This window comes from Rhinolophus sinicus, chromosome 17, assembly GCF_057876585.1.
Source record: "Rhinolophus sinicus isolate RSI-liver-muscle chromosome 17, RSI-T2T, whole genome shotgun sequence".
Taxonomy (NCBI): Eukaryota; Metazoa; Chordata; class Mammalia; order Chiroptera; family Rhinolophidae; genus Rhinolophus; species Rhinolophus sinicus.
In genome coordinates, this window is record NC_142517.1 from 124,506,739 (window position 1) to 125,083,454 (window position 576,716).

A 576,716-nucleotide genomic window follows, 5' to 3' on the forward strand; every position below is an offset into this window, starting at 1 on the left:
AGATTGACCTTAGAACAAAGGAGCACTTTCTTTGGTATATGTGGTAGTAAATTGATGGTGATAGTTGTCACCAAGGAGACAGGAAGTGTTATGTATGGGGAGGTGGAAAACCCAGACAATCACTACTTTGCCAAGGACAGCATGGTAATAAAACTCAGCTAAGCGTTCCTCAGGGACACGTCACCAGTATTATAGACATCGTCAACCTTTTCTTCACAGAATCACATGACAAATGCAATTCTCATGGGAAACTTCCCCTCAAGCATCTCCTTATGACTGCTTCTTGGCATGCTTCATATAATGTCCTCTTTTTCGCTCCAACTCAAGAAAACATACCAAACAATGAATAACTAAGGGTTATGGGTATCATTCAAAGGGCTAACTTTGAATTTGTACTTTATCAAATATAGTTAACCATGTAAAACCCTTAGTTATTTCAACTTTTATTAGTAATGTCTCACTTATGAACTACTCAGTTGGTGCAAAAGTAACTGCTGTTTAAAAGGTTAAAAATGATTGCCAAAACCGCAATTACTTTTGCACCAACATACTATCTCACTCCTGGTTGTGAAATACCAATTTGTTTCCTGGCTGGCAAGGATAATAATGGAAAATGTTGTCTGATGAGACAAAGTCCAGATTCATTAGCATTTATTGATGCAAAAATGGCGTTTTCTCTGTTTAACTCTTCCCCCAATCTAATTGGTCTATCCCTCCTTTACTAAATTGGTTGTAGGGCAAACATGGTACACAGCATCCTATTTCTAGCCTACCCACGTTTTCATAGCTCAGCTCCCTCTGTAGATCAGTCATTCTTCTCACCTCCTCCTTGGACTGGTTAACTTTCACGATCTTTAAATAACCTGTTCAACCACCTCCTCCAGGAAGTCTTCCTTGTTTTCCCCAGTATGGCCCTCACCGAATCCTCCTCTGAGCTCTCATAGTATCTTATGCGTACCTCTATCCTTACCACATGGTGTACTTTAGGACAGGCTCAACCATCTTTCTCATGCTTGAACTTCCAGGAAGACAAAAGACCATTCTCTCTAGAAGTCTTGATTCTATTGCTTTCCAGTTAAGGGTGCTGCTGATTTGATCATTCTCCAGTTTTCCTGCCACCCTTTTTCTTTTTAATTTAATTAAAAATGCTTACCACATAATTACTAAATTTTTAACAAACAGGAGTAAGTATGTCATTAATTCAAAAATACTTTATTCTGAGGATGGACTTGCTGTAAGATTTCCATGGTGTCTGCAGAATAATTAATTAATTTAATTTCCAGTGCAAAATGCATCATAATTTGATGCTGAGTTTATGTGCTAATTGCAATTAGGCCCAGAAGAGAGTATATTTTCTTGGACTGCCACAATCGATTTTTGGTTTTCCTTTTGAACAGCACATCTCCTAAAGGTGAACACTCTAAGAGAGTGAGTTGGCAGGAACATGGGCCCACTGCTTCAGAATGTCCATGCGTTTGTGTTTGCTGAGGATTACAATGGTTGGCTCTGACACAAAGGGGCATATGCAGGCCCATCTGGGTCTAAGGGTACCTTTAGTTCTTGCTCCCCATGTGACTTTGAGCAAGCTATTTCACCCCTCCTTTTTTCATTCAATAAAATACTTAAGTCACAACTAAATGAGATATGTTTAAAGGTCTGGCACATAATAGATTTTAATATGCTTGGTGCTAATATTATAATCTTTACTACAACAGAGTTGAGGATCTCTGTACCTGTTGCAGACTAAGTGCTCGATACGTTGAGATTTCGACCTGCCTTTCCAATTCCCCCGTGACCCGCAGCCTGGCTCAAATGCTCCAACTTTGAACTGTTATTCTTCTAGCAACTTATCACTTACTACCCTTTCGATCCATCACCTGCTGCTTCTGGGGTGTGGAACACAAAGAGCTGTCATCTGCAAAGGCTGAATCGCCTGGGGAGGGGACCCTTCTGGCCCCAGGGCTCTGGCCTTTACTTGCTTGACCTCCCTGTGGCTCTCTGATGCCTTTGCTTCCTATTAGGAGAGCCCATTTTCAAAACCAAGGCAGGCGCACACTTTCCAGCTTTCATTATGTATTTTTCCTGTGCTGCCTGGAATTGTGTTCGATGCAGCAAACTGAAGAAGAGAGGAGCCGTGACTGGGGCTGGGAGCTCTTTGGTGTTTGATTTCCACAGCTGCATGCTGCAGAACCAACTGCTCGGCAAAGGGCCGGCTAATCATATACCCCATCCATAAGAGGAGGCTCAGTACATCCCAAACCCCAGTTAACAGGCAGCCCCCACCTTCCAAACTAATTGAAAGGCAGCTGAGGTGATGGGTTGCTCCTGTTACCAGCCATAAAAGGCTCCTGGGGTTGTCTTTGCAGTTCTTGCTGAGAGAGCTGTGTCTCAGTCCTGGACGCTGTGCTTATTATATTTAATTAATTCAAAGTTTCTTATCAAGTTGAAGTCAGGAAGGTTTTTAGGTCAGTTTGCATGGGAGACCATTTTAGGTTTGTTGGGTAATGAGTTTTGTAAATTAGAAATAGATGGAGACCCTTTAGCTGTAGACAACAGGAAAGGCCCAAACTAAGGAAAACACCGTTTAACTGGATTCCCAGTTGACAAAATTGTTTTGTTATCACTTTTAGGAGAAAAGGTCAGGTGAGACTGTTGCAGCTTAATATTGTGTTTTTTCTCCAAAGAGAAACTTCCAGGCTATGGTCTAGAATTAGTACAAAGTCTCCATTTCCCTTTATAATAATCTGAATGCTCTGAGTGCTAATTTTGAGACTGTGAATGAGTGTGATTAATTAAAGGAAGGTTGAATTATTATTCATAGGTTGAGCTGGGACCAGCTTTCGCAGGTGGGCAGAGCAGTCTTTGGGGATTGGCTGTGGAGCTAGTGATATACCTCCTTTCCATTTCTGGAGGAGGTGGTGGAAAGGAGACAAGCTCAGCCCTGGCTCCCTTTCTAATTTACTGTCAGGTTTTCTTTAAATATCCAAGTGGCTGTTGACTTTCATTCCTCTTGGCAGAATCATTCAGATAGTAGTGTAAGTAGATATAATTGCAGAAGCAGTAGTTTCAGAAATAGTTATTGTTGTTTTTTTGTTTGTTGTGAGTGGTGTATATAGGGTGGAGGGCCAACATGATAAATGATTTGGAAACAAAATCAGGTATCAAACTCCTTGAATGTCTTTAGGGAGGTACTCAGACTACTACTACACGAGTCAGGTTCTATTAAATCCCATAACTGAGATTTAGAAAGGTTAAATCATTTTCCCCAAAGACCAGAAGTGGGAGGGGGGGGTTATTTTGCTAAGTGCTTCTAGACTCATCCTGTGGTCCTCAGGTCCTTTACAGCGCAGTCGTGGGCACCATACGACACGTTTCTTGAGTTTCTTAGGTTTCAGGGGATTCTAGGTTCCTTCCAATAGGCTACTGGTATACAGGATTAAATCTTGCTTTATACCAGTCAGCTGAAAGAAGCCTGCTCCTGTCTCATTCCTGCTCACTTGACATTTTCCCATCCTGGGCCCTGCTGCTCTTTCTTTTGCCTTGAAGCATGGCATTCTTTGGGTGACTGGACTTGGTGTTTAATAGTCCTGCTCTTCTTGCTTTTGTTCTCCAGATCCACCTTCTTGATGTGGCTGTTGGGAGATGTCTGTCATTCTACATCCTGGTTTTGTCATTGGGAAAAGTTGACCCACTTCCTGTCGACGCTCCTGTAAGTTCCTGAAGTTTTCCTTCTGCTTCTATGTTTGGGTCTTGCTGTATCCCCTTCTTCCTTACAATTGTGCCAGCCCTATCCTGGCCTTAGAAGAGTCACAATGATCAAAGTAGCTCATTACAAGAAACATAGATTTCCAAGAACATTGGATGAAATAAAATTTTCAATTAATTTGCAATCTATTTTATCAAAAGTTGCTTTCTATTCTCTGCATAGTCCAATCAATTGGAGCTTTGCTCTAACATACCAAAAATACTGGATCAAAGAGAGGAGGAAATGCAACATTCTCGAGATAATTAAGTAGTGTTTTTGACCCTGGAAGTTTGAGTGTTCACTGTGTGAAGTGGGAGAGTTGGGCTAAGTTTGGGTATTATGAACTATCACAAAACAGTGTTAGCTTTTAAGAGAAGATGAGGAATATCTCACTAATGGTACCAGGCACTTGAAGCCCCGCTGAGAAGGGCATGAAATATTTACCATCTCCTTTTAAGTGAGAAGGATGAGCCCTCATTAAAATTTCATATTTACATTTCCATCCATCAGCCAGCTTTCCAGTTTGTGCCAGGTTCTCAAATTGTTCAAAGAACTCATGGCTTCAGGGAGTACGTTGTGAGGGAGCCTTTACAATATGGCTGCTGAATTTTCCCTGGACTGGGACGGTTGGGAAAAGCTTGAATATTTTTTTGGGCAGGCAAGGCAGTTTATTTTCTGCATTTGTAAGGAGACTGAACCTCGCACAGAGGCCCACACATGCAGTGGCCCACACATGCAGTGGCCCCTTGCATGGCGGCAGTTATAGATAGTAACCCCTTTCTTCCCAACTCAGAGTTAATTAGCAAGGATAAACAGTGGTGAATACTGACTTCATCTGCCTTAATCTCTGAGTGTGCTCTAGTTTGCTAAATATTTTTTAAATGAGCTGACGTATTTTTATATGGGAACTACACTTCACATATGAAGACACAGAATATGTTAGGCCTCGCCCACTCAGACAATCCGGCTTCCTGATTACACACAGTCCTTGTGACATGTGACTTGTGGTGTGCTGATTTGGAGTTTCCACTTCCTGTAACCATTTTCACAGTTTAGTAACTAATTATTCTACCTGTTTCAGGTTGCCTGAATCATATTCTCTATTAGGTTAGCATTTTCTGCACTTATTAAACATTTATTAAGCATTCATTCAACCAGTATTGGGTTGAGTACGTCCTACTCACTATGCTGGCTGCTAGGGATACTAATTAATCACACAGTTCTTGGCTTTAAGGTTCTCTTTAGGGAGTTAAATAAATACATAGAAGGTCACGTGTGTGTGTGTGTGTGTGTGTGTGCGTGTGTGTGTGTGAACTCCTGTGCTTGGAGTGCCAAAAAAGAGCCTAACATGGATTGCACAAATGTGCGTGTCCTCAGGGGAGAGAGAAGAGCAAAGAGGGGTCAGTTTCTGTCATGGTGCCATTTACATGGAGAGCTGGTAAAGATGCAGTAGGAGAGACCAAGGGAGAGTTTTGGATACTCATGTAGAGAGACAGAAATGAAGGCAGAAAACAAGAGGCAAAGAGCGAGACAGTGACAGAGAGAAACTGAGAAGTAGAAAAAGAGGAGTGGAAAGGGAGGCAGAGAGAGAGAAAAAATTCAGATTCAGACCCTACCTCAAAGGAACTTACCGTCTAAGAGTGAAAAAAAAGCAGTTGAGCAGAAAAAAGACAAGCAGAATAGCCATGTGAGCACAATTGTAAGGGGACGCCTGAAAGGGAGGAGAGCAAATCCAACTCCAGGTGTCATCACTTCTGACTCAGCTTGAGGAGTTAATAGCGGGTGACCTGCTCATGAGTTGTGCCTGGAAGCTGGAGGTGCTGGCTCAGGTGTCTTACACTTCCTCACAGAGCCCTCTGCTCCAGGAGCCCCGAGGAGCTGTGTCTAGGGCAGTGGACGCAGCTGGGTGGCCTGACCCGACCCCTCTCTGTGCATGTGAGGTCCTAAGAGCAGGAAACCTGCACTTATTTTTCACTTTTGCTGTAATATGGGAAGACCTACTTTTAAAATAGTGTGGCTTCATTTTGTATACATTTAGTTCATGGTATTTTTGTTTTTGAAAGTGGTTTACAATCTTGCCTCCAATTATTATTTTAAAAAGTATAATTTGACTACTTAGGGAGAGGCATGTTCTGATTAACACATTCATTCAGAGAGTATTAAACTTCCCATCTGGAAATCAGAAACGTGGTTTGATGCTTTCTCCTTCATGCCTGTTGAATCTATCCATGTCTTTAATCCCTATTGCCATGGCTTGATTAAGTTTCCCTCCCTCCCTTCCCTCCTACCTCACCTGGATCACAGCACCAGCTTCCTCATTTGTCTTCTTGCTTTCAGTCTAACCACTCCCTCACCCTCAGTCTACTTTTCTATTCTGTGGCATCTCTGATATAAAAAAAAAAAAAAAACAAAACAAAAAAAACCCCTGAGTCTGAGACAAAAGTAACACACGCTGTTTATTCATAAACTTGCAGAGAGAGACCCATCTGCTGTAACTTTTGTTTCAGCAGAGCTTCAAAAGTGTGGAAAGGAGAGTCAGTTTTCTAAAGTGAAAACAGGAAACACTGAGACAATTTCTGATTGGCATATGGGGGACAATTCTCTAATTGATCTTCGGTACATTTGGCAGTCTTTGGCTGCAAGGAGACAAGCAAGCAGTTTGGGACATCTCAAAAGATGAAGGACTGTTCAATAATATGGGAGTTGGTGGGGAGCTTTTTAGGGTAATTGTCCTTATGAGAAGCCAACTGCCATGTTTCTCACTGCTAATGTCATTCTTAGGCTTAATCATCTTTAATGGCTTCCCTTAGCCTTCAGTAAAAGACCAATTATTTTTTGCCTGATATACAGGGTCTTCTTTAATTGTTGAGTCTCATAAAGTAACTTATTTGCAGTTGCCCAAACACATGTAAGCATTCTTTCCCCTGGGACTTTACATGTGTTATTCTTTCTATCTGGAAGTTTCTGTCTCCCTACCACCACTATTTCTGTACCAACATACATGTGTGAACACACACACACACACACACACACACACACACATGCATTGACTTCACCTAGCTAACTTCTACTTCTTTAGGAATAAGCTCAAGTGTCTTTTCCTGTGACCTTCTGCTTGTCTAGGCTGAAAATCTCTTCTGCCCCAACAGCACCTTGTGTATTCTTAGCATTGTCTTCACATTGCATTACCATCCGCATTATTAATAGCTGCTTACCGTCAGTCTTTCTCTACTGTACAGGCAGGCCTCGGAAATATTGTGGGTTTGGCTCCAGACCACCGCAATTAAGCTAATATCACAATAAATCCAGTCAAGTGATTTTTTGGGTTTCCCAGTGCATATAAAAGTTTTGTTTACACCATACTGTAGTCTATTAAGTGTGCACTAGTATTTTGCCTAAAAAATGTATATACCTTCATTAAACAATCCTTATTGCTAAAAAATGTTAACCATCATCTGAGCCTATTGGAAAAATGGTGCCAATAGATTTTCTTGATGCAGGGTTGCCACAAGCCTTCATTTTGTAAAAATGCAACATCTGCAAAGTGCAATAAAGCGAAGCACAATACCACAAGGTGCGCCTGTGCATTTGTAACGGTGCACATTGGAAACAGTGGACGATCATCTTTGCAGTCCCAATCGTCAGCACTTGGTTGGAGCCCTAAAATGATGCGTGAGTTGATTAAACCATTAATTAATTCTTGCTTGTCATCATAGTATATGATGTGATTGTTATCGTAGTGTATGACAAAAAACTTGCTCAAAGGCCGTGAAGATGCAGGGCTGAGGCCCTGGAATCCTGCCTTCATCTCAAACACCACTTGTAATTTCAATAGCAGCCTATAGTGAAGTTCCCCAGTGCCTTTTAGTAGCAGAAACATCCCCTCTGTGCTGATGTCCCACACACAACAGTCACCCAATGTATACGTGTTTAGTTTTGTTTCCCAGTGACTGACGACACTATTTGCAAAGGCAGACTCCAGCAGAAACAAGTCAAGTCTCTTGTAGAAGAGGATGGTGCAGAGCTGAGAGCATTCTTAACAGACTACTTTTCTAATTCTTCTGTGTGCTGTGTTTCCCCATACCCGAATCCTGTAGCTAACAGGTCCTTAGGAGTGGAAGCCGTCCAACTGCAATGAAGTTTCTGACAGACTTGCCTGCAAACATCACAGCATTAGTTCAAATGTGCTTGTAGTTTCAGATTACTTTTTTCTAACCTCTGGAGTGGTGAATCAATGCTTGGAATCATTTATTCTTTCCCTAGCAGGTGCTAATGTGATTCTCTTTTCAGCATTCTCTACTTAAATATTTAAGAGCCAATCTAAGGTGCAGAGTAGGTGGCTGAAGCTACCACATGGAAGAAAGGAAACTAGTTGTGTTCTCGGGCTTCTCTCTCTTCTGACTACTGACTGATCACCTTCTAAATCACACATGCTCACATGAATTTTGTATTTGTTTTTTACCCTTGGTACTTTAGAAAATACTATTTTATAAACTATTTGAGTCCAAAATAAAATAGCTAACAAAATTCAACATCATATTAAAAAATACATCAGGTTGATTTTTGAAATGTAAGGAAGCTTTAACCTTAGGAGAATCATTATTTGACTAAAGAAAGAAAGTGTGATTATTTCAAGAGATGCGAAATAAAACTGCATTTGATAAAGTCTGACACTTATTTGTGATAAAAACACTTAGAAAACTATGACTAGAAATCAATTTTCTTAACTTGACAAACTCTATACACAAATATCTTACAAAATGGAGAAACATAATGTATTGCTTTTAAGACCAGAAAAAATATAAAACAAGAATGCTTGTTAACACAATTATTCAACATAGCATTAAAAATCCTGGATAAGTAAATAATAGGCAGAAAATACAAGATTAAAAAGGAAGAGACAAAATTTTTTATTTTTTATTTTATTTATTTATTTATTTATTTTTTAAATTTTATTTTATTAAATTTATTGGGGTGACAATTGTTAGTAAAATTACATAGATTTCAGGTGTACAATTCTGTATTACATCATCTATAAATCCCATTGTGTGTTCATCACCCAGAGTCAGTTCTCCTTCCATCACCATATATTCGATCCCCCTTACCCTCATCTCCCACCCCCCACCCCCCGCCCCCCTTACCCTCTGGCAACCACTAAACTATTGTCTGTGTCTATGAGTTTCTGTTTCTCATTTGTTTGTCTTGTTCTTTTGTTGTTTTTGGTTTATATACCACATATCAGTGAAATCACATGGTTCTCTGCTTTTTCTGTCTGACTTGTTTCGCTCAGCATTACTCTCTCAAGATCCATCCATGTTGTCACAAATGTTCCTATATCATCTTTTCTTACTGCCGAATAGTATTCCATTGTGTATATATACCACAACTTCTTTATCCATTCATCTATCGAAGGAATTTTGGTTGTTTCCATGTCTTGGCCACCGTAAACAAAGCTGCAATGAACATTGGAGCACACGTGTCTTTATCTCTAAATGTTTTCAGATTTTTTGGGTAGATACCCAGGAGAGGGATTGCTGGGTCATATGGCAATTCTATTCGTAATTCTTTGAGGAACCTCCACACTGCCTTCCATAACGGCTGCACCAGTCTTCATTCCCACCAACAGTGTATGAGGGTTCCTTTTTCTCCACAGCCTCTCCAACATTTGTTATTATTTGTCTTGTTGATGATAGCCATTCTGACTGGGGTGAGGTGATATCTCATTGTGGTTTTGATTTGCATTTCTCTGATGATTAGTGATGTTGAGCATTTTTTCATATGTCTATTTGCCATTTGTATGTCCTCTTTGGAGAAATGTGTCTTCAAGTCCTCTGCCCATTTTTCAATTGGGTTGTTTGCTTTTTGTTGTTGAGTTGCATGAGTTCCTTGTATATTCTGGATATTAGCCCCTTATCGGAGGCACTGTTTGCAAAAATCTTCTCTCATTCAGTTGGTGGCCTCTTTATTTTGTCGATGGTTTCTTTTGCTGTGCAGAAGCTTTTAAGTTTCATATAGTCCCATTCGTTTATTTTAGCTTTTACTTCCATTGCCTTTGGAGTCAAATTCATAAAATGCTCTTTGAACCCAAGGTCCATAAGTTTAGTACCTATGTTTTCTTCTATGCAGTTTATTGTGTCAGGTCTTATGCTTAAGTCTTTGATCCATTTTGAATTAACTTTGGTACATGGTGACAAATATCAGTCCAGTTTCATTCTTTTGCACGTGGCTATCCAATTCTCCCAGCACCATTTATTGAAGAGGCTGTCTTTGCTCCATTGTATGTTTTTAGCTTCTTTGTCAAAAATGATCTGTCCATATTTATGTGGTTTTATTTCTGGGTTCTCAATTCTATTCCATTGGTCTACGTGTCTGTTTTTCTGCCAATACCATGCTGTTTTGATTATTGTGGCCCTGTAGTACAAGCCAAAGTCAGGAAGTGTGATACCTCCATTATTGTTCTTTTTTCTTAAGATTGCTTTGGCTATTCGGGGTCTTTTGTGGTTCCAAACAAATCTGATGATTTTTTGTTCTATTTCTTTAAAATATGCCATTGGGATTTTGATGGGGATTACATTGAATCTGTATATTGCTTTGGGTAATATGGCCATTTTAACTATGTTGATTCTTCCAATCCATGAGCACGGAATGTCTTTCCATTTCTTTGTGTCTTCTTCAATTTCTTTCAAAAATGTCTTATAGTTTTCAGCATATAGGTCTTTCACATCTTTGGTTAAGTTTATTCCTAGGTATTTTATTCTTTTTGCTGCAATTGCAAAAGGAATTGTTTTTTGTATTTCTTTTTCTGAGATTTCATTGTTAGTATATAGGAAGGTAATGGACTTTTGTGCGTTGATTTTGTAGCCGGCAACTTTACTGTATTCGTTGATTGTTTCTAATAGCTTTTTGGTGGAGTCTTTAGGGTTTTCTATATATAGCATCATGTCATCTGCAAAGAGTGATAATTTAACTTCTTCATTCCCAATTTGGATGCCTTTTATTTCTTTCTCTTGCCTGATTGCTCTGGCAAGGACTTCCAACACGATGTTGAAAAGCAGAGGTGATAGGGGACATCCCTGTCGTGTTCCTGAACGTAGAGCAAAGGGCTTCAGTTTTTCTCCATTAATTATGAGATTAGCAGAGGGCTTGTCATATATGGCCTTTATTATGTTAAGGTATTTTCCTTCTATACCCATTTTATTAAGTGTTTTAATCATAAATGGATGTTGTATATTGTCAAATGCTTTTTCTGCATCAATTGATATAATCATATGATTTTTGTCCTTTATTTTGTTTATGTGATGTATCACATTGATGGATTTGCGTATGTTGAACCATCCTTGTGCCCCGGGGATGAACCCCACTTGGTCGTGATGAATAATCTTTTTAATGCATTGTTGTATTCGATTTGCTAGAATTTTATTTAGGATTTTTGCATCGGTATTCATTAGAGATATTGGTTTGTAGTTTTCTTTTTTTGTGCTGTCCTTATCAGGTTTTGGTATCAGGGTAATGTTGGCCTCATAAAATGAGTTAGGGAGTACTGTCTGGAAGAGACAAAATTTATTCCTTAAAGATGATATATTTATCTGTATTGATAACCTGATAGATTATGGAGACATTATTAGAAATAATTCTGAAATGTTGCCAGAGCCAAGCTGTACTAAGAATAAATAATCAATGGCATCGCTCCACCCCAGCAAACATCATCTTTACAAAATAACTCACAAGATAGCTTCATCAATAATGAAAAAAAGCAACAATAACTATGCATTCATCATTTTTATTTGCAGAGTAAAATTAAGGAGTATTTAGTTAGGCCTAAATAAATGGAGATTTATACTGGATTTATGATGGAGGGGCCTAACCTTGTAAAGATGTTTCTCAAAATTCATTTATAAATTTTAAGCAATTCCAGTACAAATTCTGTGACTTATTCAAGGTTCATGTGATTGAAGCTTCAAAGTCCAATACTCTTTTTTTTTTTTTTTAAGTTTATTGGGGTGACAATTGTTAGTAAAGTTACATAGGTTTCAGGTGTACAATTTTGTATTACATCATCTGTACATCACATTGTGTGTTCACCACCCAGAGTCAGATGTGGTATATATACACAATGGAGTACTCTTCTGCCATAAGAAAAGATGAAATAGTGCCATTTGTGACAATAGGGATGAATCTTGAGATTATTATGCTAAGTGAAATAAGTCAGACAGAAAAAGTAGAGAACCATATGATTTCACTGATATGTGGTATATAAAACTGAAAACAACAAAGGAACAAGACATACAAATGAAGAAACAAAAACTCAGACACAGACAATAGTTTAGTGGTTACCATAGGGTAAGGGGGCAGGGGTGGTAGAAGAGGGTAAAATATTCAAAGTGTCAGAGTTTGGAATAAGGGAAGGTTTATTGATTGAGAAAGCACTGGCTTGAGAAAATGGGGGACCTTAACGCTTTCACAAATCCATCTTTTTTTTTCTCCTGTTTTTTTTTTTAACATCTTATTTTATTTTATTAGTTTTAGCAAACTAAAACTACAAAGCAATGTAAAATCAGACATTTACACCCCTCTCAAACTGATAACTGCCCTCCCTCAATCTACTACCCCTTTGACATCGAATATAGCTGTTACAATTCCATTGACTCCATTCCCTATGCTGTGTTCCACATCCCATGCATATATATATGCTGCATCCTGCATGACAAGAGCTGTGGGAAACAAGAAGGGCGGCGAAGGGTTAAGAAAGACAGTAGTCAAGAATAGAGTGCAAGCAGGGCCAAGGGACTCCAGCCTCAAGGACTGAGCCCGAATTGGGCCAATGCGTAGATTTTATTCCTTAACTAATGAGAATGTAAAGCTTGTTAAGCTCAAGATCTGTGAGTTTGTGCCTGCTGGCTGTTTTGCCGAAAGTCCCCATTGTGCTCTAGCACATTCTGTGCCTTCACACACATGCATAGCTCCAGGGGATGAAAGGGGAGGGTCCAATATTATTCCATCAGGTCTCAGTATGCCGAGACATCCCCTCAAGGGAGCTTTATGGATATCTTTCCATCGAGTCTTAGTTTGCTGAGGCAGTCCCTTGTGAAATCCTGGAAAAGGCGCGGGGAACAAACGGTTGGGCAGCTGTAAGGCAATGTATATATTGCCTTACAACTATAAAATTATAGTTGACTTTCAATATTCTTCAGCTTCAGGTGTACAGTGCAGTGGTCAGGCATCTACACCATTTATGAAATGGTTTCGCCAATAAGATAAGTGCCCATCTGACACCCTACAAAATCACATTATTGATTATATTCCCTAAACTGTCTTTCATATCCCCGTGACAATATTGTGGCTACTAATTTGTACTTTCTAATCCCTCTGCCTTCTCCCCCATCCCCACCCCTCTCCCATCTAACCACCAACAGTTTTTTCTCTATATTTCTGAGACTATTTCTGTTTAGTTTGCTCATTTATTATGTTCTTTAGATTCTACATATAAGTGAGATCATATGATACTTGTCTTTCTCCATCTGACTTGTTTCACTTAACATAATGTTCTCTAGGTCCATCCATATCATTGCAAATGGTAAGATTTCATTCTTCTTTATGGCTGCGTAATACTCCATTGTATAAATGTACCACAGTTTCTTAATCCAGTCATCTACCAATGAGCATTTTGGTTGTTTCCATGTCTTAGCTATTGTGAATAGCGCTGTAATAATCACAGGGGTGCATATATATTTTTTGAATTAGCGTCTTGGATTTCTCCAGATAGATACCTAAGAGTGGAATTGCTGGGTCATAAGGTAGTTCCATTTCCAGTTTTTTGAGATGCATCTATGCTGGTTTTCATAGTGGCTGCACCAATCTGTAATCCCAACAGTGCACGAGGGTTCCCTTTTATCCACATCCTTGCCAGTGTTTGTTGTTTGTTGATTTGTTGATGATAGCCATTCTGACTGGGGTGAGGTGGTATCTCATTGTGGTTTTTATTTGCATTTCTCTAATGGTTCGAGAGGTTGAGCATTATTGACTGTTTATCAAAGATTTACAGCATCTTTTCTATGAAGGGAAGGGGGGAGGAGTGGGATAAGAGGTGGGCGAGGACTGTAGACAACTAGACACTGACAGAGAGAGATTCAAGGAAGAGCACAAAAATCTCTAAATCTTTTTATTCCTGATGGGTCCATTGACCCTGCAGATCTGAATCGGTCTTGGGTCTCATGTAGATCTTTGATAAACAGTCATTATTTTGACTGTTTATCAAAATAATGACTTCTGACTAGGGGCTATTTGGGCAAAATACTCAAGCCTCAAGCAGAATTCCTCTCATTAATTAGGATATCTATAGCAGGAGCTATTAGCCTGAAGGTCATAGGAGAAATGCAGGCTGGAATTTAGGTGAAGGCAGAGAGAGGAGCATTTCACTCTTACATTCCAGGAAGAATTTTTCAGTACCATCAAGCATTCTAAACTTCTATTTGAGAATAGTGTTCACAAATGGATAGGTCAATTTTGAAACAGAAGAGCAAAGTATGGGTCTTGCTATACCAGATATGTAGGCATACTGTAAGTTATTATGACAAAAACCACGTGGTACTAGTGCAGAGGTAGAAAAATGCATCAATAGGAAAAATAGAGATGATAACAGTAGACTCACATGTACATGGAAGCTTAATGTGTGATAAATGATAAATGTGGCACCAAAAATCAGGAGTAGATTGGTAAGATATTGTGATTTATGTAGTTCTCACATATATTGGGTTTTCATCCACTCTTCCTGGCTCACAGCTAACAACCCGGGGAATCTCCTGTTGAGAGTGATAAAAAGTGCCTTTTGTTATGTTAATGAGTGACTTTTGGAAAGTGTTTCAGAAAGGCAGCTGGTTGCCAAGGGAACCACATACATGACAGTAGGTTTGGAAATTCCAATCCCACCCCCTGACTTCGGGAAGGGGAGACAGGCTGGAGGTTGAATCAATCACCAATGGCCAATGATTTAATCAATCATGCATATGTAATGAAGCCTTCATAAAAACCCAAAAGAACTGGGTTTGGAGAGCTTTGGAGAATGCCTGGAAGCTCCACACTCCTTCCCATACCTTGTCCTAGGCGTCTGTTCCATCTGGCTGCTCCTGAGTTATACACTTATATAAAAAAACCAGTGGTCTAGTATGTAAAATGTTCCTCTGAGTTCTGTCAGCTGTCTTAGCAAATTAATCAAACCTGAGGAGGTTATGGGAATCTCTGATTTGTGTCCAGTCAATCAGAAGTATAGGTAATAATTTGGAATTGTGACTGGCTTCTGAACTCCAAGGAATGTATCATGGGAACCTCCAATCTGTAGCTGGGTAGTCAGAAACACAGGTAATAACCTGGACTTGCAACTGGCATCTGAAGTGGGGGGCAGTCCTGTGGGACTGAGCCCTTACCTGGAATCTGGGTACATAGTGTTAGAATTGAGTTAAATTCTCTGACAACCTGCTGCTACCCCAAGAATTGTTTATTGGTGTGGGGAACACCACCTCTACATGTTAAAGTTGGTGATTAGAATACGAAAAACATTGAGCTGGGAAAATGGGCTCACACACTACAGAAAGATACTAACTCCATATACACCATGAACTACACAGAGATTAAAGCCCAAATGTGTAAGGTAAAAAAACTATAAAATTAAGAGAAAAAAGAAAAAGATGTCTTTCCTATAATATTGGAGAGACCCTCAAAGCACACACAAACCATAAAGTGAAAGATTTATGGATTTGTCTATATCAAGAAGAAGGATTTCTGTTTAACAAAAAGCACCTCAGACATTAACAGAAGGATAGCAGGCTGCGAGAAGACATTTTCATGGTCAGAAAACAACACAGAATTAAATATAGAAAACACAAAGGATGACTGCAAATAAACAAAAAAAAGATGAGAAACTCACTAGAAAAAATAAGTATAGGACATGAGTCAATGAGTTAACGAGGGAGGAATCTACAATGATATTATGAAAACAAATGGATACTCAAACGCATTAGTAATCAAAGAAATGCAAGTAAAAAAATACCACTTTACCTTCATCAGATTGCTAAAAATCAGAAATATGGATAATTTCAAATACTGTGAGAATGTGGGGAAACAGCAGGGTCCCTCACACACAGCTAGTGAGAGGATATAATGATATAGTAATTGGGGGGTGGTGGTGCAAAATGACAGCAATAAGTGGATGTAAGTAGATAGTCTATGACCCAGCAATCCCACTTCAGAGAAATACACAGGTTCCTGGATGGATGTGTTTGGAGGTGTTCATTAGACCACTCTTGGTGGAAGCACGGAGTTGGAGGTTCGTTACCAGAGAAATGAATTAATAAAATATGATGAATACAAACAATAGATTATTTTTGCAAAAATAATTTTGTGAACTAGAGGCACATATAATAACATATTTAAATACATTTAAAAGCAGTATTGAGCAGCAAAAGTAAGAAACTGAATGTGATCCATTTCACATAAAACAACATTTTGCATTTCTCAGGGAAACATACTTATCCAGTGACATATGCCTACATGTTGGATTCGCACATATCAGGGTTTGGAAGTGGGGATGAGAAATAAATGAAAAAAATATTTAAAAGTAAAATTAACAAGGTGTTTGTATAAACTAAAGATGGTAGTGTGTCATGAACTGATTTAAAAAAAATAAAAGAGCAGAATTTATCCATGACTCTGAACATATATGTGTTGCTTATTTAGGGAAATCTAGGGATATCAAGAACCCTTCTTAAGGGAAATAACTGCTGGAGTCCTAGAAGGAATACAGAGGTAGGATATGAAAGGCCTTGGGTATACTCTAATAATTATTATTAGAGCATATTCTCATAATTGAATCAGTTTCTTAGCTATATTTGTTTCCAATACTGTGTCAGTGGTATTTTTCTACGGAACATTCTTTTCAATATATATTTTTTTATTTTTAATTTTCTAAATACATTTTTAAAAATAAATTTTCCTACAGTGTTATTTATTTATTTATTTATTTTTAAAAAATTTAATTTTATTAAATTTATTGGGGTGACAATTGTTAGTAAAATTACATAGATTTCAGGTGTACAATTCTGTATTACATCATCTATAAATCCCATTGTGTGTTCATCACCCAGAGTCAGTTCTCCTTCCATCACCATATACTCGATCCCCCTTACCCTCATCTCCCACCCCCCACCCCCCACCCCCCTTACCCTCTGGTATATAAACCAAAAGCAACAAAAGAACAAGACAAACAAATGAGAAACAGAAACTCATAGACACAGACAATGGTTTGGTGACTACAGTGTTATTTAAACTTACATTCTATGGTTAGTAAACTTGAACTTATGACATCTTTAATTGATTTTGTTACAGAACATATTTTTAATTGAGAAAATACTTTCCTAAGGTGCTGGTATAATTAGTAAGGTCAGTACAAATTCTACTAAGTGGAAAATATTCTTAATTCTATTTTTTGGTTTTAAAAAGTGTGAATATTTTAGCTCAGATATATCCACAGATACTGCTTTTTTTTTCCACTCAGACTTTCTTCAACAAATACATATTTTTTCACAAATATTTTTATAAGACCAAATCTATCAATTAATTTATCACAGTTCTTTCACTGTGGCAAAATTTTATTCTTTTCATCTGAAAATAAGAACTGCATCAAATGACTCTTCTTATACATGGAAATACTTCCAAGTTTAATTACATAATTTCAAGATTAAGTCTTGTTCATCATTTGAGCTGTCATTTAATTTGTTGAGTCCCATTCTTACATCAGTAGGGGTAAATTTCAATGTCTTCCTGTTGCAAGTTTTTTTTTTTTTTTTTTTTTAAATAACTTCAATTCACAAAAAGCTTTGACAACTGAAGATATTATGGCATTCCATTTGTTAAATAATTTGATTAAAGTTTTCCAATTGATTTTTAACAAAACACAACCAAACTTTAGAGAACTTCTTAACAAAATAACTCATGTACTTGCAGGACACGGAGGCTCATTTACAAAGTAGTTCTTCAAAGCCTCAAACATTTCTAAAATCTGACATTGGGCAGCAAAGAAAGAAGGTGTGTACTGAAATAGTTTTGGATACTCAACTTTAATTCCATCACAAACATTTTGTAGTTCAGTTACTCTAAAAAGGTACATGGAAAACTTAGTAGGATATTATAGTTTGGATGAAATTATGAATTATTTCATCCAAACTATAATATCTACAGGACTAATTGTAAGTACATTTATTTTTCTTTTGTTGATTCATAGGTTCCTTAAATTTGTAAGAATGCATTTTTTAGCACAATATGGTGTTCCACCAAAATTGTATTCTTATTATGCCATCAGAAAACAATAATTTTATACTCAAGTTTAAATATTTTAACTCAGATTACAATAATATTTTCAACAATGTCCAATATTACTCTTTTGATAAACTTCTGAAAACTTTACTTTTTTCTCAAAAATTAAATAATAAATTAAACCATCACTGGAATTAACTAATTATAGCAGCTGATGACATGGATATAACACAGGCATCATTGAATTGTTTGAATTTTACTTTTTTGCAAATAGAACCATCTTTTCATGTATACACAAGAAAATTTGAAATTGAAGTGAGGAAAATTAATTTAGAATAGCAATTATTTGATCTAAATAAAAACTCATGCTTCACAGAGTGATATGTAAATATATGTCAGGTTCTGCATATGTTAAATAGTTGCCTTTGGGTACTGTCTTCTTCAAGTAACTATAAGCTTTTGAGATGGATCCTGCTGTTTTGCACAAATTTGTGTTTCTGGTTTTCTTGTGATAGATGGTACCACTACGTGCCCCTCCCTCTACTGTGGATATAGGTCAAAAGTGTTATTAATATATGCAAGCTATATGTTCATCATCAACTTATAAACCAGGTTTTGAAGTAGGCTGAATTCCTGAATTTATGAATTAAAAATGTACATTTTTAGTTTATTGCTGCCAACAGTGTTTATTGTAAAATAAAAATAAAAACCAAAAATATAAAATAAGTAAACACTGCAGAATGATACCATGTAACAAAGGCAGAACCATTGTAACAAGAGTGTGTCAGCTCCTCTCTATGTGTTCTGGAATGGGAGTGCTCACTTCCATTTCTTGTACGGATTTTATATCTCATAACTCATAATTTTACAACTAATTTCCCGTGTTTCCCAATGACCCAGCTGACTAGAACCGTGTTCCAGGCCGTGACATAACTGACTGGTGCACCAACTGGATGTCAGGGACAATTTTGAACACTTCTCTCACCGCCACTTCAGCTGTCCCTGGGTGCTAGTGTCTAAGCACGCTTTGTTTCAATCACTGAGCACCCTGAATAATGTCCTTTAAAGGAAGTATTAGTGATATTGTTCCTAAAAAGGACCAGGAAATGAAACATGAGTTATGGCTAATCATCTTAGATTTTACCATGTGTCCATGTCAGAAATCTGTTCACTTCCCACCAGATAAGACCATGGTAGAAGCTGGAATACTGGGTGGAGGTTTACTAAACCCAACCTGCTTTAGTTTAACACAATCATTATTTGATTACGATTGATTAAATTATAATATCTCATAAACAAATGGAATATCCAGATGGGGTAGGACAGTGAGGCAATAGGAACCAAAAAATACTGTCTGGGGCAAGCTGGAAAGAATGGGCACTGTCTGTATCAGTCATCTTTTGGGTAAACAGAATTCTGGGAGGAAATATGTACTAGCACACATATTTAGCAAGCTGTCCATTGTCTGAGCTAATGAAATGGAAATTAGTATAGGTAAGACAAAACTGCCAGCAATTTCCCAATCTTCACTATTATGATCACATCTAATTCTAATGTTTAAAACATTAAATGCCTAGGAGTTTATTCATTCATGCATTCAATAAGCTTTTACTGAGCACATGTAGTGTAAACAGCCCTCTTAATGGTAGTCTTCTAGTTCTATAAGAGGGATCCAGACACTCTTTTCTCTTTGACTCTGAAGTTCTGGCCATACATGCATACATTCCCTGTCTTAGATTTGTGGATAAGTACAAGACATTTGGGGCAACAAACACAAATGTGAATCACATAATAAAAATAATGGTGATCAAGAGGCAGCATTTGAATCAAGTCCAGTCTTGGAATCTGATAGTACAGGAAAAAAGAAGGGGAGAAACCCTTGCCACAGTGCCTGAAATCACCAGTATGACTGGCCAAGACACAACTTGGGTGCAAAGATGCAGCCCTGTAACCACTGGATAACTGAGATGTCTTGCAAAGTCATGGGAATCCCAAAGAAGGATTGAATAACTTTTTAAGGAGAGCCAAGGCAAGATCGAAGGTCAGTTATATTTTGTTGAAGGAACAAGAGTGTCATGACAGAAAAACAGAGAGTGGCATAGACAAAAGCAAAGAAATGCAAAAGCCCTTGTAATCTGGTCATAAGTTAAAAGGCAGAAGCTGAAATTTTACAGTACACAAATTACGTGCACTGAAAGATAAGACTATAAGAGAATATGGGAAAATAATAATTGCTTGGTTTTAGGTTGTGGAACTTTTATGTTATTACTAATAAAATACAATTTGTAATAATAGTCTGAATAAATTATTTTAGCTGAATTTAATTCTTGAAAAGAATAATTTTTCAACTGGACCATTTTCTGTTTTGCTCATTGTGCTCATAATGAATAACCACACTGACACAGTTATTATATGATTATAATAATTGAGGTCGACACACCCCTTCACAAATTACTGCTCTTCTGAATATAAGTAGGACTTTTTTCCAAATGTGGAAAGCATGAACTCTTATTAATTATCTGCTTTCTCATGCTTTCATCATGTTCATCCAACTGACTGCCTTGAGATAGCATATATCAATGCAAGGTTTAATTTAATAATTAATTAACTTATTTACTTAAAGATTTTTGTTAAATATAGCTAACATACAATATTATATTAGTTTCAGGTGTACACCATAGTTATTTAACATTTATATACCTAAAATGTGATCACCAAGATAACTCCAGCAACCAGCTGACACTGTACCACACTATCACAATGTTATTGACCATATTCGCCATGCTGTACGTTACATCTCCATGACTTACTTGATTTATGCCTAGAAATTTGACCCTTATTCCCCTTCACCGTTTCGGCCCCCCTTTTTAATTTTTCAATTACAGTTGACATTCAATATTATTTTATATTACTTTCAGGTGTACAGCATCGTGGTTTGACATTCATATAATTTAAAAAGTAATCCCCAGACTAATCTAGTACCCACCTGGCATTATACATAATTATAATCATATTATTGACTATATTCCATATGCTTTACTTTACATCCCCATGAATATTTTGTAACTACTAATTTGTATTTCTTAATCCCTTTACCTTTTTCACCCTCCCTCCCAGCCCCCTCCCATTTATCATCAGATAAATTTAGTACCCATCTGGTATCATACATAGTTATGGTATCTTTTTATAGTTGAGCCTTGATTGCTATTGGCACATCAATGGGTGGGATAGATCCCTAGGCTGACTGGCTGTGGGGTTTGGCCATGTCCACAGTTTATGGGCTGCTGTGCAGGAGGGTTACCACACTGAGTAGTATTCACCCCAGTGGTCTTTGGTGCCCATTGAGACCACCCTTTGTGTGTCACTTGTAGGGTTAAATGGCCATGCTGTGGTCTGAATCCAACCTCCAAGTATGTTGGTTCTGGGGCCTCTTGGAAGGGACTCCAGTACAGGTCAGCCACTGCCTATGACTGCCAGGGGGCTACCTGGTAGGAGCTACAAAGTGATCTGCAGTTGTTTGCTGCCTGTGCTAAACTTGGAGGCATGTGGGAGAGGCCATGTTGTGAACCAAGGGTAACTGCCATCAGTACCAGGTTTGGGGTAACTGCAAAAAGCCAGGACACCTGGAGATTTGCTGCCACCTGCCGGCTCCCTTGAGGTTCAACCACTGATAAAACATGCTTTATACAATTTGGGTGAGGCAGGGTCTCAGGGAGTCACTAGAGTGAAAAGAATTGTGGTCACCAGGTTAATGTAGACTCCGGTTTGGTGCCAGTGCTGAGCCTGGAGCAAGTCAGCAAAAGTCTCAGAGCACACCAAGGCCAGTTGCTACCTGCCTGAGGTCGGGGGACTTCAATATTTTCCCAAGAAAGAGTGCAATGTGGATGGGGCTGGCTGCTCATGGAGAAAGTGCCTCTGGTGTTAGGTGAGTAGGGGGTGGGATCCCAGCTGAGTCTGCAGGGTGGAGGAACAGAGCTCACCAGGCCAATCAGATTCGGATTTGGCTTGTGGAGGCGGGCTCAACATAGAAAAGATGGTGCCCGCCTGCCAGCTGCACTGGAGGATGACTCCTCACCAGGAAAATGCTGACTGTTCTCCAGTCCTCCCCCTGAGGCCACACACCTCAGTCTGCCCCCTGCATGTCTCTGACACCTCCTGAGTCACCGTCCCTCTGCTGGAGCCCGAGGTGAGTGTCTTTGAGAGAGTGAATCTGTATGCGGGCACTTTAAGGTGACTCTGGGTTTCCCAAAGCCTCTGTACCTCCCGACTCATCGGAATCCCCACTGCTTTCCACAGCCAGATGCTGTGGGGACTCCTGTTTTTGGTACCAGTACTCTGGTCTGGGGAGGCCAGTGTGGGGGACTGGGGTCCCTCACTCCTCTGGTGGGAACCTCCGTAGCCTAGATTCTCAACTGCTACAGGGAGGTTTGTAGCTGTTCTGCGTCTCCACACCTCTTATCAGTCTCAATGTGGCTTCTTTTTTGTATTTTTAGTTATAGGACTTGTGTTCAAGTAGACTACAGATGGTTCTCCAGGTTGATTGTTCTATAATTTAGTTGTAATTTTAATGTATTCACAGAAGGACTCAGGCACAGTGTTTATTTATTCTGCCATCTTAGATCTCTGCAAACTTTTTCTTTAAGAAGCATATAATAAATGTTTTAGGCTTACCAGTCCCTTTTTATGTTTCCTATCTCTTTCTTGAAGTTGCCACTGAGATCATTGAGCATCCTTATAACCGGTGTTTTGAATTCTTCATGTGGTAGATTGCTTGTCTCCATTTTGTTTAGTTCACTTTCCGGAGATTTGTTCTGTTCTTTCATTCAGGACATGTTTCTTTGTCCTCCCATTTTGGCTGCCTCCCTGTATTTGTTTCTATGTATTAGGTAGGGCTCCTATGTCTCCTGGTCTTAGTCGAGTGGCCTCATCTAACAGGTGTCTTGTAGGGCCCAGTATCCCTGGTCACCTGGGTCTGGTGACGCAAGCCTGTCCCTTGTGTGGTTGTGTGTGCCCTCGGGTTGTAATTGAGCCTTGGTTGCTCTTTGCAATGGGAGGAATTGATCCTCTGGCTGATTGACTGTGAGGACGGGTCTGACTACAGTGGAGGAGTTGCTGTTCAGGGGCTGATCCTATGGAGCAGGATGTGCTTTAGTAGGGCTCTGGTGCCTGCCCAGTGTGCCTTTAGATGTATCATCCCTAGAGGCAGCTTGGTGATGCTCTGCCTCGGTCCAAAACTGGCCACCAGGTGTGCCATTCCTGGGGCCTCCTGAAATGGGCCACTCCATAGGCCAAGTTGAACCACAGCCTGTGCCCTGCCCAGAGCCACTTGGCATGAGCCACAGAACAATCCCCAGATGGCAGCTACCCATGCTGGGCTTGGAGGTGCCTTGAGAGGACAATCCATGAACGAAGGCTGGCTGCCCTTAGTGCGAGGCTTGATATTGTGCAGCTAGATGTGTGGGACATCCCGAAGCCAGATGGAGCTTTTTTGGGTTTTGTGAACCTTTGAGAGATTTTAGGAAATCCACAGCATGAGCCAAGACAGGGTGTTTGTATGGAAAAGCCACTGGAAATGGCTTGGGTGTGCCTGAAAGTTGCATAGGGCAGGTTCTGAGTGAAAGTGTTAGCCAGGTTGATGGAGACTCAGATATGGTAGCACCCAAATCTGCACACCATGAGTGGGGAGAACTCAACAGGAAACAATAAATTCTGCCAGCCTTTCTGTCTGTGAGAAAGCTGCCCCTCCAGCTGTCACCCTGAAACCAGATAACTAAGTTCCCGGCACCTTTTAGCTGCTGCCCCAGCACTGGAGCTCAGAGTGAGTGAATTTGACAGTGAGTAAGTCCATGCCCAGTCCCTTTAAGAGGATTGCCTCAGACTCCAGCTGTCTTCCATCTCACTCAGCCACAATCTATGCTAGTTTTCACAGTCAGAAGTTATGGGGACTACTGCCCCTGGCCCTGGAACCCTGGACGGGGAAGCTGGTATGGGGCTAGGACCCCTTGCTCTTCCAAGGGGCACCTCCACAGCCCGGATAGTCCTTCTGATTTTTAATGGTCTCACATAGCTTTTGGACCAGTCTGTGCCGTGTTCTGACCCTCCTAGCAGTATGAAGGTGGGTTCTTCCATATGTCCTTAAAGGTAAGACTTAGGTTCAGCTAGACTTCAGGGGATTCTCAATGATGGTTGTTCTGTAGTTTAGTTGTAATTTTTATGTGGCCATGAGAGGAGGCAAGCCCAGGATTTACCTACTCCGCCATCTTGAATGGAAATCATATTGATTGATTGATTTTTAAAAATTATATATTTATATTTTCAGTTATAATTGACATTCTATATTATTTTTTATTAATTTCAGTTGTACAGCATACTAGTTAGATATTTATATAATTTCTGCAGTGACCCCCTAATTAGTTTACTACCCACCTGGCACTATACATATTTGTTATAATATTATTGACTATATTCTCTGTGCTGTACTTTATATTCCCATGGCTATTTTGTAACTATCAATTTCTATTTCTTAATCCCTTCATTTTCTTCACTCAGTCTCCTAACCTCCATCCCCTCTGGCAACCATCAATTTGTTCTCTGTATCTATGAGTCTGTTTCTGTTTTGTTGGTATGTTTATTTTGTTCTTTAGATTAAACTTATAAGTAAGATCATATAGTAATTATCTTTCTCAGTCTAACTTATTTTACATAGCATAATACCCTCTAAGTCCATCTATGTTACAAATAGTAAGATTTCATTTTTTTTTTTATGGCTGAATAATATTCCATTGTATATGTACCACTTCATTGTTATCTAATCATCTATTGATGGGCACTTAGGTTGCTTCCACATCTTGCCTATTGTAGATAGTGATGCAGTGAACACAAGGGTGCATATATCTTTTTAAATTAGTGTTTTGGATTTCTTTGAATAAATAACCAGAATTAGAATTGCTGGGTCATAAGGTAGTTTTATTTTTAAATTTTTGGTGACCCTCCAAACTTTTCCATACTGGCTGCACCAATTTGCAATCCCACTAACTGCACAAATGTTCCTTTTCTTCTTTACGTCCTCACCAACACTTGTTGTTTCTTGATTATTGATGATAGCCATTCTGATTGGTGTGAAGTGATAGCTCATTGTTGTTTTACTTTGCATTTCTCTGATGACTAATGACATTGAGCATCTTTTCTTATGTCTATTGGCCATCTATATGTCCTCTTTGGAGAAATGTCTACTTAGGTCCTCTGCCCATTTTTAAATTGGATTGTTTGTCCATTGGGTTTTGAGTTGTATGAGTTTTTTAATAAATTTTGGGTATTAACCCCTTATCATGTATATCATTGATGAATATCTTCTCACTTTCAGAAGGCTGTCTCTTCATTTTGGTAGTAGTTTCCTTTGTTGTGCAAAAACTTTTTAGTTTGATGTAGTCCCATTTGTTTATTTTTTCTTTTATTTCCCTTGCCCAAGGAGATAGATCAGAAAAAATATCATTAAGAGCAATGTGAGAGTTTATTACTTATGTTTTCTACTAGGAGTTTTATAGTTTCAGGTCTTACATTTAAGTCTTTAATCCATTTTGAGTTTATTCTTGCATATGGGGTAGAAAGGTGGTCCAGTTTCATTTTTTGTGTGTGTATTGGTCCAGTTTTCCCAACACTATTTATTGTTTAGATTATAATTATCCCACTGTATGTTCTTGTCTCCTTTGTCATAGAGTAAATGATTATAGGGGCATGGGTTTATTTCTGGGCTCTCTATTATGTTCCATTGTCCTATGTATCTGCTTTTATGCCAGTACCATGCTGTGTTGATTATTATAGCCTTGTAGTATAGTTTGACATCAGGTAGCATGACACCTCCAATTTTGTTTTTCTTTCTCAAGATTTTTTGTGACTGTGGGGGGTCTTGTATGATTCCATATAAATTTTAGGATTATTTGTTCTCTTATTGGATTGATCACTGTACAATTATTATTATGTAATACCCCTCTTTGTCTCTTTTTATAGCCTGTGTTTTAAATTCTATTTTGTCTGATATAAATATTGCTGACTCAGTTTTTAATATATATTTTTTTCATTTTCATTCATATGATATATCTTTTCCATCCCTTTACTTTTAGTCTGTGGGTGTCTTTCGATCTGAAGTGGGTCTCTTGTAGACAAAACATCCATTCAGCTGCCCTATGTCTTTTAATTGGAGCACTTAATTTACTTATACTTTAAGTGATTATTCATAGATACACAGTTATCACCATTTTTATTATTCATATTTATGTTTTTCCCCCCTTCTTTTGCTTAAAGAAGTCCTTTTAATATTTTTTGTAATACTGGTTTGGTGGTGATGAACTCCTTTAACTTTATCTTGCCTGGGAAGCTCTTTACTCTCCTTCAATTCCAAATGATAATTTTGCTGGGTAGAGTAGTCTTGGTTTTATGTCCTTGCTTTTTGTCACTTTGAATATTGAATATTTCTTGCCAATTCCTTCTGGCCTGCAATGTTTCTGTTGAGAAATCATCTGACAGTATTATGAAAACCCCTTATAGGTAAATAGCTTCCTTTCTCTTGCTGCTTTTAGGATTCTCTCTTTGTCTTTAATTATGATGGGTGTTGTTGTGGGCCTATTTGAGTTCATCTTGTTTGGGACTCTCTGTACTTTCTGGACTTGTATGTCTATTTCCTTCACTGGGATTGGAAAGTTTTCTGTCATTATTTCTTAAAATAGATTCTCAATCCTTTGCTGTCTCTCTTCTTCTTCTGGTATCCCTATGATACTAATGTTGTTATGCTTGATGTTGGGCCATAGGTTCTTTAAACTATTCCCCCCCTCTTTTTTTTTTTGGATTCTTTTTTCTTTTTGCTGTTCTGATTTTGTTTTTTTCGGCTACCTTGTCATCCAAATCACGCATTCAATCCTCTACTTCATCTAATCTGCTGTTGATTCCTTTTAGTGTATTCTTCATTTCAGTTATTATATTGTTCATTTCTGACTGGGTTTTTAAAATGGTTTCTTTGTCCTTTTTATGTCTACCATCCCTTTGTTGATGTTTGCCCTACATTTCTTGAGCATCCTTATAAGAATTGTTTTGAACTCTGTATCTGGTAAATTGCTTCTCTCCATTTTGTTTAGTTCTTCTGAAGTGTTCTTTGTTTTCTTTCCTTTGGGACATATTTGTTTTTTTCTTCATTTTGGCTGTCTCTTTGTTTTGTTTCTGTGTATTAGGTAGGTCTGCTATGTCTCTCTGTCTTAGTAGGGTGGCCATATGTAATAGGTGCCCTGTGGGTCCAGGGTCACAGTCTTCCTTGTCACCTGAGCTGTGTACTTCAGGAGCCTCCCTTGTGTGGGTTGTGTGTGCCTTTATGTTGTCATTGAGCTTTGAATGCTGTTGACGTGTCAGTGAGTGGGATTGACTCTTAGGCTGACTGGCTGTGAGGTTTAGCCACATCCACAGCTTATGGGATGCTGTGCCAGGGGCTTATCCCGTGGAAAGGGATCCACCCACGTGAGCTTTGGTGCCGTCTGAGACCACCAATTGAATGTGCTCTTTGTGGGGCTAATGTGGTGGTGCTCTGTTGTGGGCTGAAGCCAGTTTCCTAAGTATGTTGGTTCTGGGGCCTCTTGGAAGGGGTTCTGGTGCAGTACCGTGTCAGCTGCTGCCTGTGACTGGCCCGGGCTACCTGGTAGGGACTACAAAGCAATCTGTGATTGTTCACTGCCTTTGCTGGATCTGGAGGCATGTGGAAGAGGCCACACTGTGAACCGAAACATGGCTGCCACCAATACTGGATCTGGAATAACTTCACAAAAATCCCAGGACATCCCAAGTCCTGATGCCATCTGCTGGCTACCCGTAAGACTCAGCCACTGATACAGCCTTGTGTGGTACATGAGTTGAGTGAGGCAGGGTCTCAGGGAGTCTCTAGGATGGGGCAAGTGGTGTTTACCAGGTTAATGTAGATTCTAGCTTGGTACCCATGTTGAGTCTGGGGCCCATTGCTAACGTCTTAGGGCACATGAGGCCAGCCACACCTGCCTGCGATCTGCTGCTCCCTGAGAGTTGTTCAACGAAGAACATGGGCCTGGGCTCCCTATTGGCCTTTAAAGTGCCTCCAGTGGCACATGAGGCCAGCTGTTTGCTGCTGAAAGAGGCTCTTGGGGTATGTGGGGTGAGGCTAGCTGCTGGTTGTGGAAAGTGCTGCTGGTCGTGCGTGTTTTGGTTGGGGTGGCATCCCAGGGAGTCACCAGATTGGAGCTAGTAGAGTTCATCAGGCCAATGCAGATTTAGATTTGGCCGCATTGGGGAGAGTTCTACACAGGAAAGATGGTGCTCAGCTGCTGGCTGCACGGGAAGAGGATTATATACAGGAAAAATGGCAACTATCCCTCCAGTCCTTGCTCTTATACTACACAACTCAGTCTCTCTGTATGTCTATGTTGCCTACTGAGTTGCTGTCCCTATGCCAGAGTCCAGAGTGAGTGCCTGTGAGTAAATGAATTTGTATATGGGCCCTTTAAGAGGATGTCTTGGTTTCTAACTGCCTTCATTTTCACCCAGACAGTCGGAATCCCCACTGTTTTTCACAGCTAGATGTTGTGAGGGCTTCTCTTTCTGGCACTAGTCCTCCAGGCTGGGGAGCCCAGTCTGGGGCTGGGGTCCCTCGCTCATCTGGGGGGACCTCTGTGGGCTGAGATATCCCTCTGTATTCTCAACTGCCACACACAGGTGTGGGGATCACCTGTTCAGTATCTTAGTCTCTCCTACCAGCATTGACCTGGCTTCTTTTTTTATATCCTTGGTTATAAGGCTTCTGTTCAGATAGTTCTCCAGATTAATTATTCTGTAATTTAGTTGTAATTTAAATGTGGTCATGATAGGGGGCAATCACAGCATTTATTTACTCTGCCATCTTGCCCCTTTCCCCATGAAAGGTTTAATGCTAATGTAACCAAGCTGATTGCCTATGTGTTTACAACCAATAAGAGCTATGTGAAACTAGATGGAAACAGGTAGGGGATGTCACTATTATTATAAAGGCAAGAATTAATTTTTCTTTCATAGGAAAGGAAACTCACCCTGGTTGTTGACTTATGGTGTTGGGTCCAGAATCATTGTGTCTCTTTTTTTCCATTCTATTCCTCTTGGTTCTGCAATGGACAGTTTGGACAACCATCTCCATGAGACGTATAGGCCACAAGTGGGGAGGAAAGGGTATCCCTAACATTTAAACATTTGTAACTAAATTGACCTAGATAATTTTAATGAACTTTACATTTAAACATTTGTAACTAAATTGACCTAGATAATTTTAATCAACTTTAATTTAAACTCTTAATACAACAAGAGTTTAATTGACCATTTCCCTGTTTATATTGGTTGCAACTGGGAAGGCAATGTTCTTTTCAATTATAGAGCTGCAGTCTGGTTTGAAGAGTAGATGAAGAGCTGAGACATCTGGAGTTAATCTCAGATCATCTATTAGTTTGACATACTATCTGCAGCTTCTCTTTTTGAGGGCGCAGTTTCCTTTGTGAAAAAATGGGATAGTGCTTACTCCCAGCGTGGTGTTCAGGATCAAATAAAATGATGCCCGAGAACAACTTTCTAAACGTATAAAGCACTAGACAAGTTTGAGTGGGTGTTTATGTTTATCAGGAAGCTAATTTGTGCATAGAAGTTAAAATGAACACATTTAAGTATGTAGTAGTTTTGAACAGTTGGTTTCTTACATAACTAAATTTAATTTGATTAATTCTCTTCAAGGTAAAAACATAATATGAGAGTTTCTATCATCATAATCCTGTTGTAATTTGTTTTTATGGTGTTTTCATTATCTGAATCAAGCTGTGTCAACATTTTATGACAATGATATATGTATATTTATTAAAGAGCAAACATTTGGAAGCCAGGATCATAGAATGTATTATTTGTAGTACTTATTATGTATCACTGTAATAAGTGTTATCTATGAATTAGCCCATTGAATATGCAACCCACTCATGAGGTAGATCCATTTTACACATGAATAAGCTAAGATGTAGAAAGGTTGAGTTGGTTATTAACCAAGCTGGCTCACTTATACTCATTAGAGAGGCAGTGAAGAACTATGGACCTGAGTTTGAATCTCCCCTTCACTATTAATTAGCTGAATGACATTGTGTGAATTACTTCAAATGTAAGCCTTAGTTTGTTCTTTAGTAATGAGATAAATAAATGTACAAATAAATGTTCAACAGTAAGTGTGGTGAAGATCAAAGGAGATTTGTGAAGTATTTATTATAGAACTTAATACTTATTACAGAGCACATGATGGATATTTAATGAAAGGCCGTGCCATTATGGTTATTGTCATTACTTCAATGATGCTTTTTGTATTTGGTGATGTTACAAAACAAAATAAGACAAGGTCCCTGATTGTGAGGTGTTTCAATTATTCTATGGGTTTTCCTTTCATCTACCATCGTTATTATTGAGCATAATCTATAGTGTCAGTAGCCTGGCTTCCAAATCATTAGTATTGCTTTGCCTTACCATTTATCAGCCTACTTAGTCCCATTCCCACTCTTACCTCCTCCTTTGGGCCTGATGCATGCGTTTTGCATGACTGAGGCTTTGGCTCTCTCTTAATAGTGATTTTAGCTCTTCTTCAAGGTTATGCTGATTTGGGCTGCTCTGGGAGACACCTTCTTGCTCTTACCAAGACACATACCAATTCTCCTCACCCCTCTGTTCCATGCTGCTTCCTGGAAGTACCCTATAATGTGATGTGGGATAGTCCAAGAAGAGAGGGATAAATCTCTTCAAGAGGTCTCTTTTGGTTTCAGAATAGTGGATACTTACTGTGTACCTGACCCAGTGCAAATAGGTCATGTCTGTTTTGTGAACCAATATCCAGAGATTAAAAGAGTACTTGGAACACAGTTGACACTTATTAAATATTTGCTGAATGCATGGACTTTCCAATTTAATCTTCACAATACCCCACCCAAGACGTACGAGTTGTTATCCACACTGTAATAAAATGTGCAAACTGAATCTCAGGATCATTGACTAATGTGCCCAAGGCCACCTAGTAGCCGCTGATGTTTGAGTCAGGATTTCAATCTAAGCAATTTGAATCTAGTGTCTGCTATTCAATAACTATAAAGTATGGTTTCCCAGATGCTTTGGGTCTCTAGGAAAACTCTGTGCCATCTGAGAACATCAGGAATGGCCTTGTTTAGAATTAAAAGTCAAGTTTCCCTGGGCACAAGGGGTGAGCTGTGTTCTGTTGTCTGCAATGCTGTGTACTTTCCTGCTCCACATCTTACACTGGTTTCTACTAGTGCTTGAGTCATGGAATTACATTAATTGGAAATCATTTTGTTACCAAATAACCTCCATCCCAGAAGTCTGAATATGAAATTAAGGCCAGCACTCCTCAATGTCAGAAGGTTCTAGAACTCCATTTAAAAATTAAGATGTGGGGGCACAGGCAACTTGGAATATTTAAATATCTTACCCTGATTTTGTGTTTCTAAACTGGGCTGACCTACTACCATGTGACTGGAAGTGATTAAAAACAACCATCTATCAGACCCTGTTTTATGTATGGCCTTGAACGTCTCTTAGCTCTTCCCTGGCGTGCTCTATTTCTGACTCTATAACATGTTGGCTTTGTTTATTGTTTTTGATGATAAATTTGGCTTGTCTGTTTTTTAAACTCAGCACTCCTTAGAATATGACTTGTACTAATTCTTGGATCATCTTCCATTCCTTCATTCACTCATTTAGAGCCCAGAAAATCCAATCTACTTAGATGTAAATCTTGATCCTGCCACTTGTGTGACTACGAGAAATTCTGTAGTCTCTGTGGACTTAGTTTTCTTTTTTGTTTTTTGTTTTTTTTTTCATTTTCTTCTCCTTGTCCTTGTCCTTCTCCTTTTCTCCTTCTTCTTCTTCTCCTCCTCCTCCTCCTCCTCCTCCTCCTCTTCCTCCTCCTCCTCCTTCTTCTTTTCTACTTTAAAAATGATGATAATGCTAATATCTGCCTCATAACATTGTTGTGAGGATTAAATGAGTTAATATATAAAAAATGCTTGGAATGGTGCCTGTCACACAGTGACAGCTATACAAGTTTGCTATTCTTGTTATTCTCATTTCATATAATTCATTCCTTTATAATTTGTTTATTGGGCATACTGTCTGCCAGACACCATGCTATGCTATATGCTGGATATAGAACACATAACTTCTTGGACCTCATAGTTTATTAGGGAAACAGGCATATAATTAAACAAGAGTTCATAGTATAATTTGTGTGTTATAGGGCAAAGAGTTGCAGAGAAACATGAAAGCACAAATTAGAGGTCTCTACTAAGAGCATTACTTAGGGGAGCAGAGAAATATCCTGAAAGAAAATATTTAAGCTGAGGCCTCAAAGTTAAGCAGAAGATAAGCAAATAGGTGAGCAGACAGGCCTCCCTTAACTTTTGCAGGGTCCAGGAAAAGTAAAAATAGAAGCCTACATATCATAGGTCTAAATTTTTGAGAGTTTAAGTCAAACTAACAAACTGTTAAATCAATTAAGTTTTATCTTTCCTACATTGAAAAATATACCTTTATAACAACCTGGGAGGTTGGATGCAAAATCACAAATCTTAGACACTGAGTACTGTGTCGAAATGGAGCAGCACAGGGATAGCTGACCCCTAGCCCCTCCCTGGTCACAGACAAGCCCCCTTTGCTTCCCACCCCCAGCTCCCTCAGCTCTGTGTGGGGCCTTGTGTGCACATGTGTGGGTGGACAGCTCTATCCACATGAGTCCTCCCTGCCCAGAACTCTGTCAACCAACTCTCAGACCTAGGGATGTGCACATCTGTGGCGAGGCCAACCCTCAGGACAGACCCAGAGAAGACTGACCCTGGAAGCAAGATTGAGGCCACATGCGCAGGGAATTCTGGGGTTCCAGGTACCAAGAGTGAGGTTCGGAAGGAGGAGGCATGACCTCTAGGATTCCCTTTCTATGAAGAGGGGCACTGCTAGAAGATAACCAGACTCGGGCCCTGAAAGCAACGGTTCTCATACTTTCAGATTAAATGGAATCACCAGGAGGGTTTATTAAAACACAGATATCTGGGCTCCACCCTACTGAGTTTCTGATTCCATAGGCCTAGTGCATAGTCCAAGAATTTGTATTTTTAACAAGTCCCTAGGTGATGTTGAGGTGGCTAGTCTGGGAAATACTTGAGCACCATAGCTAAGCATGGGGCCAGAAAAGGGCCCTTCTTACTCAAGTCTAAGGGAGTGGGATGTACTGCACTCAGGAGTATTCCTGGTGGAGGGCACAGCATGTGACATGACCCAGAGACAAGTGAAGCCAATGATAATACATGGAACTGATCCCCGTGTACCTTCTCGGGCTCCCACCATTGGGAAGTTACGCTGGGACAGGCCAGTCTGCCTAGTGGGTTGGCCATAATATGTCTGTATGTGGATGTTGCCACGTAAAATGACACCTGCCCAGACCCCCAGAGTCAAACACCAGAACCTTGGGGTGAGAACTCTTCCTTTCTTGTTATCTTTGAGTAGCGGCAGTGATCATTAATCACAAACCGGCCAGAACCTAGACTGTATTCTATGTGCCTTTTTGTTTCTCCCCTTAGACTTTCTTACATTGCCATTGTTATTCAGTCCCTGTAGCTTCACTCAGCTGGACATGGTAAGCCTCCAAGCTGGTAACTTTTGTAATGAAACACCCAATGGATCAGGTTGCCTCGTAATCTATAGAGGACTCATCTGATGAGTAAAAAATAACATGTTTAGGTGCTTCCAGGAACTATCTGTTTACTCTGCTTTGACGGTAAGAATTACATTAAGGCTGAAACTTAGCCGTGGAGATCAATAGTAAATGGATTTATTTAGCACTTGCAGGGGAAAATGGAAGAACTGTCTGTTAACCTGATGACATTTTGTGCTGTTATTGAAAGTTCATTATTTAACTGATGTCTCTGCACGGGGAGGCCAGTTTGAAATATTGTTAGATATGCTGACTGAAGCAGAGGCTGTAGCATGAGTGTGAACACGATTTTTTGTTTGTTTGTTTGTTTTGGTACAGCATGTCCTCAAACATTTATGCTGTGCTTTAGCATTTAGGCTACACATATTTCCTCCTCATCTCTCTCTTTTATCATGTAGTCTTCGCATGTGCTAGCTTAATTTCTTAGAATGACTTTATTCTTGTGTTTAGCAAACCCAGTCTTTCCTTCTAAGTCATATGCCAAGACTACCTTCTCCAGGTGGATCTGGTCTGGTTCCTTTTCATGGAGTTCAGGGCCAACAGGCAGTGTTTTGTCAACGTACAAAGACCTGGGCTGGTGCAGTGTCCAGAGCAGGGCTAGAGCAGGATAGGCAGTTGCCAACTTTCTAAAAGCAGGTATAGTCTGAGAGGCCAGAGCAAACTGGATATACATGTGGATCCATTTCTGGATCGTCTTAACTGTCCCCATTGGTCTATACCGGGGTTGCTAAAGATGTATACAAGTGCACACTTTGGTCAGCATTGCTCAAGCAGTAGTTCGCCGTAATCAGAAGTGTCTGGAAGCTGATGGTAACCACTTCGAGCACCTCTTGTAATTGCAGGAGTCAAACGTGACTTGTCTTCATCTTTTGTTATCGGTATACATTGAATATTGCAATTTTAATAGTATTTTTCCTTTCTTAAAATGTGTACACATTTTTTTGGCACCCTCTGTATATCTATCCTTTCAACCACTACAACATTGTTTTAACTACTGTAACTTTAAGTATACCTTAAAATTGGGTGGTATGAGTCTTCCAGTTTGTCTTTTTCAACATTTTCTATTCTATTCTCGATTCTTTACTTTTCAATTTAATTTTGGAACCAGATTTTCTGTATATGCAAGGAATCCTGCTGGGATTTCAGTTGGAATTGCATTAAATCTAAAGATTAATTTGGCTAGAACTGATATCTTAACTACATTGAGACTTCCAATCCATTTATACATTTTTCTCCATTTCGGAAGTCTTCTTAATCTCTTTCATCTCATCAGCATTTTATAGTTTTCAGCATACAGATTCTATATACATTTTCTTAGATTTATTCCTAAGTATTTTATATTTTTAAAGCTATTGTAGTTTTTAGAAATTGTGATTTCTAATTATTGCTAGTGCATAGAAATCATTTGTATATTGATATTGTGCCCTAGGACCTTGCAAAACTCACTTATTAGTTCTAAGAAATTTTTAAATGGATCCCTCAGGATTTTCTACATAGACAATTATGCTTTCTGTGAAGTTAGGATAGTTTTATTTCCTCCTGTTTAATGTACATGCCTTTTATTTCTTGTTCTTGCCTTAGTTGTATTTGTTAGGGCTTTTACTATGATATTGGATACAATTGGTGAACATCCTTGTCTATTTCCTGATTTAGGGAGGGGAAGTATTTAGTTTTTTACCACGAAGTATTGTGTTAGACATAGGGTTTTTTTGTTTGTTGTTGTTGTTGTTTTTTAATGCACTTTATTACATTGAAGACGTTCCCTTCTATTTCTAGTTTACTGAAAGTTTTTATCATAAATGGTGGTTGGATTTTTTTCAAATGTTTCTGCCTTTATTGATGTCACTATGGTTTTCCTCATTAGGTTTGTTAATGTAGTTAATGTAATTTTCTGAGTGTTGAATCAACTTGTCATTCCTGGGGTAAACTCCACTTGGTCACGATATATTACTCTTTTTACACATTGCTGAATTCAATTTATTAATATATTATTAAGGACTTGTTTTCATCTATGTTCATGAAAGATATTAGTCTGTAGTTTTCTTTTCTTATACTGGTTTTAATATGAAGATACTATTGGCTTCATAAAATGAGTTCTGAAGTGTTCTCTTCCCTTCCATTTATTGGAGAGATGAAGAATCAGTATTATTTCTTTCTTAAATGTTTGGTAGAATTTGCCATCTGGGCCAGACATCTTCTTTTCTTTTCTTAAGAGGTTTTAAAACTACAAATTCAATTTTCTTAAAAGATATAGGGTTATTCTTCATTTCTTCTTGAGTGAGTTTTAATTATGCGTGTCTTTCAAGGAATTGGTTCATCTAACTTGTCAAATTTATGTGCATAGGGTTGTTCATAGTATAACCTTATCATCCTTTTAATATCTGTGAGGTCACTAGGTATATACCCTCTTTCATTGTGTCTCCTCTCTCTCTCTCTCTCTCTCTCTCTCTCTCTCTCTCTCTCTCTCTCTCTCTCTCTCTCTCTCTCTCTCTCTCTCTCATCAAGAAAATGGTCAATCTGGCCAGTGGTATATCTTCTAAATTCAATTTTTGGAAATAATTAGCTTTGTTTTTCTTTTTTTCTTCTTTCTGCTCTGATCATTGTTAATTTTTTCCTGCTTCCTTTATTTTTCTTTTTCTAATTTCTTTAGGTGGAAACTTAAATTATTGGTTTGAAAACTTCCTGGTTTTTATATTAATATTTAATGCTACCGATTTCCCTCTAAGTATTCCATTTGTTGCATTATTATTACATTTCCATTTTCATTCAGTTTAACATGTTTTCTAATTTTCCTTGAGAGTTTCTCTTAAATCCATGATTATTCAGTAGTGTGTCATTTAGGGATTTTTCAAATAGTCTATTGTTAGTTTTTAAGCTTATTTTGTGTAGTTAGAGAACTCTGAATAATTTCAATTCTTTTACATTTAATGAGGTTTGTTTGGTGGCCCAGAATATGGCCTTTGTGGTGAAGGTTCTAAGTGCACTTGAGAAGACTGTATATTCTGCTGCTGTAGGGTAAATTGTTCTGTAAATATTAATTAGATCAGATTGGTTGGTGAAGTTCAGTTCTTCTGTGTCTTTACTGATTTTCTGGGTGATTATTCTATTTTTTACTGAGAGAGAAATATTGAAATCTCCTGGTATAATTTAGATTTGTCTGTTTTTTCCTCCTAGTTCTTTAAGCTTTTGTTTGATGCATTTTTAAACTCTTTGTTCAGTGCCTGCCCATTTAGGATTGCAATGTATTTGGTTAACACTTTTATCATTAAGTAATGTCTTTCTTTGTTCCTGGTAATTTTCCTTGTTCTGAATTCAGCTTTGTTGTTATAAATAGCCACTCCAGTTTTATTTATTTATTTATTTATTTATTTATTTATTTATTTATTTATTTATTTATTTTTAGTGTTAACATGGCATATCTTTTTCCATTCTATTATTTTTTTAAACTATTTATATTATTATGTTTCAAGTGTGATATGTTTCAAGTGTAGATAGTATATAGTTAGGTCTTTTTTAATTTTATCCAGTTCAGCAATCTCTGTCTTTTAATTATCTTGTTTTAATTATTTATATTTAATATAACTATTATGGTTGGATTTGGGTCAATTTTCTGTTTGTTTCTTCTATTTTTTGTTCTATTTCTCCTCTTCTTTTGTTGAATTATTTGAATATTTTCAAAATTCAATTTTAATTATTTATTCATTTTTTGACTTCGTATCTTTGCATAGTTTATTTAGTGGTTAATCTGAGCACTATAATATACACACTAAACTTTATGTATTCTATTCATAAATAATATTTTATCATTCCAAGGAACACATACAAATTATACCATATAGATTTCTTTACCATCTCCCCATTATGAGGTTGCTGTCATATGTATTATATCTATACACATTGAAAATTCCATCAGACAATATAATAAATTTGTTTTTAATAGTCATACATGATTTTAATAAATTTAGGAGATGAAATATAGTCTAGTCTCTTTACTCAGGTACTTATCATTTTTTATTCTATGATTTCTTTTTCTGTCATTTACCTTTCACTTGAGGAACTACCTTTCCGCATCTCTTTTAAGGCAGGACTGTTTTCTTTCATCTGTGAATGTGTGCATTTTACTTCTTTTCCTGTATTATAATTTCACTTGTTATGGGATGCTGGATAGACAGTTTCTTTTTCTTTTTTTCTTTTTTTTCAACACTTTAAAACTATGGTTAAACTGTCTCCTGGACTCCCTGGCCTCTGATGACAAATCTGCAGGCATTTGAATCTTTGTCCTCTGATATGTAATGTGTTATTTTCCTCTGGCTTTTTATAAATCTTTGTTTTTCAGCAGAAATTTGATTATAATGTGTCTGGGTATTGTTTTCTTTAAGTTTATGTTGTTTGGAATTTTCAATGTTTCTTGGTTTTGTAAATTTATGTATTTCACTAAATATGAGCAGTTTTCGGCTATTGTTTCTTCAAATATTTCTCTGCATCAATGTCTTTCTTCTCTCATTCTGGGACTCTTATGACACAAATATTAGATCTTTGAGTGCTGTCCCATAGATCACTGAGTCTGTTTTCATTTTCTTGTACTCTTTTTTTTCTCTCTGTTGAGACTAGATAATTTCTATTGCTCTATCTTCAAATTTACTGCTCTTTCCTGTCTTTTCAATTCTATTACACTATTGATCCCTTCCAGTGAATTTTTTATTTCTGATATTATATTTTTATTTAAAATTTTCCATTTTGTTTTTGGTTTTGTTTTAGAGTTTCTATTTCTTTGCTGAGAACTTCTATTTTTCCATTTGTTTTTGATAGTGTTTGTCCTCACTTCTTAGAGCATAGTTAAATAAGAGCTTTAAAATAGTGTGTTCATTGTAACATTTGCTTAATCTCAGGGTTGGTATCTACTGATTATCTTTTTCTTTGAGAATTTGGGTTTTCCTTGTTCTTTGTATATTAAGAAATTTTGTATATGCTGTATATGTTGAACCATTATGATATGAGACTCAGATTTCTGTTTAAATCATTTATGTAATGTTGATTTTTTGTTTGTTTGTTTCAGCAGTCAGTAACTCTGGCTAGGTTTGGACTGCATGTCCTGGTCCACTTTTTTTTTTTTTTTCCTAAGGTGGGCTCCTATTCCAATATGAATTTAGTTTTCAAAGTCCTTGAAGTACTGCTTTCATATTTAGATGGCTTCTAAACTTATATCATCATCTCAGATTTCTCCTCTGAGTACCAGGCATTAATGTCCAGCTGCCTTTTTGATATCTCAGTTTTAAACTCTACATGTCCAGAATGATCTCATGATCATCTGTGCAAAATCTGATTATTTCCAGTATTCCCTATCCAACCTGTTCTGTGGTTATATGTGACACTCTCCTTTCTCTTATCCATCAATATTCAATATTTCACAATTGATTTCACCCCTGAAATACCTCTCAAGTATATTCCTATCTCCTTATCGCCACTGCTGCAATCCAAGTCCAAGACAGTATCATTTGTCACCGAGATTATCAAAATCGCCTTTTAGCTTCTTGCCCTACATCCCATGTTTCCTCATCTAATCAGAGTGAGCTCTTTAACAGACTAATCTGATCATGTTAACCTGCCTGCCTGAAAAACAATTTGCTTTTAGACTAATCCTGTCTTGAACCATAAGGTCTTGTCTGATTTGGTCCTTGCCTAACTCTGCAGCTTAATCAATTAATTCATTCATGCATTCATTCAATAATATTTATTAAGTGTCTATTATGTGTCAGGAAACTACCTGTTGGTGGGCATATAGAAGTAAACAAAACAAAATTCTTGTTTTTATGGAGCTTATATTCTAACAGGAGGATACGTACACTAAACACATACATGTATAAACAGTATGCCATTTGCTGATCAGTGAGAAGATGTAAAACATATTAATGTAAGGAGACAGAAAATTATGGGGAGTGTTAGTTTGATAGGGTTGACAAGGAAGGCCTCACCGAGAAGGTGACGTTTGAGCAGCGATCTGAAGAAAATGAATGAACAAGGTATGCCCATACCTGAGGGAAGAACCTTCCAGGCTCAGCAAGGAGTCTATCAGTGCTCCATCCCTGTCTTCCCAGTCCCTTCACCATTGTCATGTGCTGATTCATGGCCCACTTTTACATCCAATAGGCAGCACCTGTGTACCTGTCAGAGAGTTGCCCTTAGGCTGCCAGAGCTTTCTTTCCTGAAGTGCTCAGTAGTTTATGTCTCTCCAGGGACATCCTTTCTCCAAAGACTGATGGGTGTGATGGGTATATGAGCATAAATGTTTAGGCTTCCCTGTCCCTAATCAGGAGAGCTCTGGGTGTGACCTTCTCTGTCTCTAGAGCTCCCCTGCAGGATTAAGTCAGTTATCTTCTTCAAGGACTTTATTTGGCATCAGAATGAACTCTTTTAACAGACCAATTTGATCATGTCAGCCTGCTTGCCTGCCTTTGCTTGGCTTCCTTCTTTTGCCTGTCTCATTTCTTCATTTCCCTACTTTTTATGAGCATACTTCCTAGTAAATTCCATTTATTAGTATGCTTGTCTTAGGGATTGCCTCTGGAGAACCCAAATAAAGTCAGATGCTATGAAAGTTATAATGAAAGTTTTTCATTACTTTGAGAAGAGAATTGCAATAGTAGAGTCAAATCATCACATAACATATGGTAGTAAGAAATGCTGAACTAAAAGGTCTGATGACAGATGTGGCTTGCGACTCAGTGCCATATCTGTGTGTGAATTAAAGATTTGTATGGATCAGGCCATGGCACATATCAACTCGTAACATATCACCAGCAGCAAAAGTATAGTAGTAAATATGTAATTTTTATGGTTCCAAGTTCAGCAATAACTACATTCGGTAAGTATTTAATCCAGATTTCAATTATGTCACAATTCTCTTAGAATGCACAAGAAACTAGCTTCAGAGGGATACTGGGAAACATCTTATTAAAACTGCCATTATACCAGGTCTCACTGTTTTGATTTAGTATAAGGTTGGAGACAGCCTGGAAGTTATGAAAACCGTTTTGTAGAATACGTTAATGCAAATAGTCATTCCTTACACAGGCATTACAAAAACAGATTAAAAATAAAATTAGTTTTGAGGTTATATGTTTTTCTTTTTCTCCTAAATGCAACAATGGTCCTTTAATTTCAGCAGAACAATATAATATGTCACATTAAAGTTAAGGTTAATTTGAATTGTATTGATTTCATATTTTTGTTTGTATTTAATTTAAATTTTATTGTTGTATGTGATCTATAAGCATAAGGAGTTTATATTTAATTTTATATCTGTATATTTTTAAGTAATATAATAAAAATAGAAGTACTGGTAGTCTCCCTCAATAATGTATTTAATTAAAAAGCTTTCATATATCACTGAGGTTTGAGAAACAGTTTTTTAATTCATGTCATTTAAATCCATTTAATCTATTCAATTTAAAATGTGGTCCCTGAACCAGTAGTAGCATTATCAACTTGGAACTTGTTAGAGTTGCAAATTCTTGGGTCCCAGCCAAACCTGCTGAATCAGAAACTCTGGGGTTGGAGCCCCAGGACCTGTGCTTTCACAAGCTCTCCAGGTGATTTGATGCACCCTGACATTCCAGAACGACTGCTCTAATCTTTCCGCTCCTCCTCTGTGTGTGTTCTCAGCCTGTCTTGGGTCTCTGACTATAACCTCTGCATTCCTAATCCTCCTCTACACAGCAGAGAAAGAGATATTTCCAGAGCATATTTATCATGCCTCTCCCCCTTTTAACTGCCGTAAATGGGTTATTTCTCTACAACAGTTATCTGTAAAATGGGAATATTGATGCCCTTCATCAGCTTGCTGTAAGAGAGAGAGCGTAAAGGAAGCAGTCATTAAACGGTGATGTCACTATTATCATTCTTCTCCCTATCAATTTTGCTATTAGTAGTAGCAATCTCCATTTCCTAAAGAGCTTATACATGTTTTATAAGTTTGGGAAATCATCCAACATCTGAGACTTCATGGAAGATGCTCCTCAGTTGACTAGCTTCCCTTGTATCAGGCACAGGTAACATTGGCTCTCAGACATGTGTGTCCCTGAATGAATTGAGAATGAATGACTTGCAACTGCAGTGAAGGATCCATGTGGCCCTGTGGCAGCAGAAGCCATCATGGAGATTCGAATGGTGTCCAGTGTCCAGTATTCGTGGTGTCTTTGAGAGAAGCTGTGGATACACTGGTGTCATCCAGGATGAATTTTGGGGATGATTTTTGTGGTACCTGTGGCTGCCTAGCTTGTTCTTTCCCTGCCTGTCTTCTAAACCTGATTTTTCAGGTTTTTAGAAGACTGTGAGCTATTCCTAATCTGTTTAAACCAGTCATAGTATCTCTTGGTTACAACTGAAAAACTGGTACAAGCCTCAGATTCTATTTCCAGATTCAGTTCTCACATTCCCCCCCCCCCCCCCCCATACAAACCTAATGTTTTAACAGTCCTGGAGCATTCTCCTTTTCACAATTACATCACACAATTTCATGCTTCTTTATCTGTGTTTACAATGTTCCCTCTCTTCTTCTTCCCATTTTGCCTGGTAAAAAAAGATTATTTATCCTTTAAAGCCCACTAATTCTTGCCAGAAATAATTTCTCACTCTTGATGATTAGATATGTAATGGTTGGCCTACTTGTATTCTGAACAAGAATACTGAAATGAAATACTAAGATGTTTAGAAAAACTTTTAAAAAGTAACAAAACTACTTTTAACTAGTAGGCCAGTAGAATTACCCCCCGCCCCATCATTTCTATAACTGATACTGCCTATTTTTCTCCTGGGGGACTTGCATAATTTCGGCATCATAATTATAATGAGAGATAATACATTATAACATTATGGCATAATCAGCTCACTAAAAAAATCATGAAACTGGAAAGTGATGAAAATCATCGATAAAAGGAAATAATGTATAAATAAAGCCATGGTCTCATATTGAACTTAGGCCCAGTTCTGGACATTGTGCTTCACTTCTGGTATATTTTTCATCCTTTATCATTTGTGTGGCAGCCATGTGGTTTTGGGTATTGACCTTAGCTCCAAAGGTGTACTCTGATTAGTCTTACGTAACCACGATCATCAATAGTTTAGAAACCCAAACTTAAGCCAACAACACATGATATTATACTTGTCTAAGTGAATATGTTGGCCCATTCAGATTAAACGATTGTTGATTCTCTGTCTCCCTCACTCACTTCATCTGTCTATCTATCTATCTTTGTATCTATCTATGTATCTATGTATCTATGTATCTATGTATCTATGTATCTATGTATCTATGTATCTATGTATCTATGTATCTATGTATCTATGTATCTATCTATCTATCTATCTATCTATCTATCTATCTATCTATCTATCTACCTACCTACCTAACATCTATCATCTATCTATTATCATCATCTATTTATCTTCCTGGACAGAAAACATGAAACTTCAATGACCATCGTGAACCAAACTGCAGTGACAAGTCAAGTATGAAGCCAAGGCTGTAGATAGCAGAAAGGAAAACAGAAAAATATCTGGCTCTTGACGTTGAGCTACCAATCCGCTAGTCCTACATCCTACTTAATGCAGGCCAAATGTATGGAGCCATGTAGTTTATCCATTTTACAACTTAATTTACATGGACTGTGACTGGTTGCCTTTAGATCTTTAGTTTGAACTTATTGATATTGAAAACAATATATCATCTTTCATGCTTAAGACAATTTGAACTGTTTCAAAGTTACTACTTGTAGACAAAAGGACTCTGATTTCCACATAACATATATGCCCCCAATTCCCCTATTTTTGTCACTACAAATTACATATGGCTCCCCAGTTGCATTGATATCTCCTTGAAAGTAGGCAGCATACAAGGTCAGACAATTAAGTTTGAGAACTCATCCTAGAAAAAGTGCTACATACTTCATTGCTGAATATTACTATGGTCACCTTTATAGTACTCCCCTTGGGAAGCTATGCACCCATGTCAGCATCTAGTCCACCCTTGAAAGCAATTTTGGAACTCTTTCTGGAATGGCCATATTACCCTTGTCATATTACCCTTGATGTCCTGAATGTCATCCAAATGTCTTCCTTTCAATATTTCCTTTATCTTTAGGTAAAGGAAGAAGTCATTTGGGGGCCAGATCAGGTGAGTAGGGAGGGTGTTCCCATACAGTTATTTGTTTACTGGCTAAAAACTGCCTCACAGATAGTGCCCTGTGAGCTGGTGCTTTGTCGTGATGCAAGAGCCATGAATTGTTGGGGAAAAGTTCAAATCATCTAACTTTGCATGCAGTCTTTACAGCACTTCCAAATAGTAAACTTTGTTAACTGTCCAGTTGGTACAAATTCATAATGAATAATCCCTCTGATATTAAAAAAGTTTAGCAACTTTGTTGCAACAAGTTCACGAACTTAACTGTCAGACCTCGTATGAGGTTTTTTTGTTGTTGTTGCTTGAATATGTCCTACTTCCCGCCACAAAAGAGGGATTCAATAAATTTTGATCAAAATTTTATGCTTATGTATAGTTTCTCTAACTGAACTTAATAATATTTGGGAAAAAGACAATGTATGATAACTCTTTTATATCCTTATTACAAGGAATATGCTCAATATAATTACTTGGTTGATTATAATAATGATGTTATAGTTATCGTTTATTAAAAACCTGCTATATATCAGTTGTGACTCCTGATACTGTATGAATATTAACTCACTTAATCTCCACCATCAAATTTCTAAGTAAGAAATATTATTTTCAATTTCCATTTGAGGAAACAGTCTTAGGAAAGTTACTGGCCCGACCATGGTCACACAGTTACTATACGTGTAAAACCATGATTCAAACCCAAGTTTATCTGGCTCATTGATAAAGATGACAGTGATCATAATGTGACATATAAGTTTCTTCTCTCCTCTGACCCTCTATGATTATCTGACTTTATTCTAAGAAAGCAAATCTACATTTCAGGGAATTTATGTTCAAAAATGAAAATGAGTCCAATGCTTTCATCCTTGCCCCAGGGTACCACATTCACACTCAAAAAGTCAGCAAATGCATCAAACCAACCAGTCTCTGGGATGGTTTGAAAACCCAGTCAGCAGGAGAGGACACCAAAGAGCCAAGAATCAGTGAGAGCCAAAGTACTAATGAATACACTCATGTGCTGAGAAGCCATTTACTGGGACTTTCTGCTCTGCTCCCATATCTCAACAAAAATGAAGCATGAGACAATCACACCAAGATACCAATGTCAGATCATCAGTAACTCAGTCATGCAACGATCCTTTCCACCCTCATATGCCCAACAGTGGGCAAGGCCAGCAGGAGGCTTCAGAGAAGTAAATGGGCTTGTGGTACAACTAGGGAGATGAGCAAAATATTATATGAAAGATAACTAACAAATAAGTTATGTATGCTAAAAGCTAAATTAATAATGTAGAAAGGAAATATGCGACTAAGAAAGACTTTGAACATGAAAGTTTATTGTGAGCTGAGGTGATTAGAAAAAGCTTCAATCAATGACAGTGCTTGAGCTGGGTTTTGACAAGCAAGGAAAATGCAGAGAGGAAGAGAGATGACACATACCAACGGTCACTATAGAGATCAATATGTGGCCAAAGGGGTTTAGAGAGTGAAGTGAAAAATTCATTGATTTAGATGGAAACAGACTTAATGATCTGGAATTCCATTAGGTGTTTTGAGTTTATCCTGTAGGAGTGGAGTTTCCAGAAGGCTAAGTGCAAAGGGATGACATGAGAAAAGAGAAGCAAGAGCAATTTGCTAATGGGCTCCATGGACCTGAGTTTGCTTTTGTAACTCAGGCTTTACCAGTGTTTGTAAATATGGAGTCACAGAAGACTAATACCCTAAATCAACTGGTACTCTTCCCCAGAACCTCACCCCTCTGTAATCTTTCTGATTCGTCCTGGATTTGCTCTGCTTTGTCCCCTGACAATCTGTGGCTATGAAAGGGCAACACCTAACTACTTCCATTGCTAACAGGGCCAGCATAACAACACTAATGCCTCTAATGTAGATGTTGTCTCCAATGCTGTGTTGAGCTGTGCTGGCACTGTTATCCTTGTTATGCCAAAACCACTCATAGAAGTGGGCATGAGACCACCTCCTCCGCCCACTGAACCTGGTTCTCACCTGAACTCCATCTCCTTACTGAGTGTCTCATGAAAACAGGACCTTCATTTTCTCTCCTTAGGGCTCAGATATATGACTAGACCAGGCTGGGATCCAATATCTTAGGTAAACACTTTCTTTCCTTCCAATTATGGTCGTTACCCAGGATTCTCTTGGCCAAAAAGAAAAAAAAAGAAAAACAGAAACGTGAAAACCTTGCGCAAGTTGGCTCCTTCCTTACTCACTAGTCCATCAGAGGTGCTCACTTAAGGTATTTACAGAGCATGCTTTCAAGATTTGGCACATTCTGGTGGGTAACTGTGTAGGACCAAAGATGCAGTGTTCATATTTGGGAACCCTTGGATGAGTAGCTTCTCACCAGCTCTACCTAGTCAGAAAAATGATCTTATCCTCTCTGTTGTTGCACTTATGCATTTTGCAAACACAAGACCTTTCTTGTTCCATTTATGCAATACCATGAACATACCTGCAACCAATAGCACCATAAGCAGTTGCTTCCAAACACACTCCCTAGTCAGTCTCATCCATAGAGTGTTTGCAGGACCAAGAGGCAAGACTAAGAGGCAGTCAGTCACTGACAACATCATCTCAATCATTTCTCAAATTCATGTTTTATCAAAGTGCTTCGCTGATTGAGAAGAGGATGCAGTAAATTAAAATGAGGCTATTTGGAAGGAACATGGAGCTAAAGATAAACATTGATCTCTAATGTATTTTTCCATTGGGAGAAGATATTCTCCAATGATATATGCAATAAGGGGTTAATATCCAAATTTTATAAAGAACTCATATCACTTAACACCAAAAAAAAAAAAATCAAAAAAAAAAAAAAATCAAACAATCCAATTAAAAAATGGGCAGAGGACCTGAATAGACATTTCTCCAAAGAGGACATACAGATGGCCAACAGACATATGAAAATATGCTCAGCATCACTAATCTTTAGAGAAATGCAAATGAAAACCACAATGAGATATCACCTCACTGCTGTCAGAATGGCTATCGTGAATAAATCAACAAACAAGTGCTGATGAGGATGTGGAGAAAAGGGATCCCTCGTGCACTGTTGGTGGGATTGCAAATTGGTGCAGCCAGCATACAAAACAGAATGGATGTTCCTCAAAAAATTAAAAATAGAACTACCTTATGGTCCAGCAATTCCACTTCTGGGTATTTATCCAAAGAAATCCAAAACACCAGTTCAAAATGATATATGCATCCCTATGTTCATTGAAGTATTATTTACAATAGCCAAGCTATGAAAGCAACTTAAATGCCAATCAATAGATGATTGGATAACAATGAAGTGGTACATTTATACAATGGAATGTTACTCAGCCATAAAAAAGAATAAAATCTTACCATTTGGGACAATATGAATGGACCTAGAGGGTATCATGCTAAGTGAAATAAGACAAAGACAAATACCATATGATTTCACTTATATGTGGATCTAAAGAATAAAATAAACGAACAAGCAAAACAGAAACAGACTCATAGATACAGAGAACTGAAGGTTGCCAGATGGGAGGGGGTTGGAGGTGGGTGAAAAATGTGAAGAGAGTAAGAAGTACCAATTGGTAGATACAAAATAGTCACAGGGATGTAAAGTACAGCATAGGGAATATAGTCACTAATATTGTAATAACTGTGTATGGTGCCAGATGGATACTAGGCTTATGGGGGGATCACTTTGTAAATGATATAAATGTCTAACCACTATGCTGTACACCTGAAACTCATATAAAATAATATTGAATGTCAACTGTAATTGAAAAAAAGTGAATAATAACACTGTTAACTTTGGTTTTACAATAAGAATGTCCCCAGTGTCTATAATTAACTTTGTATATGATCCACAGAGTTTCACACTTGCTCTGTATTATCTACAAAACTTCCTTCAGGCCCTAGAACACAATTCCCCTTGGCCTTTCAAATACAGGATCATAAATGCAAAATGACTGCAGTTATATTGCTGTTTATATCAGGGGTGCCATTAGGTTTTATATACCTCTCACTGGCTACTACCAGTATGATGAGGTAGTTTATATTCAACAGGACACTAGATTTCAAAACTGTTTAGTATTGATTTTCACCAGGAAAACGCTCTGATTTATTTCTGAAGATGGTACTCAATTGCTTAGGATTCTTTGGGGGAGGGTTTAGGAATGATTAAAGTTGCAATAAGCAAAGGTTTTCATCTATCCCAGCTCTTCTTAAATATCCACCCTCTTGGATGCCGTTGCTCAGGGCCGTGACAAGACAGATCGCTGTGTGAGGTCAGCTTCCGCAGTGGAGGATGACTCGACCCAGATAATGGTCAGGACATACAGGAGGCGTGCAGGGGTGCTCTTACTTTGTTCAATGTGACTCACACACAAAACACTGGCATCACACTGTTTCAATAGGACTTAGACATACAGTTACAGGCAGGTTGGGTTTGAGCAAGCAGAATTTATTTTTCTAATATCAATTAACAGGTTAGTAATCTGGAATTCAGGTAATTTAAACAAACAGAGAAGTAGGATTTCAGAAACAGAAAGTAAATAGAAGTTAGGTCTGTGCATAGGGAACATTTCTCTAGGGCAATAGTCCTTGAACTAGAATGTCTAGAATCATACTTGTGGGCTTGATAAAACACTTATTTCCAAACTTCCCCTCCAGAGTTTCTGGTTCAATAGATACGAAGTGAGACAAAGAATTTGTGTGTCTTTTTTTCTTCTTCTCAGCTTTATTGAGATGTAATTGACAAATAACATAAACGTTTGTGATGTGATGATTTGATACATGTATTTATGGTGAAACAATTACCACAGTAAGATTGTCAATACCTTGATCACCTCTAACAATTACCTTTTGTGTGTGGTGAAATCATTAAAATATACTCTCTTAGTAACTTTCAAATATATAATACGGTATTAGTAATTATAATCACCATGCTGTGTGTTGGATTACCAGAATTTACCGATCTTATAACCGGCAGTTTGTACTTTTGACCAATATCTATCTCCTCATTTCACGCACCCTCTAGCCCTGGCAACTACCATTCTGCTCCCTGTTTCTATGAGTTCAGCTTTTTTAGAATCCACATGTAAGTGAGATCATACAGTGTTTGTCTTTCTGTTTCTGACTTGTTTCACTTAGCATAATGCCCTAATAATTCATCTATGTTGTTGCACATGGCAGAGTTTCCTTCTTTCTCATGGCTGAATATTCCATTATGTATGTGTGTGTGAATATATACCTATCTATATCTATATTTCTATTTCTATCTCTGTCTACATCTATAATCTATATCATCATCTATATCTATATATCTAATTTTAATTTTATTTTTTCAACTACATTTGATATTCAATATTATATTAGTTTCAGGTATGTCTTTGATTTTTGACATTTTTATTTTAATGTGTCTTGCAGAGGATCTCTTTAAGTTGAGTTTGTCTGGGAATCCTTGAACTTCATTTCATGTACATGTCCCAAACTCTTCCTTTATCTAGAAAGATGGAGTCCTTTTATTAGGATGTGTGTTCCTTTGATACATTTTATTGAGTCCTGGCTGCTGTTCTCCCAGCCACTCACTACCCCTCCCATCCCAGCTATGCAGCTCACAAATCAGTGCTCTGGATGAGGTGAGAGAGAAGCAGGCTTTTTGGCAGCATCCCACACAGCTGGGGAAGTCGCGCTCACTCGTATGCTCTCATTTTCCCCCGTGAGAGAAATCACTGGCTGAGAAGATTACTTGGCAGCTGTGCTGCCTTAGGGGAGTGGTGACGCCAATGAAGCCAAACTATTCCTCTTACCGTCTCTAGTGCACCCAATCTCTGGTTGGTTTGCTCCATCCATGAGCTGGAACTTCTCCGCTGGACTCCTGGCCTTCCACAAAGGCTCTGTCGTCTGTGGGTGATTGTCTAATTCAGTGTTTTCCCAGAGCTCCCAGATCATGGCCAAGAGGCACCAGAACCAGTTAATATGCCACTTCAGAGTCCACTGCTGAGATCGAGGTCTGCATGCCTAGTAGCAATGCAAAGATGGGCAAGACTCCTCCCAGGTCCTGTGGCATATGGTGCTGGTGACAGAACCAAACCCGAATGGGGCTCTAGCTGAGGGGGTATGGTATTCTGGGTCTGTAGTCAGAATCATGCATGGTTGGTAAGCCAGCCACCTGGGTGTGGGCCTGTCTTCTGAAAGCAGTTCTCAATCTTGGGCTGTAGCAGTGTTTCACAGTCTCCTACCTGTATCCCACAGCTCCCACAAAAGCACTTTTGTTCTCAGATGGAAAGCAAATTGTTTTTGCTGAGGGGGTTATATGAGCGAGAGATATCATTCAGCCATCTCGCTGATTTCACTCCTCTGAGAATTTGCATTTCTAACAAGTTCCTAGGAAATGCACCTGCTGCTGTCCTGGGACCACTCTTTAAGAACCAACCAATGTTCTAGTATTTATAGTTGGAATAAGGCCACAATGAGAAGGCAATTGTTTGGGGGAGCAGAATGTTCCCTAAGTTCAGAGACCACAAGCTTGGTTTTAGGTTCAGCCTGCCTGTGCAGAAGGGGTAGGAATAAAGAGAAGGAAACTCATTTGGGACAAAAACAGTTTCTAAGACAGCATAGGGAATTAGAAGAAAGAAGTTTCCAATCAGGGAGTGTGGAGATGGCATATAGAGATTTAACATAGAAAAGCACAAGAGCGTCATCGCTGATGTGAGGACAGAGACCAGCCAGCCACCATCCTGAGCTCAGTGCTGGCGGGCTTGGTGAGATCAACTTGGCCAGAAGTGACCAGGTGGGTGCAGGTATCTACTGTGACAGGTAATTCAGGCACACTAAAGTAAAAATGGAGTCAGGATAAGAAGAGAGTCGAACATAAGACAAGCTGACTAATCCAGAATATTCAAGTAAAGGCAAAGGGAACGAGCTAAGGGCTTGGCAGGTGGCCCAAGCCAGAAGATTCTCAAGAACAGGAGAAGGACAGCAAGAGCCAAGACATGCAGGCAAGGAACCATGATTTGTGCTCTGCATCAGGGCTCAGACACTCAGACAAGGAAAGGGAGAAGGGTGTTCTATCAGAACTCCACGTACCAGGTGCCAGAACCAGAAGGAAAAAGAAAGCAATTTGTCTGCTGGATCTCAGGACCTCATAGTTATCTCCTAACATAGTAGAAAATAATACTAAGCTTGGCTGACCTGGATTCCTTAGGTGTGCAGCCTACCTGTTGCAACTCAGCCCACCTGGCAGTGAGTCCTAACATCCAATGCCTTCTTCACATTCACTTAAAGAAAGCTTGAAAATTAAAACCCTTGTGTTCTGATTATTTTAATTTAGAACCAATTCTTTTATCAAGGATCAAGAATCCTAAATTTCACTATTTTCTTAACTGGGATTAGTACAGAATGGCTATTTGAAGGGCCAAAACACATCCATTTTTGAAGTGTTGGACCTATATGCTTCCTTATATTTACCCGACCCACACATAGCCTTGTGGGCCTATGGAGAAGAGGAGAAAGCGAAGAGCTACATCGGTCACCCAGAAAAAGGAAACTGGCAACTTGATGTGCCTGCCAGCATTCTAGAAACAGGAGGAAAATAATTTTTCTAGGGGTTACATGTCCCCATTTCATTTGTGATTACTCATCAACTCAACAAATATTTATTAAGTGTCTATCACATTCTGGTTACTTTTCTAGATATTATAGAACCAATTTTGAACAAAACGTAGTTCTTACTCTTAAAGCACTTACAGTCTACTGGAGGGAACAGTCAAGTAAACAGGAAATTGAAATAGAGTAAAATGCTGTGATGGGGTAAATAGAAATTGCTATGGAACCAATTGAGAAACTTATCTAGCCTTTGTAGGATCAAGGAGTCTGTCAGTCTGTCAGGGCTAGAATTTTGAACATATCTTCCCCTTCCCACTCTATTCCTGTCTCTTCCCCATTCTTGTCCCCAGTTTCAGGAGGACAGTTCCGCACTCCCATAAATTACATGCCTTTAATAAGAAAATTAAGGAGACAGAACAATGTCATAGGAAAGCATGGGAGCTGTAGAGTCAGACTGCTTATGTTCAAATCCTACTTCTGCCAGTCTTTAGATGTCACATTAGGCAGTCACTTAACCTCTCCCTGTCCTGCTTTTCTCATCTATAAAATCTTGCTGGTCATACCATATAATGATGTAAAGATCAAATGAGAAAAACACATGCAAAGAAATGGAAATGAGCACAAGGTAACTTCTCAATAGGTATCAATTTTCATTGCTGTCCTTGTCACTACACTTACTACTACTGCCCTACCTAGGACACAACTGATCCTCAATCATTGGACATTTTTTCTGTTGATTTCAGTGTATTCCTCTCCAGGGTCTTTCCTTGTAATCTCAAGGTTGTCACCAATGCCAGTGTCATCACCATCCCCCATTTCCCTAAATAAAAATGAACAGATATCATAATTAGGAAAAAAAAAAGTCCCTCAAGTACATTAACTTATTCCTAATGATATGAAATTGAGTCTATTTTTCAGGGAGATGGAAATAAAATAATATAGCAGAAAGGACTTCAAGAAAGAAAGTTCTCTTGACCAAAAAGTATGTTACTTTTATATTAATAACAGGATTGTCACACTTTAGGTAGGTATAATGCATTTGAAACACTTTCATTTCTTTCAAAGAGCAGCATGACTGGAACAGAGACCCTGAGGAAAAAAACAGCCTTACCCACCTGATAGAAACTGGACATGAGAGGAGTTGTGAGAGGGATTGGTTCCCGACCCGCAGGAGAGCAAAGAGCAAGAGCGCCTGATGTTCCAGAGGCCAAACTTTTATCAAATCAACTTCTAACAACATACCTGGATAATGGCTTCACTGAGAATCATAGGTAAAGGTGCTTAGGACGTTAAAAATAACATCAGGACCATCACAGCACAAGCTTTGATCACTAACAAATCTAGTGTTCCTGCTATCCAAGTGACTAAGGTGGCTGTCCTTTGAGCCTCTGTGTTTTCAAGAACAGACAGTCGTGGAATGAACCAGCCATGATCTGAGGGAGATGTCCCTGAAACGCATTCATCCTGTGGGAAAAAGGACCTGTGCTGACACTGCTGATGCGTTCGTTGCCCTTTCTCCGCTGCTTTTGGCAGTTCACAAGGCAGACCACAGGTGATTCTCCAGGAATTCAACAATGGCCTCATTCTGGTATCAACTATTTCAATTTTGTCGAAGAATAAAATGTTTTTTAACTATAAATCTGTAGACTGAACTAGGGAAACAATGTTTAACATCAGGCACTCTTACTCTTTGCTCTCCTTTGGTCAGAAGCCGAAGGCCCCAAAGAGAGCTTTCCATTGCCAAATGGTCACTTTAGAAGGTCAGGGATGGAGTCCAATGGTGGGGTTATAGCTCAAAACATTAGTTATCTCTCTTTGCAAACTCTTTGCCTTCAGAGCTGGGTTACAACATTCACAAGTAAATCAGTCTATGTCTTTAACAAAACCGTTTCTTATTTATGATTCAAATCTCTTAAAACCATCACCTGCCAACCCCAGCTCCAAAGTGCCATAAGTTGGCTCCAGTAGTCAAATCTTTCTTAACAAATATGATTCAGCATGATTTAAAAATACTGAAAAAAAAAAAAAAGTTATTTAACAGTAAGCACAGAAGAGTAGCTTACAAAGTGTCTAGGACAGGGATGTCCAAACTGCGGCCCGCGGGCCAACTGCGGCCCGCAATACATTGTTAATTGGCCCGCAGCAAATTCCCAAAATATATTTAGTTTACTTAAATAAACCAGGTGAGGCAATACGTACTTCACCTCAAGTGAGTGGGCCAGCTGTTTGTGTATTTTACCGCATATGGCCCTTGGTAAAAAACGTTGAAAAAATTTGGACACCCCTGGTCAAGGGCACTGTCAACATCATTGGAATCTATATAACTTATACAGCCCTCCAAGGTGGCTACTTTTAAGGGGGAAATTCTCAGTGTTGATGTATAAGTTCTGGTGTATTTGGTTAAAAAATATTAGATTATATTACCATATCTTATACCTCCTTTGTTAATTTGTCTTTGTCTATAATATAGGGTGACTTCTTATTTTATATTCTGTTTTCTATGTGTGTTTTTAAAATTTCTAGGAGTTATGGACCTACAGTCTGATCCCTCATAAGTCTTAGGAATGTAATTATTTCATGGTTATATTATCCATTTTGATGCTAAAAAGTTGCTGCCATCCAGCAGTGATATAATTTGATTCACAGTGTATTTCAGGTAAATTTGAGAGCAAAGGGTAACTTAAGGTCTTTTACAAAGATATTTTATTTATCGACTTCCAATTTAATTTACTTATATTTATCTATATCTCTGTTTATCTGGAAACAAAGAAGGAGACAGGGCAAGAGAAAGAAAAGGGAGAGAAGGAAGAGGAGGAGGAGGAAGAGGAAGTAAGTTAATTAATTTAAAGTCTGCAAGAAATTCTTCATCTTAGAGCATGGGATTTTGATCTCTAACAAACATTGCTTTCACACTTGAGGGTTGAATTCTCAGAAATATTTCAAGCAATCTATGTTATTGATGAGCTTTACAGAAAAAAAAAATTGCCCTTTTATCCCATCTTCTCAGAGAAAATATCTAATCACTTCAGACTTAACACACAATTAATAAAGGGACCACATATACAAATAAAAATGCTCTACAAAGAATTCAGAGCTTCAAACTTGATATGGAAGATCCTATTAGAATCAATTATGAACCCAAAATACTGACTGAATGCCTTCTTTAGTTAAGCTAGAGTGTACATATCGGACCATACCCCAAACCTGGTCATTATCAATGGCACTGCCAATTTCAAGGATTCAAACTGAGAACACTTTCTATCTTTTTAGAATATTCCTTGTGGTCTATGTACTCTAAAAGTCATGCCATCTATTGACCCAATCTTTTCAGTGTCTGTCACCATTCTCATGCCTCCTTACCCAACTGATATTTCAATTCTCTTCCATTCCCTTTCTTCTGCATCTTACTTTCTCACAAAACCCCAAAGTGGTTAAATCCAGCTCTCTAATTACTGTGCTCCTGTTTGTAAGCAGCTATACATGGATGTTAAAAATATACAGTCATGCTAAATGGTCGAATGTTAAATAATCACCACTAATTGGCTATTATCATGTTTATTAGTCTCACTACATTGCCCTAGTCAATTTACTTTCCCATTCTCCAATATAACTATTTCACACCTCCCCTCACTTTGAATGTTTGAAACATCTTTGTTTGAAACATCTCCAAGCACCTTTGTCTCAACTAATTTCTTTGCTTCTTTTCTTTTCTTTATCAAGAAACTAGATTATATTTTCTAATGAATTGGAGGATGCTTTCATGTTGGTTTATTACCCATCAGCAAACAAATTATGTGGATGGTAGACAGGTCAAGACTGCAAGTGAGTAGGTCCAGCTGCCCGTTATCTTTCTCGTTCTTGCCAGAGTTATCCTAAATTTGGTTCAAACAGCCTGAATGGATTGAGGCATTTACCAGGTCAGAGGAGCCCAGAAATGCAAAGGCTCAGTGCCCTCCATACCATTCGCTAGGGAGCAGCCACAGCCTTACTTAAGTGTCTGCTAACACACAAGGAATGTCTCTCACAACTCAGTAGGTTCTACATTCAAAACACATGCCACGTCTACCACTTCCACTGCAGCTACCTTATTCCACAACTTATTCCTACCTTATTTCATCTGTGGCCTGAATTATTGCAGAAGCTTCCATTTCTAATCTTGCCTGGCAGCCAAAATAATCCTTTGAAAGAAGAATCCAGGGCATGGGTCTCTGTTGCTCCCAATCGTCCAATAGTTTCCCTTCACACTTGAAATAACATCCTAAGTCATCATGATGGCCCCTCACGATTTGCCCTGATTGCCTTTCCAATGTCATTTATTACTTCTCTTTTCTCTGCTCCAGCCCCACTGGCCTTTTTGCTGTTGCTCGAATATGAATCATGTCTCACTTCTTTGTACTTGCTGTTCTTCTAATCATTAATTCTCACACCCCAGATCTTCACATGGCTTACCTCTCAAGTAATTAAGGTCTCTATTCAAATATAATTTCATGAGAAAAGTCTCTGTGGACAACGTTTCCAGAACTGTTTCTGCACTCAAATACAATTGCTTTCTATTTTCTTCTCCTGCTTTATTATTTTTCTTAGCATTTCCCATGACCTGATATTATGTATTTATTTGTTATTTATGTTTTTATCCTCCACTAAGATGTACGATTCTAAGGGCAAGAACTGTTTGATTAACCATTGAATTCCTTGTACCTAAAGTGGTGCCCATAATACCTTAGGCACTTAGTAAAACATTTGTTGAAAAAAATGAACAAATTATTATTCTACTTATTCTGTTATATTTTAATCAAAACGCTTTGATAGCAATTATCTTCCATTAGTCTCCCCATCAATTTATGAGGTAACTGGTGCAGAGATTATTATGCCAGTTCTTTAGATAATGAAAACTATGTCAAGATTTAGTATACTGCCCAGAATGACCCAGTTCATAGCAGAAAATACAGATAGCTGTCTCCAGAGACAAAGTTCAGTTACAATGTTTGTCACTCTGAGCAAGGTATAAACACACATTGTACTTTAATGAGCAGCTTTGGGTCACCTTATAGGTCAAATATTCTAAAATGCTACTTTGCATTAAAAACACACCACTCCTTTATGGCTATTAAATATTTATGGTTTTCTAGACAAAATATAATTATACTTCCATTAGAAAATAAAGGAAACAGAGTAGTCTCACCATTAGAAAAAGTCACATAAATGTTATGGTACCAAAGAGCATTGTTAGCATGACACAAGATCTTCTCTTCCCAAACATGGTCTCTGCCTTAGCTCCCATCTCTCCTGCCATGGATATTTAATTTGAGAATATTTATATTCCTTGTTTCATTTGTACACAGCCCTCACCATGTACCTAGTTCATAAACCCTCGTAATTATTGTAAAGTACTTTCTGCAACTTAATGTCACTTAGACATATTTTACTGGAGGTTTCCATAGCAAACTTTCCCACAGAATTTCCTCACAACTGTAGGATGTGTGAACAATAAGCTGTTTTTCACCTTGAAGAATGAAAGCATCGGAATGTAATTCAAACAACATTTTTAGCTCAGCAATTGGCAACAATTCTGAGCCCACCAGCAGCATTTGCCTGCCTGCCAAGGTGTCCCCAAGATTTCCAGGGCATCATGGCAGTAGGTGGTAGGCAATATGCCTTTATGTGTTCTCTCCCAATAAAATTTTGACAAAGACAAGGCAAGCTCTCATCACTCATGGCCAGTCACAGACAGTGACACATGAGGGCTGGAAAAGTTAAGAACTATAAAATCCTGGGACTTCACCTTCCCACACAGCTTGCTACTTGGCTCATGTTTTCCAACAAGCTGTCCTTCCCTTGTATTCATCTTTACTTACAGCTCCCAGTGGAGAGTAACGGAAACCACATTTTATATTCATATTTCCTGCAGCATCATGAGTATTGATGTATATATATTTTTTGCATTTCTCTACCATTAGCATCCACTGTCTAACTGGTTAACAGATAGTAATTAACACCACAGAACCAATGGTGAATGCATTCACAACTCTAAATATTATAATGTAGAAATACGCTCTCTAAGTGGACTTTTCTAGTTAATCTCCTGTTACTAGAGTGAATCTAGCATTAATGTTTGATTTTAAATTTTATAACAAGGCAATATTTTCAACATTTAGAAATGGAGGCTATCAAGGTAAAAAAATAATAGTGATCTGGACTTCTAGACAGAAAGAGAAATTTCCAAACTCATGCTGGTCTGTGTGAAATGTAGTTTCTGTCCCATAATAAAGGGGGTACATGAAATAGGAGGAGATTACTTGGTGTTATCACAATAAGGCTAAGAAACTGTTGGTAACTATTTGGGACTGTGCTCATGACAATAGATGTTCTTCCTTCATTATGTGATTCTCAATGCCTCTACATCCGCTGATCATTTGACATTTGTCTTGGGTGATTATTCCTCCTGTCCTTCTTCCTAAATGAAACTTACATCTTGAGTAGATTCCCAACTCAGGAAGAGACGTAAGTACAAAAGCAACCTCCCGAGTTCCAGAAGCAGTTTAGCAACTGGAAGTTATGGATCTTCAAGTTCATCTGGCGTGTTTTTATTTTCCCTAAGGGGACTTGGCCTGGAAGGATGCAGTGACTTTTGCAGTCACTTATGTTTTATGACTTTTCTCCTCCACCAATATGTAGTGCAAAATCATGGTAAGATTAATTTCATCATTTGCCATGTAATAACCAAATTACACATAATCAAGTAAGTTCATACACTTGAGGACTAGTAATGTTCAGACAGAAATTTATATTAGTTAAAAAGTGATTTAAAAAATTCAGGTATGTATATATATATTGAATTATAGTTGACATTCAATATTATTCAGCTTCAGCTTCACATGTACAGTGCAGTGGTCAGGCATCTACACCATCCATGAAGTGGTCTCCCTAATAAGACATGTGCCCATCTGACACCCTACCAATTCTTTACAACATTATTGATTATATTTCCCAAACTGTCTTTCATATCCCTGTGGCAATATTGTGGCTACTAATGTGTGCTTTCTAATCCCTTTACCTTCTTCCCCTATCCCCACCCCCTCTCATCTATTAATAACAATCAGCAGCTTTTTCTCTATATCTCTAAGTCTATTTCTGTTTAGTTCGCTCATTTATTCTGTTTCTTAGATTCCACATATAAGTGAGATCATAAGGTATTTGTCTTTCTCCATCTGACTTATTTCACTTAGCTTAATGTTCTCTAGGTCCATCCATGTCTTTACAAATGGTAAGATTTCATTCTTCTTTATGGCCAAGTAATACTCCATTGTATAAATGTGCCACAGTTTCTTTATCTAGCAGTCTACTGATGGGCATTTCAGTTATTTCTATGTCTTGGCTATTAAATATTAAATAAATAAATAAATAAATTATACACACACACAAACACACACACACACACACAGTCATAGGATGTGGGGTGCAGTATAGGGAATAGAGTTAGTGGAATTGTAACAGCTGTATACGATGTCAGAGGGGTGGTAGATTGAGGGAGGGGGATTATCACTTTGTGAGAGGTGTAAGTGTCTAACTATTATTTTGTACTTCTGAAACTAACTAAAAGAAAAACTAGAATAATAAAAACAGTAATAATAGTATTAGTCATCAAGTCCTGACCATGGGTGAAGTTCTGTACAGTCCAAATATTATTTAATTAATCCTCACAGCAGTGTTATGAGTGGGGATTATTATTATTGTCATTTTACCTATTGGCAGATGATTGACTTGACTGATGTCACACAGCTAGTAAACAGCTGAGCTGGGATACCCACCACCCAACCTCAGGATTTTAGATTCATAAGTGGTACTCTCATCCCAAAAATCATGAATGTGCTTTGCAAATAGAAGGGGATAAATAAATGTTTATTAACAACAACACCAAAAAATCAAGTATGTTTTCTTTTATTGACTAAAGTTTCTTAAAGTACAATATATCTAAAAAGAACAAGGTCAGAAGTATCATACTCCATGACTTCAAATTATACTGTGAAAGGACAATAATCAAAACAGTATAGTATTGGCAGAAAAGCAGACCAATGGAATGGAATTGAGAACCCAGAAATAAACCCACATATATATGGGATATAATTTTAAACAAAGGAGTCAAAAGCATACAATGGAGAAAAGAAAGCCTCTTTAATAAATGATGCTGGGGAAATTGGAAAACCACATGGAAAAGAAAGGAACTAGACTTCTATCTGTCACCACACACCATAATTAACTCAAAATGAATTGAGACCTAAATATAAAACCTGAAACAATAAATTGCATAGAAGAAAGCATAGGTATTAAACTTATGGACCTTGTCTTAGAGAGGATTTTATGAATTTGACCTCAAAGGCAAGGGAAGTAAAAGCAAAAATAAATGAATGGGATTATATCAAACTGAAAAGCTTCTGCACAGCAAAAGAAACCATCAACAAAACAAAGAGGCAAACAACTGAATAAGAGAAGATATTTGCAAACAACACCTCTAATAAAAGGTTAATATCCAAAATATATAAAGAACTCATACAACTCAATGACAAAAACACAACCAATCCAATTAAAAAATGGGCAGAGGACCTGAACGACACTTCCCCCAAGAAGACATACAAGCGGCCAACAGATATATGAAAAGATGATCAACTCATGAGCTATTAGGGAAATGCAAGTCAAAACCACAAGATATCATGTGTTAGAATGACTATTAGCAGCAAGACAAGTAATAATAAGTGTTGGAGAGGTTGTGGAGAAAAAAACAAAAACCCTCACACACTGCTGGTGGGAATGTAAATTGGTACAGCCACTATGGAAAACAGTATGGAGGGTCCTCAAATATAAGAATAGAATTACCATATGATCCAGCAATCCCTCTTCTGGGTATCTACCCCCAAAATCTGAAAACATTTATCTATAAAGATATATGTACCCCTACGTTCATTGCAGCATTATTCACAGTGATGAAGACATAGAAACAACAGAAGTGTCCTTTTGATTGATGATTGGATAAAGAAGATGTTGTACATATACCCAATGGCATATTGGCCATAAGAAAAGATGAAATACTGCCATTTGTGACAACATGGATAGATCTTGAGATTATCAAGCTAAGTGAAATAAGTCAGACAGAAAAAGTCAAGAACCATATGATTTCACTCATATGTAGGAAATAAGACTAAAAGCCACAAACGAATAAAACAAACAAGCAAACACAAACACAGACAACAGTTTAGTGGTTACCAGAGGGTAAGTGAGGGGGGAGTATAAGAAGGTAAAGGGGATCAAATATATGATGAAGGAAGGAGATTTGACTTTGGGTGATGAACACACATGCAATATGTAGATAATACATTATAGAATTGCACACTTGAAACAATATAATTTTATTAACAAATGTCACCCCAATAAATTTAATTAAAAATATGTAAAAAAGGCTGAAGAAAGTACAATATCTCTAATTGCAAGTCCTTTATAGTTTTTATTTACAGCTAACAGTGTGAGACTATCCTTGGTAATATTCTCCTGTTTTAATTTTATGTACAGTCCTAGATGAATATAGGTGAATGGAAGAAAGTGAAGGAGGTTTATTTCTCCTATGTGGCTTACTCTGATTATTATGATGTTTGATATTTGATGTTTGGTATAAGCTATAGAGACTTCTTTCTATGGTGTAATAAGAATATTAAAAGTATTGATAATCTGGAAAATATAGGATTACAATATTCTTAGATTAATTTTTCCCCTCTCTTCTCGCCACCCCCAACACATCCTAGTCATCATAAGATGGGGGTGTTTATCAAGAAAGATGTTGGTGAATGTTGTCTTATGAAATATTTTTAGGAATAGCTCAAGTTATGTTAGACTTGGGTGGCTTATGCTCAAATCTCATGGAAGTCAGGGCTCTCCAAAACCCTTATGAGTATGGGCCTTAATTTACCTAATCCAATCCCAGCCACTTATATTGGACATAATGGTTAAAAAAAGAAATTGTCCTAGTTGTCAAAAAACACAACAACAAAATACATACAACAATTCTATTTATGTTCAGGGACAGTCTCATATTCCAGTTAGTTGAACATTGTCATACAATTGACACTTTCCAATGTAGACTTTTCTTTGTTTAAAATTCCAAATAATTTAAGAGAAAAATTACTCTTTATATCATTACACCATTTAAATGTCATTTTGGCATCTGTGCACACACCTATGCTGCTCTGACAACTAAAAAATTGTCTACAAATTCCCAAAATGTCACCAATATCTATTATGTTTAAGGAAGTCTCCTACCTTCTCCATGATTTGCCAGGACCACTCCCAATCTTCATTAGTATTTCCCTTGAATAAACAGCAGAACTCAAAATGACATTGTCTTTTATTACTTTCTTGTAGTTTCATACATTTCTCTTTAGGTGTTAATAGCATTTGTTTTACATATTGTAGAGACTAGAATCATGCACGACACATCATATCTTAACTATACTTTACACAAATTATTTTTTAAATGTAATAATGCTGAAAAATATATTGAAAAAATTTTTAAAATCTTTTGGCTTACTGATAGTATTTTCTCTTTTAAAGAATCATTACTAACTGTTTAAAAACCTTATACACATTTAAACTACAAATTATAGAACTAAAATTGGTCATTGCACAATTTTTCATGCTTTTTGTGGAAAAGAAGGAATATGGTAGAGTGAAAATAATCTTAGAATTCTGAGTCATGGTCTCCAGTCCTAGCTCAACCTTTTACTAGCTTTGAAAACTTGGGCAAATTAGCTATCTTTCAGAATTTCTTCATCTATAAGTTAATAAAGATGTAATAAACAATTTTACATGTACATATTTATTATTTTTGCAATTTCATGCAGCTATATAATAGTGAAATAAAATTATTTATGGAGGTAAATATTTTCAGAGCCCACTTAGACACACAACACATAAAACTACTTTCTATGTCTTCTGATTCTGTCTACCGTTGATATTTAAAAACTAGAGAAGTCATACACATAAACACATAGGTTTTGTGGATAATTGATCATTGACTTGAGCCGTCCTTTGATGGGACTGAGGCTATCAAAATACATCGTGTCATTCTGTTATATTTGCAATGGTCCATTTTATTAGAAAACTTGGTAAATTGTACGCTACACTGACATTATATAGAAGAAATGATTAAAATAAAATATTTGAGAGGAAATAAAACATTTTAAGTATCTTAGAAGAAATAAAACATTTTTCCAAAGACCTACTCTCCCCCTAAACACAAGACCTAGAAAACTTCACAGGAAAATTTTGCTAATATTCTGAGATTGAATTGTTCAAACATTACCTAAATTATTCCAGAGAATTGAGAGAGGTGAAACATTTCCAATTTCCTGTCTTTAGGGCTGTTATTACACTGATAATATTGCACCATAAAACTACAAACCAATCTCATGATTATTGATATAAAATTTGAAATAAAACATTACATTAGCAAATGCAATTCAGCAGCACATGAAAGAAGACTATTATCACAATTAAGTGCAATTATATCAGGAATGCAAGGATGGTTCAATTTTAGTAAGTCTAATAAAATTTGCTGTTAATAGGAATCAAAGAAGTCATATAATCCTTTTACTGTCTGTGAAAGGCATTCTAAAATAATTTTTAATAAAATTTAACCAGCATATTGTATAAAAATTCTTATGCAGATGTTCATAGAAATAAATGGATACTTCATGTGTATATATTTCAAACCATAATCTAGCTTAAAAACAAAATACTAGTTTTGTAAATACTAGCTGATGCAATTAGGTATAAGAGGTATAAAATGTAATAGATAGAAACAAAATTCTGATTATATGCAGATAGTATGACTATATATTTGAGAACTCAATGAAATTAACTAAAATTATTATCAGAAAGAACTTAATTATCTATTAGATTATAAAGTTAATATCCAAAAGTAATATTTTTCTCTAAAGCCTCAAAATTAGAAAATATAATAGAAGAAAAATAATCTCTTTTTAATGGTCTTAATACTGGGGGTGCCAAAAAAATGCATACACACAATTTGTATTCATCTTTTATTATTGGTATATATTGAGTATTACAATTTTAATACAGTTTTTTCCTTTCTTAAACTATGTATACATTGTTTTGGCACCCTCTGTATTTATAAAATACACAGGGACAAGATACATATCAATATATAAGACATACATGAAAGGAAAACTTTAAATATTTACTGAGAAATATTAAGTATCTGATATTCTGATATTTTTAAAAGATTGAATTTTTGTATTATAGAAGATGAGGATAAAAAATTAAAGAGTAGAGATATCTCTAAATTGAACGATAAATGTAATTTGATACACATTTTTTAAAAAGGAATATTTTGAAAATATTTGTTTGTAAGATATATATATCCCTATGTACATGGAAACAACAGAAGTGTCTTTTATAGATGATTAGATAACAAAGATGTGGTACATATACACAATGGCATATTACTCGACTACAAGAAAAGATGAAATACTGCCATTTGTGACAACAAGGATGGATCTTGAGAATATCATGCTAAGTAAAATAAATCAGATGGAAAAAGTCAAGAACAATATGATTTTACTCATATGTGGGATATAAAACTGAAAGCAACAAATGAACAAGACAAATAAACAAAAACTCATAGACATAGATGGTATGGTAGTTACCAGGGTAAAGGGGGTTGGAGGAAAGGTAAAAAGGGTAAAGGGGGTCAAATATGTGGTGATGGACAGAGATTTGACTTTGGGTAAACCCACCATGCAATATACAGATGATGTGTTATAAAATTGCACACTTGAAACCTATATAATTTTATTAATCAATGTCACCCCAATTAATTTAATAAAATTAAAAACAGCAATATTAATTTATTTGGAAAAATATGACACCTTAATATGTTCATATAAAAATAAGATGGAAAGTCAAGACAATTCTGAAAAAATAGAATAAAGAGATATCTTGTTATTTATTTTTAAGCCATATTAATTAAAAGTTGATATAAATATGTATCATCCATCCATCTATGTACCCATTCATCTATCCTGTCTGTCTGTCATGTATGAAATTGCTGATTTTCAACCAATGAAAATGGCAATTTTGTAGGGCTCAACATAATATGTAGGTCACATTTCAAATCAATCGAAAAAAATACAGCAATTCACAAAAAAAGGCATTTAAAAGCATGAAGACCATCTCAGCCTCATTTATAATTAATGAAAAGCATGTTTGAAGATAGCATTCTTTTATTCTCTCAAATGGACAAAGTAAATTAAGTTTAAATATACGTTGTATTGACAACTGTATGGGGAAGTAGGCAATATCATACATTATTGGTTATTGTTTAGATTGGTGCCAACTGTTGGGAAAGCAATTGGTAATATTTGTCAAAAACTGAACAGCTTTTTTTCCTTAAAATTTCCATCTGAGAAATTAATGTTACAGAAAACTTTGAACATACATGCAAAATAATCTGCATAAGAATATTAATTGTTGCATTGTTTATAGTACCAAAAAATAAATAAAACAATATAAATGTCAATAAATAGAGTATAGGGTAAGTAAATTTTGGAGTGTTTACATTATAGAGTGATATGTAGCCATTATAAGTGAGTTAAACATATGTCTTTATGCAAATATTTCTTAGAAATAGCTAAATGGAAAAAAGTAACATGTAGAATAGCAAGGATGGTAGGTCCTCCTGGTAATTATGCAAAAAATTAAAAAAAGATGAGTATATGTATATCTATCTATCTATCTATCTATCTATCTATCTATCTATCTATCTATCTATCTATCTATCTGGTCTTTGTAAATGTGCAGACTATCTCTGCAAGGATAATTTGAAATCAGGAATAGTGATTATTTCTGAGAGAGAGGAGTAAAGTCGGGATTTAGAGTGGCAAGGAGACAGATGTTTTATATGATGTCCCTTGTTCTGTTTGAGTTTTTATGATATTAATAAAAAACGCCAATACTTAAAAAAAACAAATAAAAACAAAACATATTTGTCATATAAAATTTTTGGAGAAATTTTGATTTTATTTTGACCACTATAAAAGTTTGATATATGCATAGAGAGCTTCTTGTATTTCTATTACAGAATAAAAGCAGTTGAGAAACAATTCCAGCAGAGAAAATTAAACTTAATCAACGAATATAGCAACTAAAAATATGTAACTTGTCTCATGATTACCCTTTCTCTAAGGATATAATGTCCCTAAAAAGCAATGGAAAAATTACCTGAATTTTTTTCTTGGTGAAAACCTGCTGGCCACAGCATGCCTATTTTCTTGGATCCCACAGATATTTCTGTAAATGGAGGTACCAGTGTCCCAAACTCATCCCAAAACTTATGTATAAAGTTTGTATTTCTCTTTGGAAAAAGCATATGGGGAAGAAGTCTGAATGATGAGAAATCATTTTTTCACATTTCCTTCTCACTCTGCAATAGTGGCACCAGCAGGACTGGAAAATAATGTTCGAGTCTGAAGGCACATACGGTAACTACAGAGACCTCCTTTGATACTTCTGAAGTTATTTTAAATGGGGCCATCCATTTTGTCTGAGTTGCACAACTCATCCAGAACCTAGTACAGTCATCTGTTGTCACCCGCTGATCACCTGTTCCTCCCATGATCTTTGTGTTTGATCTTGGAGACATTAAGCAGCATGGAGAGCAAAAAGCATCATGGGTACCCTGCCACCTGCCCTCCTCAATAGACTTGATGGAGAGAATCTTTTTATTTGCCATTTACCCACTGCCAGAGAGGGTATGCTGGGGTGAGTAGTGTATGTCTGAAGAGTTCAGCAGGGGGTTCAGCCTGCAAAAAGTTAACCAAGTTAAAACACAGAAAATGGTAATGCTTTTAAGCAAGGATGTGATATCAACCGCCAGGTGATCCGCTTAAAGAATGGAGTTCCACTTAGAGGTTTGTGCAATTGCTTCATGGGATATCTTCGCTCTTTCCTTGAAGGACAACTTGGTCAGGGAGCTCCTCTCAATAGACTCAGCAGGTTGCGCCAACAACTCCCTAGCTATTAAAGAGCTTTTTCCATTTCTCTTTTTTCCCCCATTTGGACAACGATACTGAACTTAACTGCCTTGTAAAAGGCAGTCTATGTTTGGGCACTATTATCTGCCCATGCAGCGAAGTTAACAGCAAAGGAATTGATACCCAGAGTAGTTGATAGCCGGGGTTGAGCACACTGCTAGACCACGTGGAAAGCTAGACCACGCTCAGGGAAAATGAGGAATGGTCTATATGGGAGAACAATAGCGGTAGCAACTGGAGTAAACTGGAACACGCAAGCATCTCTAGCTTTCTTACTGTGGAGCATAGTGCTCCATGGCAAGGGAGTACTGGAAAAGTTGAGGTCAAACTCTTAGAGACATGGCTAGACCCAATTTTTTTTTTCAGTAGATTCAAATGAAAACTAAAGAACCTGCGTACTAAAAGGCATCCTCTCTTCAAGCTTCTAAATCAAACTGAATGAATACAAATATATTTGGAAAAAATTTCCATTGGAAAAACAAAACTGAATTCAGCCCAATGATATCAGGTTATTCTTTCTATAATAATAATATATGTTATATATATAATATGTATATTATATATTATATATGTTATATCCAAATAGATATTATTTGTGGCATAGTGTATTACATCACATATCTAAAATTCAAACAGTTTTCTAAATTAATGAAAAGGAATGTGCATTTCTACTATATCAATTGAACAAACCAAGAAGGTCAGAGCATCCATTTTGCAACATAATCCAAGCTACATGGAGATACTGTTCCACATTTTGTCTCTGGCCTCTGGATTAGTCTCTTATTAAAACTTCAGTTCACACATTGTATAGTAGGAGAGAGATAGGAATTGAACTCTACGGGTCTGAACTAGAAACAAATAAAATGAATCTTCTATGCAATAATTCTAAGAAAAGAGGATAATGAGGTGAATTCTCCTTCACCCTTGGCTCAGATACACTCTATTTTCTGTTAAGTTTGGACATCTTCTTTCCTCTCACGTGACTAGCATCTTAATTAAGACCACATCAATGCTTCATTAAGAAGCATTCAATCTTAAACCTTGGTTGGGGGGAATAATACAAACTTTCTTGCACTTTAAATCAAAATATGCTGCCCAGAAATTCCTTTATGGATTTTCTAATAAGAAACTCAGCAATGATTTTCAGACACCACAACTTCTGTGCCAGAATATGTCTGGTATGAAGAAATAGTTGGCTTATTTTATTGAGATATAGCTGTAAATGTGTATATAGATTTATAAATAGATATATGTATATCTATTATATATACAAAATTATATATATGTTATATATTCCATATATACCACCTCTTTCTCTCTCTCTTTCTCTCTCTCTCTCTCTCTTTCTCTCTCTCTCTCTCTCTCTCTCTCTCTCTCTCTCTCTCTCTCTCTCTCTCTCAAAATACTGACCACATTTCTGTCCCCAGAGGTCTTTCCATAGATGGTCTATAATCTTGATTCATTTGCCATTACTCTCCTCATTTTACTCCAGCTCAAGTATATATAGATAATTTCTTTCCTTGGTTCTATCAAGCTTAGCTATGGTAAAATGGCATTTCTGATAAGAACTTTACAAAGAAAGAGGAAAGCCACAGTGAAAATTTAAAAGCATCCTCCTTCCAGTGAATAGTCTTCTACCCTCTAGCACGAATCCACTGGTCTGACTTTGTGAGTTTCTTTCCTAGACGTTAACTCTCCTGGTTGTTTGTAAGAATAGACGCCTCTTACCTTCTATCACAAGTGAGGCACATTTAAATATCTTGTTTCTGCTTACAGCTACCAAACATACATCTCCAACCCAAACTGCTCCTTTGAGTTTTAGCATACTTGATATCTTCATTTATTGGCCCATGGACCTCAAAAACTCATATTTCTCTCTTTCTGCACTCTGCAATCTTCCCATTAGTAAGTGAGGCCACTACCTAATTTCTCAGGCCAGAAACCTAGAACTGAATTTCTCCCATTACTTCACTGCCTATTCCAACAATGAACACACACATGCATATGCGCGTGCGCGCGCGCACACACACACACACACACACACACACACACACACACACACCCCTCATTCATTATCAAGTCCTGGTGATTCTACTTCAAAAACAGATTTTTGACCTTGCCCCTTAACAAGTTCTGTTCCACTGTCACTCATTTGGATTACTGAATTAGTTTCCTCTCTGGTATTTACACTCTCATTCTTCTGCCTCCAATATCTATACTTCAGCTGAGAAGAATGATCTTCCTAAATTAGAAAGTGGGTCATGATATTCTTTTCCTTTCTAACTTTTCATTTTGAAATAATTGTAGCCTTGTAGAGGGTTTCCAAGATACTACAGAGAGTCCTCATAAACTGTTCCAGCTTTCTCTAACATGAACACCTTACATAGTGGTTCAATTATCAAAACTAAGAAATTAACACTGGTACAGTACTATTAACTAACCCAAGGACAGTTTTAAAAATTTCTCTGCCCTTTTTTCTATTTCCAAATCCCATTCTTATAGCACCCTTCTGCTTAAAAGCAGAAGAGAATTTCCTACTGTACTGAGAATGAAATCCAAATTTCTAATCATGTTTTATAAACCACTGCAAGCTCTCTTCTCAGCCTGCTTTGCAACTTCATTTTTCTAAACTCTGTCCTTTGCTACTATGCTCAGCCTTACTGAATATCTTTCAGTTTCTTGAATACCCTGAGCTGTTTCCCACCCCAAGGCCTTTGCACACCTCTTCCCTCTGCATAGATGCCTTTGTACTGGTTCTTTGAGCAGCCAGCTCCTTCTCTTCATGTTGGTTAGCTTAAATATCACTTTTACCAATAGCTCTCAATACATAAGTTCCCCTATGATATTCTCCGTTTCATCTATTTGCTTATTTCTCAATAGCAATAATTTTACACATTGCAATTATTTTGTCTGCTTGCTCTATTGTTTTCTGATCCCCTAGAATGTAAGCTCTAGGAGAGAATGGATGATAATTGTATTAGTTTTTCTACTAATGCTATGGCAAGTTGCCATAAACTTTGCAGCTTCTAACAATACAAATTTATTATCTGACAGCTCTCTTTGTCAGAAATCTCGTGGATTTGGCTGGTTTCTCTGAGTTTCAGAAGCTGAAATCAAGATGTCTATAGAGCTGTGTTCCTTTCTGGAGGCTCTAAGAGAGAATTTGCTTCCAGGCTTATTCGAGTTGTTGGTAGAATTCAGTTCCATGTGGTTGTAGGACTGAGTTCCTGTTTACTTGCTGGCTGTCAGCCAAGGATATTCTTATCTTCTAAAAGTCACCTGCATGCTCTGGTATGTGGCCCCTTTCATCTTCAAAGCCAGCAATATCAGGTTGAGTTCCTCTAATGCTTTGAATCTCTCTTTCCTCTCCCCCCCCCCCCCATTTCTCTGACTTCAGCCAGGAAAGTGTCTCTGCTTTTAAGTGGTCATGTGATTAGACTGGACCCCACTGGATACTTCAGGATACTATTTGTTATGGACTGATTGGTGCCCCCTTCCCCACCACTGCATATGTTGAAGACCTAATCCCCCAAGATGACTATATTTGGAGATAGGGCCTTTAAAATGGTCAAACAAGGCCATAAGGGTGGGCCCCTAATTTGATTGGACTGGTGTCCTAATAAGAAAAAGAAGAGCCACCAGAGATCTCTCTCTCTCTCTTCCTGCACACATAGAGAACACAGAGGCCATGTGAGGACACCACTTACAAGCCAGGAAGAGAGGTGTCACCAGAAACCAACACTGATGGCACCTTGATCTTGGATTTCCAGCCTCTAGAACTGTGAGAAAATGCATTTTTGTCATTTAAGCCACCAAGTCTGTGGTATCTTGTTAATGCAGCCCCAAAAAGTGTATTCCAATTTCCAGGCCCTTATCTTTAATCATAAATACAGACCATATCTGTATGGTCCCTTTTCCATGAAATGTAATATATTCACAAGGGCTTAGAGCACAGACGTCTTTGGGAGGCCATCATTTAGTCTAACACATATCTGCCTTTTTGACTGTTGTATCTCTCAGATCTAGCTCATGTGGGCATTAAGTAATTGAATAATAAATGCTTTGATACAATTTACATGGAAGTTACTTCAAGAAAGTCAACTGATTTAATCCCAGATACCATAAAGACCTTCCTATTTCCTTCTTGTACTATTGTCTGATGTTTTGCCATCCCCTGGTGTACCCCTAAGCCTCAACTAGTGAATCGTTCAATTCTGTTACTGAAAAATTAGACCAATTGAAAAAGTTCTTAGTTTCTTGAGTTTGTAATTATTGAGGCAAGGATTTTACCAAGTATGTGTCTATAGCTTTAGCCATTTCTTATTTGGAATTGGAAAGAGCAGACATTTTGTCATCAGCAAACTTAAAATCTAATTATGACTCCAAACATGAGTAGCTGTATTGCCCTATATGTATCATGAGACTCAATTTTCTCATGATAATGGTCCTTCTCTTATAAGCATGAGTTCATGTATTCACTCTTCAATAAACTCAGAAACAATCTGGGAATAAAAATTTTTCTATATATTTTTAAATCCTCAGAATTCACAAGCACATTTACACTGACAGCCTTTCATAAAGTTGGGGTCAACAGAGGTTATCGTATGATTTGGTCGTGGGAAAGAAATTTGGTCAATGACAAGCATTAGAAAGATTAGGTAGATAAAATGAGTAAAAGCGGGAGAGGAACTTGTACAAATTGCTGGGTCCAGAAAACCAGAGGGGTCTGAGTGTAGATCCATAGAAGGATTTTTAGTCAGTTTATATCTTGCTGTGAGGAAGGGGGCTCAAAATTTTTAATTGGATGTTCTGACTCATTCTTGGCATCTATGTACAATAGATAGATTTTAGAGAAAAGAATAATGTAGGGTGTGGTGGAGGGGGGAGGTAGAAAACAGAGAGAGAGAGAGAGAGAGAGAGAGAGAGAGAGAGAGAGAGAGAGAGAGAGAGATTTCTAAGTATTTTTTGTAATTCTTTTATATACCTGCCCACACTCTTACAATTTTCCCTCTGGAAGCACTGTGCTTTTCAGTCCATACCATCTCATGTTGCTAACTTTTGTGAGGCAACACGAATCCCTGAGGTACTTTTGGCTTCTCACTAAAAGAAGACATAAGTGTTGAGGCGCCATTGTTATCAGGCCACCTCACAAAGGCACAGTGAGCACACCTGGCAACAGGTACCCCGAGGAGCCCCTTTGTCACCTACACTAACAGACTTGGGTCTCTGGAGCCCCAGAAAATTTCAGTTACTATTAGTGAAGATACCTGTGTGGGACTGCGATGGAACTAGAAAGTTAAAGATGTCTGTTTTTCTCCAAACACGTTTCTGGTAACGTAGGAAGAGATTATGCATTTTTAAATAATAAGGCCTGCTGAGAGTGAGTCTGATGCAGAGTCAAGGGAGACAAGTGAATCTGTACTTTCAGAGAAAATGAGCAGATTCCCTGGCAGCTAAGATGCACTAGCATGTACTTTTTATTTTTCCAAAATAAGCCCGCGTCTGAGCTGAAGATCAACACAACAGGAATCAAAGCTCACTGCTGACAGATAAGTATGTTTAGAAGAACAATAGCTTGTTGAAAATTTTGATGGGGGAAAAAGTAGAGATGAACACTTGAGTACCAAAGGAGAGAGAAGGTATATAGATTCAGTTGATTTTCCTAGACTGAGCCAGCCTTGAGAACTAAAATTATACCGACCTAAGAACTTATCCAGAGTAGAATTTGGATCGTATTACTATGTATGTCTTTATTTTAACTTGAAAAATTAAAAAGAAAAGTATTTAATTTTAGGGATCTTTATAAGATATTAGTTTTCAGTGACAGGGTCAGGTCTCTGGCATCCCTCCTCTTCTCAGATGTCACCTTCATCAGTGAGGTCAGCACTTGTCAATCCTTTCCATTCATGTCTCCTCACAGGCGAGAAAGGAAGAAACTTCACAAAATGGAATCATTAGGCCACTGAGCACGTTAAAGGAAAATTTGTCTTGATACTAGAGAGAATATCTAGATAAAAAAGTTATCTAGAAAAAAATAAAATTTACTTGTCACTAACCTTCAGGATTGATTTTTAGCAACCCTTCGTGCCTCTCAGGTGCATCAGCTACTACATGCACATGCAAATTCAGGACCACCAGGCCTTGGGTTTGAGTCTGCCCTAGCAGAGAAGTGGAAACAGCAACAGAAGCTCAGAGTTCAAGTTCCAGTATTCCCTTACTTGTCTGTTTCTTGTTTCATCCATAATTATCTGGGATAAGCACCTGGAACCCCAGAGACCAGGGTCTGATCATGCTCAGCACTAGCTCCTCACTGGTTCCAGAATTACTTGTTCCTTCCCTTGAGCTTCAACTCCCAGGACCACCTGGAGGGTAGCCATTTGAAGTTGCCCCTGCTTTAAAATGGCCTCTTTCAGATTTGGGAACCTGGCAATTGGACTTCTTACTGGTGTGCACTTGACTTAATTTCTGGACCAACTCTTGGCTTCGGTGATAACTATGGATAAAAGGCATGAACATTCTAGATGCCTCCTCCTACCCCATGACATACCACAAATACGGGTCCATCCTTCGTCTTTTTAAGAAGGAAAACCACAGGGAGAATGAAAAACTAAGTGGCTACCAGTATTCAAGGAATTGTGTGAGTGGATGAAGCATTTAGTTTTGGTCTTTTGTTTGATTTTAGGATCTAGAGGCTCACATATGTTTATTAGCATAGGAGAATTGCCAGGGAAGAAAGGAAACATTTAATGTGCAGGAGAAAGGAAATTATAAATAGGAAACTGTCCCAGAGGAGACAAATGGGGAGGCATGACAAGGGAGACCATACTCCTGAAAAGGAAAAGAAACAGACCTCTCATCTAATAGAAGAATATAAAGTGACAATGTATGACAATATAGAAAAACTGTGAGTTTGGAAGGAGTTTGGAAGGAGCACAACAGATGAGAGAGAGGTATTTATTTTGACTGGCCTTAATATTTCCTGGGGATAGTGATTTCAGATTTTCTATGCATGGGGACTGCACCAAAATTCAGAATAACACTGGACAAGATCCAAATTGTTAACCAGTATATTCCATTAGTGAGTAAAATGTTCCACAAAATTTGAATGCCACAATCTCCTGTTACAGCAACAGGAGTAAAACAGGAGTAAAAGCTCAGTCTTTTCCTGTAATAGCCAGACCACTTACTTCTTCCAAAAATGCCTGGGAGGAGTCACACAAGTCTGTAATGAGGGCAAAGGGTGGGGAGGGGTGCTCTCACAGGAATCAGGAAGGGAGGATGATGACTCCATTGCTGTTTTATCCATGCGGCTCATCTCCAGGCTCTCCTCCCTCTCTGTTGTGCTTCTAATGTCATTGCCAGCTCTTTCAGATGGTTAAACCACAGCAAGGCTGCTGGGATATTGCAACATGGTTCTTTCTAGGCACTGATTTCTGCTTCTTATTGCACACAGGCACGCGGGGCAGGAAGGTGGAGAGGAGACTGGATCAACAGAGAACCAGACAGCCAGGCCCAGCTCACACCACACCTAGAACCACTAGCTACTACTTTATCCATTCTTACTATTCAGTCCAGCCTACTCTGTCAAATTCTTGCCTCAAAATGATTTTCCTCAGGGGTCTATTTTTCTTCAAGCAGCCCTATTCTATGTCTCTACTCAAAGGGTAGGCTAGATTCTTATCAACAGACCTTGATCCATGACAATGAAAAGACATAGAAGAGCATTTACCTTAGTGACTCAGCTCCACAAAAACAGATTCTCCAAGGATTACCCACGGATTTGACTAAAGAATGTGCTGACTCTGCTAATTCCCACAGGAGGATTTTGAACTAATGAAATTGATGGTTGGGAGTCAAATTAAATAATGCTGGGCTTCATTTTTATCCCTTCTGAGAAATTCATCATACTTTAAAAGAATGAGATACTTTCTTCTGAATTAAGCGGATGTTTCAGTCCTATGGCAGCCGTTCTCAAATCACTCCATTATTTCTCCATAAGAATCAATTGAGGAACATGTAAGAATACTACAATTGCAAGAGCTAGCCCTACACAGGTTTAGAGCTAAAATTTACACTCTTACTGTATTCTAGAAAATCACAAACAAAGAAGTGAACATATCCTCAAACTATTCCATCTTAGGTTTCTACACAAAAAGAAATCCTTTCTTAAAATGCACAAGTCAATATTTTATAGTAGATGACGCAATGAGCCACAATACAATGCAAAACATTGAAGCACATGATAAAACAGCCATAGTGAGTGAGTCATCTCATAAAACAATAAACAGAACGAGATCCAGAGGAACTTGAAGTAACAGAATTAGTGTACAAAATATTAAAAAAGCATATTGTATAAATAAACAATAGAATAGAAAACATGGAAAAAACAAGATATTCCAAAAACTCTGTGTGCACAGTTTAAGTAGAATGTTTTGGAATGTACACAAATGGAAATTATAATCACTGACATTTAAAAAAATTAATGGATTGGATTACAAAAACTACAGAAAAAAGTAACAAACTGAAAGGTAGACATTATCAATAATGTAGCATAGAGAATCAAATGATATGAAGTATGAAAAGAAATTAAGAGATACGGACGATCAAATGAGGTCAAACATTGCAATTGTAGTGTTCTTACATGTGCCTCAATTTAATTGAAGTAAGTGACTGAAAACTTTCAAAATTAATGAAAAACATGAATCACCACATTCAGGAAATTAGAAATCCTCAGTTTATTTATTGTATATTTATTGTAGTGAAGTACAGAACACCAAAGATAAAAGGAGTTTTTAAGGGCAGTCAGAAGGAAAAGATTGATTACCTACAATAGAAGAATAACTAAAATCATGGCCAACTTTTCAAAGTAACAATAGCAAGCAGAACAATGGACTAATATCTTCAAGTTATTGAGGAGAATTAATTGCCCATATAGATCTTTGTGCCTAGATAAGTTATTGTTTCAAAACAAGTAAAAATAGGAATATTTTCAGAAAAAGAATGAGAGTTTTCCTTGAATAGATCTTCAATAATGAAACTGGCAAAGGATCTACTGAAGGAAATTGAATCCAAAAGGAATGACTAAACCATGAAAGAAATGGTGAACAAGGAAATTGATAATATGTGGTAAATCTAAATAGGTTTTGACTATAATAGTAGTAGTAAAAGTAAAAAGGGTGATAATATTTAATTAAAGAATTTACAAAAACACACTGCAACAGAAATAAATGACTAGGCAACTATTACAAGTATGAAAAAAAGGAGATGATCAGAATTGAAATATTAGAGCATTTCTAAATTGTTTGGTAGAAGGACAGAGATGTTGATTAAATTTAGACCCTGTTCTGTTAAACATATGTAGTAGACATTCAGAGCGTTCAGCTCTTTCAGCTCTTCTTCCATACATCATGCTTCTCAGTTTCCTTGCAGTTTGGAAGGGCCATGTGATTATTTCTGGGCAAGGAAATATGAGTGAAAGTCACATGTAAAGGTCACTTCCGGGCTAAAGCACTGAAAAGCCACTTGCACAACACTTTTTATTCTATAGTTGAGAAGTCCTATCATAGCCTGGATTACTGAGAATAGCTACCTGCAGTGGGCTTTGCATTAGCAAGAAACAGAATTTAATGGGTTATGTTACTGAGATTGAAGGTTGTTTATATTATAGCATTGCTTATTTTATCCTGATGAATCTGGGATAGAAGTCAGAGTAAAATTCATGAGTTTGAAAAGATGGTAAATTCAAGTATTTATGTAAATACAGAAATGAAAACACATATAACTGGTAAAGCAGTCCAGTTAAGAGACAGAGGTTATCAAACTGGAGTTTTAAAAATCTAACTACCTGCTGCTTATATGATTATCTGCTGTTCAACTTATCCAAAATATAATGTAGAAAATTAAAATTAAAATATAAATAAATGTCATATCATAATAAAAATAAAACTGGTGTACCTATGTTAACATCAGAAAATATAAAATTTAAAGTAAAAAGTTATTAAGGATAAAATGGCCACTACATAATGATAAGTTTCAATTCACCATAGAGATGCAGTTCTAAACTCGGAGATATTTAGTAACATAGCAAGAAAAAGACAAATACTACATAGTATGACAAAATTATGAAAATTTGAAAAATTGATAATCTTATTAGGAGCTTTTAATATATCTCTCTCAGTAAAAATATTATCAGATGACCAAAGAAATACCAAATGACATAAAAGGTTTGAATCACCCAGTTAACAAACTTGATATTATGGATACATACAAAGCCTTGCACAGAACAATTAGAGAATATTCGCTTTTTTCTCAAGTTCTTGTGAACTATGTATGCAATTTATTTCATATAAGGCTTTAAAGTGACTCTCAAAAAAAGAGCAAATTACTTGTTTACTACAGACTGTATTTGCTCACTAAGATAAAATAAAGTTAGATATCAAAAACTAAACTATAAAATAAATGTAAAACTGTGGAAGCACACAAATCTAAATAACTCATGTCTCAAAGAAGAATTGATAACAGAAATTAGAAAATGAAACAGAACAATAATGAAAATAATACATTCCAAAACTAATAAGGTGTGCAAATACAGTTTTTAAAGGGAAATATATCTACTTATGTGCTTATATTAGATCACTTTGCTGTTACAGGTATACCTCATTTTATTTCACTTGCGCTATTGTGCCTTGCAGATCTTGGTTTTTAATTTTAATTTTAAAATATTTTTTTTAAATTAAAGTTTACTGGGGTAACAATTTTTTTTTTAAACAAATTTTGTGGCAACCCTACCTCGAGCAAGTCATTGGTAGCCATTTTTCCAACAGACTCAGATGATGGTTAGCATTTTTTAGCAATAAAATATTTTTTAAAATTAAGGTAAACATAATGCTATTGCACACTTTATAAACTGCAGTATAGTGTAAACCTAACTTTTATGTGCACTGGGAAACCAAAAAATTTGTGTGACTCGCTTTACTGTGATATTCACTTCATTGTGGTGGGATGTAACTGAACCCACAATATTTCTGAGATATGCCTGTACTTAGAAAGAAGAAAGATTGAAATTTAATTGGAAAAGCATCCTAACAAAGAAGTTAGTAAAAGAGCAAAGAAGCAAAGCAATGTAAAAACACAGTAAATGCAGTAAAAATATATAATACAAAATAAGCAGAAATTAAAAAATTAGAAAAGAAAGAAAAATTAATATGAAAATGGCAAAAGTTAATTCCTCTAAATCACTGGTAAAATAAGCATCCTTATGACAAACTTGATCAAAAATTAAATGAAATTTTAGAAAAAATATGTCTATAATAATAATAATGCAGAGGGGACATATGTATAGGTAAAATAGTGATTCAAAGAGATTAGAAAATGTTATGAACAACTTGTACCAATAAATGAGAACACCTATGCAAATGGGAAAATTTCCTAGAAAAAAATATCACCAAAACTAATTCAAGAAGAAAAATGAAGTTACATTTCTTAAATAAAATAATTAAATTCAAAGTTAAATATCTACTGAGCTAAAATAAATTAACAAAATAACAATTTGGACAGTTTTACCAGTAAGTTATTCCACCATTCAAGGAAGAAATAATACCAGAAAATAGAAAAAAAAAAGGGGAGCATCAGTTTATTTGATAAGGTTTCATAACCTTGATAGCAAATCTAGAAAATGACAGATTTAGAACTATAAGAAATTGGATCAATTATTCAATCTATACCAAGCTCAAGTTATTTAGGAACCTAGGTGCAAACTCAAGCCAACAATGTACCAAATATTTCTGTTAACATCTATATTGGATACTTTCTAAATTGTCTCCTAGATCCCCCATTCAAAAAGAACACACTATTTTCCCAGCTATCAGAAGTGTTAGCTTTTGACAACTCACAGCTGAATCCTCTGGGCAAAGGGAGATGCTTCACCCAAGGTTATGTACCCTCACTCAAGCCGGCCTATATCCACAGGCTGGTCAGTGCTGGGGTACAAAGGCTCAGACCCTTACATCACTTGGAGACAACCCTGAAGGGCCCTCCCAGTTCGAGCTCTATCCATGGTCAGCGTTGGGGATGAAAGATGAGTGAAGGGAATGCGATCAGATTGGCATCTACAAGGCTTTCAAGTATGTTTTTTAAATATTCTATTTCTTAAGCAAAGTGGCCAGTAGTCAAATATTCATTATATTACATGTTATATATTTATGTGCTTCTGAAATATTTAATAACAAATTAATTAATAATTGTAAGATAAATTGATATCGAGATCTTGTGCTTTTCAGTCAAATAGACCTAAGTTCAGATTCTTCTTTTCTATCTCATGTACTTGAGAAATCATATCTCATTGAGCCTAAGTCTCCTTACTTATCATATAAGAATAAAACTCTTATTGCGCCTATTAATATTGCCTGTCCTGGTACCTCACTCTTTAAAGATGCTCAATATATGTTAAGTGAAAAATAAAGTTTGAGGAGAGAGATCAGTAGAGTACAATGTTCAGATGATGGGAGTACAATTTAAAACATCTGGTGTGGAATTTAAATCAGAAAAGTTCACTGAGAGATGAGTGACCTGTAATAATTATCTGAAAGCTTCAGTAAAAGGCAATAAGTATGTGAATTGTAACTCAAAAGGTGAGGATAAGAATAGTGATCTCCTTTGGAGATGCTTTTTAGGGAAATGTGTGGTTAGAAAAAAATCCAAATTGCAATTTGGTTGAGATGAACATCTACAGAAAGACATGGGACCTGGGGAGATCAATTTATGACTGAAAAACAGCTTTGCAGAACGGGTGCTAGAGTTGGTGGAGAGAAAAATGGTCTGTGCAAGGCAGCTAAGAAAGGGCTTTCAGAGCCCTAGTGGGGATAGGAGGCTCCACAGAAAAATAAGCTTGGAGAACCAGGACAGAGAAGGACGAAGGGAGCGTTTAGGGATGTTTTAGTGCTGAGGTAGTGGAAGGATGTGCACGGATCTGACAGGGAGGGGAGAGGGGCTTTGCACCCCTTTCTCCCAGAGTCCAGGCAGGACATTTCTTTCTTGACTTGCTTACCCTGTTGGGACATTGCAGACATTTTAAACTGAAAAACCTTGGTATTATTAGATACCGTGTTTCCCCGAAAATAACACCCAGATGGACAATCAGCTCTAATGTGTCTTTTGGAGCAAAAATTAATATAAGACCTGGTATTATATGATATATGATACGATATGATATGATATTATATTAAAGACCGGGTCTTATATTAAGTTTTGCTCCAAAAGACGCATTAGAGCTGATGGTCCGGCTAGGTTTTATTTTCAGGGAAACACAGTATCTTCTATTCTATATTCTGTAATACTGAAAAAGAAGAGAAACCTATGCTATCAAATATCTTTTAAGACACTAGCATGACATACTTTAACGTCACATAAATCTCTTTAGCCTAGATACAGAAGTTGTCACCTGCTTACACAATAGAATCCCTTGGGTGCTTTAAAAATATACCCATGCCTGGGCCTTCACTCTCAGAGATTCTCAAGTACTTGGTCTGGAGAGGAGTCCAGGCACAGTTCTAGTAGTTTAAGAACTTGGCAGGTGATTCTAATTTGCAGCCAAAATAAGGAGACGCTGGTTCAAAATTTCTCACATCACAGCCCACCTGCATACCAGCTTTCCAGGCCTGATTCCAAACCATCAAATCAAAATCTTGAAGTTTGGTGGCTGAATTTTGAAATTATACTCTTCTTATATGCTCGTCAACTGATTCTTATGGTATGAGAACCACTGCCTTAGAACTAAAACATCTAGTTAATTCAGAAGAAAATGTTTTGGTCCTAACCTTTAAAAAGTTTACATGGATTCAGAAGTGGTCAGAATGAAGCCCAGCATCATTTCATTTGCCTCCCACCCATCAAATTTCATGAGTTTTATACACTCCTTTGGGGATTAGCATAGTCAGCACACTCTTCACTCAAACAGAACAGGGGTCTTGGAGCATCTGTCATGCAGGGTCTCCGCTCCCATTTCCCACTCAAGAATGCAGAACATGGTGAGGCCAAAAAAAACACCCATGGAGCCATAGATGGGGAGTCATAAAGTGATAGGCTCTCTGGAGGCTGGGTTGGAGACATGGGAAGCAGGAGCCACACGATCCGCAACCTGCCTTCCACTTGTCTCTGCCAACCAACCTCACTTGTTAACTGCAATCTGCCTCTCTGCAATCCGTAATCCACACTCTGCCATCTGCACTTGCTAGCTCAGCCACCATCTTCTTGCTAGCCCCCATTTGCGCTAGCGTGGGCATGGCAGTTATATTAGTGGCCAATGGCTTACTGGTTACAGCTGACAGCCAACTAGCCACAGTTGATGGCCATTTACTACCCGAGTGAGCACCTTTCCACGTGAGGGCGAGAGCCTGGAAACTGCACTCCTGGCTCTGTCCCCACAGCATTTTTTTCAGCGATCCTTGAGCTTTGCCACCATAAAGGACTCTGGCTTCAATTGGCATCTTATTCTCTGATTTCTTTTCTCAAGCAAACATTTTTGACTTCACACTAAGCCTTTACAGTTAATCACCAAAAAAAAAAGAAAGAAAAACAACAACTACAAACAAAACCTTCTGCTTTGTTGCTTGGTTGCCTAATTGAGTCTCTCTTCTCATCAAACAATCTGCTACTTCCCAAAGAGTGAGACTTCTAAAACACACACATGACAAGAACAATCAGTTTTCCTTAGGAGTCTGTGGAAGTGAAAGCTCAACTAGCAAGACAAGACTTACCTTCACCAAAATGACACAGTTTATAAATAAACTTCAACCTAACAATAGAATCATTGAAAGACGTGTTGCACATTCTATAATTTTTTAAGCTCTATCTTTACAACTCATTCAGAAAAGCAGTTCTAATATTATTTCTATTTGGCAAATGAAGAACACAAAGCTCGGAGAGGTAAACTGATTTAACCACGTGGGCTCAGAAGCATAGTTGTGTAGTTGAGACCTGGACCTAGTTCATACTGAAATCAAAGCATGGGCTCTTTCTACTACAACACACTGCTCTCTGCAGTTAGTGAGGATTAGGTACTGAACCTTGATTGCTGAGTTTCTTTGTGTAAATCTTCAAGGAGTTTCAGTTATCTTATCTGTAAACATGCAAATATGTGTCTAGACAAATAATTAGAAACTGAAAACTCTCAGAACACATCTGAAGTAAAGACTGACTTTATTTGGAAGACTAAGGTTATGTATGCATTTAGGAAGGGTGTGGTAGTCGGTACTGCTATTAACCAAATAGTTCTACTTCTTCTCCTCAGCAACATAACCCCTTAGACTTATTTATATATGTGTGAGTTGCTTTGGTCAATTGAACACAGGAAAAAGGTACATAATTTGACACATTCTTGTTCTCCAACTCTGTCTTGGCAAGAGACAACACTTAAGATGATGGTGTCCGCTTTATGAGTCTGAGTCCAGGAACAAGGAATGTAGAGCAGAGCCCACAGACAACCCATAGGAAGGTAGCATTCGCAGGAAATAGTCCTACATTGTTACAAGTTTCTAAAATTGTGGAGGTTTTTATTTATAACAACATAATTTAGACTATCCTGACTGCTATAGAAATTGGTACCTAGTAGTGAGTTCTACATAACAATACCACAAAACAAACAAACAAACAAAACCCCCACCAACAACCATAACTAAATGTATGTTGCATTTCCCTAGTGGTCATTGGGCGGTGGTAAGGAAACTGATAACAAAAGCTGGAGGGATGGTTTTCCATCTTATTCAGTGGTAAATATTTGGTAAAAATGTTACATGCAATAACTGGAGGAAGAAGTCAGAAAACAGAACATTAGTACTAAACAATCACATGAAAGAAATGAGCTCTGAAAACAATTGGCCAGTGTGAAAAAAGAAATAGAAGGTTATAGAAAGAATTTTGAAATTTAGGGATTTGTAGGTTTGGAAGAGGCATCTGTTTCTTAACTCCAACTAAAACATAAAACCAAAACAACTTTGAAAAACAAAGATTGGTTAGAACTCAGCCTTATTACAAAAATTAAATTAAGGGTATGGTTAAACTAAGATGTTTAAGAAGCATGTTGTGGTACCCAGTAAGTCCCTTAATTGGACAAAATGGCTCAGAGAAGAGATGATGAAAACGGCTGTTCATTGAAGCCTACTGTACTTAAGATACCCACAAATAAATAATGAATGCAAGAATGAGAATCATGGAGTTGAAGAAGCAAATACACATAAATTTATATACATAATCTAGGGAGTATAACTAGAATAAAAACTCCAAATAATACTGATTAGGATATAATAGATAAACCTATTGTGATGATTAATTTTATGTGCCACTTGACTGTGACACGGCATCCCCATATATTTGGTCAAATGTTCTTTTAGGTGTGTCTGTGGGGGTGTTTTGGATGAGATTAACATTTGGATTAGTAGCTTGAGTAAAGCAGATTGTGCTTCCTAATGTGGGTGGGCCTTATCTAATCAGTTGAAGATACAACTAGAAAGAAAAGTGAATAGTCCCTCTAGTAAGAGGGAATTCCCCTTGCCTGATGGCCTTGAGCGAGGATATTGGTCTTTTCCTGCCTTCACACGTGAAACATCAGTTCTTTCTGGGTCTTAAGCTTGTTGGCTTTTAGACTGGAACTTGCAGAGTGGTTTCTTCTGGTTCTCAGCCCTTTGGACTCAGACTATACGTACACCATTGGATCTCCTGGCTCTCTATCATGCTTTTTGCAGATCTTGAGATTTCTCAGCCTCCAGAATTGCATGAGCCAATTCCTTATAGTAAATCTCTTTCTATCTATACACCTCCTAATGGTTCAGTTTTTCAAGTAAACGCTGACTATTAATATTAACTTAATCCTTGGGCCCTGAAACTTTCTGTGATCAGAAAGTGGTCTTAGAAAACTACTCAGCCCCCAAAAGGGTATATTTTCCAATGCCTACTTTAGACATGGATAAATGTAATAGGTGAAGAAGATCCTTCCAGAAAGCAGAACCGAGAGCCACAGAGAGCAAGAGCCTTGAGAGTTCCTTTCAAGGAGTGGAATCAGTGCCCACTCAAAGAAAATCCCAATCCCCAAGTGAAGGTAGTCCTTGCAAGTGTCTGCCTTTGTGGAATTGCAGCATATCTACTAACCATTGTCTGCTGTCCAAGTCCTATTTTTTAATTCTGAAAAATTGTTCATTGCAGTTTTTCTGCTTCTGTTTCTCAGTGCCTGTTGATGTGTAGAAGAAACAAATAACTTTTTAGTTCATAGATAACAAGAAGCCATATCTAGACCTAAGATAGAGACTCCCCACGTCACCTAGAGAGAGCAAACCTTGAGCTTGATACTTTCACCAGATGGAATTCTTGGGCTGTCTCCCTTAGTGATCAGGAGGATTATTTTGTGTATAAAAAAAGAGAAAGAACCGAGTATTTGGTGACATGAGGGGAGCCTGTGAATGGTCACAATTGCTCATCATCACCTAATATATCTTGTCCTTTACCTTCTGATACATAGTACGATAGCATTTCCTCAGCTCTCTTGTCCCTGTTAAGACACGGACATGAGAAACAAATGTGTGTCACTTCTGAATAGCCTTAAGAGCCAGTGTGTGATTTGCCACATTTTCTCTTCTCTGTTCAGCAACAGAAAGCATTATAAACAATGACTGTTTCATCAACCTGGATCCTGGGGAAAGGCGGTATAGAACAACTCCTGCTGCTGACCTATAATGGGTATATACCATATTCTAAGGCACTAAGGTGTGGGAGTTATTTGTTACTGCAGCACAACCTAGACTGTGCTAACTTCTTCACAGAATGCACCCCCCTTTATTCACTGTAGTCTGCAACCAGCCGCTTCAGTATTTACACTACCTGCCTGGCCCTCTAAGGTATCAAGTTTGCAATTCCTGAAGGCAATTTCTAAAGTTTCCAGCATTAAAACTCTGTGTTTTTCACATTCCCCTCCCTCTGAGAAGAAACACATTTAAATTGAATATAGACTCTATAGCAGAACATTTACAAACTTTAGATTCCTTGTTTGAGCTTTGAGTTCATCATTTACCAACTTTATCAACCTTGATGAGTAGTTTATCTTCTCTTATCCTTGACTTATTTGTCAATCAAAAAAAGAAGATCAAATACCAACTGTTTCTGACAGCAAAACTAATGAGGAAATAACATACATGAAAGCACTTTACCAAATGAAAAGCTCTGGGTTATTGTTATCCCAGTAAAAAGCATTTTCCACATTCCAAAGTTTTACGTATACATCAGAAAGCCATTTCTCCTCCGTATTAAAAATACTTTACCACAATTAAAAAACAGTTTGTACTTACCCATCCTCAGTGGAGATAAACTTTACAGATTTTTATATACCTGAAGACTAATTATTCCTCAGAATTACTTTATAAATCCAGTTGTACCTTTAGTGCATAGCCATCAAAGCCATTCAATATATAAAATTATAATTTCAATTTATCTCTTTTTTCAATTGCTTTTTACCTAAGTGCTTTGCCAAATAAAACATCTACACGAAAGACTTTTATTTCCTATATACTGATAACTTTGTTTATATCTCTATCATAGGACTTAACACACGTGCCTACATTTCAGTTCATTTTCTATCTTCCACATTGAATTGTCAACACTTTGAGGGATTATGTCTCCAGATAGTTGCATGTATCCAAATATTTGCTCATAAATGTGCTCAATTAATAGACTAGATTTACCGTATTAAAATAAAATTAGCATATTTAGATTAAATGGGCATATTTAAACTTAATTCAAATTAAAATGCAATAGAAGTATTATAATACAGACATAACTTCCAATATATATTATTTGCTACCAAGCACATATTGATCTTATCAGAATGTGTTTATAAATCTAGCATATCCCTGTATTACACCCCCAATGTCTCATAGGATATAAATTTTTAGTGTGGGAAAAGCACAGGCTCTGTAATTTACTAGCTATGAGGTCATGTACATCCATTCAGCTTTTTGGAGTCTCAGTTTACTTACCTGTACAACTGAGATGGTAGTACCCATCTTATTGCCCATCTGTTGTGGGATTAACTGAACAGTGGAAATAAATTTTTTTTCTTTCTCTTTTTTTTTTGAGGAGGGCGCAGCTCACAGTGGCCCATGTAGGGATTGAACCGGCAACCTTGGTGTTATGAGCACCACACTCTAACCAACTGAGCTAACCAGCTGCCCTCAGAAAGATATTTCTGATGCATTACAGTCACCCAAATTTCATTCTTTACCTGGATTCATGAAGATGATCTAACTTTCACAGCAATGCTTTTTTTCTCCCGGTATGAACTGGAACTTTTCCTCTTTTGAACCAATATATTTTAAGTTGGAAAACTGAAGACCAAAAATGCAAAAAACAAAAAAACAAAAACAAAACAAAAACAAACAAACAAGAAAACAAAAAACAAAACACCACCTTCTTTTCCAGTTTATGAATTAACAAGGAGAAGTCTTAATAAAAGTGTAATTCAATATTTCAAATATCCTATATTGCCTTCATTGAAGAAGCCAATGCAATTTTTAAAACCTTCTGTCATTACGTTGAAAATCAATAGATAATATTTTACACATATCATATTATGATGGTTTTGTATATAAAAATGAGTATGCTAGCATACATGAATGTATTATGGGAAAATGCTATATAAATGTAAGTTGATTTTTAAAACATTACCGTTATATTATGTTTTTATTACTTAAGAATGATAGCCAGTTTGCATATGCTTCCTCCCTTAGTGGTCAATACAAGCAAGAGTCTTTGCTTTCTGGTGATATTAGCAAATATTAATTAACCAGTTGATTTGGAGCTTCCTCTTCTAATGGCTTTGGTAATATCTGCTACTGTTATATTTGAGAAATGAAATAACAAAGTCATTAATTCAATTTTTTCTTGATGATGCTTCAAAAACACTATGAAATAAATTACCATTTTAAATGTGTGCTCTGCACATCCAGCAACGACTTCAACATCCCATCTGAGTTTGGAGACTCTATGTTAAGGCTATGTCAAACAACATAAACGTACTTTTCTGAGGAAGACATTTGTTTACTGTGGTTCTTCCTGACTAGCAGTTTAAATCAACTCGATTTAAATAAAAACCAGCTGCCGCATATCCTTAAATCTATGAATAAAATATTATATAATGTACAGAGTGATGCTGATTAAAATCACTTTTGTTCTTCTCCTGAAGCTTCTCTGAAGACTTGCCAACCTCTATTTGTTCATTACTTAGTGCCATTTAACCTCATTTACTCAATATCATCAGATAGTGGGGCTTGGTTCCCAATAAGTCATATTTCTAAATATGAGTCAACTCACATCTTTATTTTTAATGACCATTGTTTTCTTGGATGGAATTCCTTATAACTATATAGGACTCTAGTATTCTTTAAGTACTGAAAATACATAAGCACTGAAATACTTGAGCATGTTTTTGTTAACTGAAGGTCAAACTTGATGAAGTCTCACTTTTTTAAAAATTAAATTTATTGGGGTGACATTGGTTAGTAAGATTATATAGATTTAAAGTGTACAATTCTATAATACATAATCTATATATTTCATTGTGTTCAACACCCAGAGTCAGTTCTCCCTCCATCACCATATATTTGACCCCCTTTTCCCTCTTCTACTACCCACTCCCCCTTTACCGTCTGGTAACCCCTAAACTGTTGTCTGTGTCTATGAGTTTTTGTTTGTTTGTCTTGTTCGTTTGTTGCTTTCAGTTTTATATCACACATATGAGTGAAGTCATGCGGTTCTTGATTTTTTCTGACTTATTTCGCTTAGTATGATAATCTGAAGAGCCATACAATGGCAGTATTTCATCTTTTCTTATGGCCACGTAATATTCCATTGTATGTATATATGTACCACATCTTTATCCAATCATCTATCGAAGGCCACTTTGGTTGTTTCCATGTCTTGGCCACTGTGAATCAGGCTGTAATGAACATAGGGGTACATATATTTTTATGGATACATGTTTTCAGATTTTTTGGGGTAGATACCCAAAAGAGGGATTGTGGGGCCATATGACAATTCTATTCTTATTTTTTTTTGAGAAAACTCAATGCTGCTTTACACAGTGGCTGTACAAATTTACATTCCCACTGACAGTGTATGAGGGTTCCTTTTTTTTCTACAACCTCTCCAACACTTGTTATTACTTGCCTTGTTGATGATGGCCATTCTAACAGGTGTGAGGTGGTATCTCGTTGTGGTTTTGATTTGTGTTTCCCTAATAGCTAGTAAAGTTGAGCATCTTTTCATATGTCTATTGGTCATTTATATGTCTTCTTGGGAGAAGTGTCTGTTCAGGTCCTCTGCCTATTTTTTGATTGGATTGTTTGTTTTGTTGTTGTTAACTTGTATGAATTCTTTATATATTTTTGATATTAGCTCATTATTGGAGGTGTTGTTCATGAATACCTTCTTCCATTCGGTTGGTTCCTTCTTTGTTTTGTTAATGGTTTACTTTCTTGTGCAGAAGCTTTTTAGTTTGATATAGTCCTATTCATTTATTTTTACTTTTACTTCCCTTGCCTTTGAGGTCAAAGTCATAAAATACTCTCTGAAGCCAAGGTTTGTAAGTTTAGTACTTATGCTTTCTTCTACACAATTTATTGTTTGAGGTCTATGCGTAAGTCTTTGCTCCATTCTGAGTTAATTTTGGCATATGGTAACAGATAGCAGTCTAGTTTCATTATTTTTCACGTGGCTTTCCAATTTTTCCAGCAACATTTATTAAAGAAGCTTTCTTTTCTCCATTGTATGTTTTTGGCTCCTTCATCAAAAACAATCTGCCCATATATATGTGGATTTATTTCTGGGTTCTCAATTTTATTCTTTGTAGTATTAATTGAACTCAGGGAGTGTGATACCTCCAGCCTTGTTCTTTTTTCTTAGGATTGCTTTGCCTATTTGGGGCCTTTTTTCATTCTGTACAAATCCAGTGATTTTTTTTTTTTTGTTCTATTTCTTTTAAAAATGCCATTGGGATTTTTATGGGGATTACATTAAATTTGTATATCATTTTGGTTAACTATGTTGATTCTTCCAATCCATGAACACAGAACATTTTTCCATTTCTTTGTGTCTTCTTTTTTCTTTTTCTTTTTGTAATGTCTTTTAGTTTTCAGTGTATAGGTCCTTCACATCCTTTACTAAGTTTATTCCTAGGTATTTTATTCATTTTGTTGCAATTGCAAAAGGATTTGTTATTTTCATTTCTTTTTCTGAATTGTTAGTATATAGAAAAGCAATGGATTTTTGTGTATTGATTTTGTATCCTGCAGCTTTGCTGTATTTGTTTATTGTTTCTAATAGTTTTTTGGTGGAGGCTTTGGGGTTTTCTATATAAAGAATCATGTCATCTGCAAAAAGTGACAATTTAATTTGTTCATTCCCAATTTGGATGCCTTTTATTTCTTTCTCTTGCCTGATTGTTCTGGCTGGGACTTTCAATACTATGTTGAATAATAGTGATGACAGGAAGCATCTCTGTCTTGTTTCTGATCTTAGAGAAAAAGTTTTCAGTTTTTCAACATTAAGTATAATATTAGCTGAGGGTTTGTAGTATATGACCTTTATTATGTTAAGGTATTCCTTCTATCCCAATTTTATTTAGTGTTTTAATCATAAATGGATGTTATATCTTGTCAAATGCTTTTTCTTCATCTATTGATATGATCATATGATTTCTATTCTTTATTTTGTCTTTGTGGTGTATCACATTGGTCAATTTGCATTTGTTGAACCATCCTTGTACCCCTGGAATTAACTCCACTTGATCGTGATGTATTTTTTAATGTATTATTGTATTTGATTTGCTAATAATATTTTGTTTAGAATTTTTGCATCTGTATTCTTCAGAGATATTGGACAGTAGTTTCGGTTTTTATTATCCTTACTAGGTTTTGGTATGAGGGTAATGTTGACCTCATAAAATGAATTAGGAAGTATTATCTCTTCTTCAGTGTTTTGGAAGAGTTTGAGGAGGATAGGATAGGTATTGAATAATTTCTGAATGTTTGGTAGAATTCACTAGTGAAGCCATCTGGTCCTGGACTTTTGCTTTTGGATGATTATTTCAATTTCTTTACTGTTGATTGCTCTGTTTAGATTTTTCAGTTCATCGTGATTCAGTCTGGGGAGGTTATATATGTCTAAGAACTTGTTCATTTCTTCTAAGTTATTAAATTTGGTGGTATATTGTTCTTCATAGTATTCTTGTACAATCCTTTGTATTTCTGTGGTATCCGTCATGACTTCTCCTCTCTCATTCCTGATTATTTTTATTTGTGTCTTTTCTCTTTTTTCCTCAGTGAGTCTAGCCAGAAGTTTGTCAATTTTATTAATCTTTTCAAAGAACCAGCTCTTTGTTGCATTTATTTTTTTCTATTGTCTTTTTGTTCTCTATTTCAGTTAATTCTGCTCTAATTTTTATTATGTCCTTCCTTCTACAGACTTTGGGTTTCATTTGTTCTTCTTTTTCTACTTTTTAAAGATGTAATGTTTGGCTGTTTATATGAACTTTTTCTTGTTTCTTGAGATAGGCCTGTAATGATATAAATTTCCCTCTTAGTACTGCTTTCTCTGTATCCCAATAATTTTGATACGATGTATATTCATTCTCATTTGTTTCAATGTATCTTTTGATCTCCTATTTCTTCATTGACCCAGTTGTTCTTTAGTAGCATAGTGTTTATTATTCACATATTTGTGGTTCTTCCTGTTTTCTTTTTGCAGTTGATCTCCAATTTCAAAGACATGTGGTCAGAGAATATGCTAGATATGATTTCAATATTCTTAAATTTGCTGAGGCTAGTTTTGTGTCCCAACATATGGTGTATACTTGAGTATATTCCATGTGCCTTAGAAAAGAATATATAGTTTAGTGTTCTCGAGCGAAAGGCTCTGTAAAGGTCAATCACGTCTATTTGGTCTAATGTGTCACTTAAGGCTGATATTTCCTTATTGATGTTCTGTTTAAATGACCTGTCTAACTGTCCATGGCATAGTTACATCTCCTACTATAAATGTGTTTTTGTCAGTTTCTCCCTTTAGTTCTGGTAGTAGTTCCTTTATATATTTTGGTACTCTCTGATTGGGAGCATATATATCGATAAGTGTTATGTCTTCTTGTTGTATTTTCCCCTTTATCATCACGAAATGTCCATCTTTGTCTCTTGTTACCTTTTTATTTTGAAGTCTGTTTTGTCAGATTTAAGGATGGTTACACCTTCTTTCCTGTGGATGCCATTTGCTTGGAGTACCGTTTTCCACCCTTTCACTTTGAGTCTATACTTGTCCTTTTAGCTGAGATGTGTCTCTTGAAGGCAGCATATGGTTGGATTTCGTTTTTTGATCCAATCTGCTACTCTATACCTCTGTATTTACGAGTCAATTTACATTTAGGGTGATTATTGATATGTGAGGATTTCCTACAGACATTTTATCTTTTATTTTCTGGTAGCTTGGTGTCTCCATTGTTTCTTTGTCATTGTGTTTCTGTTGTTATTTAGTTTGGTGGTATTCTGTGATTTTTTCCTGTTTCCTTTTTTTTTTTTTTTATGTTGTGTGTCTTGGTTTGGATTTTTTTTTTTTTTTTTTTTGGGTGGTTACCATCAAGTTTATATGAAAGAACATTTCATATATACATAGTCCTTTTTCTTCAGCATGTATCTTATCTCCATTCCCCTTTACAAATTTATACCTTTACCTCTTTCCTTTTATGTTTTGTTGTACCTGATTATCCCTATTTATGCTGTGAGTTTATGTCTGAGTTGCAGTGGCAAATTGTCTTCTTCTTTTGTATTTTTATCTTCTTTACCATTTATGTTATGGTTAAATGTATAATGCCTTATTCTGTGTAGGGGTTGCCATTTCCTGCTTCTGTCTTTTGTTAGTCATCTTACTCATAGTTTTGTATCTTTTTGTTTCAGGTAGAATAAACTCCTTTATTATTTCCTGTAATGTAGGCCTTGTGGAAAATTCCTTCAGCTTCTGTATATCTAGAAAGGTCTTTATTGCTCCTTCATATTCAAAAGATAACTTTGCTGGATATATTATTTTTGGCTGATAGTTTCTTTCTTTCTATATTTTGAATATTTAATTCCACTCCCTCCTAGCTGGTACAGTTTCTGCTGAAAAAATCTGATGATAACCTAATGGGCTTTCTTTTATAGTTTACTGTCTTCCTTTTCCTGGCTGCCTTGAGAATTCTTTCTTTATCATTAATTTTTGACAGCTTCAATATCATGTGCTTTGGAGAAGGTATGCTAGGATTGAGGTAATTAGTTGTTCTGTTTGTTTTTTGGATTTGAGGATCCAGGTCTTTCCATAGGTTTTGGAAGAAGTTGTCAACTATTTGTTTGAACTGACTCTCTGTGCCCTTCTCCCTTTCTTCTCCTTCGAGTATAGGAGAAGATAGTTCTTGGAGGCAGATAGAACTTGTAGAGTTCTTTCATTTCTTTTATCTCTCAAGTCTCTCTCTTCTTCCATCTGTGTTATTTCCAGATTTCTATCTTCAATATCACTAATTCTTTCCTCCATCTGGTCAGCTCTATTTCCTAAGCTCGCTATTTCATTCTTCATCTCTTTTATTAAGTTCTTCAGCTCCGGAATATCTATTTGGTTCTTTTTTTAAAATTTCAATTTATTTGGTAAGTTATTCATTTTGTTCATTTATTTTATTTCTGAGTTAATTAAACTTCCAAGCTATGTTTTCTTGCATATGTTCACTTTTATCAGAACCACAATCTTGAATTCTCTGTCATTTAAGTCACACATTTTCATGTCTTTAAGTTTATTTTCTGGAGAATTTTAATTTTCTTTCTGAGCTGCCTTGTTACCTTGGTCATTCATAGTAATTGATTAATTATTTCTTTTTCTGGGCATCTATGAAAATGAATTTTGAAGCAGGTTGATATGAATAGGTCTTTCTTTTTTTTCCAGTAGGTAGTGCTACAGCGTTTTACGAGGTGTTATCAAACAATATGGTGAATGTTTAAATAAAAAAAAATATTACAGTAAAAAACACATTGACATTAATCCCCCTCAAAACACTTTCCGTTGCTTCAAACACACCTATCCCATCACTCTTGCCACTTTCTGAAGCAGTTCTGGAAGTCCTCTTTTGTGAGTGTCTTTAGTCCTGCTGTCGTGACTGCCTTGATGTCCTGAATCATTTTGACTCTGGGGAAGAGCCAGAAGTCGCACAGTGCCAGATCCAATGAATAAGGTGGATGAGGACACACTGTAATGCTTTTATTTGTCAGTAATTGCCATATACCAGGAGCAATGTGTGCTGTGGAACATTGTCATGATGGAGGGTGATTTATGACACATTTTTAAACACACCTTCTCTCAGCTGTAGTTCACATCCAACTGAGTGCACAAAACAAGCTGAAACTTGTCACAAACTTTTACTACGTTTTGATGTGCCACTTCCCCTGTTGAAGATCTCTGCCATGCCATTGGATGGTACCCTGCAGCAGAATTAGATGTATTTTGTGATCACAATGGAAAGGCTCTGTGTCACATGTCGCTTCTGGTATGGCAGTTTCTGTCAAATAAAAACATTACAGTGTGTTCTCATCCACCTTATTCACTGTATCCATGCGAATTCTGGCTCTTCCCCAAGAGTCAAAATGATTCAGGGCATCGAGGCAGCCATGATAGCACAACTAAAGACTCTCACAAAAGAGGACTTCCAGAATCTCTTCAGAAAGTGGCAAGAACAATAGGATAAGTATGTTTGAAGCAAGGGGGAGTATTTTGAAGGGGATTAATGGCAATGTGTCTTTTACTGTAATAATTTTTTTTTTTTTTATATAAATTTAAACATTCACCTTAGTTTTTGATCACATCTTGTAGTTTCTCTTGTTCTGTTCTGTCTTCTTTCAGGGGAAGATTCCCTGGAGTGGTGGGCATTTTCTCTGTAACCAGGTCACCTTGGTCTCTGGGCACCATCCCATGGGAGAATGTGATGGGTTTCTATGTCCCTAAAATCCCACTGCTACTCCTGCAGCCTGATGCAAAGCTGTGTGTCTCAGCAGCACTGTGTGCACCCGCTGGGTTCAGCCATGAAATGTGGGGGCAGAGTGTGCTGGGAGAGGCAGCTGGTATGTTCGTATCTTTGTTATCCTCTGAGTAATTGCGACTGCCAGACCACAGGTGTGTCGCCCCTATATCTCCTCTCTTGTCCCTGGAATTAGCCTCAGTGAGTTTCTCCACTCAGGAACTCTCAGTTCTCAGGGCTGTAGATATTGTGCTCTTTAACCTGAAATTGCTACCATTTCTTCTGGGGCCCACTGCTAGTAGCATTGGGAGCATGTGAGGGAGGTAAGCTCTGGAAGGGTGCAGGGAGGCAGCCAGGCTCTGTGGCTTTGTTTTCTGCCTGGCAGTAAGGGATGTTAGGCCACAGCTGTTGCACTCCTGTATTCTGTCATTGTTCTGAGGTCTCTGCCCCAGCAGCTGGGTTCAGCCATATTATAAGCTGATCACTCAGGCAGGAATACTCGGGGCCACAGAGAATGTACCTGCAGTTTGAATCCTCCCTTCTCCTGAGACCGCAGTGAACTCCGGGCTACATCAAGCCTCCGTCTCTGCACTTCCCCCTTCCCTCCTCCCTTGTTCACTCTGATTCGCCAACCTTCAGATGTTTTGATGCGCAGATATCTCAGATGTGTTTGTATGTTGTTTAGGGAATCCTTTGTTGAATTACAGCTATTCAACTTGTTGTAACTTCAAGGAGAGAGATCAAGGGGGACTCCCTCATGCTGCTATGTTTCTGACATCTCTTGAATGCTCACTTTTATTCTCTACAGAATTACCACAAAGGAACTATTGAGGTATGTGCAGACCTACAAGCCCTTACATTCAATGAAACCAAGTTGTTGAGTGTTATATTTCGTTTACTAGATTCAGTGTTCCTTACTCCACTGTTAGCAATTCTGTCATATGCTCTCAGTTCATTCATATGTTAGTTATAGTTAAAAATCAGTATGTTTACTATGGAAAAAGGAAGTGGAGAATTAAGTGAGAAAGTGCTGGAAAACTTTTTCTTAAAAATTCCAACTCAATTCTTATTTGCCAGATTTGCTGAAGAAGCTAGAAGTGTGATGTTATTATAGTAGTTTAGAATGACTTTTTGTTATTGTTCTTATAGCGATTGATTAGCTTTTATTTATTTTATGGTAAAATATGCCTCATATAGAATGTACTACTTTACCCATTTTTGAGTATATGATTCAGTTGCATTAAGCATAGTCACATTATTGTGCAACCATCACCACTATTTCCATAATATTTTCATCATCCCATATCGAAACTCTGTACCCATCAAAGAATAACTGTCCACTAGCCACTTCCTTTAGTCCTTGGTAATCATTATTCTATTATACTTTATGTTTCTATAAATTTGACTATTCTAGGTGCTTCATATGAAGACAAAATGCTTATTTCTCTTAGCATAATGTTTTCAAGGTACATCCATATTGTAGAATGTATCAGAATTCCATTCCTTTTTAAAGATCGAGTGTATTGTATTTTGTGTGTATACCACATTTTGTTTATCCATTCATCCATCAATGGGCATTTGGGCTGTTTCCACCTTAAGGCTATTGTGAATAATGCTGCCATTAACGTTGTAGAACAAATATTTATTTGAGTCCCTGCTTTCAGAAATTTTGGTTATATTCCCCAAATTAGAATTTCTGGATCGTGGTTTCACCCATCTCCAGTTAAAATTTCCCAGATGTAAAATTAAACTAAGATATATTCACCAACTAAGTAAATATTGTACCACTCACTGTTTTGAGCACCATCGTAGGCATAAGAGTATTGTCATGTGCCCATAATGAATTCCTATGCATTTGAGAAATTAGATCCAGCTACCTACCAGCTCGCCCTGAATTAATACAATTCTCTCACACTGTAGTTGGAGAAACTGAGGTTCAGATGCTATTACAAGTCTTTTAAATCTGAGATCAGATAGAGTTAAGATACTTGGCTGAAATTCCAGGATTCCTAAATCGTAGGCTGTGGTCTTCTTCCTATCATAGGAAATTTCTGACAAAGGTGTTTACCTTTTTTCTTGATCCAAGATTAAAAGCAAGAAAAAAAATTGCCAAAACCACTTTCTTTTTTCCCTGTATAAGCCAAATGTCTTTATTAAGACACTAAAAGTTAGAACAAAAGTTCTAACTGTAAACTTACTTTTTTTTTTTTCTGACAATGTTTGTTCAGCACAAATTTATCCTGAGGTTTTCCTACTAATAATGTCTTTTTAAGCCTCATTGTTTTCCCATGTATTTTTTAATTCAATCAAATAAATTAAGAGGATAGCTGTACCTGAGAATTGAAGCTCCAAATGTGATCTTCCATAACTTAGAAATATTGCAGTCTGGCCACATTTCCTGAACTCCAAATATTTGTCTTAGAAACAATCTTTCTTTGCCCAGCAATACAGAGCCAAGCTTTAATTTAGTGGGCAGCCAGACTCTGCCAGGTGACTTTGATCTCAGAATGAGTGACTGAGATCAGATAGAGAAGCTCATGTTTTATTAGAGTGTGTGATTGAAACATGAATGTAGGTGGTGAAATCATGGCCAGGGACACTATCTAAATACATGGCGCACTTTCCAGAGAGGGCTGATTTGGGATCTGTTACAATGAAATTCTGCTAGGCCATAAGGTAGGGCAGTTGTGCTATGAACCTTGTCACAGAGCATTTCCATATACCTTGCAACACTGTATACACAAAGGATTACTTTGGCAGATGGGAATGTACCAACTCATCTACCTAGAGAGGCTGCTGCTGCCCAAAGAGCTTTTTCCTACCCAACCTTTAATAAACAACCCTTTGTCTACTTATAGCCTCTTCTGGTCTCCACGCTGGATACATTATTTGTCTCACTTTGTGCCCTGTGAGTATCTTTGCCATGATTCTTCTCTTGGGTGCAAATGTTAACTTTCTTGTATGTCATATCAGGGAGATTGAGTTCCTTAAGAACCAGAAATGATTTTCATGTGCTTTAATATCCTCAGTGCCTAACATAATAGAAGATACTCAATAAATATTTGTTGAATGAATGAGGATAAATTGTGGGCAAAAATACGTAAATTTATTTGCTTATTTGGCTTTTGTCTGTGCATATCTCTAGCATGGTACTTAGCATATGCCTTTGCAAATATTTGGTGACTTACCTGTCACCCTGTTATGCTGTAAACACCTTCAGGGCAGGACCTGTATGTAAGACATTCATCCAGGTGACCCTGGTGCCTCTCCGTAGTAAGAACTCAGCATGTGTGGACATGTTTGTGGAAGGACATCATGACCTGCTGCCACCCTCCTCTCCAGCATCATTTTGTATCACTTCTCACCTCTCCTTCTAGGTCAGGTTACACTAAACAGCTCCCAGGTGGCTCACTTTTACCGCTGTATATTTGCAATCGCTATTCTCTCCTCCACTTTGAACACGGCCTCATCTCTCCTCCTCCCCGAATTCCTAATTTCCTTTAAGTCTAGCTTAAATGTTGTGGGGGCAGAGCCCCAGAAAGTAGTTTACAGGCTCTCGGCCTCACGTGGAGGAGTGCTGGCTCGGGTAGTAGATGGCCATCAGCTGCGACTGATTGGCCGTCAGCTGTAGCCATTGAGCCATTAGCCACTAATATAACTGCTGCGGCTATGAAGGAGAGCTGAGGAAGGAGGGAGGAGAGGAGAAGAAAATGGGGGCTAGCAAGAGGATGGCAGCTGGGCTGGCAAGTGTGGATGGCTGGTTGCGGACAGTGTGGATCCAGCCTCCAGTGAGAGTATAGTGCCGCCGGCGAGAATATACTAAGTATGACTCCCCCATCTATGGCTCCTTGTGTGTTCCTTTTTGGCCTCACCATATCCTGCGTTCTTGTATGGGGAGTGGGAGCAGAGACCCCGCAGGCCTCCCTGCACGACAAATGGCGCAGCGAGCAGGGTCTCCAGCATGACAAATGTTATATCTTTTATCTTTCATAAGGACTTGCCTGACACCCCTCTCAGGTTGGGCAGAAGATCCTGTGAAATGCTCATAAAGTCCCTGACATTTCTTCTATATTCACCTGTATTAAATTATGTTATTTCTTTGGAATAGAATGTCTTCCTTTCTGAACTGTAAGCTGTGGCTCTTGCTCTCCAATGATTTCCCAGCACCCACCACAGTGCCTGGCATATATTAGATATGTAATGAACTTTTCTGAAGAAATAACATTCAAATTTTCCCACAATCTGGCCTTATCCATTCCAATTTGCCACTTTCCCACTGCCTCCCAACTCAACCTATTTATTCCGTAAAATTTATAGTTAATTTCCACCCTTACAGTTCTGCCTGGAATGTTCTTCCACTTCCTATGAATACAACTTAAATCCCATTTTCTCCCATAATTTTTTCTTGGCTTGATCAGCATCCTTTTATTACCCAACTTTCAGAATTCTATAGACCACATGGATTATCTCCTGAGGAAATTCCATCTTGTGTTGCTTGTTAAATGTGACTTTTGCCTCCCCAACCAGAACATTCCCTTTGGCTCTACTCTGTGGAGTTCCCTACATATACCAGCTAGTTCTGGCTGGGCAAGACCAGACTCCAGAAACACAATCTAGTATTATTAGGAATGTGCGAAGAGACACAGAAGGCATGAAAGACAACTTGTGAAAAATGTTTTTTGATATTGCAAAACAAGTATCAAAGTAGTCATCAGGGGCAAAAAACCCAGGATTTTACTGGGCTTCTTTACCTTTACTTTATGGCTTCATTGTTGTTTTCTTTTCATTCATTCTTTCTTTTTTTTCTTTACAATATGCTTTCTGTGTTTGAGGTCTTTATGTTTCCAAATCTAGTCCTGAACAAGTTATCTTTGCCTTAAATTTCAGACCGTTTTACCTCAGGCTGAGAAGTAGGAGACCTGAATTCTAATCCTAGATGTGTATCCCTGAGTAGCTGGTGATCTTCTGCAAGTCATATGTATTTTACTGTTTCTCCAAAATGAAAAGTGATGTTGGATGATTTTAAAAGGCCAGTGGAAAGATGGCACATCATTCTAAGCCTTCCTTTCACCACTCTCCTCTCTCATTTATTATTTCATTAGCTAGTGCACTTTCATTACTGTCCCTGGCCAGGTAGCTGCCCCATCAGGAAAGCCATTGATTGCTTTCCGCCAGCTGATATTTACTTCCCTTGCTCATTGTGACTCAAAATTTGCTCCTTCAGCGCATAAAATGCCCCACAAGAATGCTAATTCTTTCCTTTTGCATAATTCATGTGGTAGACTCTTTAATTGTCTGGTATTCCTTAGTTCCTTCCTACAGATTTCTTTCCAATTCCCTGAAAATCATAATTGTAAAATTTCATCAGATCTTTGTCTCCTGATGCATTTATAACCTCTGCAGAGTGTAACAAATTATCTCCTGATAGTAAGAATCAGAGTCCTGAAGCTCAGGCAAAACGATAAAGTTGGCAAAAAAGGCTTTGCTTAAGCTTTGTTCAGAGAAAGAATATGGACATGGGAAGGATTGGCCTCTTGCTAGGAGAGGACAACGTCATGTTAAGAATGACAGAAAGCATATATGTCCAACTCTGATTTCCTTCCTGTCTTCTGTATTTAAGGTACTGAGCTTTCAAACGGCTACAGAGAGAGCAGCTAGTCTATATATTGTTGGGAAGAAGGTAAGAGAACAACCAGCAGCATTAAATAATGAAGTTTCAGATTAATATTAGTGAAATCACAGGATAGAGAGGATACAGGATTGCACGTGTATTTTAAGTTCCTGCTGAGAAATCATGAAGCATGAGAGAGATGAGAAGGGAAGGAGATGGCAGAGGAAGGGAAATATGAAGTGGCTATCAGAGGCAGATGCACACCAAAAGGCAGGGAAAGAGACAGGGTAGTGACTAGGATAATGCATTCTCTTACTGGCTTGTCCAGATTTGAATCCTGATTCTACCACTTTCTAGCTGTATGGCCTCAGGCAAGTGACTTCCCTTTGTGCCTCCACTTCCTAAACTGTAAGATGACTGTGCTAATAGTTCCCTTTTGTTGGCGGGTGTGAGCCAACAAAAGTTAATGAATGTTGCCAAGCCTGTGGATGAGCACTCAACAGAGGGGGAGCACTCAAGAAATGTTGACATCCATTTCTGTTTGACATGGTTCTTTTTCGAACTTCTTGAGCAGACTAAGAAGTAGGTTATACTTGAGTGTTTAGGAAAGAAAACTTTGATTACTAGGCAGTGAAGTGGGTTCCTGGGAACCCCTGGGCTTAGTCAAGCCGACTAAACTCATTACCGATATGATAATGCACAAGATGGCAGACCAGTGGAATTCTGCAGTGAGTGTCTTTCTACATTCAGCCCGGCATGAAATGATGGGTCTTCCAATGATCAGATAGACATGATGGGGAAGTAGGGCGAAAGCATGAAAACCCATTACAAAGAGGTGTGGAGATAGAACAACATTGCCAAAGCTTGTTGATTAATAAATTGCCATCAAGCTGCAGGAGAATCTTTATGTAGGACATAGGACTCTTTTTTCAGTCTCATTCTATTCAAAATCCTCACCTATGACCTGTGTGAAAATATAAAAGACAAGTCAATTAAGTATCTTTCTCCCAAAGGTGAAAGTTGTCAGATAAAGGAAAACATCTCAAAGATTTTGATTATCTGCAATGTTAGGACCGTACCAATATAGTCTTAGGAGTTAAATGTAAAATGCTACATTTAGATTGAAAGATGTGAGAGGTATAGCTTGGCACCCATTCTTATTTTTCAGTGGCCTCGAGCTTAATATTAGGTAAAGATATGTCATTCTTTGGGAAGCTAATAGAAAAACATTCTCCAGACAAAGAAGAGGGACACTCCCTCTGTGTTCTCCAGATATGGTTAAAATATACCTGGAGAAGAAGCAGGACCTAACCTGTGTGGTATTTACTATGTGCCGTACATTGTTTTGACCACTGTACATACTCTGATGGATTTAAGTCTGTGTCAAGTTCTTAATGTAATATTTTAAAATGGAGGTTGAGAAACCAGACAGAGTCCAGAGGAAGTAACCAGGATAGTAAGGAGCTAGGATATCCCTCAAGGAAGTAAACATGAAGAGGATATAGGCACCTTTAATTTATCTTCAAGTATTACCCTGGACAGGAGAGCTGAGATCTACAGACGGATTCAACAAGGAGGTCCAATTTAATGAAAACCTTTTAGTCAGACTAGAGAGAGCTCTCTGAACCCCCGAGGGCCAGGGTCAAGTTGGGGAATCTCTTGTGAAAGAGTGTGTGAGACAGACCGTGAACAGTTGGCTTCTGGGATCTCTCAGTTCTACATTCTGTGGCTCGTTCTTAACAAATGGTGATTTAATAACTATTTTTAAATTAAAAAAGAAAATTATGTGATTTCTGACATTTCCTCTGAGCCATCAAATCTGTTTTCACTCTCCAACACTTCACCAGGTTCCCAAACCACAAATATGGTGTTTAGATAAATCACAATTTTTAGATGAAAGAGGAGTAAAATAATGATCTTCAAAAGGTATATTGTCCAGGAAAATGTACACTGATAACCACTCTTTTTTTCTTCAAGTCCGTGAAGAAAGGAGACTTCGTTTCTAGTTCTTACCTTATCTGATTCCATAAATACTCTGTCCCTGGGAACTGAAATAAGAAGCTGCATTCTGATTCCTTCTCTGTGTTTTTCTATCTTTTATCTTCACAGAAGAATGTTACTGAAGGGAGGCGATGATATGTCATCAAGGGCTTCTCGAATATCAAAATATGGCTCTCATTAAAAGTCCTTTTCCTTCTTTAAGGGCACAACTCACAGAATTGGTTTTTGAGGTATGGCTCCTCTACAAACTTTTCCCTTCACTCACCATTTTCTTACAAACCCAGGATAAAGTCATAAGTTTTCAACTGGCTTCTTACACATTTCTGCTGTTATCTGTCATTTCACACGATGACAATGTTTGCTTCTAACGTCTTTTTAAGATAAATCTGCTGCATAAACTGTACCTGTTCCAAAAATTGTTAATAATTCTTCACTGTACATTTCTTTCTTCTAAGGTAAATGGCTCATTGCAACCAATGAAAGCCAGGTTCTAGTTATAAGGAGGAAGTGTTTTCTCTTCTGGAAGATTTTATTATCCTTTGGTGTAATCCTTGGTTTATTGCCACAGGACGGATGATTTTCAGCAAAGTTGTGTCTGCATAACTGTAGAGGTAATTAAACTCACATATAGGGCTGTCTGTCCTGCTGTCAGGGCATGGGAGGAAAGACCATGGTGCCATTTAACTTAGGAAATGCAGACACGGAGTCTTGGGGATAGTAGGTAGGAGACATGCGAGATCATGGGAGTCATTTTCCTCCACTAGGTTGTTGTCACCCATTATGAATTTGGGCCTAATTCCGAAGAGAGCAAAGTACATTGAATTCTGACAGAAATTACAGCTGTCAAAAGATGCTGTGTTCAAGAAACCAGAGGAAACAAGATAACCTGGTTCATATTTGCTGGCCTTTCCAGGCAGGAGGCCTATAAGATAATGGTAAGAGGGTGAGCTGTGGGCAGGCTGCCCGGGTTTAATTTCTGCCTAGGAATTATGTTCCGGCTCTCCAAAATACTATCATCTATTCTGTATCCAACGTATCATGCTGCCTGTCTCTCTACCCTTATACTTACTTGAGAACCCAGAACATATGAAGCCTTCATTACATCAGTGTGGAATAAATAAAGAGGCCAAGATGTTGCATGGCCTATTAAAAAGATATCAGCTTAATTCGAGTCTCTGAGCTCCACCTCTGCTGATAATGTTTTGTGGCCTTAGGCAAGTCACTTTGGCTCTTGAGCTCTTATTTTCTGCCCTATAAATTGGGCTAACACCATCAGCTCTAGTGCATGGAGTTCTTTGAGGATAACCTGAGAGCATGGGTATGAAATCACCTTTGATAATGCTTCTGTATCTATGAAGGCAGTAGAAACTTTTGGAATATGACTAGGTGGCAGTAGCAACCTGGGTTGTCAGTCTTTCCAATCTGACTGTGCCCAGGACAGGCTAGCCACGCCTAAAGTGTCCCCTGCCCCAAGACAAATTGTGAAGAGGCTTCTTGGCTAAGGTAGTAGATGCCTCTGCATGAGGGGCATCTTATTTGTACTTTGTATATGGCACACAGACAAGAATTTCCAGCAGAAAGGCAAGAGTGTAGTAGACACACCTAATATCATTATTGTTTAACTCCTATAAGGAGAGGCATTTTTAGAATAACGGGAGAGATAGGGAATCGTTCTTTATAACCAGTGGAAAGAGATGGGAAGACCAAAACACTCATCATGTGTATGCCACTTCCAGAGAACTCTTCTGCCTGGGCTGCCTCTGAATAGTCGCCTTTGTCGGCAAGGCAGATCGAGGGTGGACTTAGGTAAAGACCAGGCCAGAATCCAAGTTAGCTCTATGTGATTTCTGTTCACTCATTCACTCACTTGTTAATTAATTAATTGATTCATGCATCTAACAAATACTAATGTTGCTAGGTTATGTTCTAGGTTTCAGGCACTGGGTACAAACTATTAAAGAAAACAGCAGGAACTTTTCTCATGTGAAACTTAGAGTAGGGAAAATAGGCAGCAAAGCAAGCCCGCAAATGAATAAAACAATGCATTTCATGTTTTGATGAGTGCTCTCTGATGGAAATAAAACAGAAAACATGTCACTTAACTACTTCCAATCTCAGTTTCATTATCAGTTAGATGGAATTCACGACATCAAATCTGTAGGATTCTTGTGAGGAAAGTACCAAGCCCAGCACTTGGTACACAATGGGCGCTTAATTAATATTAGCTCCTTTAAACATTTTCTTTGCTATGGTTTTCCTTCTTGTTCCCAATTTTATAACATTGGTGAAAGTAATGTAAGATAAAACTTGAAAGAGAAAAGGTCTCAGAGGAATGGTGAAAAATACTGAGCAAAGAGTGGTTGCATCCATCTAACTTGCTGTTTTGAAGAAAGGAGGGTAATGGTGATTGCCTGTATGTGAGCGTTAAGTACAGGCTGAAGTACAAGCTGGCAAAATTACCTTCCTTTCCTTTATTGGAAGTTTACCAGAATCTTCTCCAGCCACCAGTAATGAAGGTCAGATAAATATTATTTACAGACATAAACTCTGCTATCAAAATTTTGTTTCAAGTCTAATCCCATCTCTGATGACCAAATCATGTATGTCAGGCAAAATTGCTACTTAGCAGTAAAGTGTTTTGCACAAAACCACCTGATGTCGCATAGACAACCCCTCAGACTACAATCTGGCCCCTCTCTGACCCTGTGTACTCACCCCATCCTCTCTAATACCATATAGGCTCTGCCAAATTGCCTTTCTGTATGCGTGAAGATGGGATATTAGATGAAGGCATATCATCCTTAGAGCTCATCTGGGCACCAGTCTTCCAAACAATTAGCAAGTAGCCAAAAACCCCCAAAGAATGAGGATCTATTGTCATTATTCTAAAATATTCAAATTACACCTTATCCAACTCACTCTTTTTATGTGTGCGTGAGCTGAGATCCAGAGAGTTGAGAAGAAATTGATCAATGCCTGAGAACAATTTCCAGCTAGAGCTCAGTTGGAATCCAGGTTACTAGGAACTGTGTCAGTGTTCTCTCAACCAAGCTGCTTCTCTATTATTTCTGATCCCAAATCAGTGGTGCTCCCCTAGGAATGACCAGGAAGTCTTTATGCAATATTCCTTTTTAAATCAAACGCACCGTGGGGATATAAGCTGGGAACTAGAGAGCCAAAAATATCTAAGTGTTCTTTTAGTTTTTTGCATTTTATTTTTTTTATTATTATTATTTTTCAATTTATTGGGGTGACAATTGTTAGTAAAATTACATAGATTTCAGGTGTACAATTCTGTATTACATCATCTATAAATCCCATTGTGTGTTCTCCACACAGAGTCAGTTCTCCTTCCATCACCATATATTTGATCCCCCTTACCCTCATCTCCCAACCCCTAACCCCCTTAACCTCTGGTAACCACTAAACTATTGTCTGTGTCTATGAGTTTTTGTTTCTCATTTGTTTGTCTTATTCTTTTGTTGTTTTTGGTTTACATACCACCTATCAGTGAAATCATATGGTTCTCTGCTTTTTTGTCTGGCATATTTCGTTTAGCATTATACTCTGAAGATTCATCCATGTTGTCACAAATGTTCCTATATCATCTTTTCTTACCGCCGAATAGTATTCCATTGTGTATATATACCACAACTTCTTCATCCATTCATCTATCGAAGGACATTTTGGTTGTTTCCATGTCTTGGCCACCGTAAACAAAGCTGCAATGAACATTGGAGCACATGTGTCTTTATGGAAAAATGTTTTTAGATTTTTTGGGTAGATACCCAGCAGAGGGATTGCTGGGTCATATGGTAATTCTATTGGTAATATTTTGAGGAACCTCCACACTGCCTTCCATAACGGCTGCACCAGTCTGCATTCGCAACAACAGTGTGTGAGGGTCCTTTTTCTCCACAGCCTCTCCAACATTTGTTACTATTTGTCTTGTTGATGATAGCCATTCTGACTGGGGTGAGGTGATATCTCATTGTGGTTTTTATTTGCGTTTCTCTGATGATTAGTGATGTTGAGTATTTTTTCATATGTCTATTTGCCATTTGTATGTCCTCTTTGGAGAAATGTCTCTTCAGGTCCTCTGCCCATTTTTCAATTGAGTTGTTTGTTTTTTTTTGTTGTTCAGTTGTATGAGTTCCTTGTATATTTTGGATATTAGCCCCTTATTGGAGGCACTGTTTGCAAAAATCTTCTCCCATTCTGTTGGTGGCCTCTTTATTTTGTCAATGGTTTCTTTTGCTGTGCAGAAGCTTTTTAAGTTTCATATAGTCCCAATCGTTTATTTTAGCTTTTACTTCCATTGCCTTTGGAGTCAAATTCATAAAATGGTCTTTGAACCCAGGGTCCATAAGTTTAGTACCTATGTCTTCTTTTATGCAGTTTATTGTGTCAGGTCTTATGCTTAAGTCTTTGATCCATTTTGAATTAATTTTGGTACATGGTGACAGATAGCAGTCCAGTTTCATTCTTTTGCACGTGGCTTTCCAATTCTCCCAGCACCATTTATTAAAGAGGCTGTCTTTCCTCCATTGTATGTTTTTAGCTTCTTTGTCAAAAATTATCTGTCCATATTTATGTGGTTTTATTTCTGGGTTCTCAATTCTATTCCATTGGTCTACGTGTCTGTTTTTCTGCCAACACCATGCTGTTTTGATTATTGCTGCCCTGTAGTACAAGCTAAAGTCAGGGAGTGTGACACCTCCGGTACTGTTCTTTTTTCTTAAGATTGCTTTGGCTATTTGGGATCTTTTGTGGTTCCAAACAAATCTGATGACTTTTTCTTCTATTTCTTTATAAAATGTCATTGGGATTTTGATGGGGATTGCATTAAATCTGTATATTGCTTTGGGTAATGTGGCCATTTTAACTATGTTGATTCTTCCAATCCATGAGCACAGAATGTCTTTCTATTTCTTTGTGTTTTCTTCAATTTCTTTCAAAAATGTCTTATAGTTTTCAGCATATAGGTCCTTCACATCCTTGGTTAAGTTTATTCCTAGGTATTTTATTCTTTTTGCTGCAATTGCAAAATGAATTTTTTTTTTGTATTTCTTTTTCTGAGATTTCATTGTTAGTATATAGGAAGGCAATGGACTTTTGTACGTTGATTTTGTAGCCAGCAACTTTACTGTATTTGTTGATTGTTTCTAATAGCTTTTTGGTGGAGTCTTTAGGGTTTTCTATATATAGTATCATGTCATCTGCAAAGAGTGACAATTTAACTTCTTCATTCCCAATTTGGATGCCTTTTATTTCTTTCTCTTGCCTGATTGCTCTGGCAAGGACTTCCAACACTATGTTGAAAAGCAGAGGTGATAGGGGACATCCCTGTCGTGTTCCTGAACGTAGAGCAAAGGGCTTCAGTTTTTCACCATTAATTATGAGATTAGCTGAGGGTTTGTCATATATGGCCTTTATTATGTTAAGGTATTTTCCTTCTTTACCTATTTTATTAATTGTTTTAATCATAAATGGATATTGTGTTTTGTCAAATGCTTTTTCTGCATCAATTGATATAATCATATGATTTTTGTCCTTTATTTTGTTTATGTGATGTACCACATTGATGGATTTGCGGATGTTGAACCATGCTTGTGCCCCGGGGATGAACCCCACTTGGTCGTGATGAATAATCTTTTTAATGCATTGTTGTATTCGATTTGCTAGAATTTTGTTTAGGATTTTTGCATCTGTATTCATCAGAGATATTGGTCTGTAGTTATCTTTTTTTGTGCTGTCCTTACCAGGTTTTGGTATCAGGGTAATGTTGGCCTCATAAAATGAGTTAGGGCGTACTGTCTCTTCTTCAATATTTTGGAAGAGTTTGAGCAGGATTGGTATTAGATCCTCTTTGAAGGTTTGGTAGAATTCACTAGTGAAGCCATCTGGTCCCAGACTTTTCCTTTTGGGAAGGTTTTGGATGACTGACTCCATTTCGTTACTAAGATCGATCTGTTTAGATTTTCCAGTTCTTTATGGTTCAGCCTTGGAAGGCTATATGTTTCTAAGAACTTGTCCATTTCTTCTATGTTATTGTATTTGGTGGCATATAGTCCTTCATAGTATTCTTGGATGATCCTTTGTATTTCTGTGGTGTCCATGATAACTTCCCCTTTTTCATTTCTGATTTTAATTAGTGTCTTCTCTCTTTTTATGTTAGTGATTCCAGCCAAGGGTTTGTCAATTTTGTTAATCTTTTCAAAGAACCAGCTCTTTGTCACATTAATTTTTTTCTATTTTCTTTTTGTTCTCTATTTCATTTAGTTCTGCTCTGATTTTTGTTATTTCCTTTTTTCTGCTGACCTTGGATTTCACTTGTTCTTCTTTTTCTAGTTCTTAAGGTGTAACATGAGGTTATTTATTTGGGATTTTTCTTGTGTCTTGACATCGGCCTGTAATGATATAAATTTCCCTTTAAAACTGCTGTCACTGCATCCCCAAAATTTTAGTAGGATGTATTTTCATTGTCATTTGTTTCTATGTGTCTTTTGATCTCTCCTCTAATTTCTTCTTTGACGTCGTTCTTTAAAAGTGTGTTGTGTTTTTTCCTGCTTTCTTTTTGCAGTTGATATCCAATTTCAAAGCCTTGTGATCAGAGAATATGCTTGGTATGATTTCAATCTTCTTAAATTTGCTGAGGTTGATTTTATTTCCCAATATATGGTCTATCCTTGAGAATGTTCCATGTACACTAGAAAAGAATGTATAGTCTGATGTTTTAGGATGAAGTACTCTATATATGTCAATTATGTTCATTTCATCTAATGTGTCATTTAGGGCTGCTATTTCGTTATTTATTTTCTGTTTGGATGATCTATCCATAGCTGTCAATGATGTATTTAAGTCCCCTAGTATAATTGAGTTTTGGTCAATTTCTCCCTTTAGTTCTATTAGTAGTTGCTTGGTATATTTCGGTGCTCCCTGATTGGGGGCATAAATATTGATGATTGTTATGTCTTCTTGTTGTATAGTCCCCTTTACCATTATGAAATATCCATCTTTGTCTCTTGTTTCCTTTTTCACCCTGAAGTCTGTTTCATCTGATAGCAGTATGGTACACCTGATTTTCTCTGGATACCATTTGCTTGGAGTGTCAATTTCCACCCTTTCACTTTGAGTCTATGTTTGTCCTTGTAGCTGAGATGTGACTCTTGGAGACAGCATATGGTTGGGTTTAATTTTTTGATCCAATCTGCTACTCTGTGCCTTTTTATTGGTGAGTTCAGTCAATTTACATTTAGGGTGATTATTGATAGGTGAGGATTTCCTGTCATTCTATCTTTTTCTGGTAAGACTGTGTCTCCATTGTTTCTTTACATTTTTGTTGTCTATTATTTCTGTGTGGTGGTATTCTATGATGTTTCCCTCTGTTTCTTCTTTTATTACAGTATATATTTCAGTTCTGGATATTTTTTGAGTGGTTACCCTTAAGTTTATGCAAAAGAAAGTTTGATATTTAGAGTATTCCATTTCCTTCAGCAAGCTTACATTCTCCATTCCCATATTCTACTTCAGACATTTACTCTCCCTCTTTTTATGTTTTGGTTGTGACAAATTGTCCCTGTTGATGGTGTTGAATAGCCTCCTTTAGTATTTCTTGTAGTGCAGGTCGTGTATTGGAAAATTCACTCAGCTTCTGTATGTCTGGAAAGGTCTTTATTCTTCCTTCATATCTAAAGGATATCTTTGCTGGATATATTATTATTGGCTCATAATTTCTCGCTTTCAATAGTTTGAATATTTGGTTCCATTCCTTCCTGGCTTGTAGTTTCTGCTGAAAAATATGATGATAATCTAATGGGCTTTCCTTTGTAGGTTACCATCTTCTTTTCCCTGGCTGCCTTGAGGATTCTTTCTTTGTCATTCATTTTAGAAAGCTTCAATACAATGTGCCTTGGAGAAAGCCTGTTGGGATTGAGGTAATTAGGAGTTCTATTTGCTTCTTGGATTCGACGATCCAGTTTTTTCACAAGATTGGGAAGTTCTCATTGACTATATGTTTGAATATATTCTCTGTTCCCTTCTCTCTTTCTACTCCTTCTGGTATGCCCATTATTCTTATATTGTTCTTTCTGATGGAGACAGAAAGTTCTTGTAGAGTTCTTTCATTTCTTTTAAGTCTCAAGTCTCTTTCTTCTTCCATCCGTGTCATTTCCGTATTTCTATCTTGGATGTCACGGATTCTTTCCTCCATTTGGTCAACTCTACTACCTAAGCTGGCTATTTCATTCTTCATTTCTTCTATTGAGTTCTTAATCTCCAGAAATTCTATTTGATTCTTTTTGAAAATTTCAGTCTCTTTCGTAAAATGCTCATTTTGTTCTTTGATTGTGTTTATGATTTCATTAAACTGCCTGTCTGTGTTTTCTTGCATCTCATTCAGTTTTTTCAGAGCTGCAACCTTGAATTCTCTGTCATTTAAGTCACATATTTCCATATCTTTGAGTTCATTTTATGGAGACTTTTCACTTTCTTTCTGAGCTATCTTGTTGCCTTGACTATTAATGGCAATTACTGATTTATTATTTCTCTTCCTAGGCATCTACAGGAGTGGCTTCTGCAACAGGTTGATAGGAAGAGGTCTTTCTTTTGTTTTCCAGTACTTGTTGGTAGAATGTTTTATTTTCTCTCCGACTGCAGCCATTTTTTCCTCTCTCACATGGTAGTGCTATGTTTTCTCTGCACTATTCTAGTTTCTCACACAATGGGGGGATTCCCTGGGAGACGGGCTTCTCCTCTGTTAATAGTTCACCTGGGTCATGGGGCACAGTGTCCCAGTGGGTATGCGGAGAGCTTTTGATGTTCCAAAGCTCTTCCAGCTCCAGATTCAGAGTCTGTATGTTTCAGCAGTTCTGTTTACTCCTGCAGTGATCCACCCAGATAGGTGGGGCCAGGGGCGGGGTGAGTTGTGAGAGGTGGCCCAGAGCAATGGCGGCGACCACCACCACAGCTGGTCCTGCTTCCACAGCTCCCTCCCCTTTGCTGGAACTAGCTGGGCTGCAAATCTGTGTATGCGGTCCACAGTTCTCAGAACAGCAAATATTCTGTTCTTTTGATCTCACACTGCTATTGTTCCACTTCTAGCACCGGGCAGGTGGGGGGGAGGGCGAGCTCTTGGAGGGTGGGGAAGGGGCGGCTAGTCTCAGTGCCTAAGGCTTCCGTTCTCTGCTCAGCAGTGAGGGCTTAAACCACCGTTTTCAGCCTTCTTCCCTCAGTCTTTTCTCCGAGGTCTCTGCCATGAGCGTTGGGTTCAGCTGTGTTATATGCTGTCCCCTCAGCCCTGTGGGCCATAAGCGAAGCCCTAGCAGTCCGAGTTCTTCCCTTTCCCTCAGTTGCAGTAGTTCCAGGATGTAGCGAGCTCGGAGCACAGGGCTAGGTCTGCGTCCTGTGCCCGCACGGCTCCGTCTGCACTTATCCCTTCCCTCCTGCGCTCGTGCGATTCGCCCACCTTTAGGTGAATTCAGTAGTGGGCCTCCTTGTCTTGCCTGTCTGCTATGCAGGGAGTCCTTTGTGGAGTTATTGTTGTTCAATTAGTTGTAAATTCCAGGGGAGCTTTACAGAGGCTCACCTCATCCTGCCATTTTGATGATGTCAAACTCCCTAAGTGTCCTTAAGGTCAAGGTCTGATGACATTTGTAACTTCAGTTTCATCAACACTTAGCTATAATACGTTCAGCCAAGGATCATAAGCAAAAATAAAATATAATCTGTTAGATAAACAAATAATGAAACAAGACCTGGGAGCCAACCAGAAAGACCAGGAAGCCATGGAAAGAGGACTTGACTTGTAGGTCGGAGTGAGAGACACCTACACTAAATGATTGGGGGTGCAGCAGAAAAGCACCCATCCCCTATCCCTCAAATATTTTCCTAATAATCCTGCCATAGTGCCTAGAATCCCACAACTTGTGCATCACTTTTCTGTTTTTTTTGGAGTCCCTCACTGAAATGGAAACGTCCTGGAATACATGACACCATGTTAGGAGCTAATCTGTCTGTTATGGACTGGATTATTCTTCCCCCACCCCCATTCATATGTTGAAGCCCTAATCCCCATTGTGTCTATATTTAGAGATGGGGCCTTTAGAAAAGTAATTAAGGTTAAACGAGGTCATTAGAGAGGGGCATAGATCTAAAAGACCTGGTATCCTTATCAAAAGGGAGAGACACCAGATATCTCTCTCTCTCTCTCTCTCTCTCTCTCTCTCTCTCTCTCTCTCTCTCCACAGAGAAGAGGCTGTGTTAAGACATTGCAAGAAGGCACCTTCTACAAGCCAGGAAGAAAAGCTTCAGGAGAAACCGTTCCCGCTGGCACTTTTCTCTTGAACGTGCAGCTTCCAGAAATGTGAGAAAATATTTCTGCTGTTTAAGTCACCCAGACTATGGCATCTTGTTATGGCAGCCAGAGCAGACTACTGTCTAACTAGGAAAACTATACAATGCACTTTGAATACTTCCTCTGCATTTTCCTTAATCACCCAGACCCTTCTTTGTTTTTTTTTCACAATGTGACACCATTCTATGTGAACCCTTACCCGCTCCTTTCTGACCGATGTTTCTGTTTTCTTGTTTGAAACTTGCTCCTGCTCTGTACCTAAGGTGTTCAGATTTTACTTTCCTGCTTTTGACCCTCATACCTCTCAGACAATGTGAGCTCACACCCCTTAAATCTTCCTGACCTAGATCGATGCTCTCTGGATCCTGGGATCATTATATGAACATAAATTATAGTAAGAATACTATTCCTACAACTATTACCCGAGGAGAACCACTCTTTCCATTTAAGATCTATCACATGGTCACCAGTTTACCTATATTAGTGGTCAGCCTCATTGCTCCCGAGGCATGCATTATTCTATTTAACAGAGGAAGACACAGAATAGACGTTGACTTAGGCAAGGTCACATCATCAGTCCTTCAGTAAGTGACAGGGCTGGTGTCCAAACCCAGGCTGGCTGAGTCTCAAGCCTACATTTCTCTTTTCCTCTTCTATCTCCCTACCCCCACCTGGCAGAGGAGGCAAACCCACCCCATACACCAGTGAAGAAGTACTGTGCCATCCAGTAGGCAGTACTGTGTCATCCAGCCCTTCCTGAGCTCCTGTTAGGGGTTAGGGAAATCTCCCCTGAGAATAACCTATTGAGAATGTGATTCTCAGAACCTCCTGAGTTTGTCCAAGTTAAATAAAATTTAAATTATTGAAGGGCAGGTACGCTGTTGTTTTAAAGAATCCGAATGGTTAGCTGCCTCTCATTTTCAGCATGTTTAAAATTAGTGAAGGGTAAATTGCAAAGCATATTGTACATACCCCATTACACTGGTGGGATTAAGTGTGCACAAAAAATAATTGCTTTTGATGTGAATAAAGTACTACAAGCCCGGACAAAGGAAGGATGCCCCCTAACGTATGGTTCACTAGGAGACTTTCTCTGCAATTATCATCTTAACATCAATGAGCGTAATATACGGTAATGCTAAAAGGCACACCGCACAAAAGGCCTTGCACTTTTCACCCTTCTGGTGGAGCCCTGCAGCTTCTCCCCAGGGCTGACCGTGTTCACAGCAAAGGATGGCTGTCAATCCTGGTGGATTGCTTGCTTCCTGATGTCTCTCAGAGGGGAGCACAGGGTACCCAGGACCACTGTCTTGGCACCCTGTTTTCAACAGACCATCCAGGTTTCCTTCTGAGCAGAGGTGACTAATTATATCTACATACACCATGCTTAATAATTTTTTATTGATTTTAATCAAATGCCAAGTCTCTTGGCCAACTCAAATAATAATAATGTTGGAATAATTCCTTATTGAAAATTATGGTAGGCCCCCAATGATGTGCATGTCTTAATCCTCAGAACCTGTGAATATGTTACCTAACATGGAAAAAGAGACTGTGCTGACGTGATTAAAATTAAGAACCTTGAGACTGGGAGATTATCCTAGATTGTCTGGATGGACTCAGTCTAATCACAAGGTTCTAATGAGAGAGAGAGAGAGAGAGAGAGAGAGAGAGAGTCAGAGTCAAAGGGAAGATGTGATGATGGATACAGAGGTCAGAGAGGAGAGATCTATAGATGCTATGCTATCCTTTGAAGATGAAAGGGGGTCACCACCAAAGAATTCAGGCATCCTCTAGAAGCTAGAAAAGGCAAGGCAATTGCTTCCCTTCAGAGCTTCGAGAAACAGAAGTCTGCTCTTTTAGCCTGTTTCTGACATCTGACCTCTAGAACAGTAATAAAATAAATAAATATGTGGGTTTTTAAAATTGAGGTATAATTGACATATCACATTGTATTAGTTTCAGGTGTACAACATAATGATTTGATATTTGTACATATTCAAAATGATCACCACAATAAATCTAGTCAAAATTCACCACTGGCACACAGTTATAAAACTATTTTTCTTGTGGTGAGAACTTTTAAGATTTGCTGTCTTAGGAACTTTCAAATATGTAATAAAGTATGATTAACTACAGTGTAATCACCATGGTGTACATTACATCTCCACAACTTATTTATTTCATAACTGGGAGTGTGTACCCTTTCATCCCCTTCACCCGTTTCACCCACCACCAGCCATCCATACAACTCTGGCAAGCATCAATCTGTTCTCTGTATTCATGAGCTCAGTTTTATTTATTTATTTATTAAGATTCCACATATAAGTGAGGTCATACAGTATTTGCCTCTCTGTCTGACTTATTTCACTTAGCATAATGCCCTCAAGGTTCACTCAAGTTGTTTTAAGTGCCAAGAGTTCACTGTTGTTGTTTTTTTGTTGTTGTTATTTTGTTTTTAATGGCTAAGTCATAGTCCATGTTCCTTTAATATCCTTTAATAAATATGTAGCACGTTTATTTATCCATTCATCTTTATGTGGACACTTAGGTTTTTTTCTACAACTTGGCCATTGTAAATAATATTGCAATGAACATGAGGGTACATACATGTTTTCAAGTTAATGTTTTTGTTTTCTTTGGACAAATACCCAGAAATAGGATTTCTGGATCACATGGTAGTTCTATTTGAATTTTTTGAGGAACCTCCATACTGTTTTCCATAATGGCTGTACCAATTTACATTCCCACCAACGGTACACAGGGCTTCTCTTTTTCCATATGCTCCAACAACTGCTATTTTACATCTGTGTTGTTTTAAGCCACTAAATTTGTGTTAATATGTTACATTGACAATAGGAAACTGATAAAATAGTCTTGGCCAGCCCAAAGCCATTCTTCTTAGCCTTGGGCTGGCTATAGAATCCTAGAAGAAAAAAAAAAAGAAACTAAAGAAATGGAGTAGAATTTGTACTGACCAGAGGACATAAGGTGGGACGTTTTCAGTTCTTCCCTGGAAGCTTCCTAATATTTGTTTTCACAAGCCTTTGGAAAACATACTTGGCCAGACATTACTAAATTAAGATTTCCAGTATGATGAGTTCTTAAAAATTTTCCACCTATTACTTAATAAGTAGCTCAAATTGACAACATTAAATACTGCTTGAATATAGAAGGTAGGGGAGGAAAGTGGAGGGATCATCCATTTCCTTTACTAATACATCCACAGTGACAGAAATCATGCCTGACACATGACGTGCTCTGAATAAATATCTGCAGGTTAAATAAATTCCTCAAAAACAAAAGTTATTTTTTCCTATTTTTATTAACTGAAAATTAAATATATGAAAAAGTTTCAGGTGTTTGAGGATTCTAGGTAAATTAAAGTCATCCCAGAATTTAGTGTTCCTTTTCCTCTTTGTAACTTCTTAGTGTATGTATTTAATTATGTAACAGATACATACATATAGCCAATGCTAGACATGAAAAACTAGGTACATATAAAACATTTCAAACTTCTAAGACTGAAGGGAAAAATGGTAATGCCTGTTAAAATTCTAATTAATATCAGTAAGTCATTGCCCATGTGTAAATATAAATTTAAGAAATACATTATCAGATGAAAGATGGGAGTATAAAAATAGTTCCCTCAGAAAAATTTTCATTCTACATTTCAAAATACATCACTTAAGAAACAAAATTGACTGAACTAAAATGATACATCACTTCACATTTATTTATCAAATTCAATTCCGTTGAGCAGAACTGTATACATATGGTTGAACAGTGGGGGATGGGTGGCAACTACTAAAGATGACAATTCCATTCTGATCATTACTGTCTGAATCTGGTTAAACTAAGATTTTCTATCCACATTCAATGCTAACTGGGAAAAAAGTGTGGAACGTGGAATTATCTGGAAGTCTCACTTATGAATCAAAGCCAGACTTGTCATCAGGTTTGTTTGCCTTAATACAATCTTTGAAGATGAAACTACAAGGAAAAGACATTTGTGAGATTCATGCTTTAAATAATTTAATGGGATGCTTTGATTAGTGATCCAGAAACAACTTAAACCTTACAATGACCCAGTCAGACAGGCAAGGGTTTGAGAGATGCAAAAGTAATTCACAGGATGTGAAGACTAAGGTGGTTTAGCTGCTCCGAGAGGCAGTGACCAGAAACCAGCTCCCCTGCCACTTGCTCTTTCTGCCACATTATGATGCCTCAAAGGGAAGAAATTCTGTGATGCTCTGAATAACAAACAGCATATTCTTGCCAGTCACAAAGAAAGTGTATATTAGAGAGAAGACTTTGGAGAAAGGAAGAAAATCATACCCTATCTTACGTCCTGGTGCTCCCCTCCACAAGCGATAGGACACAGACAGAATATCCTTCCTCACTCCAGAACCTGCTCTCTACATTCCCTCCTCCCCGATAGCCTTCGTGTTATGTCCCTGGCTGGAATATCCCGACACTGTATCTTCCAGACCAGATTTCCCAGCTCCCAAGGACTAGTCCAGATTAACTATCCTCCAGGAAGCTTTCACCATTCTCTTCCTTCTCTGATTTCCTTTTGAGCCAAGGCTTTGGATCATGCAGTTTGGAAAGTGGTGTAGCTTGTGGGACACTAGGGCAATCACCCCTTGGAGAACTGTCCCTGCCCACAGTCCGTGGTACAGGGGCAAGTAAGTAGTCAGAGTGCCAATCAGCTTCCTTTCCTAGGAAGGTGGAAAAGGAGGACAGCACTGAGGTTGGTTAGTGGTAGGGTTTCAGATGAAAACTCTTGTAGACTAGACATTGGCTCAGTCATACTTGGCAAAGAGAAAGACAAAGACACTAGGGGATGAAATAAATACAGAAAACATTTTGAAGAGATGATATAAGACACTCTATAAGAGAGAAAGAATCTGAGAAGTGAAGTTGGTGTGAGAGAGATGGAAAAACATTCTCAGTTCCTGGTTTTCCAGTGCTCATTTCCGTCTCTGGAGATGCCGGCTACCCCTCTGCCTACAGATGAAGCTTGGACGTCAAACAAACTGAGTTTGCATCCCAGCCCCATCCTTCCCTGTCTGTGTAAACATAGAAGAACTACTTTAATTATAGGGCTCAGTTTTCTCATCTACAAAATGAGGATATTAAAGGAACATACATCATGCTTTGCTTATAAAGATTAAGTGAGAAAATAAGTAAAGTGTTTAGCACAGTGAGTAACTCATATTAAACACTCAAAAATAGTAGCTGGGCCTGTCAATATTTTTATTATGATTTTTGTCCCCACATTGCTTCCTTGAACTTCTCTTTTACTTGTGGTCTTTTGTAGAATTCTTTTCCTTGCAATCAAAGGGAGATTTGAAGTCACCTTATGTGTACTGACCTCTAATTGTTATACTTAGATTTGTAGACAGTTTCTCTACAAATGCTTCAGTGGAAGATGTATTTCTAATTTCCTCAAAACCTTTGAGAAATTAGGGTGAAATTACAGGGTTATAGAAATCAACATTAAGTGGCTATCTTAACATCAAATAACAATATAATTTTACAGAGTTATCAAGAAACAGGTTAAAATTGACATGTTAGAATAATTCTAGGTCTCTACCTTTCATCTAATGGTTGCTTTTTTTATTTGTAAAGGACAAATAGAATATTTAGTATTTTATACATGAAACGGTGTGCATATAGAACTTGCGTTTTTTTAAAGGATTGAGTAGTGGTATACTCGAAGCAGTAGGAAAAGATAAAGATATAACTTATCTATTTGTTATGTCTTATGCTATATAAGTCATTTTTATATGTAACTTTTCAGATTAATACTTTATTTAATAATAGTAATAATAATAATAATAATACCATCGAGGAAGCCTGAAATGGAAATTGGGACATAGTAGATTTCAAGTGAACCAGTTGGGAAGCCCTTTGAAACCCTTGGTCCTATACGCTGCCTTATTTGCCAACACTGGTGCCATTCATTGCTCCTGGCTTCGACTTCTCATACACACAGAGAGAATGACCATAAACTGAGGTAGGATCTCTGCTTCAGCAATTCTGTTGCTGCTAAAAGGCCTTAGCTGTAGTCCATCCCGTCTAATTAGCCTAAGATCAAGGCATTCCCTCCCACATACTTCCTTACCCAGAGTAGGACTTTGCTCTTCAACACATTTTAATGTAGTCTATAGGCCTGAAGTCGAGCCAAACCTGACCCAATCTTGGAAAGTGCCCAGTGAGAGCATTCACCTCCCAAAACTTGCCGTCTAGTCAAGTTTTAGCCAAAACAATTCTAATTACAGAGATCACCTCATCACCCTTTTCTAATACCCTAAATCAACAACTGCCCCAAACCACATGTAGTCAGGATGCTTAGTGTTAGATGTCAGACAACCCACCTCACAGCTAGCCAAAAGGACATGTCCCGGAAGAGATCAGGTATGGCTGGATCCAGGTGCTCAAACAATATCTCCAGTAATCTCTTTCTTAAATTATCTCTCATTTTCACTACATTGGATTTACTCTTCAGTAAGTTGCCATAAGTAGTACCAAGAGTGGCTCCCAGCAACTCTAAAGATATGCTCTATCAGCTTAACCCCTCAATTAAGGATTAGAACTCTTATCTAATAGTTCCAGTAAAAATCCCTGGCATGATTCTAACTGGCCTGGTTTGGGATTGCAGACCCACACCTGAGCTATAAGTCTGACAGGCTGAGAGCATGCCTCCAACCCCAGGCTGCCAATGCCAGATTGTGGAATCAATCCCCCTGAGACCACATATGCTAACATTAGGGGAACACTGGATCAGAGCACGGCTGCAGCACAAAGGAAATGGAAGGGATTATTAGGAATCTCCAACCCACTGTCTCCTACCCCCTGTTACTTCCTTTTTATGTTTGTTGTACCTCATTTAGTTCTTGGTCACTCAGCTGCTTTCTCAATTTTCTTTTCTTTCTTTTTTTTTGGTCTATACCAGGGGTGTCCAAACTGTGGCCCGCGGGCCAACTGCGGACCATGATCCATTGTTAATTGGCCCTCAGCAAATTCCAAAAATATATTTAGTTTACTTAAATAAACCAGGTGAGGCAATACATACTTCAGCTCGAGTGAGTGGCCCTGGCATTTGTGTATTTGACCGCATATGGCACTTGGTGAAAAACTTTGAAAAAAGTTTGGACACCCCTGGTCTATACCATTCTGTGTTTTTTCCTGTTTCTCCGATTCTCTGTCTTCTGCTAAATTCCTAATTTCATGCCATCTGTATATTTCCTCCACCCTTTCCCTCTTCCAAGCAGTGGGGACATTGCATTCTTCTCAGGCTGCAGCCCTCAGTTGCTTTATATACTATATATGTGATGGCACTCTCTACCTTTTTCATTCTCTTGCTCTTTGTTAGTTTTGGTTGGTCTTCTTTGCTAACCTGGAAGCTCTGTGAGTGGTGAAGGGACAGTACTGTGGTCATTTACCACTGAATCACCAGGACCTTGCAGAACACCTGACACATAGGAGGATCCCAAATACTCTTTGTTGAATAAACAAGCAAAAGACTCCAGTGAGAAAGTTTATGTGGAAAAAAAAAAAAAAGCAACACATATTTTGCTTTTCAAGATATATTCTTCTAATGAGCTCTAGGAGATGACAGAAGAGGAAAATAGATAAATGGGGTCAAGACCAATGAATTCTTAAAACCATCCTAGGGAATTCATAATTTCAGGAGAAAAATCAATAGGCATCTATGGAACTGTAAAGTTCCAAACAAATATGCAGATTGACAAACTAAATGTAAATTGACTGCTAAAGATGTGATACAAAAACACAGGTCTTCAGCAGTGTCCCCAGAAAGTGGACATATTATCCAGTAGTAATCTATGTAAAATGAAGATTATGTATCCAGTTTAACATTTGGCATTCACTAGACGTCAGTGAGTTTGACCTAAGAACAGAGAGGTCAAACAACTCACACTACCCTGTACTTTTAGCAACACTTTTGTTCTGCTATTTTAAAGACAATCATTTCAAATGAATTTAGCTCTTAAGTCCACTTTTATTTAACAAGACTTGAATGTTTTCTGGTAAGTCACCCACATAACTGCAGGTTTCTAGACTATAAAACCTTAAATATTATGTATATTCCTTCTACAGGACAATACTAAGTATATAAAATCTGTAGTTCTCATTTAAAAATTAGCTCAGCTTCTACAACATGCTGGGAAAAATGAGCCTTGGATTATTTTATTCAACTACCCAGGAGGGTTGAAGAAATATGCATATACATCCATCCAAGCTAGGATCAGTTCTAAATATCTGGAGAAAGACAGAAGCTAATTAGAATAGTCTCTGGCTCTACGGTGTTTCTGCAGTCTCATTCTCAGATTCTTAGTGTTCTACATGGTGATCAGAATCATGAAGCAACTCACTGTGCATATGTCCTCACTAGTTGATTTGGAGCAGAGTACTTAGAGATTGAGTTTTGAAAAAGAGAAAGACTCTCTCTCTCTCTCTCTCTCTCTCTCTCTCTCTCACACACACACACACACACACACACACACAGCCTGTTTGAAGAGATATATTATTGAGATGCAGAAATACCTATGTAAATAATGCAAATATATACATATATAATATACATATATGACATATGTCTGTGTGTATCGTAAGATTAGAACTAATGTTTACTGCGACTTCAAAGGAAAACTAAAACTTGTTGGAAATGAAAAAAAAAATAAGCCTCTTGTGCACAAATTTGAAATATATTCTGATTGGGCCAAAATTAAATTAAGTTTAAAAACAAAAAGTAAAGGAAATTTGGAGACAGAAGGCCTGGATCTAAGCTTCTGCTAAGCTACTAACTTTTTGATTATAGACAAGTATGGATTTTTCTAGCCTCAATTTCCTTATCTGAAGAGATGAGGGGGGAGAATTCCATGAGAAATATGAGGAAATATTTATTGAACTTAATGTTCTATCCAAATATTAATAATTAATACCAATAGAAGATTGGATGCAGGGAACAAGACATACTATCTTTGAAATGTAATTTTATCACAAAGAAACATACAAGGCAAAGTTAAATTAAAATGTTTTAAGACTTTTCTAAATGATGAAAATGTACTATATCTGTATCTATATACCTATATGGAGAAAAATATCTTTCTTTCAAAATTCATAACTGGGATTCACTATCTGTATAAATAGCCAACTAACTTAATTTAGCATATTATCTTTTAAAATGATAATTCTGGGCTTATCTCTTATAACACATCCCAAACCTGATAATAAATCTATGTGACCCTGAAGAAAATCAAGTAATTATGTAGATAAGAGCACTTAGTCTGGTAGAAAAAGCACTAGAGTTCAAATCTAAAATAAAAATTTGCATTTAAAAGATGTCTTGCTACTTACTACAAGTAAGATTTCAAGCCAGTAATTTAACCTTTCAATACCAGTTTCTTCCATCTGTGAAATCTATTTTGTTTATTTTGAGGCAAAAGTTATTTAAAGAATGAAGAGGTGGATACATAAGACCAAAAATTTGGTAGCTACATTTGATGGCAGAGAATGAAAATTCAACCTGAAAATTGAGATATTCCAAAAAGAAAAAAACAGAAATAAATGAAACTGAAACATAAATAAGAAGTACACTCAAAGAAGACAGGAAAGTTGGAAAAGATGTAAAGATGTTACTGATAAAATGTGTTCATTTTAAAAGTGGAATTAATGTAAAGGAAACATCTACTCACATGTTGATAATTTTTAAAAATATTGGATAAAATAAAAAAATGACATGCATTTGTTCATATAACATGTATTAAAATATGTATTTAGTATCGCAGAAAGTATTGATCAGGATTAAAACTTAATTAACTTAAGCAACATATTGGTGAAGTATTTTATTTATTTATTTATTTAACTTAAAATTTATTGGGGTGACAATTGTTAGTAAAGTTACATAGATTTTAGGTGTACAATTCTGTAATACATCATCTATATCTCATACTGTGTGTTCACGACCCAGAGTCAGTTCTCGTTCCATCACCATATATTAGACTCCGTTTACCCTCTTCTAAGGCTCCCCTTCCCCCTTCCCCTCTGGTAACCACTAAACTATTGTCTATGTCTATGAGTTTTTTTCCTTCATTTGTTTCTCTTGTTCTTTTGTTGTTTTTGGTTTATATACCACATATCAGTGAAGTCATATGGTTCTCTACTTTTTCTGTCTGATTTATTTCACTTAGCATTATAATCTCAAGATCCATCCATGTTGTCACAAATATTCCTATATCATCTTTTCTTACCGCCGAATAGTATTCCATTGTGTATATATACCACAACTTCTTTATCCATTCATCTATCGAAGGACATTTTGGTTGTTTCCATGTCTTGGCCACCATAAATAAAGCTGCAATGAACATTGGAGCACACGTGTCTTTATAGATAAATGTTTTCAGATTTTTTGGGTAGATACCCAGGAGAGGGATTGCTGGGTCATATGGTAATTCTATTTTTAATTTTTTGAGGAACCTCCACACTGCCTTCCATAACGGCTGCACCAGTCTGCATTCCCACCAACAGTGTATGAGGGTTCCTTTTTCTCCACAGCCTCTCCAACACTTGTTACTATTTGTCTTGTTGATGATAGCCATTCTGACTGGGGTGAGGTAATATCTCATTGTGTTTTTTATTTGCATTTCTCTGATGATTAGTGATGTTGAGCATTTTTTCATATGTCTGTTTGCCATTTGTATGTCCTCTTTGGAGAAATGTCTCTTTAGGTCCTCCGTCCATATTTCAATTGGGTTGTTTTTTGTTGTTGAGTTGTATGAGTTCCTTCTATAATTTGCATATTAGCCCCTTATCAGAGGTGCTGTTTGCAAAAATCTTCTCCCATTCAGTTGGTTACCTCTTTATTTTGCCGATGATTTCTTTTGCTGTGCAGAAGCTTTTAAGTTTGATATAGTCCCATTCATTTATTTTAGCTTTTACTTCCCTTACCTTTGGAGTCAAATACATAAAATGCTCTTTGAACCTAAGGTCCATAAGTTTAGTACCTATGTTTTCTTCTGTGCAGTTTATTGTGTCAGGTCTTATGCTTAAGTCTTTGATCCATTTTGAATTAATTTTGGTACATGGTGACAGATAGCAGTCCAGTTGTATTCTTTTGCACATGGCTTTCCAATTCTCCCAGTACCATTTACTAAAGAGGCTGTCTTGTCTGCATTGTATGTTTTTGCTTTTTTGTCAAAAATGATCTGTCCATATTTATGTGGGTTTATTTCTGGGTTCTCAATTCTATTCCATTGGTCTACATGTCTGTTTTTCTGCCAATACCATGCCATTTTGATTATTGTTGCCCTGTAATACAAGCTAAAGTCAGGGAGTGTGATACCTCCAGCATTGATCTTTTTTCTTAGGATTGCTTTGGATATTCGGGGTCTATTTTGGTTCCATCTGATACTGGTACTAATCTGATAATTTTTTGTTCTATTTCTTTAAAAAATGTCATTGGGATTTTGATGGGGATTGCATTAAATCTGTATAGTACTTTGGGTAAAATGGCTATTTTAACTACGTTGATTCTTCCAATCCATGAGCATGGAATGTCTTTCCATTTCTTTGTGTCTTCTTTAATTTCTTTAAAAATGTCTCATAGTTTTCAGCATGTAGGTCTTTCACATCCTTGGTTAAGTTTATTTGTAGGTATTTTATTCTTTTTGCTGCAATTGAAAAAATAATTGTTTTTTTACATCTTTTTCTGAGATTTCATTGTTAGTATGTAGGAATGCAATGGACTTTTGTATGTTGATTTTGTAGCCAGCAATTTTACTGTATTCGTTTTTTGTTTCTAATAGCTTTTTGGTGGAGTCTTTAGGGTTTTCTATATATAACATTATGTCATCTGCAAAAAGTGATGATTTAATGTCTTCATTCCCAATTTGGATGCCTTTTATTTCTTTCTCTTGCCTGATTGCTCTGGCAAGGACTTCCAACACTGTGTTGAAAAGCAGAGGTGATAGGGGACAGCCCTGTCGTGTTCCTGAATGCAGAGCAAAGGGCTTCAGGTTTTCACCATTAATTATGATATTAGCTGAGGGTTTGTCATATATGGCCTTTATTATGTTAAGATATTTTCCTTCTATACCTATTTTATTAAGTGTTATAATCGTAAATGGATATTGTGTTTTGTCAAATGCTTTTTCTGCATCAATTGATATAATCATATGATATGTGTCCTTTATTTTGTTTATGTGATGTATCACATTGATGGATTTGTGGATGTTGAACCATCCTTGTGCCCCGGGGATGAACCCCACTTGGTCGTGATGAGCAATCTTTTTAATGCATTGTTGCATTCGATTTGCTAGAATTTTGTTTAGGATTTTTGCATCTGTTTTCATCAGAAACATTCGTCTGTAGTTTTCTTTTTTTGTGTTATCCTTACCAGGTTTTGGTATCAGGGTAATGTTGGCCTCACACAATGAGTTAGGGAGTACTGTCTCTTCTTCAATTTTTTGGAAGAGTTTGAGCAGGATTGGTATTAGATCCTCCTTGAAGGTTTGGTAGAATTCATTAGTGAAGCCATCTGGTCCCAGACTTTTCCTTTTGGGAAGGTTTTGGATGATTGATTCAATTTTGTTACTGGTGATCGGTCTGTTTAGATTTTCCAGTTCTTCATGGTTCAGCCTAGGAAGGCTATATGTTTCTAAGAACTTGTCCATTTTTTCTAGATTATTGTATTTGGTGGCATATAGTCCTTCATAGTATTCTTAGATGATCCTTTGTATTTCTGTGGTATCCATGATAACTTTTCCTCTTTCATTTCTGATTTTATTAGTGTCTTTTCTCTTTTTATCTTAGTGAGTCTAGCCAAGGGTTTGCCAATTTTATTAATCTTTTCCAAGAACCAGCTCTTTGTCCCGTTAATTTTTTCTACCAACTTTTTGTTCTCTATTTCATTTAGTTCTGCTCTGATTTTTATTATTTCCCTTCTTCTGCTGACCTTGGGTTTCATTGGTTCTTCTTTTTCTAGTTATTTAAAGTATAACATGAGGTTATTTATCTGGGATTTTTCTTGTTTCTTGACATCGGCCTGTAATAATACATATTTCCATCTTAAAACTGCTTTCACTGAATCCTAAAAATTTTAGTAGGATGTATTTTCATTCTCATTTGTTTCTATGTATCTCTTGATCTCTTCTCTTATTTCTTCTTTGACCTGGTCGTTCTTTAAAAGTATATTGTTTAATCTCCACATATTTGTGGTTTTCCAGCTTTCTTTTTGTAGTTGGTATCCGATTTCAAAGCTCTGTGATCAGAGAATATGCTTGGTATGATTTCAATCTTCTTAAATTTGCTGAGGTTAGTTTTATGTCCCAATGTACGGTCTATCCTTGAGAATGTTCCATGTACACTAGAAAAAAAATGTATAGTCTGAATTTCTAGGATGAAGTGCTCTATAAATATCAATTATGTCCATTTCATCTAATGTGTCATGTAGGGCTGCTATTTTATTATTTATTTTCCGTTTGGATGATCTATCCATAGCTGTCAATGATGTGTTTAGGTTCCCTACTATAATTGTGTTTTGGTCAATTTCTCCCTTTAGTTCTGTTAGTAGTTGCTTGGTATATTTTGGTGCTCCCTGATTGGGGGCATAACTATCGATGACTGTTATGTCTTCTTGTTGTATAGTCCCTTTATCATTATGAAATGTCCATCTTTGTCTCTTGTTACCTTTTTTATCCTGAAGTTTGTTTCATGTGATATCAATATGGTTATACCTGATTTTCTCTGGATATCATTTGCTTGGAGTGTCAATTTCCACCCTTTCACTTTGAGTCTATGCTTGTCCTTGTAGCTGAGATATGTCTCTTGGAGGCCGCATATGGTTGGGTTTAGTTTTTGATCCAATCTACTACTCTGTGCTTTTTTATTGGTGAGTTCAGACCATTTACATATAGGGTGATTATTGATATGTGAGGATTTCCTATCATTTTATCTTTGGTTTTCTGGTAAGACTGTGTCTCCATTGTTTCTTTGCCTTTCTGTTGTTGTCTATTATTTCTGTGTGGTGGTATTCTCTGATTTTCCCCTCTGTTTCTTCTTTTATTATGTTATATGTTTCAGTCTGGATTTTTTTTTATTTTTTGAGTGGTTACCATTAAGTTTATGTAAAAGAAAGTTTGATGTTTAGAGTATTGCATTTTCTTCAGCATGCTTACTTTCTCCTTTCCCATATTCCAGTTCAGGCCTTTACTCTCCCCCCTTTTATGTTTTGGTTGTCACAAAATATCCCTATTTATGGTGGTCAAATAGCCTCCTTCAGTATTTCTGGTAGTGCAGGTCATGTTATAGAAAATTCCCTCAGCTTCTGTATGTCTGGAAAGGTCTTCATTCTTCCTTTATATCTAAAGGATATCTTTGCTGGATATATTACTCTTGGCTAATAATTTCTCCCTTTCAATAGTTTGAATATTTGATTCCACTCCCTCCTGACTTGTAGAGTTTCTGCTGAAAAATCTGATGATATTCTAATGGGCTTTCCTTTGTAGGTTACCATCATCTTTACCCTGGCTGCCTTGAGGATTCTTTCTTTGTTGTTAATTTTTCAATGCAATGTGCCTTGGAGAAGGCCTGTTGGGGTTGAGGTAATTAGGATTTCTATTTGCTTCTTGGATTCGACGATCCAGTTTTTTCCACAAGATTGGGATGTTCTCATCGATTATGTGTTTGAATATACTCTTTGTTCCCTTCTCTCTTTCTTCTCCTTCTGGTATGCCCATTATTCTTATATTGCTCTTTCTGAGGAGTCAGAAAGTTCTTGTAGCGTTCTTTCATTTCTTTTAAGTCTCAAGTCTCTTTCTTGTTCCGTATGAGTCATTTCCAGGTTTCTGTCTTTGACGCCATTGATTCTTTCCTCCATCTGGTCAACTCTACTACCTAAGCTGGCTATTTCATTCTTCATTTCTTCTATTGAGTTCTTAATCTCCAGAAATTCTATTTGGTTCTTTTTTAAAAATTCAATCTCTTTGGTAAAATGTTCATTTTGTTCTTTGATTGTCTTTCTGAATTCATTAAACTGTTTGTCTGTGTTTTCTTGCATCTTGTTGACTTTTTAAGAACTGCAATTTTGAATTCTCTGTCATTTAAGTCACATATTTCCATGCCTTTAAGTTCATTTTCTGGAGACTTTTCATTTTCTTCCTGAGCTGTGTTGTTGCCTTGGTTATTCATGGCAATTAATGATTTATTATTTCTCTTCCTAGACATATACAAGAGTGAGTTCTGCAATAGGTTCATAGAAAGACGTCTTTCTTTTGTTTTTCAGAAGGTATTGGTAGAATGTTTTATTTTCTCTACAATTGCAGCCTTTTATTCTCTCTTACATTGCAGTGTCATAGTTTCTGTGCACTAGTCCTGCTTCTCACATAATGGGGGGATTCCCTGGACGGTGGGCTTCTCCTCTGTGAACAATTCATTTGGGTCATAGGTTGCTGCCTCTGTAGGGAGATGTGGAGAGCTTCCAAAGCTCTTCCTGCACCAGATTCAGACCCTGTGTATTTCAGCAACTCTGTTTACTCCTGTAGGGATCTGCCCAGGTAGGTGGCGACAGGGGCAAGGTGAGTTGTGAGAGGTGCCCAGAATGGTGACGACTACCACCACAGCCAGTCCTGCTTCCACTGCTCCCTCCCTTTTGCCTGAACTAGTTGGGCTGTGAGTCCCTGTCTGCAGACCACAGTTCTCAGAACTGCAAATATTCTGTTATTTTGATCTGACATTGCTACTATTCCACCTCTAGCACTTGGCAAATTGGGGCGGGGTGAGCTCTGGGGGGGTAGAGAGGGGAGGCTAGGCTCAGTGCTTAAAGCTTCCATTCTCTGTTCAGCAGTGAGTGCTCAAACCACCATTTTTAGTCTTCTTCCCTCAATCTTTTCTCCGAGGTCTCTGCCATGAGCGTTGGGTTCAGCCATATTATATGCTGCCCCCTCAGCCCTGTGGGCCATAAGCAGAGCCCTAGCAGTCTGAGTTCTTCCCTCTCCCACAGCTGCAATAGTTCCAGAATGCAGCGAGCTCAGAGCACCAAGCTAGGTCTGCATCCTGCGTCCACATGGTCCCATCTCACTTCTCCCTTCCCTCCACCCGGCTCATGAAATTTGCCCACCTTTAGATGATTTCAGTAGTGTGCCTCTTAGTCTTGTCTATCTACTGCACAGGGTGTCCTTTGTGGAGCTCTAGTTGTTCAATTTGTTGTAAATTCCAGGGGATATTTCAAGAGGCTCACCTTATGCTGCCATTTTTATCCTGGCTTGTATTTTTAATTAAAGGATTTATAAATGTGAATTATGCCATTAGATATAATAAAAGTATTTTTTTTGTTAAAGAACAGAACAAAGAGCATCTCCTTATGTTGCTAAGGAAGATGAATATTGAACCTTATGTGTACCTAAATGCCATCTTTAAGTCAGTTGGTAAAATCAAATGTCATTGAGCAATCTACATGCCCAAAATGTCACTATGTACTTAAGCACACAAAATACACCATTAAAGGAAAACAAATGGAAATCTTGTCCAAAATGAAAAAAGTGCAAAGTGTAAGGAATGCTAAATGTTCTTCCATATGATATCTCAGTGATTACAATAGTTTGTTAAGGTTTAGCTGGATATGGGGGAGTATGAGTGTAAACTGCAATAACACATCCACTCTTGGGGTTCTAAAATATGGAGAAATAGACACTAGGAGATCAAGGCAAACCCAAATATTAATTTTAATATTGGGCCAAGCCATCCCTAAATAACAAGTCTTTGGCTATAGCTGGGTGGGAGGGAATGGATGGGAAACAACAAAGTGAAGGTCTTTTTGTTGATATTTAACCTAATGTTGGGCTAGGTGCTGGGTCTACAGAATACACTGACTTTCCAGCTGGAAGTTGAGCAGGCATGTCTACAAACTCTCATGAAAACGCACAGCGAAAAAACAGCAACCTCCTTCATGCAATAACCTTGTCCAGGTGTGCTTGTGTCTTGACAGTAAGGAGTGGAGGTGGGGCATCCACTTCACCTAAGCAAACCTGGTCTGGGAGAAAAAGACAACATGAATGAGCAGTCACTTTGAACATAGTTACTCTACACAGAGGTGGAGCATGACCCAATGAAGGTGCATTTTTACACTATAGAACCAGATCCTCTATTGGTGATGACAGTAAGTGGATGGAGAGCTGTGTAGAAGGTACTGCCTGAGCACTTTGGCAGAGGAGAAAATAAGGCTGAATTTCATTTCTCTAGAGATGAAGGTAAGGGATCTGACACAAAGAAGAGAGCAATGTCTCCTTAGAGAACCCATCAAAGTCGATAATATTACATCCACTTTCCACAGAAGGAAACAGAAGCTGAGAACAATTATGTGACTTGCTCAAAGTAACATATCTAATAAACTATGGGACACACAGGAGACAATTATAAAGCAACCAACACCTAAACTGTTTGAGAGCGAATGGAAATAAGGAATTCAGAGAAGGAAATATAGTATGGGATGCACTGAACAAGGAAGGAAAAGTTAAGCTGGCATTGAAGCCAAGGTCCAAAAAAGTGGTAAGAACAGTGTAAGTTGAGCACAAATAGATGGCGTAGATATTGTGTCATCAGTACAAACAACATACAGAATCCTCCCAGGTATGCAAATACCCCATATCCCTCAGTGCTATGGAACCCAGGAAATTAAAGACTTAGAAACCTCCATGGTCATAACAAATACACAAATGGTAATTATTGCTTGTACAGCACAGTGCAAGGAAATACAGAAGGAAGAACTGACCATACTCTGATCCTGATCCATTTCACATTGAAGCGGTCCTTACTTCTTTTTATTTTATTCTCTGTGTAAGACAAAATCAGGTTTCTTTTCTTCAGATAGGTCTGAGCTTTTCAAAGGCTCTTTTTGGTATTGGCTAATCAGACCCATCTAAATGTGGAAATGATCTTTGCATAATTGCGAGTCTCAAAGACATCAGAGCAAATGAGAAACCAAAAAGAAAAGAAAGTGAAGGAAATGCTCTATTAAACCTCCCTTTATTACTTATACATTAAAATAAAGGAATCTACTTAAAAATGTAACATCCAAATGATAGTACCCTTTTCAATAAAAAAAGCAGTCCCCAATATTATCACAAGAGAAAGATAATATTTCTATAATGATCACTTATATCATTTTTAATACATACAAGTGGTACATTCATTACAGGAACATCACAGCAAAATAGTCCATAATGAGAAAACACAGGCACATTACACCCACAATCCATTTCATTATTATGATTGCTTTGCAACTATTCCATATTTAGAAAAAAACATCTCTCATCCTAATGTGCAGTCCTTCTGTTTTAGGGCACGATAGTCCATGGATGGCAGCAAAACAAAATTGTAAAACTACCCCCCCCCAAAAAAAAAAAAAAAGAAGAAAAAAGAAAAGAAAGATGTGACTGTCAAACTTTGGTTATATATGTAATATCAGATACTAAAAACAGTCACACAGCATTCCAGGGCTTTACTCTTATGCCAAGCAAAGAGTAAGGTGAACAAAATCATTGGAGAATTAAAATGTGACATGAGCCTGATATCACATCAGGGACCAGAATCAACATTCTAAAGTTCTGCAAACTATATGTGGTGGTTGCAAGTCAGTGTATATTCTTAATCACCATCTGATCCCCAGTACTAGGTTCAGGCTCTGGTACATAATAGTTCCTTTGCGACAGTCTTTGTTGAATGAGTGCTGAGATGCTGACTTGAAACTGAAGTTCACACAGAACTGCAGGGAGCGTGTGAGCCGAGAACTGTGCTTCGGGCTAGAAGTAGAGCGGGTGCTGTGCGAGATGAGGGTTGGGAGTGTGAATGTGGAGTAGAACTGCTCAATGGCTACACAATTAAACTAACGGACTTTAAGTCAATAAGAGGCCAAGGGCAGAAAGAAATAAGAAGTATAGTGAGTACCATAGGCAGACACCTTCTAAAATCTGTTAATTTCAATAAAAATGGACACTGTCCTGTTCAATTCAACACAGAAACTTTTATTTTGTGTATTTGCTACTTATAAGGTACTACTACAAGTAGTGTACACAAAAATGAATACAGTGTTAGTTTTCTTCTCCTCAGGGAACTATCAATCCTTTAAGATAGATAGCTTTTGAATTATTGACCTCACCATAAGGCAAGTTGAAACATGTTCTCATTAGAGGTTCATCCATGGTGGAAGTTGAGAGTAAAGATTGATCTGATTTTGAGATTGATTTGAGTTTGACCTGGGAAATCTAGAATAGAGATATGATATCAGACAAGTGTCCAAGAATAAGAATAAATAGTCTTCCCTGATGATAGTAATAAGAAAACCATCATTTGAGGCTGAGAGGATAACAATAGTTTTTAACTTTCTGCGGTATCAGTGTCACAGACCCCTTTAAGAAGCTACCTACGCATAAGTGCACATGTAAACTTCCATATAATTTATGTAAAATTACCAAGAACTCAAGAAGCCACCCTTGGATGCCAGGCCAAGAACTCTTGGAAGATATGATTGTACAGCCAAAGCTCTGGAAACAGGGGCCACTGAACATAGTGAGTGTCTCAAAAAGCTGGAGTGGCAGATCAGGGCCTGGTCAAGGAATGTCTTGATGGTCACATTAATAGTAAATGAAAAGGAAATTAAATTTGCATTTTCTAATAATAGCATTCCAAAGCTATCATCAGTTGATCAGCCCTGAGAGAAGAAGAATTTCGATGTTAAAAAATATATCTGCTTGACCTGATCTCAAATCACCATCGTAGGTAGAATAACATTAATAAGATAGTGAGTATAGAAAAAGCTATGAAGAGAGATTTCTTTATTTTTATTTTTATTTTTATTTTATTAAATTTATTGGGGTGACAATTGTTAGTAAAATTACATAGATTTCAGGTGTACAATTCTGTATTACATCATCTATAAATCCCATTGTGTGTTCATCACCCAGAGTCAGTTCTCCTTCCATCACCATATATTCGATCCCCCTTACCCTCATCTTCCACCCCCCACCCCCCGCCCCCCTTACCCTCTGGTAACCACTAAATTATTCTCTGTGTCTATGAGTTTCTGTTTCTCATTTGTTTGTCTTGTTCTTTTGTTGTTTTTGGTTTATATACCACATATCAGTGAAATCACATGGTTCTCTGCTTTTTCTGTCTGACTTGTTTCACTCAGCATTACTCTCTCAAGATCCATCCATGTTGTCACAAATGTTCCTATATCATCTTTTCTTACTGCCAAATAGTATTCCATTGTGTATATATACCACAACTTCTTTATCCATTCATCTATCGAAGGACATTTTGGTTGTTTCCATGTCTTGGCCACCGTAAACAAAGCTGCAATGAACATTGGAGCACACGTGTCTTTATCTCTAAATGTTTTCAGATTTTTTGGGTAGATACCCAGGAGACGGATTGCTGGGTCATATGGCAATTCTATTCGTAATTCTTTGAGGAACCTCCACACTGCCTTCCATAACGGCTGCACCAGTCTGCATTCCCACCAACAGTGTATGAGGGTTCCTTTTTCTCCACAGCCTCTCCAACATTTGTTATTATTTGTCTTGTTGATGATAGCCATTCTGACTGGGGTGAGGTGATATCTCATTGTGGTTTTGATTTGCATTTCTCTGATGATTAGTGATGTTGAGCATTTCTTCATATGTCTATTTGCCATTTGTATGTCCTCTTTGGAGAAATGTGTCTTCAAGTCCTCTGCCCATTTTTCAATTGGGTTGTTTGTTTTTTTGTTGTTGAGTTGCATGAGTTCCTTGTATATTCTGGATACTAGCCCCTTATCGGAGGCACTGTTTGCAAAAATCTTCTCCCATTCAGTTGGTGGCCTCTTTATTTTGTCAATGGTTTCTTTTGCTGTGCAGAAGCTTTTAAGTTTCATATAGTCCCATTCGTTTATTTTAGCTTTTACTTCCATTGCCTTTGGAGTCAAATTCATAAAATGCTCTTTGAACCCAAGATCCATAAGTTTAGTACCTACGTTTTCTTCTATGCAGTTTATTGTGTCAGGTCTTATGCTTAAGTCTTTGATCCATTTTGAATTAACTTTGGTACATGGTGACAAATAGCAGTCCAGTTTCATTCTTTTGCATGCGGCTATCCAATTCTCCCAGCACCATTTATTGAAGAGGCTGTCTTTGCTCCGTTGTATGTTTTTAGCTTCTTTGTCAAAAATTATCTGTCCATATTTATGTGGTTTTATTTCTGGGTTCTCAATTCTATTCCATTGGTCTATGTGTTTGTTTTCCTGCCAATACCATGCTGTTTTGATTATTGTAGCCCTGTAGTACAAGCCAAAATCAGGAAGTGTGATACCTCCATTATTGTTCTTTTTCCTTAAGATTGCTTTGGCTATTTGGGGTCTTTTGTGGTTCCAAACAAATCTGATGATTTTTTGTTCTATTTCTTTAAAATATGCCATTGGGATTTTGATGGGGATTGCATTGAATCTGTATATTGCTTTGGGTAATATGGCCATTTTAACTATGTTGATTCTTCCAATCCATGAGCATGGAATGTCTTTCCATTTCTTTGTGTCTTCTTCAATTTCTTTCAAAAATGTCTTATAGTTTTCAGCATATAGGTCTTTCACATCCTTGGTTAAGTTTATTCCTAGGTATTTTATTCTTTTTGCTGCAATTGCAAAAGGAATTGTTTTTTGTATTTCTTTTTCTGAGATTTCATTGTTGGTATATAGGAAGGCAATGGACTTTTGTGCATTGATTTTGTAGCCAGCAACTTTACTGTATTTGTTGATTGTTTCTAATAGCTTTTTGGTGGAGTCTTTAGGGTTTTCTATATATAGCATCATGTCATCTGCAAAGAGTGATAATTTAACTTCTTCATTCCCAATTTGGATGCCTTTTATTTCTTTCTCTTGCCTGATTGCTCTGGCAAGGACTTCCAACATGATGTTGAAAAGCAGAGGTGATATGGAACATCCCTGTCGTGTTTCTGAACGTAGAGCAAAGGGCTTCAGTTTTTCTCCATTAATTATGAGATTATCAGAGGGCTTGTCATATATGGCCTTTATTATGTTAAGGTATTTTCCTTCTATACCCCTTTTATTAAGTGTTTTAATCATAAATGGATGTTGTATCTTGTCAAATGCTTTTTCTGCATCAATTGATATAATCATATGATTTTTGTCCTTTATTTTGTTTATGTGATGTATCACATTGATGGATTTGCATATGTTGAACCATCCTTGTGCCCCGGGGATGAACCCCACTTGGTCGTGATGAATAATCTTTTTAATGCATTGTTGTATTCGATTTGCTAGAATTTTATTTAGGATTTTTGCATCGGTATTCATTAGATATATTGGTCTGTAGTTTTCTTTTTTTGTGCTGTCCTTACCAGGTTTTGGTATCAGGGTAATGTTGGCCTCATAAAATGAGTTAGGGAGTACTGTCTCTTCTTCAATTTTTTAGAAGAGTTTGTGCAGAATTGGTATTAGATCCTCTTTGAAGGTTTGGTAGAATACACTAGTGAAGCCATCTGGTCCCGGACTTTTGCTTTTGGGAAGGTTTTGGATGACTGATTCAATTTCGTTACTGGTGATCGGTCTGTTTAGATTTTCCACTTCTTCATGGTTCAGCCTTGGAAGGCTATATGTTTCTAAGAACTTGTCCATTTCTTCTAGGTTGTTGAATTTGGTGGCATATAGTCCTTCATAGTATTCTTGGATGATCCTTTGTATTTCTGTGGTGTCCGTGATAACTTCCCCTTTACGTTTCTGATTTTGTTAATCAGTGTCTTCTCTCTTTTTATCTTAGTAAGTCTAGCCAAGGGTTTGTCAATTTTGTTAATCTTTTCAAAGAACCAGCTCTTTGTCACATTAATTTTTTCTATTGTCTTTTTGTTCTCTATTTCATTTAGTTCTGCTCTAATTTTTGTTATTTCCTTTCTTCTGCTGACCTTGGGTTTTACTTGTTCTTCTTTTTCTAGTTCTTTAAGGTGTAACATGAGGTTATTTATTTGGGAGTTTTCTTGTTTCTTGAGATAGGCCTGTAATGAGATAAATTTCCCTCTTAAAACTGCTTTCGCTGCATCCCAAAAATTTTGGTAGGATGTATTTTCATTGTCATTTGTTTCTATGTATCTTTTGATCTCTCCTCTAATTTCTTCTTTGACCCAGTCCTTCTTTAAAAGTATGTTGTTTAATCTCCATGTATTTGTGTTTTTTACCGCTTTCTTTTTACAGTTGATATCCAATTTCAAAGCCTTGTGATCAGAGAATATGCATGGTATGATTTCAATCTCCTTAAATTTGTTGAGACTGATTTTATGTCCCAATATATGGTCTATCCTTGAGAATGTTCCATGTACACTAGAAAAGAATGTATAGTCTGATGTTTTAGGATGAAGTGCTCTATAAATGTCAATTATGTCCATTTCATCTAATGTGTCATTTAGAGCTGCTATGTCTTTATTTATTTTCTGTTTGGATGATCTATCCATAGCTGTCAATGATGTATTTAAGTCCCCTAGTATAATTGTGTTTTGGTCAATTCCTCCCTTTAGTTCTGTTAGTAGTTGCTTGGTGTATTTCGGTGCTCCCTGATTGGGGGCATAAATATTGATGACTGTTATGTCTTCTTGTTGTACAGTCCCCTTCACCATTATGAAACGTCCATCTTTGTCTCTTGTTATCTTTTTCACCTTGAAGTCTGTTTCATCTGATATCATTATGGCTACACCTGATTTTCTCTGGGTACCATTTGCTTGGAGTGTCAATTTCCACCCTTTCACTTTGAGTCTATGCTTGTCCTTGTAGCTGAGATGTGTCTCTTGGAGACAGCATATGGTTGGGTTTAATTTTTTGATCCAATCTGCTACTCTGTGCCTTTTTATTGGTGAGTTCAGTCCATTTACATTTAGGGTGATTATTGATATGTGAGGATTTCCTGTCATTCTATCTTTAGTTTTCTGGTAAGGCTGTGTCTCCATTGTTTCTTTGCCTTTTTGTTGTTGTCTATTATTTCTGTGTGGTGGTATTCTATGATGTTTCCTTCTGTTTCTTCTTTTATTTCAGTATATATTTCAATTCTGGATTTATTTTGAGTGGTTACCCTTAAGTTTATGTAAAAGAAAGTTTGATATTTAGAGTATTCCATTTTCTTTAGCACGCTTACTTTCTCCATTCCCATATTCCGGTTCAGGCCTTTACTCTCCCCCTTTTTGAGTTGTGGTTACCACAAATTGTCCCTGTTGATGGTGGTCGAAGAGCCTCCTTTAATATTTCTTGTAGTGCAGGTCGTGTATTAGAAAATTCCCTCAGCTTCTGTATGTCTGGAAAGGTCTTTATTCCTCCTTTATATCTAAAGGATATCTTTGCTGGATATATTATTCTTGGCTCATGATTTCTCGCTTTCAATAGTTTGAATATTTGGTTCCACTCCCTCCTGGCTTGTAGAGTTTCTGCTGAAAAATCTGATGATAATCTAATGGGCTTTCCTTTGTAAGTTACTGTCTTCTTTTCCCTGGCTGCCTTGAGGATTCTTTCTTTGTCGTTGATTTTAGACAGCTTCAATACAATGTGTCTTGGAGAAAGCCTGTTGGGATTGAGGTAACTAGGTGTTCTATTTGCTTCTTGGATTCGAGGGTCCAGTTCTGTCCACAAGTTTGGGAAGTTCTCATTGAGAATTTGTTTGAATATATTCTCTGTTCCCTTCTCTCTTTCTTCTCCTTCTGGTATGCCCATTATTCTTATATTGTTCTTTCTGATGGAGACAGAAAGTTCTTGTAGAGTTCTTTCATTTCTTTTAAGTCTCAAGTCTCTTTCTTCTTCCATCCGTGTCATTTCCAGGTTTCTATCTTCGATGTCACTGATTCTTTGCTCCATCTGGTCAACTCTACTACCTAAGCTGGTTATTTCATTCTTAATTTCTTCTATTGAGTTCTTAATCTCCAGAAATTCTATTTGGTTCTTTTTTAAGATTTCAATGTCTTTCGTAAAATGCTCATGCTGTGCTTTGATTGAGTTTCTGAGTTCATTTAACTTCCTATCTGTGTTTTCTTGTATCTCGTTGAGTTTTTTCAGAACTGCAATCTTGAATTCTCTGTCATTTAAGTCACATATTTCTCTATCTTTAAGTGCCTTCTCTGGAGTTTTTTCACTTTCTTTCTGAGCTATCTTGTTGCCTTGGTTATTCATGGCGATTACTGGTTTACTATTTCTCTTCCTAGACATCTACATGAGTGTCTTCTGCAACAGGTTGATAGAAAGCGGTCTTTCTTTTGTTTGCCAGTACTTGTTGGTAGAATGTTTTATTATTTCTCCAACTGCAACTTATTTTTCTTCTCCCACACGGTAGTGCTATGTTTTCTCTGCACTATTCCAACTTCTCACACAATGGGGGGATTCCCTGGGAGATGGGCTTCTCCTCTGTTAATAGTTCGTCTAGGTCACAGGGCGCAGTGTCCCGGTGGGTATGCGGAGAGCTTTTGATGTTCCAAAGCTCTTCCAGCTCCTGATTCAGAGCCCATATATTTCAGCAGTTCTGTTTACTCCTGCAGGGATCCGCCCAGATAGGTGGGGTCAGGGGCGGGGTGAGTTGTGAGAGGTGGCCCAGAGCAATGGCAGCGACCACCACCACAGCCGGTCCTGCTTCAACAGCAGCTCCCTCCCCTTTGCCGGAACTAGTTGGGCTGTGAATTTGTGTTTCCGGTCCACAGTTCTCAAAACAGCAAATTTTCTGTTGTTTTGATCTGACACTGCTACTGTTTCGCTTCTAGCACCGGGCAGGTGGGGGCGGGGCGAGCTCTGGGAAGGGAGGGAGGGGGCGGCTAGTCTCAGTGCCTAAGGCTCCGTTCTCTGCTCGGCAGTGAGGGCTTAAACCACCGTTTTCAGCCTTTTTCCCTCAGTCTTTTCTCCGAGGTCTCTGCCGTGAGCGTTGGGTTCAGCCGTGTTATATGCTGTCCCCTCAGCCCTGTGGAGCCCTGGCGGAGCCCTAGCAGTCCGAGTTCTTCCCTCTCCCGCAGCTACGGTAGTTCCGGGAAGCAGCGAGCTCGGCGCACTGAGCGAGGTCTGCGTCCTGCGCCCGCGCGGTTCCGTCTCTGCGCACTTCTCCCTTCCCTCCCTCCACTCACGCGAATCTCCCACCTGTAGGTGATTTCAGTCGGTAGTGGGCCTCTTCGTCTTGCCTGTCTGCTGTGCAGGTTGTCCTTTGTGGAGTTTTTGTTGTTTGATTCTTTGTAAATTCCAGGGGAGCTTTACAGAGGCTCACCTCATGCTGCCATTTTTCCGGAAGTCGAAGAGAGATTTCTATGAGGCCTATTTGCCTGTTCCCCAGGCCCTGCTCCAGCTATTCTGCCAGTCCTTGGCATATGGGTTCCTGTAATGCTCAAATCATCAGGGAACTTCTTCTGACAAAGGAACTACGTCCATTCTTTTCTGATACCTATGATCACTCCCTACAGGACAGTCTTATTCGGGTCTGGCTCACACAAGTAAGAGATAAATATTGGCAACTAGTACTGGGACAAAATGCAGGTCAGTTATCTGCTGACCTTGTTTTTCTGATCTTGTTTTTCTGGGGAAACTTTTTCTGACCTCAGAATTGTCTATTCACACTCTCAGCATCTGTTACATTTCTGTTTCGTTAGCTCAGCAGCCCCTGTGACCATCTACCCTGCTCTGTGCCTTCTATAAGGATTGATATCCAAGTTCTTGGGTGCTCTCATCTATTCCTGGTATTCTTGCTTGATTGTGCTGCTCTGTATATCCGTCCTTGTATTTGTTACCTGGCCTTTGTGTGATGAGCCCCCTTAACATTTACCCTTTACTTCTTCAGTGTCTTTTAAACTTCTGTGCTTCTTCTTCCTCTCCCAGTAAATGGATCCTGCATTTACTCACCCCCTAGCATAATGGGCAAGAACATGTGCTTCATAGGCATCTGTGCCAAGGCCCACCACACTGAGGGGACGTAGTGAAGTGGGCTCACTTCTCATAGTTAGATCCTGATGCCATTAAGCAGAACTCAGATTCCACTGAGCATGCACATGCAGTGCCTTACCCAGGAAGTGAGTAAATTAACAGGTGCCTAAAGGAAGGAGGCACTCAGAGGGGACCCTACAAGATTGGCAGTGGGACAAGAACATAAAGGCGTTGGGGCAGAGACGTTCATCATGGGCGGCATAGGAAACAATGGTTTAAATAAACAGGGGGATAAAAGGTGTTTAGAGGAAAGTGAAACACTTTTTGAAGTGGTATCCATTCTCCTTCCCTCCTTTCTGCGTGCATTAAAACTTGTAAAATGGTAAATTTTAGATTTGTACAATTAATATGTACCTTTTGGAGTGCCAGCCATGTGAAAGATACTTCTTTACGTCCTGCTGGCTTCATCGCAACCAATCTCTCTTCCTTCACAGAGCTAAAATTCTAGCCACATGCTCCCTTCCTGACCTCTAATGCTCCCATCACATTTAAGTGAATCTAAATTGGGCTTTGGAATCAGAAACCTGAGTTCTAATCTTGATCTTCCACTTTCTAGTTATGTAGATTTTGCAAGTCATGTAGAAATTTTCTAAGCTTCAGCTTTCTTATCTGTAAAGGAGTCTGGGGATAATTACTCATGGGTTGCATTAGAAGTGCCTGAATTAATACATGAAAGCTCTGTGCACAATGCCTGGCCTATTTTTAAGTGCTCAATAAAAGTTAGTTGTTGTCATTAAGCTATCATCATCATCATCATTATTATTGTTGTTACCTGATGAGACAATTTCTAATTATATCTGTGATCCTATTTACTTTCTTAGATGCCACAAGGGTCCAAGCCGTATATTTGGGTCATAGAGAATAGAATAAACTGTAAACTTCAGAAAATCCAAATGTTTTACCATTTTCTACAAGACCCTATGAGATCTGGCCCTGGCTCTGTCCCTCATCTCACCTCAAAGAATTTTTCTTTCTGCTCCCTAGAATCCAGCTACCAGAGCCTCTTTGCTTTTCCTCAGAAACCCCAAGCACTGCCCTATGTGATTCTCAGCATCTGTTGCTACCTTAGCCTGGTACTCTCTCCTTCCTGGTCTTTAAATGATTATCTGATTGTCTCCTCCCTTAGCCATCCAATCTGTAGCCCCTTCTTGCTCTCCACCACCCACTCTTCTTTATAATATTCCAGGTCTTGTTTTCTTCAGAGCACTATCACACCCTGAAAAATTTATTGTTTATTATTTAATCTTTGCTCATCTGTTCATTGTCAGCCCCCGCTATAATGTAAGTTCCATGCACGAAGAGGCCTTGCCTGTGTTATGTGTCCCTAATTTTTAGAAGAGTACTTATCACATAGTATGCCAAAAAATTGTTGAACGAATAGATAAGTGAATAACTGGATAAATAAATGAAGGACTTGTTGAGAAAGAAACTGATAATTCCTTTGATGCCATTCTCATATTGACATGCTGTGACTGTGGTATTTTTCTATCAGCTGCATAGATGGGAATATCCTACACATAAATGTGAGTCATCATTCTTTCTTTCTGTTTGCTTCTGTTCCTTCTGCATATTGTCTTGCAAACATTTACTTATTTTACTTGTCCATTGCCTCGTTTTGTAAAATAACATGGATGCTTTTATAACAACTGTGTGACAACATCTTGATACTACTGTAAAATTAAACATTACCTAACTGTGCTGTGTTCAGAGGCCATAGAAATCATAAGCTTGGCACCTCAGCTTTTTAGAAAACATAAAATTTGGGGAAGGTCAGCTTCTAGACAGTTAATCACATTTTTTTATATTTATGTAATGTTGCCCTTAACTGTGTTTCTGCAGTTATCTACTGCAGATCCCTTATTTAGCAGGTGAGCAAACAACTACAGTCCAGAAGGCTCATGGATGCCACGTTCATTACTGGCAGGGACAAGTCCAGACCACTGGTCTCCCCAGTCTGAGCCCAGGATGACATGTTCCTTCTGTCAGCAAATGAGGAAAGGATATTGTTGCTGTTGTATTGCCTACGGAGATAAGGCTAAGGGGAGAAGTGATGCCAGCCAGAGACCTAGAATAAAGTGATTCAAAGTCATACTCAAATGAAAAACTAAATCCTGATGGATATTTATAAATATTCAAACCAGTATGGGCTGTGGTTGCACAACAAACACCCCTTTATATAGCATCCATGATTTTCCCATGAGCTATAAAGAGCTCTGTCTTTGTTTCTAGGACTTAGATAACAAAGGATAATAAGGAATTTGACTTGTGTAATTTGCCATAGATTTGCTTTACTCAGCAGGTGAGGAAAAAAAAAAAAAGGCCAGATTTCTTATGAAATACCAATCAACATTCAGAAGCTCAGTGAAAAGTGAAAAGAACCACTGTGTATGTTATGCTTCAAAGAGAGGTTGATTTTTAGAAAGAGTTTTTCATGAGCAGAAAATTGCTAAAAATTAAACCACTTATGGGTAGGAAACCATAAAAATTAGTCCACTTTAAACCATGGCTTTGTGTAAATTTCTATAATTATTTTTTACAGACATTATTTATTATTGACAGCAGAGCTGCAAGTGAAAATGGTACAAACCAAACAAAATTTGTTCTAAAATTCATAAATGGAAAGACAATTTATATTCCCTTTTTTAAAAGTGTGTGTGGGGGTGCACTTAAGTTGAAATATTTTGTGTACTAAAGTTTCAGTTAGTGGAAATTAGAAGAGTTGAGTTATAACCTTACCTTGCAGGGTGGATAATGAAATGTCAACAAACCTTCAAGAAATGAAGTGCTCCAGGAGGTGGTATAACACATTGCTAGGAGGTAGTTCTTATCAATCTATCTAATTGTGCTTTTATATTCACTTATGGGTGCCCTCCATCTCCTGAATATTTTACAGTGTGTGTGAAGACACTTGGTCTTTTAATCAAAAAGTCTGCCTGAAGAAGCAGGAACAACTTAGTAAAAGTCATTTCAGTTTGTGGAAGTAAAATACACATTAATAAACCAACAAAACAAAGACCTTTAATTCTTTATTAAAGGGGCATGAAAAACATAAACTGTTATTTAGATATTTTATACTTTTGATCCACTCTCTTCTCCACTTAAATAACATCAAGGGTCTAATCAGAGATGTAACAATCACTTTCTTTATCCTTAAACATCTTTTTTCTTCATCTCTCCTTCTTAGACCATTTCCTTTTTCTCCTATGCATTTATTCAAAGAACCTCTGTGAAAATGCTTTTTTTTTTTTTCTCTCTAAGAGACTAAATGTACAACTAGACAATGGCCAGACTATATATGACAATAAATCTCTGACCTATAACCTCTGCAGTAAGGAGTCCAGGAAGTCAAACCACAGCCTCAGCAGTGGTTGCGCAGAACAGTCAGGACTTCATCAATGACTGCCAATGTCTCTATTCTTTGCCCCTGTTTCTAACCCTGGACCAACCAGAGAAAGCCATATATGTTCCCCAAACCATCACATAAGATGCCTCACTTTTAGTTAGCGCACTCTGCGCATAAAATAGATACATCTCACACCCCCTCATCCCAGCTAGGAGAAGTTCTCCAAGTTGCTGCCTCCCAGTCAGGTCACACACAAGAACCCGATAAAGCTCACCAGCCAGGAAGGGAGGCATTCTTCTAACTTTTTTTTTTTTACACTTTGAGTTCTGTGTGAAGACAATTTCTGAAGCTAAAGGCATATCAAAGGGCTCAACTTTCAGAAGAAGTCATGGATGGGTGCCATTTAGTGCCTATTATATATGCACCTACTCTCTCTTATGTGTCCTTCCTTGTGTTCTCTGTGTCCTCTCCATCTATATAATGGACCCAACCCAGAGAAACAAAATGAAATGGAGACTTCACTAGGAAAGGTACTTCTATCTGTGATAAGAAAATACGGGGGGGGGGGGGGGAGAGAGAGAGAGAGAGAGAGAGAGAGAGAGAGAGAGAGAGAGAGACAGAGAGAGAGAGAGAGAGAAAAGAAGGAGAAGAAGAAGAAGGAGAAGAAGGAGAAGGAGAAGGAGAAGGAGAAGGAGAAAGGGAGGGAGGGAAACAAACAGACTTGAAATCTCTGTTCATTTTGTTTGTTTGTTTGTTTGTTTGTTTATGTATTTGATAATAGTGGACCAAATTCTATAATCTATGCCAGGGGGCAGTAAATACTATGTTTTCTATAAAGTTCCAGATAGCAAATATTTTAGTTTTTGAAGATGGCAGGATGTTTTGTGCAACTATTCCATTCTGCCTCTGTAGCTTGAAATCAACCATAGACAATAAGTAACAAATGGATGTGGCTGTGATTTATTTACAAAATCAGACAGCAGGCCAGATTGGTGCCAGAGCTGTAGTTTGCAGAATCTTGGTTTATGGTACAAGATACATGATTAGAACACAGTGTGTTTATCAGAATATAAGGCTTAAATGTTAGAAGGTGTCTGTAGAAATTGTTAGGTACTCCTTCATTCACTCAACAGATGTATCCTAGAAGATCAGGAAACAAAGCAGACAAAAATCCTGTTAATGGAGTTTATATTAAATTGGGGTTGGCTGATAGTGAACAACAAATCGACTATATCAGTAAACTTTATAGTATGTTCAGTTGAAATATTGGGAGAAAAACAGAACATATAAAGTAAATAAAGAATGTAGGGCGGAGTAATGAGAAAAGGGTGAATTGCAATTTTCAATAGGACGCTTACGGTAGACTTTCGAGAAAGTGGCATTTGAGCAAAATTTTGAAAGGGATGAAGGAGTTAGCCATACAGAAATATAGGGGATAAGTGCCTGCCTCACAAGCTAAAGAAGCAAGGGGGTGAGAATGGCAGGAGAGAAGTGGGAGAAAGGGGGAGTGAGACCGTAAAAATGAGGTTGGGAAAATAATGAGGCACAATTGTCAGGATTTTAACTTTTGCTTTGAGTAAAGTGCGATATCATTGCAGTTTTGAGCAGCGGAAATACTTGAGGTAATTCACATTGTGAAGAAAGAGATATTAATATCTTGACTATTGTGTTGAGAATCATTTTAGGGCAGCAAGAATAGATGAAAGAACCCAAGAGTCAAGTGGTTTTTCGTTTGTTTGTTGGTTTATCCACTCAGAAAATCTCTGGTATCGATTGGTGTATTTAAATCATTCTCATTAAAGTGATTACTGGCACACTTGGATTAATATCTACCATGACTGTGATTATATTATTCATTATATTTGCTTTTTATTCGTTCCCACCCTCTTTTTGTCTTTTGGTCTTTTCTGGTACAACTGAGCATTCTAGTGATTCCAATTTATCTCCTTTCAGCATATATATATATATATATATATATATATATATATATATATATATATATATTTTAAACTCTAGACCAACATTAATTATATATATGTGTATGTATATAGATATATGTACATCTATATACTTAATGTTGGTCTAGAGTTTAAAAAATACATTTTTAACTAAGTCCATCTTCAACTAGCATCATACTGCTTCATTTATAGGGCAGATATATAACTGAATATTCCCTCATGCCTCTCATGACATTGCTGTCATTCATTCCATCTATCCATATGCTATGCCCACCCAATACACTGGTACTAGTATCACTTTAAACAGTTATGTTTTAGATTAAGTATATGAAAAAATAAAATATTTCACTTTACTTTTATTTATTCCTTCTCTGATGCTTTTCCTTTCTTCATGTAAATCTGATTTTTCTGACTTCCATCATTTTCCTTCTTTTTGAAGAACTTCTAATACTTCTTTCTGGGCAGGTTTGCTGCTTCTGAATTCTTTCATTTTTTGTTTGTTTGATAAAGTTTTTATTTCCCTTTCACATTTGAAAGACAACTTTGCTGGATATAAAATTTTAGGTTGGTAACTTTCTCTTCTTTCAACCTTTAGATATTTCACTCCACTCTCTATTTACTTTCATGGCTTCTGATGAGAGAAGTCTTTTGTAATTCTTATCATTATTCCTCAATAGCAAAGTTATTCCTTTTCTTTTCACTTCTTTCAGGATTTTCTCTGCCTTTGGTTTTCTGCAGTTTGAATATGATATGCCTAAGTGTTTTTTTATGTTGTTGTTTTTGATATTAATTCTGTTGCCATTCTCTGAGCTTCCTGGATCTGTACTTTGGTGTCTGTCAATGGAAAGTTCTTGGCCATTATTATTTCAACTATTTCTTCTGCTTGGTTCTTTCTTTTCTCTCTTTCTGGTATTTCAAGTATCCATATATTACATTTTTTGAAATAGTTTCACAGTTCTTGGATGTTTTGTTCCACTTTTTTTTTTTTTTGCTTTTATTATAAGTTTTATTTATTTATTTATTTATTTATTTATTTATTTTATTAAATTTATTGGGGTGACAATTGTTAGTAAAATTACATAGATTTCAGGTGTACAATTCTGTATTACATCATCTATAAATCCCATTGTGTGTTCATCACCCAGAGTCAGTTCTCCTTCCATCACCATATATTCGATCCCCCTTACCCTCATTTCCCACCCCCCACCCCCCGCCCCCCTTACCCTCTGGCAACCACTAAACTATTGTCTGTGTCTATGAGTTTCTGTTTCTCATTTGTTTGTCTTGTTCTTTTGTTGTTTTTGGTTTATATACCACATATCAGTGAAATCACATGGTTCTCTGCTTTTTCTGTCTGACTTGTTTCTTTTTTTTTCCCCTCTGCATTTCATTTTGGTAATTTTCTATTAACCTTTCTTCAACCTCACTGATTCTTTCCTTGGATGTTTGAGATACTGATGAGCCCATTGAAGGTGTTTTTCATTACTGTTATAGTGTTTTTGACTTCTAATATTTACTTTTAATGCTTTCTGAGAGATTCCATCTCTTTGCTTTAATTACCTCTCTGCCCTTGCATCATGTCTCTTTTGCTATTAGAGCCCTTATCATATTAATAGCTATTTAAAATTTCCTGTCTGAAAAATCCAGCATCTATGTCCTATCTAAATCTGATTCTGATGATTGCTTTGTCTCATCAGACAGTAGTTTTTTTTCTTTCTTTTGGCATGCCTTGTAATTTTTCTTGAAATGCAGACATGTTATATGTATCAGGTATTAGGAACTGAGGTAAATAAATCTTTAGTGTGAATATTTACATTAATATGATTAGGAGTTGTGCTGGGTTTAATATTTGCTATAACTATAGGTGTCAGTGGCTTGAAATTTCTTTAACATCCTTGATTTTGTATTTCCTTTTGCTTTGGGCTTCCCTAAATATTTCTTTTCAAAGAAAGTGTCTGTCTTGCAGTTCTTTCAGTTTTAATTTTCTTTATTATACTGGAGCTCTGTTGGTATTGTGTTAAGGTATGGAGGAGGGAGAACATAATATAATATTCTTATTAAATTCCAATCTGTGGAGCTTTGACCTTCACAAGTATTTCACTAGTCATATAGCTTCCTCCCCCTCACCCCTTACTCCTTTCCTTGTCTACAGTGTTCTCAATCTGTTTTCTTGATCTCTGTTTATTATTTTTCCGCCTTAGATGAGACAGGAAGGTGGCAGAAGAATGTAGTGTGGGAAAACATTTCATCCAGCTAGGGCAAAGCTCTGGCAAAGTCTCTTTTCTTGGAGAGTTGGCCCTTGTTATGGAGAATGCTCTGGAAATATTTTACAATGATTATTCTTCTTTTTAAAGTTCCTGAGTCACAATGGGATCTTTCTCAGATCTTCACCATGAGAATCTGGTGGGTACTTGTAGGTAAAGCCCACAATAGGGGACCTTCTAAAACTGTGGCCCCCCAGGAGTTTCTTACTGTCAAGCTATGTCACCTCAGCCCCCAGCAATTCCTCAAAATTATCATTTAAGTGTTCTTATCAATTTATGGTTTTAGTCGTTTCTGCTTCAGGTAGGCATATCCTAGCTGTGGTTCTCTGGATATACCTGTCTCTGTGAATTTTGAGGTGATAGCCCTGAAATATCAGTTTTCTGATTGGTCCAGGAAAAATAATTGATTTTCAGTTTGTCTAACTCTTTCTTGTTGTAAAATAGGGGTGACTATTTCAAGCTCTTTACACATTTGATTTGGAAGTGGATATCTTGTGAGACCTCTTAAGACCTAGGCTCAAAACTGACAAAATTTTACTTCCACTCACATATTATCGGGCAAAGAAAGGCAAATGGTCAAGCCCAAACCAAAGAATAGGGCCATAGCAAGAGTGTGGACACAGGGAAGGGAAAGTATTGAGACCATTTGCTCAATGAACTGCCAGGAAGTGGTTTCCTAGCATTTTTAATCTCTTTCATCATAACATGGACTTTTCATTTCTCCCATTACCTTCATAACCTATTTGTTTTATGAAATTCTGTATGAAAAACTGTTAGAACATTTCTTTTTTTTCTTTTCTTTTTTGACTGTATCCTGACTGACACAGTTCCAAATTCAGGAGGGAGGGAAAGGGATGCTACTTACTGTCCCTTTCAAATGCCAACAACCTTCTCAGTTGAGTCTTAGTTAAGACTCTTTTGTTTGCACACAAAACAAAGTTACACAATTAAATTCAAGAAAAAAGCAAGGGGAGGAGGTTGAGGATGTGTAGGTAAGAATTTGGAATAGTTCACTGAACCCATGACAGAAGAATCATCAGACCTTTCAAAAGCAGGAAACCTGAAAGTGGAAATGGCCAGAAACCCTACATAGGCATTACCTGAAGCTCTCCTCTCTGCTTCTCTAAGCATCATGCTCTGTTTCTGCAGATTGGCTTGCTCTGTTTCATGAGCTGAGGCCAGTCTTGTCACCTTCAAGTGTTCATCTCCTTGAGGTAAAAGTCATGCTGAAGCAGAATGGTTGGCTGTCAATTTCAACTTCATACTCTGAAGAGGTAAAAGTTGATTGGTTTGTCTTAGGTCTGTTTCTCCTTCCTGATCCAATCAGTGGGCATTGAAGCAGAGGTCACAAAGCTCACACCTGGTTGCTGTGGTGTGAAAAAGCAGAGACCAGAGAAAAGGGCTTACAGGGAGCTGGGCCTGTAGTTCTCAACTGTCCCCCAGGAAACATTCGGAGTGTCTGAAGCCATATTTGTCACAACTGGGGGAACACTACTGCCATCTAGTGGGAAGAGGCCAGGGATGCTGCTAAATATCAAAAAATGCACAGGCAAGTCCCCACAACAAAGAATTACCTGTCCCAAAATGTCAATAGTGCTGAGACTGAAGAACAGTGAGCTGGGCTAACATACCAAAGTAAGAATTGATGAATACCAGCCTAGCACTAGCAAGAGTATGGGGGAGAACTTGAGAAAAGAGGAAGGAGAATGACAAATAAATAATAATTGAGGTATTTAATAAGCATTTACTATGTTCCAAATATTATACTAAGTGTCTTACCAACATTTTTTTCCCAGTGAATCCTCATAATAGTCCTACAAAGCAAGTAGTATTATTTGTTTTATGAACTGCAATGCTCATGGTCTTGACTAGAAATTGAAAGGTGAGAGTGAGCGATCACCCTGTCTTGTGGATCTGTACTTGTTTTCACCTAAAGTAGCTAGAAAAATTTAAACAGATTCTTAAGTACTGAACTTGTGAGTCTAACAAGTGACAGTAAATAGAAACATCACTGTCATCTACTGCTGTGAAGCACCCTAAAAGTGACAGACAGTTATCAAAGGGCCTTGAATGTAACATAAGTAACATTCAAGGCAAACGCACAGGCTGATGTGAAGAGAGAATGGAGAGTGGAAAACCCAGACATAAGTTGTGCTGAAACAATGCAAAGGTTTCCAAGACTAATGTTCTCACACTTCTTCCTCTCCCAAACTTGTCGGTCCTGAGCTCAGTCCATATCAAGTCTCTTTCTACACCTTCAGATCAGAACACACTAGATTTATAGGATTGTGATGAATATTAAATTGAGAAATGTGTATAAAGCAGAGGTTGGCAACTGGATCACGTGCAGCCCACTTTTGTAAATAACATTTTATTGGAACATTGCTATGCCTTTTTATTTATGTATCATCTATGACTGCTTTTGTGCTACAATAGCAGAGCTGTGTAGTCACAACAGATATTGAGGTATGACCTACAAATCCAAAAACATTTCCTGTCGTCCCATTTCTAAGTAATATGTGCTAACACTTGGGATAAAGCAGTGGTTCTGACAGACAGATCACAACCCAAGGGATGACTGGATCCTGCTATCCATACAGGGAAAATTTCCTCTGCGTTTCTTTGCTCACAAATGTGTTCAAGGTGTTGTAGCCAAACATTCTCCTGTACCTTCCAATTCACACCCTAAAGCACAGAATTAAATAAAAGACAGTGATAGACAATGAGATAAGAACACTTTTATCCCCAGGAGATGGAGATGGTTCACTTTTGTTTTGAAGTGGGAGGTGGGCGGGATGAGGAGTTTGGAGTTGATAGTACTGATTCCAAGGCAAAGTAATGAGATGTGGAGAGGTAGGGAGGGGAGAGATTCAAATCTTTGTTACTCTGCATGTTAGTTGTGTGACATTTTGGTGAACTTTATTAAAATTTCCCATCATCAGTTTTTTCATTTATAAAATTGGACGAACAATACTACCTTTGTTTTGTAGATTAACAAATTATGAAAGAACTAAATGGACATTAAAATGTGGTAACAATGTTATAATAATAATGCATTCATTCCACATACATTTACTGAGCACCTATTATAGAGATACTGAAGGGTAAGTCTCTGCCCTCATCTCATGGCACTAAACTGCAATAGTAAGTGCTAGAATTCACTGAACATTTTTTTATCCTCTATTCTGTTCTTTGCTTTTTATTTGTAATAACCAATTTAATCCTTACAACAACCCTTTAAGGTATATACTATTATTATCAAATCTGTGTTGAAGATAAGAGAACTAAGGCTCACAGAAGTTAAGTGAATTGCCCAAGGTCACAAAGTTAAGAGTTAGGCTGAGTTAGATCCATGCCCTCATCTAGCCTGGATGCAGAGCCCTCAGTTTTCAACAGCGCACTGAGCATCAACTTTGTAAAACAGTTAGCAGTGATACATTAGAGTTCATATGGTCCTCGTTGTTGAGGGTTCTGGTATGTGTGCTTGGAACTTATGTGGTGCCAAGTGCAGATTTTGGCATGGGGGCTCTGGGATTTCTAGGAAAAGGAAGCCATGGCCAACAAAGGAGTAAGACATGCCCAGCTTTTCGGAGGTGTGTAGGAATTCGCAGTGGCCTGTGGAGAGATTTACCAGACAGTGGCTTTCAGGATGCATGTCTATACCATTGTATGAGAGAGGGAGAGCGAGCGTGAGCGCGAGCGCGAGAGCAGTTTATCTATAATATAATCTGAATTGCATTGGTACCTGTTACGGACTGAATTGTTTCCCCCGAAAATTCATATGCTGAAGCCCTAACCCCAGTACCTTCTTATGCAACTATCTTTGGAGAGAGAGTTTTTAAAGAAATGTTTAAGTTAAAATGAGGCTTTTAGGTTGGTCCCTTATCCAATCTGACTAGTGTCCTATGTTAAAAAACAAAATTGACCTGAGTAAATTTAAAGATCTAATTGGCTTGTTAAAGTGATTCATTAATGGGGCAACATCCCCTCTAGGAGCCAAAGGGCACTCTGAAGGATTGTACAAAATGGAAGGTTTTCATAGGAAGAGGGTGGAGCAAGGGCACTACTAGCAAAAGAAAAGAAAGGATTATTTGGGGAAAGGGGCAGCTTTTCTTTGAGGAAAGAGAAGGGGGAAGGTTTTCTCTCATGCAGATTGCCTCTTCATCCTGTGCAGGATGGAGACTCGTGCTTGACCAGAACATTCCAGTCCAGAGCATTAAGATCATGTTTATGGGAGCGATTGGAACTGCAATTAGATCAGATATTGAATACAGGTTTGGTATCATGGGCTTTAAGCTCAAGTGATGCCATTTTGGGCCTGTGGCTTTTTATTTACCACCTGTAAGAACACGACACTAGCTAGTCTGTGGTACTTTGTTATGGCAGCCCAAACAATTGAATATAATAATACCCTAGCCACCCTTCAACTCTGCCACATACCACAGAGAAGATTTGATTTCTCGGTATTCTCAGGTACTGCCAGCTGGGAAATGCAGAGCCTGGCATCAGCAAGAGAGACTTCGCATCCAGAGAGGAGCCTGAGGCAAGGACAGCATCTGCTGTGCAGAATGGAGTGGCGGGGGCCATTTTCAGGACATTGCTGTACCCTAAAGAGGAGTAACAGAGGGAAAAAACAAAAACAAAAACAAAAACAAAAAATGGACCCAAGAGAGCAGCAAGAGGAAGTGGCTGTGGCCAGAATCCAAGAAAGGGCAGCACATGTCACACGTGCCTCTGGAGGCTCTAAAAATTCTGAAGAGAGAATTTTCATGGAGCTGTGGTTCATGCATTGGCAGTTTGGGGAAATGAGCCAGTAAAATTAGGTATTAATATCAGTGCTCCTACACATGTACCCAGAGGGTGGTGAGGCTTGGGGAAATTACAGTTCCACACAGTTGACCCCAGAGCAGATGTCCATGAAATTCTGTCTGAAAAGCTAAAGAAGATGCATTGGAAAAAAGAGACAAGCAGGCAAATAATGGCGACTTGGAGAGGAAAAGGAAGAAGAAGATTTGTGGGAGAAGTAGAAAGTGAGGGCTCAGGGAGCTATATTTAAGCCACTCAACCACTTTCCAGTGTTATTAAAGAATCCTAATTAAAATGACTTTATAAGTAGAACATGCTGTGTGGATGATTTATTAAGTAAGGAAGTTGAACTTATTCAAGATGATCACAGGCAGGAATTCAATGGCATAAATAGAAAATTCACTTGGAGGAAAACAATAAATAGACTACAGAAAAAGAAAAGAAAAGCAATTTGAGCTGATAAAAAAAGAGCCAATTAAAAACAAAAGCAGGAGTGGGTGGATAAGAGGAGGGGTCCAGTGTAAGTGTTCTAGAGATGGAAAAAGAGGAAAAAATAGTAATTTGTTGACTTTCTTGAGAAGGGGCAGGTAGAGTGTGAATACCCAGCTTATCTCCCAAACAAAAGAATGCAGGGCAGGGCTGCTATCTACACTGTAATCAGGCGCTGGTGTGAGTTGTGGGGAATGAAGTGAGAGAGCCAGTGAAACTCTCCCTGAGAGTGAGAACCCCAACTTTTGCCTATTTCCTTTTTCTCTTACAGTTGCCTGCTAAATCTTTCTCTACTGCTCCTTGCATGTAGTAAACACGCTCTGGATGGACTCTTGAGGTCTACCACTTTGTAGCTCTCTCTGACCTGCTCCTTCAACAGGGTTTTGTATTGGCACAGAATTGCCCCTGGTCGTTCGCAGAATGCGAAAGAATTCACAAGACTCAGGAAAGTATGACAACAAGGAAAGTTTTATTAAAGGTCAGGCAGAGAGAATGCCCATGACAGTGTCTAAAGAAAATGGCTGCTGCAGGTAGTAAGGGGAGAAGCACTGGCAGAGGAGTTGCCGAGGGCAGAGTCCAAAGTAGACAGATGCAGCGGGTTGCTATTTAGCTGGGGTTTTATATTTTTCTATGCAGGGTGTCTGGGGCTAGTCATCTTGCCATTGTTTACTATTGTGGCTGGCCCCTTCTGAGAAGTACTGTCACAGTTGGCTTCCTCTGAAAATTATCCTGGTGTTTGTCAGTCTGCAGGTGTAGTGCTAGCCGATGACTCAGAGGTTCCTGTTAGATCCCAGACTCATTCTTATAAACTCTTTTTCTGACTCATCAGGTTTGATGCAGGCTGCAAGTCTCCCTGCAGATGGCTGGATACATTGGCCCAGAATCTGATCTGTAGACATAACTTTCACCCAATAGGGCTGAGAATCTAGATTAGGGATATAGTAGGAAGAATAAGGTATATACTTCACCACAGTATAGTTGATGAAAATCTTCATCTGTGTCTGGTATCTGTTCTCAATTGCTTAAGAATTTAGGAGAGAAGAGAGTGACTATTTTGTGTATCTGAATAATCAATAAACTACTTATTGCATAAACAACTATTGGAAAATCACTTCTCTCTGTGAGCCTCACTTTACTCATATGTGAAATCAAGAAAAATAATTCCTGTAGGAAAAATCTCATTTGAGAATTATATTAAATAATGTATACAAAGGAAACAGTATGCATGTAGTAGATAGCTGTACATTGTGTGTAGTTTAGAAAATGTCTTCCAAACATTCTATATTTCAGTTTCTCCAACTTTAAAAGCAAAGTTGCTGATATTTATCCCATTTTGACAAAATTTCCTGGGAGGTGCTAATTAAAGTGTAACATCTTTCAATCTTGTAGACCAGGCAACATTCTAAAACTTGAGTGGTTTACCTACTACTATGACTCATACTTATGCAAGCCAGCAAACATGAAATTGATTTTTTAAATGTTCAAGTTTTAGATATTGTTAATGCTTTCAATGCCAGATCTTCAGAAAATGATTAGTACCTCTTACAATCTGAAGATAATGGCTTTCCTATTTCTCCTCTCCAAAATCATGCAAATGCAAAAAAGGATAAAAATAAAACAACACAAAACAAAAAACCCCAAACAAAAAATAAAGCAATTTCTTTTTCAATGAGACTGGGGGAGAGCTGAAACTCTGAACTACAGAAAGGGTGGAAGGACCCCAGGAGCCCAGGAGGAAGCGTACAGTGACAGTCTTCCACATTGCAGATATCTGAACAAGCCCTCCAAGTACATTGTCCAAACTGAGGGCCACATTCTACAGTACAGCTCTGGTTTGCAATAATGGAAACAAGGAGCATGAACTGGTGACAGTGACTTTTATATACATAGTTTTGCATTGATAAGCAGATGAGGTGGAGTTAAATCAGGTAAGACATTTTATCATTGCAGCAAAGGGATATATGAGTAGAAAACATTTCATTTTGAGCAGTCCCACTGCTTCCTCACCCCTTTGGCTAAGAGTCCCTAGGGCCTGAAAGAATATAAACACAAGGTGTTAGATTGTAAATAAAAACCTTGTTTTTCTGAGATGTAGTAGTCAACTCTCAGAAGAAGCAACAGAGTCTGTAGAAAGATACAAAACGAAGAATGTACAGAAATAAATAGGGGAAGCAAATGAAAGATAAAAAAAATACTCAAAAGGATATTTCCATAGAGAAGATAAAAGTTGTGCCTAATTTATCATATAATTGCAAAATTTAGTGAAATGATGACCTCTATAAAACAGGAACACATGACAGAGATTCCAGAGCATACTAATATTTTTTCCTAGGCAATGGAAGCAGTTGGACTGTGAGAGAGTTGAGTTCAAGAAAAATGTAGAATAATAAATTCATAAAAAATGTGAAGTTAAATTGGAAGTACCATGTATACCTGAAAATAAGACTTAACCGGACAGTCAGCTCTAATGTGTCTTTTGGAGCAAAAATTAATATAAAACCCGGTCTTATTTTACTATAAGACCGGATCTTACGTTATAATATAATGTAATATAATATAATATAATATAATATAATATAATATAATATAATATAATATAATACTGGGTCTTATATTAATTTTTGCTCCAAAAGACACATTAGAGCTGACTGTCTGGCTAGGTCTTATTTTCAGGGAAACACGGTAGCTAAATGGGAAATAAATAATGCTGAAAAAGTGAAGACAAATGTGAATTTAAAAATAAATAAATAAATAACATACATCTTATCCTCTCAGCCCAAATCAATGCTAACAGTTATATTTAATGCTAAAAATTATATTTAATCTTTTTGTAAATAATTTGGGTTCTTTGTTATCAAAATCATGTACTATCCTATTGAAATAACATAGGATGTCTTCAGTTTCCATTAGGATTTTAAGCAAATTTTCTTCTCTAAATTTCTCTAGGATGTTACATCTTTGCTAATACCTTTAATTTAGGTTTTCTCTCTCATTCTCATTGTCATTTATTATTCACTGCAATTTCTTGTTCTCTATGTATCTGCTTCTTATATACTCCTCTGCACACATTTTCTTTTTTTTTTCCTTTTTTCTTTTCTTCCTTTTTTAAATTAAAGTTTATTGGGGTGACAATTGTTAGTAAAGTTACATAGATTTCAGGTGTACAATTCCGTATTACATCATCTATAAATCCCATTGTGTGTTCACCACCCAGAGTCAGTTCTTCCATCACCATATATTTGATCCCCCTTACCCTCATCTCCCACCCCCCACCCCCCTTTCCCTCTGGTAACCACTAAACTATTGTCTGTGTCTATGAGTTTTTGTTTCTCATTTGTTTGTCTTGTTCTTTTGTTGTTTTTGGTTTATATACCACATATCAGTGAAGTCATATGGTTCTCTGCTTTTTCTGTCTGACTTATTTCGCTTAGCATTATAATCTCAAGATCCATCCATGTTGTCACAAATGGTCCTATTTCTTCTTTACTTACTGCCGAATAATATTCCATTGTGTATATATACCACAACTTCTTTATCCATTCCTCTATCTAGGGACATTTTGGTTGTTTCCATGTCTTGGCCACCATAAATAAAGCTGCAATGAACATTGGAGCACACATGTCTTTATGGATAAATGTTTTCAGGCTTTTTTGGGTAGATACCCAGGAGAGGGATTGCTGGGTCATACGGTAATTCTATTTTTAATTTTTTGAGGAACCTCCACAATGCCTTCCATAGCGGCCACACCAGTCTGCATTCCCAACAGTGTATGAGGGTTCCTTTTTCTCCACAGCCTCTCCAACACTTGTTACTATTTGTCTTGTTGATGATAGCCATTCTGACTGGGGTGAGGTGATATCTCATTGTGGTTTTAATTTGCATTTCCCTGATGATTAGGGATGTTGAGCATTTTTTCATATGTCTATTTGCCATTTGTATGTCCTCTTTGGAGAAATGTCTCTTCAGGTCCTCTGCCCATTTTTTAACTGGGTTGTTTGTTTTTTTGTTGTTGAGTTGTATGAGTTCCTTGTATATTTTGAATATTAGCCCCTTATTGGAGGCACTGTTTGCAAAAATCTTCTCCCATTCAGTTGGTGGCCTCTTTATTTTGTCGATGGTTTCTTTTGCTGTGCAGAAGCTTTTAAGTTTCATATAGTCCCATTCGTTTATTTTAGCTTTTACTTCCCTTGCCTTTGGAGTCAAATTCATAAAATAATCTTTGAACCGAAGGTCCGTAAGTTTAGTACCTATGTTTTCTTCTATGCAGTTTATTGTTTCAGGTCTTATGCTTAGTTATCTGAACCATGTTGAATTAATTTTGGTACAGAGTGACAGATAGCAGTCCAGTTTCATTCTTTTGCACATGGCTTTCCAATTCTCCCAACACCGTTTATTGAAGAGGCTGTCTTTTCTCCATTGTATGTTTTTAGCTTCTTTGTCAAAAATTATCTGTTAATATTTATGTGGTTTTATTTCTGGGTTCTCAATTCTATTCCATTGGTCTACGTGTCTGTTTTTCTGCCAATACCATGCTGTTTTGATTATTGCTGCCCCGTACTACAAGCTAAAGCCAGGGAGTGTGATACCTCCAATATTGTTCTTTTTTCTTAAGATTGCTTTGGCTATTCGGGGTCTTTCATGGTTCCAAAAAAATCTGATGATTTTTTGTTCTATTTCTTTAAAAAATGCCATTGGGATTTTGATGGGGATTGCATTAAATCTGTATATTGCTTTGAGTAATATGGTCATTTTAACTGTGTTGATTCTTCCAATCCATGAGCACAGAATGTCTTTCCATTTCTTTGTGTCTTCTTCAATTTCTTTTAAAAATGTCTTATAGTTTTTAGGATATAGGTCTTTCACATCCTTGGTTAAGTTTATTCGTAGGTATTTTATTCTTTTTGCTGCAATCGAAAAAGGAATTGTTTTGTTTTTGTATTTCTTTTTCTGAGATTTCATTGTTAGTATATAGGAATGCAATAGACTTTTGTGCGTTGTATTTGTAGCAGGCAACTTTACGGTATTCGTTGTTTCTAACAGTTTTTTGTTGGAGTATTTAGGGTTTTCTATATATAGCATCATGTCATATGCAAAGAGTGACAATTTAACTTCTTCATTCCCAATTTGGATGCTTTTTATTTCTTTCTCTTGCCTGATTGCTCTGTCAGGGACTTCCAACACTATGTTGAAAAGCAGAGGTGATAGGGGACAGCCCTGTCGTGTTCCTGAACGTAGAGCAAATGGCTTCAGTTTTTCACTGTTAATTATGAGATTAGCTGAAGGTTTGTCAAATATGGCCTTTATTATGTTAAGGTATTTTCCTTCTATACCTATTTTATTAAGTGCTTTAATCATAAATGGATGTTGTATCTTGTCAAATGCTTTTTCTGCATCAATTGATATAATCATATGATTTTTGTCCTTTATTTTGTTTATGTGATGTATCACATTGATGGATTTGTGTATGTTGAACCATCCTTGTGCCCCTGGGATGAACCCCACTTAGTTGTGATGAATAATCTTTTTAAAGCATTGTTGCATTCAATTTGCTAGAATTTTATTTAGGATTTTTGCATCTGTGTTTATCAGAGATATTGGTCTGTAGTTTTCTTTTTTGTTGTTGTCCTTACCAGGTTTTGGTATCAGGGTAATGTTGGCCTCATATGTCTCTTCTTCAATTTTTTGGAAGAGTTTGTGCAGGATTTGTATTAGCTCCTCTTTGAAGGTTTGATAGAATTCACTAGAAGCCATCTGGTCATGGACATTTGCTTTTGGGAAGGTTTTGGATGACTGATTCAATTTTGTTACTGGTGATCGGTCTGTTTAGACTTTCCAGTTCTTCATGGTTCAGCCTAGGAAGGCTATATGTTTCTAAGAACTTGTCTATTTCTTCTAGGTTTTTGAATTTGGTGGCATATAGTCCTTCATAGTATTCTTGGATGATCCTTTGTATGTTCCTGGCATACGTTATAACTTCCCCTTTTTCATTTCTGATTTTGTTTATTAGTATCCTTTTAGCGAGTCTAGCCAAGGATTTGTCAATTTTGTTAATCTTTACAAAGAACCAGCTCTTTGTCACAAATTTTTTTCTATTGTCTTTTTGTTCTCTATTTTATTTAGTTCGGCTCTGATTTTTATTTTTTCCTTTCTTCTGTTGACCTTGGGTTGTATTTGTTCTTCTTTTCCTAGTTCTTTAAGGTGTAACGTGAGATTATCTATTTTGGATTTTCTTGTTTCTTGAGATAGGTCTGTAATGATATAAATTTCCCTCTTAAAACTGCTTTCGCTGCATCCAATCTTTTGGTAGGATGTATTTTCATTCTCATTTGTCTCTAAGTATCTTTTGATCTCTCCTCTAATTTCTTCTTTGACCTGGTCATTCTTTAAAAGTATGTTGTTTAATCTCCATGTACTTGTGGTTTTTCCTGCTTTTCTTTTGTAGTTGATATGGAATATCAAAGCCTTGTGACCAGAGAATATGCTTGGTATGATTTCAATCTTCTTAAATTTGCTGAGGCTAGTTTTATGTTCCAATATATGGTCTATCCTTGAGAATGCTCCATGTGCACTAGAAAAAAATGTATAGTCTGATGTTTTAGGATGAAGTGCTCTATAAATGTAAGTTATGTCCATTTCATCTAATGTGTCATTTAGGACTGCTATTTTGTTATTTATTTTCAGTTTGGATGATCTATCCATAGCTGTCAATGATATATTTAGGTCCCCTAGTATAATTGTGTTTTGGTCAATCTCTCCCTTTAGTTCTGTTAGTAGTTGCTTGGGATATATTTCAGTGCTCCCTGATTGAGGGCATAAATATTGATGACTGTTATGTCTTCTTGTTGTATAGTCCTCTTTACCATTATGAAATATCCATCTTTGTCTCTTGTTTCCTTTTTCACCCTGAAGTCTGTTTCATCTGATAGCAGTACAGTACACCTGATTTTCTCTGGGTACCATTTGCTTGGAGTGTCAATTTCCACCCTTTCACTTTGAGTCTATTCTTGTCCTTGTAGCTGAGATGTGTCTCTTGGAGACAGCATATGGCTGGGTTAGTTTTTTGATCCAATCTGCTACTCTGTGCCTTTTTATTGGTGAGTTCAGTCCATTTACATTTAGGGTAATTATTGATATGTGAGGATTTCCTATCATTCTATCTTTAGTTTTCTGGTAAGACTCTGTCTCCATTGTTTATTTCCCTTTTTATTGTTGTCTATTATTTCTGTGTTTTGGTATTCTATGATTTCCCCCTCTGTTTCTTCTTTTATTACGTTATATATTTCAGTTCTGGATTTTTTTCTTTTTTTTTTGAGTTGTTATCATTAAGTTTATGTAAAAGAAAGTTTGATATTTAGAGTATTGCATTTTCTTTATCATGCTTACTTTTGCCATTCCTATATTCTGGTTCAGGCTTTTACTGTCCTTTATTATGATTTGGTTGCCACAAATTGTCCCTGTTGATGGTGGTTGAATAGCCTCCTTTAGTATTTCTTGTAGTGCAGGTCATGTGCTAGAAAATTCCCTCAGCTTCTGTATGTCTGGAAAGGTCTTTATTCTTCCTTCATATCTAAAGGATATCTTTGCTGGGTATATTATTCTTGGCTCATAATTTCTCTCTTTCAATAGTTTGAATATTTGGTTCCACTCCCTCCGGGCTTGTAGAGTTTCTGCTGAAAAATCTGATGATATTCTAATGGGCTTTCCTTTGTAGGTTACCGTCTTCCTTTCCCTGGGTGCCTTGAGGATTCTTTCTTTGTCGTTGATTTTTGACAGCTTCAATACAATGTGCCTTGGCGAAGGCCTATTGGGGTTGAGGTAATTAGGTGTTCTATTTGCTTCTTGGATTCGATGATCCAGTTCTTTACACAAGTTTGGGAAGTTCTCATCGACTATGTGTTTGAATATACTCTCTGTTCCCCTGTTTCTTTCTTCTCCTTCTGGTATGCCCATTATTCTTATATTGCTCTTTCTGAGGAGTCAGAAAGTTCTTCTAGAATTCTTTCATTTCTTTTAAGTCTCAGGTCTCTTTCTTCTTCTGTATGAGTCATTTCCAAATTTCTGTCTTTGACACCACTGATTCTTTCCTCCATCTGGTCAACTCTACTACCTAAGCTGGCTATTTCATTCTTCATTTCTTCTATTGAGTTCTTAATCTCCAGAAATCCTATTTGGTTCTTTTTTAAAATTTCAATCTCTTTGGTAAAATGCTTATATTGTTCTTTGATTGTGTTTCTGATTTCATTAAATTCCCTTTCTGTGTTTTCTTGCATCGCGTTGAGTTTTTCAGAACTGCAATCTTGAATTCTCTGTCATTGAAGTCACATATTTCCATATCCTTAAGGTCATTTTCTGGAGACTCTTCACTTTCTTTCTGAGCTGTCTTGTTCCCTTGGTTATTCATGGCAATTAATGATTTATTATTTCTCTTCTTAGACATCTACAGGAGTGGATTCTGCAACAGGTTGATAGGAAGAAGTCTTTCTTTTGTTTTCCAGTATGTGTTGATAGAATGTTTTATTTTCTTTCCTACTGCAGCCTTTTTATCTCTCTCACACTGTAGTATTATGTTTTCTCTGCACTATTCTAGCTTCTCATATAATGCGGGATTCCCTTGAAGGTGAGTTCTTCTCTGTTAACAATTCACCTGGGTCATAGGGCGCTGCATCCGTGTGGGGATGCAGAGAGCTTCTGAAGTTCCAACGTTTTTCCTGCACCACATTCAGAGCCTGTGTGTTTCATCAGTTCTGTTTACTCCTGCACGTATCCACCCACATAGGTGGGGACAGGGGCGTGGTGGGTTATGAGAGGTGGCCCAGAGCAATGGCAGCAACCACCACTACAGCCAGTCCTGCTCCCACAGCTCCCTCCCCATTGCCAGAACTAGTTGGGCAGCGAATCTCTGTCTGCGGACCACAGTTCTCAGAACTACAATTATTCTGTTCTTTTGATCTGACACTGCTACTATTTGTTTCTAGCACTGGACAGATGGGGGGAGGGTGAGCTCTGGAAGGGTAGGGAGGGGCGGCTAGTCTCAGTGCCTAATACTTCCGTTCTCTGCTCAGCAGTGAGGGTTTAAACCACCGTTTTCAGCCTTCTTCCCTCAGTGTTTGCTCTGAGGTCTCTGCCGTGAGCGTTGGGTTCAGCCTGTGTTATATGCTTTCCCCTCAGCCCTGTGGGCTATAAGTGGAGCCCTAGCAGTCCGAGTTCTTCCCTCTCCCACAGCTTTGGTGGTTCTGGGATGCAGCAAGCTCGGAGCACTGAGCTAGGTCTGCATCCTGTGCCCGTGCCGCTCCGTCTCCGCACTTCTCCCTTCCCTCCTCCCACACTTGTGCAATTTGCCCACCTTCAGGTGAATTCAGTAGTGAGACTCTTCATCTTGCCTGTCTGCTGTGCAGGGAATCTTTTGTGGAGTTACAGTTTTTCAATTTGTTGTAAATTCCAGGGGAGATTTCCAGAGGCTCTCCTCATGCTGCCATTTTGATGACATCTCTCAAAATAAATAAATAAATAAATAAATAAATAAATAAATAAATAAATAAATAAAAAAAAAAATCACATTTTCTAATTTATTATTCTAACACCCTTTGAGTTAAAAATGCCATATAGCTAAATGTAACCAGTGTGTATAAAAGTTGATAATGATTTAGCAATTGTCTTACTCCCTGGCTTTTTATTTAAAATGTATAGAAATTAGCATGTGGTATTTGTGACAGTAAAGGGCTTTTCAGAAACCGCTTTTGCTTTAAATGAGGTCCTAAGTTGGTGAAATGTCAAGGAAACTGATCTCAAAAATGACGTGCTGTTTTATTACGATTATATATACCAATAAAAAAAATTTGTGTTATTCTATAGTTTTTCATTGCTGTTGTGTTTATTTCTCTCTTTCTTTCTTTCCTTTTTAAATAAAGAGTGCACCCTTACTAACTGATCACTAGGCTGATTTAAATAAAATTTAGAGTGTATTTTTAGAGAACTATCGACCAATGATTATTGGTGTCAGTTCAACACCAATAGGAATCCCCAATTTGGGGTGTAGTGAAGGAGGAGGCTTTATTCAGTGCCAACAGCTCAATTATGATAAAGTATGGCTGTAGAATAGATCAGTAGTGTTACAGCTTAATTATGAAACAGCATGGCTATGGAACAGCACAGATATGAGATAGCCCTTGGGTGTGGTGGCCCTTTCCAGCTAGACAGTTCTGTTCTGCTTCAGTCTGCCCAGCTCCACTCCAGTCTGCAGAGACAGGGCAGATCTGCTCAGCCCTGGTTCCATGACATGTCTTCTATGTCTCAGCTTCAGCTCCAGTCAGGGCAGCACAATCTTCAGTCTTCATGGAAAGGGAAAGTGCTGTCCCTAATTTAGGGGGAATTGACTTATACAAAGAGAAGTTCCCACTCCTGGTATCTGATTGGTTCATCCTCATGAAAACGAGGACTTCAAATCCCTATGGTTTGATTGGTCCAACAAGACTATCCTGATTGGTTGAATAGAGCCACTATGATTGGTCAGTGAAGATGTTAATATAGCTACATAGCTCTGATTGGATGGGAAAAATCTCAGTGCTACTCATTGAAATACAATTCCAGGAACTACTTTTGAAGGGTTGGCTCAGATGGCAGGAACACAGTGCAGGCAGTTCAGTGCAGGTTTCTCCCTGCAATGTGGCTTGCATGAGAGGCCCCCTGTTTAGAAACAGCTGCTAGGCTCTGTTTTTAAATTTGAGCCCATGTAGCCACCAGGAGAGCTTCTTGTTAGGTCCCTTCTTTCTCTGGGTCAAGAGGACTATAATGTAATTAACTACTTGGAATGGGGCTAGATAATATTGTGGTCATGTATGAAATTTTGAGACCCAAGCTGTCTGGAGTCAAGTTCTGGTTCTATTAATTATTAGCTAGAAAACCTTGGGTGAATAATTAAATATCTCGAAGTTTCAGTTTCCCCATCTATATAAGAGGATAATAATAATGTCTGCCTCAGAGGACTGATTATGACATGGCCACTAACTGTGCTGATGCATGTTTTTCAGTCAGTAGTGTCTATTATGTAGTCATAGTAAGTACACAATAAATATCCGTGGAAATTACTCAACATGTTACAGTCTCACTAAAATTCATGATGCTAATGTGAAATAATATTTAAGAAATAAAACCATAGTGCAGAGGGTTATAAATAGGTTAAAAGCTTGTGTACAGGCGAGTTAAATGGTAGAAAGTTAGAATTGTTGAGTTATATTATAGAAAATTTGGTCAAAAATATCAATTTTGTTATTGGGTCTTGGAATACCATTACTGTCCATGGAGGACACCTCTTCAGGAAGACACGGACACTCGGTGAGTTCAAAACTGTGAGGTTTCTTATTTGTTCTAAGAGCAGCCTTTTTATCTGTTTTCATCTTGACTGATAGAAGAGATGAAAGGAATAGCAGCAGGATGGATCTCAATAATGTCTTGGAAGAGAATGCAGCTTCATAACACGCAAGTCTAATGTATGAGTGAGAGCAAGGGAAAGGGAGAAAACCCTTCAGGATGATAGCTTTGTGTCTGACAAGATGAGGAGATAGGAGAGCTTATACAATGTTTTGCATCTTTCAGCAGACAGCTGAGCTGTGCTATTGTTGCCTCATAGAAGGAAAACGCTGTTTTGGACTCGGCTGGCTAGATATGGAGGGGCAGAGAGATCAGTGCATCCACTTATAGTGCTTACTCTTATTAAAACACCCTAAGAGGAAGTGGAGACTTGAAGAGTGTAATCTATTTAAATGAATTCTTAGGAAGTAAGGCAGGATACCAGCCCTCTGGGGGAGAAATCAAAGACTCTCCATCTGCAGCTGCTGCTCACAGGAATTTATTTATTTTGCATTTTAAAAACATTGAGAAATGGGAGGCAATAAGACTTGGGGGAGAAAGCTCCTGAGCTGAGAATCCTGTGTCTCTAATGTCAGCAAATTGTGTAACACTGTGTAATCTTGGGCTTTTCACGTCTGTCCCCAGGCCTCAGTTTCTCCATTTACACAACAAAAGGGTTGAAGGGTTGGTCTGTACGATCTGATCTCTAAGTCGCTTTTCAGCTAAAAAATTCCAGGCTATCTTGTAATGTCAAGAGAACAACTCTGTGCTCCCACAATCTGTTCATTCTCTTTTTCATGTTGTGGTTTTAGCTGCCATCTTACCTCTCATCGCTCTTTTCTTAGAGCCGCTCTGTGTCAGGCAAACAGGGCACTGTCACCTCTCTGCATTTGCTTATTTTGTGCCCTTCATTTTCACTGGTTCTGCTTTAACACCTAAATACATGTTGTCTTTGGGACTCAACTCACATGTCTGTTCAAATACATTTCCAGGCCCAAGATGGAGCTGCTCCTGCTCAGGGTGCCATGTTAGCAAAGGAAACTTTTGTGTTCCTGCAAATGTTCCATGTGACCAGAAATGCCGTGGTGCCAGTTAGTACATCCCCAAACACCAAGCCAACTCTGGGCTATGTAATTATTTCCCTGTTCCTTAATCCTCCAGTAAGGCCAGATATGCAACCCCAGACAATCATGCCCTGTCTCCACTGCTTCTATCACTTTATAAAATTTACTCTGGCCCAAATTCCCTCAGGAGGAGTGCTCTACTGCTTGTGAGGTACTGCACTCCCCAATCCATGGATTGGTTTCCCTTAAACAAAGGACATTGAGCTTGTTACTAAATTGTTTTATTTTTGTCATTTGACATGTTTTTGATTCTCCTCTCCAAAAGAAGTGATCTTTACCTCCTAGCATTTCTATAAAACTTCCTTTGTGCCCTCCTAAGGAACTCATTATATTCCACATGATGTTGTAATCGTATATTGTGTTCCTGATTTGCAAGTGCAATAAACTCTCCAGTGCCTGGTACCATTGGGAATAGAGAAAAGTTATGACAATGTTGAAATAATATGTCCACAACATTTTGTAAATAGTCAATGCCCCATGCCCTCCACAGAGAACTCCTCTCCCCAGCTCTCTCACCATTTCCTCCCAGGGCACCTCATGTTCCTTCATTCAAATAACTGAAAGATTGCCACCTGGCACCATGGCAGGGGTCTCCATGGTCCTAGTCTAGATTATGGCTTTGTTGTTTCAGATAGGTCAAATATTGTGCAAGTTGTTAAATATTTTGGATGTCAAATGTGCTTTGTATCGCCCCTGCCCAATCGTGGCTTACACATAATAAGTGATGGATAAATGTTTGTTAAAGAACGCAGACTTGTTTCAACACCACAGAAATTATAGAAAAACTATTAGTGGTGAGAGAGGGTCAATGAACGAGTCAGTGTTTAAGGCTTGTCCCTTGGCTTCAGAGGACACATACAATTTTTGAAGGGAGAGTAGTGAGTAGAAGAGGTAAAATTTGAAGGTATCAAGCAAATTGAAAGGAAATAAATGTATAATTGAGTAACACAATGCGTAGTAGATTCTGAAAATTTCAAGAGTTTGGTGAAATATTGTCTTCTCCTGATTACCCCTCATCTTATCTCTGTTCCTTTCCTGTCTTTCTCAGGGATGCTCTTTTTCTCCTGACTCCAAATGAGACCCATTCCAAACTGTGGCTCCTTTGCCCTCTCCTTTCTATATTCTCTTGCTATAATGAATAAATAAGTTTACCAAGGCTGCAGAATGCATACAGAATACACAAAAAACTCAGTTGGAATTTTATATACTAACAATGAAGAATTGGAAATCAAAAATAAAAATAGTACCACTTATCACTAAAGGAAATGAAATACTTAGATGTAAATCTAATAAAATCTGTGCAGTATCTCTATGTTGCAAACTAGAAAAGACTGATGAAAGTCATAAATTAGGACATAAGTAAATAGAGAGATATATTGTGTTCATGGATTGAAAGATGCAAGATATTTAAGATGTCAATTTTCACAAATTAATCTACAGATTCAATGCAACAAAAACCTATAAGATTTTTTCTTTTTTTGTAGCTATCAATAAGCTGGTTTTAAAATTTATTTGAAAAGGGAAAGAACTTAGTATAGCCAAAACAATTTTGAAAAAGAAAAATAAAGTTAGAGGACATACATTACCTCATTTTAAAACTTACAATAAGCTATAATAATCAAGACAGTATAGTATTGGAGAAAAGATATATAGAAAAATTAACAGACTAGATCAAGAAATAGACACATAAAAATCTGACCAATTGGTTTTTGACAATAGTACAGAGGAAATTTAATGAATAAAGGGTATTTTTTTCAACAGACTGTGTTGAAACAACTGGAGATTATATATATATATAATCTCCAGTTGTTTCAACACAGTCTGTTATATATATATATATATATATATATATATATATATATATATATATAATCTCCAGTTGTTTCAACACAGTCTGTTATATATATATATATATATATATATATATATATATATATATATATATTACCTCAACCTATACTTTACCTTCTGTAAAAGTTAATTCAAAATGGATTATAGACCTAAATGTAGAATATAAAACTATGTCATTTAGAAAAAATAAAATAAAAATCTTTGTGACTTTAGGCTAGGCAGAGTTCTTAGCAAAAAACACTAAAAGTGCAATCTAGAAAAGATAAAACTAATACATTTGACTTCAGCAATATAAGATATTTTCTGCTCTGCAAAAGACATTTTTTAAAGGAACGGAAAGGTAAGTCATAGAATAGAAGAAAGTAATCTGCAAGTTGTATATTGGAAAGAGAACTCTCAAAACACAACAATTAGAAAACAAATAATCTAATAAAAATGGGCAAAAGATTTAAACAGACACTTCATCAAAGAAGGTATATTGACAAGAAATAAACACATAAAAAGATGCCAACATCATTAGTCACTAGGGAAATGCAAATTAAAACCACAGTGAGCTACCACTACACCTCTTAGCATGGCTAAAACAAACAAACAAAGAAAACAAAACCTGATAATGCCAAGAGAGCAAGCAAGCCAAGTAACTGAAACTCTCATATATTGCTAATGAGAATGCAAAATGGAAAAGCCACTGTGGAAAATAACTTGCCAATTACTTATAAAGTGAAACATATATGTCCCATATGACCCAGGCATGCCACTTGTAGGTATTTATTCAAATTTCCATCAATAGTAGAAGTTATACAATGGAACAGGGGAATAGATATTACAATAGTGTGATGTGAACATGATGTTTTCATATGGAGGACTAATATACCATAAAGAGAACCAACAATATACAACATCCCTTAATATGGAAGAAATTCACATTATGTTGAGTGGCAGAACCAGACAAGAAACAGTATATATATTTCCATTTCTATCAGGTTCAAAACAAGAAAACTGGTCTCTGGTGTTAAATGTCAGGATATTGGTGAGATTCCTTTGGGGCAAGTGGATAGTGACTAGAGAGTCATGAGGGTGGCTTTCTGGGAGCTGTCTATGATTGGGTCCAAGTTACATGATCTTGCTTAGTTTGAGAGATTCATCAAGCTTAAACTAGTAATTTGTATATATTTCTGAGCAGGTATACTTCAATAAAAAGTTTACATTAACAAAACAGCAAAAATGTATGCTTTTAAAATGTATGTAACTTTACGAGAATACAGGGGTTTGCATAAAAATAAAACACGTCTTCCTCTGCTGTCATCTTTTTCCTTTTTATTAAGGGGCATTTCTCTGAAGTTCAAGTCTTCTCAGTTGCAGAGTTGTCTCTAACGCATAAATTTAACACTGCTCAGGGCAAGAGTTTGTTGGCTACCCTCCATCAGTTTGGTTGCACTTTCCTAAGACCTGAGCTCCCCATCTGTCAGTTTCACAGACGAAGCCAAATGCAGACTGGAAATGAAGGGTTTTTCTGGACCATCCTGCTGTGTGATAAGGACATTACTTCACTTCATTTACTGCAGGCTGTGCCTCCTATCCTACTCCTAACAACGAAGCATTGTCTATGCATTCATCTGCTAGTTTTCCCATGGTCTCTGCAGACACTTCGTTGTATCTGGAAGTATTTTACAAGATACTGCAACTCAAGCTAGGCAGGAAGTCCACCACCTGAAGGATCTTGTCATTACACCATCGTGCACCGAATTCGGGGTTCTTTACTTCCCTCCTTCTATCTCCTATCACTCCACACTGAGCCCACCTCAGAGAGGCATAAGGGAGTCCTCGGTGATTTTCTTTTGTCTCTAAGTCTCCTGGTCTTCTAACCCCCTGCCCACCTCACAGTGTCCCGTTTCTTCTTTCACTCAGCCTCTAACCTGACTAAAATCAGATGTTTGTAATCAGCTTTTCCCTCAGTGAAGGTTGTTGTTGAGAGGGATGGTGGATAGATAGAACCAAGTCTTCCTCCTGGCTTTGATACAGGAGAGTTAGCATGTCCCTAGGTAGACAGGGTGGTCCCTGGTGGAATAAACAAAGACAGCCATATCCTAAAACTTCAGGCTTTGAAATCACTGCTCCAGGATGTAATATAATAAGGCCTTGAGGTTAATCAGAAAATTTGTTTTGGCCTGACAAATGGAGCAGATCTGATAGTGTTGAGGAAAACGGCGAGGACCGAGAAACTCAAGCGGCACGCAGAGATCAGGGAGAACACAGCTTTATTTCACTGAGAGGCTCAGTGGGATCATTCCCAAAGACTGAGCACTCACTGGGATTGGGCGTTTTGTTATATAACATTAGACTTCTGGGTTTGGGGGCGGTTTGCGCCATTGTTATTGTGGCGCTAAGGGATTGGTTAAAGCTGGTGGGGTATCGGGGAGGTCCGTCCCTAACAGCTGTGATCGCTAGATACTGCTCTGACGGGAAAGCCCCTAACGGCTGTGCCCACAGGAAAACTGCTCTAACAAGATATCAGAGGAGGGAGGGGGACGGGAAAGCCCCTAACAGCTGATATCGCCGGTGACTACTCTAACATGCTGGGAAAGTTCCTAGAGACTATGGTCATAGGAAACTGCTCCAACAATAGATAAAGAGTGGGTTACTTTGCTAATTCCTTTAGGATGGGCAAGCAGAGCAAACCTGGTAGATTAATTTCATTAGAAGGCACCAGTTCCCTTCTTCAAACATGTTCCCTCTTCAAACAGCTCCCCTTCCCCAAGCAGGCAAGGGAAGGTATAAAAGTAAGAGCTTTTGCCTCAGTCATGGGGCACCCTCCCCACTTGGGACCCCTTCCCGCTCAGGAGCTGCAACCTCTTCTCCTGCCTCTAATAAACTATCCTCTTTTTAAAACTTTTTGCCTCTCCCTGATCCCTGTTTCCATTCTTTGGTTTCCCGAGACACAATCCCGGCCCACACTCAGAAATTGCTAGCAGATCCAACATCACCTACATCAGCTTGAGGGGGTGAAGAAAAGTTTCCTTTCAAACACAACCTTATGGGAAAACATTAAAAAGTCTACAGGCTGAGATTGACCAGTATTTTACATAATGGCAATACATCATTATACTCACAGAGTCTAAGTCATTTTCATCAATTCTCTTTCCTTTCCTAATCATCCCTATTTCTAGGATTCACAAAAAAAGAGGGCTGGTATTCACCACCCACCAGAAGTTTGAAGCGGGTACAAAAACTTTGATGTCACATTACTGTGACTCAGGAAGAGTTGCACCTCATTCACTCACTTCATAGAGATGCAGTTTTTGAAATATTTCATTTTTATAATAACAGAAGCACCAGCATTTCTTTAAGCCACTTTTAATGTAAATATCTTTAAAGAGAATTCAATACTCAGACAGAACGTTCACACTGTAAGTCAGGATTTATTGCCAAATTCAGTGATTAAACTGTATCACAGTGGTTCAGGAGTTATTATTAAACTTGGCTCCATACTGAATGTTGCCCAATTACTATGAGCTGACAATGATGGCACATTCCTTTTAGATTTTCTGTCTTCTCCTGAAGTGTCAGACAATCAGCTGTCAGTGAAATTGACTTAATGTGTGTGAAAACCCTGGTGCATGTTGGTGATTGATTGATGCTCTTCATTTTAATAGATGGTTTTCTGCGATGCTTGCAAGTGGTATTAGGACTAGGATAATTAGAAAATATAGGATGGAGGCTAGCTGTCCAATGATAATAAATGGGTGTTCAACAGGTTGGCCTCTGATTCAGGTTAGTGTTAGGAGGTCTGCTACTAGGAGTCAGAATAGGCATTGGCTTAGGGGTCGGAATGTTATGCTGTGTTGTTTTGATGTGTGGAGTAGCGGGATGACAGCTAGGACGAGAATAGATAGTACTAGGGCTACTACTCCGCCAAGTTTATTCGGGATTGAGCGTAGAATTGCGTAGGCAAATAGGAAGTATCACTCTGGTTTAATGTGGGGTGGGGTGTTTAGTGGGTTGGCTGGGGTGTAATTGTCTGGGTCACCTAATAGGTCGGGGGCGAATAGGACTAGGGACAGTAGTGCTGTTAGTATTAGTACAAGACCTGAAATGTCTTTAATGGTGTAGTGGGGTGGAATGGGATTATATCTATGTCTGACGGGATTCCAGTTGGGTTGTTTGAGCCTGTTTCGTGGAGGAAGAGTAGGTGGACTATGACTATGGCCGAGATGATAAAGGGTAGTAGGAAATGTAGAGCGAAAAATTGGGTGAATGTGGCTTTGTCAACCGAGAATCCTCCTCAGACTCACTCTACTAGGGTTGTTCCGACATAGGGGATGGCTGAGGAGGTTTGTGATGACTGTTGCCCCTCAGAAAGATATTTGGCCTCATGGAAGTACATAGCCCATGAATGCTGTGGCTATGACGGCTAAGAGGAGAATAATTCCAATATTTCATGTTTCTGAAAATGTATAGGAGCCCTAATAGATTCCCCATCCTACGTGCAGGAACAGGCAGATAAAGAACATGGAGGCTCCGTTGGCATGGAGGTAGCGTAGGATTCAGCCGTAATTGACGTCTCGGCAGATGTGGGTTATGGAGTAGAAGGCCGTGGCGTATCTGATGTGTAGTGCATAGCTAGGAAGAGGCCTGTGAGGATTTGTACAGCTAGGCAAACTCCTAGGAGAGACCCGAAGTTTCATCAGGAGGAGATACTTGATGGGGCTGGTAGATCGACGAATGAGTCATTGATGATTTTGAATAGTGGGTGGGATTTGCGAATGTTGGTCATTAGTGTTCTTGTAGTTGAAATACAACGGTGATTTTTCATGTCATTGGTCGTAGTTAGATTCCATGTGAGAATAATGATGACATATATTGTATTCATTTTAAGTACTATTTTTGTTATTAGTTTTGTTGGGTTTTCTTCTAAGCCGTTGCCCATTTATGGAGGGGTTGGGTTAATTGTTAGTGGTGGGGTTGGATGTGGCATTGTTTTGATGAGTTTTGGTGGGTCTTTTTTAGGGTTGATAGTATTTTTTTATCTATTTAGGTGGGATGTTGGTGGTGTTTGGTTATACCACTGCTATGGCTACGGAGCAGTATCCTGAAGTGTGGGTCTCCAATAAGGTTGTAATGGGGGCTTTTATTTCTGGTTTGATTGTTGAGGTTGTGTTTGTTTTATGTGTGTTAAATAGTGAGGAGTTAAAAGGTCTGTTTGAGTTAAATGGTATGGGGGATTGGGTTATTTATAGTGTTGAAGACTCTGGGGTGTTTAGTAAGGAGGTAATGGGTGTGGCTGCTTTGTATAGTTACGGGGTATGATTGGTGGTTGTCACTGGGTGATCTTTACTTGTCGGGGTGATTGTTGTTTTAGAGGTTACTCGTGGAGGTTAAGTATAATTAGGCTTAGGGTTAGTGTTAGGAGGAAAGAGAGGAAATATAGTTTGATTTGTCCTTTTTGGCTCGATACTAGAGTGGAGGTTTTTATTTGGAGTAGGGAGATTGATTTGGGTAGGGCATTTTCTATTCAGGTTAGATCTAGTAGTAGGGAGGCTGTTTTTTGGCTGAGGGACAGATTTATTAGGGGTATGAGGCGGTGCACTACGGTTGGGAAGTAGCTGAGTAGGTTGGAGAATTTGAATGGGGCTGAAGGGTGTTTGAATTTTAGGTTTTGTGTTGCTAGGCTTAGGTCTATGGCAATGGTGAAGCCTAGGATTGTTACAGCCAGGGCAGTTATTTTTAGATATCAAGGTATAGTTATCTGAGGTACGGTTATGGTGGGGATGGTGTTGGTGATGGAAAAGCCGGCAAAGATACTTCCGATTAGGAGGCATTTAATGGAGTTTATTAAATAGGGGTTGTTTTCGTTGATTAGAATGAGTGTGGGAAATCCGGGTTGGCCCAGGAGAGCAAAGAAGACAATTCGGGTGCTGTATACAGCTGTTAGGGAGGTGGCAACTAGGGTAATTAGAAGGGCTCAGGCGTTGGTATATGACGTGTTGGCTGATTCGATGATTAGGTCTTTGGAGTAGAATCCTGTTAGGAAGGGCATTCCTGTGAGTGCCAGGCTACCTACAGTCAGGGCAGTAGTAGTGAAGGGAAGGGTGTTGTATAGGCCTCCTATTTTTCGAATGTCTTATTCGTCTCCTAGGCTGTGGATAATGGATCTGGAGCATAGGAATAGTATGGCCTTGAAGAATGCATGAGTGCAAATGTGAAGGAATGCTAGATGGGGTTGGTTGATGCCAATTGTTACTATTATGAGGCCTAGTTGGCTGGAGGTGGAGAAGGTACAATTTTCTTGATGTTGTTTTGGGTTAGGGCGCAGATTGCTGTGAATAGGGTAGTGACAGCTCCTAGGCATAGTACTACGGATTGGATGGTTTTGTTGTTTTTGATTAGTGGGTAGAATCGGATGAGTAGAAATACCCCTGCTACAACTATTGTGCTGGAGTGGAGTAGGGCTGAGACAGGGGTTGGGCCTTCTATGGCTGATGGTAGTCACGGGTGGAGGCCGAATTGGGCTGATTTTCCTGTTGTGGCGAGGACAAGCCCAGCTAGGGGGAGATCAGTGTCGTTTAGGTTGAGTGAGAAGATCTGTTGTAGATCCCATGTGTTAGTGTTGAAGAGGAATCAGGCTATAGCTATTAGAAAGCCGACATCTCCGATTCGGTTATATAGGATGGCTTGTAAGGCTGCGGTATTGGCGTCTGCCTGTCCATACCATCATCCGATGAGAAGGAATGATATAATGCCCACCCCTTCTCATCCAATGAAGAGTTGGAAAAGGTTGTTGGCGGTAACTAGGATAAGCATTGTGATGAGGAATATAAGGAGGTACTTAAAGAATCGGTCGATGTAGGGATCGAGGTGTATGTATCATAGGGAGAACTCTATAATTGATCATGTGACGAACAGTGCTACGGGCATAAAGACTATGGAGAAGTAGTCTAGTTTAAAGCTTATTGAGATTTTTAGGGTTCGGATAGATACTCAGTGTCAGTTTATTAGGATTACCTCTTGTCCTGATTGAATGAATATTATTGTTGGAATAAGGTTGATTATAAATGCTCAGACGATGGTTGTTTTCACATAGTATGGGTAGGTGTTGGTTTTGTGGAGGTTGAGGGTGGCTGTGATAATTGGGGTTGTTAAAATTAGCATGGAGATTAAGATTAAGGGGGTAAATAGGTTTATTACTTTTATTTGGAGTTGCACCAATTTTTTGGCTCCTAAGGCCAACGGATAACTACCATCCTTTAAAAGTGCAAGAAAGCCGTACTGTTAGGCACGGAGGCATGAGTTAGCAGTTCTTGCATACTTTCTTGGTAAATAAGAACTTTCATATTCTGTTATTAGCTTCACAATCTAATGTTTTAGCTTAAACTATATTTACAGTACAGGGTCCCTAGAATAATTTTGGGGTTAATAGATAGGAGGAGTAGGGGTGTGAGGTGCATGGCCATGAGGGTGTTTTCTCGTGTGAAAGAGGGGGTAAGGTTGTTGATGTGGTATGTGTGCTTGCCTCGTTGGTTTGTAATAAGTATGTATAGGGAGTGTAGGGCTGTGATAACAATGTTAGTTCCTATAAGGGTAATTGATATGGAAGATCATGAGAATGTTGATATTACCACGAACAGCTCTCTGATTAGGTTAATTGTTGGTGGAAGGGCTAGGTTGGTGAGGCTTGCTAGTAGTCATCAGGCTGCTATTAGGGGTAGGATAGTTTGCAGGCCGCGGGCTAGGATTATGATACGGCTGTGGATGCATTCGTAGTTCGAGTTTGCTAGGCAGAATAATATTGAGGATGTAAGGCCGTGCGCGATTATTAGGGCTGTTGCTCCTATGTAGCTTCATGGTGTTTGGATAAGGATGGCCACGATTACCAGTATTATGTGGCTAACAGAGGAGTATGCAATAAGTGATTTTAGGTCTGTTTGACGTAAGCAGATGGAACTGGTTATGATTATTCCTCATAAGGATAAGATTAGAAATGGATATGCCATGAAGTCTATGATGGGGTTTAGCAGTATTGTGATCCGTAGTATGCCGTAGCCCCCTAGTTTCAGAAGGATAGCGGCTAGGACTATAGACCCGGCGATTGGTGCTTCTACGTGTGCCTTTGGTAATCAGAGGTGTAGGCCGTAGAGTGGTATTTTTACTATAAATGCCATCATGCACTCTAGTCATAGGAAGGCATTGCTTCAGGAGGGGGATAGTGGTTGGAGTCAGTATGTCGAGAGTAGGAAGTTTAGGGTCCCCGTGATGTTTTGGATGTAGACTAGTGCTACTAGAAGGGGGAGGGATCCTGTTAGTGTATAAAATAGGAAGTAGAGTCCTGCGTTCAGTCGTTCTGTTTGGTTCCCCCATCGAGTAATAATGATTCGGGTGGGTAAGAGTGTAGCTTTGAAAAGAATATAAAACAGAATTAACTCAGTAGCGGTGAATGTTATGATTAGGAAGACTTGCAGGAGGATTAGTATAGTTATGAATAGTTTTTTTTGGTTCAGGGATTCGTTGGCCAGGTGGTGTTGGCTGGCGATTAGTATGAGCGGTAAGAGTCAGGTAGTTAATATAAGTAGTGGTGTGGAGAGGGAGTCAGAGAAAAAGACTAGAGAGGAGTTTAGGCTGTTGTTGGTGAATTGGTTTAGTATTGGCAGGCTTAGTAGGCTGATTATTAGGCTATATACCGTGGGGTTGATTCAGATTATAGTGTGTTTTGATAGTCACACAAGGGGGATCAGTATAGTTGTAGGGAGAATAATTTTTAGCATTGTAGTAGATTGAGGTTTTGTACGTGGTCAACGCTATAGGTATTGGACACTATAACAAGTAAGGACAAGCCTAGGGCGACTTCGCAAGCTGCGAAGACTAGTAGAACGATTGGCATTATGCTTGAGGTGGTGAGGTGTGTATTTAGGATTATTACTGCTACTATAACGAATATGGACAGTATTATGCCCTCTAGGCATAGGAGTAAGGATATTAGGTGGGACCAGTATAGCAGTAGACCTAACAGGGAGATTGTGAAGGCTAGTAGGGTGTTAGTGTAGATTAAGGCCACTTGATAATTATGAGTGTATTCATAATTTAATGAGTCGAAATCATTTGTTTTATTTAAACTAATTATCACTATTCGGTTCATTCTAGTCCTTTTTGAGATCATTCGTAAACTAGGCTGATGGCTAGTAGGGAGATTAGGAGTAGGGCTGTGGTAAGCATGACTTCTAGGTTGTTAGCTTGGGATGCTCACGGTAGGGGCAAGAGGAGGGCGATTTCTAGGTCAAACAGCAGGAATGTAATGGCTACCAAGAAAAATTTCATGGAGAAAGGCAGGCGGGTGGATCCTATGCGGTCAAATCCACATTTGTAGGGGCTTGATTTTTCTGAGTACACGTTGGTCTGTGGGAGTCAAAATGCGATAGTCACAAGTAGTAAAGCCAGGAAAGTGTTTGTTAGAAGGCTTAATATAAAGTTTATTATTCTTTTTCGGGGTTTACCGAAACTAATTGATTGGAAGTCAATTGTACTATTTAATACTAAAAGAATAGGATCCTCATCAATAAATAGATATGTACAGGAATAGTCATATGACGTCTACAAAATGTCAGTACCAGGCAGTGGCTTCAAACCCGAAGTGATGTTTAGATGTGAAGTGAAATTTTAGTTGACGTAGAAAACATACGATAAGGAAAGTCGAGCCAATAATAACGTGTAGGCCGTGGAATCCAGTGGCTATAAAGAATGTTGAGCCATATACTCCGTCTGCGATTGTGAAGGAGGTTTCGTGATATTCTGAGGCCTGTAGTAAGGTGAAGTAGAGTCCGAGGAAGATGGTAATGAATAGGGCTTGAAGCATGTGATTACGATTTCCTTCTATTAGGCTGTGGTGGTGGGCTCAGGTGATGGATACTCCTGAGGCTAATAGAACTGATGTGCTGAGGAAGGGAACTTCTAGGGGGTTGAGAGGGTGGATGCCTGTGGGTGGTCAGCATCCTCCTAACTCAGGGGTGGGGGCTAGGCTTGAGTGGTAGAAGGCTCAGAAGAACCCTGAAAAGAAGAAGACTTCTGAAACGATAAATAAAATTATTCCGTATCGGAGGCCTTTCTGTACGATTGGGGTATGGTGTCCTTGAAAGGTGCTTTCTCGAACGATGTCTCGTCATCACTGATATATGGTTAGTATGTTGGCTAGTAGGCCGAGGGTTAGTAGTAATGCGGAGTTAAAGTGGAATCATATTACTAGGCCGGATGTTAGGAGGAGGGCAGATAGGGCTCCTGCGAGTGGCCAAGGGCTTGGGTTAACTATATGGTATGCGTGGGTTTGGTGGGTCATTAGGTATTGTCATGTAGGTGGAGGCTAACCAGTAGCGTGAACACATAGGCCTGGATTAGGGCGACGGCGAACTCTAAGATTGTCAGTAGGACAAGAATGATAAATGTGATGAAGGCGGTGGCTGTACTGATACTTAGTAGAGCTAGTGTGGCGCCGCCAATCAGGTGGATTAGGAGGTGTCCAGCAGTAATATTGGCTGTTAGCCGTTCGGCGAGGGCTATGGGTTGAATAAATAGGCTGATAGTTTCGATGATTACTAACATGGGGATTAGGGGTAGGGGGGCTCCTTGTGGCAGGAAGTGGGCGAGGGAGGCTTTTGTCTTGTGGTGGAAACCTAGGATTACAGTCCCGGCTCACAGGGGGATAGCCATGCCTAGGTTTATAGATAGTTGTGTGGTTGGTGTGAAGGAGTGGGGGAGAAGTCCCAGCAGGTTTGTTGAGCCAATATATAGGATAAGAGACATGAGCATTAGCGTTCAAGTCTGGCCTTTGGGGTTGTGGATGGCTATTATCTGTTTTGATGTTATGTGAATTAATCATTGTTGGATGGCGACGAGGAGGTTGCTAATCAGTCGGTTTGTTGAGGGAAAGAGAATTGTGGGAAATATGATAATTAAGATGACAATGGGAAGACCCATTGTCGTTGGGGTAATGAAAGAGGCGAATAAATTTTCGTTCATTTGGTTTCTCAAGGGGTGGTGTGCTTTGATGACTTGACTTCTAAGGGTTCTGGGTTGGAGTGGAAGGACTGTTTTGAAACTTTTAACTGCATTATGATAAATAGGGTGAGAACTATGAAGAGGATAGTGATGAGCCATGTAGATGTATCTAGTTGTGGCATTTCATTAAGGAGGGGGTTGATCCTCAGTCTTTAACTTTAAAGTCTTTAACTTATCATCCTTCATGATATTAGTGTCTTCTTTTTTTCCTTTTCTTTCTTTTCTTTTCTTTTCTTTTCTTTTCTTTTCTTTTCTTTTCTTTTCTTTTCTTTTCTTTTCTTTTCTTTTCTTTTCTTTTCTTTCCTTTCCTTTCCTTTTCTTTTCTTTTCTTTTCTCTTCTCTTCTCTTCTCTTCTCTCCTCTCCTCTCCTCTCCTCTCCTCTCCTCTCCTCTCCTCTCCTCTCCTCTCCTCTCCTCTCCTCTCCTCTCCTCTCTTCTTCCCTTCTTTTCTGTCTTATTAGTTCTGCTTCTCATTTTCTCTGGACTGGTAAAATACAGTTTCCAATCAATTAACAATTTGTTTGTAACCTACAACCAGCCTTCTTTTAAACAGGATCTAACAAAACAAAAGCCCAAGGGAAGAGATCAATAAATATGACTGCATAAAAATTTAAAATCACTGTACTTGTGTATTCCAGTAATCACCATAAACAAAGTTAAACATCAGGTGTCAGGCTGAGAAAAATATTTATAAAATATATAACAAAGGGTTATTAAGCAAAAAAGTTGAAGAGATATTATATACCAGTAAGAAAAAGATAAATAAAAAAATAGAAAATGGTAAAAGATATGAAAAGACAATTCACCAAAAAGAAAATATAAATGGTTAATAAATAGGGAAAATTACTCAAACACACTAAAAATTAAGAATGTGATAATTATAATTAAAAGGAAATACTATTTATCCTCCATCAGATTAGAAAAATTATTTGCATATAATATAAGAATGCTGGTAAGTGCATGAGGAACTAACTGTATAATATACTATTGATGGTAGTATCAATTAGTATACTGCTCTGGGAGGAGATTTCGCAACATCTCTTCAAATTAAAAACATGTATCTCTTATACAACCCAGCTATGCAATTGCTTAGTCTCTACCCTTGAGAAACATTTGCACACATGCATATGGAGGCCTGTACTAATAGGTATCATTTATCAATAAATTGCTTCCACTGTTCTAAGTGGTTTGCATGCTTAAATGTCTTTAATCCTCATTTCTTTCTATTAGCATGCCCGTTTTACAAATTTAGGAGCTAGGATTTGTTGAACCCAGGTTGTCTGGCTCCAGAAACTGTTTTCTTTCCCATTATGCCGTATTATCTCTCAAGAGAATTGTCCTTTTGTAAAAGGATGCTCACTGCACCATTGTAACAAAAAAAGTGCTAAATGATTTGGAATGTAACACTTCACAAAAAAGGAATTAGGTACATTAACCAGGAGCAATTTTGCTCTGCAGGGGTCATTTGGCCTAGAATATCCATTGTTACAATTGTGGGGTGTGGTGTGGAGGAGGTGATAATATCATCTAGTGAGTAGAGGCCAGGAAAGCTGCTCAACATCCTACAATGCACAAGACAGTCCCCCTATAGCAAAGAATTATCTGGCCCAAAATGTGAATAGTGATGTTTGAGAAACCCTGAGCTATATTCATATTGATTGTTCTCTAAGAAATATTTTTCATTGTACAAGCTAATTTGTAGATTATATTAAGTATTTTAAAAGACACACACATGCACACAGAGCAATATATATACTGGGTGTGTGTACTCTTATCTGAATGCATACATAGGTCTAAGAGAAGGTCTGAAATAATACATGCAAACTCTTAAATGTGCTTTTCACCACCCTGAAGGGTGGTCAAAGGGGCAAGGATTGTGGGGAGGGTGGACAAACAGAACTTGAAAAATATGAGTAATGTTCGAAAAGTATTCAGAAAAATATTTGTGTATATTTATAGAATTACAATAAATTTTAAACTACCACTGAATATTATTTACTACTTATCAATCTGACAAAGATGCACAAAAGGAAATAAATAGAGATGGCAGGGTAGGAAAATATGACTGTTTTAAATAAGTGTATGGTGTCAGATTTGTACTAGATTTATTGGGGTGATAGATGGGAAGGGTTTTGGGGAGCAGGGTGAAAAAGATGAAAGGATTAAGAAATATTAAGAAATACAAATTGGTAGTTACAAAATAATCATGAGGATGTAAAGTAAAGCGTAGGGAATATAGTCAATAATATGGTAGTAACTATGTATAGTACCAGGTGGGTACTAGACTAGTCAGGGGGATCACTTCTTAAATTATACAAATGTCTAACCACTATGCTGTACATCTGAAATGAATATAAAATAATATTGCCTGTTAAAATAAATAAATAAATAAATAAATAATAAATAAATAATAAAGTGTAAAAAGAAAGGCTGCTTTAATATTCTGACCAAACAATATCCTTTTTAGAAAATATTTCCTATGAAACATAATTTTAAAAGTCATGTGGCCTGCTCCCATGTATATATATATATATATATATATATATATATATATATATATATATATATAACCTAGAGTAATTCACTATGTACGCCTATTTATCAAAGTGCCAAGATCTTAGAGGAAAGACAGCAGACTGAGAGGACTCTAGGGACAGAAATGGGATTCAGGTAGGAAACTTCCTTGGAAGAGACTCCAAGATAAACTTCAAAAATGCAGAGAACAAAACAAAAAAGTGAAACAAAGAAACAACAATTCTCTAAAGACGTCTGAAAAGTTTCCATTTTCCTCTAGAGTCTAGATGGCTAGGCCCATGGTCAGGGCAGACTTGCATCAACACAGGATTTGTACAGATTTTGGAGAGCTCTCCGCTGGTCTCGATTACCTAAAGGGCACATGGACCTTTTCTGAAGACGAGGATGAGCTTACACATTAGCAAGTTATGGCAGGTGCACTAGATACTGTATTCCCCTGCTGACCAGCCAGAAGCCAAGAGATTAGAGACTGACTCAATGCCAGGTTGCCAACCTTGAGACCATGGCTTTTGACTAGTATTGAGCAGCTGAAGCGAGCCTCTCTGTTTTTGAACCTTTCTTATGTGCCTGTATTTGTGGTGAAGGAATGAATTATTGATCAAATTTTCCTCCACCAGAGCACATATGAATGCACCATCATTTGATCTAGTTTCTGAAATATTTCAGATTTAGTAGAATTTACTCTATGTGCAGATGCTATGGGCATATGTGGCCATATTGTGTGGTTATACTGAATGTTGTTTCATTAGTTAACTTGCAGTTAACCTTGAGACCAAAACGGGTAATACTGTTTCTTCTCACCAAAGATGGGATGGTTGTCTCACCAGTCACACGGCTTTATTAGATGCCTCAATTTTCACAAGTGTTTGACAGTCCAAACCTATCCCAATTGACTACAAAAGCATTGAATTTTGTTCTTAACTAGTATTAAATAGTTCAGTGTCCATATGACTCTCCTGGGGAAATTCCCATGCAGATTCTGATTCCATTGGTTGGAGGTGGGTCAAGATGAGGCATTTCTATGAAGCTCCCAGAAACACTTCTAATGCTATGACCACACTGAACAGCAAAGCTAAAGACTAACTGTGCTCTAGGACTTACCAGAGAGTAATCCCTACCAATACATGGTTACTCAACCACTTTTGAGGATCGAGAGAAATGAATGAATTATGTATACTTTGGAAAATCCTCAATAAATATTTGTGTATCTCATCTGAGATTTGGAGGGGTTTTCTAAACCACTAAATAATACTTGACTGTATATTAATATAACTTCTCATTTAACTGTCACAATGGCCCTAGGAAATAGCTACAGTTATTAACATGGGCTTTGAAGTCAGAAAAATTACATTCATATCTTTGCTCTGAACTTTTATGTCTGTATGTTCTTCAGCTCAGTACCTCTTTCAGTTTTCTTGTCTGTACATTGAGACTGATATCTAATGCATGGTGTTGTTATATTAACTGAATTAATAAACTTTCTGGTTTAATACCTGACACATTTTTGGTGCCCCATAAATAGTACTGAAACCGATTCAAATCAAGTAGAGAATAAAAAAGCTTTTTTCTTTTCACAAAATATTTTGTAGGTCTTTCAACTTGATGCATGACTACAGCACCATTGGAACCAAATTAAAAAATTTAAGGTAAAGGTTGTTTTTCTTTTTGGAGCCTTCTGAGGCCCCATCCTCCACCAGAATGTTATCTGATTGCCTTTATTCAACAAAACCTGAAAATGATTAAGCTTAGTGCAATCCCAGAGCCCTAGGATGCCTCATTCTTAGGTAACAAAAGCAGCTGTTGCACACCCACCAGCCCAACACGAATCAAAAATCTGGCGGGTTTCCCTCATGCTCCATGAAGCCCTCAGCTTTGCCAAACTTTACGTCACGCACTGTGTTGAGTTGGCCACCAGCCATAGCTATGGCTATTCTAGTCAACCTCAGAGGAAACCTGGTCCTGTGTGCTGACGGGTCAGATGATCCCCATCACTGATTTGCTTACCTGTCTCCCTTTCAAATCCTGAGCACTTTGCTTTTTCTCATCTGACTTGGGGTTTTGTGTACTTTTCCTTTATTGGAACTGGCAACATGAAGCTATTTAAACACAGCTCCATCTGTCAGCGTTGGGTCCTGCAGGTAGAGTGTCGTGTTTGATTTCAGATTATCATTAGTTGTGTTGCCAAGAAGGGCTTGGAGGAGGATGAAAAAGATGGTTTCGTTCAAACTGCTCTTTGGTTAAAATGCACAAAGACCTTATTATGCAACGTTGACCACAATCTGATCCATGCTCCTCATGTGTCTCTACAGTCACAGCAACAGCCTTTGTGACATTCGTGATGGACCTCAAAGAATTGCCCGCAGTGTAAAGCAGACCTTGACCCTGAGCTTTGGAGCTCACTTTGGGTCGTTCTTTATCCATAAAGTACCCCAAAAGTGGAAGGCTTATACTAAGTGGGAAAAGCATGTGTGTTAACAGAACCCAGGGTCCCACTTGTTTAACCCACTGATACATGGAGTACATGAAGATGGAATGGGCAACTCTCAGAAATTCTGCTTCTGGGTATCTGTGCCAAAAAGATGAGATCTAAATACAGAATATACTTTAAGCATTGCCTTCACAATGTATTTGTAGTTTCAAGACATGAAAACAAGATAAACACTCAGCAATTAATAACAGAGCAGCAGAATGTTGATAATTGTTGCAGCTGAAAGGTGGACGCACTGTGGTGCATGTCATATTTTCTTTTCTTTTCTGTTAAAAATAATAGTTATAAAGACATGTTCAGAAAAAATATAAAAATTATAGACATGGTCTGATTCATGTACATTAAAAACACAAAGAAAAATGACACAAGAATAATATCCCAAAAGCTGTTGTTTGCCAACAGCACATGGCACAAATAGCATGTGGCCTAATTCTTAGTGACATGGCAATGCCACACTGTTTTGTTTGTTTTTTAGTCAGCCGTTTTTATTTTTTATTTTTTTATTTTTCTTTTAAGGAGGGCACAGCTCACAGTGGCCCATGTGGGGATTGCACCAGCAACCTTGGTGTTATTAGCACCACACTCTAACCAACTGCGCTAAACAGCCACCCTTTACACCGTTGAGAATACATGTGTGCCCTAAGGAAAAAAAAAAGATACTCCAGAAAAATATTGCATTTGACTTGTTAGCTTGACAGTTAACTGATGTCAACATGACAGACTTCAAGAGTTGAGTGAACAGGAGAGTGAAAGGTAAATTTTGCCATGGTGTAAAAATGGAAGGGGGTTGGTGCCACAGCAGCTGCAGAGGGCAACATAAGATACTTGGGCAGAAATGTGTAGGCACTGAGACACCAGAAGTGTGGGTAGAATGTGAAACTGATCTGTCATCTGACCAGAAGGGACCAGGAAAATGGTCCCTTCTCAGACCCAAATTTGAAGAAGCGGCTTTGTTATTGGAGACAAGACTTCTTCCCAACCCAGCAGCCACCAGAACCCTTGTGCCACAATCTAGGTGGCAAATAAACATGGATCTGAGCTCTATGTTGACAGCCCGAGTAAGTGGGTCCTGATCCTTTCCTCTCCTACACTCCACGGTTTACTCACCATTTTGGTTTTTGACCTCAATGCTGAATCTCTCATTTATACACCTCTTAACCAGCTAGACAAGAATTTATGTGCTGTCTCCAGTAGTGATTCTCCTCCTCATGATCCTTTGGGGCAAAACCTTCCTATTTGCTCTCAGTTGTCAGTACAACCTCATGGCTACCCAAATAACTCCAATATGAAAAACAAAACTCACATACTCAAAGAGAGTAGAGTGATCTGCATTTATTCAGAGCACTAGACAATCCTTCCACTCTGTTCTCAATCCCATGATAAGAGAGTCTGGGGACAATATTTCAGAGGAAGCCCAGATGTCTCTATTTCTTTTCTTTATTTCCATCAGGGGTTTTGAGGGAATCACTAATACTGTCAAGCAGAGCAATGGAGTACAAGGAAAATATATAGAATTCACCAGGAAAAAATTAGAGTGTTTTTTTTTTTTGCCAGTGAAATTGAATTTTGATTGACAAAGTTCCAGAATTGTGGCAGATAAGTATACCTGTCACATCACGAAAATGAATGGGTCACAAGAAACTGATCACAAAGACTAGCTATAGGCCATCCTCTGAATTAAAGAAAAAATATTTTTTTGGCCGCTAATTCTTAAAATTACTTTTGATATATGTGTTTAACTAACTTTCAGTTATTCATACTCATTGAAGGGAACAAAATCCTGGAAATCCAGGCAATAATGACTACTTGGAGATACTATAACTCAGTAGTTTTTCACAAAGCTGTGTCAATCTTCACACCAGCTCTACCTGTCTAGTGTTAAGATTGTCCTTGCAGGATGGCATACATTTTTATGGTTGAATTATTTGACATAGGATTTAGCTGAGACCACATAACAAAGAATTTCATTTCTACACATTTCAAATGTCATTTAAATTTCACCCTGAAAAGTATTCAGGATTGCAAATAGGAATATACCTCTCCGGGCCTCTCTGCTATATCCACCTTTGATGCTTCCCTTAAATGTCCTTCTGTTTTGCCTTAGACAACTGGGCTATGAAAGCAAAGCAGGTGGCATGAGTTGTTGAAAATTCTAGAATTAGGTTGAAGTGACAACACTCAAATGATCACTTTTGTTTGCCATTTTTATGATGTTCGTGTGTCTCAGTTCCCATGTCAACTAAACAAGAATATTAATAGTTATCTTAAATACCTACAATGTACCGTGAATTATTCCAAGGTCTCAATGTGTATTCATTTGTTTATTCCTTAGAAAACCCTGTGTGGTGAATACTATCATTGTCTTTATTTTACAGACAAGAAAACTGAGACAACTCACCTTAAAATCAGATTGTTGGTAAGGTGAAACTGGGAATCAGATGGTGTCCTCAACTTTTCACTGAGACTATACTGTCTCATGGGCATTCTGTGTAAGGCTGTGTGGTAGAGACGACTGAGATGAGAATGGAAAAGATATGGTCCACTCTGATTATCTTCAAGGTGATTGCCCTGATCATACACCAGCCCCCATCCCCACCCCCAACCCCGTCCCTGTTGCCACTGTCTGCAAATGCTCTTGCTAGAATGCCATTTGCGACTATATGTGCTTGAGGATGGCAGAGCCGAGCCTGCAGCCAGGGGTAAAGGATAACTTTGAGAAGCAGAGACCTCAACCTCATCCCAGGATGTAATGTAAGACAGAAATAAACTTCTCTTATTTAAGCAACTTTTCTTTTTAGTTCTCTTTGTAGCAGCAATTTATTGGATAGTATTCTAACCAGTATCACCTCTTAAGTACTGTCATGCTGGAGCAAGCTTGTAGTAACAAGAAACTGTTCAATACTCAGGAATCTTTTGAGCTGGCTGCTAAACTATTCATGGGAGTGCTTAGACCATGAAAAATGGTAAACGTTACCAATTAGGACTATTTTTAAATTAAATTTAATTAATTTTAATTGAATTTTAAGTAGCTGGTTTACAGTATACCATTGAGTATGAAGATTCAATGAGATCTAATTCATGTAAATGCTTGGCAGATGACTGGTATCTAGTAAATGGTCAATAAATGCTAATTATAGTATTATTAATAACAAATAGATCAAAATAAAGATTAATTCATTAATTCTTCACACTCAAAGAAAATCCATTAATACCTTATTTCCTTGCCCCAAATCTCACAGAATCTTCTTTGTGCAAAGCAAATCTTAAGGATGCCATATTCTCTCACACCCATGCTAGGTATATTGGGCAAGTGAGTCTCATAGCAAATTTTTACTTATTTGTAATTTTCAGCACTGATTATCAACTTAATAAACAAAGTTCTTTTTCTATAAGTAATATAGGAAAAAATTCAAACTAGAAGAACTTTTATATCAAAATATGTTCTTTAAATCTCACTAAACACAGAGGAAAACTTTTTCCAAGTTTTAAACTTTTCTCTCTTTAGTACTTTCAATTTTTGAAGACCTTTCTGAATCAATGAAGTTTTCAACACAATTGCCTTATCCTATCAAGTCATTAGAAGCTTCAGAATTTCTGGAGTCAATTTAATTCTAAAATTGCTAGGCTACTGATAATGAAAAGTAACTTGAAATTCATGATCACTAATTTATAAGATCTTGCACTTTAAAGGTGTCCAAGCCTTTGAAGGGTGTTCTAGGATGTGATCTACCTTCCTTCTATTGCCTGGGGCATGGTGGGAGATGAGGAATTTGATCAATTATCAAGGGTCATCAGATATCAAGGATAAGGATTCTTGCGGAACTGACTTAGCAGAATTTTGCTAAAATTGGATGATGCAAAGATAGACTCAGAAGTCCAAAGATGGAGGCCTAGTTGAGAAGAGGGCTTAGAGGAGACTGACCCAATTTGGTCAAGGAGAATTTTTGTCACCAGCACCTGTCATGATGTTTGGCAAACAGCATAGTCAGAACATAAAAACATCCTCTCTGAGACAATCCTCAAATATTTAAAGATAGACATCCAGCTCAAGTTTTGGTTCTTCTTTTCTTTAGGAAGCTCATTCTTCACAGTCATGCCTCCCCTTTTCCATACTGTCATGTCCCCATTCATACCTTAATTAAGTTCAGCATTTACTTTGCTGGGTTCTCCATTCCAACTCCCAGACCAATTTTCTGTCTCCTCTGTCTTGTCCCAGGATGTTAGGTTCCATGCACTTTATCATCAAAGCTCCCTTGTCTGGCACAGGGGTCCTGTTTGGGCCAGAAGTGACAAGCCATGCTTGTCTACCACCATGATCACTCATCGTTTGGGAGCTGTGCAGGCAGAGCGTGGTCTTTGTTTGAAAGCCGAGGCAGATTCTGAAGGCACCCACAGTGGAAGGCTGTCAGCTACTTGAACTCCTCATGGCAGGTTTGATTTTCAAGGGGGATCTGAGTGGTGCACCATCGCGGCTGTCCATGATAATAATTGAGATGTGGTAAACTGTAAAGCGAACAATTTTGGTTGAATGGCAACCAAATCTATAGATAAGCAGTATCAACATCAAGTGGGATCTTGGAGAAATGAAAACTCTCAGGTCCCATACCAACTACTGAATCCAAATCAGTATAACAAGACCCCCAGGTGATTCATAGACCTATTATGTTTGTGAAGTACTGATGCACAGGACATTTTGCTACACTCCGGAAGACATGGTGTCTCTTTCTTTGAGAACTGTACCAATTCACTCACAGGAAATTGCCTCTCATCCTCTCACAACAGCCCTGTTCATACTTTGTACACCCCTCCTTAGCCACAGTTGTCTGGCCCATGGGTAGGTGATGGATCTAAGGTGGGACAATCAAATTCTCTAATTTCAGCTTTCGGAAATATGGAGGAGAGATTTCAGTTTATCATATGCTAAGTTTGAATTGAGGTGATATAAACTTGGGAATTATGCGTAGGTCATATTCCACCAGGTACACAGAGAGCAGAGAAAGCCAGTGTATGGAAAGAGGAAGTGAATCATGTATACCTCACTTTTCCTAACTTGTTTTGTTGTTCATTTGTTTAGTTTATTTATACAACTCAGTTTTTATTATTTGTAACCAAAAGAGTGTGAGACAGATGGTGAATGGTTTTGGAGTAATATGAATATGAAGCGTCACGGTAAAGTAAGAGAAAAAACTGGCAGTTTTTCACGCTAAGTTTGTAGAGCATTCTTACTCTGCTAAGTCGTCTAGATTTCAGGGTCTGCCAACTATTGTACAGAAAATAAAACTTTTTATTTTTTAATTTTTATTTCTTCAAGTTATGATGGGTCAAATAACTGATCCAAATCACAAAATATTGATTGACCAGTCAGAATGTGCTACATTTCTATAAAAAAATATAATTGACAGACTATAATTAACCCAGGAAAATAATGAAAAAAAAAAGAGTATTTTTCACTTGTACAAATCTGATATTTGCACATTATTCTCACAGCCATTGTTGCATTTTGTACCCAAGATACTCCATTATTGCTATGTTTGAAAATCTCATCTGGAGAGTGCTCCTTGATTCGCTTTCTTCTAGAATCCATGACGAACCCCATGTTGCTTCTTTGTTTGTTTTTGTCGTTACATGCTTCAGTTTCCAACTTAAATTTTAGATTGGTGTTATCCTGGTGGATTTTATGGGGGGGAAAAGTACTTGTCTAAAGGATTAGTTATTATGTGGAAGTTTTCCACTTCTTTTTATGCAAAATTATTATATGTGTTATTATAACTCAAATTAAAGTGCTAGTATTTAAATTACCAAGCTAGTCTTTAGTTTGGGAATGTGCTCTATTTGAACCCTTCAGTTATCCCCTTTTGAAACGCTTTTTAAAATTTTTGATATGAGGTTTATGTTATTTGGCCACACTCTGTGAAAGTGAAATACAAACAATTCAAGGTGATTCTTTATATATTGTTCTCTGATAAACCTGCTCATTCATGTGGCTTCCTCCCGTCTTTTCCTGCATTTAGCATTCCTCTGCCCTTATATTCTCGTTCTCTTCTTCAGCTGAAATGGTGAGAATGCTGCTTTCCACATTGTTAAAGGGTCGTGCCTGCCAGATGAAAAGAACCCTTCTTTACCATCTTGAAATTCTGTTCTCCTAATGGATGTGTATTCTATCTTCTTTTTTACTTTGACAGAAGGTCAAAAGCCATTTGGGAAGTGAGCAGTTCAATTTTTTCTGTGCCTTACATTGGCATTACACCAAAGGCTCTACAGAGCTTTTCTCTGATTTCTTTGATCTTTTTGTGCTACGAATGTGATATTTGGTTGTCTTTAACCTTATATGCTCAATTTGAGATTACTTCCCTGCCCTGGACACTGTATTTATAGATCAAGTTACTGTCTCCTATTGATCTTTAGTTATATGACCTTATTTCTTCTTTTTTGTACATTCATTACCTTTTAACCTCAGTGCTCATTGGATAGTTACCTGGACACATACATTAATTTTTGATGGCTTATTTGGACTCATTCCTCATTTAAGATAAACCAGAGATCAATTCAAATATGAACTCTCTGGGATATCACTTATTCTTTTCAATGAGAATAGATTATAAGTACAGCCTATCATCACCATTCCAGTTTGCCATTTATATAAGACTCTATCACCCAAATAACCAGTCAATTATCAAATATGTCTTAGTATCACCTCCTTACCTCAGATTTATCTTTCATCTCCTCCCCTCCCCTCCCCTCCCCTCCCCTCCCCTCCCCTCCCCTCCCCTCCCCTCCCCTCCCCTCCCTTTCCCTTCCCTTCCCTTTCCTCTCCTTCCTTTTATTTCTTCCTTTTCACCACTGAGATAATTGAGATAAGGCTCAGAAGTTCATAGAGATTAAACTGGAAGAGCCAGGCCTAGAATCCAGTCCTTCAATGTCCACTTTATCCACCAGCCACACCACTCAGAAGGGATTCAATAAGTACTGTCAGGTCTCAAACAATTTACCTCATTTTTCCAATTAAGAAAGGGTTCCATCAAATGGCTCCCTTGGCCAGTCAAATAACAGCATTTACATCTCTTAAGAGAGAATGGAGACTAAGTTGACAAAAACACCTTCCAGTTGATTCAGAACAGGACCAAGGTCCATACCTTTATCTTCAAAGTCACATTCCTCAGATATCATCTGTGCTTTTCACTCACACTCTGCTCCCCTCTCAAGTGTCTTTACTTTTCATGTAAACCATCCATTCTGCTGTTTCTTCCCAGCCATGCAGGTTTGTAATATTGACATTTCAAGTCAACGTCCATCCCCTAGCACAGTAGCTGCTAAAATTACTGCGTAAAGGAAGTCTTCAGGGATTCAGTAAGAATTCTTACTAAATCCTTGTCTACATTTCCTTTCCAGTCACTTACTTAAAACACACTCCTTATCCTATTGGGAGATGCTAGGAAGGCTGTGTAGTGTATTTAATTCACGAGAGTTGGCACTGCATTTCTATAGCAACCACATTAAGTTTAAAAGTCCTCCCAGACAATAAAGGTCAATTTGTATGTATCCAGTTAGTAATTAGAGGACTTTTTGTCCTCTTCTTTAAAAGGAGGTTATTGGACAAGACATATTTTAATATTCTGATCATTATGTAATTCTTATCTCTTTTGATGATAAATCAAGCATTGCCTTACAATGTCCTTTGTATTACTGTAATCAACTATTTTTATTGAGGTATAGTTTACATGCAATAAAATTTACTCTTTTTAAGTGTCGAGATTGATGAGCTTTGACAAGTATTGCAGCTATGTAACCAACATCACAATCAAGATACAGATTGTTTCCATTGCCTCCCAAATATCTCTTACTGTTCTCTGCAGTCAATCCCTTCCCCTCAAATGCAGCCCTTGGCAACTACTGGTGTATTTTCTGTCTCTACAGATATTTCTTCTCTAGAATGCCATAAAATAAAGTCATATAGTGTATAGTATTCTGTGTCTGGCTTCTTTCTTTTGGCACAATGTGTTTGAGATTCATCTACATTATTGCATGTTTTAGTAGATTGTTTCTTTTTATTGTCGAGTATTATTCCATTAAATGGATATTCCACAATTCTTTATCTATTCACAAGTTGGTGGACATTTGGGTTGTTTCCAGTTTTGGGTGATTGTGAATAAAACATTAATGAACATTCATGTACAAGTCTTTGTGTAGACATATATTTTTATTTTTATTGGGAAATAACATAGGGGTGGAATATTGAATTATATGATAAGTGTATATCTAACTTTGTGAAAAAAACTGCCAAAGTTTTTCCCAAACTGGCTGTACCATTTTATATTCCCAGTAGTGTATAAGTGTTATATTTGCTCCACATTCTTGCCAAAACTTTGTATTTTCAATCTTATAAATTTTAGGAATTCTAGTGGATATGTAATGGTATCTCATTGTGGCTTTAATATGCATTTCCTTAATGACCAATCATGTTGGCTATCTTTACATGTCCTTATTTGCCATCCATATCTTTTTATTTTTTTGGTAAACTATATGTTCAAATATTTTGCCCACTGTTTTAAAATTAAATTGTTTCTCTTATTGCTGAGTTATAAGTAATGCAAATTCTAGATACAAATTCTTTATCAGATATGTGTTTTTTAAATATTTTTTTCACAGTTTGTGGCTCATAATTTCATTTCTTTAACAGTCTTCTTTGAAGGGACAAAGTTTACAATTGTGATAAAAATCAGTTTATCAATTTTCAAAAATGGTTTATGCATTCTTGTCTCAAGGAACTTTTATGTAATTCAAGGTAACAAATATATTTTTCCTGTGATATCTTTATGGTTTTTATAGTTTTAGCACTTTCATTTAGGTCTGTGATACATTTCAAGTTAATTTTGTATGTGATATAAGATACTTGTTGAGTTTTCTGTTAATTTTTTTGTTTGTTTTATTTTTGCTTATGGATGTCCAATTGTCCAGCACTATTCACTGAAGAGACCATTCTCTTCTCATAGAATTACTTGAGAACCTTTGTCAAAAATCTTATATGTATGTGTTTATATCTGGATATCTGATGTCACTATTCTGTACCACTGCCCTTCATGCATACTCTTTGCCAATACTGTACTGTCTTGGTTAATGCAACATCACAGTAAGTGTTGCAATCAGGTAGTGTGTGTCTTTCAGCCTTGTTCTTCTTTTTGAAAATTGTTTCACACTGTTATAATAAAAGCAGCTAATACTGAATACCAGACATTCTGCTAAGTACATTGCATGCATTTGTTCATTTAGTCCTCACAACAACACTATAAAGTACATAGATTTATCATTATTCCCATTTTCCAGATGAAGAATTTTAGGCTTAGAGAGATTAAATCGGCCAAGGCCATTTTAATTCATAAGTAGCAGATCTAAGATTTGATTCCAAGTCTGTATATCTCCAGAGGCTGAGCATTCATCTACTGAGCTGCGCTTCTTCCACCTCTTATTTGCCTCTCATAATTTTTTTTCACCTACCATTAGACTACCAATTCAAGAACAATACCTTGTTTAATATATGGTAGACAATACATAAATATTGTGATTGATTAGTCCTCCTGCAGTGTTTAGGGCAAGGCCCTGTACTCAGCTGTAAAATGTCTGGATTGAATTATTGTGATGCGGTCCCTGCTCTGGTGTTTTAGGACAGGATCAGGCATTCTCAACATTCTCATCCTTCCCTTCTGCAATCCTTGACACTCCAAAGCCTGGGTTGCAATGGGAGGCTCTGAAGCAGAGCTGAAAGGACAGTAATGAAACTCTAATGCTAATAAAGTCCTAGGCCAGGGGCATTTTTGCCCTAGCAGAGTGTGATCTATATTTTCAGTAGCCTCCAATGCCCTTTTCAACAGTCTCTTTACAGCTCATTGGTGGGTAATAAGTCTTGACCAGTATTGGTCTTTGACATAGGTAGTAAAATACAATCTAAAAAGCACCCAATGGAGTATAAAAGTCGGCATCAGGACAGCGCAGATGATTTCTAATGTAATATATTTCCCATCTTGAATCACCAAGTATAGGATCCAGGGGGCAGGTATGTTGCTCACCAGGCTAACTTATTAGTTAGACAAAATCACATACTATCTTGGATATGAAAGCTTACAGATCACACTTTTTATAAAGGCTTTGTTAGTAGTCATGTTTAAAATAAATAAAATGACCTACTTATAGTTCACAGTGTCGGTTTATGAATGCTTTTGCATATACTTGAAGAAAGTTGACCTGGAATGGTGAAGATCTGGGAACAAGATAATTTAAGGAGAGATGAAGGCACTCAGGGAATTAGGCTACAGAAGAGAAGACTAAGCTGCGTGTAAAAACCCTCTTCAAATATTTGAAATGGTCTTTTTATTGATTGAGTAATGCCAGCCCCCATTCACATAGTCCTCGAATCTCAGAATGTGACTTTATTTGGAAATAGAGTCTTTGCAGATGTAAGTCAAGATAGGGTTATGTTGGATTAAGATGGACTCTAAATCCAAAGACTGGTGTCCTTACAAGAGGAGAGGATACATAGAGATGCACAGAGGGAATAAGGTCATGTGAAGACAGACAGCACTGCAGCAACACAGCTGGAAGCCAAGGAAGGCCAAGGGTTGCAAGGAGTCACCAGAAGCCAGGAAGAGGCAAGAAAGGAGTTTTCACTAGAGCCGTCAGAGAGAGCATGGTCTTGCCGACACCTTGTTTTCAGACTTCTATCTTCCAGAATTGTGAGATAATAAATTTGTGTTATTTTAAGCTATCCAGGTCGTGGTAATTTGTTATGACAGCTTTCAGAAACTAATACTGTGTTTCTCCGAAAATAAGACCTCGCTGGACCATCAGCTCTAATGCGTCTTTTGGAGCAAACATTAATATAAGACCTGGCTTTATAGTATAGTATAGTATAGTATAGTATAGTATAGTATAGTATAGTATAGTATAGTATAGTATAGTATAGTATAGTATAGTATGGGATAGTATAATATAGTATGGGATAGTATAGTATAGCCGGTCCAAAAGACACATTAGAGCTGATGGTCCAGCTAGGTCTTATTTTCTGGGAAGCATGGTACAGTTTTGAAATAGAATTGGCAAAATTTATTTTTGGTTCCTAGAATTAAGGGCAAAGAGAGGAAGATGCTAACTTAACTTTGCTAACTAGACTCATGGTACAATAGATTAAGCTGCCTTCTGAAGATGTGACAATATCTTACCACTGGAAATATAATATAGATTAATTGTTTATCCATAAGGAATGTAGAAAACTAATTCTTAGACTTGGTTGCATTTTGGAGTAGACGGGCACACAGAATACTTCCAGCAATACCATTCTATGACATAAATAAATGTATTATTCCTAAATTTATCTTTAAAAATACATAAACCACACTTTTCTAAAAGTATTTAAAAATAACTAGATATCCTCAATTAGATCTTTTTATTAGTTTGAAGTTCCCTGGCATAAACCACAAATTAATTTTCCTTTCTTGTAGGAAGCACATGAAATTAACTAGCTATTAATATTACCATTATCTTCTCTTGCAAGAAGTGAGGAAAGATATCATGCATCATTACAAAGAAATCTTTTTGTCTAGAAATGATGCTTTTTTTGTTTTTACATGTTTCTATTAGAGAATGTATAAAAATTGGGAAATCAGTACTGTGTTAGATATTATCACTGAACCAGCTTATGGTAGATTTTATTATGAACCTCAATCCTTTACACTTCTCTGTGTCTACGACTTTTGCTATGTGTCTTTGGAGTTTCTACCTAAGGAAGCAGGATGAGTTTGGGTTTAGCTATGTGATTTGTTTTAGTCAATGGGACTTTAGAATATGTGATGCTAGTAGAGACTTGAAATATGCTTGTGTGGATGGGTGTGCCCTCTTATGTTTCTGCCTCTTCTAAGAGGAGCATGTTGGGAAGAACAGGTATTGGCTCATCTACAGATAGGACACAAGGAGAATGGCAGGTGTGTGGAACTGACACGAGCCTTACAACATGGAACCAAGACTGGCTGAGCCCAACCTAGGTCATTCAAGTTCCAGACAATCCACAGATATAAAATGAAAACAAGTGATGGCTGTTTTATGTCATGGAGTTTTGTTACACAGTATTACACTGGCAATAGCTGGCTTCATCAAAATATTAAAAAAATAAACTGGAGGTCATCATGATTCCATATATATATTTTTTTTTTTGCCAGAGAATGTAGTAAAGGGGATCAGACAATCTCTTCCCACCACACTTCATTTGAACGCAACTACCCCCACAAAAGTTGCCTGTAATCCACAAGACAAACTCTCTCCATCCACTTTACCAAGTGTGTTATGCCAGCTTGGGGTTCAAAAACTGGCTAACACTGCTATCTGCCTAATAAATATCCATTCTCTCTTCTTCCTTACTAAGAGAGCCCCAACATTGTTTGGAAGTAACAATACACCAAGTTAAAAATAACTTCCTATCACGCTTATCACTCAGTTCTATAAAATAGCCAAGGTTTGATCAGAAGGCTGAAAGCCACTAGCTGAAGATGGCTTAGCAGAATAATAGAAGAAACCTGATTTTCTGATGGCATCATGAATGTGCTATTTTGCTTTATTTCTTGTAAGAGATAATTTGGTTAAACCATTGTTGTCAAGTTTCTGTTACATATGGCTATATGCAATTTTAACTAATGTGGAATTTGATGTTAGATAGGGGTCTGACAGTTACAGAATATAGAACATACAAGTGGCTGAATGAAGGAAGACGCTATGGGTGATGATCAGCCAGATATTGCAAGCTGGTGACCTTTGTTATGCAGTAGAATACACTTTGTACAAGTTGTCACCTGTTAGTATATGGGATATAGACCACATGTTGACCAAAGATATAACCTTGAAGAATATTGAAGGGAAAATTCAGGTCAGTGGCATATGCTGGTTACTTCTAACCCCATTTCAGCAAAATTCCTCAAGAGTGGAATGAATTCAGGCTAGAGTTAGCCAGCCTGCAAGTAGATATAAAGAAAATATAGTTTTGCTGAGGGAGATGCTTTCTGCCCATGGCTTGTAGTGTAAATTGACTAAATGTCCCATAATTTGAAGACTTGTAACTTTGAAAAAATGTACTCTTGTGCATTAAGCATAAACCATTGTAAGCCCTGCTATGAGGTAGGGTGCCTTAGCAGATTAGATTGTGGCCTCCAGCCTTTCTCTAACACCTTCCATTAAGAGGTAAACTGACAGGCAAAGTGGTTACTTTCTGATTGGAGCTGATTTTGGATTGCTTCCAGGTAACTACTGGTCACCAAGTTAAGGGCTGGGGGATAAGCAAAATTCACAATTCAGTTGATAAAAGATGAGTCTTCAGGTTAAATAAGAGAGTTTAGGCAGACTTTTACCTGCACACAGCATTTTACCTGCACATGAAAATTTATTAATTTTTAGATAGAATCAAAGAAAAATCCAGGCTTGCCTATATTGTTTAACTCTTATGGCTGTACTCAGACCTGGCCCTCTGAATTTAAATCACAAGAAGAAATTCACAAAAGCTCTGAAGCTTCTAAGAGGAGCATTTTTTTTATAATTTCCATTTTAGATGTTACCTCAGAGTTCTACAGACTAGAACTATCCTGCCTGGAAATTAGAACCAAGACAGTGATGTATAGTGCATTAGGGAGATTTTCCCAGACAGCAGAATGGAATCCTTTCAGATTAACTAAGCACATCCAAGAGTCCTCACTATTCCTAAGAGGCATGTTGGTTTCCCATTACCCTTTTTCCAATGAGAATATTTGCTATTGTTGCCTGATTCCTTTTCTACAATTGTACATTGGGTATGTTGGGAGCAGATAACTTTCCCTTTAGTTTTAAAGATCGAGAGGCTATGAGAAGCCTCATCCTATCCAGGAAGAGAGGAGTACACATCACCCAAAGAGCTGGACTCTGAACAGGATTAAGAAACTAGATGAGACTTCGGTCTTCCTCCTCTGGGAAGGAGTATATTTAGCCAAAGGGGAAGACTGTGTTAGACACTACTATTTAAGTATCCAACATTTGAACTCTTATTTATTAACAAAAATTCCCTGATATTGTTAGGAAAATCAATGTGTATAGTTTAAAACCAAAAACTCACCTCCGTAGATTCCCTTGCAGCTAGGAACGGCCCTCTGTCCCAGTTCTAATATCTAAGATGGAATGACTTAGTGGAGATTCCAAGAGGTATGATTTTCCTGAGAAAAAAAGGATGATTTGGCTGTCACACACAGATCAACTTTAACAAATGAAAATGGCTATCATTGCTTACCACAGATCTTTAGCAGTCACTCTTATGATTTCACTTGATGGGACAGATGTATGGAGTCAGATGTGAAGTCACAACTCCTTACATTTTCCTCCAATAGTGTTTGGCTTCTGATACCATTTTGAGTAAAACTAGGGCCACACTCATACTTTTTGCTTCACTTCAATTCATTTCTTTAAAAAGGTGTATTGGATAATCTTTAATGACACCTAACTTCTATTAAAATAAATTTGTCAGTGTCTATAAAGAGACAGTACTAGAGTTAAAAGTATACCGTACACTCAGGGTGTGGGCTGAAATTTGGAGATGTGTAAAAGGATAGAAGTAAAAAATCCTACATAGATCTCCAGATGTTATAGTGCCCAGAAGATTTTAACAACACACAACTCTTTCTGACATTCAGAATACATGGAGATCAATTGATCTAGATTTCTCTGCAAATCTGCCCCATCAATTAAGCAAAGGAGGATAAAGAAAATGTACTCCCTTCATCAAACACAATTTATTTACATGATGTAAATGTAACAAAATGTCTCTGGTTCAAAGGGAGCACCTAAGAAGTAGGAGGGAAAGGGGGTCTTGGACACCCCACCCCCAACTTGGCCATACCTTGACCCCTGAAGCAGATGCAAGGCACTCCAAGAAGCACTAGCATTCCGAGGATCACAATTTATAAACCATTGATTGAATCAAACCATTTCATTTCATTAGGAGGCTCCTGAGACATACAGACACCTACCATTTGGATTGTGCTGCTAACCATCTCCTGTGCCTCTGTGTTCCAGGACCATCCTAGAACTTGCCAGCACTCATAATAACCACCCCTGTGTATCATCCTCTGCTTTGTTAGGCAGTAGAGACCATGATGAGGAAGAAGAGAGAATCAGGTGTTAGAGTTGGCTCAATATGGGAAGGAAAGAGGAAATTTCCTGGGCCTGGGCCTCAGGTTTCTGACAAGAATTTGGATGACTGCACAGTGCACTGGGGTATGACAGAAGAGCATGGTTCTCTGGATGGCCTAGTCTGGAGTCAGCAGGAAAAACCACAGTGAGGTTATCTCTGAGGCAGCCCAGAGCATCAGGGCCCAGTAGATAATGCAACATGCCAGGAGCAGGATTTCCAAGTGGCAGAACAAGCGGTGAGGATGGTAACCACCAAACATTAAGAGCTAAACCTCTTCCCATCTAACCTAAGCCCCCTGGGTATTTATATGAGCTGAGAGCTGAGGACTTCCGACATGACAGTGATGGATTTTTTCCTACTGTGATTGGGGATTTCTCACTGTTAGACTGATTTAAAGACTGGGGGCAAACTCATAAATCATTACAATGTGAGTAGCAAGAGAAATGTATCAATTGATAACTCCTTAATCATTCTGATGTGAGTCTTGCCCTTAGGGACTTGCAATCTTCTGTTTCAGCATAAAGTTCCTCAGAAGTGTGTCTTTGATCCTGCTTATCTAACTTGTTCTGTCCAGTTAGTGTTCTGCGAGCTCTCTTGAGGATAATGCCACATGTTACATCCTAGTCTTTCTCAGGGGACCTTGTTTTGACTCCTTTATACCTGAAGGGCAGACACATTTTGTGTCTAAGGGGTCACGTAGGAAAGACTGTGGGAAGAAACTTGTGTCTCCATGATAGATCACCATAAAGACAAAAAGGATTTGTCTGCAGTATTTCTATTAAACAACGGGAGATAAAGGACATGTACTCCATCTTCTCCAAATATTCAGAAGCTCACAGTGTTTAATGATGGAGACAAGTTCTGGGGACAGGAGGAATGACCAATGCAAAACTAGAGAAGGAAAGAACATTTAGTGGAACTCATTTATTTCCTAAGCAAATGAAGTTATTTGTCTCCATCCAGCAATGTATCTATTGATCTGTTGTTTTTCTCTGGGGAACAAAAAGAGAAGCCATAAGCCATGACCAAAGGGGAAAGGGACCCCAGATGCACAGCGGATCTTTCATGCTCTGGCAGGTGCGGGTTTCCCCAGCAGCTTTGGAAGATGAAGTATTGGCAAAGGTGATGACACCTCTGTACTTTTATGCCAGTTTACCAAAGCTGCAGATTGTTATTTCCCAGACAGAGTGAGACAAAGATTCCTCACTCTAGCTGGAGCTTCCAATATGCCCACCTGCATTGAGAGATTAATACCATTTAAATTTTGTTAACACACATTTTCCCTTATAGCATTACCTTCTTTCCTTTTTTATTCTTTTTGTTTGTTTTGGGCAGTAAAAGCATTTTGAAATTTTATAAATATATAGAGGTATAGAGATAAATAAAATGAACCCTGTTTTACCTTTAGCCTTATCAATTTGTAGCATTTTGCCACATTTGCTTTATTTTTTTTTCAATGAACATTTTGAAGAAACATTTGGCCCCAGTGTTCCCCTCCTTACTCTCATTCTGTCCCCTTCTTCCTTTCCTGAAGGCCGTCCTTGCCTGAGTTGTTGGCAATCATATTTATGAAGCTTTTATATTTTTATCTACTCATGTATGTACTCCCAAATAATATATGTGTCTAAACGTTTTTAAATGATAAAATAGTATATGTACTACTCTGTAACTTAGAGGTTTTGTTCAATATTTCACTTTTGATACTAAGTTATTGTCAATTTTATATATATTTGATTAGAATTGCTATATAAGAATATAATTGATTTGTACATCTAGCAATCGTGCTAATTGCTATTAATGTCAATAGTTTATCTAGATTCTCTCGGTTGTTATAGTAGTAACCACAAACTTGCAAATATTGACACTTTTATCCTTCTTTTTAATTCTTATGCCTTCGTTTTCCTTTCTATTGACTCATGGATTGGCCAAGACTGCTGGTGTAATACTGATTCTAAGTGGGAATAAAGAGCGTCTTTACTTATTTTCTAACCTTAATGAGACTCTTTTGAAGTTTCACTATGATATATACTATCTACTAAAGGATATTGCTATCCTTTGTGAGGTTAAAGAATTTCTTTTCTATTTCTAGTTTGCTTAGAATTTTATCGTGAACAACTGTAGCATTACATCAAAGATTATTGTTTGCATCTATTGAGAAGATAGGATTTTCCGCTTTTACTTTCTTAATGTGGTGCTAATAGGTTTTCTGATTTTGAAACATGAATTTTACTTCTGCTATGGTGAATTATATTTGTGTTTTACTTTAGAATGTTATTCTTTAACTGTCTTATTCAAAAAAAGCAACAAAATACCTAATTCTTCAGAATAAATCTTACAAACTTGTATAGCCCATCTTTGAAGAAAATACAAAATACTATTAAAGGACATAAAAGAATACCTGAATATCTATAATGAAAGCTAAGATTGTAAGTAATGATTATATTTACATGAAATTAGTTAACCCTTTTTTTTTTTCTTACTTTGCTATCTTTTAATTTATTTTTGTTTAATCTTTTATTTTTGTAGTTTCTGCAATAGTTTTTTTTAGGTCATGTATTTTCTTATAGCTTGATAGAAATTTATCTGCAAAACTTCCTGGTCTTAGTGTTCTAAGACCTTTCACTAAGTATTTGAAGAAGATTTGCCTCTCTGTTTAGATGCATGAAGATGGAGGGAGGATTTTATTATTCTGTTTCTGAGTTATGCCTTACCATTTCAGGAAAATAACACAGGTTCCAGAGTTCAATATGTAGGATAAATTATGACAAATAATCTGATAGGGGTGAGGAGTCAGGTTGGTTTACAGTGTATCTATTATTACTCCCTGGACTTTTCTTGCTTATTGGAAATCTACTTTTCAGATTTGGATTTCTTTATTTTAACATATAGAATTAACAATTAAAATTTATAGGCCTCCTGCATATGGTTTATGTATATATAACGTGTATATGTGTGTGTGTGTGTGTGTGTATGCCATGTGTGTTTAAAAATGCAATAGGAAAGAAATAATTGTATAGGGAATAAAGAAATGAAATGTGGAGGGAAATTCTTAACATGAAGTAAGGAGAGCTAGTTTCATTTTGCAGCTTGTTCATAATCAGGTTTGTGACCACTGGCTAAGTAACTTTTACTTTCTTAACATCAGTTACTTCATCTGCAAATGAGAGGGTTGAAAATAATGCTTCATGATTGTGCTTTGTAGCCCATTAAGGGGTTTTATAAAGTTTACTCAGGAATAGTCATCGTTGAGGATTGAAGGCATATCCAACACCCTGGATGCTTACCATGTGTCAAGCTCTGATCTGCCTACTTTACAGGTATTAACACAATTAGTTTAATTTAACTTTCAAAATTCTACAGTTAGGTGCAATGGTTGTCCACAGTTTGCAGATGAGAAAATGAGACTATAAGAATTGCACAAAATTGAGGAAAAGCCTAGAAAGAGGGAAACCTGTGATTCCTCAAACCAACAAGACTGTGCCTCTCTGAATTCTGGCTGTGCACTGCCCTGTGGACTGGGGATGCCACCTGGGGAACGGTGATCTCCCTCAGTGTGATCCTCATCCCTCCACGGTCACAGTCCTCCTCATTTCTGCCTCAGGATTTCAAAGAGTTAGCATATTGTTTCTCTTGGTTATAGTTATCTGTGGAAGGGTTAGTACAAAAACAAGTTAAGTTACTTGCTTTTTACTGGAACCAGAAATTGGATTGTAAATGTTGAATAAAAATAATTTTGTGAGTCGTTAGCAATAGTCAAGATGATACATATATATTCGTATGTGTGTGTGTGTGTGTGTGTATCTGTGTGAGAGAGAGAGAAGGAAAGGGAAGCTTTTTCTTTTTAATAGAAGAAAGGAACAATTTAGAAAACCGCTACTTTGCAATTCCCCAATATGAAAGTTGCTTCAAACATAGGCCTCAAAGGTGAAAGGCTGTTGAAGAACAGAGTATGTCCACAGTAAAGGCCACAGATTGTTTACCAATTACAATTAAAAAAATAAATTTAACCTGAATTATAAAGTCATAATAATGAAAATGGTGATTTTGTTTGTTTGTTTGTTTTATGAGTTTTAGCCACTTCTGAATATGAAGTATAGGAGACTAAATTAAAGTCTCATATTAAAATATAAACATTTTAGATTTTGAAAATGTAAATATAATAACATTGAAATGAGGAGTGCATGGAGCATGAGATGGGTGGCAAAGGAAGATTAATGAGGCCAAGTTCCTCATTTTTGATGACAGAGTGTCAGTAGATGCTTTTATGTTGTTAATTACCAAATGGATGGATAAGTGTTTTATCTAATGCCATAAAAGTGAAGACTAGATTAACTGAAAATAGGAAGTCTTGGCCGAATTATCTATAGGAAGTGGGAACAAGATTGAGAGAAAGAAAGATTGTTTCACTTTTATTTTATTCCTTTACCCAATTATTTTTGCTTCATAAGTTCATGCATTATTTCTTAAAATTTTTATTAAAATATAGCCAACATACAATATTATATTAGTTTTAGGTGCACATCATACTTATTCAACAGGACCCACCTGGCATTATACAGAGTTATTACAACATTATATCCCCAATGTCAAAGAAGTGATCACCACGGTAAGTCCAGCAACCATCTGACACTGTAACATGCTATCACGATATTATTGATCTTCCCCCCCTTTTTAAATTTCTCAATTAGAGTTGACATTAAACGTTATTTTATAGTAGGTTCAGGTGTACAGCATAGTGGTTAGACATTTATATAATTTAGGAAATGATCCCCTGACTAGTACCACCTGGTACTACACAAAGTTATTATCACATTATTGATTGTATTCCCTATAATTTACATCCCTGTGGCTATTTTGTAACTACCAATCTGTATTTCTTAATCCCTTCACCTTTTTCACTCTGTCCTCAACCCTCCTCCCATCTATCACCCAGATAAATCTAGTACCCATGTAACAGTATACATACTTATTACAACATTAGTGACTATATTCCTTATGCTATAACCTATACCCCCATGACTACTCTGTAACAACAAATTTGTACTTCTTAATCTCTTCCCCTTTTCACTCACCCCAACCCCCCTCCCATCTGTCAACCATCTATGAGTTTGTTCCTGTTTCGTTTGTTTGTTTATTTTGTTCTGTTGAGCCCACTTACATGTGAAATCATATGACATTTGTCTTTCGCTGTATGACTTATTACATTCAGCACAGTACCCTTTAGGCCCATCCACGTTGTCACAGATGACAAGATTTCCTTCTTTTTTTCACTGCTGAGTAATATTCCATTTTGTATATGTACCACCTCTTTATCCATTCATCCATCACGGACAACTAGGTGTCCCTCATATCTTGGCTCATGTAAATAATGCCAATGAACATATGGATGAGCACATCCCCTCGAAGTATTTTGGATTTGTTCAGACAAATACTCAGTAGTGGGATTTCTAGGTCTTTCTTTGTCTATTGTTATAGTCTTTGTTTTAAAGTCTATTTTGTCTGGTATAAGTATTGCTACTCCAACTTTGTGTGGTTGTTGTTTGTTTGTTTCTTTCCATTTTCATGAAATATCTTTTTCCATCCCTTTACTTTCAGTCTCTGTGTGTCTTTTGATCTGAAATGCATCTCTTGTAGGCAGCATATGTAAGGGTCTTGTTTTCTTATCCATTCAGCGCCCCTATCTTTTGATTGGAGCATTTAATCCATTCATGTTAAAAGTAATTGCTATAAGTATGTAGTTATTGCCATTTTATTATTCATATATATATATATATATATATATATATATTTTTTTTTTTTTTTTTTTTTTTTTTTTTTTTTTTTTTTTTTTCATCTTAAAAGTGTAAGTCCCTCTAAGATTTCTTGTAATACTGATTTGGTGGTGATGAACTCCTTTAGCTCTTTCATGTCTGGGAAGCTCTTTATTTGTCCTTCAATTCTAAATGATGCTTTTGCTGAGTAGAGTAATTTTGGTTGTAGGTCCTTGCTCTTCATCACTTGAATATTTTCTGCCCATCCCTTCTGGCCTGCAAATTTTCTTTTGAGAAATCAGCTGACAGTCTTATGGGGGTGGCTCCCTTGTAGGTAACTAACTGCTTTTCTCTTGCTGCTTTTAAGATTCTCTCTTTGTCTTTAACCTTTGGCATTTTATTTTATTTTATTATTATTTTTAATTGAAGTTTATTGGGGTGACAATTGTTAGTAAAGTTACATAGATTTCAGATGTATAATTCTGTATTACATCATCTATAAATCCCATTGTGTGTTCACCACCCAGAGTCACTTCTCCTTCCATCTTTTGGCATTTTAATTATGATGTGTCTCATTGTGGGCCTCTTTGGGTTTGAAACTCTCTGCATTTCCTGGGCTTGTGTACCTATTTACTTTGCCAGGTTAGGAAAGTTTGCTGTCATTATTTCTTCAAATAGGTTTTCAATTCCTTGTTTTCTCTCTTCTCCCTCTGGTATGCCTATAATGTGAATATTTGTATGCTTCATGTTGTCCCAGAAGCCCCTTAAACTTTCCTCATTTTTTTGGATTTTTCTTTTTCTTTTTGCTGTTCTGATTGGGTGTTTTCTGCTACCTTGTCTTCTAAATTGCTAATTTGATCCTGTGATTCATCTAATCTACTGTCGAGTCCCTCTAATGTATTCTTCATTTTAGTGATTGCATTCTTCATTCCTGACTGGTTGTTTTTTATATATATATATATATATATATATATTTTCTATCTCAATTTTCATGTTTCCTATTTCTTTGTTAAATTTCTCCCTGAGATCACTGAACATCCTTATAGCCAGTGTTTGAACTCTGCATCTGGTAGATTGCTTGCATCGATTTTGTTTGGTTGTTTTTCTAGAGTTTTGTTCCGTTCTTTCATTTGGGGCATGTTTCTTTGTCTCCCCATTTTGGCTGCCTCCCTGTGCTTGTTTCTATGTATTAGATCAGGCTACTATGTCTCCTGGTCTTAGTAGAGTGGACTTATGCAGCAGGTGTGCTGTGGGGTTAAGTGGTGCAGTCTTCCTGGTCACCTGAGCCATGCACTCCAGGTGTGTTCCTTGTGTGGGCTGTGTATGCTCTCCTCTTGTAGTTGAGCCTTGGTTGATAATTCCACATCAGTGGAGGGACTGACAATTGGGCTCACTGGTTATGAGGACAGGCCTTAAGTACAGTGGAAGAGTTGTTATGTATGGGCTGATCTGCCTCAGTAGGACTCTGGTGCCTGTCCAATCTGCCCCTTAGGTGTGTCATTCTTGGAGGTAGCTGCGTGATGCTTTAGCTAATTTCAAAGATGGCCACTGGGGGCACCAGCCCCAGCACCACTTTGGAGGGGATCTGCTGCAGGTAAAGTTCAGCCATAGTTGATACCCCACCTGGGGCCACCCATCAGGAGCCACAAAGAAATCTGCAGATGGCTGCCTCCACCTGTGCTGTGCTTGGAAGTGCCTCGAGAAGCCAAGCTGTGAACCAAGGCCAGCGGCTGCTAATGACGTGCTTAGGACTGCTCAGCCAGAGGTACAGGACATGCTCAAGCCAGATGCTGCTTGTCTAAGTTCCGCAAACCTTCGAGAGACCCTAGGAAAGTCTGCAGCATGAGCTAAGGCAGAGAGTTTGTATGAAAAAGTCACTAGAAGCAGCTTTGATTTGCCTGAAAGTTGGGTGGGGCGGGGTTTCGAATTGCCAGGGTGTGGAAAACAAACAGCATTAGCCAGCTTGATGGAGTCCCAGATATCGCGGCCACCTGTGTATGCATGCTAGGAAGAGGGAGGGCTCAAAAAAGAAACAATGGACTCTGCCAGCTCTTCCATCCAGGAGAAAGCTGCCCCTCCAACCCCCGTCCTGAAGCCAGACCACTCACGTCCTCCCGTATGTCCCTGCCACCTCTCCAGCTGCTGCCCCAGTACTGGAGCTCAGAGCCAGTGATTCCATTGGTGGATAAGTTCACGCATGGTCTCTTTAAGAGGAGCAGTTGGGACTCCAGCCTCCCTCAGTCTCACTCAGTCACAATATCCACTGGTTTCACAATCAGAAATTATGGGGACTTCTCTCCCCAGCATTGAACCCTGGGTGTGGATGGAGCTGGGACCTCTCATTCCTCTGGGGGGACAGCTGAGATATCCCTCCCAATTTTTAGCGGTCACACACATTATGTGGGACCAGTCCATTCTGAGTTTCTGCCCCTCCTCCCAGTCTCAAGGTGGCTTCTTCGTTAGGTGGCATCTTTAGTTATAGGGCTTCAGTTCAGCAAGATTGTAGGTGATTCTCAATGATAGTTGTTTTGTAGTTTAGTTGTATTTTTGATGTGGTCATGAGAGAAGGTAGGCACAGAATTTACCTACTGCACCATCTTGACTGGAACCCCAGTTATGAATTATTGCTATTATTAGGAAATCGTACTTTAAAAATGTAACTATATTAATTATAGTTATTCAAACACTGAATTAAAAAATATATAGTACAATGCCTGGGAAAGAAAGGCTGTCTTGCCCCCATTTTTCTTACTTCAGTCACTAAAGTGTTGATAAGCTTTTTTTAAAAAAAAGAATATAATAGACCTAGATGTGCATTATTTTATGGAAAAATAGCCACTGTACATACTTAGGGAGAAAAGCCAAGCTGCAGAAGAGAATTGTACATATTTCCAGTGAGTAAAAAAAAACCCACAAATACACAAATGTGTGTATTTACAGATCTTATATAACAAAAATATGTTGGAAAAGAAAAATCTTAAGCAGTTCTCACAAAGGTGAGAACTTCGCTCAAAGTTGAGAACTTTGAACCAGTGCTTCTCAGGAAGTCTGACAATTCCCATTAAATTATGAAGAGCTCTGCAGTCAGGCTGGTTCCACCCTGAACCCAGTCTAGGTCCAATTGAGATACCTACCGCACTTTCCATGGAGTCTCTCCTTACCTCATTGCACATGATCCTTTTATTTCCTTTTGTACATTCTGAGTTACTCTGCTTGTGGTGAGCTAGGCTTGTGGCTGTGCCAGCTTCATATAAATTTAAACCTTATTTTGTCAACAGTTTTACTGAGTTATCTCAGATCAACTATTAAACCTCTCTTTGGCTTAATTCTCCATGTGCTCACTGGGAATAATTAAGGTATTGGTTCAGGAGATACCCTTGAGTAAGTAAGGACACTTGTATGAGCCTTGGTTTCTTCTGACAACCCAGGTATCTGGGATGGGAGACTCCTCATGTTTTCTTGGTTCCTCTATTAGCTAAATCTGGACTGTGTTTTCTGAGTATCTTTAAAGGACATTGTTTTTTATTTTTTGTTTTTTTTTAAGGGCACAGCTTGGAAATGATAGGAGACTGGCTGAGAGGAACTTTAAGCAGCACTAGGAAATTCTACCACGAGCACTTCAAATGTCCTACAGGACAAATAAAAGGCTAGGACGCAGCACATTAGATCCATATGTGAACCACACCAGGAGAGGAAATACTTGGGTCTCATCACACTAGTTCAGCCACATTAATTTGAGAGCACGCATGAGAGGTTGACTGCTTGCTGAAGTCCTCCACTGTCTGTGGCTTGTGGAGTTCACAACTGCTCTGATCAAGAGCAATTCTTTGCCAGGCAGCTGTGGGACAAACAAGTTACAGACAGCCAATGAAACCAGGAGCCTCACCAGCTAATCACTGAATGCTATGGGAGAGAAATTCAAGTGCAGGAAGGTGCACATAGAAAAAGGAAGGTGATGGACGAGAGAAATAAGCTGGTATTAAGGGGTGATGAAAATCATAGGAAAATGTATACTTTCCAGTTAGAAATAAATGGAACACATTTTTATACAATTATCGAGTCAGGGGCATGGATAGGAAAATTAATTTGTGAAGGGAAGGCAATGAGAGGCTTCCAGAAGGTGAGAGAGATTTAATGAAGTTGTTTCAGAGGGTTTAATGAATATGCTGATCATAAAATACATGGGGCACCAGAGGAAATTGAAATCTAGATGGGATGAATTGTACGTTTAACATTCATTTGCTGGGTGCTGGTTGAGATAAGAAGTCACAGCATGGGCTCTGAAGAGAGGGGTTTGGTTTATATTTGAAAGAGGCTATGTCTTCTAGCATAGATATAGGATATAGTAAGAGTATGCAGTAGTTACTTAATTTGGCCAATGTCAGTATTTCAAACTGTAGCCGATCTTGTCCAGGGAATTCTGACATGCAGAGGCATTCTCTCTGTGAAGGTAATGCTTACATGCTCAGTCGCTCAGGAAAAAAATCATCTGTGGGCATCAATTTACTCTTCCGCTTAGTAAGTGTACTTGCCTTTTCTGGGCCATCTGTAGGTTGTACACCTCTGCAATCCCTTCTTTCTTCTTCTCGTCATGAAGTCCCCAAATAAGAAAATGACAGTAAGAAAAGGCAGCTAAGTGATTGTCAAGTTCAACCTCTTCATTTTTCAAGTTGGAAATTAGGCTCAGAAGGAATTTGCCCCCAAACATTCAGCTAATTAGTGGTAGAGCTTGACCTCATTTGGGTTTCCTTTCTCTCAGTCTAGTGGCCTTTTTAATTTATGCTGCCTCACATTAAAACTTAGAGATATATTTCAAATATCATCCATTTTCCTTTAGTAATCCTTCATAAATTTTTGGCATTCATTGTTTGATTTCTTCATCATTCAGTCAACAAATAATTGATGGACTACTATATGTCCTCATGAAGTATATTCTAGAGGAAGAAACAGACAATGAAAACCAATGTAGAATAGAAGGCCAGGGAAAATGAAGAAACTCAATGCAGGTTAAGGTGACAGAGAGCCACTTTTATTTTATTATATTTTTTAAATTATTTATTTTTCAGTTCCCATTGATGTTTAATATTGTTTTATATTAGTTTCAAGTGTATGTGTAGTGGTTAGACATTTATATAATCTATGCAGTGATCCCCCCTGATTACTCTAGTCCCCACTTGGAACTATACACAGTTGTTGCAACATTATTGACTATATTCTCTATGCTGTTCTTTACATGCCCACGACTATTTTGTAACTACCAATTTGTATTTCTTAATCCCTTCATCTTTTTCACCCAGCTCCCCAACTCTCTTCTCCTCTTGCAACTCAACACCAAAAAACAAACTATTCAATTTAAAAAATGGGCAGAGGACCTAAACAGACACTTCTTCAAAGAGGACATACAGATGGCCAACAAACATCTGAAAAAATGCTCAATGTCACTAATCATCAGAGAAATGCATCAGTTTGTTCTCTGTATCTATGAATCTGTTTCTGTTTTGTTTGCCCATTTATTTTGTTCTTTATATTTCACATATAAGTGAGATCATATGGTATTTGTCTTTTTCCGTCTGACTTATTTAACTTAACATAATACCCTGTAGGTTCATCCATGTTGTCGCAAATGGTACGATTTTATTCTTTTTGATGGCCAGTTAATATTCCATTGTATTTATGTACCACTTCTTTATCCAATCATCTACCAATGGGCACTTGGATTGCTTCCATATTTTGGTTATTGTAAATAGTGCTTCAATGAACACAGGGGTGCATATATCTTTCTGAATTAGTGTTTTGGATTTCTTCAGGTAAGTATCCAGAAGTGGATTTGCTGGGTCATAGGTAGTTCTATTTTTGATTTTTTGAGGAACCTGCAAACTGTTTTTAATAGTGGCTTTGGTTTATATTTTGCAATCCCACCACCAGTGTACAAGGGTTCCTTTTTCTCCACATCCTTACCAACACTTGTTTTTGTTGAATTATTGATGATAGCCAATCTGACAGGTGTGAGATGATATCTCATTGTGGTTTTCATTTGCATTTCTTTGGTGATTAGTTACATTGAGCATTTTTTCAGATGTTTGTTGGCCATGTGTATGTCCTCTTTGAGGAAGTGTCTGTTCAGGTCCTCTGTCCATTTTTAAAATTGGGTTGTTTGTTTTTTGGTTTTCAGTTGTATAAATTCCTTATAAATTTTGGATATTAACCCCTTAGCAAATGTATCATTAGCAAATGTCTTCTCCCATTCAGTGGGCCATCTTTTCATTTTATTGGTAGTTTCCTTTGCTGTGCAAAAACTTTTTAGTTTGATGTAGTCCCATCTGTTTATTTTTACTTTTGTTCTCTTGTCTGAGAAGATATATCAGAAAAAAGTATTACTAAGAGCAATGTTAGAGAGTTTACTGCCTATGCTTTTCTCTAGGTTTTTATGGTTTGGGGTCTTACATTTAAATTTTTAGCCTATTTTGAGTTTATTCTTGTATGTAGTGTAAAAAGTTGGTCCAATTTCAGTTTTTTGCATGTATGTATCCAGTTTTTCAAACACCATTTATTGAATACACTCTCTTTACCCCGCTGTATATTCTTGCCTCCTTTGTCATAGATTAAATAACCATATAATCATGGTTTTATTTCTGGGCTCTCTATTCTCTTCCATTGATCTGTATGTTTGGTTTTGTGCCAGTACCATACTGCTTTAATTACTACATTGTAGTATAGTTTGATATCAGAAGCACAATACCTTCAATTTTGTTATTTTTTCTCAAGGTTGCTGTTGCTATTTGGGGTCTTTTGGGGTTTCATAAAAATTTAAAGATTATTTGTTCTAGTTCTGTGAAAAATGCTATTGGTATTTTGATAGAGATTGACTTGAATCTATAGATTGCTTTGGTAGTATGGACATTTTAATGATGTTAATTCTTCCTGTCCATGTGAACAGTATATTGCTCATTTATTTGTGTCTTCTTCAATTCCTTTCTTCAGTGTTTTATGGTTTTCTGAGTACAGGTCTTTTAATTCCTTGGTTAAATTTATTCCTAGGTTTTTGTTTCTTTGTTTTTTGATGCAGTTATAAATGGGATTTTTTTCTTAATTTTTCTTTGTGATAGTTAGTTATTGGTGTATAAAAATACAACATATTTGTGAATAATAATTTTGTATCCTACTTTACTGAATTCATTGATCAGTTCTAATAGTTTTATGGTGGAATCTTTAGCGTTCTGTCTATATAGTATCATTTCATGTGAAAATAAAGACAGTTTTACTGCTTCCTTTCCACTATGGATGCCATTTATTTCTTTTCCTGGTCTGATTACTGTGGCTAGAACTTCTGATATTATGTTGAATAAAAGTGATTGAAAGTGTGCATCTTTGTCTTGTTCCTGATCTTAAGGAGAACACTTTTAGATTTTCCCTGTTGAATATGGTGTTAGCTGTGTGTTTGTCATGTATGGATTTTATTATGTTGAGGTATGATCCCTCTATTTCTACTTTACTGAGAATCTTTATATTAAATAGATGCTGGATTTTGTCAAATGCTTTTTCTACACCTACTGATATGATCATATGATTTTTATCTGCCATTTTGTTTATGTGGTGTATCATGTTAATTGATTTGTGGATACTGAACCAGCTTTGCATCCCAGGAATAAATCTCACTTGATTATGGTGTATGATATTTCTGTTGTGTAGCTGAATTTGGTTTGCTAATATTTTGTTAAGGATTTTTGCATCTATGTTCATCAGGGTTATCGATCTACAATTTGTTTTGTAATATCTTTGTCTGGGTTTGGAATCAGCGTAATGGCCTCATAAAATAAGTTTGAGAGCTTTCCCTTCTCTTGAATTTTTTGGACTAGTTTGAGGGGTTAATTTTTCTTTGAATATTTGGTCAAATTCAGCTGTGAAAACATCTGGCCCAGAACTTTTGTTTGTTGGGAGTTTTTTGATTACTGACCCCATTTTGTTGGTAGTAACTGGTCTGTTCAGATTTTCTGTTTCTTCTTGATTCAGCCTTGTAGGGCTAATTGGGTGGTCTGCTATGATTTGAAGACAATCTGCAGGTATGTTGCTCTGGGGTCTCAGAACCAGGTCAGCAACTGCTTGTGATTGGCTGGAGACTACCTGGTAGGAGCTTCAAAGTGCTGAACTTGCAGGCACATGGGAGAGGCTGCACTGCTCACTGAGGTCAGCCATCAGCAGTACTGGGTCTGAGGTAGCTCTTCAAAAAGCCCAGGGAACCCTGAGACCTGCTGTTGCTTTCTGGCTCCCATAATGTTCAGCTGCGGATAGAGCCTAGGGCAGTATAGAAGTTGGGTGAGGCAGGGTCTCAGGGAGTCAACAGGATGGGAGAAGTGGTGTTTACCAGATTAATGTAGATTCTGGTTTCATGCCAGTGCTGAGCCTGGAGCTACTCAGCAAAAGGCTTAGAGTGCACTGAGTCCAGCCCCCATCTACCTGACACCAGCAGACCCTCAAGAGTTGTCCAAGAGATTGCAGTGTGACAGGGCTGCCTGTTGGCTGAGAAAATGCCTCTGGTATTGGGTGAGTGGATGGGGAGGGGTCCCAGGGAGTCACCAGGATGGAGTAAGTGGAGTTCACAAGGCCAGTGCAGATTCAGATTTGATCATGTATGGGAGGACTCAACAGAGTTATGATGGCACCCACCTGCCACCTGCATATGAGGAGGATTCTACACATGGAAAATGGCAACTCTCCCTCCAGTTCTTGCTTGAAGTCACACAACTCAATCTCTCCTTGTATGTCTCTTATACCTCCCAGTCACTGTCTCTACACTGGAGCCCAGGGTGATTGCCTGTGAGCAAGTGAGTCAGTGTACAGGCCCTTTAAGAGGACGTCTGGGTTTTCATCAGCCTCCATCTCACCTAGACAGTTGGAATCCCCACTGTTTTTCACAGCCATGTGTAATGGGGGTTCGTTTTCCCAGCACTAGTACTCTGGGCTGGGAAGCCCAGTTGGGGGCTGGGGTCCCTTTCTCCTCTAGAGGGGACCTCTGCAGCTGAGATATTGCTCCCAATTTTAACCCCCCATACACAGGTGTCGGACCGGCCTTTGTCACATCTCTGCCCCTCCTACCAGTCTCAACGTGGCTTCTTTTTTATATCCTTAGTTATAGGACTTCTGTTCACCTAGATTTCAGGTGGTTCTCCAGGTTGATTGTTTAGTTATAATTTTAATGTGGTTGCAGGAGGCCAGCAGAGTGTTTATCTACTTCCCCGAATCTTGGATCATTTTGAGAGGCACTATTTTAGATATTGTGTTAAGTTTAAGCATAAACTTGAAGAAGGGGAGCAAGGAAATTATATGAATATTTCTCAAGTTTTCTTTCATTGTTTTGTCCTAATTATTTTTTAAAAGAGTATAAGGGGTATAAGGGCCAATGTACAGTGTACTGACCTATGATGAACAAATCCCTGTTTTCTCTATTCATAACCTTTTCTTTTTGCCCCCTAATTTCAAACTGTATTTCCTCTCATATTCAGCATTGATAGACCAAGAGTGGAAATGACTGCAGCTTTTTGTTAGTTTTGGTTTTAGGCCACATCCCTCCTTCCTGTTGGGTGAAATAATCCATTTATTACGTGGCAGTGCCAACACATAATCCATTACCTTATTAACCTACTGCATTACCTATTTTAATCTTCTCAACAATCTCACATGAGATTTATTATGCTTATATTACAAGGGAGGAAACGAGACCTATATATAAGTTAAGTGACTCAAAGTATCAGTCAATGAGTGGCAGAAGTGTTGCAAAATCCTGGTCTCCTGGAAATCAAAACCCATGTATGTCCTGTGGTGTGGGTGTCCTTAAGTCCTTGTGAAGAACACATGAGTCCCCAAATCTGGGTCAGCTGTCCCTCCTCTGGATTCTTATAATCCTTTGAATTCTTGTAACTTTTTGATTGGATAAAGCAAAACTGACCTAATTCGTTCATTTCTCACCATGGGAATGTAACTTATAATTCATTCCAGTGCCTTTACCAGTTATCTATTATGTCATTTTCATCACCAATGCCATTATCAGTTTCAGTTCCTGTTTTAGGGTCCAGTGTCCAAAACGTCTTTTTTCTATATTTCATTGAGGCAGCATTCTAGTGAATCTAGACCTACCTTGCCTATAATGCCAAAACTAGGTTCTTCATTTTTATTTTATTTTATTTGTAAATAGAAAAATATGCTTCCCAAATGACCACTGTTAGTTTTCAAACTGACGTTTCTCAGCTGTGTGCTCAGAGCATATTTAGGAACTCTGATTTGGGAGTTTCTTTTGACTAGCCACAATGGTGGTACATTTTTATGTTTTGTGACTTCAGAAGTAGAGCTAAGGCACATTTGGGCACAAATAGTGTGGCTATAAAGTAGTAACATAATTTTTTGTGGAGTTTAGAAGTAGCTCTTAATCCAATTCCAAAAAAGCTTTCTCATAACATTTCGTGTATTGAAAATATTGCTTATTAACTTGCTGTGAATTTAAACATAAATGCATACATTCTAGTGTTTTTTGGATTGAAGAATAATCTATCACTATTTTATTTAATTATCTCATGTATTTCTTATCCTTTTAAAGGGATGATTATGAAAGTGATTCAGTCTCATAGAGTTGTAGTCTGTAGTCTCTTACCTAGGAACTGTTGATTGAGAGCAGATTTTGGCTGGGTCAAACATAAGAGTTTGTAGGATAGAGCTGCAAAGATGGCTGATAGGGGCAATGACTTCTGGCTGAAAGTTCTGTGTGGATTTAGCATGTCAATGAAAGGCCAACAAAATTTCCATTTGGAATAAATAAAGCAATATATGATGAATTCATCAGCATAGAAGGAAACCAAGCATATTGACAATGATATTAAAAAATTGTCTTGTACTGTGTTTTTTAATACACAAAGATTCTATAAAATTATTAAAGGTTTTCCTTTCTTTTCTTTCTTTCCTTCCTTCCTTCCTATTTTTTTAAATCTGAAACTGATCTCAGAAGACAGTCTGACTCTCTAGATGATATAAGTAGAGAATGTATAACATGTTGGAATTGAGTTTGTACAACTGTTCCAGTTATTAAATGTATGTTATGATATTAGGCATGCACTCAAACTATATGAGCATCAGATTTTTCATACATAAAAATACTAATATACCACAGGGTTCTTAGAAGAAATCATACATGATAAATGTCTCAGCATAGTTCTAACACTTATCAGTGATTTAATAAATTTAGCTTTCATTGCCTGGTCCCTTTTAATACTTTTAGTTGTGAATAATATCTTTGATGTAAATACTAAATCTTCAAGCAAAAACAATAAAAAAAGACAGAACTTTAACTTTATATTTACCACATAATCTCTAGTTCTTCAGACAAGAGAGGCCATCTTCTTTCTTTTTTTTCTTTGTATTGCTTTGTTTTTACACTTTATTTATTTTGACATTCAATATTATTTTATATTAACTTCAGATATTGACAATAATCTCTATGTTTTATTTATATCCCCATGACTATTTTGCAACTACCAATTTGTATTTCTTAATCACTTCACCTTTTTCACCCTGCCCTCAACGTCCCTCCCATCTGTCACCCCAATAGATCTAGTACCCATCTGATACCATACATAATTATTACAATATTATTGACTATATTCCTCATGCTATACTCTACATCCACATGACTACTGTGTAACAACCAATTTGTACTACTTAATTCCTTTTGATTTTTCACTCACCTCCAATCCCTCTCCCATCTGGCAACCATCAAAATGTTCTTTGTACCTATGAGTTTGTTTCTGGCTTGTTTGTTTTTCTTGTTCTTTAGATTCCACATATAAGCAAAATCACATTGCATCTGTCTTTCTCTGACTGACACTCCACCCAGCACAATACCCTCCACGTGCATCCATGCCATCGCAGATGGAAAGAACCCATTACTATCCATGGCCGAACAATATTCCATTGTATATATGTACCACCTACTCTTCCATTGATAAACACCCAGGTTGTCTCCATATCTTGGCTATTTTAAACAATGTTGCAATGAACATATGGATGTATATGTCCCCTTGAAGTAGTATTTTGGGTTTCTTCAGATAAATATCCTGAAGTGGGATTACTGGGTCCTTCTTTGTCTCTTGTTAAAGCCTTTGCTTTAAAATCTATTTTATCTGGTATAAGTATTGCTACCTCAGCTATTTTGTTTGTTTGTTTCCATTTTCATTATATATATATTTCCCATTTCTTTACTTTTAATCTGTGTGTGCCTTTTGATCTAACGTGAGTCTCTTGTAGGCAGCACATATAAAGATCTTGGTTTTTGTTTGTTTGTTTGTTCATTTGTTTTTTATCACTTCAGCCACACTGTCTTTTGTTTGGAGAATTTAGTCTATTTATACTTAAAGTAATTTTTGATAGATATATAGTTATTGATACTTTATTATTCATACTTTTGTTGTTGTTGTTGTTGTTGTTGTTCTTCTTCTTCTTCTTCTTCTTCTTCTTCTTCCTCCTCCTCCTCCTCCTCCTCCTCCTCCTCCTCCTTCTTCTTCTTCTTCTTTTTCTTCTAGAAATTCTTCTGACATTTCTTGTAATACTGGTTTGGTGGTGATGAACTCCTTGTCGGGGAAGCTTTTTATGTATTCTTCGATTCCAAATGAGAGCTTTGTTGGGAAAGGTAATCTTGGTTTTAGGTCCTTGCTTTTCATCACTTTGAATATTTCCTGCCATCACTTCTAGCCTGCAAAGTTTCTGTTGAAAAATCAGTTGACAGTCTTATCGGAGTTCCTTTGTAGGTAACTAACTGCATTTCTCTTGCTGCTTTTAAGATTTTCTCTTTGTCATTAACCTTTGGCATTTTACTTATAATGTATCTTGGTGTGTGCCTGCTTGGGCTCATCATGTTTGTAACTCTACACTTCCTGGGCTTGTATGTCTATTTTCTTTACCTTCAGGTTAGAGGAGGTTTCTGTCATTTTTTTAAATAGGTTTTCAATTCCTTGCTCTCTCTCTTCTCCCCCTGGTACCCCCACATTATGCAAATGTTGTTATGCTTAATGTTGTCCCACAGGCCCCTTAAACTCTCCTCATTTTTTTTGATTCTTTTTTCTTTTTGCTATTCTGATTGTGTGTTTTCAGCTGCCTTATCTTCTAAATCACTGAATTAATCCTCTGCCTCATTTAATCTACTGTCGATTCCCTCTAATACATTCTTCATTTCAGTTATTCTATTCTTTATTTCTGATTGGTTCTTTTTATGTTTTCTGTCTCCATTTTTATGTTTCCCATTTCTTTGTTGAACTTGTCCCTGAGATCATTGAGCATTCTTATAACCAGTGTTTGGAACTCTGCATCTGGTTGATTGCTTATTCCCATTTTGTTTGGTTCTTTATCTGGAACTTTGTCTGTTGTTTCATTTAAGATATGTTTCTTTGTCTCCCCATTTTGGAGGTCTCCTTGTGTTTATTTCTATGTATTAGGTAGGGCTGCTATACCTGCTAGTCTTAGTAGAGTGATTTCATGTAGTAGGTATCCTGTGGGACCCAGTGTGCAGTCTCCCTGGTCACCAGATCTGTGTGCTCCAGGTGTGTCACTTGTGTGGGTTGTGTGTGTCCTCATATTGTAGTTGAGCCTTGGTTGCTATTTGCACATCAGTGGGAGAGATTGACACTCAGGCTGATTGGTTGTGAGGACATGCCATGATTACAGTGGAGGATTTTTGGTGCAAGGCCTGATACTACAGAATAGAACTCACTTTAGTGGAGCTCTTGTGCCTGGATAGTCTTCCCTTTGGATGTGTCACCCTGGAAGGCAGCTGAGTTATGCTCTGGTTTGGTCTGAAGCTAGCCACCAGGTTTGCCAGTCCTGTGGCCACCTTGGAGGGAATCCACTTCAGACAGTTTAGCTGCAGCCTGTCCTCTGCCCAGGTCCACTTGGCATGAGCCACACAGCAGTCCACAGATGGCCACTCCCCACAGTGGGCTTAGAGATGCCTTAAGAGGTCAGTCTGCAAACAGAGGCTGGGTGTCCCTAGTGCCAGGCTTAGGGATTCTCAGCCAGAGGTATGGGACAGGCTGAAGCCAGATACTGTTTTTTTGGGTTTTGTAAACCTTTGAAAAATTTTATAAAAGTCTGCAGCATGAGCTAAGACAGGTTGTTTGTAGGAAAAAGCCACTGAAAGAGGTTTGGGTGTACCTGAAAGTTGGGTGGCCAGGATCTCTGGGAATAACTAGAACAGAGCAAACAAAAAGTGATAGCCAATTTGATGGAGACTCAGGTATGAACATAGGGAGGGGAGAGGGTTCAATAAAGAAACAATGGTTTATGCCAGATCCTCTATCTAGGAGAAAGCTGCCCCTCTAGCCCTTGACCTGAAGCCAGTCAATTCATTTCCTCTCTATATGTTTCTGGTACCTTTAGAACTGCTGCTCCAGCATTGGAGTTTGGAGTGAGTCCTTCAATGAGTAAGCCCATGTGTGGTCCTTTAAGAGGAGCACCTGGGACTCCTGGCACCCTCTGTCTCACTCAGCCACAATCTCTTCTGGTTATGGAGACGTCTTTCCCCAGCACCAGAAACCTGGACTGGGGAGCCTGGTATGGGGCTGGGACTCTTTGCTCCTCCAAGGGTTACCTCTGCAGCTGAGATATCCCTCCCAATTTTTAATGGTCACATGTAGGTGTGGGACCAGCTCATTCTGTGTCTCTGCTCTTCCTGCCAGTCTCAACATGGCTTCTTCTGTATGTCTGTAGTGGTAGGGCCTTGGTTCATCTAGATTTCAGGCATTCTCAATGATGGTTGTTCTGTAGTTTAGTTGTAATTAATGTGGTTCTGAAAGGAGGTGAATGCAGCATTTACGTACTCCATCATTTTGACCAGAAATACTTGAGGTGATCTTCTTTCAATAAAGCATGGATTAAAGCTGATTCCTAGTTGGACTGATATGGACAAACCTCAATTAAATAGAATGCTTAGCAGTGGTTCTCACACTTTAGTGTGTAACACAATCACTTGATATATTTGCACAATATAAAAGTCTGGTCTCCAGCTCCCTAGGGAATGTCATTTAACAGTGCTACTCTTGGATCCAGGAATCTGCATTTTTCACAAGTATCTCAGGAGATTTTATTGAAGAAAGTCCACAAAGCTTGTTTTGAGAGAATAAAGAGACAGGGAGTTGAATTTTGTCAGTTAAGGGCATAAGGAGAACTCTTTTTTGATCACCTTTTAATGGAAAACATTTTGATATGTTTGAATTTGCTTTTCTGCATTATTGAGTAGAATTTAATAATTATTAAATTATGATTAATCAGAATTGAATCATAATTTCACTTAGAGTGAAAAACATCTCACTCTTCACTGTGGTAATGAGCACTTCTTTCTCTTTCAGAGAAGTTGCACTAATTTAATAATTTACATTAAAACTGTGGGTTTTTTGGTCTGTTCATTCAGTAAGTATTGAATAGGTGATTATCAGCCTAAATCTGGAGGCTAGAAGAGAGTAAGATATGCCTTCAAGGATGCTACAATCCAATTGTAGAGAATAGGACTAACATTTGAGTACATAGATGTAAAATTTCATCCCATAAATTTTCCGACTATATTGCAAGTGTTGACACTGGCTTCCCCACAGACCCATTAGAGGTAAGCTGTTTTCCTAGAACCATATTCCTTCTTCCTCATCCATCACTAGTTCTGCAGAATGGTTAAACTTAGTAGGTAGCCCAAAGACATGGGATTGTCATTAGGTGTTTCTGGACTTGATTCAGACTGAAATATAGCAAGTCTGAACATTACATGAAGAACATAGGTTTGGAACTGGCTCAGGCTATTACCTGTAGGGACGCAACCTGGGCATGATTGCAGGTTGTCTGTTTTTTGAGAAAGAATAACTGCATTTGTATCTATATGAGACAATTGGGTTATATTAGGCAAGGGACAGTTTTGAAATTATATTTTTGGGGATACATTATTTCCCCTTCTCAGTGATCTGAAACATCTTGATTAAAATAAATTTAAGCTTATTAAACCTTTCAACCAAGATTTTTTTTTTTTAGTGACTTTCGAAATCTTATCATTTGAAGTATTCCTTCAACCGACTTATGCTTTGCCCCAATTATACTCATTTTTTCCTTCTGCTTTACTCATACATAGTCTTTTCATTGTTTATCAAGCCCTTTTCTCATTTCTCTCTCTTTTTTTCTCTTATCTTCTTGTCTCACCTGTCTAATCTAATTCAACTTCTCTGTTTCTACTTCTCCTAATTCTACTTCTCAGTTACTCCCTCCCCTTCCCCAATATGATCAATTCTCATTTATAATTCAAGACATAATTTCACTTCTTGATGCTTGCGTAGATTTTTGGGTTCCCAGTATCTTCTGTAGCAGGGAGAATGAAGCAGGAATTGTGGGAAGGTGAAATTGATGTAGAAATTATTTCTGCCTGTGGCTGTAAGCACTATTAAAATAGTCTCCACATCTCAAGATCCTTACCTTAACCACATATGCAAAATCTCATTGCTGTGCAAAGTAATATAAATGGAGTCTGGAGACTAAGGCATAGGAATCTTGGAGGGCCATATGCAGCCTACCTCTCTTACTAAGACACAGAGTATTAAGAAAGTAATGATATAAATATCTCTCTATTCTTGATAGTGTTGTGCACAGTGAAAGTGGTGGACAAGATCCATGGATTGACTTTGAATCCTAGATCTTCCTGATGTTAGATAATTGACTTCAGATTCCTTACCTTTTAACCAGCCTAAGGGGTCCCTGCTTTCTACTCCTTTCATCTATTGTGTGACTTCATTACTTGTAGACTAATTCAGTAGGTCCCCATAGTGGCAGCATATTGCAATCATCTGGGGAATTTTACAAGGTCTAGATACCTGAGACCATCTTCAGTTGTTCTGATTTAATTCATGGTGTATAAATGATGCATAATTTGTTTCCAAAGGCCCCTCAGTGATAATGATGATGCACAACGAGGATGGAGAACTACTGCCTCTAACCAAACTGTAAAGAGCTTGGAGTTTTTCCCCAGATCATATAAAATAGGAAACAAACAAACAAATGAAAAAAGCCTGTATTCTTCTCAGGCAGTGGGAGCTTCTGTGATAAGCTGCCTGGCCTCCACAACTGTAGGAGAAGTGTAAATTTTCATAAGCCACCAAGTTTATGGCAATTTGTTACAGCAGCAACAGGAAACTAATATATTGATAATGCACATAAGTAGGGAACTATGAACAAAAGTATAAATCTATTTTCCCGGTATTTTTTTCAATCATTATAGATTTAGGCTTTCTTTTCACTTAATTCCTAACTTATTTGATCTCAGCACATTTGTCATGTCTCCAGGGAAACTTTTCCTGACCTCCTTGATTAGTCAATTCCCTTTGTTGTATGTACTTTTCTCACTTAAAGCACTTATTCAAGTTCTAACTTTACCTTTATTGTTGCAATCATTTCCCACCAGACTTTGGACTCCATGAAGACAGGACCTTGTTTGATTTTTTTGTTCATTTTATCTCTGGGGAACAGTAGACCTTCAACTAATGTTTGTTAAAATGAACTGACAAATCTGGACAGGCTCAGGTGGTGAATTCAGCTAAGAAAGGCCGAATCAAGTATTCCCAAGTATGGGAATTGGGCAGGAAGTTACAAACAAAGAAATCTAGGAAGAAAATGAAAAATCATGTCCCAAAGTCAGTGTGTGGGTAGGAATGGAAAGTAAGAGCCCCAGCAACCTGAGGGCACTGTATGGGCGCACCTATGGACCCAAGGAAGCCCTCAATCCACCTTCATGTTGGAGGTGCATATAGAGTCCTGGGAAGAGTAAAGACAGGGTGAGAAGTCTTTTATTTTCTTACTGGTATTTTCTCTGAAGAAGTTTAAATTTTATGCCTTCTAGTGTGCGTACAATTTTATAATTTTTTTTTGGAATAGTCCTTGAGTCAAACTATAGCAGAGAGAGACTATTATGATAAAAGTTTTGTGTTTTTTTTTGTTTTTTTTACATTGAAATCTTTAAAAGCTGTCCTCTTGACACTTTTGCATATTTTTAAAACCTGTAATCTCAGAAATCACAATGGCTTTCCATAATTGTGTGTTCCTGTGGGCATGTTAGAAATTTTCCCAGACTCTTTCCTAAATTCTTAACAATTTCAAGTCAGAACAGAAAACATAACATATATCCCCAGAAATATTTACAACCAAATCTACTATCATCAGAATGATTCTGAAAGAACATTTCTTCTTTATTTTTAAATGTAGTTAAAATGATTCGTTCTTATGGAAATGCTGCCTTTTTGTTTATGAATTTCTTTGCTAGAATGAAGTCTTGGTAGATCTCAGTATTACTGAATATATTTAACAGACACTATTTGCAAGATTCAATTAAATGAATTTTTTTTTTTTTAGTATGTTTGTCATGACAAGAATTGAGCTAGCCTTTATGAAATTGGACATTTACCCTACCATATAGGCATTTCCAATAATTATAAGAGCATTTTATATTTAAATTTTTTACAAATCTCTTTTTCTTGCATGATTTCGTTTAGGTTTTTGCTATCTTGGCAGACTAGAAGCAAGAGTTAGATTTTACTAATGAGCAGTGCCTGGCCTTAAGCAAGCCACTTAAATCTGAATCTCAGTTTCCTCACATGTCAAAGGAGAATAGTTATACTTATCTTGCAGGTTTTTTTTTGGTGTGATAATTAGATTTAACTATATGGAATGCCTAATTCCATGCTTGACATACAATAGGTAATCAGTAAATGGTTGCTATTATCATTCTATTATTACTATTATTATTATTATTATTATTATTATTATTATTTCTTGAGGGGGGAAAGAAGTCTCACATAGGTTGAGTGTGTGCCTTATTAAGTAATAACTTTTTAAAACTCAGAATTGTCTTTCTTAGGCAGTATTGGGTTTCCTATCATTAGACATATTCAGTCATAAATTGACTAAATTGTACTTGAATGAATTGACATATTGACAGGACTATGGTAGAGAATATTAGGTTGTTTACTAATAAATACTTCTTGAGCCCTAAATATGACTTTTGTTATCCCGTCCAATCCTGAAATTCTCTTACGTAGGCATTTTTTAGTAACTGGGAAAGTATATCCTAGAAGCATCCTCTCAAATCCGTTTCTAATACAGCATGCATTATACTTACAGCAGCCAGGGTGTGAGATTCTGTTTATAGTATTATTTTGTCTTTTAACATCCCTGAGCAGCAGGTAAAGTAATTTAAATAAATTCTTCAGAAAAGAAAGTTAGGTAAAGAATAATGAATTAATTTGATAGGTATAGGATTATAAATTATAGGTAGAATTGAAGCGATGGCTGCTTCTTGCTTTCATGGGGAGCAACAGCAAGTATTTGACAAGTGGTACAGGTAAGATTTCAAATTAGGTCATCGGAGTATGGCTTCATTTTTCTTTTGGCCATACCATATCACTTCTAACTATTATTTTTTAAATAATTTTTTTTTACCTTTCAATTACAGTTGCCATACAATATTATATTAGTTTCAGGTGCACAATATAGTGATTGGACATTTATAAAACTTAAAAAGTGATCACCTCTGTAAATCTAGTTACCACACATAGTTACACCTCTGTAAATCTGACACCATACATAGTTATTACAATATTACTGACTATATTCCTTATGCTATACTTTACATCCTCATGACTATTTTGTAACTACCAATTTGTACTTATTAATCACTTCATCGTTTTTGCCTATTCCACAATTCCCTTCCATCTGGCAACTGTACAAATGTTCTCTGTAACTATGAGCCTCCTTCTGTTTAGTTTGTTCATTTATTTAGTTCTTTAAATTCCACATATAAGTGAAATAATATAGCATTTGTTCTTCTCTGTCTGACCTACTCCAGTCAGCAGAATACCCTCTAGGTTAATCCATGTTGTGACAGATGGCAAGATTTCATTTTTTTTATATGGCTGAGTAATAGTACATTGTATGTATGTACCACCTCTTCTTTATCCATTCATCCATTAATGGACAAGGAGGCTGCCTCCACATCTTGGCCATTGTGAATAACGTGGCAGTGAACATGTGGATGCACATGTCCCTTCAAAGTAATGCTTTATGTTTCTTCAGATAAATACCCAGAAGTGGGATTACTGGGTCCTTCTTTGTCTCTTGTTAGAGCCTTCATTTTAAAATCTATTTTGTCTGGTATAAGAAAGTATTGCTACACTTACATAGCTTGTTTTTTTGTTTTCATTTCCATTTTCATGAAATATTGTTTTCCATCCCTTTACTTTCAGTATGCATGTGTCTTTCAGTCTGAAGAGAGTCTCTTGTAGGCAGCATATGTAAGGGTTTTTTTTCTTATCAATTCAGCCACCCTATGTCTTTTGATTAAAACATTTAATCCATTTACATTGAAAATAATTGTTGATAGATATATAGTTATTGTCATTTTATTTTTCATATTTTTTTTATCTTTTCTTCTTCTTCTTAAAGAGTCCCTTTAACATTTATTGTAATACTGGTTTGGTGGTTATGAACTCCTTTAGTTTTATCTTGTCTGGGAAGCTCTTTATCTATCCTTTGATTCTAAATGACAGCTTTGCTGGGTAGACTAACCTTGGTTGTAGGTCCTTGCTTTTCATCACTTTGAATATTTGATGCCAATTCCTTCTGGCCTGCGAAGCTTCTGTTGAAAAATTAGCTGACAATCTTATGGGAGCTCCCTTGTAAGTAATTAGTTTCCTTTCTCTTGCTGCTTTTCAGAGTCTCTCTTGGTCATTAACCCTTTGCATTTTAATTATGAAGTGTCTTGGTGTGGGCTTCTTTGGGTTTCACTTATTTGGGACTCTCTGCACTTCCTCGGCTTGTATATCTATTTCCTTCACCGGGTTAGGGAATTTTCTGTCATTATTTCTTCAAATAAGTTTTCAATTTCTTGTTCTCTCTCTTCTTCTGGTACCCAATGATGTAAATGTTGTTATGCTGGATGTTGTCCCAGAAGCCTCTTAAACTATTCTCATTTTATTGGATTTTTTTCTTTTTGCTATTGTGATTGTGTATTTTCTGCTACCTTATCTTCCAAGTTACTGATTCAAACCTGTGCTTCATCTAATCTACTGTTTATTGACTCTAATGTATTCTTCTTTTCTGATTTTTTTTTTTTGTGTGTGTCTCCATTTTTGTGTTTCCTATCTCTTTGTTGAAGTTCTCCCTGAGATCATTGAGCATCCTTATAACCAGTATTTTGAACTCTACATCTGGTAGAATACTTATCTCCATTTTGTTTAGTTCTTTATCTGGAGCTTTGTCTGTTCTTTCAGTTGGGACATGTTTCTTTTTATCCCCATTTTGGCTGCCTCCCTGTATTTGTAGGGCTGCTATGTCTTCCAGTCTTAGTAGAGTGGCCTTATTAGTAGTTGCCTGTGGGACCCAATGATTCAGTCACCCTAGTTAAAGCTACAGAGGATCAGAAAGAATAAATTAATTCAAGACCACACATAGCCAGACCAAGAATTTAGGGCACCTTAGGCCCAGCTCCGAACTCTGCCTGAAATCATTGGCACGAATTGGTGCCCTCAGCCTTACTTTACAGAGGAAGGACCTTCTGCCCATTGGCAGCAGAAAATTCTGCTGAAAGATCCCTTTTGTATGGGAAGGACACTGTTTCTTGTTCTGATTCTTATAATACAAGATACATATCATAGTGAAAATGAGAAAGGAAACAAACAATATGAAATTGACAAAACAATAGGAAAGGAAGTTATTTAAGGAAGGTGATTGTATCAATTATAAAATCACCCTGGAGTGCAAATATGACAATCGACTCCATTATAATTCAACTCATAAAAATAAAGACTTTTGTGTGCCTCAGAATGCCATCAATTGAATTCACAACGTGTTTCCTCACACAAAAGTGCCACATTCCATAACATTCCAATGGGATATGACCAGCAGATGAGATCATTTTTAAGATTGTTCTATAAGCACATGTGTTGGAGTAGAAAGACATTGCTTAATAAATATTCTGTTCTTTGCCTTTGGAAATATCCAAGCATCACAGGTCTACTTTTTAGAAGAGTCTGAGACAGTATTTGTTTTGCCTGTCAGAGTTGTCCTGTAACAGGCAAAAATGGCTGATTCTTTTTCCTCTTACTTTACTCAGTTACCGGATGTGGGTTTTCCTGGGAAGTTCATGTTATTGGGTGAGGTAGTGCTCTGCATTTGAGGCAGACTCTAAAGGAGCTAAGGAGACTAGACTTTGGGTGGTGAACACACAATGCAATCTACAGATGATGTATTATAGAATTGTGCACTTGAAACCTACATAATTTTATTAACTAATGTCACCCCAATACATTTAATAAAATGGAACAAAAAATAAAGGAGCTAAGGCCTGGAGGCTCCTGACTGCACTCCCTGCAGCTGGGCAGTCTATCTTGCTTTGAAGGAGGATCTAGGAGGCACATCTTTTTGTCTATCACATTCTATCCCTTGCACAGCTGAGACCTGTTTCTCTATATACTTCCAGGGAGCAGCTTCTTTAAAAGACCAGTGAACTGCTGCCCTTATGGGAAACAAAACATGTAAGAGGTGACAGGACTACCATTCATATTCATTGCCTCCTTTCTCTACCCTCAGCTACCACCTCTGCTGGCTTCCATGGCTTACTCATATTGTGACTCAGTCTCATATATGAGGAGCCTAAGCTGTCCTCAATAGACGAGGTCCCCTGAGCCCCTATATTAGATCAGGGGTCCTACATTTGTTCATTTACTTTCACAATGGAGCATAGAAGTACCAAGAGTTGCATAGGTAGATTACTTGGGTTTTAGCTGTTTCATTTGCTGCCCTTATAGTATGTCAGCAACCCTCCCTTCTGCTGATAATCCACGTCACTTACTCTTACTTTGTAAACGGGCATTTTCCCGCCAAATCGCGTCGGTAACGCGGGGCTTTTTTTGACATTTTCTCGCCAAAATTAGACTTTCCGTAAAATATTCATATCTTTCGATCTATTTGATATTTTTCTATGAAACTTTCAGTGTTTTAGTTTAAAAAGAGGTGCAAAATATGTGTTATTCTCGTCTCCCGCGCTTTGGTATAAAAAGCGATATGACGAGTTTACTCGTTTCCCGCAAAAAATGTGTTATTAAGACGGTGATTCCTCTTCTTGCTTCTAGTTCCTAGATGCAAGGTGTCCTAAGTGCCTGGGCAGCAGATATCACTTGCAATTCAATGGTACTCTTGCTTCATCCCTACTAAGAGTGTGTTTCCTATAAGTACTAAATCATCTATCTTTGAGGAGCCTAGAGTTGTGGGAACAAGAAATAATAGTATCTCAGCAGGTTATTGAGAATAATGTTGAGTGGCATCACTCCTGCTCCCTCTTTTTGGTTTGTGGACCCCATGCATTCTTCCTATTGAAGACATAGTCTCACACTGAGATCTTTGAATCAGTACATATACTGCATCCTGAGGGAGGGTACCATCTTTATATGTATTGCCTCCAAACTAGGGAACCCTTCATCTATGCCATCATCAGGCTGTCCAGTGCTCAACCAAGTCATCAGGTTTTGACTGGTGCATATGTAATATGACTAGGGGCCCAATAGTTATGGCCCCAATCTTACATCGACTTTTCTGTGAAGTGGGTTCCCTGGCCTGTTGTGATACTGAGTGGGATTTCATGCTGGTAGGTAAAACACTTCACAAACCTTTGGAAAATGGTAGTTAACACGATGTGGACAGCAAAGGCAAAACTGTACCCAGAATAGGTACATATATATATGTGAGGGAAAACTGTTCCTTTCCTAATTAAGAGGGCTTGGTACAATCAACTGCCACCAGTGGGTGATTGGTGTCATCAAGAAATAGTGCTACATGAACCATGGTCAGGTGTTCTATCACTATGAGCGCCTTACAATATGCCAGGGATAGTTTTTCGAAAGGTATTCAATATTCTGCTATAGGTGTCATGGCGTTGCTTCAAAACATCAGAATTACCGTGATTATGTTCCATTAATCTGTCTGTTTTTATGTCAGTACCATGCTGTTTTGATTACTATGGCCTTGTAGTATAGTTTGATGTCAGGCAGCATGATAGCTCCAACTTTGTTCGTTTTTTTTGCAAGATTGTCATGGCTATTCGGGGTCATTTGTTTTTCCATATAAATTTTAGGATTATTTGTTCTAGTTCTGTGAGAAAATGTCTTGGTATTTTGATAAGGATTGCATTGCATCTATAGATTGTTTTGGGTAGTATGGACATTTTAACTATGTTAATTCTTCAAACTCATGAGCATGGTATGTGTTTCCATTTATTTGTATCTTCTTTAATTTCTTTCTTCAATGTCTTACAATCTTCTGAGTACAGGTCTTTTACTTCCTTGGTTAAATTTATTCCTAAGTATTTTTCTTTTTGATGCACTTGTAAATGGGATTGATTTCTTAATTTCTCTTTCTGATAGTTTATTATTTGTATATAAAATGCTGATTTCTGAATACAAATTTTGTATTCTGCTAATTTACTAAATTCATTTATCAGTTCTAATATTTTTTTGGTGAAATATTTGGGCTTCTCCATATATACTATCATGTCATCTGCAAATAATGACAATTTTACTTCTTCCTTTTCCATTTGGATGCTTTTATATATTTTTCTTGTCTTACTGCTGTGGCCATGCCTTCCAGTATTACTGTGTTTCCCCAAAAATAAGACCTAGCCAGAAAATAAGCCCTAGCATGATTTTTCAGGATGACATTCCCTGAACATAAGCCCTAATATATCTTTTGGAGCAAACCTTAATGCAAGACCCGGTCTTATTTTTGGGGAGACATGGTATGTGGAACAAAAGTGGTGAAAGTGGGTATCCTTGTCTTGTTCTTATGTTAAGGAGAATGCTTTTAGCTTTTCTTCATGGAGTATGATATTAGCTGTTGGTTTGTCATATATGGCTTTATTATGTTGAGATGTTTCCTGTGTTCTCACTTTGCTGAGAATTTTTATCACAAATAGATGCTGGATTTTGTCAAATGCTTTTTCTGCATCTATTGAGATGATCATGCAATTTTTATCTTTCATTTTGTTTATGTGGTCTGTTATATTCATTGATTTGTGGATATTGAACCAACCTTGCCTACCAGGAACGAAACCCACTTGATCATGGGGCAAGATGTTTTTAATGTATTCTGAATTTAGTTTGCTAATATTTTTGTTGAGAATTTTTACATCTATGTTGATTAGGGATATTGGCCTACAATTTAATCTTTTGTAAAGTCTGGTTTTGTGTCTGGTTTTGGAATCAGGGTAATGGTAGCCTGGTAAAATGAGCTTGGGAGTCTTCCCTCATCTTACATTTTTTGGAATAGTTTGAGGAGAATAGGTGTTAATTCTTTTTTGAATGTTTATAAAATTCACTTCTAACCTACCTGGTCCTGGAATTTGTTTGTTGGGAGCTTGTTGATTACTGATTCAATTTTGTTGGTAGTAATCTGTTCAGATTTTCTGTTTCTACTTGATTGAGCCTTGGAAGATTGTATGCTTCTAGGAATTCATCCATTTCTTCCAGATTGTCCAATTTGTTGGCCTATAGTTTCTCATAGTATTTTCTTATTTATTTATTTGTTTGTTTGTTTGTTTGTTTATATTTCTGTGGTGTCCATTGTCATGTCTCCTCTTTCGTTTCTGATTTGATTTATTTGGGGCCTCTCCTTTTCTTTCTTAATGAGTCTGATTAAATGTCAATTTTGTTCATCTTTTCAAAAATCCAGCTTTTGTTTTCATTGATGTTTTATATTATCTTAGCCTCTGTTTCATTAGTTGCTTGCTGATCTTTATTATTTCCTTTCTTGTTCTTACTTTGGGCTTTGTTTGCTGTTCTTTTACCAGTTCCCGTAGGTGTAAAGTTAGATTGTTTATTTGAGAGTTATCTTATTTCTTGAGATAGGCCTGCATTGTTATGAATTTCCCTCTTAGGACTGCTTTCTCTATGTGCCATAGATTTTGGGTCATTGTGTTTTTATTTTCATTCCAAGGTATCTTTTGATTTCTTCCTTGATCTCATTCATTATTTAGTGGCACATTAGTTAGCCTCCATGTGTTATGTGTTTTTCAGTTTTTTCTTATACTTGATTGCTTCTTTCATACCATTGTGGTCAGAGAAGACACTTGATAGTATGTAAGTCTTCTTATATTTATTGAGACTTGTTTTGTGGCCTAACATGTGGTCTATCTTGGAAAATGTTCCCTGTGCACTGAAAAAAGTGTATATTCTGTTGCTTTGGGGTGAAATGCTCTAAAAACATCAATTAAATCCATCTGGTGTACTGTGTCATTTAAGGCTGCTGTTTCTGTGTTAAATTTCTGTCTGGAAGATCTGTCCATTGGTGTCAGTGCGGTGTTAAAGTCCCCTATTATAATTGTGTTACTGTTAATCTCTGCCTCTATGTCTACCAATATTTGCTTTATATATTTAGGTTCTTCTACGTTGGGTGCAGAAATATCTACTAAGGTTATGTCTTCTTGTTGGATTGATTCCCTTTATTATTGTGCAATGTCTTTCTTTTCTCTTATTATAATCTTTGTTTTAAAGTCTATTTTGTCTGATATAAGTATTGCTACCCCAGATTTTTTCTCATTTTCATTTGCATGAAATATCTTTCTTCATCCCTTTACTTTTAGTCTATGTGTGTCTTTCAATCTAAGGTAGGTCTCTTTTCAACAGCATATGCATGGGTCTTCTTTTCTTATCCATTTAGCTACCTTATGTCTTTTGATTGGAGCATTTAATCCATTTACATTTAAAGTGATTTTTGATAGGTAGATAGTTATTGACATTTTGTTATTCATATTTTTGATCTTTTGTTTGTTTGTTTTCCCACTTCTTCTTGTTAAAGAAGTCCCTTTAACATTTCTTGTAATACTGTCTTGTTGGTAATGAGCTCCTTCAGCTTTTTCTTGTCTGGGAAGCTTTTTATCTCACCTTCAATTTTAAATGACAGCCTTGCTGGGTAGAATAATCTTGGATGCAAGCCCTTGCTTTTCGTCACTGTGAATATTTCCTGCTACTCCCTTGTGGCCTATAAAGTTTCTGTTGAGAAATGACCTGACAGTCTTATGTGAGCTTCCTTGTAAGTAACCAGTTCTCTCTCTCTCTTGCTACTTTTAGGATTCTTTCTTTGTCTTTAACCTTTAGCCATTTTAATTATAATGTGCCTAGGTGTGGGCCTGTTTGGGTTCATCTTGGTTGGGACTCTGTACTTCCTGAGCTCATATGTCTATTTCCTTCAGCAGGTTAGGGAAGTTTTCAGTCATTATTTTCAAAGAGGTTCTCAATTCCTTACTCTCTCTCTTCTTTTATGATGTGAATGTTGCTACACTTGATGTTGTCCCAGAGGTCCCTTAAACTATTTTATTATTATTATTATTATTATTATTATTATTATTATTATTATTATTCTCTTCTTCTTTTTGTTGTTCTGATTGGGTGTTTTCTGCTACCTTTTTCCTAACTTGCTGATTTGATCCCCTGCTTCATCTAATCTGTTGTCGATTCCTTTTAGTGCATTCTTCATTTCAGTTGTTGTATTGTTTATTTCTGACCGTTTCTTTTTCATGGTTCTATGTCCTTCTTTGTTCTTACCATCTCTATGTTGAACTTCTCTAAACATTCTTATGACCAGTGTTTTAAACGGTCACTGGTTATGTTGGTTCCCTCCATTTCATTTAGTTCTTTTTCTGAAGTTTTCTTATATTCTTTTATTTTGGACATGTTTCTTTGTTTCCTTATTCTTGCTGCTTCTCTCTGTTTGCTTCTATGTATTAGGTAGATCGCCTATGTCTCTCAGCCTTTGCAGGAGACAGTATGTAGTAGGTATCCTATGCGGTCCGGTGGCAGTGTCTCTCTGATCCCTTGTGTGTGCTACAAGTGTCCCTGTGTGTTTTGTATGCATTCTCCTATTGTAGTTGAGACTTGATTGCTTTTGGCACATCAGTGGGTAGATTGACTCTGAGGATTGACTATGCCTACAGCATATAAGCTGCTGTGCGGGCCTGACTCCTTAGAGGGATATTCACACCAGTGATCTCTTGTGTCTGTTGAGACCACCTTTTGAGTATGCCTTTTGTGGGGCTAATTGGTAGTGCTCTGGTGTAGTCTGAGGCTGGTCTCTTGTTTTGTTATTTCAGGTGCCTCTGGAAAGGAACTCTAGTGATGGCCAATGTTAGCCTTGCCTGTGACTGGCCTGGGGCTATGTGAAAGGAGCTACAAAGCCATCTGAAAGTTGGTTACTGACAGTGTTGGACTTGGAGGCATGTGGGGGTGGGCTTGCTGAGAACCAAGGTCAGCTGCCACCAGTATCAGGCCTGGGACAGTGTAGCAAAAGACCCAGGGCACCCCTAAACCTGCTGTCACCTGCCAGCTTCCCATAAGGCTCAGCCACTGAAAGAGCCCCCTTAGGTGTGTGGGTTGGTCTGGTTGACCTGGTTTTGACAGTGGCCCTGGCGATGATGCCCAAGATGGGCAAGGTGGGGACCCAGGGAGTCACAGGGTGTGGCTGGTAGTTTTTACAAAGTTAATACAGATTCAGTTCTTGGGCCAGTGCTGAGCCTGTGGCCAGTCTACAAAACACCCAGAGAACTCCACTGCCAGCCACCACTCATCTCAGGACCACAGATCCCCAAGAGACACACAAGAAAGGCTGCAACGCAAACTGGGGATGATTGCCCACCATCAAAATTTTTTCAGGCTCCTGTGAAGTGGGCTGGCCACCCAGGAACTGATAGTGCCCTAGGTGATGCCACACTAGCTGGGTGGGGCAGGGTTCAATGTGGTGCATGTGAGTGGATTTTACCAGACTAATGCAGTCTCAGATTTGGTTCTGTTGGGGTGAATTCAACACAAGAAAGATGGCTCCTTCCTATAGGCCACACGTGTGGTGGGCTCCACATGGAGATAATGGAAGCTTTCCTTCCAGGCCACACCCTGAGCCATACAGCTCAGTCTTTTTCTGTATTTCTCTGGTATGTCTCAAGTTGCTACCCTTCCTCCAGAGCCCAGGGTGAGTGCCCATAAGCAAGTGAATCTGTGCATGGGCCCTTTAAGAGGACATCCAGATTTCCAGCTAACTGAGACCTTCAGTCTCACCAGGACAAAAGAATGGCATCTTCTCTGATTTTCACTGCCAGATGTTCTGGGGACTCCTCCTCCTGGCACAAGACCCCTGGGCTGGGGAGCCCAGTGTGGGGCTGGGACCCCTCACTCTTCAGGTGTGTCCTCTTCCTCTGAGGTGTCCCTCCTGATGCCCAACCACCACCTCTGTTTGGGATCAACCTATTTTGCATCTTCACCACTCCTACCAGTCTTGATATTTTTTATCCTTAGTTATAGGGGTTATGCTCAGCTAGTCTTTAGACGACTCAAGGTTGAATGTTCTATAATTTAGTTGTAATTTTAATGTGATCCTGGGAGGCAGCTGACATGGCATTAACCCATACTGTGATTTTGGACCTCCTCTTGAGTTTTTGTATATGATGTGAGGTAGAGGCCATACTTCATTCTGCTGGATGTGGAAATCTAGTCATCCCAGAAACATCTGCTGAAGAGACTACTCTTTCCTCATTGAATGGACTTGGCATCCCAATCAAAATCAATTGTATGTATACTTATAGGTTTGTTTTGGACTCTCCATTCTATTCCATTGGTCTATATGTCTACCTTTATGTCATTACCACATTGTTTGTATTACTGTAATTTTGAAGTAAGCTATGAAATCAGAAATTGTGAGTCTCCATGTTTGTTATTCTTTTTCAAGATTGTTTTGTTTATTAGGGCCCCTTACAATTCCATATGTATTTGGAGATTGTTTTTTCTATTTCTGTGACAAAGGCCATTGGCATTTTGATAGGGATTGCATTGAATCTGTAGATCTCTGAGAAATTATTTAGCTTATAGCTCTCTAGCAATTGCTTTATCCTCAAGCTTGTGGAGTTTTACTTTAGGCATGTGCACCTTGGTATTTAGCCAAAGAGTCAAGATAAACCCTATGAAGATTCCTTTCCTTTTTGAAATTTTTATCCAACATACCTGTTTTGCAGTATTCTGCCTCACAGTTATCAGCTGGATCCACCTCGCTGAGTTCTGACATCTGTTTTTTCAACTCAGTGAGGCTGTCAGTGTCCGCTTATGTTCTGCCATCCCTGCACTGCAGTCCAGAGCCTGCCTCCTGGCAGAAAGCTGGAGCCATCAGAGGGTTCACCTCATTTTTTCCCCATGTGTCAGGAATCACAGCCCTATACCACCTGTTATGTGATATTAAAAAATATAATAAAGAAAACAGATGTTTCATACATTCTGTCCAGTTTTCTAATTTTTTATGACTAAATGGCAAATCCGGTACTGGTTACTTCGTTAAGGCTGCAGATATAAGTGTTCGTTATTGAAATGTTGCTATAAAATTCTGTTGTATTTTTGATTTATGATTTATTCTAACTTTTATAATAGATATAACCTTTAAGATTCTTGCGGATAGAGACTACATCTTATTCATCACTTTATTCCTAATGCCTAACGTAGGGCTTGACACATGAATATTTTCTGAATCATTAAATCAGGTGTTTTATCTGCTACATGTATGCAATATTTTATTCTCCTTAATATTATCATTTTGTGCTTGTCTCCTTGAACCTAAGCTTGGTAGCATATGGGTTTAGTGTGATATGTAAGAAAGAAATTTTTGTTTGTAGTAAGAAATGTGATTTCATATATTTTATGGCTTGGGAAATCTTGAAAGCCCTCTTAGGTCAGGTTCCCTCAGAGCAGATTCTGAGATAGATATTTTTGTTCTGGTGTGTTATTGAGTGTGTGTTCACTGTCAGGTGGGAAACCTATAAGTAAGGAAAGGAATAAGGCAGGAGAAGATAAATACCAATGTGTGTTCCCCTAGAGTCAAGCTGCAGCCTGTTCCTATAAGAAGCTCTCATTCTTCCACAAATTTTCAGGACCTTGGGAAAGTCATAATAATAGAGTTTTTTTCTCTCTTTTTTTATGCCTACGAAAAGGGAGAATACTTGAACTGCTTACCACAGGAGGTTGCCAAAAAAACCAGGAGAAATGATAGATATGACTCACTTTTGATTAGTAAAATACAGAATATTATAACTCATTGAAAGTTGAACTCTAAACATTTATTTTGTTAAACTTCACATCCATTCTATTCCAGAATTTTGATGAGTTCCCCATACATAAGAAGTGCTCAATAAATATTGAATTCATTTGAATGCATACACAGACCTCAATGAAATTCAAATGGTGTTTACTGTCTTTCATGTTATTAGGGGTAATAATGCTGAAACTAATTTTTATATAAATTTCCAGGGCTATAGAGATAAGTACTGGAAACATTGGTTCCTACTCAGATTCAATTCCTGAAACAATCTTAACAGCAGGGAGATTGCAAACAAAGTTGACATGCATTGTTATTTTTCTTTTGTTTTGGTATAAAATTTTTGTTAATAAGAACAATGCACAATTGGCCAATATATCCCTATCTCTAAATGAAGGATGAGACAAACAATGAAAATGAACATTTTAAAAGTAGATGACACTTTGCAATTAAACTTTTCCAGCCAAGTCAGAAGAACTTAGAGTATCCAAAGGGAAGAGCAATTAGATCTAATGTAGGAGGTGTATGCTTGAGAGTCAAAGCTGAAATGGCAAATGCTGTCAAGGTGAACTCTCAGAAATGTCTGATGGAGTATAATTGTTTCTTATGTTACCCAAAAGGGTATTTCCAAATTGCTGACTTGACACCTCTCTCTTCTTTGTTGGAACGTTTCAATGACTCTTACTTGTCAAACTATGCACAGTTCCCTGGAAACTTTGTACCCTGTTGACTTTCATCAACCTTCCAGCTGGTACTACAGGGACATTTATTAAATACCTTCTGTTGCAGAAATTGCTTTAAAACCATAGGGGGTCACCGCTAGGAGGGGCTTTAGAAAAGAAGTAGTCTTGTCAGCTCATTTTCAGTTAAGGGAATGGATACCTAGAAAAGGACACTGACTTTGTCTTAGAGGTAGTGACACAAAGAAAACAGCTTTTCCACTGTGTCCCACTACATTTTATGTGATATAGAATGACATAGGGTTGGTTATGCAAAAATGAACATTACTTTTCTGTTTCTTTTTCCTTTTTCCCTCCATTTTTTCCTTCCCTTTGTTTTTCTTTCTTTTTTCTTTTCCTCCAATAAATTCATGTCAAATCACTTATTAGTTTTCAAAGAGTTTATGACAACATTGTGTGTGTGTGTGTGTGGGGGGATCTGTGTTCATGTGTTCAAACCCACTACTAAATTTTTGTGATGTCATTACAAGTTGCAGTGTTTTAGACAGGAAATGTAAATCTGTCATCTCATTTAGTGTCTGCTTTTTTCACATGGAACAAGCCTGTGAATCAAAACTTATAATGGATGTCTCAAAACCAGTTTTCTCGAAAACTGAAGTGCTTTTTCTATTTTCAAATTCACTTTACTTTGATATCAAATGAAACCCATTTGGAGTAGAAAATTAAAGTAGCTGAATTTTTCCTCAGCACAGAAAATCTTTTATTTGCCTCTAACCCTTTCCATTTTTCATGACAGTCACTGCATTTTCTTCTCTAAAACACAAACAAGTCAATGTAAGCATGGCTGGCAGGCTAAAATGATTATGGGATAATTTGTGTTTGCCAGACCAAACAAAATCAATCACCATTGTTTAGAGACCCACAACATTAAGTGGCTACGGGAGGATGTTTCTGGACTTTCACAAAATAGGTTTTTCAAACACAGACAAGGAAGCAGAACATCGAATGCCCTCAGGTGTGGTTTGTAATTTTCAAATTTGCATAAAAATATAAACTATACATATGGTGGCTCAACTCCATTGAATTAATGCAAACTAAAGGCAGCTTGGCACTGTTGAAATGATCGTTTCAGTTATAGATTCCCAATGGGCAAGAATATTTAATGAATGTTTATGTAAAACTTGAAGTAACCATTTCAGAAATGTAACTGGCAGGCCTATAAGGATGGATGGAAGATGACTTCACAGTGGAATGGAAATTAGAACAGAATTGATAGAAACAAATGCATACTGTATCTCAAGCCATTTTTTTCCCCCTGAGTACATTAGTCCCCCCATGTCAATGAGGATACAATCCAAGACCTCCAATAGATGCCTAAAACTGGGGATAGTATTAAATCACACACACACACACACACACACACACACGTTTTTCCTATATATATGTACCTTTTTACTTAAGGAAGCACTTTACAACTTCTCTTTGGCATAGCCAAATCGCTAGCATCACTACTCTTGAGCTCTGGGGCCATTATAAACAAAAATAAGGGTTGCTTGAACACAGGCATTATGATACCATGATATTCGATATAATAACCCAGACAGTTACTGACTAATGGATGGTGAATGTATTTAGCATAGATATGCTGGACAAAAGGGTAAGTCACGTCTCAGGGAGGACAAAACAGGATGGCATGAGATTTCATCACGCTACTCAGAGTGGCACACAATTTAAAACATGAATTGTTTATTTCTGGAATTTTCCACTTAATATTTTTTGACCAGGATTGACCACAGGTAACTGAAACTATGGGAAGTGAAACCGCAGATAAGGGAGACTACTGTATACTCAAAATACATTGTTTCAGGGGTGAAGTTTTGACTTTTTGCTTTTGTTTTAGTTTGTGTTGGATTATTTTCCCCATCTATTATAGTTGTGAGCTCTATTAGGGAGCATATGGGCCATAACTTTCTGCTCTGAGACACTCTAGGACTCCATTTTCCCTCAGGGCAGGTGTCTAGTTGCTTAAAACCGCTGCAGAAAATTTGGTCATAATTTTAAACTAGTCAGATGAGTTGATATGGGCATTTAAGGATTAATACAGATTCTTTAGTTTACAGAATGAGCTGAGTTGTCTTTGAAACTCTTTTGGAAAAGCAGATGAGATGGATCTTTCTAGCCCAGCTGTCAATAGCTCAAACCATTTTTCCTTTTCTTTCCCAATTACTTTCGATCTTGCCATGAAATGTGGTTTCATATATTTTATGGGTTGGAAAACCTTGAAAGCAAGAAAAGGCCCTCTTAGGTCAGGTTCCCTCAGCTGATTTTGAGATGGATATTTCTGTTCTGTTGAGTTATTGGGTGTGTGTTCACTCTCAGGTGGCAAATCTATAAGTAGGGGAAGGATAAAGCAGGGGAAGATGGATACCAGTGTGGGTTCCCCTAGACTCAAGCTTCAGCTTGTTCCTACAAGAAGTTTTGAAGAGTAATCATACTACAAATTATTCTGTTTTGAGGAAAGGGGGCTGGCTTTTATACCCCGGTGTCAGCCAAATGTTGGCTGCAGACAACCATCCCTTAGACCCTTGGAGCATGTGTATTCCCAGGCATCTCTGTTTGAGGTGGAAGCTCTCATTGGATGAAGGTCATTTTCTGGGAAGGGTGCAGCTCTGATTGGCTAGCAACCAGCACTCATAGCTGAGAATATGTTCACCAGCCCAGTGAACAGTGTATGGGGATGACCCCAACATAGTCTACTAAGGAGAAAACAACTGATAGATACATGTAACACTCCATCATTCCTTTTTATAACTACATGATGCTTTGTAGCATGGTATTTCTCTGGATGAATATATGATATTTTATTGATATATCCCCCTATTGATAAATATTGGTGTCTAATCTTTTGGAATCATCACCTCAAATGTTACGAATATGTTGTCATATTGTACATAAATAGGCTACAGATATAGATGCTAAATTAACAGGTCAAAAGATGTGTTGGTAATTTTCTTTGACATTTTTGTCCAAATTGCCCCTTATAGGATTTTTGCCAATTTACCGTAGTAGTGTAGAATGGAACTTCTACACTCATTAGAGAGTATCACCAAACTTTGTGATATTTGCCAATCAGATAAAAACTGTTCAGGCTATTTTGCAAATAGACTTCTCGCCATCTAGCACTCTCTCACACATCCCCAGAATTGCTCAATTAATGCCTCATCCTTTCAATTTCTGATGAAGATTCTTTAAAGGAAGCTTCTCTGACCCCTAGACTATGTCAGATGGTCCCATTAACACTCAGAAGCGCCAGGTATTTTTCAAAATATTTGAATATACACATCTCTATCTTATTTAAAAACATATTTTATTTCTCCCCCAGCTGGACAGTGAGTTCTATTAAGATAGGGGCTAATTTTATCTTGTTTAAATCTGTATCTCTAGCAAACACAGTTGATCTCTAATAAATATCCTTTGAATGAATGAGAATGTAAGTGAATGGGTTGCATTACTAAAAGTCAAACTGGAATCTGCCAGATCCCAGAGCTCATATTCTTTCTATTGTATTCTGCCAAGATGAGATTATTTAAGCCTCAGGAATTAATATCTTATGCAATAAAGCTGTGGAAATATCTGCTTGAAATTTTGGATTATAGTTAATTTGTTTTCTTTAATTTCCTTAAAATCATGTATTAAATATCTTGGCCTGTTTCTTCCATCCCCCAGTGGACCTCACTGTTTCTCTCCCAGTGACAGTGTCATCTATCTTTTAGTAATTTGGATTTTTCATAATGGCTCTGCTTGGGGACCAAACCCCATTTAAAGATACCCTGGGAGATTATGTTCCATGGCTTTCTGGAAGTGATCCAGATACTACACTCTGATTAAGGGACCACGCTTTGAAGCTGGGTTTTCATATTTCCCATACTGAGCCATACTACAATGCTTGGCCCTGTTTTGGTGTCTGGGGAGAATGATAATTCAGTCTGATGGAAATTATTTTCATCTGCTTAATTATTTAGTTAACAAAAAAAGCGAATGCACATGCAATATACATGGTAGTCTGCTAATATCCCCCTGGTTTCTCATTGAGGTGCTGCTAAAGCTCAGGGGCCTCAGCTTTATGCTGAGTTGGGGATTTGCCTGGTCAGAAGGTCTCAGAATCAGGATTCTTTGGGTTTTATTTTTTTTCACTTTTGAGTGTAGCACCGAAATTAGCCCATAACTCTGACCTAACATCTATATGTGGGGCTATAATTTTTGACTTTGTTACTTCTGAGATGGTTTCCTGTTGGACTTTTGGGTTCCTTGATTCTGAAGGACAGTGGGCCTGACTCTATTCCACCACAGTTCTGGGGAGAAGAGGGACATGGATGATATTCCTTGTTCCCTACAGTTTATAACAGACCCCGATGATGTGATAATACTATCTTTTTAAACTTGTACATTTTTTATTGTAACACAGTGTCTCTTCCCATCCTAAACCAATAACAAATATTCCAGGACCATTTTATATTATATAAATCACCAGGTAAGCATAGTCTGGCATGGACAGGGCTTAGGAAGTAGTGGCTCTAATGATTTAATCTTTTAGCACTTGAGGCATCAGATTGTGTAGATGTTCACAGGAATTTAAAACAACTTCACTGTCCACGGTTTATGAATTTGCTGTTCCTTGGCCTGCCCCATCATGCAGGTCTTCACATTCCCATCGCCAACCCTCATTGGCTGCCAAGCTAATTCTGAGAGTTGCATCCTTCTGGATCCCTAGCAACCTGTGTACATCAGAGTCTTGTGGGACCTAATCCATAGAGCCTAAGAGCTGTACCCTTGAGGTCCAAGGTCAGGTTAAATGGCACCAAATGTAGTTAGACAGCTTTTCTTCCTCCATTTCTCACTTTCGTTTTTCTTCCCCTTCTTTAGCTTTCCTTTGTTCCATGCTACTACCTCTCATTGTGTTGTCACATGTTGCATTAAGTGGTGAAGTACTCCTATGTTTGCCAGTCTCTGCTGGCATAACTGCTAATGTTGCATAATTATAGCTCTTTTGTGCTTCTTTCATAGCAGTAATTATAATATTAATTTTAGTATTTGCATGTTTTCTTAGTCTCTCTTAGTAGGTCTCACTCACGATATCAGGGGCTATGCCATCTTCATTGGTACCATCTGAGTACTTATGTTAGGCCTGGCACAGAGTAGTGCTGAACAAATACTTGTTGAATGAGTGAATCCTCGCATTTTTGTAAATTCCTGCTCCTTCCTTTTCCCTATTGTTGGGACCTAAATATCATTTATGGCAGTCACTCTTTGCAAAATTCTCCACTAACCAGCAAAATTTCCTTATGGTAGCCATGCTCTAAAATGAGCTGCCTTGTATTTAGTACTTCTGGGATCTTGGTGTGGGTTGAGGGGCCATGGAGAAAAATTAACCAATCTACTAACCTGTTGTTTAGTAGATGTTCATAATCTACTAACTTGATGTTAGAGCGCTTTGGTTGCTCTGCAAAAATGAAAAACATTGAAAAGCTTTTAGGTCATTCATAGGATCTATGGATGGAGACACAGGGCTAGAATAGAGTAGATGCTCAGAAGACTTTATTACTAATTGTTATTATTATTAACTATTATTTATTATTATTATTATTGTTGCATGATTGACTGAAACTTCCCTGCTTTTGGATGCTTAACAAAAAAAAAAAAAAAAAAAAAAGAGGAGTGGATCAAGCCACACCAGTCCAGGAGGAGTGATAGTTTGGGGCAGAGGAGGCCTTGTAGCATCTTTCAAATCATCATATGTTAACAGTCAGTGCCTCTGTCCACACATAGGATAAATCCAGGCAGCAGCTCTGAGGAATTCTATGTTCTAAATCATCCAGGTTACACTAGTGACTTGCATACAGATGGCGCTATATAAGCTTGTTGAATGTTTGACCAAGTGCTGTATCATACAATTCCAGGCCTCTTGCTCTTATAAGTAGAAATGCCTCCAGAAAGAGGTTCATGAGAGGCTTGTTAAACATCCATCATGCGCCAGAGTCTTGTTTCCTTAGACCCGCATAAGATTTATGAGCAGCCGTCCTGCCTGGTGCCCAGGTATGTGGAGTACAGGACTTAGACTCACTCTTTCTTTAAATAGAGTGCAGTTAGCTTTGCACCTCTGCAGCCATAAGTTTTTAAATTTATCTTTCTGAACAGATTTAGCCACTGTGATAGGTAACTAAAAGGGAGAAGAAAATGAAGAAGGATAGCTTGGTGTTACATGCTTCCCATTCTCCTCTTTCTGTGGCGCTTCCAAGAGTTATATGAAAAGATTGTTGACCCTGAAATTCATGATTTTTGATGTGCCAACCAATTAGAAATGCTACTAAACCTTGTGAGGTTGTTGTAATTGAAATGGTGTGTGTCTAGACAAGTCTTTATTGTGATTTCTACAAAGAATGAAGAGGTTACGTGGCTTTGCTGGAGAGTTCTATTGTTTTATCTAGGATTATTTAAATTATTTAAAAGCATATGATTAAAAATCTCTAGGATAAAAATTTCCCATTCAGGAGTCCTAGGTCTTTACACTGATTTATGTCATAATTCTGATCATAAAATTGATCTGGTTTAGGAGAGGGGTGGTAGATGAGAGTAAAGGGGATCAAATATATGGTGATGGAAAGAGAACTGACTCTGGGTGGTGAAACACACAATGTGATATATAGATGATGTATTACAGAATTATACACCTGAAATCTATGTAACTTTACTAACAATTGTCACCCCAATAAACTTTAATTAAAAATAAATTGATCTGTGAGTGGTCTCTGATTGTGATAGGTCACTGATCTGTGAGTGGTCATAAATCTCTCTGATCTCCTGGGTTCTTAGTGAGAAATTCTGGGTGTTAGTTTTTGTGTAGTGTAGGAACCAGTATATCAAGGGAAAGGCATGGATATAGCCTGAAGGAACATCAAGTTTAAATGCCACTGCAAAGATAGAATCAGTCCATGTGATTTTCCCATTTGGTAGAAAATTTTTTTTTTCTTTGTTTTTGTTTCATTTTAATTTGTATTAAATTTATTGGGGTGGCATTGGTTAGTAAAATTATATAAGTTTCAAGTATGCAATTTTATAATACATCATCTATATTTTGCATTGTGTATTCACCACCCAGTCAATTCTCCTTCCATCACCATATATTTGACCTCCTTTACCCTCTTCTACTATGCCCCCTGACCCTCTGGTAACCACTAATCTGCTGTCTGTGCCTATGAGTTTTTGTTTCTTTGTTTGTTGCTTTCAGTTTTATATCCCACATGAGTGAAATCATATGGTTCTTGGATTTTTCTGTTTGATTTATTTCTCTTAGCATGATAATCTCAAGATCCATCTATGTTATCACAAATGGCAGTATTTCATCTTTTCTTATGGCTGAGTAATATTCCATCATATGTATGTACCACCTCTCCTTTATCCAATCATCTATTAAAGGACACTTTGGTTGTTTCTAAGTCTTGACCACCATGAGTAATGTGGCAGTGAACATACAGGTACATACATCTTTATGGATAAGTGTTTTCAGATTTTTTGGGTAGATACTCAGAATAGGAATTGTTGGGTTGTGTGGTAATTCTATTCTTAATTTTTTGAGAACTCGCCACAGTGTTTTCCACAGTGGTTGTACCAGTTTACACTTCCACCACCAGTGCTTGCAGAAAGCATTTTTTGATGTTAACTAACTGGAAGTTATTATTCTACCATCAAAGCACCCTTGTGCTTGTAGCAGTGGTTCCTTTGTAGATGGGTTCAAGGCAACTGACGATCCCCAGAAATTGTGCACAAACAAATATATATGCAATGGCACAATTTCATTATATTCTGAACTGTTCCTTGTCCCACAAAGTTAATATATGTAGGCCTAGGGGATAAAACTAAATTTTCAAGGACAGCAATGGGCATCCTACCTAGTCTTACATTTATTTTGTCAAAAAATGTTTACTGAACACCTATTATGTGCTTGATGCTGGAGATAGAAGGGTAAATAAGCAACATGTGAACTTTACACTTGTGAAAGCGAATAGATTAGTAATAAGAGATTGCATGTTGATCTACACAATCATTGTGCAAATCATACCCCCCCACACACACACACACACAAAACTGTCATACCAGGCCACTAATACTCAAAGTCAGCATTAGTTTTTCTTTATTGTTTGCCACATGTGTTGCAAATCCTTTTTCTTCAATCTGCCTTGGACCATTTTCCAAACTTATTCTGATTTCCCTGAATCCCGAACTGTTACTGCCTTGATTCTAGTGGTGGGATTCACAGAAGCACGGTGGATCCAATGCCCAATGCCATTTGTACCTATTGCTGCTCTGGATGCCCAGCAGTTTTAACTAGAATTTTAATTTACTCACTTCTGAGACAATCATTTCTGTCTTTTGGAGGTGTTGAACCAGCCTGACCCTTTCAAATCAGAGTTTTTGATCTTACCCTGTACTGACTCCTGTGTCCATCCAGTATTTTGTACTAGAGTTGCACTGGTCAGTGCAATTGAGAGGTGACCGTGGATCTCACTTGGACCTTGGTTTCTCTTCTTCATGGCTTTTCTCAATCCTAATCAGCTTTTAAGGACCCAGATCATGGTTCTTTTTATCTACAAATGCTTCATGATTTCCTTACCTTAGTCAATGAACCCAGTGTTTTCCAACTTTTTTCCTAGGATCTCATAAGGAGATCTTTGGGACATTTGCCCCTCCCCAAATAAATTAATTGTTAAGGGGTAAGATTTTGCTAAGTAGGGTAGAACTTTCATGTGAGCACTATGATAACTAAGGTTTCTTCTTTACACAAGAACAATTTTTACATCCTTCTAGGAAATATCATCCTGTTGAGACGGTATGATCTACCCTAGTGTAAGTACACCCCAGGGGCCTTGTGAAAACTCAGATTGCTGGGGGCCTACACCCAGCCACTAACAAATATATGTTTATATTTTTAAAAAATCTAGAACGTGAATTTGGATGTAACATTAAACATATGAAAAAATAATTTTAGTCAAAATGTTAAAAACTTGTTTCTGTGAATAATTTCTAATGTATTGCTTATGTAATATTTTGTCTGCATACCAGCTTGCCTTCAGAAGATCTCCTAGGTGTAGATGGAGACTTGTTTTCTTTTCAAATAACTAGTACTGTATTAAGATAGTATTATCAGAGAGAATCATATAGACTAACATGTTAGCCTAAATTTAATATTTTTTGGTCCAAAAAGAAATAGATGCATAGTTCTCACATAAATACCATGTGACTTTTATGTATTTTATCTTTTATTATTGTAAAGACATTTGCTCTCGTTAAAACCATGAATAAAGTGGCTTGTACTTTATGGGTCAAATAGTATGAGCATTTTCATAGGATTTGTTTAAATATGATTCAGTTACGCTTTTTGTTTCCTAAAGCTTTAAAAACATAACATTTAAGTATGTAGTTTGGTTTAAATTAAATACAATGGTGTATTAAAAGTAATATGGGTAAATTATAAATGGTAGTTAAGAAAAGATACATCAGAAGAGAGACAGAAATGAATTTAAATAAAACTTTATGCCAGCATAAATAGGGAAACTAAGGAAAAAAACAGAATGACCACTGAGAATATTTGACTGTAGAAATTAGACTAAGACAAATGTGGGGATTAGAATACAGAATAGAATGAAAGTATAATTTAATCTGACAATAAGGAAATGATACAATAATACAAGTTGGGAAGAGAAAGGCAGAGGAAATAGCTGGGAGCTATTTCAAGCATAAAGCCCAATAAAATAGGAAATTGTAGTGTGCAAAGGATAAAATACTATGTGTTGCTTTCTTTGACATCCTCATTTTTTTTTTGTATGTGGTGAAGAGGGCAGCTTTGATCTATTTACTGAGAGAAGTGTGGATTTATCAATTTCTCCTTGTAGATCAGTTCATTTTTGCTTCATATATTTGACCTGATACTTCTATGACTGACCTAATTAAAGACATCTGTCCTATACTTTGTAATTGCAAACACTTAAGAAAATACTCTGTCACTCTTTCTCTCTTTTACTTAAAACAGTTTGCTTGTTTGGAATCATTTAGGCTGAGGAAGAGAAGATTTACTGGGAAATACAAATCCATATTGGAGATAAAATCCACAAAATATGAATATTATTTAAATTCATGCATAATAAAATATTTTTCTTCAAGTAGAATACACTTATTGACTGAAAAACAAACAAAACTAGAAAATCTGTCTACTGGGATTGGGAATATTGTGGAACAAGCAGGTTATGGAAAGAGGACTAAGGAGCTCATTTAAGTTTTATAAATCTATTGAACATCTAAGTGGAAATGTCAAGGGAGACTAATGGATATCAGAGTTGGGAGTTCACTGGGGCGGTCTAACCTGGAGATTTATGAGTTTTAGCATAAGATACTATTTGGCCATGAAACTAGATTGGAACAACTAGGGAATATGTTGAGATAGAACAATAATTCAAAGACTAAGCCTTGATTCACTTTAACGTTTAAAGCTTGGAAGATGAGGGGAAACAGAGAAAGGAGAATGAAGGGTCATGGCAAGTGAAGTTGGGGGAAAAATTAAGAGAGTAGTGTTCCAGCATCGAAGTTTTAAAGACGTGAAAGCAATCAGCGTGGCAAAGGCTACTGATAACTCAAGTAAGGTGAGGCATAGAATTGATCCTTAGGGTTTTATTTTTTTAATGTGAAGGTCATAATAACCTTGACTAGAATTGTGTTGGTAGAGTGGTGAGTGAGTAGGAAAGCCTGTTGGCATCAACCCTATCTTTTAGTTCACCAGTTCTCACTTCATTTGTTCTCAATGATTGTTCTCTGGACCAGCAGCATCTGTACCACTAGAGATTTTACCAGAAATGAATATTTCTGGGCTATAGCCCAGACCTATTGAGTCAGAAACTCTGACTTTGATCCTCAACTATGTGTGTTTTAACAAGTTCTCCAGGTAATTACTATGCACAGTGAGGTTTGAGAACTACTCTTGATAGTTACCAGCAAACTCCCTCAGAAAAGCTGTGACATCAGGACAGTTTATGTTTACTATTCTGGTTTTCAGCTTCTTCTTTGAGAATATGCTGTTATATTTTACCTTGATTTTCTAGGTGATTTGTAGCAGAAGTATTTTCAGGATGGTGTGTGCACATACGTGTGTATATGTGTGTATGTGTGTGTGTGTGAGAGAGAACTATATATCATATGTATGAACATATATAGTAGATATAATATATTCTATTGTATTATCTGTTTTAAAATATTTTTATTTTTAATTAATTTTCGACTTATAAAAAGATGTAAATTAATAGAGTTCTAGTATACTACCTACCCAGCTTCCCTAGTGTTAACACCTTACATAACAATAGTGCAATGATCAAAATTAGGAAATTAACATTTGTACAATACTGTTAACTAAACTATTCTGTATTCAAATTTTTCCACTTTCCTCACTAATGTTCTTTTTCAGTTCTAAAATTCAATCCAGGATCTCATATTGCATTTAGTTGCTGTCTTCTTAGTTGCCTCAAATCTAAGAGAATTCCTTGGTCTTCCCTTGTCTTTCAGGACCTTGAGACTTTTTATTTTATTTTTAATTTAATTTATTTTATCTTATTTATTAAATTTATTGGGGTGATGGTTAGTAAAATATATGTTTCAAGTGTACAATTATATAATACATCATCTATATATTGCATTGTATGCTCAATGCCCGGAGTCAGTTCTCCTTCCATCACCATATATTTGACTTCGTTTATCCTGTCCTGTCACTCCTCCATTCCACCCTTACTCTCTGGTAACTGCTAAACTGTTGCTGTGTCTATGAGCTTTGTTTCTTTGTTTGTTTGTCTGTTTGTTGCTTCAGTTTTTTATGCCACATATGAGTGAAATCATATGGTTCTTGACTTTTTATGTTTGACTTATTTCTCTAAGCATGATGATCTCAAGATCCATCCATGTGTCACAAATGGCAGTATTTCATCTTTTCTTTTGGCCAAGGAATATTCCATTGTGTGTATGTACCACATCTTCTTTATCCAATCATCTATTGAAGGACACTTTGGTTGTTTCCATGTCTTGGCCACTGTGAGTAATGTTACAATGAGCATAGGGGTACCTATATCTTTATGGATAAATGTTTTCAGATTTTTGGGGTAGATACTCCGGAGAGGGATTGCTGGGTTGTGTAGTAATTCAATTCTTAATTTTTTGAGGAAACTCCATACTGTTTTCCAAAGTGGCTGTACCAATTTTCATTCCCATCAGCAGTGTATGAGGGTTCCTTTTTTTCACAGCATCTTCAATACTTGTTATTACTTGTCTTGTTGATGATATCCATTCTAACAGGTATGAGGTTATATCTCATTCTGGTTTTGATTTGAATTTTCCTAATAGTGAAGTTGAACATTTTTTCATATATCTGTTGGCCATTTGTATGTCTTCTTGGGAGCTGTGTCTGTTCAGGTCCTGTGCCCAGTTTTTTAAATTGGATTTTTTTTGTTGTTGATGTTGAGTTGTATGAGTTCTTTATATATTTTGGGCATTAGCCCCTCATGAGAGGTGTTGTTTGCAAATTTCTTCTCCCATTCTGTTGGATGCCTCTTTGTTTTGTTGATGGTTTCTTTTGCTGTGCAGAAGCTTTTTAGTTTGATATAGTCTCATTCATTTATTTTTGCTTTTACTTCCCTTGCCTTTGAGGTCAAATAGATAAATTCTTCTTTGAACCCAAGGTCCATAAGATCAGCACATATGCTTTCTTCTTTGTAATTTATTGCTTCTGGTCTTTAGGTCTTTGATCCATTCTGAGTTAATTTTGATACATGGTCACAGATAGCAGTCTACCTTCATTCTTTTCCATGTGGCTTTCTAATTTTTCTGAGCCATTTACTAAAGAGGCTTTCTTTTCTTCATTGTATGTTTTTGGCTCTGTTGTCAAAATTTATCTGTCCATATATACCTATGTGGGTTTATTTCTGAATTCTCACTTCTAGTCCATTGGACTTTGCGTCTGTTTTTCTGCCACTACCATGCTGTTTTGATTATTATCACTTTGTAGTATAAATTGAAGTCAGGGAGTGTGATACCTCCAGGCTTGTTCTTTTTTCTTAGCATTGCTTTGGCTATTCAGGGTCTTTTGTGATTCCATACAAATCTGATGATTTTTTGGTTTTATTTCTTGAAAAAAATGCAACTGGAATTTTCTTGGGGATTGCATTAAATCTCTATATTGCTTTGGATAATGAGACCAATTTAACTATGTTGATACTTCCAATCAATGAACACAAAATATCTTTCCATTTCTTTGTGTCTTCTTTGATTTCTTTTAATAATGTCTTGTATTTTTTGTTAAGTTTATTCCTAGGTATTTTATTATTTTTGTTACAATTGTAAAAGGAATTTTATTTTCTGAGATTTCTTTGAAAGTATATAGGAATGCAATGGATTTTTTACATTGATTTTGCATCCTGCAACTTTACTGTATTTGCTTATTGTTTTGAATAGATTTTCGTGGAGCCTTTAGGGTTTTCCATGTAAAGAATTTTGTCACCTGCATAAAGTGACAATTTAACTTTTTCATTCTCAATTTGGATGCCTTTTATTTCTTTCTCGTGACTGATTGCTCTGGCTGTGACTTCCAATGTGTGGGATAACAGTAGTGACAGGGAGCATTCCTGTCTTGGTCCTGATTTTAAGGAAAAGCTTTCAGATTTTCACCAATAAGTATGATATTAGCTGAGAGTTTGTCATATATGGCCTTAATTATTCTGAGGTGCTTTCCTTCTATATTCATTTTATTTAGTGTTTTAATCATAAATGGATGTTATATCTTGTCAAATGCTTTTTCTGTATCTATTGGTATCATAATATGATTTTTATCTTATATTTTTATGTGGTATATGATATTGATGAATTTGCGTATGTTGAACCATCCTTGTGTCCTTGGAATAAACCCCACTTGATCATGATGTATAATCTTTTTAATGTGTTTTATTCAATTTGCTAGTATTTTGTTTAGGATTTTTGCATGTTTTCATCAGAGATATTGTTCTGTGGTTTTCTTTTTTTGTGTTATCCTTAACAGATTTTGGTATCAGGGTAATGTTGGCCTCATAAAATGAGTTAGGAAGTATTGCCTCTTCTTTGACATTTTGGAAGACTTTGAGGAGGACAGATATTAAATCCTCTTTGAATGTTTGGTAGAATTCACTAGTGAAGCCATATGGTCCTGGACATTTGCTTTGGGAGAGGTTTTGGATGATTGTTTCAATTTCCTTAGCATTGATCTGTCGATTTAGATTTTCCAGTTCTTCGTGATTCAGTCTAGGTAGGCTATATATGTCTAAGAACTTGTCCATTTTTCCTAGATTATTGAATTTGGTGACATATAGTCCTTCATACTATTCTTGTATGAGCCTTTGTATTTCTGTGGCATCCATCATGACTTCTCCTCTTTCATTTCTGATTTTGTACATTTGTGCCTTCTCTTTTTGTTCCTTAGTGAGTCTAGGCAGGGGTTTGTCAATTTTATTAATCTTTTCAAAGAACAGCTCTTTGTTGCATTATTTTTTTCCATTGTCTTTTTGTTCTTTTTTTCATTTAGGTCTGCTCTAATTTTTATTATTTCCTTCCTTCTACAGACTTTGAGTTTCATTTGTTGTTTTTCTACTTCTTTAAGATGTAATGTTAAGTTGTTTATTTGGGATTTTTCTTGTTTCTTGGGAGAGGCCTGTATGATCTAAATTTCCCTCTTAGTACTGCTTTTGCCACATCCCAATAATTTTGATACAATGTATTTTCATTTGTTTTGATGTATCTTTTGTCTTCTCCTTTTGTTTCTTCATTTTGTAGCATGTTGTTGAATCTCCATGTATTTGTGTTTTTTCCCCCATTACCTTTTTGCAGTTGATCTCCAATTTCAAAGCATTGTGGTTGGAGAGTATGTTTGGTATGTTTTAAATCTTCTTAAATTTGTTGAGGCTAGTTTTGTGGTCTATCCCTGAGAATATTCCATATGCATTAGAAAATAATGTATAGTCTAGTGTTCTAGGATGAAGAGCTCTGTAAATGTCAATTATGTCTATTTGGTCTAATGTGTCATTTAAGGCTGATATTTCCTTAATTGATTTTCTGTTTAAATGATCTATCCGTAGCTGTAATTGTGCTTTTGGTGGTTTCTCTCTTTAGCTCTGAGAGCAGTTGCTTTATATTTTGAGGCTCTTGGATTGAGAGCATATGAGGTCAGAAAATTGAGTTCGTAAACTTATCCTAGTAAAAGTGCTACATACCTCATTTCTGAATATCACTATGGTCACCTTTGAAGGACTCCCCTTGGGAATCTATACAACAGATGCCAGAGCCTAGTCCACCCTTCAAAGCAATTTTGGAACTCTTTTACTGGAATGGCCATCAGAGCTGTCGTCATATTACCCTTGATGTCCTGAATGTCATCCCAATGTCTTCCTTTCAATATTTCCTTTATCTTAGGGTAAAGGAAGAAGTCATTGGGGGCCAGATCAGGTGAGTAGGAAGGGTGTTCCAATACAGTTATTTGTTTACTGGTGAAAAACTCCTTCATAGACAGTGCCATCTGAGCTGGTGCATTGTCATGATGCAAGAGCCGTGAATTGTTGGCAAAAAGTTCAGGTCATTTTCATCTAACTTTTTCATGCAGCCTTTTCCACACTTCCAAATAGTACACTTGGTTAACTATTTGTCTAGTTGGTACAAATACAGAATGAATAATCCCTCTGATATCAAAAAAGGTTAGCAACATCGTTGCAAGGAGTTCGGGAACGTAATTGTCAGACCTTGTATATATCGATAAATGTTATGTCTTCTTGTTGTATCATCCCCTTTATCATTATGTTTTTTATCCTGAAGTCTGTTTTATCATCTATACGTTTGACTACACCCGTTTTTCTCTGGATGCCATATGTCTGGGGTACCATTTTTCACCCTTTCACTTTGAGTCTATATTTGTCCTTCTAATTGAGATATGTCTCTTGGAAGCAGTATAGGGTTGAGTTTTGTTTTTTTATCCAATCTGGTACTCTGTGGCTTTTTATTGCTGAATTCAATTCATTTACCTTTATGGTGATTGTTGATATATGAGAATTTTCTACAGGCGTTTTATGTTTTGTTTTGATAACTCAGTGTCTCCATTGTTTCTTTGCCTTTGTGTTTCTGTCTGTTATTTTAGTTTGGTGGTTCTATGATTTCTTTCTGTTTCCTCTTATTTTATGTTATGTGTCTCAGTTCTGGATTTCTTTCTTTCTTTTTTCTTTTTTTTTTAAGTGGTTACCGTTAAGTTTACGTAAAAGAAAGTTTCATATATACAATAGTCCTTTTTATTCAGCATGCATCTTATCTCTATTTCCCTTTGAAAATTCAGAACTTTATCCCCTCCTCTTTTATGTTTTTGTTGTCATTAATGATCCCTATTTATGCTGTGAGTTCATTTCTCAGTTGCAGTAGCACATTGTCTTCTCTTTTTCTTGTGCTATGTTTTTATCTTCTTTATCTTTTATGCTATGTTTAAGTGTATAGTGCCCTTTTCTGTGTAGGGGTTTCCAATACCTGTTTCTGTCTCTCTGTTAGTAATTTTGCTCATAGTTTTGTATCCTTTTGTCTTTTTGTTTCATATTGAATAGCCTCCATTGTTTTATGTAATGTAGTCTTGCGGTGCTAAATTCCCTCAGCTTCTGTATATCTGGAAAAGTTTTTATTCCTCTTTCATATCTAAAGCATAACTTTGCAAGATATATTGTTCTTAGCTAGTAATTTCTCCCTTTCAATAGTTTGAATATTTTATTCCTCTCCCTCCTGGCCTGTTGAGTTTTTTCTGAAAAGTCTAATGGGCTTTCCTTTGTAGGTTACCATGTTCTTTTTCCTGGCTGTCTTGAGAATTCTTTCTTTGTCATTAATTCTTTCTTTATAATTAATATTTGACAATATCATGTGCTTTGGAGAAGTTATACTAGGATTGAGATATTTAGGTGTTCTGTTTGCGTCTTGGATTCAAGGACTCAAGTTCTTTCTATAGGTTTGGGAGGTTCTCAATGACTATTTGAATAGACTCTCTGTACACTTCTCCCTCTCTTCTCCTTCTGGTATACCCATTATTTTTATATTGCTCTTTCTGATGGAGTCAGATTGTTTTTGTAGAGTTCTTTTATTTATTTTAGCTCTCAAGTCTCTTTCTTCTTCCATCTGCATTATGTCCAGATTTCTATCTCTGATATTACTAATTCTTTCCTCCATCTGATCAGCTGGCTATTTCATTCTTTATCTCTTTTACTGAGTTCATCAGCTTTAGAATTTCTACTTGTTTTTCTTTTTAAATTTCAATCTTTTTGGTAAAATATTAATTTTGTCCATCAATTTTGTTTTTGAGTTTATTAAACTCCCTATCGAATTTTCTTGCATCTTGTTTAATTTTTCAGAACTGCAATTTTCATTTCTCTGTCATTTGAGTCATTTATTTTCATGTCTGTAAGTTTATTTTCTGGAGATTTTCCATTGTCTTTCTGAGCTGCCTCGTTACCTTGTTTATTCATGTCAGTTAATAAGTTATTCTCTTCCTAGGCATACATGGGAGTGAATTCTGCAGCAGGTTGTTATGAAGAGGTCTTTCTTTTGCTTTCCAGTTGGTAGTGCTGGAGAGTTTTATTTTCTCTTATGCTGTTCCAGTTTTTGTGCAGTGGGAGATTTCCTGGAGAGATATGTTTCTCCTCTGTTACCAGGTTGCCTCAGTCTTAGGGCAGAACTCCTGTGGGAGGGTGTGGTGGGCGATGGGTTTTGAACCTCAGGAATCCCAATGCTGTCCCTGTAGCCAGATTCACATTTGTGTGCCTCAATAGCTCTAGGTGTCCCCACTGCAATCAGTCCAAAATGTGGCTTTGGGGTGGGCTGGGAGAGGTGGCTGGTGTGTTTGTGGCTTTGTTCTCGTCCAAGTAATAGTGACTCTCAAAGTACACCTGCTTCATCCTTATAGTTCTTCCCTTGTCACTGGAGTTAGCTATAGTGTGTGTCTGCCACTCAGAAACTGTCTCTCCAGTTCTCAGGGCTGTAGATATTCTGCTCTTTACTCCAACACTGCTCTCGTTTTTTTATGAGACCCACTGCTAACACTGGGAGGATGTGGGGAGGCAGCGGGCCTTTGTGGCTTTGTTTTCTGCCTTGCAGTGAGTGCTGTTAGACCACAGTTGTTGTCCTTCTATATTTGGTCTTTGCCCCAAGGTCTCTGCCCCATCACTGGGTTCAGCTGTAATATATGCTGATCTCTCAGGTAGAATTGCTGGGGCCAAAAAGAGTGCACCTGCAGTCTCAGTTCTCCACCCCCCTCCCCTGGTACCACAGTGAGCTCCAGGCTGTGCCCTGTGGTCCCCATCATTGCACTTTCCTTTTCCCTCCTCCCCTATTCATCTTGATTTGCCCCTTTTCAGATGTTTTAATGCATATATATCTCAGACATGTATGTGTGTTACATAGGAAATCCTTTGTGGAATTATAGCTGTTCAATTTGTTATAACTTCAAGGGGAGAGATAGAGGAGCACCCCTCACACCACCATGTTTCCGACGTCACCTCTAGGACCTTGACACTTTCAAGTGTATTGGTCAGTTATTTTGTAGAACATCCCTCAATTTGGGTTGGCCTGATATGTTGGCATGATTAGAATGTGGTTATACAATTTTTGACAGGAACAGCACATTTTGACAGGAACAGTGCTTTCCGAATTTAAGGACATTCTGAAGTTGTACGTTGTTTGTAACTTGTTTCACTGCATTAAAACCCATTTTCTTTGTTTCTGGAGTATTCTTTTTTATGACACAAGCTCATTCTAGGTTAATCCTTATTACCTTCTCTCCAATATCTACTTTAATATTGACAACATAAACTAGTTTCTAGCAGATCTGAAGAAAATACAACACAAAGCCTAGGCACTTTGACAGGTAAATACAGTTAAGAGTAATAGAGTTCCAGTAAGTTAAGAATGGTCCTTCAGGGATCTCTTTGTCCTGTTCCTTGCAAGTAATGAGAGGGATCAATTCTAATTCTGCTTGAAAATTGTCCCACCTGATTACTAAGCATTAAGACAGATATTGATTTCTCTGTCTGGCTTGCCCTGTTCCCTAAATGGGCATTTTCCATCTCAGAGTCCAAGGCAGGAACACATTCTAGGGAAGTGGAAATGGAAGCTCGTGGGATGTTCTTACTGTAGATCACTGAAATCTACACGAAGTTTAGGCAGAAGCATTTGTCCACATTGTTCTGCCTCCCTTACCAGTCGACAACACTGGTTTTGTAAGAAACACATCAAAGTACTTAAACATTTTAGCTTGCTTGGCCTCTCCTTGGTGCATTGTCTTTTAGAAACCTTTTGAGGGGCGTTGAAGTGGGTAAGGCTAGATACTTTTGCAGACTTGGACTCTTTGGTTCCAGTTAGATATTACCCACTCCTTCACAGAACAGCATTTCAAGAGAGAGACAAAGTACGTCCTTATTATTGCAACACTCTGACTTGCCTTAATGTCAACCAGACTCTCAATACTGCTTTATAGTGCTATCAGGTAGGACTGGATGGAGCCACGGTGTTCTGCTTCCCTAGGTATCAACACTGATCCTACCCTGTTTTAAAGGGGAATTTTAGAATAAATATGCACATGGTATTAAAATTGCTCAATTGGAGATGCTTATGAGACAGTAAGAGGGACTTTTGTATATATCAAACTAAGCATAAAGTTTGAGAATGAACATAAAGATTTTAGTGGAAAAATTATTTGTTTAAACCAGAATTTGATGGGATATACACTTAATTTTTAAAAAATTGTCACCTGTAATCATATTTTGTCAAATCTGGAATAATGCCTGGCAGATCCTATGATTTTCAGTAATTTATGGGTATTAAAAAGTTCAGAGATGGATAAAACAATCTTATATATCCACTCTATGTAATATTATACAAATATAAAAGGGATGAAGATATGCCTTATGTTCTGATATGGAAAGATTTGCATAATAAATTGCTTTAAAAAAACCCCAAGTTTCAGAGTAGTGGATATCATATCAAACATAACTTTTGTATAAAAAAATATAGACATATGAATCTTTTGTAAGAGACACAATTATCTTTTCTTTTTCTATAAGAAAGAAGCTCACAAGAATTTGATAAAAGTTGGCACCTACAGGGGATGGAAGGGATGAAATGGGATACTATGTTGTCATTTGGATTTTCGCAACATGAGTGGATTATTGCTTTAAGGTAAAAAAAAAAATAAGTAAAATTTAAAAAATGACTTAGTATTGTAAAACCGAAATCCAGTCCAATGTAGCTTAAATTACAATCTCTTCTTTCCTCCTATAGTGGAATTCTAGGATATGCTGAGACTGAGAGGCCTCAGTTGGAATGGGGCATGACCTGCTCATTCACTGTTCTCACCATTTTGCCCTTTGGAATGAAGGGAGTTAAGGTCTGTTTTTACTTCTTCATTTTCACTTCTGATTCTCCCTTCTCTAGAGTTGGGAAATCTGGAAGAACAGTAGAAGAAAGGCCAGTGCTTTAGTTAGGTAACTGTTCTGTCAGTTCTTTTCTCTTAAAGGTTACTGTGTTTCTGGTTAAACCTAACTGGCTAGACAGGCCCTCTTTGTAGCAGGCATTCAAATGCTAGCTCTCCCATGGGGAATATATGTGAGTTCTTTAGGAAGCCTCTGAGGATCCCTTTCCCCTCCACCATTTTCTGATATGGAAGATTCTTGCTTGACATTTCTAGCCCTTCTGACTCCTGCAGAATACCTCACAGTCTCTTGATGATGAGGTGTCCTCACCCTTCCTCTTGGGGTGATGCTTGTTGCACAACTCAAGCTATACTATCCCTCAGTGTCTCCTTGACATACTGGAAAATTACTCATCTTTGCTAGACCAAAGGGTTACACCTTATCTCTGTCCGGCCAGCTTTTTTCAATGTTTCCCCTTCTGCTGTTCATATAGGCTTAGAAGGCAGGTCAAAAAGTCTGCTACATAAACAAACATCAAACCAGGGAAGTGATGTTAATCACCTCCTTGAAGACAGCCACAGTCTCTATAAATAAAATTTCTTGGAGCTTCTCTCCCCTATTTTGTTGTCTAGGAAGCACCTTTCTTTATTCTGGGAAGTGGAGGAAAAATCTCCTGCAGCTACAGATGGCCAGTAACTCATAACTATAATGCTTATATCTTCTATCCAGCTCCCCTAGTCTTCAAATACAGAATGGGATGTAAGGTGGGCAGTGGCTAAGATGGAACAACATAGCTTGTTTAATGGCCTTTTAAAATATCCTAAAGACGGGCTTTCCCACTGGTTGTTTGAGGTTTACTTTAGAGTAATGTGTATTTCATTTCTCTTTGTCGTCACCACTGGTTTCTTGTTCCCAATTCTAGAGCCACAGGAACTATTTCAGTTAACAATCCAGGTGAGATTGAACCAAAAAGAGGATATTATTTACTTTGCCTTTTCTATGGCAAAGCATGGTACTGTGCACAGAGTAAGTTTCATAAATGTCTACTGAATAAAAGGATGAGAGGAAAGAAAGGAAGAAGAAAATAAATGAATGACATAGTAGGTATATTTTCGGGGTAGACAATTTTATAGAATAATACAAAAAGAATTTTCTTCAGAAGATCACGTGGTTAAACAGGTAAAAGTACAAAGTACATCTTAAAGTCAATTTAAGTAAAGTAACAGAGGATAGGCTGCAGAGAAGGGAAGGAGGCATCAATTCATATTGGCTTGCTCTAGGGCTGTATTGCTTGCCTATCAAACACTCCAAAATCTATTAGTGCAATCACATTGCACAATACTATTTCCCAAATTCTGGGTGTTTTTCATAATATAATGTTAGAAATAATACGGAGTGAAATATAATATGGTATTCTAGAGAAAAAAAGTAGAAGCACTGGGTTTTGAAGTCATTTTAAGTAAATTTCCAATATGAAAATTTAATGTCTGCAAAATGTTATCTTTGCATAATTATTTCACCTGGTTTAATTTTCTTTTGTTATAAAACAAAGTAACCTATCATTTTATCATTCCTAATTCATCTCCCACCAGGTCACTGTGAAGCCTTGCCTGATCAGATCTATCTCATGGTGACATTTGCAGCTGCAGAGCTGCCAGCCTGTCAGCCAGTGTGAATTCATCCATTCCAGGGCAGCATATCCAAAAGAGTAGAGAGAAAGCATTAGCCATTCAAGCAGATATCTCTTATACAAGCATTTCTTTAGAAAACGATAATTTTTCAAGAGCCAATTCTTAGGAGTTTCAAATGTAGTATAATTTCTCTAGCTGGAGACAAAATTATCTCAGAGTTGCCTCTTCCTTTGACACTGCTTGTTAGCAGACAAGTTGAAGCTAATTAGAGAGAGCAGTAAGAATGGTTCCTGGTGAGACAGCCAATGCCTTTATTTCGATAAAGATTCTCATTGCTTTTTTCTTGAAGCTTGCCATGGCTGCTCTAATCTATATTATTCTTTGTTTCTTAGAAGTAACTTTCAGTGCATCTTCCCTTTGCTTGTATTTTTGTTGATTTAACTAAAATACAAATTATAAATTTTTTTGTGACTTTTTTCTTTATTCATCCAACCAACTTTTCTTGAGTGCTGGGTACACAGTATTGAGAGGCGACCAAGATGATCCTTCTATTCAGAGATGTTGCAAACTAAGGAGGTCAGACAAGGGAACAGCATGAGGTTCTGTGGGTAGACTGCAGTGTAAGTGCAGGGGAAGGATGCCAATGCCAGACTGGGGAGTCAGGAAGCATGTTCCACAGAAAATGATGCAGATCTGAGAATTTTATCTATAGTTCTCATTTGGTTCCAGTTGTGTGAAATATCCTTGAACATTTAGAACAGCGTCTGCCACTCAGTGAAATTTTTTTAAATGAATAGATAAATGAATGAAGCATTTAATTTTTTATACATAGTTTCCTAACCACCAGGAGCTTAAATAGAATTATTCATTATAAATCTGAAACTAAAGAGTGATTCAGCTTTAACTTTTAGGGGTTGAAAACAACGTAAATGGTTCTGGCACTTCCCTAAATGTAACCTTCCAGTGCATGATCAGACTGTAAACAAAAAGGGTTGTGATTGGCTAGCCAATGTCTTTAATAACCATCTGTCATGTAATGTATTTTCTACCCCATCTGCTGTAAAATGAGCATGAGATTTAAAAAAAAATAGTATATTGTGTTCCTAAAGCTTTGTTGGGTAACCAGCTTAGAAATAAAAGCTATAAGCACAACAGACATGACAAATTAATCTCAGAAAGCAGCAGGATACAACTCCAAAACAAATAATAATAATAGTAATTAATAATAATAATATTTCACATGAAAATTCTGTCAGAAATAAAATAAGGAGGTGAAACCCTCATTCTCTGCTTGAATTAAAATGCCAGCAAAGTTGCATTTAGTTAAGTTGCATTTAGGTTTTACTATTTTTGCTATTTGTTTTAAGTAATTGAACTCTTCCTGTTTTATTTATTTATTATTTTTATTAGAACATAGTTAACATACAATATTATATTAGTTTCAGGTATACACCATTGATTTTTAAACACTTACATATCTAAATAAATGATCACCATGATAAGTCCAGCAACCATCTTATACCGTACCATGCGATCACAATATTGTTGACTATATTTCCTATGCTGTACATTACATAATGATAACATTTGTGTTATACCTGTAAATTTGAACCTCTTATTCCCTTTCACTTTTCCCCCCACTTTTAAAATTTTTCAATTACAGTTGACATTCAGTATTATATTAATTTTAGGTGTATAGCATAGTGGTTAGAGATTTATTTAACAAGTGGTTCCCCTGACTAGTCTAGTACCTTCCTGGCACTATACATAGTTATTACCATATTATCGACTATATCCCCTATACTTTACTTTATATCTCATGACTATTTTGTAACTACCAATTTGTACTTCTTAATTCCTTCACCTTTTTCACCCTGTCACCCAGGCCCCCTCCATCTGTCACCCTGATAAATCTAGTGCCCATCTGACACCATACATAATTATTACAATATTATTGACTATATTCCTTATGCTATACACTACGTCTCCTTAACTGCTTTGCACAACAAATTTGTACTTCTTAAACCTTTCCCCTTTTTCATCCACTACCCAATACTCCTTCCATCTGGTAACCATCAAAATGTTCCCTGTATCTATGAGTTTGTTTCTGTTTTGTTTGTTTGCTTATTTTGTTGTTTAGATCTCATAGGTAAGTGAAATCATATGGCATCTGTCCACCTCTGTCTGACATACTCTACTCATAACAATACCCTCCAGGTCCATCCATGCCACCACAGATGGCAAGAAACCATTCAGTTCCATGGCTGAGCAATATTTTCTTGTATATATATACCACCTGCTCTTTATCCATTCTTCCATTGACAGACACCCAGGCTGCCTCCACATCTTGGCCATTATAAACAAAGCATCAGTAAACAAGTGGATGCACATATCCCCTTGAAGTAGCATTTTGGGTTTCTTCATATAAATACCCAAAAGTGAAATTACTGGGTCCTTCTTTGTCTCTTGTTATATATAGCCTTTGTTTTAAAGCATATTTTGTCTGTATTGCTACCCCAGCTTTTTTATTCTCTTCATTTCCATGAAATATCTTTTTTCATCCCTTTGCTTTCAGTCTTTGTGTGTCTTTCATCTGAACTGAGTCTCTTGTTGGCAGCATTTGTAAGGGTTTGGTATTCTTATCTATTGAGCTCACCTATGTCTTTTAATTGAAGCATTTAATTTATTTACATTGAATGTAATTATTGATAGATACGTAGTTCTTACAATTTAATTATTCACATTTAAATTTTTTATTATTTTTACTTTTTTTTTTATCTTCAAGAAGCTGCTTGGGTGGACCTGCAAGTTGGTTGGGGTGGGGTCTCAGGGAACCACCAGAGCAGGGTAAATGAATGGTGTTAGGGTTGATGGACGCTCAGATATGATGGTCACCTTCATCTGCACACTGGTGTGGGGGAGATCTCAACAAATATACAATGAATTCCACCAGCACTCCTCTCTGGAAGAAAGCTGCCCCTTCAGCCCTCGCCCTTCAGCCAGACAACTCAGTTATTCCCCTGGCATCTTTCAAGCTGTTGCCCCAGTGCTGGAACTCAAAGTGAGTGAGCCATCAGTAAGTAAGTATATTTACAGACCCTTTAAGAGGAGCACCTGGGATTCCAGCAGCTCTCCATCTCACTCAGCCACAATCTTCATTGGTTTTCACAACCAGAATTTATACGGAGTTCCCTCCCTTGCACTGGAACCCTGGGCTGCGGAATCTGGTGTGGGGCTGGGACCTCTTGCTCTTCCAGGGGGAACTCTGCAACCAAGATATTCCTCCCAATTTTTAATGGTCAAATATGGGTGTGGGACCAGCCCATTTCTCGTCTTCACCCCTCCTACTAGTTTCAAGGTGGCTTATGTATGTCCTTAGTTTTAGGACATTGGTTCAGCTAGACTTCAGGTGATTCTCAATGATGTTTTGTAGTCTAGTTATAATTTTGATGTGGTCATGAGAAGAGGCAGATATAGCAGTTACCTACTCCACCATCTTGACTGGAAATCTGAAATCTTCCTGTTTTACTCAGAATAACTAGTGATGGTACTTCAATAATCAATTACAAGGAGGATTGGAAAAGGAAAGACAACTCATCTTTACTGAGGATCTACTAGGTGCCATGCAGTTTACATTTACAGTCTTTCTTTTTCCTTCCCCTGTTTACCTTCCTTCACTATGTTCTCTCCTTTCCTATCCTTCTCATTTTTCTGTCCTGTATTGCTCAATAATAATAATAAAAAAATGTTAGCCAGACAGATACTTGACCCAAATAAAGACCACTCTCCCTGGCCTTCCTTGCAGCTAGGTTCTGACATCCTGTGGGAGGAAGTGGAAATGGTGTGGGAAACATGATACATTCTTAGAAACATGTGGGATGTCATGAACACTTCTTATTTCCTTTCCTTATTTCTACTGACCCAAATGAGGATATGATGATCAGAGCTAGAAAAACAATCTTGAACTTTGAAGCAGAAGCTGCATTTTTAGGTTAGTAAAATAAGGAGATAGAAGTAGCCAATATTCTGATAATAGACTAGTTCTACCAGGTCTGATTTATGGAAGAATTTTGTTTGAAACAGTCTTATTTAGAGTTTTGGTCATCAACAGCACACCTAAAACTAATGTGTTTCCACTATTTCATCCACATATGGTTGCTTGATTCATTAATTCATTAAACACAGCTGCCTGTAGATGAAAAGAGTGCTGGCCACACAATGAACATCTGTTGAAGATTAGTACACATGGATTTCTATATCCTCAACTACTTTATAGCTGTGTGATCTTGAGTAAGTCATTTCATTGCTTATCGACTCTAAGCTTACTTATGTATAAATGGTAGGTTTAGACAGGTGTTTCTCAACTGGGGACAATCCCTCACACCACCCCCAGAGGACTTTTGGAAATTCCTGGAGACATTTTTGATTGTCACAATTGAGTGGTGGTGTGCACTGGTGTCTAGTGGGTAAAGGCCAGGGATGCTGATGAATATTCTATAATCCATCCTACCACGTCTCATAACTGTCTCAAAATGTCAATAGTGCTGAAATTAGACAAAATGGTTTAGCAAAAATGTCTTGATTCCTTTCTAAACTTTAATAATTTTTTTAAGGATTGGAATTATCCATTCATTAGGAGAATATTATTATATTTCTTGTGGTGACTTTGACAGTAGGATAAAACCTCTAGAAAGTGAAACAAAAAAGGAAAATTCATCTTATACAGTTAAATCCTGTGGTGGGGGAATTGCCAAAGCTGATTAAATCAGCAGGGGTTAGTCTATCATTCTGCTCTGCTCTCCTCAACATGTTAGCTTTTCTTACAGCTGGATCTACTTAGGGTTGTAAAATGGTAGCCATAGTTCCAGATATCACAGATGAAGGAAAAAATATGTAGCAGAGGAAAGTCACTTTTTCTTTCTCTGTCTGTTTTTATTGGTAAGAAAGATCTTTTAAGATAACCAACCCAAAAGACATTTCCTAACAACACATGAGCTATCCTCTCTATTCTACATATTCTTACTGTAGATGACACATGAGAACTGGAGGCTGCCATCTTACAAACAGGAACAGATCCAGTCTAAGGATGAAACCAACCTTATATAACAGAGGTAAAATGTGGAAAGAATTTGGTTCTTGAGAGTATCATTTTATCACTCAGCTGACTAATCATAGAAATACCATACTATGGAAATTCTTTTATTTTGTGTAACAAATTTTCCTTTCTAAGTATCACCTGACGTCAATCACTTACAAAAAAAAAAAAAAAAAATGAGACCATTGTTCCCTTTAGAATGTGAATCACCCACTGGGAGTAGTGTGAGGGCTCAACTCTCCGGAAGCTTAATGCTATGTGGAAAATGTTGGGTGCTTGAATCAAATCTGGGCACTTTTAGAAATTGCAAAGAGGGGAGGATGGTAGTTAACTAGGAAACCAATAATGTCTGCTATTAATATTTACTATATGACAGACACAGGGTGGGAGCTGGGGTTTATAGATGAATATGGCAGAAAACTTCTGCTTGATTTACTGGGAATGTACATGAATAAACGATATATTGTGCAGAATGATTCAGTGTGTTATGGACTATAATAGTGCTAAACAAGTTTACTTTGGTAGTAGGAATGAGAAACAGTTTAATATAAGTAGGTCAAACATACAAATGCATTTAGGAATTGAAAATAGGACAGTTACAATGTTTTTGTCATTGTAATTTGGTAAAATATTTTAAAAAAATATGGGGACATTTTTGAAGAGAATTAAATTCAAAAGGCAGAGAGTGCATTGTCAGATTCTTTCTGGAACAATAAAGATGCACATTATGACACTATATAAAAAAAGTAAGAAGAAAACATGTAAGAAGAGCTTCTGTGAAAAGAGGCACTGTTGGCACAGTTTACATTTATACTGTTCATCTTGAACTTTTTGTGATCTTTCACAGTATATAAGGGTTTGACTTCATGTAAATACAATACATAAAATTTGTTTTAGAATATAAAAGAATGTTGTATGAAATTCCCAAGCAGTCCATGGTGTAAACCACAGTGATTTTCATTTCCTAGACCAGCCGGATTTTAGCCAGTGATGTTAGTGATATTTTGTTCACTGTATTCTATTTAGTTTCTCTAATTGTGTGGTGGGTTTAGATTCTGCTTCAACAACTAGACAAAGTTTTATGAGGGCAAGCCCTTGAAGGTAATGATGATCTCTATGCCACATGTAATAGCAAGAAATAAGTAGGAATACAAGGATATAAAAAGAAACAATATCAAAGAAAAATCTCTCTTTTAGTGGCAGAGATAATGTTGCAGGTGACTCACTTTTTTCATCAAAGTCTGTTTACCTTCGGTATAGAGAATTTTAATAGAATTAAAGAATGTTGAATCTAGACAACACTTTAGCAGTTTAATTTAAGCATTTAAGTTTATTTATTAGCAATGAAAGTGGAGACAAAGGAGGTAAAGTGAGGTGTTCCAAATCTCACAGTTAATTAGATTGTGAGAGGAGACAAGATGCCAGAATGCAAATACCTAGCTCTAGATCAATTAAAATGACAAATGTGAGGGTAAGCAAAACAGAGTTGGATTAAGAATCCTGAATAGAACTATATCTATATTTTTCTTCATTTCCTGGTGAATATTGAGATTGTCTTTTTGGTTGATCAGTTCTTCTGCCTTGAAATTCTGCCACATACTTAAAATATGTATATTATATATAATATATTTTATACATAATATATAAGTAAAATATTATATATGATATAATATGTATATATAGTATATATTATATATAGTATATATAATATATTATATATAATATATAATAAGTAAAATATGATATATGATATAATATGTATATATAATATATTTTATATATATAATATATAATATATGTTATATATATTATATACAATATATTATATATAAAATATATAATATAATATATTTTATATATACAAACACATATATTATATCATATATAATATTTTATATATTATATATTATATATACTATATATAATATGTATATTTTATATATTATATACAATATGTTATATATATATTATATACAATATATTATATATATAAAATATACATATTATATATAAAATATATATTTTATTATATATATATATTTTATATATATTTTATATATAATATACATATTATATATAAAATATACATATTATGTATAAATATATATTTTATTTTATATATATATTTTTATATATATTTTATATATATAATATATTGTATATAATATATATAACATATTGCATATAATATATAAAATATACATATTATATATAGTATATATAATATATAATATATAAAATATTATATATGATATAATATGTGTGTTTGTGTATATATATATATATATATATATATATATATATATATATATATATATGAAATATGTAGTGAATCACTCAAACAGAGACCAAATACTTCCAGTTGAGCTGAAAGGACTCTTCTACTATGTATCTCTCTAGTGTTTCAGCCAGTAGTTAAATTTCAGAAAATTTAATTTTGCCAAGTTAAAGTTCTTAGGTCCTTTTCTTTCTTTTTTTTTTTTCCTCTCAGTTTTGCAGAGGGAGGCTTGAGATCTATTTTAACCTAATTATTTTTGACAGGCCAACTGTAGGAAACAGGATGAAATTATAACCTTTTCAGTTAATTGTTGTGATTATCTACTTAGCATAATGTGCCTGCCTGTCACATTAAGGAGATGCCTGCTGTGGGGATGCAGCTGGTAGTAAGGTATGAAAGGTATGCCTTAAGATTTCATTAAAAAAAATATATCAAAACATGTATGCTTTAGGGAATAGAACAGAAGAAAACCAGCACCTGGGTAACTGGTCAATAAATTAAAAATTTTCTGCAGACAAATGAATAACTAGTTACTCATCTGTTTACTTATATATTTATGTATTTATGTGTTTATATATTTATTTATTTATAACTTGAAAACCACAAAGGGAAGAGTAAATTAAGGTTTTGGTGGCACATTCAAAGTCCTTTTCCAAGGGACTATCATAAGGAGGTTAGGGTTTAAGAATGAGGAGGGGTGGAGCAGTTCATGAAGGAATTTGATGGAGCAGAGCGGATAAAGGGATCAAAGTTATAGCTAAGGAAGTACGCTCAATAACTTCTTTTTAATGGCAATGGTGAAGTGGTCTTGCAGTGCATAGGAGTAAGAGCAGAAAGGGGAGAGCTGTGGAAAAGAAGTGACAAGTAGGAGAAACATAACTTGGAGAAAGGTCCCTTTGGGTCATTGTGTCCATCTTATCCATTTCATCAGAGGACTCCTTTGTCTTTTATTTCAGTCCAAATACATTACTGGGATGAAGGACAATCAGGACATTCATTCTTAATGTTTTTTTTTATGAAGGGATGATAATGTCCACATTACAATTTCAATTTCTATTAGCTAAGGACAAGGAGAATCAGGACTCGTGATTATATCTACGTCCAGGACCAGGAAAGCCCATGTCTAATGGCTCGCTTGGTGTTTGCTGTGAGAACCAGAGATTTCTCTGTATGGGTCTACCCTTGAACCTTATTCTAATTGGCTTCAATATTATTCATAATTCAAAGATAATTAAAGTGTGTTCAAGACTTTAGAGTGGGCACCAAAAGTCAAACCTTTACTTAGGGCTTCCTGATACAGTGTTTCCATGGTGTCTGACCTCAGAAAATGTCCGTATAATATCTTCTGGGCTTTATAGCCCAATAATTGTGTCTAGTTTCCTTAAAAGAGTTGGTAAGTTTTGTCTTTCTTTCTTCTGATATATAGATGTTGGACTTAGGCAACTCTCCTTCATTTGGTACAAAGCAGAAGAGTTAAAATAATTTATAGGTTCTTAATGTCTCACACTTGAGGGCACACAAGGAAAGAGTGAGTTTATTCTACATCAAACATGGGGTATATGTTACATCTTGGCAGAGATAAATGATTAATCCATTCATAAGTATTTATTCTTTGCTTGCTATATGCCAGCTATTGTGCTATTCCTTTAACTGTACTCAATTTTTAGCTTCCTGTTTAGATAACAAGAAATCAGTCTGAGGTTGTCAGTTTTATCTGTCTAGTATGTGTTAATTTAATTCATTATCTCATTTGGGTATGTTGATAATAAAGCCCAATAGGACAATTAAACTAAATTTAGTTTTAAAAATATGTCTTTTTTTTTTTTTTTTTTTTTTTTTTAATAATAAGAGGCATTGGATGTGAAATTGAGTTTAGGTCAGCGAGGCAGGATAGTCATAGGGATTGAGAACATAGACTATGGAGCCAGGTGGGCTGAGTTTGTATTCCTCCTGCAATATTTGCTTCCTGGGTGACCTTGGGCAAATTATTTAACCTCTTTAGACCACGATTTCCTAATCATTGAGATTAGGACCATTGCAGTGTTTATCCATAGGACTGTCTGAGAGTTCAATGAGATATTACAAGTAAAATGCTGAGAAAAATGTCTGGCCCATATTAATGGTGCTGTTATTCTTAGGTTACCAGTTCTAGTGGTGTCATTTTATATAAGACTTTATTTTACCCTAGAAACAGCCCTCCTTGGTGAGGGTTGGAAGTTTAGATCAGGAAATAATTGGATTAAATAGTTCATGGTAATTTTGAGAGTGAGATAGGAAGTGAATTATTATGACTCTGATTTTGCCTTTCTCATATTCTTTGAAGACTGTCCCTATGTCTAATGATGTGTGTTGTTCTTCAGCTCCATATTTTTTCATGTAAACATTCTTCTCTATCAATGGAGCTAAAAGGCTGTTTATTACATTTCAGACACATTTCTGCTAGGATCTGCCAATGGGGAGTACTGGCAGGATACTGAAAGTGGGACAAGGAGAAAAGGTGTCTCCATTCAGTAGTAGCAATAAAAATAGTGGTGGCATCAGCATCTTAGCATCAAACAGCTGTGTTCTGTATGAGACTGGGCCCAATCATATCTTGAACGCAGAAATAAACTGCATGAGACGGTGAGTCAGACTCCCTAGTAATCCCACTGTGAATGCAACTGGTTATAGCATTTACCACACCATTTTGAAAAAGCTGGCCTTATAGGATGAGAGGCGCTTTTGGACACCAGCTTGGAGACAACACCTTGTTGAGTTAGGCTGTTTTCCTATAGGGTATGATATATGCTTTGAACCCGTGAGGACTGTATCATGCTGTTTCTTTCACAGCAAGAATGTAGATGTCTAGGAGTCAAGAGTGGAAGCTACAATGACTCATGTCACTGAGGTACCTAAAGACATACTCACACATATTTTCTTCCTGTTGGCACAATTTTGAACTTTTCTGGGTTAGGCATTTTAGTTCCCAGGAAGAAAATTCCTAAGGATCACAGTATTATTTTCAATAAAATAAATTTGAAACTACTCCCTGCTTATTTTGAGCTCCGTATGCCATTGAAATAAGAGACAAATAATGGGGTTACTGTACAGGCTAGGGTTTATTTATTCTGGTTATCAAGTGGAAACAGATTGCTGCTAACAGAGGCAGGGGAATCAAGAAATCCAAGGGATCCCCTGAGATGCCTCTTAGTACTTCCATGTACAGTAGTAAACATTAATGAAAGATTACAGAAATCCAGTAAAAGTGGGGCCAGTAAGTTATCAGAACCTTCGAGAATAAATCTTTAGGTCAACGATAAAGCACACCAACCAACTGAGGTATTGACTGGGGCAAAGGGAACATGTTATAGATAAAGGGAGTTATGAATTTCACCTATGCTCCCTTTGATAGTTACAGAAATGAGGACTGCTCATATTTTCCTGTTTAATTGTTATATGCATATTATATACAACATGCATATAACAAGTCTAATAAATAAATATTATTTAGTTTTTCCTCTTCCCTTTTTCTACTATATTATGTAGAAGTGTTACAATTGTGTCTTTAGGTAATAGCATATCTACGTGGGTGGCTAACTAAATTAGAAATGGGATTAATATTATCTGCACACTTATGTGACCTAGTGTGTGCCCTTTTGGGGGAAATAAATGAGTGTATATTCATATTTATGAAGATGGACTGCTTTCTGTTGTGTGGAAAACTGGTATAGTTAAGGTTGTTTTTTGGAAGTTTAAATATGGGAAGAATGGTGGGTATGAAAATGAGCTGCCAGGAGTGGACTGTGCCAAGTGCTGTGCATGTTCTCTCGGCTTTATATTAACCCTTTTCTACTATTTTCTTGCCTGCCAGCGCTGGAAGACTACACACTATGTCTCTCCAAATTGCCTCGCCAGCTGGCTTCCTGTCATGTTCAGCCAATGGGAGATATTGGCATGACAGGAGAAGGCAGGAAAAAGGGAGAGCCATTTTTTCCCCCTAATTTCTGTCAGTGCTTTCTAGAGTGGTGGTGGTGCTACTGGCAGAAACAGTAGAGGTGCTAGCAGTGGTTGCTGGCAGGTTGTGTGCGTTGGTTCCAGATGAGGTAGCTCAGATACAATAATGACATTTTCAGTGGGACAGTGACCATGGTTTCAGGATGGTAGCATACCTTTGTTTCTTCAGGCCCATGGAGATAGAACCACCTTCAGTTATGAATTTTAGGATAAACATGCCTTCTTCTTTTACTCTTCAGATCTTCATCTCCTTTTAACCAAATCCTTGCATTAAATTCAAATTTTAAAGTTACCTATAATTGTCCTTTTTGGATATAGACTGATACAGTCTTACATAGAGAATGCTTCACCCATTCCCTTATCCTTCTGCCGGGCTTACTTAAGACTATTACAGAACAGGGTCAAGGTGATAGAGTTGGGGAGGTATGGCACAAATTTCGTCCCACATTTTTTGGTTTCTTTCTACTAAGTTTTAGGCCTCTATCCTTTCTTGCCTTATTATCTCTGCAGTCTGCTATGCAGAACTGAGCAGAATCTATTTGAGAGATTGATCACTAATTCAAAGTACAATCAGTCCTCTGGTGTTTCTAAAACTATTTTTAAATTCTCTCTATATCTCCGGTTTAGAAGATGGAATTATTGCTCCACTTTTCCAGAAGCTTTCCCACACTGTATTTTCAGATACAGTGTTGCCAGATAAAATGCAGAATGCCCAGCTAAATTTGCATTTCAGATAAATGTTGCATAGGACATATCTATAATTATAATAAAATATTATTGTTTATTTGAAATTCAAATTTAATTAGGTATCTTGGATGTTGTGGAAATTTGTTAGAAATGCCTCCCTCAAGCTCCATTCAGACCTGCTGAGTCAGAAACACTGGGGCTGGGGCCCAGCAATCTGTGATTTAACAAACCCTCCAGGTATTTGTAACACAAGCTGGAGTTGGAGATTCATTGCCCTAATGTAGGCAAATATAGAGCACCTGTAAGGTTATTTCCTATTTCTCTACCCATGCTCAACGTTTTCATTTCTTGACTATATTGTTTCCTGCTATATCTGTGTCTAGTCTCTGAATATTTCTTAATGCAGCTTTTTAGGAATTTACTCACAATTTACTTCTCAATGTGTTGTTAGTCTCAGAGTATATTTTCAACTTCTCATCCCCAACTTTTGGAATAAAAAACTTACTTTTTCTAGGATAATGCTTTATATTCTGAAATAGTCTCTTTATAACCTGCAGTTTCTTCAGCTGTATGTCTCCATTGGAGATGAATCAAAAAGGCTTAGGCTGATAATAAGTTAAAAGAGCCTCACGTGTTAATGTTGGGGCCTGGTATCATAAATGCACACCTGAAATTCATTAGCCAAAGGGTCTCTATAATGGCAAAATTTAAGACACTGGATGGTAAATTAGGTAAATTAGGTAAATTATTTTAGTTAGGAAAGATTTAATAGTGGCTTGCAAATCACATTGAAACAAGTAACAGTTTATTATGTCTATGCATAAATTGTGCTTTTGGTCTATTGCCTTAGGGAAATCTGGCATATAAAATTCTTGTGGTAAATCCATTTTGTTTGATTTGGAGATTCAGATAGAGACACTGTATGAATTCACAGAGAAGGAATCTCATTTTCCCATAGGTAAATGATTTTTGAAATAAAGTCATTATAAATTACGGTGTGGCTTATTTACCATCAATACACACCCCCTTAATTAGATGTTGACTGGATCAATTAGAAGACAGCATTGGGTCAGGTCAGCGTTAGAAAATAAATGATGAAGGTTCCTTGGCAAGAGGCCAGTTATAATGCATAAAATCGAAGTGATTCCTTTCTTACTGCAGAGGCAGGATTCATGCTTTGCCTGAGAGTTAGGAGTGTTGGGCAGGACATGGACTTAAACATTTCTCTCAATATGTGCAGACAACTGATCAACCTCATTACTGATAAAAATATTTTCATTAAAACAATAATGAGATAGCATTTTTCACCAATATTATTGACAATTTTTAGAAAATGAACAAAAGATTTTGGACTATCAAAGACGTAATGAGGTCTAAATTCTCAGAGTCTGCTTACAGTAATGTTAATAAGCATACATTTTATGAAGGTTAATTTGATTACTTACATCAAATTTTTTTCAAATATTCCCTTTGACTCAGTTATTCAACCAATTGAATAACCAGAGGTTAGGAAATATTTATGTACAAGGAAGTTTCTTAAAACTTTTTATATAGCAAAAATTTAGAAATAGCTAACTTGAATGTCTAACAGGAATAGAATGGCTAAATTAATAAAGATAAGGCAGGATTGTTATATAGATGTTAAATCATTTTTATATAAAATTCTTATGATATAATGTGAGAGGGAAAACCGGATAGAATATCATACATATAAAAATCTCAGTGTTTTGTATACGAGGTCAGACATTTAAGTTCGTGAGTCTGGGTGCAGTTTGTGATTCTGTGTGCATAACAAGAAACTCCCAGGCAATGCCTATTCTGCTGGCCTTTGGACTACACATTGAGTAAAAAGGACCTATGAGAGAATGGCAGAGTAACTAGGGGAATATTCTTGTATCTCTGGGAAGTTCAGAAGATCCACTTAAAATCAGTGATCATAAATTTAAAGTGAGATTAGACTGCATGCTTTTGTGTTTTGCTAAGGCCCTTTAGCTATTTGGATCCAGGTGTAAAGGAGGTGCAGATTAGGATTTAACCTGGCTTGCATTTTCCTAAATGAGTAGGAAGGAGGAAGAGAGGGACAAAAGAGCTGACAGAGTTTGCAAGAGAGAGATTATAATGATGGGCTATGAAATACAAGAACAGTAGAGAAAGAAATGAAGACATGGGGTGAGTGATCAACAGTGAAAATTTGGCAGGGTCAGTGAATTGGAGGTTGCAGTAAATTGGGAGAATGTTATGGTTGGAAGACCAGGTAGGCTGAGATGGAAAGATTAGAGGTATTAACAGGAGAATGACATCTTTGAGATTATGGAAAGATTACAGTTATAGTAACTTCAATGTGTAGGTTATGACCATAGGGGTAGATAACTGAGGTGGAATGACGACAAAGTCAACTAACTGAGTGGCAGATATTGGAAAGACAATCTACGTGGAGATTAACATCACTGAGTATTGGGACAAAAACAAAAAAACAAAAAACAAAACAAAACAAAAAAAAACATGGGCTAGAGAGAGAGAGAGAGAGATGAACCACATGCTAAAATTTCAGGGAATTGGGCACAATGGTCCTTAAATCGGACATGACTGCCATGAGGAATGACAGTGGGTCGTGAAGTATAAGAGTTGTTAGTGAAGTTCAGAAATACTTTCTATTCTCCTTTTTCAAGTTGTTTGGTAGAAATGCCCCCAAAGAAGTTATGCTAGTTCAGATGAATCACTTTGGTCCATTAATGTGAGTATAATATGTCACCTCTGAAAGGCCAGTTTCAAAAACCAGTAAATGAGTCCCCATGTCTCCTTATCTCTGCCATGATGAGTGACCAGATGTAGGTTCTATCCATCTAGCCTCTAAATGATAGTGACATAGAATAGTTTCCCACTGACAAGAATTGGATGCATTAGGTGAATGAGAAATAAACCTTTGTTGTTTTAAGCCAGTGTGGGGGCGGAGCCCCAGAGAGTAGTTTCCAGGCTCTCGGCCTCACATAGACAGGTGCTGGCTCAGGTAGTAAATGGCCAACTGTGATTGCATGGCCATCAGCTGTGGCTAGTTGGCCGTCAGCTGTAACCAGTGAGCCATTGGCCACTAATATAACTGCTGTGGCTATGCTAGAAGAGGAGAGAGAGAGAGAGAAGGGATGGGAGCTAGCAAGGAGATGGCGGCTGGGCTGGCAAGCGTGGATGGCGGTTTGCGGACAGTGTGGATCCAGCCTCCAGTGAGAGTATAGTGCTGCCAGAGAGAATATAGTGGTATGACTCCCCTACCTATGGCTCCGTGGGTGTTCCTTTTTGGCCTCACCATATCCTGGGTTCTTGTGTGGGGAGCGGGAGCAGGGACCCCACACGACAAATGGCGCAGCGAGCAGGGTCCCCCGCATGACAAATGGCGCAGCGAGCAGGGTACGGTGCCGGCCAAAGCTCTCCGAAATGTGGTGGAGCAGTTTGTGTGTATGAACACTCAGTCTGAGGAAGACCAGGAGGAGCAGCTGCCGGAGAGCTGGACCGCCGTGGAGGGGTGGGAGGACATGGACGGTTCTCCCACCAGCACAGGAAAAGCCATGCAGCTGCTGCAGAGGTGGAGCCCCGTGGAGAGGTGGAAAGATGTGGACGGTTCCCCAACCAGCACAGGCCAGAGAAAGCGAAGGTCATTGCAGCCCTGTGGGCCGGGGAAGTTCCTGCTCAGGCAGCCCGGATGCAGGACTTGTAGTCCCAGGAGGTAACGCTTGCTGAGTCCTCCGTGGGAGATGAGGGTGAGGTCAAGGTCATCCCTCACCCCCAGGACAGCCCTGGTGAATGACTATGGACTATGGGGAATTGCCTTCCATCCTTAAGTTAATGGACCGCTTGACTGTTTGTTTGGGAATTGTTGTTAGTGGAACTGGGGGATATTTGCTTTTGTCTCTTGACTGGCCGCCATTGAGAATATGTAAGCACCTTGATTGTGAGTCGCTGTTGTTCCAGCAGGGTACCCTGAGAGGCACAGAGAGAGTGGCAGTGCCCTGAGAGCCCTGGCTGAGTCCAGGAAGTCTGGCTGAGCCCTGAAGATACCCTGGCTGTGCCCAGGAAGTCGGGCTGTTCCCAGAGAGAGTGGCAGTGCCCTGAGAGCCCTGGCTGTGTCCAGGAAGTGTGGCTGTTCCCAGAGAAAGTGGCAGTGCCCTGAGAAATCCTAGCTGTGCCCGGAGAAACTAGTGGTACCCTAAGAAGTCCAGGAAGTCTGGCTGTGCACAGGAGTACTGGTGGTGCCCTGAGAAACCCTGGCTGTGTCCGGGAAGACAGGTGGTACCCTAAGAAGTCCAGGAAGTCTGGCAGTGCCCAGGAGTACTGGTGGTGCCCTGAGAAACCCTGGCTGTGTCCGGGAAGACAGGTGGTACCCTAAGAAGTCCAGGAAGTCTGGCCGTGCCCAGAAGCACTGGTGGTGCCCTGAGAAACCCTGGCTGTGCCCAGAGAGCCTGGCTGTGTCCAGGATATTGCATTCACCCCCAGGCTCCTCGCACAGGTCCCCTCGCGGAAGACGCTTGTCGCGTAGATTGTGAGGCGAGAGCCTGTAGGGGTGGAGTGTGGGGGTGGAGCCCCAGAGAGTAGTTTCCAGGCTCTCGGCCTCACATAGACAGGTGCTGGCTCAGGTAGTAAATGGCCAACTGTGATTGCATGGCCATCAGCTGTGGCTAGTTGGCCGTCAGCTGTAACCAGTGAGCCATTGGCCACTAATATAAAACTGCTGTGGCTATGCTAGAAGAGGAGAGAGAGAGAGAAGGGATGGGGGCTAGCAAGGAGATGGCGGCTGGGCTGGCAAGTGTGGATGGCGGTTTGCGGACAGTGTGGATCCAGCCTCCAGTGAGAGTATAGTGCCGCCAGAGAGAATATAGTGGTATGACTCCCCTACCTATGGCTCCGTGGGTGTTCCTTTTTGGCCTCACCATATCCTGCATTCTTGTGTGGGGAGCGGGAGCAGGGACCCCACACGACAAATGGCGCAGCGAGCAGGGTCCCCCGCATGACAGCCAGTAAGACAATGGATTGGTTGTCAGTGAATCATAATTAAGGCCATTTTAATTAATATGCTTAATTTAATAATATGAAATTTAAAGAAACTTGGAATTCTCAGAGAGAAGAAGAATAGCTTGGCTGTGTCATGAAGAGCAGGGTAGTTGGCATTTCCTGTTCTAGGCTTAAAGTTACCAGTGAGTGGGAGAGAAAAGAAGAATTATGTCTTCAGAAGGTGAGGATAAAGAGAAGATTCTCAGAATTGAGGGATTTTGCTGAGGATGGATGTATTTGAAAGGGATTGTTAAATTGGGTCAGATTAGAGGACGTGAAGAATATTTGGACCAGGGACAAGGGATACCATGGGAGTCTGGTAGTAATCAATAATATAGGGTAAACTTTTCTTGAAAGGGCCAACAAGTAAATATTTCAAACACACGTGTATCAAGAGTCAAAATTAAGGCCATTATGAAGGTGCTTATATAACCATTTAAAATGTAATCATTAAATATGTAAAAAACAAAACCAAAAACCAAAAAACATTCTTAGCTCTTAGGATATACAAAGCCAGAAGGCAGGCTATAGTTTGCTGATCCCTAATATCGAGGATGACAGGATGAGGTCCTCTCTTGGTTTCAGGAATGTCAGCATGATCAGTATGTAATTACTGCTAAACGTGCTCTCCTTATGGCTGTTTCTGCTGCTATGCCTGTTCCCTCTCGTCTTACCCCCATTTGCTATCACTGCCAGGACTACCACTACCACAAACAATACCAGCATTACTATCATTCCTTTAACATCATCATTTCAAGCATTACCTACCATTTCTGACTGCTTGCTTTTTTTCTATGCTTTGCTAAGTACTGTAGAATCATTAGCTCATTTATGGTTTACTATAATCCCACGAAGCTGGTGGTATTTTTTCCATTGAAGAGCTGAGGAAACTGTGACTTAGACAAAAAAAAGTCCTCCAATATTTAAGTGTCATAGGCACCGAAACAAATAGCATTCCCCTTTCCACATAATGTCACCTTAAAGTTATATGACGTTACTCTTTCATGTAATTCCCTCTTTTCAAGTCATTACTTAGGTTTCAACTTCCCCTGTTCACAAGTAGTGGTGGTAAGAAAGGCAAGTTCTGTAATTGGTTCTAAATCTTTGTGATTACTGACACATTGAAGAGGTCTTCTGTCCTGCCCTTTTCTGACCTACGTTATGATATCCCTAAATTGGTGGGCAATGGGCCAGAAATGGCTGCCCTTATGTTAGTTTGATCTTATAAAGTTAGTACTTGAGGTTTTGAATATTTAAAATCAATGAACAGTTTGAGAAAAAGAGGAGTGATCAAGTCAGAGGTATGTGACCTCAATTTCTTCAATCTATTTGAAGTTGACTTTTTGTTCTTCAAGGAAGGTAAACAGGATTGAAACTAAAATAGAAATGTGTACTTTTGTTGTAGCCAGATAATGTGTTTGAGTTGCTTGACCTGTCTTGGAGAAAAGAAAGGCCGATTGAATAATATGATGAGATTTGTGGAAGAGGATCGTCAGGCAGATAAGACACAGTAAGATAAGCACAATAGGATAACCTCTGTTGACATTTGCTGTGTATTCACTTTACGTGCTGTTTAAAAAAAACAGCAATGAACTAATACTATTTATATTCTTGCAATTTGCTTATCTCCTCAAACATTATTTTCTGGGCATTTTAAAATTTCTGAGCATCTTTATTAAACATTTGAAACAAAAATTTTACATAGTGTAGTGTTACATGGTATGAATGTAATTTATATGTATGTCTACATTTATGTATATTCCTTTTTGATGTGCAGGCTAATTATCATTTTTAAATTATGCATGATAATAAAATGTATATATCATATGTGTTAGTATTTGTAGCCATTGATGATTATTTTCTTAGAACAATGCCCTACGGATTGAATTTCTGATTATAACTTAAAAGTCAATAATTTCCTTAAAACACGTGTAATCACCAAACCACAATTATTAAAAGTAAGAAATGCCTTGAAGTTTAAAGGAGGTTGCAAAACACATCTTTTTAAAAAATTTTATTTTTCTGTTACATTGGCATTCATTATATTAACTTTAAGGTGTACAGCAGAATGGTTAGACATTAATTTTATCTGGCTTATTTGGTTGTGGTTCGGGGGTAGGGTGGGTTGGAATAGGGATAGTAATAGGTGAATTTCCCAGGTAAGAACTTTATTTTCTAAGTTCTGACATTTTCTAAAATACTCACTGATTCAGACATTTTCTAAAATACTCACTGATTCAGAGTCATCATTAAAGACTTCTTTCAACTATTCAAATTGTATATAGCACACTGTATAAAGCACACATATGATACAGGTATATCTCAATAAATTATAGGGTGGAGGAGAGTATGTATGGCAAGAAGCAAATTTACTTCAGTGGATACTTAGGTTTGTTTTAATAATTTGCACTGAAATAATTTCATCAAATGATAATATAACTAACTAATGACAAATCTATTTCTAGACTCTCTATTGCTGCGTTTTCTGATATCCACTCAAGTTTGAGTCCTATAAACAAATCCTCATCTTTTAAAATTGTATGGTTTCAAGTGACATGTATAAGTAATTTTGGTGAAATATGTGGGTGGGAAGTGTAGATACTTTTAAAGTAACTGATGAAATATAAAAGTTATATGTAAACTGAGTTTTTTTTAAAAGTTTTATTCTGTAAAATGCAGCACATTTTAAATGTACTAAAGCAAATGGCTCCTTTTTTTCCTTAGACATTTATATAATTTATGAAGTGATCCGTCCGATAAATCTAGTACCCATCTGACACCACACATAGTTTTTACAGCAGTATTGACTATACTCCCCATACTGTATTCCACATCCCTGTGATTATTATGTGATTACCAAATTTGTACTTTCTAATGCTTTTACCTGCCTCACCCATCCCCTAACCCCTCTCCCCTCTGGCAACCATCAGTTTGTTTTCTGTATCTATGAGTCTGTTTTTGTTTGTTTGTTTGTTTATTTTATTCTTTAGATTCCACATATAAGTGAGATCATATGGTATTTGTCTTTCTCAGTCTGATTTACTCAGCATAATACCCTCTAGATCCATCTATGTTATTGCAAATGGGTTTTCAGTTCCCTTCCATCTCACTAGGATGGACAGAGTCCTCGCTGATTTTCACTGCCAGATGTTGTGAGAACTCCTTTTCCCAGCACAGGACCCTTGGGCTGGGGAGCCCAATGTGGAGCTGGAACCCCTTCCTCTTCCAGGGGGACCTCCACCACAGAGGTGTCCCTCCCGGTGTTCAACCACTATCTGTGGCCTTGGGATCAGCGTGTTCTGCGTCTCTACTCCTCCTACCAGTCTTGATGTGGCCTCTTCTTTATATCCTTACTTATAGGGGTTATGTTCAGCTAGTCTTCACATGACTCTTGAGAGTGATTGTTTTATAATTTATTTGTAATTTTGGTGTATTCCTGGTAGGCAGTAGGCATAGCATTTACCTAATCCGCCATCTTGGACCTTCTAGTAGCCTCTTCACAAATGGCTCTTTAAAAAAGATTATCTGATAATTCTTTTGTGAAGCAATCATTGCACGTTTTCTCAGATCTATTACAGGATCAACATTCTTTGAAATAAAGAAATTCCAGATATAGAGGACTCTGGCATTTCATAGGTACTGCTCTATAGTAAGTGACAGTTCTGTACATCTTGTGATGCTATCCTAGAAAGCCACAGAGGAGAATCATTACATTTTCATTATGGGTATTTCCAGGTTGATGAGATTTAATAAATCATGAGACTTGAAAGATGGACAAGCTAATAAGGTAATGAACATTTATTTGAACAGCTTTTAAAGACTGCTCTCCAGGAATAAAAATGAAGAGAAATTGAAGAAGATGATCAAGAGGTCTGAAGTTGATTAATTTATCTTTCTACCATTTTTAGGTCAAATACCAGACATTTAATGGCAGACATTGTGTAAATCATTAAACACTAGAGCCCTAAGGTGACTTAGAAACCATTTAGTCCAATTTTCCCATTTTATACATAATGAAGCTGAGGCCCAGGGACTTCCTAAAGGACACTGGTAGGTTGTGACAGATCCAGAATTAGATTCTAGGTCTCCTGTTTCTCAATCCAGATCTCTTTCCACACACTGGCTTTATTGTAGATGCATAGTCAACTGTGCAAATACTGGTTTGTACTTACACTGAAGAGCCATGTTGGGTGGATTTCTCTTGATGATGTTTGAGTGGATAAGCTATATTAACTGCCTCTTCTCTCTAAATCCAGGTTTTAGTCTGTGAAGGAGCAGACTGCCTTAATTATCCTCTCTTGTCTGCAAGTCCCACTTTCTTTTTATCTCTCTGCAAGCCAGTTTTTGTTAGGAGCATTTAATTTTCAGGCCCTGCCTGTGATTGCATTTATATGCCCTACCTTTCACTTACCTTTTTCTTTTTGTCTGCCCATATACATTTTCTTTATTTTCATTGTCATTAGATATTTCATTTGCTGGACTCTCCTTATTTGTAAATTATCACTTGATTTTATTGCTTTCTTTCAGTCTCAGGCTCATTTTGAATAATATGCTTTTTCTCATGCTCTTTTTCTTCCCTAGAAATAAAGAGGAAATACAAGACAGAGGGGGAAACATTGTTTTTGCAAAAGCCAATCTCGGTTGGGTTAGCACTATGCCTTCTTTTCTTCATCTTCTTTAGTTTTATAAATCTTTTTAGGATAAGGAAAGAATAGTCTCCTGAATTCCAGATTATACCTGGATTCTCAGACATTTTCCAGTTACTAACAGGCTCATCAATACTCCTTCTGTCTCCTTAAAAATATCACACAAGAAAGTAGTCAAAATAAATCAAGAAATAAAATTAAGAGGAAATTGTATTAATGAATTTATCCCCTTCTATGTTAATACCTTATAAAATGTATGGCTATAATGTAAAGCTTATTAAATAATGCATTAATTGAAATATTCATAAAAAAGCTATCTTTTAAAGAAATCATATTAAGAGAATGGCTGATTGTCTTAATATTTTATTGCTCAAGGTATGTTTGGAAGTAATTTCTGAGCCACATGAGGAAAGTAGTTCCATTGCTTTATAATGGCATCTCATTTTCTGATTCTAAGCCCCTATCATGACCTTAATGACCTTGACATGAGGGTAGCCTCCAAATCACCTTGGAATATTTATAAAAATCAAATATATACACATGAAGGCGAACAAAGGTTTGTGCTCAATGATGGTCTATAATGACATTTTGTAGTAAATGATTGTTTGTATGCTCTAAGATACACATTAACCTGTGTACATGCATTCAGCATGGCAGACATCTGTGGGACCATGTCTTCAGGAAGCAAATGCACATCATGCCAACCAACAGCTTAAGTGCACTTCTGAGAATGACATAAAATAAATAAAAATCTTCACTTATACTTTGTTCTATCTATTTTTTGGATGGAATAATGTTATCTTGTTTATTTTTATCTCTAAAGTTGCTTGTTAAATGACTCACAGTGTTCCAATAAATAATTAATTTTATTTAGTATTTTGAAGAGTTGTCTCACAAAATATTACCACCTTATCTTCAAATTCAATGTCAACGTAAATCAATGGTTTCAGGGTCTATCTCTTATTCTCTTTTTTCATCCCCAAACTTTCATCCTCCACTCCTTTATCCGTTCCTTCCACCTCTTTGGCTGTCTCAGGGGGAGATAAGCACACTGCTATCAACCTTCTGTCCCTTCTCCCAGGACATCTAAATGGCATAATCACTTGCTATCTGAGCTCATAAGATAGTATTTTGTTATCACAAGACTTTTGTCAGATGTTTTATCTCTGTGATGTACATCTCATTTTACTAAGCCATTGATTAAAATCAACAAAGATGTAGCCTCTGACCTTGTTATCTTTTTACTGTTGAAATCAAATGGGGGAATCAATAAAACTAAAAGAAAATAAATCTTTAAAATCCATGTGCAGTTGACAACTTCAAGGAGAAACTTGAGTTTCTTGAATAAGGATATTTACCATCATTTCCAGATGAGTAACTGCGTCTTCTATCTTCTATCTTTCTTTCCAAAGGAAACACACATGTATGACCTTTAGTTCATATATCCCTGAAGTTGAAGAGTTAAAGTTCTATTAGCTAAAATTGAAAACTCTCAGTTCTCTTAACCTTTGAGACAATGTTATGTCTGTAGGGAGCAGTGGAAATGGGGCTTGGTAATTAGGAGTGATGCCAACATCTAAAGAAAGGAATAATAGAAGAAAAGGCAGAAGCATAATTTTTCACCTAATAACCCATGCTTTGAATTGATTTAAGTCTGCCAAAAATATTTTCCAGCTCAAATACACTTTGCTACACTGGTGGACTTCCTTGTCAAAATAGTTACTGCTATTGTTTGAGAATGATCTTAACACATGGTATTGGTAGATTCAGGGGTAGCCACTGTTTGCTAAGCAAGTGCTAGCTCTGGGTTAGGCATTGTTCCACACTATTGGTAAACATCACATCAACAGACCCTCACAGCAACCCAATGTCTTAGATGTTATTTGTCATATTCTGCGGATCCAAAAAAATAAAAAAAATAAAAATAATGAAAAATGCATGGCAGGATAACACAACTAGCAAATGGCAGAGTCTAGATTACACACTGAAACTGCCTGGCCAATAAGGCCTGGGCTTTTGCTGTATTGTGTTGCAACGGGCACCTGAGTAACTTGTAATGCATGCCTGAAAATATATGGATTTACAATTTATTGGTGGTATAGAGAGGATCAGTGGATCAGGACTGGTGCTCCTCTCAGCCAGGTACAAAGCCTTTGTTGATCCTACTTGTCTGTCAAACCTGGTTCTTATTTTGCTTTAGCAGTTACCTTATCAAGACACTTTCTGGTATGAACAGCTATGTCCTTCAAAATCAATGTCCTTTTTTATTCCTATAATTAAAAAATACACAACATACTATATAAATGATCCTTAATGATTTATTATAGAATTGTACACCTGAAACCCATGTAACTTTACTAATCATTGTCACCCCAATAAACTTTAATTAAAAACAAACAAAAAAACCAAAACATAAAAACCAAAACAAAAAACAAACACACAAAAACCCTCAAAATCTTAGTGGCTTACAATGAACATATATTTTATTCTCATTATGCACATCTGGTTTGATTAATCTAGGCGGGACTTCATTGGGCCAGGCTGGGCTCTAGGCTTCTGGCTGAGTTCATATCTGTGTCTTCACTACCTGGAACATATTGTTTTTATGGCGGATCTCAGGAGGGCAAGAGAGAAGGCAGTGACATGTGATGGCTTATACACCCTCAGGCCAGATTTGGCCCACATTCCACTGGCCAAAGCAAGTTGCCATCAGTAGCATGGGAACGTGTTCTCCACCAAAATGGAAGCATTGCAAAGCCCATGTCAAAGGCAGATATGTAGAATTTTACCCCAGGGAGGGAGTGCAGAAGTGAGAATAATGTGGAAAGAGTTCTTGTAAACCAAGTCTTGACTCCAAAGTCCACACTCTTATGGCCTAACGTTATCTATCTGAAATGCAGGTGAGAGCATTTACCTTATGGATATCTAGTGAAGCTGAAATAGTATAATCTGTACATTAACCACAGGAACTGTGATTATTATTATAATCAGATTATTTCTGATTATTATTATCAGAAATAATCAACAGTAGCTTTTGCTATTGTTTTTCAAGGTGCATTTATATTATTTTTCCATCATTAACTCTTTCATGCCCCTTTGACTCATGTGACTCAATAGATTCTTGATTACTTGTTTTACCCTTAACACAAATTATTAAATAAATACTTACTGAACTGTTTTTCTGGGTTGGCCATGCTCGTTAATAAATAGATCTATCTGTTTTTTATCTGCTTGCTCCTTTAGTGCCTGGGCATCTGCATATTCAAATTTCTGATATATGATTTCTTCTCTAACTTGCCAGAGCTTAATTTCTGACTGTGGCTTTACCTGGTATATGTGAGTGACTTTTGATTGCATTTGATTAATTTTTGATCTCTACTAAATCTATAAATTTTAATTATTCACAATTTTTTGTAATCTAATTTTCCATTTCTCTATTATTTAAACCTCTTTCTGTTGCAAGCCAAACAAAAAAACAAACAACAAACAAAAAACCCAATACAAATTGGCTTAATAAGCAAAAGGGGAGCTTACCTGAAAAGTCCAGGGTTAAGGGCAGATCTCACGACCGTTTATGGCAGAATTCAGTTTCTCTCTCTTCCTCTTCCTGGCATCCATCTTGTTGATTTGGCTCTATTCTCATTCAGATACCATTTCCCCTTTTGGAGCAAGATGGCCTCAGCAGGTCTTGACTAAATGCTAGCTGATTAAGTTACCTTTCCTTAGAAATCTCTGTTCAAGTTTCATTGCATCTTATTGGCACCACTGGAAAGTAAGTCTATCTCTGAATTGATTACCATGGGTTTGAAAAATACTTTGATTGGCTTAAGCCTAAATCACATGCTGCACTCTAAGCGTTGAGGGCTGACTCAGCCTCATCTATGTTCATGGGCTAAAAGTGCAGGAAGGGTAGTTCTCAAAATTCAACATTGGGAGGTAACAACAACAACAACACCACAAATGTTCACTATACTTCCTTTCTTTATTTTCCCTATTATTTTTAATGTACTCAGTCCAAACAGTGCTCACTGAAGTAAAAATTCAGCAAATAGCAAGTGAGGTATATCTGTATAGACTGAGGTTCTGTGTTTTATAGGTTCCTCTCTTCTCTCCATCAATACCAGTTTCCAACAATAAATCTCATTGGATGATGGAAATTCACTACGTACATTTATTTCATTGCACAGAAACTTTAGATTTTGTCTTGGGGTCTCTGTGGATCCCAGTGCCAAATGAACAATCTTCGATTTCCTTTGTGAAATAATCATTTTTGAGTGACTGTGCTGCCAAGAAGGACAAAGGTGCAGAATATTGTTATTATTTCATGTCTGTTTCTCAGAGAGTTCATTGACCTACAGCTTTCAGTAGTTTATGGAAAACATTATCTTCTTCTCGCCCCTTGTCCCTCTGACTCCAATGAACCATTGATATATTATGGTCACCTTTTCGGTACCTATTGCTGATTATGGTTATACTAATATTAAAACATATGTGTGCAACACTGTACATTAGTGAGCCTTTTGTCACCTATTATTTTATTTAAATCTCATGAAAATTGTGGGAGGCAAGTATTATCAATTAGAAAGTGAGGCCAAAAAACCTGTAAGAAGTTATACAAGGACTGAGAGGTTTAGGTTGTCTGACTTCACATTTAACATTCTTCCCACTAGCACTACTCTAAGGTTTAAAAAAATAAAAAAAATAAAAATAAGCTCAGCCAGAGGCCTTAAAGAAAAGAAATGGATGCTTATATACATTTGAAGAACTCATAAGTGGAATAGAAAACATTAATCCCCCCAAAAAAATCCTCAATAAAACAAGTTTTGTCTTTGAAGTGAATTTCATTTGATCCATTTATATCTTCAGAGCTGAGAGAATAAATAAAACTATTTATTTCAAAAAAGGCAGGACACGGATATAGTTATATTTTAGTAGCTTGAAAGGGTTATGTAAGGGTTCTAAATCAATTATTTTATATGCTCTGCTTTTTATATTCACCATTAATGTGCTGTTAGAACAGAGTGTAGTTTAGGAATTTTGCCATATATTAGAAATCAAAGGCTCTATAATTATTGTATAACTCATCTTGAAAAATTGCAATGCTAGATAATGTATTATTGCAACCATATATAGCCTAGTCTTGCTTGACTAGACCCGAACCAGTAAGTAATTTTCAATACCATTCCATTGCCTGTGAATGAAAATGTTTCATTTTCTTAGTTCTAATTAATCTGTAGAATTGAGATACTTAAGTGGTATTGTATATATAAGACCATTGAATCTTCTTTATTCCAAAAGTTGTTTATTCTTTCTGGTAAATTGCTGTAAATAACTACTAATTCCTAACTTCATTATAGCACCATTTGTTGGGAAATGACTTTGCATATCACTAAGTTATTCCAAACTTATAATGAAATTGTTCTTAGTCTTTTCATATAAATAAATCTACAGAATAATTTCCTCAAAGCATTGCTTTCTTCTTTTCTAAGCAGTGCTTGTTGATAACTGGTAGTTCAGGACCCTGAGTATGGATACATATTGACAAATGTGAAGAGCGGAGGTATTGTGTCATCTTAGTTTCACTGAGTAGAAGATGACTCAGATGAAATAGAGAAAGATTATTTTGTTTATTTCTTGTGAAAAACAAATTCAAAGAGATAAACGTAATTCCAAATATACTTTCGCGTACTCTGAGAGAGTGAGCTGGCAACTGCTGCTGTGCTGCAGCCCCAGAGGTCCCAGGGACCCTTTAACCACCTCTGTTGCTGTCTTAAATCACATTCACATAGTTGCCACACCCATTTACAGAAAAGGAAATTGGGGCTCTCATCTGTAGTCAGATGTACCGTAAGAATATTAATGAAATCTTTATAGCTTTTTCTTTAGTGACTCAGATAGCCCCTAACCCATAGCCCCTAACATCCTGGGCCTATTTAATTCCTGTGTTACCTGATAATTAAGGGCCAATTTTTAGAATTCCTTTATCCTTAGAGAAATGTAGAGCTTAGGGAAGAGGCCCTTTCCCTTTCTTAACGTATTCGTATTTATATAGGGCAATAATGCTTAAATGAACTTGAAATGCAGAAATAAATGAAAACTGTATATATGTCATGGAATGACACAGAGCAGCATGGGGCCTTGTGCGGTTCACTTTGAGAGAAAGGAGCTGGCTTCTCCAGGTAGCCAGTTCCACCTGGAGACTTCTATTTTGGGAACTGGGTTTAGTTTATGAAAATTCAAAGTCTCAAGGCCTGACCTGTCTCATTTATTTACTTTTCCTGTTTGTTCATTTTCAGTTACTCATTGGTCTTCTGCACAACTTTATAACTTTTGGAAAGCCTTGGTTCCTCTCCTCATTTTACACTTAATGATTTGAGGATATCATAATAATGTCTCATTACTATTTAAAATTTAGATTTGGAACTCAGAAAACTTTTTTTTTTTGCAATTAATTGATCCTTTCAAATAGTCACTATATTATATTTATTACAAAAGAATAGATGAGCCAGCAAATATTTATTTCTCTGTCTTTAAAGAGGGAATGTCTTATTTTTTCTCTCTTTATGACTTTTCTTTTTTCTTTTCTCCTTCCATTCTGGTTAGAGATATAATTTTTCGAACAATTTTGTAAAGGTTGGCCTTGTAGAGATCATCAGGCCTGACACCAGTGGCAATTGGTGGTAAAGGGAGGTTTCTTTGTAGTGCTGTACACAGATGTGAGGCTTGGAGGCGGTTTGGAGTCAACAACTAATTTATCAGGACCTTTGTTGTAAAGATGAGAGTTTTCTTATAAAAGAAGATATCAAAAAATTTTTATTAGATGAGAAATCGCAGAAGTGCTATTTTTGTTGTTGTTTGAATACACTTATCTGTGTAATTTTTTTTATTGTTAATTATTTTTGGGAGTTATATATCTGATTACGAAAGGTTGCTAGTGCATGAGTTTTGTCAGAACTTTGCACCTTCTCGATAAAAATTGGAAGACGGATGGGCTCTCCACCAACGCTTAAAACAGGCAAACCGATGGAACCTATGATTGGCAGTCAGATGGAGGGAATCACAGCCATAAGCTAAATAAGATATGTTGTCAACCTGTATAAAATGTGGGTACCTGATAAACAGACGGGAAGATGAACAGATCCTTTATCAGGACAGAGAGAGAATACAAATGATGTGCAGAAACACATCTTCCCTTCCCATTCTACAAAGCAGCACCTCACCGGTTGGTCTGCCTTCCGTTTACCACTCCTGGTCTGTGGTCTAGCCTCAGTCCGTCAGGTTGTTATCAGGGAGACAGTCAGAGCTCTCTGTGTGTGCCTACTCTTGAATGCATATCTTTACCTGAGGCAAGAAAAGGTGGGGTAAGCACTGTGTTGTAGCATCAGGAACCCCAGGAAAGCTCCAATAACCTACTTCTTTGCCCCAAATCACCTCTGCCTAATGCCTGCCTTTACAACTTTATCACATAAGGTCTCCACAGCTTGAGTGAGCATGTCCCAAACCCAAACTAAGCAAGTCACATCTCTGTGAGACCCTTCAATGGCTCCCATTCACCTGAAGGATCCATGTCGAAAAGACCATGGGGTATAGGGCCTCTTCATTTGGCCTCTTGTGTTTTTGTTCTTCCCTACTGTTCTGTCTACCAGCCTCCATATCTTCTACCCATAATCACGAGTCTGATCTGGAGGTGAGTTTTCTCAGCTCAGGAATAATTCCCCACACTACTTCCTGGCCCGAGTGTCTGCTGGTAAGCACAACTCATTCCTTGTGACTCAACTCACCCATCACCTCTTTGCTGAACTTTTTCTGACTCACTCATTGTTTTCATGTGTAGAGTAGGTATTCTTCCTCTTTCCTCTGTATTTTCAGTTTTTTCATGACCTGCCGTTTATCTACATGGGACAGTTTCATGAGATTCAGAGCAGGGACTGTGCCTGTCTGGTTCACCATCATATTGCTAGTACTTGACACAGGACCTGGGACATGACAAGCTCTCACTAAATGTTGGTTGCATCGATTAACGATGGACAAACACTAAATACTAATATGAGGTGCTATTTGAATTAGTTATACTTTCAGTTAATTTAAGTAAAAAATAACAACATGCAATGTTTTATCTAAAACATTATAAACCTCAGAATCATCATAATCTAAAAAATATTGAGAAACACTAGTATAGGCAGAGGGTTGGAGGCCTCAGCCTGTGAGGGCTTACCACTGTTTTGAGGACTGAATGCGCCTGAAGATGATGAGTGTAAGCCTGGTACCCATTCCCCATAGTACATAGTTGCTGTTCATTAAATAATTGTTGAATGAAGAAAAGAAGAAGCATACATATTCCAATATTAGATATGAAAAACGATCCTTGTCTTTAGCGAGCTTGTGTTAATGGCTAGCCGTCACTGTCTGATTTCAGAGTTGTTGAACTCAACACACTTGTTCATATCAGTATTGCAACACTGATGAGGTTTGCCTCATGGTGTAGGGTTAAATTTCAGAGGTACTGGTGTCAATAAGTCTTTAGCCTTTGTTTGTTTTTTGTTTTTGTTAACCATTCTCTCCTTTATTTGATCTGATATTGTTCATGCTTCCCACCCCGACTTCCATGAAGTGCTCTTTCTCACTGTTCTCACTTCCTACTGGTGAAACTTCAATGTGGGCAGGTTTCCTACTCCTGAAAGAAAGTTGTTAAAACTTATGGATGGGCTTGAAACTAGGATCTTCATACCTACTGCTGAATTTTGTAAGGCCCCTTGGATTCTAGAAGGTTTCTGACTTGTACTGGCCTGTCCAGACTTTGATGCATTGCCTTGTCATACTTTATGCATCTATATCCTCCTGGCTTCAGGCTATCCAGCTAGTTACAACCATGATCTACCATGACTCTAATACAACCTCCAGATCTATATAATGCCCCGCTCTTCCCCTTTTGCAGCTCTCAGTGCACAGGTTTCCTTGCTGTAGATTTATGATCTGCAGATGCTCTTGGCCTCAGAACTGACAGAAGATAAAGACAGGCTTAGACTTACTGCCATGCCCTCAAGCGCCACCGTGGCCTTTGACTAGGGTGGATTCCCTTCAAATGCAGAATTATTACTTTCCTCGTGGATTTATGGCTGGACAAATAGCATACCTAACTTTGGAACCAACAATCACAAACATATTGACTTACTACCATATTTTGTCATGCATAATGTGCACCCATGTTTTTCGCCCAAACTCAGGGGGGAAAAAATATTTCGTTTTAATTTTTTAATTCAAATTTGTATTTGTTTACATTTAAGTGATTTTTTTTGTATTATAAAGGAATTTTAGCATTTATTTTTTAACATATTATGGTACAAGAAATTTTATGTAACAAATAATGACAAAACACAAGAACAGATACAATGTATAAGAAATTTTATGTACCAGTAACAAATTTACAATATTTATGCATTATAGAAGACCAAGAACTCTTTGTTGTTCCAAGTTCGTCATAAGTTCAACAAAACCGATTATCGTATCCCAGGATGTTATTTGGCATATGGATATCGTTATTGATTTCTAGAGTTACACTTTTAACTCATAAGCATAAATAAAAAAAATTAAAAACATTTATACAAATATGGAATTAGTACTACTCATGTATAATGTGCATCCTTCTTTTTCCCTCACAAATTTGGGCAAAAATTGCACATTATACATGACAAAATACAGTATTTCTTTTCAAATAAGAAAGTTTCCCTAAGATGATTCACCATTTCTCAGAGAGAGATGGAGTTCTGTTAGAAGGGATGGGTGTGAGTCCCAGCGCCCTAAAAGGCTGGTCTATCTTCTTTGTGCCTCTGACTACCATCTCTAAAACTTCTTAGTTGTTAAGTTAATAAATATTTCCTGAGTGTCTCACATAAGCCAGGTGCTCAGGGGAGTAGGACTTAATCTGTACCTCTGAATCACAGACAGGCAATCGTGGAGTTTCAACATAACAAGGTGAGTGTCCAGTGACACAGACGAGTAGAAGCTGGTATAAAAACACAACAAAGAGCCTTTTTGTCTTACCTAATGATTCTCAAATTTTAGTGTGCAAGACAATCCCTCAGAAGACTAACTAAACACTGCAGGACCCACCCAACAGCATGCTTGCTTCAAGAGGTCTGGGGTTGGGCCCAAGAGTTTACATTTCTAACAAATGCCCAGGTACAGGGATCCCACTCTGAGAACCACTGGCCCATATTTAAGGGTGCTGAGGCAGGCTTTCTGGAGGAGGTGATGCCTAAGGAAGTTAAAAGGATAAATGAAACACCAAGGGAGGGAATTTCAAGTAAAGAAAGAGCAGGTACAAAGACACAGTGAAATGCACAGGGCATAACAGTATTTCTGGAGAGTACAAAGAGCAGGAGATCAGTCAGGGGCCTACATCAGTAAGCTGTGGGACTTTTTTTTCTCCAGGATCTAGTGCTGCAGTGATTACTGCAACATTTCAAATCTGTGTAACCTGAAAAGAATCACACAATAGCCAAAAATTGTGGGTAATTCTTTCTTCCTGGGCCACATTAAGAGACTGGCCTTATTGAATGTGTCTCAGAAAGGTGAGGGTTTTAAGAATATTTCAAGAAGGCTGGAAAAATTTTGGCATACAATGATTACAGGCTACATGAAAGTGATGTAGAAGGTCAATAATATTCTATACAGTGCATGTCAAAAACAGAGGTTTAAAAAGCTTATTTGGTTGAATTCAAGAGTATGCTTGATTGAATATCAATGTCAGCCTAAAGCACACTTTTGTGGGTATTATTTGCCATTTCCAGCTATACAACCCTCCTTCCATGTAGCCTGTAGGTGGGTACCATCGTTCCTGTGTTGAGCACTCCCCTACACGGCCAAATCTGAATCAGCATTGGCCTGGTGAACTTTGCTGGTTCCACCCTGCTGACACCCTGGAACCTTGCACCACCCAACTTTTGCATCACCAGAGGCACTTACTGCAACTACAGTCAGCCCCACCCCACATATCCCAGTAGGCTCTTCAGCAACAAACAGCTGGTTTCAATTTATGTGTCACCAGAGGCAATTTTATGGCCAGCAGTCAGCCCTGGCCAGCACTATAACCTCTCTTGGAAAATTCTCAGAAGTCAGCAGGCCCCAGGTGGGCTGAAGCTATCCTTGAAGTGCTCTGAGACTTTAGCGAGAGGACCCAGGCTCAGCAAACTAGAATATACATTAACCTTGGAATACCACTCCTGCAACTTGGTGACTCCCTGAGATCCTGCCTTATCCAACTCACTTACCACACGAGCTTCTATCAGTGTCTGAGCCCTACAAAGAGCTGGCAGGCTGCAGCAGGCCTTGGGATGCCCTGGGCTTTTTGCAGCACTTTCCCAGGCATGCTGCTGGTGGCAGCCATCCTCAGTTTGCAGCATGGTCTCTCCCACATACCTCTAGATTCAACTCAGGCTGCAACCACTGCAGATCACTTTGTAGGTCCTACCAGTAGTCCCCGGCCAGTCACAGGCAGTGAATGACCTGGGCCTGTACCAGAGCCCCTCCCTAGAGATCCCAGAACCAATGAACTGGGAGTCCAGCTTCAGTCCACAGCAGAACACCACCCAATTAGCCTCACAAGTAACAAACCCAAAGGGTGGTCTCAGCAGGCACCAGACACATTTGTCCCACTGGGACCAATTCTGCTCCATGGGGTACGCCCCCTGCACAGCAGCCTATAAGCTGTGAATGTGGCCAACACCACAGCCAGTCAGCCAGAGGGTCAAGCCCACCCACCAACATTCCAACAACAATCAAGGCTCAACTATAACAGGAGGACAAACAAAACTTACACAAGGGACACTCCTGGAGCATCCAGGGCAGGTGATCAGGGAGACTGCCCCACTGGGCCCCACAGAGCACCTGCTACATAAGGCCACCAGGCCAAGAGTGGGATACATAGCAAATCTACCCAATATATAGAAACATACTCAGAGAGTCAGCCAAAATGAAGAAACAAAGAAATATGTCCCAAACAAAGAACAGGAGAAAACTTCAGAAAAATAACTAAATGAAATGGATATAAGCAACTTAGCAGATACAGTGTTAAAAACAGTAGTTGTAAGGATTCTCAAGGAACTTAGTGAGAAATTCCACAATGAGATAATAGTAATAAAAAGGGATATAAAAATCATAAAAGCAGTAAAAAGTACAATAACTGAAATGAAGAATGCACTAGAAAAAAATCACCAACAAAATAGATGAAGCAGAGTATTGAGTTAGTGATTTAGAAGATAAAGTAGCAGAAAACAGCCATTCAGAACAGAAAAACAGAAAGAAAACAATCCAAAAAAATGAGAACAGTTTAAAGGACATTTGGGACAACAGAAGCATAACAGCATTCACATCATAAGGAGAGGAGAGACAGCAAAGGATTGAGAACCTATTTGAAAAAAATAATGACTGAAAGCATTCTCAACCTGGTGATGGAAATAGACATACAAGTCCAGGAAGTGCAGAGAGTCTCAAACAAGACGAACCCAAAGAGGCCCACACCAAGGGGCATCATAATTAAAATGGCAAGGGTTAAAGACAAAGAGAGAATCCTAAAAGTAGCAAGAGAAAGAAAGATATTTATTTACAAGGGAGTTCCCATAAGACTGTCAGATGATTTCTCAACAAACATTGCAGGGCAGAAGGAATTGGCAGGCAATATTGAAAGTGATGACTCTGGGTGATGAACACACAATGGGATTTATAGATGATGTAATACAGAACTGTACACCTGAAATCTATGTAATTTTACTAACAATTGTCACCTCAATAAATTTAATTAAAAAAAACAAAACAAAAAAACAGTGATGAAAAACAAGGACCTGCAACTAAGACTACTCTACCCAGAAAAGCTATCATTTAGAATTGAAGGAGAGATAAAGAGCTTCTCAGACAAGAAAAAGCTAAAAGAGTTCATAAACACCAAACTAGAGTTACAAGAAATGTTAAAGGTACTTGTTTAAAGAGAAGGGCAAAAACACAGAACATAAATATACATAATAAAATGGCAATAACTGTGTATCTACCAATAATCACTTTAAATGTAGATGAATTAAATGCTCCAATCAAAACACATAGCAGACTGGATAAGAAAACAAGACCCTTACATATGTTGTCTAGAAGAGATCCACTTCAGATCGAAAGACACACACAGACTGAAAGTAAAGGGATGGAAAAAGATATTTCATGTAAATGGGAAAAAAAAACAAAAGCTGGGGTAGGAAAATTTATATCAGAAAAAAGAGACTTTAAAACTGAAGCTGTAATGAGACACAAAGAAAGACATTACATAGTGACAAAGGGATCAATCCAACAAGAGAATATAACCCTTGTAAACATGTATGAACCCAACATACACCTAAATATATAAAGCAAATACTGACTGACATAAAGGGAGAGATCCACAGTAATATGACACAATGATAGGAAGGGATGTTAACACCCCAGTGACAGCAATTGACAGATCTAACAGACAGAAAATCACCACAGAAACAATGGTCATACTAGAACAGATGGATTTAATTGATATTTTTACAGTATTTCACCCCAAACCAGCAGAATACACATTCTTTTCAAGTGCATATGGAACATTTTCCAACATTGACTACATGTTAGGTCACAATACAAGTCTCAATAAATTTCAAAAGATTGAAATCATATTAAGCATCTTCTCTGACCTCAATGGTATAAAAGTAGAAATCAGTTACAAGGAAAAAAAAAAAAAGCAACTGAAAAACACACAAATACATGGAGGCTAAATACTGTGCTAGTAAATAATGAATGGGTCAACAATGAGATAAAGGGCAAAATGAAAAACTACCTTGAGACAACTGAAAACACAACAACCCGAATTCCCTGGGACACAGCAAAAACAGACCTAAGAGGGAAATTCATAGCAACACAGGCCTACCTCAAGAAATAAGATACATTTCACATAAACAATTTAACCTTACACTTAAAGAAACTAGAAAAAGAACAGCAAACAAAGCCGAGAGTGAGTAGAAGGAAGGAAATAGTAAACATCAGAGTGGAAATAAAAGAAACAGAGGCTAAGAAAACAATAAAAAAGATCAATGAAACCAAGACTTGTTTGAAAAAAATTAAAGAAAACTAATAAATTTTTAGCCAGATTCATCAAGCAAAAAAGCACGATGACCCAAATAAATAAAATCAGAAATGAAAGAGAAGTGACAACTGACACCACAGAAATACAAAGGATTATAAAAAATTATATGCCAACAAATTGAGAAATCTGGAAGAAATGGATAAATTCCTAGAAACATACAATCTTCCAAGACTGAATCAAGAAGAAACAGAAATTCTGAACTGACCAATTACTAGCAACAAAATCAAATCAGTAATCAAAAAAACTCCCAACAAACAGATAGCTTCACAAGTGAATTTTACCAATCATTCAAAGAATTGACACCTATCCTTCTCAAACTATTCCAAAAATTTCAAGAGGAGGGAAGGCTTCAAAGCTCATTTTATGAGGCCATCATTATCTTCATTCCAAAATCAGACAAAGACGTTACAAAAAAAGAAAATTGTAGCTGATATCCCTAATGAACATAGATGTAAAAATCCTCAACAAAATACTAGCAAACCGAAGTCAACAATACATCCCACCGTGATCAAGTGGGCTTTATAAGTTTGGTTCAATATCCACAAATCAAGAAATGTGATACACCACATAAACAAATCAAATATAAAGATCATGTGATCATATCAATAGATGCAGAAAAAGCGTTTGAAAAAATTCAGCATCCATTTATGATTAAAAACTCTCAGCAAAGTGGGAATAAAGGGAACATACCTCAACATAATAAAGGCCATATATGACAAATCTGCAGCTAAGAGAAACAGACTCACAGATACAGAGAATAAACTGATGGTTGCCAGAGGGGAGGGGTTTGGGGAGCTAGGTGAAAGTAACGAAGGGTTTAAGAAATATAAATTGGCAGTTACAAAATAGTGACAGGAATGTAAAGTACAGCATAGAGAATATAGACAATAATGTTGCAACAATTATGCATAGTGCCAGGTGGGTACTAGACTAATGTAGTGAATCAATAGACGATCACTGCATAAATTATATAAATGTCTAACCACCTATGCTGTATACCTGAAACTAACAGAAAACAATATTGAACATCAACTGTAACTGAAAAAGTAAATAAATAATTGAAAAAATAAAATGTAGGAAATGTTTATGTGTTGATTTTCTGTCTGGAGGATCTGTCCATTATTGTCACTGGGGCGTTAAAGTCCTGTACAATGGTTGTATTACTATAGATCTGTTTGTGGTGAAATGTCAGAGAACACAGATATAGAGTACCAGATAGTATGTACAATACAAAATAACGAACTGAAAAAAAACAGTTTTCATTATCACCCTTGGATGTTAGACAAGGTTATAGTTGAATTTAATTCATTTTATTTTTGGCATCTTTGTAGTTTCTATAGAAATCACAGTGATGATGTGTTAATTTTGCTATTGAGGGGGAAGTATTTATTTGGGGAAGGCCAATAAGAACTCCCACTGGTGTAGATGTCTGATCACTGCACTATACACCTGAAGCTGAAGCTGAATAATAATGAATGTCAATTATAATTTATAATCTTTTATATGTATATCTATGTAGTCAGATATATGTACATATATGTAGTCAGAAGAAGTGGGGTACAGCATAAGAAATAGAGACAGTGGAAACGTAATGGCTGTGTGTGATGTCAGAGGGTAGTAGATTGGGGGAGGGGGTTATCACTTTGTGAGGGGTATAAATGTCTAACTATTACATTCTTTTGTACACCTGAAACTAATAATAATAATAAAAAGAACTCCCACCCATACTTCAAGATTCATCTTCACATCCACCTCTTTCAAATGTTTCCAGATTTGTATTGAATATAATTTTTGCCTTCTCTGAACTCCCACATTATCGTTTTGTTACTTGCGTGTGATATTTGCCTTGTGTCAGAATATATGTCATTTTAACCCACCCACCCCCAACACACACATAAAAGTTAATGTAAAATGAAGTCAAATTTGATTCAGAAAATCTTTTCATTTTTAATGTTTTTAGTTTTACTACTTATAAATGAAATTGGAGCTTCCATTTATATAAAGAAAAATCCTGGTGGTATAAATGGAAGAAGAGCTTTTGTTCCATATGTTTTTGAGCTTTTACTTGCATTAATAAAATACGCCATACAAAAAGCATTTACAGAGAATAGGCATGATTTAAAGAATATCAATGATATGAGTCCCGGTATCCACTTTAGAACATAATCCAGTATCTTTTAGGCATTCAATTTACCTCTCCTCAACCACGTTCCCCTTCATCCATCCCAGAGGTAACTGCTAGCCTTACTGTGGTTTTAATAACTTCCCTTATTTTTATTACAGTTTGCCACATGTGTATTTATAATGTATATATTTTCTAATTCTGCCTTTTTAAAAATGTAAGTAAATAGAACATCATTGCGTGTGTTCTTATGTCCCTTGCAATTTTTGCCTAACAAAATATTGTTGAGAATTGGCTATATAGACATAAGTAGCTGAGGTCATACATTTTTACAGCTGTAGAATATTCTATTGTATAACCAATCACAATTTATTTGGCCAGCTACCTTTAATGAACATTAGGTGGTTTCCATTTGTGTGTGTTTCATTACAAGCAGTTCTGTTATGAACATTGAGTTTACTTTGCTGAGTTGTACGATATGTGTATGTTTACCTTTATTATGTAATAGTAAATTGTTTTTAAATCATTTGTTACAAATTTTCCATTTTGTCCAGAAATGAATGAGAATTCTCTTTCTTTGTGTCTTTTTGAAAAGTTTTATTTTTTGTCAGATTGGAAAGGTGTTAAATCATTGTTTTTTTTTAAATCAACATTTCTCTGGTTAATAGTGAAATAGATCTTTTACATTTATACCTTTATTCATGTTTTTTCTTCTGTAAAATCTTGGTTCACATGTTGTGTCCATTTTTATTTAGGTTGACTATTTGTTGATTCATAAGATTTTAAAAAACTTTAAAGACTCATCCTTTGTCAGTTATATGTGTTCCAAATATCTTCTCTCAGCGTGGCTCCTTTACATATATTCTTTCTTAGGCATCTTTCACTGAATAGAATTTCTCATATTTCATAATGTTAAAGGTATCAAACTCTTCCTTTCTTCCTTTACAATTTGTGCTTTCTAAGCACAAGCTCCAAAACTGTTTCAGATTTCCTTGTAATAGATTTGATGTTTCATGTTTTTGTTTCACTTGTAAGTCTTTATTACCTTTGGAATGCGTGTGCGTGCATGTGTGTGGATGTGTAATACAAGGAATCTGTTAACATGTTTTTAATATGGGTAATCAGTTGTTTTTGTGCTATGCCCAGTGATCTGCAATTTTGGCCCTATTTACATATACATATTTTTCTGTTTCTGGAGTCTTTTCTGTTTCATTGATTGGTTAGTTTATCTGTATGCCACTACTTCATGTTATCAGTAACTAGTTTTCAAGTGAAGTGGCATTTTTCAAGGCAATACCCCATACCTGGTTATTCTTTTCCAGGAATGTATCACCTATTTTAGACCCTTTTATATTTTATATACAGTTTAGAGTTTGGCTTTTCCAATTCTATTTAAGCCAGGCTGACATGTTATTGACGAGTTCTTTGCAGATATTTGGGGAAAACTAATGTTTTTGTAATATTAAGTTTTCACAATTATGCACATAATATTTTGTTATTTATTTAGATTTTTAAAATACCTTTAAAGTAGGTTTTACAGTTTTTGAAATATGCATAGCATTTTTTTGCATTTATTGTTAGGTTCTTCATTTTTTGTTTCAGTTATACGTGGTAACTTTTTAAAATTAGATTTTGAAGAATGTATTGTTGATGTATACAATTGCAATAAATGCAATAGACTTTTCTACATTGATCTTACGTTTGGCAAGTTTTTAAACTAGCCTTATTTATTCTTGGTATTAGCTGATAAAGTTGGTTGTATATACAATCAAAAGAATCATATATTCTGTGACTAAAAACAATACTATTCCTTCCTTTCTAGTCCTTATACTTCTGTTTCTTTTTCTTGTTTTATTGTGCTGACCATGACCTCTAGTATTTATATGTAGTAGGATGCTTACTATCAACAGCTCGAAGACATATTTTGTGTATCAGTCAGCATAAACCTTCATTGGTAACACAAACAACTTCAAAATATAATTCACTTGAACATAAGAGGTTATTTTTTGTTCTTGTCATACCAGTTCCACTTATTAGTTGTGGTGGTTGGCACTTTGCAACACACAGTCATTCATTAATGTCTGTCTTGTGAGTTTTGATCCTCAGAGTCAAGTCAGCTTAGTAGGCAGATGGAGAGAAGCAGTGCATAAATCACGGGGGAGGTTTTTATGGCCCAAGCCTAGAAATAGTGCATGTCTCTTCCTCTCATAATCTAATGGCCAGAATTCTGTCACATGATCACACACAACTGTGAGGGAGCCTACAGAAATAATCTTCTGTGCTAGGTTAAGAGGCAATCTCAGAAGCTCAAAAGCCCTAGTAATATCTGTCATGACAATTTAAGGAAGTTACTCTTTTATTCTTAGTTTGCTTTTTGCATCTACTTAGATCATGTTGTTTCCTCTTTTAATACGCTAATTTGAAAATTACTCAAATGCACTTTCTAATATTAAAAGCAATTTTATATTTATGTGATACATCCACTTAGATATTTTGTATTTAAAATAAAAAAAATTAAATACATCTCTGCATTTTATTTGCTAATGTTTCATTTGGAATTTTTGTGTGTGTATTTAGGACACAAAAATAGCTTTGTCATTTCTCATCAATATCTTTGATTTTGTTGCCAAGTGTAAATTAGACTCACAAAGTTATCTGAGAATTATTTCATTTCTTACTACTTTTACAATGGGGTTTACCCAATTTTTGAAATATCTTTCCTTGATTATGAGACAAAATTCACAAGATTCTTGACTGTGGTAGAATTTATCAAGGAAATTCTCTAGGCCTATTTTTTCTTGTATCACAGTTGGTGATTCATATTTTTCTAGGAGTTAGTTTATTTCACCTAAGCCATTGAATCTGTTGGCAAAAATGTTGCTTATAATAAATTCTCACTTAACTTTTTAATCTCTGTTGTGTCTGTACTTAAAGCTCTCTTCCATTTCTAGTATTCTTTTGAGGCTGTGTCTCTCTTTGTATCTCTTATCTGTTTTTCCTTCACAATGATTGCTAGAAGTTTATTTTATTACGTGTTTAAAAGAATCGACTTTTATAGTTGTTCTTCTCTATCCTTTGTTTTTTACAAACAATTTTATTAATTTTGGCTCATATATTTTGTTTGCACTTATTTTTCATTTTGTCCTTGCTTTTTAATTTGAATTTTTTTAGCTATTATTTTCATGCTATCTTCTTTTTAAACAGTGAAATCTTTGCCAAACATAGGATTATAAAGATATTGTTTTATATTATCTTTGAAAGTTTTATCACTTTACTCGTCACATTTAATTCTATATCCATCAGGAATGTATTTTTTGATTTTCATGTGAACTAGCATTTAAGATTCATTCTTTTTCATGTGATATCCAGTTAAACAAAAATAATTTATGTTTAAGCTTGTCTTTTCTCTACTCTCCTGCAGTGCCACTTTTTTATAGATCAAATAATGATGTCTGTGTGGGTCTCCCTTTGAACTCTCTATCCCACTTCATTTCTATTTGTATTTCTTTGCATGACATTTTAATTATTATATCTTTGTAATAGGCTTTCTATCCAGTAGAGTAAGTTCTCCAAATCAATTCTTCCCCAAGATTGTTTGGGCTTTATTTGACCCATTGTATTTCCATAACAAAAATGGTAAAACAGCCTATCATATTTTTACAGAAAACACTCAACAGGATATTTTGAAATCCTGTCTGATTACATATAGTAAAATTTACAGATTTTAAGTGTATATGTCAATAAGTTTTGACAAATTTATTCACCCTGGTTATTATCGTAACCCACACCTCAAATCTTCTTTCACCCTAGAGATTTATCTTGTGGCCCTTTCTAGATCTGCTGCCTGGAAACTGCTGCTGCCTCAGTTATAGGTTCATTATTGAATATCTCCAGAAATGTGAGTTTTTTATTTTCTTAAGACAGAAAGGAGACAGGTTTCTGTGTTCCTTGGCATACTTAGGATTTAATTTTCCACAGCTCTTATGCTTTTCTTTTTCTCAAGGCGTTCAGAGGATTTAGCACTTTAGTGGTAGAATGGCTGGGAAAGGACTTTGTATGTAGACTATACGTTTCTTCACCAAAACACAAAGGGCTGCCTCTCCATCATACCTTCCATCTTCAAAGCCTCCCTTTCCCACCCCTGGTGCTGGACACATGCCTTTCCTCCAAGGAGAGTCTTTTAGTGGAATGCTGGTTGGTCCTGAATAGTTCACGTCTACAGTTCCTGCTGTCTGTACCCTCATTATTCCACTCTTTTTAAATTGAAAGTCTCCAGTAAAATCCTTGGCTATATTTCAGCTTTTATTATACTTTATATCTTTGCTAGCAGCTAATTTATTTTTCTGAAAGACCCCCAGATGTGGCGAAATGAACATGTCTTTACTTGTAGAGTAATTATTTGGATTTTCAGTGTAGCAGAAATAGATATAAATATGTGCATCAGATCCATCTATATTTCACTCTTTATGGCCCTATAAAAGTGTTTTCCAATGAGCAACATGGCACATAGTATCTAAAATTTTGTTGGTTTTATTTTATATTATTTTTTTAGTTTTCCTTTCAACTTAAATATTAAAGACTTGAAAGGTACAATATTTTTAAAGGAGAGCTCAGAGATGTACAAAGTGAACATGGATCAATGACATGAACTCTAACCTTCACTTCCAGAGTGCCTGTCTGCCTGATACATGAGTGAAAATTTCAACATGTGAGCTGGTATCACACAAGAACTTTTCCCAAGATGGAATTACTCTCCCTTATAACAGATAGATAGAACTTATGTACTATACAGAATCTTCTTGTACAGAAAATAATATTTGTCCCATTCAGTTGGTTGCCTCTTTATTTTGTCGATGGTTTCTTTTGCTGTGCAGAAGTTTTAAGTTTGATATAGTCCCATTCATTTATTTTAGCTTTTACTTCCCTTGCCTTTGGAGTCAAATTCATAAAACGCTCTTTGAACCCAAGGTTCATAAGTATAGTACCTATGTTTTCTTCTATGTAGCTTATTGTTTCAGGTCTTATGCTTAAGTTTTTTATCCATTTTGAATTAATTTTGGTACATGGTGACAGATAGCAGTCCAGTTTCATTCTTTTGCACGTGGCTTTCCAATTCTCCCAGCACCATTTATTGAAGAGGATGTCTTTTCTCCATTGTATGTTTTTTGCTTCTTTGCCAAAAATTATCTGTCTATAGATATGTGGTTTTATTTCTGAGTTCTCAATTCTATTCTATTGGTCTGTGTGTCTGTTTTTCTGCCAATACCATGCTTTTTTGATTACTGTAGCCCTGTAGTACAAGCTAAAGTCAGGGAGTGTGACACCTCCAGTACTGTTCTTTTTTCTTAAGATTGCTTTGGCTATTCGGGGTCTTTTGTGGTTCCAAACAAATCTGATGATGTTTTGTTCTATTTCTTTAAAAAATGTCATTGGGATTTTGATGGGGATTGCATTAATTCTGTATATTGCTTTGGGTAATATGGCCATTTTAACTATGTTGATTTTTCCAATCCATGAGCATGGCATGTTTTTCCATTTGCCTCCGATAAGGGGCTACTATCCAAAATATACAAGGAACTCATGCAACTCAACAACACAAAAACAAACAACCTAATTGAAAAATGGGCAGAGGACCTGAAGAGACATACCTCCAAAGAGGACATACAAATGGCAAATAGACATATGAAAAAATGCTCAACATCACTAATCATCAATCATTTGCAAATAAAAACCACATTGAGATATCACCTCACCCCAGTTAGAATGGCTATCATCAAATAGTAACAGACAAATAGTAACAAATGTTGGAGAGGCTGTGGAGAAAAAGTAACCCTCATACACTGTTGGTGGGAATGCAGACTGGTGCAGCCATTATGGAAGGCAGTGTGGAGGTTCCTCAAAAAATTACAAATAGAATTACCATATGACCCAGCAATCCCTCTCCTGGGTATCTACCCAAAAAATCTGAAAACATTTATACATAAAGACACATGTGCTCCAATGTTCATTGCAGCTTTGTTTACTGTGGCCAAGACATGGAAACAACTAAAATGTTCTTTGATAGATGAATGGATAAAGAAGTTGTGGTATATATACACAATGGAATACTATTCGGTGGTACGAAAAGATGAAATAGAACCATTTGTGACAACATGGATGGATCTTGTGAATATAATGCTAAGCGAAATAAGTCAGACAGAAAAAGCAGAGAACCATATGATTTCACTGATATGTGGTATAAAAACCAAAAACAACAAAAGAACAAGACAAACAAATGAGAAACAAAAACTCATAGACATAGACAATAGTTCAGTGGTTACCAGAAGGTAAAGGGGGCAGGGGGTGGTAGATGAGGATAAAGGGGATCAAATATATGGTGATGGAAGGAGAACTGACTCTGGGTGGTGAACACACAATGGGATTTATAGATGATGTAATACACAATTGTACACCTGAAATCTATGTAACTTTACTAACAACTATCACCCCAATAAACTTTTAAAAAAAATATGTGTTATGCTGAAGGTAGAAACCCGTTGTTTTTATTACTGCTAATGGAGACAGAAAAAGGAATTAAATAAAATAATTTGGGAACAAGAACAAATGAAAGGAAGAAGACCTGTTATTTAAAGACTGGAGCAGGATACAGAGTGGACTCTTAATATTTTGCTCAACTGGGAGAAATGTGTTTATATATATATATATATATATATATATATATATATATATATATATATATGTGTGTGTGTGTGTGTGTGTGTGTGTGTGTGTATGTATATATATACATATATATGTATGTATATATATCTATATATATACGTATATATATACATATATATAATTTTATTTGGTAAATTTCAAAGATTGGAAAATATTGGTGTTAATTTTAAGTCAGAGGATCTCAATTTCAGAGGACAAGAGACTGTAATACAACGTGTATTTCACAGGATTCTGGAATCTGCATGTTTAACAAAATTAAGTCTGATGAAGGTAGTTATGAGCCATATATTGATAAATAGACATTCTGTTGATATTGGTGTGTGTAGTGGGGGATGGCTGTGTTCAGATGTTAAAGAGACTAAAGATATGTTTCTTTTAGGGATTATAAGAGAGAGAGAGAGAGAGAGAGAGAGAGAGAGAGAGAGAGAGAGAGAGAAAGTTTGCCTCCCATTTCCACAATACGTCATTTCCCAAGCTGATCTTCCTAAAGCCCACATTTAGGTACTTATGATGGTTGCCAATTGTAGAAGATGAGAGAAGTAGCAATTCCTCATCCTCTGAGCCATTCAGATATTCTATCTTGTCCTGCTAAAGTTCTCTTTTGATGTTGGGGCAAAGAAAAATCTGATCCATAATGTATATTGAACACCATGAAAGATATCACTGATGAGTTTAAGCTGTGCCAGCTGCATTCTTGTTTTACCTCCATATCAAATATACTTATATTCCAAACATGGAATTTAAAGGACAAATATACTGCGTGTAACACCAATTTTTAGTAGCTTGCAGTAATTCTTCTTCTTTTCTTATTTGTATCCATTTTTTCACATCTTAAAGCTGTCTATGTTAAAGTTGTCTTTGGCTTTAAGCATCAAGCAACTTGCAGAAGAAAGTGTAAACTTTATTTATGCCATCATTTAATATGCTATTCTGGGTGTTGCATTCCCTTAATATATCTGAATAAGAATCACATTTGTTAATGCAGATGGTTGAAGACAGAGCAGAACCCAAATGCTCACATATGTTCCTATAGTTACACAATTACTCTCCTCAGAGTAAAAGCAAGATAACTTACTGGAGTGAGTGTGGTAATGCAAAGAAACATGTAAGTTCGGTCTTATTCATAAGAAAAAAATAATGTAATTTAATCTTCCATTTTAATATGGGAAAGATGGGGGAGAAAGAGAAGTTAGTAACAACCCAAATGAGGGTGATCTCTCCTTTGGCAATTGATGTTCCCACCACTCGATAAGATAACTTCTAAAAATATGGGAGTCCAGGACACTCAGAAAGTAACAATGACTATAGGATCCAAACTATGTTAAAAACTCCAGCTTGAAAAGAAAAACCACAATGAGATACCACCTCACCCCAGTCAAAATGGCTATCATAAATAAATCAACAAACAACAAGTGCTGGTGAGGATGTGGAGAAAAGGGAACCCTTGTGCACTGTTGGTGGGATTGTAGATTGTTGCAGCCACTATGGAAAACAGTATGGAGGAATCTTAAAAAACTGAAAATGGAACTACCTTATGATCCAGCAATCCCACTCCTAGGTATCTATCCAGAGAAATCCAAAACTCTAATTCAAAAAACTTTGAATTATGCACTTCTATGTTTATTGTAGCATTATACACAATAGCCAAGACATGGAAACAACCAAAATGGTAGACGACTAGATTAAGAAACTGTGGTACATTTATACAATGGAGTATTACGCAGCCATAAAGAATGAAACCTTACGATTTGCAACAATATGGATGGACCTAGAGAACATTATGTTAAGTGAAATAAGTCAGACAGAGAAAGACAAATACCATATGATCTCACTTATATGTGGAATCTAAAGAAAAGAATAAATGAACGAACTAATCAGAAATAGTCTCAGAGACATAGAAGAAAAACTGAGGGTTGCTAGATGGGAGGGGGGTGGGAATAAAGGGGAAGGTGAGGGGATTAGAAAACACGATCAGTAACCACAAGATTGCCACGGGGATATGAAAGTCAATTTGGGGAATGTAATCAATAATGTTGTAAAGATTTTGTAGGGTATCCGATGGACACTTGTCTTATTAGGGAGACCACTTCAGGGATGATGTAGATGCCTGATCACTGCACTGTACACCTGAGGCTGAAACTGAACAATAATGAATGTCAGTTATAATTATATATAAATATATATGTATATATATATGTGAGTATATACATATATATATATATATATATATATATATATATATATATATAATATATTTACAAGAAGTGCAGTACAGCATTAGGAATAGGGACAGTGGAAATGTAACAGCTGTATGCGATGTCAGAGGGGTAGTAGAATGGGGTGGAGGGTTATCACTGTGTGAGAGATATAAATGATAAATGTCTAACTATTGCATTGTTTTGTACACCTGAAACTAATTAAAAAAAAATAAGAAATAAAATGAAAAATAAAACCCAAAACCCCCAAAGCAAAAACAAATCAATTTTTGAGTAAAAAATATATGAAAGATGATTGAATATTGCCCATTAAGTTAATGAGATAGTTAAAGGCAGAAGAAAAACATTACACTCCATTAAAAAAAAAACACACAAAAAAACACACAAACAAGCAAACAAACAGGAAAACTCCAGCTTGAAAGGAAACCCTCTAATAAACAGGTGAAAGGAAAAATTTAGTCCATCCAAACCGTTCCTGCCTAGCAGAGATCTTCATGATTCAGAGCGAGGAAAATTTCAAAAGCTCAGGTCAAAGCTTCTGAAACCTACTCATCATCCTCTTAGCCTACACTGAATGTAAAATCGGAAAGACACAGGAATCAGGGAGAACTGAATAAAATATATCCAGTTGATTTTAAGTTTGGGTTATAAAATGAAGTTTTAGAGGAAATTGAAAATTTAAGTGTGCTTCAATGTGTAGTGAACATATGATACACACAGTATGCTTGTCTATGGGCAACCAAGAGCAAATTGAGTAAAATGAACATGCTTTTGTTAAGTAGAAGTACAGTTGTCCACCACCAAAGACAACTGCAAACTGTTCACTTGTTCCTTGCATATATGTATATACAGTGTTTCCTCGAAAATAAGACGTAGCTGGACCATCAGCTCTAATGCATCTTTTGGAGTAAAAATTAATATAAGACCTAGTATTATATTATATTATATTAAGACGTCGTCTTATATCATATTAAGATAAGACTGGGTCTTATATTAATGTTTGCTCAAAAAAACACATTAGAGCATATGGTCCGGCTAGGTCTTATTTTTGGGGAAACACGGTATATATGTATATATACATATATATATATATACCCATACACACATATATATATATATATATATATATATATATATATATACACACACATACACACACACATACATATATGTAAATAATGTTGTAAAATGATATATTTGTAAATACATATCTGTAAATATATATATATATATATATATATATATATATATATAGAGAGAGAGAGAGAGAGAGAGAGAGAGAGAGAGAGTTGTAATTGAGCTAACAGCTATCTTCACATTTTGGGATTATTGGCTGAACTACAGAGAAGTCTTTCAGGTTGGGTTTTCCAAACACCAAGAAGCTTATGTGGCATTCAACTGATTGTGCTTTGCAAAGTCCTGTGCCACCACCTGCCTCTGCAATTGACTCTGGTTCCCTCAGATGTATAGCAAGAGATAGAAACAAAACAAGTCACATCGAATTGACCTTTGGGGTCTATTTCATGGAAGACAATTCTGCCCCTAACAGTAATTAAATAAGTTAGAGCTATTTCTATAACAGTTATTAGTATTCAAGTGAATTATTTCTTGAATGTTTTAATCAAATAATAATGAAAATGATTGAACTCCTGGTATGTTTAAGTATTATGGGGATTTAGAAAGAGCAACAAGATACCTTTCTTGACTTCAAAGATCTTAAAACATAGTGGGAAAATGCTAACTGTGAATTCTAAAGCATGGTGAACTTTCAGGTAGCTGTGAGAAGGAATATAATAGAAATAGTTACTAGCTGCTGATAATGAAAAAATACATGGGAACTGAAGTTTAGGGTAGGCTTCATGAAGGAGTAAAATAGAATTTTCAAAAGGCTATACATAATATTAGTGGTTGGATGTAAATTGAGGAAAGGAAAACATTCTTGGAAGAAAGAAAAAGAAGAGCAAAGACAGTGAATATATTAGTTTTTTTTTTTTTTTTTGAATATATTAGTTATAAGGGGGTGACCATAGCTGTGAGGTGGCCCACATTTTGAATGGTGCATGAAGAGTAGCATACATTAGAAATATGGGCTGGAGATGTGGGAATAGAAGTTGGTGTCCCTCCGCAGAGGGGCTTAAATATCATGTGAAGTAGTGTTGGTTTTCTAATGATGTGAACAAATGTATGTTTTAGGAAGCTAACTCTGGGATAGAGTGAAATGTACATTATAGGGGGTAGAATCTGGAGACAGATTTAGGAAGTATGAAATGATTAAGAAGGAGGTTCTCTGAGGGTCAGGAAAATGGCAGTGACAATTGAAAATATGGAACTGTGAAAATATTATGGGGAAGAAATAAGCAGGACTTGGTGACTAAGTGGTTATAACAAAATGGAAAAGTTTTTTTTTTTTTTTTGGTTGGAAATTCAGTAATGTAGGAGAAGTCACACTGACCAAGTAGGGCTGCTCACCAATAAGCCGTAGGAGTGTATGCGGGGTGTGGAATTGAATGTGGAGAAGAAGTTGCTACTCCCAACACATGGGCTGTGGAAGAGGCCAATTTGAAAGGGTACCAACAGGGTATGGAAGCTGAATTTGGTCTCTTCTCTGTTACAGTCCCAAATCCTCAGGAATGTTACTGTGTTCACAAGATGGTTGCTTTGAACAGATATTTTTAATTAGTTGGGTGGGCTTAGCTAAATAAAATATGTTGAGTTCCTCACTCATTGTAAACACTCCATCCCTTCTTTTAAATGACTTCCTCCCATCATCATTGAAGAATCCAGGAGAGAATAAATCAGTGTAGGACAAAACCAAAATGATACGTACAGATTTGAGAAACAGAGTTGGGAAAGCCCGAGGAAGTATGCTTTGGAATTAGAATGAAGCGTTAGGAGATATTTGACTATGTGAGTTAGTAGAAATGAGTTCATGTTATATTCACCTAGATTTGCTGGAGATAGGGAAGTCCCATTTGACTTCTGAGTTATTTAAATGTGAGGAGTAAGGAACAAAAAGGCTATGAAGATAACTCGGGTGTTGAGATTAAGTTCCTGGGGGAAGGTGATTCATTTCTAATAAATGAGGAAAGATTATGTAAAGGTGTTGGAGCAAGAGGATGGATATGTTGAACTCCAAGTGCTGGCAAGACATTAAAAGGTGTTCAGGAATACCAATCTGGAACTCCAGTTAGAAGCTGTGGCTAATGATGTGTACCTGTTAATCATTACCATGGAAGTGTCAAATAACACTGAGGGAATGGGAAAAGGACAGAGGGCAGAAGACAGAATGTTGGAATTCATCCAACAGATATTTATTGAACATATGACATGTATCAGGAATTCATCTCAGTGCTGGAGATATAGCAGTGAACAAAGTAGACCAAATCTGTATTTTGTTTTTTTTTTGTTTGTTTGTTTTGTTTTGTTTTGTTATGAAGAATGTGGCTAATGTGAAAGTGGGTTTAGAAGATGACTTGGTAAGAAGAAACAGATAGTATTAATAGAAATTGCTCATGAGAAGGAATGTGCACAAGAAAAAAAGATCCAAAGGGGAAGAGCACATGCCTTAGAGCCAAGCAGGACTGTTAAATCACATCCTGTTCACTTTGTAGAAAGTCTAATCTCCATCAAGTTACCGAGTCTCAGTTTATTCATTTGTATAAGGGAATTATACTTGTTTTATTGTGAGGATTAGATAAGTAAAATATGTTGAGTGCCTCACTCATTGTCAACACTCCATCTGTATTAGTCTTTCTTTTTAATGGCTTTCCACTGTCATTACTGAGGAACACAAAAGAGAATAAACTCTACATGACTTGGACTAGCACAATGGGTTTCTACTGCTCACAGCATAAATTTTAAACTTCGTCCTGTGCCTTACAAAGATATGTACATTGATCTCTTTAGCCCTCACCTCCCACCTACCTTTGCCTCTCTCTGTGTATGTTTTAGTAACTGGTCTTCATGTGGCAACTTCAACACTGTCATTCCCAGTTGGGTGCTCTGTGTCCTCCCCAGTTCACCATTTATTGACTGGTGAACTCAGATTTCAGCTTCGCTTCCTCAGGGAGTCCTGACGTCTTGGGCCAGATCAGACCACACAGCTGTATTCTCTCTAAGGGCCCATTTCCCATTTGTAGCACCTTTTACAGTTGTAAGTAAAAGTAGGACCTTTTACAGTGTAATTAGTAGATAAATCTATATCTCCCCATAGGACATAAGCTCCAGGACTGTGCCTCAGTTAGCTTGATGCATGGCCACACAACAGATGTCCAGTCTATACCTGTTGCATCTGAATGAATAGCACAAGGTAGATATCCAATAAATGACTATTGAATAAACGTATGGAAACACAGGAGTACCACATCAGAATAATGTCATTGTAAATGCACCCTAAATTCTACCTCTGGTCAGAAGCAAAAGGGTCTAAAGTCATGCTATACAGATAATCTCTTTTAATAATTTTGTATGTGTCTATCATCCATGAACTTTTCTAAACATTTAAAATGCTTCTTTATGTGTTTAAGTTGTACTAAGTCTTACACGGATATTATAAAAATTTACTTCCCCATTTCTGGCTTTATATTTATTTGCAACAACTTACATTCTCAAACTTCTTAGTTTCCTTCTCCCTTTATTCCAATTCAGAATTTCTAGTCTTAGCTCATAGCTTTTATCAGCTTTTTTTCTTTCTTCTTTCTGTATTTAAGATTCTGATACTTAGAGCCTGAGTTTGGCCTATTGCTTTGAACCTGGTCGGCTTTCACATCAAAATCTTTTATACATATTTTCACCTGATTGATTGGCTCAAATTTTCCTTTATCTTTGCTCTTTCTTGTGCATATTTATGATATGTTCTTGGATGTGCAAATGCAATGATGCACAATGTACTTTCTGATATGAACTGTGTCTGAAGGTAGAAGCATAATTTCTTATTAATCCAAAGTCTTCTCTGATGACACCCTGGGTTGGACTAATTTTCCCGTGCCTACTCATCACAAATAACTATCCTATATAGCCATACTGAATACTTTTAAAAGACAAAATAAGAAGTGATTTTAAAATAGTTCACCATGATAAAACATACTACAAAGTCAAATAACTGAATTTTTACAATCAGTCTTTAATGAAAATAGAATGTGTTTTAAAAGTAAATAGACATGGACCAAAATTCTGATTCTGCCATTTATTTGTTGTGTGACTTTGGTTAAGACCCATTACCTGGGCTTCAGCTTCCTTTTCTCTAAAAGTAGGCTATATCTAATCTATACTATCGCTGCAGGGATGACAGATGAAAATTTTGTAGAGGTAGGGCAATTTCTCAGGAAATGATCTACTTTGTTTCTCTTCCTTTCAAATGAGAGTATCTGTTTCAGAGTACTCTTTTTCTCCACTTCTTTTGCTCTTCCTTCAACTCTTTTTTTTTGCGCTATTTTAATTCCAATTTAATGTCTTTGTAAAGCTATCATAATTTCAAAAATGCCACTTCACAAATTATGCTTTTAACATTTAAGTAACCATGTGACTTTACCTCCTAGAATAGTACTATCTATAGAACTTGGGTTGATGATGCAATCATTTAGTTATTAAAAATTCTTATTAACAAATTTATGTTGAATAATTAGATCAGGAATGGCTAACACGGAAAGGTTGAGTCATGGAAAATGGAGTAATCAGAGTTCTGAAAGCATTTCTGAAGGAAGAATGGTTTTATCCCTGTGGACTTGGGTGAGGATGGAAGTGATGGGTGTGATCTCAAGCTGGAGATAGGGAAATTAATCATTCATTGAAAATAAATACTGTTAATGGTAGAATGTGTTGAGCAAACCATTCATCAGAGTTACTCAAGGGTAGGTTTCTTTCTTATTTATATTTGTACTCCCAGTGCCTAGAGCAGTACCTGGCACTTACCAGTACTCAACACATGTTTGTTGAATTTGACTGAAATTTATAATGTTTCTTTACTACAAATGCTTCTTTACGTAACTGTGCTTTTTGAGTTGATTGCTGTTCTTTTTAAAAAATTAGAATTATAGTAGCAGAGGTTACACATATTTTACATAATCTTTCCAATTAATTACTAATTCTGCATATCCTTAAGAATCAAAACATCGAGTTCACTCCCTGGAGTAAACAGACTGCCATTTCCACTTCCCTTAACCACAAACCAAACACTTTCACTAATTAGGCTTCAAACTCTATCCCTTATTTGAAGCAATGATGGATTTGGTTTAATGCGAAAAGTTGGTTTGTCAGACTGAAATTACATCATTAGATGAACAGATACAAATGCCAGTGAGGAAGAAGAGAAGATTCTTGATATGTATGAGCAATGCAGCCATGATACCAGATTCATGGAAACCTTTGTAGACCACATCATAAACATACCCTCAAGAATAATAACACCAATAGTGATCCGCTACTCTAGATAACAGCATCTACAAGAACTGCAACACTGCCAAATGAGCAATTATGATGCATAGGCATTGTACTAATTGCTTTGCATGCATTTTCCCATTCAATTCTCTCAACAATTCTTTAAGCTAGATATTACTATTAGCTTTAATTAAAATGAGAACACCAAAGCTTAATTAACACATCACTAAATTAAAAACTAAAAACAGAAAACAAAAAGAAAAACATTGTATGCACTTTATTTCCATTTCCTGCAGAAGTAGTTATATTTCCAATAAAGTTGGGCCAATGAGCTAACAATTTAACTTATTGCAGTAATTTAAGTCTTAATTTAATTAATTACAATCTCTACCTAATCAGCAATGGTTGCAATGAATAAAAGTGGGATGGGCCTAAAGGGTGGGCACTGAGATTTCCGAATATTTTCAGGAAAGCTGCTGAATGCACGAGTCTAGAATTAGTGTCTGGTATTAAGATGGTGTTAGGAAAGACAGGATATTATTAAAATATTGAAAACCTTAATAAGGGAGTTTTGAATGGACTGGCTCTATCTTGCCATCTTCCTATGCTCGTTGTCTAGACCAGTGTCTAGAACTTAAGAGGAATGCAGTAGATCTTCATTGCACTGAAGCAAATTTTGTTAATTCCTATTAAAATCACCCTACTGTATATAGAGTAGTTACAGACTTTGCAGGCATATACATCTTTGTGAAAAACGGAATTTATTTTATTTTCCTATAACATCTTAATTTCTGTCGGGTCTCCTTTCTCCCTAATCGTAAAATATTTAATTTAGTTACTTCTAAGAAATATCAGTCTAATTCAATGATTCCTTCTCAGTTATTTTAGATTTAAAAATTACTCAGATATGTTATTTTCTCTTTTCTGCTTTCTTGGGTTTATATTTTCACATGGCTGAGGGGAGAAGGAATCATTTACATGTGCCCAAATACAAGGAAGATTTTTTTTCTCTCTCTCTAAACTGTATCCCAAAAAAGAAGAAATAATTTTGCATCAATTACAAATTGTCTTATCCTATAGTCTGCTCCCTCCCCCGACCCCCTGCCCAGCCTTGTTGAAGAGGCTTAGTGCTAAGTAGGAGGTGGGAAAACTTAAGCCTGAAATTAATAGTTTAAGATGCTTATGGAGATCACTTGGCAGAGTTGATTAAAAATATATATAAGCAAATAAATTTAATACAAGTTTAGCTTAGTTTCCTGGGAGCATAGCTCATAATTGTTAGTTAGTGGTTAAAATAAGTATGATTGTAAAAAATATCTTTCAAAAGCGAAAGTGCAAATGATTGTGTTAAAGAGACCAAACTTTTATACCAATTACAAAGTAGAAAAAAAGCAACTATTCTCAAGTTTTGCAGGACAGTTGGGACTTGGGAAAAAATTTATCTTCAATAACACAGTGTTGCACAAGATTCAAAACAAGCTGTATTTCAAACAACTTAGATGGAAGTGAGAGTGATGTGTCCTGGAATGCAATACCATTAGATTCCTCAAAAAACAGTCATGTGCCACCAGAGGTTCACCTGTGGTAAACGTGCATGTTGAGAATGTGAATAAACTGTACCACGAAATATGGGAACAGAAAATAGCTATATGTGATTTTAAAGGTGCACGTGTAAATAGTGAATTAAGTATTATTGTAAGTGAATATTTATATGTCTAAGTTGACCAAAACTTACATGTTCAAATTGACCAAAATGCATTTAAAAAAGTGATCTTGTTAGGGGAAATAGGGAAATTGCCTCTTTATTGCGATCACCTCATACATGGGCTTGTAGGTGCCGGTATGTCCTGACGACCTGCTGAGAAGTAAAACTGGAGAGGTATGGTTCGTGGCTATCAGTCTTCATGTGAATGTCTGCTGGGGCTTCTGTCTCTCTGTCCTTCATGCACTTGGCACAGACTGACATCTTAAGCAGCCCTCCGTAAATACTCTTTTCCATGTTCTGATCTTCTTTGCCCTCTTCTGCCCCTCAACTGGGTGAACTTCTATGATCCTGGGGCATGGAAGTTTACTTGTCTTGTGATGTGAGAGATCATCTATCTTCTCAGAATTCAATGTGGAAAGCGGGGTGTAAGCCTCTTTACCCTCAGAATCTCAAATTGACATGGGGCATTGATGCTGTTCCTCTCATAACTCCAGTCTGAGGAGGGGACAAGGTCCAACCCGCTCTGTCCCGGTCAGTCAAACTCTAGCCTCCTCGGTTAACTCCCCTTCCTTCTCCCCAACACAACAACAACAACAACAAAACAAAAAACACATGTATCCTTTTCGATGCACGTTCTTTTCAGTCACTCTTGCCTTATTACTTTTCGAAATCTAAGAATCAACCTTAGCATGCTAAAAAAGGATCCACTACATATACATGATTCTGGGTGTGATGTTAATAGAAGTACACCTGTGCTTACAAAAAAAAAAAAAATTAAAACTCAATTTATTCAAGCCTCTAAATCTAGTTAACTACCAGTTTACAGAAGTTACTATGGAAAGAGGAACAAATTAAACATTCCAGCATGTAGCAATCAGCCACATCCAGAATGTGATGAATGCTCTGAGACAGATAACCCAGTTCTTTTTAACCAAATATATGACTTAAAATGAGAAAGAAGATTATTAGGGATTAAAAGACTTAACAGATAACTAAATGCAATATGTAGGCCCTGTTTGGATCCTAAATTAAACAAAATAACTTCAAAAACATTTTTGAGACAAGCAAGCAAAATTGGGTATAGATAGGGTTTCAGGAAATAGTAAGAACTGATATTTGATTAGATGTGATAATGGCATTGTATTTCTATGAACAACCAATAAACAAAACAATAGCAACAATAAAAAAGCACTATATGAAAATATTTCCAAAAGAAATACTTTCCTGGGCTTTGCTTTAAAATAATAAGACAAAAAAGTATCATAAAGTATGAAAGATAGTATTGCAAGAAGTCATTGAGGGAATATGACTGCCGGTTGACCCACAAGCTGGATTCTGGCAGCAAGAGGCTTCTTAACCCTTCCCTTGTCCTTGGAACTATGTCCTGTCCATCGTTCCCACAGTGGGAGCCATTTTAAGGATACAGCCTTGAGAGAGTAATGTATTGTTGAGACCACGTGGATGGTGTATGTGTCTGAACCCATTTTCAGGCCTCTATATAAACTTTTAAGATTCTGGCAGGTACGTGCAGAGATCTATTCTTTCTATGGTCTCTCCTTGCCCTCTGTGTATGGGGGGCAGTTTTGGATTTCACCTGAGGAACTACTGAGGTTGTGAACCAACAGACAGGCAAATACAGAGGGTGCCAAAAAATGTATACACATTTGAAGAACAGAAAAAAAAACTGCATTAAAATTGTAATAATATATACCGATAACAAAAGATGAATACAAGTCATGTGTGTACATTTTTTTTGGCACATCTGGTATATTTAGTTGTTGAAGCTGGGTGATGTCCACAGAAAGATCATTTTGTATGGTCTCCTTTTAAAAACATTGAATATTTCCATAGTGAAAACAATGAAACCTGGAATATAAGAATTTGACAGCTATATCTCAATTCTAAATTTCCTACTGCCAACACCCCCCACCTCACCACTACCATCACCACACACACACCATAATGGTCAGTGCTCTGTGGAAACATGGACTAGGGGTAAAGGATGCAGAGAAACAAAGATAATGATGACATTCAAAATTTAATCCCTTTGTATGTCCTTTTTCCCCACCCTTTTCAATTAAAAATAAAGCAGACGAACATTTTTTATCATCTGAATAAATATGATATCTCACATCAACATTGTACAGTTTATCAACTTTATGTAGATTTCCTTGTGATTAATTTCATAGACATTTAATTAAAATATGATTGGATTTATCTGGTCAGTCCATATTCTTTCAGTTAATTAAGAGTTGAATATAATTAGTGTCATGGGGAGAGTCACAATTTTTTTTTTTTTTTTAATTTTAAAAAGGAACCTCTCATGCTTGAAAATGTTGGGATCCTCATGTAGACAAAGGCAGCTGTTTGACAGAAGTTTTATTTTATTTTATTTTTTTCATTTCCACCCTAGGAGTTTTGACCCCGAGATAAAGAGAACTTTAGAAACAAATGTCAGCTTTCTGGCTGGTGTCTGCCACGGTCTCTGTGCTCTGTGCCTGTGCCCATTAGCCTTTCTGTTTGCATTTCTGCACTGAAGGGTCTCCTCAGCCTTCTTAGAACTGCCCACGGCCAGGGCCGAACCCCCGAGGATGGAGAGCGTGTTCTTTGAACTTAACAGATCATCCTGCTGATCCCGTTGCAACACAAGCAGAGAAGGCCAAGAAGGAGCTTTGCACGACTTGCTATCCTGGGAACACTTTGAGCCTCTTTTCCTGGTTTTTGCCCCTTGTCCATTCTTAGAAGCAGCTTCCACCCTGTTCTCTCTGTGGGAGGCAAGATGAATATGTTCAAAAGATTGTTTATTCTAGGATGGATTTCCTTTCTTTGCCCAAACGAGTTCACTAGTGAGCCTTCACGGGGTTCTTTTCTGCATTGTGGGCATGTGCACGTACCTCTGTGGCTACTTTGTCACTTGGTACCTATTTAAACATCTAACACAAGTCTGGTCATTCCAGGAACCATTAGGAGCTTCAGGTGGAGTGAGGGAGAGGACTCAGGATTCATTGTGAACTGGTTAGAAAAGCATCAAATTAAGACTCAAAAAATTGTACTTCTGTTTTCATTTTCTCCATTATTCTTTCGTGTGACTTAGAACAAACCTATGCCCTCACAAAAGAAATAAAATTAAAGTAAAATAAAATAATACATACGTACATACTGGCTAGCCTTTCTATTAGAAATGTTGGATAAGAAACTTCAAATAAAACAAACCAAAAGCATGAAATGAGAAGTGTGAATGTGATATAATCTTAAGGGTAGGAGTTATTTGAGGGAAGAAAAACTTCTTTATGAAAATTGTCTCTAATTACACAGGCCTATAGATACAGATGATATTTGACATTGGCTGAAAAGTGGCTGAATTATTTAGTTCCTGACAATAACACTGCTTTGTCAATGCTTAGATCTTCACCCTAACGACAAGAGCAAAGACATTTTAAAAAATTATAATTAAGTGTACCAGATATTTAGCTGGGTTTGATATTTCTCTGTGTTTTCTAATATCTGCAAAGATTTCATTTCCTGACTAATGACAAGAACCACTTCTGGATTACATTTAGAAAAAGTAAGCTGTTTTTACGTGATAGGACTTGGCTTCTTTTGAGAGACCCTTTGGATCCCATATCTGCATGAATTACAAAATGATAGTTCAAGGGGAAGTGAATTGGCTTGATTAAAGGAACAGAGAATCTGAAATTCTATCACTTTCTATTTCAGATTTTGGCTGGAGGGCTTTCAGTCCTGATGGAGGCATTTTGCTTTTTTCATTTTTTTTATTCTAAATGCACAGTGTAGCAGTTTCCACGATGGATTACCTGGGCCTCCCTGCATGTTTTCACTCTGGCTCCATGAACACTTCATTATGCATGCCTACTACGCTTGATTTAGTGCTCTGATATCTAGTTATCATGCTTCTAAAATCATGTCTGTGACAACTTTTCTTCTTCATGTTATCCTACCCCATGCCCTCTCTGAACTGCCCAAATTGATGTAAGTGTAATTTAGGCCATGACTTTGGTAACAAAGGAATGCCCTGGACACCCTTCACCCAAATGGCATGCCCAACTCCACTGGCATTGAGCTCAGTAAGCTCCGTGGTTCCCAGAGGTTGACCCCGTGATGCAGAAAGCCTCAGCCTCCAGGCATAATGGTAATCAACTAGGAAGGGACAGGCGGAGGCTCTGTGCAGCGGGAGTTAATTCACAATGCATAGTAATGCTTGTAAGATGAGAGCCCTGGGGAAATGTTATGATGCAGGACTTCTCACAGAGGCTTATTGCTTTTTCCATCAGCTTCTAAGGCTGCTTTTGAATTCCGCATGGGCTCCTTTCCACCCCCACAAGATAGCATTTGCTTAAAAAACACTCCACTGGATAAACAAGAGTTTACCAGTTATCACTCCTTTTACGCCCCATCACGGAAGTTTGATGGATGTGCTTTTCAACGTGGTTTACATGTGTACCTGAGTAGATGGCTCAACCTGCTGAGCTGCTTCACAAACTCCCAGTTTTTCTCTTGCCCCAAGGGAAGGCTTGGCCCTGATAAATGAATCGAATTGACAGTAAGCAGTGCCTCTTGTTATCTCCTCAGGGCTGGACAATGATTTTGTACACCTGCTCCAAATGGTACCACTGCATTATTTCAGTATTCTTGGACACTACTGAACATGGCTAGTTGTGGTCAAATGTTGCAGAAAGAGATCAGCCCCAGCCTGTGTGTTCTGCCTGTTTTCTTAACAGTGGGCAAGGTGAATCCCACATGACATAAAGGCCTTCTTGTGGGATGTGATTTCCAAAGGAACTGGAATGCTCTCCCCAGCCAAAAAGTACCCACGCTACCTATTTCCTTAAAATGTGTATTTCACAGGTCCAGAGGAAGTGTTGGTGGAACAACTAGGATGGCTTTGGAATCATAAAAATTTGAATTCAAGTGCCACATGAATTATCTCCTGATTTGATGTGGAAATTTAGGAAGTTCTTAGATTTAGTTCTCTTATCTGTTATGATACATTATTATTTTTTGCTTATTTTGTTCGATTTAAAAATTACAAATGAAAACCATGGCTGTTGTAAGAAGTCTTAACACTACAAGTAGTCAAAGTAAACAAATGCCAGTCACTCCAACAACCCTTTCCATCTGGGACCCCCACCTTAAACACACACATGGATATCACCAGTACCAAGTCATGTCTATTAATCTTTGTGCTTCTAAACTTATGTATACATGGAAAAAAGCATAGTTAGTTGTTTTCTTTATCATTTCTTTTTTTCTGACAAAATTGTATCGTGTATTATGATATAAGAGGGCCTATATACACTCTTTTCCAAGCCACTTTCTTCACTTAACTTTCATATCCCTCTCAGGAACCTTTCTGTTTTAATAGGTCTAAAATATTGCAAAATCTAGATGTTCTGTAGTTTATTAAAATACTACTTATGTATAGAAAATTCTATTTCCTCCTTTTTACCACTAAAAATTTGTTAGGACAAATATTCTTGTAGTTACATTCTTAAGTACTCTTTCTTTCTTTCTTTCTTTCTTTCTTTCTTTCTTTCTTTCTTTCTTTCTTTCTTTCTTTCCTTTTTCTGTATGGTAAATTTTTAAAAGTGCAAAGGTTGAGTTCAAAGACTGTGAACACTTTAACATTTTTGTTAATTGCAAGATAACCTCCCAAAAAATTAACAGTGATCTGCATACGCATCAGCAAGGCATGAGAGAATCTATTCTCCTACACACTTGCCAATTCCTGCTGTTCCAATCTTTTTAATTTTTGCCAGTTTGATGGTTGAAAATGCTATCTTGCTTTTGTTCAACTTTGCGTTTCCAGAAATCTGAAATGTGTGGTGAGATTGTTCACAGGAAAGTCACTTAGAGGGGCTCTATAAATCAGAGTGATCAGCAAGAAACCATGTCTAGAACACAATTTTTGGTTTTGAGATAAACATACCTGCTTGGATTCTTACTTGACTTTTGGGAGATGAGAGAAGTGGGCATGAAAAAGGTAGTTTGCATAGAGGACAGAAGCAGAGTATAGAGATATCATTGGGGAAAACCCAGGGAATATTTCTCTCATGATATTTCAGATGACTAGCTTGCCTGGCAACGTTACAAAAATTCATACCCTAGACCCTACTTTTGACCTTGCCCTCTGCTTGTAGGTTGGTCAGCCTGTTCAAACCTGTTTTCCACAAGTGATTTGACAGCAATGGACCAGGGTCATGTTGTAAACTTTGTGTCACAAACACAAATGTAGTGCTTAAAACAATTACTTCACGTATTTCATATGCTTTCCCTGCTGATGTACTAATGCTTCATCTGTGAAAGAAATCAAAACAGTGAGATAATCTCCCCAGAATAAAAGCATGGGTTTTCTCACAGCTCACAGATGAACCGCTGACACTAATGAAGGTCCACACCCCTTATCCTAAGCATATGTGGATTTGGTTCAATGAGGAAAGATGATTTGTCAGATTGCAGCTCAGAAGTCAGATGAACTTTTTCAAACTGTAATGAGAAATGCACCCACCCTCACTTGATATGTGTTAGCAATAAAATATTTTGAATTCCCAGATTTACATGGCAAATGATAATAAGAACAGAAAAACTGTGCCAAGCCCTTATTTGGGCCAGATAAATTTCTAATTAAAAAAAAAAAAAAAATTAGGTGATGTAATCCTCCTACAACATCCTGAATCATTACCCCCGTTTTATGAGATTGAGTCACTTACCCAAAGTTAACAGAGTTTGCAAGTGGAGGTGTGGTTTGAACCCAGGTAGTCTGGGTTTGAGACCAAGTACTTCTTTGACTGTTAACTAGTCCGAATTCACCAACCAATGAGCAGTAGAGATGTGTTCACACCCCCAAACGCACAAACAAACTATAAGTTAAGTGAGTTGCCTAATAACCAAGAGTGGTAAGCAAAGGTGCTTAAAAAGGTAATGTGGGACCATTAGCCTCATTTATGAAATCTGTAAGTTAATTCTGTAGCCCAGTTTCAGTGGGTAGTATTAAAATTTAAAGTCACTTCTTGTCATATAATCTCTTTACTGTATCCATCCAGTGCCCAGTTAGGAAAGGAAGTACACCAGTTATTTTAACAGAAATAATTTAATACAAGGACTTGTTAACCAGTTAATAGAGACCTGAAGATGCTCAGAAGGGACATAGAGGCATCACAGAGAAAGGAACTACAGGAAGAAACTACAGATGTTAGGGTCTTGGAGGAGGAACCCTGTATAACTAGCCCAGACCCTGATGACGGCTGCCGGCTGGCAAGTGCTGCTGTTTCTCAGGCACGGTGAGGTTGGTTTTAGGGTATGGAAAAAAGTACAAAGAAGAATACACTGATGTTACCCACTACAAAGGTGAAAAATAATTGCTACAGTGGAATAGGGAGCCATCAGAAAGGTATAACTTTTTCTCTTATCCAGCCTTTCTGTTGACCTCAAGAGCCCCTATTCACAGAGATTAATAGGGACCCAGGTGACAAAGCAGAATGCAGTTTCACTCTAGCATTGCAAAACTGAGTTTGAAGCTGAGAAACAAATGCTTCATATCTAATACATTCCACCCTTCCAACTACTTGATGTCTTTTCAGATTCTTTAATACATATTTAAACTTTCATACAATGCCAAAAATAACTTTATGCTTCCACCTAACAAGATGCAACTTCTGTCTTATAAAGATTCTCTAAGCCTCTCCTTAAAATGAGGGAAAAAAGAATAAATGTATCAGTAGAAAAGTATTTTAAAAGTTATTACACACACACACACACACACACACACACACACACATCTTAGTTAGTTTGTGCTGTTATAACAAAATAGACTGAAGGGCTTATAAACAAGAAAAGTTTATTTCTCACAGTCCTACAGTCTGGCAAACCTAAGATCAAGGTGCCAGCAGATCTGGTGTCTATTAAGAGCTCACTTCCTGGTTTGTGGATGGCCATCTTTTTGTCATATCTTCACATGGTGCAGGGCAAAGAGGGATAGCAAGTTCTCTTGTCTTTTCTTATAAGGGCAATAATTCTATTCATGAGAGCTCCACCCTCATAACCTGTTTACCTCCCAAGTCCCAGTCTCCTAATACAGTCATACTGGGTATTAGGATTACAACCTATGAGTGTTGCTATGGATTAAATGGACACATCCAATCTATAGCAACACTGAAGTGGAACTATTCAGGTGTGAATGAGTATACTAATCTTGTAGATCCAGAAAGTTTGGGAAAATGATTAGGGATAAGAGATAGGTTGGCGCCCTTGTAGGGGATTTTAAGGGCTTTGAATTTGACTCTATAACTTATAGGAAGATAGTAAGGCTGTTTGGGTCAAGAATAGAGATATGAAAATAAACTTCTACACAATGACAATTTTAGGGGCAGTGCACAGGATTTAATAAAGACTAGCACAATAATCTAGGTGTGACACAACATGGAACTGGACTTGGGAGATGGCAGTAGAAGCCAAACCCAGTATGGTTATGAGCCTCATTGCAACTGCTACTATCAGCTGATGTGGAAGGAAAGAAGCTGAGGTTGGATTACCTCACCTTAGGAACTGGCCCAAAGGTTGACTGGGCACCTTCAAGGTTATCGCCAGCATTCTAAATTCTCTGTTTCAAAGAGGTGTGGAAATACTAGAGAAATAGCAATCAGAATAAAATTGTAAGGCATTTGATCAATTCATAGATAGCAGCATAGTCCAAGCCCTCATTTTTAAAATCTTTATTACTACAATAACTTCATCACCAGTTCCCCTCCTTTGCCTATGCACCCCTTGCAGACCTGATTTAATTTTCCACATGACAGAGCCATGTTTCCAAACATCACTTAGACCATAATTCTCCCATCCTCAACTTTGTTCAGTGTCTTCTCTCTGCACCCAGAACAAAGTAAAAATGTATTTCCATATTCCACAAGGTCTTGCCTGACCTGGCTACGGCTGACATAACTTATTTTCTTTTTTACTCACTCTCGCTACTTGGCCTTTTTAATTTTCTTGGTTAATCGATGCTCTTCTCTGCTTTAGAGATTTGACTTTGATGTTACTGGTGTTAAAGAGCTTTTCAAAGTGGCTTCTCTTCAAGTGCCCAACCCTAAGAAGACTTTCCTAAGTTTTACTAAAATCTGCTAACTCCTATCTTAAAACCCTATTTTTTTCCTTTCATAGTTTTTACCTTTTTTCACAATGTTGAAATGTGACAAGGCTAAAAATAGAAAGGTTTCCCCCCTTTTGCCTGAATCTGCTGAATCAAGTGAGACAGAACCCAACTTCCCGTTCTTTGTGTCATGATTGATTACTAAGATCAGAACTGTTTGTTTTAATTGCTTAGCTAAGATTAGAATTGTTTATTGTAAAATAATTATCCTGAAAGTAGCTATCCACAGAGAAAAACTATTTCCTGTTAGATAACTGGCTGCAACTTCCCACACCTACAAGACAATCCCAATTGTAAACCACCTCATGGGCAACTTGTTTACCCCTCCTGATAAAAGGATACGGCAAAACTATTTTGCTGATACTCTAATCTTTGGATGTGAGATGCTCTCTATATTAAAATAACCTAAATAAAATCAATCTCTTTACTTTCCTGGTTTTTGTCTTTGATGATTACATATTTACTCATGCATTTTCTTATTTAATATATGTTCCTCCTGACATCTCTTTGTCCCTCTTCTTTCACACAAACAAGACTCTAAGCTTTATGAGGGAGGGCACCATGCTTTTGTTTACCACAGTAACACCAACACTTCTTATGAGCCTGACCATAGAAGATACTTCATACACATGAATAAATAAATGAATGAATGTAAACGTATCAAGTGTCTCCAGATAGCAACAAGACTTACAAAGATGCAGGGGGCAATATCACTGAAGTAAGTGGCTACGAGTGTGTGTGACACTATTGGACTCCCAGAAAGGGGCCTATAAGGGCAAGGTAGTTTGTTAAGGCATCATCCTGGAGGCCTTCAGTTCAGGTAATGACTTCTAGCTCAGAAAATGATCTAGAGTAAAGATGAGGAACTTTGGTCCCAATCCAGCCTAATAGGTACCCCCTCCCCCAACCCCTAGAAAGAGTAAGAATAGCAAAAAAGATGCAAAGGCTCACACTGGCATGCTAAATTTCTTTACAGCAGCAAGAACAACTCTAACATACAAGTGTCTGATTGTATTGATCTGTTGGTAACCTTAGTCTAATTTGGCCCAGGGCGTGAAGGGTAAGATGTTGGTCTTATATCTGAGCATAAATGGGGAAAGATGCATAGTTATAATGTAAAAGAGAGAACAGCAGGAAAAATATAACCTTAGGTATAATTCAAGAAATAAAAACATTATTTTTCACCTCTAAGTTTGGCAAAGATTGGGAAAGACTGAGTTTTCAGGGAAATAGGCGTTCTTCCACACAACTTGTTGAAGTGTGAATTGTTTCAACTCTTCTTGAGGTCTGTTGGCTATATGTACCAGTAACCTAAAATGTTCATTCATTGAAATAATATTGTTTCGATGAATGTGTCTTGAAGATACATGTATACATAAAGATTTATCTCTAAATATCATAATTACAGCTGTATGTAGAATAAAAATTTTAAAAATCACTTAATGTTCAACAATAATAGACTAGTTTAATTATGGCCCATTTATAGATGATGGTGTATTTTTTAAAATTATGCTTGATGTTCTAACAATAAACCCCAAATCTCAGTGCCTTAACAAAGTGGAAGCATTTCTTTTTTACATAAATGTATAAACAGCGGGTGAAGGAAAGGCCAGTGAATCTACTCCATGCAGCCATTCAGAAACCCAGACTGATAGAAGCCCAGCCATTCACAACATGTGGTTTTCTAGGTGTCTGAGCATTCACTTCAAACTAGCAGACGGGGGAGGAAGAAAAAGTGGAAGTTTGTGGAGAAGGTTCTTGTGTGCTGTAATAGAAATAGCATATATCTCTATGTACATACTTCATTAGCCAAAATGCAGTCACATGAAACAATTTAGATGTAAAAAGGACTGTGCCTTTTTGGGACTCGACACTATGAAAGAGAAGTGTGTGTCTTTAAAAGGAACTAGCTATTTGTGCCACAAATGGGTAATTATAGCCAAAAGTCATGGAACCAAAGAATATTTAATGAGATGTGTGAAAAACTAGTATGATTGCCATTATACAAAACACAACAAACAACCAGAAAAAAAATGAACAAGTTTTTCCAAAAAGTGGTTGGAGGGGCGGCACAGAACATCAAAGAAATTCAGCAAGGTATTAACAAAGACTTTTTCTGGTAGTGAGATTACTGGTAATATTTATTTTTTTTTCATTTTTTTCTATGCTTTCTTCATTTTTTAAATAATTTACAATATAATATTATAATCAGGTTATAAAAAATCATGAAACAAAGGATGAATGAAGGAAAGGATTTAGTATACTCTATGTCTTGTCAAATGGGATGGGAAAGCTCAAAAATTTAGGTCATGTTTTCTGCTTTCCATGAGTCTTTAATCCTAGATAGACATGGTTAACAGATGGGAAACAGTTGGAGAATTATATGAGAAAACTTAGGCATCTTAATTTTTTTAGCTTGATATTTTCTAGCCAGTTTTTGAAAATGTAATGATCTGTCAAAACTATGCTGAGGTGAAGGGAGCTTGTCCAGGAAGCACTGACCGGCATGACCAGTATGCACTTCTATAGTGTGTTACAGAGATGGTGAGTGAACGTCTTAGATTTCTTGCTATCCTGAGTGGGAGGATTTCTTAGGCTTCCCCACAGAGCTATGAGGGCTCTGCATAGTTCTTGGTGTGTCCACAGAGGCCATTTCTAGCACAATTGGGCTTTTCTAGAAAGCCCAATAATTTCATGGGCTTTCTGTAATTTAAAATCATATTTCTAATTTCAATTCAGCAAAGCACAAGCTAGAGTCTATTAGTGTGCTTTTTTTCCAGATATTCCTTTGAAATTTTGCTCTTCCTAAACAATTTTGTAGTAACCTGGAGAGCAGGTCTGGGAAAGTGACTGCTGTTGGTACTATAGGATAACTATGTGAGTTTATTGTCTGTGGTTGTTACATATTTGGGCAAATGGTTTGTCTTGCTGTATCTTGAAAATCAAATTTAATAATGAATAGTGATGGTTCAATTGCTATTGTGCTTTTTGTGTTGTGTGAAATGAATTTGCACTCCTTTTCAATTTTTCAAGCAGCACGTCATGATTTTCATTCTGAATTATGTAATAATATTCTTTTTGTTCTTGGAGAAATTAAAGAAAAAATACGTTTTGAGAAAAAGACTTAAAGATGTAAAACCAAATCATCATGAATAATTAACCAAAGATTTTGCCTATTACTAGTGCCTAGTCTGTGGTTTAATTGTTTTAGTAAAGATCAGTTTAGGTAGCATTAAAAATACAAGGAAAAGTAGGTTAGGGTAAAAAAAAAAATAACCCTCTTTCTGATAAACTGTTTTCCTTATTTCCTGATACATGAAAAACACCTTCTGAGTGCTAAAATACTTGCAATGAGAAAATAAAAATTAAATACCTAGGATCTCTCCAGCACTTCTATCTTTCTGATAAGCTGGGTAGTATTTGATCAATACAATAATTATATTTCTCAATCGAATCTATTAGTAGATGGGTGATATTTATAATTCTAACAGTCTCAGTTTCAAAAATGTTGTGGCAAATGACAGAAAGAAATCAGTTCATTTTGTTGTACTTTTATTTAATTTTAAAATTTGTCTTTTAAATAAGCCAGGTTTCAAGCAAGCATGGGGGTGGCTTTTAAAATTTATCATCTAAATGTTGGTAGTATGCACATGAAAATCAAAATGATTTATGTTTAAGAAAAATTCAGATTATTTGTATCATTAACATACTAATATGAAAGCACAATTTCTTAAAATAAACTTTTTGGGGAAAGCATTTCTCTTAATTGTTTTAAGCTGATATAAGACCCTTATCCTAACTCTCCCAACATCTAAAGCAGACATAACTATTGAAAGTGGTTCCAGCCTAGTGTGTATGTAAGTGTATTTGTGTGTTGGGGAAGAAGTCACCTACAGTGTGTGTATATATATAATACAAAATATTATATATATATATATATATATATATATATATATATATATATATATATATATATAATGTGTATGTATAACATACAATAAATATATAACAAATAAATGTATAATAGAATATATACACATATAATATATAATATACAATATATAATAAAAAACATATGATATAATAAATATAGTATGTTTTTCTAGGTCAGCTCTGAAGGAACTTTTTTCCCTTTAAATTCCCCCAGGGATTTCTGGAAAGTCCCCAAGCCATGTCTCCTGTGTGCTCCACGGGCCAGCCATCTTAGTGATTCCGTGGCATACACTATTTTTCTCCACCTCTCTTTCTGGCTTACTCTGACGACATCTACCATAGTTATAATAGCTAATGCAGCAGTTACAGAGCTAATCCCTCCAAAGGTGCCACTATTGCTGTTGCCTGCCAAGTACCACCACAGCTGCTTCTGGTCCTCACCCATCTCTGGAACGAAGTTCTTCCTTCCCGATACCAAATGGGCAGATGCATCAAGTACATGTGCTCCCGACACTGCTGGTTCAGTCATCTCTGCATAAGACGTTGGCACACATTCTTTGTGAAACACTTCTTTGTATATTTCATTAATCTTCACGTAATACTCTCGATCTCAGACATGTGTGCTGGGGGCTGGGCCAGAAGATAGTTGAAGTGATTGAGACTGCTGTGTTCACAATTACTGCGCTGCACTGATGTGGGCCCCCAGTCCTTGGCCCACACTTTTTAACCTGATTTATTCTTCCCTGACAGTGGTTTTTATGTCTTAGGAGTTTCATGATCTATCGTGTAACTGGAGCCCTACAAAAGCTTTATGCTACAAGTTTTCCAAACATAAATAGAAATAGCTGAATCCTTCAGAGGGACAAATATTGTGGCAAAAAAAGAGACTTTCAAGCCAAAATAAGTGAAAAAATTCAGATGAAGAAAGATTGTTTTCACTTTTGTCATAATGAATATTTGGAAGATGTTTTAGCATAAACTAAGTAGAACATTTAATATCTACATTTCAAAAGGAGACAGGAACTCTAGCAGCATTAAAAAATGAAAGACATTAGTAGGCTCACTCAGGTACCATAGTGACATACAAACGCTCTATCCCACAATTCTGAAAATGTCTTATAAGAAGACTAGAGGCTGGGAAATCAGCTGAAACAAACTCATCAGGAACACTGAGCCATTATCTGATCAGCTCAAGATCACTTCATCCTGAATGTATGACGTAATTAGAAAGAAGGTGGAGTGACATATGAGTATGGATTCCAAATAAAAAGGCCTGTGGACTTACAGAATAAATGCTACTTAAAATATGAATATTATGGCAAGAAGAGGCCTGGCCTGTGCAGAAGAGCCTAGTTGGACTCTATTATGTATGTTCGTGCCATACTCTTTATTGCAATACTTTCCTCCATCCCTATAATCCTGTAGCATAGTTGGAGCAGCACAGGATGAATAAGCTCTGACAGTAGATAGTGGCAGGTGAAAAAGGCTCTAGGATAACTGGAAAATTACTAGTGTTGCTAAGATGCTGAGAAAGATAGAGACTTTGGGGTAGAGATTACCTTGCATGCCTTCTGTGAGTTAAGCAGCTCATGTAGCATTGCTAGAGATAAATAGCAATATTTTAAAATATGTGTCAATCAAAAAGGAAGACATAATGATAATGAACTGGCGTGTATCCAAGAATATACTTCTAAATTATATAAAATGGGAGAGAACAGAAATAAAAGGGACGTGGACAAATCTTTAGCTAGCATGGGATATTTATTCATACTCTCACAGAAACTCATTGAACTAGTTGACAAAAAGAAATTATTAAGGGCATAGAAGATATAAATAATACAATAAATAATGGTTGGACTAATCAATATATTTTAAAGATACAAACAGCAACTGGAAAAATATCCCAGGTGCCTGAAGTGCATATAGAATCTTTTCAAAATTGATCATTGACCAATCCATTAAGTGAGCCACAACAAAATTCAAATAATTTAGTATTCCATTGTGTATATACACCACATCTTCTTTATCCAATCATCTATCAAAGGACCCTTTGGTTTTTTCCATGTCTTGGCCACCGTAAATAAAGCTGCAATGAACATCAGAGCACATAAAAAAGAAATAGTGCCATTTGTGACAAGATGGATTGCTTTTGAGATTATTATGCTAAGCAAAATAACTAGGCTCTTCTGCACAAGCCAGGCCTTTTCTTGGAGAAATTAATCTCTTTTTTCTTTGATAAAATATAGAATACTTAGAGGACAGAATGTTAGGGGAAAAATGTAGTGAAGTAAATGCTTTAATTTTTAATATAGTCTTAAAAATTACTTTTCATATCTTGTTTGCCAAATAATAAAGTTCATGTATAAAACCTAATAAGAAATTTCAATAGGAAACAAAACTTATTAAAGTACTTTTAGCTCTTTAATGGGACTCCAGTTTCAATATTTATGTCAGGTGACTTTTTTTATTTTAATGTGGCTGGAGTTTCATTACAATCTAAATTAAAAGAAGGAAAGAAATGCTTTTCTTAAACTGACCAAATCTTTGTATATTGGTTAGTTTTATTTATGTATTCATTTTCCTGTAAGTACCAGAGATTTAAAAAAGGGAATGGACACACACAGGCATTTAAGGTCTAGAGTCAGAAGGGGCACCTTGGGCATGGGAGGGTACGGCTGCAGGTAAAGGTGAAGAAATGAAGCAACAGTTTAAATTATCACAGGCACCATGAATTTATGTGAAGTTAGTTAGTGTATGATTAATCACAAGCTTAAACAAAAAGTCACTGACTCATTTGTTTACTCACTAATGCCGTCAACAGCCCAATGAGTATTTAAGGAATATCATGTACTTTTGTGAAGTTAGTATATGACTAACCCTGGTTAAAAATCATTATAGTCATGAAATCATTTATTCATGTATTCAATAACAATCACTATTACATGTCAAGTTATTTGGCAAATGCCTTTCAAAATTTAATTGTCTTGTACCTAACAATTCTCAATAGTGGATAAAATAATTCAGGGACCCAGATGTATGATTTCCAAATATTTATTTTTAGAGAGTTCACTAGATTCTACATTAAGAAAAAAGTAAACAGTTTTTAATAGACGATTTCTGAGAGTATCTATAAATATACTAGATAAGATTAGTAAGACCTCTTTTTAAAGAATTTTGGGTTATGATTTTTATGGTAATGTACTTTGCCAGATGTTGCCAACTGTTGGCTACTACTCAAATTTGGCCACCGATGAGCTTTGTTTGACCAGCACGTGGTTCAACCTTCTTGCATTTGAGCACCTTTAGGTGTGGTGCATATCTACTGGTTCTCCACAGAATACATTACTCTTACTCCAGGGAAACCATCTCTGTACATTTAGTTTCCTTTCATGCCCTCAAAGTATTTGATTTTTGGAACTTGGCTTTATGGAGTATAACACTGGAACACTGGTTACAATTCACCCATGTATTTGAACTGTTCCAAAGCTAGTGAGAAAGACTTGAGTCCTTCTTGTGAGTTCTCTAGTCCTAATACATTAGATGAGATGGTTATTCATTCAGGCACCTTACCCAGAAACCTGTAATATCTGCACTCCAGATGTGGAATATAAACCAAGTAAGGCATCAAGGCATAGGTCTAAGAGTTGAAAATACAAAGGCAAGTGACACACAGTTATTGTCCTGAGTAAGCTCCCTTCCTTCCTTCCTTCCTTCCTTCCTTCCTTCCTTCCTTCCTTCCTTCCTTCCTTCCTTCCTTCTTTCCTTCCTGCCTTCCTGCCTTCCTGCCTTCCTGCCTTCCTGCTTTCCTGCCTTCCTGCCTTCCTGCCTTCCTTCCTCCCTCCCTCCCTCCCTCCCTCCCTCTTTTTCTTTCTTTCTTTCATTAAAGTTTATTGAGGTGACGATGGTTAGTAAAGTCACATAGATTTCAAGTGTACAATTCTATAATACATCATCTATATATCACATTATGTATTCACCACCCAGAGTCATTTCTCCTTCCATCACCATATATTTGATCCAGTTACCCTCATCTACCACCCCCCTCCCCCCTTACCCTCTGGTAACCACTAACCTATTGTCTGTGTCTATGAGTTTTTGTTTCTTTGTTTGTCTTGTTCTTTGTTGCTTTCAGTTTTATATCCCACATATCAGTGAAATCATATGGTTCTCGACTTTTTCTGTCTGACTTATTCTGCTTAGCATAATCCCTGTCCTGGGTATCTACCCAAAAAATCTGAAAGCATTTATCTGTAAAGATATGCGTGCTCTGATGTTCATTGAAACTTTATTTACAGTGGCCAAGACATGGAAACAACCAAAATGTCCTTTGATAGATGATTGGATAAAGACGATGTTGTATATATACACAATGGAATACAATTCTGCCATAAGGAAAGAAAATCATGCCATTTGTGACAATATGGATGGATCTTGAGATTATTATGCTAAGTAAGCTCACTTTTTAATAGGCAATCAACAAACTATTTCTGATGGAGAGCAGGATAAAGCTTCCATGTGGATATGATGATATCTGAACTGTGTCCTGACGGCAAATAGTTTTTTGGATGGACAGATGGGAATAGATATTTCGGGTACAGGGAAGCATATGTGATAGCAATCACATACATGACTTCTTCAGTGACAGGCAGGTACATTTGATCTCCTGAGAATAGATGAAGAGCTTTATCTGCCATGCAGAGGTATGTCTTCTAGCCTGGCATCTACCCACCTATCAGTCATCTATACCTGGACAGTTCTGTCTCTCTATAATAGCTACTGTTAATTGCTTATCTTACATCCATTTTGCCTGTGCTTCGTATTCAATTTCCTTTGGGAAGAGGCAATATGTGTGATTAAAATCTTGATTTCCCTAGATGCCAATTTGTAACGAGGTTTGGTCATGAGATCCCTTTCTGACAGGTGAAATGTAAGTGGCAGTATTTGTTGGGGTCTCTAGGAAAGCTAACATGTTCCAGATAAGGGGAACAGACTCAGCTGACACATGTCTCTTTCCCCTTTACTCTTTGCTTGAACCCTTCCTCCTGCCTGGAACACAGATACAATTCCTAGCATTGCTGCTGTCATCTTGACATCATGAAATTGAAAGCCAAATACTAAGGGTGGTAGGGCAGAAAAACAAAATAGGAGACATCTAGGTCTCATTACGGCATTATGGAACCAACACATCAGCCCAGAACTAGCTCTTATTTATTTTTTTACAGGTAAAAAATAAGCCTGCAACTTGCTTAGACCACATTTTGTCAGGTTTCCCATTTCTTGTAACCAGATGCAGTCTTACCGATAAATCATCCTGCCATAAAACAAATATTGGGAATCTATAATGTGCTTAGAATTGTGATAATTTCTATTTATAGGAAATGCGAAGATAACAAGGATGTAGTCTTTGATTCTCTTTAAAGTATGTTCAGTGAGAGAACCTCTTGCTTCTACACTAAATACACACTGGTGCCTGTGTGCCAGTTATCCAAGTACCTGAAAACATTTACTAACCTTCCATAGAACATTTATTTATAGTGAGTCATCTATACATCTACTACCCCAGTTGATTTAATATTCTTTATAACAATGCTTTCCTTTAAGAGAGTCTCTGAATATACTGAGATGCCCTGGCCCATTGTGAACTAGCAGTGACCTTTCTAATAAACATAACACTACCATAAATCTAATCCTTACGTAAGTAACAACTTCTATATTGAGAACCTTACATAAGTTATGTTCACTCAGGAGTTTTATTTTCCTCTGAATGAAAAAAAAAAAAAGACGTGGATCACATATATGGCGCTTATTGGATACTGCGGTGATAGATAAAAAGAGTCTCTCATGGAAGAGCCTAAGTCTAGAAAGCATTCCAAAAGAGTACGGCCTCAGAACATTTTCACTTTCAGCAAGGGTATTCTTTTTCTCTGAAGTACAAATGATGGTATTTTAAGCAGGTTCTTGCATATCCATTAACCTTGGACACGGAGTGGAAAAAATGACGAGCATTTCTCTCCAGGCCAGTCTGTTTTTCTTCTTCCAATAACCAGCACAGCATCTACTCAGTGACTTTCTGAGTGTCAGTAGTAGTGAAAAATTTTATTCCTCAGTTGAAAGGAAAATGTTTTGCTTTCTGTAACCAATCTGAGAAGAAGCCACACTCCTGGGCATGTATTTCTTCTATTTGATCACAGCTGTGCCTTGGTGATGGCTTGATTGAATTATTCACCTTGGCTGTCTCGGTATGGAAAATGAATGCTGCCATAACCAAAGGTGCATCTTTACAAGGTTGAAACATTCTAATTTTCTCTATTGGCAATGAACATTTTAGACAAGATACGAGATAACTGTGATCTGATAAAAAAAATACAATTTTTCTAAATGGGAATGAAGTTATAAGTTAACGTTTATTATTTCTGTAAATTATTTTCTCTTTTATCAACATTTTTTGTTGTTGTTGATTCTATAGCAATCTAAGTTTGAAAACCTTAATGAAAAATCCCGTATGTTTATGATTTCCTTAAGGATCAGGTTGTGTTCAAGTTTCATACCATTGAGCTGTGAAAGTTTAAAAATAAAATGTTTTGGCTTATAAAATGTACAGATTTACCAAGGAATGTTGCTTTTATATCTCATGAGAAACTTTTTTATTGGAAAAACAAGTTTTCAGAAATGAAAATGGTTTTAGAGGTCATCTAATTTGACTACTAAAATAAGTTTTGAATAATTTCTATGAATTCCTAAATGATAATTGTTTTCTATGTCATTTTGAACTGAGAATGTTTTAATACTGGGTATGCTTTAAACAAAAACATTATTATCTAAGTAATATAAACCCAAATAAATGTCATCTAGAAAGTTCTGTTTTTTCAGGAAAGATTCCTGTAGTCCATTTTATTTCAGATTAGTTTCTATACGTCATTATTAAAAGAGTACCATTTATTTTTATTTTGTTGAAATTAGTTTTATTAGTACAAATATTTCTCAGTTACATTACTAATGAAAATTTGACTTATTAACCAGTTTTTTGACTAAAATCAATTTGTTTTTTATTCATCACTTTTGATATTTCATGTTGTGCCATTATTTATTTCCACTAATTCCAATTTTCTTGAGTCAAATAATATGTATTTATCTCTTGGCAAATGTGAGAATTTTTGTGAAACAAGGAAAAAGAGAGATAGATATGGAAAGAAGAGTGAGATAAAGAATGGTGAAAAGGAAAGAGAGAAAAAACAACGAGAAAATAAGAACAAAAATGAACCAGCTAGAGAGCTATCGATATAAAGAGGAAGAGTATGGAGTCAACACAAACCAGAATTGCCAGAAAAATAATATTGGCAATATCATAATAGGTGGCCTGATTCAGGTTCCTCTCCTGACTAAATTCAATTCTCACCATAAAAAGTTGACATTTGACCTGTCCTTTGTCCCCCACACCTTGGAGAATACCTTTAGTCTCATTATTCAGTATGGGCTAATACCAAGTTGTCTCTCGACCTGGAGCTAAGCTGGTTTCTGACTTTGTCATTTCTGTATCACCAAATTTCATCTTGCATTTGAATGGAACTGTGCTTTATTACTATTTGTTTCCATTTCAGCTATCTTTGTTTTATATTTGGGAGAGAGATGGAGCCCCATGAGTGAACTTTCAAACTATCACAAGTATAAGACAAGTCAGGATCACATTTTAATGAATGAATGAGCACAGGATACACTATGTGTCAGGGACCTCACCATTGGGATGTACTTCATTTCATCCTTGGAGATTGGAAATCTTTAAAGCTCTTCAACCACATTTTTATGTTGCTTGGACTTAGTTTCCTTTATAATCCCATTTATTCTTCTCATTCAATATTTTGAGTTAAATGAATACACCTTCTCTCAGCCTTGAGTATCAATAAAGGATACACAGTAGAGAAATAGCTCTCTTAAGTATAGCTATTTCAGTTAATCTATACTTCAGTAACAGTGATTGAGTACCTACAAAATATCAGGACCTCTTGTTATTTACAAAGTTTTGGGAAACTTACAAATTGTTCGGCACTTTAAATTATTTACGAATGCACTTTTTATTTGCTTGGCAATGCTATTCATTTTCATACAAAGGGATGATTTATGTTGGCTTTCATTTTTACATTATCCATGGACCCTAGTCAAATGCCAGTGTCACCCACCAGTTCCAGGGAATGGTGAATTCTACCCTTAGAGAGTTGTTCCTTTAAATAGGGTGAGGAGTCTGGATGCTCCCATGCCTTGGTTCATAACCCCGGGGTGTCTTTAAATGTTATGTTGTCATCAGTTATCTAAAACAGAGCCATTATAGCCTATCTAAATCATCAAAAGATGAATGAGCCACTGTTCTTTCTTCACTGAAAGAACAGTGAAGGCAATTGCAGGTTAAGATGCCAGCCAAGATATATAATATATGATTCCCAGTACATTAGGGAAAGAAATAGACTGTGATCCAAAATCATGGCAAATATCAGTAAGACTTTGTTGTACAGCATATATTTCTGAAGCTTAAGTTCTTCTCTCTGGTTACCAGAGTTGAGGTGAGGGATCTGGAAGTTGGAAGTTGGAATCAGACACCCAGGCTTCCATTTTGATAGTAACTTTCCTTCCTCTAATCCAACAAATATCTACTGTGTACCTACTAAGGACTTGGCACAATGTAAAATATTATAGATACAATTAAGATCAAAACCCTGCTTTCATGAAGCTTAACTGAATAATGATAAAAATAATTATTGAGTAACAATTGTGATGAGTACCTCACAAAAGAAGAGCATGCTAAAAGTGTCTATCATGAGAGAGCCTAACGTAGGTTAGGAATACAGGTTGGGTGAGGTTTAGGAAGGTTTCCATGAGGAAACAAAATTCAAACAGTTGAAAGAGTCAGTTAAAGACTAGCCAGGTAAGTGTGGGAAGCAAAGAGGTGCTGAGAAGCAGAAGAACCACATGTGGGATTGCATTGCTCTGGCAGTCATGGGTGGAATACCCAGAACACACAGGGGCTATGGGCCGTGCAAGCTGCTTATCTCTCTGGGTATAAATGGTGTCATCCGTGAGATGCCATGATAGTGATACATTTCTAGGACTGAAGTAAAAAAAAAAAGAATGAGGTTTTTATGAATCATCTAGTGCCTGTGAACATATGTACAAGTATACACACTCGGGGAGAGATTGCAAAAAACATCACAGTTTTGACATGTGAAACTGGATTTTATGTGAATTACAGAATTTTAGAACTAGAACTAGAAAGAGTCTTGAAAATCATCCTGGACAAAACTTTCTTTATGGATAAGACCAATAAGATCAGAGTTTGTTATTTACCTTAGAATACAACGTTGCTTAGAGGCAGAGCTAGTAAAGCATTTCTGATGCTGAATTTATTGCTCTTTCTCTTATACAGTGAGTTTCAAAATTACATATAAAGTGTTAAAGTTAGAATTTGAACTCAGATCTGCCTCATACAGTAAAACCCAAATTTATACCAAACCTAATGATACTCAATAAGTGAATGAACTAAATTATATAAGTGAATGAGTGAATGAATGTATGAAGCTGTACAAGCAGTATTATGAATTAGGCAGTCTTTTGATTGTGCAAAAATAGTAGTTTTAAGATCATTTTTATTATTCAGATTTTTAAAAAAGAGATTCCAGTTCTGGCTATATGAGATAAAAAGGGGATTTATTATAAGACCTAGAATTGGTGGAAAGCTTAGAAAATAGAGAATTCCAGAGTTTGGCAACAAGAGCAGTTAAGCCAAAATCTTTCTGCTGCCTTCATATGGACTCCATGGCAATAGAGAACACATTTTCAGACATTAACTCATTTCTGTGGTGCTTGCTCTAGATTCAAAGACTTGAGCAGGAATGTCTGATGGTGAAGCAAGGGTCAAATGCTTCTGCTAGGGAATGGGAGACAAAAGAAAATCCACCTTCAATTTCTGTTGAGGAGGCTAATACACTCTGTCCCTCTAATATTAAAAGCAATGGGGGATTTCTATAAAATAGGAAGGGAGAGTAGATGTTTGAAAACCAAAATAACAAAATATTCCACTACAGCAATTTTTCTGAATTCGGATAAAAGTCAGAAGTCAAGTTAAAATAATTTAAATCAACTACTACTTTAAATGTACCTTAGAACAGCAATCTATGATATTATGAGAAAGAAAAAGGATAATTCTAAACAATTAGCTAAAAGCAAGAGAGAAGAGAAATCAATGTCAATAAAGTTTGTGATTCTAAAGCTCATCAAAAAGGAAAGCAAAGAATTAAACATACAAACGTGCTTTTTTACTTGAAAGCAGCTTTAGTGTTCATCCACTGACCTATTACATGAGAATATAGAGATGTTAGTGAGAAAGAAAAGACTGAAAATTCTTTTAATATGTGTATATATATTTTTGAGAATTACAATTCTATTTTCGGGGCAGTGAAGCTCACTACAAAGCACTCAAATTAAATTATTCATGTTGTGGGCATGAATAATAAAAATGTCCACTGCATTTTTCAGCAAAATGAAATAAAACAAAACAATACACACACACACACACTCACACACACACAGATAAAATTAGTTTTTTTTTTTTTACTTTTTTTCAAAAGCTTAAACTTTGTTTATATTATGTGTTTGAGCAGAATAACAGTTCTAAAATATGGGAAACAATAGTGCATGTTCTTTTATTATATTCAGGTAACTGTATTCACAAGAAAAGATTTTGTAATAATTGGCTGAAATAAGGGTTGTATTATTTGTGTGCCTCATCTTTTTCTTATTCTTTTTCCTCTCTCACTACCAACAGCAAAAGGCTAGTTGATTCAATTTTATACATCCCCATGAGGTACTTTGACAAGGAAATCTCAAGGTTCCACTATACACACATGGCACAGAATGCAATTCTCTGAAGATTTGAATAAATGCCAAAGGTTATGGCATTTATTCCAGCATGTGAATTTCTAGAGAGAAATATTGTAATAAAGAATCCAGACATTTTGTCAACTGTCTGAACTTTTTCTGTGCCCTATGTGTATTCATTGATATCAGAGCTCTTCCTGTATGCCACAGCATGTCCTCTCCAAGACTTCAACAAGCTAACAAAGACCACTAGAAAGAGATAAGATAAATATTTATAATATTACCACACTCTGAGGTCTTAACATGGCACCAGGTATGTGTAAGCACCTAATACAGAATTACTCATTTTATCTTTGCAAAGACCCTATAAAATAGATAATACTGTCCCAAGTTTCTATTTAAAAAGAGGAGGGGCCTCAACAAAGTTAATTAAATAACTAAATTGCTTAAAATTACACAGATTCTAAGTGGAAATTTAAACTTAGGTCCTTCAAGGCATAAGTCCATCCTTTTAACTACTTCTCTTTCAGCTTCCAAACTATGATGTATCTCTCTCTCTCTCTCTCTCTCTCTCTCTCTCTCTCTCTCTCTCTCTCTCTCTCTCTCTCTCTCTCTCTCTTTGCCCATCTCCAGCAATGAAGAATGCTGTCATCAGGTTCATTTTGTGCATCTTCTACTTATGTTTCAGCCTTTGGACTTAACAGTTGGCTGAAAAATAACCAAATAGAGAAGGGGCTTTATATATCAGGTGTATTGCGGGAGCATTTTCATCAGCTATGGAGACTTTGGCCCTGTCACCTGAAGTTAGGCAGGTTTGGGGTGTGGCTATCCTGAGCTGCTAAAATTCACTGAATGATATTAACCCAAAGCATTCGTTTGTTTGGGGTCCCTTTGAGATTCTCCATGCCTTTAATCCTTTACTGATTATTATCTTTGATGTGTACATGCCCACCTACAGGTTACCATAACTGTCAGTTCCATTCTCATCAGAAGCTATTTGTTGAGTGTTATTCAAGGTACATATGAATACTATATTAATTTTAAATATTTTTGATTGTACAAGAATACCTGTCATAGAATCTGATGAGCACTATGAAAACTACCCCCTCCTGTCAAATTAACATACACACAAATATTTGAAATCTAAATTCAGTATCCAGAGATGAGGATTCTGGCTTGGTGGCATGTAAACATCAAAATATCCTTTCTCTAGAAAATATAAAACTGGGGAAAATTATCAAAATCAACCACTACAGGACTCTGAAAATAACCAAAAGCAAACAACAAATTGAGAAGCACTTATTCATCAAAAAGCTACTAGAATCCTGGTCAGGATAGTGAGATCTGCAGCCTTCTTCCCATTCTTCCTTGGAACTTGTGTTACCCTTTTGTCTAGTTTAGGTGAAGTGGTAGTTTTACCAGGGTTCCGCTAGCTCTGAAAACCAGCAGTGATGCTACCAGAAGGGGCTGTCTTGGTTTAGTGTCAAGGCCAAAAACCATGTTCACATTATTAGTAAAAGTAACAGTATTGGGATGAAAGGAATTGAGATACTTGTACTTTTGTTAGCTCAAGGTTGAGATATCAATAAGCCGTACATTTAACCAAGAGAACCTAGATATGAGAGAGCAATAGCTGTACCTGACAAGCTCCTCACACGTCCCTGACTGACTGGGGAAATAAACACATTTGCCAGGAGAATCAAAATAAGGCCAGCAAAAAGTAAAGATCTAGGTATTTGAAAAATGCTAAATTTTAAATTCATTCTACAGACAGTCTTTCAGCCTTATGGAATCATTGTGCTCAAGCCAACCTCTGCCCAAAATATTGATCCGCCATTAAGCCATAAAGACACAGGTATGACTCTCCAACAGCTGGGTTAAAAAACAAAAATAAGGACATAAAAACTGAACAGAGACATCAGTGTCCATACCTCATGGGAGTTTAAATTCGGGCAAGTTACAAAACAAACAACAACAAAAGCACACACACCTTCAAGAGGAAATTAAACTTGAGTAGCTATATTATTGAAAATATCTGGTTTATAACAAATTATGATACAAGATGAGAAAAAGAAAAATGTAATCTATATTCAGAAAGAAACAATTAATAGAAACTGACTAAGAGGTTGAATTCAGCAAAATATAACTATATTCAAAGAATTCAAGGGACTAAATTAAAAACACAGCCCTATTCAAATAATTTTAAAAATTATGATGATAATAACTCAACAAATAGGGGACACCAGTAGGAAAGTAGAAGTACATATTTTTAAAAATGGAATGGTAACTCTAGAGTTGATAATTATAGAATCAAATGAAAATTGTACTAGATGAGCACAAAAAATATTCAAAGGGTGGAAGAAAGAATTCATGAACTTGAATAAATATTAGTTAATATGAAGAAAAATATTGAAAAACATAAACAGCATCAAATATACCAATAACCGTGTAATGGGAATTCCAAAAGGAGCGATGAGTAAGTGGTCCAAAAAATAATTGAAGAAATAATGACCAAAGACTTCTTGAATTTCATGGAAAACTTTAATCTGTGGATCAAATAAGTTTAATAACCATGCAGTCAGATAAACACAAAACATTTACATCTAGTCATATTATAGTCAAACTGCTGAAAGATAAGACAATGAGAAAATCTTGAAAGCAGCAAGAGAAAAATGACTTACCATATACAGGAAAAATGATAATTCAATTCGTGCCTGGCTTCTCATAAGAAATAACGCAGATTAGAAAGAAGCAGAATGATATATTCAAAAGGCTTACGGAAACAAACAAATCAAAAGACTCAATAAATAATTTTATTACAACAAAATTATCTTTCAAAACTGAAAACAAAATGAAGCAAAAAATGAAAAATGTTTGTTGTAGCAGACATGCTGTAGAAGAAATACTGAGGGAATAATACCTTTAGTCTGAAGAAAAGACACCAGACAGTAACTTGAACATAGGAAAATAATTAAAGGTCATCACAAATGGCAGGTAAGTGTGTAAATATGAAATATAACATTTTAAACAAGTATTTCTTTAATTAATTTTTTAAATATGAGATTTTGTAGAGCAATAAATATATTCAATTTTTAGTTTTATAATATATATAGATTAAACATAAATAATAGCACAAAGGGGAGGAAGTGGCTCATTATTAGAACAACATTATATTATCAAAATTACATAATTATTAGGCTGAATTACCTTGTGATCAATTAAGATCTATATTGTAATCCTTACAGCAACTCCTAAGAAAATAACGAAAAGCGTACAGTTAAAAAATAAAGAGTGAAATGAAAATGATACTCCAAATACATTTGTTTAGCATAATGAACAAAAAATGTTGGTGACATGTTTTAATAAAGAAAAATAAAATTCACATATTTATAAATAAAATCAGTACCAGTAAATTATCTTTATTCCTTTTACCCCCTTTTGTCATTTCTTTCAAAAATGCAAGACAGACAGATTCGTAAACTCAGACCTTGCTTGCTACTGACTTATATCCTTCTGCTATTGTTTGTGTGATCTTTTATATATCCATTTTCTCTTAAGTAAAATATTATTGTTAATGTTATATTCTAAGCAATATAAAAAAATAAGTCATTTAGGATTGTAGTGATTATTTTAGACAGGAGGGTCTAAAACAATGTTTTTAGTACTCTCAGAAGTGAAGAACCGGGTTCACTTTTACTTTTAAATCTGTCACCAACCAATGTTTTTGTGAAATACAGTAAGATAAATTACTATAAAAATTAAATTTTGAAAAAGATCAAAAGAGTAAGGCAATTAAAAAAAAATATTATAATAATCAACAGATTTCATCAAATTGCTATGAAAGCTTCTACATACTCTCAACTTTATACTTTTAGTGTGATCGTTAATATCATGTGTCAACTTGACTGGGCTAAGGGATGCACATGTAGCTGTTAACACATTATTTCTGTGTGTGTCTGTGAGGGTGTCTCTGGAAGAAATAAGCTTTGAACTGGTAGACTGAGTAAAGAAGGGTCACCTTCACTAATGCTAGTAGATACCATCCTATCTAATAAGGGCCTGAATAGAACAAAAAGGTGGAGGAAGGGTGAATTCCATCTCTCTGAGCTGAGATTAAACTTCTGTTCTCTGACAGGTGCCCCTGGTTCTTGGGCCTTTGGATTTAGACCAAATTTACACCATATGGCCATAATTCTCAGACTTTTGGACTCAGACTTACCCCATCAGGTTCCTGGTTGTGGGGACAGAGCCCCGGAGAGTAGTTTACAGGCTCTCGGCCTCACGTGAAGGGGTGCTGGCTCGGGTGGTGAATGGCAGTCAGCTGTGGCTGATTGGCCGTCGGCTGTGGCCGGTTAGCCAATTGGCCGCTGGTATAACTGCTGCAACTACGGAGGGCCGAGGAGAGCGGAAGAGGAGGGCCGAGGAGAGCGGAAGAGGAGAGCCGAGAGAGAGGAACAGAGGAGAGAGTGGAGAAAAGTCGTCGGTCGGTTGGTGGAAAAGCGGATGGCAGGTTGGCGTCCGGTGGGCCCAGCCTCCAGTGAGACCATAGTGGTATGACTCCCCTACCTATGGCTCCGTGGGTGTTCCTTTTTGGCCTCACCATATCCTGCATTCTTGTGTGGGGAGCGGGAGCAGAGACTCCACAGGCCGCCCCGCCTGAAAGATGGCGCGGCGAGAAGGCCTCCTCGCACGACAAATGGCGCAGCGAGCAGGGTCTCCCGCACGACACTGGTTCTCAAGCCTTAGGATTCAAGACTAAATTATACCACCAGCTTTCCTGATTCTCCAATTTGCAGATAACAGATTGTGGGACTTCTCAGCCTCTGTAATAGCATGAACTGATTCCTATAATAAATCTACCGTTATATTATCTGTCTGTCTGTCTGTCTATCTTTCTATCTATCTATCTACCTATTTATCTATCTACAAACTAGCTAGCTAGCTAGCTAGCTAGCTATCGATCGATCTATCTATCTATCTATCTATCTATCTATCTATCTATCTATCTATCTATCTATCTACCATCTATCATCTCCTATTCTTTCTATTTCTTTAGAGATCCCTGACTAATACACACAGTGTGGACACAAACAGTTAGCGAATGACAGCAAGCCACAGAGCACATTTTGAGTAGTGCTGCTCTAAAAATCCACCTTTAGTTTTAAGGGCAAAGAGTCTTTTCGCACAAATTTCTAAGAATGCTTATTTGAACATCAGTGGTTATCCAGGCTGATGTTGCATAGCGGCAGGGTAAAATGGGAGACATCCCACCCTCTATTCCAATATTTCCTAACTTGAATAATGCCAAAAATGTGTTCCATTTTTATGTTAAGAATTTACTCCTCTCAAAGGTGAAACTGTAAGAGAGACTTGAGCATGTTTAAAGCATCTGAAAGAATAACTTGCCTGAGGAGGAATTAGAGTTGGCACGGGAATGCTGACTAAGCAAAGGGGCAACAGGAGATGGAGACTAAATTCATCATACCGAGGAATAGGAGTTGGAAAACATGTTTATTCCCTGAAGAAATTTGCTTGTTAAAAGTCCAAATTTCCTTGATCGAGTAATGAGCTTTAACAGACTTGATTATAGCTGGCTTTAGCCATTTATGAGCTTTATCAAGGGATGAGAATCTGTTGCTTTATGGTGAACTCTGATGCCCTTTAACCTAGTTTAACAATAGTTAAATAATAACTTCTACTGAATTTGTATTATAACGACTTTCTTCATAGCCTGCAAACATGCATTCCTAATTGCTAGATGATAGCAGATAGAGGAAAAGATAAAAAGAAAATGGAATTTTGGAAGCAGTACATATCAAATAGAAATGAGAAAATTCTGCACAAATGTAATTTATTTTTTCGACTACCTCAAGTGCTTTTTAGATATAATCAGTTCCTAACACATTTCTGAATGGTGTCTTTGTAGCGTATAAACTCTCTTAAACAGGGATGAGAGGAAAGCTAATGGTTTTCTTTATCAGTACTAGCATTGGGATATAATGCAAAATAAATGTAGGAGTATGTAGGCAAAAATCTATAAATCACACAGAAACAAGTGTTTGTCTATGTATGGAAGCTATTATGGTTGAGTTTTCTTCTGAGACCTGGTTCTGTCTATAAAAACATTTTAGTGAGAAATGTTTAATAACAAACTAGTTCTCCTTTGTAGTTTCATGGAAAACTCTCCAAGTTACCTTCAAGTTATGTTTTGTGAGTCAATGAACAAACACTTATGATAAGAAATAAAAACTAAGAGTCACCTTGTCTTATATGGGACCATGTGATGCCACAACAAAAATAGCACTGGGAAGGTCAGTCTAGACTTTAGAAATTTGAACTGCAAAAGATCAAATAATAAATTCATGGATTGTTTGAATTGAGCTAATATTTAATCTTGAAAACATGATAATTAGTTTTTCTTTATTTCAACTTATTTTCACAAAAAATTATCTAACAACTATTATGAGTAAAAACTGTTGATAGAATTATATTGAGTCTGTGGTTCCCATTCTCTTGTTGGAATCCTACTGAAAGATTAAAATGTAGGATAGAAGGAATTTGCCTCTATTAAGTATAACCCATATAGAATGAATCTCCCAAAGTGAACCCTAACACAGTTCAAATACATAGTAGTGGGTATTTAGTAAAATGTATTGCATAAATGCACAATAACTCATTGTTATTTGGTCCAGAGACTATTTCTTCATAAAGAGAAAATTTACCTTTTCAACAGGAAAAATGTTTCAATAATTATTAATGTCATGTTTTCCCTTTGCATTTCTTGAGTACATGATTTTCACCCTAGCTGACCCATAGTATTAATATCCTTGGGCTTGTGGGAAGGAGATAATAAATTAGGAGTTTTAATATTTCTGCTTCTTACATTCAAAAATGTGATTTTACAGCAAGACAATTATGTTCAACCTAAGCTACTTTCTTGAGAAAGGATCGCCTAACTTCCATTTTTGGCTTTCCTCTTTAAACATATTAACAGACACGGATGTCAAGCTAGATTTTACATAAGGAAAGCTAAATAGAAAGAAAAAAGACGAAAGTTCTACCCCTTTTGAATTAAGATATTGGGGGAGGGGGGAAATGAACGGAATTAGAGGAGAATGAAAAAGCCAGCTAAATGTCTAACTCAGAGGAGAGCTGAATAGATACTATGAGAGGAGCACTGAAAAATGGTGTTCTGTGTTACTGTGAAGAGACCGTCTCATAAACCTTCCTGGCCCATCAATCATGTTGAACAGTGTGGTCAGGCAGAGGGAGATGCAGTAGCTTAGCCATCCTGGCCATGCTCAGTCCCACTGTAGCATGAATGCTGATTTGCCAGCCATTGGCCTGCTGTGAGACAATACTGGTAGAAGAACAAAGTAAACTCTCATCAGAGGATGTGAGCAGAAATCCATGCCAGGGGACAAGATAGAGGATGGACTGGGAACAAGCACCAGTTCAAGCTGAATTGAAATGAAGTCTGCAAGGAATATCCCAAAACTCTTGTTGAAGCCAAGCGAGACCAGATTATGAGTTAAACTGGCCACAGGGCTCTCTACCTAAGACAGTATGGCAGGCAACAACCAGAGAGGTGCAAAAGAAATAATGTTCAGGAGGTCCAAGGAGTGGCATGAGGTCAGAGAACCTTGACCTTCCACTTCGTGAAACACATGGAGGCCACTTTATCATACATTTAGAAGTTAGGACAGCGTCCAGGGGGAAGCTTTCCAGAGACTGAGAACTTTCATGCAAGAAACACTGAAAACCACCTCTTAAGGAAGTTTAATTATTAAGCTGGACTAACATTTAGTCCAGACTAGATAATTACTAAATTTTTTCCTGCTAATTGTGGTGGGAACCCTTGCATAAAAGAACACATTCAGTTTAATCAAGTATAAAGAAATTATCTTTTATTTTGAATGTCCAAGTGTCATTGAGAGCTAAAATTTATAAGCTGAAGCCCCTCTTCCTCCATACAATTTTAATTTTAAAATGAGAATTGCTTTCAAAAGGAACAAGGATTGACAGAATATACTATGTTCTTTATTTCCCTGAAAGCAGTTGGCCTCTCTCTCTCTCTCTCTCTCTCTCTGTCTCTCTCTCTTCTCTCTCTCTCTCTCTCTGTCTCCGTCTCCCCCTGCCCCCAGGAGTTGAATCTCCCAGAAGAAGTCTTTCAAAACAGAGACACAGTTCAATAACAGTTCTGCCTTTCCTAGCAAGAGGTAGGGATAGTCGCAGAAGCTCACATTTATACCACAGCGTAACATGTTAAGTGTGACGTATTATAGAATTGTACACTTGAAACTCATATAACGTTAATAACTGATGTCACCCTAATTTTTTTAAATTTAATTTAAAAAACAGCGTTATATAGATAAACTGAGGAAAGACATAAGATTGCAGATCACTGCACAAAGACACATTACTAAAGACCAAAATATTTTCAGGAAAGTTGGAGATTTTGAAAAAAAAAAAAAAAACACGACTTAATTTCTCAGAAATTTCATGGTAATATAAAAGAATTTTAAAGTTGTTATGACTCTTTAGGAAAAATTCTTGAATGTTTTCTGGGGCTTGATGGCAACGAATTTCCATAATCACTACCACCTTCTTTATTGGTATCTCACCACTCAGGGCTAGATATGTTTGCTGTGGTTTCTTTAATCTATCAAATAAAAAATGTGGCCATAAATTTTGAGCTATTATTGGATACTCTTAGAATGTAATTCCTAGTTCCTAAACCTAAAGTTTAAGCAAATGAAAAGCAGTGAGATGGGAGGTATCCAGAAAACTTTGGGTAGACTTTTCCTTTTTGTGATCTATAGAGGGGAGAGACTGCTAGACACTAGACAAATGCCAAACACAGTTAAAGGCTCAACTTTATCTCCAATCGCCAAGTTCTCTACCTTCAACACTTTTGTGAAAAGCAGGAAAAAAATAGATTTTATATTAAGTCACTTTTTTCTTTCTCTTTCTCTCCTTACTCTCTGTGCAAAACATTACTGACTGGGGAAATAAATACAATGTCTGATAATAAGGAAAGGAATACGTGTTTCCCCAAAAAGAAGACCTAGCCAGACCATCAGCTCTAATGTGTCTTTTGGAGCAAAAATTAATATAAGACTTGGTATTATATTATATTATATTATATTATATTATATTATATTATATTATATTATAGACCCGGTTTTATATTATATTAAAATAAGACCGGGTCTTATATTAATTTTTGCTCCAAAAGATGCATTAGAACTGATGGTCTGGCTAGGTCTTCTTTTTGGGGAAACATGGTAAGAAAGATGGGCTAAAAATGAGAATATCCAGAATATCCACCTTCTGCATACTCACGAGTTAGCTGTAGTGATATTGAAATAAAAAAACTCATTAATTTGCTGTATATAATATCTATGTATGTGTACATATATTATGAGCCTATATATTATTTATGTATATAAGTAAATACAAGTATATATATGTGTGTGTGTATATATATATATATCTCACACACACACACATAGAGAGACAGAGAGACAAAGAATTAAATTTCACACATTTTCTTCTTGAAGAATAACTTACTACATCTCTTTATTTTCTACATTTTTTGTTTTTTAAGGATTTAAAAATACATATTTCTTTCTCTCAGTTATAGTTGACATTCAAAATAATTTTATATTAGTTTCAGGTTACAGCATAGTGGTTAGACATTTATATAATTTGCTTTAGTGATTCCCCTGATTAATCTAGTACCCACTTGGCACTACACATAGTTGTGCAATATTATTGACTATATTCCCGATGCTGTACGCTACATCCCCATGACTATTTCGTATCTACCAATTTGTATTTCTTAATCCCTTCACCGTTTTCACCCAGGTATCCAAATCCCCTCCCCTCTGGAAACCATCATTTTATTCTCTGCATTTATGAGTCTGTTTCTGTTTTGTTTGTTTTTTATGTTCTTTACATTCAACATATAAGTGATATCATATGGTATCCATCATTCTCAGTTTGACTTATTTCGCTAAGCATGATATCCTCTAGGTTTATCCATGTTGTCGCAAATGGTAAGATTTCATTCTTTTCCGATCACCAAGTAATATTTCATCGTATATCTGTACGACTTCTTTATACAGTCATCTATTGTTGGGCACTTGAGTTGCTTCCATCTTTTGGCTATTGTAAATAAGGCTGCAATGAGCATAGGTGTGCATATATCTTTTTGAATTCGTGATTTGGATTTTTTTGGGTAAATACCCAGAAGTGGAATTATTGGTCATAAGGAAGTTCTATTTTTAGTATTTTGAGGAACATCCAAATCATTTTCCACAGTGGGTGCACCATTTTGCAACCCCATCAAAAGAGTGTGAGGGTACCCTTTTCTTCACATTGTTGATTTATTGATAATAACCGTACTGACAGGTGTGAAGTGATATCTCATTTTGGTTTTAATTTTCATTTCTCTCATGATTAGTGACATTGATCATCTTTTTATATGTCTATTAGCCATCTGTATGTTCTCCTTGGAGAAATGTCTGTTTAAGTCTTCTGCCCATTTTTTATTAAATTGTTTTTTTGTGTTTTTTTTTGGTGTTGAGTTGTATGAGTTCTTTTATAAATTTTGTATATTAACCCCTTATGAGATGTATTATTGGCAAATATCTTCTCCCATTCAACAGTCTGGCTTTTCATTTTTTGGTGGTTTTCTTTGCTGTGTAAAAAGTTTAGTTTGATGTAGTCCCGTGTTTTTATTTTTTATTTTGTTATCCTTGCTAATGGAGATGTATCAGGAAAAATATCACTAGAACAATGTCAGAGTTTATTGCCTACATGTTCTTCTAGGAATTTTATAGTTTCTGGTCTTACATTTAATTAAGTCTTTAATCCATTTTGAGTTTATTCTTGTATGTAGTGTAAAAAGGTGGTTCAGGTTCATTTTATTGTATGTATCTGCCCAGTTTTCCCAGCACCATTTATTGAATGAGTTGTCTTTACCTCACTGTATATTTTTGCCTCCTTTGTCATAGACTAAGTGACCATATAAGCATGGGTTTATTTCTGGAATCTCTATTCTGTTCCATTGATCTATGTATCTGTTGTTATGCCAGTACCATATTATTTTGATTACTATAGCCTTGTAGTATAGTTTAATATCAGGCAGTGTGATACCTCCAATATTTTTCTTCCTTCTTAAGATTGCTGTGGCTATTCGGGGTCTTTTGTGGTTCCGTATAAATTTTAAGGTTGCTTGTTATAGTTCTGTGAAAAATGCTATTGGTATTTTGATAGTGATTGCATCGAATCTATATATTACTTTGGGTGGTAAGGACACTTTGATGATGTTAATTCTTCCTATCCAGGAGGACAGTATATGCTCCCATTTATCTATATGTTCAATTTCTTTCTTCAGTATATTTAGTTTTATGAATACAGAACTTTTACCTCCTTCGTTAAATTTAGTCTTTATTCTTTTTTTTAAAGTAGTTGTAAATGGGATTGTGTTCTTAATGTCTCTTTCTGATAGTTCATTATGGGCATATAAAAATACAACTGATTTCTGAACATTAATTTTGTATTCTGGTGCTTTACTGAATTAATTTATCAGTTCTAATAATTTTTTGGTGGAATCTTTGGAGTTCTCTGTATGTAGTATTAGGTCATCTGCAAATGACAGTTTTACTTCTATTTTTCCAATTTGGATGCTTTTACTGCTTTTTCTTGTCTGATTGCTGTGGCTAGGACTTCCAGTATTATGTTGAATAAAAGTGGTGAAAATGTGCATTCTTATCTTGTTCCTGATCTTGAGAATGCTTTAAGCATTTCCCTGTTGAGCATGATGTTAGTTGTAGGTTTCTCATATATGGCATTTATGTTGAGATATGTTCCCTCTATTCTCACTTTGCTGAGGTTTTTATCACAAATGGATGCTGGATTTGTCAAACGCTTTTTCTGCATCTACAAGTATATGATTTTTATCCTTCATTTTGTTTATGTGGTATATTACGTTAATTGATTTGTGGATATTGAACCAAACTTGCATCCCAGGAACAAATCCCACTTGATCATGGTGTATGATCATCTTAATGTACTGCCAAATTTGGTTTTCTGATATTTTGTTGAGGATTTTTACATGTATGTTTGTCAGGGATATCAACCTTTAAGTTTTGCTTTTTGCAATGTCTTTATTTGCTCTTGGAATCAGGGTAATGGTGGCCTCATAAAATGAGCTTGGGTGCTTTCCCTTCTCTTGAAAATTTTGGAATAGTTTGAGAATAGGTGGTATTAATAATTCTTCTTTGAATATTTGGTAAAACTCACCTGTGAAGCCACTTGGTACAGGACTTTTGTTTGTTGGGAGTTTTTTTGATTACTGATTTGATTTTGTTAGTAGTAATCGGTTTGTTCAGATTTTCTGTTTCTTCTTGATTCAGTCTTGGAAGATTGTATGTTTTCAGAAATTTATCCATTTCTTCCACATTGTCCAATTTGTTAGAATATAATTGCTCATAATATATTCTCATAATACCTTGTATTTCTGCAGTATCAGTTGTAATTTTTCCTCTTTCATTTCTAATTTTCTTTATTTGGGTCCTCTTTCTTTTTATCTTATTGAGTCTGGTTAAAGGTTTATCAATTTTGTTTATCTTTCAAAGAACCAGCTCTTGGTTTCATTGATCTTTTTTATTGTTTTCTTAGGCTCTGTTTCATTTATTTTCACTCTGATTTTTATTATTTCCTTCCTTCTACTTACTTTGGGCTTTATTTGATTTCTTTTTCTAGTTCCCTAAGGTGTAAAGTTAGATGGTTTATTTGAGATGTTACTTGTTTCTTGAGATTGGCCTATATTGCTGTAAATTCCCTCTCAGAACTGATTTTGCTGCATGCAATAGATTTTGGGTTATTCTGTTTGCATTGTCATTGTCTCAAGGTATCTTCTGACTTTTTTCTTTGATCCCATTCAACAATGAGATCCCATTCATCATCAGTAGCATGTTATTTAGTTTCCACGTGTTTGTGTGTTTTTGAGTTTTTCGTTTTGTTTTTTCTTGTAATTGATTTCTAGTTTCATATCATTGTGGTCAAAGAAGACACTTGATATGATTTCAATCTTCTGAAATTTATTGGGACTTCATTTATGGCCTACCATGTGGTCTATTTTGGAAAATGTTCTATGTCCACTTGTAAAGAATGTATATTCTGCTGCATTGAGGTTAAATGCTATAAAAATATCAGTTAAATCCATCTGGTCTAGTGTGTCATTAAGGCTGCTGTTTCCGTGTTTATTTTCTGTCTGTTAGATCTGTCCATTGGTGTCAATGGAATGTTAAAGTCCCCTACAATTATTATGTTACTGTTGATCTCTCCCTTTATGTTGTTCAATATTTGCTTTACATATTTAGGTGCTCCTATATTAGGTGCATAAATATTTGCAAGCATTACATCCTCTTGCTGGATTGATCCTTTTATCATTATGTAATGTTCCTTTTTGTCACTTATTGTAGCCTTGTTTTAAAGTCTACTTTGTCTGGTGTAAATATTGTTACTCCAGCTTTTTTTTTTATCATTTCCATTCCCATGACATATCTTTTTCCATCCCTTTACTTCAGTCTATGTGTGTTTCTTTAACTGAAGTGGGTCTCTTGTAGGCAGCATATGTGCAGGGTTTTTCTTCTTATCCATTCAGCTACTCTATGTCTTTTGATTGAGCATTTAATCCATTTACATTTTAAGTGATTGTTGACAGACATGTATGTATTGGCATTGTATTATTCATCTTTATGCTCTTCTTAAAGAAATCCCTTTAACATTTCTTGTAATAGTGGTTTAGTGATGATGAACTCCTTTAGCTTTTTCTTGTCAGAAGCTCTTTATCTCTTCTTCAGTTTTAAATGATAGCCTAGCTTGGTAGAGTAATCTTGTTTGTAGGTCCTTACTTTTTATCCTTTGACTATTTCATGCTAATCCCTTCTTGCCTGCTATGTTCCTGTTGAGAAATCAGCTGACGATCTTATGGGAGCTCCTTTGTAAGTAACTAATTGCCTTTCTCTTGCTGCTTTTAGGGTTCTCTCTTTGTCTTTAACCTTTGCCATTTTCCTTATAATGTGTCTTGGTGTGGGCCTGTTTGAGTTCATCTCAGTTGGAACTCTCTGTATTTCCTGGGCTTGTACATCTATTTCTTTCACCAGATTAGGAAAGTTTTTCATCATTGTTTCTTCAAATAGGCTCTCATCCCTTGTTTTCTCTCTTCTCCTTTTGATATCCTTATGATGTGAATGTTGTTATGCTTGATGTTGTCCCAGAAGTTTCTTAAATGATACTCATTAGAATTTATTTTTTGTTTTATTTTATTTTTTACTGTTCTGATTGGGTATTTTCTGCTACCTTGTCTTCCAAATTTCTGATCTGATCCTCTGTTTCATGTAGTCTGCTGGTGATTCCTTCTAGTGCATTCTTCATTTCAATTATTATATTCTTCACTTCTGACTGGTTCTTATTTATACTTTCTGTGTCCTTTTTTAATGCTTACTAACTCTTTGTTGACGTTTTCACTGAGTTCATCTATTCTTCTCCTATGTTCATTGAGGATACTTATAACCATTGTTTTGAACTCTGTATCTGGTAATTTGCTTGCCTCCATTGTTTTGTTTGTTTGTTTGTTTTTGTTTTTGTTTTTGTTTTCTGTTTTTTGGGTTTTTTTTGGTGGTGTTCTTTTTCTGAAGTTTTTCTTTTTCTTTTTTTTTTTTTAATTAGGCATTTCTTTGTTTTTTTATTTCTGTTTTATTCTCATTTTGGCTCCTTCTCTGTGTTTGTTTCTCTGAATTAATATTATGCAGATTTGCTACATCTCCCAATCTTGGCCTAGTTGCCTTATGTAGTAGATGTCCTATGGGGCCCAGTGGCACATTCTCCCTGGTTGCTTGTCCTGGGTAACCCAGGAATGTCCCTTGTGTGTGCTGTGTGTGCCTTCCTATTATAGTTGAGCCTTGATTGCTATTGGCACATCAGTGGGTGGGATTGACCCTCAGGCTGACTGGCTGTGGGATTTGTGTATGTCTTCCGCTTATGAGCTGCTATGCATGTGGCTTACCCCATAAAGAAGGATTTGCCACAAAGGGCTCTGTTGCCTGTTAAGACCACCCTTTGAGTGTGCTGCATGTGAGGCTAACTGAGTGATATTCTATTGTGACCTGAAGCTGATCTCCAGGTATTGTTCTGAGGCTTCTTGTGAGGTGCTCTGGTACGGGCTGCCTATAACTGACCAGGGACTACCTGATAAGAGCTACAAAGTGATCCACAGTTGGTTGCTACCTAGAGGCACATGTGAAAGGCCACACTGTTAACTGAGAATGGCTGCCACCAGTACCAGGCCTGGAGTAGTTACCAAAAAAGCCCAGGACACTCTGACACCTGCTGCTCCCAGCTGGTTTCTGTAAGCCTCAGCTGCTGATAGAGCCTCATGTTGTATGCAAGTTGGGTGAGGCAGAGTTTCAGGGAGTCGCCAGGTTGAGCAAGTGGTTTTCACCAAGTTAATGTAGATTCTAGTTTGGTGGAAGTGCTGAGCATAGAGCTACTCAGCAAAAGTCTCAGAGAACAGTGAGGCTGGCCACTGCCTGCTTGGTGCTAGTGGTCCCCTGAGAGTTGCCCAAGAAAGAGTGCAATGTGGTAGGGGCTGGCTACTCACTGAGAAATTGCCTCTGGTGTTGCATAAGTTGGGTGGGGGAGGGTCCGAGAGAGTCACCTCTTTGTTGAAGTTTTCACTGAGTTCATCTTTTCTTCCCCTAAGGTGGAGTGAGCTGAGCTCATTGGGCTGATTCAAATTCAAATTTGTCCATGTAGGGGAGGGTTTACCACAAGAAAGTTGGCACCTGCCTTTCAACAGTGCAGGAGAATGAGTCTACACAGGTAAGATGATGACTGTCCCTCCAGTCCTTGCCTTGAGCCATATAACTCAATCTTTCCCTGTATGCCTCTGATGCCTCCCAAGTCACTGTCCCTCCACCAGAGCCCATGATATGAGTACCTGCAAGTGAGTGAGTCTTTTTGTGGGTCCTTTAAGGGAACGTCTGGGCTTTCTGCAGCTTTTTGTTTTCCCCAGATGGTTGGAATCCCCACTGTTTTTCACAGTCAAATGTTTGGGAGGTCCTCTTCCTGGCCCCAACACTCCAGGTTGGGGCGTCTGGCATTGGTCTGGGGTCCCTTGATGCATCAGGGAGTGGACCTCCACAGCTGGCATATTGGTTCTGATTCTCAGCTGCCACAGCGAGTACTGGCTGGCCTGTTTTGTGTGTCCACCCCTCCTACCAGTCTCTTCTGGGGCGGGGGGGGGGGGGGAATCTCCATGGCTGAGACATTCCTCCTTGTTCTCAACTGCCACATGGAGGATTGAGGTTAGCCAGTTCCACGTCTCCACCCCTCCTACCAGTCTCGATGTGGCTTCTTCTTTATAACCTTAGTTATAAAAACTTCTGTTCAGCTAGACTTCAGATGGCTCTTTAGATTGATTGTTCTATAATTTAGTGGTAATTTTAAGGTGGTCACCAGAGAAGACAAGCACAGCACTTATCTACTCTGCCATCTTGGATCCTATCTCTTTCCTATATGTTTTCATACTGAATATATGGCATACATTTTGCCACATGTATGACATATGTTTTTAAAGATATAATTGTTGTACCTCTAAAGACATTATTGTTATACCTCTAACAATCAAGATATAGTTATTATCATTACTAAATAATAGTAACAATAATATTTTTGTTATAATAAAATTTTGGACACAATGAGGTAAACATTTTTATTTTTTAATCTTTATTAAAAAAACAAACTATCATTAGGGAAGATATTGGAGAAAAGTAATTTCCGATTCATTGTTACTTATTTCTACATATAGACGTATTAAAACACATGGACACATGAAGCTTAAACTACCATTTTAAACATTTCTTGTATAAAAATATAAATAAAATAGAATACCTTTTATATTTAGGGTTATGAAAATATACCATATTTATAGCTTTGTGGAGAAAAAAAGAAGATAGAAATTTCCAATGTGAAGTATAAGTTTCTTAGAATAATAACTTCAGTGCTATTATGTTGACACTTAGACCTATGCCTAGCATATACTTGATACTCAAGATTATTTTTTAATTAATTAACTAACAAAGAAATGACAGCCTGACAGAAGGAAGAGTAGGAAACAAAACATGAAGATTTGTAAGTAAGTGATGGGAACAAAGTAGTTAAGCCAGAGGATTTTCAGTAGTGATCAAAACCAACTTGAAAAATATTTTCTCCCCTTTATAAATACAGACACAATGTTAATACTTTGGTCTCTTCCTTTGAGAGTATAAAGAAGTCTCAAAGGATTTTTGATACTGAGTATTGACAAATTGATATTTGTTTCAGGGTTTCAGGCCAGTAACCCCTATGTGTGTCCTTCTGAATTGTGTGAAATAGTCAGGATGTGTTTTTACAGGCTTACTACTTGGGGTATATATTAGAAAGCTCAAATAAGATGGATGTGTCAGCACTTTGAAGCAATTAGGTTTTCACAGCTATGGAATGCTTACTATTATTGCCATAATTATAATTATTAATAACAAATATCAAAGTGGTTCAAAAATTCATATTGCTCCAAATTAAACTCACATATTTTATAGAGTCAAAATAATTGTGCTCCTTTCATTTGTTTTCCTAAATAATTGCTAAATTACTAATTTTTAAAGTGCATTTAGACCTGAATTTGAAACCCATCATGCAACTGCCAAAATAATGACAAGCCCCTTCTTACCCCTGCCTACTAAATTCTAGGAACCTAAGCCTGATGATATTTTACATATAACTCATTATTCTATGGAGTTTTTGTGTTTTAAGGAACAAATGCATTTCTCTAGAACCATTTCAATTTTATTATGCTCTTTACGTTTTAATTAGATCTCCTGGGAAACTTCTAGGCACATGAATTAATAGTAAAAATGTAGATGCAAGCAGGGACACTTATTATTTCCTATCTTTAGATTGCATTATGCTTCTGGGTTGAGTATTTTACCGTAAGTTTTCTAGATGGAGATTTTACCTGTAGCATGCATACATAAAATGCAACCCCACAGGTATAACTTAGCTTGAGTCCTCCACTAGATCCAAGCGTGATCAGGCATTTGGTGGCACAGGTTCTCAATATGCTAGCTCTCAGCTGCATAAGAAGTATCATCAACTTTTTATCCTGCTTTTGTTCCATACAGACTTTGGTTCCTTAGCAATATGACTGCAAATAAAACAAATTAATGGGATATTTTGCACTGTTGTATCTCCTAAGAAATGCCTTCACCCACTTCCATTTTAATAGGTCACATGCACAAGTTTATTTGATTTTTGCTAATCAGTTAAGGTCAACAGACTAATTAAGAACTTATATTTGAAGTTCATTGTTGGGCACAAGGATAAATAGGAAGCACTCATCATTAAGGAGCCCAAGGTCAAGAAGAGAAAACCCTTGTGTAATTAATCATTTGCAATATGGCAGGATACAAGCAGTACTTTAAATGGTTATAGAAGAGATATTGATTTAAATCTTGACATTTCTTTTTAGCTTCAGTATGCCATCTAAGAAATTTTGCATAAGATGTGGTTTAGCTAATATATTCTCAATTGAAATCTTCTGTGGGTTATTTTTTCTGCAGTTTTCCAGTACAGTATTAACTCATATCCATGATAATGAACATGAAGCAGTCTAAGATAGAGAATGCCTTCTGAATCATTAAATGGTTTAATTAAGCACTGGGCTATTTTGTTAACGTTTCTTATTTATTATATTCTGATTCTCTGAAAATTAAAATTGCTTATCCAGTATATAAAATCAGTTTTCATGCAGCCAGTTTGTTAAGAAGAAAACAGTTCTCTAATTATGCTAGGCAACAAAACTTTACGGTTTTTCATGCTTGGTAAGAATTTATAAAATAATGATCATCTATCAAAAATTGTTCACTGCCTTTAAACTACATTTATGCTTGTATTCTCTGGATTGAACTTGTTCAGAGAGAAGAGAATATTTTGTATTAATAATTGCAGGTGACAGTAACATACACTTGATTCTGTCATGTTTTGGTATACAGAATTCTAACCCATCCGAATTTACTACTACCCATATATTTTACTTCTATACATTACTCAAAAATAGGGCAAACAATATCAAAAATATTTCTAAAACTTGGTTTTCAAATAGGATTTTCTCTATTGTCAGTTCTGATATTTGCACCAGATAGCAATTTCTATTTTGTATCCACTTTCCATTTCTGTTCCTTTTCTGTTTCTGACTTTAGGTTTTCAGTTTTCTATACTCTGCCTTTTCTTTCTGTCTATTTTCAATTCCCAAAAGGAAGCCTGAATTACCTTTGCTTTATTTCTCATGTTTGTGCTCTAGGTATCACCATATCCAGGAACTGATGGATATTGACTTTTTCTAGAGCTAACCAGAGATCTTTGCATTATTACTAGTGATTCAAATATTATGGACACCCTGTTTCTATAAAAATGTAGGGGTTGACAGTCTTAAAAGAATATTTTTGTTTAAAAGGTGATAAATCTCCAACTTCAATTGATTGTGTTACTCCCACCTCATGAGACTGACCTCATGCAGTAGGATTTACAACTTACCTTTCTAACTAACCAACTGGCCAGATAATTAACATAAAAACTGTCACTACTTTCTTCCAACATTCATTATCTTTCTATTGTGTGCCTATGCCTTGGCTATTGAGTTCTGATGCAAAAACAACAACAAAAATTAACACTGCTAAGAAATTTATGAAATCAGTGAAATCAAAATAATATTCACCAAGCTCATCCAGGCCTGCAATGCATCTTTCAAATTCTATGTATTCATATAGCCTCATCCCTCCTGTTTTTCAAGTTCCCTCTATCCTCTCAACATTCTATATTTCACCCCTTTGAATTCCCAGTTATGCTCATGTACTTCTTTATTTCATGAAATATTAATCATTTTCCTTCTATTTATTATAAGTCAAGTTCCAGTGCAGCGTTATCAGATCCAAAATCTATGACAGTGAGCATCTTGTGTTAGAAGTTCTTTCTTTGTGTAATTTGAGACTCCCTTGGAAATATCTGCCATTCCTCAGGAATATAGTAAATTGTTTGTTTCTCTTCTCTGCTGGACTGTGAGCTCCCTGAAGATAGACACTGAGTCTTTTATCTATATTTCTCTAGCCACTTTTCACATTTAGCAAATATTTTGATGCTTAATAAAGTCCGTCAAGGTAAATTGAATGCATTTCAATATTTGAAAGATGATTTAAACAGATATTTAACTCAATGACAAGCAAGAATATTTTATACCCTAAAGTATTGAAAACTTCATCTTTTAGTGACGGGGCACTAGCATTTTATTAAAGGCAGTGCTATATGCCAACAATACTGAATTAGAAACTAAATCTCATGAGATTCAGATAAAGTCACTAGATATACTTGTGGATCAGTTTATGCTCTGCTCTTGATTAAAATCATATAATCCACAAATTTGAGGATTAATTTTTGTAACAAACTGATTAAGAACTTTGTAAATTTCTACATCTCCAAAGGTACAGGACACATGAAGTAGAAAAACACAATTGGTGTATAAATAGCAAAGTGATTTCTAAGTCACTTTTACATATAGATCTTCAAAAAAGGTAGACACAGAAAGATCATTTATCAGAAATCTAACTCCCATCAAGTATGACTTAGGATCTGTTTAATATAAAATAATGTTATTTAGCTACTTGTGAAATTCAAGCCTAATGCTTCATGGCTGGATTTTTAGGAATGAAGAGTCAGCAGTATATTTAACATTGATGAACAGCCACGTTGTTAAGTTTTGGGGGGATGCTTAAGTGATGCACATCATTAAATCCAGCTATTAGCGAATGTGATCATTCACTATTTAAAAATCAAAATGTGTTATGCAGGGACCTCAAATAGAACTAAGATGCTGCTTGATTGTGCAGGATCTGAGTAATGGAAAGCTAAGTTAGATATCTGAATCCTGCTACAAGGAGGGGGGAGGGGAGAGAGAGATTAAGTTTAAAAAGCCAGAATTAAAATGCAGTACACATTATACAATTCCATTTATAGGACATTAGGATATTCTGGAATAGGAAAAATATAGAACAGAAAACAAATCAGTGGTTGTCAGAGGCTGCAGGTGGAAAAAAGAATAGATAACAAAGTGACATGAAGAAATTTTAGGGCTGGGGTATTATTCTATATCCTGGTTGGTGGAAGTTATACAACTGTATGCATTTGAAAAACTTAGAACTAAATACTAATAAGGATAAATATCTTAAATTAAACATCTTATTTTGAGGTAAAGTAGATTGGCATATAGTTGCAAAATAATACAGAGAGTTCCCATGTAATCTTTATTCAGTCTCCCTCTATTGAACAACTTGCAAAAGTGTAATACTGGAACAATAACACCATCAGGATATTCAAATTGTTTAGTCAAGAAACAGAACGTTTTCATTACCAGAAGGATCCCTAATGCTGCCCTTTTACAGCTACATATGCCTAGTGCCACCCCTGTTAACCCATAGCAACCACATATGTGTTCTTCATTTCCATGTGGATAATCACGTCAGTCACAAATAAGAACAGTTTAATTTTTTCCATCCAAATTCTACACCCTCTACTTTTTTCCCCCCTTGCATTATTGCACTGGCTAAAGGACTTCAGTAACATGTTGAATAAGAGTAAGGAGAGTAAAAACCTAACTTTGTTTCTGTTCTTGGGGAAAAGCATTCCGTTTTCACCATTAAGTTTTTTTTATACTGTAGGATTTGTGTAGATGCCCTTATCAAGTTGATGGAGTTCCTGTCTCTCTCTCTCTTTTTTTTTTTTGCTGAGTGTTATTATTGTGAATGAGTTTTGAATCTTTTTTTAAATTTTATTTTATTAAATTTATTGGGGTGACAATTGTTAGTAAGATTACATAGATTTCAGGTGTACAATTCTGTATTACATCATCTATAAATCCCATTGTGTGTTCATCACCCAGAGTCAGTTCTCCTTCCATCACACAGAAACTCATAGACACAGATAATAGTTTAGTGGTTGCCAGAGGGTGAGTTTTGAATTTTTGCCAGATGCTTTTCTGCATCAACTGATAATGATCATGTGAATTTTCATCATTAGCCTATAAATACGACAGATTATCTTGATTGATTTTTGAATATTGAACTTGCATTACATAATTGGAATAAACTCCAACTGGTCATGATGTTTAATATTTTATGTTGTACAGTTCTATGTGTTATGTTTTCATGAGGGTTATTGTACGTGTGTTCATGAGGGTTATTGGTCTATAGCAGTATATGTATATTTATATTGTCTTTGCTTTAATTACCAGGGTGATAATAACGAATTACAAAATGTCTCTCCCTTTTATGGAAGCAATTGTATAGAATTGGTATTAATTCTTTAAATATTTGGTAGAATTCTTTGGAGAAACTACCTGTTATGGAGATTTCTTTTGAGGGAATTTGTAAGTTACAAACTTATAGAGCTATTCAAATTGCCTATTTAACATTGAGTGAATTGTGGCATTTTGTGTTTTTGAGGAATTAGTCTATTTCGACTAAGTTGCCAGTGTATGTTTGTACAGTTGTTCATTGCATTCTATTACTATATTTTGATGTCTATAGGCCCATAGCATTAGCCCGTTTCATACCAGATATTGATAAATTACATCTTCTATGTTATTTCTTTGTCAGTTTTGTACAAATTTGTCAAGTTTATTGATATGTTCAAACAATCAGCTTCTTTCATTGATTTTTACTATAGTTTTCAGTTTTCAATTTCATTGATGTCTGTTTTGTTGTCCTTCTTTCCTTCTTGTTTGTTTTGTGTTTATTTTGTTCTTCTTTTTCTAGGTTCTTGAGATGTGAACTTAGATTATTGAGTTGAGTCTTTGTCTCTTTTCTAAAGCATGCATGTAGAGCCAGAGATTTCTGTGTCAGCACTGTGTTAGTTATATCTTACAAATTTTGATATGTCTTTTTTTCATTGTTATTCAGTTCAATGTATGTATTTATTGATTTTCTTGAGACTTCTTCTTTGACCCATGGATTATTTAAAAGTGTATTGTTTAGTTTATAATGTTTGGAGATATTCCTGTTTATCTTTCTGTTATTGATTTCTAGCTTGTTTTCATTGTGGTCAAACAAACTCTGTGTAATTTCACTCTTTCTAAGTTTATTGAGGTTTGTTTTATGTCCCAGGATACGCTCTATCTTGGTATATGTTCCATGGGCACCTTAAAAAAATGTGTTTTCTGTTATTGTTATAAGGAGTGTTCTATAAATGTTGATTAGATCCTGTTGGTTGATTATGTTGTTAAGTTTTTCTATATCCTTGCATAGTTTCTGTCTAATTGTTTTATAAATTATTAAGAAAGGGATATTGAAATCTCCAACTATAATTGTGGATTTTTCTCATTCTGATTTCAGTTCTATAAGTTTTTGCTTCGCATGTTTTGCAAGTCCATTGTTTGTTGTATACATATTTACGGTTGCTATGTCTTTTTGGTAGATAGACCCTTTATCAATTAGACTGTCTCTCAGATGATTTTCTGTGTTTTGAAGTCCATATTATCTGATAATATAATGGCTTCTGCTTCTTTTGATTAGTGTTTACATGATATATTCTTTTTTGTCCTTGTCATTTTCATTTCAATTTGCCAATATTGGTATATTTAAAGTGAGTGTCTTGTTGACTAAATATATAGGCCAAAACAATATATGCACACTCCAAACTGTCTCATACAGAAAAAAATAATCTGTCCAAAATTAAATGATATTATGCACATTGTTGTATACCCTTATACAGCAACTTTAGCAAGACATAGAGAGAAATATTTTATCTCCTAATTTGATGTTATAATTTACCTATATCATCAAATGGTAAGGTTGTGAAAAAAGTCACATTACTCTTTTAGTTTAAATTTCTCTTGGGTTTGTGTCTTTGTTTGTTTGTTTTTTTGTTTGTTTTTTTGTTTGAGTGTTTGTTTTGCAAGGTTTCTTAATCTATATATCATAATTGTATGTTCTTGTCACTGAAGAGTCTTTACTACTTTCAACTTATTCCTTGCTTTTTTTTGTTTGTTTGTTTTTTTAGTTTCAGGTATGCAAAACCATGTAATAGTTAGACATTTCACCCCTCACAAAGTGATAAATGCCCATCCCTTAATCTATTGCTCCTCTGACATCATATATATTTTAATCTTCCTTTCTTATACGTGTTTTTGTTGGTGCATTTAGATCATTTACATTTAATGCAATTATTGATGTACAGGGCTTATGTCTGTAATTTTATTTTTTGTCTGTTTTCTCTTTAATTTTGTATATCTTTTTTCCTTTGTTCTGAATATATTTTAAAATTTTATTTTGATTTACTTATATTCTTCTTAAGGATATTTTGTAGTTCATTTAGTAGCTGTTCTAAGTATTATGCTATTTATTCCTAAATTTTCAGTCTATTGGTTCAAAGAAGTATAGAAAACTTACTTCCATTATGTCCCTTTACCTTCCTTCATTTATAGTATTAAGTATTTCTTCTACAGGTATTTAGAAATGCACTAATGATATAACCATAAAATATAATTTAGAAAGCAGAAAAGAAGATGGAAAGCCTATTGTATTTTTGCTCTTTCTATCTTTATGATGTTCCAGTTTTCCTTCTTTTATTTTTACCATTATGTTCAGAGAAATTTCCTTTAGCCATTCCTTTAGGTTATGTCTTGTACTGGCAACAAATTGTTTCCATTTTCCTTTATCTGCGAATGTCTTCTTTTTTCCTTTGTCCTGAAGAATATCTTCACTGGGTATAGGCTTCTGAGTGATGGGTTGTTTTCTTTTAACACTTGGAAAATATTCTGCTGTTCCTTCTGTTCTCTGTTGCCATGCAGCAGCCTACCCGTCTGTCTCCTTGTACCTGCCCCTAAAGAAAGGAGAGTCTGTGAGACGGATCCTTTCAGGGACTTTGCTTCACCTTTGTGCTTGCACCTTATGTCTCCCTGTTTGGCTCCAAAATACAGCTGGTCAGCCAATGATGGGTACGACTCCCCATGGTGGGGGCAACCTAAGCCAGGCAGAGCCTCGTGGTGACCAACAGGAGAATCCATGGGGTTCATAGAGGTGGGCACAGCCCCCCACCTTCCCCCGGCTCAGGAGAGCCTCTGCCTCTGTGGCTGCATTCCTTCCCACAACCTGCAGGGGAAGTGACTCAATGATGCTGCTCTCCATCTATTCATATGCATAAAGGTTTTGTCCCTTGTGGAAGTACATACATCCTGAGACTTATGGTTCAGCTGCCTGCAGGCAAGGGCGATTGGCTTGAATCAGTTTCCTATTATAATGTATAGGATTCACAGATCTTGAGATTGACAAGCTTTATCTCCTTTATTTCCTCACCTAACAAATAAAATTTATGCATTGGCCCAATTCAGGGCTCAGTCCTTGAAGCTGAGGCTGGAGTCCCTTGACTCCTTTTGCTATCTATTCTTGGCTACTGTCTTTCTTAACCCTGCGCCTCCCTCCTCGCTCCCCACAACCCTCGTCAAGTGGGACGCGACAGTTCTCCATGGTTTCCTATGAGAAATCTGCTCTGTTTCAAAATGCGCTTCCCATATAGATAAGCTGTTGTTTTCTCTCACTGCTTTAAAAATTGTTTTCTTTGATTTTGGGTTTCAGAATTTTAATTATGATGGATCTTGGCATGGGTTTAACTTTGTTTATCCTGTTTGGGGTTTGCTTAGCTTCTAAAAATCTGTTGGTTTATCTCTCTTGCCAAATTCAAGCAAATTTCATCCAGTACTTTTTACAGCTCTTCCCCTTTCTCTTCTCCTTCTGGGACTCTAATAAAACGAATGGTAGATATATATATTTTTTATAGTACTATATACCCTTAAGCCTCTGTTTATGTTTTTTCCTGCCTATTTTCTCTATTATTTAGATTGAGTAATTTCTATTGTTCTTTCTCCCAGTTCACTGATTCTTTCCTCTGTTCACTGAGCTTTTCATTTTGTTTATTCTATTTTTTGCTTCTAAAATTTCCATTTGATTCTTTTTTATATCTTTTATTTCTTTGCTGAGAATTTCTTTCTTTGCTATGACTTTCTATTTTTTAAAATATGTTTCAGGTATATTTATAGTTGCTTCTCAAAGCATTTTGATAAAGTGGCTTTCAAACCCATGTTAGATAATTGTATAATAGCTGTTATCTGAGTGGTGACATCTATCGATTGCCATTTTTCAATCAGTTTGAGATATTTCTGTTTTGGGTGAAATGTAGATGTTTTTACATATTGTTATGAAACTCTGTGTCTTATTTAAACTCTCTGTTTTAGTTGGCTTTTTCTGAGGGAGAAGAAGGAAGCTGCATTTTATTGCCAGGTAGAAGTAAAAATCCATATTTCCCACTCGGCCTTCTCATTCCTCCAAGAGGAGGAACCCTCACTACTTAATGGTGGTAAGAGTCCTGACTCTACAGTAGTTCTCTTCTCACATCACCCCAGCCATAAGGAGGAGGGGCACCTCTGTTAAGACTGAATGGCAGAAGTTCAGGTTTCCTGCTGTGATCTCCACTGACACAGCAGGGGCCAGAGTTTGTTACTGGCCTGTGGGATGAAAATCTTGACCCTCCTACTTTGCCTTCTCTGATACCATATCAGTGAGCGTATTGAGGTATTTCATTACATTCTTACTAATGAGGAAGTCTAGGTTTCCCACTCAGCATGTGCTGGGCCATAGTTTTTTTCTGTGGTGTTTGGCATCAATTTGAGCACTTATTGTTTAAATGGGATTATCAACATGCACAACTCATATTGATAGTATGTTCCCTTGATATACTGTAAAGAAAATAGCGTCTTACCTCTGTGATCTTTCTCTCCCAAACCCATAGCCCTAGTCAAATCATAACAAAAAGAACAAATTCCAATACAAGATGATTCTACAACACGCCTGGCCAGAAGTCCTCAAAACCATATAGGTCATCAAAAACAAGGAAATTCTGAGAAATTGTCAAAACTACTAGAACGCTAAAGGAGGCATGATAACTAAATGTAAGGCGGGATCCTAAATGGAACCCTGGTACAGAAAAAGGACATTAGATAAGAATTAACAAAATGTGAGAAAGTATGGACTTTAGTTAGTAACAATGTATCAATATTGGTTCATTAATTATAACAAATGTACCAGACTAATGGACAATGTTAATAACAGAGGAAACTGAGTGTGGTTATATGGTAAATCTCTGTTAGATCTTTGCAAACAATGTGATTCTATAGCAATTTGAAAATATTTGCAAATTTTTCTGTAAATCTGAAACTGTTCTAAAAATATATTTTATTTGAAAAAGGTAAAGAAAATGTTTGTAATCACCTTAACAAAAACTCTCATTTAATCATACGCTTATTTTGGCAAGTCATGATTTTTTTTTTTAAGTAATCAGAGTAAAAGTTACAGTATTAACATATGAGATTATGTGTTACCCAACAGACAATGTACTTAACACACATCTTCCTGTATGTACTCTATAATGAGTAAGTGTGTTCCTGTGAAAGTGCTAAGGAAGACTGACAACAGCTGGTGTTTATAATAATGACAGGAAGGAACTGAGCTTGGCCAAGGATGGTCAACATATGCCCAGATAAATGTTTGTTAAATGTCATTTGTGGTGATATGAGTCTTTAAAGTTATTAATCACATAAGGCATACACGGCACATTTTTATCAACCCCAATTTTTTAATGGCTAGAACAGCCTTTTCATTATATTTAAATAGATATACGTTACTGATGACTGATGATTACAAAACCTATCTAGGTTCTTGATTCCAAATATACATATGCATGGTTAGTTCCCTATTTAGTTAGTTTGTTAATCGATGAAGTCTAATTTCCCTCATCTCATTAATGTTTATTTCCCTTCCTTTATCTTTTCACTTTGTAAACTCAATACTGATGAATGCTTTTTGTAATCATTCTCCATTTTTGCTTTATGGAAAGTCAGAAACTTACCCCTTGCTATTAGCACTGCTATTTAGGCACATTTCCAATTTTCCTTTGATGATGCCTTTATGATTTGGAGCCTGATTTTGTAATCTTCAATTCACATATTCCCAAATTAGATTATAGATTCTTGGTAGATAGGATCTTTTTCTCATTAGTATCTGTATTGTGCTAGTAAAACACTACATCAAATTAGATGTTGACAAATAATGTAATTACACAGAAATATTTTTTGCATGAAAATTTAGTGAAACTAATGGCAATTAATTAGAATTTGAAAATACTCAAATGAATCTACTTATACATATGCTGCTAATTTGAAAATTACAATAATGGAGCCAAATATTTGCATATATTTACAAGTTGCTATAGAATCATACTGTTTGAATACTGTCTGTGGTGGGTGTTGATATTAGTCTCTGGACATCCATATGTTTTTCACATGGTGATGATCTTTTACAAATTTGGGAGTTCCCACATACCTGGGACTGTTAAACTTTCTTTATATGACACATTCCTGAAATTGAGCAGATGTGTGCTAAATCAGTATTAATTTGGATTTGATACCATCATGTCTTTTAAGAGTTGTAAACACTTTTCTTGCCTATAGTAGGAAACTTCACTCCAGAACAGTGACCTTTAATTGATGTCTATGGCTGTAATAAACATGAATTATTCTCATTCTCATCATCATTACGAAGAAAGGCAAAGTCATAACAGCAAAGAAAGGAAATGAATTCTTTAAAACATTGTCTTCTCTTTTTAGTATAAAAATACCGTCAACATGTCTTTAATATTTTAAAATAATTTTTAGACTTGATTCCTAGTTGATTCATGATCACACTCCCTTTCTAGACATCTCATAATGGGTGCCTAGCCTTTCCGGTTTGCATCTAACTCGCCCAGAACCACGTGATTTCTGTTCTTTTCTGAGAGGTAGTCCAGAGGGGTTTCGGATGATGTATGGAGGCCTCTCCTCACTGATGCTGGGATAGATTGCGGCCACTGGAATGGCTCTCACCTTGGTGTAAGCCTTTAGTTGGCATCTCCAGCTGGGACTCTCTCAGACCACGGCCATCGTTGCTGGCATATGCACACTTGCTTTGCTGGGCTTCTTCCTGACACTGGAAGGCTTGTGAAATCTCACATCTGTGCCATTCCAGACACCCCATGAAATCTCAAATTGACCATGCAATTAGAATATCCCCAGTAAAATAACTCATCATCTAACATTAAGCTGGGAAGCTTAGAAATGAAGAGAATTGGGGTAGAGGGTGGCAGCCCCTCCCAACCGCTTGGTAGGAAAGCCAGTACATTAAAAAGACACTACATTTTGACTCTTTTTTCTACATGTCTCAAGGTTTAATTGCTATTGTTGCAATCATGTGTTGTATTAGTTGACCCTTTTTTTTCACACTTTTAAATTCTCATTATTACCTGAACCATTATTTTAACATATTATCTATATATTATTTAAACGAAACAGTTTGGGAGCATGTGCTGAGGGGAAGCACCCACTCACTCTCATCTTTTTTTTTTTTTTTTTTAATTTATTTTTTAAATTTATTGGGGTGACAATTGTTAGTAAAATTATATAGATTTCAGGTGTACAATTCTGTATTACATCATCTATAAATCCCATTGTGTGTTCACCACCCAGAGTCAGTTCTCCTTCCATCACCATATATTTGATCCCCTTACCCTCATCTCCCACCCCCCACCCCCCTTACCCTCTGGTAACCACTAAACTATTGTCTGTGTCTATGAGTTTCTGTTTCTCATTTGTTTGTCTTGTTCTTTTGTTGTTTGTGGTTTATACACCACATATTGACAAAATAAAGAGGCCACTCTGATCTTGATTCAACCTCTCAGGGACTCCGTGGCTCCCTACGCATAAGCTGGCTCACAGCTGTAAGTGTTCTGAGTTAATTGTCTGCCTTGAGAAAGGATCTTAATTCCAAGTAGGCTGTTGGCTAGGAAATGTCAGTATTTGAGGCAGTGACTCAGTTCTCTCCACTGCTCTCCGGAAACCACCTTGCCTCACTAAACAAGTGGTCCTAATAGCATAACTTTCTCTATGAGGTGAGGACATTGTCTGTCTGTCTGTACTTGCCTGACTGGGTCTTTCTGCTACTTTATCTCCACAGCCTCTCGCTTGTTAGAAAAGCATCATTATTGTCCTCTAAAGTTTCTCACTTAGCAGACCTTTTCATCCATGATGGCCAGACTTCACCATTCACCTGGGATTTGGCCTTTCCACATGCTCTCCTCAGAGGAAAAACACATTCTGACATGTGCTCTGCTCCAAGAGTCGGGGCTCCACTGTGTACAAGGCTACACATTAGAACTACTCAAAGAACTTTTTAAAACTCTAATGCCTTTCTCAGTTCTTCCCCACAGAGATTCAATTCACATTAATGGTTTGGGGATGAGGCATGGCCATCAGACATTTTTAAAAGCTTAGTAAGTTCTTAGCTATTACTAATCATTTCCATGGTTTTATCAGCTTTCTTGTCTATTCATTATTTTTCCTTCCTTCAACATTCCTTCAAATTTAAGCAAACAAATGCAAATAAGCATAAGTAGCCTCCCTCATCATCATTAGCTTATAGTTAGTGGAAAACACAGACTAGGCTAAAGTTATTCAAGTATCTTTCACATTAAGGCACCTCTCTCTCTCTCTCTCTCTCTCTCTCTCTCTCTCTCTCTCTCTCTCTCTCATTGGGCCGCAAAATTGTGGTTACCAGCAAGTCTGAAATCTGCAAGGCAGGATGGCAGAGTGGGGACACAGGGAAGAATTAATGTTGCAATTTGAGTCCAAAGGCTTTCTCAAAGCAGACTTCCTCAGTCTTTTCTCTAAAGCCCTTCAACTGATTGGATGAGGCTCACCCACATTAGAGATGGCAATCTGCTTTACTCAAAGTATATTGGTTTAATATTAATTGTATCTAAAAAGAATGGAAAGGAAAGGGAAGGAAAGAAAAGACAAGAAAAGAAAAAAGGAAAGAGAAGAGAAGAGAAGAGAAGAGAAGAGAAGAGAAGAGAAGAGAAGAGAAGAGAAGAGAAAGAAGAGAAATGCTTTCACAACATCTAGACTGGTGTTTGACCAAAGAATTGGATACCAAAGCCTGGCCAAGTTGACACGTAAAATCAATCATCTCAACCTGATTCTCCAAATATAGGAGAGCAAAGAAGGGCCAAGACCATGCTTCAGACCAACTCAAGAGCATCTGCGGTCATAGATTCCACAGACATCGGCACTCCACGGGAACTCAGAGTCTGAAGTTCTTGTGACTAGTCCTCCATTGGGCACAGAGAGATGAGCAGTGGTGCAATGCCCATGCCATTCAATGACCTCATTTCCTTGAAGTGGTTAGGACTGCGAATTACTCCTGGAGCTTGGCTGAATGTTTTTAAGAACCAATTTTAGCTAATAAAAGAGCAAGTACACTTCTGACCATGATTAGGTTAATAAATATATTTAATTTATTTGAAAGCCCTTAGAAACCTTTATATTTCAGTAGAAATTTGGTTTTGAGTTACCCAGATAATTGTTTCTTCTCTTCACTTCCCTGGACATTTGTAGGTATCTAATCTGTGGTTGTAATTTAGAACGATTCATGTTTCATCTATTTGTGAGCACCTCAGTACAAGAACTACTGAAAGGTGTTCTGTGGTTCTTAACGTAAATATTCAGTGATATTTAGTGTTTATGCAGAATTACATTAAAGTCTGAGTCTATGCTACATTCTCTGATATTTTCTGTCTAGCGAAACAGTTGAAAATCAATAAGAGGAAAAAAGAGGAAAAATAGAGCCAAATGTTTCAAATATACAGTTGAAATTGAGCATTGAATAGAAAAGTTGGAAATGACATGGATGGAGATGGTATAAAGAAATATCAACAACTTATCACCAGTATGAAAAGTTGCAAGCATTTTAGTTAACATTCAAATAGATTGCTGCTGTGAAATAAACATTACTGAAAATTTTTTTGTAACATTTAGAGCAATGAGTAAGTTCAAAGTTCTTTTGGTATCCAAGTTCTTTTAAGTAAGTCAAATGCTGTGTGCCATGGATTTAAATCAGCCAGAAGAAAACAAACTATTTTGATTTATCCTTCAAGGTGAAAGAGCTCTCAGTTATTCTAATAGAAAAACCTGAAAAAAAATTTAAAAAGCCGCAGTTTGTTCACAAATAAGTGTACTCTCTTAGCAGTGTCTCTGTTCAGTAAGCTCCTCTGACCCGATCATGGAACGAAAATATTCTCTCACTTTCTCTTTCTTATTTTTCTGAGGATGGTAATTTAAACAGCATTTAAAGTTTCCAAGGCTTATTTATAAATATAATTGTAACTTACACTTTTTATAAAGGAATCTAATCCTAGGAATTATTCCATAGTATGAGGTATCATTTATTTATCATTGCTGCTCTGATTTGTTTGTTATCCTGTAATATTAACTGGAGTGTCACATGACATTTAAACACTAAAAGGCAGGGCCTTTGAAATTGGCTGGATGTATACTGTTTCATATTTCTCTGTTTTACTGGGTGATTGTTTTGCACTAATTCAATTTCATCAGTTTCAGCATTTCTAGAAAATCATAATGCTGTATGTGATTTGAAATGAAACCAAATTTTGTAAACTTCTCTTAAGTTAATTTTAAATGCCAGCGAAGAACCAACTGCTGTGTAAATTAATGAATGAGCATACCATTCTGCCTTCACTTTCTTTGCACTTGACTGATATCACACTCTGAGAACATACATGCAACAAACAAAAGGAGCTTAAATAACACTAACGATACCAAAGAAACAGTAATCTGCTATTTGGCTAAGAAGGCTGACAATTCCATTCTTTTTTTCTGAAGACAAATCTTCTTAAGGAAATGAAGGGAAAAAAACATGTTTTTCTTGTTGCTAATACTAGAGAATAGTGTTTGAATGTGTTTCTATGAGATTCTATTGTATTACTTTTACAAAATTATTGTATTTATTATTTATATTATTTATATTCAGTGGTGTCATGAATCACATTCAAACAGATCTGTGAACTCTTAAGCTCTGACATTCCGTAGCCGCACTGCTCTGCACGAGATAGGGCAGAAGGTAGAGGTGTTGGGTTCTGCCAACTTGGATTCAAATCTTGGTGCTACCCTGCCATTTCTCAGTTTCTTTCATGGCTCTGAGTATCACTCTCTTCATTTGTGAAAGGGAGATAATGGCCTGAATCATATGTATTAGATTCTGATAAGGAATCCAAGTAACGTCTATTAAGGATCTAGTGTAGTCCATAGTAAACACTCAATAAATCATAATGATAATAATAGCACTTATCATCATCGTTACCATTATACAAAAAAGACAAACCCTAGAAAAAAAGGGACACATTCTTTCTGTGCTATGCTAAAACTCAGTGCAATACATTTGTAGACAATGAACAGATTGCCCCCAGATACTTCATTTACATATTTGCTGTAAATGATCTCTGGCTGTAATGAAAAATCAAACAAACAACCATGATACGTGACATGAGCACCTGGCAGGCATGTTTTTTATTTTTAATATTTTGATACCAGGATTAAATCTGGAGAGTTAATACTATTTTTTTCTCTTGCTGACCCAGATTTTTCTCTTAAGAACAGAATGTGTACAGAGTTAAAAAAAATACACACACACACAAACAAACAAACAAAAACATGTGATTTCCAGAGGAATTTCCAGAGGAATAAAACATAAATGATAATTATTCGAGGACACTTTTGGTGAGACAAAATATACTTTATTTTTTTTTCCCCTCAGAAGACTTACCCTGGTTGAACTAGATGACTCTGAAATGCATTATAGAACAATCAGTTACAAAACTCACTAAATATAAGGCATCATTCCCAATAAATTTAATTGGCATTGTATGTAAGTGTGTAATATCTAAGTAGCTATGTTTACACTACACTACACACATAATAGGAACATGGCACTGCACTGTAACAAATCTATGTGCTTAATTAAAACACTGACTCTCTGCAGCTAAGGAAAATAATGAACGGTTAATAATGGGATTTTGAAGAAATAAGCAGATTCTATATCTGGAATCTGTGGAATCTGAGTTCCTATTCTCACCCAGGCAGGTGAAGTACCGGGTTTGGGAGGCTGAAACACCCACAAACCTTAAAGACATATAAGTGTGTGTGCTTCAGATGATTATATCAATCAACTTCCTGACAATTTATGAAAGCTAGCTATGCTTGATACTGTTTGCTTCATTTAACTTTCCCTTCTCAGCCCAACCGCATGTGCCAGGAAACATTAAACACACACTGAGGATTCACAGACATAGACTTTTATCTGCCGTGCTCAGGTGCTCATTTATGTCTTCCACCTTCTGCTCTCTTCTAATTTCCAGGAATAATCCACATTGCCGTATCTGGTTTGCCAAACGTCTAGGACTTCTGGTGTTCAGGTGTTCATTTCTGGCCTTGTTATCCAGCTATTCCATCTCAGATTTCTATTTGTTTATGTATTACTCATGGAAACATTCACTCATCTGGCAAACCCTGGAATGCTTTTTCCTTTTGTATTCTCATTGTACCTAAATCTGTTATTCTATTATAATTGTCCTTGACTCTAATAGTTTAAGCAACTAACGCATAAAAACACGTGTTCCTTGATCCATTTTGAGTTAATTTTGGTACATGGTGACAGATAGCACTCTAGTTTCATTCTTTTGCACATGGCTTTCCAATTCTCCCAGGCCCATTCATTGAAGAGGCTGTCTTTTCTCCATTGTATGTTTTTGGCTTCTTTGTCAAAAATTATCTGTCCATAAGATCTGAAACAATAAACTGCATAGAAGAAACCAGAGGTACGAAACTTATGGACCTTGGGTTCAAAGGGCATTTTATGAATTTGACTCCAAAGGCAAGGGAAGTAAAAGCTAAAATAAATGAATGGGACTATATCAAACTCAAAATGTTCTGCACAGCAAAAGAAACCATTGACAAAATAAAGAGGCAACCAACCAAATGGGAGATTTTTGCCAACGCTTCCAGTAAGGGGCTAATATCCAAAATATATAAGGAACTCATACAACTCAATAATAATAATAATAATAAATCAATCCAATTAAAAAATGGGCAGAGGACTTGAAGAGACATTTCTCCAAAGAGGACATACCAATGGCCAATAGTCATATGAAAAAATGCTCAGTATCACTAATCATCAGAGAAATGCAAATCAAAACCACAATGAGATATCACCTCACCCCAGTCAGAATGGCTATCATCAACAAGACAAATAGTAACAAGTGTTGGAGAGGCTGTGGAGAAAAAGGAACCCTCACACACTGTTGGTGGGAATGCAGATTGGTGCAGCTGCTATGGAAGGCAGTGTGGAGGTTCCTCAAAAAATTAAGAATAAAATTACCATATGACCCAGTAATCCCTCTCCTGGGTATCTACCTGAAAAAACCTGAAAACATTTATCCATAAAGACATATGTACTCCAATGTTCATTGCAGCTTTATTTATGGTGATCAAGACATGGAAACAACCAAAGTGTCCTTTGATAGATGAATGGATAAAGAAATTGTGGTATATATACACAATGGAATACTATTCAGTGGTATGAAAAGATGAAATAGGACCATTTGTGACAATATGGATGGATCTTGAGATGACAATGCTAAGAGAAATAAATCAGACAGAAAAGTAGAGAACCATATGATTTCACTGATATGTGGTATATAAAACTGAACACAACAAAAGCACAAGACAAACAAATGAAGAAACAAAAACTCATAGACACAGACAATAGTTTACTGGTTACCAGAGGGTAAGGATAAGGGGAGTGGTAGATGAGGGTAATGGGGATCAAATACATGGTGATGGAAGGAGAACTGACTCTGGGTGGTGAACACAATGTGATACATAGATGATGTAATACACAATTGTACACCTGAAATCTACATAACTTTACTAACAAATGTCACCCCAATAAACTTTAATTTTTAAAAAATGTGCTCCTATGTTTATAAGTTTATGAAAAATTTCTACCTTCTATTTTAGTTTATGATCAACTAGAGATAAACAAGAGGTACCATTGTGCCAGAGTATGAATACAGAGAAATAATATAACATTCAAAGCCTGAATAAAATGAACTAGAGTAAAATTCTACCTTTGTTGTTTATTAATTATTTGACCCTTGCCAAACTCTCCAGAACTGAAGAAAATATCTTCACCTGTAAAATGGGATAATAATAATATTGACCTCACAGAGATGTGGTCACGAGTAGAAGAGATAATATATATATAAAGTCTTTGTTTCTTTGTCCCTGAGAAAGAGCTCAGGAACTAATAGCTATTATTTTGATGATCATTTTAGTTTTTTGTTTCAATTTTAGTCCTCCAGGGAAATTTTAATACTTTGATAGAAATTTTAGCTTTAAGCATTTTTATCTGTTGGTATTTCTGATAGCCATTAAAGCGATGATCTCACCTCACTGTCACTAGACCAATATTCCACTAATTGGTTGAAAAGGAAGAAACCCTAGAATACATCACTATACATTTTCCCCATGTCACTGTAGGTATAGCAGAATTATCTGCTAGAGAAGATATATTCTATATACCTCCTCTACTGCTACATACTGATTGTAGCAGTTGCTTGCTTACGTTTTTCCAGAGTGCGATTTAGATATCTATATATTTTTTTTGTATTTCTGTCTTCAATTAAATAAGTTGATTAATGTTTACAGCATCACCAAACATGTTCTGTACCCAAAAGCTTTTGGTGTATATATATATATATATATATATATATATATATATATATATATATATATATTTAATTTAAAAATACATATTTTGGCAAAGAGAACATTTTAGTTGGATGCTAAAAATTTTCTTGAGAAGCTTCCATTTAGAAAATCATATGGTGTTGTACTCCACATAGTAAATGAAAAGGCTATTAAGAATTGTTCTCCAGGATCTTGATCAAGACTTGAATGGAAGGTAAAAACAAGGAGTAATGTTTTGAGTGGTATAATAGTTCTGCTCGAATTTGGGAATAAGAAACATGTCTTTTATGGACCTCTTTAGCATAGTTTTGCAAAAAGTCCAATTTTAAGTATTCAGTAAGTGCTTGCAATATGCTATTTTTTGTAAAATTTACTAACATCTTCATTTACAAAGTGTGAACCAGGTGTAACATAATTCCATTTCTATGTTTATCCCACAGAAGGATATTTATTATTACCTATGGGGCGCACCCTTCCCAGGTTTCCCCTGCCTTCGTATTAGTTCCTTATTCATGTTTCTCAGGCTAATGATTCCCCCACCTCTTTGAGAAATTCCACCCTTCCAAACAGAAGTTGACGTCCCTCTTCATTCCTTCCGGCATTTTGAAAAATTAGAGCAAAGTCAGTCTTCAGCATGACACCATTTGAGGTTTTCTTCCTCTCTGTTACTGATGCCTCAGAAGAGGATGAGCCAAGAATCCATGAACCAAGAGGGATCTGGACCACTCAACAACAATTTATGTACTGATTAGAACTCTAGTCTGTCTGGTTATCTTTCCTCCACCAGTTAAGCAAACATATATTGTGAAAACAAGCATTCACTTTTGTAAGAGATGTCAGAATCAAATCCCACATCAATAAAATTATATGTATCTTGTTAAAGGAGTTTTATCATCGGAATATAATGTGCTAGGGAAAAAAAAAAGATCCTTCAGTTATCAGGCAGGGAAGCATTAGATATTTCCTGCATTGTCTGAGATGAATTTGATAGTTAAAAGAAAAGCACATCCATTAATTAAACTCTTTTATTATGTTATGTAACTCTTATATTAAATTCTTTTGCTAACAGTAAGCTATCTTGTTGAATTATATATTTATTTTTGATTATGGGTTTTCTTCTGATAAAGTAATATGGAGAAAGTTTTACTCATTTCGTTCATTTTCTCTAAAAAATAAACAGTGACAAAAGACACTAAAAGTGAAGTTCAGTGATGAGCTTAGAAAGAAAGAAAAGATAATTTCTCTGGTGTCTGGACATCAGAGGGCCTGACTAAACTGAATTTTATTATTACAGGGAAAAAATTAAATCATAAAGCAATATGCAGTGGAAATATGGCTAACTTGTAGTCAGAGAAAACTACGTTCACATCTTGACTCTACCACTTGCTCACCTGATGCATTTGTAACTGACTTCACCTGCTGAAACCTCAGTTTCTTCAGCAGTAAAATGGAGTCAACAGTACTTGTCTTACCACACAGTTGAGGGAGTTACTCACATAATGCATGTGGAGAGCTTGGCTCAGTGTAGACTCAGTATGTATTGGAAGATTTCCCTCTACAGTGCAGGTCACCTAATGTAAATAAGTAAGATCCACTTAATCATTCATATGGAACATTTAAATCTCTGTGATGCCACATTGATTAGGTGCTCCTTTACTTTATGTCTCCCTAACTCACTGGGTGCTTTGCAGAGCCCTAATGAGATAATGCAGCTGAAAATGCTCTGTAAACTAAAACATTCCTTTCCAAAAATATGGGAACTCTTATTTTTCTGAAGACTTGTCATGTTTAATGTTATATTTAACTTCCATGATTTCTGTCAGCTAAGCAGAACAAATAATTACCCCCATGATATAGAGAGCAGAGACTTCTCAAAATTTACACTGTAAGATAATGGTCAATTCAGGAATTGGATAAGGGTCAATTCCTGAATGGACCATTCAGGAATTTACTATTAACTTGGGCTTTTGAGTTACTTCCATTTTCAGATGCGCCTTTTTCTTTTGCCTTGTTTTGCTCATGTGTGGATATCGCTTTTCAGTTAAATTTTTAGTTAAAAAATTCAGATCCTACACTTCTTGACCTCTTCCCACATTCTTCAGTGAGTTCATCTAATGGCTCACCAGTTTTAGAGAAAATATTCAACCAAAAGGAGTAGGAAATAGATCTAATGGTTTGACTTTTCTGAATTTTCACTGCATTGTGTCCTGTGCTGTATTCTGGGCAACGATTCTTTGTAGTTGTAGAAACAAGTATAAGCACCAGAGAACAGTAGCCATGTACTTCCCTTTCTGCCATGGGCTATATCTTGCCAATATCTGCACACAGAGTACATGGACTACAATTAAATAGTTAAAAAAAAATGACCTCTCCTTTTGACTAATTCAAAAAACACTTGCATTGGACTCAAGATGCCATTAAAAATAAATTCTGAAGACTGCCATTAACAATGGCAGACCAAAGTTGCCTCTACTTTTTGACATTATCTAAAACAAAAGAATAAAAATAAACAGAAAATAAACAGAAACACAGTCCAGGAAAAAGAAGTTCCAAATACTATACAAATTGTACCACAAATAGTAGAGTGGTTGTACGTGATTCAAAGGGCTAGTAGGTCTACCTTAAAATCCTTATTTCATCACTTAATAGCCATATGATTTTGGGAAAATTACTTAGTCACTTTCTGGGACTCAGTTTTGTCATATGTAAACAAGGTATAATTGCTGGGTACCTCATGTGGGTATTGTGAAGCTTTATTGAATCATTACATGCAGAGTTTTTGGAACCATGTATGTAAGCACTCCAAAGTTAATTATGTTTACCATTCCTTCCTGTAGGGTAGATGATACATCAAGTTTTCCTAGACAGTCATATAGTTTGAAGGCCAAGGCCAGTGTCTCTAGTTTAGAATACGAGCTAGCTTGTTGGGCAGAAGAAAGACACTAGAAAGTGTCTGAACATTTTTAAATGTCACAGTGTCAATGAAGTTAGAGCAGAATAAAGAAATCTGCAGGCACATCTTCTTCGTAAGAAGCAAGCTGTTGGGATGACAAAATAGAGAAGACGTTTTGTGAGTTATAAGCCTTGCTGTTCTTGATCAGCAGGAAAATAAAGACTAATGCACCACACAAAGTACTTTGAAATAAAGAGGGTGGGACATGGGAGGGAGCTCTTCAATTTGAGCATTGGAGACTTCCTGCCACTCCAGAGTCGAATCATACCTGCTGGATCAAGTATTGATGAGAAAATCAACAGTCTAGAGACCAAAATTGAAGCTCCTGTGATTAATGCTTTACTCAACACTATTTTCTTAACTAACAGGCAAGGCAAATACCTCCATTTAAGGAAAAATAATTAAGAATAACAGGATCACATCAGTTTTTCGATAATACTCAAAAACTGTAAACAACTCCAATGCCAACCAACAACAGAATGAATAAACACATTGTTGTGTATCCAGATAGAAAAAAGAAGGAAATATTAATGCACGAAATGAGGATGGATTATAAAAAATATGCTGAGTGGTAGAAACCAGAGTTACAAGAGAATATGTCATATGATTCCATTTCATGCACCTCAAGAACAGACTAAATTAATCTACAGTGCATTAAATCAAAACAGGGGTTGTCTGTGGGAAGAGTTAAGGAATGATTATGAAGGGGCAAGCAGGAACTTTCTGTGATGATGGAAATGTTTTGTATCTTGATGGGAGTATATAGTTCATGAGGAGGGCATGTATATATTTGACAGGACTAATCAAACTATAACTTTTACATAACAATTAAGATCTATAAATTTTACAGTATGTATATTGTATCTCAGTTAAAAACGTTAAAAAGAGAAACCAAAATTAAAAAGAGAAAGCAAAACATTAAAAAAAAAAAGAAAAAGAAAGAAAAGAACTACCTGACAAATCAAAGGCAGATATAGAACATATATCAGGATATGTACAGCAAAACATTAAAATGAGCTTTATATTTGCATTCCAGTTTTGTTTTTCCAATAAACAAGTAAAATTTTGAAGATTTCCGCAAAATAAAACAAAATTGACCCCTTTTAAAGAAGTCAAAGAGTGCAGTATCTCAAAGAAAAAAAAATTGTACTATTGGAGAAAGAGTGAACTGAATGAGTTCAGAAAAAATAAAAAATAAAAATAAAACAAAGGAAATATACTATTATTCCAAACACACATCTGGAACATATTCAAGGAAATGGAAGACAGGCTTGTAAAAACTGAACAAAATTAAATGGACAATGTCAAAGAATTATAGAGCATAGAAAACATAGTTGAAGTAGGGAGACAGAGAGAGAAAATCAACCAAAGCTTAATTGGTGCCCCTAAAGGAAAGATCAGAACAAAAAATAGAAGAAATGTTCAGAAATACATTGGACATTTGAAAGATTAAACTCTATTTGTTTCAGAAAAAGTAAGGAATGAAAACAATAAGACATCTCCAAGTAAATTTATTTCATGAAATATAAGAAGTAAACTTCTATGGGCACTAAAACAAAAATAAAATCAAGTCCTGTAATTGAGAAAGAATGTGGAAACCTCAGATTTCTTCAAAGTAACATTCAGTGCTAATAAACAAAGGAGCAAGAGCCATCAGGGAAAAAATGCTATTACCCAGACATTGTATCTATCTAGTTTTTTAAAAAAATAGAAGGAACTTAGAAGTATTACTCAGACCAGCATAATGTTAGGAATGTAATTTCCATAAATTCTGACCAAACACCAGAGAAGATTATATGCCCTATCAATGCTCAGCTTACCTCTATTAGTCTCCTTAATCATATCTCCCTCAAGCTTACTAAACTCTGACATTTGGTAAACAGAATTTGACCTATTGAAGCTTCTTACATCCTTTAGATGCCAATATTTCCCAACCGAGTCACACACCTTAATCGAAGAGAGCATACTAAATAAATATGGAGGTAAGAAAAGATGTTGAAAAACCAGTATCAAAAAAAAAAAAATTTGTATTCCAGTGTTCATTGCAGCATTGTTCACAATAGTCAAGATATGGAAACAACCTAAGTGTGTGTCTATGGACAAATAGATAAAGATGTGGTATATGTATATGTATATACAATAGGACATTATTCAACCATTAAAATGAAATAGAGTCTGCCATTTGTAATAACATGGATGAACCTAGAAGACATTATGCTAAGTAAAATTAGTAAGACAGAAAAACACTAATACTATATGATCTCACCTATAGGTGGAATCTGAAAAAAAACAAACAATTTTGAACTCAGACACAGAGAGTAGGTTGATAGTTACCAGAGGCTGGGGAGAGGGGGAAAATGAGATGTTTCTGCTCAAAGGACACAAAATTCTAGTTATGAGACAAATGAGTTATGTGGATCTAATGTATAACATAGTGATTTTAGTTATCAATACTATATTGTACTTGAAATTTGCTAAAAAAGTAGAACTTAAACATTTTAACCACAAACACGAAAATAGTAACTACACATATGAGATGATAGATGTGGTAAGTAACCTGATTGTGGTAATCATATATATCTATATCTATATCTATATCTATATCTATATCTATCTATCTATCTATATATCATCACGTTGCACATTTTAAACATATAGAATTTTATTTGTCAATTATACCTCAATAAGGCTGGGGAAAAATGAAATTGAAAAACATTTAAAGAAAAGAAAAAAGAGGTTAAACTTCTCAGGGAAAAATAACCCCAAAGAGGAGTTATGGTGTCTGACACCATAACTCCCGGGGTTTTTCCTTATAATGCGCTCAGAATAAATATATATATTAATAGATTACATTTCATTTTTGAATTTGAAAATTTGTCTTTCTCTTCTTATGTTGCTTGTATCAAATCATTCTTAGTGGTAAACAAACAGAAAGAGAGAGAGAGAGAGAGAGAGAAAGATGTTGAGAGAGGGAAGAGAAAGAATAAATTGAAACAATGAGGCTCCTAAAATGAGAGGAGAAAATATCAGTAAGAAACAGAAAAAAAAAAGAAAAAGAGGTCGATGGCATCAAGATGCTTTTTCCTGCCTTTTATACCATGTAAAGCCAGGATCTCCATAATGTTCTTAAAAAAAAAAAGAAGCCTTTCTTCCCATGACTAATGTACTACAACTATGTGGATTCACACCTGGAACTGAAACTCAGCATTGTGTAGTTAGTGCATAGTCCAATGGTGCTAAGACAATAGCTTTGGATTTGACTACATGCAATTCCATTGGCTGAAAAAGAGGCGCAAAGAAACACAGGAGAACTAAAATGTGGTGATATACGGCACAGGCAGCTACAGATGCATCTCAGATAGCCGTGCTCTGCCTGTTGCAGAGCGACTTGCCCCTTCCCTTAGGGCCCCTGTTTTCAGCACAGCTGGACTGACAGTTCTCTTTACATTGCTGCATTTTTCTGCTTTCCCTGAGGCCAAGAGAGGCAGATGACCCCAATGCAAATATGGCCAAGAAGGGTTGGGGTTTAGGTTAGCACCATGGGGGACAACATTCTGTCACATAGGACCTCAGCCTCCCATCTTTCAGTGGTAAGAGTCTCAGTGTCCTCTGTGGGCTTGCAATCCAGATGACCCCAGGGAAAGCTAGTTCCATAACATGATTTGTATTGACTTTTCTCCCTTCACTTTCTAACTCTCTGCAGTCCCTCACTCTTGCGTCCTAAAGATCACCTTTCAAATAAGCTACCAATAGTCAAATCCTTGCTTCAGAGGAACTGAAATTAAACAAGAATTTTTAGGTAAGGTAGTCCTTGGGGCATGAGTCAACACCAGAAATATAAAACTAGGTCATAAAATTTGGATTTACCATGTTCTCCTGAAAATAAGACCTAGCTGACCATCAGCTCTAATGCGTCTTATGGAGCAAAAATTAATATAAGACCTGGTATTATATTATATATATATATATATTATATTGTATTATATTATTATTATATTAGACCCAGTCTTATATTAAAATAAGACTAGGTCTTACATTAATTTTTGCTCCAAAAGATGCATTAGAGCTGATGGTCCGGCTAGGTCTTGTTTTCAGGAAAACACGGTATTTATGGGCCCTAGTTAACATGGATGCCATGAGGAAGAATTGAGTCACTGGGAGGGCCCCAGTGAGGCAAGCATCCCCTAGTATAGACTAGACAACTTTCCAGCTTAAATAAAGTATGAAAGGATTCCTAAATAGATTATCAGGTAAAAGAAAATGAATGCCTCTAGTTTTCCAGGAAATGTGACAGTATAGTCAGAATGACAAGGCAAGTTATGACATTAGCCCACACCCCTTTCTGTAGAAAGAGGTCATAATAAATTGCATTTCATAAAACTCTGCTGTTTGAAGCAATGGAGTGATTGCTAATGGTGACTGCTCTCTGAAACAACAAATTAATGAGATTGCATTTAAAATACTCCCTAAAATGCCTTCAGTTTATTTTCTCATTAAACAGAGGTTTCAGAATGGCAGCTGTGACTTTCTTGGGTTAATGATAGTTGAACATGAAAAAAATATACAGACTTTGAGGAGATAAAAGAATGAGAGGCTGGGAGATGAAATTGTTTCTGATAATTTATCCACACTGGAAAGTTCAAAAATGATTTATTTCTGGTAAAATGGCTTTTAAACTTTTACTTTATGTTTTTTCAGTTTTATTATTTTTTTTCTTTTCCTGATCTATGCAGAGCTCACTCCCCAAGGGAAAGCTTAGTTCAAGCTTTTACATCCCAATCTTTCATGGAGAAAGTAAAAGGGGTTTTGATTTAACTTTGAGGGCAACCCAGTTCCCTCATTATCATGCTAGCAGGTCTCCAGAGATGGGTGGGCAGTGGTATGTCTTGATTTAAGGGACTTTTCACATAAGCTTTTTCATGAGGATGATGACCTCACTGGGGGCTTGCTGACTTCTTCCATCCACTCCACCAGGGCCATCGAGGGCAGAACAAAAGCAAACCAGCTCCAAATGGAGTAGTTATGGAAAATTTGAATTGTCATGAGAGAGAGAGATCATACGTTTTCACGTTTTTAATTCCCCAAATTAACTTTGTATGACACCGTAGTTTGCAAAACACTTTCCAATCAGTATAGGGTATAAATAAAAATTAACTCTACCAGTGAAGACATAGAGGCTCAGAAGTTACATAGTAAGAATAAAAACTCAGCACGAATAAGGGGAAAGGTAATCATATGATGCCTACAAAAGGGTTGTGTTTATAGGTCCTCAACAAATATTAGTTGTGTATCACCAATTTCTTCTATGGTTCACAATTCTCTCATGAAATTTATAAGAGGTAAAAGATTAGTTGGAAAAAGTTATGTATACCAGAAGTAACTTTTAATTTTGAGAAAGAATTATAAAGCTACAGTCTGTATTTCTAATGAAAATTTATACAATTTGAACATTGTGATTGGCTCAGTTTTAAAAATAGGGCAGGCTGTCTATTATATATATATATATATATATATATATATATATATATATATATATATATATAAACATATATATATATATATATATAAAACATATATATATATATATATATATATATATATATATATATATATGTTTCTTTTAAAAGGCTAAGATGTTTAAATGTCCATTACAACAGAAATCATAATAATGTATTGGATAAAACTACTGCACCATTTTCAACAAAGAGATTTGGAGATTTCTGCAAACTTTTAAAAATGGGGATAATGTTCTCTCACCCCCAATTCTTCCCCCTTCCACATCTATTTATAAACCCATTTTCTTTCTTGAAATTGTTGTGGATGGCAGCTATTGTTCACTTAGGAATGAGTGGCACATGCTTAAAAGAAGCCAGTAGGAACATGAAAATTGAGAAGGGAGAAGAGTTGTAAGAGTAATGGTAGCAATCCAGGCAGGCAGACCACAGGACAGCAGAGGAGGAGATATGAGACGTGTATACAGAAGCAGCATAAGTCATGGAGGCTGTCATGGTGAAAGAAGACAACAGGGCAATAGAAAATGGAACTGATTTGGGGGAGAGTTAATACTTTTCCCAAGTATTTTTTTCTTTCATATCAACTGCTATAGAGAACCCTTCAGACTCTCCCTTTCTTGCTATTTTTGTATTCCTTCTTCTACCCTGCTCTACTTTCCCATTTTCAACTACCCTTGACCCTGATCAATGTCTCTGACTACTGTCCTCACCAGTGTGGGGTTGGCAATATCCAATCCACTGGCATCCTGAATAGAACAAAAAGGGAGGGAAAGGGGCAAATTCTTTTTCTCGCTTCTTGAGCTGGTATAGTCATCCTTCTTTTGCCCTTGGGCATTGGAGATCCTGGTTCTTGAGCTGTTGGACTCCGAGACTTACACCAGAAGCCAGCACCCCTGGGTTCTCAGGCCTTCAGCCTCAGATAGGGATTTATACCATTGGTTCCCTTGGTTCTGAGGCCTTGGAACTCAGACTGAATTATACCACCCCCTTTCCTGGTTCTCCAGCTTGCAGACAGCAAACTGTGAGATTTCTCAGCCTTCAGGGCTGCATGAGCCAATTTCTATAATAAATCTTTCTATTGGTCCTGTTTTTCTGTAGCTCTAATACATCGAGCCATATGGTTGCTGTTGCAACTACTCTACTCTGCCCTTGTAGTGCAAAAGCAGCCACAAAATTACAGAAACAGATGAACGTGAATCTGTTCCAATAAATCTTTATTTACAAAAACAGATGTTAGGCCAGGTTTCAGCCTGCAGGTCAGAGTTTGCTGACTCCTACACTAACTTCCTATCTCTGATAGGGAAGAGAGATTGCAGCCACTGACAGAAAGGAATAAAGGATATTGTTCGGTAGGAGAATGTCACACGTGAAAGTAGGGCTGTGTATTTAGGGTAGATTTGAGAAACACCTCCATTCCTATGTGGTATTCTCCCTCATTTAAGAAGGTTAAGTAAAGGTTTCTTAAAGTTCTCCCCCAACCCCACCCCATCTGAATTATGAAAGTTAAGGCGAATTTCTGGAACCATGTTTCCACCGGACAACAAGCACCCCCTCTCTATTAGTTCTATAAACACAACCTAAATGTTTAGGATTTCAATGGACTATGCAAATTTCCACAGGGGAAGATAGGGCTAACTACCTGCCAAGTTCTTTAGGGGTTACTAATGATGTAGCTTTTACAGGAAAGAGCTAAAGCCTACACTATGTGAGCTCAAGAAGGCAGCTGAATGTAGCATGCAGTCAGGAGTTGAGCTCCAGGTGTGGAGAACAAGTATATCAATGGGATTTCTGAAGAAAGGGAGTGGTGTGTACCATTTGTAATGAAAAAGGCTATATCTATGCAAAATGCATGAAAGCATTTCAGCTGAGAAAGAAGGCAGACCCACGAGCCAGCTGCAAGGGCCCAGAATAAAAGGAGAGGAGATAGCTGAACTGGTTACCCCTGCCCCAGTGAATGCAGCTGTAGTGGGAGAGTGAGGCTTTGAAAGGCATTACCAAGAGGACACGGCAAGAAAATAAAGACGGTGGACTTCAAGTTGCAGCAGTCTATTTCATGAAGTTGCTCAGGTGAACAGTGCATGGAGCAAGGGAAGTCAGAGTCAGGGCAGGGGAGAAGCTAGTTGAGGCTGGAAGGAGACAAACAGGGACTGTTTTAGTAAGAACACGCTTGTGTGAGAGCCATGGGAGAGAGAGGGGAGGATAGACGACACAGAGAAAAGATAAGGACAGAAAGAGAGTGGGCTATTGTGCTGCCCACCCGGAGAATAGAGGGTTCCCAAGGAGAGACATGATAAGGTGGACCAGGAGGAAATAATGGGGAAACTGATCTCAGAGGAAATGCAAAAAGGAAGTCAAAGGGGAAAATAAAGGGGAAGTTCAAAGAAAGTCTCCAAAGAGCCTTTCAATTCATGAAATAATGTAGGGACATATTATTCAGAGTAGGAATATGTACTTCTGTTGACAGAGGAACAAAGACCTGTGAGAGAAGGGAAGGATGAGGAGATAGGAAGGGAAAAGCATTTGTTATATTGGGTTTGTGAGGAACCAGAATGCAATTTAGGTTTTGAAAGATTTGAGGGTGATTTGTTTGCTCTGTCCGGGAGGAATTCTAAATAGCTCATCATCTCATTCGACTCTGGCAGCAGTTCTCTCAAAAAGACTCTACAAATGTAAGACATTATTTTATATGCGAATTCATGTCCCAAAGTACATGCTTGGTTCTGAATAGTAGATTAGTCGTGTGATAGAGAAGGGTGAGTTAACTACATACAGAATGGAAAAGTTTATATGCGCACGCACACACGTACACACATACATATGCACACATATATATGTATGTATGTATTACCATAGAAACTTAAAGGATTCACTAACAATTATGAGTACCTACTAGTTACTCAATTCATCTTTTAAAATAATTAAACAGGGAATGATAAAGTAATGAATAATGCAGTTACGTGTCTGCATCATTAGCAACATATCTTGGATACTCATTTATTGACACGTAGAAGTAGATATTAAAGTCATACAGTTCAAAATAATGACTTCTCATTGATGGACATAAAAAAACTGAGGTTTAGGCTTTATGAATGCATATTGTTATTTCCAAAGAACACAGTCTTTGTCTTTTGGGCACCATCACTTCTGAAGCTTCTCTTTGTACACATTTCAGTTACTTTTCTTCTATTGGCTACTTGCCTTTTTCACAGTCAGAATCTGAATTTACCTTGTCCCCAGTACCATCCCAGTACCATCAGTTTCTTTTCATCTATCACTTACTTATCACATTAGAGAGAAGAAAGCTTGAGCCAATTCTGGGAACAAAGAGCTTCTGGGATGTAACAGGCTAGGGTAGGAGTGGCGACTGCTGTCCTAATTGGCATCTCGTGTAAATATCACAGAAGTTGCCTCCCTCTTGATTCAATCCCCACAGCAATCTCAATTAGACACTCTTGCTGTTTTGTCTTTCTTTGCTTTTACTCTTAGGGTTATTGCTCATTATCAGTTAGTGTAAGAAAGGAATTTCAAATTAATACATAGGAACAATGCAACATATAGAGGCATTGTTTCTTCTTAATAATTTGGGTGTTGGATCGTCAATATTTCAATCTTTGTTGATTAAGTTATTAACATTTTTAATGCAGACTTTTCCAGACCATACTCAGTCATCTTCTGTTTCTGTACTTCTCCAGAGCACTGTGCAGACCACCAATGGCCAAAACTGACCATCGTTATGTCTCTCTTTAACTTAACGAACACTTGTCATCTGAGATTCATCAGTAACTCATCTAATAATGAAGTATTAAATAAACTCCCTAGAAGATGACATTATCTCAGAAATAAGACTGGAGAAATATTATCAGGAATTTCTAATATATGGTAAATATATGACATGATGTGAAGATAACTATTACCTAATTTTCAGTAAGTAGAGAACAATGAACATTATAAATTTTACTAAGAAAATTCGAGGGTATTAAACAGATGGCTCGCAAACAAATATTCGTTTACTTATTCATTTTTCATTCATTCAATAAATATTTATTTAACATCTCCTTTATGTCAGGTGCATTGGATGAAGTAGACTGTATGGGATGGTGGTTTTCCATGATCTTTCCTTTAGAAATACAAAGTGATTCATAATTGTAATTTAATTGCACACATTTTTAGAAGTATTATTTAAACATATACATGAAGAAGCAGAGGTTAAAAAAAACTCTCAGTATTAACTTTATGTTAAAACATTATGATAACTATCATGTTGGCTATTAGTCTTGGATTAAAAATAGGTTTAATCCTGGCTCCTTAGATCACTAGTTTTGTGGTTTAAAATGTCTTTGTAACAGAAAACATACTCTGGGAAGCTTAAAAGTGTACCTTTTAAAAATTTTTATATGAATTTCAAATCCCTACGAGAGAAATATTTTCATAATGCAATTTTTCAAGACTTTCTCCTCAGAGTCTAAACGATTCCAAGTTCAAGACAATTTTCTCCCTAATCATATGAATATTTTATGTAAGTATAACATACTATCATATTAAGATAAATCAAACTTGCTTCAAAAATTTAACTTTGAGCAGATTCTTCTAAGGACAATTTATCTGATATATTCTTCTAATTTTGAGGGAATATACTTTTCTTTGTTTTCAGAATTTCATTGAGTTTTTGAGAATAAAAATGAAAGCAACTCATTATTCCAGCCTATGGGGGGAGGAGAGAGTAGGAATAAATGAAATTCAAGGGTAATTCCTGAAACTCATTTTAATTGTTACTTTTAACTCCTTTCTTTAATAAAGCTTCTTTGGTGAGGCTCACAATGGGCAGTCAGGAATGGCTGCTGTGTCAGTTTTCCCCTCCTCTCCCTGTCTCTGGGTACACTGGGACTGAAGGGAGTTCTGGGAGAAAGGGACAAGAAGCAGGCATCAGACGAGCAGAAAAGGAAGGCCTTGGGGTGGAACATAAATACAGAGGGTGCCAAAAAATGTATACACATTTTAAGAAAGGAAAACTGCACTGAAATTGTAATACTCAATATATACTGATAACAAAAGATGAATACAAGTCACATTTGACTTCTGTAATTAATTACAAGAGGTGTTCAAAGTGGTTACCATCAGCATCCAGACACTTCTGATTACGGTGAACTACTGCTTGCAATGTTGGCCAAAGTTTCCACTTGCGTACATTTTTTTTTGGCACGCCTGGTATAAATTAAATCAGTTCTTCTTCCCATGTCATTCCACCATACTTTGCTCTAGTTCCATTGTATCCCTTCCCACACTTCAGTATAGGTAGTTAGGTAGATGTTTGTATTATATCCATTGTCACTGATTCATTAAACACATTTAATGAGTGTTTCTTGTGTGCAAAACACTGGAAGCACCTAGAAATTATGGAGATTGTATCTTATAATAGCATGTTTTATTTTGATACCGTTAAAATACCCTCATAAGGGACAGAAACTTCCATGGGTTCAATAGGCAGGATAAACCTATCAGCTCGAGCAGCAAGAAGTGTAAAATTCTTTCTAAAGTCCCATGCATGCACTTCTCTTTATTCCAACGCGACTTGCGTTTTCTGTGAGCAGGTATGGTATTCTCGCTATTATTTCTGTCTTATTTTTACTTTTGTGACAGAGTAGTTCTGGTGTGACCCTTTGTTTTAATGTATGCAAGATTTGCTTTAATCAGATATGGTAAAACACCTAGACATGAAATAACTGTCATGAAGGAAGGAGATTTTTATACTCACACATCCCTAGAAACAGGAGGCACTCCACACCACACAGGGCCATGTGGGGAAGCACCAGGGTCATTCAAGAGGCAGAGAGAGTGAGGGTGACCTGAGGGCAAGGAATTTATTTGTGGTTTCTGTGGGGAGGAATGGGCCAAGCCATGTAAGTAGATTTAGGATTGGCTCGTTTGAATATTTTCAGTGGGTTCTGGAGCACAGGGTTTATCCCTGGTTATCTGAAGCCTGGCCCTGAGTTATTAGAGCAAGGGAATCATGACTTTGAGTGTGAGAGCCCCATAGAGAGGTAGTTTGGAGAGGGCTTTGGAGTGCTGATTTGTAAATGAAAGTCACACTCGCTGGGAAGTTGTTTGCTATTTGTGGGAATTAACTAACCCTGGGAAGGGAAGCGAGGCTCCAAGATGTGAAAGCATCGGAAAACAAAACAGAGCCTGCTTAAGGCACTCTTTTAGCTTTATGATCTCTGTTTTTAAAATTCCCCATTACTATGAAGACTCATCCCTAATTAAATCCTAACATTGGATCTGTCTGTAGACAATTTCTATGCCCCAACTCAGTTCAGTCCTTCCTACAATTACACCTCTTCATACCAAAGTTTGATTAATGGTTTATGTTGATCCAGTCATACCTACTGACTCAGCTAGACACACACACACACACACACACACACACACACACACACACACACAAACACACACACGGGTTCTCATCACAGTACTATTAGTAAAGAAGAGGAATAACTCAAATATCATTTGAGACCAGGTTGTTCAAATAAATATGATACATCCGTGTGATAGAACTCAATATAAATATTTTAAATCATTCTTAGTAATATTTAAATAAAATATTCATAATATTCAATGACAATAAAAATAAACACAATGTATATGTAGTAACAATTAATTCTAATATAAATACATAAATAAATGATAAGTGGATACTTGAACACACATATTTATTAGGAAATTATGAGAAATATATGTACAAATCATATCAATCATTTTTTTCTTTATACGCCTCTGTATTTAGCATTTATTACTTTTGTAATCAGAAAAGTACATTTCACTTAACAAGTGAAGGATTTACTATCTAATAGAATTAGAACTAAATTATTCAGTTAACCAATATTTTTGAGCACCCACTATATGTAGGCACTGTGATAGACATTGTAGAATCAATATGAACAAGTTCCTGCCGTCTTGGAGTTTAGAGTGGTGAATACTAATAGAAAAATCGGGATTATAGTATCTCAAACAGTATTTTACATACTAGATATCCAATAAATGTTTATTTAATACTCAGAGGAGAATTGTAGGTTGACTGTACAGATAAGGAGATAATTAGTATTTTGACAGTCTTATTTCAAACTTCAATGCACTACTTTTCTACCTCATTCTACATTACCACAATTTCAAAATCTTGTAAGGAAACAAATTTCATTCACTCATTCAAATAAGTGTGACTAACTTGTAAAGAATTCTATGGTTTTGAGTCCTCTGCCCCCAATATTTGACTTACGACAGGATCCCTGCAAATTCTCCAAGTCCCTTAGGTGGTATGTTGGAGGATGGTGCTTGGTGTGAAATCTGGGGCAGGGCACGCTGGGTGAACGCAGGGGACAGGGGAGGAAAAAGGAGCCAAGAGAGGATGAGCACATTTTCTGTGAGAGGAATAAGCATTGGAGAATCTTCTCCAGGAGAAAATGTGAGTCTATGTGCATGTAATCAGTTGGTCTCAGTCACAATGCTCAGAGGTCTTCTAACCATGGACATTTCAGAGTGGCCCTTTGTCAGAATTGTTGGCCTGATCTCTAGATTGGTGGAACTGAACTGAACCTAAGCCCTGTCCTAAACACTGGCGTAAGGGAGGCAGCAGGCCTTCTGATTCAAGGGACAGCATGGGCATCCAGAGAATCTTTTTGTTAGTCTCAGGAAGGAAGAAAGGGAAACAACCTTATTCTAAGTGTCCCATGAGGGAGCAGCTAGGCCCTTGGTGTAAAGCCTGCACTGGTCAGGTTATACTGAGGAACTTCGACTGGACTTCCACACCTGGGGCTTTGGCAAATAGAAGTGGGACACGGAATTTATGTAATTTGGGGAGTTGTCTTTAAGAAAAGACTACATTATACGGATCCAAAGTTAAGTACAAAAGTGAATATTTATTTAGAATGAATAAAAAAAACAAAGACAATTCTGTTCCATTTGTCTATGTGTCTGTTTTTCTGCCAATACCATACTGTTTTGATTATCGTTGCTTTGTAGTATAATTTGAAGTCAGGGAGTGTGATACGTCTGGCCTTGTTCTTTTTTCTCAGGATTCTTTGGCTATCTGGGGTCTTTTGTGGTTCCATACAAATTTGATGATTTTTTTGTTCTATTTCTTTGAAAAATGACATTGGGATTTTGATGGGGATTGCATGAAGTCTGTATATTGCTTTCCATAATATGGCCATTTTAACTATGCTGATTATGATTGGTATTCTTATTGATAGTTTAATATTATTGTTGATAGTATTCTTCAATAGTAGAATAGTAGTAGTCTGAAGCCTTAAGCTCTTTGGTGACTTCCTCTCCTTCTTTCCCATTCCATCTCCACCCTCCTCTTTTTTCCTCTCTCCTTTCTTCTCCTGCTTCCCTCTTTTCCCTTTCCTCTCCTCTTCTTCCCTCTTTTCCTCAGTCATCTGTGTTCTGCACTCACCCCTGCCTAAGCCCTTGCTAAGACTGCAAGATCTCCTGATTTGGGGAGCAGCCTCTCTGACACTGAGGTTCCCCTTAACTGATCAAATGCACCTCCTGCTTTGAGAATATCTGCCCCCAAAGGGCAGCAAACACTGCTTTCTTGTGTCCTGTTTCCCTTTTGTTCCCATAGTCAACCTGAGTCTGAAGAGGAGGCAGTCTTTCACTACCCTTTTCTCTCTGTTTGAGATATCTGTCTCTTGGTACACTCAGGCTGGGAAGAGTATGTCCCACTTTCTCTCTATCTTATCCACTTTCCTCATAATCAAGCTGTAGAGGGGCCAGGGGGTCTGAGTGTGACAGAGGTCAGAGCATGGTTTCTCATCATTGGCACTGTTGACTGGGGCTGGATAATTCTTGTGGTGCCGTCTTGTGCATTGTAGGATACTTAGCAGCATCCCTGGCTTCTCTCACTAGATGGCAGTAGCACAACCCCTTCCTTCCCACCTGTAACAACTCAGTATGTCTCCAGACATGGCCAAATGTCCCCACATTTGGGACATTGGGGGTGCTAAATCACCTCCATTTGAAAAACACTTTTTTAGAGATAAGGGTAACTAAAATGAGGAGATTAAAAACATGTGCCCATTAGGCTTCTCATTTTCAGGCTTAAAAAAAAAAAAAAAGCCAAAGATCAAACAGGTCTTAAAGAGCAGAGCGGGAAGTCATAAGCAAGTCTGGCTTCAAATCCCATCTCCACTGCCAATGTACAGTCTCATTATTCACACATTGTCTATTCCAGACCAGATGACCTTTAGGCAACATTAGCATCATAGATACCTGGAGGGATGAGCACAGACTGGGAGAATGAGTCACAAGAATACATTTGCAACGCTCAGAAGGTTTTGAGTACCTGCCCATTCTTGTGAGGATCACATCAGACTTAGAAGGAAATGCCCCCTGGGGGAAGAGAGAGCGGAGCAAAAGTAGGGGGCTCTTAGAACCTCCACATGCTTGATTTGATGTGACTCAGGAACTGCCGGTGAATCAAGAGTCACTGTGTTTCACAGCCATGAGAGAAAATCAGCATGCCCCTGATTGGTGGATAAAGCATGAGTGCACCTTAGATACAATTGTTTTGTTTTTAGCAACAACAACAACAAAAATGTTTTGAGTAAAATGCTCTCACTTTTTAAAACAGCATTTTCTGAATTTATTTACATGACTGAAAGTTGACATGTAGTCCACTGTCAGGGATATGACATTGTCTCTGTCATCCCAAAGCCCAGCCCAGACCTGGAAGTGAGTAAGGGATTGACAAACATTTATTAAATAAATTCATGCGAGTCCTGTCCCAGCTCCCCTTGACATTGTCAGTCGCCGTATAGGACATCTGCAATTAGGTATGCTTCTTCCCTTTTTCTATCTTTGCATTTTTAAAAATGAAAGTGCGATATTTGACCCATAGTGGCTATTGAAGCACAGGTGGAGAGTTCTACCCTTGGGAAAGTAAAAGCATTCTCACACGAGTGACAGCCTGGGAGAGCTGTTTGGAGAACAAACATTTGGAAAAGGCTGGGTCTTAATCAGTAAGATGGATCCGCAGAGGAACACCTATAGAAGGTGAAACCTTGGCCCGGAAATTACAGACTAGGGTTCAAATGACAAGTTCATGATTCCTTGGCCAGTAAGTCACTTAACCTTTCTAAGTTTAGATTTGTCTTTTGCAAAATGAGTAGATTGATCTCTAACGTTCACTAACATGGAAAAGCTTATTTGAATTAGTGCATGCAAAGCACTTAGCATGTTCTTAAGATCTTCATATTCTCTTTAGTAGTTGAATTTCTTTTCATAGCCCTCCCCAATAAATAAAGCATTAAAACTAGCTAATTAAAGGTTTTGCTTATGTCATAATGAAAATAAAACATGAAAGGTACTTTCAGATAATTTTAATATTTTATTTTCCTTGGCTTGTCACATTTACTAATTAATTACTCTCACACTGGCCTGTATTATAGTAAGTGAAATCAAAATTATGCCTCTGCAAAATATTTTTCATAGACTTTGCAGTGGCTCAGGAGAGTTGAAATAGACAGCAGCTTATCAGAATGCCATATGGCTTGTGTTTCTCTGTGGGACTTTGCAGACATACCACTTGGGTTGATTCCCAGCTCTACCACTAGTTGTATGACGTGGGACTAGTTTCTCAGCCATTCTCTCACTCAAGGTCTCATCTGTGAAAAGAGTATGAAAATAATAGTACCTTCTTCATGAGGCATTTGAAAGGATACAAACAGTTAATATACTTGAAGCCCTTTAATAGTGACTGGACTATAATAAATACCTAATAAATATTCATTCTTATCATTTGGGGATGCTAAGGGCTTACTATTTTTCCATGCTCTAATTGGAGTGCAGACTAGCTTTCATAGTCGTTTTCCTTGCACCCCACCTTCCACACACACATGCACGCAGCACACGCTGTTCATGAGCAGGGTGGCCTGAGCACCGACAAGGCACCAGCCTCCCCTCATAGATTCTGATAGACTTCCCTTGAGTGTCAGGTTAGAGATTTAATTCAGGAATGCAGATAGTTTTCAACTTTCATGGCAATGCCAGACAATTGTATGAATTGTGTGGACTGCAGTTTTATAAGCCTTCCAAAGACATGTCCTGGCTCATTGAGAAAGAAGGCCTATGATGGATTAAGAATGTCTGCCATGAGTAAAAGAAGAGGAAGTAAGGGCTAAAAATTTTCCATCCCTGAAGTTGTTCATAGCTCTTTGTATATAGTTGGGGATGAGAGGCCATATTTCATATTTTACAGTTTGCAAAAGATCCTAAACTATGTCCTCTATGAAAGTACTTTTGCTACACTTTGGAACCCAATTTAGCCTTCCATGGGGGCTCTAAGGGCAGGCATACAGAGGTAGGAGCAAGGAGCTGTCCACCCAGGTGCAGATGATAACAGGCTGTATTACCTGAAAATAATAAAATAAAATTATCTAAAAGACCGTCTAGTTTTTATTATCACTATGCTCTGGCAATTTTAAACAATGTCAGTGAAAAACCCCTTCTCCCTAGAAATAATATTCTATTGACCTAAATGCTAAACAAGTACTATAAGTACTATGGTTACTGTGACATTTTTAATAATATATATCTAAGCCTTAAATTAACACCACATATATATATATATATATATATATATATATATATATATATATATATATATATATATGGTGTTAATAAACATTGTATTCTATTCTACTGGAAGTTAATTTGGAAAAACTCCAGTTTTAAAATTGGTCACCAACATATGTGAACTCAGCGACACACATTCATTTTCACAGGAAGCAGGGGAAATATGTAAATAAACAGTTCAAAATCCTTCAGGCTGTCTCAGGTGTAGCCCTTGTCTCCCAACACTGTCAGACGACATACTTCTGTGCTTAGAAAGAAAATAGACGTGAGCAATAACACAATAATTGTAAAGAAGAAATGGAACTTCAGTTTCTTCAATTCTGTCATTCTAGGTGCAAATCAGTCTGTGAATTTTGAGGATTCATTCTTTTAGAACCATTTTTCACATTCCTTTTTCCCCGTTATAAAAAATTACTTAAAATGATTAATCTACTATTTTTTTAATTATTATTATTTACTGCCATCACTATATTACAAAATTCAATAACAATTTATTTTCTTCTTATTATTATTATTTTCATGGTGAATGCTTTAAAATACTTGGTCACAGAGGACAGAGATTCTAAAAACTTCCCTACCTTAAATGTCAAATACACTTAGTATGCTACTACTTCTGAAAGACCTTCTGTCCTCACTACTGCCCGAGACTGCCACTTTATTGGGGAAGGATTCTTTGGTAACTGCTGACTGTAACATTTTACCCATCTGTGTTATTATGCCTTTAAGCAAGATAGTTTTCAGTTGTAAAAATGGCCCTGAATTTTATAGAGATGAGCCCTATTTGCTTTGACAGTCTTACCATCACTCTTCCATATTAAACTGCAAAAGTAACTTCCAGGTTAATTTGCACAGAATTGTGGATACATTTTTTGCTAATATGTAATTTTTGTTATTAACCATAATAATCATCCATCAAAGACTATAATGTGCTAAGACTTAACATAGTATATTGTTCCTTACATAAATGAATCTACATTTAAAATAGATATAATGAAGGCATACAGGTGGTAAGGAGAAAGGTGCCAAATGTTGCTCTCTCATAGGGAAATGACTTTAAAAATTGCGTACACACAGGTACAAAAACACATAACTATGAAATCATGTGACTGATTATTAAATGTCGTAACTATAGAACATAGTTATCTAAAATCTGGTGCTGTTGACAAAGAAGGCTGTTGGAGGGAGCTATATACATATTGCCACGATGTTATAATACTTTTGCTCATATACTTTTTGGAACTCATCTTTGGAATGAGAAGAGTGTTCTTTATTAAATTTTTTATATTGATATATGTCTTTGTGACTTATTACCATGTGATTCCACTCAGATGGCTTTGGCCTTTCAATCAGGGTGTCAGTTTCTTTAAGGCAGAATCGAAGTTCAATAAATTGATGGCACATTTTTAAACCAACAAATGTTGAAAACTCGTGATCATGATTGGATAGAGAACAAAATACGTGACTAGGTCCATAGTTTTACAACTCCAGATTTTGTGATGGAATGACTATTTTGACAGTAAATGAATTTTCATTGCGAATGAGTCTAATTATGCCTAATTATAGTATAGGCCCATCCATTCTTTCTGACTCACAAACAGTGAAAGCACGATACTCTGATTCCCCAGCACAGGGGCTTCTCCTTGTGCCTCTGGAGACAGTGAGGGTAGATTTGCTGGGATGCAAATAGTGAAGCTGGGATGCATGAAGCAGGAACTGCATTGGTGACTGCCCATGTGTTTTCAGTTTCACCAAAACCTTGATTTTTTTGTTGTAATGCCAAGTGTTGTGCAAGGGGCTGGATGCCATTGAGTTCCACAAATGTTTATAAAGTGTGTAATCTGCAAGAACAACTCTCACTTTTCAATAAGATTAGAGTAAATGATAGAGTACAATCTTGCCAGACATGCCATCCGTGTGGTGTAGGAGGAGGCAGAGTGGAAAGAGGACCTGAGCAGGAAGCACAACCACACTGCTGAGGCTGTGTGTGTAATCCCAGGTCTGGAAACAAATGCTGTCAGGTACTTTCTCTTGCTTGCTAACCAGACCTCCACAAGGCTCTTAGAGGGCATCAGGCTTTGAAGACGAGCAGGCTGACACTGCATTCTGCCTGAAGTGATAAAGAATAAAATTGTGAGTACGTGTTGCATAGGGATGGGCTGCATTGCAATCACCCAGGATTCTTTATAAACTCAAAGCTCCTGGGTGTCTCATTCCAAACATAGCTGTGAATGAAAGTCAGGATGATGTGATGCACTTGACTAAGCTTTAAAACATACACATAATTTTATACAAATAGATGAATAAAATTATATCATATGCTGTCTTTAGTATTTACTCGCAATTTTTTTTTTCTGTGCTTGCCTCACTTCCCCAGATCCTTACTTGGATAATTTATATTAACCACCTTGGATGAATCCTCCATACTTTTCATCATACTTATTTGTATACATACCCACACAGACATATGTAAATATTACTTTTAATACCCTAGGTGGTTACATATGCATACAGTGCAGCCATAACATTTCAAAAATGGCATCATATTATATACGTTTTTCAGTATTTTTCTTTTTTTCAGCCAACCCATACTTCAATAAAACCTCCAAGTTAACCGATATAACTGTAGAGGTTCTGGAACCAATTCCAATGTGTGTGTGTGTTGGGGGTTTCCCACACCACTAAGCAATTCTCAGACACCAGCTGAGTATCCTACGATTCAACTCAATTCTGACACTGTCTACCCAGACATAGCATCAAATTCCACAAGTTAAGGGTTAAGCCCAAAAAGGCTGCCTCCACTTCAGATGCCAGTAGCAAGCCCAGGTTGTTACCTGTACTTCTAACTGACTGGCTATCCATCAGAGGTTCCCACAACCCCCTCCTTGGGTTAGATTAATTTGCTCGAGTGGCTCCCAGGACTCAGGAAACCAGTTTACCCACTTAGATTACTGGTTTATTACAATGAATGTCAAAGGATATGAAGCAATAGCCAGACGAAGAGATACATAAGGTGAAGTCCCAAACAAAGAGGCTTCTGTCCTTGTGGAGTGTTGGGCCTGGGACAACAGCACAGGGAAGCATTCAGCTTCATCAAACTGAAAGCTCTCAAACCATGTTCAGTTACTATTTTTCAAGGTGTGGGAAAAGGGCTTGGAGTTTCCATACCTTCTCCTAAATCTCCACTTGTTCACCAACAAGGAAGCCTCCAAACCCTCCTTTTGGGTTTTTATGGAGGCTTCATTACATAGGCACTATTGATTAAATCATTGGCTATTGATGATTGATTCAACCTGCAAGCCTTCACCCTCATTGGAGGTTAGAGTGTTAGGGAGGTGGGACTGACCATTCCAACCCTCCAATCATATGGTTGGTTCTTCTGGCAATCAGCTCTATCCTTAGGTAAGGTCTTATTAACATAATAAGAGACACCTTTATTGCTTCATCACAGGAAATTACAAGGGTTTTAGGAGCTCTGTTCCAGAAACGGAGATGAAGACTAAATATATATTTCTTATAAATCAGAATATCACACACTGTAATTTATTTTGTAATGGCTACAAAATTGTGTAGCTATACAGTAATTCATTCAACTATTTACCTATACTCAATATTTACTTTGGGGGCTACTCTATACAATACTACAATAAATATTGATATCTTACATATCATTGTTGATTCTTTATGATAAATGCCTTGAAACAGAAGAGCTGGCTCAGAGGGTACATGCATTTTTAATGTTAATAGCATCACCAGATTTATTTTCTAAAATAACTGACCATAAGCATTTCAATCAAAAATGTATAAATGAGCATTTCAGTAATATCTTTAATAGCAATAGATCTTATTACTCTAAACATTTCCAAATCTGATACCAAAAGTATGAAATATTGTTTGATTTTTCAGATTGCTGACTTCTATTGAGTTTAAGTAAATTTTCATATGTTCGGTGACCATTTGGATATGCTCTTCTGTTAATTGTATATTCCTATCCTTTGACAAATTCATGAACATTTATAATCATTCTAGTCTGACATTATATTCTAATATAAAGTTTGCCCTAGGTTGTTGTTGTTCTTGGTGGTGGTGGTGGTGTGTATGTGCAAGTGTGTTTTCTAATATAAACTTCTAGAAGCACAATTGTTTGGGAAAAGTATATGTATTGTTTTAGGGCTCTTGGCAGATGCAGATTGTCCCTTGAACTGATGTTATCAGTTTACACTCACATTTGCAGGGCACAGGAAAACCCTTGTCCCTTCCCAGTCAGTGATATTGGGCATACTCTCTGCTAATCTGGTGGTTAAAAATGGCAATCTCTTTGTCTAGGTTGTACCTCTTACTTTTAATTTAGTAGTGTTGTTTAATATTTTTGTTATATTTATCAGCTATTGGTATTCTATGTGTACTTCACACATACATCACAAACACTCACCAGCTCCTTCATTGAATATATGATCTATCTACATATTAGAGAGACATAAATTGCAACTCTGAAATGTGATTGCCTACATATGTTGTAAAGTGTAATCATTTTATTTGTTCTCTGACTGTGAAAACTAGTGAATTCTTTTATTTGTTTGTTTGAAACCAAGCTGGAAGAAATGATCTGCAGACTCCCAGGGCAGTAGATTTTTAGAACATCATGTGGCTCATTAGATAGTTTATATTCTTTAGCTTTTTAACTCTTCTTGTTTTTTTTGTTTTGTTTTGTTTTGTTTTTGCCTCAAATGAGCTACAATTGAGCTGGGGTGTGATTGCTGTAATCTTCTGAATATCGATCTATCTATCTATCATCTATCTATCTATCTATCTATCTATCTATCTATCTATCTATCTATCTATCTATACATACATATATTCAGAGAAAGAGCGAGAGAGAGGATCAAACTGGCTTCATTATGGAAGAATTTTAAACAATTAACAAAACAACTCATTAGAGGGGTATCTTTCAAGCTGCCAGAGTTAAAAGGATGGCTGAAACTTTGTATATCAATTCCAATCTTCATTCTGCTTACTAATTCATCAGCAGTTTAAATTTGAAGTATGCAGAAGTGGTTGCTTCAGAATCTTGATTTGAGAACCATGACATGGTTTGCTAACCCCACCGGGTGAGCCCTTCAGGCAGAGATTCGTCTAGATAGCCATGAACTGCTCTTGTCCTGAGTATTTAGATCTGCTTGCACTATTCAGCCACACGTTTTTAGTGACCTTGCTGCAGAGATTGTCAGCTTTCTTGCTTATTAGGTACCGACAAGATAATCACTCTGCAAAGTCCGCGGTGGGGAATGTCAATTCCATACTGTAATGTCGTTAATTTTAATCCAGGAGGAACCAGAAAATGAGACTAAAAGGTGAGTGACCGATAGGAAGTGGGCAGAATTTCTTGGAATGTTGGTGTCGTCTTCTGTCTGACTGTGCTTATGTGAGTGACAGCTTGAGTGTAGTACCAGCTGGCAGAATCTATCCTCCTTTCTTGCTGATTAACTCCTCCAGTGTGTGTCCAGCCAGAGGAGCATATGGCCTGCACTACTACGTCATTCAATTGCTATCATTTCCAGAGATATCTTTGACTCTCCCCCCAATATTCATCTTGAGGGAGGTGTCCCTTCTCAGTGTTCCCATAGCTCCCAGTGCCTGGTTCCATCATACTGTTTACCACAAGTAGTTATGGTCTGTCTTCTTGACTGGGCTGTAAAGTATTTCAGTGCAGAGCTTTCTATTGTTTCTATACCCATAATGCCTACCTAGCATAGTGCTTGCTACACAATTAGCACTATAATGAAATGTGCTTGAATCAAGACATGATTAACTAATACAGAAACAAATGACCATGCTTTCCCATTTCATCAAATCTTATGTAGGTCTTGGGTGTTGACTCAAGAAACTGAGGTCTCTTCAAATGACATGCTGAGTTTTGAAGGGCAAGCTCCCAACAACATGCAGAAATTTTGTAGGGGAATGCTCTCCAGATCAACACTTGTTGGGGAAGTGAGGGAAGGAGGAAGGAAGAGAGGGAGAAGGGCTCTGTGTTGCAGTCACAGAGACTCAGTCACTCCCTTCAGGACTTCATCTGTGATGGCTCTGCAAAGTTGTCCTCAATTGTCCCATGCATTCAGGCCTCTACACACCCACAGACCAGTCATTGGATGCCAGGTACATAACAAGCTCTGAGTAAGTGTTTATTGAATCATAAAATCCTAAAGAGAAAATACAGTGAATAGCTCATCCACTTGGGAAATCCTCTTATATAAGGAGTGTTGGAAGAATTGTTAAGCAAACCAAGACTGAGCCCCTACTCATTCTACCTTGTCATGTGCCAATCTTGGGTAGCATGTCATTGTCACAGCTCTAGTAGCTATGTCTCACCTGAGGCCAGGATCAGAATGTCACAAAGCCAGCTGACGTGCCTTGACATTCCCTCTGGCACACTCCCACAGCTGGGGTCCCCAGTCTCACTTTAAAAAGAGAGCAGATGCTTTGTCCAAGCATCTGGCTTCTCCTGTGTGTCTTTTGTCATTCTGTCACCAGGCCCAGATCAGAAGAGCCACACGGTAGGAAAATTCACTGCATCATAAATTCATAATCCATTTTTCTCCATATGTTCTGACCAACTTATGATGTTCATAATTAAAACTTTATGCATACTTACAGCTACTGAGACAGGTTGATTCAGTGCTGGTTGTAGAGCATCATAAATCACAGCAGCTTATTGTATAATTGGGCCCTAATAATTATTCCATCAACGTTAAGCAGGGCCAGCTAATGCTGGGGAAAAAAATGCGAGGCAGACACACTCTTTTTCAAGGTCCCTGCATCGCTATGCAATGCCCTTTTAACACCAACCATTGCCCCATTGCCATTACCTCTTTTTTTTTTCTTTTTCTTGGTTCCCCAGTCTTCTTTAGTATGAAATTCCTCCCCATGTTTCCAGGCTCCATTAAACTATATTTTCACCAAGAAACTGTCTCAGCATATTCCATCTCCCAATAACCTGAGTTCCTCTGTATGTAGTAACAATGCCATTCATGTGGAGGTCACTTCCTGTTGCTGGTGGTGCACTCTGTAGATGGCCTCCAGGGGCCAGGCTATCTAAGCAGCAACATATGCCTTGAATCCTTGCTCTTCTTTAATAACCACTGAAATGATGTGCTTCTTATTTCTTCCAAATGCATTAAAGATAGCTTGATATCTTGGGTGATACACTTGGACTGGGGCTTGATACTGTGTAGCTCTGTCATTTACTAGCTGGGCAACTCTGGATGTTATTTAAAATTCCAGTCACAGTGGGTTTTGTTACACAATGGAGATTATGCGAATATGAAAGATTTTTGTCTTGGCTTTTAGCTCTCTGGATGTGCACAAGTAATTTAAGTTCCTTGGGTCTAATTTTTTCTTAGCTATAAAATGGAGAACATAATATGTAACTTAAAGTTTTTTTGTCTTCTTAGTGGGGACATGTAAATTTCTTGTCATCAAATATGGCTTCAATAAATGATGTATTTCCCTTTTTCTTCTTATCTGTTAAAATTTTAATGACTCACAATAATTTTTGTTTTTTAATGTTAATTTAAGAGTGACTGATCCTGGAGATTTCCTGGCCCTGGAGAGACCAAAAGATGAAAAATATGTTCATAAATTTGTGACTTTTAATTGTCTCTTGATTCACTTAAATACCATGTTTCCCTGAAAATACGACCTAACCGGAAAATAAGCCCTAGCATGATTTTTCAGGATGACATCCCCTGAACATAAGCCCTAATGCGTCTTTTGGAGCAAAAATTAATATAAGACCTGGTCTTATTTTCGGGGAAACACAGCATAGGATAATCTTATACTGAAACACCAAAGCAAAATATTTTTAAGATAGTTTTAAAATACATTAAACACTAGATAACTGATATCTTGTAGCTGTTGTTAGAGAATTGTGTATAATTTGAATGGACTGATTTCTAGTAAATGCAGATAGGGCTACATGGAGAATGCATTTGAAACATCAAGGAGACAGATTCTGTGCAATAACATTTAGAACCTGACTTTCACCAGCTAGTCTGTTAGGTGATATGCAGACTCATCTGTCTTGTTAGAAATCAGAGTGGAAGCTTTGTGTATGGCTTAAGTAGTAGGGCCAAATATCCTTTAAGAAAGCAACCTTAAGTACTGATGAGTACTCAAAACAACAATTAACACCAGAGTAAGTTCAGTAATTTTAAGAAAATTACTGAGTTTATTAAATTTCAGTTAATTAAAAATTATCAACAAGAGAATGATGTACATTGTCATTAATAAAATAGTGGTTCAGTGAACAAGCTCTAGATTGACAAAGATCTGGGCTCCGTAAGAAATCCATTATTATCATTATTATTATTATTATTATGACATCTTTCATTTTTATTGTATATAGTGATTTGTAATGTTGTGCATTCTAGCATTTCACTCTTATTCATATTTTTATTATTTCACCTAGCTATCACTGTTTTCAGTAAGGCTTGCCCTAAGGAACCTATCCAGGATCTCAAATCTCTGCCCTGACCTTAATATTCAATATCATTTTCTACTGCTTGATCTTAATCCATGACCCTTATCACCATCTGGAATAATGATTTACTATGTATTCTATCTATCTATCTATCTATCTATGGTTTGTATCACACAATAGAATATAAACTACTGTCCCAGGGATTATTTCCTGTCTTGTTATCTGCAATTACTCAGTATATACCAGGCAAACACAATAGGCATGCAATACATAATTGAATATTTTAAATAATAAAACATGGTATATAATTAATAATTTAATTTAAATATTATAACATGATATGTAATATAATAATTTTTAAATTAAATATTTTAATATAATCTTTAATGTGGAGCTAAAGATGCTTTCTTTAAATAGTTATTTCTGTAGCCAAATGAGCTGGTTCATATACTTAATAAAATACATAATTTATAATAAAAATACCATTATTATTCTTTCATGAAAATTTATTTTAAAAGAAAAGCATTTTTTAATTCAAAATATTGTTTACTTACTTCTCATCCTCTTACCAAAGCAAATGTGTCAACTTCTTCCCAAGCTTGGGCAGAGGAGAGTGTGAATGAGTTAAGAAAGTACCAAGTGATAAACTTTAAAGTACTCTGCACTTATTCTTTGGAGAGTAATTATTTGTTTTGAAAGATATAGCTGAATTTTACTGAGTATTGATAGTGACTATTAGAGTCTAGGAGAACTCCTCCCCTGCCCCAGTAGAAGAGGAGGAAATGACACTGACCAGGAAGATGGACTTGGCTTGGTTGTCGCGAGGTAGAGATTCTCCATGGTACGAGCAAAGCCTAAAGGTATCTCTTATGTGTGTTCATTGTATTTTTGGTCTGTCTGATTTGAAGACCTCTTCTCTCTCTTCTTTCTCAAATAGCTGATGTAATGAGACAGACACAATATACACTGCCACACATTGCCTCAGAAAAGGACCATCTATCTGCAAGGACATGAGCACCGTAATGAAGCATCTGAGGAGGGTAGTTTAGGATAACTTCCTCCAATTATCAGAAATTGAAAGTTTACATGAATCCAGAGGCCAGAAAGAGCCTACGGTTTAACAGTAATAGCAGGGAATGATAACGGCTGTATCCATTTGAGAATGAATACTCTGCCTGGATGCATCCTGATTCCTTCTCCTCCTCCTCTTCCTTTATTTCCATATTCATATTCATATCTGTATTTTTATTGTTCCTAATGCTGACTGTACAAAGTGCATCTCTGCTCAGATGCCAGTAAGTTTTAAGACTTTGAGTGTATAACCTTTATCTGGCCAGATAGAAAATTATTTCCTTGGAGGAAAATAATAGGGGGCCAGCAAATGCACACAAATGCTCCAGGTTGAAACTGAAGGGACCAGAGCAGTCTTCACAGATGACACCATGAATGTTCCCACCCACTTCTTCGGGGTGGAAACCACACAGGACGTGGTGGCCAAAGATCTGACGAGGTAACACTGTTTGTTGATGGACCTGGAGCATTCTCTGGTATGCTTCACAAGCACCTGAAGAGTAGGTGGCTGCTCAAGGATTAGGGGATTTATAGTGCTAATACATTTTATAAAGCCAAGTTCCAAAACTAAATAAAATGAAATGTCAAGGTATTTGAGTTATTACCTGTTTTTATTTATCTGTGTTTCATAGCTCTATTATTGCAGATCTTTCATCTCTGTATGATTCAGTGATCTACAGTACTTTGGCCAGAATTTACTGAGTGCCAATGTGTTTGGGGAATAGTACTAGCTACTACGCTGGGAAGTGGAAAATCCCAAGTGTTTAAGACATGGCCCCATATGAAAGGGTTGTATTAGCTAATTGAAGGTAAATCTAAATAATATTGTGTTGTAATATGGTTCAATAAAGGCTTTAAAAATGTAGAATAAGTAATGACTAAAACTGGATGAATTGAGGAAAAAACAGGATTTTGATAGAGAGAACTGAGAAAGAGCCATTTTAAGACACAGTCATTTGTTTTCTGCTTGAATGATCTTTGGAACCATCAGGTGTATTATGTTTTACCTCTCACCAGATACTGGCTCTTTCCCCATATTCTTTTTTCTTAGTCACTAATATAGTGTGTAATTACATTCATTGTTTTCTTTTCATCATGAAGCGCAGCTATAATTCTATGCGAAATATACTATTAAAACATAAATAATATTCCCCAAATACAAACATTTTTCTTTAACACGAAATGAGTAGTGGAAGCAATAATGAGCAATTCTGTAAAAAAAACCATATACAATTATAATCAGAAAATGCACACTTAATCTGTGATAACAAATAACTCAAAAAAATATCACTCTCTATGCTACTCCTCCCCTCTCACAATTGCCTTGTTAAATCATTCCTCAACTTCGATTAAATGCTTTAATAATCTGTCTGGTTTCACAAGTTAGATTCTTTTACATTTAAATCCCTGCACAACAAAATGATAGATAACATTTTTTTAAATAATTCATTGATTGGATCTTTAAAGTTCACAATACATATGGCAGCTGTGGTTGTGGAATTCTTTGGGATGACATCAGCCCAATGCTTGGCATGCAGCTAACTGATTTTGGATTGTTCGATGCATGGTCAGAGGGATGCCACAAATATTTGTATCCCTATGAATGACCCTTACGGCTATGTGACTGGTGTTAAAACTAAAATGTTGGTAAGTTTTTAAATAATTACAATAGGCATTATTTATTAAATATTTTCTGAGTGATACACAAATCTTTAATCTTTATAATAGCTTGTTTAGTTGTTTTTCTTATTGTACACATGAAGACTTGGGGTCTAAGAGAAATTCTGAATCTTGCACAATGTCACAAATATAGAACATAGGTGACAAGAGTGAAAATCCAAAATGAGAGCTATATAATGAAAAATCTATGATTCCCCCCCCCCCAATATATCACTGATGTAGGCAAAATAATGACGCCAAATGATGTTCACATCCTGATCCCTGGAACCCGTGCATATATTACATAGCAAGAAGGAACTCACCTTGCTAATCATCTGACATTAAAATAAAGAGATTATCTTGGACAATCTGTGTGGTCCCAATGTAATCACAAGGGACCAAATGAGGAAGAAGAAAGCAGAATAACAGGGCCAGACAGAGGGAATCATAGGAAAGACTCAACTGATCTTACTGGTTTGAATATGGAACAGGGCCACTAGTTAAGGAATGTAGCCAACCTCTATATGTTGAAAAAGAAAGGAATCAGATCCTTCTTAGGGTCTCCCAAAAGAAACGCAGCCCTGCTAACATCTTGATTTAGCCCAATGAGACCCATTTCTGACATCTGACCTTCAGAACTGTAAGATATGAAATTCAAGTTTTTTGTAATTTGTTACAGCAGCAAAACAAACTAATACAATAACTTTCCTTCTCGATTGATAGAAGTGACATTCTTTTGTGGTTGATAAAAAGCCATCATGGCATAGAAATTAAACTGAAGATAAGTAGGGAAATTAATCTAAAAAAAATGGCAGATAAGAGGTAAGAGCAAACGAGAGTGCTTTATTGTTGCATACTGAGAGGTAAGAGCAAACAGGAAGTCTGGAGATAAAAGATGCAGTTACGAGCCTTAATTGTATTAAATATTGAACAAATATTTGCTTAATGGAAAAATAATACGACAAATGAATAAAAAACTTGCAGACCAGTCCCAATGTATATTTCAGCAATCTTACAGAAATATAATTGCTAATTTTAAAGGTGAAGATGGTATCCCATTGTTTTAATTCGAATTGTTTTTAAGCTGAAAGTCTTTCATATGATTTGTATGTTCTCTTTTGTGAATTGTCTTTTTATTACTGGGAAATTGAGGTCTATTTAATTCCAATCTTTAAGGTCTTTAGAAAATATAGCTATTAACCGTGTATTTTGCATATTTTTTTTGCAAATGTAATTTTCCAGTTTGTTGATTTTCTTTTAAATGTATTTATAATACCTTTGAAGCACAGACTTATTACATATTTTGCAATTAAATCTGTTGGGTTTTTACTTTGGTGACTTCTTCCATTATTTTTAAACTGCAATCCTTCTGGGATTTGTTTTAGAATAACATGTGAAGATAAAAATCATTATATATTTAAAATAATTAACTTAAAAGCTATAGTAGCATTTGTTAAATAATCTTCTTCCTCCCTGATAGTTTATTATGATATTACATTTAAAATACTTTACTACATTTGATACATTCTTGTTTCTTTTTAAAGTTATCTGTTTTAGTTCATGGCCCTGTTTCTTTATTCTGTGTCACCATTTACTTGCTAAAAATTATTACACCTTTATAGCATGTTTTAATATCATTTATAGCTTCAACTGAGTCCTCAAGCCCCATCATACCAACCTTGCTTTAAAAATACTATTTTAAATGCTTAACAGTCTTAATCTTTAATCTTCCATATATACATGAGTTTTTAAATGTAAAGTTTCATTGAGATTAGTTTAAAAGTATAAGTGGACTTCTTAAGATTCACCATAGTTACAACATTGTTCTTCTGCTCAAGAGGCAGAGTATGAATTTACATTTATGCAAGTTTATTTGTTGGGTTCTTGATGCATATGTGTAATTAATATTTTCCCCTTCACAATTTCCTTGTTAATTAATTTAAATTAACGTTATGGTATTCCATTTTAAAAATAATCGTGGGAAAAGTTTATCACATCTTCAAATTAGTTATTGCCATATATAAGAACATTATTGACATCTGTGTATTTATTTTAAATACTTCACTTTGCTGAGATAGCTTATTAATTATAATAATTCTTAAGATGGCAATCTTGGATAATTTGTGTCTAAAAACAAACTTTTCTTGTCTTTTTCAAAAAATTATACCAATTATTTCTTTTTCATGCTTTATTTCAATGACTGTCATTGCTGTAGCAATAGTAAATGATAATTAAAATAATAGCCATCTTTCTCCAATTGCTGGGTCTGATGAGAATGCTTTATTGTTGCATTATTAAATTTACTGTTGATTATTAGTTAAAACTACTGTTTTTAAGTGATTGTTCAATCACTAATTTTTTAGAAAGGTGTTTATTATCATGAGTCGATACTGAATTTTATTGAATTTCACATCTAGCAGCTATCTGATAGCTGCCAATTATCTATTGATATGATATTTGATAAAAAGCTATTCTAGATTCTTTGGCTGCTACTTCATTAATTATAATCTCATGAATATAGTTTATTTTTTGCTCAGTAATTCAGGGTCTTCAGTAGAAGCTTCCAATGTTGCTATCTAAGTGTGAATAGCTGATATTTTCAGAACGAACCCAATATATTTTTTTTATTTTTTGATTTCTTTTATCTGCTACAAATTGTTGTATCCCTGATTGTTCTTTTCATACTTTTAACAAAGAATTTTTCTGATGTAGGCCTAAAAGTTTTTCTGTTCAATTTCATAAACAAAAGTGTGAGGGTTTTATGACATCAATTGCACTGACTCAAAAGGAGGAAGAAAAATAATTGAATGAAGGAAAGAAGCATGAGCAAGCAGAAGGAGACATGGAGGGGAGCGGGAAGCTAGCGATGGTAAGAAAGGGGTGAAGAACAATATTCAAAAGCATGGTAAATGAATTTATTTTTATCATATTCAATCTGTTACACATTTTAACTTATTTAATCCTTTCAGTAAAGAGAAGGAAAGAGAAGTTAAATGAGGATGAATGAATTGTTTAAAATTGTCCATGTAGCTTGTATCTTAAACAAGCTTTACTAGTGCAGAGAATAAAGTAATTTTTGTCACTCACTGTTTCTCTCTTTTAAATAGTTCAAAGGGGCTAGTGTTCCCTTTACCCCATTAGGTGAGTATTCAGGCAGCTCTTGAGTTTTTTGGTTACTTTCAGGGAATATGAAATCCTAGGGTTTCTTTAAATCATAAAACACAATTTCAGGTTACAGAAAAAAAAAAGTCCTATCCCATATAATTTTTAACACTCCCCCCCCCCCCCCCGCAGGTCCGTAGACAGGTGGAGATGAGCATCCACAGAAAGACAGCCCACTTTCCAATTTAATAGCTTCAGTTCTCCGATACCTGTAACCCAACTGCTGGTATGCCCCACCTTTCAAAAGTTTGTGTTATACCACTTCACTTTTATGCAACACTTATCTTAGTATCTGTTTTCACTAACTGAAAGAAATCCAAAGAGGATTTTCACTTTTACAAAAAAAAAAAAAAAAAAAAAAAAGGAGAAAAAAGAAAAAAGCGTTCAGCATCTGTTTTGCAGCAAGCCGTTATAGAGGCAGTGCGCAAGGCCAGCGGTGGGCGTCGCCCCGCCCGGCTCCTTGCCCGGGAACTACACTCAGCATCTCAGCATCAAGCTGCCAGATCTCTGAAGTGTGTCTGTGAGCATCTGGCCTTTATCTTGATTGATTTTGTGCCTCCGTTAGAAAGCTGTGTCCTAAGGTATCGGAAAAGCTTAAGAGAGCTCATAAGGGTGTTCCGCTTAGCGTAAAACTGGATATAATTAGGCGTTTCAATCACGAACAAAATTAAGACGTATGAATTAGTAGTAATTGCTTCTTTGTTTTATGCCATTTTGGCTTATGAAAGGTTTCATAAGAACACTCTACTTTCAGATGGGGGGGGGGGAGCCTCTGTTTGCTTTGCACTCCCTGTGCCTGGCAGACCTTTAAAGCTGACTCTTCCTCATTTAGGTACTTTTGAGATTGGGAGGTAAGTTCTCTGACAGCTCCTCCCATCCCAATTGCTCCTGGAGATGTTTGAAGGCAGCCGAATATTTATTGTCTGTAGTTTGGCAGGTGACTTGTAAATACTTCTGCAGAGATGGTGAATTCAATGGTGGCTTACCTCTGCTTCTTCTCTGGGGTCTTATTGCTTTAGGAAGCCCCCCCCCCCCCCCCCCCCCCCGCCCAGTAGCCCTAAACTGTTCTTGTGCTGGCTGTATTTTTTTGGTTAGGATTCAAGTGCACTCTCATCTCTCAACTGCAGAATAGACTTATAACTGATAAACTTCACTGATGAATCTTTCCGAGGATCTTCTCGGGTCTGAGAGGAGGGATCCGTGCCTCACAAACATCCACCGCATGGGACCACAGAACTCCTGGCAGTGGCTTCTCCAGACAAATCCATTCCTCCCCATCTCACCAACCTGCTCTTTTCCTGACCTTTTAATGCTTTCAATGGGGGTGAGGGATTTCAGAGTCATCTAACTAATGTCTGTTTCACAATTTACTTTGGCATTAAATGTCTGCAACATTAGGACCTTAGCAAAAAATTTTAACATTATACTATCCACATCTTATGAGAGGTGGAGATAAGTCTTGAAATCAAGTCTCTCTACCTCCAAGCATTTCACTTTTGGCCCTAAATCATACTTAGGAGTTTAAAACTTTCCTCCATATGGTAGAGATGTCCATAAATGTTTCCTTCTTGATACATTTACAGTTGTGTTGACTGTAGTTATAGAAAATGCAATACTATAATATATTTTCTGCTACAGACAGAATAGCTTTGAATTATGTTTCTATTGCCAAAACTTATAAGAAAATACATAAAGTTCCATGCTAGACTCAGAAAATTCAAAATGGAAGAAAAGGTAATTGTATTACTATTCCTTGGGGCAGTGGGGCATTAATTATCATTTTGCCAATTGAAAAAAAAACTCATTTGGAGCTAGCAAATCGATATGTATGAAAATAGGTCAGACACTGTTTAATAAAACAGGATTAAACTGTTTTATTTCATGTAAATTAAAATATATGTTCTTTTATTTATTTAAAGTATAGAGCCATTTTTAAAAAATCTTAGAATATTTCTGTTTCAGGATTAGAATTAAAATTATAGGACATTTTTTCCTCAAGACCTTCTTAGAAATTAAACTGTATGAACAAAGTGATTTCATTTTCTCATCATATTTGTATTTCACAAAAACTCAATTGTCATTTTTCCCTCCTTTGTGGGACATCTGCAAAGTCTCTGTCAGTCCATTTTCTTCTCAACTGCATTGATTTTCACACTTGAGCCATATATTTCTTTTCTTTTTTTTTTCACTTCTCTCCACTGCAGTCACAGACAGATCAATGACTTCCTCCTTTAGAAACCAATGATACAGATGGTTGAAAAAATAACGTTTTTCTTTGACAGGTGTCTTTGGCTTGGCACTGAATCTGCTTTTGATAAAAATGTCCTCTAGGATCTGGGAAAGTAGAAATGAGGCTTAGGCAGAAAAACGTCCAGGACCTTTGGGTGCCAGTGACCTCATACAAGGTAGAGAATATTCCTGGATGTCTGAAACTTAGTGCAGAGGAGATCTCAGAGCCACTGTCTGAAGGCCAGGCCACTGACTCAGTTCCAAAAGCTCATACTAAAGCAGTTCTTGCATCCCATAAACATTCAAATTATTCATTTAACTTTGGAATCTTGAGTAAGTTTTGGCCTTGATGAAATTCCAGAAAGTTTGAAGCAAATATCAGGCATGTTGGCTCTGAACAAAAAGCCTGAATCCAGGTGTTTTGATTTGAGTTCTTCTTTTCTTGCCTAAAGTTTTATTTATTATTTATTTATTTATTTACTTACTTACTTATTTTCTGCTACTCCCCTCTTAAATACTGCTTCCTACTTCCTGAGAAAGAAAGGCCGGGTCCATGTAATATAGGGAAGGAGTGCCTATATTATAGGGGAAGAAGATCCCATGCTTTTTCTATCTGCAATTATTTTGGCATTTGAGAGAGTCAGTGTTTTGGAGACCCTGGGCAGACTAAAACACACTAAAATTAAACTACCTTAAAATTGCAATAACTGAAATAAAATGAACTTCACAAATTTAAGTGAAGTATCGATACATGTACACATCCATAAAACAATTGCCACAATCAAGACTGTGAACATTTCCTCATGCCCCTTTGTAATCTCCTCTCATCTTTCCTCCTCTTTTCATCGCCCCAGACAACCACTGATGGACTTTCTTTCAGTGTCGATTAGTTTGCATTTTCTGAAGTTATCGATAAACGTAATCATATGGTACATGTTCTATTTTGTCTGGTGATTTTAACTCAGCATTATTATTTTGAGATATTGCTGGGTTTATCAATGGTTAGTTCATTCTTTTGTTATTACTGAGTCATAGTCCATTATTTGGATATGCTACAGTCTATTTATCAATTCACTTGTTAATGAACATTCTGCTTGTTTCAGTTTTAGGCTATTACAAATAAACCTTTTCCTGTTTGTTTTTTGTTAAAGATCACTGTCTTGACAACCGCTATTTCTTATATTTTGTCTTCTTTTTGGGAGGTGGAAGGGTTGTTTCAGATGTGTGGGAGGGAGGTGATATATGGTAAATCCAGTCCCTGTCACTCTATCTTGATCAGGAGTGGAAGTTCCACATCAAATTTTTAAAATATATTATTGAATACATTTTTTATTGTGCAGTAAGTACTGTTCAAAAATGCCTGTTATTAAAATTTCAGTGATTCATATGTAATGTCACTGAGACAATGTTTTATTAAAGTGTTTTAGTTTCCTCTGCAACACACAAGAAGGCCGCAGTTCTCAAACTCCTTTGTATACAGGTGGCACCATGTGACCAGTTTTAGTCAGTGAATTGAGCAGAAGAAATAGAAGCCATTTTCAGATTTGGCTTGAATTTATCTTTCACAACCCACGGCTCTGTCTCACACACACATACGTACAGCTGAGAGTAGAGACCTCTGAGGTTGTTGAAACACATGATAGAAGAAACCCACATTCAAATCCCTGCTTGGAAAAAGGTCACTCAAGGAAGATACCCAGATGGTAGTATACTTGTTAGATTTCAAGTGAATGAAATATAGATTCTTATTATGATAAGGCTAGATTTTGTTAGTGATGCATGTCACAACCTAATCTAGTACAGGTGGCTATGTGGTTGGATAGCCACTGTGATGGAATTATGTTCTCAAAAGGGTGAGGGAGGACATTTGCCATAATGAGAGACATTTTTTATTCTCACAGAGGAAGAGTGATCCTGGCATCCACTTGTAGAGTCCAAGAATGTTGCTAAACATACAATGCACAGAGCAGCCTATGCAACAAAGACTTTCTTGATTGAAAATGTCAGTTGTGCCCAAGTTGAGAAATCCTGATAGATAAATACTCATGTGTACATGAAATAACATTTCATTTGCATGTGATGCTTCCCAAAGTAACTTCACTATTCTGAACATGGTTGAAAGCCCGTAAGTGCATAAGGATAGATCATTGGCTGTTAAAATATTCTAGAGAAATGAGATATTTTCATGCATGCACACAGTAGTTAAGCCATAGATGTTGGTGGATGATATTCATAATCACACATTTGCATATATATTCAATCAACTTTCTAAAAAAAATGTACCATGTGCTAAGTTTTTTTGGGAGAAAACAGTCACTGAATAAAAAACCACAGATTGATTTTAAGAGGCTTATGGACACTCCATGGAAGAAGATAAATCATGTTCTAAACGATTCGTATAATCTGAAATATGTTAAGTACACTTAAGAAACGATGTATAAGTCCTAAGCATACATAGATTTGGTAGAAAATTATTCTAGTGAAAGATTTCAGCAAAGTCCTTATAGTGAGTGTTAAAGCATGGGTATGATTTAGAAACAAGGAGCTCCTAGAAACATCATTAGATGGAGGTACAAGTGTGGGCAGCGTAACGGTGGAAATGCTCAAGTCAGATGGAGAGGCATGCAAGGTTCAGTTTGGCTAGAGCTTGGGCCGTGTGTGGGGATGTGCTATAAAGCTAAGTTTGGATGGCAGAACGGAGCCACTTTACTACAAATGTAGGCTAAACTATACGATTAATTGTGCAGGCAAGGAGAGCTAGGGGAAGTGTGTGAGAAGAAAATACAGTGTACTTTATCTTCAGTATGCCTTTTAAAATAATATTCCTTAATTGGAACAAGTTGGAAACGGCAAGTAATGGAATTATGTCAAATTGCATAATTTAGAAGTGACACAGAACTGAAATATCAGAGTATCGGTAAAAGTGGAGAGTTCGGGATACATTTCAGAGATAATTTAGAGGTGGAAGGCACTAGAAATGGCAACTGGTTGAATATAAGTAGGATAGATGAGGAGCAAAAAGAAAAATCGCAGATGATGCTAACGTTTGCCCAAAGGTGCTGAAAGTCACAGAAATTGAGAATTGAGGTGTCACAAAAGGAATATATTTTGGAAGGAAGATGATCAAATTAATTTTAAAAAATAGTGAACTTGATGTGGTGAGAGTATATTCAAGAGGCAATTCCCATTAGGCTTTGAGAATGTAGGGCAGAAAGTGAAAAGGGAGATCACATATGCAGACATCAACTGAGGAATCATTAGACAAGTTTTGGTAAAATCTGTGAGTCTCAGTAAACTAACTCAGGGACAATCTGAGGAGAATTGATAGCACCAATATTTAAAGAGGAAGGCAGGTAATGCAGAAAATGAGGCATGCAAAGAATTGTCCGAGACAAACAAACAAGAACAGTATTAAAAGCCAAAGTGGAGTCCAAAAGGAATGTGTACTTACAAAAATAATCTTGACTACTTGAGGAAGTTGTAACAGGGAAATGGCCAAGAAAATATCACTGAATTTAGCATATTCTTTCAGTGGAGGTAAGAAACTAAATTACAAACTAGAAAAATGGTTATAACTGAGAATTAGAAGTTTTGTCTGCCTAGAAAATGCTCACATCGATGAGCCTAGAAGATAAAAGAAGTGAGAGACGATTCTAGAATTCTGAGAATACAAAGAATATAAATTGAATCAGTAGGGGCAGATGAAGTCACCCAGAGAAAGTCTACATAGTAGAGAAGATTGAAGAGAGAAGGGAAGGTGAAGGATGTGGGAAGAATCTTGAATCTTATATATTGTACTTTCCACTTGATTTTGACACTTAGCAGCACCAAACCTCTAAGTAGTCCCTCTAACATCCTATGTGTGATGTCTTGCCTGTTGTTCCTTTCCTCAAGCTGTCTCTTTTTTTCTAGAATGCCCTTTCCCTCTTCCCTTGACTCCTGTCAACATTACCTTTTTATACCTCTTGCAGGAAATCTTCCATAAACATCTTTCTCCACCTGAGTTAGCCATTTCTCCCTGGGGTTCCAGAATCATTTATTTTCTGTGCAGATCTCTGTGCCCCTTCTGTAGCTGTGGTGCTCCTTCTGTAGCTGAAGCTGCCCCTCAGTAGCTGTGGTCTTCATGGAATCATCAGAGAAAACTAAAGAAGACAGAGGCTAGTGTTGAGAAAACTGGATATCCACTGCAAAAGAATGAAGTTGGACCCTTATCTCACACCATATGCAAAAAACAACTCAAAATGTGTTAAATATCTGAATGTAAGACCTGAAGGAGTAAAACTCCTCATAAAAAACATAGGGAAAAAGCTTCCTGATATTGGCTTGGACAGTGATTATTTCGAACATGAACCAAAAGCACAAGAAACAAAAGCAAAAATAGGTAAATGAAATTGTATCAAACTAAAAAGCTTCTGCACAGCAAAAGAAACAAAATGAAAAGGCAACCTACAGAATGAGATAAAATATTATCAAACCATGTATTTGATAAGGGGTTAATATCCAAAATATATAAGAAACTCAAACAAGTTAATAGAAAAAAAAGAACTCAATTATAAAAGGAGAAAAAGACCTGAATAGACATTTCTCAAAAGAAGACATTAAAAAGGCCCACAGATATATGGAAAGGTTCTTAACACACTGGAATGGTGGAGTCCATTCATGTATAGTATGGTGACTAGAGTTAACATTACTGTGTTGTATACTTGAAATTATTTGCTGAGAGTAGATACAGACACACACACACGTGCGCACGCGTGCGGGCAAAGTAACTGTGAAGAGATAGATATGTCGATATGTTAATTAACTTGATCGTAGTGCTCACCTTACAATATATACATATACCAAAACATCAAGTTGTACATTTTAAGTATATGCAATTTTATTTGTCAATGATACCTCAATAAAACAAACAAAAATAGTTAATTCCTGCATACCCTTCATCCGACATCTTTTAATGTTAGCATTTTATATAACCATAGGACAATGATCAAAACCAGGAAATTAATGTTGCTGCAATACTACTATCATTACTATATATTTTTTTAATTAAAAAATGAGAGCCCCCTTTATTTAATTATCAGTCATTCAGCTTTTCTTTTTATGAAGTCTGCTCAGGTCATTAACCAATTTTCTATTGGGTTATCTAATTTTTCTTCCAATTAAAATTGTAGTTTCCTTATAATCCTTGTTCAATGAGAATTATCAAATATTTATATATTAATTCATTTAAAATAACACTAATACACCCATAGATGTTAACACAATATATTTAATGAAAAATACTTATATTTTCTAAAACAAAAATCAATGTCAAGAGTGGCATTTTTGTACATTTTGCAAGTCTCTTTAATGTCTGACTTAACAGAAGAAAATTAATTTCATCTATCTGCTTCTTCATTCAATTTGTTATGATACATTGCTTTATTAGCCTGTATTCAGTAGTGAGAGTTTAACAAAGTTTATTCACTTATTACCCAATTGATGGGCTTTTCCTTTGTTTCCAGTTTTGTGGGGTTTTGTCTTATTTTGTTGTTTTTGCCACCATAAATAATGCTTCGATAAACATCTTTGCACATTGAAAAAAAATGACAGAGGCTAGTTCCACTTTCAGAATTTAAAGGCACATTATTCGTTTTACATGCTGCTTGCCATCATTAAAACATGTGTCATTGACTTAAGCCCAGGTCAGATAATATATTTCCAGACAACTTTATGTATGTCACACTGTTCCCAGTTTTACTATCTTCATAACAAGCCACTCCCCAGATAATAAACGGTGGACAATGGAAGAGCAAGAAAAAGCAAATACAATCACCTTAATTACAGAGACTCTCATCCCAAAACTTGTCATCTTATGATCTTATTTTCTTCTCGCCTCTGGCCATCATAGGACGTAGACCACCTACCTACTATTATGGGAAATTTGCCATGTTTCCTAGGCATTGTGCACCACTAGGCTTTCCTCCTCAATACAAAAGAAGGATAAAAGGACAAGAGATAAAAGGATAGAAGAAGACAACAAAGGTATTGCCTGGGGAATAAAAAGGAAGAAAAATATGAACCTCTATCATGTAACATGGGTTCCCAGTCTATACACTTTCAGCGTCGTATTTTAGACATTCATTCATGGTCTGTCTTTCCCATTAGACTGTGACTTCCTTTAGCTCAGACAGCCTCTGTTATCTCTCCTTTTGTCCCTGCACCTAGCATGGAGCCAGACCAAATATACAGATATTTTTTGGTTTAGAGTGGTTATTTGGAAATAAATAAACAAACTGTGTTAACTCTTTCATTGAACACATGTTTATTGAGCCCCAGACACTGTTTTCAAAGTTTAGGATACATAAAAAAACAAAAACAGAAAAACAGATTTCTGTCCTATGGAACTTACATTCTAGTTGGGAGGATGAGATAGATAATAATTAATAAATATAGACATGAATAAATTATATAGTATGGTAAAAAGTGGTTATTATTGTGGAAAAAAGAAGATAAATATTAAGAAGATTGACAATGGGCTGGGAGGTGTAACAGACTGTATTAAAAAAGGGTGTTCAAGGTGGACTTTATTGTTGAGGTGAGATTTAATCAAAGATCAGAAACAAGGGAAGGAGGGAGGTCCTATGATGGGCATGGTTTGCTGAAATCACAAAGGAGGAAAGAGGCTGGAGATCTTGGAGTAGAAAGAACTGGGTGGAGAGCAGCGAGGGAGGTCAAAGTGTTGATCACATAGGGGCTCCTTGGTGACCAGGGTGGGTTTTTATCGAAGTGTAAAGGGAGCAGGTCACAGAGAAGAGAACTTCTACATTTTAGAAGGATCTAACTTACATTTTAAAAGGATCTATCTGAATTTTGTGGATAGGTAAGGGAAGAAAGAAGCTGGGATTGCATTGAGAAGGCTCTTGTAGTAATTCCAGTGATTGGTAAAGTGACTAGGACAAATTAGTCACAGTGGAGATAGTGACAAGGGTTGTAGATAGGTTTTAATGGTAGAGCTAACAAGATTCCCCGACAAAGATTCTTTGCTTGACCAAATTTAGTCAGATCCCAGAACCTTCTCCTAGGCCCATCTGTGCACTTCCCTGTAAAGTCCAGTTTTAGCAAGAACCCTATTAAGTCTGTTTAGGAAGAATTCCCCCACCCTTGATACTTGACCACCCTCAATATCTGATGAATATTCCTCATTCCCTACCTTTTGTATCGTATTACCTGACCTGCCTTCAGTAGAAATTCTGTTAGGTTAGTTCAGCCAGAATTCCCACTCCACTTGATAGCTCTTCTTAGCAATTTTACATTCACCAACCTCCCTGCTTCTTGGTTGTAAATCTCTACTTGCCTCCGTTGTATTTGAAACAGAGCCAGTTCTATACTGGGGTCTCTTTTCCCTCTTTGCCGTAGTTCTGTATAAAATTTGCCTCCCCCTCTTTTACCCTCTGTCTGGCCCTGGTTTTCTTCCCAATAGGCTGGATCTGGTATGTGAGAGGAAGAAATGATCAAAGTTTCTGGATTCAGCAAAAGGAGAGATGGAGTAGTCATGGAGTGAATGAAAAGCAGAAGCTTCAGGTAGAGCAGGTTTAAGTTTGGAATAGCTAAAACACACACTTTTTTTTTTTTTTTTTTTTGTAGATTTTATGCTCTTCTTATTCCCTTGCTTTTTCAATTGCTACCCAGTAGGCTGCTCCATCTGTCACTGTTATTTATCAGTTGTCCAAACAAAATGTGTTTTTATAGTTGAGGCTTTTAAAATATGTCTGTGAGGGATGTAATCAGCCCATTCGAACTGTAATTAAGAATGTCATCTGGAGAGTCACATCCTGCTACATTTTTAGTTCAGGAATATCTTAACTGGCTATCACCATCAACTGTACATGAAAATAGTTATAAATGTTAAGATTAATGAATGGTTACTGCTAATAGACAAGACACCATAATATATACTTATGGAAGATATCAGCAACCACATACGATTACATTTTTTTTCCAGTATGAGCAAGTAGGGATCCTTAGGGCAGAATAATTATTACTTCACCTTTATCCCCCTGACATGGTGATTTTAGGATTACATAGATGAGAAATATTACTAAGTAGAACAAATCCTGCATTATACTAAAAACCAGTTATTGAGTATGAAATCTGGGTTTTCTAAGAGTTTGTTCCTCTTATTTCTTATGCCACTTCATGAATGTGCCAGATATGAGGGAAATAAACTGTTTGCCTCATATAATAAGAGGGTAATGGGAGAAAAAATTCACCTGATTACTTAATCAGTTTCTGAAAACTAGAGTATAAGATAAGACTACCCAATAAATAACTGAACTGAAATGAGATGCAGCTAAGATGGATGCTTTTTACATTTGTTGCTTGTAAATTAGGAGTGGTGTGGGGACAGAGCCAGGAGTGCAGTTTCCAGGCTCTGGGCCTCACGTGGAAAGGTGCTTACTCCGGTAGTAAATGGCCATCAGCTGTGACTAGTTGGCCGTCAGCTGTAACCAGTGAGCCATTGGCCACTAATATAACTGCCATGGCTACACTAGCAGCAAATGGGGGCTAGCAAGAAGATGGTGGCTGAGCTAGCAAGAGTGGATTGCAGTTAGCAAGTGATGTTGGTTGGCAGAGATAAGTGGATGGCGGGTGGCGGATCGTGTGGCTCCTGCTTCCTGTGTCTCCAACCCAGCCACCAGCAAGACTATAGTTGTATGAGTCCTCCATCTATGGCTCCGTGGGTGTTCTTTTTTTGGCCTCACCATGTCCTGTGTTCTCATGAGGGGAGCGGGACTAGAGACCTCGCCTGACACCCTGCATGGCAGTCTTTTAAGATTACGTCTTTTGTTATAGTCTCCTAGGTCCCTGAGGGTCTGTTTGTGTTTGTTTAGACTGTTTCTCTCTGTTTACATTGTGGAATTTCTGCTGTTCTATATTCAGGGTCACTGATTATTTCTTTTGTCTCTTAAATTTTGCTGTTGATCCCATTGTCGTGCAGGGCAGTCTGCAGGGAGTTACGCGGGGTCTCTGCTCCCGTTCCCCACACAAGAACGCAGGACATGGTGAGGCCAAAAAGGAACACCCACGGAGACATAGGTAGGGGAGTCATACTACTAAATTCTCGCTGGCAGCTGGGTTGGAGAAACAGGAAACAGGAGCCACACAATTCTCAACCCTCACTGCGCCGCTTGCAGGCTCAGCCACCATCCTCTTGCTAGCCCCCATCTTTCTCTTTCTGCTAGCGTAGCCACAGCAGTTATATTAGTGGCCAATGGCTCACTGGTTACAGCTGACGGCCAACTAGCCACAGCTGATGGCCATCCAATCACAGTTGATGGCCATTTACTACCTGAGCCAGCACCTGTCTATGTGAGGCCGAGAGCCTGGAAAGTACTTTCTGGGGCTCTGCCCCTACACCCATCCAGTGAGATTTTAATTTTAGTCACTTTATTCTTCACTTCCAAAATTTCCATTTGGTTCTTCTTATATTTATCTCTTTGTTGAAAAATTTTCCTTCCTTCCTTCTTTCCATCCTCCTTTTCTCTCTCTCTCTCTCTCTCTCACTCTCTCTCTCTCTCTTTCTTTTCTTTCTTTCTTTTCTTTCTTTCTTTGTTTCTTTCTTTTTTGTTTCAAGTATATTTGTAATTCTTGATGAAGTATTTTTATGATGAATGTTTTAAAATATGTCTGGAAATTCTAAACTCTCAGTCATCTCAGTATTATCTATTGATTGTCTTTTTCGTTCCGTTTTGAGATCTTTTTGGTCCTTGATATGAATGGTGATTTTTTTTTTTTTTTTTTTTTGTAATTATGTCATGAGTCTCTGGATATTACTTAAAGCTTTCTTTTAGCTGGCTTCTTCTGACACCACTCTGGCAGGAGAAGGGGTATTGCCACCTCATTACTGCCAGGTGTAAGTAAAATTCTTGATTCCTCACTTGGCCTTTACAGATGTCTAAGGGAAGAGAGCCCCTCATTACTGCTGTGTGGGGCTGGGGTCTCCAGCTCCCCAGGAGACCTTCGCTGATAGCTCCCTGACTTGGACAGACAGAAGGGCCTTGTTATTGTTCCCCATGGAGTCTCCACTGATAACACCGGTAGAGGCGTGGCTTCTACACTGGTGAACTGTAGCAAAACTCCTAACTCTTAATTGGACCTCTGATAGCACATAGCAGAGTGATGGAAGGATACCTCGTTACTGACAGGTAGAGGTGGAAGTCCTAGCTCCCCACGAGGTCTACACTGACACAGCCAGGTGGGGTGGTGGTGCTGGGGCTTGTGTCTACCTCACTGGGATGAAAGTCCCTACCTGGTCTTTTCTGACAACCTGGGATGCAAGGAATCGGGTCACCTGGCAAGGATGGAAATCTAGGCTCTCCACTCAGCTTTTGTTGACTTGGGTGAGGATATGGTCACAGTTTGTTTGTTTTTTATTATGTTTGGCTGGAGAAGAGCAGTTATGGTCTAAAAATTTTCTGTATTGCTAGGCTGGCCCTTTCCTGTTCTTTTAGCTGGAGAGAAGAGGCTTTTGTTGGACCTTTTATTTTGTCTGCACCCGTAGACATTTCCAGGTTGATGGCTTCTTCAGCTCTAAATCAGGTATATAAGAGGCAAAAGAAAACTCAGGGAACACACCACTGTGCCGTTCCTTGGGTGTTCAGGTCCCTAGCTCATGTCCTTTCATTCTTGCCACCTTTCAAAGTCTTCTTATACATGTTTCACATCGAATGTCCTGGGTTTTTAGTTGTACTTAGCAGGAGAAACAGGGAAAAGGATGTCAACTCCACCTTCCCCAAACTGAAAGTCCTTACTGTGAATCTGTACGTGCACTCCTTTTCCATTTACTGTTATTATTATTTTGCTGTTGTTCTATAGAAAGACTCAAAGATTTGTTCAGATAGTGTAATATGACCCATTGCCCTGGCATTATTACACTCTAATCTGACCAGGTAGCTTTTTTGATAGTGTATTTAAGCCTTAAGTATCTTACTGTCATGAATAGTGTTACATCAAACTTTTAAATTCTAAGGCGTCCCTCAGTAATCTAACCAGCGCAATTAATTCTTTTTTTAGGGTACTAGCTAATTTGTCATCTGAAATATATGGCTGAAACTTCTTTCCACTTCATCATGGGATATGACCACCTGTGGTGAATACATGTTGAATCCCTTTCTTTCTGTATATTATAAGTTATCACTGACACTAATTTGTACATCCACACCCATCTCCGCAATTCAAAACAAAACATAACACTTATCTATAATTCATAAACCAGCATATATTTAAAGAAACAAATACATTGATTAGCACTTAAAATTTTAGATAATTAAAAATTTTAACATTTTCTACTGTATATACTTGTTATGTATTTTATAATTGCTTTCTTTTGAGTAATGTGGTAGAATGCACTATTGTATGCGAATATTTACTCTACCCCCATAAGAGGAATATCCTTTCCTTGCCTCAGCGATGTTGGACTTAGTCTTTGCTTAATGGGATATAAATGAACCTCACATAGGCATATCTGAGCAAGAGACTCAAGATTTTATGGTGTAGCCTGCATATTTCTCTACTCTGCCCTTAAACTGCACAGATCTCACATTGAAACTATCCCTTCAGCCTGGGTCCCTAAAGAAGAATATATATAAAGCAATGCTGACCTGAGCTGCAGCAGCATACATGTAATATGAATGAGAAATAAATGTTTGTTATTGTAAGTTACTAAGTCACTAAGACTTAAGTCACTAAGTCACTAAGTTTTCAAACTGATATGTAGCAAGGTATCAGTTGGTATTTACAGCCTTTCAAAAACAGAGAGAGAAAGGACTAATTTCTTTACTTTTTTTTCTGAAGAACTCCTTACATCCTTGAAAATGTTATTGCCTTATGGTACGATAAAGATCTTCCAGACCTATTTCTAATTTTCCCCAAGGTACAGAATCCACTAATCTCAAAATATTTCAGCTTCCTTTTAGCAAACAATATTAACAGAAATCAAAATCTGGGTTCTGATCTTGCACATGAGAATCAGTCATGGACCAAAGTACTGCAATAATGTTAGATGACCAGTAGAAACACTTCCAAGAAAATGTTACCTTTTAAGGAATAAGATCATTTAGGTAATTTCAAATTTAATTTGAATATAATGAAATTGTTGTATTTTGCTATAATGTAAACTTATATTATCTCTTTGACATAAATACTAGTTTTCTAAATTAATTCTTCACCTTAATTATAATTGTTCTTCATTATCTTATATAAAATATATACATACATATACATATACATATATATGTGTGTATATATATATATATATTTAGATAGATATATAGATATATGTTATTCAGCGATAAAAAAGAAAATCTTAAAAAAAGAAATAAAAGAAAAAAAAGAAAAAAAAAAAAAAAAAAAAGAAAATCTTGCCATTTACTAAAACAACAAAGATGAACCTTAGAGGCATTATGCTAAGTGAAATAAGTCAGACAGAGAACAACAAATACTGTATGACCTTACTTACATGTGGAAATAAAAATAAATAAATAAACTCATAGGCACAGGGATCGGATTGGAGACTGCAGAGGCAGGGCTAGTGATGGGTAAAATGGGTGAAGGTGGTCAAAGGGCACGAAATTCCAATTATAAAATAAATAACTACTGTGTATATGTATATATACAAAATAGTGACTATGATAATACTGTATTGTATATTTCAAAGTTGGTAAGAAAGTAGATCTTAAAAGTTCTCATCATAACAAAAAAAGGTAATTGTATGGTGATGGATGTTAACTGAACTTATTTTGGTCATCAATTCAATATGTACATATATCAAATCATTATGTTGTATATCTGAAACTAATATAATGTTGTATATCAGTTACATCTCATAAAAAAACCTTTCAATGAAGAAAAGTACAGATTTAAATGTTTGCACTGGTGAATTCTACAAAACATTTAAGAAATATTACCAAACCAACATAAACTCTTCCAGAAAATTGAAGAAAATGACATACTTCCCAACTCATTCAATGAGACCAGCATTACTTTAATGCCAAATAGACATTACAAGAGAAGAAAACAAAAGACTAGTATGCCTCATGAAAAAGAATTAAATAATTCCTTAAAACAATAACAAATAAATTCCAACAATATACCTGTACTAACATCATACTTTATAATGAAAAGAGAAGTACTTCTTCCTAAGATTAGAAACAAAACAATGATGGACACTTTTACCACTTCTACTGGAGATCCTACCCAATGAAATAAGGAAAAAAAAAAAAAATATATATATAGATAGATAGATAGATAGATAGATAGATAGATAGATAGAAAAACAAAGAATTAATATTGTTTTTATTCTCACATGTCATGATTGTATATACTTGCATAGGAAATCCAAGCAATCTGCAAAAAGAAAAAAAAAAAAAAGAAAGAAAACTACTAGATACAATATGAGTTTAGCAAGGTCACAACATACATGGTCAATATGCAAAAATCCATTGCATTTCTATATTCTAGCAATGAATATTGGGAACTTAATTTTTTTTAAAGTAATAAGGTCAGTTACTATTTTACTCCTGAGAGAGACTAAAATGTACCTAAATTAATGGAGAAATATGCTTGTTTAGGAATCAGAAGACTCAGTAATGCTAAGGTATCTATTTTCCATAAACTAATATATAGATTCAGTAAAATTTCAATAAAAATTCTGGTAGACGTTAGCATGAAAATTATCATGTTGATATTTTATAAGTTATATGGACATACGGAGAAATAAGAACGGCCAAAAGGTTTTGCTAAAGAATAACAGAGCAGGAACATTGACACTATTTTATTTCAAGACCTACTATGAGAAAATTTGCTATTCAAAGTTCAATGAAACTTAAAGAGAATAACAATTACTGAATTAATGAAACAGAAGAGAATCCAGAAAGAGACCCACACATATATGGTCAATTAATTTGTATTGAAAAGTATCAAGGTATTTCAGTAGAGCGAAAGATACATAATCTTTTCAACAAAAGGTGCTGAACAACAGGATATCATTTGGCAAGTATGAACTATGACCCTTACCTCACACCATATAACAATATCTGAAAATGTGGAATATAGACTTCAATATAAAAGCTAAAGTTATAAAAATTTCTTCAATAAAACATAAGAGGAAATCTTTGCAGCCTCAAGGTTGACATTTTATAGATAAGATGCAAAAAGACATGAACCATAAAAGGAAAAAAGATATGTTATTAAATGAAAATCTTATGATGTTCAAAAATATTACAAAAACTTAAATGAAAGCCACAAAATAAGAGAAGCTTTTATGATCCATATGTCTGAAAGGGGACTTTTATTTATAAGATATAAAGAACATTTGAATTCAGTGGTATAGATGTAATGGCCCCCCAATATTGGAAAAGCTTTTGAGCACTTCACCTAGAAGACATAAAAATGACTTATAAGCACATGGAAAGATATTCAACATCATTAGTTGCTCTAAAATGGAGCATTAAACCATAATGAGATACCACTACACATACACTGGAGTGGTTGCAATGTAAAGTACTAGCAATAAAAAGTGTCAGTAAGAATTGGCACAACTGTAACATTTATACTAGTAGTAGGAATATAAAATTGTATAATTCCTTTGAAAAACTTTTTGACAGCTTCTTAAAATGTTAAACATATACTTACTAAATGATACCTCAAATTTACTCCTAGATATTTATCCAAGAGAAAAAAACAAAAACAAAACTATGTTCAGGCAAAAGCTTCTTATAAACAAATGCTTGTAGCAGCTTTATTCATAGTAGCTAAAAACTGTCAAGAGATGAAAGAATAAACAAATTTCTTTACATATATACAATTGAATGCTAATCAACAATAAAAAGGAAAGGACTACGGAAACTCAAAAAGAATGAACTTCAAAAAAAAATACTGTGCTGAGAGAAAGAAACTACTCACAAAAACATGTATAATAAATGATTCAGTCCTGAAAGTAAGTGAAATAAATGCAAAGACATTTCACAAAAGAAAAAAAAAAGTTATGAATTTAAGAAAAAATGTGCCCAATCACATTAGGGATCAGAAATCTGGAATTTAATGCCAGAATATGGTAGCATATTATACCCCTAGATTGGTTAACCAAAAAAAATCAAGAATCTTGATTATACTGAATGTTGGCAAAAGTATGGAAATAGGTACACTTCCACACTTCTGGTATATGTGTAAATAGCTGACCTTTTAAAAACATTAACTGATAAAGTTGAACATACACATTATACAACACAAGTATTCCATTTCTCTCTCTCTGTGTCTCTCTCTGTGTCTCTCTCTGTGTCTCTCTCTGTGTCTCTCTCTGTGTCTCTCTCTCTCTCTCTCTCTCTCTCTCTCTCTCTCTCTCTCTCTCTCTCTCTCTCTCCACGAGAGAAACTCTTACTAGTTTTCCAGGAGACCTGCAAATGAATGCATAGTGTCTTATCCATAATGGCAAAAACAAACATAAAACTCCCGACACAAGCCAAATCTTCAAGAGAATGGGATAAGTAAATTCAGGGAGATACAAACAGTGGGATTTTACAGAACAGAGGAAACGAATGAGCTACAGCTACATGCAACAGCGCAGATGGATATTAGAAAAATAACTTAATAACATATTTATAAAGCTAAAAAAAATGATATCTCACAAAAGAACTCACCCGCGAGGGAATAACACTATAACATAAGACAGCAAGAGCATGAAAAACGAAATTGAGGATATTTTTTACCACTGGTGGTGGAAGAAATATGAAGTCAGGGAAAATACGTGGAGTATCAAGCATTAATCATTTGGGGGATATACATATTCTTAAGTTGAGTGGTTTGTTTACAGTCTTTCATTTTATTATTATGAAGACAAATTACATATTCATTACCATTCTTTTGAAAGCATCAAATATTACATAAGAAAGGCATAATTCCTTCCCACAAAAATCTTACAATTTAACAGACCACTCAGACATACCCACAGCTAATAATTACGTTACATCATGTAAATTCTATAGTAAAGATATTTAAAAACACAATAACTGTATTGTTTTAGCAAAGTATGGACATTCAAAATTTGAACAACAGAAAATTGTAGTTTATTGATTTTGATAATGTGTAATTATATCGTACAACAACCACAGCCTTCTTTATAATAGTGCTTTTCCTTAATTTTGGAGTAGCTGAGACATAGTTGGAATTCATCTTTCTCATCTTTTCTTTCTTTGATTAACACTTCCTAAGGTTTAGAAACAAGGGTTGTAAGAAAAATAACTAGATGTTCAGTAACTGATTATTGCAGAAATACTTGTCAAATATTTATTTTGAATTACTTAGGATACGGCAACACTCCTGTATGCCGAATGAAATTTAATCAAGATTCTGTTTGTAATACTATGTACACATTGTTCTCTGGTGCCATTCTTTATTAAATCCTGTTAGAACACAGATTTTACAGTAGTCCAGAGATTGTCATGGTTGATTTTACAATTCAAGACAAAACTGGTTACCCTAGTGGTAATTTATTTTTGTTGTTATTCATCAAGACATCTTGAGGAAAGTTAAACAGATCTTGTAACACTGCTACTTACAAACACATATTCTCTTTGGTAAACATAAGGCTGGTAAGTATCTTGGAAGAATTGCCTAATTTTCTGGAAATACCCATTTTTAGAAAGCCCAGTAGATTCTCCCCCGAGTTTGTATTTGCCAGGGTTTGGAACTAGGATTTCACTGGAGGAGAAAGAAGGCAGTAAAATATTTGAAATCTTCCTTCTGTAGTTTGAATCTTATTTAATTAGAATAGGTCCTTGATGATTTTGTTTTCATGCACGTTTAAAGACTTTTTATTGTAGGGCCATTTGACATTCATTAGAAATATATTCTAGAGAATTTCATAAAGATATACAGTTGAATACTGAGTTGTATTTTTGGTGGATGGAAAAAAGCATTTTATTAACATTTCATGGATATTAAAATGAACATTTAAAAATATTTTAGCAGTCTGAAATTGGGTTGCATTATATAATAGAAGAATTTCAATTTTAGCTGCAATTTTTCTTTCTTGATGGCACATAAAATAATGGTTACCCTGAAAATCAATGTCTTAGATTAAATGAAATAAGGTAATAGCTAATTGTCAAGGGGTTAACAACAGAGATTTTTACCTGTTACTTTGTCACTTCCTTCATAAAATTCATAAGACTAAATCACATAATGCTAAAGAGTGCTACTAGATAAGTATTTATAATGTAACACTGTAACACCAGTTACATGAATTGTTGAATATTGGAAAACACAAATAACCAGACTAATTAGAAAGGACCCCTATTAAATAATTTGCGTTACAGTTATGCAAAGCATTAAATTTTTTATTCAGCAAGCATCATACTATGTAAGTTAAGTTGACATTGCAGTCTAAGTTTTAGAGTACATGAATGAAGAAATATGCAAACAGACTTATAAAGGGCATTAAAACAACTGGAAAATGGTAAGAAAAGGTTTTGGTTTGCTACAAGCAGACAGGAAAATGTACCACAAGCACTTATGGACACAGTAGAAACCCTCCCTCCAGTATACAAACTATACCTCTATCTAACAATAAAAAAATACTTAATTAAGGAAAGAAGATTTTATCCATTTATAGAGAGGAGGAGCTCAATAGTAAATATTTTTTTAAAATTCAGTGAAACTTTTCAATGTGTCAGGAGAGGGGTAAAAGTCAATGGCCTACAATTCAGACAATTCACCATCTTCCATTTTCAATGTATGTCCTTCTATATGTCATATGTATTCTTTGTCCCTTCCTAATACCAAGGTACATAACAACAAATGAGACCGTTACATAAAATTTAAAAAATAAGATTTCTTATAATATTTTTGGAATTATGCTATATAAAGTTTATTTTTCATCTTTGTCCCATGAGTTCTTAAAACAATGAACATGACTTTTAAACTAGTTAAATCGTTTGCAAATACAAACACCAGATTCTGTGAACACATCACAGTCTGTATTTAATACCTGACTAATTTTGAAGTCTGTTTCTATTTTTCTACAGGCAGTAAATTTCAGTTAAGTGCCAATAAATTTTGAGGGGCATTACAATAAACAAAGAAAGCAATGCTCTTTCAAAGGATTAGAAATACCAAGTTATCTCTAACCTATTAAAAGTATGCACATAAAAATAAACCCACTAGAACATTGTGAGATCATAGATATGATTTTTATTTGTGCAGAACTTTTCTTAATTTAACCAAAATTAAACTAATTTTTCCTAAGAATTTTAATTGTCCCAAATGCCTACCAACTTGAGCATAAAAATTTTGGTCATTGGATAAAGGTTGTAAATATACAGCTAGATAAAAGGGAGTTTATTGACATGAAGTCAATCTCTGATTTTTCAATATTTAATATTCTAGCAAGGGAACCTTGCACTGGATCTTATATGCTGCTGGCATGCTTCTCAAAGCTAGAATACAATGAAGGTCTACAGAAATGAGATGGAGTATTCAGAATTTCATTGGCAAGCTATTGAGGAAAGGGAGGCAAAAGACTCAAAAAGGTGTGTATACTAGAAAACAATTATTGTATAAGACAAGAAATCTCATCAAATGGCCGCATTCTCTGGCAGGGTCCAGATAACATTTCCTTCACTGCAACAATAAGCAATGTACTAGTGAGGGGGAGACATCATTGAGAAATTTAGTGCTGACTATTTTGTAGTCCAAAGTTAACAGCTGAGAAGACTGCTATGGAATTGGCTCCCAAGTATCAAGGAAGATGGTGGAATTCTGAAACAGAAAACATCTAGTGGTACTATGTAATTATCAGACGTAAGGCGGCATAATTACTATAATAGACAATAAAACTAGAATGGGATCTATTGGGCTCTGGCCCACAAGGATCTCTGGTGAAGGTTAACAAACCTTCCAAATTGTGTCCCTAGGGACAACATAGATAGTATGATGGTTAATTTTGTGTCTATTTAGAAGGTGTTTTTGGATGAGATTAACATTTAAATTGGTGAACTTTTGAGTAAAGCAAATTGCCCTCTATAATCTGGGTGGGCATTGTCCAATCAGTTGAAGGCCCAAGTAGAACACAAACTCTGGCCACCAGAAGGAAGAAGGAATTCTCCTGCAAAATGTTTTCAAACTTTCTCTGAACCATCATCTCTCCTGAGTCCCCAGCCTGCCAGCCTATTGCAAATTTTAGACTCACCAACTTTCATGATTATGTGAGTCCATTCCCTATATTAAACTCCTTCTAAGTGTGTGTGTGTGTGTGTGTGTGTGTGTGTGTGTGTGTGTGCGTGTGTGTGTATTCTTGGTTCTGTTTTTCTGGAGAACCCTGATAAAAATAGAGAGGCGAGAGGCGGTAAATAAGATTATTGCTTGATCTTTAGAACAGAGAAAATCAGAACCCTTTTTCCAGTTTCTGTTCTTGAACCAATCAAATGCAGATCCTATCAATTGAAAGTTACCTTGAGGAAGGGCTTGCAACATCATGGCAAATATATATGGTAGTGATTTCCCTATTTTATTTATTTTGAACCCCCAGAAGAAAATGCAGTACTTATTCATGGTTTTGTTATATATATATATTTCTGAAAATATTTAACCTTTTGGACACTCATCAGAATATCACTATAATGATGATGATGCCTTTTTAATCAAAACAAGGGTGCAGAAAGTACAAGGAATCTTGATGCCATAGGAAGACAATATTTCATCAAAGAATGGAAGACAGGCCCTACCTTCAGGGACCTGTTAAAAGATGAAATTTTTGAGTCTAGTTATTTGGAGAATTCTAAGCTATAAACCCTAAGGTAGTAACTAAAAGAGAGTTTTTTGGTAAGCTTCAGCTTTTGAAGATAACACATACCACATATTGGAATACTTCGCACTCCTTTATTTAGTGAGTCGAGAGGTATCCAACTGTTAAGTGTAGCTCAATGCAGAATATAACTTTGAAGCAAGTTCAGTTTAAAATATAAATGACCCTGACACTTGTACCATATGGCCCAGCAGATCCCATAGTACTAGAGTCACCTGTGGTAGATAACGACACCATATAGATCTCTTCCAAGTCCTAATATGAGAAATATAAAACACAACCATAACATTTTGAAATAAGGACATGCTGTGTACACAAATAACTATAGGTATCCTCAGAGATGTTGTGGGTTCAGTTCCAGACCACCACAATAAACTATCATAACAAAGCAAGTTGTAATATTTTTGCTGGTGGAAAAGCTTGTCATCAATTTGTAAAAAAAAATTGCAACATCTGTGAAGCTCAATAAAGCAAAATGCAATAAAATGGGGTGTGCCTGTATTCAACATTTAAAAAGTAGCTCCTATTAGAGAATTTATGCCTGGGTCATCAATTGACTATGCTCCCAGTGTGGCCTGTGATGAGTCATGAATTATCAGACATAAAGTCAGGCAGGCACAGCAGTAGTCTATTGGGTGGTGGAAAAAACACATTCTGGAAAGGGCCCAAAGAGATCTAGAGGCACAAATAAGTTAAGCCAAATGTAGTCTAGTTCTCGTTCTGCCTGTGTATGTTATACCAATCTCTCAGCTGACACCTGTGTCCTTGTAGAATATTTCCTATGACAACCTGAAGATAAAGGGGAAAATTTAACTTGGCTTATTCAGTTCAATATGATTGAGTCAAAAATGGATCTCTACCACCTTACAGCTTCACTCAAGGGTGGCCCTGAAACGTAATGCTGAGGGGAAAATCCTCTAGTTGGACAGAACTCCATTGAATTCATGTCAATGGAGACGTGACCTGAGGTAAAAATTTGCACAGATTGCCGGGCAGTGGCAATAGTTTGACTGGTTGGTCAGGTTTCTGGAAAAGGTAACAATGGGAAGTCAGAGGCAAAGCTATATAGGGAAGAAGCATGTGAATGAGCTTAGGGGACTGTACATAAAATATGTGATATCTTCTCAGAGAGCACCCACTGCAGCCGAATCAGTGAATGGCCCAGTGACTGGAATGACTGGTCCAGTGGAAGTCAACCAGCTTCTGTCCTTTGTCATTCCAGAGCTTGCACAAAACCACCATGAACAAAGTAAGGCATGGTAGCAGAGGTGAAGCTATCCATGGACCTGAAAGGATGGGCTAGCTCTCACCAAGGCTGATTCTAAGCCTCACAGAGGATCTGATGTATGGTGATAGGACCTTGCACAATATTGCTACTTTTGACTGTAAACAAAGAGCCAGATATTTTTCCAGCAAAAAATTGGTTGATTTGAGAACAACAAAGACTTGCAATCCAGCACATCCAACCATGGGGAGCTGTGTGCCAGTTTGATAAAACAAAAGTGAGGGAATTCTCTTATAGAGGGAAAAGGGAAGTTGGGAAGGGCCATTACAAAAAATAGAGTTTTTTCAGTTGTGCTTAGCGATCAGCACAGGCCATGAGAGCTCCCCTTTCTGCTCTCCCTACCTCATTTCAAATGAGGCATCTATTTATTAATTTGTTTACACTACACACAAGGGTGTCTGCTTTATGTAAAAGAATGGGGGCAATGGGCAAATGTCATGGTATCTGTTGTTTCTACCATATGGCACATCACTCACTAGCTGTCAGCTTAACACTGAAATAGCCTCTTAAAGCTACCTCTGAGGCTTCTCAGATGGCCATGCCACTCTAAAGATGGCTGGTCAGTGTCCTTCAAAACGAGGAATATATTTTGAAACAATGGCCATTGTATGGTGCTGTGTACCTGAAAACTAGAAGCCACAGGTTTGTGAACTAAGGACTAGAAGTAGACCCTCACCCCCAGTCTTAGTGATCCAGGGGGACTATGTTCTTTTCTGGTCCCACAACTTTCGGTTTACTGTAATAGATATGTTCTGGTTTCCAGTTATCAGGGAAAGGGCACTTCTACCAGGCGACGTAGCAATATTTCCACTAAACTTAAAGTTATGAATGCCGACAGGACCCTTATGCCAGAGGACCGGAATTCCAAGAAGAGAATAACTACTCGTATGTTGGCAGGGAAAATCAACCATGATTATCATGCTACTACGTGATAAGGACAAGGAGGAGAATTTCTGGAATTCAGGAGAATCACAGGGGTGGGGAATCTCTTGCTGCTTCCATTCCTAGTGATACCTGTAAATGAGCATTTTCAGCAATCACAGTCTACCAAGGGTGCAATAAGCAGGGCCTCTTGGGTATCAGTATGTCTGTGTTACCCCACAATACAACCCAACCAAAGGTGAAGAGAATCTAGAACGGATGGTACATGGAGCAGGTAATTGATATCAGTTGTCTGGCAAAGGGGAGTAAAATTGGTCCCTCCATCCCTCCTTCTGTTTTATAAGTTTATTTATTCTTTTAAGTAATTTGAATGGCCACTGCCTTAAAGAATCAGTGACAGTACAAAATGAACTTAGCATGTGACGTAAGTGGATCTGACTTCATACTGCAGTGAGTGTTATTGGTGTTTACTCTTGTTTCTTCTCCCTTACAACTTCATTGCACACCAGCCCAACTTTCTCCCGTCAGCACCTGCCTTTTCTTCCTAATGACTGACTTGGCCCTATGAAGCCTACTTCCTTGGCTTGTGTGGAAGGTCAACAGTTACAGTGAATTATGCAAACCTTACTCGAGTGATTTCTTCATGAAACAAGGAATAGGAGTTGGTGTATAACTACCCTGAGTTCCTTGTGCCTTGTTTGACGTAAGTCTGATGACAGTCTTACACTGGCTGTCAGAGTTTCCCTAAGGCTTTAGGCTCTCATCAACCACAGTAGCAGCTGGCTTTGGGGCACCCTATTCCTGACTCCCTCCCATCTTCTCTCTGTTGAATTTCCACATTTGGCTCTTGGGCTTTTTTCCAATTTTATATCAATTACTTATATTTGAATCCTTGTATTAATGTCTGCTTCTGAGGGAACCAAGCAAAGACACCAACTATAAAAATATTTGATGAACTTCTAAAAGTAGTCTTTTTGTGTTTCTGAATCCTGGATTTCCATACTCCTTTTTCTGAAATCATATAAAGACAGAAGTGGAGGGATGATTACTGAAGAATAGAAGTAGAGAGGTTTGCTGGTGACTGGTGCAACAGAACCAAGGGGGAAAATCATTCCTCTTGCCATCCAACCCCACTTTTGGTCATTCAGCCTTGTTTTCTGCATGCAACCGGAACCAGCATGCACTCCTTCTAGCTGCCTCCCTAGCCAACCCATAGCCCAAGGAAGTAGGCTTCAGAGGGCCTTCATCTCCTTACAAAGTGGTCCACGCTTGTGCCCTCTTCCTTCAAGAAGTTAGAGAAAGAAAAAGAGAGATCATTTTAGAAATATTCCCCTCTATTTTTGTCACTTTTTATTATTGCTGGTGTTTACTCCTCATGAGTAGATGCGTTATCAAGGCATGCAAGTATTATCTCTAAGAGAAGGAACCAGGAATGGACAGTTGCCTCATAAAACCCTATGAGAAGAATATTATTCTTATTGCTATCTTTCAGATTTAGCGCTTTTTTCCCAAAGTCATATAAACAGTACCTGGTAAACACATTGGTTTTAATCTAATTCCCTCCATTTTGTAACATGAGATTTTAACCATAAAAATACCTTCCTCTTTTAATAAATTATATGTATGAAGAAACAAGAATTTTGTCTTGTTGGCTTATGAACATGAGCAATTTTATATTTCATCTCAATGTCTTTTCCCTTATCTTTCTACCTCTTCACCTCTTGCCCTGTCATTCTTTCTGACCTGCCTTTCTCCCTCTGTCTATACACAGAGGAGAAAACTGCCTTCTAAATCCCATCTTTCTGGAGTTTGGACACTATTGAGAATATCCTTAAGCAATGTTACCTCATTTAGTTTCTATAGGTGCTGCTCGTGGAACTCACTTGAACACTGTCCACTGCCCATGAGGAAAGTGATAAGCTGCCTCAGTGAGACCCCTTCCTTCCCTGTGACCCCATTGAGTAGAGCCACCTAGTACTTCTGCCTCCTTTACAGCCAAACAATCAATACATCCTAGTCACTGCAACCAGAAAGGTCCCATTTTACTCTGTGATTGATATTCAAAGACATAAATATGGTTTGCCAGATAACTCAAAGACATAAATATGGATTGGAGGCACATGTGTGAATGTCAATGATCACATTTGAGGGTGCTTTCCTGTTCAAATGACATTAGAAGTAAACCAGCAGAATCTCTTCTAGCTGTGTTCATATTAACTCATTCTCCTGTCAAATGAGCTAGAGGCTGTTGTACAATGGAAACAGGGTGGTGCAAAAGTAATTGTGTTTTAAAAGGTTAAAAATAATTGCAAAACCCACAATTACTTATGCACCAACCTAATACCCTGATTCCCCGAAAATAAGACCTAGCCAGACCATCAGCTCTAATGCATCTTTTGGAGCAAAAATTAATGTAAGACCAGGTCTTATCTAACATAATATATATATAATATATAAGACTAGGTCTTATTTTAATTTTTGCTCCAAAAGATGCATTAGAGCTGATGGTTGGGCTAGGTCTTATTTTCGGGGAAACAGGGTATTAGGTTGGTGCCTAAGTAATTGTGGGTTTTGCAATTATTTTTAACCTTTTAAACCACAATTACATGGTAGCACACAGGAGACTGAACTGGGAACGGCCCACCACAGTATTTTCTAAACTGGCTTGACATATTTAGGGCAGGGTTAAGGAAATGGGGGAACATGTACTCATATTTTTGACAATATTTAAGTTTTCTACACTAATTTTATGTTTTGGTTTTTATTTTGCTAATTTTAAAAATAAATCTAAGCATAGTCAGGATCACCTACATGATCATCTTATGACCCAGCGCTGGCATATTCAATGCGTGTTTTCAAACACATCTATGGCAGAATGAGTACCACTTAGTGTAACACTATTTTAATAGTCTCAGACTAAAAATCAATCCAACATCAGTAAAAAGAGAAGAAGACTTGGTTGGAAATGTTGTATTTTTTCCTAATGATGATCAACCACTATGCAAAAGTTATGCACTAGTTCCAAAAGGAGAAAGTCAAGAGATAAGCAAGTAGTTACATATCACTGGGTACTACATTCAAGACAAACTGAAAAATCCTATAACTCTGTACATCAGAGTTATATTCATATTGGGAATAACCACTTACTGTAGTCAAACAGTATCATTGAACCACAATTAAATAGATTTTGATACCAAATTTTTATAGTTTGGGGATTTTTTAAAATTAAAGTTTATTGGAGTGACTTAGGTTTCAAGTATACAATTCTGTAATACATCTATATATCACATTGTGTGTTCACCTCCCAGAGTCAGTTCTCCTTCCATCACCATGTATTTGATTCCGTTAACATTTTTCTAAAGTCAGTAAACATGAAATTTTAAGCATAGTTGGATAATATTGCAGTAAAGAAAATTCAAGTAAACACTAGAGGTCTGAGAGTTTTTTTCTTTTTTCCTTTTTGAAAGGGATTTATACATTATCTACATCTGAGAAATACTGACCTGAAATACAAGAGCTACATTTTTTTTCTCTTCCACATTTTGTCACAGATGATACATAGATCACTTCTCAGGTAGCAGAATAGTTGTATGTTACTCTGTGTTAATATTTTTTGTTGTGAATTTTCTTTTCTTACTGTTCTTTGATTTTGACACTCCAATATCGCTTCCTAAAAGCCACATGGAGACTCTTATTATTAAAGATAGTAAATGTTCCTTTATACACATTCATGGAGTTTGATATGCTTTTGGAAATTTGGAGAGTAGCAGGATGGAAAAGACAAGAGCCAGGAGTTCCTTGGAGCAAATGCAGCTCTGTCAGCCACGAGGTGCATGATTTTGGAGCACGAATTTCACCTCTCTGTGAGCCTCAGTTTTTCAATTGTAATATTGTTGCAGTAGAATTTAGCTCAAAGTGTTGGTATGAAAATGACTAATTCAATTACATGATGTGACTGATACATAGGGGCACTCAATATAGAGTGCTTCGCTGCCTTTCTCCCTCATGTTTAGAGCCAGTTGTAATTCACGTAAGAAACTCAGTGCTGTTGTATTACACTTGTATCTTCCATTTGAACAAACGGCTGTCATAGAGTTCAAGAAGAATACTAGATTTAATAATTTAGCTTTAAAGGATATTTGCTATTATAAAAAATACCACCTCAAATATCAAAGGGTGAAGAATCCCCACCTCTACAAAACACTAAACAACCAAAAGCTTCCGAGTTGACAGGGAAGAGCAAGTGAAGACAGTAGTGTTGACAGTTTGGAAGAGAATGAAAGGGCACACATGGGAGGGACTCAGAAATAAATCACACTCATTCAGTTACCTTTTGAACTCAGGCTACTATGTGCCAGTTACTTTTCCAAGAACTGGGAATAGAGCAGTAAACAAGACAGGTGAAATGGCAGTTTTCATAGAGCTAGCACACTGTTTAGAGGAATGAGTCAGGGGAGGTGGATAAAGAAGTAAGCGTATATTTGTTACGTGAAGTCAGGGAGCAATAGGTGTTGAGGAGAAATATAAAGCAGGCTGTTCATTTTCTGGTTCATGGAACAGTGCCAGGCATATAATAGGCACTCAGCAAATATCCTTCCCTTTGTGAATGATTGATGTCAACAAATTTGTAACTCTTGCCACACCCTGATCCTAAACTGCAAATCTGTTGGTTTGGAATTGTATTGTATATGGAATTGGTTGTATTCCAATTCCTACCAGTTATATTAACTGGATGCCTAATGTATGCCTGACAATGTTCTCAACATGGAAGTGTATAGTTTACTATTTAGCTCGTAGTCCAGGAAGGAAGACAGTTAATAATAAAATAATTAAGCAAATTGTATAATACATAATAGAGTGATAATTTCTATGAAGGGAAATAAAACAGGTTTGAGATTCTGGTGGGAATTACAGCATTAAAAGAAGTATTTTTTGAGAAATCAACATTTCAGTAAATACTTGAAGGAGGTGAGGAGCAAGCCATGTGTACTTTGGGGACGTCCAGGTAGAAAGTGTGGCAAGGGAAAAACTCATGAGATGGAAGCTTATCGGTAAGTGCAACAAACAGAAAAGGGAGGGTTGTGGCTGAAGGGGATTGAAGAAGGAAAAAATTAATAGGAGTTAATACCAGAGAGGTATTGCTTGGGAGACCAATTCTGTTGTGGAAAGAAGAGAGAGAAAGAGAGAGAGAGAGAGAGAGAGAGAGAGAGCATACAAAAGGGTACATAAAAATTTTAAATTAAGACTTTGCTCTTTATAAGAACAACATGGAAAGGGGAAGAAAAATGTTCACTGACCAAGGCTAGAGATCATCATATATCAATTTCTTCACACTTCAGAATGATAAGCCTATTTTATATGAATATACTCACGACTCCCTTCAGGATATGCATCATGATAATTAGAAGAAGAGAAGGCCAAGAGATATATGATCATTAAGTAGAGAAAGTGAAACCTCACAATGCTCATCAGTGCAGAGGAAAGTCACAAGGTGACACTTCAAATCAGTATTTGAAGGGTATAAAATTGGAAAGAGTCTGCTGGTATTTGTTCAGTAAAATACTTAGCATTTAAACAGTAATTGTCATACATGTCCAGAGCAGTTAAACATTGAAGATCTGTGTCAGGGATCAACAAACTTTTCCTACAAGGGACTAGTGAGTAAATATTTCAGGGTTTTGGGGCCATCTGATCTCTGTTATAGCTATTCAACTCTGTCATTTTAGCTGAAAACAGTCATAGACAATATGTAACAAGTGACTAAGGCTGAGTTCCAATAAAACTTTATTTACAAAAACACTTGATGGGATAGATTTGACCTATAAGCCATGGGTTGACCAGTCTTGATCTATATTAAATAATCACAGAGTAATGACAGTGTTTGCATAGATGGGCAAAACATTAGTAATTCCTTTGTTATTAATAGTTAAGATTTTACACTTTTATACTAGTTGAACTATTAACCATAGACTGCTTGATTTTCTCATGAGATCACAGAGCATATTGGAGAGCATCATGACTTGGCTTTTACTCTGAAAAAGACAGGAAGCCATTGGGAGTCTATTCAGAGAAGCATAGTGTTATTGAATTCCATTACTACTTTACTCTGGCTGCTGAGCTGAGAGTAGGTTGTAGGGAGAAGAGTGGAAGCAGGGAGACAAATTAAGAAGCTATTAGAGTAATCCAGGTGTTATTGGTTGAACTGTGTCTCCCATAAAGATATTAAATTCATAACCCCAAGTACTTCAGAATGTCACCTCATTTGGAAATAGGGTATTTATGGAGGTAATGACATTACAATGAGGTCATTAGGGTGGAGCTTAATCCAATATGACTCGTGTCCTTATAGAAAGGGTAGTTTGTACAGAGGCATGTGACACAGGGAGATCACCATGTGAAAATGAAGACGGAGATTGGGATGGTGTATCTATAAGCCAAATAATGCTTATAAACCACCAGAATCTAGGAGAGAGGCATGGAGCAGATTCTCCCTCACAGCTCTCAGAAGGAACAAACCATGGGGACACCTTGATGTCAGATTGACAGCCTCTAGAATTGTGAAAAATAAGTTTCTGTTGTCAAAGCCCATTAGTTGGTGGTTCTTTGTTACAGCAATCCAGGAAAACTTATATACCAGGTAGGAAATGATAGTGGCTCAGACAATGATGGTAGCAGTGAGCGGTTGTTGATTCTGGATAAATTTTTAAAGGGGAGTCAACAATAATTGCCATTGGATTGCATGTGAAATGTGAGAGAGATTGAGAAGTGAAAGGTGACTCCAAACTTTTGGGAAAGATAGAATTATAAACAACCAAAATGAGGAAGACTATAGAAAACTGGACTTGAGATCGGGGTGTTTAGAATTTCTGCTTTGGATATGTTGAGATTGAGCCATTTATCAGGTGGTTAGAGGTAAGGCTTAATTTGACTGACCCCAGCAGGCTGGTCTCTGGCTCTCCCGAATAGTTTTATGGAAACTGATGATAAGTGAGTACTTAAGGCAATTAAACCTTCAATAGATCAAGACTAGAAGCCATGGAAGCCACTGATAACCACAACATGGACCTTCAATCCCAACGCCATACATATCTTGGTCACGCAGGAAAGGAGTTGGGACTCTTTCATCCATGAATTCTGAGATGGAGAAACAGATTCAGAGGCCATGTTTCTCCAACTTTACACTACTGTAGCCCAGGAGCTTCAACCTCAGCTCCCTGATTATGCCAAGAAACTAATGTATTCTGTCCACCAACAGATGATGAAACAGCAAATCAAGGCCAAGGTCCCTTGTTATATTGCTGTTGGACCCCAGAGTAAGGGTATAACTTTTATAATCATGTAACTTAACATTCCTCTGTCCAAGAGGTGAGGTCCATTTCCTAGAGTCTGATTTATGATACTACTAGATATATTCCTGTGTGTCACTCTGGAATGAAATGGGCAATGGTGAACCACATACCTGCCAATCTCCTATAGTCATATGTTTTCCCCGATAAATTCTGTGTGTGCTATGAAGATTCACCCTGGTTTGCTAGAAAATTGATTGAGCAAACAGAATATCAGACCTAGTAACCACTGTGATGTTCTAAAAGTGAAATAAAGGTTCTGGAGATTTAAAACCCAACTTTGGGTTGAAAAAAGTCTGCTTGTGGTGTCTTTGGTAGTTGTGTTCAAATATCAAATAAGACAACATATCACAGGCCCTGAGAATCATCCCTCTAAAGGCCTATGGGTCTTCTGAGATAATAGCTCATGATTATTAATCACAGTTTTAGAGGGCATTCTCCAAAAGAAGATGGACTCCACTGAGGAGAAAGCTGAATGAGCACCGTTGATAAAATTGCAGCTTCAAAACTCTAGTAGGTAACATAAGATCCACGAAAGCACAAACCTTACTAAAAAGATTAGATTAATTTATCCAAACAGGACCGAACAAATGGACAATTTCCCTGAACTTCCTCTTGCTATTGGGACTACAGTGTTGTGAGCACACTAAAAAATACTGGGAAAAGGAAGCAAGGAAGAAGCAAGTCTAAGTACTTGGATCAGTATGACTATACTTCCCTCCCATTGAAGGAGGTCCCCACCGGAGACCATGTAAACCAAACAAACCATGAGGAAGCCCTCCCCAAATATCTCCCTTCTCAAAACACTTTATGTTATGTGTTTTAAATTGACAGATAAAATATAATGAATTGATCCCTACAACTCTGTAAAAAATATTAGGTTGTGAAAAACCCTCCCCACAATCAAAGTGACAAATAGGTACATTTACAGAGACAATATAAAGGAGGAATAGACCATTTGGAACACAGGGATAGGTGAGTCACACAACTTGTACACCATTGTTTTGAGATTAGTATAGTATAAAATTCAGTCTAACGGGGTATGCCTCGGATGAAACTAGCAACTGTGTCCTTGGACTTTAGAGTCATCTGATAACCTCAACATTGATAAGGAAGCACTGGTTATCCAACTTTGAATGCCCGCTTATCCTCTATCACTCTTGGATTTGTGGGACAATTCAGGTTCCTATCAGTATATTCTGACATTTTCCAATCTGAAAATGGAACACGTTCAATTCTTCGCCACAAAATTCTAGGATATGCATCACGCACCTAATGGACATGTCTTGCCATTTGTATCTTCTGCAGAAAATGAGGACAATAAAATGTTGAAATGATTGCCTCATAAACAAATTGTTCTAACCAGGTTCTTGTCACTCACTGATAAGCTGATTGGATGCCCCAAAATAGCCATCTCCTGCAGGGAACTATCTGTTCTCAGCTGTCTGTTAGTAATCAGAAGGTTAGGCTGTGGGGAAGTATCTAGAACAGTACCATATGGCTATCCTTTGACACAGTTCTCTTTCATTCAGTCACTCTCCTGCTGTTAAAAATCTGGGAAGCATCCTGTTCCAGGATGGGAATGAAAGCTACCTGTTATCCCTGCCATCTTCTGTTTGGGAAACATGCCCCACTGTGGAAAGAACGTATCCATCACCTTTACTCTGCTCCCTGCTATATTGTGCTTCTTGTCCACATATCCTGCCAGGTGGGCACTGGGCTGACCCACCTAACCCTCACAGTGTGGATGTAAATGAGTTTAATGCAACTCCAATGAGAAGAAGTCCCTCACCTGTTTGGATAGGACTATCTGAAACCTTGAGAGGTTGTGGTGCAGAAGCATAATAATTGTTTTTATTTAAATCTCCTGGGCAGTCTCCAGTATTTTGGTGCTTCTTTCATTGGTAGCTGCCTGCTCTGTATTCTGTTACAGTGCTGGACACTTTATCTAGCACCTGGTATAGCAGGAGAGAGAGTCAGTAGCCATTCCAGCCTCTGCTAAGGATATAACTATACTCTCATAAAGTTATACACTCAATACTTGTCAATTAAATTGTCAATTAATTTATTGTCAATTGTGGATTCTAGGAACTGAAGCCAAGCAAGGCATGCAGATAACAGGTATGGAAGGAGACTTGGGAGGAAGTCTGCAGGTGTTTTCAGCTATTTTTCATCATCTCCCATACATTTGCCCCCAGCCTGAAGTGCTATTGCAGATGCTAGTTTTGCTCAGTTCTCCTCTAGTAGTGAGAACAACCACTGCCTGGTGAACTTCTTTGATGGGTGCATGACAATATCTGGTCTGGGCCATGTGCTCTTCTTGATCTGTACATTGTATGTGGATAAATGACTTCCTCTGACTGCCATGGGTGAAAATGACCCATATCTTGAGAGGACTGCATCCATCCATTTCCAAGTTTTCCTTTCTAATCCCCTACATTCACCCTCTGGCCCTGGTGGAAAGGTACAAAAGAGATTATCTTCTGGGGGAGATGGAAAGATGGAAGGCAGGTACTCCACAATCTTAGGCACTGTCTTGGTTCTGAATTGGGGAGAATGGAGCTGATGTTGGTGATACTCATTCTATCAATTTCTCTCTCATTTATTTCATATTTCGCAGAAATTGGCAATTGTCTTATCCAAAAATAAGAATTAAAGTTTTGAAGTATTTTTTCAGTTTCCATGAATTTTCTGTTTCTTTATATTGTTTATATTTCGTATTATTTTGTTAATTCCCCCCCCCCTTTTTTTTTTTTTTTTTTTTGTATTTAACACTTTCCTCAAATCTACTGATCTTTGATGTCTACTCATAGTTAAGAATGTGGGCACTAAAAAGCTAACTGGAAGCTCTGTAAGTGTGAGGGGAGCAGTGAACTCCTCAACTGGTAAGCCTCGAAATAGCTGCCCTTCTTCGTCACTTACCTGCGGTCCCTCCAATGTAGGTGTCCATAGTTACTTTTCCTTGAACTGGTTAGTTTCCTCGGAAACAATATCCCCAGTCCACAAACATAGGAGCAGACTAAAGGTAAGCTAATGTGGATCCCCCATTTAATTTGTAGACTACACTTGAAACCACTTTGGCTGGAATGCACCCACTGCCCATAGTAGTGCCTGGTGTTTGGAGTTTGTGGATCAATCTTTTTAGAGGGCAAACCTTTAATCTTTTGTCGAGCTGGAGAAAGTGCAGTGATTCAGAAACATTGGATAGAGAAAAGAATCTGAGCATCTGAGCGCTTCTCATGGAGACTTTCAACCACACCACCTGTTTCCAGCCAAGTGTGCACTCTCACGTTCAGAAGTACTGGGGCTGCCAATCTCTGAATCCTTATGGGGTTATGATGGAAAAACAACCTTCATTGTGTATGCAGTCTCCCAACATCACTATTGGAGTCATTTCCAGTTCTTTGTTTTGTTGTTGTGTTTGCTGACTCAGTTACTGTTCGTCCATTTGCACCCTCATTTCCAATATTTTGTTACTTCTGCCTCGTCTTTTGTTTTCTTTATCCGCATAGGTTTATGCTCTTTAAAACATATCTACTCTTATTTTGATGTTTCTATGAAGAATAGAGACTTTTAAAAATATGTGTTCAACATCCTTTTATTTAACTCCGTGGCAGTGGTGTGCTTTAGATTGGGCTTATAAATGAACCAACCCAATTTTCTGATTTTTCAATACCCCAGACTATCCAAACTAGCATTATGGGGCTGATGTTTCTCTGTGTGTGAGAGTGAGTGTCAGTGATATGTGTGCACACGTGTGTGCGGTGTGTAGAAATTTTGTTTTAAAATGATGCTGATAAGAACAGGAAGAGCAATTTTGCCAGTATAAACAACAACTATTTTTCAGTACTTTTTGATAGTCATTTTTCTAAATGTTTTATGTGTATCATTTTATTTAATCTTCACAGCACTGCTAAAAAACAGGTTATATGATTCTTCCCATTTTATAGACGAGCACCGAGTCTTAGAGAGTTTTGGTAACTTACTAAGTTAATAGATGACAGAGCCAAAAATCTCATCCAGGTCTATCTAAATCCATAGGCCAAGTTCTGACCCCCTGAGCAATGCTACTCTAGAATTTTGATAGCGAAAAGGGCCACAGTAGCCTGAACGTAGGCATTAGTGATTTTGTACTCCCAACCACTCTTAAATTCTGCCACAGAATGTACTGCAGCACCTCCCAGATGGGACAGCAGATACTCATCCATTGTTCTTGTTTGTTTTGCATGTATTCTCTTCTGTCACCCACATGGGGTATGTCACAGGGTTCCCAGAGGAGTTTGCTCATCCTCCTTAGACTCCCAAATGATGTCATCAGCCTGATCATTATATAAATATTAATGCTTCTCTTCCTTGGACCATTATAGTAGGCTTCTAATGCCATTTCTGAGATTCCAGTCTCTCTTCCGTCTGACCTAAAACTCTAGAAACATATATTTGGAGACCACTTACCAAGCTATAGATCCCTTGTCACAGATTACTTGATCCCTACAATAAACTTACTTTGCTCATTTTACAGAGAAGAGAAATAAAGCTCACAGAAATTAAGTAGAGTTCTTTCAATACATCAAGAAATAATTGGGACAACTGGGATACAAAGGTGTGGGGACAGAGCCAGGAGTGCAGTTTCCCGGTTCTCATCTTCATGTGGAAAGGTGCTCACTTGGGTAGTAACTGGCCATCAACTGTGATTGGATGGCCATCAGCTGTGGCTAGTTGGCCGTCAACTGTACCTAGTGAGCCATTGGCCACTAATATAACTGCCGTGGCTATGCTAGCAGCAAATGGGGGCTAGCAAGAAGATAGTGGCTGAGCTAGCAAGAGTGGATTGCAGTTAGCACGGCGGATTGCAGATAGCAAGTGAGGTTGGTTGGCAGAGAAGCTGACAGCAGGTAGCGGATAGTGTGACTCCTGCTTCCTGTGTCTCCAATTTAGCCGCCAGCGAGAATATAGTGGTATGACTCCCCTATCTATGGCTCCGTGGGTGTTCCTTTTTGGCTTTACCATGTCCTGCATTCTTATGTGGGGAGTGGGAGCTGAGACCCTGCATGACACCCTGCATGACAAAAGGCAAGATTTTGTCATTAAACCCAGTGCCCATTCCATTACAACAAATTGCCTCCTTGATGGGAAATCCAATTTCCAAGTTAGAAACTACTACTGTATATGTCATTCCTCAGCTCACAAGTCTTCAATGGCTCTCCACTGCCCACAAATTAAGGAACTACCACTGAGTCCCACAGTTTCATGAAGCCAATCAACTTTTGTAGCCTCCACTCTTCCCTTTCCTCCAAATTTACCTAAACCCAACTCTAGATGGAACTTGAGAATGTGAACAAAAAAAGGGGTCTATGGAAAGTAACCTCACAGGGTGATCTGATCATAAATTCCTAACTGGGCACGTCATGGTGGGTAGTCATGCCCCAGGCATGTAACTTCTTTAGTAAAAGGCTTATCTTTGCTTTAAGCAAGTCCTGTCCTTTGTTTCTGTGCATGTAGGTTAACACACCTTTAAAAGAAGCTGTAACCACCCTCCTGAGAGCACATAATCTTGCTAACTATCTTGTAATCCAATCCCTGCTTTGCTTTCTCCCACCTCCTCGTAACCTTCCTTGTATTCCTTCCTTAATTCCAAATGCATAAAGGAAGGGGCAAATTGCCATTCTGATAATCATTTTTCTGTAAGTTGAGATCTTGTTTCCAGGAATATCCAGTAAATTTTTGTAAAAATTCTCTACAGGTTTAAACATTCTTACATCAACAAAAACAAGCCTCCCATGGACCACCTCCAGGCCACAGATAATATCAGTTTGGCGCACACAGAATTGTTTAAATGAGAGAAATAATAATAACCATGTCAACAATTGACTGGAACTATGTAACAGCTGCTTTCTTAACCAGAATCTGAAGCTTCTAACTAGGTACTGCCCTCCTCACATCCCACTGTTCTACATCCAGCATGTGTCACATGTGTGCATTACTTGTTGGACCCATATATACAGATCAGGTTGTGACCACTGTCATACACCCTCTGTGGCTAACATAAATCAGTACTTAAGGAAACCCCACATTAAAATTTGAAGATAAAGTTTCTCTTATTCCCAAATGTTTAAAAAATTCCTCAAGATGCTTGTTAGAAGTGTAATTTCTTGGATTCCACCCAGACCAGCTATATAGAATCTCTTATATGAAGCTTAGAAATTTCTATTTTCAGTAAGATACCTAATGTTTGTTATGTACACTAACATCTGAGGATCCCACATTTAACAAAATGGACTGTATGCTGTGCTTCCCGTTTTCTCAACATAAGTCACATTCCTTGCTCCATATCTTCGTTCTTCCTCTTCCATTTGGCTGGAATCTCATCCCTCTCACTATCCCAAATTCTTTTGTTTGTTTGTTTGTTTGTTCTCAAGGCATACTATTTAGGGGAGTTTTCCTTTGAGATCAAGGAGACTTCCCTCTCCCTTTTAAAGCTCCACGCTAACTGGTACATTTTTTTTATAAAGCAGTGAATGAAAGTTTAGAATGCCAAGATGAGACGCCATAGAAAAGAGATTGTCAAAATCTCTTTATTTTTTGTTTAATCAGATATTGCCTGGTATTACCAACACTAATTGGCCAGTCCTATTTCTCCAGAGGCTTCTTTCCTCAAGTTTAATAATCAATCAATCAATTGATCGATGAATCAATCAATACATATCTCCATGTTCAAGATCCATTAACACCACCTAGTCACTGTATCACACCTGGAACTGACCTGTATCCCTATTGTATTGTCAATATAATTAATAGTGAGGACATCAACTGACAAATTTTCCTTTCTCATTTAGCTCACTGAGAGGTAGTGTTGCTTTATTCTCTTACAAGATTCTACAAAGAAACAGTCATGCAAATGTTTTCATAACATAACGTGAAATTTAAAGAACTCATTATGTTTCTTTTAGCTTTCACTTTTGATATATTTTATAAACAATCTAGTGCAAATAGCATACCATAACCCTTATTGTTGTATGTTTCCCTAGTGAGAAATGAAAATACCATGTTTATAAATAAAGGAAACATTGTCCCATGGCAAATGACCAAAATGCACCTTGACCCGTAAAGGAAGGATTGTACAAAGATCTTCTGGCACCCTCCTCCCCTGCCCAATAAAATACACGTTTTTGAAACAAGGAGAGAACATTACATATTGCACAAAAGTTGACATCAATGCAAAAGTCATTTCTAATTTGTTCATTTATATATTCATTGATTTTTTCATTTACTATTATAAACAGTTAGTGTCATCAAATGCTTGTTACTTTGCTATGCACCAGTAATACAGACCTGTCTAAGACAGCACCCAGCTTTTATGTAGGAGAATTCTAACCATCTCCTCTGTGAAACTTTTGCTGCACTCGCTAAACAACTTTACTTTTTTTTGTCTTGTTTCACTCTGCCTGAGCTTTTATGTATTTCACCTTTCTGCTCCCAATACCCACTTTTGATTCCATTGTAAACTCTAATGGAAAGGCTCTTATTATATTCACAACACCAAGTACAATGTCAGGCAAGCAATATTATTCAATAAATATGTTTATTTGGCTTGGTATTGAACTCTCGAGAAGGACAGATATGAAATACAGAGTAAAGGGAAACAAAATATCTTACTATTTTCTAAATTTTTCTTCAGACTAAATTCCATTTCTGACCTTTTTGATATCCAACAGCTATACTCATAAAAGAATTGCCTGTTCACTATTATGTTACTGAGTCTCTCTCCAGGCCTTACTCAGTTTCTTGCACTAGTCTCCCTACCTTTTTGGTATTCAGATACCTCAAGATGGTATCCGACTTGTGGTAAGTAGCTTTCTTTCATCCTACCAAACATTACCTCCAAACGTTTTAGTAACCAGATATAATATTTACAGCATAAGAACACTGAAAACCTAAAACCACTCCTTGGAAATGTGACTTATTTTGCCTGTGATCTTATCAGTCCTCTGTGTCTCAGGCTATTGATATTTGTAGAGCATGCTTCTAGGACCAGCATGATTGTGTGGAGCACTTAATATCTAAGCTACATATTAGTGAAAAAGGAGGCCCTGGGGAGTACTCTCAAGAACGCAAAAACTTCAAATTAAAGTGGTTTAAAGTAGCTGTGTGTGTGTGTGTGTGTGTGTGTGTGTGTGTGTGTGTGTGTGTGTGTGTACACATACTTGTGGGCAAGCATGTGTGCACATTTTGTGACAATCTGAAGGTTTGGAAACCAAATACAATTTTTTAGTTCAAGTAATGGATTTTCATGTTACCCTGAAGTGCTATTCTTCAGGTAAATGTTAATTTTATTAAATTCCACATGGAGAAAAATTATACTCAAAATTGCCATGGCAACTATAGACTTTGTCTATTGTTAAGCTAGAAACACACTTGGCCTGTCAGGGCAACCCCTCTCCATCTGTCCCCCAGAGGTGAAAGGCCTCAGCCTCCTGTAAAAGAGTGCGCAGTTTATGAAGCTACACCTGCATTCACTTTTATTTGCTTAATAACATCAAGGCAAGACTCAGCATTGCTCGGAAACTTTGCAGGAAGTCAGACTTAGCATACAGCTGGCTTATTAAGGAAATCCATTTTATAATGCTTTTAGAAAGATACTTCTTTTGTTCTTTTTTAAAGAAAAATTGTCTCATTCCTTTGACCATCTTTATTATACTTCAGCAATGACACAGTTGTAATTTAAAGATCCTCAGGGTTCTTTGTTACTCTTATAAATTAAACAATCCTCCCTCCTTTTCTTATCTCTATCTGAAAAAGGAAAGGACTCAGCCCCGTTTTTGTACATCCTGATCGTCTATATATCATCACAGCATTTCATCTGCCTGATGTATTAGCCTCACCCATCAAAAGCGTACAATCTCTTTGGTGATATATTACTCACTGACAAATGCCAGCTGGCAAGAAGTGCTTTTGCAATTCTCACCAAGAATTACCTCATTATTTAAAACAATGAATTGCTTTTGAAATGATAACTACTAGTAGAAGAAATGAACAGTGTGTTATTACCTAGGCTAGGCAGGCCATCAAGTCTAGCCAAGCCTATTAAAGCTCAACCTTTTAACGAATGGGCATAATGTGATTATTCCATTTTGCAAAGAGAACAACGCCATCTTGATCAGATAGAACAAGTGTTTGGAAAGGATTCACCAAAGACATGCAAGTACCCTTCCCTCATTGCTCAGATTAGATTTTAAGAAGGTATAGAGCTGCCTCCAAAATAGACATACATATTAGCTTGACAAGAAGCTGCATCTTTGCTGTTCTTTTTTTTTTTTTAATTTTTGGTTATTCTTTATTCTCTTCTTTATAATAATAATAAAAAAAATCAGCAATGTGCAGATGGTTTTTGCTCTATGAATTAACTTTGAAAATTGATCTGAAAGTACATTTGGGCTAAGGTTATGAAGACTTTTCATAGTCACAATCAAGAGTGCGGCTTTATACGGCAGAAAATGGAGAAAAGATTGTATGAAACCAGACAAGGAGAATGACACGATCAAATGCATATAGACCTGAAAATTAACTCTGGTTACATTGAGAAAGGAAATGATTTACGATGTGGATGAAATGATGAAGACCTGAATGAGAAGAAGAAGGGTAGAAAAGTTCCAGCTTTCAGAGAAGCCTTTCAAAGAAGGAAAAAAAGAGACAAGAGGGCAAGGAGGGGTTGTAGAACTCAGACCTTGATTACCAAAGTGCATTGGCTACTGCTCCCATAGGACTCAGCACAGTTCTACAGAATGTAGACACTCAATAAATAGCTCTTGAGTTATATAGTGAAAATAAGAAACGACATCAAGATACACATGAGAATCTTAGAAATAAAATGCAAAATAAGTATTTCTAAAAGTAGCACTTATTCATCTTCTTTAAGAAAGTAATAATACTATTTCAAAACCACTTCCTTTTTCATTGATTATAACTGCTCCCAATTCTACAAGGGCTAAATGACCTGGCAGAAAGCAATGAATAGCAGAGGAATGCATTTAGTTTTAAATCTGTTTCTCACATTGTCATTTTTGTCTATTAAGAGGGTGCAGTAGGTGTGGCAGTTATAATTTTTATCATCCTTAATTTACACATAGCCAAATTGAAATTATTCAGGCGCCTAACCTAATGTCATCCAGTGAAGTAACGATTCAGTGGAGTCTCTGGTCCAGTGTTATCATGGTCTCAATTTCACTTTACGAACATTAAAAAAAGATGAAAAAAATATAACATATCTGACTTCAGCAATAATCAACGTAATTGATGACACATGGAGAGCAAACTTTTAAGGAGTAAAAATACCTAAGCAAATTGGTAACTCTCACTAATCTTTAGCTATTGAGATTTTAAAAAATGTTTTCTGTCTAATCAGTTTTTTGATTTAACAGGAAATACTGTTTGCTTCCATTTCGTTGAAGGAAGCTCCTAGGTTTGAAATAAAGTTTTTTAATATTTGTGGTTGGATATTTATACTCAAAATTCTGTAAGGGAAGTACAGTTAACAGAAATTCATAATACTAGCAAAGTAAGCTTCTTGTATTGCAGCTAAATATAATACCTGGCTAGTTATAGTTCTTTTAAAACACTAAGAAGGACGTTATCTCTCCACCAGCCTCCTCTCCCCATCTTTGTCCTTGCATGAGCATGCCCAGATACATACACACAGTCAAATAATACTCTTCAGTGGTAGTACCTAAAAGTGGATAAGATTCCACTCTTTAATTCCTGCCCTAAGGGAATAAAATTAAAAAAAAATGAAACTACTATGTAGTTGCCACAGATAACATCTAATTCAATCTCTTTGTTTTTCCTCCTTATTTTACAAATCAGATCCTTTGGCTAAGACAGTAATGTGCCTAAAATCACATGGATTGTTACAGGATGAGCCATGAATAAGGAAATAACAGAGTGTAGGTGAAGAGTAGTTACATGTTCTTAGGCAATTCAATTAATCACTTAGACATTAAGTTTCATTGGTCATTATAGAAATCAAATGAGATCACGGATTCAATAGAGTTTAATAGACTATAAACGTCTATAAAATATAAGCATCATCTAAGCTTTCTTTTAATCATAATGCTTAGACTATGGAAACTGAAACAAAATTTCAGAAACCAAGCAGGCTGGGTTGCAATTTTAGTGTCTTTATTTCTTCTCTCAGAATCTATGTGCTCAAACATTAGTAATAAGGATGAAGATAAGGGGGTACTCGCATTAGCAAGTGTGCACATGTGCATTTTTAGAATGCAATTTGTCACACGTATCACAATTTAAAAGGCACAGTCCTTCTATTTAGCAATCCCACGGCAAGAAATTGACCTGGCAGATGTATTGACAAAGGTTTACTAAGGTCTCTATAACAGAATGCTCATTAGAGCATTTTTTGATAATAGCAAGAAATTGTTAACAAGTGATATTTTGTAGATAATTGATTGATGATCAGTGAACTGAATCATTTTTGTTTTTAATTTAAAAAAATAATAAATATAGAGAATATCTAAACAGAAATGAAAAAATAATGTGTAGCCATTCAAAAAGAGACAGAAAACAAACGTTTGAAAGTTCTATTATTAAATGTCAAAAGCCCTGCGCAGAACATTGTGTGTAAGATGATCACCTTTATAGTAAAAAATTATCTATTATGTAATTATAAATTGTATTAATATATATTCATACATATATAAACATAAATATATGTATGCATATTACAGAATATTTATGCTAGTAAACACATAAAACACTTTCAGAAGGAACTAAAAAAAATCTGGTATCAGTGGTTACCTTTGGGAAATAAATTGAGTTAATAAATTGAGTGATTATACTGTGTGCATAGTGTGTGTGTATATGTACACACTATATATACATATGTGTGTGTATATACATGTATACATGTATATAATGATACCACCCACATGACTCCTGTGTGTGTGTGTTTGTGTGTGCGTGTATGTGTGTGTGTTATCTGGGTGGTAAAATTTTGGACCATTTTTATTTTTTCCCTTTAATTAAAAATTAAGTATGAAGTATATTTTAAAAATAAACAAGATACAAGAGGTACAATAACAGTGCCCTGATAGGCTATAATTAGTAATATGTAATATGCATAGCAAATGTAAGCACAACACTGATTGCATGGATGATAGAATTATTGCTTCTCTTCTTTCCCTCTAACCTCTTTTCTGGATATTAAAATACCTATCATGGATTTTTTTTTTTTACAGTTGTGCCTCTAATGTTTAAATGCTTATTCTTGTCATATAACAAAAGAACATAAGGGGAACAAAACAGAATTGCATACATTCATTATTCATTCATTCATTTAAAAGTAAGTGGTTACCATGTTCAAGATTCTGCTACACGCTGGGAATACAAAGATGAATATGACATCCCCTGTCTTTGAAAAGTTTACATTCAGGTGGGAATCACGTACATGAAAGTATTATATCAAGTGTGATAAGTGCAAATATTCAGGACATCAAAAAATAGTAATAACAAAGCACAGGTGCAATGTGATGTAAAACTTTTCAGATGGGATTGCATTTACATTTAAAGTCAGTCCTCCCATGCCATGGTAAGGCATTTGAACTTGGTCCTTTACCAACATGACACCAGCGAAGATTTTGAAGCATACAAATGAGGCAATCAATTTCTTCTTTAGAAAGAGCAATCTATCAATAATTTGGCATCTAGTTTGAAAGGAGAGGTCAAGTCTGTAACCAGAAATATCTGTCGGGAAGTGATTACAAAAGTGTGAGAGGATAGAATATTCCGAGTAAAAGGAATAATGGTGGATAAGGGACAAGGCACAGATTTGAGAGGTGTTTAGGATGTAGAATAGACAGAAATAATCAGATAATTGGAGTAAAGCCAGTGAGGACTGGAGATATCAAATGAGGACAATTGGGTGCTTTGTGATGCTGTTAGTTGAAAAAGAACTCAGGGAAAATTCTGGGAAGGGTGGGGTCATTAATAACCACTAGTTTGGGCACACTGAGTATGAGGTGCTACAGCCATCTTCCTCTGATGTTAACAGGACATCCATTACACAGCTCAGTGTCACTTCTGCTGTGAAGTCTTCCCTGATTTCTCTTAGGAGAAAACCTGATTAGAAGTAGTTCGTATAATGAGAGGAAAAGAAAAGCAAGGATGAGTAACACATGTTTAAAGAGCAGACAAAAGAAAACAAACCACTATTGGAGGCAGAGATGTGCTAAGATAAATGATGTGTCTCTCTGTTACAGATCAGAACACCCATGACTTGAGAAATGAATCATTTTCTTTTTAGAAATGTGATTTGGCCCCTTCAAAATCCAGAAACATTATGGAATACCTCCTGTCCTTAATTGGCTACTAGCTGCTCTAGATAATTAAATACGACACTGTCCTTAAAATTTGATATACCCTGTAGCAACCTGCATTTTGAATCTCTTCTTAACCAAGATTTCCTAGTTAAAGAGATGCATATTTTTAACTGATTTTTAAAACAACAGCTTTTATTTCTGCCAGATCAAAACGATTTTAGAATAACTTTTTAAATACTCTAATATGATTTTCAGACACAATTTTACGGTCTTTCATGACAACAAATGTTTTCTTGAAAAACCGTGAGGGTCTCCACTACCCCACTCCCAAGAACTAATACCAGAGAGTGGGGAGAAAAAAAGATGTCATGGTCAAGCTTTCATAGTCCTCTGTTGAGCTGTTGGAAAAGATAATATGATATAAACCTCATCTCAACCTCAATAACCCCTGTCCTGCCAGGATCAATAAAATAAGGAAAACCTTCAGAATATCTGAGGTTGAATTTAATATTGTCCTCTGAGGGCGTTCCTTTGTCAAGCCCACACAGGTTTCAGAAAACTCATTGACGCATAAAAACTTTTTCTCATTGATTTTTTTTTTTTAGCATACAAAAGCTTCCAATTCCAAGAAAACATCTTTCAGCAAAATACCATGTGAATGAGTTTCTCCATAGTCAAAGCAGCCAGAATGCTCATTAAATTGCTAAGAATTTAATTCTATAGCCTCAGACCTGAAAGATAAGCTACTTAGGAGACAAAAACTCATCCTTTCCAGTTACTGCGTTTCTACCTTCTGTCTGAAAATGACCCACTTTGGATTTTATTTATTTATTTATTTATTTATTTATTTATTTATTGCAATAATAGTTCATTTCCTCTTGAAATCCTTCAGGACCCACTGTTAGCAGTTGTACACTTGACTGAAACCCACAGTATTGGGGGGTAACCTTGGCTGTTTCTAGGCATTCCAAAGCCAAATACAAGGTATTCAAATGACCTACTGGTTTGGATTCTTCTTTCTGTTAACACTTCCATTCATAAGATAAGAAAGTTGATATTCAGAAAAGCTCTGTTGTAGCTAAAATATGGAAACCTTCATGTAAACTGCCTAAATACAAATCAGTTGGAAAAGGAGCAGGGAAATTTGAGAATTTTTATTTTATTATTATTTAAAAAAAATTTTTTTGAAGGGGAGAAGAAATGTGTATCCTAAGTTATATTTAATTTGGAGCCAGAATCCCATTGTAATATTAATTGTGAAGACCAATGCTCCAGAATGTCATTAATGATTAACGGAAATTCAATAGAGATGTATAGTAATATTAATACTAAGACTACCAATAACAAGGAACGCAATAGACCCTGTCATAAGGTCAAGTTTAGACATTTGGCTTAATGTCCTCTATGTCTCCTTCACCCATCAATAAACACTGGTATTTCCTAGGGCCAGAATAGCAAAAAATATCCTTTAAAAGACAGACCAGAATCTATAGGAGCAAGAGCCATCTTTTCATTTCTTCACCTCCACACAGACAGAGTTGTAATGTTTCCTGAGCATCCCTGAGGCACAGTTACTAAACTTTGTTAGTTTGTAACATCCCTGGCAAGAGGTTTTGTTACAGAAAAAATTATTCATGATGCTTATTAAAACAGTAAGGCAAATTTACCCAAGATTATTGCGATAGGTACAGAGACTACTATATTGGGCATTTGTAATAGGGGACAGAGGTTGGGTTCAGCTTTGAATAGCATGAGGAAAAGTGGGAATTCATAGCCCGAGTGGAGGGGGATTGGTGGATGGAAAATCATTAAGAGAAAACATTAAGGGTAAGGGAAATTCTGGCTGAACTGACCTAACAGAATTCTTGCTGAAAGCAGGCCAGGATGATCAGACATCACGTGGGGAATGGTGGAGGATGAGAAACCCAATCAAATAGGGAGGGGTATCAGATATAGAGAGTGGAGATTTCTGGCTAAACCAACCTAGCAGCATTCTTACAAAACTTGAGTGATGCAAAGACAGACATGGGAGTACAAATGTTGAGGCTTAGTTAGGAAGGGGGTTCAGAAGAACCTGACTAAAGTTTGGTCAAAGAGAAACTACTTGTAAGGTTGGAGGAAGAGTCACAGTGTCACCAAAAATGAATCTTCTTTCCTCTGCATATAGAGTAGTGCCTCCTCCAAGAAATGAAGCTTGGTCTGTCGACGTTCCAGCTGCTTCCGACGCCCTGATGTTCTACGCCTGGGTCTGCTATGCTCCTGACAAGACAAGGGATGCAGTAAGTAGATAAAATGTGATTTATTGAGCTAATGGTAAGCCATCCACTCAGCTTACTGACCAGAAACCCACAGTGCAGCTCATGCCCAAATTGCTGTTACGAGTATTTGCTTACATTTTCCAGTGAATTAAGTCACACATCTCCCAGGGCTTCAGAGAAAAGATTGTATCAAGACTCCTCTAAAATAGGGATGTGCTGCCTCCTTCAGTCCCTGAGGAGCCATTTACTTTTCATCGCAGGAAACAGTTCACTGTGTGGCCAGCATGAACTTCCTGAGCCCTGAGCCCCTGTGGCCAGCCTCAGAGAGCACCAGAGAATCGAAATTCCTCAGCAGCTCAGTCTCTGTAATAAAACGATTTTTCTTGAAATTGATTGCTTGCACTCCTAGAGACCTAAGTCATTTCTTCTGGTTGTTCTGGTTATCGTTGTGGTCTTAAGAGGGATTGTTTCTATGTTTTAAAAAAAAGTAGAGGTGGGTGTTGGTATCCCAAGTTCCTCACTAATGACTTAGTGTGAATTTCTTTTGTTAACAAAGAGGTAAGACTTCTACCAGATACCATTCTTTTCCATGGTTGTTTAGCCAAAACAGGTCTGAGTGCGTTTGATCTATTTTTCAATATTTATCCAGCATCTGCCTAGCACAAAAGCAGAAGAGTTGGGCTCTGCCTTCTAACAGCTTAAAACAGATTAAGGAAATAAGACATAGTAAGCAAATAATGACATGGAAAATGAATGTGAAAGTGAAACTCAAATTTCACTGTTTGTAAATAAATTTGTATTGGAACCAGCTATAGTCATTTATTTACTTATAGTCTGCGACTGTAGATGAGAAAGAGACAGTATGGCCCACAAAGCCTAAAATATTGACTATCTAACCCTTTACAGAAAAAGGTTGCTAACTTCTCTATCAATTATACAAATGACAGCTCATGTGTGTTTAACACTTTAAACTTTCGTAGCTCTTTGAAAATCTATATGATGTTATTGTTACAAAATCCCTGTGAATTTGAAAGGCAGGTGTCATTACCTTCATTTGACAGCCGAGGAATCAGTTGTAATAGATCCCAAATTAAAGAGACTCCATATAGCTGCCACAGGAAAAATAAACAAACAAAACAAATAAACAAACAAACAAAAATCAGAATTTTGACATCTTGCCAAAAACCTAAACTGATGCCTCACTGTTTCTCAAGCTTCAAATTGGAGTGCAAAATCTTCCTGCTCTCCCTTCTGCGCTCAATCCCCCCTCTACCCCTCCCCCAAAGCTACCTCTCCATCTCACCCTGGGTAACAAATGAGAAATTTTGAGGACTATTGAGCACTATAAATTTTCACAGCAGGGCTGCTTCTCAGCCCAGGAACTTGAGTAATTGTCACACTTTGGTAAAATTCATAGGAGTCAATTGCCCTCAAATCAACAATTCCATGTACAAGATGCTATTGCTGGCATGGTAGGCTAAGAATCCTGTCTTCAATGCTGTATTAGAGTTAAGAATTTTAACTCACTCTTGCATTTGCCTGCACACTTGTTTTTTAAAGTTCTCTTTCTGTTGTTTGGATTGGTTTATTATTATTACACTAGTGTTCACATATTGGAAGAAAATACAATGGATGTTAAAAAAAAAAGTCCTTGTTTATTTTTTGCTGTTGTTTCCTTTGCTCGAAGGGAAATATCCAAAAAAATGTACTCAGATTGATGATGTCAAATAGTTTACTACCTATGTTTTCTTCTAGGAGTTTTATGGTTTCAGAACCATAAAGTCAGGTACCAGCTGGTTCAGATAGCTATAAAAATATCTTTAAGAGTCCTTTAAAATTTTTATTGTCTTTTTTTCTTCAGACTGAAGAAATCTACAGTCACTGTAAAACATTTGGACAATATAGAATAATTAAAGGAGTGAAAAAAGGATTATCCATAATCCCATTACCCAAAAGATAGCCACTGCTAATATGGTGGTGCATTACGTTCCAGATGTACACTTTTGCACAAAAATACTCATTTTTAGAATTATGATTATTTATATACCATAGTGTATTTTTATATGTGCCATTATCTGAAGAATTTTACCATATTAATAAATACATATCTTAAAGTTTTACTATCATTTAACCAATTCCATATTGTTAAACACTTGTATTATGTCACTTCCCCCCACAGTATTAGTAATGTTGAGATGACCATTCTATCTATGTAACAAATCTTTGTTATAATCTGGCTTTTTAAAAAGATTTCCTAGAAATAGCATCATTGGATCAAAGGGTCTGAACATTTTGTCATTCTTACTACACACTTTGTAAGTGCTTTCCTATAAGATTTCTAATTTTACCCTTTCTCTAGGATGGGATGGGTGCATATTTTCTGAACTCATAGGACACTGGGCAATATATTTAAACATTTGCTGAGTGAAAGTGGTATCTTATTTTTGTTTTAATTTGCATCTCTGAGTATCAGTGTGGTTAAATATATTTATAGTGATGGTGATGGTGATGATGATGATGATGGCGACGATGATAATGATTGGTGATAGACAAAATGATGTGCTTTCCTCTTCAATTTAGCCTGTTCTTTCTCCTTAAATCTCTGAGTAAAATTGATTGGAACCTGTGGACAAACTCTCTTCAGCACTTTTATTGGATCATAAACTTTTGTCAAACATTTTCAAGTTTTCATCATGTCTTTAGCAATGATTCCAAAAAACTATTGCAATAATAGATTGGAGTGAGAGGTATGAACTCATGCACACTCCCATGCTGAACAATGTAGGAAATGAGAACAGCCAATGTGTCCTCAAGAAATTATCATGTATATCAGCTATAATATCATAGCTTGAAAAAATACGCTATCTAGCAACATGAGATAGCTTCAGAATTAACGTTAGGGAATACTGTGAAATTGAAAGTCGAGAGAGTCACAAACATGAAAGGTCTATGTGGCCTGTGTGAAGCAAAATTCAAGCCGATGAATCATGATAAGCAACGTAGTAGTGATGTGACATTTCACGGTATTGTCCATAATAAAGACATGATGCAAATAGAATTGAAGCATTGTAGGACTGACCACCTGTTTGCTTCTCATTGAACACGTGGGAGCCTCCATTTATATGTCCTCGTATGTGTGGCAAAATGGGCAAACAGTTCTTACCTAAGAAATGGGGCCTTGACATGGTCATGCTATTCCCCCCATCCCTCCAGTGAGATGGCAGGGCTAAGTGTACAACTGGACAGTATCCAAGGACTGATCTAGATTTCCTGTTTGATGATAGTGTTTCTAATATCACTGGGCAGCATTTGATCTGACATCCAACTGCCAAAGATAAAAAGAAAAGAAAGAAAAAGAATGGGAACCACTCCATAGGTATAACTTAAATTTTCAAATGCTCCAAGGAATGCCTAACAGCAGGGAATTTTTTTTTAAAGTCAATTAGTGATATACTATGCTTTAAATCACATGACTCTAAATTACAGGTTTTATATTTCTATATCTTCTACTCTGCCATTTCCATGCCATAGTTGCTGTTATCCTCAATAAAATATCTCTAAAAATGTCTAGGTTTCTATTGACATTTTTTAATTGAGATATAATTGACATATAACATTAAATTAGTTTCAGGTGTACAACATCTTAGGCTTGTTTTATTTTGTATTGTTTCGTTTTGTCAATTTAACTACTAATTGCCTTTTCACACCTGAATCCATCATACAATGGCTGAATCACATAAGTGAATGCATCCTCTAGGAATTATTGATTAATTAAAAACAACACCACCAAAAAAACCCATCTATTTGAAGATATGCAAGAAAAGACTGCAGCAATGAAGTCCCAATGATTTTGCTTTTACTTCATATTCTATCATTAAAAACAACAACAAACAAACAAAAAAACAAACGTATCTATCCTGGGATTTAATGTAAAGGGGAATATAGTTTTCTATTTAAGGCAAGTCGGGCACAACGAACCTTCTACTGATTAGAATTTTCTGGGCTTTCCTTTGTCTGCAGAGCAACAAACTCCTTGGCTTATTCAAAGAGGTTTCACAACTTGGTTCAAGCCTGTGATGTCTCTACTCATCTCTCACTCCTGTACTGTTTGCCCATTCATTTTAAATCCTCTATTTACTAAATCGTTTTGTACCTCTAAGCCCTTGTGGATGCTTTCCAGGTATCCAAGAATACATTTTTCTCTTCTTTATGTCCTAAAAGTGTCTGTTCTTCCTTCAATATTGTGCTGAAAATGATTTCTTTGCTTCCCTGTCCGAATCCATCCTTTCTTGTCCACCCAATTATGTCTTTCTTACAAAACTTCTACTACGTGTACCTATTAGTACAGAACTTACCAAACTATGTAACAATTATTTACTTATTTTTCAATAGTAAAGTCTTTACAGCTAACGCTCTGCATATAGTACTGTACTCAGAAAGAGAGGAACTTGAAATAGATATTCCCTTAGTCCTCAGATTACTTAGGACTTAATGAGCAAAAGAGAGTAACAGAAAAGTAAGAAGTATTAGACATTTTAACACAAAGTCCCACAAATTCTAAAGCCATAAATAGGTAGGCTTAGTCACAATTTAGCATTGAAAAATGCTCCAAATGTGCTTCTATAAATATTTGAGTGTTTTTCGTTAATAATTATTCCATGTGAAGTTAACATCATCACTGACAGTATCGATGTAATTTCTTCTTTGCAAAAGGGGGAGGAGGAAAACTCTAGAGAACTTTACTTTGATGAAAACTCTAGAGAACTTTACTATGATGACTACATCACATAGGCTGGTCATGCACTAAAATTCTTGCACGTGAACTCCATAATACATTAAGAAACCAAATTTGAAGAAATTCACAACATATGAGGTATGACAATTAAGTTCGCAAACTTGTTGCAATGATCTTGCTAACTTTTTTTGGTATCAGAGGGATTTTCATTATAAATTTGTACCAACTGGACAAACAGTTAACCAAATTTACTATTTGGAAGTGATGAAAAGGCTGCATGAAAAAGTTAGACGACCTGAACTTTTCGCCAACAATTCATGGCTCTTGCATCACGACAAGGCACCAGCTCACACAGCACCGTCTGTGAGGGACTTTTTAGCCAGTAAACAAATAACTGTATTGGAACACCCTCCCTACTCACCTGATCTGGCCCTCAATGACTTCTTTCTTTACCTGAAGATAAAAGAAATATTGAAAGGAATATATTTTGATGACATTCAGGACATCAAGGGTAATATGATGACAGCTCTAATGGCCATTCCAGAAAAAAGGTTCCAAAATTGCTTTGAAGGTTGGACTAGGTGCTGGCATCGGTGCATTGCTTCCCAAGGGGAGTACTTCGAAGGTGACCATAGTGATATTCAGCAATGAGGTATGTAGTACTTTTTCTAGGATGAATTCACAAACTTAATTGTCAGAGCTCCTGTAAGTGGTTATTACTGAAAATCACACAATATCAATCTCTGTTATGGACTGAGATAATTTTTTATTGGCAAAATTTGAAATAGAGGAGAAACAAATACAAACATTGTTTGAAGAAAATGACACATTTAGCTAGAGACCTCGTTCAGTTCTCTCTCTTGTGTGTACTTTAAATCAGCTTACCTAAGCACACATTGATGGCACCATCCTCACCGGCCCCGCGGGCTGAAAGGCAGTGAGAGCCTTTCAAAAGCTTTTATCAAAATACACTGAATCTCTTCAAAAGCCATTTGGGAAGGCTCTAGTCAAGTACAATTTTACCTAATTTTCTTAACTCCCAGTTGTGTAGCTTTATGTTGAAAGATAGAAAATAAAATGTTTCTGTTCCCCAATTTCCCCTTTCCTTTCGAAAATGGTCCTCCCTCCCTCTTAGGTCTCTATTGTTGCTACCACCTAGATAGGATCCTGTTGTTGTCTTCTTAGCACGGAGAGCCATGAAGAAGAGATGAAGCTGACTTGCTGTTGTTACTTAGAGTAGTGCCTGACTTTTTCTCTTGATTGATGGGGGAGAGGATGGAGAGATGTACTGTTGTCAGAAGGCAAAGGTTTAGACAAAGTAACTCAACATATTACTATTGCCTATTTTTTTTTATACTCAGGATCAAAACTGTAAATGTGAAAATGAAATTGTCCTTCAGACTAGCATGGGGTGAGAGACAGGAATGGAAAGGAAATAGGAAAAACTCCTTGAAATAATGAGACATTTCATGAAGAAATGTGTGAGCTGCAAGACCATATCAATACTCTGTTAATTAAGTGCTGATGTCATAATAGAGTGTACAAAATGTAATGGGAATGAACTGAGAAAAATTCACTGGAGGAGATTAAAAAGGCCATTTAGGAAGTGACGTTTCAACTACATTATAAATTTTATGTTATGGGCAGTTGGTGAAGATGTTTGAGGCCCAAAAGACACCAAAAACAAAGGCAGAAAGACAGAGAACAATGCATTCGGGAGACAATAGGAGCCATTTTTCAGATTCCAAAAAGCAGGAAATGTGGACATGACGCATCTGCAAAGTTTGGCTTGGAATTCACATTGGAATTTCTGGCACCCACTTTTCCCCCTGTTGTCACTGGGAGTTGGAGCAAGTGCTGAGTTGCTAGGAGTCACAGGAGAGGGCCGGCAGGCTGAGGTCCCGCAGATTCACATCTTAGTTTGGTCTTAACAAAGCTTTGCTCACTCATCAGTACTTAGTTTGACTCAAACCTCATATCTTTTCTTCTTGCTCCGGTGCCTCATTGTGGAAGGTACGGGTTAGCAAAATTAGGAGACAACAGCTGATGTCAGTGCCATAGAGGGTGTAGTGTGAGCTTGTGATTTACAATTGGGTGATCAAGTGGGCCTAGTTTGGAAGGTGACAGTTGAGCCAAGGCTTGAAAGCGGTAAGAAGTGAGTTGTTCCTGGCAAAGACCCTGTGGCAGAAGCATGCCTGACATTCCCAGGAACAGGAAGGGGCTCTGTGGGTTAGGAGAAGAAGGCACAAGGGAGAGAGCAGTAAGAGCTGAGCAAACACAGGTCGGGGGCTGGGGACAACCTGGGGATGTATAATCCCTTATAAGGACTTAAGTTTTGTCCTGATTTTTTTTTTTTTTTAATCTTATGATCTGATTTATCTTAGCAGTTCACACAACCAGGGACAATTTTGCCCCCAAGGGGACATTTGGTAATATCTGGAGGCATTTTTTGTTGTCACAACTGTGAAAGGAAGTGTTACTAGCACCTTGTGAGTACAGACCAGAGGTGCTGCTAAATAAATATCCTATGCTAGACAATGACTACCCCCCATCCCCACCCCATAACAAATTATCATCTGGCTCAAAGTGTCAGTAGTGTCAGGGTTTTTGAAATGTGATTAACTTTTAAAATGATGATTCTGGCTGCTGTAATGAGAATAAACACAGGGAAGGAAAGGATAAAAACAGAGAGGCCACTTAGGAGGAAATAATCCAGTAAGGAAGGTTGTTGATGAGAGTGATAGGAGTGGAAATACTGAGAAGTGGTTGGATGATTCCAGATTTGTTTGGAAGGGAGCTCCAATGAGATGTACTGATGGTCCGGATCTGGGGTGTGCGAGAAAGTTTAAACACAAGGACAACTTAAGATTTCTGGTTTGAACTTCTATAAGTAAAGAATTGATGTCAGTGGTTATGAAGATGACTGGACTTGCAATAGGATTTGAGGAAAGGGTTGGAACCAAATATTAAGTTTAGGATATACTGAATATGAGATGCTATTAGACATCTAGGTGGAGATATCGGATACACAGTTGGACAGGTGATCTGGAATTACAGAGAAATGCCTAGGTTGAGTTATGTATTTGGGAGTCATGAGCATATGGGTGATATTTTAAAAAGATCACAAGGGAAGGAATGTAGGAAGTGAAGACAAGAGAATCAAGAAATGAACCCTGAGGGACGCCAATGTGAAGACATTACAGAGAACTGAGGGAGGGAATCACTGGAAAGTTTGAAAGACTGTCATTCTCTTTACACTTGTATATAGTTCTAGGCCCTCAAATAATTGGGCCTTCTTCTTTTCTTCTTCTTCTTCTTCTTCTTCTTCTTCTTCTTCTTCTTCTTCTTCTTCTTCTTCTTCTTCTTCTTCTTCTTCTTCTTCTTCTTCCTCTTCTTCTTCTTCTTCCTCTTCTTCTTTATTTTTCTGCCATATCTTCGTACACGGGGCTATCACCATTGTCCCGAGAATCTATCCATTCCAGGAAAATGAGCCTTTCATCTTTGCTTCACAGCACATTTGTTTTATGTTCTGTCACTTCTCTACTTCCTAGCACCCTAGTACCTGGTCAATTTTGTTGCTATTTCCAGTTTCAATATTCTCCCACTTCTGCCACAGCGGCCCCTGCTAAGACCATGCTTGCCATCATTCTCTTATCCAACTGATTCCATCTCTAATCCTCCAACCAGAGTTCTTTGTTGATTTGGTCTCATGCTTTTACACACACACACACACACACACACACACACACACACACACACACACTTCTTTAGGATTTTACAGTACATGTACCTATAAACCCTACTTTCAGCTCTTGCATCATGCAAAGTTCTATCTTATCTCTGGACTTTTGAACAGGTTGTTTCCAATCAATGCCTGTTTCTTAGTTTGCTAGGGTCACCATAACATAGTATGACAGACTGGGGGCCTTAAACAACAGAAACTTATATTCTAACAGTTTGCAGGCTGGAAGCCAGAGATCAGGGTGTTTGTTGGCAGGTTTGGTTTCTCCTGAGGCCTGTCCACTTGGCTTGTAGATAGATGGCTGCCCTCTGACTGTGCCCTTACATGACCTTTCCTCAGTGAGTGTGCTCCTGGTATCTGTCTCTGTGTGTCCTATTCTTAAAACAATACCCATTATATTGGATTAGGGCCTAATGGGCCCATTTTAATGTGTCATCTCTTTAAAGACCCTGTTTCCTAATACAGTTGCATTCTGAGGTTAGGGTTTCAAAAAATTAATTTTGTGGGGACACAATTCAGCCCATGAGAGGCTGGGACATTCTTTTCCTCCTCCTTAGACTAGAAAACTCTGCTTCATTCCTCAGGTATCAGCTAAGAGATTGCATTCTTTAGAGAGCTTTTTAGGAGCGTCTGAGATTGGTTTTGGTGACCCTGTGCTTAGTTTTATACTAATAATTTTCACAATGCATTGCAATTTTTTCCCCTTGTCAGCATCCTCCATATGAATACATACAAGCTAGCTCCTTGAAAGTAATGTCTGTGTCCTGGTCACTGTGGTGTCTCTATTATATAACACAGAGTACGCACTATGGAAATGTTTGTTGGGTGTATAAAAATGATGAATGAATTTATATGTTTCATACCTTTAATCAGTTTGAGGGTAATTCATGATGGAACCACATGAATTTATTTGCCTCAGCTGCTAGTACATTGTAAGACATTGGGTTGAAAGTAAGCAAATAATTATTGATTGATGTAATTGAGTCCATACTATGAATTACTATAATCATTTGAATTTCTTCACCCACAATATTCTTGATGATGGAAAGGCATGCCTTGAATATTCCTTTGGGTCATCAGTTCTGAATGATATACGATTTAAATTAAATCTGTTTCTTCTTTTGCTGTCAGTAGAGTGACTAAAATGAGAAAGGTGAGAAGAACAGAGAGAAATGATCAGATTAGCAGCTTTGAAACTATATAGCATTGTGATAGTTCAGCAACCAAATATGAATATTAAAGTGTATATAAAGGTCAGGCAATGTAAAAATGCTTCAGGCAAGGTAGAAATGTTACTACAGTAAACAATGTGCTAACTAAATTTGTGAAGCTCTATAAGATAACCTCTATGTACCTTTGACTTTGAAACAGGTCGATTGCCAATACATGTAAATATCCCTTTGTCTTTCTCAAAGGTCAATCAGCTTTTATCTCAAAAAGAAACAAACAAAATTGAACCAAGCTATGAAAAATCCAAAGAACAAGGCTGTAAAATTAATGAAATGTATAATTTTGCCTAACTTGTGATGGGAATCTCAATGCCCTTTTGGCAGACCGAGTTATTTGTGGATTCCCAAATATTACACTGTTCTCTGCCTTTGGACCAACTATGTCTGTGCTTGCAATGCTTGCCATTAATCCTCAGCAGCAACAGCCTATATGATTCTCTTCTACTCATCTTCAATATTTAATTCCTTGATAAACCCCCTTAGACACACACACAAACACACATATACACACATACAATCAATGTTTCTTCACTGGGCTTCTATCGCATCAGATCCATAAGCTTTGATAGAGCTTACCTGACTCTCTTAAACTTGTTAGTTTTTTTGTCTATCTTCCCTAACAAACTGTGATCAAATGCAAATCATGAAACATTCTTGCTTCAATGTTGCATCCCCCTGTGCCTGGGATGGTGTCTAGAACATAATACAGGCTCATTAAATGTGAGGGACTCTAGCCAACAATGAACAAATCTGGGTATAAATTCATGAAAATCAAAGTTGAAGATATTTGCTATGGTGGCCATTTAATTGAGGATTTTATTATATAACAGTTAATCTTCATTAATAGAAACACCCCCATTTCTTCTTAAATGAAATTACCTAGCAATCATTTAAATATGTATTCATTTTCCTTCTATGTGAGAGAGCTTTAAGACTGACTTTAAGGTGATACCAACCATCTGGGTTTGAATAGGCTGCAGGATGCCACTGCGAGCTCCAGGGTTTCAAGTTCTATCAAGGCTATTCTGTAGAGCTTGGTTGCATTTAGAGAATTTCTGTCTCTCTTATTTAATGACATTTTTTAAAATTAAAGTTTATTGGGGTGACAATGGTTAGTAAAGTTACATAGGTTTCAAGTGTACAATTCTGTAATACATCATCTATATATCACATTGTGTGTTCACCACCCAGAGTCAGTTCTCCTTCCATCGCCATATATTTGATCCCATTTACCCTCATCTACCACTTAATGCCATTTTTAATTTCTGACCTGGGTGATTAGCCAAGCCCAAGATAACACTGAACACTAAAGTACAGATGCCAAGCCCCATTTTATTCGTGCCTTTATTGAGAAATGCTTATATCTGTGGTCCTTGAAGAATACTACTGGACTTACCAGCTGATTATTGGCCCTGAAAGCCCAATGCACAGACATCTATCCTCTTGTGGCTAAATCGTTCTGCTCATTCTAACAGAAAAGAAAATGAGGCTCCTTGGCGACACTTCATGCTTCGTGTGAGGCAGAATGGATGGTGTGTTCTTATATGAGTGATTGAATCAGAGTGTTTTGCCTTTGCTGAGCAATGATTGCTAGCTTACTTATGTTCTTGTCAGCTTTTTGAAATGGGACATTAAAGATTTTTATAAAGACAGAGTTTGCAATATCTTATAGTGAGTTTCTGAATTGGCAGCACTAGAGACAGGAGACAGGATTGTATTAGGGGAAGCCCATGAGCTTCAGAGCCAGGCTTATATCCAAGCCCTCGCTCTGGAACACACTAACGGAATTGGCAGGATTATTTAATTTCCCAAGGGCAAGATTATTCATCTGTAAGGAGAGAGCTACTGAGATGTACATCGTGAAAATTATTGATCAAGTAAAATAATTTAAAAATTCAGAGATGATGGGAGGAAAGGAAAGAACTGTCCATTTGTTGAGAGCTTACTATGTGTTAAATTTCTTAAATGAAGCATTATACTAGATTATAGACTTTGCGTGTTTTAATGAGTTTTCACAACAGGCCCTAAACCACAGTGAGTCCTCTGTGATAAGCCCAGATAATAGTTAACATTTTTACACAAAAAATTTCCCAGATGAAGTATGGTGTATAAATTAACTTTTAATCTGTTATTTCTTAACTTCTTCCTCATCGCACCTCCTGGACAGTTAGCATAGGCTTGGTAGGTAAACCAACTTTGGCTCAATATAGGCTTTGACATTAATACCTGTGTGTCCTTAGACAAATTTCCTACCTTACCAACATGATCTACAGCCTGGGTTCCCACTGCAACTCCACCTCTAAATAGCTGCATCAACTTAGGAAAGTTACTCCTCTTGGATCAAGTTCTCTTTCAATTATCTTCTGCAACAGAGATAGGCTAAAATTCTTAGTTTCTGAGATGGTTGGGAAATAAACAGTAGGTGATTCTTAATATCCCTGAATAGGGCTGACAAAATGGGCACAAACTCATTGAGAGATTGCTAAATTGACTACAACGATCCTGAGTATTCAACAACTGGAAATAACAACCACCCACAGGTGGCGCCAAACTCCAGGCAAAACCGGAAGAAATTTGGATTTCACCGCTGGACTGACCGGGGCTCACTGCCCACCACCATCCCAGACTTTCACCAGGTTAACCACACAGACTTACATTGGTTATTCCATGACCTTGTTAATAACATGGCACCACATGTTATGTCACTTTTTTTTTTGTTTTGACTCCATTTACTGCAATAATTGATCTTGCTGTAATATACTAGCACTAACCTCTATGGGTAGGCTGTGAGGATTAAGGGAGATAATCCATAAAAAGCACTTGTCACTGTGGTTGGCACTCAGCAAATGAAAAATGATGACCGGTTATTATCAAAGCAAAAGAAGCCTTATATTTTTTGACATTTTGTTACCTTTCCAAAAATGAAACAGTATAATGCTTTTGTTCATACCAACGCCTAAAAAAATCAAAGAATCTTACATAAAAATTATATATTTATATGTCTATATGTATCTATCTACATATCTGGCTCTAAATAGAATTATTTTAAAAGATGAGTGTTTCAGGATATAAAATGTCAAAAAAGGTATGATTTAGAATGATTTGCTAATTCAGCTAAAATTATCTGTACCTTTCTGGAGTACCAACGTTTCAGAAGCACTGGGCATAACCATGAGATTGTAAGAATTCTCCACAATGGGAACAATCTTGACGTGAATTAAAGTTAAAAGACTTATTTGAAAATAAGACTCTTCTGATAAAACAACTGTGTTGTCCTAAGTAATTACTTTTACATGTATAAGTAAAGGAGGACTCTGTGTAACGTCAGAATGTTTTTAAGTTCAACCCATCCAGACATCTGAGTTTTGTGTCCTCTCACTGGAAAAAAAATAAAATAAAATAATAAATAAATAACAAATGTTTTTCCCTTGTCCCTGGACTTTTAAATTGTTTTAAGATTGAATGGGAAGATTGAGATCATAGCTATAGATGCTGTGTCATTCCTTGAAATAATAAATGAGAGAACATCAATATGTGTAATGAGTCTGTGTAGAGACAGACATATGGTGACATAGGCGTTGGTAAAGATCAAAATGAAAGACCCAGATCAGCTGTGAGACAACTACAGCTTGGAATTTTGCTTACAGATGATGGTTGTTATCAGTTGTCTTTCCTCCTCCTCCTCTTGTTTGTTGTCCTTTTTTTCCTCCTTCCTGACAAGGCACCTGAAATCATTTGAAAATATGTTACAACTGAGATTTTTTTTACAGAAAACAGCACTTTATTGACTATATTTGCCAACACACAAGGAGTGTGAAGGACTCCCTGAGGCATAGGCCCTGATGGGGGCTGGGGTCAGGGAACCACCATGAGAGCATAACACAGGACGGGACAGGGAGCTATGCAGCAGGGGCAGCACAGAGTCATGAGGGGAGGGTGGGCACTGGCCACACCTAGGTGGCCATATAATCTATCACTCATTAAGGGTGGTGAACGTGGACCATGTACAAGAAGAAGACTGTGTCACTGTATTAATGAAAAATACATTTTTTTTCTACAAAGGAATCTTTCAAATTCAAGCAAATAAATGTTACAACATAAGCCACAAATAATTTAAAATTGTTCTTTTCAATACATTTTCAATATTTTTCTATATATTAAAAAAAACTGAGTTTTTAATAATTATTCATTAAGAAATCTAGCCCAAGACATGAAGTCAGAAGCAAGTGTCCATGGAGTAAATCTTTTATCATTTAAACCCTGCTAATTTAGGTGAAATTAAAGAAAAGTCTGGGCTGTTCTAACTCCCATCGTTCTTCTATTCTCTCTCTGCTTTAAATTAAAGTAACACCAAACAGCCACTATAATTTTGATGGCATGCATTAAATACATTAGCTGGTTATTGACTGGTCCTTCTATATGTCCATTCAAAGATCGTTATCCCAAACCCATTTGTGAGGCTGTGTCTCTCTGTCTCTCTGTCTCTCTCTCTCTCTCTCTCGTGCGCATGCACGTGCGCGCACACACATACACACACACACACACACACACACACACACACACACACACCTGCATTGGCATTGTTTTCATCACTGTGATTATTATTCTCCCCTTCCTTCATTTTTTAGTCTTTAACAATGGTCACTGAAAAGGCTTTATATATCAACAACACTACAAAAAAATGTGTAACTCAATGTATCAAGCCATGAACCATGACTAACACAGTTTGTTTACATATTTCCTTTCACTATCCAGTAGAAATGTATATGAAATAAGGTATGCTGAAATTAAAAATGAAATGGTAATTAATATGCATGGAGTATTTCAGTCTGTTTAAATTATTGTTTGTTAGCACTGATATGATACTTTGGAGTTTCCAAATATTAGTAAGGAGTGGAAGCAAGGAGAGTGAGAGTAATTTGTCAGAGAGCACATGGACTTTACATTAATAGCTGTGAGAATTTGAGTAATTTACTTAGGCAACTACAGTACTATCCCCTTATTAACGATTTCACTTTGCAAGGTTTCAGTTACCCATGGTCAACTGTGGTCCAAACATGTTAAATGGAAAATTCCAGAAATAACAATTCATAAGTTTTAAATTGTGTGCTGCTCTGAGTAGTGTGATGAAACCTCACAGTCCTGCTCTGTCCTTCCTGGGACATGAATCAACCCCTTGTCTGGTGCATTCATACTGTATAGGTTCCCTCCTAGTTAGTCACTTACTAGTTGTCTTGGTTATCAGATCGACTGTTGTGGTGTCACAGTGCTTGTATTCAAATAACCCTTATTGTACTTAATCATGGCCCCAAAACTCAAAAGTAGTGATGCTGGAAATTTGGATATGTCAGAGAAGCCATGAAGTGCTTCCTTTAAGTAAAAAGGAGAAAGTTCTTGACTTAATAAGAAAAGACAAAAAACTGTATGCTTAGTTTGCTAAGATCTATGGTAAGAACGAATCTTCTATCCTTAAAAATTCATTCTTACCATAGATCTTAGCAACCTAAGATCTTCTATCCATGAAATTGTGAAGAAGGAAAAAGAAATTTGTGCTAGTTTTGATCTTTCTACTAACACATCATCAGAAACTTAATAGTAGCCTAACACTATGTCACAGTACCTTCGTCATTCATCTCACTTCACCTCATCATGTAGGCATTTTATCATCTCACATTGTCACAAGAAGAAGGTGAGGACAGTATAATATGTTGAGAGAGACCACATTTACATAACCTTTATTATAGTATATTGTCATAATTGTTCTATTTTATTAATAGTTGCTGCCATTAATCTCTTACTATGCCTAATTTATAAATTAAACTTTATCATAGGTATGTATGTATAGGATAAAAAGTATATATGGGGTTTGGTACTATCCACTGGAGGTCTTGAAACGTATACCTTATATATAAGGGGGCACTACTGTGTTTTGCAAGACTGTTGACTGCATTATGGGTGATGCACCAACAGTATTGTCTGTGTGAAAGGAAACTGTAGCTCTGTTAATTGTGAGAAATGTATGAGTGTATGAAAAGAGACTAATGGGTTGCCTGACGCACAGTAGGTCTTCCATGAATATTAGTACCTCCCAGTCCCACATTCTGACAAACACCTTCACACACACACAATTTCAAAGAACTGTCTTTCTCATAGTGACATTACAAAGTAATCTTAGTTATAGTCACTGGATATAAAGGTTAATTTTATTCATTTATGAGAAATACGAAACTTTTTTTAACTACACATGATTTAAAGGAGTTCAGCTCTAAATAACCTAATCTGAATCATTTGCATTTGAAATGGTATAAATATGCATATGTACTCTAAGAACATTTTGGGGGGCAGGCGGGCAGAAAATGGTCAATTGACTCAAAATTTTCTACAGTGGTTTTACAAACAGCAAACCACTCCAGGGTCAGAGAAAAGTATATTCCAAAATAGTTCTAAAGTTACAATTCAGTATGATTAGTAACTCAGCTTTTGCAGATAGATGAGAGACATTAATTGAGCGTTGTAAACCTTATTATAAGAAAAATCTTACTGAACAGATTCACAAGAAGTTTTATTTGCAATCAATTTTATATAATGTTTTGAAGATTTTAGGAAATTCTTAAAAACCTTTTTTTTTTTACCTTATTTCAATGGAAAGGGTTTAAATATATCCAAAAAGAAACAGTTTGCTATTTAAATGTGTGAAATTATTCTGCCAAAAAAGAAAATCATTGAGGGGAAAAATGTAGTATTTGTCAAAATGTTCTCTCCTCTTCAGTAGAACAACTGCACTTGCTGCCCCATTGACATCAAGTTTGGCACTGTGACTTGCTTTCGCCATGATATGGAAGTGGCCATGGCCTTTTCCTCTCCTGAGCAGCAGTATTAGGATACATCATGTGGTTGTGTTTTGCTCTCTTTTCTTTCTACTTCAAGACTGGCATATCCAAGAAAGGGACTCCTCTTTCTGCCTTGGTTCTAGAATGAAGAATGGTGCCAAAGCCAGTGACAGCCAACCCGCAGGGAACGTGAATGAGCACTAATCATTAGTGAACAGCTTGAGGGGGGTTAACAAAAGGAATACACATACACAGTGCCTACAAACAGTGGGGAAGAGAGTATTACCAACACCCCGATACCCACCTCTTGGCTCTTTCCAGTTACTACTTCTCTCCAAAGATAAACATTTTTCTGACTTGTATTTCCACAGATAAGTTTTCCCTGTATGTATTCTTTTAGATCCGACTTCCTTAATTCAATATTGTGTTTTTTGATACTTATCCATGTTGTTGTGAGTAGCAGTAGTTCATTCTCATTGATATGTAATAGTCTATTGTATGAATATAGCACTGTTTTTTTACCCATTTTAATTTTATGAAATAATGAAGTTGTTAATGACTTGGGGCTATTAAAAACAGTGTTACTGTAAACATACTTGCACATATTCTTTGATACATATAGATACACATTTTTTACTGGGTGCATCCTTTGGAATGGAAACACTGAATTATATGTTATGTATATGTTCCACTTTAATAGATACTGCCAATAGCTTTCCAAGGTAATTATATTGATGTTACTTCAGCCAGCAAAGTATAAGAGCTGCTGTTGCTTCACATTCTTGTCAATACTTAACTATCTTTTGTTACTTTACCATTTGGATGGTTGTATGATGGTATTTTATTGTGAATGTCACTTATGTGTCATGATTAAGGAAGTTGCTCATATTTTAATATGTTTATTGGCTATTTGTGTATCTCCTTTTATTACACATCCATTCAAGTCTTTTGTTCATATTTTATTTGGATTTTCCTTAATGTCTTTTCTTACTGGTCTATAGAACTTCATTATATATTATGAGCCAAGGGCTTTGCCAAAGATGTAGCTCCTATATCATCCTCTACTCTGTGGCTTACCTTTCCATTCTCTTGACACAGTTTTTCAATTCACAAAAATTCTTAATTTTCAGTAGTCTAATTTATCATTATTTTATTGATGGTTATTGCTTATTTTGTGTGTACCCAAGGGTCATGAAAATGTTATCACGTTCTATGTTTTAGAACCTTTATTGTTTTAGCATTCACATTTAGATCTATACTTCACTTAAAATTGATTTTGTATTTGGCATGTGGTATGATTTTCTCCTTTACTGAGATGATCATATGATTAGTTTGCTTTTTTTAGGACAGAGGAGAGAATTTAATAACTTGCAAATTTAAACCAACCTTGCATTATTGGTATAAGTTTTAGTTACAGTAGTCTCTCCTATCTGCTAGGGGGATATATTCCAAGACCCCCAGTGGATGCCTGCAATAAAGGATAGTACCAAACCCTATATATGCTGTTTTCTCTTATACATACATACTTACGATAACGTTTCATTTGTACATCAGGTATAGTAAAAGATTAACAACAATAATGAATAATAAAACAGAAAATAATATAATAATGTACTGTAATAAAATTTACATGATTGTGGTTTCTCTTTCTCTCTCTCAACATATTAACCCCCAAACTTTCACCTTCTTACTTAAAGGAATCACCTTATGGCTCCTCTTTGGCATCTCTGAATTATCAGAATTACTACTCCTGCACTTTGGGGCCATTATTAAGTAAAATAAGAACAACAGCACTAGCACTGTGTTACCAAAACAGTCAATATATAGATGATGTATTGCAGAATTGTGCATTTGAAAACTAGGTAACTTTACTAACTATTGTCATCCCAATAAACTTTAATTGGGAAAAAAAAGAAAAAAAATGATAAATGAGACTCCTACTAAGTGACTGACAGGAGGATAGTGCATGGACACGCTGGACAAAGGAGTGATTTACATCCAGGTGGGATGGAGCAGGATGGTGCAATATTTCATCACAATGCCCAGAACAATATGCAATTTAAAACATGAATTGCTTTCTTTTGGAATTTTCCATTTAATATTTTCAGACTGAGGTGGACCATGGGTAACTGGAACTGACGAAAGTGATACCGCAAACAAGGGGGCTGGGGAGTGATGCGGGTTCGCTATACCTAAGTTTTGGTGTTTTATTCGTTATTGGTATGATTTTTGTATTATTTTGTTTAGTGCTTCTGTATCTGTATTCATGAGAGAAATTGATTTGAAAAATTTTCCTTGTTATAACCTCATGAGGTTCTCATATGAAGAAATTTTTGGTCTGCAAAATAAGCTGGAAAGTATTTCCATTTTTTTCTCTTCTCTAGAGAAGTGAGTTTAAGATTAATTTACTTCTTCATATATTTCAATAGAAAGACTGATTCTAACTGTTGGGATCACGTATCTGTGCTTTCTTTTGGTCTCAGGTTCTGGCTGTCTTGGTAGTTTTATGAAGCCTTCAAACAGATGTGCTTTGCATTTTATCCTGAATTTATGTTTGTTCTCGGTAGAAAATTGGTGTGCTACAAGCTAATCTATTATAATAAAAAGCATGAGTATGCTACTTACTTAAAAATTTACATTTCATTAACACACAACTTCCTCAAAAGATAAAATATTCTTCCCCTGGAGCCAACTCACAAAATCCAATTTTTTCAGTCTGAGCTACTTTCCCCATTTTATTCCCAAAATTTCAGTCTAAACCACACAATAAGGGTGATAAGATTAAAAGAGAGAGAGAGAGAGAGAGAGAGAGAGAGAGAGAGAGAGAGAGAAGGATTGGTTTTGTGCAAAATCAGGTGGCAATGGACTCTAAAAGACATTCGGAATTACATAGTAATAAAAATAAATGCTTTGTAGTAAAGTAAAGCTGTTTATAGCAGGTTCAAAATACTCTGTGCCCTCCATCAAAAAAAGAGAAAGAAAACAAACTTTCATAACTTTTGACTAATGCCTTCAATAGGCAAATAAACTAAGTCATTATGTTGGTGGATCGATCAAGGTTGTGTCCACTTGGGGTCCTAGAAAAAAGTCTCAAAGTTTCTAGATAATGTCTCCTTTACTATGGAGTCAAGGCTTTCCTCAGTTTAAATTTCAGCCCTGCTTTTTAATGTCTGTGTAACTTTGAAATGCCACTGACTTCTATGCACAATGTTTCATTATGTATAAATGTGCTAGTTTCCCACAATTCATTACTCCACGATTGCCTGAAAGATTTTAATACGTGGAACTCATAGCACGCCACTCCCTATTTTTGAAAGCTTCCAATGTATTTCTATCAATTTTGAATTAGAATGCAAATACTTTACCTTGAGAATAAATGACCTACCTGAGCCAGTAAAGCTTGTCCTTCATCCCAGGACTCATACCTCCGTGACCTTTCATCGTTCCCACGTCTAGCACCTTTGCACGTGCTGATCTTTCTGCTGGGAACGTTCTCCAGATCTTCACACAGGGCTAGAAATCTCATTTCTCAAGTATATGCTAAAGTGTCCTCTCCTCAGAATTGCCCGCCCTAAGCACTCGATAAAAAGTGACTCTTCTCATGATCCCAATCTAACACAGTACTCTAAATTGTTGTGTAACTTTTATTGCTCTTTGAAGTAAAAGTATGTATTTATGTGTTTCAGTATTTGTTTCCTTCTTCCTAGCTCCAGCATATAAGCTCCATAATACTGAAACTGTTTTTTGTTTCTTTCTCAATTAAATCTCCAGTACGTAGAACAGTGTTTGTTACAGCACCAAGAAGAGAACGAATGAATGAATGACTGACTGAATGAATGAATGAATGAATGAATGAATGAATGAAGTCTTATAAAGATTGAGTAGACTAGGCATGAAATGCTTGGCTAGATAGCAGATACTTAATTAATAATTATTTTCTTCTCCTTTCTTTTTTTATCTCAAATCTTCCTCTTGCAAGGGCCCTGGATCTTTGCCTGCTGCCCATCTAAAAATACCAGCCATACCTCATAATTCCCTTCTCTATTGTAGGTCCCTTTAGTTGCCAACCTGTCAACCCAAACTTGAGTCTAGCACCCATCATTCATTTCACGCTTGATTAGAAAAGAATCTGTCATCTGTGTTATTCAAAGTGACTTGCTTTGTAAATGTAAATACTGTTTTAATCTGAGTCCCAACAACTCTATCACATTTATAGCCAGTGATCCCTAGTCAGAGGACTGAAGCATGGCTTTTTCCACACAGGCTAGTGCAAAGGAGCTCACTCAGCTAATAGGACTCTCAGACACAGCCTGACTTTTTCAGGGAGCCAGCATGAACCAAGGCAGCTACCAGTGGCTCTCTGGTCATCACTGCTGTGATCAGCAGAGCAGGTAAGATGCAATGAGTCTGGTTCTTCATTCATAGGTGAAGTTAAATGAGTCCCTTAGGAGTTCAGGACATTTATGCATGCCAAGAATAATATAAAAATAATGGGACTAGGTGTGTATGTGCTGTGAGGTGGAGGGAGAGTTATTGATGACAATTAAAAATGGAGACAGGATCAAAACTGGGTTGTTGGAAAACGAGATCAGTGAGAGGTGTCAGTATTTCAGAGGCAGGTTTTTGTGACTTACATAGACTTTGCAGGACAGATCCAAGATCAACCACTTATTATCAATATGATTTGAATATGTTATAAAATGAGAAGTGCTGCATGCAAAGCTCTTTGTACTATTTCACATACCTGGGTGCCAAAAAAATGTATGCAAGTGGACACTTTGGTCAACGTTGCTCAAGCAGTAGTTCGCCAAAAGCAGAAGTGTCTGGACGCTGATGGTAACCACTTTGAGCACCTCTTGTAATTGCAGAAGTCAAACGTGACTTGTATTCATCTTTTATTATCAATATATATTGAGTATTACAATTTTAATACCGTTCTTTCTTAAAATGTGTATACATTTTTTTGGCACCCTCTATATATATGTGCTAGTGGGCATGCAGTACATGGGAGCTCTTGCTATTCAGACCAATTATACCTTCTTCACAATTGTGCACAGAGGAGTTCACAAATGGAGGCATTTATGAAAGCAAATATATTTTTTTGGTTTGTCTAGCATTATTGGATGATCTCATTGATTTACAACTAATAAGCCTGGATGCGTTGACAGAGGCTGGAATAGATTTCGACAGGACTCAGTAGGAGAATGTCAGCTTCCTATGGTGAGCTATTGGTTTCCTGTGCTTCTCATGGGCACCTGATCCTCTCCTACTTCACACATCTAATTACATCAGCAGAATTGAATGGTGCCCAAACATAGTTCAGAACCCCACCAGGCATTACTAATACTTTGTCTTTATTGACATCTTCAGCTTTCTACATGTGAAAAATCCTTATTTAGTAGGAACAGATTATTTCACTGTAACATAAGACTCTGATGGTAATATGGGCAATAGCTTTGAATAAGTCAATCCTTGTATGACATACAAAAAGCTCTGTATGCAGAATCTGTGTATGTGTTTATACATCCATATGTTTATAAACATGTACACATATGTTTATAATCATATTATCCCTTAACTATATGTTCATGTGTGTGTGTGTGTGTGTGTGTGTGTGTATCAATGTTTGTGGGTATGCACATTTGTGTGTATGTTCAGATAATTATATGCAGGTATATCTGAAAAATACCTCTAAAATACAGTAGAAAGTACTATCTTTCAGTGTCTTTTGGTGTTTAAAAGTGAACATAAGACTTAAGAAACCAGCATTGAACTTTGAGTTCTTCTAGCTCTGTTTATTAGGTTCCTCATATAATGCTTAAACTTTTTCAATCTCCTTTGCTAATCTAAATCATATGATTACTTTGAAATTGAAATAAAATGGCCTATCAGAACAGTATGCCTGGCACATAGTAGACACTCAGTACATGATATCTTTTCTCCTTCCCTTTCTCCCTTCCTTCCTTCTTTCTTTCTTTCCTTCCTTCCTTTAGGATAAAGTCACTTCATCTGCAAATGGTATCAGTGACATTGAAAATATATATGCAATATGGTAATTGCCCTTTGGAGTAGATGTACCCTTAAAAAAAGAACTAATAGATATCTAGATATTAAGAGGAAAATGAAAGACTTAAGATAGCAAATAATTATCTTGCAATTTATCATGAGGTTTATCCATGTATTCATCCAGGTCCTCTGAAAAGCAGATGCCAAGATGGAGTTAAACAGGCAAGAAATGAATTAGGAGAAATGCTTTTGAAATAAAATGAACAAGACAATAGAAGAGCCTGAAAGAACTGACAAGCCATACAATTATGATTTGTATTCAAATAGAGATGGAAGGAAGGAGGGAGGGAGGGAAAGAAGGAAGGAAGGAAGGAAGGAAGGAAGGAAGGAAGGAAGGAAGGAAGGAAGGAAGGAAGAAAGGAAGGAAGGAAGGAAGGAAGGAAGGAAGGAAGGAAGGAAGGAAGGAAGGAAGGAAGGGAGGAAGAAAAGGAGGAGGGAGGGGAGGAAGGGAGGTGGAATGAATGAGGAGAGGGAGGGAGGGAGGAAGGGAGAAAAAACAGGTTGAGTGGAAGAAAGTTGAGTAGAAGGAATTTAGACCAATGCGCAGGTCTAATGAAAGTTAGGCAAGGCACCTGGAGTATTCTTGAGTCAAGGTCACCATCAAAGGAGTCCAACTTCTCCCAGGAATGGTAAAATGGGAAGAACAGACTCAGTGGAAATGTAGTGATGGATTTCAAAGCACAGAAACTAGTGCTGTAATAGGGATCTGAGAAAGGCATTCTCATGTGGCCACAGGTAGGTGAGAAAAAGCAAGAAGTTTGTAGTTATCATGATGAAAGCACTTTGATATACTTGTACAGTTCACCCTTGAACAACACGGAAATTAGGGGCACTGACCCCTGCTCTGCAGTCGAAATCTGCATATAACTTTTGACTCCCCAAAACTTAACTACAGTTGGGTCTTCATATCCACAGGTTTTCCATCCCCAGGTTCAACCAACTGCAGATCAAAAGCAGTATTTATTTTGTTTTTTAAGTTAAATTTATTGGAGTGACATTGGTTACTAAAATTATATAGGTTTCAAGTGTACAGTTCTATAATACATAATCTATATATAGCATTGTGTGTTCACCACCCAAAGTCAAATTTCCGCCCATTATCCTCTTCTACCTCCCCTCTCCCTCCTTATCCTCTGGTAACCACTAAACTGTTGTCTGTGTCTATGAGTTTTTGCTTGTTTGTTAGTCTTATCCATTTGTTGCTTTCAGCTTTATATGACACTTATGAGTGAAATCATATGGTTCTTGACTTTTTTTTTTTGGTCTGACTTATTTCACTTAGATCTATCCATGTTGTCACAAATAACACTATTTCATCTTTTTTATGGCCGAATAATATTCCATTGTATATACCCTGTTTCCCTGAAAATAAGACCTAGCTGGACAATCAGCCGGACAATCTTATATATTACATTATATAAGACCTGGTCTTATAGTAAAATAAGGCCGGGTCTTATATTAATTTTTGCTCCAAAAGATACATTAGAGATGAATGTCTGGCTAGATCTTATTTTGGGGGAAACACGGAATGTACCACCTTCTTTTCCAATCTGAAAACATTTACCTGTAAAGATATATGCACCCCTATGTTCACTGTAGCATTATTCACAGTGGCCAAGACATAGAAACAACCAAAGCAGTATTTTAGATTCTCAGTTGGGAAACTGAGAATGCAGAGGGCTGACTGTACAAATAGCTTACTGTTGACAGGAAGCCTTATTGTTATACCAGCAGTCAATTAACACATTTTGTATGTTGTATGTTTTATATATGGTGTTATCACAATACAGAAAGAAAGAGAAAAATATGTTATTAAGAAAATTATTAGGAAGAAAAAATACATTTACTGTATTTACTGAAAAAATCTGCACAACTCGTAAGTGGACCTGAGCAGTTCAAGCACATGTTGCTCAAGGGTCAACTGTACATAGTCAAACTCCTTAGCTCCTAAGTAACTTTTCTAATTGATGACACAGTGTCACTAAGCATGTGTGGTTTCTGTATTCTGTGTAATCATATATTAACTTATGGAGTTGTTAAGGTCCCTGGAGTAGAATTAGAAATATGAAGTATTTCAGCCATTAAGTGTAGTAGAATTGAAATGAATATAGTTTAGTGTTTGTCTGTAGACAGAGTAGGAGTTTTTGGAGTCAGAGAAAATGGATTTGAATCTTAGCTCTACTATTTGTCTATATGACCCTGGGAAAGTGATCCTGTCGTCTGAGTTTCTATTTCTCTATAAATCAGGATCATGATACCTACTTCAGTGGGATTTTAAACAATATAATTAGGGCTGAATGCCAAGAAATTAGCATTTATTGATAGTTTGGTTTATCCCAGACCCTGTTACAAGCTCTTTACATTTATTCATTTATCAAGTATTCCTACCAAACATATGAAATAGGATGTGTTGTTATTCTCCTTAACAATAATTTTTAATGTTTTGACACATTTAACAGGTGACAGGTGAGGAAACTGAGACTCAGAGAAGTTGATCCTAGTTCTTGCTAGTGACAGAGCCAGGATTACATACAGGCAGTCTGACTAGAGCCTTCCCCCAGCCACTACTCACGCTGCCATGCTTCACAAATACCCAGTCCAATGAATGCCCTGATGTCTATGCTACAGCATGATCCTGATCCCACAATGTGATCGAGAGGATGCGGTGAATATTTTCAGAGGAGGAGCTCATCCTAACAATGTAATGTATCGTTTCATGTTTAGAAATTAGAAATAGAATCAATGTAATGTCCTGTATCTTCTATAACTCCCCAAAACTAATGTTAGGTGGTAACAAGTGTTGCAAATCATTATCACATGACCATGAGTCACTCTATTATGAAATTATATTATTGAAATTATGTCAAACATATTTATTCTATCCTAATCTTATTAAGATGTTTCTTAGGATTCTTATCAAACCTAGATATTTCAGGTAGCGCAGGGGCATGCAGTAGTTATTTTGGCAGCAGAAACCCCTCAAAATTGTACCATGCACACAGTTTCCTACTTGATGGTGCATTAGAACTCCCCATGAACCAGTGCACATTTCAGACCCTAAATTCTAAACTGGGGCCCTAGGAACTGACAATGGAGGGAGAAATGGTGAATAGGGCCTTCAGCTCCCAACTGTAGAGGTCAGCATTATTTCTTGTGTCTCTGGGGATTTATATCACCTGTTACCTCTCTCAGGGTGAGAAGGAAGAGAAGAAGAGCTCCAAGTTGATTTGAATACTATAGACTGATCCAGAGATGGAGACAGGTTGTCAGTGATTATATCTAGTCCCAGGAGAGTGTAATGAGTGAGGGCTAGTGACTGAGGGGTGGGCATTCCAGTTGCCTGCCTACCCCAACCGCGAATTCCTCTGAGGTTGACACTTGAAGTTGATTGCACATTCTCAGAAGCACTGTGTGACAACTGGTGTTTTTGCAGCTATCCCTTTTCAGCAGTGAACAGTGATAGGTCACAGGGACAGCAGAATCAGCTCTGAGTTCTCTACTCCCAGGTGGTTTGTTTGAAGAGTTATCTGTCTCATGAAGTTTCCTGGAGCCCAAAAGACTGTCAGTCTACTAAAGCAAGGGAAAGATAATTAATAACAACCTCTTATTTTCAGGGTATAATAACCTGCCCTATAAATCCACCCAAGTCCTGTTGTTAGTTTTTAGCCTATATGGGAAATGACTGCTATTATTGGTGCTGCATTGAGAATAGGGCACTTTATTACTTTGGAAGCCACAAAATAACCTCTCTAGCTAGATGTGAGGCTAATTTTCCAAGGCTATTTGGGTGGATGCACTAGGCTTGCTGCCCTTTGCCCTGTGACTACTGGTTTGGAAAGTAGAATGGTCATCCAAAGAAGCAAGTAGAGTTCTTAATGATTGGAGGTTGAAAGGTATTATCATAAAGAAAAATATGCCTTAAGGTTCTACAGAAGTAGGCTAATGTATGTATGTAAGGCAGTCTTTCCCAAATGAGATCCATAGAGCTGGCATTTTGCTAGACTTTTATAAAACCATCAACAACAAAAAGTGTTCTAAGGTCATAGTTTAGGGACCTATATTGAACAGGTTTAAACCAATTACTGTAAAACTTCTGGGTCTTACTGTGAATCTCTAGGAGATATATGGCAGACAATGTTTCCTAAATATATGTGATATATTTGATTATGGACAACCCTCCCATCTTTCCGTAAGAAGGGCACACTAAATAACATGTGTGACCTGTGTGTCATTTAGATAACAGCCTGAGGTATGGTTTTCTCTACCAATATGAATTAGTGATAGTTGGATACTTTTGTGGTTATTTGAGTCTTATAAGAGTGAGCTGTCTGCAAATTACTTCTTATCAGGTATAATTTTATATCATCTAAGTCAGACCCCTCTTATCTCTGAAGCATGGGTAAACAGTTTCATTTGTGGCAAAGGGATGCTTTTGCCTGAAGGCAAAGCCTATTTCGTTATCCAGTAACAACCTACAAGAGTGAGGCAGATGTCCACCAACTGATCAGTATTATGTGCTTGCCTGTTCCTGGGATTTATTTTTCCATATTATCCCAGATGTTTGGAACCACATCCCCAACTGTCTTTCAGTAGGTGACTTTTCTGGATATAAAATAAAATTTCTGTAATCATGAGAAAGGAAGAGAAATCGGGGGGAAAAAAAAAAAAAAAAAAAAAAAAGCAAGCCAGCCTAGCCATCTGGATATGTTGGCCTACATGATTATTCATAAGACGACTCAAATAAACATATGCCACGGATAGTAATTAAACCCTTCTCATGTTCTCACTGGAATGTGAAAACAGTGTCTCTTTTGATGACAAAGGATCTGTGTCATATATTCAAGGGTAATCACAGAAAAGATAAATAATAACCCTGTTAATCATGAGAAAAAAGGAACATTTTTGGAGCAACACTTTCTCAAGGTGATTGTGGTTTGCTCTATGCACAAGAGCCAGCTCACCTTATGAAACACTTGTCAGACCTCAAACAGTTCATCCAAATGCCAGCTCTCAGGCTTCTAGTAATTAGAAGCCTGAGAGCCAGCATGGCCCTTGGGTATGTATGTCCAAGGGTCTGAAAAACTTTTTGTGTGTGTGTGTCCCTTCAGATAGTTCTACCACCTCAAAGGTATCTGTCCCCAAGAAGTGTTCAGCCTGTGCTCTGAAACTTTTTTAAATTGACGAGGATAACCTTACAGGGGAGAATGGTGTTCTTTGCCTGAACTGATTATATAGAAAAGTTGGTATAGCCTCCTTATGCCTTATAGCAAGTCTGCACTGCTTTGTTTGTTCCCCATTTCCCAAGAAAAGCAGATCACAAGAGTAGGCTTTCCTGCCTGGGACAAAATGATGCACAGTCTTTTCAGATAACTCGGTACACACAGCTTTCTTCATTTGGCCCAAGGGCAATCCAGCCATGACAGGCAGTGTCCCTCCATTTGGGTGGCTTTGAGTGGCATTCCAGACAAAGGGTAAAAGAGACAGTAGTGACATGATATGGGGAACCACTGAACCAATCTTCTTTCTTAGCCTCTCATGATTTTTAGGCCCCATTTTAAAAACGTACTTTCCAATTGGTCTTTCATGAAGTTTAGGTAGGATTTATTCAAAACAACCATTCTTCGTGGCCGACTAGGTATTGCAGATACAGAAGTGAGCAAAACAAGACAATAACCCACACACCATCCCTAGCTCTATCAATAGGTGCAGGTTGTTATTTTATAAATACCAATAGCTAATGTTTACTGAGTGTGTACAATGAATCAGGTACCATTCTGAGTACATTACATGTGTTCATAAATCTCATACCTGCCTTTTGTATTGGAATTATTGTTACCCCCATTTTACAAGTGAGAAAAATAAGGAAATTTAGAGAAAAATTGCCCAAGATAATATGACTACTAAGTAGGGAAACCTGGATTTAAACCCAAGAAATATGACTCCAGAGCCTAGCACTCAATTAATATGCTTATTTCTCACCCCAAGTGTCCCACTAGGAACAGTCACACTTGGATGGAGTCATGCAGACATACCTGATGCTCCACCATTATTGCTTTATTTTCTGAATATGCTGTCCCCCATGTTTGTTGTTCATTTGCTTCTGACATAATCTTGAAAGAACAGGCATTCTCCTTGATGCTTCCTAAAACAAGTTCAGAAATATCTTCTGGGAAGGTGCTATACACAATAGTAATTAAAGTCACAGCAAGTGGGATTTTAGTTCCTGTGTTACCAAAATAAGTAGTATATTAATTAGTCTGTTAGGACTGCAATAACAAAGCACTACAGATGGGGTGACTTAAACACAGAAATTTATTTCTCATAATTCTGGAGGCTGGAAGTCCAAGATCAAATTGTTGGCAGATTTGGTTTCTTCTGAGACCTCTCTCCTTGGCTTGCAGACAGTTGCCTTCTTGCTGTGTCCTCACACGGTCTTTCAGCTATGCATATGGTTCCCTGATATCTCTTGGTGTGTCCAGATTTCCTCTTAAGTTAAATTGAGATTTAACTTAATTACCTCTTTAAAGATCATATCTCCAAATACAGTCAGATTGTGAGATACTGGGGTTAAGATTTCAACATATAGATTTTGAGTGCACTCAATTCAGTCCTTAGCAAGTAGTGTGCAAGTGACTTTATAGTCAATCCCCTAGTTTCCTAATCATTAAAATGGAGGCAAACATAGCATTTACTTTGTTGTGTGGATTTAATTAAATAACGCATGTTGCAAGGATTCATCAAGGTCGTTTCATGTCTCTGCTTAAAACATTGAACACAACAAATTTTGCATGCTTTTTGCCCCCTTTATTTGAATGGGTGCTTCAGACTCACCCATCAAGTTTCAGATCAAATATCTGTAATAATTTCTTCATTGTGCTTTCAAAACCAGAAATTGTTTTTATTTACTAATATATTATCTCTGCTACTCCACTAGAATGTAGACTCTATTTAGAGAAGGAACTTCAATTTGTCGGACTCACTGATCTACCAAACTTGTTACAATGGAGCCTGACGTGTACAGGGTGCAAAACAAATACAGTATTTGTGAGGATGTATGCACAGCCTTTTTAACAATGTACTTATAGCGTAGCTCTTTCCTTTATCTGTGGTCTTCCTCGGACCTGTTTGAGACCTCCTTTTGTCCATGCTGCTACTCCGGTTGACTGAGTTTCCTGTTTCTGAGCAGCACTTGGGCCCTCTCCCATTTAGATTGCTACTTGGATGGTTAAGATCCTCCTCTAAGAGGACGCCCTCACCACAACCTCAGACAGGAAACACGTGCTGCTCTTGGGCCCAGCACCACCCAGAAGTTCCAGCCCTACTCACTCCCAGCTTCTTCCTGGTTTTCTTCTGATTACTTTATATAGTTTATAGTTAAACACATTTGGAAACAGTACTCCAGTAAGCCATTTCTTCCCTTAGCGTAAAATAATTTAGTGGGTCCTTTCCAGCTTGATACCTAGTTGAAGGCAAATTTTCATAAAGAAGATAGAACATATATGGACATAGACACTGAGTCCATTCAGATGGAGGGAGTACAGGGAGAAAGGAGGGAAGGCCTAACTGACTTCCAGAAACTGAAAACTTCCCCTTAGCTTTTGCCAGTTCTAAGAATACACATTAAAAATTGAAATATGACTTTATCTTTCTCTTCAAGCACATTTGTTTTCTCGTGGTCCCTGACTCAGTAAGGGCATCACTCCTTACTCAGTCTCTCAAACAGAAACCAGGGATCCTTCTGCGATGTTTCCTTTTCCTCACCTGCTATAATCACGTGGTTACCAGTTTATGTCACTTCTGCTTTTCTGACTTTACTATACTGATTGAATAATGATTTCTCATCTGAATTACCACATGAGTCTATTGATAGATTCAGCTATCTTTTCTTGTATCAGTCCTTCACAAATCCTTAATAATTCCAAACTCGTGTGGCATTCAAAATCCTACAAGGACTTCTGCTTTCCATCCTCTCTACAATCCCATCTTTCGTATCTACTGTAACTCACCCTACACTCTCACCATGAGTAATATTTTTTTTAATTTAAATTTTAGAATAATTACAGATTTACTGAAAAGCTGCAAAGAGAGTACAGAGAATTCTTATGTATCCCTCATCCAGCTGCTCCTGTTGTTAACATCTACATTATTAAAGTACAATTATCACAACTAAGGAACAAACATTGCTACATTACTCTTACTAAATTCCACAATTTATTTAGCATTTACTAGTTTTAACTTAATGTCTCCTTTTCTATTCCAGATCCCATCCAGGACACCATATTACATTCAGTTGTCATGTCTCCTTAGTTTCTAATTGATGGTGATGATTTTCTCTGACTTTCCCTGCTTTTAATGTTCTTGACAGTTTTGAGGAGTCCTGGTAAGGTATTTTGTATAATGTCCCTCAATTTGGATTTGTCTGAAGTTTTTTTTCAGGGTTGGGCTCAGGTAATAGATTTTGGGGAGGAAGATCCCAGAGATAGGTACCATTCTCATCACATCGTATCAAAAGCATATGCCATAAATATTGTTTATAAACATTGATGTAAAACTTGATAATCTGACCAAGATAGTGTTTACCAGTTTTCTCCACTATAAGATAATCTCTCCCACTTATGTTTCTATACTGTACTCTTTGAAAATGCAACCCATACTCAGTGGGGATGGGGTAGAGGTTGTTAAGCCATATCTCTTGGATGGGATAGTATCTACAAAAATTATTTGGAATTCTTCTGTATGTGAGATGTACATCTCCTACCCGCATTTATTTCTTTCATTAAATCAAAGAAAAACTATATTGCTTTATAATCAATGTAAGGACTTCTCTCTTAATGTAATCTCAGGAAAGTTGGCCAAGTGAGAAGAAATGCCAAGAGATAATCTTCCGATATGGAGAACAGGTCAACTGGAGAGGGTGAAGCCTGTGATCAGAGACGCAGTAGAGGAAATGCCCAGTAGTCTAAGAAAGCAAATGTTCTAGGTCCACACTGACCTTCATATTCTGGACACTACTGGGTTGCTTCAGTTGAATCATTTGTAACTTGGAGAAGATTAAATAATAATAATAATAATAATAATAATAATAATAATAAAGTATCTAGTTCCTAGAACTACCATGAAGAATTAATCAGTTATTCCATATAAAAATAACTTAGTCTGGCGCATCTCAGGCTCTTAATGTTGGTTAATCTCATTTCTTCTCCAACTTATCCCTATGGGGATGCCTCAGACTAGAAAATTGCCCACTTGCGAGTAAAAGGAGGTCCATGTTGTTCTGTGTTAACTGAACCTTCAGGCCTTTGTTCCAAAGAAGCATCATCAAGAGAAGAGCTTTCTCTCAATGCTGAATTAAAAGCAGGGCATAGTTGGGGGTGGACAGTTAGCTCAGTTGGATAGAGTGTGGTGCTCTTAACAACAAGGTTGCAGATTCGATCCCCACATGGGCCACTGTGGCTGTGCCCTCCACAACTAGATTGAAACAACTACTTAACTTGGAGCTGATGGGTCCTGGAAAATACACTTTAAAAAAGAATAAATAAAAATAAAAGCAGTGCACAGACATTGTTTGTTTCTTTAAAGAAAAGAATCAGGACAAGTAAACATGGAGCATCACAGAAAGGAATTGTTAAGAGTCCGTAATAATTGCAGCTGCCTCCTGTTTATTGCTTTTATTTCCTGTTTTTCTGCTGTGATGCTTTAAACCAAATGTCCTATGCACTTATCTTTAGAGTCAGCACAAAAGCTGGTAAGATTGAGTGTTGCTCGGACAGCAGAGTTTTGTGCAAATAGAAACTAGGGGAGAAAGGTGATGACGACAGTTCCTGAAGGAAGAAGGAATCAGACTGAGAATCTGCTGGAATCTGGAAATATAAGAGATGGCTTGGAGGTTTTGCTTTAAAAAGACTGTGGATTTGGCTCTTTAACCTTAAGCACCCCTTTGTTCTTTGTTTTTAGGTAAAGGCAGAGAAACACAAATGGTAAGGAGAGCAAATTATTTTAGGGTCATTGACATAAAATCAGCAAGTTATTTTTCCTTTTACCCATTTCTTCTTTTTTCCCTGCTGGTATGATGGGAATAAGTGACACTCCCCAGACAGTCTATCAGAGATGAGTAAGCAGGGAGATTCAAGAGTTACCACATTTTGACACAAACTGTACTCTATGTTGATAAAAGGAGCTGATCTGCATTGTGCTGAATCCAATCTCCCTAATCAATTATTGATGGATGGTGGGGAGTGATAAATGGCCTGCCAGCCAGAAAATCACACTACTGCAGCTCAGCATGGAAACGGATGATAGGATTTTCAATACATACAATGAGACCTTTCCGCTGATATTGGATATTGCTGAGTTTCATTGTAAGGCTACAGGGGCTTTCAATTTACAACCTAGGTGTGTTCATGAAGCTAAAACATTAAAAGTTGCCAAACTAAAAAGGAAAGTCTCTTACACTTAATAGTATCCCTATTCTTCAATTTTATGAAAGCAATTAATGATAACACAAACTAAAGCGTATCTGTAAGATGGGAAAAAGGTAGGCAGAGAAAGTTTCTGCTCTGTTAATTCCTTGCTGTGATTCTTTGAGCTGATTTAATTTCTCTGTACTTCAATTACTTCGTGTGTAAAATGAGGATATAATTTACTAATGAAAAATGGAGAGCTTAGCACCGTCTTACACACAATGGGATTGAATTGATGTTTGTTCCCATTCTGTTGTCACTGGTGAGGCTTTCCCTCTTCTCGATGGATCAGTGAGTCAAAAACTTGCTCGGTTATAAGAATGCCCTGACACATTAGTAAAACAATACATAAAAATACGTATAAATACAAAAAATTCTTCGTCCCAACCTAAATCGCCCAAAGCAGAATGTCTAGGGAGAGGACTGGCAACTTCTCTTGCAGCCATACCTCCAGGTAATTCTAATCCTTAATCAAGTTTGGGGAAATACTGATTTATGGAAACCTCGCCTTCCTGGTCTAGGCTCCCTTTCTGCTGAAATAATTTGACTTTAGGAAATGGAGAGGGGAACTTTCTGGTGTCACTTACAGATTGATTTTTTAATTCTCCTTGTTCTAATTGCTGGTTGTGTGTGTACCCAGGTGGGCCAGGCCACTGTTTCGCTCTCCATCTAAATAGCAGATACTATAGGATTATCTTCAGCATTCAGCATCCTTTAGCTTCCTAGCCTGTACGTGGAGGGTTAGATGATGGCTATGTAGGAAGAATAGGTTCAGGGCTTGGGAGACATATAAAAAAACCTGAAGTATTCTTTCATCCAGCTTTGTGGTAACTTTTGTGCTGCTCTTCTCAAAGACACAGAGATAAGACAGGTATATACAAAAGTATAAATTCCATATAAGTATAACAATAAAAAGTAAGTTACAAATTTAGCAATATTCTATCTTTTCATAAATATCAACTACAAATATTGTGATCTTACAGGGCATTAAACAACTTTGAATATTTAAGAGAAATAACTTTCTGCATGAATTCTTGCTTATCTTGTGAAGTTTTTCTAGAAGTTAACACCTCCACCCCAGGGAAGGTACTTTGCATTTTTTAAGGCAGAGAAAAAGTATAGGGCAAAATAATGTACTTATTCTAACTCTATATTTAAAAGTACTCAGTGGCAACTATAATACTGCCATGGGGTTATGCAATACAGTTTGGGGAATATAATCAATAATGTAAAGATTTTGTAGGGTGTCAGATGGGCACATGTCCTATTAGGAAGACCACTTCATGGATGGTGTAGATGCTTGACCACTGTGCTGTACACCTGAAGCTGAAGCTGAATAATATTGAATATCAACTATAATTTAACATATGTAGTCATGGGATATGGAGTATAGCATAGGGAATAGAGTCAGTGGAATTGTAATACTAAATATATACAATGTCAGAGGGGCAATAGATTGGGGGAGGGAGGTTATCACTTTGTGAGGGGTAAAATGCCTAACTATTGCATTGTTTTGTACATCTGAAACTAATGAAAAAAAAGTACTCAGGTACTCACACGATGTCCAAAACAGTCATTTTTAGTGTAATTTGGTTGGATCCCACTTTAGTTCTTTCTCCTTCTTGTGGTTCTTTACCCTTTCTCATGGTTCTTCATGGATTCAGAAACAGGTGTAGGCATTTAGTTAGATAGATGGTGAAGAGGGCTTGAGTTTCTTTCTTCCCTCCATTTGACTGGGGTAGCGGTATTCACAGAAACAAAATTCCATCTCCAAGAGATTGGCATTCAGGAAGCACCATTCACATTCCCCCAAACTCCTCCTTTCTGTGTGATAGGACAAGGCATTCCAGATGCAATATGTCAGAGATCATGGAGGAGAATGTCTAGGAAAACAGATTGCATTGGAAATGGATTCAGCTCTATAATGCTCCATGGTTTTAAGAACCAAGGAGTTAATACCAATGACCTTACAGTCATAGACAGCAATTGAAATTTCAGAAGTCACTGAAGTAAAATAATAGACAAAACTCTCAGACCTTAAGAATTATTTTGATGTCCTCACCTGAAATAACAATATGTAGAGAATTGTGGAAAAAGAGTAAAAGCATTTCAAATGATAAAAAATTAGATGTTAAATTCATTTCTATCTTTTACAAGAGACATTGATACATTGTTGGTCTATTTTTTATAATGGTGGATTGAATCATATAATTTTGAAAGTTGTATTTATCTGTGGTTTCATCCAAAATTATCACATGGTTAGCAGAAAACATAAAAATGTTATAATAAAATTTCTAAATATTAGAAGATAACTGCATTTTCCCCAATTTGTTAATTCCCTAATTAACATGATTTTATTAAAATCAGGAATGCATCAGATATAGTAAGCACAAAGTCACTTGGATGCAAGTTCTATATAAAATAAGAAATCAAAAGAGCTTGCCTTGTCAGAATTGGCTGTACATGCAAATGAAATCATTCCCACAGTACATAGGAAGAAAGATGAAAGATCCAATGATCTAAAATGTTTCTTCCACTGATCCTAAATGGTGCTGAATTCTCAAGAATATTTTTAGACTAAATCACTAACATCTGTTATAATGGATTTACTCCAAAGGAAGGACAACACATTAAATCAGGGTTGGTCACTCATTTATTTTAAATATGATTATCAGATTTTACCTTTAGCAGAGATCAAATGGGGATAGACTGAATATATTAGGTTGGTACAAAAGTAATTGCGGTTTAAAAGGTTAAAAATAATTGCAAAAACCACCATTACTTTGTGCCAACCTAATATTTTGTAAGTCACCGTTGCAGGCTGCGATGCTTTACTGCTCCTGATGGAGAAGGAGATCCAGAAAACACACTGGGAAGAATAGGGAGATAAAAGAAAACATCACATGAGTTGGAATCTCCAAAGGATATCCTTATTACAAGTGCCATGTCAATGGGGAAAGATATCACTAGATTTTAGCACATATGTGGAGTGGGAATGATTGAGTGGTAAATGGATGACAAATTCCACATTAGGGATATTCAGAGATTGTTTTACACAAATAATGAAAATTACAAAAAGAATAATTTTGACATAAAATCACCAATGCATGAGATAAAGTGGTAAGAGGGATTGAACCCAAGATTTTGGGTTCTTACCACTAGTTTCTGTAGAAATCAGTTAACAAATTCTAAATGTACTCAAAATGTTTATATTTCATGTTTACAATGTAATATGTTGCTTATTTTTTCTTTCAAAGCACTAGGGTGCTTTTTAAATATGTTCAATATTTTTTTTATTCAACTTGTCACTTTCTTCCCAATACGCCTAGCATAGTTCCTGACACACATCTCTATCTCATTTGGGACCTGTTTTGAGTGTATTTGTCTGCTAGGCTCTGTTGGAGGAGGTCCAGAAAGACTCTTAGGCATATTCTTTTCTTTGGCTGCTCTCTGGGGCTCACGCCCAGCTGTTGGCATACCATAGACGGAGGCCGTTTCACAAGTGCTAGATGTCACCATGATTTTTAACTCTGTGGGAGAGCTGAGGGCAACAGCCAGGGTGTAAGTGCCTTGTCAAATTACCAGGAGTTTGCCTTATGCTGTCATGCCATCTCAAGCTCTTAAAACTTAAAGGAAAGAGAAATCCAATTCAACTTTTACCCTCTCCTCAGCTCCCTGGGGGTCATACTTCCCCAATTCAAGAATCTCCAGGGCCAAACAGTTCTCAGGATGAGCAATTTTCTGTCCCTTATCATGGGACAACCTGATGCTGTCCCCCAGAATCTCCAGTACCTGTAGCCTCAGTTTCACTTTCTAAAGTCAGCTTCTAACCCTTTAATTTACAGACAAATTTTGTGGATGTATTGCGATAACGCATATTATGATTCATAAGTTCGAGAGGGACCTAAGATTCTGCATTTGTCACAAGCTACCAGGTGAAGCCTTTGTTTCTGGCCTACTTGCCACTGAGTAGAAAGGGACGAGGGCATCTACCCTGTAGGCCGCAGGTGCTGAATAGTTAATGAACCCAGATGGGTTATAATTGGAGAGAAGCCAGTGTGTGTTCAGTCTACCATTTCTCCACAGCCTTCCAAATTCCTAACTGAATTTGAAACCAGAATTCAAATCTGAAATCAAATCTCTATCACATTAGGTAAAACAGTTAATCACACTGTTCAAGATGGGGGAAATAATACACATTTCATGGGTTTATGGTTAGAATTATATAAGAGTTTGTATGAAAGTATTCTGAAAATAGAAGCATAAAACAAATGTAATGGTCTTTTTCTAATCATTACTAAAATATGAAGTGCTACAATTTCTGTGATTGATTCAGAATTAATCACTCTTGGTATCATGAGTGTATGGGAATGTGAAGCTTCAAGTTCTCCTTCATATAATGACAGTTGTTCGCTATTTCTGTGCTTGGTTAAAAAGAAGACCTGGTCCATATCTTACTTAGATTAAATGACAATATAATTAAAAGATTTTTCAGGACTTACATTAATCATCTATTTTACAGAGCAACCAATCCAATTTTTTAAAACTTTCACCAGTTTTCTACCCTGTTAAATCAGAGTAATAGTTTTTGGGTGTGATTATCTCTGTTTCTTTCCTAAAGTGGAGAGATCAATGATCAATATACTCTAATAATTAGATTCTAACCAATACAGAGAAAAACAGTATTATCCTGAGCTTTTGTATCTCTCTGAGTTTCCTAGAAGACTAAGGCATATTTCAGTTAAAAGTAAATCAGAAGGAACACCTAACTGAACGCCTAATTACGCTTTGTTGCTAATAGTGTCCCTAAAATCTAGGGAACAACTTAATAATATAGATACAGAGAACATGTTGATGGTTGCCAGAAATGGGGGTTAGGGAATAGATGACATGTGAGAAGTTGATCAAAAGGCATCAATGGAATGTAGAGCCTGGTCAGTATAGTTAATAATATTGTATTGTATATTTGAAAGTTACTAAGAGAGTTGATCTTAAAAGTCCTCATCACAAGGAAAAATGTGTAACTGTGTGGTGATGAATGTTAACCAGACTTAATTTTGATGATCATTTCACAATATACACTAACATCAAATTATTATGTTGTATACCTGAAACTAATATATTAGATATCAATTATATATCAATAAAATATTTACATAATGTAAAAATATGATAGTTGCAAAGAATTAAGAGAAGTTAGAAATGACTTCAAGAGTTCACTAAGCTAAATTATTTTAAAAAGCATGGAATCATCTCAATAACATTTAGAAAAGAAAATCAATAGCATGTTTTATTCCATTAAGCCAGGTTTGACTATTTAGAAGGAAATCAGCATGTTTGAGCACCTATTGTATGCCAAATGATTTACATAAATCATCTGAATTAATGCTCACAGCAGGGCTGCATGGTAAGAATTATTATCTACACGTTACATATGAGAAAGTAGGTTGAGAGTTACTAAGACCTTGCCCAAATTTACAAGATGATAGGTGTTAGAGCTGGGAATCAGATTTGTTGGACTCCAAAGTCAGAACTTTTTTCACTTACTGCATTGGAAACACTACACCCAGCCATGTGTCACCATGAGTCTAGGTACCTAATTTAAAGTGTGCTGTTGTAAGAATGGAAATATTTAATACAATATTATGTAGTATTAGAAGCACCCTACGTTGAAGTGTGTATAATATTTTCTTAAAACATGAATAGCCCCAGGGAGCAAGACTATATTTCCATGCATTTATTATACAAAGGATGATTATGCAATATATGTTTTTGCATTTGAGAAAACACAACTTGTAATCAGTCACCTGGTGGAAAACCAATTCCCCAAATAGATAAATTTCAATGAAAATTACAAAGTCATTATCTACCTCACACAAGCAAGTTGAAATAGATGAACCATATATCTTTTATGCTTACCCTCAACTCCAGAACCCCAGAGATGTGGAGATACCCCACACTAAAGCACCATAGGGCACATCTTATCCCTCAAGATATAGTCCAGCTCCTCTTCAGAGGCCCTTGCCATCTGTGATACACTATGCTATGCTCACTGCTGCATGGAGACTGGACTGTGCTCATTACATTGGTACCAACCTACAATGGAGTACAATCCCTGTAGTCGTTTTCCTATTCCTCATGCCACCCCTACAGGGCATACCTAAGTGTTAAGTGGCTGAAGCTAATCTGAAAAGCTTTCCATGTTACAGAGTAATAGGATTTTAGAACAGGGAGGAGTGCTAGAGTTGATTAAGGACTATTCTTGTCATTTTATATATGCAAAAATTAGAGGACAGAGTAATACTGATTACACAGATTACCAGCAGAGTTTCTTTCTATCAGAGCCTTGGTACTTGCCATGTACCAAGACAAGTATTTTTCCAGTATGCTATAGAGACAGGCTGTCATGTTATGGCAAATTCATGTTTAATCCCTTCAAGTGATGTAATACATTCTTGCACTTTATCTAAGCTTTCAACACCTTAACCAGAGAATTGATTGGTGATAGGAATATAAATAATCATGGAATAATTAATCTGGTGTGGTACATATTTAGGGATTTGGGGTATATATATACCCCAAATCCCTAAAAATATATATATATATATATATATATATATATATATATATATATATATATATATATATATAAAACAAAATACATCAGAAACCCAGTAAAATTCCTTTAGAAAAGATTACTTTTTGACTCATATTACCAAAAATGTACAAGGATAGAGCTCCAAGGATGACTAAATCCAGGGAATCGAAGCATGAGATCACTTTTCTCTCTTTCCCTTTCCCCATCTATTGTTTTCTTTGCATCTCACTCTCTGCTGCATTCCCATAATGAACTGTCAACTATATTTTCCTTCATGCTGCCTTCATTGTTTTTAAAATTGTAGACATTACTATTAAAGCTGATGGGCTTTTGCCATAAACCAGGGAATATGGCCAGTTGTAATTCCATAACCCAAGAGACAAGATAAGTATTTCCATGACACTCGAGCAAAAATGTCCCAGAGGACGATTCTGTTTAGCATGACTTGGCTCAAGAGCCCATCTAGAGACTAATCAGCATGACTAAGGATTTGGGAGACTATGATTGGCTCAGTTTAGCCCGGGTTACAGCCCACACCTATGGGTAGAATAGAGTCAGCTCTTGGTTCCAAATGAGTGAGGATCCAGTTGAGCAAGGACACTGAGGTAACACATGATGATTTTGCTAACTCTCAAATTAGAGCTTGTAGGCTGATATATTCAAGTGTAGAACCAGTCCTGTTAAAAGCTGAGGCATTGATGGTAAAACCTTTATTACTTTTGCACTCAATCCCATGTACCAGCCTTCAGTGAGATGATCTTCTAGAACTCATATAGAACTCAAATCAGGAAAAAATGTGCGGAGTCACAGGTTTAGGATTCAAACTCAGCTTTAAACTGTAGTTGAGACAACTGCTTAGCTTACGGAGCTCTTTTGAGTGAGCTATGTAATATCTCTGCCTTCTTAGTTCTACGAAATGGGAAGATTCACCCCTCTAGTTTGTGAAGGTAGGTAATTCCTGACAGCATGGGGACTCTCATACTTCTTTTACATTCTTCCCATCCTCTATTCCTTCCAAAGAGAAGAAGGATTTGATAGGCAACTGTAGGAAAGTACTCTAGTGGACGATCTAAAATAATGACTTCACACAACTGAAGAAAAGAGGATCTCAGAGAAAAAACTGAGAGTGAAGTAAACTGATAGAGGTGAAAACGAACTAAAATGCTTGTGAACAGTAAACTGTCAAACAGAGATAGCAATGCCATAAAACAGGAGAAGAACACTCATCATTCTCTGAGAGATTAATTGGGTCACTCCAAAGGCATTGCATCTTGGAAGAAGATGAATAAATCAACATTGGCTGCAGAAAGGGACCTGTTAATACTGCAGATGAGAGTGAGCACCAGCTTCTTTCTGGAAGAGCAGGTTTGCATTTCATCTTATCTTTATCTTCTATTCTTTCAGAAATGAAAGGACAAATAGAGCCTGCATGAGAAAGGGGGCAGACCTCCTAGGGCTCATACTCATCAGATTTCAGCCATACTTGGAAGTCATCCTAAAGCATCAAATCCTTGGGGGAGCCCATCCTTAAGGGCTGATGAATCATTTGACGAAGTACACATTCAGAGGAAAATGGACTACAAGGGCAACTCTGAATGTGGAAAGAAGCCACTGGACAGTAGCTGCTTTGGGGATGAACTACACATGGGAGCAAACAATACGCACCCACATTCCCTCACATCCAGGAAGAAAGACATAAAGTAAACTGACTTTCTGTATCTATTGTAAGATAGTTATTTATGTTCTTAAGAGCTAGACCTCAAAACGGTGAGTTTTGTGTGAAAGCTAGTCCTTCATTTCTTTTGTACCTGCTAACAAAAATCTGATCTCCCATCAGTTCCCTCCCTCAAAGTGGAAAACATGAGCCAATAATCCCACTCTCAATTTTCTTGTGGTGAGTGTGGTACTTTTTTTGGTTCAGACCTGTGCTGGTACTTTTATATGCCCTCTTTAAATGTAGCTATGCAGTAATGAGTACACTAAGAATACCTAAATTTTTACCAATGACCAAAGCATAAGACTGAGAATTTTCTGGGGGGGAAATAGATCCATGTAATTATGATACACAGCTCTAATTTGTCAATGCAAATATTGTAGAAAATAAAAGAAAAATGAATATGGTAAACCTATGGTGAACTGACAGTGATAGTTTCCATAATGTTGGCCTAGTTTATTTTTAAAAATATATATTTTCACAGAAGCTGAAATATTTGATAGAGAAATGTGGAAAAAGAGAAAAGACATTTCAAAATTATTTTAAAATTGGGATGTTAAATTAATTTCTATCTTTGACCAGAGACATTGATACATTGTTGGTCTATTTTTTATAACCGTGGATTAGATCATATAATTTTGAAAATTGTGTTTATCTGTGACTTCATCCAAAGTTGTCACATGGTTAGCAGAAAACATAAAAACATTATAATAAAACTTCTATATATTGTGAGATGAATGCATTTCTCCCACTTAGTTAATTCCTTTTAATCTGTCTGTCTATGTAATTTAATATTTATGGCTCTTAAGTTATACTGATGTATTTTTCAAGTGAGCTGTTATTAAGAGTAATAACAGTTTGCAATAGTAAAACAAAACAAAACAAAAATATCAAAAAGACAATAACATTATTTTGGCCAACGATTGGGAGAGACTCCTTTTTCCTTGCCAGACTCTAATTTAATTAATACGTTCCTCTTTTAACAAAACAAATAAATGAAAGATTAAGAAATGTAGATATCACGTTGGAAGACTATTTAAAATGCATCTCTTTATTTCCTAGTCATTAAATCATAATGAGGTATTGTCTATATTCAATGCCTCTGTGAAGCCTCTTCTCTCTTTAAATGTTTCACATATATGAGCAAACCTAGCACCCATTTCTTTTTTAGGAACGGAGACAAAAGTAGTCTGTAACCAGATCTAAGTGGATGACCAGGGTCTACATATCCTTCCAGAAAACCAAGGTGATTTAGTGTTTCCTTTCTAACTTAGGATGCTTCTAACTAAGTCTCTAAGGAAAATATCACAATATAGCAAGCATGCAGAATTTTTGATAACCTGTCATGTATTTTTTGTAATTACAATTTTTCTCCATCTTTTTGTTTTCATTTTTTCCGGTGGATGAAAGAGTCTCGAATTTGCTCTATCATGCTTTCTTATGGAGTCTTTCCAGGTCCTTATTTAGAGAAGAAAGACACATTGTCAGGTAAATGGTAAATGGTAGATGGTCAAGGAAAATGGTCAAGGTAAATGGTCAAGGCCTGGCCTGCTGAAGCAGCAATTTTCCATCGTTCCCCACAAAACATGTTATTTTGCTTAAATGCTACCAATTTTATGGCTTTATATTTTTAAAGAATCTTGAGAGTTTTATTAATATTGATTAGGACCTTAAAAAAATCTAGGCACATCTTACGTTTTGAGATTTTTCTCTTATCATTCTATTAATGAACACATTGTTTTCCAGGATTAATTAATTAACTCTTCTCAATCATCAGTATACCAGCCAGAATTATCATTTTTTTACCTTATTTTCATACTTAAACCACAGAGTAATTTTGAGATGCAGCTTACATTCCAAATACACCATTGAAAGAGATTGTAAATATTTAGTGAAATTTGAGAATGGAAAGTTTTGTCAGTTTTTGAGGGAAAATGGAGATTGGTGTTTTTTTTTGTTTTTTGGTTGTTTTTCTTTTGAAATAATCATATTATGTTGTTTTTCATACCTGTAAAAGAATAGTGTATGTATGAAAAATGTGGCCAATATGCACATAAATATTTTTTAATTTTTTTTTTTAAATTATAGTTGACATATACGGTTTCAGATGGTTACTACACTTACTATGGTGATCACATTGTAAGGTATATAAATGTCTGATCACTATGTTGTACACTTGAAACTAATATAATATTGTGTTTTAAGTGCAATATGTTTTTTTATTAGTTTCATATGTACAAACAACATAATAGTTTGACATTTACACGTCTCACAAAGTGATAATCTCCTCCCCCTGAACACAGATGTTTAAAAAGACTTTCATGTTAACCAGGTTATTAGAATGAATGAGCAAAGTTAAGAAATATTTATGACCAATATAGGAAATTTTGTGATAGCAATATGCTCCAAAATTCTCAGGTGGTAAAGCCAGGTGTTTTGTAGAAATGGAATAGAGTCTTCTTTTTGGCCCCAATTATTTTATGAAACCTGTAGCTCCTTATATAGTACAAAAAACAATTTAGAGTAGAAAAATATGTAGGCTTGAAGGAGAATATTTTCCTATTTGTGACGCATTATAAAAATATAAATTAGATGGCAGATTATTGCAAGTTCTTACAAAGCAAAAATAAGTGTATAACATTCTCATATTGAGAATGCATGATAAAATATTAAAATTTTAATGTTTCAGCCAATGAACTGCACACCAGATTCAATATAAAAGAACATCTTCACAATTAACTACCAGAAGGATGAAATTGTAGTACTTTTTATGAAGATGCAATATGGTAAGTATGGTCAACTATACACTTTTTCAATAGTTTTTTTATTTTCTCTTGGAAGTCTTATATTGACTAAAGGAGTTACCAAGGGATAGGAGAGGGCAGCGAGAGAACATCTGTATTGAACAGAATCTTGTGATTGGCTTTACTCCTAAAAGACATGGCATCCTTGCTGGCATGCCCATGATTGACTGACAGTAAAATAATGACAAATGATAGTGATCCAATCAGTATAGGAATAAACAATTACAGTAGAAAGTTTTTCATGATCACCTACATATGGGCCATTTCAATCTTTTTTGTTAGGTTTCAATAAGGTTAGTAAATGGAAATTAAATAGGATCCTTATACTTACCTTGGTTCCTTCTCTCAGCATCTGGCCCTGTAAGCTCTGGGGAGATGGGAAGTTAAGAAAAGTATATGTAGTTGAGAATGAATGAAGAGGTTATTTACACTTAGTGAAAAACAGCTTTGGAGCTTATAGAAGAAAACTGAGCACTGGTTGAACAATCAATTTGGAATATTTATCTCTCAATGCAGTACACCCATCTGGAAAGTGCACCTTTGATTTTAATTAAGCTTAAGTTTTCTTTTGGCTCAGAATATCCTTGTCTTTCTCACCCAATGACCTGTTTTTTCCAATTTTCTTTTGATTCACATTAATCATCTAAATTTCTACTTGATCTTACATATTACTTAGGTTCTCAGAGAAGAAATAGTATAGGATGGGGAAGTAATCAATAAGCAGTATGGAGTTTTATCAGCTGTCATTTATATTAATGGGCTCCAAGTCAGTGAAGAATCCAAGATAAAGATGGTCATGATATCCTCCCCCATATCTGCCCTTCTTTCAATGCTCTTTCCTTCAGTAAATGACACCACTCTTCACCTATTTGCCTGTCCAGAAACCTCAGAATCGTTATTGACTTTTCACTTTTCTTACATCCAATCCATCATCAAATCTCATCAACTCTATCAACAAAATCTATTTGGAAAAAGAGGTGTAATCAAAATATATGGTGAATGTTTAAATAAAAAAAAATTATTACAGTAAAAGACACATTGCCATTAATCCCCCTCAAAATACTCCTCCCGCTTCAAACACACTTATCCCATCATTCCTGCCATTTTCTGAAGCAGTTCTGGAAGTCCTCTTGCATGAGTGTCTTTAGTTGCACTGTCCTGGCTGCCTCAATGTCCTGAATCAATTAAAAATGTTTACCTTTTGTGGTCATTTTGACTTTGGGGAAGAGCCAGAAGTCATGGGGTGCCAGATCCGGTGAATAAGGTGGATGAGGGCACACCGTAATGCTTTTATTTGACAGAAATTGCCATACCAGAAATGATGTGTGATGCAGAGCATTTCCATTGTGATCAAAATGCACAGTGAATGCTGCTGCCTAGTGCCATCCAATGGAAAGCAGGGATCTTCAATATGGGAAGTGGCAGGTCAAACCTTAATAACAGTGTGTGACAAGTTTCAACTTGTTCGGTGCAGTCAGGTGTGAGCTATGGTTGAGAGAAGGTGTGTTTTAAAGTGCCACAAATCATCCTCCATCATGACAATGTTCTGTGTCACACATCGCTCCAGGTACGGCAATTTTTGTTAAATAGAAACATTGCGGTGTGTCCTCATGCACCTTATTCACTGGATCTGGCACCAGGCAACTTCTGGCTCTTCCCAAAAGTCAAAATAAACAGGAAAGGTAAACATTTTGAGTCAATTCAGGACATTGAGGCAGCCACAACAGCACAACTAAAGATACTCATGAAAGAGAACTTCCAGAACTGCTTCAGAAAGTGGCAAGAGTTATGGGATAAGTGTATTGAAAGTGAGGGGGGTATATTGAGGGGGGTTAATAGCAGTGTATCTTTTACCGTAATAATTTTTTTAAACTTAAACATTCACTGTATTTTTTATCACACCTCATACCTCCATTTTTCACCTCTTCTTCTCCTCCTAGTCTTAGCCCAAGCCATCATTACCTCTCACCTTGATTAGTGCCTCCTAATTGGTCTCTCTGCTTCTGCTTTTATTTCCTTACCTTTTATTCTTCTCGTGTTAGCCAGCAATCCAATGGTTTCTCTTTATAGTTACCATAAAACTCAAGCCCTTACTAACCATGACCTACAAATTCTTACTTGATCTTGCATTTGACTTTCAATTCTATCCAGTTTCCTATCCACTCATTTCACTCAAAACACTTCTGCCACAACCTTGTTTGGTTTTCTTCAGACATTCCAAGAAATTTCTTGTTGTAGAGTCTTTCCACTTTCTGTTCTCTCTGCCTGGAATGTACTTCTACAGAAATTTACATTGTTCTTCACAACCCTGACTTCATTAAGATTTTTGTTCAAAAGTCATGTTTTCAGAAAGATATTGATTTCTCACCTTATTTAAAATGGTGTCCCTGCTCTGCTTCTTTTTCATATCATTTATTACTTAACATATATTGATTTGTTTATCCTCACTATTTTTCACAAGAATGTATGTTTTATATGTTTAAGATTTCTGTCTTATGTATAGTGCTATTCCCCTAGCACCAGGAACAATGATTTACATTATTAAATAAATACTTTTTGAATGAATAGCTGAATAGTTATCTCTGTGACATTTTAGATGTGTATTCATTCCTTCCTCAGTTTTAACCCAGGATCTAACAACAATAGGATCAGGTTTTCATTTTATCCAAGTTTCTGATAAAGATAATCAGAAATCAGAGGCCTCATTGCCCTTTTACATTTACTATCATGAATAGAAATATTTTAAAGAATAAAAAAGAATTTAAAAATAATACCAGTCACCCATCTTACTGAAAATATAAGAGCAACATATTTTCGTTTTCCCCCTTCCTTTACAGAGAATATAGAGCACAGAAAATGACAGATAGATCACTGATGGAATTACTTAATACTTCCTGAATGAGGATGTAATTTTTATATCGGGCATCAATAGTCTATGTGGCTCTGGGGACTGAGCTAAATGTTCCGCTTCTATTTCTAGATCTCTGACAGGTTTGTTGGGTGACCTTTGGATAGTTAATGAGTTACCAGTGTTGACAAGAGTATGGTAAAGATTGATGATATGGATTCTGTGAATTGCTCAGAATTCTTTAGAGAAAATTGTGTGTCATTTCCTTTCTCATATTTAATGGCTTTATATCATTAAATAACCTAGGAGAGACACATACACTTCTGTCAATGACAGAGTAGCTTCTATCAAACCAATATCATTGCTGTCAACAAGTATAAAGTTACATAAATAAATTTTATGAAATAACTCTTTGAAGGTATAAGAGTAGAAACCAATACATCCAAAATTTGAAGGACTGGTATACCACATAGAAATGTACTGAGGTGAGCCCAATATCCTCCACCACTTTTGCATTTGAGATATTTGCTGATTTTAACCTGTGAGTGATGATACAGCTAGAAGCCAACTGGCAGATTAAAAGCTAAAAATATAAGTAACACTTTCAGTAGTCCTATGTCACTAGAGTGAAAAATAGTTCGAGTTTAAGCTAAGGAAGAATGAGGTGACCTGATGAATATTTCAAACTTTGATTTTTGACTACTAAAAGTTCATATCTCAAGAAAGAGGGCAAACTAAAACAGAAAAGTCTCAAAAAAGGCATAAAGCTTTCCTAAAACTATTAAATTCCTTTGGACGTTGGTTTGTCCGTTTCTGTTATAATTACCTGAGAAACAAAAATAAATCCTCCTAAAGGAATATAACATTGTACAGAATCACTGCAAGTTTATAGATACAAATTTTGAATTCCATGAAAATTACCAGACATGCCGGTAGATAAGATCAGTTGACTGAAATAAAATCCACAGATGATCCAGATATTGTAATTATGACAAAAAATACTTCAACAAATTTTGAGATTTTAATGTATTCTAAATATGTCTTTTATTAGAGACATGATTTGCAAATATTTTCTATTAATCAGTGTCTTTTCATTTTCTTAACAGTATATTTTAGAGAACAAAATATTTTGTTTAATGAAGTCCAATTAATTCTTTTATAGTTCTTTTTTTTTTTTTGGGGGGGGGTATATTGTTTAAAAAATCTTTATCTAACCCTAGATCACAAACATTTTTTCTCCTATATTCATTTCCAGAAGCTTTAGGGTTGATATTTAAGTGTATGATATATTTTGAGTTAATTTTTGTACTTGGTAAGAGTTATGGATTCAAGCTCATCTTTTTTCTTTTTCTTTTTCTCTTTTTAATATATGTTCCAGCAACACTTGTTAAAAAGACTGTCATTTCTCTACTTAATTGACTAAGTAGTTGTGGAACATCAGCTGTCCATATATTTGTGGGTCTATTCTGAATTCTCTATTTTGTTCCACTGATTTATTTGCCAAATTTTATATTAAAAAACACATATAATTCACTACGGTATCTTTGTAATGTCATATAATGTTACTTTTTCTGCTTTGCCATTATTTTTTAAAGTTATTTTGGCTATTTTAGGCCCTTAACATTTTCACATGAAGTTTAAAATTAGCTAGTTAATTTACATCAAAAGTAAATAAAAATAAAAACTTGCTAGCATTGTGATTGAGATTGCACAAATTTATATATCTGTTTGGAGGAGAATTGACAACTTGATAATATTGATTCCTCTTCCAAGTCATGAACATAATATATCTCTCCATTTATTTAAGGTTTTTTTCTTTTTCTATTATTACTATGTTATAACCTTCAGTACATGGATATTGCACAAATTTTGTTAGTTTTTGTACTTAACTGTTTTATATTTTATGGTGCTATGACGTTTAAAAAAATTAATGTGTATTTTTTATTGATTGTCTATGGAAATAAAATTGAATGTTGTATATTGATCTTATATTATGCAACTTTTCTAAATTGTCTTATTAAATAGTTTCAAATGAAAGATCAGGAAAATATCAGAACAGTCGCTTAATCAAAGAAGATGTATGAATGGCAAATAAGCACAAGAAAAGATGTTAAACATTATTCATATTTAGGTAACTATAAATCAAAACCACACATCGTCTAGATTGGCTACAATTAAAAAGAAAAAACATACCAAGAGTTGGCAAAGATGTGGAGCCACTAGAAATCTCATATACTACAGATGAAAGTGTAAAATGGTACAATCACTTTTTAAAATAATTTCGATGTTTCTTTAAATGTTATACATATATTTACCACATGATCAAGCTATTTTCCTTCAAGATATTTACCCAAGAGGAAAGAAAGCAAATGTCCATGAAAACAAAATTGTATGTGAATGTTTGTACCAGCTTTATCTGCAATAGCCCAAGACTGGAAACAACCCAAATAATTATCAGAAGGTAAATGGATAAACAACTTGGCCATACAATAAAATACTAGTTATTAATAATAAAAAAAAATGTATCTATTGAAACATAGAACAACACGGGTGAATCTAAAAACAATTATACTAAGTTTAAAAAGATAGGCCCAAAAAATACATAATTCATGCTTCAAATTTTACAAAATTTAGATTATGTAAACCAATCTATAATTACAGAAAGCAGACAAATGGTTTTTCCAGAACATCAGTGTCTTAGAAACTTTTGGAGTTTTTAATATGTTGATTATCTTGATTATGCTATTGGTTTCACATGTGTGTGAGGTGTGTATATGTCAAATTGTATACTTTTATATACTTTGATTAAAATGTATCAAACTATATAGTTTTAATATTTACAGTTTATTATATGTCACTTCATGTAATTCTTCAATAAAGATGTTTAAAACATTAAACAAAGCAGCAGACAAAAGATACAATTTTGATTAAAATATATAAGTAAATATATAGCATGTAAGAAAATTAAATTAGAGAAATGTTACCTATAAAATAATCATATAGGATTCTATAATTTAAAATACATAAATAACAGAAATTAAAAACTCAGTATCTATGTTTACAACCAATAGGAAACAATCAAAGGGAGAATTAATGAAGTAGAAGAAAGTAGTAGAAACTATCCTGGCTTGAGTTCCATGGGAATAAAATTTTTAAAAGAAGAAGAAGAATGAGCGAGAAGAGGGGGAGAAGAAAGAAAAAGAACAAGAAAAATAGCAAGAAGAAAAAGGAGAAGTCCTGAAAGATGTTCATGAAACAATAAAACATTCTGTATAATTGGAATCCCTGAAAGAAAGGCTCAAGAGAAGAGGGAAAAAGCATTATTTAAGTAAATAATGCTGAGAATTTTTCAAGATAAACAGTAGACATAAAGACACATATTTAAAGTATTCTACAATACCAAAGTAAAATACCATACCTAAGCACAGCGGAGTGAAATTATTAAATCTAAGGGAAACAGATAAAGAATCAATGAAGTTTGGAACTATAAAGATAAACAATAATATATCAGGCTATTTATCAAGTAATTAAAATCATTATAAATAGAGTTTAATTCAATTAATAAAAATAAATATTTTGTTATGATAAAAAGTGAATCCATCAGGAATATGTAACTATTCTAAATTTATATGCATCTAATGGATGGCCTCAAAATATGTAACACAATATGGAATGCTGCAACAGAAAAGATAATATGACAATGTAAGTTTTGGTTAATAATGGAAATTAAATACATACATTTTATTCCATTAGCTAAAATAAAAGATTAAAAACTATCATGTCCAGATGCAAAAAAATAAATAAATAAAATTTGACATTCATCATGTTGACAAGCTATTAATAGAAAATAATTTCCTTATTCTGATAAAGGTTATATACAAAAACGCCTACAGAAAACATCTTTAATGGTAATATTAAGAGTTTTTCCTCTGTAATAAAAAGCTACATGAAGAGACTCATTATCATCACTCTTATTCAATGTTGTTAGAATTAATAAGAAAGTTTGGCAAGTAGTTAGCTATAGGGTAAGTGTAATTTAAAAATATTTATGTACCATGTTTCCCCGAAAATAAGACCTAGCTGGTTAGCTCTAATGCGTCTTTTGGAGCAAACATTAATATAAGACCCAGTCTTATTTTACTATAATATAAGACCAGGTCTATATCATATAATATAATATAGTATAGTATAATATAATATAATATAATATAATATAATATAATATAATATAATATAATATAATATAATATAATATAATATAATAAACATAATGTAATGTAATATAATATATAATATAATATAATACAATATAATATAATATAGTAATATATTATAATACTGGGTCTGATATTAATTTTTGCTCTAAAAGATGCATTAGAGCTGATTGTTCGCCTAGGTCTTGTTTTCAGGGAAACAGGGTATATATTGGCATGGAACGAAAATGAAATACATTAATTAAAATACAATGTTTTGTATTGTATTGAAAATATGAAATAGCCCAGAATAAATATCTACATTGAAAAATAAAAAATTAGAAGTAACTTAAAAATTAAAGATGATAAATTAATGTAAGGCTATATCATATTTACTGATCAGAAGACGCAATATTATAAAGATTTTAATTCCACCAAGTTAATTCTTAGATTCAATGCAATGCTAGGCAACATCTCACTAGCGTTATTTTTTTGTAGGGGGGAAGGGAGGGTAATAGCAAGTTTTAGTGAAGACATGGAATAATTGCAACTTTCCTACATTACAGTGGGAGTTTAAATTGGTTCAAATATTCTGGAAAATTGTGTGTCAGTATCTGAACAGCAGCATATAAACAAGCCCTCTTACCCAGTATTTCCTCCCTCGTACTAAAAATATGTAAATGTGTGGAGCATAAGTCAGACACAGATTTATTCATAGAAGAACAATTGATAATAGTAAAAACTGGAAATAGCCCAAATGTTCATCTATAGTAAAATACATAAATAAATTTTGGTATATTCAATGAGATATTATATAGCAATGAGAAAGTACAAATTATTGCTAATATAAAAATATAATTAATCCTCCTATTATTATTTTGAACTAATGAAGATTTGCATAAAGTTATATACTCTAGAATTTTATTTATACAGAATTAACAAAGAGGCAAAGCTAATCCATAACAATAAAAGTTAAAAGAGCGTTAATCATTAGTGTGGAAGGGGTAGGCTAATGATTAGCAGAGAGAATAAGGGACAATTTGGGGGATGCTAATAATCTATTTTTGGTCTCAGTGATGGAAGTTAACATCAATGTGTTTACTTGCAAAATTTCATTCAGCTGCATGCTTATGAGTTGCACACTTTTTAAATGTATGTTATACTTAAAATGTACTTAAAATATCAATAAGAAAATTTAATTACATAATTCCTATTAATCTAAATTGTAGTACAATATGAAATTATAATCTAAAATACTTCATACTGTATGATCTGGTTTCAATTATCCATATGAGCATTGTGTGGTTTTTCAATCATCTTGAAAAAAATAATTCCAGATGGATTTCTCTACATTATTAAAGCCATTCTTCTTTGCCCCTGTATTATTTTGATATTTGCATTTGAATTTCACAATTAACAAACACAGAAAATAATTTGGAAAGTATAGCATTTTCAGAAAATACTCAGGTAATATATGTCAAGACAAGCATAAATGAATCATATTATTAACCTCTTTGGGATTTCCTGTGCTTTCTTCTTACACTTAGCAAAAAAAATCAAAAGTTGATGATCTCATAGAACATTGTTTCTTTGAGAAGCAACATTTTTGAAAGCTTAACTGATGTATACACCTTCAATCTACTCCTCTAGGGCTGAAATTCAGATGCCTACAGGGACCAGCTGGAAACAGAAATGAGGTAAATAGGCTGCGTCAAATGGCAGAAAAACACTACATGCAAAAATAAATAGAATCAAGGGGTGGCCAAATGGCTCAGTTGGTTAGACCAAGAGCTCTCAACAACAAGGTTGTCAGTTCAATTCCCACATGGGATGGTGGGTTGCACCACCTGCAACTAAAGATTGAAAATGGCAATTGGACTTGGAGCTGAGCTGTGCCCTCCACAACTAGATTGAAGGACAACAACTTGGAGCAGATGGACCCTGGAGAAACATGTTGTTCCCCAATATTTCCCCCCTCCAAAAAAAAAAAACAAACAAACAAAACAAACAAACAAAAAAACAAACAAACAAATTGCAGTTTAAAAGGTTAAGAATAATTGTAAAAACCATAATTACTTTTAATAATAAATAAATAAATAAATAAATAAATAAATAAATAAATAAAACCAATGCAATAATGATGAGTGACATCTGACACCAGAAATTGATGGAAAAAAACACACAAAAAAATGGAAAATGGAGAACACATAATCTCTCTAAACAATGGCCACTCAGCAGGCACAAAGGCATGATATGTCCCATTGTTTATGAAGATAAATTTGAAAAACAGAATTTGGTATATAAGCACCTTGATGTTTAAATATCCATAATTAAATTAAAGGTTTGCAAAATACTGTGCAACATCAAGCCAAATAAATATGTGTGTGAGATCCAGCCTATTTCCATTCTCTGCTCTAATAGAAAAATATTTCCAAATCCTAGACCTACAAGAAACTGAATTTCTGAACAATAGGTGACAATTTTTAATGTTATAAATGCTGAATTGCGCTATAATAAACTTTTTCACCTTTCTCTGGTTGCTATTTTACACGGTGTATTGGCACTTAACATATATATATTCAATATGTTAAACTTACCTCCAGTTCCATGTAATAATCTGTGCTTATTTTGCCTTTATTTTTTTTTACCTACTTGGCTTTATATTGTGTTTATTAAATAACACTTTACATTTAAAAGCTGCTTTAAATATTTTTGCAATAAGAATTGGTTCTGTATACTTCAATAAAATGAATGCAGACGTGATGATATAAAACAGGTCCTTTACAAAGCAGGGTACTTAAATGGCCAATAAATACATGAGAAGGTGCTTAATGCACTAATCATCAGGAAGAGTCAAATTATATCACAGTGAGGAATCACAATATCATCAGAGTAGCAACCTAAAGAAAAGGCACAATGATATAGACAAAGTCTTTATAAAGACACAAATGGTTGTAGGATAATAATGCTTAAGCATATATCTAAGAAAGGTTGGTCCCACAAGAAAAATCTGAAATACAGCTAGAAAAAGGGAAGTCACATGATGCGTTTAGATATACTTCAGATAAGAAAGTGCCTTGGTGCAGCCGGTCAGTGTAAAACCTTATTTTTGGACTGCCCATCTCAGGTACTGGCACCACATTCATGTGGAGATGCCCACAACAGCTAATAGAGAATAATATTAAAATATTCAAATCATAGATCTCTGTCACATTGCATTAACACAATCATAGCCAAACATCCCCATAAGTACAAGATCCACCTCGTTTTAGAACTTTTAAACTACTCCTCCTGACTTAACATTTTGACTTCAATAATGGACAGAAGTAATGTATGAAATAAAAGAAGCATTTAGGGCCCAGGAGACCTCAATTATGTTGAATAGTCCTTCAATTAACTTATTATACACAATGTGCAAAACAACTTTTATGTAGCTACTCACTTTAAATTCCAGGCCAGCGATTCTTTTTGTAAAAGGCTTCTAATAAATCATCCTGTAAAAACACATTAGAAGAATGTTTATTATAGACTATTCAGTAATTTGGGCAAAATCATATAGACAATTCCAAAGTCAGCTAGGGATGTTAAATGTGTATTTTCCATCCTTTAGTCTCTGTAAGTTATTCTGCACTTAGGTATCACTTAGGTATCACAGAAAATGCTGACATAGAGTGAATTTGACATTTTCAAAGACTGTAGTGGTATTTTGGAGGACAGCTCTATATAACCTGTTTACTGGGTTTCCAAAGCCGTTGGATATTTTATGACAGAACAGCATGGCTTCTATTTATAGAAATATCCTTTGTAAAGATACCCCATTCATTATAACCCGATTTCTGGCAAAAATACATTGTCTTACATCCTGTTTTTAATTTTTTAAATTTTTTTCCTTGTCCCCATTAATAAGTGACAGAAAAAAATCTTGAAAGAGATAAAGGGAGGGGTTGTATACTAGGCAAATATCACTACTAATTCTAGCATAATAAGCATAATGAAAAGGAAACCACAACAATAGGGGCATGTAAAATTAACTAACCTTGCTTTTAATGTATAGATATTAAATTATTTGTGACCGGTGACAAAATCTTATTTGAGCATTTTAACTTGAAATATAAGTGTCTGACTTAAAGGAGAAAGCAACAAGATAATGTTGTTAGCTTTCATCCTGTCATTTCTGAATAGAAACTAAAGAGTTTTGACTTTGAAAACGAAACAGCATTAGAAGTTCTCTCATTGTGTCAACTCTGAAAGAATGTCACTTACTTTCTTTTTTGACACGGTTTTCTTGCTGTGCATGCTGACAGTTAAATTTCAGCATTAATGTTTCCTATAATTGTTTATTTTCAGCAGCTATAAACGATCTGATTAAAAAAGAAAACAGAAACATAAGCAATACTGCCAATAATTTAATAATGTGTTATTTCTTTTTCATATTGATATATATTTGCAATTAAGAGTATTTTATTTTTTATTAAATTAAATAATATCACAAAGCAGGTGATATTTAATAGAGTGAATTATATTCAGAAAAAAGATGAATTTTTTGTGTCATTCAATTAAAAAAATTACTTCATGTATTGAGACTACTATTCTGCCAAAATACTAGCCATTTCCTAAATAATTGCTAAGAAAGAAAACAGTCATAGGAATTTATTTTGGCAAAGATATTCAATTAATTTTATTTGAAACCATGAAGGGAGGTGAAAGACATGGCTTTAAGTTTATAGATTTCTAACTGACTTATGCAATACATCTCTTTTGTTTTTCTGGAATTTTGGGGGGAAAACTTTAGTTAATGCTTGCAATTGTTTTCTGATGTCCAGTGTGCTTAGTGGAGCCCAGACCTTTAGATACAGAAGCCAATTTGAAAAGATTTTAAGGAATTTCATTGACATTAACATCAACAAGCAGTTACTACAAGAGTAACATAAAATTCTTTGATCATTAGGAAGTGTTTAGGATATCTGTGCGCCCATAATAGTTTGTACATGCTTTCTAACTACAAAATGCTTTTCCTTAAAGCATTCTCACACTGTCCAGGATCCTCCCCAATTTATGCCACACTTAGAAGGAGTACAAGGTGTTTAAATTGCCCTGTGGACTCCTCTCTTATCTGGAGACTATGCTCTTTACAGAGAATAGTGATGCGTCCTGATTGGAGATGGACAAGAGTCCTTTACATCCGATGATGCTCAAGGGGCACACTTGAGGCTATCCCTGAACTAGAATACTTGCAAACCCACAATCGTTGCATTTTCACCTGCCTGTCATCAAGCTGCAACAGATGCCAACTTATAGACAGAAATCAGTTTTGTTTTTCTCCATCAAAAATGAAAAAGACCTGTCACAGAACTATATGGGCTATATAGCCAGCACATTCCCTGCTATGGAGACTTATATTGGGAACTAAGTAAAAACTTTAAGGAAAATATGTCTTAATAATAAAAGGATAAATAGTCCTGATACATGTATATCAAAATAGTGAGGATATTGACATTTTAAGTAGAGAACACCAAACCTTCAAGCAATCCCTTCTCCAAAATAGGACATTTTTTCCAATAAGGCTAGATTGCTTAAAATTTTATTGTTTAAACAATTCTCTCAAAGTTTGGGTGAGATTGGGGTGCAATCATAATTATTTATTGACGTGGTTCTAAGAGTTCCTAAAATTTTCCCACAACCAATCACATTTTGGTGTAGAGTCCCATGATAATTATACGAGGTCTGACAATTAAGTTGACGGACTTGTGGCAATAAAGTTGTTAACACTTTTTGATATCAGAGAGATTATTCACTATGAATTTGTACCAGCTGGACAAACAGTTAACCAAGTCTACTATTTGGAAGTGCTGAAAAGGCTGCGTGAAAAAGTTAGATGAAAATGACCTGAATTTTTCACCAATAATCATGGTTCTTGCATCACAACAAGGCACCTGCTCACATGGCACTGTCTGTGAGGGAGTTTTTAGCCAGTAAAATAATAACTGTATGGGAACACCCTTCCTACTCACCTAATCTGGTTCCCAATGACATCTTTCATTACCCGAAGATAAAGGAAATATTGAAAGGAAGACATTTTGATGATATTCAGGACATCAAGGGTAATACAACGACAGCTCTGATGGACATTCCAGAAAGAGTTCCAAAATTGCTTTGAAGGGTGGACTAGGTGCTGGCATTAGTGCATAGCTTCCCAAGGAGCGTACTTGGAAGGTGACCGTAGTGACATTCAGCAATGAGGTATGTAGCACTTTTTCTAGGATGAGTTCGCAAACTTAGTTGTCTGACCTCATATGAACAAAACAAGTCCTACAAAGCAAATTACAGTAAAAATTATGCTTTCTCATTAGCTGGACAATGGTCCCAAATGCTGATGAAGAATTCTAGTACATGCATGTTGTGCGGGAGACCCTGCTCGCTGCGCCATTTGTCGTGCGGGGTGTCATACGAGGTCTCTGCTCCCGCTCCCCACACAAGAACACAGGATATGGTGAGGCCAAAAAGAAACACCCACGGAGCCATAGATGGGGGAGTCATACTAGTATATTCTCACTGGCAGCTGGGTTGGAGAAACAAGAAACAGGAGCCACACAATTCTCAACCCTCACTGCGCCGCTTGCAGGCTCAGCCACCATCTTCTTGCTAGTCCCCATTTTTCTGCTAGCATAGCCACAGCAGTTATATTAGTGGCCGATGGCTCACTGGTTACAGCTGATGTCCAGCTAGCCAAACTGATGGCCATCTAATCACAATTGATAGCCATTTACTACCTGAGCTAGCACCCTTTAGCGTGAGGCCGAGAGCCTGGAAATTGCACTCCTGGCTCTGTCCCCACAATGCATCAGGAAAACATGGAGGGCACCTTTGTCCAAGCCTCATTCAGCCAAATTAGCTCAGATGAAAGCACAGCATGAGGATTGCTCTATTTCACCGCTTTCCTTCCAACCTCTACCTCAGGCTATGCCTTGTCTTTGCAAAGGAAATGAAACCAGAAATAGTTCCACGGATGAAAGCTGTTTCCTGAATATCTTAAATAAATACAGTATTGGTTACAGTGGCTTCAGGCTCAGCTATTATGTAGGAGAATGAGAGTCTAAAGGTAGAGACCACCTGACCATGTAGTTGCTCTGGAAGTCAACTTTGCCAGATAGAGTATTCTTAGTTGACAGGGTTTTTTTTTGTTTTGCTTTGTTTTGTTTTGTTTTCTTTCAGCACTTTGAATATATCATTCCACTCTCTCCTGGCCTGTAAGGTTTCTGCCAAGAAATCTGATAGCCTTATGGGGGATCCCTTGTAAGTTACAAGTTTCTTTTGCCTTGCTGCTTTTAAGATTCCTTTTTTGTCCTTGATTTTTCCATATTATAATGTGTCTTGGAGAAGATTTCCCTTTTTTATGTCCTGTATTTTAGATCATTAATCTCATGTGTGAGAGATTTGAGCCTTTTCTCCATTTAATAGATGAGAAAACTGAGCTCAACGTTGAAGTGACTTTCCCAAGGTCATTCTGCTAGTAAGTGCCAGAGCTAGAAGTCATTTCTAAAGACCTTGGATTCCAGAATTCTTGTCCTTTAACTTTATTACATGGAAACTTGGGACTCAGGAAAGATCTCTTTATTTTTTGAACATGAGCTCCCCAAAGTGGGACATTCAATCTCTTCCCAGATTTGGGAAGTTTATAGCCATAATTTCTTTACAGTTTTCTTTTCTTTTCTCCCTCTCTTCTTCTGGGAATCCAATTATTCACAAGTTTTTATTTAATTTAATTTATTTATTTATTTTTTTTATGGTATCCCACTGGTCATGTGGCCTTTCTTCACTTTTTTTTACATTCTTTTTACTTGGTTTTCCTCTGACTGGATAATTTCAGAGGTCCTGCCTTCTATTTCACAGACTCTTTTTTTCTTCATGATCCATTCTGTCATGGATGAACTATATTGCATTTTTCATTTCACTCATTGTTTTCTTCAGCTCCAGAATTTCTGTTTCATTCTTTTATTTTCTATCTTTTTGTTAGACTTCTTATTTTGTTCCTGTATTATTTTCCTGATTTCATTGCATTCTCTTTCTGTGCTTTCTTGAAAGTACTTCATTGAGCTTCCTTAAAAGAGCTATTTTAAATTCTTTACTGGTTGTATCATGGACCTCCATGTCTTTGGGACTGGTTACTAGGAGATTATTTTGATTCTACAATGTTATCAAGTTTTCTTGACTTTTCATGTTCCTTGATGTCCTGTATCACTGTCTTCACATTTAAAGTAGCATTCACCTTCTCTACTTTTTACCAGTTGAATTTAGGAGAGAAATACTATTTTTTAAAAGACTTGCTAGGGATTCTGAGGCTTTCTCAGATCTTCTATGTTTATGTCTCCTCCACTTTTCCTTCTTCTTGTGGCAGAATTCTTTTTTGTTTGTTTGTTTTAAGATTTTTATTTAAAATATAGCTAACATAAAATATTATACTAGTTTCAGGAGTAGACCATAGTTTTTCAACATTTATATACATGTTCATCATGATAAGTCCAGCAACCATCTGGCACCGTACCACACTATCACAATATTATTTACTATATTCCCTATACTGTACATTACATCCTCATGACTTGTTTGTTTTATACCTGGGAATTTGGATCTATTATTTCCCTTGACCTTTCCCCCCTTTTAAGTTTATCAATTACAGTTTACACTCAATATTATTTTATATTAATTTCAACTGTATAGTATAGTGGTTAGACATTTATATAATTTAAGAAGTGATCCCTCTGGCCAGTCTAGTCCCCACCTAACACTATACATAGTTATTACCATATTATTGACTATATTTCCTATACTTTACATCCTCATGACTATTTTGTAACTACCAATTTGTACTTAATCCTTTGACCCTTTTCACCCTGCCCTGACCCCCCTCCCACCTATTACCCCAACAAATCTAGTACCCAACTCACACCATACATAGTTATTACATTATAATTGACTAAATTCCTTATGCTATAACCTACATCCCTATAACTACTATGTAACAACCAATTTGTATTTCTTAATCCCTCCCCCTTTTTCACCCACCCTCTCAACAACCCTCCCATCTGGCAACCACGGAAAAGTTTTCTGTACCTATAAGTTTGTTTCTGCTTTGTTTGTTAATTTTACTCTTAGATTCCACATATAAGCAAAATCATTGCATCTGTCTTTCTCTGTCTGACATACTCCTCTCAGCACAATACCCTCCAGGTCCATCCATGCCACCGCAACTGTCAAGAGCCCAATGCCTTCCCTGGCAGAGCAATATTGCATTGTATGTATGTACCACCTCCTCTTTATCCATTTTTCCATCAGTAGACACCCAGGCTGCTTCCACATCTTGCCCATTGTAAACAATGCTGCAATGAACATATGGAACATATGGAGCACATGTCCCCTCGAAGTAGCATTTTGGGTTTCTTTGGATAAATACCCTGAAGTGGGATTACTGGGTCCTTCATTATCTCTGTTTTAGTCTTTGTTTTAAAATCTATTTTGTTTGGTATAAGTATTGCTACCCCAACTGTCCTTTGTTTTTTCTTTTTCTATTTTCATGAAATATAATTTTCTATCCCTTTACTTTTTGTCTGTGTGTGTCTTTCAATCTGAAGTGATTCTCTTGTATGCAGAATACCTAAGGGTTTCATTTTCTTATCCATTCAGCCCTCCTATGTCTTTTCATTTGAGCATTTAATCCATTTATATTGAAAGTAATTGTTGATAGATATGTAACTATTGCCATTTTATTATTCATATTGTTATTTTCTTTTTTTTTCCCATCTTAGAAAAGTCCCTCAAACATTCCTTTTTATAACTGCTTTGGTGGTAATGAACTCCTTTAGCTTTTTCTTATCTAGGAAGCTCTTTATCTGTCCTTGAATTTTAAATGATACCCTTGATGTGTAGAGTAGTCTTGCTTGTGGGTCCTTGCTTTTCATCACATTGAATACTTCCTTCCAATCCCTTCTAGCCTGAAAAGTTTCAGTTGAGAAACAGTTTTATGGGAGCTACCCTATACGTTTTTAATTGCCTTTCTCTTGCTGCTTTTAGGATTCTCTCTTTGTTGTTAACTTTTGCCATTTAATTATAATGTATCTTGGTGTGGGCCTGTTTGAGTTCATCTTGTTTGGGACTCTGCATTTCCTGGACTTGTACATCTATTTTCTTTGATAGGTCATTATTTCCGTCATTATTTCTTCAAATATGTTCTCAATCTCTTGTTTTCTCTCTTCTCTTTCTGGTACCCCTATGATGTGAATGTTGTTGCACTTGTTATTGTCCTAGAAGTCTCTTCAACTATCTTCATTTTTCCTTTTTGCTGTTCTAACTGGGTGTTTTCTGATACCTTGTCTCTGAAATTGTTGTTTTGAATTTCTGCTTCATTTAGTCTGCTGGTGATTCCTTCTAGTGCATTCTTCATTTCAGTTACTGTATCTTTCACTTCTGATGTGTTCTTTTTTATGGTTTCTATGTCTTTTTTATGCTTGCAACCTCTTTGTTGAGGTTCTCATTAAGTTCCTTGAGCATCCTTATTACCATTGTTTTGATCTCTGTCTCTGATAGGTTTCTTGTCTCCATTTCATTTAGTTCTTTCTCTGGAATTTTCTTATATTCTTTTATTTGGGACACATTTCTTTATGTCCTCATTTTGGCTGTCTCTCTGTTAGTTTCTACATATTAGATAGATCTGCTATGTCTCCCAGTGTTGGCCGGTGGCCTTATGTAGGCTGTTTCCTGTGGAACCTAGTGGTATAGTCTCCCTGGTCACCTGATCTGGGTGCTCTGGGAGTGTCCCATGTGTGGATTGCGAGTGCCCTCCTGTTAGAGTTAAGCCTTGATTGCTATTGGTGCTCAGTCAGTAGGATTAACCGTGAATCTTACTGGCTATAGGGTTTGGCCGTGTCCACAGATTATAGGCTGCTGTGCAGGAGGCTTACCCCACTGAGTGGGATTTTCCCCAGTGAACTCTGGCACCTGTTGAGATCACCATTTGTGAGTGCTACTTGTGGGCCTAAGTGGGTACTGCTCTGCTATAATCTGAAGCCAACCTCCAAGTATGGTGGTTCTGGGGACTCTTGGGAGAGGCCTCAGTACAAGTCCATGTCAGCCACTGCCTATGACTGGTTGGGGGCTACTTGGTAGGAGCTACAAAATAATCCTTGGATGTTTGCTGCCTGTGCTAACCTGGGAGGCACATGGGAGAGGCCACATTGCAAACCAAGGATGACTGCCACCAGTACCAAACCTGGGGTAAGTCCACAAAAAGCCAGGACACCTGGAGGTCTGCTACACCAGCCTGCTCCCTTAAGGTTCAGCCATTGATAAAGCCTCATGTGGTATACAAGTTAAGTGAGGCAGGGTCTCAAGGAGTCATTACAGTGGGAAGAGTTGTGGTCACCGGGTTAATATTGACTCTGATTTGGTGCCAGTGCTGAGCCTGGAGTGACTCAGCAAAAGTCTCAGAGAATACTGAGGCCAGTTGTCCCTGCCATGGGGACATGGACTCTGATAGTTTTCTAAGGAAGAGTGCAATGCAGGAGGGGTTGGCTGCTCCCTGAAAAAGTGCTTATGGCAGTAGGCTAGTTGGGTGAGGCAGGGTTCTAGCTGAGTCAGCAAGGCAGAGCAACAGAGCTCACCAGGCCAATCAGATTCAGATTTGGCCTGTGGGGGTGGGCTCAACATAGGAAAGATGGCATCTGACTGTCGACTGCACTGGAAAAGGATTCCTCACTGGGAAAATGCCGACTGTCCTCTAGTCTTCCCCCTGAAGCCATATGCCTCAGTCTGCCCCCCGTAAGTCTCCAAGGCCCCCTAAGTTTCAATCCCTCCTCTGGAGCCCAAGGTGAGTGCCTGCAAGCAAGTCTGTGTATGAGCCGTTTAAGAGGATCCCTGGGTTTCCCACAGCCTTCCATCCCACCTGAATATTTGGAATCCTCACTATTTTTCACAGCCAGATGTTGTGGGGTCTCCTCTTCTCAGCACCAGTACTCTGGGCTGGGAAGCCTGGTGTGGTGGGCTGGGGTCCCTCACTCCTGTGGGGGGAACCTCCATGCCCAAGGTATCTCTCCTGATTCTCAACTGCCACAAGGAGGTTTGGGGTCTGTTCTGCATCTCTGCCCCCCTACCAGTCTCCACATTGTTTTTCCTTTATATTTTTAGTTATAGGACTTCTGTTTAGCTAGATTTCAGATAGTTCTCCAGGTTGATTGTTCTATAATTTAATTTTAATGTGTTCACAAAAGGACACAGTGTTTATCCACTCTGCCATCTTGGATTTCTCTTGTGGCAGAATTCTTAAGCTTCTATGCCTTCTCCCAGTTCTACAACACAATGTCCTGCACAGCTGGTGAAGCCAGGAATTTACTCATATGCTCTTACTTTCCCTGGAGGGAAAAATCGTAGGCTGAGAAGTTCTCTCTTTTTATTGAGCTGTGCCCCCTTGGCAAAGGGGTGACACAGATAAATAGAAGCATTCCTCTTACCCTATTCAGTGAATCCAAAGTCATAATTTTATGCTCCAACAGTAAGCTGAAACTTCTCTTCTGGAAACCTGGATTTCCACAAAAGGGCTCTTGTCCATGGGTGATTGTCTTAGATAATTTTCTTCAGGGCTCCTCAGCTGGACCCAAAAGGGTCTGGAGCAGGATCCACAGCCAGTACTGAGATCTGTCTTCCTATTACCCAGTGAACAGGTGGGCAAGGCACCTCCTGGTCTCCTGGCATATGGAGCCAAATTATAGCTTTCAAGGGGGGAATACATGAGAGGAACATCTTATTTGACAATGTTATTCAACAAAATTACTCTTGAAAGTCACTGAAATCATAACGGAATTATTAGGACCTGAGTCAGATAGGCTCAAAATCCAAAATTAACTTATCTTAATTATCTTTGCATTTTTCTATGGTTGCTGTTCTTTCTCTTTAGGATAAAATAAAGGATCAGATATAGAGATTACTCACTTATTGACTTTCTCTTCCACTCCCCTTTATAAGTAATTGCTTTTAGAAGTAAAATTCATAAATGATGCAACACTATTATACCATCAAGTCATGGAGTTACCCTTGCTGGAAGGTGACTTGCATATCTCTATTCTATTCCATTGTGGGTTAGTTTCCTAATCTAGTACCCAGAAGGCAGCCTTATTTATAATAACTGTAACTTTTATGTACTATCAACACAATAAATTGAGAAGATAGAAAAGTTCCCCAAGGAGGGATAAAAGATTGATAGAGGAGAAAGAGAAGAGGAAATAAGAGAGAAAAAGGGAAAACATTCACAATGTATTGGATTTGTGTCCTAAGGTGGCTCTAACAAACCACCACAAACTGGGTGGCTTAAAATGACAGATATATTCTTTCACAATTCTGGGGGATAGAAGTTTGAAATCAAGGTGCTAATCAGGGCTATGCTCTCTCCAAAAACCCAATGGGAGGATACTTCCTTGCCTTTTTCAGCTTCTGGTAGCCCCAACTTTCCTTTGCTTGTAGTAGCATCACTTTAATCTCTTCCTTAGTCTTCATATCACCATTTTTCCCTCTGCATCTCTGTCTCCTCTTCATATAAAAACACCAGTCATATTGAATTTTAGGCCCACTCTTCTTTAATATGACCTTATCTTTAATTACATGTGCAATACCTTTATTTTCATGTAAGTTTCCATTCTGTGGTACTGGGGATTAGGATTTTAAAGTATACATTTTTTGGAGAGACACGATTCAACCTATAAGATGAATGAAAGGAAAAACAAACAAACAAACAAATACAGCAATAAAAAGAGGGAAATAAAAAGAGAGGCAGGAGGGAAAGAAGTAAAGAAAATGTAAATAGGAGAAGCAGACAATAAGAAGGAAGGATGGGAGGAAGGAAGAAATCACCAAAATAGATCAGCAGTTTTGTCCTTCTTCATATGAGGCTGAGATATTGCACAAGGAAACAGTTCAGACATATATAGATTTCACACACTTTGTTTTTTATTTATTTATTTATTTATTTATTTATTTATTTATTTATTTCTGATTGACTTAATGATTACTTGGTTAGAACATAAAGCCTAATGTAAAGATCTAATTAAGAAATCTTGGAAGAACAAATGTAATTTTAAAAATTGTGTATCACTAGATTTATAGTAATCAATTCCAGAGACTTTCTTTTTATTTCTTTTGCCCTTCTCTTCTCTTCTCTTCTCTTCTCTTCTCTTCTCTTCTCTTCTCTTCTCTTCTCTTCTCTTCTCTTCTCTTCTCTTCTCTTCTCTTCTCTTCTCTCCTCTCCTCTCCTCTCCTCTCCTCTCCTCTCCTCTCCTCTCCTCTCCTCTCCTCTCCTCTCCTCTCCTCTCCTCTCCTCTCCTCTCCTCTCCTCTCCTCTTCTCTTCTCCTTTTTTTCTCTGCCCCTCCTTTCCCTCCCTTTCCCTCCCTTTCCCTTCCTTCCCCTCCCTTCCTTCCCCTCCCTTCCTTTTCTCTCCTTTCCTCTTCTCATCTCTTATCCTACCAACAAAAAATAACATGTGACTCCCTTCTGTAAGACACATTTGGGGATATGTATCCTGTAATATTACAATCCTTACCGCTTTTAAATTTGTGGTCCACATGTCTTCTTGTCAACAAAAGACATAGTCTCCCCATATAAATAACACAATAAGGTGAATATAGTGAAGTAACATATGACTAATACAGGTAATATAGTTTGGGGGGAGTCCAAAGGAGAAAGATATCATTTTTGAGGTTTGTGATTGAGATTGATAGGCTCAAAACAATATGCAATAATATGTGGTAAATATCATAGAAGATTAACCTGGAAAAGCTTTACGATGGAGGTAGAATTTTAAGTGTGTAGAATTTGTATCAGCAGATTTGCCTGAAATTCCATACACAGTTATGACTTTCCAGCCTTGTTGTCTGATGTCTCAGTCTTGAGGCTATATAATTGTAACAGTAACCACATACAAATGATGATAGGAGATGTGCCTTAAAAGTCTGATGGAGTTCTAAGCAGTCCATTCTCTAAGAGTAATGCCTGCCAATAAATCTTTCATTCAGGATGATAAAAATAAGAACCTTTCATGCAATAACTACTATGGTCTTGGATAGAGCAGTGTAGATGCAGATGGTTATGTGGCCCAGAAGCACTGTCATGGTGCTGAAAGACTGATTGGCTATTGGTCCACCAGCACTTGGCTCTAGGTCTGGCTGTGTGAGTTAGGTATCTATGAAACTGCTCTCTGTCCCTGCTGGCAGGAATCATCTCTTTTTTGGCATCCACTAAAGCCAAGTACACTAAAACTGTTCTGTATTTTGTCCCCAGTTCCAGCAGCATATTGTTCCACCTAGCGTGTTTCCTAGATGCTGGTCATTTACGAAGGTTTTCTATATATGGAACCTCAGGCTTCATATGTTCATGAGCTTAAAAGGGTCAACGTATTTGAAAGGCTGTTCTGCCTTGGGTCTTATTCTGTCTCTGGTCTTCTATTCATCGAACAAATAAAGTTGCTAAGTTATAGGTTAGAAACTGATTGTTCCCAGTTTTAATTTTTAATTGTTTTTTTTTTTTTGGTTTTTGTTAAGGTATAAAAACTTACAATAAATTGTATGTATTTAAAACGTACATTTCCATGATTTTTGATATACATAAATACCTGTAAAACCATCATTGCAATAAAGATAATATACATATATTTGTTTATCCTTAAAGTGTCCTCATGGTCTTTTGGAATCTCGCCCTCTGATTTCTCCCCATCAATCTCTATTCCCCATTCTATAGGCAACACTGATCTGCTTTCTTTCACTATAGATTAGTTTTAGTTTTCTAATAATTTCTACAAATGAAATCATATAGTATATAGTTTTTGAGTAGGATTTGTTTTTTTATGACATTATTTTGATAATCATCTGTTTTGTATAGATTGTAGTTCATTCCTTTATATTGCTGAGTATTTTCCATACTATCATGGATATGCCAACATTTGTTCATTCATTTACATGTTGATGGATATTTGGGTCATTTCTAGTTTTGGGTCATTACAATTAAAGCTGTGATAACTATGTACAAGTCTTTGCACTGGCATATATTTTTCTTTTTCTTGGGTAAATGCATAGAAATGAAATGACTAGGTTTTAAGGAAGGTGTATGTTTATTTATTTATTTTTTAATTAAAGTTTATTGGGGTGACAATTGTTAGTAAATTTATATAGAGTTCAGATGCACAATTCTGTAATACATCATCATATATCCCATTGTGTGTTCACCACCCAGAGTCAGTTCTCCTTCCATCACCATATATTTGATCCCTTTCATTCTCATCTACCATCCCCCTCCTCCCTACCCTCTAGTAACCACTCAACTATTGTCTGTGTCTATGAGTTTTGTTTCTTCATTTGTTGATCTTGTTCCTTTGTTGTTTTCAGTATCATATACCACATATCAATTAAATCATATGGTTCTTGATTTTTTTCTGTTTGACTTATTTCATACACTGTTGGTGGTAATGCAGATTGATGCAGCCACTATGGAAGGCAGTGTGGAGATTTCCCCAAAAAATTAAGAATGGAATTACCATATGACCCAGCAATCCCTCTCCTGGGTATCTACCCAAAAAATCTGAAAGCATTTGTCCATAAAAACACCTGTGCTCCGATGTTCATTGCAGCTTTAGTCACGGTGGCCAAGACATGGAAATAACCAAAGTGTCCTTCAGAAGATGACTGGATAAAGAAGATGTGGTATATATACATAATTTTTAAAGAAACTTTTTAACTATTTGCAAAGTGGTTGTACTATTTTATGCCTACTAACAGTATATGAGAGTTTCACTTGTGCTGCGTTCCAGCCAATACACAGTATGTTCAGTTTATTTAATTTTAGCTCTCTAGTGGTACTGATATCCCATTTAGCCTTTGTTTTTAAGTTTTATAACTTAATAGAGAAAAGTGAAACAATTCTGGAAGTGAGTAAACTAAGAGAAGATGAAAGGTAAGGTACAGAATACAATATGTAAAGAAATTAGTATAATAGATATGCAATTTTAAATGATTCTATTAAAAATAAGTGGCAGTTGGGAAAGTAGAAAATTTTAAAATGGAGTATAGACATTATCCCTAAAAAACAGAAAATAATTTCAAGTGTGTCTATGGGAGAACAGCATGATAGTAGTTGTAGTTGAACAGACTATTCACAGGTTTTCAGGACTGGTGGCCAAACAAGTTGGAGAAAGATAAATTAGAAAGTAATTGCAATATTCTAGGCAGAAGTTAATGAGAAAAAGATTGGTGTGGTAATAATGAGAAGAAAAACCTTCATCAATTAAGACTTCCAGAGCTTGCCTAACTGACGAAAAGGAATGTGGGTTATGTTTTTCAGTTGTTTCTTTGTTCTTGTTAATGTTCTTTATCGTTTACAATAAACATTTATCATTTTCTCCCCAAGTTATGAAACAGAAAATGATTTACATTTAAATACTCAATACCAGTCTGCAACTCTAGGCAATACAGTATAATGACGACTGGTTGGCAATGAGGTTGGAGAGAACCATGGGTGTGTGTGTGTGTGTGTCTTTCTGCGGAGGTTGAAGCTGCGAAGACACTGTGGGGCTCATCTCACGAGCTTCCATTTCCAGTGTTCCTGCTCCCCTTTCTCCTCAGGGCCTGCCTCTGTGCTCTGTGAGAATTAACAGCCGTATTCTTGGCATTTCAAAGAAGTGAATTCAGCTCTCACTGAATTCTCAGTGACTTGATGCCTTCCAGTCCAGCAGCATTTCCTCAGGGTATAAGTGCTGAGATTTTTAACAGTTTGCATTGTCAAAGATTGGTAACCATATATATCTGAAGTGTTTTGAAAGCCTGTGACTTCCTTCTCTCAGCACTGCAGCAAGAAGTCTGAGCTGAGAAATTAAACAGAGGTAGCACATTCCGTGGCCTTCATCTACAGAAAGAGGTTGTGATGATAAAGTTGCTGGCAATGGCATCTTAATGTTGGCAGGGGAGACAAGAAGATGATGTTAATAGCATAAACCCTAAGTCAGTGTTCCGAGAGCAGCTAATGAATCCTGAAGCCGTCATTTACTCAAGCTGAAAAGCTCAAATGTGAGAGCCTGTTTGAACACCATAAGGGAGACAACATTCAGCACAGACCACATGTCACGTCAGCAGGAAAGGGAGTGTGTTGGGAGTTTTTAAACTTGAGGTCCTGTCAGTGCTGCTAGAGGAGACCAAGATACTACTAGGAGAAAGGCATGTCTACCGGGCATGCCTGTGAAGAATGAATATATCCGGACCCCTGAGTTATTTTCTATGGAAAACTCAGTAGGATGACAGCACAAGCAATGTTTTGAAAGTACATTGAGGCAAAGTACTAAGCAATGTGATGATGTACTTCTGAATTTCTGGTTACTGCCTCTGTCCAAATAGCTGCAAAGAATAGAGAAGCGCTCTCAGAGAAGATTGTAAATGTATAAGAAGTGCATTTTTGGTACCTATTTTTGATGTTTACACTGGTGACTATTCAAGCTCATACCTACTAACTAAAGAAACTACCTGTGGTTTCTGTTGGCTCAGAAAACCTTTCTTCCCAATGTGAAAAATATTCATGAAAATGCCACAGTCTGAAACAATACTAGCAGATGCCAACACCACATGTATTCACACTCATTTTAGCCTTTTTAACCAATTCTGTATAAATAGATTTTAATCAGTAGTGGCATGCCTGCTAAAACTAGCCCCACATCATATTAATTCTTTCCATTTCATCATTGCAAACATGCCCACCTTCTTTGATTTTAATTGGGGTTGGGGGCAAAAGAACCAGACTTGGGGGTTCTATGACTAAAGGTGAGTCGCATTTTTCTCACTTCAGAGCTTACACCATGTGGATTTGGACATAAAGCTCTCACTGGTTGATGCTCCATTTTCTGACCTAAAACATGAGAACATAAAACACATTTTTAGAGCAATCATAAATCAGATAATGCAAACTACTTAGCGCTAAGTTTGATACATTTTGAGCGTGTAGGATTAACTCATTCCAATCCAAACAAGCATTTTGCCTGAAATGGCCCTTTGCCTGGTTCCACTTTGAAAAAAGTATAAAGAGAGAGAGTTTAGCCAAAGAAGAAACTTTCCTTTCTATATCCCAGGGGAGAAATGCAGATGGGGTCAGAAAGAGAATTGCAAACAAATTTAATTCTGCAAATTGCCTGCAGACTACTGCTTCCAGATTTCTTAGCTGTCTTCTACACTTGTTGTAGATAGACTTTCATAACCACGATTCCCTGCCTCTTGCCAGATTGTGTGGCTAAGACAGTTTGCTCACATGATATGCCTGCGTTCGTATACCAAGATGTCATGAAATTCTTTCTTTTCAGTACAGTATAGCTTTTTTATAATTAGGCTTTAAATTCTGTGTAAGAGAATAGTCACTTATGCCCCTCTCATGGCATAGTTACTTCAATTACGCATGAACAGTGAAAGCCTATAAGTGAGTGTGTTCCTTTAAGCACTGCACTTAGGCAAATGTCTTAACCACTCATAGATGAGCTATCTTAATAGTTACCTTTGTGAGAGCCCCACAGGATCAAGTATGTGAGAGTGACTTAAAAATGTATAAAGTGATATAACAATAGACAGCATTTATAAAGAACTTTTCTTCATTAGATTTTCAGGTCATGTTTGCTTTCTTTTTTTTTTTTTTTTTTTTTTTATTGTTCCACATGTATTTATGTGACATAGGTTCCAAAAAGCCTTTGTATTTGTGAAAAGGACCCTGAAGACTGTAATGTGGGTAGGAACTTGCTTTGCACTTTCATGTGAAGTAACTAGAAATGGAAGCAATCATAAATGATTCAGTGTAAATTGTTTTGGGAACTGATACTAGATCGTTGTGCATCAGCCTATTTTCATTTGTTGTGGGTATGTAATACAGAGGAGAGCAAATCCCCCTTGCAGATTAATGAATGTGGCACAGAGATTCTAATTTCCCAAGTGAAACACTTCTTACACAGTGGTAGCTGTGGGAGACAGGTCTGAACCTCATTAAACTTCCTGTGTGTTATACATGGACAACCTAATTCAATTCCCGTAAAAACAGGCAAGTAGGCTGTCAATGTAAATTAAACCCAAAGGCCAGAGAGTGTCACTATGGCACTGTATTACATGAACATTTATCTCATAAATGGAAAAGTGAATTAAACTGTTAATTTCAATAGCAATTTTAGAAAAACAAGTCCCAAACTAGAGGAGTCAAAACGAGAAATGTTTTTTTCCCACATGAATTACAATATTCTCCAATCTGCCTCCTTATGAGGTTTGCATTTAGTCTGCATTGCAGTCTCCCTTTAAAAACCTGATTTTCCACACTTTCCATTTTGTCTTTATTTAAAATTTTCTAATTTACCCTTGGACCCCCAGGGCAGTCTTCTCTGAGCCATGCTGCTCACCATGACCAGATGTGCAAAATATGCCACTTATGACAAAATATGTTAGCCCTCTATCCAGTCTCTTTCATGACTACTTAACACCTTCACAATAAAAGCCAGAAAACCTAGGGCACACAAGGACTGTCGTGAAGGTGCACAAATTTAAAGCTCCTCTTCCCCCTCTCATGTCTCTGTCTATTCGATACATCCTTGTCAAACATTCTGAGTTTCATTCACATGAAACTATTCAAAACTCTTCAGTGTATTTCATTTGGTCTTTTTTTCCCACTGGTAGCCATTGTCTGGAATTTTGTTCTTATTTATCTTATTGAATAATGTTCCTTCTTTCAAGATTTAAATAGTATATGTTGCTTTGACCATGAATCTTTCTGCCATGAAATAATTGGCTTGCACTGTGGCCCCTCTGCTTCCAATACCCAATTCTGTCACAGCACTGTTAGCTAAAGTTTCAAGACCATCTTCCTCATCACTCTTCTAACTTCTTGATGAAAAGGTAATGCATCTTGCTCATCTTTGTTTTTATAGTATCGAGAACTGTGTCTGGCACTGTGTATGCTCAGTGTATTAGTCAATAATTTTTTTTAAAAAGATTTTTATTAAAAATATAGCTAACATACAAAATTATATCAGTTTCAGATGTACACCATAGTTATTCAACATTTGTGTACCTAAAGAAGTGATCACCATGGTAAGTCCAACAACCATCTGACACTGAAATGACAGAGTACCAGTAGGCAGATAGATAGAAATGAGCAGAAAAAGGAGAAACCCAGCTCCAGTTAGAAAGCCCCTTGCTGCAGCTCCTACTTGGGTCAAGACCCCTTGCAGTCGCCCTTACTTAGACCACCAATACCTCACTAGCCCAGCAGAATTCCAGGCTTACACAGAACCCTAAATCAAAAGGATGTGTTGTTAGAAGCCAGAGAAAGAATGAAGACATCTCGCTTATCAGAGTACATGAGGTATGATCAAGAGATATGGTGAATATTTAAGTAAAAAAATGTATTACAGTAAAAGATGCATTGCAATTAATCCCCCTCAAAATATTCCCCCTCACTCCGAACACACTTATCCCATCATTCTTGCCTCTTTCTGAAGCAGTTCTGGAAGTCCTCTTTTGTAAGTGTCTTTACTATATCATCCATCAAGACAACATTCCATGTCACACATTGTTTCTGGTACAGCGATTTCTGTCAAATGAAAACATTACGCTGTGTCCTCATCCACCTTATTCACTGGATCTGGCACCGTGCGACTTCCGGCTCTTCCCCAAAGTCAAAATGATTCAGGACTTCAAGGCAGCCACAACAGCACAACTAAAGACACTCACGAAAGAGGACTTGCAGAACTGCTTCAGAAAGTGGCAATAATGATGGGAAAACTGTGTTTGAAGCAAGGGGTAGTATTTTGAGGGAAATTAATGGTAATGTGTCTTTTATTGGAATATATATATATATATATATATATATATATATATATATATATATATATATTCTTTTTTTATTATTTAAACATTCACTGCATTTTTTTCTTTTTTTTTTTTTTTTTTTTTGCAGCCCACCATCCCATGTGGGAATCAACCGGCAACCCTATTGTTCAGAGCTCGCACTCTAACCAATTGAGCCATCTGGCCACCCCCATATTTTTAAATTTAGTATATATTTTTTAATAAATCATGAATTTGACTTTATCATATGGTATAAAAGAAAAAGAAGCATATGTACATGTGTTACTGCAGCTGCACTTATGATAGATCGAGTGCCAACACAATATTTTTTATGAGACTTTTAGAGATATATGGAATTATCTGACTTTTTTTATAATTACTTTGAGTGCATATTATCAAATAAGATATTTATTTTAAAAACATGGAAAATACAGAAATAACTGTAGTCAGCAATAATTTGGATGTATTTTGCTGTTTAAATTGGAAATTTCTTATATTACTAAAACTATTTCTAGAATTTTTTTACACATAATGCATGCAGTATTTTCATAAAAGTAAATGTACAGTTATTTTAAATACAAAAATAAAATGAAGGTAATGCATGGCTTTCCAATACAAATGTATGAAGACCGATTTTTTCTTTAAAGAAGACAAAGATAAAAATTGGCTGTAGGGGATGAGACACTGATACCAGTCAGAGACAGCCCAGAGCTTCAAGCCTGAGTGAACACAAGTAAACTGAACAGACTATTGTCTGGAATGCTGGTTTACCTGCACACCCCTCTGAGAGGTTCCTTCCCTGAACCCGCACGGAGGGAAGCAGACCCTGGTGGCTGCTCCTGCCTTAGCTCATTGTCCCAGAGGAACTGTAGTGATTCCCAGGACCAATCAGATTCTCTCTCTTGGAGAGTTTGGAAAGTTTCAAGAGATAGTTGGCAAAGTGTAGAAGCTAAGCTCACACAGAGAGAAAACAGTATGCAGATGCCATCAGGGAGTGGAAGTCATAAGTAGGCCAAAGCCATCAATTAGAAGAAGCCATGAGCATGATAAAGTGATACAGGATTCTGATGTCTAGTGCCCAGAGATTGTGGTCTCACTTACGTGGACTCGGAAGGAGAGGGAGAGGAGCAAAGATTTTTATTAGAGCAAAGGTACAGCTCTCTTACGAAAGGGGATACTGAAACTGGGATGCCCACTCACTCACTGCATTTTTTTTATCACACCTTGTACATCCTGCTTATCAGGACTGTTTTAGTGAGATTTTCAAACAAACCCTAAAAAGAAAATTGACAGAACCTGCCTTGAGAACAAAAAGGGAGTACTGGGCACATCAGCTGGAGAGGAAGAGATAAAAGAGAAAGGAGGGGGGAGGCAATTCCACCCATAGAAATAAAAGCCTTCATACAATGTTAAGAGCCCCTGCTTGGTCGGCTCCACATCTTGGAATGTAACTGTCTTTACTTATAAACTTCTTACTATCCTTTACCTGTGCAAAACTTTGTCTCTCAATTGAATTCTTTCCCTCAAGAAGACAGAGAGCCAAGGAACATTATTACAACTCTGTAACAGTATCATGCAATCAAAATATTTGACTATATTCCCTATGCTCTACATTACATCCCCATGACTTATTTATTTTACACCTGTAAATTTGGACCTTTTATTGCCCTTCACCTTTTTCCCCACTTTTTAAATTTTCCATTAAAGTTAACATTCAATAGTATTTTATATCAATTTCAGGTGTACAGCATAGTAGTTAGACATTTCTATAATTTAAGAAATGCCCGTCCCTCTGACTAATCTAGTACCCATCTGGCACTATATATAGGTATTACCGTATTATTGACTATATTCCTTATGCTTTATTTTACTTCCCCATGACTACTTTGTAACTACCAATTTGTACTTCTTAATCCCTTCACTTTTTTCACCCTGTCCTCCAACTCCTCTCCCATCTATCACCCCAATAAATCTAGTACCCATCTGACACCATATATAGTTATTATGATATTATTAACTATATTCCTTATTCTGTACTTTACATCCCCATGACTACTTTGTAACAACCAACTTGTACTTCTTTCCTTTCTCTTTTTCACTCTCCTTCCCAACCCTCTCCTCCCATCTGGCAACAATCAAAATGTTCTCTGTATCTATGAGTTTGTTTCTGTTTTGTTCATTTGTTTATTTTGTTCTTTAGATTCCACATATAACTGAAATCACATGGCATCTGTTTTTCTCTGTCTGACATACTCTACTCAGCACAATACCCTCTAGGTCCATTGTGCCACCACAGATGGCAAGAACCCATTCCCTTCCATGGCAGAACAATATTCCATTGTATATTATATACCAACTACTCTTTTTTTATTCTTCTATTGATGGAAGTACTATTTTTGTTATTGGTATTGTTGGGCTGCCTCCACATCTTGGCCATTGTAAGTAATGCTGCAGTGAACATATAGATGCACATGTCCTCTCAAGGTAGAGTTTTGGGTTTCTGTGGATAAATACAGAGAAGTATGATTACAGAGTCCTTCTATGTCTCTTGTTATAGCCTTTATTTTAAAGTCTATTTTGTCTGGTATAAGTATTGCTACCCCAGATTTTTTTTTTTTCTTTTCCATTTTCATGAAATATCATTTCATGAAATATCCTTTACTTTTTGTCTGTGTGTGTCTCTCAATCTGAAGTGAGTCTCTTATAAGCAGCATATGTAAGGGTTGTGCTTTCTTATCCATTCAGCCACCCTATGTTTTTTATTGTAGCACTTAATCCATTTATCTTGAAAGTAATTGTTAATATATATGTAGTTATTGCCATTTTATTATTCATATTATTTATTTATTTATTTAGTCATAAAGAAGTCCCTTTAACATTACTTGTAATATTAGTTTGGTGGTGATGAACCCCTATCTGTCCTTCGATTTTAAATGATAGCCTTGCTGGGTAGAGTAATCTTGGTTGTAGGTTCTTGCTTTTCATCACTTTGAATATTGTGTGCCAATCCCTTCTGACCTGAAGTTTCTGTTGAAAAATCAGCTGACAATCTATGGGAGCTCCCTTGTAAGTAACTAGTTGCCTTTCTCTTGCTCCTTTTAGGATTCTCTCTTTAACCTTTGCCATTCTGATTATAATGTGTATTGGTGTGGGCCTCTTTGGGTTCATCTTGTTTGGGACCCTCTGCACTTCCTTGGCTTGTATGTCTATTTCCTTCACCAGATCCAGGAATTTTCACCATCATTTCTTCAAATAGATTTTCAGTCCCTTGTTTTCTCTTCTCCTTCTGATACCCTTATAATGTGAATGTTGTTTCAGTGATCCCTTAAACTATCTTAATATTTTTTGTATTCCTTATTTTTTTTTTTTTTTTGAGGTGGGGGTTGTTTTGTTTTGTTTTGTCTTTTTGCTGTTCCAATTTGGTGTTTTCTGCTACTTTCTCTTCAAAATTGCTGACTCAATCCTCTGCTTCATCCAGTCTGCTGGTGATTCCTTCCAGTGCATTCTTCATTTCAGTTATATTCTTCATTTCTGACTGGTTCTTTTTCATGGTTTCTATGTCATCCTATATGCTTGCTATCGTTTTGTTGAAATTCTCACTAATTTCCTTGAACATCTTTATAATCATTGTTTTGAACTCTTTATCTGGTAGCTTGCTTGCTTCCATTTCATTTAGTCCTTTTTCTGGAGTTTTCTCCTGTTCTTTCATTTGGGATGTATTCGTTTCCTCAGGCTGTCTTTCTGTGTCTGTTTCTATTTATTAGGTAAATCTGCTATGTCTCCTAGTCTTTCTAGATGGCCTTAAATTGAAGGTGCCCTTTGTGGTCCAGTGTCACAGTCTCCCTGGTCCGTTGGTCTGTGTGCTCCAGGATGTCCCTTGTGTGGATTGTGTGTCCTCTCCTGTTATAATTGAGCCTTGATTGTTATTGGTATGTCAGTGGATGGGGTTGACCTTCAGGCTCACTGGCTATCAGGTTTGGCCATGTCCACAGCTTACCCCATGGAGCAGAATTGACCCCAGCTTGCTCTGCTGCCTGTTGAGACCATTCTTTTTGTGTACCATGTGTGGGATTAATTGGCAGTGCTTTGCTGTAGTCCGAAGCCAACCTCCAAGAATGTTGGTTCTGGAGCCCTCTTGGGAGGAGCTCTGGTGCAAGCCAAGGTCAGCCATAGCCTATGAGCAGCCAGAGACTACTTGGTAGGAGGTAAAAAGCAATCCATATTTGGTTACTGTCTGTGCTGGGCCTAGAGGTGTGTGGAAGAGGCCACACTGCGAACCTAGGATGGCTGCCACCAGTATCGAATCTGGGGTAGCTCTGTAAAAAGCCAGGTGACTGCAAGTCCTGCCGCTACCTGCCGGCTCCCATAAAGTTCAGCAGCTGTTAAGCCTCATGTGGAATGGAGTTGGATGTGGTGGGGTCTCAGTGGGTCGCCAAGATTGAGCAAATGGAGCTCATCAGACCAGTTCAAATTAAGATTTGGCCATTGGTGTGGAGGTGGACTTAACACAAGAAAGATGGTTCCTGCCTGTCGGCTACACAGGAAAAGGACCCCAAACAGAGAAAATGACAACTGTCCCTTGGGTCCTCACCTAGCAGTTACACAACTCAATTTTTCCCCATATGTCTCCAATGCCCCCAGAGTAACTGTCCCTCCACTGGAGCGCAGGGTGAGTGCCTGTGAGTGAGTAAGTCTGTGCATGAGCCCATCAAGAGGATGCCTAGGTTTCCTGTAGCCTTCCATCCCACCCTGATGGTTGGAATCCACACTGTTTTTCACAGCCAGATGTTGTGGGTGCTCCTTTTCTCAGCACCAGTACTTCTGGCTGAGGAGCCTGGTGTGAGACGAGTCACTCACTCCTCCAGGGGGAATCTCCATGGCCAGAATATCCCTCCCAATTTTCAACCACCCCACAGAGGTTTGGGGCAGGCCCATTTTGCATCTCCACCCCTTCTACTACTCTCAATGTGATTTCTTCTTTATATCCTTATAAAACTGTTCAGCTAGCCTTCAGATGATTCTCCGAGTTGATTGTTTGATATTTTGATTGCAATTTTCATGTTTTCACAGGATGAGGCAAGCACAGTGTTTATTTACTCCACCATTTTGGATCTCCCTCCAAAAGATTTTTTTCTTCAATAACTTCATTGAATTAATAAAAGTTGATAAATATGAGGAAGATAATAGATCTTTACTTTCAGTCTATGGGCTCTCAATCACCAAAGTAAGCTTTATCACAACTCTAAGTTTTGTATGAGAAAAACTGGACTTGTATGGCATCCTAAAGACTTCACCTGTACCCCTGTAGGCCAAGGCTTGAACCACAGCTTATCTGAGTCTAGTAGAACAATTGTGTGATCTTCCAAGGACAGGAGGGGATGGTGGGCTATAAGGAGCTACTAACAGGCCATCTCCCACTTGCCCTTCTAACTTCCCTCAGAGGCTTTCATGAGATGGTTTTCATCACCTCCGGGGTTCTTTCTACTTCACTCCCCTTAGAATAAATTTATAAATTGAAAAACATTTAGCTACAGCCTGGATCTGACTCTTCAGTTAATAGGTGTATCCTATCATTTGTGGGGCAGCAAACTTTTGTTTTATGTTGTCCTTGTCAGGATGTGGGACAAGGACCACAAGAAGCATGTTTGGCTTATTCTTATTTTCACTGTCTATGTAAGTAATACATTATCCATCCACATCTGAAAGTAGTTTTTATCTTTAGAGATTGAATCAAGTCAAGCTTTGGCCTTAGCTTGTCTTGTCAACTTGAATATTCTTTCATAAGACCTTTCTCTTAGTTTTAACATATTTTTCTTTTCTCTTTTTCTCTTTCTTTTCTTAGTTTTCCCTTTCACCCTCCTTCCTTCTCTCCCTCCCTCCTTTCCTTTCCTTCCTTCCTTCCTTCCTTCCTTCCTTCCTTCCTTCCTTCCTTCCTTCCTTCCTTCCTTCCTTCTTTTTTTCCTTCTTTATTTCTCTCTCTCTCTCTCTCTCTCTCTCTCTCTCTGTCTCTTTCTTCATGACAGTGCTATCTGGTTTAGATTATATATGTTTAGTCTCAGGAACCATACCCCCTTAATTTTTTAAAAGTCATCAAATGAGAACATTTACCCTCATGTGTATAATAGCAATGTTAGACAAACAGGTCCCAAGATGCAAGAGCCAAAAAAAAGAAAAGAGAGTTTCTTCATGTGAATTACATGACAAAGAAAAAATACTAGAGGATAATAATTTGCTGTTTATATAAAAAACTTCAGATATATCTGTTTTATACTTTAACATAACTCTTGTTTTCCCTACCTTGACTAAAAGAAACAGGCAGTAAATATTATTTAATAGTTGTGGCAGTCTGGAGGTTGCCCCACTATAGATAATTCACTGGAATACTCACCATGGTTCAAAAAAATAAGTTTGTGGGGGCATTAATCACACAAAAAGTGAGAGGCACAGAAGGTCCCCAATGTACCCAATATTTTTTAATAGTCATCTTATTTTTCTTGTTTATTAAAGACAGAAACTAGAGCAGAAACAATAATTGTCACTTGAAAGATAATTCTTTCTCTGGGCATCAAAAATATTTCTTAATCACTCAGCTACAGTTTTTTTCTTTTTATAAAATGAGGATATCAATATCAAATTTACTATTCATGAAAGGAGAGTAATTATGTCACAAATGTAACCAAAAATTAAGCCTTCTCAGTTTTAAGTAATGACATTATTTTTCAGTATTTCTCCAATCAGTAGTGAAAAAGAAAATCAAGTTGTACTAAGAATTCACAACACTGCTCTATCCATCTCCCTCTGTAAGATGATTGTCTTCATGGAATTATGTAAATGCCAAAGACTATGGAAGCTTCTTTAAGCAGCTGATCACTAACATTCTGGGAAGTATCTGTGGGACATCAATTCAGGCTTTGCAAAAACTGAAAATACCTGAACAAGTATTTAACACCTGCCCCAGGCAGCCTATATCTTTCTTTTAGAGACTTAATTCAACTTGGGAATTTAAATGCAATAAAGGCATGTTGACATTCCTTTGCCTCAGAAACATGTTCCTAAAATTCTTGTTTGCTCTAGCTTGCTATTGTTTTTAAAAAACGAATATTACAAAGATGAGTAAAAAAAGTCTTTCATAAAACATAAAAGTACACTTGTAAATATTCATCTTCACAGATAATTTGCATTAAGGTAGTTACATCACCAGTATAAAGGTCCCCTTATAATTAATTTGATCCCTCATTACCAGTTTGGCAGCTGAGATCATCCCAGCAGATCTATCTGGTGGTTCCCATTATGTCAACTCATGGATTATAGAAATCTGTATGCAATGCCTCTTTTCACACTATGAACTCCTATAGATTGTCTGCCAATTTTATGTTACTATTGTTTCCAAGTAGATTAACTTGGAAACAATAGTAACATTAACTGAGGGCAATAACTCTGCCCTACAAAAGTCTTGCTTGATATGTGTATTACATAATTGCTACTCAATAAATGCCACTAGGCTTGAGTCCTTTCTGATTTTCATGCTAACATAGTTAACCCAATCGTGGCCAACTATAGCAAGGGTATTATTTTGACCAAGTAAATTACAGGACTCTTAAAGAACAATGTGCATTGTAGTCATTTCAGGCTTTAAGACTATCTATCATTGGTAAGGGTCAAATGAGGAATTTGATAAATAAGCTAACCAGTGCCACTCAAATCATACAATCCAGATAGGTTCCTATTCTACCTACGCAAAGGCCAGCTGGTAAGATTTGTTAATTTATCATATGTGGCAATTTATATTTTAATCTCAGTTTATTCCAAAATAAACTATCCTTTCAGCTAGCAAATCCAAGCAGCAGTGTGCTTCCCCATTGGTGGCATGTCTTGTGACAAGAAGTTAATTCCCTATCAATCTCTTGAAAGCAGCTCTTCCGCTGGACTAAGAATTGGGTAATGCAGAAGATAGCTCTTAAATTGGTCAAATGACCTAATAAAATGTCTGTAAAGTCAGTTTAACAGAAATCCTTTGACTCATGGTGAGGTAAGTAAGTTAATGACTCTAAGATTAACTTCAAGTGCTGATTGCAGCTTGTGATTCTAGGCCTGGCTCATTGGAGAGATTTGGCATCTTTTCATTGGAAACTGGCCTGGTGCAACAGTGCTCAGTGCCTGCGGCTGTCTTGTCTGCAATCTGTCTGGTGGAATGACATATGCTGGGTGAATCACACTGGGCAATTTACAGAAAATGTTGAGAGCAAGAGAAATGATTACTGTCTTTTAGGATTTGACATTTCTTTCCATTTGTTCACACAGGCTGAAATGTCAGTGCTTAGCTCCTGATTTACCTCTGCCATAAAGTCTTTGAAAGTGACTTGGGCCACCCTTCTCCAGTTCCCCATATCAAGTGCTCCATTCATTCTGGGCACAGGGTATTGGATGCTTTTACTTAATTGCTTAATTGATTATATCTTACCTTCACAAAGAGATGGTGACTTTCTCCTGGACTGTAATTAGGTGTTAGAGCCCTATGTTCACAGAATACACCTGCATTTTATATATTTTTATATCTCTGAACATAATTAGGCCATCTTCTAATACCACTTTGCCTCCAGATATTGTCTTATTTTTCTTCTTTTCATGTAAAAATAAAACTTTTTAAAAGAGTTTTCAATACACACTATTTCCAATTCCTCCCCTCTGTTCTCCATTGGACCGCTTCCCATCAGGCTTTGGCTGCCCCCATTCCACTAACTTCTCTTATCAAGATCACCAATAACTGCCATGTTGCCAGATCCAAAGTTCAATACTAAACTCTCCTCTTACTTAACCTATCAGTTGCATATATTATAGTTGTTCGTTCCCTCCTGCTTAAATCCACAGATTTCATTTAGCTTCAAGGATACCATATTTTTTTGGCATCTCTCTAGATTTTCTTTCTTAGTCTCCTTAACATGTTCCTGCTCATTTCTGCCCAAGGGCCTCAGCTCCTTTCATTCCCCACTGCTTTGCTGAGGATCTTCCTCATTTTAAATCTTTACCAACCATCTATAATTCTGGTGACATCTAAAGGCATGTCTCTACCTACATGCTTCTTGTGACCTACAGTATTTTCTTCCCCTACTGATTATTTTGCATCCCTACTGAATGTCAAATAAGTATTCAAAGTTAACAAGTTAAAATCAGAGTTCCTGACCACCCGCTCTTAAAACCTTCTCCTGTAGTCTCCATCTTGGTAATTTCAGTAAATGCATCTCTGATCATCGACTTGTGCAGGTGAAAAATTTTAGTGTAGTTCTTGACTTCTCTATATCTCTCACACTTACCTCTTAGCATCTAATTCATTAGCAAATAATTTAGGTTCTACCTTCAAAATATATCCAGAATCCAATCACTTATTGTAATTTCCACTTGTTATCACTCTAATGCAAACCACTATCAATCTCTCATCTGGGTTACTGTCAAGAATTTGCTACAGTAACCTCCTCTGTGATTCTTCCTTTGTCCCCTTTCAATCAATTCTGATTCTCCACACAGTAGAAGCCATTGTCATATATGTAAAACTTAAAGTCGGTGCATGATACACTTCTATTTAAAACATTTCAATACTTTCCAATCTTAGAATAAAAGCAGAAAAAGTCCTTAAGAGCTTATTCAATAGCACCCTTCCCCCATTACTGTTCTGTACTCATTTCCTATAATTCTAGTTTTAACTCACTCTTCTCCAGTAAGACTGCTATCTTGAAGCTCTGCAAATGTGTCAGTTGCCCTCATTTTAAGATTTTACTCTTGCTTTTCTCCCTTCCTGAAACATACTTCCCTAGATAAATCCAATGATTTTTCTCGTCCTCATGAAATTTTTATTGAAATGTCACATTCGCAGCGAGACCTTGCTTGACTATACTATCTAATATTGTAACATCCTCCTCAACTCAGATTTTCTAGCTCCCTTCCCTTTTTTTTTGCCTTCCAATATGCTCAAACATCAATCATCAATACACCAAACAGTAAAGCATCCGTAGAATAAATCTCCATTTATCATACTATGTATTATACTTTTTTGTTTTGTTTATATTTTGCCTGTTTCCTACGAGGATGTGCTCCATCAGGCACAATGTTTGTTATGTTTGTTTATTGCTGTATACCTGACATCGAGAACTACTCTAGCAGATAGTAGCTGCCCAATAAAAGTAATTCATTAAATGATGAAGAAATGTATACAATAGTTGCCTAGTCAGTATTTGCTAGATTAAATTTAAGGGTGCTGCCCAGTAATTAATTGCATAGAAGATTAATGAATAGTCAGATCCTCCTGAAAATCATTTTAATATGTAGAAGACATTAGAGTATAAGTTATGGAGGTTCTTAGTCCTTAAACCACCATTCATTAGCTATTAGCTGTGGGCAATTTATTTTTTTTAAGCATCATAACATCTTTAAAATGCATTTAATTGTACCTAAATTTTATTAATGTAGAAAATGAAAAAATACATAAAATATATCCCTCAGTTCCCAGCACATAGCAGGCTACTCTTATTAAGTATCATCATTTTCTTGGACATAAGTGAAACCAATTCATTAAATAGTTAAGACACCACAGGTATGAAAATCTGAAATCAAGTCTTTTTGGAAAAAAACAAGCAAAATAGACTGATTAAGGCTTTTCTGAAACTTCTCACCACAATCCAACTCTTCGGAATACTTTTTTTATTTTGAATTGTTATTGTCTGTGTCTTTCCCAGAGTATCCTCACGTGTTTGTTCCATCACGAATATTTGAGGAACAGCGTTTCCTAAAAGCATATAGTAAAATTTCTCTAGAATTTTCTTCCAAGTTCCTAATACATATACACTGCAAATTTCATTGTACATTCCTTGTACAGAAAATGACAACTACATCATGACTACACCTCGATAGAAGTGATCAAAACTGCACGCTAATACCACAGCTGCAAAGATGTGAAAAATAAAACAAAACAATAAAACCACCAAAAACATGATTTAGAATTAATGAACTGTAGTACTAATGTAATTCTTTCGGCAGTGGTGAAATAAAAAATTTCTGTGAAATAAATTTAACTTATTTATAAACAAAATAACATAATTGAGATTGAATTTGTTTTTAAAGTATTTAAAAATAAATAGGGTGTTGGTCCTTTTTCCTACTTCATTGTCTCAAATATTTTCAAATGAATCTTCTCCTAGGCCTTTTTTGATCTTAATTCAAATATCTTTTAACCACACACTTTTAAAGCATTTTTTTTTTTTTTTTGGTTTGTTTCGCGCATGTATTACAGGTCTGATAAAAAGAAGAAAAGCCTGAACATAACAACTCTCGAAGTCCATTAATACATTGACTACCTTTAGTCAACCTACAATCTTTCTTCCTAGTTTACTAGCATTTCAAGGGAAGTCCAAGAACATTAGTCTGATTCCTGGTGACAAAGATTCTCTCTTTGATTAAACTCTACTCATGCGACCCTAAATGCTTTTTCAACTGGACTTTGACTTTTAGAGTTCTGTTTATCTCTGCATTGTCCAGTTTTAGCAAGAATTCTGCTGTCAGTTTAGCTCAATTCCCCATCATCCCTATCTGATCACTCTCCATATTTAGTCAGGTTCCTCACCCCCCACCATGCCCTTAGTGATATCTGATCACCCCAGCCCGCCTTAAGTGAAAATCCTGTTAGGTTGGTTTAGCCAGAATCCCCCTAACCCATGATGTTTTCTCTTAGTAATTGTTTAATCCTTCGACCTTCACCCTGTTCCTTGGCTATAAATTCCCATTTGTCCATGTCGTTGTATTTGGAACTGGGCCCGGTTCTATACTGAGGTCTCTTGTCTCCTACTGGCAATAGCCATGAGCAAAATTTGTTGTCACCACCCTAACTAATGACTGTTCAGCTCTGATTATTCTTTAACACTGGTGAAGACAAAGGGTGGGCTTACAAAGATTTTTCCAGCAGAATAAATAGCCAGACATGGGAATCAACTATATGGAGCTTCCAGGGAGGTGGTGACTTCTCTGAGTTTCCACCCCCTTCTCAATGTGACTTAGGCAATTGCTGAGCCTCATAAGAGATGAAGAAACAAGAGAGTGCTTGTGGGTTGTAATTAATGTCCACACATCATGATTTTTTGAAACTGAAAGTAAACATTAAAAAAAATAATAATCCCTGTTTTTCATCTGAGTAAGGAGACTGAGGAGTAGAATAAGTGCTACACTTAGATAAAGGCCAGTTATACTGGGAATATTGATTGCTCAGAGGCCACTTTTTTAATATAGTGCTTCTATTGTACTTGTGAAGCAGAATTCAAAAAAATTTTATAAAGTGAATGTCTCCTTAATTTCCCTTTGTTTTCACTTATTTTATCAATTAAGAAATAATTATTAAATGACAACTAGTCCTCTTTTAGGTGCTGTTTAAAAACATAAAACCAATTTATAAAACTTACTGTCACTATTTAAAATTTTCACGCCCAACAGTTCAAAAGCAATACTTAGCCCTTCAAATCCAAATTATCAAAAATCCTAGGTTGCTTTAGTCCATCTGGGTCGCTATAAAAAATTCTATGAACTGGGTTGCATATGAACAACAAATATTTACTTCTCACAATTATGGAGGCTGGAAGTTTAAGACCATGGAGTTGCCAATTCAGTGTCTGGTGAGAGTCTGCTTCCTCCGAGATGGCTCTCTTCTCACTATTATCTCACATGGCAGAAGGGGACAGCTAGCTTTCACTATTATCTCACATGGTAGCTAGCTCTCTGGGGGTCTCTTTTATAAGGATATAATCCCAATTATGATGACTCCCACCATCATGATTTAATCATCTGCCAAAGACCCCACCTCTTAATGCCATTGTCTTAGAGGTCAGGATTATCAACATATGAGTTTTGGGGGAGTGGGGCACAAACTTCCAGACCATAGCATGAGTCAATAGTTTCCTAATAAGTAGGTCTATACACTACATCTCAGGCCTTTTTTTCTTTTTTAATCTAAGAAAAAGAAAGTATTGATGCAGCGTATTTAATTGTTATACTTGTCGCTTGGTAGGGCCATTCCCCCTCTTGTTCTCTTTAAGGAAACATAAATAAGTGCAAGGTATGCCTCAGGTATCTATTTACAGATTTTGTTAGGTCAAACCAATATTAACATTTGTGTAAGAGATATCAATGATATTCTCTTGTCAGAAAATCCCCTCTCTGTATATAGCCCAAGGCATTACTCCGTGAGCTGTAAATGTATTCTCTTCAAAAGCATGTCAGTCTCAAATTAGATAATCCATATTTGGTACATACTAGAAATATGGTGGGAAAATGAGTAAAAGCCGATGCTATTGCTGTGGAGATACACACATGCTAGTAAGCAGAAAATAATTGCAGCATGTAGATAAAATAGATACAAAATATATAATCATCTCTAATGCTTCCTGCCATGTAAATTATTACAGATCTATGAAGACAATGTCACATATTTGTACAGGGATTAGGAAAATATCTCTGCATTTGAGAGTTATTGAGAACGGGATAGAGTTTATAATGTTCCCATTATACACTGGAGCTTTTCCAAATAATTTCCATACCCTGGAAAATTTTCACAGACGTATGTTGCATAATTTTTAGGTAATGATGGGGAGAGAGGGAAAGTTGCCACCTCTACCATTCTTAAATTCTTATGGCTGGACTAGTAATAAAATGGACATAAGACCAGATTAAGAAAACAACCAATTTAACATGTGTGCATAAATTTAACAGGAGATCATAAATCTTGCCCCTAAATGGTGAACCAGCCAACTTTTTTAATACTTTTTTACATAAAACATAATGTAGCATTGTTTCTTTAAATAAACAATACATTTATGAAAAAAAGACAAGACAAAGACACTTAGGTTTGGGTGCTCATTAGGAGGGGATCTAAACAAAGTTTGGACTGGGTAGTAGAGTAGCCAAGGAGTAACAAGGTTTTCTCATGTAAGCTCTTCAGCCCTGATCCCTTAACTTTCTTTAACTCTAGTGGTAAGGATGTGTCTCTCAAGCCCTCTGCAGCCAGGAGGGCACCTTTTACAGGGGAGATTTATTTCCTTCATTCAAGGAAACCAGGGAGGGTTCGTGTGCCCTTTATGAACTGGCTGCTTGTCAAGTAACTTTAATTCAAAGTAATTAATATGCCATTGAGAGATATTTTGGGACCACTTGCCCTGGGCCCCAACAGTAAACAGCTACAGTTGGAATACTAAAATGACTTTTTTTAATTGATAGGTTTAGGGTCCAAAATAATCCTGTCTGCCTATAAAATTCTAAAGTTACCAGTAACGGGTCTAACTATCTAATGAAATATTATTTCAATAGGTTATATAGTAAAGAGGAGGATCGTCAGTGATAGCTTGTCCTAAGGTTGGTGAATAAAATTTAAGACACATATTTTCTCCATTACAAAGTTTTTCTCTTGAGTCTAACCCCTTTCAACTAACCCGCAGAATAGAGCAATTTTGGGGCTGCATCTAATCTATGGATCATGAACAAGGTTCCCAATCCAAATAGTTCATATTCAAGTAATTCTAAGAGCTATTTGCAATTTGTCAGTATGCGCAAAGATGGTTTGGAGACAAATGCTGGCCCTTCTGGGGATAGATGCATGACTGTGGAAGCTAGATGATTTTCAGTGGTCCTTAAGGAGAGAACATCTGAACCAAGTCAGAACTGATGTTGGCTTAAAGGCAAAAAGTCACCATGTGCAGTTGATTCTGATGGCCATATTGGGGCCATGTGTAAACGAGTAAGCAGAGGGAACTTGTCACAGGGAGAGTAAGTGCTTAATGAGAAACAGAGAAGAGAGAAATGAGGGCATGGTATAGGTTCCTGACATTGCAGTTCACACGTATTTATTTTATTATACTTTATTCCTGGTTCTTTGCTATTGTGAAAACACTTTATACCAACAATAAACCTTTCATTTGTTACTTCAATTACTTCGAGTGGGCTTGTGTGCAAAGCATAGAGAAAAAGAATCTCGATGAGAAAAAAGATCTTAGATTTGTATAAGTGAGAAAACTGGGGTAAGATGCTTCATGTGGTGACATGGGAATCAAAGACAGACACATGGAGATGGAAATTTGTAAAGCATTTTTGCAAATACGAAGGGTGTATATCTATAATGGAATTATTTCTGGGGCAGTTTTTGACAATAAGCTTGCAAATAGACTTTGGAAATAGATTAATATTTTTGTACCCAAATTAGGTGATTGTTTTGGATTCCACAAAGCAGGGGTGTCTACTGAAGTTTTTGAAGCAGGTGAGTAGCATGATACAATTAGTTGATACTTGAAAAGAAGGGGCTAGAATTTTTAGTTGAACTGAAATATTAAGATTATCTAAAAAGAAGTGCCAAGAAAAAGCTTATATACGTAGCAATAATAATTTGAACAAATGAAAGTGAGGACAATTGCATTTTAGGTAAATTATAGTAGGAGAGAAGTAGGAGAAAAGAAACTGATCATGGCAACAAATAATTTTAGTCAGCATGCACTTGAAGAATTTTGTTCATATGTTTTTTTAAAATGTAATGAATCATAGAGATGGTCAATTCCAAGAGTCCTTTCAGAATTTCGGAAATTCTATATTGGAAAAGAAATGAGAGGACAGATAGATGAACTCTGAGTCCAGTTTCCTGGATTCCACTAAAGCAGTTCCTATTTTATTTGGTTTACAAGTATATGTTAAGATCACACATAATATTTTATTTTTAATGGTTCCATTAATTTAAAAAGTTTAAACAGCATAAGGTGTCCATGGTATAGGGAGAAAATAAGGGAAACCAAGTTACTCATGTCAGAACAAAGTCTATATACTCTCAAGAGTTCGTTGCTGACAAAAGTCCTTTTCCAGTGCCCTCACTCCTGACTTTAGATTAACTCCTGGTTTTCCAGCATGCCTGTTCCCAAATAGCACCAATGTGATAATAAATTAATTAACTATTTGATATTTGTAGAGTATTTTACTTTTTCTTCTTTTTCTTAGATATGTAAAATATTAATACTTTCATTTATAACATATTTCATTTGGCATCTTTACAATTGTTTATGTGGGTAATATTATTTGCTTTCTCTTTGTAAATAAGAAAAATAAGTTAGTAAATTAAATTTATATAAGGCATCACTGGCTACAACATATAAACTTTGCTATCTTTTATGTGGGATATAAAGGAAAAGTTCATTGTCAGTGCTCAGAATCTAGGGTTTTCGGAGATGACAATGATTTAATGATGAAAGATGTCATTTATTTAGGTTTCATAGAAACACATATACAGGAAAATAAGAAAAATTCTTCTTATAAATGAAATGTCAAAGGATTTTAAATGGCAATTAAAATGCTCAGTGTCTATTTTCTGAGTTATATTGTCATGCATTATGATCACAGCATATTTTCATTTGTTTTAAGAAATGAAATGCTGAAGAAAATGAGGAAGGGCAATAGAACAAATTGCCTAATTTATTTTTAATATAGGTGAAACATCATAGAGGGACATTAGGTGGAAATCCCAGTGTATGTAAAATTATGTTTGTAGAGATTGGTAGTGATTAGAATTTCTGTTTGCTTGTCCACCTGCTCAAAATTGTTATGTTATTCAAGTCTAGCAGTTTTTGAACAGCTGGAGGTTAAATAACCATTTGTGCTTCAATTTTGATTTTTCTTTTTTTTTTTTAGCAATTTTGGGTCAAACCATTGGCCTTACCCTTACCTTTTTTGGTGGTTTGAGTTCTCAAATTACAACCTAGGCCCCTCTTGACAAATACTTTCCATGTACAATGTGAATACGACCCTCCTGCATACAGTAATCTACAGAGCCACACATTCAACTCCTAACAATACTCACGGGGTTGCGTTCCCCCACTGAAGAAGAGAAGAAAAGAATTGCCACTGTGATACCCTTATCTAAAGGTTCAGTTTAAGTTTCAAACTCCCCTATAGGAAAGCAAAACAAAAACACTACCATGAATACTGTTTTTCCCTCTTTATGTATTTATGACCTCTAATACAGCATTGCATTGTTACTTAATTTTTGTGTAAAATTTACTCCTAGGTTAAATTAGGGCAGTATCATTCCTCACTTCATGTCTTATGTTTTCCTCTTAAACCCTCAGTTGATAACAGTTTGCTTAACTGTAACAGATAATTGTTGCTTGGTGCTGGGCAAACAATGGAGTTTGTAAATGTTTATGCCATACCTTTCCTCACACTGTTAACTTCAGTAACTATTTTCTTATTTTTAAATTTGCTTTCTTAATCGATTTATTTCATTTCCAGAATGAGAATATATGCCAAATATAATGAATATGTAATAGGTCATATGCAATACTCCTAAAGACTAATTATTGGATAATTTATTGGTATACTTGAACATTATTAGTAAGTGCATTGTTATAGTTCAAATCTAATCAGACTAAATTAATAATAAGCATAGATACTTACTTTTGGATATTACTAATGAAAAACATTCAGCTCCCAAATTTTTATGATATATTTAAATTCTTTCTCCCCAAATGTTAAGGTTTTGAGATCTAATTTATATAGAGTGAAATTTATAGATCTTGAGGGCTTATTGGACATTTTGTATTATCTTTTGCAAAACGTCCATTCAAGTCTTTTGCCTAGTGTGTGCGTGTGTATGTGTGTTATTGTATTAAGTTTTAGGAATTTTTTATATATTCTAAATAAAAATATCTCATCAGGTATATGTGATACAGATATTTTTCCCAGTCTGTATCTTGCCTATTTTCTTAATGGTATAATTTGACGAGCAGATTTTCTTTTTTAATTTTGAGGAAGTCAGAGAATTATTTTATTCTTTATAGTTAGTGCTTTCTATGTCTGCTTTAAAAAATGATTTATTTCAGGGTCTTGAAGATATTGTGTAATGTTTTCTTCAAGAAGGTCCAAAGTGCTAGTATTTACAAGTAGGTTTGTCATTTATCTCAAGTTCAATTTTGTGAATGGTGTGAAGTAAGAGAAGTTATTTTTTACAACCCAGATTTCCAGTTGCTAGAGCACCATTTTTTGAAGAGAGTTTACTTTCTCCTTTGAATTGATTTGATCCCGTAATAAAATAATAATAATAATAATAATTTCATTGGTTATATGTGGGTCTATTTCTGGACTCTTAGTTCCAAGATGGCATATAAACCTCAAGAGCCCGATGCCTCTTTGGGCCTCATTTTTATGACACCCTTGAATGGGCATTAGGATAATAAACTTTGGATGTTTCCTCCTATTCATCTGTCTCTGTTAAATTGGATTATTAGCCCAGCTAGGAGAACTTAGAAGTTGGTAGGAAAATTATTTTTTAAGCCCCCATAGTCCTTAGGACGATGTATTATAAATAGTTTTTTTTCTCAATAAAGAAACTCATGGGCCAGTAAGGCATTTGAAATACTAAAATAATCATTAAAGAAAGAATCTGACTTTCCAGACTAAAACATCATTTTGAACATATGAATTTGTTTTTATTGCTTCTGACCCACTTAAACTACATTAAAAAAAATATTAATTTTTTTTTTTTTCTAAAAGCCTAACTGACAAGATGAAAAATAGAATGGAAATGGGGACAGAATCACCAAAATATAAGTAATTTATTTTGTAAATAAATACAAAGAACATATAAAATATATTATAAGTAGCAAGTAAATAGGTCTTCTAAGAAAATGAAATAAAGATTGAGAAGAAACCCAAATCATGTTGTAGAATTCTATGAGACTGAGGAATTGTTGGCAATAAGAATCTTTGGAGGTGAAGTCAGTGGTAGGTGTAAAACTGTGCTCAGGACAAGAGTTCATAGGGATTGCCACAGAATGCCATATTCAATTTGTGCACCTCCACCCCTCCCATCCATATATTAAAACTCTAACCTCTAGTACCTCACAATGTGATTGTATATTGAGATAGGGCCTTTAAAGAAGTGATTAAGTTAAAATGAGACCCTTAGGGTGGCCTTAATCCAATAACTGAACTTCAGAGAACTCTGGGCATCGTTTAAAGATTTTGTCAGAACCCCTGAACTGAGATTCCACCAAATTTCAGCATGACTTCTAGCAGTTTAAGGGTAGGTCCCTTGGATGACACTAACCCCATTAAAATGCCTGCCTGAGAAACTCAAATTTGCCAGGAGAATTTATGTACTGTCTGTTCTTGGCAACACCTAAGGCAAGGTCTCTGGCCTCTTAGAACACTTATTTATGTGAATTCTTCCTTTGCCTCTTTGAGATGTATCTGAATCTCCTACAACTCAGGACTGTCTTTCTTAAGGACCTGAAAGCCATCCTTTGAAATGTGATCACCAGGAAAGATGGGACCTCAGTCTCCCAGTCTCTATGGAAGGCTAGAATCCTAACTTCCCTATTTGTCAGAGCAGGTACAGCTGCCCTGATTTCATTTACATTGACCAAATGCTTGTAATTTTTTACTTGACTCCCTGCTCTCTCCGCCTACATCCTGATTCTCCCTTTAAAATACCCACTAACATCTGCACAAGCCAGAATGTAGCTCAGTTCTTTCCCCTACTGAATAAAATCTGTTTTCACTGCTTTAACCAATATCTGGCTTTATTTATTTAATATTATTTAAAAATTTTGTTTGTTTGTTTTTTGTTTTGTTTGTTTTTAAAACATCCCCATCTCAGCTCGGGAGCTGCAACCTCTTCTCCTGCCTCTAATAAACTATCCTCTTTTTAAAACTTTTGCCTCCCCTGGTCCGTCTTTCCATTCTTCGGCTTCACGAGACAAGCTCCCGGCCCACACTCAGAAACCGCTAGCAAATCCAGCATCATCTACATCATTAAGTATCAAAGTCAGGACCTAGAAGAGGAGTTATACACTCCAGACAGCTGCACACACCCACTTCACTCTGCAAACCCCTGACTCTGTATGAAAGGCTGCTGCCGGGAAAGGACCAGAGGGGTGCCTCCAAAGTAAAGCCCATGGCGAGGACTTCCCTGGGCAGCACTGAATGAAAAGCCACAGATTCCCCACCTTCACTCGGTCAAATGCTTCTCAGAATATTGAAAAGTCACTATAGTATGTGTGATTTCTGGATGTGGATACACTGGGAGCATTTCAATGGGGTGATATAATTTTGGAAAGCACTATTCAAATTAATATTTATATCTGTAGCTCCCTTTTCCTATTCTGGTCCCAAGATACTAGAAGATGCTGGAAGAATCTTTTCTGAGGAATTTGGTCAGGCCAAGAGGAGAACCTAAGGATACAGATATCAAGGTTTTCCTCAAAAAGTGTTCAAAGCTAGATCCCTCAGAATAAGATTCCATGGGAAAAAGCAAAGTCCATAGGCTCAGAGCTTCCAATTGGTTGTTACTGCCCGTTCTTAAATATAAGCAGACAGCCAAGGATTACCATACACCATAAAAAGGCCCTAGAAGGACAGAAGTAAATTAAAAGAAAATCAATGAAACAACAACAAAAACTTGGAGAAACAGATATATTAAGAGAACTAGGAAACAAACACAAAATTAAAAAAATCTATTAATGTTCTCAGATAATGTAATTTATCACATGCATGAAACCTGCATATGAATCTACATATTTTTATTTGTTATTTTTGTTATTTTTCCCCAAGATATGGAATACAAAACAGAGTTCTAGGCAATTAAAATATATAAAAGTAGAAATAAAAAGCTTAGTATACTGAAGAAATGCCCCCAGAAAGTATATTAAAAGTACAAAAACACAGAAAATAATATAAAATGTAAGAAAATTATAAACCAACACTAGGAGATCCAAAACCAAATAAGAGCTCTAGGAAGATGATAGAAAATAAAATAAAAGAGAGACAGAGAAGTAAATTACCAATAACAAATAATGGATCTTTCAAAACATGCATAATATATGTCTCATTGATTATTTTATTCTGCTTTAGTGTTATTCAGTTTCATGGTTATGCACTTATTTATATATAGACAATTGATGTTTTTAATCTTTGTTTCAATTTCACTCGCAAATTGAATATTGGTATTATATGCAAATATGATTGACTTCTGCATATTGATTTTTTCCAACTGGTTTTTCTAAATTCACTTATTAGTTTGAATAGTTTAGTTAGTTTTGTTGGAGTGTTCAGATAACAAATTATGTCATCTGCAGAAAAAGATAGCTTCATTTCTTTCCTTTTTTGGACCTAACATTTATGTTTCTTGATTTATTACATAGGTAACATTTCCAGTGTAAGGGAAAAAAGAAGTAATCATAGTGAATATCCTCATTTTAAGTACAGTTTACAACATTTCAACATTAAGAAAAATGTAAGCCATAGCTTTTCTTTATTTTAGATACCCTTTATCAGTTTAAGTATGAGAGTTTTATCACATATGGATGAAGAGTTATATAGTTCGTCTGTACGTATGTAAAAGAATATAAAGAATAAACTTCATTTAGTTACATAAATTATCTTTTTCAATAATCAATGGATTCAATTTTATTTTATTTTATTTAGGATTTTAACCTTTATGTAAAAATGCATTTATGTATTTCTGTTCATGAGAGATGTGATCTTGTTATTTGCTTTTTCTGTAATATTCTTTGAGGGCCTTATTGGCAAGAGTATGTTTGTTTCAAAAAATACATTGGGATGTGTTCTCTTTTTGTCTACTTTCTGAAAAAAAACATTGAAAATTTGTGTTATTTCTATTTTAAATGTTTGGAAGAATTCAATTCTGCAGCCATCTATGTCCAAAGCTTTTTTTTTTTTTTTTTTTTTTTTTTTTGGGGGGGGATCATTTTAAATTGATTACATTTATTGAATATATGTATTATTCCATTTTTCTGTTTCTGTTTGGGTCAATTTGATAGACAAAGTGTGTTTTGAAGGAATGCATGCATTTTATCTAGGTTGTTAAACATACTGGTACTGTTATTCATAACATTATCTTATTTTTGTAGTCTATAGGATTTTTAGTGGTGCTTGCCTCTATATTTTCTTATATTGGTAATTAATGTTTTCTCTCTCTTCCTTTGCCTTTCTTCCTCTCTCTCTCTCTCTCTGTCTCTCTCTCTCTCTCTCTCATTGATCAAATTTACTAGGGGTATATTATTTTTTTATTAATGTAATATTCTCAGATTCACAAAAGCACAGATATCCAGATACGGTATCTCACAAATTTTTACCATTCTCTCATTAAGATACAGGAAAGTGTGAATGTGGAGTATTATGATAACCATTTTAGTGTATTGTAAAGTTCCTTCCTACTTCAGCAAGTGACATGGAAGCATAAAACTTAAATTTAATTTCAGAGAATCAAACATCTAAAGTTCTCAAGAAGAGTATCAATGTTTGTTTCTAATTTGAAGGTTAAGAACCACAAAGTAAGCAATACTTCTACTATAGTGGACACTAATTTGTGTGAATAAAGCAAGCATTGAATGGAACAAAGTTTAGTACCGTAGTCCCTCCTTACCTGCTGTTTCACTTTTCATGGTTTCAGTTACTCACCATTACATACGGTTGGAAAACATTAAGTTAAAAATTCCAAAAGTAAACACTTTATAAGTTTTAAATTGCACACTATTCTGAGTAGTATTATGAAACCTTGTGCTATCTTGCTCCATCCCTCCCAGATGTACCTGTTTGCCCAGTGTACCCACACTATAGACACTATCTGTCCATTTGTCACTTAGTAGCATCTCAATTATATCAGCTGTCAGAGTATTGCAGTACTTATATTTCAGTAACCTTTATTTTACTTAGTAATGGCCCCAAACCTCAAGAGTAGTGACGCTGGCAATTCAGATACATGAAAGTCATGGTTCAGGAATCCAGGGTCACCCAAGCAGATGACCCTCCTTCTCATATAAGGTCAGAAGGTCCGTAGTAGCCAAACATGTTGTCACATGTCTATAGCATTCACCTCACTTCATCTCATTATGTAGGCATTTTATCATCTCACATCATCACAAGAAGAATTGTGAATACAGCGCAATAAGATATTTTGAGAAAGAGCAAGACCACAGTCACATAACTTTTATTACAATATGTTGGTTTATTGCTCATTTGACCTATTTAATTATTGGCTATTGTTAATTCTCATCATGCTTAATTTATAAATTAAGCTTTTATCGTAGGTATGCAGGCATAGGAAAAATAATAGTATATAGAGGGTGTGGTACTATCTGCGGATTCACGCATCCACTGGGGGTCTTGGAACACATCTCTTGTGGATAAGTGGGGAACCACTGCAAAGGAAAGACACTTTGACATTTCTATAGCCAGTGCAACTATTTTCTCATTTTGAGGGAATGGAGAAACGGGCTCTAGTTTGTTGATACATATAACAAAGAAGAAGGCTTCAACAGCTTTGGAATGATTCCCAATATATTCATATTCCAGTAAGTTATGTAGTTAAGAGAAAAAATTGGTGTTCTTTGTTTACTTTTATATCATTGGTTTATCTACACTTTTATTCAACACATATACTATGTTCCAGAAGTGAAGATAGAGGGTGTTAAAAGATAAAACTTTCTTCTCTATGTCATTAATTGGAATAACACATTTGAAGTTTTCTAGAAATTTGATTTATTATACCTAAATGAATATTTTTATTTATCAGTTTTGTGTCTCTAAAACTTAAAAAAACCTATGAATAAAAGATACTCATATATTTTTCTAAATTTGGAAAGGAACCCAAATGGTCAGCATAAGACAGAGTGAGTCAAAACAGTTGTTAACAGGAAGTTTTTAGTAATAATAATGCATTGTAAAGTTATATTGGACTCAGTATTAATTGTTATAACCATATGTTAGAATATACATTTAAAATGTTATCACAATAATTTTTGAATAGAAGCACACCCCAGTGGCTCTTCTTTTTTGTTGTTGAACTTGACCCTTTATGTAAGATAGAACTATTTATTATTTTCTTTAGAGAGACTATTGGCTAGATATCAATTTAGTAAGTGAAAGTATATATTTCGAAGTTCTCATAAACAATGCTTGGTTTCTATTTTTATAATTATGAATTCAGGGTCTATTGCTTGCCATACATTCCAAGAATTCTATAACAATGATGGGGTGGGAGGAGGAAGACAGAGAATGAGAGAAAAAGAGAACAAGTATGAGAGAAAGGAAAGAGGGAAATAAGGACAGAAAAGAAAGGAAGACGGAGAAGAAAAATAAAAACAATAGAGAATGATCCAATTGGGGTGGAGTCAGACTACCCAATATTGACAATAATCTGATTCTTTTTAAAAACCCAAACTGGAGTGCTAGTTTTAACTTAATGCATCATCCCCATTCCTGTGTATATTAAAGGCCTTATTACCAAATATTGTTAGTTTTGGCCCATAACCCTATAAAGATCAAGTTTAAAGTCATACTTGGCCTAAATCTTTCTCAAATTAATCAAGTTATTGCTGGATCCATATTAGTTGAGTTTATATTTTGCACTCTACACTTGCCACTTATCACAACTGACCAACTCAATCTAAGATACTTAAGTGATCTCTTTCCATTATTGTGGCAGTATTTTACTCTTCTTTTACTTCCAGTCACTAATAATAGGGATTTCATTGTACTATAAAAAGAAGTACTCCATTTTTTTCTAATGCTGGAAATGAAAGGATATCCAGAAGAAAAGTTGTTTCCTCAAAATGGTCATGTTCATAAGTCTTATAAATAGAGGGGATTGTCATGTGTATATTACCAAGGTATTTACCAGATTAAGAAGACTTGACAGAATTAAGTTATCTATTCAGAATCTGTTTTCAAATAGCTAGAAAATTTAAGAATGTTAGACATTATGTAAATTCAGCATGTAAACTCTACACACTTTTAAATGGTTTATGGAAATATTTGAAGCTTAAAATAAACATTTTGGTGCAAAAATATGAGAAAAATGGTAATTAGAAGTGAATGTTTAATTAAATGTCTACAAAGATAGCAGTGTTTGAACTTACAGATCTTTTACTCATTTACTAGCCACATATTTGACATTATTACTTTTTATTAATACACAAGCAAAACAAAGGGATAAGTAATATTGCTTTTTATTGATATCTAAATAAAATAATGACATAAGCAAATTTAATGAGTATTTTGTTTTATGGTGAATTGTTCAATATGATCTCTAGAATGGCATTACATCACCAGTCATGCTCCAACTATATGAGTATATTGTGCCATCCCTTCCTCGTAGGAGATTAAAATTTCATTTGTTTTTATTTTTGTTAAAGGTAGAAATAGTCAAATATTTCTTGGGACTTAGACAAGGAAAATCCCAAGTAAAAAACTTTGAAAATCAAAAATGGAAACTAATCTATAGTGGTGAGAAATACAGGTTGATTAAACAAGGCATGGGGGAAGTTTGGAGGTAATGGAAACATTATATATATATATATATATATATCGATTGTTATGTGAATACATAGTGTATACATTTGTCAAAATTCAATATCTGTACTCACAAAATGAGTGAGGTAAGGAAAGACATCACTCAAACAACCCTGCCCTCAAGTCAGTCTGTTATTCAAAAGCCATCCGGCTTCACAGTCTCTCTGCGTTTGGCCTCAAGTCAAATTTATACAACTCTCTCTCTTCTTGTGCAACTATGCAAACCCTCTAGTCTAGAGAGTGTATTCTTTCACTCTCTCTAAAATATGCTTCCCTCATTCCTAACTTTCCCATTTTCTTCATGGCATTCCTTCACCTCTGCCTACAATCCTTTGCACTTTGCCAGTAAATACCTGTTCACCAAGTTGCCATATCTGAAATGCCTTTTATTCTATGCAACCCCCTCAGAACCTCAAAGAAGAGTCTTTCTTAAAACCTTATCTTTAAGATTTTATCTCCACTAGTATTCTATATTTATATTTGTTTTTATTGCCTTTAATGCATGCCTCATTACCTCAACTGGACTTTAACCTCCCAAATTTCAGGTAGCTCATTTTACAGCTATCAAATTTTCCACTATGTTTTGCATTTAGTAGGTGTTCACTCATTATCTGTTGATTGATAACCTACATGCTATAAAGAGCTTTTACGCTGCATGGAAATAAAAGATGTCAAAGAGCCAGAGATATACTGTTTTTATTTTTGCAGATGGCCAAGGTGCATGACTATAATTAGGAACAATAAAGAAACATAATGAATCAATTTGATAGCAAATAATAACACAAGAAGATTAGTTGGCTTTCCTTTTCTCATATAATTCAATGGGATATGAAGATAAAAAATGATGGAGAAAGAGATAAAAATATTATAATTACAGTGCCTCCAATTTCATCATATTAATTTAGAAACCCAGGCAACTATGCTCCACAGGAGACAGAAAATGATGGATGTGGCAAATTACCACTTCTTATAGCTATGTGGGGATATTTCTTGAACTGATTTTTATCAATGGACAAAGCAGGACCAGCAAATTAGTGTCACTGAAGTGAAACATTTCCAATTTAATTATATCAGGTGAAATCATAAAATTGAAGCCAATTATTTACAAAACACAATTTATAACTCTCAAGAGATTGGGCAGGAAAATTGTTTAAGCAAACAAGTCAGTTTTACACATTGTGGGTAACAGCTATGAGAAATAATGTATATAGAAGAAGTGCATTATTTGGAATAGTCTTTATTCATCATATATACATATATATGTATATATATGTGTGTATGTATATATATATATATATATATATACACATATATACATATATACATACATATATGTGTGTGTGTATATATATATATATATTAATTTGGAAGAAAATTTGCACCATATAATTGCTAATGGATATTTGCTAAATATTGATTGCATGTCAGAAAGTGTATGAAGTCCTGTGGTTGAGTTATGAAAAAGACACAGCTCTTTCCCTCAAATAAACTTACTGGGTGATTGAAAAACAATGAATGATAAATTTTAATAGAGGGTGGTAAGTCCAATGGTACAAGCAAGTACAGTGATGTGGAAGCAGATAGAAGTGGCTGGAGTATAAGTGGAATGTCAGGGAAGTCATCCCAAAGAAGGTAACATGTGGTGTTCCCAATGGCAAATAGAACAAAGGATTATAGTATGAGTTTAGAAGAGAGAACAGTATGTGTTCAACAATAGGTTCATGTGATATCACATTTCTTTAAGATTAGTTTGTAAGCATCTGATGATCCCAGTTGCAAACTGAGCCAAGCTAGTTTTGGCCACTCGAAATCATGAAGTCTTTTCATGTGATTATCAAGTCTCTGATTTGGGGAAAGCACATGTGCTAATTGAAACAAAAGTACATACTTGAGAGGGAAGTGCAGGAGAACACAGAGGGCTAATCACCCTTAGGAAGTACTGGCAGGGTATTGATCTCCCCTATGGGCAGGAATTAGTGATGTAGCATTGACTTGGCTCATCTGTCTCCTCTCCCTGGGCGGGATCTTCCATTTTTTTCTTTTTCTTCTTTATTTGGTTCCTCTGAAGCTGTCATGGCCTCAAGTGCATGATGGGAATCATAGCAACTGCAATGCAGATGAGATTATGACATTATAATTAACTAAAGGTCAGGTCCTGGTCACAGGGATGGGCTGAGCTGGTTGAAGCTGGTTCTTGTTTTCCTCCAGCTTCAGGTGCTGGACAGTTTCTTGTTACTCGTGTAACCAGGGAGGCGCCTAATGTTGTATCCTGGAGAAGGTGGTCAATTTTCTAGGCTACTTAGCAAGCATCAGAGGGAAGTGGTATTTTAATTGATTTTGTTTGATAAGTAGTGTTTCAACAAGGAGAAAAAGAAAATTTCAGACCAGGGGAATAAGATGAATAAATCAAAAGATGCTAAGGCTTCAAACTACAACAGTGATAGCATGGGTAAGAAACAGTTTTATAACACTTTTTCTTTTTCTCCCAGTTTATAGAAGTATAATTGACAAATAAAATTATAAATGTACAAATACATAAGATTGAAATAAAATTTAAAGTTTACAATGTGATGAGTTGATATAAATTGTAAAATACCACAATCAAGTTTAATTAACACATCTATCACCTTGTATAGTAACTTTGTGTGTCTGTGTGTGTGTGTAATAAAGTTTAAGATATACTCTCTTAGTTAATTTTTATTATACAATACAGTATTATTGACTATTGTCACCATGTTGCATATTTGACCCTCAGAACTTACTAATCTTATAACTGTAAGTTTGTACATTTTGACCAACATACTCCCACCACCCCTATTCCTTGACAACCACCATTTACTCTCTGCTTCTATAAGTTTGACTTGTTTTACATCCCACTTATAAATGATACCATGCAGTATTTGTCTTTCTCTGTTTCATTAAGCATAATGCCCTCTAGTTTCATCCATATTGTCAGAAATGACAGGATTTTCTTCTTTATTTATAGCTGAATAATATTCCATTGTGGATACATACCATATTTTCCTTATCAGTTATCCATTAATGGACACTTAGGTTTTTTCCATATTTTGGTTATTATGAAAAACACTGTAGTGAATATGAAACTAAAAGGATCTCTTTGAGATGCTGATTTTGTTTCCTTTGGATATATACCAAGTCATGGCATTACTAGATCATATGATTGTTCTATTTTTAATTCTTTGAAGAACCTCCATGCTATTTTCCATAGTGGCTACACCAATTTATATCCCTACCTATAATGAACAGGGCTCCCTTTCCTCCACATCCTCACCAGCATTTGTTATAACACTTTTCAAAGGCATAAAATTACCAGATATAGAATTACATTTTAATAAATATAATCAAAACAAACATAATAGGAATAAAAACCAAATTATAAAAAACTTATTTATTGAAAATCTACATGTTAGAAATTAATATAGAGAATTGCAACAGAATAACTGTTTTTCATTTGGCGTAGCAATTCCTCATGTTAAAAGTATATAGTAGATTGTGAACAAGCACTGCATGCATTTGCAAAATTAAAATATTTATTAGAATATTTTATGTAACAAAGGGTTTGCTTCTTACTTATTAACAAATTTTATTTAGGATGTATTCAAGCTAATCACAAAGTATAATGTGTATATAAATAGCCTCTATGTTTTGTTTTAAAAACATTGATAAAGAAACAATAAGTGTGCTGATAAAAATGGAATAAAATTTAAAGCAATTACAGCTATCTCAAGGTACTTATAGTTAACTTTTATCTGAAATTTAGCAAATGATGCTCTATTTTCAAAGTTTATCTTGAATTCTTCATCAATAGCTAGTGTTGACAATTTGTACAATAGACTTTTAATTGCATTTAAATTTTCTTTTTATGAACTATGGATTCTTGGAGAACAATGGCAGGAGTTTCAATTCTAGCATGGCAATGTAGGGAGCTCCATGGTCATTCTCCCTGGTGAAACTGGTAAAAATAATAATAAAAAAAAACATTAATTTTTGGAAGTAGTCTTAATATTTTGAAAATAGTCTTAATAGCATATAGCAAATGAAGAAACATGTAACCTTTTAGAAAATTTTATTTGAAGAATAACTAGAAAACCAACTAAAACTCAGAAAAATTTTTTAAAAGTACAGAGGGAAGACAATGGGAAAACATAGTAATAATAAGGTCATCTACAAGTCAATCAGAGTGGCCTCAAAAGATACAAACCCTGCTGACATCTTGATTTCAGAATTTTAACCTCCAGAATTATGAGAAAGTAAGTTTCTGCTATTTAAGCCACTCAGTTTGTTGAAGTTTGTTATGGCAGCCTTAGCAAATTTATACAGATTTTTGTCTGTGGCATCTGAACTACAACCCTCTCCCTCCCTCTCCCTACTCATCACAGCCTGAAGGAAATTCCCCCTTCAGATAGCTGCAGCCAAGAACACAGCATTCCTCCTTCTCCTCAACTCCCACTCAGAGGGCTAGGGGATCGTCCCAGGATGGGGAGGATGTCAGCATTTCTCATCCTGCCCCAAACTACCAGTATCAGAAGCTATGTTCTAAAAGAGTACAGTCAAGAAGTAGAGGCTCCCTCCCCTGCTCAGCCACCACTGATGGATGAAGGCTCTTCCCTGGGTGCAGCACATTGAGAATACTGGGGCTTGATTATCCCCATCTCAGCTTGTTTGAAAAGCAGAGATTTCTTGTCAGGAAAACAAGTCAAAAAGACCAGACTATAGGCATCCCCAATGTATGGAGCACCCAGTGCTTAAACCAGGGGCCTCTCAGAGAGAAATTAATCACTGTCCCTCCCCTCAGCTCCAGGAAGTGACTCAGATATTTTGCCCATCAGGAGAGGCAGGCCATAAAACAGAGAGTCCCAAAGGGCTTCCAAAGGAAACTGACTTCATTTGCAGTAGATGCTCTCAACAACAGTGGAAGTTTTGGTGAAAAACAATCAAGAGGAGGCTGATAGATTCATGAAATATATTAAACCAGAGGCCAGTAAGTTTATCAGAGAGCATCAGGAAAAGAGACAGCTAAGAAGAATCCTCCTGGAGTCAGAACAAATCTCAAACTCTAACCTCAAACACTGAGTTTAAATTTAGTTGGATTGGTCTGTAGAACATCTATGCCCAGGGCATTGTTAAATACAATCGATAAATCAGCCAGCAATTAGTAGAGCTTAACAGCTGGGCAAGAACATGGAAAAAGGGAGTCACAGTGGGCCCTGCCAAAACCACTATTATCACAGTAATCACTGCTGGCAGGACAGGGGATAGACTGCACTAAAAATACCCAATCAGTAAACAAATAAGCAAGGCAATAACAAAAGAAGCCTCCCTACATACGCACATACAGGGGCAATAACCATTGTTGCTACAATGTCATTTAAAATGCATAAATTCCAACAAAACAACAACAACAGCAGCAACAACAAAATGAGACATGCAAAGAAAGAGGAAAGTCTGACCCATACCTTGGGAAAGAAGCAGGCAACAGATACGGCCTATATGAGTAACCATATATCTGATTAACAGGTAAAGATTTCAAAACAGCCATTATAAATATGTTCAAAGAACAAAAGAAACCATGCTAAGAAGTAAAGGAAAATATGGGGATACTCTCTTATCTAATAGAGTATAGCAATTAATGGATGCAAAAATTATTTTAAACAGAATCAAATGGAAATTCTGCAAATGGAAAGTACAGTAGCTGAAATAAACAACTCACTAGAGGGGCTTAACAGTAGAATTCAACTTGCAAAAGAAAGAATCAGTGCACTTGAAGATTGAAAAATAGCGCTAATGCAATCCAAAGAACAGAGAGTAAAATGAAAAATAGAGCCTCAGAAACATGTCGAACATCATTAAATGCATCAGCATATGTGTACAATGAGAGTTCCGAAGGAGCAGAGAGAAACAGAAAGATAAGAAAAATATTCAAATAAATAATGCGTGAAAAGTTCCCAAATATATTTTAAAATTGCAATTACACTTTTAGACATATAATTATACATTTACATACACACTTTTACACATTCAAGAAGCTTAACATACTTTAAACAAGATCAATCCAAAAAGATGCTTTAATAAACATATCATAGTAAAAATGTTGAAAATCAAAGACCAGAAAAACATCATGGAGTGAGTAATAGAAAAACAAAATTATGATATAAAAGAACGCCAATAAGATTAACAGCTGACTTCTCATTAGAAACAATGGGGGCCAAAAGGAAGTGGGATAACATATTCCTCACAGAACTGTGAACCAGGAATTTTATGCCCAGATAAGCTATCTTCCAAAAATAAAGGGAAAGGAAAAAAGATATTCTCAGATTAAAAAGGAAAAATAAAAAACAACAAACTGAATTTTTTTCTAGCCAACCCACATTACAAGAAATATTAGAGACAGTTCTTCAGGCTGAAAACAAGTGACACAAGACAATAATTCAAATCTACATTAAAAAATACAGGTAAAGGCCATTATAAAGGACAGTCTAGATGTATATACAGTAGTGGCATGAGGAAAGGCATATACAACACAGGAAGAATGTGTGGAGAGTCTAGAAATAAATCGATGTTTTTATGGCCAATTGATCTTAGACAAGGTTGCAAAAAGTATTCAGTGTAGAAACAAATAGTCTGTTCAACAAATGGTGTTGGGGCAAGGAGATCCATTAAGTCCTTACTTAACATCATCAATAGGTACATAGTTCCCAAACAGAAACTATGACTTGAAGAGAAATGACATTTAACAAAACCAATTTTATCATAGGCTAATTGATAGAAACAAAAATTAATTTCCTATGGCATATTTCTGGTCATAAAAACATCACCAAATTTAAAATAAAGGCCCAAAACACTTCTTTTCTTTTTGAGGTACTGAAATGTTTTTACATTGATTGTGGTGACGGGTTGTGAAACTTGGTGAATATGCTAGAAATGTTCATTTTAAGTGAGTCAATCATATGGTGTATGAATTATATCTTGGTAAATCTGTTACGTATACATACAAAAGAACTGATGCAGGGAATGTTTCTTACAAGCTCATAGGTTGATCAATAAACAGGGTGTTTTATAAGAAAACTAATACAACAGAGGGTCTTAGCTTGTAATCCATAAAATGGTTGAATAGTAGCCTTGTCAAAGCAGAGTTTCCTCTTGTTGTGTGACTGCATTGAAGATTGGGAGCCTAATGTTTCTATTTGTTCCCTTCTCTACTTCCCACTCTATCTGGATTGAATTATTCTCTCATGGAGTAAAAAAAAAGTGACATCCCGGTTTCTTATAACTAAAACAAGAAGAGGTTTATTATACTTGATGAACATGATAAAATAACATAATCGTGTACTTGTAAGAGATAGGTAAGTACTTCTGGGGCTTCATGGTCTCTCCGGCTTTCTCTAAGCAGTCTCATTTTTAAGCCAATGTTGTCCACCTTGCATAGTTCATGTAACCAAGAGAAATTAGAGGCAGGTGTACATTTGGAACAACACAGATCCCAATCATGAAAACAAAATTCAATGTATTTATTTGTGTTGGTTTTGTGGTTTTTGTTGAAATAAAAGGTTGTCACTCAAAATGGCCTTTGACTAATTAATCTCTATGTGGTCCATTTAATTTCCCAATGACAAATGCAATCCATTTGATTCCCCAATTGCAAGCAAGATTATTGGGAGTCACAAGGTCACATATTGGCTGTACTTTTTAGTTTGTATGGGAGGTCAGAGATTGTTTGTAGGGAAGGTCTGAGATTCTTGTGGTAGGGACTGGGGTTATGCCTGAGACCAAAGGACAAGGAAATTGAAGAAATCAATACATTCCTATTCCTTACGTTCCTTTAAATTATCTCCCTCTGTCATAGGTTTAGCTAAACCACTCCATAATATGGCTGCTTTGGCATCCATTTTGTGTGGCCAAGTGACACTAGCTTCTCTCATGAGCAATGCCTTAGGTAACAGCCTGAATAATTGCAAGTAAATGTAAGTTCCTGATGTGATTCCCCCAACAGTCCTTGTGATAAACTGCCTCCCCTGCCTCCTAGGGCCTTCACCTTGGACAACCCTTCAATAGGACTCCTGCAGAGTTTACTAAAACCTCACTCTTTTTGGTTTAAATTGACCAGTCTGGCCTTAGAATGGGAACCCCGAAGCACCTATAGAACCTAATAAAGTCATACGCATCAGGTCCTGTCTCTCTGTCTGCACCCTGCCTTGACCTTCCTGTGTGGGCCCCTAAGGTACGCCATATAATTCCTCCAGGACCTGTGGTAATAAACTTCTCTATTTCAATTTCTTTGTGTCTTTTGTTGAACTATGTTTCATCATCCTACATCCCACAGCTCTACTTAGTGTATGTTAATTTGACAAAATCACAACACTCTCAGTATTTCACTGTTTGTTTGCTTGTTTGTTTTTCCTTTATTAAAAGATGGGCTTTCTGAGAGAAACGCCAGGTAGATGTGTTTTGTTCACATTCAAAATTATATTCGAAAATGTATGTGATTTTTTAGACTTAATTTTTATTTATTTTACAGATATTTATTAAAAGTATAGCTAACATACAATTTTATATTAGTTTCAGGGGTACACCATAGTTACTCAACATTTATATGCCTAAAGAAATGATCATCACGTTAAGTCCAACAACCACTTGACTAAAGAGTTTAAAAATTGCTTTTCAGATCCCAATAAGCAGGTGGAATGTTAACAAATTAACCACCAAATCTGAATGGCCCAATTTAGCAAAGTTTATTTCACACTCAAATTAACAGTCTAATGTGGGCTGGAGGTAATTCCACATGGAGTTAGTGTAGTGTCCACCATCCTGTAGCTACATTATCTGGAACATATGGTTCTCACCATCCAGGGAAGAGAGAGCTTAGATGTGGTGTACCAGCTCTCAAATGCTTATGCCAACAGCCTAATGGCCAGACCTAATCTCATGTTCACCTCCTAGCTGTAACAGAGTCTGAGAAATGTAGACTAGTAGATACTAGAATATGTACTGAGCAGTACTATTTGTCATTGACTTTTGTACCTGAATTCAGGAATGACTGAAAGTAGGAAAATTAGCACAATTGTAGAGTATGCTCTAAGCCCAGAATCCACTGTTAAATTACACAGTTCAAGAAGAATTACATATGACGGAAATGGCTACTGCAGTATCTAATGAATGGAGCAAAGTTTTTTTCAGATAATACGGAATTTTGACCCAGAGAGGGTTGATTAAGTGTAATCTGCAATGAGGCTGAGACTCCATTGGGAGAATTGAGCTCTTAGAAGTAAGGAACAATTAATTGTAGGTTAGCTCCAGAGTTAGGGATGGGTGGAGCACAGAGACTGTCAGGCTTTTATCCACCTGTTTCTATTCTTACATAGCATGATTTCTGAGCAACCCCATATGCAGGGCCGACTAGGTTGTATGATAATAGAACCATAAACTTTTAAGAGGGTTGCATGGGACTAGACCTTGTATTTGGCTTCATTAACACTTATGTTCATGTCTACTAATTCAGATAAACAATTATCCAATTGTACCTTTTTGTTTAATTTGTGTTTAGTTTTATTTTCTGGTATAAATCAATATATCAAAAATACATGTTAGGTCTTTAAAATTTCAAATATTTTCCTTATGTTCTTGGCAACAGACTATAAGAGAAATATGAAAGAAAATGCTCTGGAAGAGAAAATACTCCTATAATCACTACTGTGAATGAAAATTTAAAAAGTAATCTTCAAAGAGGTTTTTATTTTGTGTGTGCTCATGTGTGCATGCATGTCCACATGCATACCTGCAAACTGTCCTTTTTGGCTTGAAAAATCCTAGATCTTTCTGCTTTGTTTAAGTTTAATACAGCTGTGAATGGCTTAGCATGACAGTGTTTGCAGAGCCATGGCCCTGAGGATTTTTCATTTCATACATGATTTACAACTGGCCCGAGTGATCCCATATATGCGCTGCCTATATTCTTTCATCACAGAAAGTTAAAGTAAATAATATATTTGTCTACATAAAAGAAATCCAGACCAATCATACATTGCCTCTTCTTTTCCATTTCATCCCATCAAATTGTTAGCTAACTGGAAAATGAAAGCCTGCAGCTTCCCCAAGATACAAAACAAATTGAAGCTTTTAGTACTGCCCCTTGTTTATATGAAGGAATTTATCTCTTGCCTGTATTCTTATTTGCTGCCTCAAAACTACCACTGTGAGAAAAGGAAAAAAAGATTGGGTGAGAAATATCATCATGCCATTTTCTAGTCAAACACTCCTGTGTCCATAGACCCAGAGTCTAAGATAAGCTCTTTTCCAAGTCAACAACCTAGAACCACCATGGCTAAAGGATCCATCTTTCTTTGTATGAGAAGAGATTTTAAACCAAAACCAAATTTAAGGAATGGTGTGGAGTTGATGCTCATTAGCAATGAGAAGCTTGGAGATTCTTGAATTTACTAAGGCAGATCATTTATTCATCCTCTCGGTGATTTGTCGCATTCAGCATGACAGGAGCAATGGGAAGCCAGAGGGCGGCACAAGGTTAAAAAACACAGTAGACGAGAGTAGAGAGCAATCGGGGCCAAGGGACTCAAGTCTCAAGGACTGAGCCCCGAATCGGGCCAACACATGGCTTTTATTAGTTAGGTGTGGAAGTAAAAGAAGTAAAGCTTGTCAATCTCAAGGTCTGTGAATCCCATACATTATAATAGGAAACTGATTTAAGCCAATCATCCTTGCCTGTAGGCAGTGAAACCATAGGTCCCAGGATACTTACTTCCCCAACGAACAAAACCTTTATGCATATGAATAGATGGAGAGCACATCATTGAGTTACTTCCCCTGCAGGTTGTGGGAAGGAATGTAGCCACAGAGGCAGAGGCTCTCCTTAGCCGGGGGAGGGTGGGGGGCTGTGCCCACCTCTATCGACCTCACGAGTTTATCAGATGGTCCCCACGTGACTGTGTCTGGCTTGGGTTGTCCCCCCACCCCGTGGGGAATCATACCCGTCATTGACTAGCCAGCCATTTTTCTGGGGCCAAACAGGGAGACAAAAGGTGCTAGCACAAAGGAGAAGCAAAGTCCCTGAAAGGATCCTTCTCCCAGACTCTCCTTTCTTTAGGGGCAGGTACGAGGAGACAGATGGGTAGGCTGCTGCGTGGCAACAGTAATTTATGTGTACAATGAAAAGTAAAAACATTTGGCTCCTAACATGATATGGATGATTTGGTTAAGAAAAGACACCATAATTCTACAGGCTATTTAAATGTTAGAGAGGCTGATAGAGTTTATTGAAAATAGCACAATTTATAGAACTTTGTACTATTTTTTTCCACTTTCTTGCACTCAGACCCCCTAAAGACCACAAACATCTTTTGACCCAAGGTTTGAATGCACCCTAGAAATGTCTGCCTCAACTCTAGCAATGAGAATCATTGTTTCTTCTGGGAATTTCAACTGGTGTGGCAGTTCATTTATTCAAAACTTTAATCACTGTGCCTTATACATATTTCTGTAACAGTTTATAAGACTTTAAGTAAAAGAGACTAAATGTTTTGAAAGAACAAGACACAACACAACTATATACAGTTATCTCCCCTTATCTGCAGTTTCATTTTCCATGACTTCAGTTACACATGGTCAACTGTAGCCCAAAAATATTAAATGGAAAATTCCAGAAATACTAATTAATAAGTTTTAAATTGTGCACCATTCTGACTAGCATGATTAATCTCATGCCATCCTATACCACCTCACACTGGACATGAATCATTCCTTTGTTTGGCTTATCCATGCTGTATACACTGCCCTCTCATTGGTCACTTAGTAGATGTCTTAGTAGTTATCAGATTGACTGTCACAGTGTCGCAGTGCTTGTCACATAGTGTTACAACAACTATGTGTCATTCGTCTTACTTCATCTTATCGCATAGGCATTGTATCTTCTCACATCATACAAGAAGAGTGAATACAGTAAAATTTTTTGAGAGCACACTCACATAACTTTTATTATAGTATATGATTATAATTGTTCAATTTTATTATTAGTTGTTGTTAATCTCTTACTGTGATGAATTTATAAATGAAACTTTATCATAGGCATGTATAGGAAAAACCAAATTATATGTAGGGTTCAGTACTATCCACAATTTTAGGCATCCACTGGGGGTCTGGGAATGTATACCCTGTGGCTAAGGGGGCTACTATACACACACATGAAGACCAGAAGACAGTGAAAGTCCAAGTGTGCATACAGCTTTGAATTCATGAGCTTGGGTGGAGCACAGGTTTAGGCTGCAAAGGGGGTACATTCAATTCTTGGAAAAATTAGATCATTTTGATACAGGATAGTTAGCATGTCCCTAGGTAGACAGGGAGGTCCCTGGTGGAATAAACAAAAGACAGTCATATCCCAAAACTCCAGGTTTTGAAATCACTCCTTCGCTCCAGGACATAATGTAACAACGCTTTGAAGTTAATCATAAAATTCCTTTTGGCCTGACAAACGGAGCAGATCTGATAGATAAGAGTGGGTTACTTGCTAATTCCTTTAGGATGGGCAAGCAGAACAAACCATGCAGACAATTTTGATTAGAAGGCTCCAGTTCCCTTCTTCAAACAGTTCCCCTTTTCAAACAGCTCCCTTTCCCCAAACAGGAAAGGGAAGGTATAAAAGTAAGAGCTTTTGTCTCAGTCACGGGGCCACCCTCATTTAGGACCCCCTCCTGCTTGGGAGCTCTCACTTTTCGCTTCCAAGAAACTATCCTCTTTTTAAAACTCTTTGCCTCTCCTGGGTCCGTGTTTCCATTCTTCGGTCTCACGAGACATGATCCCGGCCTACGCCCAGAAACTGCCAGCAGATCCAACATCATCTACATCATTTGGGGACTCACAGGAAAAATATTCCTCCATCAGTTTTATTGGGGAAAAAGGCATACTGATTATTTATCAAGAAATTTCATCCTTCTTCAAAGCCTGGCATACAACCGATCTTGCCTACTAAAACAAATGTCTATCAAAATCTACCAAATATAATGAGTATACAAGGCGAGTGAAATATAAAATCAACTCTGTAAGGGTAAAGGCATGGCTGTTGGCTAAAGAACTCTGCTTTGTGAAAATAATGATCAAGGCCAATTTTATTTATATAAAATGCCTCTCTCTATCCCTTCTCCTCCCCCCTCTCCCCAATCTTTCTGGTTTGTCCCAAATGAACTGTGTGATTATATGATTATGGACAACTCTCTCAACCTTTTTGCATTTCTCCATTTGTGGAAATGCTGGAATTTAACCATAGGACTTTTAAAGCTCTTTTCAGTTCTAAAATTCTACACTTACTAAAATAATTAGGCATTGGTCCATTTTTCCAATAACCCAAATTTGAATAGAGAAAAGCTAATGAATTGAAATACCAGACTGATAATCTGACTATATTCAGTACTAATTCCAAAAGTCTTGATATTAGGTGTTGGCTATTTTCTCATATTAGCTATTTTAATAAAAAATAAAAAGAAAGATGAACGAATTCATCTCTATGTTTTGCAATATGTTTTAGTTGAAGTAGTTTTTAATAAATTCTCATATTTTTTCATACTAACGGAAAGCCTCCAAACAAAACTAAACATTTTGAAAAAGTCACTATCTCACAAAAAAGAGACTCGTTGTTTTTCACAGATTTCCTCTGGAAGAAGAATTTCATGACAAATCTACTATCCTCTTGACTTAAGAAAAAAAAGTACATCATTAATTACTGTCAAGTATTTATGGTAGGTAAGTCATTGTGAAGGGCAATATAAGGACCACAAAGGATCATTAAAAGACACCCTTGCCTTGAAAGTGCTGAAGATCCATTTGGAGAGAGAAAACATTTGTTCATGAAAAATAGCAAACAATACATTGCCCGAGGAGAGAGATAATAAGCCCCATTCAAGAAAATAGAAACAAGACACACAAAAATGGGGGATGTGGCATGCTGGATAGTTTTTCATGGTCCAAGTCTTTCTCAGCAATTCTCTGACACGGATCATGGACACAAAAATATTCTGCACCAGTTTGAAAAATCTTCAAGAAGAAATCTCTAACCTCCCTTCTCCTTCATCACCTTCACTGACAATGTGGAAAATGAACCACATATCTCCAGAGCTTCAAACGTCGTCGCCAGAGTGTTACAGAAGGAGCAGAAGACTTACCTTGAGGGGGATGCTGTGTGACTGAGCCCAGGTATTAGGGCTGCAGCTGCCCTCACAGCCCCAGAGCCTGCAATTGCAGCAGAGGGGCGTGGTCTGAGCAAAGCCTCTGAAAGCCTCCTGACAGGCAAACTTTGGTTTCCGGAGGATTCAAATTCAAAGAAAGACAAAAAGCTCACTTTCCAAATGAAAAATATTTGATTGCCGTCAGTTTAGGGAAAACAAAACGTGGGTATGCAAGTGAGAAATTCCTTTCTTTCTTCCTTTCTTCCTCCCTTCATTCTTTCCTTCCTTTCTCTCTGCTCTTTCCCTTTTTTTCCCTTCGCCTTTCTCCCTCCCTTACTTTCTTAATTTAAAAGTCTCTCAATAATCCCTAGGTAGAGAATAAAAGGCAGTGTTTCTTAAGTATTTTATTATTTCAGACAAAGCAGCCTCTCTTAGTCCCCAAGCACCCTCAGCTTCCAATAAAGCCAACCAAAAACCTAAGGTAAACAAAATTGAATACTTTTGGAGGTCAGGGAGATACAAGACCTCAGGGGCTTTTTAAATGCATTTCTGAAAGCCAGGAGTTCCTTCCCTCACAGAAGGCCATAAAGCTCTTTGAATTCAATGGGGGGAAAAACCTTTTATTTCAAAAATAAACTTTGAAGTTGTTTGAAGATGAAAGAGGAGACTTGCCTTTGAGCCTGTGCTGAAGCAGTGGGGAGGGACTACCAGTATTTTGAAATATGTTTTGGAGAACCTTATTAGAATTTAAAAGGACTGTGCAAACAGATCCCCTGTGGCTCTGTCCCATTGAAAGTATGTGACAGGGTTTTAAGAGCATAACTGAGGCTGAGGCTAAGGTTAATTCTGATTACTATAAAAATCTTATTTAATTATACAAAATGATTTCTCATTCAACTGTGAAGATAAAAAGCAATTATTTCAGAAATTCACCTGTGAACGTTACTTACTCTCTCAATTTAATTTAATAATAGAGGAAAAGAAGGAGCCCTGTTGCATTTAGCATGACCATGGTACACCTGACACATTACAAACAGTTTTCCCTTTGACAGTTCTTTTCTTTGCCTGTTTGTATCAAGTGAAACCATTTTAACTTACAAAATGACAAACAGAAAACTATGCTTTCTGTAATCAATTACTTTAATAATAATAATAATAATAATAAGTACCTTCATATAAGCTTCCATTAATTGAGAACTTACTGTGTGTGTGTGTGTGTGTGTGTGTGTGTGTACATATCCATATATCTACTATATACCTACTGTATTCTAGGTAAAAATACACATACATATACACATCCGAGGTTGACAATTAAATTCGCGAACTTGCTATAAAAATGTTGCTTACTGTTTTGACATCAGAGGGGATTATTCATTGTTAATTTGTACCAATTGGACAAACAGTTAACCAAATTTACTATTTGGAAGTGCTGAAAGACTGGTGAAAAAGTTAGATGACCTGAACTTTTTGCCAACAATTCATGGCTCTTGCATCACAACATTGCACCAGCTCACATGGCACTGTGTATGAGGGAGTTTTTAGCCAGTAAACAAATGAATTGTATTGGAACACCCTCCCTACTCACCTGACATGTCCCCCATGACTTCTTTCTTCACCAAAAGATAAAGGAAATATTGAAAGGAAGACATTTTGATGACATTCAGGACTTGAAGGGTAATATGACAACAGCTCTGATGACCATTCCAGAAAAAGAGTTCCAAAATTGCTTTGAAGGGTGGACGAGGTACTGGCATCAGTGCATAGCTTCCCAGCGGAAGCTACTTTGAAGGTGATCTAGTGATAATCAGCAATGAGGTATGTAGCACTTTTTCTAGGATGAGTTTATGAACTTAATTGTCCTCCCTCATTTATATTCCATCCTCATATTAATCTTGAAAGGTATATGTCATTAACCCTATTATATAAATGAAGAAATTGAGACTCGGCAAGACCAAGCAATTCCTTTCAATACATTGAGCTAGAAACAATGGAGCCAAGATTTAATCCAGAATAAAAAGTGCATGCTATTTCCATTCATTTTATTCTTAACTTTTCACAATAGTGATAGCAGATTAAAGATTGGAAACTATCATTATGATGTAAATGATGTTGGATCTGTTGGCAGTTTCTGGTTGTGAGCTGGGATCTTGTCTTATGAGACCAAAGAATGGACACAGGGACCAGGGAGAGGCAAAGAGTTGTAAAGGAAGATGGTTTATTGAAAGCAAAGGGTCAGAGCTCCCGAGCGTGAGGGGGTCGCAAATGGGGGTGCCCACTAGCTAAGGCAAAAGTTCTTACTTTTATACCTTCCCTTGCCTGCTTGAGGGAGGGGGCTGGAGACTTCTAATGGAATTAATCTATTAGGTTTGTCCTGTTTGCTCATCCTGAAGGATTTAACTAACCAACCCATTCCTATCTGCTTCTTTGTCTAGCCAGAAGGGACTTGAAATTATTTATTAGCCTCAAGGCGTACTCTCCTGTCTCTGTCCTGGAATGAAGGAGACATTCCAGAATCTGGAGTTTCAGGATATAGCTACTTTTTTGTTTATTCCACCAGGGACCCCCCTGTCTACCTAGAAACATGCTAACTAACCTGTCTCAATTATACACCTTCATCTTTTCCAGTCCAAGTAAGGATTATAATGTACAGAACTGAAATTTTAGCATTTATCACCAATTTAAACATTGCCACATGACACCAATATGACCAAGGAGAGCTATCAGATAGAGAATGGAGATTTGTGTGCTTTGGGCCACAGGAACAAAAGGTTGGGATCCACTGGGTATTTAGCATATTGTAAGCAAATCATTTGGGTGGCTGAATTATTTATTTCTTTGTTTGTTTTTTGTTTGTTTATTGTTTTGCTTTGACAAAAACAGCCTTACAATGAATAGTTTTAGGTAGAGTTTAATGATTTTTCAGGATATTTGTATAATGTACCTAAAATTTTTGAAATATTTTCTAACATATAGTCCCTTCTCTATAATTTGGATTTCAGCCCTGCAGTCTCCAAGATATTATGACAGATACCTGAGGTCAGATTAGAAAACAAAAACAAAAACCAAACATCTGTCCTAAGTCAAGGGTCAGTAGAGGAGGAATCTAAGATAGGAAGTTAGAGGGCAAGGGGTCAGATATAAGTGGTCTTGCCAACAGACCTTGAGAATTAGAATTTCTAGAAATGGGTTACAAACAACTGATGCGTTCTGAAGGCCTTTCTCTTGTTTCTCAGTGCCCATCTTAGAGAATGCCCAAGCACCTGAGGAAAGACTTGCATTCAGCACAGTGCAGAAACAAACCACAGGCTGCTGACCAAAAGGTAGATCAGAAATGACTTGATGGATGGATGGAAGAGAGTGGACCATGGGAAGCTTCCCAGAATCCATCCCAGAAAACAGAAAGCAGTGGAGAGTTCTAGGGCTCCAAGCATCACTCTAAGCGTAGAGCATCAGTTTATTGTTAGTGGCCTCTTGTTGGAATAAGGGCGCTGCAGGGGATGTGGACCTTAGGACAGAGGGATACAGCAGAGAACATGGACTTCAGAGGTATATGCAGTATAATTTGCAAATGAAGCCGGAGTCACAAGACACACACCTCAGGAAACATCACCTCAGTTCACCCAGTGACCAAATAAGTTAAGGGACATATTCTAGGAGGTGAGCAAGGATCGAAAGACAACACATAGACCAAAAGCATATTGGAACTCCCTCTCTCTGATGTCAGAATTGAATATATTAATGTTCATCCCACTTTCTCCCTCACATTTTACTCATAATGTGTTCATTTCAATTTTTATTACATATATATGTCCGTACATGTGGGCAGGTATAAGTGAAGGAATACTAACTTTTATGTAATAATATGCAGTTTGTAAAATGATGTTATACCTATGAATTAAGTGTGGGACTTTATTTATTTTATTTTATTTTTTGTAGTGGGACTAATAGCCTCACTCCAGTCTTTGACCAAACTGCTATGCTGAGCCCTCACATGCTTTGATTGCCAAAGCTTCATCCTACCCTCTTCAACTCTGTTGCTCCTGTCCAATTTGCTTAAGAATCTTTGGGCACCCATCAGTGTCCAGAAAGTGCAGGACTACTTCTGTTCACTGCTACTTCATCGAATTGAAAACAAGCCCAGTGTCTGCTTCATGGACTGAGGGACTGGTTTCAAGACAAGGAAGGCTTTCTTGGAAATAATGTGGTTTCCAGGGTTCATACAGCTTTTCTGTTGGATTAATATATTATCTATAATTCATTACCTTGACGACCAAGGACTACTCTCATTATCTCTTTGTCTATTTAGTATAAAGTCTCACTCTCTGGCATGATGCACCAGAGGCAAACCTACACAGTGGTTAACAAGGTAGGCTCTGGATTTATTTTGTCTAGGTTCAAATGTTGGCTGTGCCAGCTATAAGCTGTGGATCTTTGAATGAGTCACCTAATGTTCTGTGTACCTCAATATTCACATCTATGAAATGGATATAAATAGAATGCATAGCACATGATTAAAGTTAGTACATACATGGTCAGACAATTAAATTCATGAACTCGTCCTAAAAAAAGTAATACATACCTCATGGCTGAATATCACTATGGTCACCTTTGAAGTACTCCCCTTAGGAAGCTACGCACTGACTCCAGTGCCTAGTCCACACTTCTAAGCAATTTAGGAACTCTTTTTCTGGAATGGCCATCAGAGCTATCGTCATATTACCCTTGATGTCCTGAATGTCATCAAAATGTCTTCCTTTCAAAATCTCTTTTATCTTTGGCTAAAGAAAGAAGTCATTGGGGACCAGATCAGGTGAGTAGGCAGGGTGTTCCAATACAGTTATTTATTTACTGGCTAAAAACTCCCTCACAGACAGTGTAATGTGAGCTGGTGTATTGTCGTGATGCAAGAGCCATGAATTGTTAGCGAAAGTTCAGGTTGTTTTTTCTCTAACTTTCATGCAGCCTTTTCAGCACTTCCAAATAGTAAAGTTGGTTAACTGTTTGTCCAGTTGGTACAAATTCATAATGAATAATCCCTCTGGTATCAAAAAAGGTTAGCAACATCATTGCCACATGTTCGCAAACTTAATTGTCAAACCTCATATAAAGCATTTATAACCATATCTTCCACACAGAACTTTTGAGTAAAAGATAGTTAATATTGCCAATATAACAATATTTTTCTCTCCTGATGGTAATTTCACCATTACTGATCAGTGTTGATCAAGGGTTATCCTAGTCCAGTTTGTCTGGTTGCCCTGAATTTGATACTCTTGGAGAAGGTTTTAGTGTCTAGATCTTTTTCTTCCAATAGGTTGCTGCAGTTCCTTGAGGGAATTGCTTCACCTCCTTTCCAAAGCTCTGCTTCCTAATACGTGTGGGGATGAGGAGCCTTTTAAAGTCTCATCCACATAAATACTTAAACCCTCACAGAAATTTCTTATTTCTGTATCTGTTCTTTACGAAAATATGTGCCTTCTTTTCTTACAGGAACATTACTAAATGTTCCCTCAAGTGATGTATGTTCCATAATGGAAAACATTATTATTCTGTCTAGACTTCTATAAAAGGAGTAACTGGAACAAATTTTTTGTGTTTGTTCTTACAAGGAACATGACTCTATTATCTCATCATATTTACATGGCTTCGTGAGTTGTGTTTAGTGTTTTCATTTTATAGATGAGAAAATCAGAGTTCAGAAATGTAAAAGGGGAAGTTAATATTATTAAGTACAAGTAGAGTGCGAGATACTTTACACACATAATTGCACTGAATTTTGAAAGGAAGATATCATTGTCTGCATTTTATTTTTTTCCTTCTTTCATTTCCTTTTTTTAAAAAGATTTTTATTAAAAATATAACTAACATACAATATTAGACTAGTTTCAGTGGTACATCATAGTTATTCAACATTTATATACCTAAAGAAGTGATCACCAAGATAAATCCAGCAACCGTCTGACACCATACCAGGCTATCACAATATTATTAACTAGCCCCATCCTGGAAGTTACATCTACATGACTTATTTGTTTTATACCTGGAAATTTGAACCTCTAATTTCCCTTTAACGTATTACCCACATCATTTTTAATGTTTCAATTTCAGTTGACATTCAATATTATTTTATATTAATTTCAGGTGTGCAGCATAGTGGTTACACATTTATATAATTTAATAAGTGATCTCCCTGATTAGTCTAGTACCCACCTGGCACTATGCATAGCTATTACTATATTATTGACTATATTCCCTGTGTTTTACTTTACATCCCTGCGACTATTTTTAACTACCAATTTGCACTTTTTAATTCCTTCACCTTTTTAACCCTGCCCTCAAACCCCCTACCTTCTATCACCCCAACAAATCTAGTACCCACCTGACACCATACATAGTTGTTGCCATATTATTGACTATATTCCTTATGCTATACCCTAGAGCCTCATAACTATTCCGTAACAACCAATTTATGCTTCTTAATCCTTTCCCTGTTTTCACCCACACTCCCAACCCCCTCCCATCTGGCAGCTATCAAAATATTCTCTGTATCCATGAGTGTGTTTCTGTTTGGTTTGTAAATTTTGTTTTTTGTTTTTGTTTTTCTTTTTTTTTTCTTTTTTTTAGATTCCACATGTAAGAAAAATAACATTGCATCTGTCTTTCTCTGTCTGATATACTCCACTCAGCACAATACCCTCCAGACCCATCCATGCCACCACAAATGGCAAGAACGCATTCCCTTCCATGGCTGAGAAATATTCCATTGTATATATGTACCACCTCCTCTTTATTCATTCTTCCATTGACAGACACCCAGGCTGCCTCAATGTCTTGACCATTGTAAATAATGCTGCAATGAACATACGGATACACATGATACCTTGAAGTAGCATTTTGGGTTTCTTCAAATAAATATCCTGAAGTGGGATTACTGGGTCCTTATTGTCGCTGCTTATAGCCTTTGTTTTAAAGTCTGATTTGGCTGATATAAGTATTGATACCCCAGGTTTTTTTTTTCCATTTCCATTTTCATGAAATATCTTTTTCCATCCCTTAACTTTCAGCCTTTGTGTGTCTTTCAATCTGAAGTGAGTCTCTTATAGGCAGCATATGTAAGGGTTTTATTTTCTTATCCACTCAGCCACTTTATGTGTTTTCATTAGAACATTTAACCCACTTACATTGAAAGTAATTGTTGATAGATATGTAACTATTGCCATTTTATTATTCATAATTTTTATTTATTTATTTTTTTCCTGTCTTAAAGAAGTCCCTCTAACATTTGTTGTAATACTGGTTTGGGTGTGATGAGCTCCTTTAGCTTTTTCTTGTCTAGGAAGCTCTTTATCTGTCCTTCAATTTTAAATGATAGCCTTGCTGGGTAGATTAGTCTTGGTTGTAGGTGCCTACTTTTTATCACATTGAATATTTCCTGCCAATCCCTTCTGGCCTACAAAGTTTTTATTGAGAAATCAGCTGACAGTCTTATGGGAGCTCTCTTATAAGTTACCAGTTGTCTTTCTCTTGCTGCTTTTAGGATTCTCTTTGTCTTTAAACTTTACCATTTTAATTATAATATGTCTAGGTATGGGCTTGTTTGAGTTCATCCTGTTTGGGACTCTCTGTGCCTCCTGGACTTGTATGTCTCTTTCCTTTGCCAGGTTAGGAAACTTTTCCATTATTATTTCTTCAAATAGGTTTTCAATCTCTTGCTTTCTTTTTTCTGCTTCTGGTATGCTTATGATGTGAATGTTGTTATGCTTGATGTTGTCCCAGATGTCTCTTAAACTATCCTCCACCCCCACCTTTTTTTTTGGGGGGGATTCTTTTTTGTTTTTACTATGCTGATTGAGTGTTTTTTGCTACCTTATTTTCCAAATTGTTGATTTGATACTCTGCTTCATCTAGTCTGTTAGTGGTTCCTTCTAGTGCGTTCTTCATTTCAGTTATTGTATTCTTCACTTCTGATAGGTTCTTTTTTATGGCTTCTATGTCCTGTTTTTATACTTGCAATCTCTTTGTTGAAGTTCTTATTAAGTTCCTTGAGCATCCTTGTAAACATTGTTTTGAACTGTCTTTGGTAGGTTGCTTGCCTCAATTTCCTTAGTTCTTTTTCTAGAGTTTTCTCCTATTCTTTAATTTGGGATGCATTTCTTTGTTTCCTCACTTTGGCTGTCTCTCTGTGTTTCTTTCTATGTATTAGGTATATCTGCTATGTCTCCCTTTCTTGGCTGGGTGGCCTTATACAGTAGGTGTCCTGTGGGGCCCAGTGGCACAGTTTCCCTGGTCGCCTTAACAGGGTGCTCCAGGAGTGCCCTTTGTATGGATTGTGTGGGCTCTTCTGTTATAGTTTAGCTTTGCTATTCATTGGCACTCAACGGGACAGATTCAACCTCGGGCTGCCTGGCTGTGGGGTTTGGCCATGTCCAAGCTTATGGGTTACCATGCTAGAGGCTTACACCATTGAGTGGGGTTTGCTCCAGGGGGTTCTGGTGTCTGTTGAGATCACCTTTTTTGTGTGCCTCTTGTGGGGCTAATTGGGTGGTGCTCTGCTGCGGTCTGAAGCCAACCTCCAAGTATATTGGTTCTGGGGACTCTTGGAAGGGGCTCCAGTGCAAGCTCAGGTCAGCCACTGCCAGTGACTGGCTGGGGGCTACTTTGTAGGAGCTAAAAAACAATCCATGTTTTTTTGTTGCCTGTGCTAAACCTGGAGGCACACTAGAGAGGCCACTCAGCAAAATGAGGATGATTGCTGCCCGCAGAAGTCCTGGGATAACTGCATAAAAAGCCAGGCCACCCAGAAGCCTTCTCCCTCTTGCTGGCTTCCTTGCATTTTAGCCACTGACAAAGCCTCATGTGGTATGCGAGTTTAGTGAGGCAGGGTCTCAGGTAGTCACTACAATGGGAAGATTTTTGGTCACCAGTTTAATACAGACTCTGGTTTGGTGCCAATGTTGAGCCTGGAGTGACTCAGAAAAAGTCTCAGAGCACACCAAGGCCAGTTGCCACATGACTGAGGCCATGGACTCTGTTAGTTTTTCTAGAAAGAGTGCAATGTGGGAGGGGCTGGCTGTTCCCCGAGGAAGTGCCTCTGGTAGTAGGTGAGTTGGGAGAGGTGGAGTCCCAGCTGAGTCAATAGAGCCAAGTACTGGAGCTTACCAGGCCAATCAGATTCAAATTTTGCCCATGGGGGATGGCTCAACCTAGGGAAGATGGCACCTTCCTGCCGGCTGCACGGGACTCCTCACTGGGAAAATGCTGATTGTCCTCCGGTCCTCCTCCTGAAGCCACACACCTCAGTATTCCCTCCATATGTCTCCGAGGCCCCCTGAGTCACCATCCGTCCGCTGGAGCCCAAGGTGAGTGCCTGCAAGTGAGTCTGTGTGTGGGCTATTTAAGAGGACATCTGGGTTTTCTGCAGCCTTTTGTCCCACATGAATGGTTGGAAATCCTACTGTTTTTTACAGCCAGATGTTGTGGGGTCTCTTTTTCCCAGCACTAGGAACCTGGTGTGAGGCTGGGGTTCCTGGCTCCTCCAGAGTGAACCTCCACAGCTGAGATATCTCTCCTGATTCTCAACTGCCACAGGCGGGGTTTGGGGACTGTTCTGAATCTCAGCCCCTCCTACAGTCACGATGTAGCATCTTCTTTATATTTTTAATTATAAGACTTCTGTTTGGCTAGACT